This window comes from Ictidomys tridecemlineatus, chromosome 15 (assembly GCF_052094955.1).
Source record: "Ictidomys tridecemlineatus isolate mIctTri1 chromosome 15, mIctTri1.hap1, whole genome shotgun sequence".
NCBI lineage: Eukaryota > Metazoa > Chordata > Mammalia > Rodentia > Sciuridae > Ictidomys > Ictidomys tridecemlineatus.
In genome coordinates, this window is record NC_135491.1 from 48,746,562 (window position 1) to 49,319,496 (window position 572,935).

General features: G+C 43.8%; 4 protein-coding genes, 2 long non-coding RNA genes and 3 other non-coding genes across 25 annotated transcripts; 4 read left to right on the forward strand and 5 right to left on the reverse strand.

The window, feature by feature from the left end:
- Window positions 1–13,567: 13,567 nt before the first annotated feature.
- On the forward strand, window positions 13,568–372,348 carry Hydin (HYDIN axonemal central pair apparatus protein). 8 transcript variants are annotated; one of them, XM_078032635.1, is made up of 87 exons: window positions 13,590–14,803; window positions 15,960–16,124; window positions 57,277–57,434; window positions 59,903–60,028; window positions 71,977–72,096; window positions 75,026–75,160; window positions 83,960–84,159; window positions 94,124–94,248; window positions 107,167–107,368; window positions 114,153–114,336; window positions 126,217–126,316; window positions 146,503–146,621; window positions 151,292–151,515; window positions 154,721–154,788; window positions 162,518–162,750; window positions 164,875–164,975; window positions 167,435–167,570; window positions 170,037–170,201; window positions 171,936–172,088; window positions 201,058–201,296; window positions 203,819–204,092; window positions 206,084–206,227; window positions 210,299–210,442; window positions 216,603–216,916; window positions 239,719–239,859; window positions 240,534–240,612; window positions 242,658–242,768; window positions 243,694–243,903; window positions 246,023–246,160; window positions 250,350–250,527; window positions 252,702–252,829; window positions 256,497–256,630; window positions 257,045–257,181; window positions 257,418–257,545; window positions 257,681–257,872; window positions 258,195–258,344; window positions 262,069–262,308; window positions 266,169–266,316; window positions 269,032–269,205; window positions 270,979–271,152; window positions 275,015–275,188; window positions 278,825–279,036; window positions 281,988–282,122; window positions 283,919–284,102; window positions 286,460–286,601; window positions 288,470–288,635; window positions 295,299–295,934; window positions 298,262–298,483; window positions 300,609–300,817; window positions 301,253–301,435; window positions 302,618–302,737; window positions 305,433–305,592; window positions 305,699–305,871; window positions 309,191–309,389; window positions 313,141–313,240; window positions 314,582–314,681; window positions 316,148–316,316; window positions 316,803–317,041; window positions 319,292–319,409; window positions 320,657–320,864; window positions 321,492–321,727; window positions 323,681–323,832; window positions 323,943–324,132; window positions 327,708–327,810; window positions 328,032–328,319; window positions 329,720–329,862; window positions 332,324–332,542; window positions 334,430–334,590; window positions 337,218–337,315; window positions 338,113–338,311; window positions 339,510–339,722; window positions 340,273–340,411; window positions 342,170–342,335; window positions 343,098–343,245; window positions 343,689–343,896; window positions 345,077–345,298; window positions 348,619–348,788; window positions 350,652–350,850; window positions 352,596–352,754; window positions 354,885–355,162; window positions 356,378–356,597; window positions 358,899–359,111; window positions 359,951–360,114; window positions 360,950–361,100; window positions 362,207–362,437; window positions 366,813–367,037; window positions 370,760–372,348. In XM_078032635.1, exons 3-87 carry the CDS (start codon window positions 57,300–57,302, stop codon window positions 371,240–371,242), a joined length of 15,330 nt encoding a protein of 5,109 aa, XP_077888761.1. In that variant the 5' UTR covers window positions 13,590–14,803; window positions 15,960–16,124; window positions 57,277–57,299; the 3' UTR covers window positions 371,243–372,348. The 8 variants fall into 8 exon arrangements, 7 of the variants coding, with proteins under 7 accessions (XP_077888761.1, XP_077888760.1, XP_077888764.1 ...); XM_078032634.1 differs by having other exon boundaries at window positions 13,590–14,776; XM_078032638.1 differs by having other exon boundaries at window positions 13,590–14,776; window positions 320,660–320,864.
- Window positions 163,754–171,161, reverse strand: LOC144370900 (uncharacterized). Its single transcript, XR_013430981.1, has 2 exons — window positions 170,911–171,161; window positions 163,754–164,126 (listed from the first exon to the last, which is right to left on the reverse strand). It is a non-coding gene; the product is annotated as an uncharacterized LOC144370900 (long non-coding RNA).
- A 5,035-nt stretch (window positions 372,349–377,383) lies between the features above and the next one.
- Vac14 (VAC14 component of PIKFYVE complex) lies at window positions 377,384–479,874 on the forward strand. Of its 3 annotated transcripts, none has more exons than XM_040278785.2 (19): window positions 377,384–377,777; window positions 391,578–391,728; window positions 392,034–392,201; window positions 393,009–393,071; window positions 393,589–393,696; window positions 394,215–394,324; window positions 394,572–394,678; window positions 395,883–396,017; window positions 396,532–396,684; window positions 405,876–405,939; window positions 413,471–413,615; window positions 413,891–413,956; window positions 428,305–428,461; window positions 438,886–439,018; window positions 468,609–468,783; window positions 470,149–470,279; window positions 471,436–471,515; window positions 474,291–474,441; window positions 479,262–479,874. In XM_040278785.2, exons 1-19 carry the CDS (start codon window positions 377,674–377,676, stop codon window positions 479,422–479,424), a joined length of 2,364 nt encoding a protein of 787 aa, XP_040134719.2. In that variant the 5' UTR covers window positions 377,384–377,673; the 3' UTR covers window positions 479,425–479,874. The 3 variants fall into 3 exon arrangements, with proteins under 3 accessions (XP_040134719.2, XP_077888772.1, XP_005318460.2); XM_078032646.1 differs by having other exon boundaries at window positions 470,245–470,279; XM_005318403.4 differs by having other exon boundaries at window positions 377,385–377,777; window positions 470,161–470,279.
- Trnag-gcc (transfer RNA glycine (anticodon GCC)) lies at window positions 388,257–388,327 on the reverse strand. The gene has a single exon. It is a non-coding gene; the product is annotated as a tRNA-Gly (tRNA).
- On the reverse strand, window positions 388,898–388,968 carry Trnag-gcc (transfer RNA glycine (anticodon GCC)). Its single transcript has one exon. It is a non-coding gene; the product is annotated as a tRNA-Gly (tRNA).
- Window positions 397,637–397,707, forward strand: Trnag-gcc (transfer RNA glycine (anticodon GCC)). The gene has a single exon. It is a non-coding gene; the product is annotated as a tRNA-Gly (tRNA).
- On the reverse strand, window positions 462,139–475,145 carry LOC110597465 (uncharacterized). The gene is made up of 3 exons (XR_002483229.3): window positions 474,920–475,145; window positions 463,301–463,427; window positions 462,139–462,830 (listed from the first exon to the last, which is right to left on the reverse strand). It is a non-coding gene; the product is annotated as an uncharacterized LOC110597465 (long non-coding RNA).
- Window positions 479,875–481,307: 1,433 nt separating the features above from the next.
- Mtss2 (MTSS I-BAR domain containing 2) lies at window positions 481,308–502,467 on the forward strand. Of its 4 annotated transcripts, none has more exons than XM_078032648.1 (14): window positions 481,308–481,466; window positions 486,013–486,074; window positions 486,158–486,231; window positions 486,977–487,061; window positions 487,149–487,240; window positions 487,324–487,398; window positions 488,620–488,777; window positions 489,122–489,229; window positions 490,090–490,187; window positions 491,720–491,942; window positions 498,175–498,249; window positions 498,584–498,760; window positions 498,932–499,097; window positions 499,290–502,467. In XM_078032648.1, the coding sequence occupies exons 1-14, from the start codon at window positions 481,398–481,400 to the stop codon at window positions 500,075–500,077; spliced, it is 2,250 nt and encodes a 749-aa protein (XP_077888774.1). In that variant the 5' UTR covers window positions 481,308–481,397; the 3' UTR covers window positions 500,078–502,467. The 4 variants fall into 4 exon arrangements, with proteins under 4 accessions (XP_077888774.1, XP_077888776.1, XP_077888775.1 ...); XM_078032650.1 differs by having other exon boundaries at window positions 491,816–491,942; XM_078032649.1 differs by lacking the exon at window positions 498,175–498,249.
- Window positions 502,468–502,951: 484 nt separating this feature from the next.
- On the reverse strand, window positions 502,952–566,037 carry Il34 (interleukin 34). Of its 5 annotated transcripts, none has more exons than XM_078032654.1 (7): window positions 565,849–566,037; window positions 514,168–514,625; window positions 508,468–508,601; window positions 507,602–507,679; window positions 507,163–507,321; window positions 503,801–503,936; window positions 502,952–503,590 (listed from the first exon to the last, which is right to left on the reverse strand). In XM_078032654.1, exons 2-7 carry the CDS (start codon window positions 514,193–514,195, stop codon window positions 503,406–503,408), a joined length of 720 nt encoding a protein of 239 aa, XP_077888780.1. In that variant the 5' UTR covers window positions 514,196–514,625; window positions 565,849–566,037; the 3' UTR covers window positions 502,952–503,405. The 5 variants fall into 5 exon arrangements, with proteins under 5 accessions (XP_077888780.1, XP_077888777.1, XP_077888779.1 ...); XM_078032651.1 differs by having other exon boundaries at window positions 507,163–507,324; window positions 565,849–566,035; XM_078032653.1 differs by lacking the exon at window positions 565,849–566,037 and adding an exon at window positions 557,759–557,774 and having other exon boundaries at window positions 507,163–507,324.
- Window positions 566,038–572,935: the final 6,898 nt, after the last annotated feature.

Here is a 572,935-nt window from a genome sequence, read left to right on the forward strand (position 1 = left end):
GGGGGTTTGTTGCTTTGCTATGATTAAAACTCCCAGAGGCACAGGGTGGAGCCGGTGAAGAAGGACAGCAAGACAGGCCTACTGGCTAACTTTGATTCCCATGTTCCAGGCTGTGTATGTTAACATTACATAAAATATAATGTTTAATCATCACAGAAGCCCTTTGCAATAGCTACTGTCATTATGCCTGTTTTTACAAATGGGGAAACAGAGAGGCAAAGTCACTTTACCTCCTGTATGATGTGGAGCTAGAATTCAGTCAGTTCTGGGTGCTCCAGAGTCTGTGCCCTTCACCTGCTTCTTCTCCGTGCCAACCAAACAAAGCTGCAAAGGTACAGAAGAACTGTTCCTGGTTGCAGAGCCTGCATTCATTTAGCTATGTATCTTGTCAAGAGCAACGAAACTTCAAGACCAAATCCCCTGGGTTTCATGTGGCCAATTGGCTTCTGAGCAAACTATCTGCCATAAATTGTCTTCACCATTTTCAAAGGAAGAGGGAGCCTATGTGTCTGTGGCCTTGACACATCTTCCTGGAAACAAAAAGGATAATTAATCCGTAGTATCTGCAGCTTCTCAATTTCAATGTCAGAAACTATCACGTTGCTCCCAGAGAGGCTGTGAGCATAGTCTCCTTATAGCAGCTGGAACTGAGTGGACTTGTACTGGGGGAAGAGAGAAAGGGTGTGTGTGTGTGTGTGTCCTAGTAGTTGGTGGATGTGCATGTGGAATTCCCAGTGAGCTCTGAAATGGGCATGAACCAGGACATTAAGGCTCTCTCAGGACAGGAGGCCTGGGCACTGCCATCCTTTGGCTGCTGTTGCTTCCTGCATTGCGAAGGGTAGAGGACCATGGAAATCCAGTGTTTTGGGTATGAATGTTTTGGTAGAGGAATGAGAAAGTGGGAGACTTGGGGCAGTGCTTACTATTCCCTCATGATTATAGAGCTTCATCATCTACAGCCTGAATCATTATAGCAGCCTCTACCAGCTCCAGCCCTTCTCCTCTTCCATAGACCTTTCCTACAGCTCCCAGGGAATAAGTTCTTGCCTGATCCTCTGGCTCCCAACGCCCCAAGTGCATGGTGCTGCTGAATGTTGCCATGTTTTTGCAATTGTTAAATCATCTGCCTGGAGAATCTCTTTCCCACTTAACCTTGGCAAGAAGTTACTTATCTTCCACTGGCCAGTTCAAAAAGCTCTCAGCTTGGTGCTACCCTCTCTGACCACCTCCCTAATTCATGTTCCCTTTCCAGTGCTCCCCAAACACTTTTATTCTCTTTTACACTTAATATCCCTGTTGTTACAATGTAATTATTTGCCATTCTGTTTTCAGAGTAGACTGCAAGCTGCTTTATGGGTAGGAGCTGTGACATATTCATTTTCATGTCCCTTGTGTCTAGCCATGCTGAGTCTGTTCAGGTGTTGAGTAAATGTTTTGGGGATGAAATGCAAGAAGCACAGACGTCTGAGCTCACAGTGTTTTTGCAGTCTCGATGTAGTCATTGAAAAGATCATGCTGCCCTTGGGCCAGCCTTCCCCTCCATTGTCCCTTTATTGTCTCACCCATATGTGCCCCTTCTCTGCATCAACATCGGCACCAGAAACTTTAGCTTTTGAGGGTAGGCAATAAGACGCTTTTCTACATCTCAGCTTTCTCCTCCAGAAAGGTGGTGGAGAGGAGATGGCATTATCAGTGATGTGCTCTAAGATAGAATGGAGTAATTCTGGGCATGGAACAACAGCTTATTTGTTCTCTGTGCCCCCGGTACTTGGTCAGTACATATTAAAAACTTTAGTAAAGAAACTTTTAAAAAACAGACTTAATTTTTCTGAATAGTTTTAGGTTTGTAGAGAAATTGAGCAGATAGTACAGAGTTCCCTCTTCCTCTATCTCTACTCCTACCATTTCTCCAATTATTACCATCTTACTTTACTGAGGTATCTTTGTGATAATTAAACAATATTGATATATTAGTATGCAATTAGTATTAATAGAATACAATTGTATTAGTATACAATTTCCTTGCTTTTACACAATGTGCATCCTTTTCTATCCTAAGATTTCACATGATAGTTGGTGGTTATGTCTCCTCAGGCTCCTCCTTGATGTGACAGTTTCTCAGACTTTCCTTGTTGACCTTGGCAGTTTTGAGATACAGGTACTAGTCAGGAATATTACAGGATGCCCCTCTCTTGGAATTTGTTTGTTGTCTTTCTCATGATTAGAATGGGGTTATGGGTTTGTGGGAGGAAGATCACAGAGGGTAAGTGCCATTTTTATCACATTCTATCAGGAGAATAAGCAACTTTTTTTTTTTTAATGTAAGAGTGTTACCACTCCTCCGTCTTCCTCAAATTTGTGTTTTCTTTTAATTTCATCTCTGGATTAGAGGCTGAAATCACATATACTTTCTTCCCCATCATTCATCCAACTAGTCATCAGTTTCTAAGATGCCATTGCCCTAGCTACTTTGGTATTTTCTTCCTCTCTCATCTGCACTGCCCCTCGTTAACCTTAGATTATTTTTTCCATAAATAATTATCTTACTCTTCTATCTGGTATTCCTGATTCTACTTCCCTACCTCTCCTCCTTGTTCTTTCAGTACTATCAGCTAACTATTGGTTTAACGTCAACTCCATCTTCAAGAACGGTTCCTCATCACCTCCAGAATAAAGTTCAAATTTCTGAGTGTGGAATTCAAGTCTCCTCTGGTGATAACTCCAAGTGCCCTCATTTACTGTGGTCAATACTAGTTCCCTTACTCTACATTTAATAGTTTATGGGAATTTGTTTATTTCAAGAAGAAATTAGAATTTTCATACAGAAACTTTTTTTTTTCTCCAGAAGTTTCAATGAAACTGTGCATGTGAGTAATGTGAAAACCTCATTAGGGTTGTGAATTTTGATGGGAAATAAAAAGCTACCTAGGCCCAGAGTCTAATGACTAGACCCTGTCTATGTGCTGCATAATTTGTGTCAAGTTAGAAAAGAGGAAGAAAGAAGGTAAGGAGAAAATGTACTTGCCTAGAAGTATATGTGGGTGTTCAATAAAATATCTATTCATTTTTCTGTTTTTAGTGGCTTAACACAAGAACATCTTTTATCTCATTGTTTCTGTGGGTCAGGAAACCTGGTGCAGCTTACCTGGTTCCTCCTTATCAAGATGTTGGCTTCTCCATTCATTTATTTTTTCATTTTGATCACAAGTGCTTTCAAAAATTTGCCAGCTAAACCTTACCTTCTTTAAACTTTCATAACACCGAGAGCCCCTGTCCTACTCCAGGGATGGCATTTAAATGTAAAATTGAATTCTTTCTTGCATGAAGTAGCCAGTTGCCTATTTCATTAGATGTGAAAAGCATCCCTTGTGCTTGATTGTGTAATACGGATGTCCTAAATTTCAATGAACAAAATAAATTGGCTTTCAAATTCCATCTGCCACATATTCACATAAGTCCACAATCTTCATTATTAAAGTTTAAAAGTGCATGAGAAATTCGTGAAATTCCCATAGGTAGTCCGCTGAGGAATGCAGGAGCAGTCTACACCAGGGGCCCCTTGTGTTATCTGCTGCTCAATGCTGAACAGAGAAGGGGTAACAGAGGTGGGGAAACAGGAACCATGGGTTCAAGAGTGCTCACGGGCAAGAGTTTGGATAAGTCACTGGATTAATCAGGAAGTTAATGCTACTTTGCAAATTTATGAATATGGAGCCATTATCTCAGTGAAGCTGGGCTACCATGGGAAAAAGCAGAGACTGCAGAGATAGTCACCACTGATTTTGAAACTTTGTTCTTCCTCTTAGGCTGCCAGTTTTGCCCTCGTTCACAGAACAGCTAAGAATATTTTGAAATGCGTCTTTTTGTTGTATTATCCATGTCATGACTAGCTAGCTGTATTAGTGCAGGTAGACAATGATTGATTTAAAAGTCTGAAATGTTGCTACTAATTTTAATTTTTTTCTTCCCTATTCCTATAAAGAGGAGTTATTTTTCTTACATCCAAACATAGTTTTAGATTTACTTTGTTGTTCATGCCCTACCAAAAGTCAGTCCTTCTATTTTCAAAGTCATAACCATCTCCAGAGGGTCAGCAGCTAGGACCAAATCATATCAGGGTCATCACTGGCTGCCATTAGCCCCTCTGATATGTCCATCTGCTTTTCTAATTAGGTCAGGGCCTGAGGACTCTCCAAGGCCTCTGTATTGGTCTAATGGCAAATGAGAGAAACAGGGTGCTTTAAAAACTTGACTTTCTGGTTTCCTCTTGGTACTCAGCCCAGTCAGCTATGGAAGACTCTTGGCTCAGCTCATCTTCTGGCCCCCTTCCTCTTAAAGACTTGGCTCCTGCACCATTGTTATCACATTAGATAATGAATCTGTAGACATTCCTCCCCACTCAGTATCAGCATGGGCAAGAGTGCTGGGTGGGAACTCTGTAGTTTACAAAGTACTTTCATGCCATGACTTCCCTTCAACTCAAAGGATTTTTGGAATAGGAAAGATGGGCATTATTAGACCCATTTTATAGATTTCAGAGTACATGGTCAAAGAGGACAGATGCCTTCTCCAGAATGATTTGGTTAGTAAAGGAGTAGAACAGGGCTTCAAGGTCTAGGGTGGATTCCATTACATCATGGCCCTTGGGGGAGGGCCTCTGTCTCCTTAACCTTTGTGTTTCCAGCACCTTGTGTGGTGCTGGGGACTTATAGATACTCCTACAATATTGGGGGAATATGAGTGAATGAACAAAACTGATAACTCAGGGCTCTTCCAGTGCCCTTAACAAAGACTTACAGTTATCAGAACCTACCTTTGTAAACCATAAAGCACCACAGGAAGGCAGTTATGACCACTGTTCCTTTTCCTCCAGGCTGAAGGGAGAACAGGCCCTCAGAGCACCTCAGAGCACACCCTCCGCAGACAGAGTGTGCCCCTCACCATTGTATTTGCCCTGTCGGAGCAGGTTTGGATCCTTTAACTCAAGTTGTGGAGAGCAGCTCAGGCACGAGCCTTTCTCTAGAATGCTTTTTGTTCATAGTTTCATCTCAATTCTCGATGACTTTCTCCCTAGGGACTATTTTTGATTCTGTCAATGAGGGAAGGCCATAATTCTTGGGACTCCCATTAGATTCCACTGAGAAGACAGATCTGGTGCTGAACCTCATGTGCAGCAGTGCTGTGTTCAATAAGTTATAAGCAGCTCCATTAATCAGGCTGTTAGAGTCCTTGTGTGGCCTCAAGGCCTTCCTGGACATGAAGTGTTATTTAAAGATAAGGGAACAAGGAGGAGGATGGTCCTCTGACCCATAGACATCAAATTCCATTCTGAACTCTCTTATTAAATAATGCTGGAATTTGGCCAAATCCATGATCCTCAGTTTCTCCACCTTTACACTGGAACTATCCACACTCGCTCTGCATTACTTCTCAAGTGGATTGTAAGGATGACCTACTTTGTGACAGCCATTAATGAGATGAACTTCTTAGGAACCATGGTTACAACCCTGTTACATAGACATTTAGCCTGGCTGGAAAATATACAACTGAGAAATTTCTTCTCTGTTCCTGGCATTTGACACAGTTGATACCATCTTGAATGCCTGGGTGTCTGAGAGGGCTGTGCTTAAATGAACATACAAGTGATTTCTTACATATTTCCCTCCATCGCCATGACAGGAATTGAAATCATCAGAGAAAAAAATTGTGCGGACTCAAATCAATCATTTCCTTAATTTTAAGGTCTTCTGGTCTGTGTATTTCACAAATCATTCTTCATTTTTTTTCCAGAAAGAGAAAAAAGAAGCAGATCCATTGCACCTCTGAACTTAAAGTTATAGCCCATTTCCATTTTCTCCTTGATGTCCTTACCTTTGTCACTGACTGGTCTTTTATCCCCCAATATCTAATCTTAATCTCAGAAATCATCATCTTCATCGTGAGTAAACCAAGATGAGCTGTGTACAGGTATGTTGTGCCCCAAGCTGGAGGCCTGGCCTCTCCTTTTCCTCTCCCTTCTGGAGCTCTAGCGTGCTCACAGGGTCGGCCAAGGACTAAGTGCTCACTCAATACCTGCTGAATAGGCCAAATAAATAAATGAAGGGGATTGAGGGCTTTCAGTGGCCAGGCAGTGGCTGGCACAGTCTTTTCTAGAGGAAGGTTCGAATATAACATTTAATGACCCAGTCAGAGGATTGGAATGTTACTTGTCCTTCAACAATCGCTTTGAGGTCCACTTCCCTAGAAGTCTACCTGATGATTCCAGCCCACCATGTTCTTTCCCTTCCTAACTTCTCTTGTGTTTGTCATGTTTTGTGGTTATTGCAGCATTATTTGTTCTATGATATATCACACATCAATATTTACATGTGTGTGAATAATTGTAAGCTCTGTCTAGTGGCTAAATCTCTATCAAGGTTTCATGGGGTTTGAAGCTTATAAGATTTGGGGAAAGAAACCATAGTGTATCCATAATTGTTATTCTGCACCATCAAGTATTTTCTTTACAGGAGACAACTTTGCTTTGTCTGGGCACTGACAAAAACCAAATCTTCTTGCTACAGTTGTACGTACTTGATGCTTGATTGGGAGGATTTTTCACAGACTAGCCTCTGGCTCCACCCACTCTCAGCCTTAGGTCTTTTCTACAACATGCTTCCAGTCCCAGTGCCCTGTGACACGTTCGTGAATCAATCCCTGACCCTGGGTGTTTATGTCTATTGCTCTTTAAATTACACCCACAGCTGTCAGACACAGGAAGCGCCTGGTGTCTCCTCTTGACAAGTGTTTCTCCCTCCTGACAGTTAAAATCACTGGCAGTGTAGTTCTGTTGGAAGTCCCTGGGTTTGCATTTTTAGGAAGTCTAAAACAGAATAAAATCTGCTTTTCAATTCTCTTCCAACCAGGCATATGTAAAGACATATTGATTGGTCCTTAGGGTATAAAGTAAGATACATTTTCTCACTACAAGCAAGACATCGGGTAGCTAAACATCATGCTCACAGCTTTTGCTCCTAGGCCCCATAAACGCTTTATAATTGGTCTTTTCATTGTTGGGCTTAAGTCTGCTGTCCAGTTGCACAAATTTAGTGGATATAAGTAACTGATAACGGGGCAGGTGTAGAAGATAGAATGCTGGAAAGAACTAGATGTTGCTGGGGGAAACCGGGAGCAGGGTCATCTTGGTGATGACCTTAGATGCCAGTCAGACCTAAGCCCTGCTGTTTGCTACCTGCATGGTTTGGGGCAAGCCATTTGTGTTTTCTGTGTCTTTGTTCCTCAGTTGTGAAATGAAGAGAGCAGCCCCAAGAGGTTATGAAGATTAAGTAACATCTTAGCCCAGAAACAACGGGGAAGCACTTCAGAAATGCTGGGCGTCATTTCTTTTAACATTTTCCTCTCTTCTACATCTATCTAAGTATCTAATACCTCTGACTATGTTAATCTTTCCCAGAATTCAGTCTCTTTAGCTGTTTCCCAAAGACAATTCTGTTTCATACATGGGGCCAGAGCTTCGTCACTTTCTGCTCCATGCCTGGGAGCATTTTGCATAAAACAATCCCTCTCAATTATTGAGCAGCCCACTATTTATAAGATTTTTTATGCTATGTTATTCTTCAAAAGGTCCTACAATGGCAGTGTCACTTCATACTAGACTCTGCTTTTATGTCCTTTTCCCCAAGCTCTTGCCCAGCAAGTAACCTCCCCATTGAGGGCTCCCTTGTCTGCAAGCCTCCCCTTCATAGATGCACAGCTGACCTCTGGCCTCTGGACTTCACCATCAGGGTCACATTAGAGAGGCTTCAGTCTCATCCTTATTATCCTTCTCCATAACAGTATGCTATCTTATGATTTCACAGCACCTCCACTGTCTGATATTTTACTTTATTTACTCACTATACACATTCTTACTCTAGAATGGAAGCTTTGTCAAGGCACAGATGCCGTCTACTTTGTCTCCTGTGGGGAGGAGGGAATTGGGTCTTGAGGGTATAAGAACATCGTATAAAAAGCACAGATGGGACATGAACAGGCACAGAATGTATACATGGCAATAAAATTTGGGGGACATGATAGGATCAAGAGTCTCTAAAATGTCTCCTTAGGGAGTGACATTGGAAATACAAAAGGTCAAAACCCTGCCTTGCACTATGAAACAGTACTAAGCATGTAGCAGGCTCACAAATAATGTCTTCCAATGACTGCAGCATACCTTTTAATAGCTACAGACTCTAAAGTTCAGAGAGGTGAAGTAGCTGGCATCAGGGCATAAAGTTAATAAATAGTGAAACAGAATCTCCAGACTGTTTCTTGGGTCTTGTGTTTTTTATCCTAATGCTACCCATCAAATGCTCAGCACGTGCTTTTTGTATTGACTTGAACGTGTTAGACATTTCCATAAGAAGCATCAAAGAACTTATTATCTGTGTGACACAGCAAATTATCTCAGAAAGTCATTCTATTCAGAAGAATCCAGCAAATCTTCCCCAGAGGGCACTAGAGATGTGTTACACATGGCTCCTTTTAAAAATAAGAGTCAGCTCCATTTCCTATTCTTGGTAAAAATAAGGGTGAAAGGTGAGCAATATTTTTAGTGTCTTAGTAATTGTTTCACAGCATATGAAGGCCAAACAAAATAACAATAGTTTCATTTATTAAATATTCAATTTCAAATAGCTTATTAATATTTATGTACAATTGAGAACACACTGGCCATTGCACACCTGCTTGAGCCTTAGACTTTTGTTGGACACCACCACTCTCATTTCTTGTTCTATATTGATTTTTCTTGGGGTATCTGCCTTTCATCATAGCAATTGGCAAAATCCCAGTTTTGAACAGAGTGAATGCTGTTGGTAAAAGCATAATAATCTAATATGAACTGTCTCAAGCTAGTGATTTGCATGGTATCTGACAGATGTTGCTGTGATTCTCTCAGGAATTTGAAAAGTCCTGAGATATACCCGTGAATTCTCTGTAGCACCCTGGGGTGTCTCAGTACACAGTTTGGGAACAGTGATGGTACACCAAGGCAAGAGGCAGTGCTGGCTGGAGGAAGAGCTGTGGCAGGGGAGGTGGAAAGAAGCCGTGCATTTTGAAAAGCATCAGAGTGGAAAATCGGAGATGGAATTGTTCCAAAAATGTTGAAAGAACAGGATGTGAAGATGGAGGAAAGAGGTTTGGAGAAAAAGAGGTCTGGTCATTTGGGACCTGGGTGATGAGAACTCCTGTATGGTAGATGGCTTTTGGGGGTCCCTGCCTAGCTCACCTCTACTTTCTTGAGAATAACAAACATCTCCTCTGTAGAAAGAGGACCTGGCAGCATGTCCATCCCACGTGACTCATCTCTTTTGCAAAAGATAAGACTAGATGGACCCAGATTACCATTGAACCTGGATTAGCTTAAACCAACCAGATTCTTTCCAAATTATTTGGAATTAAGCCTTGTATGAGTTCTCTGTGGATGCTGCAATAAATGACCATAAACTGGTGGCTTAAAACAACAGAAATTAATTCTGTCATGGTTCTGGAGGCCAGAAGTTCAGACTCCAGGTGCCAGTGGGGTTCATTCCTTCCAGAAGCTCCAGGGAATAGCACTTCCTTGCTGATCCAGCTTCGGGTGGTGGTTTGTGCTCCTTGGCTTCTTTGACTATACCATTCCAATTTTGCCTTCCTAGTCACATTGTCTCCTTCTCTTTACATGACAGTGTCCTCTCGTGTTTCTTACAAGGTCATCGGATTTAAGGTTAACCTTATAGGTAATTCAGGATGATCTCATCTAAGACTCTTAGTTGAATTTCGTCTGCAAATAAGGTGACATTCACAGAGTCTAGATATTAAAACATAGAGGTATGTTTTTTAGAGCCTCTGTTCAATCCTCTGTACGAGACACAGATGCACATAACAGGATGGGTGTGTGAGGGACTGGGATGACTCTTTTGGAGATTCAGGCAGAGAAGTAGAGAAAGACAGGTCTAAAAGTGAAGGAGAAAAATGAAGTAGATGCAGAGGGAGACGCAGAAATGAAAGGACATGTGAACCCTTAGAGAGACAGAGATGCACTCTGTTTAGTTTTCTGGTTCTTGATATCCTTCTCCCAAGGAACCTGGATGCCTTCAGTTTCTACCATTTAGTTTAATTCTTCAGCAGATTCCCGTATGTTAGTGTGAACCAGCTTCTCTGATTTGAAGCCAAGAGCCTTGGTTAACATAAAATAGAATAGTTGGAAAAGTAGGGATGTTAGTCTCAATTTTGACAAACTTTGTCTTCTTCAACAATCTTTTATGATAGTTGGCCCTGTTTTAACAGAAGTAGAAACTTCAGCACAAAGAAGTTAAGTTGCAAACTCTACACAGGGAGTAAGTGACAGAACTTAGATCACTTCCTAGCAGTAAGAAAATCAGGGCTGGGAATGTAGCTCAATGGTACAGTGCTTGCCTAGCTTGTGCAAGGACCTCTGAGTTCCATCCCCAGCATTGAAAAAAAAAAAAGGTCATTGCTTATGTATTGTGCAGCTACTATGTTCTAAGAGTTTTATACACATTGATCTATAAGATCCTATATAATGATGAGTCCACAATGTCATAATTTCTGGATATTTGCTTCCCTTGTCCTTGCCCAGGGCCCCCCTCTGCTTTGGTTAGGTTCAGTGGCATGGGGCTCTTCTAGTAATCAGCCTACTTAACCACTCGGAAGTCATCAAAGATGACTCAGTATTTGTGGTTTCCACTGCTCATTGGTTCAATTATTCACTCACATCTTAGAAAGAACAAGGCCCTGACCTCATGTTTCCTGTCCAATCCAAGTATGACATTCCTTAGGAGTCAGGCAGCTCTGGTTAAGAATGGAGAAGTCTTTATCCTTTCCCTTAGGCTCTGGGCTTTAGGGAAAATGCAAGTTAACATAAATGATCCCCAGATTTCATCCATTTTTTTTTGGTTCTATAGTTGGTCTTCAGTCAGCTGTTCCAGCTGAGTGAATTTCTTGTTTCTGTTGTTTTCCCTGGGAAGACCTGTCTGCCTGCCTGTTATCTGTTGGCACCAAGAACATCACTGTGTTCAGGTTTCCATCCTTGTGCAGCAGCTCAGATGAGCCCTGAGGAGCAGCGGCTGTCATCACTGACTGCTGCTCCCATGAGGGTGGAGGATCTCAGGTCTGAGGCCGAGGTTCTGTGGGACTTTAGATAACCTTAACCCACCTTCTCACCATGGTAACGAGCACTTTCGTCTTTAATATTGTGCCTCATCTATTGTTCTGTATGCTTCAGGATTAACACCTTTCTGCTCATATTTACAGCCTATCTCATATTTCTTATTTAATCCTTAAGTCAGGCAACTTACTTTTTGTTTCCTAGTTTCTTTAAACTTTCTCTGTGGTGTAATTTTTTTCCCCTGCCCATGGGTAAACTCAGTCAAATGCCAAGACTTTTATGTGCCCTCTTAATTGTTAAAATGCAGTATCAATGTAGTTATCAAATGTCCTGTCCAAGGTGATAGTCGATATTTTTCATTTAATTTAAAGCTGCAGCTTCTCTCCTCTTTAGCTGAGCCTACTTCAGGCAGGAGCTCTATAGTTGGGGAATGGAAACTTAGTCACCTTCCTCTATTTTTTTCTGTGGTTTCTTCTATTTGGATTCATTGATGTCTCTACACCTGAACCCTCAGCTGGAGAATTGTTTTCTGATCCTTCTGGATTTGGGACATGAGAAGGAGGAGAGGAAAAAGAGTAAGAAAATTGTTACTGGTCTGATCCTTCTATGATTAAGGGATGTGTCCTCTCATGGGACACTTTCAAAGAGGCAGAGAACTTACCCTCATCACCGGGACTCTATACCTCCAAGAAAAATCCTGAGAGTCAAATATACCTCTCTTTTGGCTGTTCTTTGCTTTTCCTTGGTTCTTGGGAATCTAACAATACCTTCAATGTCTTAGGCTGTTTGTGCTGCTATAACAAAATTTCTGACACTAGGTAATTTACAAAGAACAGAAATTTATTTTTGTCAGTTCCAGAGGCTGGTAAGTCCAAGATCAAGGTGCTGGCAGGTTTGATGTCTGGGGAGGACCAGAGGGCACCTATGGTTCAGGGGGCAGGTTGGGCTTGTGTCTGAATCTCCACCTGCAAATCCCTTACCAAAGAGGACAAGAAATGAACCCACTTAATGGCAGCTTGAGTGCTACTTACTATGGAGTAGGGAATACTGTGTCCTCTTGTGATAGAAGACATAAGGGCAAGAAGGTGACCTCTCTTGGTCAAGCCCCTTTAGGAGGGCACCTAATACCTCTCAGGAGGAAGGAGCTCTCATGACCTAATTACCTCAAACAGGCCTCACACTGGCCCTTAAGTTTCAACACATGAATTTTGGAGGGGACACGTTTAAACCACAGCGCTTGGCTTCCCTTTGCTGAGCTCTTTGTCCCACCCGTTTTTCCCTCCTAAAAAGGACCTAAGTGATCCTGCAACCTCTCTTGCTTGGCCCACATCTGTGCCACATAGAACATTCACATGTTTTTTACCTTGATAAATTCTGGGGGAAGAAGTTTCCTAACCAAGAAGTTCAGCCAAGTAATGATTAGTGGACTTGTCTCTTGCCCTTATGGGAAAGGGATTTCCCAGTGGAGATTCAGACACAAGCCCACTGAACCACTGGTGTCACATTTTAAACTCACCCATTGGCTTCCTCAAAGCCTCTTTCTTTTGTCTGGAAATTTGAAGGAGAGATTCACAGCTTACCTTTCCTTGAAGAAATCCTCCCTAATCACTCTTTTATACCTTCATTGTGTGAAAGGTTTAAGAGTTGCCTGACTTATTTTCTTGGTAAATTTACTTCTTCTATATAATATGTGCTGTTAAGTACACTAAAACCAAAATGTCTATTTTAGCATCTATAACAAGATTTCATTTGTTTATTCAACTAGCATGAAGCTCCCAGTAGATCAGCACTGTCTAATAGAAATATAAATCATGCCTCATATGTAATTGAACATTTTATCAAAGTCAGGTTAGAAAGAAGGGAAAATTAATTTAAACAATAGATCTTATCTAACAATATGTGTGAAACATTATCATTTCAATATAAAATCAATATTTAAAAATTAGTAATGAGATTTTTTTCATTCTTCTTTTGCTCTAAGGCTTTGAAGTTCACATTGCAGTTAGGACCAGCTATGTATCAAGAATTCAGTGGTCACGAGTGACTAGAGGCAACTGTGGTGGACAGCTTGGCAGTTGACTAAGTTCCACAGGTAGTTGGTGTCTGTCTTGATTGCTATACATCATTGGTCTATGTAATATATATGCTTGGCATGTATATATATTAATACTTGTTTCAATACTTGTGAAACTGAACTGAAATATAAATGCAAGATTAAAGAAATGATCAAGGGAATTGTTGAATGGTTCCTTGCAGCACATGCTGTATAAATCATTCAATTCTGCACACAGTTTGCCCACATAGCTTGTAATTCACTTTTTCCACAGACATTAAAGCTCCCTAAAGACACCAGTGTTTTGATCTTGTTTGCCACTGTAACCATTTAGTCTCCTACATTATTGGTATTGTGATATACAGATTCATGTAGCTCACAAATATTTATTTAGTTTCCACCCAGGGTCAATTATTGTTTTAGCTGCTGGGATACAAATAACAGTCTCTGTTGCCATAATAAAAAGTAACAAGGGCTATGAAGGAAATACACTGGGCAACATGATGGGGCATGGCAGGAAATAATAGAGGAGCTAGGGAGTGTGGAGGAGAAGGAGCCAGTCCTGGAAGGTCCAGGGAGGAACCCTCTGACTGTGTCTTACCACAGTCCTTCCTGCCCTCTCTGTGGCAACCACCCTGGGCTTTCATTTTCTCGAACATACCAAACTCATTTCTGTTTTAAACTTTGTTTGCTTTGCCTGTTGCCCTCTCTAACTGGTATCTTATCATATCCCAGCTCATAGGCCATCTCCTCAGAAGCCACCCTTGACCACATGTCTCCAGCTCAGCACCTTGCTACTCTCCGTCATATTGCCGCTTTTTACTTATTATCACAATCTGTGGTTTTATGGTCTCTGTTGTTTCCCATACCAGAAGTTAAGCTCTAAGATGTGAAACTGCCTTCACTGTTGCAATCTTCTAGTGCCTCGAAAAATGCTTTTAAGACAAATATATGACCCATACTCACTAAGTAATAGACACTTGTTTAATAAACACACGAAGGAAGATGTCTAAAGGTATGACTTAAATAAAGCCTGGGAAGAACTGATACTTGTTTTCTGTCTCTGAAAAAGTTGGGATTCACACATTGGAAGTTATCCTTTTTGGATAGTCTGGGGCACCAGGCAACCTGGGTTTTCTTCCAGCTTCTCTGAGAATCTTCAGGTATGGGACCATCTTACCGGGTGAATGGACATAACTTTTGTATCTAACTCGAAAGTGTGCATGGGCCTCCAGAAGAGTCAAAGGGCCCAAGGTTAAATATTCCTGTGGAAATTGGGGTCCTTGCAGCAACACAGAGGGGCAGGTGTCCAAGGAGATAATACACAAAGTTCCTTTAATGAACTGGGACAGGTTCCTGGTCAAGGGTGACGTTGGGGTGAGCCGGTGTCACAAGGATCCCTGGAAACTAAATTCCTTTGCTTCTCGCAGCACTGCCTGGTGGTTGCTAAGGACGCTCGATTCTCCAATCACCGTTTGGCTTGCTAGGCTGTGCAGCCATCCGTGGTTGCTGTGGCAACGGATAGCAACAGCTCCAGACCCTGCGGTGCCAGAAGAAAGCTGGAGGCTTGGAGGGTAGGCAGCCCCTTTGCTGAAGTGTCTGTGAGTTGGATGCTGGGTCTCTCAGGGAATGGGGGTGTGGACTTGACCTGGGATCCAGGGTGCACGGGGGTCGGAGGTCCCGCAGTGACCCTGGGGTCAAAGTGCGCAGGGCATGGGGACTACATAAAGTTGTCACTTCTCGCGCCTGCCCTGCCTCGGCATCGAGGGCCTCCCCAGCGTTTTCAGACCCCTCCCCACTCCTCCTGTGGCCCCTTCTCCTCACCTCCATTAAAGTTATGGGATCTTGGATTTCCCTTCCTGGGAATCCCCAGCCAAGTAGGTAGCAAGGGGCAGGTTTTTTGCACCAGGGACATAAGACCTGGGGTTACCATGCTTATAACTTCAAATTGGCTCCGAGACCTTGGGCAAATTATTTTCTGCTTTTCCTCACACCAGGAAAATGGGGTGCCACGTCCCCAACCCTCCTTCACCTCCCTCCCAGGTTTCCTTCTGAAAATGAGTGTGAGGATCAGCTGCATGCCCAGTACACCCTCAGACGTACTTTGCGACAGATGCATAGTCTCTTTTCATAGCCCAGTGGTCCTGCGAAGTGACTAATGATTAACCAACCTATCCAGTTGTGCGGTTTGGGCTCAGCAAACTCCCCATGGTCCGGGCTAGTGAGTGGCCCTTTGTAGGATGGGCTGTGCTGGCTGCAGTGTCCTGTCTTGTATGTGAGCTCTCCTGTTTGTCTTGGGTATCTTGCTCTCTGCTTCTGTGAAGGCTTGTCCTTCTCATTTCAGGATTCTACAGTGTGTAATTTACCTAGATGATTCTTTCCAATTCTCCTTTTAATTATTCCTTAAAGCAATTGAGGTTCTACTTCATGTCGAGTACTATCCTAGGTGTTTTTCAGGGAAAAAAAAATTACTGTAAGACAAACTCTGTGTCTTTGATGAACTTGTACACTGGATTCATATTTTACTCTGTGTTAGGTTTGGAAGTCAGAGCTTGATTAAGGTCAAAGATGAACACAGTAGAAAAAATTCTGGAAATTAGTAATAATGGTCTTGAAGCTGAACCATTGAAAAATTTTAATCCTGGGAGTATTTCTGCAAATTCTATAAAGTTCTAATGTATAGACTTTTCCCATTTGTCACCATAAATTAGTAGAAGGATATATTGATCAGTTCCATTATATCTTTGTTCTTCTAAGTTTTGCCCTGGTCTTGACCTCACATTTGAGTTTCTTCCCTGAGAATGTTGAGGAGGCTCTACTAGTGATGTGGCTGGACATCACTTTTTGCTTGGAATCATTCCTGCACACCTTCTGAGGAGTCTCCAGTCTGCACAATTGTTCCCATACTAAATTCACCAGCAGGTAAGATGAGGACCATCTTGTCTCATTCTATGCCACAGGCTCACCAATTGGAATAGTAACCACCCAACAGTTTAAAATATTATTTTTCTGTCTTCTGATCAAGTCAAGTGTGGAGGTAGTTCAAATTCCATCATCCCCATTTGGGCAACTCATTTGGATGTTAGTGTGGAGGTGGAGTTTGCCCTGTACACTCATCAATGCTTGATATAAAAGTTTTGTCTTTTTGATGGAAAATTGATGGTTATCACTTTGTATTTTTAGTTTGTATTTTCCTGATTACATGTCAGATTGAGCAGTTTGTGATTGTTGACTATTGATAATTGCTATAATGTGAATTGCTTATCTTTATCTTTGCACAATTTTAAACTTGGCTGCCCTTTTTGTGTTATTTATAGGAGTACTGTACATGCCTGGGTTTTTAACAGTATTTAATAATGAGGTATGATTAATTTTTATATTCTAGTAATTTCTTATCTCTTTTTAAAGTCAGGTCTGTTGATGTATAATTTACATATAATAAAATTCACACCTTTTAGATGTACAGATATATGCATTGATTTTAAAAATACAAAGTTGTGTGATTATCACCACAATAAGTATATGATTCCACTGGCTCAAGAAGTTCTCCAATTCCTGATGTCTATTTCCTTACCTCCTGCCCACAGCAATCAATGATCTGAATTTTTATTTTATGTTTTCCAGAATGTCATGTAAAGGGAGTCATAAAATACATAAAATATATTGTCTGGCATGTTTTTGTTAGCATTTCCTCTGAGGGGAAATGTTATCATGTGTAACAGTACTTCATTCCTTTTTATTGCTGAGAAGTATTCCTTTGAATAGCTGCATCCCCAGATGATGGACATCAGGGTTGCTAGCAGGATTTGGTGGTTATGAATAAATAGGTTTGCTGCATTCATGCACAGGTTTTTATATTGACATGTTATCATTTTTTGATAAATAATTGGAAATAGGATTACTAGGTTATATGGTAAATATACATTTACTTTTACAAGAAACTATCATACTGATTTTCAAAGTGATTTGGTGGACTGTGCATTTCTGCTCACATAGTATGAGGGTTTCACTGGCTACAACTTGCCAGTAGATAATAATTTGGTTAATTTTATCTATCCTTATAGGTGTGTGGTAGTGGTATCAGATTTCTGATCTTAATTTGCATTTCTCTAATGATAAATGACATTAAACAACCTTTGCTTCTTGTATCTTTGGTGAAGAAGTTTGGTGAACTTTTTGATAAAGTTTTGTTTGTATCTATGGCCCATGTTTTATTAAGTTATTTAGTTGTCTTTTTACTAAGTTGTATATCTAGAATTATCTATTCTAATTATCTATATAAATGTATTTTTTTAAAGAGAGAGAATTTTTTTAATACTTATTTTTTAGTTTTCAATGGACACAACATCTTTATTTTTTTATTTGTACATGGTGCTGAGGATCGAACCCAGCACCCCGTGCATGCCAGGCAAGTGTGCTACCGCTTGAGCCACATCCCCAGCCCAATAAATGTAATTTTTATCTAGAATATTTGTGTAGAAAAAATATGTATATATATTTATGTAACTTTACAGGGAATTTTGAAATCCGGTTGTTCAAGCCCTGTTTTATTCTTATATTTTAAAATTGATTTCGCTCTTCTTGGTTGCTGTACCTTTTCATGTAAGTTTTGGAAATACATTATTGATGTCTGTAAAAGGTCCTGTTGGGACATTGATTGGATTTCATCCATCAATAGGTTGTTGATAATTGATGTCTTTAGTAATAGTGAATCTTCCAACACAGTATATCTACTTTTATTCAAGTGTTCTTTAATTATTTTCAACAACATTTTATAGTTTTTAGCATACAACTTCTGTATATATTTTATTAGCTCTCTACCTATTTCATGTTTTTTGAGGCGTTTGTTTGTGCTATTTTTCAATTTTTGGTTTCTGATTGTTTGTTGCTAGTATATAGAAATGCAGTGTCTTTTGTGTTTAATATTGTATGTTGAAACCTTGTTCCTTGTTTTATTAGTTTTATTCACTTTTTCCCAGTGGAATTAAATGATTTTTTATTCTTACATATAGTCTAGTGTAGGGGTGTATCTTGGTTATTTACATTGGGTACTCAGTATTCTTAACCAAAAGGCCTATTCTTTTTTTTAATTTTTTTTTTAGTTGTAGATGGACAACATATCTTTATTTGTTTATTTTTATGTGGTACTGAGGATCGAACCCAGGGCCTCACACCTGCAAGGCAAACATTCTACCACTGAGCTACAGCCCCAGCCCCAAGGTCCATTCTTTCTCCAATGCTGTTTAAAAAATATTGTTCTAGTTAGTTATACATGACAGCAGAATGCATTTTAACTCATTGTACACAATTGGAGCACAACTTTTTGTTTTTCTGGTTGTCCATGATTTAGAGTCACACCATTCGTGCAATCATACCCATACATAGGGTAATAATGTCCATCTCATTCAACCATCTTTTTCACCCCCATACCCCTCCCGTTTCCCTCCCTCCCCTCTGCCCAATCCAAAGTTCCTCCATTCTTTCCTTGCTTCAGGGCTATTACTGTCATGAATCAAATGTCTCCAAATGCATGGCCATGCTTCATGAATTGAATTTTTAATTTATGTGAACGTAATACATTTGGTTCAGCATAGTCATATACCATTCATTTCCCAAGCTCTGCATTCGCTCTTGTATCTTAGTCTTTCCACCTGGGATCACATTTCTTCTATCTGAAATGAATTTTATTAGTTTCATGTTGAGGCTATCAGCAAACTAATGATTTCTTTTTCCTTCCACTTTTGTCTTTAAGAAAGCTGCTGAAGGAAGATCAGTAGAAGAAAGAGGGGCCAAGGGAGGAAGAGAAGGAAAGGGAAATGCTGGGGAATGATAATACTGGCCTAACTCTGTGGTTATTGGGTGCAGATATGAATATGTGACAACAAATCACACTATTATGTACAAATATAATGCACCAATTAAAAATATATGGGAATAAAATAAGTCTGCTGTTGAGCCTAACTCTTCCTACTTTGAAAATAATCCATCTTTTTCTTCCTACTCCCACCTCTCCGTTCTTTTAGGGCTTGTTTTTGATGTTCTACAGTCTTACTATGATGCATTTAGATGTGTTTCTTTTTATATATTCTGCTTAGTGGTAGGTTTTTTCTTTATCTGTGTATTTTCTATCAAATCTGGAAAACATAAAGCTGTTATTTCTTTGAGCATTTCAGTGATATATGTTTCCTAGGCATGCAAGGTAGACGGCAATCTCACCCACTTTTCCCACCTATTTTTTGCCTTGGGACTGGCTCTCTCAAGGTTTTCAACTCAGAGTTTTCCAGCTTCATCTCCCCAGCCTTGAAAGTTTTGTTCCTTGAAGCTTTTGAGGTCAGCTCTTTGGCTGCACAGCCTGTCAGTTGTGGAGCGTCTTTCTACTGTTTTGTGGGAGAAAACTGGGTGGTTGTTGCAGGCCTCTCCTTCTAGCTGGATCTCAAGTTCTCTGTACCTAGGGATTAGCACATTTGCTTTCCTCATCCAGCTCCAGGGCTTGCATGCTGCCTCACTTCTCAGATAATCATCCATATGGAAATCTGGCCATAGTTTTCAAGTAAACTTCAATCAGCCAGTCTCACAACCATCAGGTATTTTGTTGGTTCCCTTCTGAACTTAAGAATCTTTCTGACAATGCCAAGTTAGATCCTCTGTCTGTGCCCAGAAATAGCAAATGTCCCAGACAAAAGCAAGGGCAGTGACTTCAATTCACTGCTAACAGGCCATTCCTCTTCTGGAACTGTAGTTCTTCTAGTCTGTGTTTGTTCTATAGCTCTCCAACATCTTTAAAAATAGGACTTTTGCTAGAAAATGATATTATCATGCTAATTGAAGTACAAAAGTCCCCCAAAACAAAGGTAGAATAGAATCTCTAATACATGGAAGCTGACCCATAGTAAGGTAAGGGGGTGCGGGAAGAATAGAAGTAGGCTAGATAATGGGGAATGGAGGGTAGGGAGGTGGGGGATAGGCAAAGGAAAGACAATGAAATGAATCTGACATAATTTGTCCATGTACATATATAAAAACAACACAGTGAGTCCCACCATCATGTACATTCATAAGCATGGGACTCTAACTAGAATAAGATATAGTTCATGCTTATTTAATTATATCCAAATGGATTCAGTACCAAGTACCTCCAGACCCAGCTCCCTTCCCTGTACTCTACTGATCTTTCTGCCATTTACCCATAGTTTTTTAAAAAAATTAATTAATTGGGGATGTACATGATGGTGAGATTCATTTATTCATATATGTACAGAGGAATGTTATGTCAGATTCATTCTACTGTCTTTCCTTATCCTATCTCTCCTCAATTCCCTTTTGTCTACTCCACTTAACTTCTATTCTTTTTTATCCCCCACTACATCCATTCATTGTGGATTAATTTCCACATATCAGAGAAAACATTTGACCTTTGGCTTTTGGTGACTGGCTGATTTCACTTAGCATGATAGTCTCCAGATCCATCCATTTACTGGAAAGTGTCATAAAGTCATTATTTTTAATGGCTGAGTAACAAATAGGCTGTTTTAAATCCTTTGAATATATACTAAGGAGTGGATAACTGGGTCAAATGGTGGTTCCATTCCTATTTTTTTAAATTCTAATTTGTTATATATGACAGCAGAATGCATTACAACTCATATTACACATATAGAGCACAATTTTTCATATCTCTGGTTGTATACAAAGTATACTCACACCATTTGTGTCTTCATACATGTACTTTGGATAATAATGTCCATCTCATTCCACCATCATTTCCAACCTCATGCTCCCTTCCTTCCCGGCTTATCCCTTTGCCTTATCTAGAGTTTGTCTATTCCTCCCTTGCTCCCCCTTCCTACCCAGTTTGAATCAGCCTCCTTATATCAGAGAAAACATTCGGCATTTGGTTTTGGGGGATTAGCTAACATCACTTAGCATTGTATTCTCCTACTCCATATACTTGCCTGAAAATGCCATGATTTTGTTCTCTTTTATTGCTGAGTGATATTCCATTGTGTATATATGCCACATTTTTTTATCCATTCATCTATTGAAGGGCATCTAGGTTGGTTCCACACTTTAGCTATTATGAATTGTGCTGCTATAAACATTGATGTGGCTGTGTCCCTGTAATATGTTGTTTTTAAGTCCTTTGGGTGTAGACCCAGGAGAGGGATAGCTGGGTCATTCCTAGTTTTTTGAGAAATCTCCATGCTGCTTTCTAGAATGGTTGTACTGATTTGCAGTCCCATCAACAATGTATGCCTGTACCCTTTCCCCACATCCTTGCCAACATTTATTGTTACTTTTATTCTTGAGAATTGCCATTCTGACTGGAGTGATATAAAAATCTCAGTTTAGTTTTAATTTGCATTTTTCTAATAGCTAGAGATGCTGAATATTTTGCATATATTTGTTGACTGATCATATTTCTTTATGAAGTGTATGTCTGGTTCCTTTGCCCATTTATTAATTGGGTTACTTGGTTTTTTAGAGTCAACTTTTGAGTTCTTTGTATATCCTGGATTAATGCCCTATCTGAGGAGCAGATGGCAAAGATTTTCTCCTGTTTTATAGGCTCTCCTGTTCGTGCTCTTGACTATTTCTTTTGCTGTGAAGAAGTTTTTTTTAGTTTGATGACATCCCATTTATTGATTTTTATTTTACTTCTTGCACTGAAGGAATCTTGTTAAGGAAGTCATTTCCTGAGCTGATACATTAAGGTATTGGGCCTACATTTTCTTCTAGCAGGTGCAGGGTTGCTGGTCTAAGTCCTAGGTCTTTGAGCCACCTTGAGTTAGGTTTCATGCAGGGTGAGAGATAGGGGTTAAATTTTATTCTACTACATATGAATTTCCAGTTTTCCCAGCACCATTTGTTAAAAAAGCTACCTTTTCTCTAATGTACGTTTTTGGCACCTTTGTCAGGTCTGAGATAACTGTACTTATGTGGGTTTGTCTCTGTGTCTTTTATTCTATTCCACTGGTGTCCATGCCTGTTTTGGTGTCAATACCTTGCTGTTCTTGTCACTGTATCTATGTAGTGTAATCTAAAGTCTGGTATTATGATGCCTCCTGCTTTGCTTTGCTTGCTAAGGGTTGCTCTGGCTATTCTGAGTCTCTTTTTTCCAAACGAATTTCATGACTGCATTTTCTATTTCTATGAAGAACATCATTAGAATTTTGACAGAAATTGTACTCAATCTGTATAGCACTTTTGTTAGTATGGCCATTTTGACAATATTAATTCTGCCTATCCAAGAACATGGGAGATCTTTCCATCATCTAAGGTTTTCTTCAGTTTCTTCCTTTAGTGTTCTAGTTTTTAGTGTAGAGTCCCTTTGCCTCTTTTGTTAGATCAGTTCCCAAGTATTTAATTTTTTTTGAGGCTATTGTAAATGGGATAATTTTGCTTATGTCTTTTTCAGCAGTTTCATCATTGGAATATAGAAACATGATTGATTTATGGTATTGATTTTTGTATCCTGCTACTTTGCTAAATTCATTTATATGTTCTAGAAATCTTCTGGTGAAAATTTTTTTGGGTCTTCTAAATATAGGATCATGTCATTGACAAACAGAGATAATTTGAGCTCTTCTTTTCCTATTCATATCCCTTTAATTTCCTTCTTTTGCCTAATTGCTGTTGTTAGAGTTTCAAGGACTACATGGAATAGGAGTGGTGAAAGTTAATCTTCATTTCATGAATTTCTTTTTCTGTAGGAAGTTTTTGCTACTTCTTTTCAAAGTGTTTTTCCCCCATTCTCTTAGTGTGCATGTTTATTTTGAATTTGATCTGCTTATCTTCCTTGGACAATTAGTTTTGGGAGGTTCTTTGATGACTAAGATGAAGGAGCACCCTTCCAGAGAGGATCTGCCTTTGCCTCTGCTGGGGAAACTACCTGTCCAGCTTCATTTAAAGTAAGATCAGACTTAGAGACATTTGGAGCTCACAGATGATGTGAATTTGGGCTGCAAATCTATTAGAGAGTTGGCTTATGATTTCAATTTTCCAAATATTCTTTGTTATTTATTTATTTATTTTCCCCAAATCTTTCTTCCCTGTTCAATGCCAAGAAAACTTCTTTTGCATTCAGGTGGAGATGATGGGGTGTAGGAAGGAGCTTTTTTTAGTCAAATATTCATCTTTGGACTGAGGTCTCCTACCAGTCTTTCCATCTTGGGTGGGCCTTGAGCTTTGAAACCTTTCCCTCAACCCCTACAAGAAAGCTACAAGCAAAGCTCATTGTACTCATGTCTAGCTAATTATCTCATAGCAAAATCGATTTCAGTGGCCCACTAACCTGTCTTGGTTATTGCTTTTAGCTAGATGTAGGTTAGTAGTTCCTTATGGTCTTGTTAGCTCTTTGATGATTTTGAGAATATTTTAACCAGTATTTTTAATTGTTTTAGAAAGCAATGTATTACTCTTTAATCTTGATTTCTTTTGCACAGTAACTTACAGATCCCTCATAAAAAAACAAAACAAAACACAAAAACATAAAAAATGCTTCCTTACTCCACTATCCTCTCTCACTTCCATTCCTCAGAAGTAAACGCTTCTAATCATTTTTTTTGATGAAAATATTTAAAGTGAAATCATTTATTTTGTTTTATTTTGGAATAAATTTTTTAAAAATATTTATTGGTGTTTTATAGTTAAACATAATAGTGGAATCCATTGCTGTGTATTGCCTTATTTATTGAGAGCTTCAGAATAAATCTTATATGAAATTTGGATGTATTGACTGCTTATATGTGTGACAAAGATGAAAAAATTCAGGTTTAGCAAATGCCAACTGGAGAATGTAGACATTGACGCTAGGAATTTAAATAATTTTTTATGCAATATGGGTATAATAGTTTTATTCTGTATGACGTTTGAATATAGGAACATAAATGCTCTTCAGTTGTACTTGGACAGTTTTATTTTATTTCACGTCTCGTGTATGAGACAAAGGTAGAGTTGTTTTGAGGGAAGCACAATAATACCTCCAGCCTGAGTGTGAGAAAATTTTAAGCAGCCACCAAGCAAAGGAAAGTCACCTGGCATTAATGAGTTTCTCAAGTTTCAGGAACAGTTTTGAGAACATTTCCCTACTTTAGGAGCAAAAACACGTAGCACCTGAAAACCCTCCTCAAGTCTGAGAGAAACCCATGTAGCCTGCTGGTATAAAAAGGTGGTTTTAACAGATATGCACTTGGGAGGTGTTGAGATTCTGCACCCTGGGTATGTGGATCTTCAGATTCTTACTTTAGGTTCATCTTTGGAGAGCAGGAACATCTTCATGAGATTCCCAGTGGAGAGGTCATCAGCTGGGGATAAGCACATTTAGAACACCATAATAAGACCATAATAAGCCCATCGCAGTTACCATCGTGAAGAGTGAAGAAGCAGCAGGCCTTTCCTTAGAGCACTCTTCCTCTCAAACAACACCCTCCAAGACCTGTTTCCTCATTATCACTGCAGAGGCACTTAGCATTTGGCTGTTCTTCATACAAAATGTCTCTCTATGGGGATTGGGGCTTGAAATAAGGCAAAAATAATTGTAGGATCATGGCTGGAAGAATTTCAGTTTGGGCAGAGAAGATAAGTGAGGAATTTATAATTGCAGAATGCCTGTAGTGCACTTTAATTTGAAAAAACTGCAGTCTTTTCATTTCTTTTAGGATATAAAGTGCTTTGGTCCTGTAATTTTTTTTTAAAAAAGGTTCATATTTAACAACAACAAAAAAAGGTCATATTTATCCTTTTAGGTGGTAAGGAGGAAAGGTGCACTTAAAAAAACATTCTGCACTTAATCGAAAAGCTTGTCAGAAAGTGTATGATTGTTGACATGGTGATCTTCACCTTAAAGCAGTACCAAAGTCAACTTGGTTGACTTTAAAGAAAAGTTAGTATAAAATGATTAAGGAAATCTCTTGTAATTTTACTTGAAGTTCATAAATCCCCCATATTTTATTTTAAAATGGCATCTCCTTGCTTTAATAAGCTACCTAAAATGTCCTGAATATAAGGTTGCTTTAATAGCATTATAATCTGGCTGCATCTGTGTCTGTTTTTATTTATTTAAACTGTTATTGTAAGCTCAAGTTAAACAACTTTGCTTAATTCCATGTTCTGTACAACTATGTTGTTGATGCTTGTTTTTATTATAAACAATCCACCCAAATTTGCAGCGGTGGCTCTGAAAAAATCGCTAATTAAAATAGATTTCAAGGTTAAGCTATTTTTATTCATGCCTGAAAACACTTACCAATACTTGTAGCTTTTAAAATAATAACAGTGTGGTAAGCATATTTCAAAACCAGGAAGGCAGAAATTTGTGTTTATGAAAGCCAAAAAATTAGTCTTGCAATGCTTTGGAGTGTGCCTGGTAATTAATTATAGGTGATGGGCATTATATGAAACCTCAGATATTTTGGTGGGAAGTGGAGAGAAAAGGGCCCTTACATATTTCATTTCTAACATAATCCCTTTCACTCCCAGGAGGAATTAAGTTTTAATAAAAAGGCATAACAGGAGGATGTAATCTAAGAATACTAATTAATAATTTTAGCTCTAACAGAATGAGAGTCTATAATAAATGGTAGGTTGTCAGTTGCTAAATCATGAAATATTGCAGAGAGAGAAACGGCAACATACTCCTTCACAATATGGCTTGCTATGTTAAAGCTGTTGGTGGTAGGGAATTTTGTACTTGTTAATCATCCTGTTTTTACATCGCTGTTTGTAATTACAATTAAACAGATGGTCCCGAAAAAGATAGTGTGTTCTCAGCAATTAAAACCACGGCAAGCAGCTTTTTCTCCTCCCCAACATACAATTAAACTGAACAGAATCACATAACCCAGGGGGTTCTTCAGAAGAAAGGATCTGTGTAGATTTCAATAGATTGGTATTCCGTTCGTCAGCCCTATCATCTTGACCCCTTGCCAAACTGAGAGTTTTGCAGCTGGCAGAGGGCTTCTAAACAAACATGGGTTTTATAAAGTAGTTACCCCTTCTCTGCTTTCTCCCAGAATTCTATTTTTGCCATACAGGGATTAACAGGATATGTTTTAAAATGCGATCTTTGGAAGAGTCTCTCAAAATCATTGAGTATGTTGTATCCAATACGGCTGGCTGAATTATGGGAGTTCAACTAGTAGTGCATTACATTCCTCTCAGGAAAATTGTCTTTTGTTGTTTTGGCTTATCTTACTCAGAAAACTAATGTTGACAGATTTTCTTGTGAAAAAAGTTCTTTCATTTCAGGTATGTGAGTCAGCTTTTCGTAACTATATTAAATACCTGAGATAAATCAACTTATAAAGAGGAAAGGTTTGTTTTGGCTCACAGTTTTGGAGTTTTCAGTGCATGACTGGTTGGCCCCATTGCTTTGGGTCTGTGGTGGCACAGTACATCATAGCTGAAACATGTGACAGAGGAGGCCTGATTGCCTCATGTCAAAATGTGCAAGAGAGAAGAAGAGACCTGTGTTCCATAATCCCCCTTCAAGTTCATATCCCCCACCAGAGTGGGCTCCACCTCCTGAAACCTCTACCGCCTCCGAGTAATGCCATGGGCCGGGGGTTAAGCCTTTATTTAACACATGGGTCATTGGGGGACATTCAAAAACCCAAACTTTAACCCAGGGTTTTCGTTAAAAATATATAGAATTTACTTTGGGTTTTAGGGAAACCAAACCCTCACCTTATTTATTGATTCCTATTGTAACAAATTAGGGTATTATTTTTCAACCAAGATTCAGCACCCTGAGAAGTATTTCACCAGTTGAAAAGTGACTTTGTGACCCATGGTTCCCTTTTTTGAACCAGAGGTCCCTTCCTGACCTCAGCAGTGTGAAGGGCTGTCCCCAGAGCACTGGAGTTGGAGCCTGCTGTGGCCGGCTCACACATGCAACCTTGGAGATGTGTTTTATTTGCATGAGTGTAAATAGGCCCAAGTATACGTCCAATGATTTTAGGTACAGGCTTTTGTGCCCACAAGTAAGCAGTTATTTGCAAGTGCAATTAACCATCTGCACCTTATTATGAGAGTGCAGCTGGCTAATTATGCTCAGTGGCATAGGGCAGGTTCAACTCCTCATCTGCATAGGAACTGTATTTGTAGCAGAGGACACTGATCTTTCAAAATGAGTCTTTAAATTTAACCAGTTCATTTTGGGGTCATCATTTACAGACTTTTGTTCATAAAAGAAATTCATAGGAGGGTAGTGATATTTCTGTGTGGGTAAAGCAATCAATACACAACTGTAGGACAGACATATTATTATTGGCCAGGAACAAAGGTAGTTTCTGCTTCATTCAAATTATTTTGTTTCCTCATTTTGAAGAGCAGTACATCAATATGGGAGTATGTGTGTTCATGAACTTTTCTGAATGACAACCTGGAGTATCAATGAGACTTAAACTGGGGGGAATGTGTGTATTAACCAGTTTAAAATCATTTTCAGGAATTGTGAGTGTGTGTGTGTGTGTGTGTGTGTGTGTATATATATATATATATATGTATATATATATATATATATATATATATATATATTTTTTTTTTGTACCTGGGATTGAACTCAGGGGCACTCAAGCACTGAGCCCCATTCCAGCCCTATTTTGTATTTTATTTAGAGACAGGGTCTCACTGAGTTGCTTAGCACCTTGCTGTTGCTGAGGCTGGCTTTGAATTGGTGATCCTCCTACCTCAGCCTCTCAAGCCTCTGGGATTACAGGCGTGCGCCACTGCATGCAGCAGTTGTGTATTATTCTTGTGCTTTATTCGATGGATTGAGAGAATAACAGAAAATCTTAAATTTTAGTGTGGGTCAAATTAAGGGTCAAGGCTAATCCACTGGACATTAAACTTCATCTAACTAGAGATTTACATAAACCTGTCCAATTAGGTACCTACTGCTATCACTTCATGTGTAAGCCTGATGCCTATAAAACTTTGTAGGTCAATAGCTGAGACAAAAGGCAAGGGATATCCAGTCCCAATGGACGTAGGGGAGAGGCCATGGGCTAGGGTTTGAGGAAGCCATGAGCTGGTTCTAGTCCTATCACAGCACACTCCCAGGGAAAATGCTGTACTCTTCCATGAAGTCTAGACTCCAGAGCTTTCCAAACCAGCATATCTATTTGAAAATTGTACTACCTAGGACCTACTGAATTAGTGTCTCTGGAGTAGGTCAGGGTGGTTCCGAGGTAAGTCTACTTTGGGAAAAACTGATGCATAGTTTCTAACATGCTATCTCAGTTTTAAGAAATGTATTATCTTTAAAATGAACACTCCTTAGAATTTTAATTGTAAAATAAAGCATACATATAAATGTATCTCTTGCTCATGTTCTCTCTCTCTCTCTCTCTCTCTCTCTCTCTCTCTCTCACACACACACACACACACACACACACACACACACTCATACCCTTATATATACACCATTTAACAAATAATTACAAATGGAGGTATAACCTATATCTGGGCCAAAATTAAATTGGAAGTATCTCAGAAATCTTTTCCCCTCCTTTCTCAGTCTCAGAGAAATTGCTATCCTGACTTTTAGTAGTTTTAGTATTTTACTGTTTTGTATGCATTCCTAAAAATATAGTTCAATGTTTCTTGAGTTTGAGGTTTGTACAAATTGAACCATACTGTATGCACTCATGTTTTGTGTTACCCATTTCTTCCAACTTAATGTAAAATGCTTCCATTGGTTGGTCTGGCTGTATATCATCTTTATTGATTTGTGATTTTCTATATAGGAATACACAATCTATATATGTTGATGAAAACACAAGATGTTTCTAATATTTCACTATCATGAGTAACACTGGACAAATTTGCTCATGCATCTGTTGCACAAGCATGCTTATATTTCTTCAAACTATATACAGGGGCAAAACTGCTGGCCACAGGACATGCATATCTTTAGGTTGACTAGATAATGAAAAATTGCTTTCTGATATGGTTTTACTCAGGTGCAGCTGTTGTGATTTCTTTTCTTAACACAGAAGAACCTATATTCAGAATTACCAGACTTAGATTTTGTCCATATAGTAGATGTGTGGTTTTCTTCTGATTTTAATTACGTTTCCCCAATTTTTGACAAGTTTGAACATGTTTCATGTATTTTCTGGCCATTCAGATTGTCTCTAGTAAACAGCCTGTTCCTTATTTATTGTTGTTGTTCCTGTTGGATTTTCTGCTTTTTCACACAGATTTAAGAGAATTCTTTAAACTTATGATCGGTTCTAGAGTTTTGTTACAAAATACTTTCTCCCATTTGAAGCTTTACTTTCATTTTTTTATATCTCTTTTGATAAAATGTAATTTTAGTTTTAATACTAATTTCTAATTGAATGTAATCAGAGCTCACTTTTTCTCTGTGGTTAATACTTCTTGTGTTTAAGAGATCTTTTCTTTAATAAATAGATCTTCTTCCAAATCACCTTATGGTCACTGTTTTGCCTGGAATTATGTGTCTTATGTAAGATAGGACCCTGCCTTTTTCTTTTTTTAAAATAACTTTATTTTGTTTATTTATTTTTATGTGGTGCTGAGGATCGAACCCAGGGTCCCCCGCACATGCCTCTGAGCCACAAGCTCAGCCCCCTGTCTTTTTCTTATATGAATACCTAGTTATCCCAGCATTATTTACTGAAAAGTATATTATTTTCTTACTGTTCTAGTTCCCCTTAGTCATTAACCAAGTATTTATAAATTTTGGGTGTCATTTTCTTTTCATTATTTGTGCATACCTGTGCTGACAGTACACATATATGTATATAGGCCCACACCTGTAATTAGGGAATTGATATTAACAAAAACAGGGAGCAGAGGAGAGAGAATAATGAATGCTCACATGGCCTTATCATCAATTTGACATTGTGGTTTCATCCTATCCTGCCCTCATCCCTTACCCCTTTTGAAATTTTGCTCAGGAAAGTTCCAGGTTGCCTATTTTATAAGGATTTTCTAATAATTAAAGTTTCATTTGTACCCTTACAAAATGAAAAGCAATTTCTTAATATCATCTAATATAACCACATACCATTTTCCTTGATTGTCTCTGAAATTTTTGCCTTTTAAAATTAGTCTTGTTTTGTTCAAAGCAGTATTCAAAAAGGTCTAAAAATTATTTGGTTGGTATTTCCCTAAAGTTTTCTGTCTTTTCTTTAACTTATGGAAAATGTTAACAATATACTGAGGTAGAAGAGTGTCATAATGTGTTCATATGTCCTGTCACACAACTTCAAAGGTTAAAATAGCTAGAGGTCATTTTAAAACACAACCACAAGACCATGAGTACAACTAAAAATGAAAAAATAATTCCTGAGTACTGTCAAATTTCTAGTCACTATTTACATTTCTCAAATTGTGTCTCATATTTTTTCAACAGTTGGTGCTATACAAAGAATGATCTAAAATAAGGTTGGCATATCTCTTGGTTCATTGGCTTCCACCCCCACCCCCTCTTTCATTTTTTTTTGTAGTTTTTTTTTTCAGTTGTAGAAGAAATCAGGACATTTATCTTGTAGAGTTTCCACATTCTGATTTATATCCTTGTGGTATAATTGGTAATTTAACATTTCTCCATATTTCTTGTAAATTTGAATTATATCTGAAGGCTTTATCAGATTTCAAGTTTGACCTTTTTTCAAAACAGTAATTCATAGTGGGTATACCTCCTATTCCATCACATGAGGAGGAAGACAATGTCTTGTTTTTCTTTTAGTAATATTAAGATTGTATAGGGTTAAGGTGTTGTCAGCCTCATTGAATGATTATAATTTTCTTCATCAAGACTTCACCTCATAGTTTTGGCACAGGGCTTTAAATCCTTCCAGTTGTGACCATATGATGATTTCCTAATGCTATCATTTCTTGTGTAATCATCAACTAGACTTTCTCTATATTGAAGCATTTTTTCCTAATATACTATTTTCCTGCTGTTAAATACATTCACACAGGAATGACGAATTCTTGGCTATTCTTTCTTTCTTTCTTTCTTTCTTTCTTTCTTTCTTTCTTTCTTTCTATCTATCAATCAATCAAATAATGCTTCAATGCTCTACTGACCTTAAAGATGATTAATAAGTTTAGTTTCATTATGAATTAATGGATTTGTATATATTTGATGTTCCTGCCTTTGGTCAATGGCAGAGCTCTTGAAGTTGGTCTCTATGCCTTTTTGTTTTTGCACAGCCTTTGGTAGTTTCCTTATTTTAAGGTCTGATCAGGCACTTCTGGCTTATCTTGCCTATTCCTGACTCACACTTGGCTTTTGTTGATGTCTGAACAGAGCAGGTCTCTCTAATATCTCATCCTGGTTTTTCTAAAGAGACAGAACCCAAGACTAGGACTTGGATGTTGATAGTTTATTTTGGGTAATGATTGCAGGGACAAGAATGAGGGACCACAAGAACAAGGAAGGGAAAGAAGAAGACCAATGTAAGGCTATGTTCTTTAGTTGGCTCCCACTGTGGGCCACAGAGGCTTTGTCCCACTGAGACCCCTGCAGAGGCTATAAGATGTACCTCAAAATTGCCTGAAGAATGGAAGAGTGGGACTTTTATGCACCAGTATCAAGTCTGTCTCCCACTGGGCAAGAGCTATGGTCTCCATACTTCTCGGCTGTGGGTATAGGAATATTGGAAGAGTGTAATCTGAGAAATTCCAGAACAGAGAAGTGAAATAATACGGTGTAGCTGAGCTGAGATGATTCTAGGTTACACTGCAGGAAGCTATTGGCAGACCTGGAGGATGTGAGGTTGGTCATGAAGAGTGTCCAATATTCTTCATTTGTTCTTCAATATAATTTTGGTTTCTTTAGGCCCTTTTTATTCTCTTCAGAATCTTAGACTCAGCTCATCAAATTCCATTAAAAATTTTAGTTTTGGGGGGATCAGGGGATTTTTAATTTTAATTTTATTTGTTTGAATCTACAGATAAATTTGGGGAAAATTGATACCTTTACAATATCAAACTTTCTAACTAATGAATATGGTATATTTTTCTACCTAGACCATTGATGATCTCTCAGTAATGTATTATCATTTTATCTGCAGTGATTTTGAACACTCTTCATTACAGATAGCCCTGGGAATCTGAATTTTTATGATATAAAAGTGAATTTTTAGGTTGAACTTCTAACTTATTTTATGAGTACAAAGAATGTAATACTGTAGTCCTTTTACTCCACTAATCTCCCTTCAATTTTCATGAGACATGGCCCCCCTTCCTTTTTCCTTTCTAGCTTCCACATATGAAATGTTCCTCAAAAGACTAGAAATGGAACCACAATCCAACCTAGCTTACCACTCCTTAGTATTTATCCTAAAAAATTCAAGTCATCATACTATACCAATTTGTGCATACCCATGTTTATAGCAGTACAGTTTGCAATAGGCAAACTATGGGCAGCCCAGGTGTCTATTAATGGATAAATGGATACAGAAAATAAGGTATAGATATACAATGAAATTATGTCATTTGCATGAAATTTGATGAGAATATTATTAGGCAAAATAAGCCAAACTCAGAAAGTCATCTACTGATGGACATGTAGGCTGGTTCTATACTGTGGCTATTGTGAATTATGGTGTTATAAACATGGGTATACAGGTATCACTGTAATAGGATGTCTTTAATTCTTCAAGATATATACTGAGGAGTGGTATAGCTCAGTTATATGGTGGCTCCATGCCTAGTTTTTTAGTAGCCTCCATACTAATTTTCATAGTGATGTACTAATTTACAGTCCCATCAACTTGGTAAAAGTTCTCACTATTCTCCATATCCACTATAGCATTTATTAATATTTGTATTCTTGGTGATTGCCATTCTGACTGGTGTGTGATGAAATCTCAGTGTGGTTTTAATTTGCATTTTTCTAATTGTTAATGAGTTTGAACATTTTTCCTATATTTGTTGACCATTTGTATTTCTTCTTTTGAGAAGTGTCTGTTTAGTTCATTTGCCCATTCATTAATTGGGGATTTCTTGGTGTTACATTGTTTTAGTTCTTTATATATTCTGGATATTAATCCTTTGTCAGAGGAATACCTCATAAAGATTTTCTCCCATTCTGTAGGTTCTCTCTTTATGCTATTTCCTTTGCTGTACATAAGCTTTTTAATTTGATACCACCCCATTTATTAATAATATAATTATAAATATATTATAAATATTATAGGGGTACCATTGAGAAAGTCTTTCCCTGTGCCTATATCTTGATTAATTTGAGGTGATTTTTGTGCGGGGTGAGAGAGAAGGGTCTAGTCTCATTCTTTTACATATGGTTAACTAGTTTTCCCAGCATCATAGATTAAAAACGCTGTTGTTTTTCCCATGTACATTTTTGGCACCTTTGTCAAGGATTCGAAGACTGTAGATACCCATTTTTAGATTGAAGAATTTACTTCAATTTTTAATTTGCTAAAAGATTTAAAAACCATGAATGACTATTGAGTTATACTTTTTTATTAATATTTTTATGCATAATAATCTTTTATTATTAATATGATTTTCCTCCTTTAATATGTCCATGTTGTATACTACATTCAGGGATTTGATAATATAAATCCAACTTTACATTTTTGGGTTGAATCCAACATAGTTCAATATATTTTCATTGTATTAAATATTCCTTTTATTTTTCAAATTTTCCCCTCTTCTAATTTGTTCATTCTTATTCCCATCCTATTCATTTAGTACTTCCTTATGGATCTAATCTGTATATATACTTAGCTAAAACTAAAATTAATAAATATTTTTATGCTCTTCCTAGATGAGATTTAATACAAGAGTATATATTATTGAGCAGGCTCTAATCATTGACATCTACCTCTTTGCCTAGTAAAACCACCAAAACCAAAGCCCCATTTTTTTTCTGGATTGGCAAATGCACCTAAGGCAGAAGCAGCTGTGCTGTTCTAGAGCTTTGCTTACTTATCTGGTGCTTGGTTGCCTTAAGGATTTAATATGGCAATTTCTCACTATCTTGACAGCCCTTTAATGCTTTTAAGATTGGATTTTCTCACTTAGGACTTTTGGTTGCATTCTTATGGATGGTTGGTACAGTGGACTGTTACTTTCCATTCTTGGGGATGGAAGTCTTTTAATTTTAGAAGAGTATCTTATTGTCGTGCTTATTAGAGAAGTAGGCTGGACACAGATATTTTTCATGTTTTTAATCATAATCTGTCTAGCTAAACCCTGTGAAAGTGACACACTAAGAATTTCCTAGTCAGTATTTATCAATATGATAACTGAAAGAAGAAAAATGACCCTGTTATGTGCTAGACAGCTCAAATACAGTGTTATAGTATATAACCAATCTCTGTCCCTAGCTTTCATTACTGAATTCTGTTATGACAGCCATCCAATATGAATTAAAGGAACTGCATTTGACATTTTAATAAAAGATAGACATGCAGCACTTAACAAGTAGCTGCTAGTGAGGATGTATGTATCAGTGATCAGGGTTGAAACCCTTGATTGACGAGGGTCACACGAGCTCGATGTTCACTTGCTTTGTGGAATTGCCACATCCCTAATGACTTGGTGAAGCAGATAAAAGCACTGGTCCCTTATTTCTGATGTCAGTGGGCACCATGATGGGTCAGTGAGTAAATCCAACTTTGCTTTCATGTATACAGCCATCTTTATTAAAGGGATTCTAGATATTTTCTGTGAAAGGAAACCTGATTCCCAGGCACTATTTTTTAAAATATTTATTTTTTAGTTTTAGGTGGATACAATATCTTTATTTTATGTTGTGCTGAGAATCGAACCCAGTGCCTCACACATGCTAGGTGAGCGCGCTACCACTTGAGCCACATCCCCAGCCCCCACTATTTTTTGATTAACAAATAAGATCACCTCTTAATAATGTTTACAAATGAAGTTGTTAGTACTTTGAGAAGATGTATGTAAAATGTATCCATTTCCTGATCTTTGGAATCTGAAAATGAAATATTTCCTTCTAGACACAGATTCTGTGAGTTTGGATTCACACATCCAAATATCAGGAATCTTTGGATCTCTGTGAACTTCTGCAAAGAATGCCACGTGTTAGTTATGTTCAAATATGGGCTTCATAAAAGCTGAATAATTTATATATGGAATTAACTATCCTGGGTTACCTATTTCAGATATCCAGTGATTTTTTTTTCATAATTTTCAGATTTCAAGGCATTATGAAACACTCTTGCCATCCTTGGCACAGATTAATTTGTCTGTACATTATTGATTGGTCTGTATACAGGTGCAAAAGCTATAATCTTATTCTCTCTTAATAGAAATGAAGTATTTTCAGTTTGCTTGGAAATAGCAGCTTAACTATTGCATAGTGGTTTTCTGTGATTACATTTCAGATAAATGTATGCTACCTATAAATATAGTATTTGTTTTATGAAGTACTTGGTTGAAAGTGATAACTTACTTCAAAACAGCTTAATCAAAATAAGGAATTTATTAGTCTATTTAGTTAGGACACCACAATGGCTTTTGTTATCAAGAGGTAAGCCATGGACCCCAGGGCCTTAAAGTGGAGAACTGCTCTCAATGCCTACTATAGTTCACTCATATTAGTCTTTCTTTTGTGGATGTGTCCATTCTGCTTTTGTCTGCTTGACTTTATTCTACAGTGGGCTTCTCCATACATTGGGGAAGATGGCTGACAGTGGCTTTAAATTCACTTTAGCCCAGCAAGTCCAATGAGAGAACTCTTCTCCAAAGTCCAGCTATCACTCAAGAGAAAGATTCTGACTGGCATTATTAGGGTCATATGTGTGCCTCCAAGGTCATTAGCACAGAGGAGAATAGGACTTCCTGATTGGTCATGTGTGCTTACCTTTCTGGACAGGGCAGTAGTTCTTATCAGAAGGAGGAGGAGGAGAAGGGATTCACACTGGACAGCTTCGAGAAGTCCTTCCCACGTGTACACTGTTAAATGAGATTAAAAACTGTTAATTGTATTTCTGATTGAGAAGACAGTCTTGCATCCAAGCAGGATAAATAAAGTTGAGAGAATGAGCTACTAAATTTATTCTGGCATAGGAGAAGATATTTCATCATGTAAAAAAATTCCAAAGATTAGAAGAATTGACACAGCAATTGGATGAAAGAACACTGGAATTGGGCGTTGTTTCAAGTGTTAGGAGAAGAGATGAATATGCCCAAGATTTCTTTTATTTAGACTTCTTGCACAAAGAAGTCAGGAAGAAACAGTAGACACAGCTTATTTACTTTTTACTTACTTATTATTACCCTAGCAGGAAAGGGTCATTATATCTTTTGTTTATATAAAATATAAATAAGTCATCATTGATTTGATGGTTGGATCCAAGGTAAGAAATTGTAGTTATCAATGAATGGTGTTTTCAGGATCCCTTCTTTATTGCAGATTTCATTTTCAGTGAAAATAATATGAATTGCCTAGCATTCATAAGAAGCTTATAAAATGGGTTAACCTTGAGTTTTGTGTGTGTGTGTGTGTGTGTGTGTGTGCATGCGTGTGTGTGTGTGTGTGTGTGTGTGTGTGTGTATAAACTGAAGCAAGTACTCCAAATGAGCATTCATAATGTGCAATAGCTGTAGAAACCAGAGCTATTCTCACTGCATGTTTCTGAAAGCCTACCAGTCTTTTAGACTCTGCTGGTGACAGAATCAATAGCATATAAAATAGAAGTTATTATATTTTTGTAAGGCAAACATGGCTTTAAAATAGCCTGTCTACCATGTTAAATTAGCATATTTGACAAATAGAACAAGAATATAAAAAACTGCTTTTGCAAGTATGGTCTGGATGCCTATTCAAGTTATTCATGCCATGGTAATACACTGCAAATAATAGACAGACCATACTTATTTATAAAGAATTCATTTTGTCTAGAGGCTGTGGTCACAGTAGACAGCTCAGATAACACTTGTGTCAAAAGAACCTTAATTGGCTCAGACAACTCAAAAGTTCCTGGCTGGATGTAAGGATTCAGGTGATGTCATCAGAACTCAGTCTCTCGACTCTGCTTGCATTTGTGTACCTTCTCTTGGACAGGCTTGCCCCTCCTGGGGCAAAAAGGCTGCCCGCAGGTTCAAGTCAAAGACCACATCTCAGCCCCCAAGTAGAAAGAAAGCATGACTCTTTTACAGCAGTTCCATTTGAATCTGGATTAAACTTCATTGGTTTTGACTGGTTTGACTTGGGTCATGTGCTCTAAACCAATCACTGTGGCTAGAATGGGATAGGCCCCTACTGGATTGAAATAAGGGGTGAGATGTTTCCTTAATGAAAATCATAGCATCATTCCCAAAGAGGGGTGGGAAGATGGATTCATTGAAAAACAATAAATACCTGCCAAATGGCCTTTTAAAAATAGAAATATCTTTGAGAAGTAAAATGTAATGAAGAGTAATTCAGCTGCCATTTTAATCATTCAACAAACATTTGCTGACTCTATGCCAATCACTATGCTAGGGATAAAAAAGATGGTTGAGATCTGTGACCTCATGAACTTGCCTTCTAATGAGGAAGGCAGATATAAAATCTACTTGCACACAGAAAAGGAGTAAGTGTGTGAAAGGAACATTCTGTGAGAACATGCAGTAATGAAATTTCAGGGATGTCAGGAAAGACTTTCTAGATTAGGTGATATTTCAGCTGAGACCCATCTAAGATCAGAGCCTGCTGAGGACAGAGAGAGCCTGATGAGTCCCAAAGATTTGAACTTGAAGGGATTGCTCAAAGGAGTAGGGACAAACTGAAATGCAAAAAGATATTTACAAAAACACATAACTGACAAGGGGTTTCTACCCAGAATATATAAAGGACTTCTACAAATCAATAAGAAAAGACAATCTAATAGAAAAAAGTCTAGAGAGTTGAACATTTCATAAGAGGAGATATCCAAATAGAAATGTGAAAAATATACTTGGTCTCATTATTAATTAAATAAAAGCAATTAAAAGCATAATTAGTGAGTACAGCATAGCCCCCAACTAGCTGAAATTAGGCACTAACAGCCAAGTGTTTGCAAGTGAGAGGCAGCCAAATCTCTTGAATACTGCTGGTGGGATTATAAACAGATACAACCACCTTGGAAAACTATTTGACATCATCTATCATAATTTGAGATATGCATACTGTGAAGCAGTTTCTCTGTGTACTGGTTACTAACTGAACAAGTTACAAGAAGTGAGTTTATTACTTACAGATAGGCATCAAGGTTCAGCAGAAGCCTAGGATTCATTGCAAACCAATTCCTCTAGGCTCAGGAAAACTGCCTGGAGTAGATAAAATCTAATCTTGCATCACAGATGAGAGGCATGTACAGCAGCCTACCCTGGGTTTTATACACATGATCACATGAGTCTCTGGGCTAAAGCATTGAAGGACATCCTGTTTTAGGAGGTACTAGAACAGAGTGCAGGCTGTTCCAGCCACTCCCTCCCTATCTCAGGACTTCTTTCCCAGCATATACTCCATGGTTATTCTTGAGGACTACAAGTGAAAAAGTGGAGAACTGAGTCAGTCCAAGGCCACCCAGAGAACTGTCCTGCACATATCCTCTGATCTGTCAGTTCCTTTCCAAGATATATGGTCTGCTTGCCTTTGTGCATGGAGAGAGGTACAAAAATGTTTATGGCACCATTATCCAGGATCTCCTCAAGTTGGAAACAATCTAAATGTTAATCAATGGTAGAATGGATAAATAAATTGTAGTATGTTCAAACAGTGGACTATTATTCATAATTTAAAATGAACAGATTACAGCTGCATTCAACAAAATAGATGTATAGAGTAATAGAAACTAGACACAGAAGAATATGGACTGTGTGATTTCAGCTTCTAAATATTAAATTCCAGGCAAAACTATAATGTTCAGGGATGCATACTTACATCATGAAAGGGAATCAAGGAAGTCACTTCTATGAAAGTGAGGATAGTGGTTCCCTTCAGTGTGGAGAAAGGGCCGAGTGATAAGAGAGGGCATGAGGGGCTCTCTAGGGTGCTGGCATGTTCTGTTTCTTAGCTTGGACAATTATTACACAGGGGTCCACTTTGTAATATTTCATTAAACTATATATTTGTTAGGTACTTTCTGTATGCATATTATATTTCACAGTAAAATCATTTAAATGTTGTTATTTTATCTTTTATCCATCTCATTGAAATTAGAATCAGAATTTATCACTTGCTCAATCACATTGTAGCAGTGCTTTTTCATTTACATATATGAGCCAAGACTGAATGTGGGCACATAAGGTCAAAATCCAGTTAGATTTCTGAGTGCTTATTACCAATAGTAGTAGCCATATCATCAAGTTTCAACTTCACTTTTCAGAAACAGTATGATTTATGTATAATTAATATAGTGCTTCACATATAGTAAATACCCTACAGTGTTAGGGTTGTGTGGGGTGACAGAAACAGTAGCATATTTATGTAGCTATACTTATATCTATATCTAGGAAGAGATTTACTCTAAGGTGTTGACTTATGGGATTATGGAGGCTGAGAAGTCTCACAATCTACCATCTGCAAGCTAGAGACCCAGGAGGGCTGAGTATTGGAAAGTCAATGGTGTAGATCCCAACCCACATCGGAAGGCCTGAAAACCAGGAACACCTATGTATGGCAGGAGAAGACTGAGCAGCTTAGCAGAGAGGGCAAATATCTCTTCTTCCATCGTTTTACTCTATTTAGGTCCTCAATAAATCAGATGTTGCCCACTCACATTGAGGAGGGCAACACATTCTAAATAGTTCACCAGTTCAAATGCTAATCTCGTCCAGAAACATCCACAGACACACTCAGAAATAACCTTAAGCCATATATCTGGGCATCCTGTGGTCCAGTCAAGTTGACACATAACATCAACTATGGCATCTATTCTTTATTAAATTGAAAGATAAGATCTTAGAATTCCCATGTGAGAAAGTCTGCTTTGGAACTATAATACTGTAATTCTTGATATCTGTCATAAAAGTGATGAGAATTGGGGCTCACAAACCATAATAAGCACCTTTTGCAGCTGTAGCTCTTGCTGTTCCTGTTGTCACCTTCATCCTACATGACTTTTAGTTGACTCTCTGTCTTCCCTGTGTCTGTGCCAGGCCTAGAAGCTCCTACAGTTTCAACAAGTTTCTATCACTTAATATTTCCTACAGAGAAGCAGTTCTTTTTTAAAAATTTAAGACCTTGGGAAAGTTACTTTTCCTTGTACTTCTGAATTTCCTTTTCTTCAACATGGGTCTTCGCTGAGTAGAAAGAGGATTCTTTCTGAAACATGTCCCTTTTTGATCTACCTCAGATATAAGAAGCCACACATCCTGTAGAGACTCATTGTTTCTGAGAAGTGTTTCAAGGGAAAGAGAGCAGAGGCCAATGTGAAACCTATGAAATCAGAAGTAATCCAATACAAAAGAGATCAAACGAATAGAAAGCAAAGGATCATAACAGCTTTAGAGATCATAGTAGAAAGCCAAGAGATGAAGCAGGATTATAGGGTGAAAATTAATCTTTTTACTCAGAAAGTGCCTGGAGAACCCTACCACCACCACCGTTGACAACAAAAGTCATGTTGCATTGACTTGAGTATTTCCTTATTTTTATTTTGACATTTTCTTGATAAAATGCTGTTCAACATCCCACAGTATAATAGTCCCTGCCCCCACCACAGCAGTAACAGAAGTTGAAGATGTGTGAAGGTTTACATAGTCACGGTTACTTTGAGCAAGCAAGGATAATTGAGTGAAATTCCCTTCTCTTAATTTCTGTTATTGTTGTTGGTTTTGGTGGTTTGATCCAGATTTTGTGCTAATGCTAATATCAAGAACAATTTAATATCAGGTACTATGCAAAGTGAAGTACTTCATAAACGTTGTCTCATTCAATCTTCATGATAAAGTGTAAGGCTGATACAGTAGAAGGTTTCCAAGGTGATCTGTAGTTATTCTCACCTATGGCACTTACATCCTTATGTGGCCTCTCCCACATTGGATTGGGATGTTCTGTGTGACCAATTCATGTTGTGTCAATGACAGTGTGTGATTACTGGGACAAAGGGGACATTGCAACTTCCCATGTGGTCTCTTGGCTTGCTTACTCTGGAGGTAGCCAGTATTTATCTTTGAGGATACTCAAGTAATCCTGTTGAGAGATTCCTGAGGCAAAGAACTGAGGCCTCCCACCAACATCCAGGACTAACTTGCTGGGCTTGGGAGTGAGCCAAGTTAGAAGTGGATTTTCCAACCCTAGTCAAGCCTTCAGAAACTGCAGCCCTCACTGCCACCTTTGATTGCAGCCTCATGAGAGACCTCGAGGCAGAATCACCCAGTCAAACTTCTTCCAAAGTTTTGAATAACATTTTTTATTATTGTTTAAACATTGCAGTTTTTAGCCAGTAAGTGTTGGGTTAATTTTTTGTTTGGAAATTGGTAACTACTAGGGTAGGCTCTCTATTATTATTACCATCATTTAGATGAGGAAACCAAGCCCAGGAAGAATAAAATAGGTCTTATGATTCTAAAATCTTTGGTCCTACTTGAAACAAGATACTTTCTCAGGGTTTTAGTATATTATTGCTGAAAGTTCTTTCTGAAAATAAAACATTTTTTAAATTGGAGAATAGCATTTCATCAATCAAATTTATATATATTTAGTTAAATGTATCAAAGGTCTATAGGCTCCTGAAATTCATGTGTAATATGAAATACTGTGTTTGGCATTGAAGTTCTCTGAGATCTGTTTACATTTTTTGTTCGCTGGGTAGAAATAATTTTCACTTTTCTGAGCTTTAACTGGAAGCAAATATGCCATTTTGTGTGTGGGGGATGTTGTCTTGGCTTTTCTGCAAAGAAGGGGAGGATTGGGAATGGAAGATGGTAGACGAAAAATACAAGAAAATAAGTTTAGAGATACTTCAAATGAAAGGAAAGAATAGAGACATGAATAGGGATATGATTATGGTGCTTATAATAGTTATTACTGTGACATGTGCACATCCCCCTGGCAACATGAAATTTTGCCATAACAGGCATCAGTCCCACTCTGAATTTTAACTCTTTTAGACCCAGTTTTCCCTTATGAGTTCCTAGAGGTGAACAGAATACAACTTCCTACTGACAATGAATTTGTGCCTAAGAGTATGTATTCCCAAACATTTAAAAAAAAATTCAGTGGTGTAAATATGTAAAGGCAGAGATTTAATGGAAAATCCCATCCTACCTGATTTTCTTATTAAGGATTAGTTGATATTTTCCCATCTTTTTAGTGTTCTCTGAAATAATATATTAGGCCATAGATACTTGAAACCCTAGAAAATGTTGGAGGTTGACATTTAATATTAAAAAACAAAGCAAAAGAAGGAAAAAGTTCTTCTGAGAAATGTTTTGGCCCAGTAAAAATTCTTTTTAATAAGTACAATTTAATAATCATCCAATTCAACAGTTGTTTACTGAGCCCCTTCTGTATGCCACTGACACATGGTTCCTATTGTTAAGAAGCTTACATTCTGGAGGTAGAGATAGGTTCACCAGCAAATAATTGCAATACAGTGCAAAATTTAGTGCACTCAACAGAGGTGTATGTAAGGAGTGATTTGTACTCCTTAAATGCACCAGAGAAAATCTTGCTTCTGGAGACCCCTGAGGTGGGTCTTATAGGATGAGTAGAAAGCTTTCTAGGGATATGGTGACAGGCATGTGAGAAAGGAAGAGCCTATATAGAGATATAAAAGAGCCTGGCACACCTGGGGACCTTGGAAAGTCCTTTTATGGATGAAATAATAAAACACATTTATTAAATCAGCATATGTATGAGGTCTTATACTGGGTGCTGGGAACACAACAATGGGAAAAACAAAGTTCCTTTCCTCAAGCCACTTCCAGCCTAGTGGGCAGGAGACGAATAAAGAACCACAACAGAGGTAAGAAGATCCTAAAGAAGGGGCAGCCTGGGGTCTTAGGGTAGGCTTTTCACAAGAGGTGACTTCTGAGTCCCGAAATGTTATAGCTGACTCCAGAAAGGCAAGTGGGAATCCGCTGGGGTGTGGTGGGGAGGAGGACTGGAAAAACCTCCCAATTATGTGAGCACATGACACATTGTAGACTCCAGATTGGGCATAAAGTGCAAGAAGCACAGGTTCCTGAGATAAATGCCATGGTTAGGAGCTCTAAGAGAATTCTGGATTCCAGATATGAGACATGGAAATGACCCCACCAGAGTTGCCCTTCAGAAAGGTCACTGTGGCTGTAGTATAGAGAATGGGGAGGGTGTTCAGGCTGAGCTGGGAATGGAGGTGCTATTCTGGAGTCAGGGAGGTCAGTTAGGAAGTTGTCACCGTCATCCAGAAAAGGTGTGATAGTGATGTTTAAAAAGAGGTGCAGCAGGGTCACAAAGGATGGATGGATCTGTGAGATACCAAGGAGCTAGTATTACAAGGAAGAGAAAAATAATGGGATAAGAGTGTAGACTCAGGAACCAGCTCTTCCCTTTCCTAGTGTGTGACCTGGGGCACGTTTCTTACCTTCTCTGTGCCACAGTTTCCTTATATATGTCATGGGGGAAAATAATAGCATCTTCATCTAGGACGATGTGGGGATTAATTAACACATATAGTGCTTAGAATGTAACAGAGGCCCCTTTTATGTAAAGGGGGGTCCACTTCATGCTTTGAATATAAACCTGCTGCTCAACTACTGGTTGACATCTTTTTCCTTCCTCTCCTTCCTCTTCTCCCCAACCTTGGGGGAAACAAGGTGAACATTCTTCCTGTCCTAAACCTGGTTTTCTGTCCTTCTACTCACTGTCTACAAGAATAAAGAAACTCTGGACCAGGAAACTGCAACAACAGCTCTTGCAAGGATATAATTAATTAGATCTACTTATAATGATCCTTGGAAAATACTCTTGTATCCCCCTTTCTACATCCCCTGGTTCCCTCTGGCAGCAGGAATGGCATTGTCTGTGATGTGAGTCCATTGATTTTCTCCTCTCCTAGCAAAGCAATAAAAAGTCCTTATTTCCTTTTTCTAAAAAATTTGTCCTCTCTATTGGATTGGCAACAGGGACAAGGACCAAGCTTTTGCTATCAGGAACACTGGTGTATTGCAAGTGTTAATAGAGGTAAGAGCATGAAGACACCAGAGGGTCGAGAGAGGCAAGAATGGCCAGCAGATGAAGGGGCACCAGGAGGCTGAAGCCAGGTTTGGGAAAGTCCTAGAGAGAAAGTGCTGGGATGAGGAGAGACGGGAGTGCCCTCCCTAGTCCTTACCATAGTGTTTAATTATGAGCATTTTTTAAGTTTAAAAAGTACCACTGATTTTAGTAAAAACTTCAAATGTTTTAGGAAAATCAAATTCACTTTGGAAGTAAAAATCCCTTGTAATTTTAAGGATTTTATTAATATTTTAAATGTACTGCTAGGAGTTTGGTATATATTCTTCCATATTTTTCTATGCATTATTTCTTAGTACTGCTCAAAAATGAAATCATATCATACATGCTGTTCTGAAATTTGCTTTTTTTCCCCTAATACATATTGGGTATAAAAATTTCCTGTTACCTTTAAACCTTTGAGAGTAGGATATTTAAAGTAAAGCCTTGATTTATATCCAGAGCAGCATCTGGTGATGCTGAGGCCTAGCGGGCATTGGTGGGTATGCAGGCTGAATTATAATGGTGGTAGAAGTGTTTCAAAGGGATTTAAGCTCCCCAAATGCTGCAGTCACCAGGAGGACTGCAGGAGTTAGAAAGGAAGAGGGCTCTGTGAGCCAGGGCAGAACTATCCTAAATGTGGGGATGCGAGTGACAGGAGAGAGGAGGGCAGGGAAGGGGGTGGCAAAGGTGGATGGGCAGCCACCTGGAGCAGCATGTATGGGGCTCCAAACAACAGGAAGCAGATAGGGAAGAGGGCCTGCTGCATCACCAGAAGTGTGACCTTCATCCTATTGGCGGAGGGCAATAAAATAGGAACTTTATCTCACCACCCACTACGGGGGATTTAACCCAGGGTGCTTTACCAGTGAGCCACCTCCCCAGTCCTTTTTATTTTACATTTTGAGACAGTGTCTAGTTGCTTAGGGCTTCACTAAATTGCTGAGGCTGGCCTTAGAACTTGTGATCCTGCTTCAGCCTCCCAAGTGAGTAGCTGGGATCACAGGTGTGGGCCACCACACTGGCTGAAATTTATGTCTTTTGAAGACTCTTCAGGTAAGAATGTGAAGGACTGGAGGCAGGCACCCCAGTTGGGAGGCTGTTGTACTAGCTTCAGAAAAGAGAGAGAGCACTAAGAGGGGTGTTCAAGAGGCCAGCTGGACAGCAGCTCACGGCTGATGGGGTGAGGTGAGGGAGCAGGAGCAGCTGAGGGTGATTCTCTCGGACTTCTGGCTTGAGAAATGATGGTGCATGAGATGACGAAAAATAGGAAGAGGGAGAGCAAGCAGTGTGTGTGCACACGTGTGCATGTTCAGGTGTGCACAGTGGGAAAGGGACCAGAAGGAATCAGATGGCTATTTAATGAAAACAGAATTCTAAGAATTTGTGGAGTTAAGAAAATTAGTAATATAAATGAGTTTTGATCAAAGACTTGGGTCATCAGATTTTACTAAGGTAACTATACTTTGGCTTGATAAAAGGGCATTTTGTTGAATTAGACTGTCAATTTAAATTTCAGCATAGCTTGTGAATACACGTTTTCATACTTGGAATGAATCCTAGCAAATAATATCTGTGTGTCAAAGGATATGCAGTTTTCAAAAATTGCCATGAAGTTACTTATTTACATTCTGCCTATTAGGGTATAAGTATGCCCACCTTCACCACATCCTCATCAAAACTTCTAGAATTAATAAATGAATTCAGCAAGTAGCAGCAACACCCATAAATCAAAGGCATTTCTGAATATCAGTGACAAATCCTCTGCAAGAGAAACTAGGAAAACTACCCCATTACAATAGCCTCAAAAACAAAAACAAAAACAAAAACAAACAAACAAAAAAAAACTTGGAACCAACGAAAGAGTTGAAAGACCTCTATAATGAAAACTACATAACACTAAAAAAAGAAATTTTAAAAAACCTTAGAAGATGGAAAGATCTTTCTTGTTCTTGGATAGGCAGAATTAATATTGTCAAAATGACCATACTACCCAAAGCACTATACAGATTTAATGCAATTCCAATCAAAACCCCAATGACATTCCTCATTGAAATAGAAAAAATAGTCATGAGATTCATCTAGAAAAGTAAGAGACCTGGAATACACAAAACAAACCATAGCAAGAAGAGTGAAGCAGGTGACATCACAATACCAGGCTTTATACTACAGAGCAATAGTAACAAAAATAGCATAGTATTGGCACCTAAATAGACTTGTAGACCAAAGGTACATAACAGAAGACACAGAGACAAACCCACATAAATACAGTTATCTCATATTAGACAAAGGCACCAAAAACATATATTGTAGAAAAGATAGCTTCTTTAACAAATGGTGCTAGGAAAATTGGAAATTCATATGCAGCAAAATGAAAACAAACCCCTATCTCTCACCGTGCACAAAACTCAACTCAAAGTGGATCAAGGACCTAGGAATTAGACCCGAGACCCTGCATCTAACAGAGGAAAAGTAGGCCCAAATCTTCATCATACTGGATTAGGACCTGACTTTCTTAAAAAGACTCCTATAACACAAGAAATAAAATCAAGAATCAAAAAATGGGATGGATTCAAATTAAAAAACTTCTTCTCAGCAAAAGAAACAATCAGTGAGGTGAATAGAGAGCCTACAGAATGGGAGCAAATTTTTACCACACGCCTATCAAATAGAGCACCAATCGCTAGGATATATAAAGAACTCAAAAAACTTAACACCAAAACAAACAAACAAACAAACAAAAACCCCAAATAACTCAATCAGTAAATGGGCCAAGGAACTGAACAGACATTTCTCAGAAAAGGATATACAATCAATCAACAAATATGTAAAAATGTTCAACATCTCTAGCAACTACAGAAATGCAAATTAAAACTACTCTAAGATTTCATCTCACTCCAGTCACAATGGCAGCTATTAAGAATACAAACAACAATAAGTGTTGGCAAGGATGTGGGGGAAAAGATACTTGCTAGTGGGACTGCAAATTGGTGCAACCAATCTGTAAAGCAATAAGGAGATTCCTTGGAAAACTAAGAATGGAACCACCATTTGATCCAGCTATCCCACTCCTCAGTTTATACCCAAAGGACTTCAAAACAGCACACTACACGGACACAGTCACATCAATGTTTATAGCAGCACAATTCACAATAGCTAAACTGTGGAACCAACAGTAGATGAATGGATAAAGAAAATATGGTATATATACACAATGGAATACTATTCAGCATTAAAAGAAAATAAAATCATGGCATTTGCAGATAAATGGATAGAGTTGGAGAATATTATGCTAAGTGAAATTAGCCAATCCCCCAAAACCAAATGGGTAATGTTTTCTCTAACAAAGGAGGCTGATTCATAAGGATTGGGGGTGGGGTAGTATGGGAGGAACAGAGGAACTTTAGATAGGGCAAAGGGAGGGCAGGGAAAGGAAGAGGAAGGGGGTAGGAAAGATGGTGGAATGAGATGGACATCGTTACCCTAAGTACATGTATGAGGACATGAATGGTGTGACTCTACTTTGTGAATAACCAGAGATATGAAAAATTGTGCTCTATGTATGTATTGTGAATAAATGCATTCTGCTGTCATGCATAAAAAATTAGAATAAATTAAAAAACAATGATTTTTAAAATCTTACTTTCTTGAAAAACTAAAAAATTATTACGAAACAATTATTGCTGCACAGGAAGCAGCAAAGAAAGTACTGAGAGGTCCCTCCTACCTTTGAGCTCCCAATTCTTCCAGTGGTTACATTTTGTATAACTGTAGTACACTATCAAAACCAGAAAACTGTCATTGGTTCAATGTGTGTGTATGGTTCTATGTCATTTTATCACAGATATAGATTTGTATAACTACCACCGCAATCAAGATATAGGAAATTCCTTTATAAACTTCAATGATATTACTGGATATGAACTCACGGCTAAAAAACTTACTACTACTAAAATTTCTCTTATTTACTTCAACTCTATAAGCCTGAAGATTTTGTCTACTATTTTATTTCTTTTTTATGCTTCTATTCCATCACCTTACATCTACTTGTTGCTACCCCTCTATAATGAATGGTCTCCTCTCCTCGCTCATTACCATCCGTAGCTCCTGGCAACCACTGATTTGTCCTTCATCTCCACACTTTTAATAAATGGAATCACAATATGTGGTCTTTTGAGATTGTTTCATTTTTTTGTTTCATGTTTCATTTGTTTGTTTGTCCCTGAGATCCCTTCAACTGGTTGGAGTACTTCATTACAACCTGGGGAGGGTGAAAGTCTAGGTCTTCATTTTTCCTCTGCTGGTGGGGTTGGTGGCAGGGATGCAATTTTTCCTCTGGTGTGTGGCTGGAGTAGAGAGGTTTTGTCCAAAGATTTTTCTGAACTGTTCCTTTACTATTCTTTGTTTGCTTGTTTTGCTAGAGAGAGCATGCTTTTCTTTGGACTCCTTTGGTCATGCATGTTCAAGCCTTTAATTGCTGGTTTTTCCAGCACCTAGCCTGAGGCCTATGAGACAAAAGAAAGCTGAGGGAAGTCACTACTCTGGTTCCCTGAGTGAGGTCCCTAGCTGCTCTGCCATCTTACCTCGACCTTTCAGTCTTCCTTTGGTTATTATATGTATAATGTTCAGGATTGTTAGCTATATTTAGTGGAAGGAATCTGGGGAAGTATTTCTACTCTATTTATCAGTAGTGAAAATATCTTTCCAGTATAATAAATATATTTAGTGTTTAATTTTTAGTTATGAAAATTTTAAAACATACAAAACTCAGAAATATTTTAATACAGCTTTGACAGTTCCCAGCATTCTCCCACTCTTATTATTCTGTCTCACACACACACACACACACACACACACACACACACACACATATTTTCCTGAAGAATTTTAAAGTAAATCTCAGACATGGTTTTTCATTACCTGTAAATAAATACTCCCCTAAATATCTAACAGATAAGATAGATAAAAAAAAATCATACTTACCATCCCATTTTCCTACCCTACAAAGTGAACAATGGTTTTTGAAATATTTTAACTTTATGACATATTTAGCAAATAATAATAACAACAGCACTACTAATCTTTTGGGGGAAAAAATATATATATATATATATATATATATATATATATATATATATATAATTTTTTTTCCCTAGAGAGAGAGAGCAGGTTTTATCAACTTCCCACTAGGGCAGGGAGATATAAGGCACTTTTGAACTTGGGAGTCAGTCCATGTGCAGCCACATAATTACAGGCAGCCTGCGTCAGGATAGAAGATGCTGGAGCATGGGCCTGATGGGGGGTCTTCATAATTCACCCAGCTTCAAGGTGCCCGTGGGCCCAAGGCCTCACTAGAGAGGAAATTTTGGAGCAACAGTTGGAATTATGTCAGCATCAGTGAGGCCATGGAGGGAATGAATCACACTTCCCATGATTAAAGCAGATGAGCTATAAATTAAATTACTGTTAAACTTGAGATCTCCCATAGGTATTATCTTATTAATAGGCAGGCCAGTCATTGAGACGTGATGGAAGGAAGAAAGAAATGACGGTAAAAGTGCTGAAAATTCAAAAGATTTTGCCTCACTCACAATTGAAAAAGAAACTAGGATTCAACACTTCTTATCAGGGATGGAATGGATATAGTTTGATGATAGTTTAACTTAATGAGTTAAAAAAATAAAAAAATAAAAAAATATTTAATTCAATGAACAATAATTACTTTTATTATTTATTATTCATTTTTTGAATCATAATCTGAACAAGATCCGCCCTTGCATTGTTGGGTTAAAGACCATCGATTCATTATCGTTCTCTCTCTCTCACACTGTCATTAGTTGAATAAACCAGGTCATTTTCCTGCTACATTTCCCATATTCTGGATTTGGCTGAATTGTGTTCTTGTAGAATGTACACATTTTGCCCTTCTGTCTGTCTCCTGTAGCCTGGCTGGTAAGTCCAGAAGCTTTCGTCTAGATTTTTGCTAATAGTACTTCACAGGTGGTGATGTGTACTGCATTGTGTCAGGAAGCACATTATGTTTGTTTTTTACTCTTGTAATGTTAAGATTGATTTAGAGGGCTCAGGTGTTGTCAGCCTGATTGAGCCATTATAAAGTTCTTCAACAACATCTTCCCTAATTGTTTTAGCAATGATAATCCTCTGTTTCATTAAAGACTGCAAAATGGTGCTTATTTTTCTGTCATTTTTTCCCCTGAATTTATTAACTGGAATTCTTCTATGAAGAAAAATTTTTCTTCATCAACTATTTGGTTAACTTATAATGCAATTTATACAAAAAAGTGCAAAATAAATGGTTTCTCTCTATTATTTCCAAGATATTTAGTTTGATGTCTTAGATTTCCAAAGATAATGTTATTTTGTAGTATCAGTTGAGCTAAGATTTTTTTAAAAACCTAATTCATTTTAGACTTTTTTTTTTTTTTTTTTTAATGATCAGATTGTCTCATTCTGGTGAATGGGAATTCTTTCAAGTTGCTCTTGGGTCCTTGAACAGTCCTAGTAGCCTTTGATAACTTCCTTATTTTATTATGAACTGTTTTCAGTTCATTTTACATATTTTGTGCCCTTAACCTTGAATTACCCATTTCTCCAAGGAACTTGATTTCTTCTAGTGCTAAATGGTATTTGGAGTCTACAGTGGTCTCTGGACTGTCATTGCTACTCTACTAGGCTCCCATTGCTTCTAGGCATTATTATTTTTCCCAGTGGGAAGGTTATTTTAAAAGAAAATTGTCATGAACTTGCACTCGTATACTCAATTTAAATTTAAGATTATGGGAATTCCAGAGCTGGGGGTGTATAGCTCAGTGATACAGCGCACGTTTAGCATGTACAAGACTTTTGAGTTGATCCTCAGCAGCAAAGAGAAAAAAAAGATAATAGGGCTGCTTATTTTAAGAAACTCCTCATTTTTATATATATTTTTAAATGCTGAAATGCTTGGTTCCTAACTATTGCTATGACTATTTATTTAAAATATTATTACTAATATTATAACCAACAGCAAGACTATTAGGTAAATGACCAGATTTCTCTGCTGTTCCCTGTATCCCACGGAGGATATGCAGTTACAATACCATTTTAAGGTCAGTTGAGATAATTGTTTTCTCTTTGTGGTTATAATACCAACTTGATATAGCAAGGTTCATTTGTTTCAGTTCGTTTTCAATTTTCAAGAATCGATTTTTCCCCCTCTTGGTTCTTTTTGGGTCTTAATATATAAAACATTTACATGGTTCAGAAGTCAACACTATAGTGAGGTACATTCAGAGAAATCTTTCTTTCACTTCTATTTCCTCTCCCTCATTCCTTTACTCCCCCAGTAGATAACCAGTTGTATTGGTTTCTGGATCATCTCATATTTTAGGCAGGATATCATTTGGATAGCTATCCTAAGATAGGGATCCTGGGTCGAATGTACTTTTATATGTAACTTTACTAGATGTTTATACCACATGGTTCTACTTTTAGCTCTTTGTAACTATAATCACATAAGTAGAAATGATCTTTTTTCTTCTTTTCATGGATTTCCCCCCCACCCCCACCCCAGTACTGGGAATCAAATCCAAGGCCTTACAAAAGGTAGACAAACCCTCGGCCACTGAGCTACATTCCCAACTCTTTTTATTTTTTATTTTAAGTCTGGGTCTTGCTAAATTGTCCAGGCTGGCCTCAAAATTTACAATCCTTCTGCCTCAGCTTCTTTAGTAGCTGGGGTCACAGTTTACACCACTACACCTGGTCCTTTCGATTTTTTAAACTCACATTGTTCATTAATACAAGGTTGAAGTTTTTCAACTGAATAGAGCTTTCCAGTTTTTGTTTTGTTTTTAGCTTCTATTTTAGTGTATTGTGTGTGATGATAGAATTGTTCATGATACTTCTAGATCACAGAACCTATAGTACTTTCTTAATTTCCTAACATACGTCCAAATTTTGTGACTGTTCCATTTGCTCTTGAGGAGGTATATTTTACATGATAAGTATTTGAATATATTCCCTAACCCTATTTAATGCATTATATTGCTTTAGTCTTTTGTCCACCTGATATAATTCTTGCTGAGTAGCATATTAAAGCCTCCATTCATTTGTGCATCTATATATCCATGTATCTCCTGTGATTTCTGCTGCATATTAATAAGTTTTATGCCATTTGATGAATAATTATTACTATCCATTACTTCTTTATTTTGAATTATTGCTTTTAGCACTATAAAATATTCCTTGTCACATTTAATCCTTTTTTTTTAAAAAAAAGTCTGTTTTTAAATCAGGATCTGAATTTCTGCTTTTTGATTATTTCTGTTGTTGTCACCACTCAAAGATAGAACTAGCCCCCTAACCAAAATTTGGCTTCCAGATGTCAAGACTGATGATGCCACTTGTGTACCTGGAAGACAGGGACAGGTCTTTACTCATCCCATGGTGCCTTCTAGGAGAGCAGGGCAGCCTTAGGCAGGCTCTAAACTAGTTCCAGACAGCAGGAGAAGATGCTGCTTTGGCCTTTATGGCATTAAAAGAAGCTATAACGAGGGTCCTGTGTAGTCTGAGCCTTGTGTTGTTTGAACTTCCCACAGAGGCCAAAGGAGGAAGCACCTGGGCCTTCTTATCAGCTTGCCCAGAGTAGAGCAAAAGGGAAGGGTAGTGGTGGGACTTGAAGCTCTAAGCACTCAAACATCAAAAATGGAATCAGATACTTCACTTCTGATCACTGTAATTTTTGTGTTTCTATTATGTATATGATAAAGCTGTATTTTTCTTTATGACTCAATTTGAAATATTTTCCAGCAGACAAGCTCATTTACTTCTGTTGTTAACATGCTTGATATAGTTGATCTCAACTCAATCATGGTATTTTATAATTTTTGTATTACATTTAACCTGTTGTTTGTTTTTCTTCTCGATTTAGTGTGTCTTCTTTGATTTCTCAAAATTTATTTTGGCATTTAGAAAGGTTTCTTTCTATGTTTCAGTAGTTTTCTTTGTGTATAAGCCCTTTACAGTGCCCATATTAGTTATCTCTTGCTGTGTAACCAAGTACCTAAAACAATAGTCTAAAACAATTATTTTCTCACCATTTCTGTGGGTCAGGAATTTGGGTGTGATATAGCTGGGTGCCTCCTACCTAGAGAGTCTCTAATAAAGCCCGAGTCAAGCTGTTAGCCAGGATTTAAGTCATTTCAAGGCTCAGCTGGGGCTGGAAAATCTGCTTTAAACCCATTCATGGCTGTTGGCAGGCCTCAGAAGATTCACTTGCAGACTTGCTCACATTGCTGCTGGCAGGCCTTGGTTCCTCATGACATGCTAGAGGTTTCCTGTGGACCTTCACAATGTGGCAGCTGGAGATCTAAGAGAGAGCAAGAGGATGCCCAAGATGGAGAACTATCGTTTTCAAATAGTGTCTTTATAACCTAATCTCAGAATAACATCTTAACACTATGTTATATTTGATAGAAGTGAATATTTAAGTGCAGCCCATGTTCAAAGGGAGTAATTTACACAAATACATGAACGCCAAGAAACAGGAATTATCGCCTGCCTCTTTAGAGGCTTCCTATAATAATCCCCTAAATCCTTTATATGTTGGTCAGTTTGACTCCCAAGGTCTTATTATACTTTTTGTTTTATTTCTCTGCTTTCCTTTCATTTTAAAATGGTATTCATTCTACTTTCTCAGAAAATATGATGCTTAAATACTATTATCCTCATGTCCTCAACTTCGTTTTATTCTTAGCTATACAATTAAACTCTTTTTTTTAAAATTTTTTTTAATGTTGGTCGTTCAAAACCTTACACAGTTCTTAATACATCATATTTCACAGTTTGATTCAAGCGGGTTATGAACTCCCAACTTTACCCCGTATACAGATTGCTGTATCACATCAGTTACCCTTCCATTGATTGACATATTGCCTTTCTAGAGTCTGATGTATTCTGCTGTCTGTCCTATTCTCTACTATCCCCCCTCCCCTCCCCTCCCCTCCCCTTTTCTCTCTCTACCCCTTCTACTGTAAATCATTTCTTCCATTTGTATTATCTTGTCTTACCCCTCCATTACATAGTTCTTGATATATCATATTTCACATTTTGATTCAAGTGGGTTATGCACTCCCATTTTACCCCTTATACAGCTTGCAGAATCACATCAGTTACACTTCCAGTGCTTTACATATTGCCATCCTAGTGTCTGTTGTATTCTGCTGCCTTTCCTATCCTCTACTATCCCCCCTCCCCTCCCCTCCCCTTCCCTCTTCTCTCTCTACCCCCCCTACTGTAATTCATTCCTCCCCCTTGTATTATTTTTCCCTTTCCCCTCACTTCCTCTTGTATGTAATTTTGTATAACCCTGAGGGTCTCGTTCCATTTCCATGCAATTTCCCTTCTCTCTCCCTTTCCCTCCCACCTCTCAACCCTGTTTAATGATGGTCTTCTTCTCGTGCTCTTCTTCCCTAGTCTGTTCTTCATTACTCTCCTTATATCAAAGAAGACATTTGGCATTTGTTTTTTAGGGCTTGGCTAGCTTCGCTTAGCATAATCTGCTCTAATGCCATCCATTTCCCTCCAAATTCTATGATTTTGTCATTTCTTAATGCAGAGTAATACTCCATTGTGTATAAATGCCACATTTTTTTTTATCCATTCGTCTATTGAAGGGCGTCTAGGTTGGTTCCACAGTCTTGCTATTGTGAATTGTGCTGCTATGAACATCGATGTAGCAGTGTCCCTGTAGCATGCTCTTTTTAGGTCTTTAGGGAATAGACCGAGAAGGGGGATAGCTGGGTCAAATGGTGGTTCCATTCCCAGCTTTCCAAGAAATCTCCATACTGCTTTCCAAATTGGCTGCACCAATTTGCAGTCCCACCAACAATGTACAAGTGCACCCTTTTCCCCACATCCTCGCCAGCACTTATTGTTGTTTGACTTCGTAATGGCTGCCAATCTTACTGGAGTGAGATGGTATCTTAGGGTGGTTTTGATTTGCATTTCTCTGACTGCTAGAGATGGTGAGCATTTTTTCATGTACTTGTTGATTGATTGTATGTCCTCCTCTGAGAAGTGTCTGTTCAAGTCCTTGGCCCATTTGTTGATTGGGTTATTTGTTATCTTATTGTCTAATTTTCTGAGTTCTTTATATACTCTGGATATTAGGGCTCTATCTGAAGTGTGAGGAGTAAAGATTTGTTCCCATGATGTAGGCTCCCTATTTACCTCTCTTATTGTTTCTTTTGCTGAGAAAAAACTCAAGAAATGTTCATTGTCAGTTCTTTGGCTGAAATTCCACAGGCATCTTTTGATTGGATGATATCCACCTTCTAATAGATTCCTCAGGAAGGGAACATATTCATAAAATCCCTACACTTTATGCATATTCAACCCTTTTTCTATAGCCCTGATAATTGAAGAAGAGCTTACTATGCATAAAATCCTTGGCTTACATTTTTAAAGTTTTTGGAATGTGCTGCTGTATTATTGTCCCACTTAATAGGTTGCTTTTTAAAAATCCACCTAATTCTTTTGCCTTTGTAAATAATTTTACCTTTTTGCCTGAAGACTATGAGAATTTTAAAACTTTAAAGTCTGTAAATTCTACTAAGATAGGACTCACATTTGATCAGCCTGAGTCAATTTCCCTGGGAAGCTTCTGGGCCCTTTTGTGTTTTGTTCTATTTCTGGAAACTTTTCTTGGATTATACTTTAAATATCAATTCTATTCCATTACTTCTCTTCTTCATAAGCTCCTATTATAGCGCATTGGACCTTCTTTGACTGCCTTTTAGAGTCATGTTTTGCTTCACATCAGGAATACATTTTAAGAAATGCATTGTCTGACAATTGTGTCATTGTGTAAGTGTTATACATACACAAATTAAGATGGCTGCCATATCACTAAGTTTTAGTCTTATAAGACCACCTTTGTAAATGTGGTGCATCATTGACCAAAATATTATACAGTGGATATCTGTGATGGCATTGGCTGCCACTTAAGAGGCTTTCTACCGAAATTAACCATTTTCCCTTTTGAAAGTTTTATATTCATTTTCTTGGGAGTTTTACTGCTTTATTTCAGTATAACTTATTACATTTTTATTCATATGTATTTTCCTTTATGTATCTATTTCCTCTTTGTTTTGGTGTGGGGATGCCTTATGGTATTATGAGCTTTTTAATAGTTTTAAGGTTGTTTGTTTTTTTTAATTTGATTTTTTACTAAGAATTTTTAGGGTTTTTGTTTGTTTGTTTAGCACAGGTTTGAATAATGTAGCCTGCTGTTAATAAAAACAGAAACCTGACCCAATCAGATATGTGTTCCTAAAGTTGCAAATGTCTTGTCAAGAGTGTTACAAAAAGGAGATGTCATATCTCTTTGATTTGAAGAGACTGAGTGAATGCTTAATAGCTTATTTGTGACTATAAACTTTAACTTTGAAATTTCCTCTTCTCTGTTTATCTCATGCTGATGTTTTTGAATCTCTGCAAAGCTACCAAGGAATGTAGACTTGTGTTTGCCTGTTTGAGGGCTTATTGCCATGAAAAATAACTTTAAAATAAGCAGATAAATAGGAAATGATTTAGTATATTTATTGGGAAATATCTGTTTATCTCACTGGGAAGATAAAAGTGGCAACATATAGGAGCAGCTTGTATTTCCATGTCTGCCTGAGCTTAGTTTAGAATCCCTAAGTCAGCCTAAAATGGATTCTAGACTTTGGGACAAGAATAAATCTAGACCAGCCAAGTGAAGTAAAAACCTTTAGTTAAAATATTTGGTTCAAGCATTGGATGTATTTTTTGAAGATCAGTATTTTCTAAAACCTTCCGGTATTTGAAAATGCTTTAAAAAATTATGACCTACATTCAGGAATTAACTGTATTTTTTTAATAAAATTTCTGTTTTTTTGCTCTTAGGTGATCAAAGAAAAGATCTGAAAATGACAAGTAGAAGACTTGAGGAATCTATGGGGGCTGTTCAGATGGGCTTAGTCAAAATGTTAAAAGGGTTCCAAAGCAAGGTTTTGCCACCCCTGAGTCCCAGGGTGGTCACAGCAGAGGAAGTAAACCGCATGGTAATGTATCAGAGAAATTGTATATAAAATATTTTTTTTATTGTTAAGTATTTTTTATTAGTTGCTCATGACACTACAATGATCTTGACATATCATAGATTTGAATCAAATGGGGTATAATTTCTCATTTTTCCAAGTGTACAGGTTGCAGAATCACTTACCTCTTCAGGTCATGACATCCCCATAATATCAAACAGAGTTACTGACTGACTAGTATGAATTTAGTTAGAATAGTAGCTTGTTGCAGAGCCTAATTACCAGTTAAAATTCAAGAAGTTTTGAAATTGCATGCACACTTGAAAGTACAGGCTTGACTTGCTTAAATTAATCAGTTGGGGTTAAGACTCTGTGTCTTAGTCCATTTTCTGTTGCTCTAACGGAATATTGGAAAAGGCGTTTATTTCAGCTCATGGTTCTAGAACCTAGGAAGTCCAAGATTAAGTGGCTGTATCTGGTAAGGGCCTGTGCTACACCTTAACATGTCAAGAAATTGGAAAAACAGGGCTGGCATGTAGCTCAGTGGCAAAGCATCTGCCTTGCATTGGCAAAGCTCTGGGTTCAACCCCCAGTTCCAAAAAAGACACACACACAAAAAGAACCCCACCAAAAAAAATTAAAATAAGATTAAAAAAAAAGAAATTAGAAGAAAGGCAGGCATGTGCAGAAGCAAGAAGAAGGGACTGGACTCTGAGAAAAGGGTTATTTTATTCATGAGGGCTCTAGCACAACAAATTAAGCTTCCAACACATGAATTTGTATTGGAACCATAGCTCTGTATGTACAAACTTAAGATTTTCTTAAGGTCAGGTATAACTGGATTAAATTGTCTTTTGTTTAGTTCAGAAACAGTCAAATATCAGAATTTCACAGGATTCAAGCTAATAATTTATTATTTCTACATTGGCAAGAGTTATTTGGTTTATATATTTGTAGAACACTGCACATTAAAATAATGACTAGATGGTACTAGGAAAAATGCATAATTTTTCTTTTAAAATAAAAAATAATTATATCTTTAATTATCTATAATGATTTGTTGAGAACTGATTATTAACTACATGGTATAGGAAGTATTAATAAAGACTTAGAGTGCTAGGAATAGTATTCACTGTATTTTAAAAGTTAATTTCATGGAGCTCGGATTGTGGCTCAGCGGTAGAGCGCTCGCCTAGCATGGGCGGGACCAGGGTTCGATCTTCAGCACCACATAAAAATAAAGACATTGTGTTATGTCCATCTACACCTAAAAAAATAAATAAATAAAATAAATAAAACAAAGCAAAAAAAGTTAATTTCAAGATGTTTTCCAATTAGACATGCAAAGTCAACCATTCTTTTTGGTGGTGGCAGTTGGTGCATATTTATAGAAACTTCTGACTTTGCTTTTAAGACTTCATTATTTTAATTTGAATCACAATATAGCTGATACCTCAACACTCTATTACTCTAATCTGTGTTCCAATTTAAAAGAATTTAAAAACCAAGGCAAAACCTACATTAGAAATATGCCTTTATTTAAATGGATTCAATCAGAGAATTCAAATTTATAGGAAAACAAGCACTCCTGAAGAGCACTGACTTTAACCCAGGGCAAAATTAATCAGCTAAATTATATTCTCCTGAGTGTTTTCAAAACCCTTGGCATATACTTTGGCATTAGGTTGCTGCCAGGGATTGTAAATCTCCTTGCATATCAAGTGGGCCCTGGAACCATGTGAACATTCTAGAACAAAACAACTGAGTAATATTGGTTGGTTCTGAATAACTAATCCTTTGATAAGTTAGTTTTATTAAACGACAGGTTACTCTTCATTCTCACAATATTAGTGTTGTTTTTGAGGTGTGTGAATGTGCCTGGTGTTGGATTTGATGATCAGCTCAGAGCTCTTTCTAATCAATCCAAATGTGCTCTTGTGATTCTAAAAAGTTTAAACTTGTTTCTAAGTAGTGGAACCACACTTCAAGATTCTTTACATTTTATAAAGTTTCCCTTTATTATGATATAACATGATAGTTAAACACCCAAAAAAGCTTTGCTTACATGTATCTTCAGTTGAGAAATAGAAGTATTTTAAACTCCTTAGCTCTGAAGCCTGTAAGTGATTTTACTACTTAGAGAATTTTATGCTTAGATGCTTTTTCTGAGCATAAAATGTTAAACTCTTTGGACAGGTTCCTGTACAATTTCTTGACTTTTTTTCTCGAGGGTTCCTCTGTGCGATTCCTTCAAAATTATAAGAGAAGGGCAACCACATGTCACTTTAAATTATTGTGCAAAGACCTCAAAAGTGCATGGGGCACTCTCTTGTATAATTTAGTTATTTTAAATATTTTATAAGGGAACTTAGTGGCATTCCAGAATTATCCTGAGAGCTGCAAATACAAATTATTCATTGCTGGCACTTATGCAAACATTGCTCCACTGTAACCACTTATGACTCTTTGGCTCTTGTTGTTTTGAATCCTAGCTGACACCCTCGGAGTTCCTGAAGGAGATGTCCCTCACCACAGAGCAGAGACTGGCAAATACCCATGTGATGTACCGGCCACAGATCGTTGAACTCTTAGATATGGGGGAGACCACTCATCAAAAGGTAGATGAGCCTGAAGCTAGATCATGGGAACTTTCCGGAACAGTAACTAAATGAAAATGGTCATCTCTGGCTACCCAGTCCTTCCTTGGGTTTGCTTTGTGTGCTCCTTTTCTGCCTCCATTATCCTGAGTTCTATGATTTGGTGTGGTGAGGGCCGCAATTAGTAAGTGAAATAACAAATATCTAAAACTTTTTGACTAGTCCTTCTTTAGGTACTTCTGGACACTGTTTGAAACTATTGCTTCCAGGTTAGGAGTTATTCCAAGAACTATATTAGCTAAGCCCAATTAAGTTATCCTTTTAGGATAACAAACAATCCCTTCTTAATGAGCTGTCTAGTGAGAAAGAAGAAGTTGGCCTTGTTTATTGAAGCAGGCATTCATTGTCTACTTTGGCTTATTTCCAAAGACAATTATATCATTTTAGACTAAAAAGAGCTATTTAACTTGTTTTTATATTCTAAGGCAAACCATATGCTCTAGGTTTTAGGAGTTTATGATTATAAAAGAAGGTCTCATTTCCTACTTTTTAATTAATTTCCTAAGCTTAATGCTTCATTTTAAGCATAATATTTATGCATGAATTATGGTTGAACTCTATCAGTTGGAGTGCTGCAGATCAGCCTCTTTTGGAAGGATTCCCTAGCTCTTCCTGAGAGTTTTGAGTTATATCCCACATGAGAAGGAGTCCCTGAAGTTCCTTTGCTCTTGCTGCCCCAAGGACTGTGCACATCATTGACTGCCTGTCTAGGATTCACATACAATTTGCTGCTCTGAGCTTCACTAGCTTTAATTATTAATTGTGTCATCTCTTCCCTACAACCACCCTCCACGTCTGAGGGGAGGGAACATGGTCTTGCCCATCTTACAGTTTGGTAGCAAGTGCTATAAACTTTGCCTTTGCAAATATATCTTTAATCAAACCACTTCTCCCCGACTCCTCCACCACCATCATCTAGACCACAGAAACACCCTCCCTGCTGACACCCTCCCTGCTTCTAGCCAACACTCCTTTGCCAATTCTCCATGAACAGTCAGAGCGATTTCTAAACATTAAACCAGAACATGTCTAACTTCTCATTACTGTCATAAGAAAATAGCTAAACTTGACTCTCAGGTGCTGTGTCACATAGCCCTGCCTCCTACGTGGGACTCTTTTCCTTCCACTGTTATGTCTAACTTTTTCTCTACTAACTGCACTTGCCTCTTGCTGCTCCTTAGACATGGGAAGATAATTACCCTGAGTGAAGGAGAGAGGGTTGCTGTTTTAGACAGGTAGCCAAGGGAAGGCCTGCCTCAGGGGTTGACACCTAGCAGAGATCTGAGGGAAGAGCATTCCAGTCAGAAGGAAGAGCAAGTGCAAAGTCCTTGGAGTGAGGACATCAACTCCAGGAGGAGGGAGGCTTTGTTGGCATCGTTCCTAACTTTATGTTTATTTTGGAAAGGAACCTGGCACATATTGTAAATTCAGTATTTATTGAAAGAAAACACAAACTTTCTCTTCTAACTGCTTATATTCTTCCTATATTCTTGAATGTTTTTTTATATTCTTTGATTTTTTTTCTCCATTATGTTCTTTGAATTTATGGTGAAATGGTGCAGTTAAGATTTTCATTGCTTTGTTGCAACAATTTTCTGGCAAATATTCATTTTTCCCCCTTTCCCTAGTGCATTATATTTGTACATAATATTTGGGTTCATTTTGACAGCGTCATATGTGCATGGAATTAGTTTGACTACATTTCTGTCCCTGGTGCCACTGCTCCCCCAACCCTACATTCTCCCTCTCCCCCATTCTTCCTCTACTGGTTTTTGGTTCATTTGTTTGTTTATTTATTTATTTATTGGTACCAGGGATTGAACTCAGGGGCACTCAACCACTGAGCCACATCCCCAGCCTTATTTTGTATTCTACTTAGAGACAGGGTCTCACTGAGTTGCTTAGCGCATCACTTTTTGCTGAGGCTGGCTTTGAACTTGTGATCCTCCTACTTTGGCCTCCTGAGCTGCTGAGATTACTGGCTTGTGCCACCACACTCTGCTATTTATTTATTTTTAATAGATGCTTTTTACATATACATAAAAGTGGAATCCACTTTGGTACATTTATACATGCATGTAGTGTGATTTTTATAAATTCATTACACAGTTCCTACCCATTCCTGTCCCTCCTCCCACCCCTCAGTCTCTTTCTACTCCACTGATCTTCCCTATATATCTATGATATTCAGTCCCCACTTCATCCCTTGATTTTCTGAATCTGGCTTATTTCACATTTGTGTATATATACCACTTTTCTTTATCCATTTGTCTGTCGAAGGGCACAAAGTCTGGTTCCATAGTTTGTCTATTGTGAGTTGTGCTGCTTTAAACAATGATGGCTGTATCACTGTAGTGTGCTGATTTTAGTTCTTTTGGATAAATACTGAGGAGTGGAATAACTGGGTCATATGGTGGATCTGTTCTTATTCTTTTTTTTTCAATTTTTTTTTTAGTTCATAGATGAACACAATACCTTTATTTTATTTATTTATTTTTATGTGGTGTTGAGGAACCCAGTGCTTCACAAATGTGAGGCAAGCACTCTGCCACTGAGCCACAACCCCAGTCCTGTTCCTATTCTTTTGAGGAATCTCAGCACTGCTTTCCAAAGTGGTTGTACTAATTTGCAGTCCCACCAACGATGTATGACTGTCCCTTTCCCCCCACATGCTCACTAGCATTTATTATAGTTTGTTTTCTTGGTCATTGCTATTCTGACTGGAGTGAGACGAAATATTAATGTAGTTTTGATTTGTATTTCTCTGAATGCTAGAGAGGTTGAATATTTTTTCATTTACTTATTGACCATTTTGCTGCTTTTTTAAAAAAAAATCTGTTTAATTCTTTTGCCTATTTATTGATTGGGTTGTTTTTGGTATTAAGTTTTTTGAGTTCTTTATATATTCTGGATATTAATTCCCCATCGAAGGACTGGCTGGCAAGGATTTTCTACCTTTCTGTAGGCACTCTCTTCACATTTTTAATAATTTTCTTTGCTATACAGAAGATTTTAAAATTTTACTGCATCCCACTTACTGATTCTTGGTTTTATTTCTTGAGCTTAAGAGATCTTGTGAAGGAAGTTGGTGCCCACACCAACATGATGGAGTGCTGACCCTGTTTTCTTCTAGCAAAGTTTCTGGTCTGATCCACTTTGACTTTTGTGCAGGGCAAGAGAAAGGAATCTAGTTTCATTCTTCTACATACGGATATACAATCTCCCCAGTACCATTTGTTAAAAAGGCTATCTTTTGTCTAACATGTAGTTTTGGCATCCTTGTCAAATATCAGATGACTGTAAGTATGTGGGTTTGTCTCTGTGTCTCCTGTTCCACTGGTCTATTTTGATGCCGATGTCATGCTGGTTTTGTTACTATCACTCTGTAGTGAGAGAGATCAGGTGTTGTGATGCCTCCTGAATCACTCTTCTTGCTCGGGGTTGCTTTGACTCTTCTGGTTTTCTTATTATTCCAAATGAATTTTAGAACTGTGTTTTCTTGTTCTGAGAGAATGTCATTTGTATTTTGACGGAGATTGTATTGAATCTGTAACACTTTTGGTAATATGGTCACTTGGACAATATTAATTCTACCTATCCAAGAACATGATGGTCTTTCCATTTTCTAAGGTTTTATTCAATTTCTTTCTTCAGTATTCTATAATTTTCATTGTAGTGATTTTGCATCCCCTTGGTTGATTTTCTAAGGTGTGTGTGTGTGTGTGTGTGTATGTGTGTGTGTGTTTGTGTGTATTATGAATGGAATAGTTTTCCTGATTTCTCTCTCAGCATAATCAGTGTTGGAGTATAGGAAAGCTTTTGATTTATGAATGTTGGTCTTGCATCCTGCTACTTTTATGAATTCATTTATCAACTCTGATTAACTCTAGAAGTCTTCCAGTAAAGTGGGTTTTTTTGGTGGCGGGAGGGGGTCTTTTAGGAAACTATTTGTACTTCTTTAATTTCCTTCTCTTGTTTGATTTCTCAAGAACTATATTGAATGGGAATGGTAAGTGTGGACATCCTTGCCTTATTCCTGATTTTAGAGGAAATGCTTTTAGTTTTTCTCTGTTCTGTATGATGTTGGCTTTGGGTTTGTTTATATTGTTTTATAATAGCCTTTATAATGTTGAAGTTCCTTCCATTCCTAGTTTCTCCTGTAAGTTAACATGAATGGGTGCTGGATTTTATTAAAGACCTTTTCTGCATCTACTGAGATGATCATTTGATTTTTGTTCTTAATTCTATTGAAGTGCTGAATTACATTTGATTAGCATATGTTGAGCCAATCTGGCATCTCTGGTATGAAACCCACTTGACCATGGTATATACTCTCTACTTGTTTGAAAAATCTCTGTGTTTTTGAAGGTGGTTTGCTAATATTTTATTAATCAGTTTTGCATCTACGTTCATTAGGGATATTGGTCAGTAGTTTTTGTTCTTTGATGAGTCTTGTCTGGCTTTAGCATCAGGGTTATACTGGCTTCATTGAATGTATTTGGATGATCCCTCCCTTTAAATTTCATGGAATAATTTGAGAAAAGCTGGTGTTAGTTATTGTTTAAAAATATAGTAAGGGGCTGGGGATGTGACTCAAGCGATAGCGTGCTCGCCTGGCATGTGTACGGCCCGGGTTCAATCCTCAGCACCACATACAAAGATGTTGTGTCCACCGGAAAAAATAAAAAATAAATATTCTCATTCTCTCTCTCTCTCTCTCTCTCTCTCTCTCTCTCTCTCTCTCTCTCTCTCTCTCTCTCTCTCTTCTCTCTTTCTCTCTTTAAAAAAATCTGATAAAACCCAGCTGAGAATCCATCTGGTCCTGGATCTTTCTTTGTTGGAAGTCTTTAAATTGCTGTTTCAATTTCATTAATTTTTATTGATTTGTTTAGGTTTTCTATATCTTCCTGGTTCCATTTGGGCAGGTTATATGTGTCTAGAAATTTGTCAGTTATCTTCTAAATTTTCTAGTTTATTGGAGTTTAAATTTTCAAAATAATTTCTAGTGATACTCTAGATCTCAGATGTGTCTGTGGTGATATCTTCCTTTTCATTCCTTTTCATTTACTTGGATCCTCTCTCTCTCTTTACTTTAGTTAGTTTAGTTAAAGATTTATCAAACTTATTTATCTTTTTAAAGAACCAACTCTTGGTTACATTGATTCTGTATATTGTTTTAAATTCTCATTTTCTTTAATTTTGGCTCTGATCATAATTGTTTTCTATCTTGTACTGATTTTAGAATTAGTTTGTTCTTTTCTGTGGCCTTGAGGTGGATCATTAGATTATGTATTTGGAATCTATTTCTTTAACAGAGAGACTCAATTCTATAAAATTTTCCTCTTAGAACTGCCTTCCTACTCTCCTAGAGATTTTGATATATTGTATCACTATTTTCCTTTGTTTTCAAGAATTTCTTGATTTCTTTTCTCATTTCTACCATGATCCATTTTTTATTTAAAAATAGTATTGTTGAATTTCCATGTTTGTAGGTGGTTTATATATTTTCCTATTGATGTCTAGTTTCATTCCATTATTATCTGATAAAATGCATGAGATTATATAGTTTTTTGGAATTTGATAAGACTTGCATTGTGACCTACAATATAATCTATCTTGGAAAAGGTCCCATGAGCTGCTGAAAAGAAAGAAAATTCAGCTGTTTGGGTCTATTAGGTCCATTCAATTTTTACCATAAATCTTTATGATATAATCTTTATTGTTTTTATATTCGAAAGACTGTCTGTTGTTGTTCAGAGTGTGTTGAAATTGCCTAGTATTATTGTACTGAGGTTGGTCTGGGATTCGATATCAAGAAGTATTTTTTAATGTAATTAGGTACACTGACATCTGGAGCTTATATTTACTATTGTTATATTTTCTTCTTGGATTGTTCCTGTTAGCACTATGTAGTGGCTTTCTTTGTCTCTTCTGATTAATTTTTGCTTAAAATTGCTTTGTTGGGCATGAGAATAGCTACTCTTGCTTATTTTCAGACTCCTTTTACATGGAATATTTTTCCATTCTTTTACTCTTAGCCCACAAGTGTTTTGCCTATTAGATGAGTCTTTTTTAAACAGCATATAGTTGGATATTATTTTTTTAATCTATTCTGCCAATTTGTATCTTTTAGATGGGGAGTTGAGACCATTTATATTCAATGTTATCATGGATAGATTTTCTAGTTTCCTGTCATCTTGGTTTGTTTGCTATGCTTAATTCTGTCTTAATTTTCATTTTCTTTGTTGATCTTCTCTTTGTGAACTTGGAGTTTGTTTTTAGGTTCCTCCGTGTGCAGTATATCTTTGACTATATTCTGTAATGCTGGCTTAGTGGTCATGAATTCTTTTAGTTTATTATTGTCATGGAAATTTTTTGTTTCTTCTTCAATTTTGCAAGATAGCTGTGATGGATATAGTAATCCTGGCTTGCAATTGTTTTCTCTTGGAACATTGAATGTCTCATTCTAGAGTCTCCTTGATTTTAGGATCTTGTTTGAGAAGTCAGAAATGAGCCTTATTAGTTTGTCTGACAATATTCTTTTCTTCTTATTTTTAAGTATTTTACTATATCGTGGCTTTATTTATCATGGTTATTACTATAATTATCATTATTATTACTATTAATTTTACTATTTTTTGAAAGTAAGGAATTCTTCCTGGACTTGCTGGTTTGAAGGCAGTTAATATTGAGTACTGGCCCAGACCAGCAGGGATCTCCATGATTCAGTGTAACTCTTTATGAAAGAGGATTGAGTATATATGTATTTATTTGTGAGGAGGATGACTTTATTTTTAAAAAATTATTGCATTTATGTGTAATATAAGTATATAGTTTGGTGAATTTAATAAAATAAATGTGATTATATATCTACTTGCCAGATTAAGAAAAGTAACATAACATTACTGGTCTACTCATGCATTTATCTCCCTATTTTCCAAAAGGAGTGCTGATTTAATTTTTTCATGAGTTAGTTTTTCCTTTATATAAGGAAAATAATTCTAAATATTCTCCTTAATTTTTGGTTCACTTCACCCGATATATGGTTTTGAGATTTATTTCTTGTGTTTAGCAGTGATTCGTTCATTCTTTGTTATAAAATATTTCCATGTATGAGAATAACACAATTTGTTTATACATTTTACTTCTGATAAGCATTTGGTTGTTTACACCATTTGACTATTATAAATGATGTTATGAGCACTCTTGTACATACATTTTAATGCACATATACATATTTCCATTGGATATATATATAGAAGTGGAGTTTCTATGTCTCAGGAGAAGCATGTTTTGTTTTTTGTAGGTAATTTCCAGTTTTCCAAAGTGTACCAATTTGCACTCAACTAGCTGTGTTTGAGAATTCCAGTTGCACTAATTCCTTGATTAAAGTTGGTACTATCAGTCTCTTTACTTTGAATCATTTTTTTCGGTCTGTGGTGCTGTTACATTGTGGTTTAATTCGCAGTTTCTTTAAAATGAGATTGAGAATTTTTTCATATGTTTTTAGCCATTTAGATATCATATTTTATAAATTTCTTAATTATGTTTTTTGTACATTTATTACTGATTCATGGAAGTTCCTTATATGTTCTGAAGACTAATCCTATATATGTATTATAAATAATCTCCCACTTCTTGACTTTCTTTTATTCCCCATGGTAACTTTTGATGAACATAAGTTTTACATTTAAATATAACTTAATTTAACAGTCTTTTAGTTTAGGTTTTTTATTTTTTGTGCCCCATTAGAGGAAACTTTGTATTCTCCAAGATCATGAGGGTATTCTTCTAGATCTTCTTTAACAATTTTGTTTTTGTTTTTGTTTTTCCTTTTGGGTGCTTTGGTAAATGCAGTGCTTTGGTACCCTGGGATGGTGTGAAATAGGAGTTAATTTTTTCATAGGGATTGTCTAGTTAACACCACTTATTGAAGAGAACATCCCCTTTCCTGTTACTTTTTAGTGTTGTTTTTGTCATTAATTAAGTGACCATATATTTAGTAATTGACTTATGAGCTTTTAAATCTATTACATTTGCTTTTATAGTCAATCTGGTCCTAACATCTTATTGTCTTAATTACTATGATAAGAAATAGCATATGATTTATAGTAGCATAATTATAATGTCCTTCTACCTGATGTAGTAAATCCTTCTCTATTGTTCTTTAAATGTGTCTTATATATTTTGATATTTTTCATTTCTACATAAATTTTGTAATCAGGTTTCAAAAGCCCCCCAAAAATTCTTCTGGGGCTTTCTTTTATTGGGTAGCATTGAATTTTGGGGTTAATTTGGGGAGTATTGGACATCTTGAATAAATTGAGTCTCTTAATTCAGAAACATATTAATTTCCTGTATTCTTGTAGGTGTTTTTTAAATTTCAATAATATTTTGTCATTCCTTCACATCTTTTATTGGATTTATTTCTATGTGTTTTACAGTTTGGAATGCTATTTTAAATGGTGCTGTTTATAAATTTTATTTTCTAAATGTTCATTGCTGGTACATAGAAATATAATTGAGTTTTTTATGTTGAATCTTATCACAATGACCTTGATAAATCACTTATTAACTCTAATAGTTTATTTATAGTGAATTTTGAATTTTCTAAATAATAATTTATTTTAGAGAAAATTATCTTCTTGATTGATTTCTAATAATGAAAAAAGCTTTAAATTTCTGTAATTAACCCCAACTTGGTCCAGATATGTTAACTTTGTATGTATTGATGGTCTCAGTTTGCTAATGTTTTCTTCCTTGTTATTTATTTATACCTGTAGTTCATAAGTTGAGACTGACCTTTCTGTCCTTCTCAGGTATGTTAAGGGTGTTACTAACATTATAATTTGAATTGGGGAACAATCACTTTTTTTTCTTTTGGCAAGTTTCTATACCACTTGAGTTGTTTCTTCTTTAATATTTGATAGCATTTACTTGTAGAGAGCTATCTAGGATTGGCATTTTTTTCTTTTTTTGTATTTTTTTTAAGCATTACAATTCTTATTACACATGTAGGGCACAGTTTTTCATATCTCTGTATATAAAGTATGTTCTCAAGGATTGGCATTTTTTCTATAAATGGTTTTTATTTATAGTTTGGATTTCTCTAAGAGTTATAGAACTATTTGGGTTTTCTACTTCTTGTGTCAGTTTCAATAAGTTTTGATTGTATTTTTCTAGGAATTTCTACTTTTCATTTTATTCACAGAATATCCACTTACAATTTTTTTTTTTTGTACCAAGGATAGAACTCAGGCATTTGACCAAATCCCCAGCCCTATTTTGTATTTTATTTAGAGACAGGGTCTCACTGAGTTGCTTAGTGCCTTGCTATTGCTGAGGCTGGCTTTGAACTCACAATCCTCCTACCTTACTTAGCCTTCATAGCCTCTGGGATTAAGTGGCATTCACCACTATGCCCAGTCACTTATATAATCTTTTTACTGAGATCGGCTGTAATAATTTTCCCATTTTCATTCTTTATATTTTTCTCTTTTGCCTTTTGTTTTGTTTTATAGATCAGATTCACCAGGTATTTTGTCAACTTTATTAGCTTTTCAAAGATCAACTTTTTGCTTTGTTGATTCTGTGATATATTTTTATTTCATTAATTTCCATTATTATTTTTATTATGTCAATTTTTTCTTTCTTTTGGTCAATTTTGCTATTCTTCTTCAAAATTATCAAGATTGATGGATACATGTAGGTTTCCAAACTGTGTACAAAGGTACCCCAAAGTGTAACCATGAACTCACAGGGCATCATGGGATATTTTAAATTTTTAAGGGAAACATATCCAAAAATTGTTGGATACTACACAAACTCCTAACTTGAGCCAATTCATAGTGTCAACATTAGATCATGCTGTAGTCCCTCTGACAATGTAAGACTTTACAAATTTGGCTTCTCACTGGTTGTTTTGGTAAAAAAGGAAATAACCTATGAAAATCAACATAGAATAGAAAAGAAAGGGGTATGTCCAATTTGGTTCTGTTGGGTAGTGCCCAGCTGGTGCACATATCTCAATAGTAAGCAAGTTATTATTATTGTCTTTTATGAGCAGAATTCATTTAGACTAACCACATTCTTACCTTTTTATTACTTTTCTTTCATTCCTCTGTTTCTGAAGTTCCAAGATAAATTTCCTTCTCCATAAAGAATACATTTTGGTAGTTTCTTTAGAAGTTTTTGCAATAGTTTGCAATTTTTATCTCTGTGAAAATGTCCCTGTTTGAACTTCATTCTTGAAGGAAATTTTTCAGGGTAAACAATAATATGTCTATAGGGTTTCTTTCCCGCCCCTACCCCCCAGGATTTATTTACTTATTTGTTTGTTTGCTTTACAATTCTAGAAATCAAATTCAGGATCTCATGTATGCTAAGAAGCGCTGTACCACTGAGCTTCACCCTCAGTCCCTTAGAATTTAAAAGATATTCGTCTTCTGATTTGTGTTAATTAAGTTGAAAAGTCAACGTTTTGTTGGGTTTTGTTGTTGTTGTTGTTTGTTTTGTCCTTGAAAGTAAAATGTTTTTTCCTTTAGTTTCTTTTGCACATTTTTGACCTGTGTTTTCAATGGTATGCACTTTTTTCTTAATGCTGCTTGAGTTTAGAAGGATCCTGACTCTTTTTTCTTAATCACAGCAAATTCTCTATCATATTTTATCAATATTGCTCTGCCTTATTATCTCTTTTGGGACTCCAGTTACACCTCTTTCATGCTTTTTTGCTACATTAAGTCTATATTTTACTTTATCTTCTAGATTTTCTATCATTTAAGTCAGTCTTCTTGGTTCTGAAAAATCTTCTAACCTATCTCCCCTTTTAGTGTTTCTTGCTTCAGTTGTTTCTGACCTCATAAAACACTTACATTAAAGTCTTACTTTCAGTTGTTATGACTTTAAGTTGTTTAATTTACATTTGATTCTTTTTTATCATGTCGAATTCTCTGCCATTTAAAAAAATGTTCTTGTAGCGAATAATCATGAATCATATCTTGTTTCTGTTGTCTCTTATTTCTGCTGGTATTCTTTAATGACATCTTACTTCCTCATATTTTTGGTCATAAGTTGCATTTTTTTGAAGCTGTAAAACATTTCTTTTAAAAATGGAAGCTTTCATAATTGGAAAATTATGGAAATAATTTTCTCCCTGTGATAATGTTCTCTTCTTCCAGAGAGGACATGTTTTCTTCTTCTAGACAGATACAAGCACCAGCAATCCAGAATCACTTCCTTCATTCATGTTTCAGGACTGAGAGACCATAGTTTCCCCTTATTTTATGTTGCATTTCAATGAAGGAAAAGACTATCAGGGTCTCTACCTTGACAAGCCTTAGAATTCTTATCTCTGTCTCTCTAGTCCTGCTACATATTCTGAAGTGCTGTGCATATATCAACTGTCCATTCTAATGCAGGAGGAAAAACATAGCCAGATGTTCCCTATTACTCCAATCATTATTTATTTGTTTTCTTCTAGAATGTGACCAGTAAATCTTTACTATCTTGTTAGCTCTCCAGTGTCTCTAAACAAATATTTGTTGGTATAACTTTTCGGATTATTTTCATGGGGCTGTTGGTTCAAATGATCTCATTTGCCGCTACTGGACATGGAAATCTAATTCTTAATAGCCTGTTGTTGTTTTTTTTTTTTTAACTGAGAACCAAAATTTTTTTAATGCTGCTTGAGTTTAGGAGGATCTTTCTTCTTACTTTCTTTTGTATCACAGAAGTTGATAACAATAACCTCACAAATTATAACCATGAATGTTTATAATGGTTACCCCCTTTTTTAGTGTTCAGTATGTTATTAGTTTTAGTATCCAAAGGTCTATTTGGTATTTTCTTAACTTTCCCAGTAATTTTTGCCACTCTGTGACTATATGAATAATTTATTGTTTCAATTGCAGTTTTCAGGAGTTGATTTGGATCAGACATTATTCCAGCCCTTTCCATCAGAGATTGTATTCCAGAACTATACTCCTTGTGAAGTCTATGAGGTTCCACTGGTACTGAGAAACAACGACAAAGTGAGTATGTTTGCTGGGGTACATGAACTTCTCTAGACATATGAATAAGGTTTGAGTAAACTTGGATCCTGTAGAATCTTAGATAAGTTCTTTCATTGGATAGACTTAGGAAAATGTGCCCTTTGGCTTTAGACTTAATGAAGACACGGCTAGGTCTGTTCAAGGTGGCTGTATTTTCAGTCCCAGTGCAATGCCAAAAAAATAGTGAACTCCCAGCGTGTGAACTAACTTGTTGAAAAAAGGATTGATTTGGTGAATGGCATGGAGTTCTCACATCTGAGAACTCAGTTGGGCTAAATTTTTATTTAAGACAGAGCAGGTACTGTTAGTGTTTATGTACTCCGCATGACAGAACACCATTTTCTCAGTTCAATGTATAGACTCTATGCATAGACACATATGGATGGCAATTATCGAGCACTTATATTTGTATTCTTAATGCATTTTTATTCTTTGATTTATACTTCTAAAAAATTTCTTGTATTCTCCCTTCTATTTCAAATAGCCTTCAGAGTTTTGTCTACAGGTAATTTGGGAAGGCTTCTCTTGCTGTCTAGGCCTCATCTCTGTGTGATTATGATGGAGGATACCTTAGGGGTTTATTGCAAGAAAAGGTATGAAATGCCTGGGAATTTCCTTAACGTCTGGTAATAGTGCAAGAAGGGAGAAAGTGGAAGTTCAGCATGAAGCATGGTGAAATGTGAAACAGGATTAGAGCAGGAAGAAGGCATCTGAGAGGTGGTTAACTTCAAGTGCAAAGTAGAAACACGTAGAGGAGCCCAAGAACATGAAGACCAAAACATTTGAGCAATAAGAAAAAAGAGAAAATAAGTCAATGTAGGAATCCAAATCAAGTGGGAAGACTTGCAGTTATATTCGGTACAGTAGCTCATTAAAGGAATCAGCGATGCCTTTCAGAGATCAATAGGGTGATTTAGCGACAGCAAAGTCAGACTTGGAAGAAAATGGTATATTTAGTTCTTTGCTGCAAGTATTGTTAGCAAGAAAAGCTCATGGGACAGAAACTAAACGTAGGCAAAGAGATGAAAAAGAATCTGAGGTATTTGGGGTTGTGTCCCTAGACCTCAAGAAGAGGCACATTACATAGACACTGAGAATTTTCTTTTCATGTAGGGCTTCCAACCAATTCAGTTTCTCACTTTGACTTCTCTTTTTCCTTTATTACTTTTTAAATTCTCTGTCAGTTATTCTGAGGCTATTAAAGGCAGAGAGGAGCTAGTTCAAAGGGTCTTTTGGGCAATCCTCCTTGGCCCTAAACAAGAAATGATTATCAGGAGGGTATATATAAGGGGAAGGGACTGGATTGAGTTTTGTCAGCACTCAGTTCTCATGGATAGTCCAGTACTGCTTGGTAAGGTTCAGCCAATGTAGGGCCCATAGAAAGAGGGAAAGTCCAGCTGCCAACAAGCAGCCTTCTCCAGGCTGGGCAGGCTACCTCAGGACCTTTGTACAGAGTGGCTGATGTTAGCCAGTTTCTCTGCTCCTTCAGTTCATGGTCTTATAAGGAGCCGCTGGGAGAGACTTACAACTCAGAGAAATGTGCCCCATTTACCCTTTGCTTTCTCATTGACAGGGAGTGTAAAAAACAGAACCTGTTTGTACATTATCTCTTTGTCTGTTTCATACACATAAGGGTGAGAGTAAGCTGTGAGCACTCTATAAACCACACATGATTATATTTTAGATACAGTTATAAGCACCCAGACTCCAGAGTTGGACTAACCTGAGTTCACATCCCAGCTGTGCACTCTCTAGCTAGAGACCAAGGGCACACTCACTTCTCCAGGCCATGGGGATGGTAACAGTACCCATTTCAGTAGAGTGATTTGAATATGAAATGAGATATTGAATGCATTTGGCTAAGTGGTTGTCACATAGTCGGTACTAACCTAGTATGGGAATTATTATTGCTAGTGCTGCTGTTGATTGCCTTTCTGATTTTTAACAGGTAATTATGCTCTCACTGAATACACTCTCAGAGAGCTTATCCAGCACCACTCAGCACAGCACAGTGACTGCACATTCCCATGACTAGCAAAGCCTGCTCTGCTCCTATCAGATCTGCACACCTTGTCCTTGTCTTCACACTCTCTGGTCTTATCATCTGAGTTCTTTCTGCATTTCTTCTTGTCTTCCCTGCCTGGATTTTTTTTGTGTGTGTGTGTACAGACTTCTCACCCTTGACCACCCCATTCTCCTAGGATTGCATTTCTTTTATTGGTGGGCTGCTGAGGTAGAGATGTAGCCCTGGGCCAGGCTGACCAAGTGGAGGAGCAAGCCTCTGAAGAGGCCAACAGTTTGGAGCTGCTGCACCTGTCTGGGGGCACCACTGTGTTTTCTGCTCTTGCTTCCTAGCGGTGCCTTCCTTGGGACAGTCCCACAGGGAGTCAGGCGAGGACTTGCCCCCCAGCACCACTGCTTGGTGAAGCTTCTTCTGTAGAACGGGAACCATGGGGAAGCGCAAAGGCTATTGTGAGGATGGAGTGGCTAGTCATGTCCCTCGGATGGTCCACAGAAGGAACCCAGAAAATGTGGTTTCCTCTGGAGTTGTTCTGCAGTGCTGGGAGATCCAGCTTCCCTCTGTGTGGGGTGAGGTCTTAACTGATGAAGCACTTTAAATAATCAAGTGAACACAGACTTGCAATAATAATAAAAACAAATAATGGTATTGTTAATAAGAATTAAAGTTGAAATATGTCAAGGCCTGCTTTGTGTGAGGTATTGGGATAAAGAAGGTACTGTCATCAGTCTGTAGTTGAGGAAACAGAAGTTCAGACCTGACCAAGGTCACCTGCCTCATAAGTAGTGGAGGGAAATTTCAGTCTCAGCTTGACTCCAGATTTTGTGCCTTTTCTTGTCTTTCACATGCACAATGTCTTTCATCGTGTGTTTTTTTCTTTTCCTTCAGATTCCAAGGATGGTGAAAATTATTGAGGAAAGTTCACCTTACTTTAAAGTAGTCAGTCCCAAAGATATTAGCCACAAGGTAGCTCCAGGAGTGCCATCTGTATTCCGAATCCTCTTCACTCCAGAGGAGAACAAGGTAAATAGCAATGCTGGCAAGAAAACAGAATTGTCACTAGAAGTTTACAATTCAATTCCAAACACTCATGGAGGTGAGTGCTTGTGTTATTGGTGGACTTGGTAGGACTGGTGTTGGTGTTGGTGGGCATTGGTATAGAGATCTTAGTGTTTGGTGGTGGCGGGTGTTGGTGGTAGTATTTTTGTCATTGATGGTAGTTGCATTAGCCTGTTTTTTGTTACTATAATAAAATACCAGAGGATGGGTCATATAACGAAAAGAGGCTTCTTTAGTTCACAGTTTTGGATACTGAATTCTAAACAGCATAGCTTTAGCTCTGGGAAGAGCCTCCTTAGCTGAGTTACTTCATGGTGGATGACATTATGGTGAGAGCATGTATGGAAGCTAGAGATGGAATAATGAGATGGGAAGCCAGAGCTTAGGGAGGGTCTACCTCTTGAAAGGTCCACACTCTCCCAATGTATGGCAGACCATGCTGCACATGAACTCAGGGGACAAGCCACATCCAAACCATCGCAGTGGAGTTGGTGTTGGCAATGGTGGTGCGGATAGAACTGTCGTTGATGGTGGTGATGGTGAGAGGAGGGTGTCTAGTAGCACTGGGAATGAGAAATAATTGTCAATCTCTCATATTCTTTTATACCATTCAATTTATACAATATCACACATGCATTGGGAAACCCCTAATTAAAACATTAATAATTGTGGAATCTGAGTGATGGGTACATTGTGGTTTTCTTCCACTCTTCTGTTTTCTTTGTGTATGTTATAAAATTTCCATCTTCACAAAGTTTGAGACCCTAGTTGGTGATAGCTTTCCTCTCCAGATTCTAACTTGACTCAAATGTCAATCACGGTATCGACTTGGCAAAGAATGTGACCAAGAGAGTATTTTCTGCTCCCCAATAACTAGTAGATAACTGATACTCAGCAAAAAGATGATCTACCATATATTCCCACCAAAACACAAACAGACACCTTGCAGCTTAGAGCAGAGACCTGGTCTACTTATCCCTGTTGGCCCATAGGTAGGCTAGAAAGGGTCTGCTTTCAATAGGAGGAGAACCCTACCCCCAGCTGCCAGGAATCAGCTCATGATCAGACTCTCTTCTGGGGTCAGCCTTTCCCAGTCACAGAAACTCTAGTTCCTCCTAGGAGGGAAGGAGCAGGTAGGCAGGACTGAGCGCATGGGCCTCCTCCTCAGCCCTTCTCCAACAGCACAGAATTGTTGGCCAAGTTTTCTTCCCTGTGAGTGTAAGTGGAGACTCTTGGGGAGGAGGAAAGGGGTTTTACCAGCATGACTGAAGGAACAAGGACTGAAAACAAGACTTAAGTAGGTGTAACAAAATGTCGGGTTATATGTAATGTTAACAGCATGCGTGCTTATCTGTATGGCACCAATGTGTTTGGAAATTAATGGAGCCCAGCACAGTCAGGCAGAACTAGCTCTGAGCCTCTGCTTCTCCACCACTAATACTTATTGTAAATTGCTAATGTCGTTACCAGCATTCCTGCTGCTACTAGGATTATTTCTACTTTTCTGGAGAGGAGGGATAGAAAATTTCATGTGGCCTGCCAAGCATGTGCTAGCTGTAGTGAATGGCTCTGAATTCCCCTATGGTAATTGTGTGGTCGCTACTTCACTACTTCGTAGTGTTACTATTTATTTCATGCATTTTGTTTATGGAGCTATAATTTTTATTTGGGGTGCTATTAAGATAAATGAAAAAAGGACTCCAGATGTAGGACTTTTTGCTATATATTACTGATGTTTGTTTGTTTGTGCTCTGTCTGAATGCTATCTGTGAAGAGAAGAGAGCCTGGGTTTAGTTTAGTGTCAGCTTCCTGCTCTGGTCACTTCTGCAGGAAGCTGGTTGTAAAAGCCTTTGTGTGGCTTGAAATACAAAGCTTTTCTTAATGGTTTTCATGTTAGATAATATATGTCTTCTGTTGGGCAAGTGGTATTCCACCTGCATGTTGCCGAGAAGGTGGAATGTTCCGTACTGTGTAGGGCATGTTAGTTACACGATGATTTCTGTGTCAAATCTGTATATTTGATATTTGTTCTTTCAAAAAAATCTGTGGATTTTACCCTGGAAGCTATATTATAATAATAGAGGGAGTGAGTGGGAGTATGGGTGAAATCAGAGTAACAGAATGTTAATAATCGTGGAATCTGAGTGATGGGTACATCGGGGTTTCCTACACTCTTCTGTTTTCTTTGTGTACATTTAAAAATTCCCATCTTCAGAAACTAAAAGAAAAGAGATTTTTTTATTGCTTATACTATTTATCTATATAGTAGATAGTAGTTAAAACATATTTTAGGTTTACTGGTTCTGTATAAATATTGAATGCTAACATTCTCATTGAGTATTAATACACTTGGCTGCATTTGGTTGCTACTTATCTTACTCCTAGTTTTCATATTCTCTTATACCATTTAATTTATCCAATATCACACATGTATTGGGAAACCCCTAATTAAGAAAAATCAACAAGTTGAATGTTGTTATGTGTTTTTTCTTCTAATTATTTAAAAGTTATCGGGGGCTACGTGCATGCATGAGAAGATATAGTGAGACTAATGGTTCCCTGTGAGACATTTAACTATCCACTTTTGGATCCATTGAGATTTTGTGTTGGACTTGGACTCTACGCAATAATATAGTTTACAGAACTCATTTTTCTAAAGACAGAGTTGTTCTCTCCTGTTGCTGGGGCTCAGACTGATGATGTGAATTTAGTACCTCCATCCACCCTCACAGCTGGAAAGCTGACAGGCAGGCGTGCATGGAATGACCAGCTAGGTTTAGGGGCACTGTCTTCTAGGCTGTTACAGAATGCAGCCAAAGAGCAACTAGAGCCAGATTTACTTTAGGAGAGAGTCAGTCATTTCACGAAATGTCACTGTTTCTTCAGTTGGCCACATTGATAGCCAACGTGCATATGTATTTTTCCTCCTTATCCCCTGCTGGTCTGCGGCCTCTCCATTCTCATTTGCCCTCCTCACATCTGGAGTGTGAGATATGTAAATTGCAGCATGCCACAGTTAATAAGCCAGTCCCCTTTCAATTGGATTTTCAGTACCCATGTATATTAGCACTTGAAGATGATAATGCAATTTACATTTTTTCCCCTGTCATCTATTAATCTGACTTCCTGGGGATGGAACTTGTTAAGAATGCCAAAAGTCCAGATGACAGGTGCAACACATTCACTTTGGTTTTCCTTGTCTCTTCCCACACAGACTTTAAAAAGCAACAACAACAAACATTGAATTTGTTATTAGCCTAATATAGAGTATATATCATGTACTGTTAAAATATAATAGTCAATGTTATCATATAATAACACTAAAAAATTCCAGAGACTGGCATTTTTTTGACCTCTTAAACGTGAATCTTCAGTATTAAAAAGGGTATGAAAAATATTAAGCTTTTGTCAGAAAGCAAAACAGTACTTCCTCAAACTTAAAAAAAGCATCTTGTTTATATACATGTTATCATGTGGAAATGGCAGCAGTTTTTGAAGAGAATATCCAGTGACACAATTTTCTTATTCAGTTAAATTTAGAGAAAATGTCTAATTTGTTGTCCAAATGGTTTTCCTACTTTGCTATTATGAAATATAAAAACCTTGTCCCGAGGAGAATAGAAATGTTAACATATTTTATGTGTTCTAGGTGTATAATAATCATAAACTATGTTGCCAGCATTTCAAATCAAAGTGTAGTTGTCATCAAATTTTCCACAGCCAATAATTCTTGTGGGCAAAAATAATGGTAGGGAGTCTGTTTCCTTCCTGGGTGGAATGAGCCCTCCCCGGTTCTGTCGGGATCTCCTTATAATCCCAGGGCCTAGCACAGTGCCCAACGCATAGGAAATACACAGTAAGTATTTGTTGAGTGAGATAAGTAAATAAAAAGTTATTCCCAATAAAATATAATGAAACTTCTTCAACTTGGAAGATGGCCTACAGATGATAAAAGCAAAGTATAGGAAAGGACTCATTTTCTTTTTGTGTCCTAAATGTTTTCAAAGTTAACTTTCCCATCATTGCAACAGGAGAAAGACACCTAAGAAGTCTTCTCTAGGAAGGAGGTTTCCATTTTCTTTCATGTCTCAATGAGTCGTCTCACTACTTTTTAGCTTTCTGGACTTGATAAATATTAATTGGATAATCAGGCTAATGAGGAATTCTCTTTATGAAGAACCCTTGATAGTTTTGTGCCCCGAAGAGGATATTATGGATGACTAATGTTCTTTGACTCACTGTGTGCATTATTTGAGCTACAATCCAATAGTTGGCCCTCATAGAGCTTATGTTCCCTAGTGAGTTGACAAATATATAATTAAATGTCAGTTAGTGACATGATAAATGATACTCTTTGATAAAATGAAGAGTATGATAAATAAAGCTCTTTCCCTGAAATAGGAGGGTCAGGGAAGACTTCTCTGTTGGAGTAGCATCTGGGCAAAAAAAACTAACTCCAGCCATGCAAACATCTGAGGAAAGAGCTCTCTGAGAGAGGGAAAAGCAAGTACAAAGGCCCTGTGGCAGAAACATGCTTGGCTACAGGCTCAGGGGGGTGCAAAATGACCAATGGGGCTGAAGCAGAGGAAGCCTCCGGGAAGAGGCAGAGGATAAGGCTGCAGAAGGTGAGATCATGAAGAGTTAGGGGTCATTCAGAGTGGGGGAGGAAGTCACTATAAAGCACTTAAAATATTCTTATTCTGAAAGATTTCACTGATATGTAAAAGTTGAGAGTATAGTGTGGTGGATTGTCATTGCCCAACCCTTCCCACTATCAGTGCACAATCAGTCTGACTTTGTCCACCCTGCTCTTATCCTCAAAGGGTTTGGAACCCATACATCAGATTTTTTTCAATTGTAAATACTTCATTATTTGTCTCAAAATCATAAGGAACTTTTTAAAAGTTAACCACAATACCAAAAGTATACCTAAAAAAATGACCATAATTCCTTAATAATATTAAATATTCCGTTAGTATTTAGGTTTCACCAATTGAGTCATAATTTTTTTTAAGTTGATTTGTTTAAATTGGGATGCAGGTCAGGTTTGCTAGTTGATCCTCAATCAATTGCTTGCAATCTTTTGACCCCTGTTGCTTATATACTGGTGGCCAGGTATACAGCCTTGGTTAGATAACTGTTTATTTTTTTTTTTGGTAAGAATCTTTCATAAGTGATGTGCTACTTCCTATTGTATCACATCAAGAGACACAAAATGTTTGTTATGTTTTGTTTTGTTAATGTTACAGTGAGGATCATTACTTAGATCATTGAAGTTTCAGTTCCCATAATTCCATAATTGGTTTGCATTTACTGATTGGAATTCTTCTAAAAACAACAACAAAACCTTCCCTCATCAAATTTTTAGCTGAAGTGGAGTTGGAGAATATTGTGCTAAGGGAAGTTAGCCAATCCCAAAAAACCAAAGGCTGAATGTTCTCTCTGATAAGTTGATGCTGGTCTATAAGGGGGAGGGAGGAGGCATGGAAAAATGGAGGAACAAAATGGAGGAACATGGAAAAATTGAGCAAAGGGGAGGGAGGGTAGGGCAGTGAGAGTAGGAAAGATGGTGGAATGAGATGGACGTCATTACCCTAGGTACAAGTATGACTGCACAAAGAGTTTGATGCTACATCGTATACAACCAGAGAAATGAAAAATTGTGATGCAATTGTTTACAATGAGTCAAAATGCGTACTTCTGTCATATATACCTAATTCAAATAAATAAATGAGTTTCTGAATCTATAAGGAATAGAGACAAATAAAAATAAAAATTCAAAAAAGCTATACCATCAATGTTAGTTTTAAACTGATTGGGACTTCAGAAGTGATCCTCCTGTTTTGAGGGGTGAATTTCAGATTAAGAAGATACCATATAATAATGACTTGTAACCAAATGACGAATGTAGAACATTTTCCAGGGACACGGCATGTGAAATCCACCAAGACCTGATCAGATCTGAGTCTGCCATGTTGCTATTCCTCTGTTGAGTTTCAGAGTAAAGGCAGAAAGAGGATGAGGGGGCTTAACACACAGGCCCTGACCCTCGCACACAGAGGCACTCACTGTAGTAGAAAACGCCATTTCCCTTTGCTGAAACATTGAAAGAATTATTGCCACGTTTGCATCCTGTCATGACGCTAATGTAAAATCATGACTCATTTTTTTTTTCACTTCTTGAAAAGTTGTATCTGCCATTTTCATATTCGGATTTTTTTTTTTTTAAAGTTTGGAGGCTGGGCATGTTGGAAGGAAGACTACCAACAAAAAGTGATTTGGAAGTCTCATCTGGAGAGCATTGTCATATAGGATAACATTTTAAGATATGGAGTAATTGTGGCTAAGTCTCTCATAGTAGAGGGGAAAGAGCTCAGAATAAATATTTCTGGCTTTGAATGGTGGCCTGATTGCTCTGGATCTAAGTACAGTGGAAGGGAGTACATTGACTGAAGTAATTGCTTAGCTTGCAGGATGACAGAGCTGCCCAACTCATCACGTCTGAATTAATTCTAAACCAGCAAAGCAATATATAATCGTATATTACGTGATTTAATACAGTCATAGTAAATGCACAACTTCGATATTGAAATGTGTTGTAAAGAATTTCTTAAAGAACTTTCTCCATATTCTCTTATGGATATGTGAATTGATTATGAAAAAACGAATAATTCTGATCCAATTTCAAACATTGCTTATTTGGGAACTTGAAAAGATTTAAAAACATTCCCCTTAATATCTCAACCAGCTTCCTAAACCTTTTCCCACTGTCTTTCATTCCTTATGGAATGAGGAAGAAGATACATGGATATAGAATAAAATAAGACAAAATGCTTTGGGATTTCCTTGAATCCTGCCTTCCACAGCATCTTTTGTTTTTGTTTTTTTGTTTTTTTTTTTTTGTTTTCTCTCAAAGCCTCAATTAATATTAAAGTTTCCACATGTGCCAGCTGCTCTCCAGTTCATAATTCCCCACAAAATCTTTGCTGGCTGCGGTTTGATCTCAGGAAAAAAAAAAGAAAAGAAAACAGTGCTTATCTCTTCGGGATTCTGTTGTAATCAGACTAGACTGTAGTGTTGAATTCCGTGGGGTTTTCTAAAATCAAATATCTTGGTGTAATTTGTACTTCCTTTTATTTGCATGCCATAAATTCCTGGCATTATCATTTAGAAACCAGAATCAATTGTAAAGCAAAGAGTCCAACAACTCAAATTTAATAAATTTCATGAGTCCTGTTCATTAATTTTTATTACTTGCTCCTACCATAGGGCTTTTATGTTTCCAGTTCCCATTGCCAGGAACACTCTGTTCCTGGGTCTCTCCAGGCTGGCTCCATCTCCTCTTCATGTCTCCGTGCAGAGGTTGCCTCCTGAGGGAGGTCGTCTTGGTTCTTCTAACCTAAAGCCCCTTCCCATAAGTCACTTGACCATGCGTTATTTTCCTCAGAGCCCCTTTTCTGAACTCATCTTGTCCTGTTATCCCAAGGTTTTAAATCCAGGCCACTGGAAGGACAAAGATACCAGTATTGAGACCAGGAGGCTGTTCAGGAATGGTTTGGGCATGGAAAGAAGGCCAGAAGATGACCTTGAATGGCTTCGTGGAGCCTTTTGGGTGCTAGACAGAGGTTCCCTCTCTGGGCTTGTACAGTTGGGGTCAGCAGAATGGGCTGGATGTCAGCCTCCAATTCTGCCCCTCAGCAGGACATCTTTATGCACAGTTGCAGACAGAAGCATTAATTGGGGGGCTTCGGTTTGAGACGTGATATGTTCATAGCCAATGAGATACCTCTGGGTAGCCGGGTATGAGTTTGAAGTCTTGGTTTGCAGAGAGAACATCATGTGTTAGGGTTACAGAGGCTTCACAGGAGACTTCTTTACACATATTTATACATGGATTGCATTGGATATAATGTATCCTTCCCCCCCCCCACTTGCTCATTGTCTCATCCATCTTCATGTAAGAGGAAGTGGGCTGTGACCATATGTGTTTCCTAATCAACTATATTCCTCAGCCTGGCAGAGTGGCTGGCACCAGGAACTTAATAAACACAATTAACAGAATAAATTAATTGGGAATACCACTATTTCCTACTGTTCTGTGGCTTCATGAAGCTGAGTGCATGGCAGGTCTGTATGTCCATCCATGTCACTTGTTTCCATTTCTACTCTTCTCCTAAAGCCCAAAGAGAGTTTCGATTTTGTTTGTCCAGGTGAGTACATAGCTCAGTAGTACAGTAGTTGCTTAGTGTGCACAAAGCCCTGGGTTTAATTTCCAGCATCATAAAACAAACAAACCAGAAAACCCTCCACCAGTTAACACCATTTACACATGATTACTGAAAGGAAATTTAAGTTCAAAATGATTTTACATTTATTAAGATTGCCTTGCTGCCAAAACACACAACATGATTGGAAAACTGAAAATGAAGAAAAATAAACTCGATTTAGATAATATATTCCTTTCATGATGGACTTCTAAGCTTCTGGCCAATTCGTGAAGGGACTGTTAGTTTTCCTCTTACGTTTAGTCTTGCTTATTGCTGAGGGTTCACTTTTAGCATTGCTATGTTGCCAACAAGCATTCTGTTTCTAGCTAGTGAGATGACATGAAGAGTTCAGTGTTTCTGTTGCATTTAGACCCAAGACTGGAAAAGATGGGTGCTTAGGGCCTCAGAGTTTTTGTTTGGAATGGTCGGCATAACCACTGTTTTTCTTGATCATGTTGGTTTTTCCACAAATGATGAGTGTTCTCTTTCTTTGTAGGATTATTCCCATATGTTGACCTGTGTTACTGAAAGAGAGAAGTTTATCGTACCCATCAAAGCTAGAGGTGCACGGGCCATCCTGGATTTTCCTGATGAGCTGAATTTTTCCAATTGTCCCGTCAAATACAGCACTCAGAAGATTCTACTGGTACGAAACATTGGCAACAAGGACGCTGTGTTTCACATCGTAACTCATAGGTATGCATCCCTTTGGCTCTTGTTTCTGAGCATAACTAAAGCAGGTCAGCACAAGTAATTTGCTAGAATAACATTTGGGATGGAATGGCTTGTTATAATCTCCAACTGCAAAGCTGGGAAACCTCACTGATACAGATTAGACTTCCTCTTCATCCTACGAGGAACCTAAAATTCTTATTTTATATCCATTTCTAACCAAATCTCTCACCTATTGGTTATGAATTTATAAATAAGTTATTTTGATAGAGAAGTTTTATAATTGGCTGGATTGTTTCTATTGCTGTTGTAATAAACATCACAAACTTAAAGCAACACAAGATCATTATCTTACATTTCAATAGGGCATATCCCCCACTGGGCTAAAACTAAAATGTCAGCAGGGCTATGATCTTTTGGGAAGCATGGGAGAATCTATTTCCTTGCCTTTTCCAGCTTCTAGGGACTGTCCACCTTCCTCAGCTCATGGCCCTCAGTTGTCTCATCTGAAAAATAAGGGAAAGTATAGAGGCCTCATAACACAGGGCTATGATGAGGACAAAAGTGAGTTAATGAACGTAAACTACTGATACATAGAAAGTACTAAATAATAAGTGTTGGCTCTTTATTTATTTTTCTTAAAATGAGCCAAAGCCATTTGGCAGGCAGAATAATAGTTTTCCAACTATGTCAGTGTCCTAATCTCCAGAACCTGTGAGTGTGTAATGTTACATGGTAAAGAGGGGTTAAGGTTACTAATCCGCTGACCTTAGAACGGGGAGATTATACTGGATTTTCTGAGTGATCCCAAAGTAATCACAAGGTTTCTTAAAAACAGAACAAGGAAGAAGAGGATTTCAGAGGGATGAGATTTGAGAAGGATTCAGCCTGCTATTGCTGGCTTTGACTATGAGAATACTGTGGGATTGAGAGGGTGTATCAAGAGCACAGGGGTAGTAAGTGATGGACTTGAATAGAGTAACTATAGTGTAGACATCTTGGGACAATATAAAGGATGGTGAGGAAATCCCTAATGTAAAGGAACTCGCTTATAAGATGGGAAAGAACCATTTTTCTGGGGTATGAGAATGGTGACTGATTGGTGGAGCCTTAAAAGAGCAACCAGCTTGAGAAAACAGGAGGCAGGGCTCAAATTGTTTTCTTCATCTTTTAAAAAAAAAATAGTGTGGATATTGGTCTAGACTATGAGCTCATTTTCCAGAAGGCTCTTTTTTGGGGGGGAAGCCTTTGCTGCTTAAGGACACATTTCTCTCAAAAGGATTAGCATTTGCTTCTGTCTGGTTCCCAAAGGTGAGACCCTATAGTGGTCTTTTGGTAATTTCTTGCCTGAGAGTTTCCTGGACTGGTGGAGTATATTTGAACCTCAAACCTGCAGAAGATGCAAAGTCCAAAGTTAAAAATATCCTAGATAAACTTTGTTTCTCTCACCCAAAAGCAAGATAGACATTTTTCTCCTTACTGATAGGAGGATGTTTTGTGGGTCTTCCTTTCCCAGGTTTATGCAAGGATTTGGTACCAGTCCTCTGACTTGACCATCTCAAAACCTTGTCTCCTGTTCCAGTAGGGCTGTTAAAAACCTAGGCTTTTATGCTTTGGAGAGCCCAGGGCTGACCTCGATTTAGCTTGGTGGCTCCCTGCTCTGATTCTTAGTTTCCTCTTTGTTTTGGAATACTGTGAGTTTTCCTTATTTTTCTGTGCATGTTCAGCTCTATATTTGTATTTTACTTTATCCTATCTTCCTATGTATTTTCTGGTAGAAGAGTTTTCAGGCTAGCCAGTCTGCACATTTAGGTAGTACTATTGCCATATTGCAGGTCGAGGGCATATCCTTTGGGAGGAAATTTGTATTTATTCTTCCAAGTATCCCAAGAGAATCACTGTCCCTGAATCATTTCATGTAAGATACATATTTCTGCCTGCTATTCCATTTCTCCTGTCATAAAAGCTATCTTTACTATTTCTTGTAAAATAAGTTTACTATGAATTCAGTTTATGTCTATCTGGAAAAAATCCTATTTTTTCCTTTATTTCTATAAGACATTTTCTCTTCTTTATAGAATTTTGGGCCAACATTTATATATACACATATTCCCCCGGTATTTTAAAGTTGTCACTCAATTGTCATTTGGCTTACATTTTCCTAATGATAAGTCTATTGTCATTCTTACCTTTGTTCCTCCACATATAGTTATGTCTTTCCCTTGGGCTGTTTTCATGGTTTTGTCTTTATATTTGTTTTATAGCAGGGTGAAAATGATGTATCTAGGTATAAATTTTGATTTTTTTGGCTTGTTGTTTTAAGGATTTTGTTTTGCTTTGGTTTGGTTTTGCTTTAATCCTCTTGAGGTTCTATGAATTTTCTGGATCTTTCATTATTTTTGGAAAATCTCATCCATTACCTCTTCAAATATTTCTTCTGCTTTATTGCATCTCACCTTTTCTTCCACATGGAGGCAAGTTCTGTCAGCCACAGGTAAAAGCCACTGGTGAAACCATTTGTACATGTCCCATCTCCCTGGGAGAAGGGGGATTGCCTTAGATTTCAGGCAGTTTTCTCTGAAACCTCAGCTCTCCCATAGGTTCAAGAAAAGTTGTGATTTTGTTGTTATGCCAGTTTTTTGTTTTTTTTTTTCATTGTTAGGACGAGAGAAACACTTTTCTCCTTTCTGCATCCTAAAAGGAGGCAAGACTCTCTGAACTACTTTAAATAAATCAAAGCCAAAGTTCTTTTGGAAATTAGTGTCTCCTGACATCATTCATCAACCTAGTAAAGCCTTTGCCATCTCATGATGTGAGCCTCATATATTTTGATTTAGAGAGAAGGAAGTGGATTGTTCAATTGGCTCACCATGACTTAGGAAGAACCCATCTTTTTTTATTAAACAAAACACAACTACCATGCAAAATACACATTAAAATTTTCCTATTACATTGATATTTTTATATATGAAAAAGATAATCTACCTAATTTGAAAGAAAAGTGCAGGAAATTATATCTTCCTTAACTGCTTATCTGAATCTTAAAAATTATACATAGATGGGAATTTCTTGCCTATTAGATTCATGTAAATGTGAAGCAAAATTACATTTAATAATTTGCAGTCGCAAGAAGAGATCTAAAACTATTCTATCCATCTGACAATGTAAATCATATTTTCTTTTAAAATTTTTAAAAAATTTTTAATTTGTTATATATGACAACAGAATGCATTACAATTCATATTACACATATAGAACACAATTTTTCATATCTCTGGTTGTACACAAAGTAGAGTCACATTCTTCATGTCTTTATACATGTACTTAGGATAATTATAACCATCAAATTCAACTGTCTTTCCTACCCCTATACTCCTTCCCTTCCCCTCCCTCTCCTTTCTCCCTTTGCCCTATCTAGATTTCATTTAATCCTCCCCCCTACCCTGCATCATGTTATGAATCAGCATCCTTAAATCAGATAAATCATTCAGCATTTGGTTTTGGGGGATTGGCTAACTTCACTTAGCTTTATATTTTTCCAGCTCCATCCATTTACCTGCAAATGCCATGATTTTATTCTCTTTTAATGCTGAATAGTATTCCATTGTGTATATATACCACATTTTCTTTATCCATTCATCTATTGAAGGGCATCTAGGTTGATTCCACAGTTTTGCTATTGTGAATTGTGCTGCTATAAACATTGATGTGGCTGTGTCTCTGTAGTATGCTGTTGTTAAGTCCTTTGGGTGTAAACTGAGGAGTGGAATAGCTGGGTCAAATGGTGGTTTCATTCCCAATTTTCCAAGGATCTTCCATACTGCTTTCCAGATTGGTTGCACCAATTTACAGTCCCAACCAGCAATGTATGAGTGTGCCTTTTTTCCCACATCCTCGCCAACATTTCTTGTTTGTATTCTTAATAGCTGCCATTCTGACTGGAGTGAGATGAAATCTTAGAGTAGTTTTGATTTGCATTTCTCTAATTGCTAGAGATGTTGAACATTTTTTCATATATTTGTTGATTATATATCTTCTTCTGAAAAGTGTCTGTTCAGTTTCTTGGCCCATTTATTAATTGGATTATTTGGGGGTTTTTTTGGTGTTAAGATTTTTGAGTTCTTTATATATTCTAAAGATTAGTGCTCTATCTGACATGTGTGTGGTAAGAATTTGTTCCCAATTAGTAGGCTCTCTATTTACCTCACTGATTATTTCTTTTGCTGAGAAGAAGCTTTTTAGTTTGAATCCATCCCATTTATTGATTCTTGACATTAATTCTTGTGTTTAGGAGTCATATTAAGGAAGTTGGGGGCCTAATCTGACATGATGGAGATTTGGACCTACTTTTTTTTCTAATAGATGCAGCATCTCTGGTTTAAATCCTAGGTCCTTGATCCATCCACTTTGAGCTGAATTTTGTGCATGGTGACAGAGAAGGGTTTAATTTCATTTTGTTGCATATGGTCAATCGTATTTTCTTAATATGGAAATAATTCTAAGGTAAATTTGGGAACCAACTCAAGGACTAGCCAGAAACCATGAGGATATTCAACATTTCCATTTTACAGGTGAAGGAAGGAAGGCAGGAGTACAGAAATGACCTACCCAAGTCTCTCCAGTAAATTAATCTCAAAACCTGGATTAGATCAAACATGGGTCAGTTCTGGGCTCATTTGTTCTCAGATCTATTTTTTGTCCTGTCCCTACTTTGTCCAGTATCATTGTGGGACTGAGTTAGCCTTCCACTACCTCCTGAGGCTGGGTGGATTCCAGCTGAATTGGATCAGTGAGGGCACTGGAAGGAGATTGGAGAGTAGGAGGAAAGAAGGAAGGAAGGAGCTAGGGTATTCTTCCTCCTCCTCCTCCTCTTCCTCCTCTTCCATCATTAGCAGAGTCCCCAGCAGCAGCTGCAACTTCTCTGTGTCTTAGATGCTGTCACACTGGCCTTCCTAGGTTCCAAGTTCTTCCAGATAGCTCTAGTCCCCAGGATGTGATAATGCTTCACTCTTTCCTTTTATCTCCAACCTAGGGGTGAAAATGGCTCACTGCAGTTAACAGTCCAAGTGTTACTTCACCATCTTTTCTATACAGCTAAGTCTCTCAATTAAATTGCCTCTTTGCAATTTTTTTTTGTTTTCCTGCTTAGATTTTTCATGAAATGGTATTTTATGTTTTTTCCACAAAATGCATATTTTCCAACCATTTTGTTAGTTTTGTGAGCTGCCTCAAACCCTTCCAATCAATCCTTATTCTGAATTAGCCTTGGTTGGTTTTTGTTGTTTGCAACTGAAATCTCTGATAGCAACAGTGAGGAAGAATGTGACTGAATTTGTGGTCAGATCATATTGAATAAGAATCTCTGGGAGATCCCCAAGAAATATTCTAAAAACTTCAGAGGTGATTCTGTTTCCTAGGGAGGGTTCTTGGATTAATGTGATTATTAATAGACTTGATAGAGCAGTGGTTGTAGTTTGGGAATTTGGAGTCAAAAGCTCAGTCTACTCTTAGTCCTATCTCTTTTAAGGTTGATATATGACTAGAAATTTATATATGTATACATATTCTTATTGAAATTATATTATTTTATGTATATGTTAAATATATATTATTTTGATACATATTCTTATATATATTGTTAATGAAATATTTAATTAATGATTAAGTTTATATGATGGTTAGTGGTTAGTTTTAAATAAATTGTAAAAAAGAAACTTTCTTTGTATATCTGTTGCCCCCATTAGAATATGAGCTTCTCAAATGCAAGGATTGTATATCTTTTCATTTGTATTCCCCAGCATCTAGCAAAGTGTCAAGAATAAATAAATGTTTATAGGATTCCCATCCAACAATATATCACAAGGGCAAAGTACAACTATAAACCTCTACAATAATTTAAAATAAAAAAGACATGTACTATAAAATGGGCATGATGTTTTTTACACTAATAAAAGGAGCTGCAGTGTTCTATAAAATATATAGAGAACATAAACAATTACCATTCAACTTTATTACAAATTTGACCTAAAACTCTAGTAGGTCCCAGAATAACTTTGACTATTAAAGTAGGATTAATATTGGAAGGTAAGAGAAAGAGTGATTATTAAGAATCAATTTTGAAGCCTAAAGCCTCAAGTTAGAAATTAAAGAAGAAAGGTTATCTGAAGAAAAATACTAATATTTAATATTTAATATAGTGGGACCAATATTTAGACTTCTGTTATAGTATTGAATCATTTGGATGGAATAGTTTCAGTTCTTAAGAATAGCTCATGATGGAACAAAACATGTTTCTTGTGACTCATGATTTTTCACAAAACTGAATTCTGTCCATAATTAGGTAGTTGGTATTAATGAAGGCTGATATCAAGACTAAACATTTTGATAGAGCCAGCCTTATGCCCTTGAGGAATGATACTTTTGACTTCTTGTAAGAGCCTTTTCTGATACTTGATATTTTCAAGCTGGTTCAGCTTGTCTCTAATAAAACGAAGTACAAAATCAAATTACAGACAGCAGTTAGGCACCAGAACGAAACACACTCCACCAATTAACACTGATTTATTGAGAAAGCTTAGGCAGCTCCAAGTGGCAAAGGCGATCCCAGGTGATTTCCCAACCACTGAAGAAGTGGAGTGTAATCTAAGCCTAACAATTAGCACGAAGGAAAGGATCCATTCCCGCCCTTCGGAATTTGGACTCCTGCAGGTCCTAGAGGCCTGATATCAAGTGTCACCTTCTCTGTGGAAAATTCACAGAGAATTTTGTGTTCTGCTATGTAATAATATCCAATTCACTTCAAATCTGCTCTCTGCTACCAAGAAATATTTGAAAAGGAGGTATAATCACAGTGCAGAAAGAAAAGTCCTGGGAAAGAGTGGCAAAGAAAGAGGAAGGGACTGCCATGTTTTCCCCAAGCCAGGAAACTGGGCCTGCTCTCAGCTCTTCAGATTCTCCCTGAGGCCAGAGGAAGGGCAGAACTTTGACAGTGGAAGACTCACGAGTTCCATGAAGCAAGGATTCTGGAGCTACTAAGAGTTTAGTCCTTTTCTGTTTCACCAAGATGTTATAAAAGTTAAAGAATGAATCAAAATATTTTTATTCCTCTTTAGGATTTGATTATAATGCAATTCAACAACCTCTCCTGAGAGGCTCCTGGGAGTAGACAACTGTGTGTGGGGTACAACGATGGCTTCCATGTTCGGGGTAGCTTGGGGCAGGGGGACCGGGCAGGGATCTGAGGCAGCTTCCCTCCCAGCTCTCCCACCATCTGGCTGGGCAACCCTGGGCATGTTGCCTACCTCTTGGGGTCATCTGTATTTTCATATCTGAAACACAAATACCAACAAGTACTTTTTAAAGGTATTTTGAAGGATTACAAGAATTGACATATGTAAAATACTCTCCAGAATGGAGTCTGTGCCCATGGATCTACTCTCCTTCAGAGAATGTTTCTTTAAACTTCTTTCTGTGTTAGTTTCTTTCTTTCTTTTTTAATATTTACTTGCAGTTGGATACAATATCTTTAATTAATTTATTCTTATGTGGTGCTGAGGATCGAACTCAGGGCCTTGCCCGTGCTAGGTGAGTGCTCTAGGGCTGAGCCACAACCCCAGCCCTCTGTGTTAGTTTCTAACATTACTTTCCATACCTGCTTCTTGCAATGGCTAGAAACTATTGACAGAAGAGGAGAGAAAACCCAAATTCCATGGGAAGGAACTCTATCGTGTGTACTGCACCAGGAGCTTTGCATAAGCAGGGTTCTGTTGAAAAGGGGACTGAGTGTGGAATGTGGTCGGCCACTTTGGAAGGAGGATGGCACCAGGGATACGACCCTAGAGGTTCTGAATGGTTACAAGGGGCACAATCTACTTGGAAGGCAGAACAGGTGTAGTGCTGAGGGAGCTTGTGGATGAAGAGACCATGGTTTCCCACTCACCCCACCTGGGAATGTGACAGGTGCAAGGGATATTTGGGCAGAGGTATGTGTTACCAGAATGTGAAACCTGGTTGGGAGCAGATTGTGTTGGACCATGGATGCCTAGGATTTGAACTTTATTACACTGACCGTGAGGACTACTGAAGGTGTTTGAACACATTGATGTGTTGTGGGTATGTTTTACAGTGTCTCTGGAGCTGTGGGAAGGACGGAGGGAAGAATGATAACAAGCTTGAACTTGTCTTAACACCCAACCTCATCCTCAGGTTTATCTTCCAGTACCTCAGAACTGCCAGTGAGGGAGATAAAAACAGCAATAACAAACATAATAATAAGTCCTTACACAGCATCTCCTACATGCCAGCCACTATTCCAAGCACTTTACCTGTCCTGATCCCTTTAGTCTGCAATATAACTCTACGAAGTAGGTGTATCATGGCCCTTGCTCTGTAGATAAGGAAACTGAAGGTCATGGCAGAGCAGGGTTGTGGACTCACTGCATTGGGACTTGCTCCAACCTGGCCTCTGGAACCTCCACTCCAAGGGGCCTCTATGGCAATGCCTGGTGCCTGCAGGAGAATAGGTACAAGGAATATAGGGAAGGACAGAAAAAAGAAGGGGGATGTCAAGAAGTGAAAGGAAAGGACATCAGAGTAGAGAGCACCAGAGAAAATTAAAAACTGCCCCTGAGGCACCAGTGCCCAGAGGCTCCAGGGGTCCCGCAAGAAGAATCTCGGGTACCACCCAGCCTTAGCCTGGCCAGAAGCTCTGTACCCTCATAGCAGAGAGCTTAGGTTTTCTGGAACTGAGTTCATTATCTAAAGCAAATATTTAAGGAATGATGACTCTGAGAACTGTTGTGATCGAAGTGAATAATCAGAAACAGCTTTGCCTGCCAGATAGATTGTACAACACATTACTTTGAAAAACTAGCAATTTAAAGAAGTGAAATGGACCGTGAAAATAATTAAATGGCCCGAGTTTCCTATTTAGAAGGAAATACTCCGTAAGTTCTATCTAAGGTACTTCATGATCAGATCCAGCTTCTCTTTTGATACTACCTTCCAGAACAATTAGGCAAAACCATTTGATGTTCCCCAAACCACACTCACTCCCCACAATGCACCCCCATATTCTATTATGAAAGCATAGACCTTATCCTGCTTGTCTTTCCAAATGCACTCTCTACCTTCCTGCTGCCTCTTCTCATCCAGGAAACTGACCTCTGTGCCTGGGTCAACAGGCCCAAGTGCCTTCTGGCTTCTGGATGGCCTCAGCCAAGGACAGTCCCCACAGGCACTTGGGCAGGCTGTTTTTACCCTACTGTGTTCACTGTGGGCCCACCTGCGCTGGCCATCTCCTTTGACTAAGGTTCCTTGTCCCTCACAAGGGGGCTTCTCTTAAGGACTCTCATGTGGGTTTCAAAATCATTCCTTCCCCATGGTTCTTTGGGCCTAGAGATGGTGACAGCTCAACTGCTACTAACCCTGGGCTATTGCATCATTTCTGGTAGTTTCCTATACTCCTCCCACCACCCCCTTAAAATAGATCTTTGTTAAACTGTCTTTGGAATTTCTTATACCGTCACTTTCCTTTTGGGTCTATTTTTCTACTATGGTACCCTCTATCCACAGGACTTCATGAAATTTGATGTTTTACCCCTTGGAAGCCACAGCTTTGCACACACATTTTAAGTCTGTCCCTTAATGAAATCTCAGTGCCTAGAGGACACAGACTGGACTTTATTTGTTTGCTGTCACCCTAACTCAGTGCAAGAGCCCAGCAGGAATACTCAATGAATATTAAAAGAAGGGCTGAACGGCAAGGACACAAACAAGAATATTATCCTATCATTTAAGTTTCTCTTATGTTTGCTGATCTGTTACTGTTATTTTAACATTAAAGCTGAAGTTCTTTCACATTAGGGAGAAGGGCACACTTTCCTACTGGACCCTGAAGCTGCTGTGTCCGACCTGACGTGCTTCTCCTCTCCTCCTCTCACACGGGTTCGAAGTGTGCTCTGATGCTGTATCTCCATACCTGTTGCAGGCCTTTCTCTGTGAAGCCCACGGATGGAATTCTTAACGTGGGGGAGTCCACGCAACTGGAAGTAGAGTTTGAGCCGCAGACCATTGGAAATCACAGTGGGAGGCTTGTCGTGTGTTATGACACAGGTACGGGCTATTCTCCATTTAGAATTCAACACATTAAGAAAGGTCAGGTGGGAGACGTAATGAAGATCAACCAGAAACTGTGTTTGACTGTATCAGAGTAAGCTAAGATCCACGAGGTAAAGAACAGAAGAACAAATGCCTTCGTTGGAAAAGATGTTGAGCCAGATATAAATCTCATCTATTCCCCAGTGCTTGAAAGCCTGAGGAATGCTGTGCTCAGGAAAAGAAATTAGACCCAAAGTTATACAGGTGGGTGAGGCTAGATCCATGTGAATGAAAACTTGAAGTAATGGATACTCCATGGGTTTTCCATTTGACTTACTGTTGTATTTGTCTAACATTTAAAAAATGTATGTCTAAGCTCAAAACGTTTTGTATGTGCCCACTAGTCACCTATGTAAGATCCAGTTACTTCAGTCTTTAGAACATGCAAATATCCTACTTAACATTTTATAGGAATGTTGGACGGTAACCATCAGCACTAGCATTTTCTTGGCCACAACCTGTGTAATCATGAAGTCATATTATTTTTGCAGTTGTTTACTTACAGTCATGTAGCCTGCATGGGCATTATGCCATCTCAAAAGCTGGTTTTCAAATTAATATTTTATCATTCCCTTTTCTTACTTTATGATTTTTCTCATTTGTTTCTCATTTCCTTTTGTTAAATTTGTTTTAATTAGTTATACATGACAGTAGAATGCATTTATGCACTTTGACATATTATACAGAGATGGGTATAATTTCTCATTTTTTGATTATATATGTTGTAGGATCACATTGGTCATGTAGTTTTATATATATATATATATATATATATACACACACACACACACACACACACACATAAAGTAATAATGTCTGTTTTGTTCTACTATCCTTCCTGTCCCAATGTCCCCTCCCCTCCCCTCCTTTCACTCCCCTCTAACTAATCTAAGGTAACTCTATTTTTCTCTAGTACTCACTCCCTTATTATGAATGAGCATCCATATATTAGATAAAAATCAGACTTTGGTTATTTGGGATTGGCTTATTTTACTTAGCATGATATTCTCCAACTCCATCCATTTACTGGCAAATGCCATAATTTCATTCTTCTTTAAAGCTAAGTAATATTCCATTGAATGAATATATATATATAATATATATATGTATATATATATAAAATCACATTTCCTTATCCATTCATCTATTGAAGTTTCACCCATTTATTGTTGATTTAACCAGAGAATCTGCTTGTAGGGAGAAAACAGAAGTACACAGTAAAGAGTTATAAATGACATCTAGGTGACAGTTCAGAGTTGCTGGCTCTGTGAGTATGCATCTGAGGAGGACAACTCAAGCCCCTGCCTCATGACCTATAGTTTAGTGGCTCCAATGTGGCCCAGCATTACAACACATAACCTGTTTTTACCTGTTAGTGTTAGCCATGGTTCACTGGCTACTGGCAAGAGAAGCCCAATTTGATCTAGCTTAGATGGAATAGGACACTTTTGACCCTTGTAGACATATAAAAGCATAGTTCAGTTTTCCAAGGTACTCGTGTCATTTTGCATTTCCACCAATGAAGTGTGAGCATTCCAACTGCTTCTCATTCTTGCCAATATATATTGTTTTGGTTATAATTTTTTGTTTTCCTAATGATTAATGATGTTGAATACCTTTCTGCGTGCTTCTGAGCTATTTTGATATCTATTTAAGTGTCCATTTAAGACTTCTGCTCCTTTTTCCCTTCTGTTATTAATTTTTAAGTATCTGGTATAACTGGACACTCTAAATACTAGTCATTTGGTAGATCTATGTATTATTCATCTTTTACCCCAGTCTATAACTTGCTTTTTCATTTCCTTGGTGATATTTCTTGATGAGCAATAACTTTTTAATTTTGGTGAAATCCATGTTGACTATTTTTTTTCTTTTCAGAATAATGCTTTTTGCTTTCTTGTTAAAAAAGGGTTTGCCTTCTCCAAGATCATGAATAGATTCTCTTGTCTTTACTTCTTCAAAGGTTGTAGTTTTAGTGTCAGTATTTAAGTCAGTGATCCATCTCTGATTGAGCTGTGTGCATGCATGAGGAGGGGCCATGTGTCTCTTTTTTTTTCCCCTTATACATGTTACTGGCTCTTCTCGGTTCTCACTGTCTTGTTCTGGAACACTGACTAGAGTTTACTCCAGTTTGACTTTATTAGTTAGGACTTCATTAGTTTGATGTTGAGATTTTTAGTAGATTTAGTATCAGATTAAGAACATTCCCTTCACTCCCTAGATTTTGGAATCTTTTAATCTTGAATGGGTAATGAAAGATGCCCAACACTTTTTGGGTATTTATTGACATTGGCATCTATTATTGCACTTCTATTCTTCCAGTGCAGTGACTGATTTGAAATGCTAAATTCTTGGATGAACTCAATGTTTACATACTATTATTTTAATAAATTGCTGAATTATTTGCTAACATTTTGTTTGAGAATGTGACATCCATGAGAAAACTTGGCCTGTAATTTTCTTTTCATGTAATGACCTTATCAGGTTTTGGTCTGACAAAACAAATTGGTCTTATGAAACAAGAAGCTCAGAATTATTCTCTGGAAAAGATTGTGTGTATGTGTGTGTGTGTGTGTGTGTGTGTGTGTGTGTGTGTTACTACTTTTTTAAATGATTGAAAAATTCATTGTTCAAATCATCTTTTTTCTTAAGAAGTTTAGGACTTTAGTAATTGATTCAAATTCTTAAACTGTTTTCCCAAAGAAATTTCCATATAATGTGAAATCTTAAATTCATCAGCATAAAATTATTTTAGAATAGCCATTTATAATCTTTGTAATGTAACTGGATCTTTGAGTCTTTCCACTTTCATTATTGATATGAGTAATTTGTATCTCCACTGGTCTTCTTTTTTTATCTTGATCTGTATTGTTAGGACTTTTATTAGTTTATTCAAAGAACCAACTTTTAGTTGATTTTAATATTTTATTTCTTTTCAATTTTATTGTTGTCTCTTCTTTGTTATCTCATTCCCTCTATTTTCTTCAGGATTCATATATTGTATTTTTTTCTCAACTTGGAATGGATGCTCAGAGCATTGATTTTTAACATTCTTTCTTTTATAATAAGTCAAATTTTTTCCTCTTAAGCTGAATTTGTCTTCAACTCATGTACTTTTACATGTTTCATTTTCCTTAACACTTACTTGAAAGTACTTTAGAATTTCTATTTTAATTTTTCTTTGACCCATGGGCTAGTTAGCAATATGTTGATTAAGATTAAAGCACTAGGAAACTCTGTAGTTATCTTTTTGTTACTGATTTCTAGTTTATTTCCTCCTGTGACAGAAGGCAAATTCAATAGGATTTCAGTCCTTCAAGTTAATTAGGACTTACATTACAGCCCAGAATGTGTTCCATTTTGGTAGATATTGTCATGTACTTGAAAAAGGTACAAGTTCTATAAATGTCAATTAGGTCAAGGTTGTTCACAATCATGTCATTTAATCTATATCTGTACTAAATTTTTGTCTCCTTATTTTACTTGTTACTGTGGGATGCTATTAAAATCTGTACCTATGATTAAGGATCTAGTGTTATTAGTTTCCACTTAACATACTTGGAGACTATGATAATTGGTATGTACACATTTAGGATTAGTAGAACTCCCTGTTGAATTAGCCATTAACCATTGTGAAATATCTCTTCATCTTCAGTAAGATTTCTGACAGTAAAGTCTACTTGATCTGACATTTATGTAGTAGAACTCTCTTTTGATTAGTGTGGACATAGTATATTCTGTTCATTGTCTCACTTTCAACTCTTCTGTGTCTTCATGTTTAAAATGTGACATTTGGAAGTGTCACCGGGTGGGTTTTTTTTTAATCCAGTCTGAAAAATCTTTATCTTATAATTGCACCATTCAAACAATCCTTTTATGTTGAATGAAATTATTTGAGTTTGAAGTTTCTAACAGACTATTAAGGAATTGTTACCTCTCTGGGAATAGTATTAGGTGAGTTCTAACTACAGGCTTTGTGTTATTAGTGTTGATAGTGTATGAAGTTGAAAAATAATGAATGTTAATAAACTAAGTGATGAAATTTTTTCCATCTGGATTTCCACATCTTTGTGAGGGAAAATTTTTGTTTATGTCAATTCCTAAAACTAAGTATCAGAAAAAAATGTGAACTTTGAATTACCTTGGGTCATTATATCACAGGTTTTAAACCAGGAGTTTGAAAAAGATTAGTCAATCCTTTTCGAAAATAATTAATTGTTGGCAAATAATGTTAAATCACCTTTAAAATATTATTTATTTCCTCTTTATCTCATCCTTTTTAATAGTTTCAGTGTATTTTTAATACATTTGACATATGAACAAAAACTCTAGTATATGGATATAATTTATAAATCAATAAATCTTTGTATGCTGGGGATATGATCTCAAAAAAATTTATTTGGTTAGGTTTTGAGACCAAATAAATTAGAGCTTAACTTATAAAAACTTGAGAGAGGACTTCAATGATAATTGAATCCAGTCCTTAGATTTTTAGAGATGAAAAACTAAATCCCTATGAAATTGAGTGGCTTGCCCAAGGTCACATGACTAGTCCAAAGTACAGTTCAAACTCAGACTCACTCTTAATTCCTGGGCACTGCCCTTTGTACCATCTTGGATGTTTCCCGACTTTTACTCCTTCAATCTGTTGTCTTTGAAAAACAGTTGCATTCTCCCAAAGGCCCTGGATCCGTACTTTACTTTTAAATAAGTATATGGAATTATACTCATATTTTTAGTTTTCTGCTAAAGGAGAGGTAGGTTAATGAATATACAATGAATATTTGTATATTAAAGTTTAATTGCTTGCAGAAATTGGTCTCCACACCCTGAGGTTCCTATATTAAGTTTGGTAAATGAATGAAGTTTTTTTTTCTCTGAAGATTGAAAACAGAGGTGAAATGTCCTGTAGCATTTTTCCTTACATAAAATGAACTGCTGATAAGAATATACTTTCATCTGTATTGTGGTCATCAATGACCAGAACCTATAACCTTCTATTAATGAAAAACAGTAATGAATGCCTTAACATCATTAATTGTGGAGCTTTTCTAAGCAGCTGTGATCATGGGCTTCCCATTTCATTAAATGAGCATTTATTGAACTTTCTGCAGCTATTGGAAGTATGAATTGATTGGAGGAGGGAAATTTAATATGGATTATTGTTGAAAGTCTTTTCTTCACACTTTCTTGATGGTCTCACCAGCCAGAAGTACTCAGTCACGTCTCAAACAGCTGTGTTTTTCCATCATGTCCTTTACTGACTATATTCTTGATAAAATCAGCTGGGAGATTTCTTTGCTTTTTCTGATAAGAGTTTAAACCAGTACCCTAGCACTTAAGGATTTCACGTATAATGCTTCACTAATATCTAATATTTCTTTCTTTTTATTGATTTTTTTAAAAAAATAAATGACAGTGGAATGTATTACAATTCTTATTACATATATATGACAAAATTTTCATATCTCTGGTTGTATATAAAGTATATTGACACCAATTCGTGTCCTCATACATGTACTTTGGATGATGATGTCTATCATATTCTACCATCCTTAACTTTTCCTGAACTAGAATTCTTCCCTCATTCTTCCTTCTTTCTCCCTGTTGGGTATTATCAAGTATTTAGACAATTGAGTTTGCCCCAGAAATGATTCTGTTGCCTTTTAATTATAATTTAAAACTGTGAAAGCACTGAAGGAATGTGGTACCTTTTATAAACCCACCCTCTCCAGAAGAGATTAAAGATATGACGACTCCAGGCTACATTGGTGCCAACACAGTGAAAACAAAAACAGAACTGGTGCACAGCTCTGTCATTCAGAAGGGAAGGTATTTGACTCTTAAGAAACAAATGGTTAATTGCTTAAGTCTTTCAATTTTCAACTGAGTAGAGAGAAACTTTACATAATCTGAAGGATTCATGCAGATATCAGTATTCAGAGCAAGCTTTGAAAATGGCATCCTTCCTGAACGTTTGGTGACTTGAATGAGTACTAGAAATAGGAGTGCAGCAGTTTTTTCTTCTTAAGTGCCTGGTGAGGTTACTGTCACCTTAGAGGACATTAACCATTGGCACAATCAGGAAATAGTGCTGTTATGCTTATTCAGCACTTTTAAAAAGTGTTATGCCTCTTACTGAAAAGGAGATATTTGAGTTTAGGAGTCAGAAGTTGGCTGGTAGGCTTTTCCCCCCAAAGGTGTGATGATGTTCTATTATTAAATATATAAGCAATCATAATATTAGTACTTCACAGGGCAGTTTTATGGTCATTTATGTATTTTATTTTAGTATACTTTCTAAACCATAAAGAATTTCTTTTTTTCCTAGTAAAAGCCAATAAAAGGAATAATAAAGTATAATATAGTAAGTAATGGAGTGTGATATACTTTGCAAGTTAAAACTACTAAATAATATCTAAATATATCTGTGCAAAATTGCCTGCACAAACTTTGTTACAGTTATGTGGTTATCACAATTAAGTATGAATGTGTGCCATGATAATTAGTAAATCTAGCAAAACATAGTTGTTACAAAAGAAACAAATGTTTTAAGGTGGTTTTAGAGACTACGGAAACCTTCCTTGATCTACTTGTCTTCATTCCTTATTCCATGTCTTAGGGTAGGAACTAGCAGAAGTTAGGACAATCCCTGATTGTCAAACATTGTTTAGGGGGTGGGATGAGGTTTCTCTCAATTGCCTAACAAGGCAAGACTGTCCAATCATTAGGTGTTAGTATTTAGAGGGAAATTAGAGGACAGTTTTTAAACTTCATTTTTTGAGATGAGTATACTGAGTTTAACGACTTTACACCTAAGTAAAGCTGGAATTTGAACCCAGCTTTGGGATTTTGGGATCCGCTAAAGTTAATGTACTCCCTAAGATCTATGTTGACTCTGCAGATTAATAATACCAATTTTGGCTTTACTGTGTAAGCTCAGTCAAGTTGCTTAATTTTAGTTTCCTGAACAAGGAAAAGGGTACTTCCAAAGAAATTTAGTTCAGCAATACACTTGGTGGTGAATTTGACCCTGCTGCAACCAAGAGATGGGAAACACTCTTTCCATGAACCTATTCCCTGGAGAATCTATGGCTCCACTCATATATTTTATTTAGTGTCCTCTGTTGTCTGAAAGTCCTGAGACTACAGTATGAGATGTATTGTGTATATAGCTAGCTTCACATTTATTGTTGTAAAATTAGTTTTGTTCATATTTGTTTCTGCTTGATTGATAGTAGCGAAACTGGCAAGAAGGTAATGAGACCTTCCACAAAATATATCTTTACTGGGACATAATAAATGATGCGGCTAACCCCATCTACAATGATTGCAGCATTCAACTCCAGAAACCAAACCAGAGTGGGAACAGCTCTCCAAGGGCACAAAAATGATCATACTGAGGCATGGCAGCCCTCTCTGTTCCCACAGGGGCAACTAAGCCTCCATCCTATTAGTCTTCTAAGTAGCTGGGTGCCCTTCGTAAGGTTGTCTTTATGCAAGTAGGTGTAAAAATCGAGTACCCCAATAGCTTTGAGGATAGAAGAAGAGTTATTGCTTCCTTCTCTTGGTGGATCTGATGATTGGGAGGAGAGGAAATAGCAGTGAACAAAAATTAATATTAGATGGTACTTGAAAAAAATATAATAGCTCTTGCTGTATTTCTGGGAAGGAACATTTTTGCTGTAACCAACTCAAATTGATGATATTAGTCCCCTACCCCTTAGATTTGTGTGAAATAAACCCTTGGATCTTTTTTTGATTAAATTTTTAAACAATGAAATATTTCAAATAACCACAAAAGCATAGAGAATAATGAAATCAACACCTGTTTTATTTAGTTCATTTCAACATTTTGCCACTCGCAGTTCTTTCAGGGCTTTCATTTTGGGGGGATAATTCAACTGATTATTGGGTTAAAGCTACTGCATTACTCTTTCCTGATCCAGTCCCCAAATCTTACTCCTTAGAAGAGCTGCGTTGGGTGCATTTTTATGCTATTCCTACAAATTTACTTATCCATAAACAATATATAGTGATATTTTGATCGTTTTTAAACTTCACATAAATTGTATTACACTGCAGATACCATTCTCTGATTTGCTTTTTTTTTTCACTGAACATGGTGTTTTAAAGATTTAAATACATAGATACACATTGTTCTGATTTAGTCTGACTAAGTGCCACATTTCAGGATGTGAAAGTACTATAATTTATCTATCTGCTCTCCCTTAAATATTTAGGCTGTTCCTGTTTTTGTTTTTGTTTGGTGGTTGTTGTTATGTTTTGTTTTGTTCTTTTACAGACAATGCTGCATTGAGCATCTTTGTACAATAGCCTTCTGCAGTTGTATGAGAGTTTTTCTTGGGGTAAATACCTACAAGTGCAATTGTTGAGTTTAAGGATAATTTATCCTGAGATACACTGAATACTAAGTTGGTTTGTCAAGTGACTATACCAATTCATGCTTTTATCAGCAGTATATGAAAATTCTTATTTTTACATATCCTTGCTGATATATTGCCAAAACTGTATTGTCAAATTGCTTGATTTTTTGTTTGTTTGTTAAATTGATGGTTATGAGACAGCATATTATTTTATTTTATATTTCTTGCACTGCTAATGCCATTTAGCAATTTTACATGTTTATTGGGGGGTCTTTAAATCCTTTTTCACTTTAGTTTTTTGATGGGTGATGCTCAAAATTAAAGCAATGTTTAAAATTACATATTGAAAGATCTTGTTTCCACACTGGCACATTCACCGAATTCCACTCTGGTTACATTAGTTTCTTGGATGTCCTTTCAATGGATTATGCAAATACATGCAAACCTGAATACACACACTTATTTTCCTGGTACAAAATAACATTCTATATAAATTGTTCTACACATTGCCTTTTCCACTTAATCATGAGTCCTGGAGATCTTTCCTTACTGTATACCTTTCACACTCGGATTGTATCTGCTTTTAGATGAAGCACAAATTATTTAACCAACTTTTCTTGGTGGATGCTTTAGTTTTTTCCATTCTACTGTTATTAAGAATAATGCTATTCAAAATAATGCTATTCAAAACTGTCTTTTGAATTTTGTGAAATTCTTTTCCAGCACCAATGAAGATAATAGTGAGCCATCATTGCATTGCTAAATAAACTCCACTTGGTTATGAAGTATTATTCTTTTAATGTGGTGATGGATTACGATATCTAACTTTATTTAGAATTTTTACATTGATATTCAGAAGAACAGTTAGCCTTCAGATTGGCCTGCTTGTTTTCTCTTCCTCAGAATTTAATAACAGTGTTATACTGGAAAATACATTGTTGAAAATTAACAGTTAATTATATACATTTAACAGAAGAATAACTACAGTAGGATATGATTAGTGAACCTAAAGACAGGTAAATAAATATCTCCAAACTGCAACACACAGAGAGAAACAAATATGAATGGGGGAAAAAAAACCAGAAAGCAAAAGCCCCGTGGGACATAGTTAGAATCAATGTACATATCACTAGTCTCAGAGGTGGAGGAGAGAATGAATGGAACTAAAAGAATATTTTGAGATTATTGACTGAGAATTTTCCCCCAAACAACAATGACATTGATGCACATGTTCATAAAACTGAGCAAACTTGTGACAGTACAAAAACAAAGGAAACCAAACTTCATGTTAAAACGCTGAAAACTAATGGCAAACTTTTCAGCTGAAATTAGGAAAGTCAGAGGACAACAATATGGAGTTGTTCAATGCTGGAAGAAAACAATGCTAATTTAGAATCTGTTATCATTGAAAATATCCTTAAAAAGTGAAGACAAAAACCAAGACATTTGTAGACAAAAAGGATAGAAATTTTTGTAGAATGGTGGGTTGTCATTGTTGCACCTTCATCAAAGTTAATAGAATGTTATTCTGTTGTTTTAGTTTTCATTGTTTAAGTTGAAAAGTCAGAAGTAATTCCAACTGTGGATCCTTTCAAGATAATTTGTCTCTTTTCTCTCGCTGCTTTCAAGATTTTCTTTGTCTTTGCTTTTATCTAGTTTTACTGCAGTATATTTAGGTATGAACTAATTTTTTTAATCTTTTATTTATTTTTTTAAATACTCAACAGCAGTGGAATGCATTACGATTCTTATTACACATATAGAGCACAATTTTTCGTATCTCTGTATATAAAATATGCACATGCCATTTTATGTCTTTATACATGTACTTTTTTGCATTACAATTCTTAATACACTTATATACCACAATTTTTCCTGTCTCTGTATATAAAGTATGTTGAGATCCAATTCAAGTGTTCATACATGTACTTTGTATAATGATGTCCATCACATTCCACCATCCTTGCTAATCCCCTGCCCCCTTCCTTTCCCTCCCACCCCTCTTCCCTCTCTAGAATTCATCTAATCCTCCCATGCTCTCCTACCTGACTATGCTCTAATTCATCTATTCCTCCTGTGCTCCCCCTCCCTACCCCATTATGAGTCAACCTCCTTATATCAGAGAAAACATTCGGCATTTGTTTTTTGGGGATCGGCTAACTTCACTTAGCACTGTCTTCTCCAATGCCATCCATTTACCTGCAAATGCCATGATTTTGTTCTTTATGAATTAAAAATTTATCCCATTGATTTTCATTTGGCCTCTTGAATTCTGGATTGATGTTTTTAGTTGATTCTAAAAAATTCTTAGTCATCTGAAATATTGCCTTTGCTTCATTATCTTTCCCCTCTCCTTCTTAGTTTCCACTTAAATACTTTTTAGACATTCCTATGTCATCTTCCTTATCTCTTACCCATTCATGTGTATTTTCCATGTTTTTATTTCTTCATATTTCCTTTTATGTTTTCTGAACCATTTTCCATTTCACTATTTTTTCATTAAGACTAATAAAATTCTCATATTAAGTATGCCTTTAAGTTTTTCTTTTCCTTTGTAATTTTTCTTTTTTTAAGTTTAGAATTTTTTGTTTTTTTCCTATAAGTCCTGGTTCTTTTTGAATTTTTTAGTTTTTGATTTCCTGTTCTCTGGATATAGCTTCAAGTGCATCCAATTGTTTCTTTAAACACATTCAGCATAACAACAAGTGCATGGTCTATAGCTGATGACTTTGGGTATCTGGTTCTCTGTGAGCCTATTTCTGTTCTTCTTGTGTCACTGATTCTAACACATGTTGTTTTAATTCTTTGCATGTCTCATTATGTCTGGCTGGCTGATTTAAAAAAGAATGTTGATGATTTTGAAACATAGGGTGCAAATATCACCCTCTGAAGAGAAATCGGTTTCTTCTTCCAAGTATTCCGGGTAAAAACTAGTCAATTACTGCCAAACTCAGAGCTTGAAGTTCTCTGCAATATATAGGCAATTCCTGCACTATAGTTAACTCTGATATTTAGGGCTAATCTACTTCCAATTCACTCTTGAAGGCATAGCCCTTTGAGTGTCCCTTCATTTGGGGAGGGTCTTTTTTCAGCTCAAGTCATTTATTTTATGAAAAAAGTATTCAATAACATCCATAATTAATAGTATGCAAATTAAAGTAACAATGAGTTTTCAGTTATAAGATCATTAAATTTTACTCATTAAAAAGTTTAAAAATTTGTGGGGGAAGGATGTGCATGAAATATTGAGAGCTTTTACCTCTATACCTGAGGTCAAATGAAGGGGAAAAAAGCATTTTTGTTTCACTGCCTGTGCTCTGTAGTATCTGAAATTTAGAATTCATGTAAAATTTTTAGAAATAAAAATTTTAAATAATAATAAGAAATAGAAATTTTTAAAAATTTTTAGCATCAAAGCCTTGATGCTTTCTTTTTCTTTACACCTTGGGGTAAGTTTTGCCATATCCAAAGTGATAGAGTCTAAAGAACTTTAGAATGCACAAGGGGCCACTAAACGGGCATTTGGTTTATACCATAATAAACAAAGCAGAAATGTTTGCTGAAAGTGAAGGTCCAAGTGATTATGCTTTCTAGTTTGAATTAAAACTTTAGCAGCAGAGACCAACAGAACATTCACAGTACTTTATTCCTTTTTCTATTTGACGTAGAGTGATGTACTTGCTATCATATTGCAGAGGTCAAACAGAGTGTAGTTTATAGGTTAGTATCTTTTTGAAAGCCCAGGGGTCTCTCTTGTATACTTAGAATCCAGGTGAATGAAGTCAGAGACTTACTGCTGTGCTGAATAAAGGTGATATAATACTTAAAAATTAATAATTTTAAATGTGGCTGTTGTTAATTTTTATTTTCTACATAACCAGTACCAGATATGGCAAGGGTATGTGTGTGTGTTTTTATGTGTGTATTTAATTTTCATTGTTGTTGCTTAGGGAGGAGATTCCTCTTAAATATTCATTTTTTTGTTGTTGTTGTTGTTTCTGAAGTTACAAAATCTTCTTTCCTGACCCTGTTCTTGATTGCATTTTAAACCTCTCATGCAGAGTAGCTCTTCCCAGGTGTGCTTGGTGTGATCCCTTTAGAGCCAGAAAGCCAGCTCACACCTGAGCTAAAGATGAGGCATCTAATTATAATTCTGGAACCCAGTTGCCCTCCTGGTCAGGTTGAAAGATTGAAAACCGTTTATGAAAAAGAAAATGTCTTGGAACACCCAGGGCAACAATTCATGTTATATCTATTTCTTACAATAACCAAGAATGATAGTTCGATTTTCCCTAACTGCACCAAGCACAGTGTTTGCATTTTCTGATCACGTCTGTTCTCTGGGCTGATGGAGTTGGGTGGGGGTATATGAGCAGTGTCTAGTGCTTGTGCTATATCTCCTGACTTTAGCCTCAAAAAAAAGTAAAGGCTAGTAGTGTTATTCTAGAATAAATCTTAGAGTGTGTTTGTGTTTTGTTAATCCTAGGTGAAAGGATATACGTGTCTCTCTATGGAGCTGCCGTAGACATGAATATAAGGCTGGACAAAAACTCCTTGATCATTGAGAAAACCTACATATCTCTGGCCAATCAGAGGACTGTGACCATCCACAACCGCAGTAACATTATTGCCCATTTCCAGTGGAAGGCGTTTGCCACCCAGGAAGAGGAGGACAAAGAAAAGTATAGGTGTGTAGCAAAATTCACTGTAAGCAGCGGTTGGGGCGGGGGGTGGATGTAAAACTCAGTCCTGAAAAATCAGTGACTTTTGTGGAAAGTTCCTCACCAACTCAAGCAATGCCAAGTTTTATAAATTGGTTCCAGAGTACGATGATGTTCTGGAGCTGCTCATTTAAAGAATCTGAGCTGAGCTATGTGGAACAGAATATTGTCCATTCTTAACTAACCTTCACCTAGTAATAATTCAGTGGTGATGAAATGCATAGATTTTATAGACCAAATATATCATTCTTCACTCTTTTTTCAAAACTATTGCACTTGTCTGAATTCCTCTTCAAAACCCTAAGATTGAGGAAGAAGAAGGGCTTAGATAAAATAGCTTTGATATTGTTTGTTTTAGTATCATTGCTCAATCCCTGCAAATCATATCATTTAATAATGGTTTCTTGTTGGTCTCCTTAATATTCTGCTTTTTAAAAATGATACTTTGTGCGGCGGAGAATGTTAATTCAGTGTACAACCAAACTGCTTTGACTAATCTCATCACTGCTAAATTTTGAATATTCCTTTTTCCTGAATGCATCTTTGCCTCTTTGAGACTGCATTTTCATTTTTATCTCCTTCCAACCTCTCAGAATTAACACTTGTGCAGCTTTCATCAGAACTTATTTCAGCCTTTTTTTACTTGCCTCTCCATTTTTCATTAGAGATTAGCCCTGGGAAGCTTCAAAGCTTTGTTTAAAACCAAGTTAGTATGGGATAAAAATAAAAGTCTTAGGTCCATGGAAACCAGGCAGAAATCCCCCAGTGTGCTGTCCCTAATTGAATCAGAGGAGCTGTGACAATGACAGGACACAGTGGGCCAGAAGCTTTGTCATTCAAACAAAGAACTTTAATCACAGAATCGCCACTGTGCCATCTTTAAAATATGAGAAAAGAAAACTGCCTTTCCTGCCTAAAAACTTCATTTGGCTTAATGGTGTAGAAATGTCAGTGGTTTAAAAATCAAGAGGAAACTGCTCATTTGCTGCTTTCATCAGCAATCAGAATGGCCCAAACATATTTAAAGATGAAGTGGGACAGTGGGTACAAATCAAGAAAGAGACAGAGAGGTGTGAGGGGAAGGGAGGGGGCATGGGGCTTGGAAAGATGGTGGAACAAGACGGACATTGTTACCCTGCGCACACATATGACTGCACAAACGGTGTAACTCTACATCATGTTCAACCAGAGAAATGAAAAGTCGTGCTCTATTTTTATATGATGAATCAAAATGCATCCTGCTGTCATGCATAACTAATTAGAACAAATTAAAATAAAGAAAAAGAAAACAAAAAAAAGGGAGAGAGAAGAAGCAGTAAAAAGTAGTGTTGTAATAGCATGCTTGTCCTGTGGCCATAGGCTTCTGGGGAGAATGAGTGTACCTTTTTTTTTTTATTATTGGTTGTTCACAACATTACAAAGCTCTTGACATATCGTATTTCATACATTAGAATCAAGTGGGTTATGAACTCCCATTTTTACCCCAAATACAGATTGCAGAATCATATTGGTTACACATTCACATTTTTACATACTGCCCTATTAGTGACTGTTGTATTCTGCTACCTTTCCTATCCTCTACTATCCCCCTGAGTGTACCTTTTAAGAAAGAAAGCCGGCTTTAATTTCAACCATGTTTGACTGTGTGTATAGTATGTGACTGATGCCATGCCAAGGTCTAAGAAGTATTTTTAATGCTTTTATCAGTACATTATAGATGTACATAATAATTGGATTTATTTGACATAATAATACGTAATAATAATTTAATGTGCTCCCTTTCAGTCCCTGGTGCCCTCCCTCTTTCCCTCTCCTTTTCCCTTTCCCTATTTCCCTTCTTCCACTCTACTGGTTTCCCTTCTCTTTATTTATCTATTTATTTTTAGAAAAAAAATATATGTAAAATTCACTGTGGCATATTTATACATGTACCTAGTGTAATTTTGTCAAATTCATTTCTCATTTCCTCCCCTTTCCCATTTATTTCCCATTTATCTGCTAAATTCTGAATATTCCTTTTTCCTCATCAATCTCCTTCTACTCCACTGATCTTTCCTCTGTCCTTATAACATTCAATTCCCCTTCCACCTTTGCCCCCCTTACTTTGCTCTAGCTTCCACATATGAGAGGAAACATTTGACCTTTTATTTTCTGAGTCTGGCTTATTTCTCTTAGCGTGATGTTCTCCATTTTCATCCATTTATCAACATATGCCATTATTTCATTCTTCTTTATGGCTGAGTCAAACTCCTTTATGTATATATACCACTTTTTCTTTACCCATTCATCTGTTGATGGACACCAAGGCTGGTTTAACAGTTTGGCTATTGTGAGTCGTGCTGCTATAAACATTGCTATAAACGTGTGGCTGTGTCACTGTAGTGTGCTGTTTTTAGTTCTTTTAGATAATTTCTGAGGAGTGGAATAGCTGGGTCATATGGTGGATATGTTCCTATTCTTTTGAGGAATCTCAGCATTGCTTTCCAAAATGGTTGTACTAATTTGCAGTCCCACCAACAATGTATAAATGTCCCTTCTCCCCTACATCCTCACCAGCATTTATTATAGTTTGTTTTCTTGATCATTGCTATTCTGACTGGAGTGAGATGAAATATTAATGTAGTTTTGATTTGCATTTCTCTGAATGCTAGAGAGGTTGAACATTTTTTTTATTTACCTATTGATCATTGGGCTGCTTTTTTAAAAAAAAATTCTGTTTAATTCTTTTGCCTATTTATTGATTGGGTTGTTCTTTGGTATTAAGTTTTTTGAGTTCTTTATATATTCTGGATACTAATTCCCTATCAGAGGACTGGTAAAGATTTTCTCCCTTCCGGTAGGCTCTCTCCCTTTCCTGCACCCCAGTGACCTAAGATCTAACTTTGGTGTAGATGTTCTGAAGAGACTCAAGAGTCTTTCCACTGCTCTAAATGTGGCTTAAATATTGTCCTGAGGCATTCATATACAGGTACCAAAACTTGCTCAAAGGTCACTTGGAGCATGCTAGTGATTTTAATGGACGCCCTCAACTCCTTTTCTAACCAGTATAGTTTCTTGTCCATGGGCATCTTGGTGAGCAAAGATTTGGATATCACTTCCTCCAATGGAAGAATTTCAGCCCAAAGAAGCCTGTTCTTTTCTGTCATTTCCATCCTAGCAAGAGTGACCTTCCTCTCTACCCACCTCATTGTGTTGGTACAAACCTTAGGACACATGTCCAGACTTGGGGGCATGGGACTCTTCCTAGGCTCTAGACTCTGGCAGTGGAGATGTTCCTTCTCTGAAAAGAAGTTCTGGGCTTTAAAATTGCCTTTATTTTTTTCTTAAACTTTGGAGTCAGAAATAGGGACCTTTAAAAATTACCTTTTTGTCCTCTTTCTTTCTCAATGTTTTTCTGGCACTGGCAAAGAAATTAATCTCTTAAGAAATGGAGGCTGCATTCATTCTTCCTTTCTTTCTCAACCTTGTCCTGAGGGATTTTAAAACACTCTGCAAGATTCTTTCACACTCATTCTCCTCACGTTTGCTGTATTTCACGACTCAGCATGGGGTTTTTGCTCCCCATTTCTGCAGCAAGGTCACAGCCATTGTTTCAAGAGCAGGTGGCTCTAATTCTAGATTTGTTCTGTACAAGATCCCTGAGAATGAAGCCCCCACAAAGTGGTCAGATTTATTCCACAGCATCCAGGAATAGGGAATGGCATGTTTCTCTAATCAGTTTTAATTGGGCTTTGTCTGTTTCCTGGTTCATAGTAAATTCAATCTCACTTGTGTTTGGAGGCCCCTTCACTTCCCTAGGATTATACAAAAATGTAAAGATCTAACTGATATGTGAATGTAAATAGGAAGGCGAGCTCCAGGCCTCAGTTTATAACAGTCATCATAGAGTTATTCTTGGTCCAGGCTCACGTCATCCATTTGAAGGTGAATGGCTTCATTTTTTCCATGCCAAGTATAGACTATTGAGAATATTCTTCCCAGCTCTCACGTCTATGGCTCTTAGTTTATAATTGCCTTGACATCCAGTTATCACCTCTTGTGGGTGCTGCAAGGAAGCAGGGTGCATATCTCAAGCACGTCCAGGTGAGGGAATACTATTGGTTCAACCCTACTGCACCCAAGACACAAGCATTCTCCATTGACTAGAGTCCAAGGACAAGCCTCTCCTCGACACCTGAAGCTATGGGTATTGGTGGCCACCAAACTTTTTGCAAAATAGTTAAGTTTATAGCTTTACTGCAACATAAGGCTGGTATTTTTAATGCTCTTGATGAGAAGTGTCTTCATCAATACCACACATGAGTGCAAGAAACCATGATTATCAGCCAGACAAGATGGCAAAACCATAGACAGAGGTATATGGCAACCCTTGTTGGAGTCAAGCCAGTTGAAGGTGTTGCTGCACGCCCCCTCTCTACACTCTAGTTGTGGCTCTAATTCTCCGTCAGAGGGCAAAGAGGAAGCCATCTTGCATTCCCCTGCCCTCCCTGTCACCTTATGTGCTCCGGATCCAGTGTTCCAATAGCATGAGAAGAGCAGCAATCATGAAGATGTCTAGTGCTTCAATCTGAAAAGGGGTTAACATTTAATTTTAGAAATGACTTTTGTATTTTAAAAAGAAATACATTGTGAACTGATAAAATATAAAAAATAAAGATAAGCAATATGAAGGTAAAAGTCAATTCCAATCTTTCAACCCTATGAATTTTTTAGTGTCTCTAACTCTATTCTTTTGCAATATGTCCCTATTTTCTATTATTTGGCTTTTTTACAAAATTGGAATTACTTTGTACATTACATTTTATAACCTGCTTTTCATTTTTAATATATTTCCAGCCTATGACATTGCTATTAAAAGTCTTCTTTTAAAAAAATTTTTAGTTGTAGATGGATGATGCAATATCTTTATTTATTTATTTTTATGTGGTACTGAGGATCGAACCCCAGTGCCTCACACATGCTAGGCAAACGCTCTATCACTGAGCCACAATCCCAGCCCCTAAATAATCTTCTTTAATACTATTTTAACAGTGGCTTACTATTCCATTGATAAAAATGCAGCCAAGGAGGCAGTATAGTTATTGACTAACACAAGGGGATTCAAACTACTAAAGAGTCAGTTTGAACTTCAGGCTCCATCTTTCAGCTGTGTGATGTGAGGCAAAATTCTTAACCTTTCTGAGCCCCAGATTCAACATCTATACAATGGGAATGGTGATTATTGTAGTAATTATCTCATATAATAATTATGAGTACTAAATTACATGAAATATGTGAAGAGTTTGGCATGTATTCAGTAACAATAATGTTTATGATTCCCATTATTTCTGTTTAACCAATATTTCAGTATCTTACATCAAATTTATTCATTTTGCTTGGCATTATTCCGGCACTTTAATGAACACCTTTTTAGCTATATCCTTGTCTACAGTCATGATTGTTTCTTTGAGATTTATTCCTGAAAGTGGAATTTATTGTTTCAAAGGGTATGTAAATTATGTCTCTCAGATAGGTATCAAATAGCAAAATAAAAGGGAATGGATTCCTGTCTTTCTGAGCTGTCCTTAATTTGCCCTGCTGTGTCCAGCAGTATGGAAGGACTGCTGCTGGTTGCCTTGGACGCTGCTTCCCACCTGGCTCTATAGAGGAAGCACAGAATGCTTTCTTGATTGGAATCAGAACACACTGAACCCATTTCTTTGACTTCTTTATGCTACGCAACCACTCTGAATACTGAAGTTATTAAACAGGGCTGTTTGACCATACTGGACCTTTAGTTTTATGAATTCATTTAGAAAATGAGTTGGGACTGGGACAGGACTTCAGTGACCCCAGGTCCCACTCAACACTCATGTAGCAGTGCAGTGCTGGGAATATGGTTTCTGTTCTGCAGAATTCTACAGTCTGTAGAATTCAGGTGACAGGTGAGAACCCCTGTGGTGAGGGTGAGTGGAAGGTTGGGGTTGCTTTTCTGACTGGCCATGATGGATACTAAGAGCTAGAAGGAAAGAAAAGGAGCTGGCTACAGGTGTAGCTTGAGCATTTTCTAAGCTGAGCAGTGTGGTTTGCCTATGGTGGAGCCAAGGAGAAAACTAAAATTGATGGAGCATCTGCTTTGCCCCAGGAGCCGCACCGGACCCTGCGTTGCATTTAACCCTCATTTCTTTGACGAAGGAGCTCTGCTCCTATTATCTGTATTTTACAGGGGTAGACACCAAGGCTTAGGAAAATTGGGTAAATCCCAAAGTCACAGAACTGGTAAATAGATCGTAAAATCAGTATCCAAACCTGGTCCTGGCCGGCTCCAGTATTCCCAAGGTAACTAGTAGCTAAGAAGTAAGTAAAGCTAAACAAGTTTAACAGAAACAAAATCATCCTTGCAGGGTGAGAGGCAGGATAGATGTTAAATATTTTAAAAGCAGCTTAGAAAAGAGTTACCTAAAGGAAAGTATTTGTCCAGATACATGAGGGCTCAGAAGTAAACAAATGGGCACTGGGAAGGAGAGAAATCCCAGGAGGACTTCTTGAAGGAAGTGGCTAAAGGTGAGCCAAGTGAGCCTCTGAAAGGTCTGAGGACTGAGAAAAAGTTTACACAGCCACTATGTTACAGATCTGGGGCAAGGAGGGACCATCCCAGGGTGACGGATGAGGGACTGGAGGGGAGCCAGGAGGAAGTACTGGAGGGGAGCCCTACATAAAGTTCTTCCTGGGAGGACCACATTGCAGCTCGCATTTTCTGTATTTTCTTTAGGGTCTGTGATGACCTGGCCAAAGAGGAAAAAGATGAGACCGATGCATTTATGGAAGAATTCATCCTCGACCCTTCACTCCGACAGCGTCTTTCCATCATCTCCCACACCTTCAAGCACCAGAGGAGGGCGGTTCAAGTAGACCACATGCTCAATTTTAACAGTGTTTTCACCATCGAGCCCCTGGTGAGTGCATAAATAAAACCTGACTGTCCAGTAAACCTAAGTGGGAATCCAGGGCCCGTTTTGATGAGGGTCCTCCTATCTTGAGTTCCGAGAAAGTAAACATTCTGCCTGAAGGGACTTTTGATCAGTATGAGATATTGGATGAAGGCTATGGCAAGAATGTTCCTAAGTCTCATGTTCTAGCCACCAATCACTGCTGAATGCTTCATATGGATTATGTAGTTTATCTAATGTGTATGCATGTTATCTTACAACAGCCCTACAGTATATCATTGAAACCTCAGTCTACAGACAAGGAAATTAAGACTTGGAGAAATCCCAAAGCTTGTTTAAGGCCAAGCAGCTAGTGTCAACAGTTATAAATTCATCCCAGATTAGCCTGATCACACAGCAGGAGTTCTCAGCCTCAGCACTATTGACATTTGTGGGTGGTTAATTCTTTATCCTGTACATTGAAAAATGTTTAATCACACCCCTTACTTTTACCTGCTGGATGCTAGCGGATAGCCCAAACTGGCTCCAGACCTGTCATATGTCTCCTGGAGGGCAAAGTCACCAGGATTGAGAACGATGTTGTCCTTAATTCACTCAATAAAGGCTTATTGACTGCATGGTCTGTACCAGGCACTCTGTGGGCTGAGAACTAAACATCTTAGAGTAACAAATTCATCTGTGGGAAATGTCACTGACTTGTTGAGACTCATTTTCCTTACATCTGCATTTCCAAATTGTTATTAAAATATATGACAGGATAAAGAAGTTCTTTGGCTAAATAAGTTTGAGAAACACTAGGTTCAATACTGTTTAAAAGGTTTCTTTGTTATAAGACTTCAAAAAAGCCTCAAGGATGGTAATGTGTGTTATAAATCTTCTTCAAGAGGGAGCATTCGCCTCAAAGATGTCATCTAAGTCTGATGTTTTATGGAACCCACTATGTGAATCACTGGTGATGAGAATAAGAATAGTACACTAGTTCAATGGCTGCAGTCCTTGTCATTGGCTAAGATATTAGAGAAATCTTCTTGAGAGAAGAACCTTGAACTGGGTCTTGCAGGGCAGGGCAGTACTTTTGGAGAACAACATTGTGGGTGTGCATCTGAGGCTGTAAGGGTAGACAGGTTTGCTCAAACAAAGGGTTCAAGTAGAGAAATAAGGTTGGAGATGTGGATTGAGGCTGAATCTTCTGTCATGTTGAAGATTCTCTAGGGCTCAGCTGAACAAAGGGATCTCCCAATATAATGAGTCAGTCCAGCAAGAGGTTAAATCAAAATGAGGACTAAAAGTAAAAATAGGTCAAGTATAAAGATATGGAAAAGATTAGGATGGAATTACTGGAGCAATCAAGCAAAACGCTGAGCTGGGCAGAGCCTGGGAAGAGCAGCCAGTCATGACAATCTCAGACATGCCAGGGTCCACATAGTCCAAGATTCCTCCCAGCCACTGGTGGAGAGCCAGGATGACGATTGCTCATCCTGTTTCTTGTTGCCTTCTGGGAGTGGATGGCCGTGTCAGGAGGTCTGCACGCGGGTTCTGTCCCTTTCCAAGTCAGAAGTAGAAAGTCTTGATTCATCTCAGTTTTCTCTCCTCATGCTTCCTCCCATAACCCAAAGCTTCGTGATGGAGATGCATACATATTAAAGCCTGGTCTTCAGTGTGCTTTTGAATTCCAGATAGGAACTGAACTGGGCACCCTTATCATAAGGCATCTTTTCCCCATTAGGAAGAAAAATATTTTTTTAAGTAGTAATACATAGAAATGGTAATTTTTAAATGAATGAAGCTAACTTGCTTATTTTGGGTAGAATAAAGCTTGCCAGAAATAGGAAGGGGTAAAATTCACTTTGAATATTCATAAGTGGTCATTATAGTGTCTATAATAATTTTTGTCTCTTCTCTACATTATTCAGTTTTTTATTCTTGTTATAGTATTTATTCATTAGCTGTTTTTTATCAATTTTCACTAAATGAAAATGAAGATATGAAATTTTCCTACTGTCTTCCTCCTATTATTCTGAAGATTTTAATGTCAGATGTAATGAATTACTTATTGATGTTAAATCTCCCTTTTTTCCCAACTTAAAGATCCTGATCATTTTATATAAATACCAGTTCTGATTCATGAGTGTTATATAATCTTACCTCATAAATTATTTTTGAAGATGTTTGATGGGAAAATTCTGCTATTTCTCTGGTTTCTCAGCACAATGTATTTTTTATTGTTGAGAGATCTTTTTTTGATAGAGGTAAATAAAAGCTACACTAGTCTCAGATGAGAGATTTGGGAAAGGATTTATAGGAGGGAGATCTGAACTGAATACTGGAGGAAGGGTAAAATTTAATTAAATGGAAATGGAAGAGAATGCTTCCAGTTGGGTAAATTATGAAAACAAAGAAGACAGGAACTCTTAAGTTCATATCAGGTTAAATAACAATGAGGAGAACAGTTTTTCTGGCTGGGAAGGAGAGGAGAGGAAGTACTGGCCACCAGATTCAGTCTACATCTAATCTCCTCCAACCATGTTTTTCTGGAGACACTGGATCTGAGAGGTGGTACCAAAAGGGAGTATTTTGGCCAAATAAATTTTGGGAAAAGTATTTCAAGGGAGGGTGAGTGACTTTCCCCGTGGCAGAGTACAAGCATTGTTTTACTATGGCCACAGACCTCTCCTCCACAAAGCATCCATTGGTGTTGGTGTTCTAGATTGGTTGATGATGCTGAGGGTACCTGAGACTCACTGTAGGGTTCAAAACAGGAGCACAATGGGCTCAGGAGATTCTTGAAAGTTTACCTTGGTACTCAGCTGTGGGTCGAATTGGAGGATGGTGGACAGAGAGTGAGGTGGGTGGTACTGGTCAAGCAGGGGAAACACCCAGTACAGGAGGGGCCGTGGAGACTGAACATCTCTGCAGCCAAGATCAAGGGTATATGGGAGGGTGACACTGATCTGGAATGGTCTGAGAGGGGTCCAGAAGGAAAGGAAGTGACAGGTGTAAGAGACATACAGAAGGAAGACACTGAGCGCTTTTCCCTGACTGGCCATGGAGGGTGAGACATAGTGAGGAATTACAACTCAGATCTCAACTGAACAGACTGGGAGAATCTTGATGTCTTTGATAGAAATTGGCAAGTCAGGATCCTGGACTTACCAATAGCAAATAAGTCTTAAACCAGCTATTTGAACTTCCTTGACTTGGAGGACTCAAGAGTATTGGGAGGAGGTCACTCTCATCTTCCTGGAATAATAAATTCTGATTATTCAATTTGGGGTCAGGTCTAAATTCCTTAAAATCAAGGAATGCCTTGTTCTCAGCTGTGCCAGTATCTAGCCCAGTGTTAATAAGCAAATGAATGAATGAATGAATGAATGAATAAACAAATATCAATCAATTAATTTTAATGAGCTTGGCTCTGAACATGTTGAATTTGAAATGACTAAAGATGCCCACAAAGCTTTGGAATTGCAGGACTAAAATTTGCGGGAGGGGATTCAAGACCAGAGGTAAGATTTAAGAGTGTCCTACAAAGTTCTTTACTAGAGTCATGAAAAATAGATTGAATTATAAGAGCAGAGCAAGAATGGAAGAGTGTGGAGGGTTGCATGAGGGCCTCTCAGCACCCACCTTTGGATGCCGGAGGAAAAGAAAAGAGCCTGGTACTTGACCAGAGAGCAGGCTGGCTGAGGCTCTTCTACGCCTGTGGTGCCTGGCTCTGCACCATTTTGTCTTGAAGGTTTTTTCTGCATCTTGCTCACATATCAGGCTACTTAGGTCAAAATTCAATTCCTTTGAATCAGCTTCTTGCTATGAGTTGAGTTCACAGGAAAAGCAGGGAAGATTACAAGGAAGAAGTGTCACCAACTGGTCAAATAGTCAACCACAAATTGAACTCCTCCTCCTAATTGATGCAGAGGCTTAGAGACCACCTTGCTCTCAAATCTCTGCATCTACTGAGGAAGAACATTGTTTTCAAATGAGGTAAACCTAAAAAGAGATACCAACTATTACCTGAGGGTCTGAAAACAAAAAAAGAAATATGTGCTTATTTTCTTAGACCTACATCTATACCGCTCCATTCTTCAAATGCATCAGCTAAAACAAAAAGTTTAGCCTTGGCTATGTTCTCTGAATATTAAGTATTTTATGGGAACATTGTTTCTATGTTAGAAGCCCTTCCAATTTAAAGCAAGGAGATTCAAGATCAAGAGACTAATCCTTTCCCTAAATTACCCAGAGGTAGTGATGGGTTGGAATTTAAATCACATTTTATTGATATTATCCTGTGAGAAGTAATTGGACTCCATGCTGTAGGAATGACAGACCCCAAGCCCCAAGCTGCAGGTTTTTAACTCTGTTTTACCACTGCACACCACTTGGCCACAGGTGACTTCCATTGTCTTAGAGAACTTTCTTAGCACTTCATCATGGAGTGTGGCCATTAAGGTGACCGTTGGGTCTATTGCCCACTGAGTGTCTTGACTACTGATGTCGTCAGTGCCCCGGGGCCTGCTTCTTTCCTCCCTTCCTCGGGATCTGAACAGAGGGCAGCTGTCAGCTCTCCACAGGCACAGAGGTGGGAGTTTGTCTTTTGAGAGACCCCAGAAGTGCTCATTGGCAGAGAAGGAAACAGGGACCCAGAGTGACCACAGGACACTATAGTTAGAGGGCTGGAAGGAATGTATTTTTCAGATTTACTTAGCAATTTATTGATATTCTAAAAGGAACATGAGTTGTTGTTTAGTCATTAGAGCAGACTATTATATACTATTTATATAAAGTTTCTTATGTCAATTCTTCTGATAATGTCATAGAGTATTAATGTTGTTAGCCTAGGTTTTTCCGTGTACTCCTTACCTAGGGAAGACACTGAATTCTGTAGACTGATCATTTGTCAAGCCACCTGCTTCCATGCAGGGTTTTCCCCTTTGGGAAAAAACTGCAAAATTGAGTCTATTTATGCATGTTTTTGCCTTCCAGAAAAGCAAGTAGAATTGGTGACTTACAGAAACATAATATTCTATTGTACTAGATGGACCCTGGCTGTACAGAATTTTGACAGTTTCATTCTGTTATTTCCTCTGCTCAGATCTCTTGGGTACCCTGAAAGAAAGAGATTCAAAGACCAAAATATAGTTCTGAAAATTGCCAGGCCAACAAATATCACAGGGCAAAAAGAGAAAATCAAGCTTTTGCTTTCCATGGGCATCTAGGAGCCCTCTGAGAAATCGCAGCACAGATGTGCCTGCCTTGTCTCTGAACTCTGGTCCTGCTGGCTCAGGTCACACTTTTAAGATGCAGCAGGTTTCTGAATATTGAACACTTGATGTTTTTCAAAAAGAAAGGTCTGAAAATGTGAAGGCTCAAACTGGCCCTTGCTGATTAGCTAACATCAGTGAGCTGGGAACATATTTCTATTTCTCTTAGGAAGCATCTCCTCCATCAAAGAAAACTTCCTCCACCTTCCCCAGGGAAGCTTAAGCTTCATTTAACTGAGCCTTAGAAAGGGAAGGAAACTTGATCATCTTTTCATTCCCTCGTAAGTAATAGTAAACCATGCTTTGCTGTCATCTAAACCTGCTGGAAACGTGCTGCTATAGCAATTCAGACTTGGACAGCACAGCTCAAATTTAGTTGACTTTATTTTTCCCCAATTGGCACAGCAGGTGAGCTCAGCAGAACCAGGTTGGGTGGAAGCCCAGGCGGCTACCAAAGAAGAAAGATGCAGCTTTTGACTGCAGAGTCCTTCCCCTTGTGGTCCTGAGAGCACGAGTCATGCTGCCGCAAACACATGGGAGCTGACTCTTTGGAAATGGACACCAGGAGGGAGCACGGAGGACATGGATCTGCTGAGACGCAGACTGTCCTTGACAAGTCACAGCCTCTCTGTCATCCTCCAGCCTCCGATCATTAGGACTGTCCTTTCCGGTTTCTGTGCTCAGCCACACTCTTTACAGTTGTGCTGGAACGTTCTCCATTGTGAACTGGAGAACAGGTGGAGGTGGAGGGAGGCCTAGAGAAATCTTAGAAATCCCAGGTTCCTTGTGGCTCATTAGATAAGGTCACACCCTTCCTGACTGGTGAAGACACAATTCTCTTGTCCCTAGAAAAAATCAGGGGCATCAGACACACTGCTACTACTCTATAAAAAACGCCCCATGGAATTATCCTGTTTGGGTTGGAGAGAGATCAAGATAGAATGTGCCTTTTGTGAGGCTTCCTCTGACAGATGGCCAAAGCTGGGCCTCTTCTGAGAAACTTTATGGTCATTATGTTGAGAATTGTACTTTAATTGACTCACAGTTTCTTCTCACAGCAGAAGTATGGAGCAGAAAAATCTCTTTGCATGTCATCGTCAGTTCCATCTCTTATCTCATTCGGTACTGGAGATTGAACCCAGGGCCTTACACATGCTAGGCAGGCACTCTACCACTGAGTTACACCCCAGCCCAGCTATAGCTTCTTATGTATGGTTCTTTTCTTTTATTATTATTAGTAGTAGTACTAGTAATATATACAAATTTGAGTTCAAGAGCATGTTTCTACTTCCTAAGACAAATTGTCTATCTAGATATTTTTCTAATACGTTAAGATAAATAATAAGTTACCTGAAATTTTTGTTTATGTCATGAAGAACATTTCCATTTGGGTAAAACATGGTGTAATTTATCACATACTGTAGCTGCTGTTGACATCATTATTCCCCTACCCTGTTCTGAACTGACTGAACCCCGACCTTCACCCCAACAGGGATGGCTTGGGACAGATCCATCAGCGTATTTCTCAGGACCTGCAATTCAGTAATGTTGAGTTTGTTGTCCCAAGGAAGCCCCTGTGAGTTGCCTTCCAGAGGTCCCTGAACATGGGGCAAGCAGGGACAGGTGTGTCATCAGATCATGCTGGTGTTATCTAAGCCTGCATCTCAGTTGTAGTCATTCTAAATTTCTTCTGGCATTTTTCATGACCTTGTAAGAAAGGTGAGGCCTGATCCATTGCTATAATTGCAATGGAGGAAGAGAAGTTAGGTGAAAAACATTTTATAGAATCTTAGCTTTGCCATTGGTTTGGCCTTGGATAAAATATTTAACTTCTTTTTGCCTTGATTTTATCATTTATAAAGTGGAGATAATACTACTTCATAAAGGTTTTCAAGATTGAATAGATTTTATATACACACACACACACACACACACACACAACACAATGGTAAGAAAATGAACTTTCAGTAAATACTTGCAGAATTATGATTTGGAACTAGATGCACTAGTCCCTTAGATTAGAAATATGATTGGAAATCATAATATTTGAAAAAAATTTGGATTACTGTTTAAGTGGGGAATTAAAATGTAAGTATTTTATTTGTCAGAGGTAGATATTGAGTCATATTGTAAACTTTAAGCCATATTACTTTCTAGATAAACCCAAGTAAATTAAATACATATGTAACTTTCTGTTTTTGCACTCTGGGTGTTGGCAAGATATTCAAGAAATAATCCTTCAAGGAAGAGAAGAAAGGAAGGAAAAGAGATGAGAAATAGGAAAGGAAGAAGATAATTTTTTAAAGAATTCTTTTTATTTAAGAGTTTTTGAAGGAGTTTTTGTAAGCCTCTTGAATCGTTGCCCATATAATTCTTTAAATGCCATTACTTTTAAAAGATATTTTCCCCATGGTTATATTTATCACCTGTCATGATCCAGTGGCTGTGTATTCATAGGTGGCTTTCAGAAAACTGTGGCCATCAAGCCACACAGTTGATTGTTCTTATTCAGAAGGGAAAATGAAATTCCAAATCTAGAAGTGTTTGATATTCTGGCAAAAAAAAAAAACATAGAATGGAAATTAGCTTCGTGTCTAAAAATTCAAAGTTGAGTCTTTCTAGCAGGTCACTTGATTGATGAGTAAAATGCCATCCTGTTATTCCCTAAAAATCTGAGGGAAAAGCAAAACATAAATGACATAAGACCCAGCAGGAAGATAATGTAACTGAAGGCCATTTTGACAGTTATTTTGACACCAAGGTACTAGTCACAGATTAAATCCTGTACACTTGGGCTCTGGTTGGTAGCAGGAAGTGGGCAGTGATGGGAGAGGGGTCATGCATAGGAGGAGAGCAGGACAGCAGGGAGCTCTGAGTGATGTGGCAGCTTCCCTTCCACCAGGAAGAAGGATATTGATGTCAGAGCCTGTAGGAAAATTTCTGAATGTTTTGATTTTCAGAAACTTTAGAACTGAGCAATAAGGGAAGTAATTTTTTTTCAGAGACATAAATGACAGGGAAGTTAATTTCAACAGGGTTGGAGAAGTAATATGAAATGTTCCAAAGACATATAAATAAAAATGGGGTCATTTTAGGCTTATTGCCTTTTTCTAAGGTTTGTTCTCTCATTTGCTAGAAAATGCTTCTATTGAGTTTTTTGATATTGAACTTCTGCTATAAAGAGGTAGAAATTCTCTAACTTTATTTGAATCCCAACTGAAAAGTAGAAGTATCCTCCTACATGTTCCTAACTCCTTCCAGTGACAACATTGACAGCATCCCTCTGAGAAGGGAAACAGACCCTGCTTCTGTTTTTACAGATACATACAGCCCTCTTAATACACATTACCTCCTCCAACCCTGGAGAGAGCTTTAGAATATCTACCGTTTGTCCTTGAATTAATTATCTCCTGAGCTCAGAAAAGGCTGCAAGTTGCTCATGGACACCGCAGGCATAATAAAACAGCTGCAGCGCTGGGTAAGACAGCACCAAGCTTTCAGCTATGTTCATTCATCTGCACCCTGTGGACTCAGATTTCCTGGTGCTGCTCTTCCCTCTCCAAGCAGAAGGGCTTCCCTGTCCTGCCTCTGATCCCATCTGAACACCAGTACCCTCCCTCTGGGGAGAGCCCTCTCTTCTGTCTGGAGTATGTGTCATTTTCCCAGCCCACCAGTTCTCCTTTAATGATGGCAGGTCTAAGAGCACTGCTGAGGTAGAACTGACGTGTGTACTGCCTTCTTGCCCACACATTCTCTTGTTCAGATGTTGGTTTGAGAGGGATCTGGCCCACCCAACCATAAGCCCCTTGACTTGCTCCCGTGTACTGAGCTCATCTGACTCCCAGTATATCTTTGGGGGCGCTACCTCATTCTATTCTGGTGAGACCTTTCTAGCATGGGCTCTCTCAGAATCCAAGATGGTCACTGGCCATTTGGGTAGCAGCAGCTTAGTTCCATCCCCTTTATACACCTAAGTGGAACAGTCTGTGCCCTCCAGGTTTATAATTGTCTTGTGTATTAGGAAGAAACCCAGACCTTAAGTCGTTTTGAGATGGAAAAACCCACAGATGTTCCATTAATTGGTTGTCAACCTGAGTGGATGAGCCACCTTTATCTGTCTGACCCTTCAGACTGTTTCAGCCATGAGTGTATCTAACACTCCATATCATTAAAACTGCACCAATCAAAAGGGTCCTGGTATTTGCCATTTATCAAGAGGGAAAAGATACTTGCTTCAAAGTTTATAAAAGCACCACAGTGAAATGCTTAAATATATCAAAGTACTTAAAACTTCTCTGTTCCTTATCTCAAAGGTCTCTTTTGGCTCTAAGATTTATGATGTTGAGGGTTCCAGAAGAAAATGGAACAGAAGAAATAGGTTGCAGAGAAGAACAGGTGTCTGATAATAACTACACAGTGTACAAACTCGGTACACACAGTTGGCTCAACAAATATCTAACAAACACCTCCTAAGAGCCACCTCTGGTTTAGGGGAAACAGGAGCACCTACCCCAGGGAGCTGTCATTCTCTGGGACCGATCTGGGGATGATAGAGCCCCCAAGACCCACATGACCTTCACAGACCTCACCCAGCTTCTTGGAGCCTCTCTGTCCTTCCTCATTCTAAAGTCAGGACAGATGCTGCCTAGAAGTATACACCAATTGAACTGGTTGTTCTCATAAATAAACCGAAATCAGTTCTAGTTTTCTGTCTTCCCCTCCTGTTTGATGTCTTGACTTTTAAACCACTTTATTTTCTTCTCATCTCTTTGTTCTAGAAATATGTTCATATAGCCAGACTAAAGAGAGTATGCACTAGGGACAGTCTAAAACTGAAGCCTAATTATTTCTCAACTTGTTTTGACTTGGTTTTCTATTGAGCTAGTGGAACTGTTTGTGGATTTGGGGATGCCTTTATCACTTGTGCTCATTCAGCCCTATTTGTAAAAACCACAGGAAAGCATTCACACATCTCCCCCATTTTTCAATACTTCATCTTAGTCTTTCTAAGAGGCATACTAATGGCATGGTAATTGATTCTAATAAATGGTTGTTTGGGATTCTCTTATTATACACTGAGTATGGAGCAAAGCATTTGCCTGCAGGACTCTCTCAGACCTTGGGAAACCCTTGGAGGCAGGTGCTATGAACATCTCCTTTTGCAGTCCTTAGAAGTTAATGAAGAGTCCCCAGGTTATATGGTTAGTACTAACGTTTTTAAGCTAATTATATCTAACAGGGAAATTTTGAAATGCAGCTTGTTGCATTACAGTATTGAAACTTGGCTTCCTTATTATGACTGGAGATAAAGAGAGCATATCACACTGGGTCAGAAGCAGGGTATGACCTTGCCATTGTTCTGCCTCAGGCCATTGTTCTGTTCTTGGAAGAAGAGTGTTTCTTTCCTTTTGCTGTCACTTCAAAAGAGGGAGGTGATGCCCCACCAAGGGAGTTGGGTACTTCTTCTCTGTGGCCCCTTAATTTTCATAGGCACTGCACTTGTCAAATATATTATGAACCATTTTTATTCATATTTATCATCATGCCACGTTTATTTTTTCTTTGAAGCCCTGGAGCTGAGCGCTTATGGGGCAGAAACCAAAAATGTTCACTGAATATACATATTTTGAAAATGCTATGTCTATCCTCATTTCCTTTAGTAGCTCATTATGTATTCATGAACCACTGAAATTATCCTTGAGGCTTGTTCCATACTTGTACCACATCATAAGTTAACAAAGAATATAAGTTTACCCCGTGCTGGGTAAAATAGTGCTTTCTTCTATTTGTTCCAAAAGTAGTTCCTACGAGTTAACTGGAATTGAACTCTTGTATGCAGTCAGTGGGAATGTAAATTGGTACAGCCATTATGGAAAACAGCACACAGGCTTCTCAAAAAGTTACAAATAGAACTGCCACATATTCCAGCAATCCCTCTTATGGGTGTATCCCTAAAGGAAGTGAAATCAGTACCTTGAAGACATATGTGTGCTTCCAAGTTCATTGCACCACTTTTGAAATAGTCGAGCTACAGAAACAGCCTAGATGTCTGTAAACAGATAAACAGACAAAGAAATCGTGGTATGTGCATGCAGTGGAATGTTATTCAGCCTTAAAAAGGGGATCCTGGCATTTGCAAAAACTTGGATGAATCTAGAACACATTTAGTGAAATAAAACAGACACAGAAAAAACAATTACTAACCTGCACAACCCCACTTACATGCAGAATTTAGGAAAGTGAGAAAAGGTGAGTAGAATGTTGTTTCCCAGGGGACAGATGCTGAGGGAAATGAGATATTGGTCAAGGGGTATAAACTTGAAGTTATAAGTTGTAAAGACCTAATGTGCAGCACAGGGACTGTAATGATTACTGAATACTGGAAATATGATAAGGGAGTAGACTTGAGGTGCTCTCATGACACACACAAAAGGGAAACTGTGAGGAGATGGATATGTCCATTTGTTTGACAGTAAGAGTCATTTCATTGTCCACGTGTTATGCTCAAGTACAATTTTTATTAAAAAATTTCACAGAATTCTAACATAACAACACTATTAGCCTATCTTTTGTTGTATTGTGTGTGTGTGTGTGTGTGTGTTTTTAACAATTCTTTCATGTTTTTCAGGAAGGTGATGTCTGGCCCAACACATCAGCTGAAATCACTGTGTATTTCAACCCTGTGGAGGCCAAGTGCTATCAACAGACCGTTTATTGTGAAATTTCAGGTACAGACTTTCTCTGTGTGGAAAACTCATTACCAGGTGCCTGGAGCATGAAGTAGTGCAGCTGAATGTGTGTGTGTGTGTGTGTGTGTGTGTGTGTGTGTGTGTGTGTGTGTATGCATGCACACAGGCTGTGAGCACCACACAATTTCTATGGAGAAATATTGGAGTCAAGATGTGCCCTGTTCACTTCCTCCTAGAAAAGATCAAACTTTAAAGTGTCTTACGATTGTGGTGGTGGGAGAGGGGAATAGGAAACCCATGGATTTAAGTTTCCCCTTGATACAGTAAGATTATTACTTGTGACAGATTCTCACAGTTTTTTTTATTGTTGTTATTGTTATTCTTTTCATAGTACCTTGCTACTAATTTTCATCTTTTCAAGTTTTGTGCTAAGTGGGATGGGAGGCAGTCTGGCAGAGACCAAAGGCTACAAGGAGAGTATTACAAGAAAGGTGGCCATCTGATAGCATCAGTAAATTGGACAAATGCAGAAGAATTAAGCAGAAGAGTAAATATATGGAGAATGATGAGTGCAATAATTTTCACTCAGGGATACATGGAAAAGAAAGCTAAGATAAATCCTTTGCTATTGGGATGGAGGTGGATTTGTCAGGTTGTTGATGAGTTTAGACAGATACAGAGTAAGTTCATATGGAAACACATCCATGCATATGTTCATACATATAGATATTTCCTAGCAATGTCCATTGACTGGTCCTAAAAGTTGCTTGGTTTCAAAATACCACTCTCCACTAATGGAACAGGCTGATTCCAGGACTGGTACAGGGAAAGAACTAGGTGATCCTGGAACATCCTCTTGTGCCAGAAAGTAAGGAAATGCTTGAAGAATGTTGGGGACATGTCAAAATGACACAGAAACTAGCAAAGGGTCTCCCACTGCTAAAGCTGGAACAAATTGAGAATCAAAATAAATGATGCTACTAATAGATTATAGTCCAGTGAGTGAATTGGAATCTGAGAATCAATTTAATTAAAATGTACCATTTGGCAACCATCACGGTAATGACCAATACAGGTGAAACACATCAGTGGACCTTAATGTAGGGGATGAAAGTGGGGTGTGTAAAAGGACTCTATGTAGGCTCAAAATATCTTTCCTTGAAATACTTACCAATTATGGAGAGAGAAAACTCACTTTACAATGAAGAAACCTGGTAGATGTTATCTTAATTAATACCAGTGGTAACAGAACCAATCAATACAATAATATTAGGGCCAAACTACCTAATTTGGATTTGATCAAGAGGAAACCTAGGCTAATCAAATTGACAAACAAAATTAAATGGCCAGTCTGTAATCTTCACAAATACCAAGAACATGAAAGTTAAGAAAGGACGGAAGACCTGTTCTAGATTGAGAGAGGCTCAAGGTGGTAACTGAGTGCCACAGACCATCCTGGCTTGGATCCTTTGCTATGATGGAAATTATTGGGCAAAGAATGTCTTAAGTACAATTCCTATTGTACTTCTCTGAAAGTATTTTAAAACTCTTTCTTCTGTATTTAAAAAATGTTTGAGAATTTTTTTAAAGCCAATATCAACAAATAAGTAAAATATGTAGAGGGGAAAATTATTAAGCTAAATAGCAGGCTATTTCTCTAGTACTGCTTCCAAGAAGAAACACTTTTAGCTATTTATTGTGATGGTAATTTTCATTATTAACCCTATGCTATTTTATTGATTTATTAACTTCACTCATTTCATTTTAACCTCCAGTATGAAAGATGAGCATTTTAGTATACTTATCTCTTCTCTTTTCTGGGTTATTGAGTTATAACTTATATGCAGTGAAATGCACCCTTTCTTGGAGTACAGTTCTATGAATTTTGACAAATCCAAATAGTCATGTAACTGCTGTTAAATTCGAGATACAGAAAATCCCCATCACCCCATAACGTTCCCTCAGGCCTCTTTGCAGGCATCCCAATCCCTGGCAACCCAATTATTTTTATCATATTTTTTTTATAAATTTTTTTGCAGCCTTCAATAACATGCTGACACCCCAATTTTTTGTTCTCTCAACTTTGTAGCATCTCTTGATGTATAAGAACATTGGCACAGCTAACCTGCCTGCCACCATTCCACTACCATTTTCCCCACTGTCTTCCGTGAGTTGTTCCACTTTTATAATATCATTATTGATACCCATAGCTGCATCTTCTATATACTGTACTTACACCTTCTGTTTGCTCTACGTAAATATTATTCACTGATGGGACAAATTATCTGATTACATTTTATCCTGTTAGTCCAAAGTTCTGACCCTTCCTCACACAAAGCATATTCCTAAGGTCTGTATCAAACAGATGTTCTTTCTCTTCAATTCTTCAGTTACTCATAATTATGCCTCTTGGTATTATGCTTCATAATTGACCTGGCTGTTTTGTACAGCTTTTGGGTTCTTCCCCCATGGTTTCTAATTCCTTATTTATTTGTTTTTCCTCCTATCTAATTTAGAATCCATTCTCTTCTCTTTGGAGACATTTTTCTCAGAGCCGACCAGCTTCTTATTCTAATTCAGATTCATCATCTCCCAAGTAGTCGTTATCCGGGAATTTTAAAAAATTCTTTGTATATGTGTTCCATCACATCTTTTGATGCTCACTCTGGTCTAGTAGCTTCCTCAAGGAAGGTTTGTGGAAGTAGGAACTGATCCTCAAATGCCTGAAAATGTCTTCTGTGGTCTCCCTACTTGCCTGAGAGTTCAGCTGATGACAGAGTCCTGAGTGCAAAATAATTTCTCTTTGGAACACCAAAGAAATTGTGCTGTGTTAATTGTAAAAATACAAAAGCACAAACATCATCTAATTCTCATGTCTGTTAGGTGCCCTGTAATTTCCCTCAGGATGTTTGTAGGTTTCTTTTGGTACTTGGGCCCTGATATGTGACGAAGCCCTTGCCAGGAGTGGGTTGTTCTCATCCATCCTCCTCTGCTTTCCATGAGCCACGTGAGTCTAATGACTCATGTGTCACTTCAGCTCTAGGGAATTCTATCTCGTTTATTTAATATTCTTTCTTCCATTTATTTTTCATTTTTATTTTTTATTGGTGCCTTTTAATTATACATAATAGTGGCATTCATTGTTATATATTCATACATACATACAATATAACAATGTAATTTGGTTAATTTAGTTCCCCAGTACCTCCCATTTTCTCTTCCCTCCTCCCTCCATAAATCCCCTTCCTCTAATCTATTGGTCTCCCTTCTACTCTTTTTTTTCCTATGTGATTATTTATTTTTTATTCTTTGTACATAAACATGACAGTAGAGTATATTTTGACATATTATACATACATGGAGTATAATTACTCTAAATAGGATCCCGTTCTTGTGGTTGAACATGATGTGGAATTTCACTGGTTGTGTGTTTATATAAGAACACAGGAAAGTGAAATCTGTCTGATTCATTCTGCTGTCATTCCTATTCCCATCCCCTCTCACTTATCTTCATCCCCTTTGTCTAATAAGGGGGTGGTGGATAGAAACTCCTTCTATTTTAATGAGATCATTTTATTCTTCTGAAAAACTTATAATTCAAAGAACAAGATTTTAACTACCAACATTACTGATAAGTGACATTAAATATAATTCAAAGCTGTTTAGAAAGAATGCCTAAAGAGATGCTGATATTCACTAGTCAGGAAATTCCAGGATGGCAGGATACACTGCATAGCTGTAGCTCTCCTCAGCCCCCAGCCAACCTGCGGCCAGCTCTTGGGTGGAGTCAGTTGTCCAGAGCTTCTTCCCCTAGCTTAAATAGTCCATTTGGTATATTGCTTTTCTTTGATTATTCACACTGGCAATTTTTCCCTTTCATACAGATAACAACAAACCCATGTTATTCTTCAACTTGATTTTTTTCTCTTTGCAGTTGAGGCTTTCCTTGCCTGTCTTGAACAGGTTCAAGAAAACATTAAGCCATAGCAGTTTCAGGGCATCTTTCATTTTTTGCAAAAGTACAAGCTTGCGTTACTCAAAACCTTGGAATAGTTCTGGTTTTCTTTTTTTTTATTCCTCAATCAGATAAAGCAGGGTGTTGAGTGCTAAACTATAGTATTTGCCAATTGCTTTGCAAGAAACTGAGCTCTTATTTTTCTGACATATTTCCTAGCCATCTTTTATTTCTGCAGTCATATTGTTAACTCTGTACATCCCCTTTTGTTCTCTGCTCCTTTTTGGTAGCTCATATTGTTAACTCTGTATATCCCCTTTTGTTCTCTGCTCCTTTTTGAATGCAAAGTATCCTCATTTATCAGAGGATAATAATTTGAACTTTCATTTATCATAAAAAGAATATTGTATGTTCTGTGGATTGCCTATAATATCAGTTATGTTTGCCCTTCATGCATGCATGGGGTTTCTTTCAATGTCTTCTGGTCTATGGTTGTCAATTTGTATATAAGAATGAGAAAATGAGGTTAATTTCACAAGTAGTACAATGATTCTTACATGTAGGTCTCCTAGTAAAGTATGTGTGCTGTGGTTATTTTAAACCTGGAGGTTGAGTACTAAGAGTCCACAATCACTGAAGTCCCTTCAGTTGCAAAAATTCCACTCTTCTTCCATATCATACATGTTTTTCCAAATTTTTATTGGTGTGTTAACAGTTGTACATAGTGGTAGGATTTGTTACATATTCATACATGTACACAATATAACAATATAGTTTGATCAATATCATTCCCCAGTATTTCCCTATTCTCTCTCCTCTTCCTTCCCCTAATCCCTTCTTCTATGATCTTCCTTTGATTTTCTTAAGATTCCTACACTACCTTCCTTTCATTTTTTTTCTGTCTTTGACATATCAGTGAAAACATATCATCCTTTACCTCAGTTTGACTTATTTTACTTGGATGGTCTCAAGTTCCATACATTTTCCTGCAAATGACATAGTTTAATTTTTCTTTATGGCTGAATAAAACTCCATTATTTATTTATGCCACATTTTCTTTATCTGTTCATTCATTGATGGATATATGGGCTGGTACCATAGTTTGGTTGTTGCGAATTGTGCTGCTATAAACATGAGTATGCACATATCACTGTAGTATGATGACTTTAATTCTTTAGGATACCAAGGAGTGATATAGCTGGATCATATGGTGGTTCCATTCCTAGTCTTTTGAGGAACCTCCATACACTGATTTCCATAGCAGTTGTACTAATTTACAGTCTCACCAACACTGGAACAGTGTTCTTTTTCCCCACATCCTCTCTAGCATTTATTATTGTTTGTACTCTTCATGACTGCCATTCTATCTGGAGTGAAATGAAATCTCTGTGTAGTTTTAATTTACATTTCCCTAATTGCTAATAATGTTAAATATTTTTTCATGTATTTGATGGCCATTTGCATTTCTTTCATTGAGAAATGTCTACTTAGTTCTTTTTCCCACTTACTCATTGGGTTATTTGTTTTCTTGGTGTTTTTGATGTTCTTAATATATTCTGAATATTAATCCTTTGTCCAAAGAGTAGCTGGCAAAGATTTTCCCATTCTATAGGCTCTCTCTTCACACTCCTGTTTCTTTTGCTGTGTATAAGGTTTTAAATTTGATACTATCCATGTATCAACTCTTGGTATTTTTCCTGAGCTTCAAGGGTCCTATTGACAAAGTTTTTGCCTATGCCTACATGTTGGAGTATTGATCCTATTTTTTTCTAGGGCTTGCATATTTTGGGTCTAATTTCTATGTATTTGATCCATGTTAAGTTGATTTTTGGGTAGAGTGAGAGAGAAGGATCTAGTCTCATTCTTCTATATGTAGATAACCAGTTTTCTCAGCCCCATTTGTTAAAAAAAGACTGTCTTTTCTCCAGTTTATGTTAGCACCTCTGTCAAGGATTGGATAACTGTATCTGTGTGGCTTTATCTCTGTGTCTTCTATTCTGTACCATTGGTCTATGTATCTCTTTTTATGCCAGTACCATGTCCTGCATGTTTTCAATTGATATCTATGTAGTAACTTTCCTCTGTGTAAAAAGGGTCAGGTAGTCTAAGAATGTGCAGAAGGAAGCTGCCTGATCTGAGACTGTGCTACCCTCCTGCTCCCAGTATATGTCCCTTCCTATGGTGTTCCTCTCACTTTCTCTGGGTTTAATTACCATATTTGGTTTTACAAGAATCATTTTCTTGCTTTCATGTATATTTTCACCACCTATGTATTAATCTTTAAGCAAAATAGTATAGTTTTTCCTGTTTTTGAAATTTATCATATAGTATATCTGATATTGTTACCACCAAGAAAATGAAGCTATCAGTGATTGATTAAATGAATGAGCAGATAATTGAACAACATGAATAAATGAATCCTAGTTTGATTTTATCTATTCCTTAGCATTAATGTAGGATTCTCAAGACAGCTCCAGGGTTAGTGGAGTAGAAGTGGACTAGAAGTTTCTGGATTGACATGAGTCTGTACCCATACTTCAGACCAGCGTCCCCTATACCAGACTCTTTAATGGATCTGGAGGAAATGTTGGCACGGCAGTGTTTAGACAGGGGCTGGAAGTGTGCCAGTGGCCCCCATGCTACAGGTGGCAGGACCTCCCTCCCATCTGCAGCTCCCCCAGGGACATCAAGCTTGGCTGTACTCCAGGGGGTTGGCTGCTCTCCAGGAGGTTCCCAAACATTGCTCAACCAGTGCTATTCATCTATTGTGTCCTTTGCAATTCTGAATTCTGCCACACAATTCACATCCTGGGTAAACTGAATAGTGTAATTTTCCATCTGCATGACATTTTTCTTTATTTCATTGGTGGTTTATTAAAAGATACAATTGCCAAGAAAGGGCTTTGTTCACCTAGTAATTCCATATTATCTTTCCTGTAAATTCCATGCAATTCTGCGCATCTTTTCAAGAGCTGGTGATGATTCCTTACTGTTATCTTCAGTGAGTTGGCAAAACCTTCTGTTAAGTCACTAAGAAATACTTCTTAGGCAGATAAAGACCCTCTTTCCCTTCCTTTGTTTCACTTTGCTTTTTGCTTTTTTATATATGGTGTATAGAAGCAAATTCATAGAGATTTGCTTCTCCCTTGCAGCATTTTACATAAACGATAGCACATTTTACATAATTGTAACATTGCTTTTTAAGTATTACTTGGAGATTATTTCATAACACTCAATAAAAAGTGCCATTTTTTTTCTTTTTCATAGTTGTATAGAAATTCTTTGTGTTTCGATACCAAAATTTAGTTTACTCCAACTCCCTGGAGTACAGCCAAGCTTGATGTCCCTGGGGGAGCTGCAGATGGGAGGGAGGTCCTGCCACCTGTAGCATGGGGGCCACTAGCACACTTCCAGCCCCTGTCTAAACACTGCTGTGCCAACATTTCCTCCAGATCCATTAAGGAGTCTGGTATAGGGGACGCTGGTCTGAAGTATGGGTACAGACTCATGTCAATCCAGAAACTTCTAGTCCACTTCTACAATATACTAGAAGAAAATTCAGAAATTTTCATAATATATATTGTGAGCCTCCTAAAAATGTCCATGTCCTAATGCTCAGAACCTGTTAATATGTAACTGTGGACATGTTACATTACATGGCAAAGAGGAATGATGGCAGCAGATGAATTAAGGTTACTAATGGGCTACCCTTAAGGTAGGAGAATTATCCTGGATTGTGTAGGTCACTCCGTATAGTCACAAGGGTCCTTAAATAGCCATCACAGAGTCCAAGTGATGTTATATCAGAAAATCTCAACCAGCTATTTCTGTCTTTGAAGAAGAAAGGAGCAAGGAGGTTAGCCTGTAGTAACTGAAAAAGACAATAAAATGGATTTTTCCTTCAAAACATCCAGAAAGAAAGGCAGCCCTGACAGTAACTTAATTTTAGCCCAGTGAGACCCACTTTGGACATCCAGAACTTCAGAATAGTGAATTTGTACAATAAGCCACTACGTTTATGGCAACTTGTAGTAGCAACAGTAAGAAACTAATATATATATATATTTATTACAACAAATCACAGCAGGCACACTGTATGTAATTTCCATACAGATCAATAATAGAATAGTTTTGGTCCTCTAGAAGCCCCTGTGTCCCTTCCCAGTTGTACTGTACACAAACATACTCCAGATTAATCACTATCCTGTTCTTTAGGACCATCATTTCCTTGGTCTCATGTATGGTTTTTATCCATAGGTAGGCACCTCTAAACAATACAGTTTTGCATTGCCTGTTTTGAAATGAACTCATTCTACACATCTCATCCCTGTTGTTGCTTTTGCTCTGGGTTGTGTGACATTTTCACTGTTGGGCAATGTTCCATTTTTGTGAATATCTTCTGAGACCTGGGAATAGCAGGGAAGGCCCTGGTGTTGAGGGAGTCCTCTTGGGATGCACGAGACTTAACCCACCTCTCCAAATGCAACTCTTTTCTTTGATAACTTTATATCTAGGCCTCCTGAGTATAGAGATGCATAGAAGGATAATTCCTGCCTCAGAAAGCATAAAAATGAGTGGGAGAAACACACCTAAACCAAAAGCTACATTGCAATGCTACATGGCAATTGAATGAATAATAGAAGAACATCCACGGCTGTCTTGGGTGTCAAGGAAGGCTCCCAGAGAGAGTGACCCTTGGAGTACTGACTGACAGTCAAGTGGAAAAGAAACAAAAAAAACCCAAAAATGCATGTCAGACAGGGAAATAGTATGTGAAACATGAGAGAAATACTTTGAACATAAAATGGCAAAGAATCACAAGTTCTTAGGGAGTGTGGCTGCTAGGGAGACCAAGAGGGACCCACCTGGCAGAGGGCTGCTGTTGAGAGCCACAGCTGAAGGGGCCCCAGCAAACTTCCAGCTGCCCTCTGATGATTGGCTCACAGCGCCCCAACAACATCTAGCTGATTGGCTCCTCTGCGGTGATGCTCATTGGGCTGTTTCCCTGCCCTTTCAGACCACGGAGCAGCTCATTGGGGGACTTCTTTGGCTCCGCCCACATGACCCAGCCAATCGGCCTCAAGAGCAGGAGGATTGTGGGAGTGGGAGAGGCTTGTGTTTTTGTGAGAGAGGCTTGGGGGAAGCCGGTGGTGGCATTTGGGCTCTGAGGGTTTTTCCTGAGGAGCTGTTTGGCGTGTGTGGTTCTAAAAATAAAGTTCGTTTCTTTTGACAAGTGGCTCCTGAATCGTGCCCAGCCAGACTGCGGCAGGCTGTCCTTGAACACCAGACTGAACTCCAGGCTTAATGCTGCATGAGGTGCTCAAAGCTGGGGGGTGGCCTACTGGGCTCTGACCATGGCAAATGTAACATCATTAAAGTCTTGTCAGTTCATCTGAAACTGAACAATTTTCTACATTTTAAATCATCAGATTTTCTCAGAAGTTGTTAAATCTGGTCATTAGATATTTCTAAAGACTTGCTCATGGCCCCGATCTGAGTCTTGAAACTAATCATTATCTATCCTGACTTTCCAGTGGAAAATCGAAACTCTTAACTTAAACATAATGATCACCACTTTTATGAATCACAAAGGGAGACAACACTTTCTGGATTTGGATCAGCATATGGGAACTGCAACAGGAAGCAGCGTTGTCTGATTTGAACTGTGAAATATTTTGCTAGGTAGCAGGGTCCCTGGTGTTACAGAGTCGAATGCAGAAGACACTGCCTAGCGAGAATGAGTCGTGCTTTAAAGACTCAGGCGAGATAAAGCCTCATCATCCACTTGCATTTTGTACATTGTAAGAGGGAGAAATGTCTCAATTCGGAGCTTTTGATTGTTATTTTACTTGAAATAAAGAATAGAGATTGAGCTAGATTTAGGAAAGAGAAAACTGAATAACCCCAATCATTCAAAAAAAATGGGGTTTTTCAGAGCAATATGTAAGTGACACTGTACATATTGGTAGACTTTCTCAAAACTCATCAAACTTCATAATAAGATGAAGGTTCTCAGTCCTATGAGTAACAAATCGTTTCTTCATTATTTACTCTTTAAGTGGCATTTTTAGCTGCCAAATATTTCAAACAAAGAGAATAAAATTCAAATAGCTATGTATACATAAGCCAGATTTAAGAAGACTTGAACAAATGGAAAGTATGCCTATGTTTTTGGTCAGGAAAATGAACATCATAAATGGGTCAGTTCCCCCCTATAAAGATAATGTATTCTCAGTGATAATATCAATGTTTATTGTTGTTAGTTAGTCAAATTGATCTAAAAATATTTTATGAGGGAGATCAATGAACTAGGAAGGCCTAAAAAATTCATAAAACAAGAATAATGTGGAAGGACTAGCCCACCCTGTATTAAAGATTATTAAAAAGCTGTAGTAAATACAATTGTGTTCATCTTTGTTTTTACCAAATCAGCAGCATCATCACACCCTAAACCATACATCCCAATGTCCTTGATATGTGAGTGAAATAAAAACCCTGATTTGTTTGTCACCTTGTTCCATTTATCTAGTGCTGCACAATAAGGCACCCTAAATTTAGTGGCTTAAACCAATCAGCAGTCATTGATTTGGATCAAAGCTCTGCAATTTGGTCAGGACTCAGCAAGTGTCCTTCCTCTTGTTCCCTGTGGTGTCATCTGGAGCACCCTAAAGGGATGTTGACAATATTGTATTGCTGACCTACTGTGTACCTAGCAATTAATGCTGGCTGTTGGCAGGGGCTTCCCCTGGAGCTGTTTGCCAGAACCTTACCCATGGCCTCTCCTGTATCTGCTTGCTTCTCACAGTGTGGACAATGGACTGTATTATTGACACGAGCAGTTTACTGCAATCTAATTGTCATTTCTGTGCATTATCTGTCTATTCTCTCAATTTGATTGTTACTAAGAATATTATTGGGGCTGGGCACAGTGGCACATGCCTGTAATCCCAGCGACTCAGGAGGCAGAAGCAGGAGGATCACAAGTTCAAAGCCAACCTTAGCAATTTAGTGAGGTGCTAAGCAACTCAGTGAGACCCTCTCTCTAAATAAAATAAAAATAGGCTGAGAACGTGGCTCAGTGTTCGAGTGCCCTTGAGTCCAATCCCTGGTACACCCCCTAACCCCCGCCCCCACTCCCAGGGCCAAAAGAATATCATTAGGATGGATTTGTCTTTATTTATCCTACTTGGTACTTGACATGCTTCTTCAGACCAAGAATTTTTCATCAAAGTGTTTATTTTCTTAGTTATTTTCTTCTTATTATCTCCATCTTCTCATTTGGGAGTTATCATGTCTCTTAATCTCTTCTTTACCTTTCTAGTCTCTTTGTCTCTCTGTGATGCATTCTGGGTATTTTCCAAAGACCTTTTTTTCTAGTTGACTAATTAGTTCTCCTGCCATCTCTACTCTTTGATGTATTCATCTATTCAGCTTTTCATTTTATTGACTTCACATTTCATTTTTAGAAATTACATGTAGTTTGAGTATTTCCATATTTTCTTCCTTCATTATGTTTTCTGTTTCTTCACTCATTTCCTCAAAGATTTTGAGAATGCTTTATTAAGAGTTTCCATAGAAGTTTTCTAATATCTCAAATTCCTGGGGTGCTAACTCACATTTTTGTGGTAATGACTGATTTTCCTCATGCTAGATTGTTTCTTCAGATGGTTTAAGATATTCATATTATGAACTGTTTTTAGCATGGGGATGGATTATGAAAACAGTCCCTCAGAGGGTTTTTTTAATGTCATCTGCCACAGGTTCTATGGTTTTTATTTTCTCACCTTCTGATTCTTACACCTATCACATAGTGCAAATTTGGGTTGCAAACCTGTACATAGGAATTTGATTTCCCTAGAGCCTCTTTTCCCTATTCAGAGTGCTAGCTAGAAGTCAAGCTTTACTTTTGCTTCCCTGGGCCAGTAGTAGAATTTTTATAGTTTCCTTTTTGGAAATAGATAGCTTTTTCAGGGTCCTGAACTTATGCTTAGATCTCAGTTCAATTCTCCATTCCCAGGTGGAACAAGACCACATGTCCTCTCTGTGAGGGAAAGCTGAATCCACTAGACCACTAGATAGGCCCGTATCTACTCTACAAGCCTGGGCCTTCTTTGGGTCACCTGGCTCGTTGATTATACTAGCCAAGTTTCCTTTTTATTTCTAATACCTGGTATTTTCCTTCCTTTATTTTGAGCTTGGATAAGCATTAAAAATATATATATCATGTTTTAATCAGCATTTTTTTTCTTTTTGTATTGGAGTAGAAGAAGGATTGAGTCAGCTAACCTCTGCCATGTTGTCAGAAGTTAATGTAGTTAACAATTTTAATATGTTTTTCAAAGTAAACCCCTTAGAGAATCTGCACCACAATCACCCTGACTGTTCATTAAAAATGTAGGTTCTTGGGTTTTCATCTATGTTTTATGAATTAAAATCTGTGGAAATGGTGCTGGAGAATATTCATTTTAAATAAGGACTTTAAAAAAGCAAATGTAGCAAAGTTGCAGGATACAAGATCCATATAGAGGAAATCTATTTCTACACACTAACAATGAACACTGGGAAACTGGAATTTTATATATATATATATTTATATATAAAATTATATATGTATTTATATATAAAATTATACATATATTTATATATATATAATTCAAAATATATATATTTGATATATGTACATATATAATTTATATGTATATATTTATATATATAAAATTTTCAATAGCATTAGAAATATGAAGTGCTTAGAGATAAATTTATTTAAATAAGGACTTTTTTAAAGTCCTTATTTAAATAAATTTGACAAGATGTATGCAAAACATACAACACAAAAACTTCAAAGTATTGGTGAGAAAAATTAAAGACCTAAACAGAAAACAGAACGTTGGCCGTTGGTTGGTAAATTCAATATTTCTAAAATGTTGTTTTTTCCCAAAATTTATTATATATTTAATGTGATTAAAATTAAAATCCCAGATGCTTTTTAAAATAGAAAATTGTCAAGCTGATTCTAAAATTCCTGTGGAAATGCAGAGAACCTAGATTAGCTGAACAATTTTTGAAAAAAAAAATGATAAAATTGGAGAGTTACTATTACTTGGTTTCAAGACAATTTTTAAGATATAGCTAATCCAGGATGACATCCCCATCCAAAATTTTTAATCACCCCTCTTGCTATATAAAGTGGTATTTGCAGATTCGGGTATTAGGATGTACATATCTTTGGGTACCATGATTCAGTCTTTTAAGATCCCATTGGAGAGTTCTAGTTGTTTCATCTCCTTGAATACATACACCACCTTTCCTCATGATATTTAGCATCTGCTGTCATATGTCAAATTCACACATATGAGTACATCTATTCTAACTTTTCTGTTCTGTTCCCTTTGCCATTTTGCCCTTTCTTCCCCCAAACTATACTCCCTTATTGCAACAGCTTTATACCAGACTTTAGCATATGAAAGGCAAGTCTCCAATGTTTTCTTCTTCAGAAGAGTCTTTATTATTTGACCTTTGATTTTACATTTAAATTTTAGAATCCTGGGCTTTTGTTTAGCAGAATAGTGAATTTAAAGATATAGATCATTTGGGAAAAAATCTGCATCATTATGATATTGAGTCTTCCTTTTCAAGAATGCTGTAAATCTAGTTTTCCATTTATTTAGGTTTTGTGAACATCTTTCTATAAAGTTTTACAATTTTCTTCTTAAGGGTCTTAGGTATATTTTGTTGATTTATTACTAGGTACTTTCTATTTTTGTTGCTATTATAAATAGTATCTTGAAAATTAAATTTTTCTAACTGTTGCTGAGTGTAGAAATGCAGTTGACTTTTGTACACTAATTTGGTAACTCTCAATGTTATTCTGTCTTATTAATTTTTTGAGAGAGAGAGAGAGAATTTTTTAATATTTATTTTTTAGTTTTTTGGTGGACACAACATCTTTATTTTATTTTTTTTATGTGGTGCTGATGATTGCACCCAGTGCCCCGCGCATGCCAGGCAAGTGCACTACCGCTTGAGCTATGTCCCAAACCCAGTCTTATTAATTTTTAAAAAGTGTTTACAAATATTTTTAGATTTTTCAAGTAGTTAGTAGTAATCTGTGTAAATAATGGCATTTGTTCTTCCTGTTGCTACTCTTCACCCCCATTTTTCTTATCTCACTATTCAGGAATAAGTATAATATGGAATAGCTAAGACATCTGTTCAGGCTGCTGTAACAAAATACCATAGACCAGGTGCTTTATGAACAACAGAGATTTGTTTCTCATAGTCCAGGAGGCTGGAAAGTCCAAGATAAGGTGCTACCAGATTTAGCACCTGGTGAGGGTCCATTCCTCATACCACTTGCTATAGTTTGGATTTTAAATGTTCCCCCAAAGGCCTATGTGTTAAAGGCTTGGTTACCAACCTGTGATACCATTCAGAGGTGGTCGAATCTTTAGAAGGCAGGGTCTAGTGAAAGGAAGATTGCCGCTGGCTTGCTCTTAAAGAAGATATTGGGACTCCCACTCCTCTTCCTCCTCCTTTTCCTCCTCCTCCTCCTTCTTTTTCTCCCCTCTCTCTCTGCTTCCCAGACACCATGAGGTAACAGGTGTCCTCTGCCATGTGCTCTACCACACTGTACTGTGCTGCCACAGGCCCAAGCAACAGGGCCAAGCAACCATGGACCAAAACCATCAGCCAAATAAGCCCTCTCTCCCTTAAAAGTTGCTTCTGTTCAGATTTGTTACCCACACTACTTACTGGTTTTTCTCGGAGGCCTGATGGAGGGGTTGGACAAGCTCCTTCCTGTCTCCTTTGGAAGGCTCTAATCCTCCTGTTCATGAGGGCTCCACCCTCATTATCTAATCACTTTCCAACACCCCACTTCTTAACACCATCACTTTGGAGATGAGGGTTTGAATATGAGAATTCGGCAAGGGGTAGAGGGTAGAACACAAACAGACCACAGCAGATGGCAAATTTTCAAAATCCTGTGGTTTTCATTTTCTGGTATTTACTGCATTAATCTCTATTGCATTCAGCAATTTCAGGCTTATTAAAGGGATTCTGTAGTGCATTGCTCTCCTTCTCATGTGTGAAACCAGGACACTGTAATCATAGATGAGAAATTGCTTTATTTAAAAAAATACTTTAATATTTGGCTTCTTTAATAAGGAATCTGTCCTTGAAGCCTACGAGCTCCTTCATGTTTATCCCTTTTGCTGCCTTTTGCCAAGACCAAAAAAAAAAATCTGCTTAAAAAAATCTTGTGGAAAAGTAACATTTATAATATGACCCAAAAGTTTAGATAAACTTTTAGAAATGCAAGACTGGTTCTTACTCATACTCCCGTTCCATGCTAGCTGAGGGAAGAAGCTAGCTACAAATAAGACAAGCTCTTTTGAAGTAATTAATAATTCCCAAAGAAACATTGGCCCACTGCTTTATTATAACACATCTCCATTTTTTTAAAGGAAGGCAGTCAAGGTAACAGATGGAGAAGGTTTTGGGCCTGACAGTTATAAATAGTCCTGCAGTTGATTCCATGATATATTTGCAATTTTCTTTCTTTGCCATTCCGAAAGCTGGAGATCTCTCTCTCTCTCTCTCTCTCTCTCTCTCTCTCTCTCTCTCTCTCTCTCTCTCTCTCTCTCTTCTCTCTCTCTCTCTCTCATTCTCTCTCTCCCCCCCTCCCTCTCTCCCTCTCTCTCCCGCTCTCGCTCTCTCATAGTGTTCTTTGTTATTTATTTATTTATTCTCATTTTTTAAAAAATTTATTGATTTAAAAAATAAATAAATGATAGCGGAACACGTTACAATTCTTATTACATCTATACAGCACAGTTTTTCATATCTCTGATTGATCTCAATCAAGGAGTACATATTATTGCCATTAGGTTAGAACTCTAGCAAAGTGGAGTAAGTGACAGTGTTCGGGTCCTCTGGAAGCTTTGTTCTTATTCTAGAGTATTGTCACTAACACCAGGAATCTCTCTTCCAGGGAACCTTGTGACTAAGTCAGCTATCCCAAATATTGCTAGGATTCCTCTTTTTCTTATAATCAAAGCAATACTCACTTAATGACACTATGTTGCCAAGGGACAAAAGGACACTATTCCTGTCTTGGATGTCATGGGTAGAAGATAAACCAGCTAAATAGCAACAGAAGATAGTAGGAGATAAAACACCACCCGGCATTATAATGTTGATAATAAATTAGAAACGCCACTTGGTGGTTCTAAGTGTATTTCCCATAATACTGAAAATTATACCTAAGAGAGCATCAAAAGAATTTTGAATGTTCAGAAATTATATACAGAGCAAATATACTCCTTTTCCTTAAGTAACTTGAAACTTAAATGGTAGAAATTTAAGGAAAACCATCAAACTATCAATTATTTTCAAGAAGAGTGTTACCCCCACTGCTGGGAAGGATGTGGAGAGAGGAACCCCTGATGTTGGTGGGCACTTAGTACAACCATTCAGGAGGGCAATACGGCTGTAACTGTCAAAATGTCAAGCGTGCATCCCTTTGTTCTAGAAATCCTTTTTCTAATAATGGTGGGCTGGGTTGTTTGGATTAACTGCCTTGCTAAGAACAATTAGGAAATCAAAGCCAAATATTTAAAATCTGTTTTAAAGGCAAAGGATGACAATTAAAGAATCCTGAGGCCAAGATCCAGAAGAAAATCAAGACAATCAGACTTTGAGGACTTTATTCTTAAAGACACTGGGGTAGAAACTTAGACTGAAAAGTTGGCTTAAGGGAGAAAGCATAGACATCCAGGGGATGGCTAAGGAGGACCCTGGGACCCACTCAGTAGGAGCTGGAAATGGGCCAGCCCTCATCAAGACAGAAACTTGGTTTTGAACCATTTTTCACCTACTGACTTGTTTGATTGAGACAATTCTTCATTGAGCTTCCAAAAAATAATAAATCCCTAATGTTCTAAGGCATCTACTATTTGTATGGAATTAGATCCTGTCTTTATATCAAGGATCATATTTGCTATATACCTTTCTTTGGAGAATTAAGTCACTCAAACGATATGCTGCATGGATTAATTCTCCAGTAAAATCTTAGTTGAGAACAGTTAAATTAGATTTTCTGGGATTGTAAATGTTTCCTGGTCACCAGTCAGAAACTAGAGGGAGATAGATATCTTGTCAGAGCTTCAAATTATTTCTATAATTTTTATAGAACCTAATTAGCATTCAGTTAATAAATAGACAAGCATATGAGGAGGTAAGATAATGTGATATAAAACTAAGATAAATAATAGACACAAACCTACAAAGAATAAGATAATATAATTACATATATGGATTTAAAAAAAATTATCAGACAAAAGTAGGCACAGACCTGAAAACTAGTTTTAAAATCTAATGGAAAGCCTAGAACTAATAAGTTATAATAACAAATTAAGAACTTAGTGGATGAATCTGACAGCCTATTAGGTATAGCCAGAGATAGCTTTCTTTATAAACTAGAAGTCAGAGAAATCAAAAGAAAATATCTGAAATACTAAAGCACGTTGAGACAAAATGCATAAAAGAGAATAAGAGTCTACAGGAATGTGGCCAAAAGGGTGCATGTGTCAGGTGGGGTAAGGCAGAGGCAATATTTCCAAAACTGATGGCAGGCACTTGTCATGCAGTCAGGAAGTGCTACAAAGCCTGAGAAGGATGCGTGCAACCATACCTGAAAACACGGAAAAACTGCTGAAAACCAAAACCAAAAGTGAGTCACAGGATAGGACACATTACCCTGGATGAACAATGAGACTATGAGCTGACTTCTCAGCAGAAACAGTAAATGACAGAGTATTTTCAAAATGATTAAAGAAAATGTAGGAAAGGTATTCACAGAGAGATGTTCAGGGATGGTAATTACACTGCTGGGAACTATTTATACATCAAATTTTTGCAATCCTGTAGTCAATCGTGTAACTATTAAGAAGGGTAAGATAAGTCTTTAGATAATAGAATATTAAGATGTTCCAAATATATGGTGAGATTGCAAATTGGTGCAGCCAATATGGAAAACAGTATGGAGAGTCCTTAGAAAACTGGGAATGGAACCACCTTTTGATCCAGCTATCCCTCTCCTCAATTCATACCCAAAGGACTTAAAAACTGTATACTACAGGAACACAGCCAAATCAATGTTCATAGCAGCACAATTCATAATAGCTAAACTGTGGAACCAACCAAGATGCCCTTCAGTAGATGAATGGATAAAGAAAGTGTAATATATACACACACACACACACCACACACACACACACACCACACACACACACACACACACACACATACACACACACACACACACACACACACACACACACACACACACACATATATATATATATATATATATATATATATATATACACACACACACACACAATGGAATACTATTCAGCATTAAAAGAGAATAAAATCATAGCATTTTCAGGTAAATGAATGGAGTTGGAGAATGTAATGCCAATCCCAAAAAAAACAAATACTGAATGTTTTCTCTGATATAAGGAGGCTGATTGATAATGGGATTGGAGTGGGGAAGCATGGGAGGATTAGACGATAGAGCAAAGGGGTAGGGAAGGGAAGGGAGAGTGCATGGGGGTAGGAAAGATGGTGGAATGAGATGGACATCATTACTCTAAGTACATGTATGAAGATATGAATGGTGTGACTCTACTCTGTGTATGACCAAAGACATGAAAAATTGTGCTCTATATGTGTAATATGAATTGTAATGCATTCTGCTGTCATACATAATAAATTAGAATTTAAAAATTTTTAAAAAGAAATAAAATTAGAAATATGTTCCAAATATATATTTAAGTGAAAAATCAGATTATTATTATAATAACCTTTTTATTATTTAAATGTATTTCAAAATATCATACTCTCTATCCTAATTAAACACTTATTTTTTAATTGATAAATATTCAGCCCCTAACAAATATATTTATAAATATATAAAAATCTACAAATATCAAAAAAATTAAAAAGCAGGTTACCAGATAATATATATATAGCATATGCTCTTTTTATTTTGTGTTTTTATTTGATAGAAAGTTTGTTCGGTCACATTCTTTTCCCACCACTTATATAGTACTTTTATATAATTAAGCATAGTAAGCATAGAAGTATAGGCACCAAGATGTTAGTAGTGGTTCTCTTTAGAGGATAGAATTATGAGAAGATTTCCATATACTCTATAATTTGAATAAATAATGAACATGTATTATCTAATCATAAAGTTATTTCCATTAAGAAAAAGAAAACAAAAATCCACTCAGTTATATGCTTGCTGTTGACCTTGGCTCCACTGCAGCTATGTTATAATAGATACTGTTAAGTGCATTCCATTACCTTTGTGTAGAAGAAACTTTGCAAAGTAAGGGTCCAGATGAGACCCTCAGACTCAAGTACCTTGCTTCCCAAATCTAAGGAAGACCAATGTGAGCAGTGTCCCTGGGAGCCCCTTGGTGGCTCTCGTTTTATGAGAAGCATTAGTCTGTGGCCACCCTTCTCTGATTTGAACAAATTACGTCTTTTATAAGAAACTTCAGAATCATGTTAAGAATTGGGTTAATTTTTTAAATTTCATTTTTAATTGACATAATAATTATTCATACGTATGGTTGACAGTGTGACATTTTGGTATGCGTGTACAAGGTGTCGTGATCAAATCTGGGTAATTAGTATATCCATCATTTCAAACATTTATCATTTTTTTTGTGTTGAGAACATTCAAAATCCTCTCTTCTAGCTATTTTTAAATATACCATAAATTATTGTCAGTTCTAGTCACCCTACTGTGCTACAGAACACTACAATTTAATCCTCCTGCCAAGCTGTATTTTTGTACTGTTAACCAATCCTTCCCTATCCTCTTCCCCCTGCCTTCTCAGCCTCTGATAATCATTATTCTACTCTCTACTTTTATGAGAGCCACTTTTTCTGCTTCTGCACGTGAGTGAAAACCTGTGGTATTTGTCTTGCTGCGCCTGGAGATTAAATTTTTTAATTGTCTTTTTCCTTCTAAAATGTCAGCCTAAATTGCAATATACGCCGTTCCCTAAAGGTGAGTCGCCAGCAGTACTCCTGTTTCCTAAAGATAAACCTGCATTGGTTCAATTTCAGTTCCCTCAATGTAGTGCAGGGAGTCAGGACATGTGATTTTTTTACCCTAGGTGAGACGTCATGGGGTAATTTGGGGTGATAAAGCACCATTTGGGGTTCCAAGTCTGAATTATTTTTATAGGCCGAGAGATCCGTCTGCCTCTGCGAATCAAAGGGGAAGGAATGGGCCCTAAAATTCACTTCAACTTTGAACTGCTGGATATTGGGAAAGTTTTCATTGGATCTGTACATTGCTATGAGGTGAGCACTACAATCTTTCAATGAGACTTCAAATGATACTTAGTTTTAAAATTTTTTTTATTTTGTGTTTTTTATTTGATAGGAAGTTTGTTCAGTCACATCCTTTTCCCACCACTTATTCTCATCCAGACCCCAAATGCAGACTCCTCTCGCCTCACCCTGTTGAGAGAAGCAACTTTCTCAGCCTCAGCCCCCTTGAACTTCACTAAAAGCTGAAAAGCATCAAGCCATCATTTAATTGGTTTTATCCTCTTCGTTTTGTAGATTTCAAAGGGGGAAACCATAAATACATCTTCCCATCTGTTTAATGCTTGTTCCCTGACAACATAAATCCTCCAGATCAGAGGAAAGAGAACTTTTTACATTTTCTAGAATGTCTTAATGAGGCTAGCTGTTTTCTCATAAAGAATTTTCTCGGAATGCCCTATTCTCCAATCCATGTTTTAAAAAATAGTCATCATGGTTACTAGAGGAGACCTTCCCTGCTTTGTCTTCCCAACGGAATAGAAAATGGAATTTTACAAGGTGGTCTCATGGGTACTTCAGGGTCAAAGTCACTCCAATGTCACCTTATCTTTAAATTTATTTCTAAAGCACATTTTTACACTATCAAACTATAACCATTGAAATTTCTTTTAGAAATTTCTAAAATCATGTATATTGGTATTTAAAGAGGTTATAAATGTAGTTATTTAATGAATGGCAAGTCATGTTCTGTGTGTGTGTGTGTGAGAGAGAGAGAGAAAGAAAGAGAGAGAGAGAGAGAGAGAGAGAGAGAGAGAGAGATTTCTAAATGTTCCTTACAAAGCTGTGGAAGATAGGCTTTATTCTGCCTATTTTACACTGAGAAATATAAGGCATAAGGTTATCCCCTCAACAACATGGCTATTAATGTGTGTTGAGATAGTTCTAGTGCTTTGACATTTAGTTAGTCCTCAAAAACCCTACAGAATGGGTTCAATTAGTTCCCACTTTATAGCTGAGTAAGCTGAGGCTTAGGGAAGATTTACTAGTTAAGGTAATGCTGGGTAGATCCAAACCAAAGGTTCAGTAGATGCTCCTCTCCAGTGGATAATCTGGAACTAAGGTTCCTTCCATCTTCTGCTCAGCCATCCCTACTATGGGCCTACAAGATTGTGGCCTCACCTGTGTCATGCTGGCAGGAGGGGAAAGAGCATACAGGAATGTACATGAGATTTTTATAGGAGGTGACACATGGGACTTTCATTCACATTCCATTATCCATATGTGACTGCAAAGAGGCTGGGGAATGTGGCCAGACTGTCAGCAAAAACAAGGAAAGGGGATCAGGAAACAGCAAACCTGGCTGCCAGAGGACTTAAGTAAGTTGGCCAGTCACACCGCTTGTAAATGTTGTGACCCCCATGTTACCAGCGCCCTCTGTCCTGTTCTGGGAATAGAAGGCCCTTTGCTGGCCTTTCAATCTGTCAGGATCTCAGCCTCCCACTCTCTACCCTGGGCAAAATCCAGCCAGCTCAGCTCTAAACCTTGCCTAACCTGGTGGGGGCACAGTGTCCTTCATCTCTACATTCTCTAGGGTAATTACAGCCTAAATGGGGTGATGCAAAAGGAAAGCAGAGATGTTAATGTCACGAGGAAATGGAGCATACATAAGAATACGATTTGAATGAAGAAGTCGGTCACAGGAGTGTCAAAAAATGAAAAGTGGTACAGCTATATTCTGCATTGTTCTATGTTGCACTTGAGGGAAGAGTCCCTTAGGTCGAGGGAAAAGGGCAATAGTTCTTATTAATTAGTATTCCTCCTGTAACTCATGCAGTGTGATTTTCCCTTTCATCTTTACAGAAGCCACGCCAGAAAAGAACCTTTAGTTTTGATGCAAAATAGTTAGGGTTTCCCTGAGCGTAATAATAATTTCTTACAAATTTAACAGAAGTGTACTTTAGGCCACTTCTCTCCCTCCAGCCCGGCCTCCCTACCCCGACCCCCACCCCACCCTGCCAGATTTTAGCAGTAAAGCGAATCACAGCCAGCTAAAGTGCTAGGTGAGGAGATGCATCAGATCAGACAGCTCGGAGAGTGGAGCAGTGGCAGGAAGGACATGGTGAGGTATGTCTCATGGGAGTGTTTTGCACTCTCTGCGCATTTAATGCTGATGCCTCATTGCGTCTCTCTTTCAATTTATTATATTACCTGCAAGAGACAAATTTGAATAACTATTGCCGTTAGTCATTGCTGAGCTTAGCAGATATATAAAGAATAAACCATAACCCCAGAGAATACACTCTTCCCCAGCGTAATTAAGAAGGAAAACAAATGGGAGATGAAGTTTTATTATAAATGTTCCCTTCTCCCAGGAGTTGGACCACAAAGATAAGAGTATCACCAGTAATCACAAGGCCCCAGAATCATGTTCCAAACTATTTCCTGGATTCTGTGTTTATAAATAGGACCTCCTTTGTCAAGAGGTAGGAGAATGACATGCAGATTTTTGAAAATGGAGGAATTGTAAACTGTGAAAAAAACTATAGAAAATCTGGGTAAAAATAGTACTTTTTTAAAAGCTTTTAACCAGAAAATAAATAAATAAATAAAATAAAATAAAAAGAAAAGAAACAAAAAGGCAATTTGTACATTTTCTCAGAGAGAATAGGGGGCCTTCAAGTTACCACTAGCATGTGCCTGTCACTTCTTAAGCACAGGTAAATTCTGTATCCATTCTGCTTAGCACTGGGGACACAAATAATAGCCACTATCACTTGCAAGCATTATTACTATTCTACAAATTATTCAAATTAATAAATTTAATTTTCTATGAGAAGTATGAGAAATTAATAGCACAGATGGAGAAACTGAGGCTCATAGAAGGTAAGGAGATTGTCCAGAGTTACACAGCCAGTAAGTTAATGGCAAGGTTGGGATTTGAACTCGGGCAGTTTGGCTCCAGAGTTTCTGGCCATAATCACTTTTCTATGTGGTCTCATTAAAAGGGCTAAAGGGTGAAGCACCAACCAGGCTACCAGGGAACTTGGAACAAGGGAGATAGAAAACAAACATAAAAAGATGAGTCAAACAGCAAGCAGCCTTTATTTATGGATTGCTTTAGTGAACTGGCCATCTTTTCTTGGCAGAAGTGGCCATCTCTTTCTGCAGAGTCCACTGACTTTTTTTTTTTTTTTTTGGTACCAGGGATTGAACCCAGGGGTACTTAATGACTGAGCCACATCCCCAGCCCTTTTTTTATATTTTATTTAGAGCCAGGGTCTTGCAGAGTTGCTTAGGGCCTTGATAAATTGCTGAGGCCAGCTTTGAACTCACAATCCTCCTGCCTCAGCCTCCTGAGCTGCTGGGATTACACGCATGCACCACTGACTCTTTCTAAGCTACTACTCTTACTGACACAGCTTGATCCCTGAACTCTTTCTCCTCAGTTTACATCCTTGGTCACATAGCCCCTTTCTCTGCCTTGGTCACATAGCTCCCTTCTCTGCTGACAACAATAGGCCTTACTTGATGGGGGCTTTTTCTGGACTGGTCATTGAGTGTGCATTATCTCATTTAATACAAAAGTATTCCAGCTCCTCTAAAAATATTTTCTCACCACTTTGCCACTCCCATCCTCACTTTTCACCACTCATCTTTCCAAGTAGTAATCCAAACTAGTCAACCACTATTTCCTCTGTCCCCACTCAGTCCATTGCAAATATTGTCCTCTTCAAGATCAGCTTATATTGCTGACCTCTGTCTACATCTGAGAATCCTCCTCCCTGGATTCCAGATTCCTGACATGCCTCACACTTTCCTGCTAACCTTATTAATGTCTCTGTGCCCTTTGACCTCTAATGCCTTAAGTGCAGGTTGAGGGCAGTTCCTGTATAAATCAAGAGAGCATGCTGTTTGTTCACCCTTTAGGTATAAGGACAGCGTTGATGTGGTGTCTTTGGAGGCTGAGAATATAATGCTGCAGCTGTGATGAGTGGCAGGAGATGAAGGCAAGAGGCAGAGGACTCAAAATACCTGGCCTGAGCTCCGGCCACACAAAACCTAATGTGCAGTCAACTATGGGTGGCATCCTGGTTCCAAGAACAGTATCATAGAAAAATAAAACTTCTCTATAGCAAAGCCATTGTTTGCCTAGGAGTCCAAAACAGTTACTGATGGTGCTACAGAGAGAATCCCTGTCATCTGAAATCCACAAGGTCTAGTGTATGTTCTTAAAGCTACATGATAAGCATAGGCTCAGGTATTTCCTGCCCCTCCATTCTGACTTGCTTTTGCTCTTCAGTATGCCATTTAACTTCAGCCTTCTCACTTAATGGAAAGTAGCTACCTTCCCTTGATTACTTTATAGATAATATCAACCAAAAAGTGTATTTTAAGACTCTTCATCAATAAAAGGGATTATGATCAGACTTGATAGCATGAGTGTAAGTGAATAACTTCATTTTAAAGAGGACATTTTAAAGAATGTCCTCTTTAAAATGAAGTTATTCACTTACATTCTGGCCTAAGAATCCTATCTTCAAACATTCGAAACATCAAACTGTTCTTGTCCCCCGAGAGCTTTCCTTTGGTTCTAATTCCTGCGACTTTCCCTGTGTAGGTGTTAAATAATACAGCCACGTTGCTTCCTTGAAAGTTGATCTCAGGTCCCTTGACCTTTTCATCCTTGCCTTTTATCGACACAGGCGATACTGTCCAACAAAGGCTGCATCGATGCCCTCTTCAACGTGACCCCTTCAACTACGCCGTTGGGGGCCTGCTTTGTTTTCTGTCCCAAAGAGGGGATCATTCAACCAAGAGGAGTCCAAGCTATCCAGATAAGCTTCAGTTCTGCCATCCTGGGGCACTTTGAAGAGGAGTTCCTGATCAATGTCCATGGGTCACCAGAGCCTGTGAAACTGACCATTAGGTAAGCTACATTTATAACTAATGTGGAAACTAACCAAAGTTTTCACTTACTGCCTTCTTGAACTTAAAAACTAGATCACATCTTAGATGCCCAAAACTGTCTTTGCCAATGTAAACGCCTCAACTTAATGGAGTGTGTCAGATTTACCCTGATGCTTCCCTAATGAACAAGTGTGATCTATTATACTAGGGATAGAGATCCTATTTGGAGATCTAGTTTTTCTATAAATTTTAACCTTTTAGAATAAGGATTTAAACACTAGTTTCTAGTTACTCTTTGCTTTGGGATGTTTAGATAAAATGAATTATTACAGTAACACCTGATAAAATCATCTTCTCTCCTAAGCTTTAGATGTAATAACAGTTTCTCTAAACCTTCATCTTCATTTTTACTTTAAGGGAAATCTTTAAATGATCTTACCTAGAATGCCTTCAAGCAATGTAAGAGAATCCACTTATAATGTCCTTCAGCCCAGCCTAGATTCTTGCACCTTTTATGCTAGAAGTCTCTTGATGGCTTTCTCAGCTGCTTGTGATAATTGAAAGTCATTAATAGCAGAATTTGTCCTCGGGTTTTGAAAAGAAGTTCTCTGTTACCAACCCATTAAGCAGATACACAACTTTGATTCCTGGTACTTTAAAAGGCCATATCTTTCAAATAGAAAGATCATATCTTCGAGAAATATTGCTCTGACTCCTTTTTAAATCTCCCGGCAACAGGTTGTTAATTTCCATGACAGTCTCTTTATTATGGTTGCTGCTAGTCTTTTCCTCCACCCCTATGTGCAAACTGAGATCCTTCTTGAAGTGTAACGTAGAAAAGAAACAGACACTTGTGGCCTGAAGGATCCTAGGAAAATTTACTGATTTCATGATACCTACTTGTAATTCAGAATCTCAAGATCAGTTCAAAGATGATTTTCATTTATTCTAGAAGTCTACCTAAGTGTCCCTGTTATGGACTGAATTGTGTCCCCTCAAAGTTCAAATATTGAAGTCCTACCATCCAGTATCTTAGACTATGGTGATTCTTGGAGAGAGCCTGAAAGTAGGTAATTAAGTGAATATGAGGTCATAAGGTTGGGCTGTGCTCAGGTGACTGATGTCCTTTTGAGATGAGGAAATTGGGACACAGACACACATAGAAAAAGGCCAGATGAGGGGCTGGGGCTGTAGCTCAGTGGTAGAGCACCTGCCTCACATGTGAAAGTTGCTGGGTTCGATTCTCAGCATCGTATATAAATAAAAAATAAAGGCCCGTTGACAACTAAAGAAAAAAAAGATTTTTTTTAAAAAAAGAGAAAGGCCAGATAAGGACACAAGAGAAGACCTCCACCTACAAGTTCTGTTGTTTAAGCTGCAAGTCTGTGGTATTTTATAATGGCAGCCCTAGTTAACTAATAACAACCCCAATACTCAAGGAGAGTGAATGGATATGTCTCAAGGCTTCTGTAGCATGGCCCAGGCAGCCTGTCACAATCTGGTTTTTCTTTTAAGTATGAAGTTTTATTTGAAATATCCATAAGACTTTTATAGGCTCTTCTATAAAATAGGTTTGTTATTATATTAAAAATTGGGGTGGTTTTCCAAATATTTGAATAATATTGACTCTTTAAGAAGGCACACCATATTTATCCCGTCCCCTGATTGGCATCCATTAGATATTTGTACAAATGGGAAGGACAGAAGTACATCTTCACATTACATGAAAGTCAACCCACTTTCTACCTCCATAACAACTGACATCTCATGATAAGCAATTCATCTGGTTCCCAATAACCTTTATTGATACAGACACAAAAATCCTTGACAAAACAGTAGCAAACAAAAATCCAGCAACATATGAAAAGGATTGTACATCATGACCAAGTGGGATTCATCCTAGGAATGCAAGGATGACTCAACTTATGAAAATCAATCAATGTATTACAACATTAATGTCATGCAGTATTAATGGAATGAAGTAAAAGACTACCTGATTATCTCAATAAATACAAAAACATCATTCCCCCAGATTCAGCAACCATCATGATTTTAAAATTTAAAAAGTCCAACAAAGTAGGAATAGGAGGGAATTTCCTCAGCATCAAAGACCTAAATGTAAAAAAAAAACAAAAAAACTAAACCCTACTAAACCCTATAAAGTTGTTAGAAAAAAATTTAGGCATACATATATCTGATTTTAATTTTGAATTAGGCAGTAATTTCTCAAAGCAGCCAAAGTAAAATAGTTTAGACTTCATCAAAATATAAAATGATGTATGCTTCAAGAAAATGATGGTCACTATCAAGAAAGTTAAAAGACAACCTACAGAATGGGAGAAGGATAGCACAGTTCACTAGCAACAGTAATTCCATCTGCCACCTTGATTCCCCTTTGCCACGTAACCTAACATACTCACAGGTTCTGGGGATTTGAACAAAGACATTTTGGGGAACTATTATTCTATCTACCACCTGAAGTACACTAGAAATTGCAGGATATCTCTATTACTAACTTTAGGATAGAACATCTCTCCAAGATGATGAAGTCCTGCTTCTTCATAACTGTGCTATCCTTCTCCCATTCTGTAGGTTGTCTTTTTACTTTCTTAATAGTGACCTTTGACGCACATATCTTTTTATATTTTGATGAAGTCTAATCTATTTTACTTTGGCTGCTTTGAGAAAAAGATCAGCATTTGGAATAAAAGGTCCTTCAAGGTCACTCAGTCTAGTCCTTTCTTTTCTCTGGAGTCAGAGAAACTGAGGCTAATAGAGGTGAAGTGACTGGCCAAGGTCACAGTGAAGTGGTGGTAAGATGGAATTGAAACAGTTTTATGAAGCCTTGGACAGGGATCATGGTATCCTTGATGTTTACTATATGATGAACCTATAATTTGTATTTCTTGATGAGTTAATCACCTTACATTATATGTGTCTCATCCAGATTAACTTCATTCTGGGCGAGGTTGGGTGATCTGTCTGCTCTGCCTCTGCCCCATTCCCTGTTAAGAATGGGGTTATAAATTAACCCAGCATCAAGACAAACCCATGGTTTGAGTCTTGAAAATAATTTTAGGGCCACTGTGAAAGACTATCATCTCATAGTTTCCTGGATTCCGTAATTGATTTCATGCCTAGTTATGGTTTTGTCCTTGCCCTCTCTGTGGTTTCTCATCATTACGTTGAATTCATTGGATTCCCTCCCTACTCCCCACTTTCAGAGGCTGTGTCATTGGACCCACCTTTCATTTTAATGTTCCTGCTCTGCACTTTGGGGATATTTCCTATGGTGAGTAATTTTCCATTTTAAGTTTAGAAATTAGATAGAATTTCTGTTGTCTCTACACAGGAGGAGGAAGGCTTGCAAATCATCTTTCTTACCATTTTTTTCACTAGGCAATAGTCAAGACGTAGAATTGATCCTTTCTTCCTCCATGGCAGTGGTATTTTGGTGCCATTTCCCAGCTTATGTGAAAGTGGTAGCTGTGTCCTGGGCACTAAGAGCCTTCAGGCCACTACTGTCTCCTCTCCTCTAGCAATGAGACTAGGTGGGCACCAGTGCTCTCCTTATCTGAACATCCTGTGCTCTATTTCAATGCAGATTCTGACTTGCCAGCTGTCCAGCAGCCTTTTTGCAGAGTTGCTTGCAGGTTCAAGGTGAACTCAAGTGTGTTTTGATTCATGTGTTCTATCACTCCAAGTTGAAGGCTCTGCTGTGTTTTTATGTTATGTCTCACTCAGTTGCCTCGCTGAGCTGTTTCTTCCTAAGCTTCCCTGCTAATAAAAATGATGATAACAGCAGCAGCAGAAGCTCCTCTTACTGGCTGTCTTGAGCTTTAGTCACTGCTAAGTGGATTACATGCAGCAAGGCATTTAAACCTTTTAGCAACCCTGCACAGAGTTACTATTTAATCTCTCTAATTAAGAGGAGGAAGCACTGAGCTTGAAACAAATAACTTCCTGAGGTCACACAGCAGGAGCAGAATTTGTATTTTAATTGTGATGTGTCTAAATGCATGTACTATCAATAAAAATGAGGCAATTATTGAGCCAAAAATTGGTTCTTTGGTGGTGAAATTTTTAAAAACCCCAAAACTTACATTTAACAATGGTGAAGGATCTTTCAAAGTTCAATTCTACCTCCCCCAAAATTTTATTCCTTAGTGCTTAATTGTTCTTATTGGGGAGAACTTAAATCTAATTCAAATCAAATTTAATTAATTGATTTTCTTTGATTTAGCAATTAATTTACTCTTTTTTTTAGCAAGTGATAATTAAAAAAAAGATTGAGCAATGATAGTTTAAGTACAGATCGTAATCTGCCCTGTTTTGCTTTGGTGCCTGCCACTTTGTCTTACTTCATTTTGAGTGGACCCTTCTACTGTGAGGAAAAATATATTAAATATTAAAGTTCTATACAAAAACTTTAATAATAATATCTTTGTCAGTTATTTTACATTTGAAGGTCATGACAGTTTTCTTTACTCCAAACACATTATTTATGTATATTATGTACAATGCCCCATGTACATTATATTGCATAAGCTATAGTCTATAGGAAAATCTGTATAAATGAAATAGTATGCCTATTACTATAGCATAAAATGGCCAGGTGATTTTCATGAATGTTTATGGTATATTTTAGTGACAGGCTCTTCTGAAGGAAAATGAAAATGATATTCAATTCGAAAATCATCTAGTGGCCAATTAATAGAGGCACAGTCTCTCAGAGGTGACTGTCTGGTACACAGTGTGAGGCATATTCACATTCCCGAAGGCCTGTGCAGCCAGATGAACCCCAAACAGTGCACCCTGTGTTCTGGGAGAGGGCTGGGCAATTGGAGCATGATGCAGCACACTCTTCATAGCATCACAATACCAAGTCCCACGCTAGGACAAGTGGACAACGTGTTCCGTATCATGTCACCCTACAGGAAGAAACAAACCTAAACAAGCAGTTGAAGCCAGTTACTACAAGAAATCTCACACTGATTCTTTCTCTGCAATCTAGACTATTGTGCAGCTCTAAAATGTTAGTATAAGTGCTATATACCAATGGCAAGCCAATTATTGAGCCAAAAGAATATGTGAAATTCTTTTATCTAGACTTCAAATACTTAAAAACACCAAGGTCTCTTACCTATTGCATTTCAACAGAAAATGACAAAGTGAAAATATGTGCATATATATATATATGTATATACACATACATAAATACATATATAGGCTCAGCAAGATTATTTTATGGTTAACTGATAAAAATTTTAGCTGTATTTCCTCACTTCTACTTCTCCAGTGAGGTCTAACAATATTGATAAAATACAAACACGCACACACACACACACACACACGTGCGCGCGCGCGCACACACACACACACACACACACACACACAAACACACTGATTTCCTCAAAATGCTACATTTGCTTCCAAGTCTTTACAATTTCAAGTGAGTATCAAAAACCTTAAATACATCATAAAATAAGTGATTTTTAAAATATATTTTTAGTTGTAGATGGACACAATACCTTTATTTTATTTATTTATTTTTATGTGTTACTGAGGATCAAACCCAGGGCCTCACAAGTGCTAGGCAAGCACTATACCACTGAGCTACATCCCCAGCCCCAATATAGGTGATTTTTAATGGAGCTACTTCTAACATGAATAGTTAGAATTCTTGTTAGTGTGCTCCAAGTTGAGTGGAGGCCACTGGTGAGTCCCAGGAACAGGTAGCTACAGAAGCTAGACTATCATTGGATAAAGAATGGTAAGGATATGTGAAGCAATATGTTTCTAGCAGAATGCAGGCATTTTCTTAAATATACCCATGAGACAGATTTTATTTACAAGAAATTATCATCACTGGACAAAAGCTTTTATGGTAGCTTTTTAATTTAAAAATAAATGCATTCAATAATGTTTCTTTTATTTGAATTCTTAATGCAACATGAGTTGTAGATTCTAGATGCAGCAATTAAACCCCCACCTATCACTTAACTGCATCCACACAGCTTGGAAGCTGGCATGAGAATTACCTGTGAAGTAGATGAACAAAAGAATTTATAGACTTGTGCACATCAGGTGCAGCTAAGAATAGGAGTATTATATAGATATTTAGGAATTAAGCACAACTCAACTCATTGAATTATGAGAATCCTTCACCTTTTTCCCTTGCCCTCCACTTGAACTCCTCAAATTCTGGCAGTCAGATGTAAAACTTGTCTATTAACAATTCACTAGTATTGAGAAATTCATGCAGAACATAGCACTTAAAGCAAAAGAGTTAACATATATGAAAGGGAAACAAGAAAAATAGATTTAAAATTTCCAACATGTGGGAAAATTGGAAATCCATATGCAACAAAATGAAATTGAATCCCTTTCTCTCGCCAGCCACAAAAGTTAACTCAAAATGGATCAAGGAGCTAGATATAAAAACAGAGACACTGCGTCTGATAGAAGGAAAAGTTGGCTATGATCTACATATTGTGGGGTCGGGCTCCAAATTCCTTAATAGAACGCCCGTAGCCCAAGAGTTAATAACAAGAATAAACAAATGGGACCTACTTAAACTAAAAAGTTTTTTCTCAGCAAGAGAAACAGTAAAAGAGGTAAATAGAGAGCCTACATCCTGGGAACAAATTTTTACCCCTCACACCTCAGATAGAGCCCTAATATCCAGAATGTACAAAGAACTCAAAAAATTAAACAATAAGATAACAAATAATCCAATCAACAAATGGGCCAAGGACCTGAACAGACATTTCTCAGAGGAGGACATACAATCAATCCACAAGCACATGAGAAAATGCTCACCATCTCTAGCAATCAGAGAAATGCAAATCAAAACCACCCTAAGATACCATTTCACTCCTGTAAGATTGGCAGCCATTATGAAGTCAAACAACAATAAGTGTTGGCGAGGATGTGGGGAAAAGGGCACACTTGTTCACTGCTGGTGGGACTGCAAAATGGTGAGGCCAATTTGGAAAGCAGTATGGAGATTCCTGGGAAAGCTGGGAATGGATCCACCATTTGACCCAGCTATTGCCCTTCTTGGACTATTCCCTGAGGACCTTAAAAGAGCACACTATACGGATACGGCCACATCAATGATTATAGCAGCACAATTCACAATAGCTAGACTGTGGAACCAACCTAGATGCCCTTCAATAGACGAGTGGATAAAAAAATTGTGGCAGCTATACACAATGGAGTATTATGCAGCACTAAGAAACGACAAAATCATAGAATTTGCAGGGAAATGGATGGCATTAGAGCAGATTATGCTAAGTGAAGCTAGCCAAGCCCTAAAAAACAAATGTCAAATGTCTTCTTTGATATAAAGAGAGCCACTAAGAATAGAACAGGAAGGAAGAGCATGAGGAAAAGACTACCAGTAAACTAAGACGAATGGGGGGAGAGAAAGGAAGAGAGAAGGGAAAACATATGGAAATGGTAGGAGACCTTCAGTGATACACAAAATTATAAGAGGTTATGAGGGGAAAGGGGGTGGGGGGAAAAAAGGGGAGAGAACTGAACAACAGCAGAGGAGGTAGAGAGGGAAGATGGGAGGGGAGGGGAGGGGAGGGGGGATAGTAGGGGATAGGAAAGGTAGCAGAATACAACAGTCACTAATATGCCATTATGTAAAAACGTGAGTATGTAACAGAAGTGAGTCTGTATTATGTATTTGGGGAGTTCAAATCTCAATTGAGTCGAATGTATGAAAGATGATATGTCTTGAGCTCTGTAATGTTTTGAACAATCAATAAAAAAAAAAAAAAAAAAAAAAAATTTCCAACATGAATCTAATAGGAGTTTTAGGAAAAGGAATGAAAATAGCCCAAAAGCACTATTTGGAGAAATGATAGCTGAGAAATTTTAAAAACAAATATTTGTACTTAGAGTGTATAGCCAGATACAGTAACATCATAGTGAAACTAAAGAACATTAAAAATAAAGATAAAAATCTTAAAAACTACTGGAGAGAAAAAATACATACTAAAAAAAATCATTTGACAAACAGTGGATATCTTAAAACAGTAATGGTACTGGAAGATAGGGCAATGAGGTTTTCAGGTTAAAGACTTTCATCAGTGTAATGATGTACTGAGCACTTGTTCTTCAGGTTGAAAGGGGGAGAGATTCTGAGGGTGGGTGTTTTGGGGGAAAGCTTGAACTGATGGATGAGTTGGTGTTTTACAATATTAGTTATATCTACATGAAGCAAGGTTGCCTCAGATCAGTGAAAGATTTGCATTCGCATGGGTCTTGTTATTATTTCATAAAGCGAATAGACCATGAGTTCCAGAGGAGGCTCACTTGATCCAAGGCCCATAGAAGCAAAGGCAACACTCTTCACCAAGGAGCTCCAAGAGCCTCAGAGGTCCCAGCTAATTTAAAATCCATAATACTATTTTTGTGCTCTACATTTCTCAAAGATTATAGATTCTGAAATGTGGGGTCAAATGGTTAGCAAATGGTAAGATTCTTTGCAATTCTTCTAGTATCAGGTGATATTTCTAAGCAGAAAAATTATAACCTACAATCTCTCAGTCACAGTTGTAGCAGTCACGTTTCTGTATAGGAAGGTTCAAATCCATATAAAGTATTTTCAGACACTCAAAAGTGCATATTCTGAACTTCGTGGTTTGGGCACTGTCCATCTCCATTCTCAAAACCCATGTCTCACTTGCACAGTTTCATAGGTTGCAAAGTAGGAGCTGGTCATTGCCAAGCTTTGTCCCCAGCTACAAAGGAGAAAGTTTCCCATTGATTCTTTTTTAAAATTATATATATATCCCCTATGAAGACTTCTTGAATATATAGATATTCTTTTTCATTTTTTCTTTTAGTTATAGATGGCCACATGGCTTTATTTTATTTATCTGTTTTTATGTAGTATTGAGGATCCAACCCAGTATCTCACTTGTGCCAGGCAAGCTCTCTACCACTGAGCCACAACCTCAGGCCTCCCATTGATTCTTAGTCAGAGATTATCTCTTTTCTGCTGGGATGTTTGGTACAACATTTTGACCAAAGACCATCTCAGATTTAGTAGCATAGTTGGTATGCCAGAGACCACAGGAGTAGACAGAAGATCCCCATCCTATGCAACGCTGGTTTTCTAAACCCAAGGGTACATCTTATGTGTCCAAAATGGATTGTGTATATGTGTTTATTGATTTCTGAAATTCTGAATTATTTCTGTGAACAACTACAAAGTGCCACCTGATTTGCATAATGATCTATCCACACATTTTCCTTTGCTTTGTGGAGATTTTTATTTTGCTAGAAAAATTAGGAATCATCGTCTAAAATACTCCACAGATCCCAAAAGTCTCTACACTGTGATTTAATTTTTCATCTCACAGGTTTCTGCATCAGTTAAATACTCTATTTCAGATAGGGTCCATTCTTCAGTACAAGGCCAGATTCCAAATGATGTATCATCTTTTTAAATAATTATTTTTTGTTCTTTTGTGTGTATATGTGCAGCCTTACAATTTCCATCTGTTAAGTTTTTTAAAAATTTTATTGCCAATGGACCTTTATTTTATTTATGTACTTATATGTGGTGCTGAGAATCCAACCCAGTGCCTCACACATGCTCTGCTGCTGAGCTACAACCCCAGCCCTGCTAGTTTCTTTCAAGAAATCTTCATAGGGGCCTTTTTAGGTCAGGTAAATTATGTCTGTGGAAGGAGAATCAAACCTCCTAAGAATGCTACCCTCTAACTTATTATTTAAATACTGGGAGGAGTATTTAAATAATACTCCTCTGTGAATCCCTAAATCATTTTTGTTGTTAATTACTCCAAGAAAAGGCAAATACATATTGACTCTTTGTCTACTAGACACTAACTGAAGGGAACATAGATGTCGACAACTGAGGTAGAACTAGAGGTGGAATGGTGTTAGGATTGGATATAATCAGAAATCTAGAACAGCATTCTTATTAACAACAATTCAGTCCTTGACAACTAATAGACCCTTTCTTTAGGATTCTTGACAAGTGGGGTATTCCAGATACTAGTACCAGGAATTATTTTAACTAGGAGGTTATAACTGACTTTATTCTATGAAAAACTTCTGACTCCAGGGAAATAGTCTGGGTAGTGGTTTGAAGACCCATCTGACTCCTGATAGGACCTTCTTTTCCTAGTCCACCCTATATTTGTAGAGCATTCAACCCCTAGCTGGTCAGGTAGCATAGAGTAAGATGTCTAGTTTCAAGAGTCATTACTGGGCATGTTCAGAAAAGTCATATGATAATTACCACTGTGAAACTGACTTCCTATCAGTTCCTCTGGAAGTTCCAAGAGAAGACTCTTAAAGAGACCCATTGTGTGTGTGTGTGTGTGTGTGTGTGTGTGTGTATTATATATATAACATATATAATATATATGTGTATGTATGTGTGTGTATGTGTGTGTGTGTTTGTGTGTATATATATATATTTTCAGCCAGGTTCAAGGTAGAAGAGCAGGGTTTGTATCTAATAGAGACAAGCACTGTGTTTTCCTGTGATTATAGAAAATTTGTGTTGTTCTGAAAGTGATCCACAGATACAGTGGCCACCCAGGGAATCCAAAATCAGAGTTCACTTTATTGTCTGCTGAAAGGAAGATCCATATCTTTTAGGAAAGGAGCATGAGTCTCTGCTAAAAATATGTATTCATGCAAAATACACGTCTACAGCACAACTCAGAAAACAAATAATAGAGGTTGTTTCTTTGGAGGGGCCTGCCAATCAAGGGGTTTGTTTTGTATCTACTGTTTAACCGGCTACATAGTAAATGCATAATAAATATTCATTGAATGAATGAATGAGTAAATAATGAATGAATGAAATCTGTTGATTAGGTGACTGAAAACAATATTTAGGGCAAGGCAGAGGTAAGTAGCTATGAATTGTGAACAATTCATTGTAGAAGTTGAGCTAGGGGAGGTCGATGGCCAACGGAGGCTGGGAGGGAGTTTTATTTGGCACCTCGTATTTTGTTTTCCAGGATTTCCTCACACTTTGACTTGTTCCCTCAATAACACATCTTTGATCCCCATGACCTTCAAACTACGTGTCCCTGGAGATGGCCTTGGCCCCCAAAGTACAGCATTTTCTGAGAAGGATTTAATCAACAGACCATCTAGGGCTGATGAAGAGATACTCACAATGAAACCAAAAGAATTCACCATCACCCCCAACTGTGGCACCATTCGCTCCCAGGGATTTGCTGCTATCAAGGTAAAGTGCACAGCCTTCCGGCACACAGAGCCCAGCAGCCAAACTTCAGCAGCCAAACTTCAGCAGCCATCAGGACCTTGCCGAGGGCTCTCTATTGTATCCAGTGGCAGTGGGAGGGTGCGTCTGTGAAGTCACATGGAAATCAGGCCCACCAGAAGTAAACCACTGTGGCATGAGAAGCCAGAAACAAACACCTTGGGCAAAGAAATGGGCTCTGCCCAAGTGGATCCGGATTAATCTAGATGCCTCCGCTAGAACAGTGACTTCTAGGTATTTCTAGTGAAACCATTGCTCTAAATAGGTAGTATACCATCAGTACTAATGAAAACCTTTGAAGAATTCATCAATAGCTACATTCTCCTTTCCTTCAGACTTGGGTCCTTCCTACCAATAAATATCCAGACTTATGGCATAGATGGTAGCTAGCTTATTCAGATTTGTAATAGGAATCTGGACCTCACAGTGAACGTGGGTGTGAAGTTGCCATCAGTGCTAAAGAAGTAGACCCATGGAGAGCAGTGAGGAGGCTGCACATTCACCCCTGACTTCCCCTTGAAATCAGGATAGTGCAGTGCCTTGGTTGTGGTCTCACCGTGCCAACAGCAGAATTAATTCACGATAACTGAGAAAGGTTTTAGCTATCTTGCCTCACTTTTGCTTCTCTGGTGAGGTCTAGAAATATTGAAGGCTGTTAAACTGAAATAATTTTATACTTGCTAGGGAAGAAAAAGATCAAGACTTCACAGCTAAAGATGGTGATTTTCACTTTAGTTCCTACCATTGAATATTTAATCCAGCTATCATTTTATTCCCCAAACTTGTTTTTTAATGCTTCTTAAATATCTCACCTCACATCCACTCATCCTGAATCTTTTCTGGGAGTTTTCAATTCTTTCATGCGCTTCTCCAGAGGTTGAGTGAGTTTTGACGATATCACCCATCATTGCAATTTATCAAGATTGCTAACTATGACGCTCCTGGTTTAAAAAAAAAAAAAAAGTACTACTGCAATGGATTGATTTATTTGTTACTTAGTAATGCTCATCCCTCATATTACCTATCTTTCCTTTTGCCTCTGCCAGATGGCACAGGAAGATTTTTAACTATGCAGCAGGTCTCTTGCAGCCTCTGCCACAAGCCCTTGCTCTTCTTCCTTCTCACCCACAGCCTGGAAGTATAAACAAGGGATTACAGCCACCCCCATGACGCTCTGCTGCTCTCCAAATCCAGCGGGTTCTCTTTGCAATTCATTGACTTCATCTTCACTCTATTTCTCCTTTATGTCCAGAAAAGCTTTCTCTAAGCTTCAATTTTCCCTTCTGATCTGCACTTCAGCCAGCTCTGTGTAGACTCAAATTTGCATCCAGTGATTCCCTCTGCAAGCAAAACAGTTTTAATTAACACTCAATACATAATTTATAGATGGAAAAGCCTTTAACCCATGCAAGAAGTTGTCTTCTAGACTTACAAGGATCTCTTCCAGCACAAATCATTTTAAAGCAATTAGAAGTTGTAACAAGGCTTTCAAAAGCCTAAATATAAAGTTTGATAGCAGCAAATAAGTTTATAGGATAACATGTTCTGGTTAGATACCGTCCTCGCATGGACTTTTCTTTGGAGCTTCCCAGTTTCTGCTCTGGTAGTGAATATTGCCAGGGGAAAGGGGTTGATTTCTTATGCCAGTTTCTGCAACCCATATGATGATTTTCATTGATTACAATGTAAGAGAAATTCATTGTATTTTGTAAATCAGTGTATTTAATTGTCATAATCCATATAATCAAGAGGTATAAGGAACACTTTTAATTTCTGTGATCAGTTTGTCTGGCATTTCTCATGCTTCATGGTCATCATTTCCCTTGCATGGACAAGTAGTTTCTTTGGTAAAACCAGCTCAGAAATGAACAGACCTATTGTACTGAAAGTAAGTTTGGTTTCTAACCTGGCCTTTGAACATAGCCAGGGTGTCCTGACCCAGCAATATTACATTTTCAGCTAAAAATATATAGTGCTATACAGCTATAAAGCACTTAGAATCCCCTCCCACCCCCATGATGAGCATTGTCCTCCCCCAGCTCCTGTCCCCACTGTGGAGGTCAGCAACTTTTCACCTTTCCTTTCCAGGTGACCTTATGCTCCAACACTGTGAAGAAATATGAGCTGGCGCTGGTGGTGGATGTGGAGGGCATTGGAGAAGAAGTGCTGGCGCTCTTAATTACAGCCAGGTATCACTTACCTGCTTCCTCTCTTCCAGAGAGCCCTCTGAGCTCAGCAAGGGGCTGCCTCCCAGAAGGCAGCTCGCCTGCCAGCTAGTGAACACTGGACTTGTTCTGCCTTCCCAGGAAGGGAAATTGAATCCAAACTACAAAACTTTAGAACAGCAAATGTTTCTAAAGCACCTTTGATGGGGATGCAAAGGGTTGCATGTGTTCAGCCCTGTTTAAAAAAAAAAAAATGTTCTCCAGTGATTCTAACTGTCAAAAGAGTATAAGCAAAAAGGGGTTAGCAGGAAGGGATGATGAGTTGCTGGTTTCATTGTCACCTTCCAATTAAGTGCTCCAGAATCAGGCAGCTGGAAGGGTTAGGTTATCCTGCAGTGGAAGATACCGTTAGCCAACATGTTCCTGCTCCTGGACATCCATAAGCATGACTTGACTTGCAGGCTGTGAGTGAGCCCCACAAATAAGGCTCATCTCTTAGAATCAGAACTGCTCAGGACCATCACCAACTTCTCTCTCTTTTGAGGGAGGCAGCAAGGAGCTCTGGAGTCAGGTTAAAACCCTGGCTCTGCCATTTGTTGACTGTGTCTTCCTGACCTAGCTCCAGGCAGGTAGTGTCACCTACTGATGGTGACAAGGTCCTAAGTAAACTCATGAGACCCCACTCTACCCAAAGCAAAAGTGTTCGGATCAGGGACTTTTTAAAGTATATGGATGAAATGCTATGTATACAGAAGAGAGAAATTGGCTTAGTAAAACCAATAATGCTAATCTGTCAATCTCTAGAATTTAGGTCTCTCATAAATCTTAGGAAGATATACCGTAAAGAAGGTACAGACGACTGGTCGGTGGGGAGAGAATAAGTGGCACCATTTTGTGTGTCTTGGACATAACTGAAGGCAAATTCCAACCCTGAAAGAACTAGAATGAGACTTCCCTCTGGGTAGAAGAAGGAACCCACTGAGGTGCCTTGGCTTACTTAGTATTCTTTCAAGACCTAAACTTTTTTGTTTGATTGATTGAAAACAGCCAAAACCCTTTGATGTGGTCCTTTCTGTATTTGAGTTTGCCTTTTAATCTAGCTTGCATTGGTTTTCTGTGTGGGCTTTTTCTCATACTCTCCAGATCCTTTTCCCTACAGCTCTCAATAGGAAGTCCTGACTTAAAAAAAAAAAAAAAAAAACCTAAAGAGGCTATGAATTGCCTACTAACATATACTCTGTGACCCCAGTGAAATATTATCAACCCTCTGAGTCACAGCATTAGGTGCAAAGGATTAGCTTTAAGAGAGTCATGGGGTCAACTGACAAGTTCCATTCTAGCTAAAAATGAACACTCGTCTCATGCTAAATCACAAGCTTCGAGGTTAAAGAAAGGCACTTTCATGTCGTTCCTTTTGGTGTAATCTGCAGGAACTGCTCTCTGACTCCACCAGAAGAGTTGCTTTTAGAACTCATTCCCCAAAGTGACTCTCTGAGAGAGCCAGCAGTGGCACCTTGCCATGCTGTCACCACGGGTGCCCTTCCTCTCACTGTGCACTAACCTGGCACAAGGCTCTGCCCTCCACTCACATGTCCTCCTGTGCTCCCCACGACACCAAAGAAGAGTTAGTAATGCCAGTGTCAGTCCCCAGAATGACCTTCATTTTACCTGTGAGAGAAGTGGGACTCCATGAGAGAGAGCTCCTGGCCCAGAGTGACACAGGTTGCGTTTAGTGAGGTCAGCACGGAACCTGGCTCTGTCTAGTTGAAAAGCCGGTACTCTTCACCATTGCACCGTACGTTACAATAATGACATAAGGCATGTCAGACACCAAGAGCTACAGACACAAAATTAACCCAAGTCCACTAATAACAGACCAACTCCAAACACAGGGCTTCGTTTCCTCTCTCTGCTACACACAGCTCTCCCTTCCTCTCCCCCTGCCCAACCCTCCACATCAGAACCACTGTCACAGAGCCAGTTCTGGGCCGAGCAGCTGCCTGAGCCCACACACCCCAGACAGCTGTTCTGCATAGGAATTAGAATTATCACCATTATCTAGATGATGTGAGCTGTTGCTAGTCCTTGGGGGACTTTCTGGCTGGTCCAAAGTTCACAGCTAGTTAGGACTCCATGCTGGTGGCTTTAGTCCTGCTCGACATGGGAACAGACCCTAAGGAACTTGTAGCATGGGGCCCTTTACTAAAGGAAAGCCAGGTCGAAAAGCAATGGAAGCTTGAGTCATTACCCATCAAGACAGCAGTCGAAGGAGTTCTGCTTCTATTCCTTTTTTGATTAAATAAAAAATAGTGACTGGGAGCTAGGAGAGAGGAGTGACAGGAGAGAAAAATCTGAAAATGATTAATGTATTTATTAAAGAAAAACTTCTATATGACAGTGACAAATGCATTTAACTTAGGACTCTGCATTCTCTGTATGTCAACAAGCTATTTTTGAATTGTTTAATGTGTTTCTTCGAGCAGATGTGTTGTACCTGCGCTCCAATTGGTGAATGCAGAGGTGGACTTTGGGCGCTGCTTCCTGAATTACCCCTATGAGAAAATGATCCAACTTGTCAATCCTGATGACCTTCCAGGATACTATGAGATCCTGCCTCAGGTGAATTATTTTATTCTTCCTTGGTATTCATTTTTCTCCCATTGGATTTCTGGATGAGAAAGACACATCCTTCTGAAGAGCCATCATCCTGAACACATTCCGTTATGTAATTCTGATTTTTAACCCTCGGATAGGTTGGGGATGGGGTTATAAAGCCACAGCTGGATTGCCATCTGCATGAGTGAGCAGCTGCAGGTGTAAACAGTTGTTAATTTCCCAGGGAAATTGCCCTTGATAAAGAAGGGAAAGTGTCAATTAAGCCAACATGCAGAAGTGCACCTGCAAATAATTGCCTTTAAACTAACCAAGCATGGGAAATGAGCTAGAAGTTTTCATTTATGCCCAGGGCTGTGGTTTGAACATCATCACCAAGATAAAGCAATGCAATATTTATAAATGGACTTGTTGAACCAGAAGAACAGAAGTGGAAGAAAAGGAAGGAGGAGGTATTGTCTCTTAATGTCTTAGGAAACATGTCTGTCCATATGCCACTCTACCTGGCCAGGTGAGAGACAAAACAGTTCACATATGGATGAAAGATCTGTACAGATTAGAGTAATGGAAGGTTACTAATGACATACAATTTACCAAGAATGCATTTGGCTTTAAAATTCAGTAGTGTAGCCAGATGCGATGGCACACACCTGTAATTTCATTGGCCTTGGAGGCTGAGGCAGGAGGATCACAAGTTCAAACCCAGCCTCAACAACTTAGCAAGGCCCTAAGCAAGCCCTTAGTGAGACCCTGTCTAAAAATAAAAAATAAAAAGGCTGGAGATGTGGCTTAGTGGTTAAGCACCCCTGGTACCCACCTGCCCCTCCCCCAAAAAACCTCATTAATATAAGTACAATACTCAAATATAAATTCATGCAAAAAGGTCAAGTAGGCTTAATGGCTACAGTTCAATATGAATTAAAAGAGCAGTAAAGGAGCCACAGAACCAGTACAGGTTGGGCTACAGCTAAAGGAGGTCAGTAGCCCCTGGCCAAACCACAACCAAGAATTTGCCTTTGATCTTATCATTGTATTTTTAATGGGAGATTAAAAAAAATGTGTCATGTTTGGAGTAACCAAAAATGTGACCCATATCATCTACAAATCTAAGTCATGAGAGGAGCCAACTCAAGTGTTCAGTCTGGAACAGGGAGGATAGGCAGGCTACCTCTCCCTAGTCCTTGGGCTATTATGCAAAAGAGGGAATTAGAGTTCTCTTCTGGGCTTCTCTGAGACAAAAACTGAAACCAAAGGGTGGACATGTCAAACAGAACAGCTGGCCCTGTGCACTGCAGTGCAGTCAGAGTACAGCCTGGACCTGGGGTCAAGGGACGCAGTTTCTGCACAGCAGGGCTGAGAATAGGGTAGAACACTGGCTTGGGCATAAAATTTAAGGGGAGCCAAACAGACATCATGTAGATACATCATGTTTTTATGCCATATTCTAAGAAATCAAAATTAATTAAAAAAAACATAAGTGAGCAAAATATCAACACTTGGACCAGTATTGCTGGATTTGCCTTTTGCCCTGGGATCAGTGGGGCTTAGCAGAGGACAGCTACACAGGGAGGTGGGCTGTGATTAGGCTGTGCTAGGCCAGACCAGAGGCAGAAGGACTGTGGGAAGCTTCAGAAGATGAAACTGTGCCCCCTTCTCCCAGGGAGCTGAAGCCCTCAGAAGTGTTTCTCAGAATCACTCAAACTTGCCTGACTGTAGGATTTTTAGAGCTTTCTTGTTACATACAAGCTAGTACTTGCTATTAAAAAGGGCTGTAAGGAATGCATATGGGTGAATATTGGGTGACAGTTATTCATTCCTCATTTTAAAAACATGCTGAGTATATACTTGGGGTCAGAAAGTAGCTAGGCAGAGAGCTCAGGGCCCAGGCCTGCACTAAGAGGTCTCCAGCCCAGGAAGAAGATGCATGTGCAGATGGTGACTGCTGTCCAGTGTAGGCTGTGGAAAAGGACTTTATAGGACGCTCCCTGGAGGCAGACCTCCCACCCTTGAGTGTGGGGGCACCTGGGGAAATTCAAGAAGAGTATGCCAGATAGATCAAAGGGTTAGAGGAGGGAAGCAGCATCATGTGTTCAGAAGTGCCAGAGGTGTGGCCTCAACCACTGGAATGCAGCTGGGCAAGGTGGGGGTGGGGGGGGGGTGAAGCAGGAAAGCCTAGGGAGCCAGGTTAAGGACTTGGCCATGGAAGGCCGCTGTCCTGAGCTCATCCACATTGTGGATCGTTTCTGCATCTCCCTGTGCTGAACACTTTGGATTCAGGGCCATATTCACACTGCACTCAGCCAAACTTCCTTTTGGCCTATTTGGGTGCTTGTGCCCATTGACTTGCTGGGCAATGAGACATTTCTAAAGAACCTCCATAGACTCAGGACAACATTTGTTTCAAAATAAATTGTTATGCTCTTTGTTCCATGTCCTGCGTGGCTTGCTTATCTCCCTGACTTGTCTCTCCAGGTGTGTGAGGACCAGCCTCCTGTGCTGCTTTGCAGCCCTACCCCCTATGGGACCATACCCCCCCACAGCACTGTGCACTTGCCTTTGGGCCTGAGGACCCAGGTCACCGGAGAACACAGGTCCACAGTCTACATCTCTGTCTTTGGGAGCCTGAACCCTCCTATGGTGAGCACCAGTTTTCAAAACCAAAATTATCATTCCTGTGCTTCTAGTCAAATATTTCAAGATTCTTCATTTAGGGCTCACACCACATTTGCATACCCTCTAGGCATTTGTAGTTAGAGTTTTAAGTTTTCACTCCAAGATGCTACAACACAAAGGTGGCGAGGCGTTACTGAGGGAATTTGCATGGAGATGCATCAAAAAGAAGCAGTGTCCTACGGATGTGTTGGTGCATGCCTGTAATCCTAGTGACTCAGGAGGCTGAGGAAGAAGCATTGCAAATTCAAGGACAGCCTCAGCATCTTGGCAAGACCCTCAGCCACTTAGTTGAGACCCTGTCTCAAAAAAAAAAAAAAAAAGGACTGGGGAAGTAGCTCAGTGTAAAGTACCCTGGGTTTAACCCCCTGTATCCCACACCTCTTACCACACACAAAGCAGTAGTGTTTCATAGCAGTTGTTTTTAAGCTCCTGAAGTTTTACATATCATGCACAAATACACATATGACCCCTCTCCAGGCCAGCACATCTGCATATTTAACAAGCTCCTCGGTTGTTCCTGGTGAAAAGCTGGGTTCTAGCCTCACAGTTTGTCACACGTGAGCTGAGAGATCAGTTTCATTCACTGCTCACCAGATCTTTTTCTGTATATTGACCATATGAACCATAGCCCAGATCAACCTACTGAAGCTGTTAAGAGATGAAATAGTCTTACCAGGCACAGTGGCACATGCCTGTAATCCCAGCAACTCAGCAGGCTGAGGCAGGAAGATCGCAAATTCAAGACCAGTCTCAGCAACAGACCCTGTATCAAAATAAAAACAAACAAACAAAAACACACAAATTTAAAAGAACTGGAGGGAAAAAAAAGGACTGGAGACATAGCTCAGCCTAGTGGTAAGCTCCCTTGGGTTCAAACCCCAGTACAAAAAAGAAATAAGCATTGTGTCTCCAGGGGAGGTAAGAGGGAGAAATGGAAATCTCTGTGCTGCTTGGGCTGAACTGAAGGATAAATCTTGAAGGAAGTTGCTCAGGCTATATGTCCCTAGGCATTTGGAGTACTTGGGTGCTGGGCAATGTCAGCTTACATTTGCTTGAAGTGGTTCTGATTGCTTGAGAGTATAATAAGGTAGGATATTGCTTTTATCTCTTCCATATAAAATGCCAAAAGCAACCTGAGTCATGAAATGGCATTGCAAAGGTGGCCACTCCCAAAACACCAGTCTATGTCCCCTGCTGGGCTCACTGGGACACCCCACCCCTGCACAGATGCAGCTCATGAGAGGGCAGCTAGTGCTTGATGAAAGAAAAAGGCACCGCCTTCTCTGGCAGACATAGTACAAGTGGATTTCAGCCACTAACCTGCACAGCTGTGTGCAGTGGCCCTTCCCTGTCACTCTGCTACTGAAATGACAGAATTGGACTCAAACCCAGCCACCTCAGCTCTAAAAAGCCATCCCTGAGCCCCATGCTAAGTGTTTTTCGAGGCTGGAAAGCTGCATGGGTCTTAGAGGCCCAAGATTCTGGTTTCCCCTCAGTGCATAGGAATTCTGGGCTGGAACCCACAGGTCTGACCCAGCATGACCATCCCTGTCGCCAGTAGGAAAGGATGTCAGCTCCCCCTAGCACCCTATTATGCTCTGCTTTTTATAAAAAGGGGCAGCTGTGAGCTTCCGCTGGCACTGATTTTTAAAGCCAGCCGTTTCAGCTGGTCCTGTTCTTTCTCTCACATGAACACAGGTATGTCATATAAAGAGTATCGGGGAAGGCCCTGTGATCTACGTGCACCCCACTCAAGTTGATTTTGGCAATATCTACGTCCTAAAGGACTCTTCCAGAATTCTCACCCTAGCTAACCAGTCCTTCATTCCTGCATTGTTTCGGGCACGCATGGTGAGTAGGCCCTGGGCCATCGTGTGATGAAAACCCAGCTCTGGCTCGCAGGCAGTGGCCTGGTTTTTGCAACACATCTTTGAAAATGAGCACAGAAACAGATTTGCATTCTTAAGCTGTATTGAACCATGTCATTCCCCATCCCCAATTCCTCTTGGTTATAACCTTTTTGTTGATGAAGAAATACAATATGCAAGTCATTTGGCAAATAAACAAGTACATTTTATATCATCCTAGCTCAGGAAGATGCTTCAGAGGTCCCAGCTCTCCTAGTGAAGATTCCTAAGCCTGGCTCCAGTTCTAGAAAAACACTTCCTAAAATGTCTCTGTAACTGGCAACCCTTCCTTTAATTTGAATCCTTTGCTACAAATTTGTTAGTATGTTTATTCTATTTTTATTCTCCCTTCCTTCTGAGAGTATTTTAAGGTAGTTTATAAGCATGTATGGAATACAAGATGGTATTTGCCAAAAATGGAAATTAAAGAAAACAGCAAGACCAAGATGGATACAAAGACAGATATATTTTTAAAATGAGTATATTGTTTCTGTGTATGTCACAATGACATTTTGACCTGCTGGTCTCTTATAAGCTGATTTTTATTTTTTGTACAAGAACAGACATAATATAGTGGGACAGCTTTGGGGATTTTTGTTTGCTTGTTTGTTTGTTTTGTAGAATTTAGGAATTCTGAACCTAATAATTGAAAGTGTTCTTAGTTTTAGAAATAGTTTTCTCAATTAATTTTTTCTGGGGTAGCCCTCCTCCTACCCCCACATCATTGTCATTTGAATAACCTTTAGTTTCAGCATTTGTCAGATATTTCTGAAGGATCAAATAATACTAATTTTCTAAAAACCACTGCCAGAAGGAATAGGATCATAGTTTGCTGCTGACTCATGACAGACGCTGGTCCCCAGTTGGCAGCCACTATCATTACCATTGTTTGCTTTTATTATTATTTTTCCTTACTTCCTGGAGAGGTAGCCATTTCCACCTCCAGTCACTGCTCCGTTCAATTTGAGGTTCTGACACGACCCCAACCTTGCACCACAGCCTTATGGAGCTTGTGCAGAGGATATTGCTTAATAATGGTTAGAGAAAAATCCTGCAGAGAAGACATTTTCTCTGGACTTTCTCCAGTTGGCTGATTGACGCATTTGGGAGCCATCACAAGTGTTGCTTAGGAAGTGCTGGTTCCTGGTCCAGTACCGAGTGAACAGTGGGAGAGAACCACGAGGGGGAGCAGAGCAGGGCCTGTGTGGGTTGGGGAGGAAGGAGATGGCAACTTCCGACGCACATACAGCACCCTTCCCTCTCATTCTCAAATACCTCCAGATCTCAGTTTTTATGGCAATTTTTGGTACATTTCAAAAAACAAAAAGCTCCATTGTATATATTGAATGGCCCAGTTGGCTTGTATAGGACTTTTTTCATTTCCTGATGCCATCTTTCAATTCCTTAATGTTTCCTTAAATCAGCGAGCTCTGGTTCCAAGGAGCCAGTCCTATGACACTAATGATCTACTGTAGGATGTGTTTCTCCCTCCATTGCTTTGGGAAACTGATGTTTATTGAGTTATAGAACAAAAGTAGTTTCAACTGTAGTTCTCATAGGTGGAAATTACACTCTTTATATTTCAACTGGAAGTTTTGCTGGATTTTCTAATAAATATGTATTAACGTTATAGAAACTGAATTATGCTAACTTAGAAATTAGAGTGGAAAGAAACTGAAATACCATTTATTGAGTTTCGACTTGATGTACAGTAACAATTCTTTTTTTTTTTTAAGAGAGAGAGTTTTTTTTTTTTTTTTGGTAGATGGACATAATACAATGTCTTTATTTTTATGTGGTTCTGAGAATCGAACCCAGGTCCTGCTTGTGTGAGGCGAGCACTCTACTGCTGAGCCACAATCCCAGCTCCTACAGTATCAATTCTTACAGAAACTATTAAGCATTAGGAAAAAGTCTCAGCAGGTAGATGCTTGTTCCCTAAATAAGCTTACTACTGATTCAGATGCTGGATGCTCTTCTCTTTTCTTGCTGGCTACCCTGACATGAGGAGGCTTCCTTTCTCCTCTCTTGGCCATCCGTGCATGTCATGCCTCCTCAGACATTAGCAGTCTGCCCTACAGAGCCTCATATGTGCCCACACATCATGGCAACCACTGTGATTAACTTCTCCCTTAGCAAGAAACATCTCTGTGTTATCATCCAGAGGTCAGGAGATGAGACACTGGATGCTTACCTTTAGTGACACAGATCTATTTTGAATTTCTCTGAAATAAATGCTATACCAATAAGAAAAAGATTTTCTTTAAAAAAAAAGTCCTCTTCATAGTATGAAGTGAGGAAATAGTGAAAACTATATATAGATATATAATCTATACATATGATTATATAAATACATTATAATTTTAGAGATTAGGAATGATTATATATAGCTTTTGTATACATTATAAAATCTATCCTTATAAGTTAAATATTATATATTTGTTCCATTAAAGCCTATCTTATCCTTAGTGTAAAAAAAAAAAAATTGATTAGCACAGGAAAAGAGTTTCGGAATGCCTAGAATACCAGCACATCCTGACCACTCCCGGGGAGAAGTTTAGTAAGTGGGACAGCAGCCTAAATTCCCTCTGGTTTGGAGGGGTAAAAACTCTCACATCCAAACGTGGGGTCAGGGCGTGGAGAGGCCCTGTGGCAGAGAGTGGTTTCTGCTTGCACACAGAGGGCTATCTCAGGAAGAGAGATTTCCCTGTCTCTGGTGAGCAGCAGAAATGGGGGTGAGAACATGGCAGGGGCCCTGAGGTCCTCAGTGCTGGGCTGGAGGATGGAGCCCTTCTTCTCCTGGGTGTCCCTGGGTAGACAGAGCATGTGCATCTCTCAGGACCTGTTTGGAAGCATCAGCATTCCTTTTCCTTGTGCTATTAGTTTGGACTTGGCTTCAATTAGCTCAGAGCCTTGTGTTCAGATGCCAGTGACACCTTGGGTGTCAGCTGGCACTAAAACATCTTTGCAGTGGCCTCTGCCTCCGTGATCTCAGCAAGAGGTCATTACAGTTTGGTATGTAGAATCCCTGGACTCTAGAAACAGGAATTCTGATGCTTCAATTAAGTGCTCTTCTTTCAAAACATTGATTTTTCTTGGCCTCTTACCATAACCATACAGTGATGTGGCAGCAAGGGAAACACGGTGCTTCCGCATCATCTTCAGACCCTCAGGCAACTGAGTCGTCTCCTCACCTCAGTAGGGACCCTCTTTCTGTATTTATTTGTTTCAATATCTGTTTCCTTTTAATGACAAGAGCTCTGCACTTAATTCTTAGCACCTTTCAGCAAGCTTGGCAATTATGATAATGACAATATGATGACATTGAATTAATTATTACTAACATTTAGTTTTATTGGCCACTTTATATATAGCATTGCATTTAATAAAACTCCATGAGAAAAATACTGTTGTGATCCCATTGTAAGGAGATAGAAACAGGGAGAGACAGATTAAGTAGATTGCAATTTCCAGTAGAGTGTGATGTTGATCTGGTCCTTCTGGTCTAACCTCAGACTCAACCTTTTTCACTGAGTTTCTGTACTGCCTGGCTTTACCTAATGAGTGCTTATGAGAATGGACCTGGAAATGGCAAGAAGATTTTGGTTTCATGTTCCTTCCTTTAACAACCTTAGATTTAGAAGTGCAGGATTTGCTAAAAAGGGCAGAACAAAAAGTTAAGGATCATCTGAAATAAACAAAAGAACTGGATAAGCTTTGTTTTCATCAGAGGTACGTAGAGATGTCTATATGCAAAGCACTGCCATTATGTCATTCTCCAACCAGCCATAATTCTTCATTATATGTCTGAAATGAAGATACATAATCTATCTTTTTCCTTTCATTTTTTATCCTTTGCAATGTATAATGAAGAACTAGATTCACATATGTAGATGTGTATAAAAATTCTTCACTGTTGTAGTTCTTAAATGAGGTTTAAAATTCAAATTGAGGCCCCTGTTTTAACAAAATAAATAAACAAACCCAGAAGAATGGCAGTCAGGCATTTAGGATCCAGTAAGATCTTTGGTGCGAGACTTTATCCATTTTAAGAGATGGTGAAAATTGTCACTGTTGCCAGAAGGCTTGTTTTAAACTGGTCTATAGAAAACTGTGGCTATGCATGATACACTCCGCCATCGCTGCACACCTGAGCTTGCTCTCTAGACCCAGGACTTAGACCTCTGTGGAACTTACTAGATTAAGAGTTTCATGCTAGAGAGATTTTAATGGGCAAACAGCCTTTGACAGATAATGTCATTAAGATGTTACACCCCATAATGTGTAGAATGAGCTATTTCTCAGCCTTTTAAGAGGTAGGTGAGCTTTGCCCTCAACTTGTCTATGGAAGGAAATGGCTCAAGGAAACCCAAAAGAAATCTGTATATGGAAAAAAAAAAAGAAAGAAATGTGCATGAATCAGAGACCAACCACTGTTATTACACCTCTAAATATCTTTTTTTTGTTACAGATGGGTTTTGCAAGATAATAACTTTGTTTACTAAGATGTATATTTTCAATAAAATATGTGTTTTTCAGCTCAGAACGACACTTTTGCATTGTACATGATTTATGCCCTAGATAGCATTTTTCTTTAGGCTCGATACATACCACTGCCTTTAGTTTTTTCAGTGTCCCCATTTAGAAGATCAGACAACTTGAATTCCTCTTGGTTAGGAGATCTGCCCAAGGTTACATGAGGGCTTGTATTTTATGAATTTTAGTCTAGTTTATTTTCACCACAGAATTATTTGATTTTAGAAGGTCAAGAACTATATTCTCAATGCAGAAAAATCCAAGAATTATACTTGACACTGGAACCTCACACATTAGCCTTTTCCCCATTTATCCCCTATTCTTAATAGAAATTAAATATTTATATTAAAGTCCATATATTCCCCTAGTCAGTTCCATTATCTTCCTTTCTGCCCAGAAGCAAACATATCATGAATTTGAGGTATGTCAAAGCCATGTTTTTATATTTTATTATATAATATGTATTCATAAATACTGTGTTGTAGCATTTTGTTGTTTAAAAGTGTATCTGAATCAGAGCACCTCGTTTGACATCTTGAAACTTGCTTTTTAGACTCATGTTGTGTTTCCAGCATCCACCCATGTTAATGCATATAAACTATCCTTTAGCTGCCGCATATACTCAGTTTACCAGTATTATTTTTATTTATTTGCCTACTATTTCACAATTGGGTTATTAAAACAATGCTGCAATGAACAGAATATTTGTCTGTAGAGCAGGCAAATAACAAGAAGTAGAATTGTTGGGTCTTAAGACAGGAAACAAGTAGATTTTTCAGCTTCGTTAGATATGTCCAAATTGCTCTCCAAAGTCATTATATCAGTGTGTCCTTCTAGGAGTATTTGAGCTGTTTCTCTAATGGCAAAACTTCGTATGGTCAGATTCTTTAAGTTCTTGCCATTATGAACATGAAATAGTAACTCACTCTGTATTTAATTTGTGTTTCCCTTATTACTATTGAGGTTCAGAATGGTTCATTTGGATATCCTCTCCTGTAATAATTATCTATTATCAATTATGTATTTATAGATGTTCTTTATATATTGAGAACACTAATCTTTTGTTCATAATGATGTTTTGGATATTTCTTAAATATGCTTTTAATCTTGATGCCAGTTTTATGAGTCTTTTCCTTTCCTGTTTCCTATGTATAATTGAAGAAATCTATCCTAATTCTTCTATTTAAATACTTTAGACTCCTGTTTTTCACACATCTTTAGTCCAACTAAATTTGTTTTTATATACAATGCAAATAATGTCTGTTTTTTCCCAGAAAGAAAGTCAGTTGTCCTGTAGCAGTTATTGAACAGTCCTTTCTTTTTCTTTTAATGCCTCCCCTGTTAATCCAGATTAGATTCTCAGAAATCACATGTACCTAGGTATGTTCCTGAGCTTTCTGTTTTATTCAGGTTATCTACCTCAGTGTTACTACCCCTACTGTCTTCAATGCTACGACTTAATAATAACAACTAGCCCTTGTTATGTACAAGGCACTAAGTACTTTATGTGTATTACTTTATGTACTCATCAATAACTTGATTAAATGTGTTTTATTTTTACCTCTATTTTACCGAAGAAAATGAGGTACAAGAATAATGAAAAGTAGCCCAAATTTACGCAGCTAGAAAATGAACACTGGAGCTAACTGTGAATATGTATTAGGATTCATTTTATGCTCTGTAATAAAATATTATAATTGTTTTCATAAAACATTATTTTTCATCTCTCCTAAGTTCCTTTGTGTGAAGGGAACCTTTTTTTGCATTGTATTCTCTAATATCATATTAATAACATTAATATTATTAATAACTATTGAATTTTCTTCTATCAGCTTTAAGTCTTGCCACACATCTCTTAATTAGTTCTAATTTTTTGTAGACTCTCAATTGTAGGTTTCCTTTCAAATTCTTATAGCTTGCTGTTTTTTCTCAATTCACTGCATTGGATAGGATTCATATACAGTGTTGAATAAAAGAGGTTAGAATGGGTATCTCTGCCTTATTCCCTACCTCAATAAAAAAAAACATTCCAAATGTTTTCATTCTAAGCATAATATCTCCTGCAGGAGGTTTTGGTAGATATTTATGTGACGTTACAGAAGTTTCTATCACCTCCTATTCTATTATCATGGACATGTGCTAAAATATAATGCATTTCTTGCATACATTCAGATGATTATGATTTTTTTCATTTAATCTCTTCATATGTTGAATTAAATTAATAGATTTTCTGGTTGTGAGTCACCTGCATTCTTGGGATTAATCCAATCAGTTGTAATGTTAATTCAAGCACATTGCTGATAAAATTACCATCGTTTTATTTTAGTTTTGCATCTGTTGTTTTATAATTTTTAGCATTACACTTTTCTGATTTTGATATTAAGAATATTAATTGCAATCTTTTTGTGGGGGTCAGTTATCAGGGATTAAACTCAGGGGCACTCAAGCACTGAGCCACATTGCCAGCCCTATTTTGTATTTTATTTAGAGATAGGGTCTCACTGAGTTGCTTAGCATCTCACTTTTGCTGAGGCTGGTTTTAAATGCATGATCCTCCTCCCTCAGGCTCCTCGGCAACTGGGATTACAGTCATGTACAATCATGTCTGGCTGATTTTCATTCTTATAATGAGTCAGTTTTTATCTTTTTTCTAATTTTTGGAAAAGACCTTTATGTAATCATTATAGATAGTAGGATCCACTTTTTGATGACAAAATCATTTAATCACAAGTCTGGTGTGTTTATTTTTTGTTGTTGTTCTTTCTAGATATACATAACAGTGAAGTATATTTTAACACACATACATAGAATAAATATAACTTGTTCTAGTTAGGATAGCATTATTGTGGTTGTACATGATATGGCATTACATTGTCATATATTCATATATAAGGATAGGAAATATGTGTCTGATTCATTCTACTGTCTTTTCTATTCCCATCCCCCTCCCTTCCTTTCATTCCCCTTTATCTAGTCCAATGAACTTCTAATCTTCCTCTCCCTTGTTGTGGGTTAGTATCCACATATCATCCACATATCAGAGAGAACATTCTGCCTTTGGTTTGGGGGGACTGGCTTATCTCATGTAGCATGATATTCTCCAGTCATCATTTCATAATTTGTTATGGCTTAATAATATTCCATTGTGTATATATGCCCATTCATCTGCTGTAGGGCACCTAGGTTGGTTCCATAGTTTGGCTATTGTGAATTGAGCTGTAAACGTTGAAGTGGCTGTATCACTGTAGTATGCCGATTCGAAGTCATTTGGTGAGTTTTTTGGTAATGGGAGATGATAGTTGTAAGAAAAATTTAAGTATTGATTTGTTTTCTATAATGATTATTCAGAATTATTTTATCTAAGTTTACAAACTATTGACATAAAATTATTTAAAATACTTTCTTATGATTTTAAAATGCCAAAAGACATAGATGAAGCTTGAGTGCATATTAACTATGTGACTCCCTACTGTATGATTCCAACTATATTACATTCTGGAGTAGGCAAAACTATGCAGTCAGTAAAATATAAAAAAATCAGTGGTTGCCGTGGGTGCAGGGGAAGAAAGGGAGACAGAGAATTTTTAGGTCAGTGAAATTATTCTTCATGATATTATAGTGATGGATACATGTCATTTTGCATTTATCAAAACCACAGAATTGTACAACACAAAGAGGAAGCCTTAAGGTTTATGTGACATTACCGAAGTTTTCATCTATACTTTTTTTTGTTATCATGAAAATGTGCTTAAATATAATGCATTTCTTGCATATATTCAGATAATTGTGATTTTCCTTTAATCTGTTAATATTGTTAATATTGGGCAATAATGACAGCCATCAACATAGGTTCACTGAATGTAGCATATGCATCACTCTGGTGGGGGATAGCAATGGTGAGGGAGGTTGAACTTGAGTGGCGTACAGTATTATATCCAAACACTCCAGACTTTACACTCAATTTTCCTGTGAATCTAAACTATCCTAAAAACAGAGTTGGTGGATCTAAAAAATTTATCTACTAATTTCTGCTTAGTCTTATATTTTTTCTATTTTTTATAACTGTTTTGTTCTTTTTCAAGCACCTTTGTAGTGGCACCCCCTTTCTCCACAGAAAATCTTAACTGGGCTTCTCCAGAAATCTTCACCATGGCTGATTTTAGGACTGACAGCAAAAGAGTCTCTAAGAAAGAATTCAATGTAGATAAGCTTCCTATTTTACTTGGCCACTGGCCGAGAAGATACCAGCACTCCAGGTGCTGGACACCCCTGACTAGTTTTTCACAAACATATCCAGTAGAGTTCTTTGAAAAAGTGTGCAAACAAGGCCTCTGGCCTTGAGCTGGGCTTCACAGAGATGTCTATACTTTTAAGATAAGTTACAGTTGGGCTCCCTGGCAACAGCTGGCAAGGGGAGGGAAGAAGGGGAGAAGAAGCTCTCCCCTTCTCAGGTGTTGTCCTTGAAGGGTTAACTTACCCAGAACAGTGAAAGAAAAAGCTGCTTTTATGTGAACTTTGCAGATTGTGAACCTCTGAGCCCCTCTCCTTACATGCTGGGTATAAAACTCTGAAACTCCCTGAACTCGGGGTTCAGGGGATTAATTGATTACAGCAAAAAACTGTGCCCTCTGAACCTGGCTGCAGCCAAATAAAACTGTTTCCTGATATCTTCGGTGCCTTGCCTTGTCTGTCCCTACAACTCCTTCATTGGAACTAACATACTTTCAATCTTAGTTTAGTAGTGCATTCAGTTTATAATTCTTTTCCTTTGAAACACACATTGCACATGCACACATAATGTGTGTAAACCCCGCACTTTGTTATTTACAGTAATTCTGTATTGTTATAAATATGGCACTATCATGATTTTCTTTTTAATATGTGAATTAAATATGTGTATATAGTTTGATGTATACCATTTTTGCTTTTATAGCTTTGTAACAAAACTTTTAATCATATTGAATTTGGAGCACATGATGTGTATGATACATGTTCTGAATTTGGTTTTGGAGAAACACAGCATATGATTGATTTTTATAAATATTCTACATGACCATAAAAAGATATGCATTCTCTAGCTATGTGGTATAACAGACTAGTCATCTGCATATTGGTATTAAATCAGTCTTGTTAATTATATTGTTCAAACTTCTATAACCTAATTACTTCTTGGTATGTTATTCCCTTTTTCATAAGATATTATTTATTTTAATCCCTATTTGTGGTTCCTTACTTAGATTCTGTTTTGCCTGATAGTAATATTGCCACATCTGCTTTTTTTTTTTAAATTAACATCAACTTGGTATTTTTCATTCCTTTATTTTCAATGTTTTGTGATTTGTTTAGTTAAATCTATCTTAAATAGCATAGGGTGAATTTTCCAAAGCTGATGATAAAGTGCATCTTTTAATAAGCAGCTTTGTTGGTTTCCTGTCGCTGCTGGGATGAGTTTCTTCACTTATGTTCTGAAGGTCGGCAGTGGAAAGTGTCTAGAAGGCTGCACGAGACTCCGGGGAAGAGCCTGCTTCCCTGCCTTCCCAGCTTCGGGAGGCCACCCGCATTCCTTTCCCATGGCCATTTTCTCTATGCTCAAAGCCAGCAGCATCTTCTCCCTCTCTGACCTTGACTTTCATCTGTGCCTCTTTCATCTTTCTCTGTCTTACTCTCCTGCCTCCCTCTTAAAAGGACCTTTGTGATTACCCTGGGCCCAGACCCGTAATCCAGGACAATCTCTTCATCTCAAGATCCTTAACCATTCTGAAGATCCCTTTGACATGTAAGGCAACATGTTCATGGATATCAGGGATTAAGACATAATTTGGGGAGGGCCATCATTCACCTATCACATCAAAATTTAGCTTTCTAACCCTATTGTGGTTGTAGTGTATGTTGGATTATTTCTGCCATATCATTTTATTTCTCCTGTATACTTTACTGTTCCCCCCCCTTGTTTTTCTTTTTGTATTTCTCTACTTCCTTTTCTTTTATATTTGAAACAGAGTCCCTGTTGCCTAGGCTGGTATGAAACTCATGGCCTTAAATGATCCTCCTGCCTCAGCCTCCTGAGCATGTGCCACCATACTTGGCTTGGTTTGTATTTTGTTTGTTTGTTTGTTTGTTTGCTAAATCATATCCTTCTAAGTTCTTTGATAAAGGTCTCATTTCAGTTCAGCAGAATATAAGATCCTATTTGACAGATTGTTTTTTCCTTTCAATTTTCAATTGTTGCTGGTAAATATGCCACTGTGACCTGATTATTGTTTCTACATGGGTAACTTGTCTTTTCTTTTAACTAGTTGCTTTTAAGATTATGTTTTTATCCTTTATTTTATTAAATTTATCTTCAATGTATCAGAGGATTTGTGTCTTAAATTCTGGAAAGTGTTTTAGCCATTATCTCTTCAAATGTTTCCTCTTTGCTATTTCTCCTGTTTTCTACATTGGTCCAGCTTCTGCATATGATAGAAAACATTTGACCCTTAGCTTTCCGAGTCTGGCTTATTTCACTTACCTGATGTTCCCCAGTTCCATCTATTTACCTACAAATGCCATAATTTCATTCTTCTTTATGACTGAGTAAAACTTCATTGTGTATATGTACCAGGTTTTCTTTATCCATTGGTCTGTTGACAGACACCAAGGCTGGTTCCATGATCTGGCTATCGTGAGTTGCACTTCTATAAACATTGATGTGGTTGTGTCACTGTAGTGAACTGATTTTAGATCTTTTGGATAAATACCAAGGAGTGGGATAGCTGGGTCATATAGTGGTTTTATTCCTATACCAAGGAATCTCCATACTACTTTTCAGAGTGGTTGTACTAATTTGCAATCTCACCAACAAAATAAGAGTATTCCCCACATCTTCCCCAACATTTATTGTTATTTGTATTTTTGATAATTGCCATTCAGGCTGGAGTGAGATTTTGATTCTTAACTGTCATTGTTTCACAATCTTTGTTTTATATGTATTATCCTATTCTGCATCACTTCAAGGATCTCAGATGGGCTTTCTAATCAACTTCAGTTTGAGCTATTGATTGCTCAAGAAAAAAAAATCTATTACCTGGTTGTCTGCAGCTTCTGAGCATTTGGAATTTTAAATGACAAATCAATCTAGCACAGAGTATGTTTTTTCTCTCATTCTCAGTGTCCACATCTCCCTTTCTAGAATTCTAATGTTTGCCTTCACCCTAGACACAATTACTAGTCCAGAATCAAGTCTTAAACCTCCTTGCTCATGGGGATATTGGAGACTCAGGTTTGGTCATTGGAAAGCCCGAGGCTTGGCCTATGGTCTGTTTATCTGACAGTCACTATTTCCCTACCACCATGTCCACCTCGCTGGCATGAGTGCATTTGTTGGAACATTCCAGCTTTCGAAGGCCTTATTTTACATATACAGGAAAGCTGCCTTGGCTAGGGACTGGCCCTCATCCATTGCTCCCTGCAGGATCTTTTGGTTTCCATTTTTATTCCTCAAAACACTTCTACTGATTCAAGAACCTGGCACCTCCTAGATCGTAGCTTCAGTCAGTCCTGTTCTGTTTCATTTATGGGCCTTGTGATACTTGTTTTTGAATATAGCCATGCTCAGCTCTTCATTTTTTCTGAAATTTTTCTCAATTTTCTGTGTGTCAGAAAAACATGTTTCAAAGCTTAAGCTCGTTGACTTATAGTCTTCTTAACTACTTTATAGTCTTTATGTATTAATACACAGTCTTTCATGTATGAATATCCTCCTAACAGAAGGAGGGTGTAATGTATTTTCAATTAGCGTAAGAGCAGAGTTCTTTTCTCTTTGCCTTCATTGTGAAAAATCCATAAAAGAAATAGGAATAAGGGAATAAGAACAAAATTCTACTGTGCCATGATGGACATCTTTTGTCACATAAAATTCATGGCCATTCCAAAATGGTTTAGGCTCTTCCTGAGCCATCCCAAAGTGACCTATTTAGTGACAAGAGGATGCCAGTGTCAATAACATCAAGAACCTTCCAGAAGTTCTTAACAAAAGAACTGAGCCTCTTGCCCCCACCTAAGACCTCTTTCACTTTGGAAAAGCTAAATATGAAACCCAGAGGATAGATTCTAGCAGGTCGTATTGATTATAAACTATACAGAGAGAAGGAAAGCTATTGATTGAATGTTAGTTAACACGATGGGTCAGCATCTTCCTGAATTTAGAATGACAGCTCTACCGGTCGAATATGATTAGTTTGAATTTAAGCTAAAGCCAAAATGAAAGGAGGGGGTTTGGTTCAATTGTCACTAGGGAGCTGTCCAAAAAAAAAAAAAACGGGAAGTATCTTGGTTTCTTGCATGCTTTGCAAGCCTGTCCATCTTTATTCTGTCTCTGATCTTAATTAGTTTTAGAAAATTGGGTTTCTTCTAATTAACTATTATTCAAGTGTGCAGTTAATACCTGTCAACACAGAAGGAGTTTAGATAAAACTTCCTCGCTATGGGTCAAATATGTCTTTTTCCTCAAATCTCATCTTCCTACTTCCATAAAAATGTGTATCTTCTTCCCCACAACCAGCACCATCACCAGCCCAACACATGTCACTTTTAAGAGTCATTGTTTTTGTCACTGTCAACTAAAGCATGTACTCAGCCCATTTTGTGCACTGACAATAAAAGTCATAATTCAACATTAAACCAGTACAAAACAGAATAACCACTGTTATATAATGAACAAAACCAAGAAATGCATTAAAGTAGCATGGTACAGAGGTTTTTAAAGGTATAAAACCCCTAACATATATTCATCAATCTTATATGATGCTTACCAGGGAGAAAATCATATTCTTCCTCAGTTCCATTTCCCCTTTTCTATACAAGTAAAAAAGCAGAGACATTCATTGCACAGTAGAACTTTCCATAGGATAGCACTTAGGTGTTTCTTTCTTTTCTTTTTAATGTTAGTTGCAATGAAATTTTTGTGTGCAACATAAAGTTTTGTGCTTTGGAAGAAAAAAAAATCTCTCTTAGATGTTAGGATATTAAATTGGGATGGATGGTCAGGGAGGGAAGGGTAACATCATCTGAGAGAAGACATGGTCCAGGAGTTGTTAAGTATGAGTGTGAGATAGGGCGCTGTTCCATCAAGAGTACAGGTGTTGTATTCCAGCAGATCTGGGATCAAGTTCTAATTCTGTAAATACTAACAAGTTTCTTAACCTTTGTGGACCTTGGATTCCTTCTCTTTAAATGTAACTAAAATGGTATCTAGAAGATTAAACATGATGATAATGTAGAAAGTGTCTGTTGAAAATCTAAGCACTCAATAAATTTAAATTATTAATGTTAACAAATAAAAACAACCAGGTCAAATGGCTTATGGAAAGGCATAAATATTTGTGGATCTGTAGCTGAAGGAAAAGAAATGAGGGACCTTGAGAGGGGCCCTAATCTTCTGAACTAATACATATAGTGCAGAGTTCTGTGAAATGGGCTCTCGAACACTCTTTTTTTCACCCTTCACTTGTTTCCCTAAATTTTAGGCAGTGAAGCCATTTTATAAAATACAAAAAAAAAAATCAAAACCAAAACTGTTGATGAATGCCTATGTGTCTTTTAATATGAAAAAAATATGTTTTTAGGTTCATTATCTTTTTTATTCTCTTCTTGGAGCTTATTTGCTTATACAGATCCCCCAACCCCACCCGCCCACCAGGCATTGTTTCCCTCATGCCCACATGCTTAGGTGCTTTCCTGTTTCCTTTATTTAACCATATCTGTGCCTTGTAAACATAAGTAACCCCTTTCACTAAATCTGAGAAGGCAGTGGCTTTCAGAAAGAACGTTATGGTCTTTGTTTGGGGATGGTAACCTAGTAACCTAAAAAGACTATTGATATGCATTATTTGAGAGCAACAGGAATTTCATATACCAGCTTCCCTGGCACAGTCAGTTGGCTTACAGTTCTTACAGACTTTTTTTCTTCATAGATAGGAAAATCAAGAAGTGGGTCATGTTTGACCAGCAGGGACTCTCAACATATCAGTGACCAACTCTTGCTACTCAATCTATCATTTCAAACTATTTCCTTCTGGGAACAAGGGGAGACTGGGAAAAATGTGAAAATCATGAGTCTGAGGGAATCAGGGAGCAACCAGTCTAGTGAGAAGTCAAGAGCAAAAAGAAACCAAGAGACTTTTGCTTCGATATTTGGGACAACTTTTCCTGTGTCACTCCAGAAAAGGTTAAAAAGATGAAGAGAGCTTTCAAAATACTTAAAGATCTAGAGATATTTTTAAAAATGAGTCAAGATGAGCTAAGGATATAAAATCAAGAGGAGGATGTGGGGTAAAAGTCCCAGACTTTGAGTGAGGACTCCAGAAGGCCACACACTAGGAACAAGGTAAACTAGAATAGACTCTCAGTTCAAATCATTCCAATCTCTGCCTAGATGCAGGAAATTCAGCATGGCCGTTCCTTCACAGCTTTCCCAGAAGCAAACATATATCACCCCTGAAGGATGAAAAAATTCTGGGCCTGAATGTATCTCCAGAATATATATGTACAGTGTCCAACAGTAAATCCAACAAACATAAGCCAGTTAATATAATTTACCACATAAATAGAGTTAAGGAAAAGAATCACATGGTTATCTCAATAGATACAGAAAAAAATCTTTGACAAAATATAGTACCTATTCATGTTAAAAACACAGGAGAAACTAGGGATAGAAAGAACTTACCTCAAGATTATAAAAGCTGTATACAACAAACTCAAGACCAATATCATATTGAACAAAGAAAAACTGAAAACATTTTCTCCAAAAATGCTTTAACCTGTCACCTTTCCTGTTCAACATAATTCTTAAAACTCTGGCCAGAATAATTGGGCAAGAAAAAGGAAATTAAAGGGATAAGAATAGGAATAAAAGACCAAATTACCTATTTGCTGATTATATGATCCGTTTCTAGAAGACCCAAAAACTCTACCAGAAGATTTCTAGAGTTGATATTAAAAATTAGGAAAGCAGCAGGATTCAAGATCAATACTCATAAATCAATTGCTTTCCTATACTGAAGGACTCAATCCCAGTCACAATAATCTCAAAAAAATTACTTGGGAATAAATCTAACCAAGGAGGTGAAAGATAACTGTAATGAAAACTATAGAATACTGAAGAAAGAAATTGAAGAAGTCATTAGAAGATGGAAAGGCCTCCCATGTTTTTGAATAGGCAGAATTAATATTATAAAAAATGCCATATTATCAAAAGTGTTGCACATATTCAATATAATCCCTATCAAAATACCAATGACATTCTTCACAGAACTAAAAAATAGCAGTTCTACAATTCATTTGAAAGAATAAAAGATATAGACTAGCCAAAGCAATAATGAGCAAGAAGAATGATACTGAAGACATCATAATACCTCATCTCAAATTATACTACAGAGCTACAGTAACAAAAACAGTGTGGTATTGATATCAAAACAGATATGAAGACCAGTGAAATAGAGTAGAAGATACATAGACAAATCCACAAAACTATTCGACAAAGGTGGCATGTGATATTCAACAAAGGTGGCAAAACGAAAGGTTGATTATTCTCTCTTATATGTGGATGCTAACACATACCCATGGAGGAAGAATAGATGTTCGGTGTATTAGACAAAGAGTAAAGAAAGGAATAGAGGGGTAATAGGAATAGGAAAGCCAGTGGAATGAGTCTGACACATCTTTCCTATGTACATATATGAATACGCCACAGTGAATCTTCACATCATGTATATCCACAAGCCTGGGATCCTAATTAGGATAAGCTATACTCAATGTTTATATAAATATGTCAAAATTGACTCTACTATCATGTATAACTAAAAATACAAAAAAAATATGATACTTAAAAGAAGTGCCAAAACTATACATCTGAGAAAAATAGCCTTTTAACAAATGGTGCTGGGAAAACTGGATATTCATATGTAGAGGAATGATCTTTCACACTGCACAAAAATCAACTCAGAGTGGATCAAAGATATAAGAATTAACTTTGCAACTAATAGAAGAAAACATGGGTTCAACACTCCAGTATTATTGGTTCAGTATTATTGGCTTCCTTAACAAAATCCCAGAAACTCAAGAAATAAAACCAAGAATCAATAAGTAGGATGGCATTAAATTTAAAAATACCTCTGCACAGCAAAAGAAACAATTGAGAGTGGAGAGAGAGAGCCTACAGAATGGTAGAAAATATTTGCCAGCAACTCCTCCAACAGGGAATTATTAGCCACAATATATAAAGAACTCAAAAAACTTAACACCAAAGAAAAACAAATAACTCAATCAAAAAATTTAAAGAACTAAACAGACCTTTCTCAAAGGAAGAAATACTGAAAAATGTTCAGTATTCCTATCAATCAGGCAAATGCAAATCACATAGTTAGAATGGCAATCAACAAGAATATAAATACTCATAAATGCTGGTGAGTATGTGAGGAAAAAGGTGTATGCAAACATTATTGGTGGGACTGCCAGTTAGTAGAACCACAATGGAAAGCATTATGGAGATTCCTCAAAAAACTAAGAATGGAACCACCATGTGACCCAGTTATATCTCACTCCTCAGTATTTATCCCAACAATCTAAAATCAGCATTCTATAGGAATGCAGCCACATCAATGTTTATAGCAATTCACAATAACCAAACTATGGCTCAGTGCCCTACAACAGAGGAATGGATAAAGAATATTTGGTATATGTACACAATGGAGTTTCACTCAGCAATCAAGAAAAATGAAATTATGGCATTGACGGGTAAATGGGTAGAACTGGAGAATAACCAGCAGGACTCAGAAGGTCAAGAGTCGAATGATTTTACTCATAGGTGGAAGCTAGAGCAAAACAGGGGGAAAATGGGGGAAGACTCCATGAAAATAGAAGGAAGATCAGTGGAATAAAGAGGGGAGGGAGAGGGATGGGAAAAGGGAGGAACTACAAAATGAAATGGACAAGATCATGTTATGTACATATATGAATATACCACAGTGAATTTCACCTTTATGTGAATCTATAAAGCACCAATTATAAAACTATAAATAAACAGAAGGAAGATTGGTAGAGTAGAGACAGGGAACAGAGCGAGGGAAGTGGGCAGGGAAAGAGAAAGTTCTGGGGACTAAAATAGAACAAACTATACTCTGTGCATATGTGATTATGTCAAAATGAGCCCCAATAGTATATGTAATTAGAAGGAACTGATAAAAAAAACATTTAAAAGGAAGATATTTTATTTTATTTTTTTACCCTTAACATTATTTTTATTAAGTCATTTTTATTTTATTATTTATTTATTTTTGAGCAAGCAATCTTGAAGAAATTCAGTACTATACAATTATGGTTAAACAACAACTGTTATTTTGAAATATTATAATATGTTATTTTCTTAAGAGCTAAACTTAATTAAAATAAAGATATCAATGAAATTAAGGAAGACATTTTAGACAGGCAAGTTCTCAAGACAGTTACCATCCACATGTCCTTTTTCAGAAGGCTACTGCCTTTTTCTACCACACTGAAAAAGGCACAGGGTTCAGGAAACAGGAGTCCCAAGGAGGCAACCCAGAGGAACCCACAGGATGGCCCTGTGTGGCATTCCTGGGTTGCCAGCCATGTCACAGGCCAGAGCGCAGCCTGTCTAGAGGAATTGAGACTCACGGCTCCAGCATAGATTAGTCTCCAAGGAGATGGAACTGATAGAAAGTCTGTGTTCCTGAAAATATCAGGAGGAAGTTTGTCCCTTTGGTGGAGTCTCTGGGACTGAGACCACGACAGATTGAAGACCAAGTAAAGATAATAATTGCCAGGAGCATATAAGTTGTGGCGGGAAAAACAAGAAATGTAGCCACAGAACACTTTTTATGGCTCATCCATGAATAGTATTTGCATACTCATAATAGTATGAATGCAAATATTTATCTCACCAAAAAGTAAGTTTTAGCTATATTAGGAGAACAGGGAGAAGAAAGTAGAGGAGAAAGAAAACAGAGAGGTATAGAATAGAATTATTATTGTCTTCCAAAGATAATGTCCAAACTAAAAAAATTGAGGAATAGAAGCAGGCTAGCGAGCGCAGCCGGTACTAAAAGAAAATGCTCAAAGACTGGCAGTGTTCAGGCCCAAGAATTTGAGTCTTGGTAAGATGGTAGAGTGAGTTCAAAGGACTTCTGTTTTCCACAGTGTGCCTTTTCTAGAATTTGACATATTGAATTATGTGTATATATACATTTGATAAAAAGTAAAACAAAAAAATTAAAGTCTACCTACTATGCCCCCATTAATGGAGGGACGGGTATATATGCAGATATGCTTTTTTTCTTGTATTGTAGTCATAAACTGTATCTAGAAAATGTCATAGAAAACCATTAACAGTAGCTACCTCTGGGGATGGTGATTAGTGACCATTCACAGGCATGAGAAAGATTTTTCACTCTTGGAATCCACCTGAGTTTCACACCCATGTACATGCATTCTTTACTTTAAAAAAGGCTTCTAAGAAAGACAGAAATTGAATGTACTGAGGCAGGAAGGCAGAGTTAAAATTAAATGGCCTCTAGAGAGACAATATCCTTTTAGGGAAAGTCCTTCATTTGCTAAATTTAAGTGTGTGTATCTTCTTACTACACCAATAATATTATCCTATACAGCAAACAGGGAAAGAAAAGAAAAATCACTTAGTCGAATTTTTGGTGTGCAACTTCTGAAAATTTTTCCTGTGAATGAAATCTCTCTGTGTATTCCTACCCTTTGCCAGCTATTTTCGCTCAAGATGTATATTCATCACTTTTAATATGAATTATTAAGGAACGTTCCTCTACAGATCATCTTTACTGATTTTATTGCCTCATATTACTTCAGCACCATTGATTTAACTAACCCTATCCCAGTGTTTCACTGGTATAAACAAAGCTTGTCTTAATTACAGCTCACATCCTTAACTGTTTCCTTTGACTAAATTCCTAGAAACACAATTGCTGTTGTCAAACAACCAAACATAACTGAAAGTCTTAGTTCGTCTTGTGAATTATCTCCCAGAAAATTTGTACCAATTTATATCCTGTCCTTCGCCCCCCCACCACCAGTGTCCCAGTGTTGAGGAATACACCTTTCTCTCTCTCTGCCCCTTCTCCCTCTCTCCCAGACTGTTGCCAACATTTTTGTTTTTGCAAAATCTAGCAAAAATTTTTTAAAATTTTATTATTTAAATTTGTGTTTCTTTAGTTTTCTGGTAAAGCTGGACATTTGCATATATTTGTTGGCCAACAAGTATTATTTTTGAGCCCTGTCCCCATTCCTGGTACTGTGCTGACCAAGGGGAGAGAAAACCAGGAAGTAGAATGGTTTCTTTCTCTGGAGTTCACAATCTCACAAAAGAAATGAGTACACAGACAGGTTGAAATGTGTAAGCACCGAGGAGGAAGTGATTCATTCTTCTGTCAAATGCAAGTTCATCACAGGCAAGAACATTTGAGTGGTGACTTGAAGACTAAGGAGGACAGAGAAATGGGATACATTCCTGAGAGCAGCATCTTTAGAAGCAATGATGCTTGACACATTTGGGAAGGGTAAATGACCTGGTATCCTGGGAAGCAAGTCTGGAAAAAGCATTGGGGCCCTTTTTTATGAGGACTGGTACTATATCCTCCAGATCAGGCAAATCTGGTACCAGTCCTGATTGCAGGCTTCCATGTTTGCAGAGGGTCTGGGTGACTTCTCAAAAGGAAGTGAGATCCTCTCCTACCAAGATTCACACAAAATGATGTTTACCTCGACCATTGAAAGTGAGCTTACAGATGGATCAAGCAGGAAAAAAAATTGTGACAAACGTCCACCATTTTGGGGTCCATGAACTGTGGAACTAGTATGTAAAGTCTGGAGTGAGTATGTGTGTGCATGCACGTAGATGTATGTGTATTTTCCTGTAGAAAGGTTTGTGGATTTCTCAAAGAGGGTAAAAGATTCTACCACTGATCCGATCTGTGATGCAGGTTGGGGAGGGTGCCAGCAGGAACTTTGGAAGATAACATGAATGTGCTAAACACGGTGCTAGATGCTTGGTACCTACTTTTTTCATCTTCAAGTAGCACATTTAACAGGTAAGGAAACTGAAACCGAGCTCTTTCAGATTAGCTCAAAGTTACTGGACTACAAATGGCAGAGTCCAGAACTGACCATCAAATCATGTGACTCTAAGACCCACACTTTCAATCGTGACCCTGAACTGCTTCTAGCATCAATTGTTCTGCACCTCATCTCTGAATTATCAGTTAATTCTTTTAAGCCGTAAAGTGACTCACTTAGAGAACTATATGACTAGAGATACCATTTAGATGACAGAAAGGAGACAGGCCTTAGTGACTCTTCATTGTTCTCATTTCACACACAAAAAGTTGATCATCTGCTGAGTTAATAGTATAAATCTGAAGAAATCCCTCACCCTGCATGTTGGTTCCTGTTATTATTTGCTTCCTCTCGTTCCATGGGAGGAAATTCTCACAGATTTCAGTTGGCAAATGAATTATTTTGAAGATAAGTGCACAGTACTACTTTTTCCAGGCTTCATAGCTGCTAGCAATACAGAATAACAGGTCCGTCTGAGGATATTCACACTCTCAGATATTGTTGATGTGACATGTGCAAACAATAGCCCTCATGTCTACCTTTCATGGTAAATATTAAATACACAATAAGGAAACTCATAAAAGCTCTGGCCTATTTATCTTGGGAGCTGAGCACCGCCTAAGCTGTGCGCTGATGCCGTATTGCCAAATAAAAAGCAAATGTTATCTTCAGATACGTGAAACCTCAGAGAGAAAGGCTCAGCACTAATCATCAGTGGGCACGGAATTCTAAATTGCCAAAGAGCACGAATATTCCATCTTCATAGCATCATGCACCTGCATGCACACACTTCCTAATGTGTTATTCATGGTCTGCTGAAATGGTTGGTTTTCCAGCCCCAGTCCACAGAAAAGGCAGAGGCAGCTATTGCTGAATCTTTGATGAAAGACTTGTTTTTATCATCTTCAAAAAAATATATATATATATAGTTTTCAATTGCTGGACAACAAATTACCACAAATTTAGGGGCTTAAAACAATCCTAATAATCTTCTGTATGAGTCAGGAATCCAGGCTTGGGCTGGCTGGATCTTCTCTTTAGGATTGTAAAAGGCTCAAATAAGTATGTTAATGAGCTAAATTTCTTACAAGAGGCTTGGCTAGGGAAAGGCCCATGACTAGGCCCTTCAGATTACTGGAAGAATCTCTTTCCTTGTAGATGAATGATGGAAGGCCCTTTCTCGATGGCTGTCTGTAAGGACTGTTGTCAGCTGCTTTGGAGCCACCCACTGTTCCCTGTGACGTGACTCCTCCCATAAGCCCTCTTATGCTTGGCTTAGCCCCACTAGGAAGAGCCCAGTCTGATTAAAGTCAGCATGTTAAAGTCACCTGATTTGGGATCATAACTATGCAAAATTCCTTCATGGCAGTGCCTAAATTTATGTTTCTGACTGGACGTCAGTTGTCCCCCAAAGAGAAGGACATCTTCAGAGCCATCTTAGAATTCTGTCTACCACAAGCCCCAACATGGTTCTCTTCCGGCAAGTATTGTGATCTTTTATTTTTTAACAAACACTGTTGAGCCCGTCTTGAGGTGTATGTGGAGCCTTTTGAACTTCAGTGAAATGGTGGCAATAGCTGTCATTTGTGAGGACCAGATACTATGCTGAATTTCACATGCCTGACCTCCTCTAGCCATCCCCACAACTCATGCAGAAGATACCATCTGTATCCTGAGCTACACAGGAGAAAACTGAGACTGGACATGGCTGAGTGACACAGTCCAGTCGGGGAAATGGCAGAGCAGGGATCAAACCCACATCCCTTTTCTTTCAGAGCTCTCTTTCCTAACCCAATTCCATTGGTTGTTATCTTTCTGTATTGTGTTTTTTTAAAAGGTTACGAAATGTCCTCCAACACTACAATGACAACGATCCATCTATGTCTTCTTTAGTCTAAAATTTCCTCTGAATAACAGAAAATGTCACGTAGACTAAGTCCTCCCTAAAAGTGAAGGGCACACCTAAAAGTCAAATACCAAATATACAAATAGATGCTAGAAGTTTATAGCCTGACTTGTAGGGCTGGCTCAGGGCCTTAGCATCAGCATCGTAATGTGCCTTGTTCTTTTGATTCTGTGATGTATTTTTCCGTCTGATTTTGTGCCAAGCATTGATTAATAAGCTTCATCAAAAAGGAAACTCACCAATTCAGCTCTGGAAAGCAGCTTCAGGTCTTCTTTCCAAAGCGGCTAACCTGTATCAGCAGGAACCAGAATAGCAACGGCGCACATCCCCCGAGTTGACAGGCCACTCATGCCGTGACATCCTCAAAGCATCACAAATAGAGGATTGACCTGTGTGACTGGCTGGAGGAAGAAAACAAATGGTTGGAGTGGGGGAAATGACATTGGCGTACCCTCTTTTAAATGCATCTCACTGTTTGATGTAAAAAAAGGACGAAAATGACATTGATTTGTGTCTTTTAAAATTTTGTTCTTTTTAGGTATACACGACAGTCGAGTGTATTTTGACATACTACTCATGTGTGGAGTATAACTTATCCTAATTAAGATCCCATTCTTGTGGTTGTACATGATGTGGAGTTTCACATGAACATAGGAGAGTTATGTCTTAATTGTAAGCTGAATCTTAAAAATGAGCAAAATGTAGAACACTCTAAGGCCACAAATTTGGGGAGAAAGCCCAACGGATTGAGCTCTTTTTGCCTAGAATATTCTTATTTGTTCTCCTAGCTATCCTTCCATTTGTCCTAACAACAGATGGCCCAGGACAAAAGGACAAGATTTGAAACACCAAGTTATTCTCCCACTTGAGTCCTTTGCTTTTCAAAAGCTGATATTTAGGAAAGTTGGAGTTGGGAGAATGCCCGAGTTTGTAGTGGTGGACTGAATCAACAAGGTAGTTTTAGCAGAGAGCAGCTAGCAGCTAACCATGCCCATTTCCCTTTGCTCTGGACCCAGAGTTAGACTACATTTCCCAGCCTCCTTTGAGGTTAGGTGTGGCTACATGACTGAGTTCTGGCCAGTGAAAATGGACACAAGTGATATGCTCCACTTCAAGGTTTGGTACTTAAAATCCTAGCACATCACCCTCCTTTCTCCTTCTCCACCTGTTGGCCAGCAATGAACCAATATCCAGAGTATCCTGGAAAGCCATAGAATCTTTTCAGCTGAGGTCCTTGAGTGACTGACTGACTGGAACAGAGGCCCATCCTCACCCACCAATTGGAATTCATTTTAATGGGCCTTGTTCTTTGGATTCTGTGATATATTTTACTGTCTGATTTTGTGCCAAGCTTGATTAATAAATTATATCAAGAAGGAAATTCACCCACTCAGCCCTGGAAAGCAGCTTCAGGTCTTCTTTCCACAGAAGCTATAAGAAATAAGCTTCCATTATATTAAGCCATTGAGTATCAGAGGTCTTTCTGTTATAGCAGCTATCATTACCTTATCTAAAATAGCTGCTTGGAATATAAAAACTGCAAGTAAGACAGACAAGTAATTCTAAAAAAGGAGAAGGGCTGATTACTCGGGCATGAAAAATCTATTTCCCTGTATTGCTTTGATTGTGTAGGTCAGACTGAAAATGTTATAAGTCAAGGACTCCTATCTACTGCAATAAAAACTTTAGATGAAGTGAAGCTAACTTGATCCATTCAAAAATATCTATAGAAGATTGAATTTGCATTTATAGCTCTTTTAGAACTCATTTTAGTGCTTTCACTTTGAGAGTGTTAAAAAATTGCAGGGAATAAATTAAGAAAATACATTAGAAATTATTTCTTTGAAACTAAATATGAATAGAATATTTTAGCATTAATTCTTGTAGTTTCTCCTGCCAATAATAATTGACCTATACACCTGAAAATCAAACTTATAAGGATTATTATCTTTTACTAATATATTAACAAACAGTTATAAACAAGGACATTTTAATGTTCTGGTAAGACAAGATTTACTTACTTCTTAATATTTTAATATTCTGCTAGAGCTAAGTTTGAGTAGGAAAGTTACAGGAGAAATTTGAAAAACACATTAAGTCATGCAAGAATTAGCATATTTTCCACAAGTGCCCTTCAAACATGGACAATTATCATACAAGTATGTCCATCCAAATCCTAGTTTATTTAGTGTAGTATTTGATGTTTAATTGTTTCCTTCTATTTTTATATCCCAAAAGATTCAAAGATCATGAGTAATAATAGACTCTTGACTTAAAGTTAAATCTATAATTTCCATTATTACTGAAGTTAAAATAAAATTTCCTCTCATCATTCATCTACATCCTCATTATATACAATTTATAATCTTGAAAATATTCTTCTTTGCTTTACTTAATTCACTTAAATTTTAAAATGCAATTTACTTACTTCCCATGTAGACTTTCAAACCAGGAGGAAATTTAACTAGCATTCTGGCCTAATACAATTTATCCTCCTTTGCAAATTGGAAAATTGGTATTTTGATTTAAGTATTAGATTGTCCTCGAATAAGTACCTGTGAGCCAGTTCCTAAGAGAATGATCCTTGATTGGGCCTCCCTGACCAGATTCAGTTTCTGAATCTGCACTTAAGCCAGACCTGGATTTTGATAATGTTCCTGAAAGTCACCCTGTGAGATTCTGCCTGCCTGCAGTCTCTTAATACTTAACTGCAATATGCAATGTACGTTTGCATCAGGTACAGAGATCACTATGCAGCTCTATACCAACTCCAACCCAAGCCTATCAGGAAGTTTCTGATTTACAGCCTCCGTTGCACCTGAGCCCCATCCAGTTACATGTCGTCTCGTGTTTCTCCTTTCGTTCTTTTCAGTAGACATACACCATGGGAATTAAATGGAAGAAAGATGTTTTTAGCCTGGGATGTCCTCCACAGTCCAGCTTGGAAGTAAATTTTACATTTGGTTTTAAATATGCCATTTTCCTCCATATGCTTTATTTTGAAGAGCTTCTTCTGAGTCACTATGCTTGGAAAAGTAAGGGAAGCCAAGGAGGATATACCAGGGAACCATTGAGCTCTTCTCCAGTGAACTGGAGAGTTTGGCTTTTCCCCTGAGTCATTATCCTGGAAGTTTTTAGATGATCTCCACAGCTCCTCTTTTTTAGATTTTTTCCTGATACAAATTGGTAATCACTAAATATTTTCTGTGACGATCAGTCCACACATTACTTCTGAGTGGTGTGTTCCCCCAAATAAACAGAACTGTCAGAACTGATTTAGAGGAAATAGCAATCAAAACAGGGAAAGGATGTTTCTTATTAATTTTGAGAAAATTGTTTAAATATACAATTAGAGTAGAGTAAATTAGAGTTTTTAATCAATAGCATAATGTAATTAGGAACACACTACTTGGTAATTAAGTCTAATTTCACATTTGGTGGAAAATGAAAATGTGTGTGATATATTTGTCTCAATCCAAGGGTTCCAGCATCCTCTGCTCTGAAAAGCACTGTCACCCCAGCTCCTTCTGACTTGTATTTTTATTGTCTAGGTGTTGGTCTCCCCGAATGCCATCACTGTCAGCTCCTTAGGGAAAGATAATATGCTTTGGGCATTTTTGTGTTGTGGGAAATACAAAAATGGACCACAGGGTCATTGAATATATATTTGTTATATTTACTTGAAAAGTCCTAAAAACAATATGCTCATCAAATTTGCAGAAACCTAGAGGGACTAGGAAGAGCAGCTAGAATGGTGAATATCATAATCATGATTGTTAAAATCTCCCAAGGGGATAAAAACCTTAGAAGAAGAAATATAAAATACCAAGACCTGAACCCTAAAATGCAGAAACCAAAATTTAGAACGTAATGTGTGTGTTTAACGGCATATTATATACAGCTGAAAAAGGAATTAGTGAACTGGAAAATAGATCAGAAGAAACCATCCAAGATGAAGCACAGAGAGCAAAATGCAGATAGGAGGATAGGAGAGTGTGTAACAGGAAGTCACATACGTGTATAAATGGAGTCCTCAGAATTGAAGGAAGAGAATGAGTCAGAAGCAATATTTAAACAGACAATGGTGGAGATAATATTTCAGAAATAAAAGATATCAAACCAAAGACTCTGGAAAGATAGCAAATTCCAAGCAGAATATTAAAATATATTCAGACCTGGATATATTACAGTGAACCTCCACTATAAGCATTCAAAGACAAGGAAAACGTCGTCAAAACAATCTAAGAGATCACCATCAATGAAGCAGAAATTATGTTTTAAACTTGAATAAACTGCTTCTTTTTGAGAGGATGCTGTTGTGGGTGCAGCGGAGCACTGTCCTGCCCGATTCTGCTCCTGACTCACCAATCTTCTCTCTTGCCGAGAAACAAGTCAGTCAGGAAGCCATGCCAACCAAGACTTTGAGAATCACCACAAGAAAAACACCTTGTGGTGAAGGTTCCAAGACATGGGATCTTTTCCAGATGAGAATCCACAATCGACTTGTTGACTTGCATAGCCCTTCTGAGATCATTAAGCAGATTACTTCCTGTAGTATTGAGCCAGGAGTGGAGGTTGAAGTCACCATTGCAGATGTCTAAGACCACTGTTTTAATAAATTGATTTTCAGTTGTTAAAAAAAAAATGCTTATGGCATGAGTCATTTTTTTTTTCTGATTTGATACTGTACCCTTACTTTGGAGCCTTATTTATGATGTAGAAGGTTTTCTTCCAAAGAGGTAGATTCAATTCACCGTATATAGGTCCAAAGAAGTGCACTAAAACCCAGTGTGTAAAAGGTCCAAAGAAGCACATCTCTGCCACAGTCTCGCTGGGCACAAAATAACCGAGCCACCACCAAGCCTTGTAGATTCAAATAGCAACTCTTTATTCCCGAACTCTCACCGACACTCTTCCCACACTTCCGGTGAACACACTGCCTCTACCCGCTCCGCACACCAGTTCTTTCAGAACCCCGAGAGAACTCAACAGGAACTCCAAAGAGGGGGTGCCTAAGGCAGCAGGATACGCCCTAATCCTGGAGCCGCCCTATTCCCAGCAGGATCCACCCTAAACCGGAGCCACCCTAATCCCTGAGCAGGGTCACCTTTCAACCCAAAAATGCCATGCTGTCATTCCTACTTGGCTATGGCTCTCAGCACCTCCCCCCTTCTGTTTAATTAAACAACAAGCAATGTGGATTAGGGACCGTGCCTGTTAGGTTGTCCAATTCAACATATGGTCCTTACCTGTCATCGGATGAACTGACTTCTAGGCGTCAGCCTCCTGTCTTAGTTGGTACCACTGCAATTGGATCATACCCTTCACTGACTACCGGTCCAGCACATCTCTACATCATATAAAAAAGATATGTCTAATAATTTGAGTTGTTAGACAAATTAAGAAAGAAGTAAGTTATCTGTCGTCAAAGCTAATGTATTATTCCTTTGTCAAATATTTATTAAATACCTACTATATACTTGGCATAGCTATAGATGCTGGGGACATATCTGTGAGTAAGCAAATGCAAACAAAAGTCCAAGTTCTTTCTATGTTTGGATTATATTGTAGTGCAAGGAGACAGACAATGCCCATGGTAACTAATTCATGTTAGAAGATGGTAAGTAAAAAGGAGAAAAACAGAACGAGGTAAAAGTAGCCAGATTTTCTGAGGGTGGGTGTACACTTTGAAAGGTGATGGTCAGAGTCAGCGTTATTGAGAGGAATTGTTTTAACAAAGAGGAGTGAGCTTGGAAGATTTAAGCAGTTAAAGGGAATGAGTTGGTAGAAGTCACTTCCAACTGTACAATTCAGTCACACCATATATTTCAAATTCTTTGGGATTTTAGTCATTGACATTCTATTAATTATTATGAAGTAGAAGAAATCAAAGTAACTTCCTATATCCTGCTTATTAATAAAAGCTGTCCATCTTCACTATAATACTAGAAGCTTTGCATTTGAAAACATTTCTTTTAAAATTCCAAATTCCATAACAATTTCTGTTACTATCCCAGAATTTGGAGATTAGAGCAGATAATTAGTCTAAGCTTGTTAGTGAACTGGGTTGTCATCATGGGAAAGAGATGTAAAGAATCTTCACAGAGCATTCAAAAGTAGAATCGGAGGTTTACTCCTCAGAATCAGATTGCTTTTTGAAAAAAGAAAAGCCAACAAACATACAGCTGCTTTGATTCCAAAAAAAAAAAAAATGATGTTTGTCTCTGATGTTGAATTCTGTGGTACCAGCCATTTGAAGTACAGAGGGCTTTGACATGTGCAGAATGAAAAGCCAAGAATATCTTCCCTGTTAACTTGTAGTCTTGTGTTGCAGGCACAGGAAAAGTCCCTTTGGACCATTGAACCCAATGAAGGCACAGTTCCTGCAGAAGGAGATTTTCCACTGACATTGACTGCCAACCTGAATGACATTCTGACGTTCAAAGACACAGTCATTTTGGAAGTTGAAAATAGCAACACGTTTCGGATTCCTGTCCAGGCTTCAGGAATTGGTTCTACCATTGTTTCAGATAAGCCCTTTGCTCCAGAACTCGACCTGGGAGCGCATTTTAGGTAGGGAGATATCATGGATCAGTTTTTATGGATATCACATATGTTACGGAAGCTGGACATCACCCCTACTTTAGAAAACTGGCAAATAGAACTGACCTCTTCAGTCCCTCTTGTGTACCATCCTCACTTTCCCCCATCCTGTAGGCTACCTCGGCCACAAGAAGGTGTTTCCTAGTCATAGGTTGGTTACACTCTCTAAGCTATGTCACCCTACCCCAGAGAAGGGGATCATTTGGAGGAAGTGCACTTTCTCTCAAACTTACAAGGAACTTCTCTGTGATGAATTGGACTCTCAACCATGATTTCTCCTCTTTGATTCCAATATATCACTAATTCTTCTCCATACAGATGCATTAGTGGTAACCTAAACAGAGTATATCTAGGAAGTAAAAAAAAAGTTATTACAAATATATTGTATCAGGTCTTACAAATCTAGTAGCTTTTTTGGTATTATTTCTACTTGCCTCTCCACTATAGTGCCAACAATTGAGATGGCTACAATTGGCTTCACCCAGGAAAAGCTAGAAAGTCTAAATATCTAAATAAAGATGGTAAAGTGTAGACACCTTCAAGCGTACAATTTAGTATGGACATAAAAAGTATGAGTTTGAATGCTTAGGACAGAGGATATGTGTGGGGATTTATTCCTGGTTCCTTGGAGGAGGCATGCGTTTATCAGTACTTGACTCCTGGGGCTGGCACCTGTCTGTTGTATTACTGTGAACACTTTACTATGAACAGTTATATTTTCTATCAAATAGATATAAAAAATCTCCCTCTCTGCTTATTGTCCATAAGCTAGGGAATTTTGTCGCTGCCATCTCATGCTTCTGTTTTTAAATTCCTTCAAGTACACCCAAATCTAATTACAGAAAACAACATACTGAAAACTAGATCTAATTACATGTTCTTCTTAATCTACAAATAGTGTCGAATAGCCCCCAAAGGATATTCCAACACTTGCCTGGAATTGGAGGGTTAGCTAACCATTCACTATGAATATACAAGCAAACTGTAGTTGTTAGCTGCTGATTTCCCCTCTGCCCAAACACTATTGTTATTCTTTTTTTTTACATAAAATCATGCCAGCAATTGCCAAAAGAATCCTCAAAAATAAGAAGGGTAAACTGCAGCCCACTGCCTACTTCTATAAATAAAGTTTTATTTGCACACAACCACTATGTCCCTGGCTTTCACACTGTAGGAGTTGAGTTGTTGTGACAGAGACCATGTGGTCTCAAAAGTCTAAAATATTATGATTATTATTCAGCCTTTTACAGAAAATGTTGGCCAACCCCTGGTCTAATAACATACCCATATGCTCCCCTTTCTAATTGCAATTTTGGGGGCAATTCTCTTAAATTTTCAGATGTTCTATTTCTTTATAAAATAAGAGCGAACATACTTATGATGTCTGTGTTTCTATGATTATTGAAAGATAGGGCATGTAAAAATGAACAGATGCCCTATCTAGTTTATAAACAGTATATATTACATATTATACCATTGCCCACAAAGTTAAACTTCCAGGAAAAGATATTCCATTGGGCATATCCTGTAGATACATATTGAGAGAGAAGTGTTTTTACCTGACAACTGGTAAATATTTCTTCTGATTATTTATTTGCTGCTTCAACTTACTAATTAGACATGATGTCATTTCCTAGGAGCAGACAGGATGAAATCTCCAAGCCTAATAAAAATGTAAAGAATAAAAACAGTCTTGAGATAAGATTTTTTCCTGAAAAAAAGAAGCCTATACATCAGTTTTTAAAAATCTCAGACAAAACACGTTTGAATCACCACTAAGAACTTAGAAATCCCAGTCTCTACATAGAGCCAGGCAGTCAGGAGATCCTTAAAAAGTATTTGTGGAATAGATAAAGGAAGGAAGGGAGGGAGGGAGGGAGGAGAAAGAAGCTTACTGAAAGCGAGTTAGTCTGAGGAGAATGCCCAGTCTAGAGGGTGTGCCGGCCCACTTTTATCCATTCCCCCGATCTCCGATCTCCGCTAAGGCCTAAGGAATATGTGTTGGTTCTCCTCAAAGTGCTGTCAACATGAGCCACCAGCACAAGACTCTCCACTCACTCAGTGGAAATTTCCCCAGCACATTTTGAAATATGCTTCTCCTTCAGTCAGTATTTCCCTTTGCTTCACTCCTCACAACCATTTCTCCTTATTTAGAGTGCTTTCCACATGAACTGTGTCCAATGCCCTGTGGTTTGCTTGGCTTTCTATGGAAGACGAGGGGTGGATGAGGCCACTCCCCCACAGCCCCACACCTAATGGTTGCAACTCTGGGACCAGATAAGGTTCCCAACTCAAAATCCGGGGGCCTTTTAGTACATACCACCTTGTTCCATCACTGTGATCGCTCTTAGTAGTGGCCTGTATTTAATTAAAAAGGGAGGTCTTGTTTTCTTCTCACTTTTTAAGTACTTCTGGAGGAGTTAATCCCCAGGGTATAGAACTGAGCATAACGTCCCTAAATGGAACCTTCTCCACACCTACCTCTTTTCCAGCCTGGATACCCACTATTACCGCTTTAAGTTGACTAATAAGGGACGTCGGATCCAACAGTTGTTCTGGATGAATGATGATTTCCGTCCCCAGGAGAAGCTGTACAAGAAGGGACAGATTAAGAAGAGACATGCTGGCCGTCATCCCCAGCCCAAGGACTCCCAGGAGCCCAGGGATCTAGGAAGCCCCGTGTTTCAGATCCACCCTGTCCGGATGGAGCTCTACCCAGGCCAGACAATAGATGTGATACTTGAAGGCTATTCTGCTACTCCCAGGGTAAGAGGACAGAACATTCAGAAGCTATTTTTTCTCCTAAATAAACCTTTGCTGTATTGTATCTATTTCTTAGGAGAGTCCCTTGACATTTATCTGAAAAAGGACATGGTTTCTCAAGGATCGTATATAGCACTGAGTTGCTTACCAAGGCAGCATCCACTGCTTTCAAGGTTTAGCTCTGCTCCATTTTCTGCTTGTTTCTATAGCTACCATGAACCTAAACTCAAAGGACCATTTAAAGCAGGTTCTCCTTCCCAGGTAAACAGTGAAGAGCCAGCAAATCTTTGATACAGGAACATCAGTTTTCAGTCAAGGCAGTTTTTTCCTATTAACACAGCAGTATTAATTTAACATTTATTCAAAAAAGAATATTTTTATAGCTACTCTGGGATGCCTCTTCTATCCAGGTATGACAACACCCCTGGCTTTTTCCCTTCCTGTCTGACTGTAACAGCATCACATTTGAAACATACAGTTTATATGTCAGTGAAACAGCCATGTTTATTTTCAGCAGCTCAGGTGTTTTTGCTCTTATTTACATTATCACCATACACTCAGCTTAAAACATTTAAGCAATTCCAAACCATGTGTCTTTTTATTACGTCCCTTCAGGGAGTTTAGAAACCACCAAAAATTTAAAAGAAAGAATTTTGAAGTCACATTAGTATTTCTCCCAGGCTGGAGATGTAGCTCAATAATAGAGCACTTGCCCAGGATTCACAAGGCTCTGGGTTCATTCCCCAACACTGGGAAAAAAGGTTCTCCTGTCCTACAAATGCAGATTTTATGAGTGAGAAACTATGCTTGCTTAAGCTCCTGCTTGTGTCACCATAGTAGGAGATGATACTGAATTTTCTCCTAATTAAGTAGGAAGCAATAAGAAATTTGTCTCCCAGAGACAAGATGACAAAGCTGGTCTGTTGCTTGGTCCATTGCTGGGGTCACATGTTTCATTTTATTGCATTTACATGATTTTTTCAGAGAGCAATTTCAGGTAGAATATATCCTCAATGCAAAAAAAAAAAAAAAAAGTTATCTTTCATTACAGAGTCTCCCTTTCTCTGTCACTTGGGATTCCAGCCAACTTTTAGAATATGTGCCATGTGGCAAACACTGTGCCGGGCACTGAGGAGGCAAAACACGAGTAGAACACAGCCGCTTATCTCAAGACACTCACTGTCTATAGCAGGAGCACATTTATAATGGGACTATCAAGAGTTTTTATTCTTTTAAAAGGAATTACATCTGAGCTACTGGAGGACTAAATTCAGTTTAAGATTTACTGAGAGCTTCCAAATCATGCCATGTAGTTGAATGGTACAAACTATTCATGATAGAAATTCAATTTTGTTCCCTTCTACTTTATAAAAATTGGGACACCTTGGTTCCAAAGAAATGTTCATTTCTAAATCATAATTTTTAAATACATAAATCTGAAAGGCAAAATTAATCCAATCACAGTTTCCAACTAGTTTGATAAGAAATCTTATAACTACCATTGAACTATAAGCTCTATGAGGGATTTTATTATTTTTTTATTTTTATTTTTTATTTTTTGGTACTGGGGATTGAACCCAGAGGTGCTTAACCACTGAGTCACATCCCCAGCCTTTTTAATATTTTATTTAGAGATAAGGTCTCACTGAGTTGCTTAGGGCTTCACTAAGTTGCTGCCTATGAAGGATTTTTTTATCTGTTTTGGACACACAGCCCATAAAACATCTCCTGTTGCATAATAATAATAATAATATGTATGTATGTAAATTGTGTCCTAAGGGGTAGTCAAAAATAAACAATTCATCAAAGCCATATTTAACCAACCAGAACATAATTGTGTGACAGAGAGCAATCCCTAAAATGCACTATTCAAGGAAATATGCTCTTCCCTCATGTCCTTGGGCAAGTAATTTGGAATCGGTTTGCTCTTGATGGGTCATTAAGTTTTCTGAGTTAACAGTTCTTTTGAAAATGCTGGTGTATCTCGTCCGCAGATAGTCAAAGAAAAGCTGGTGTGCCATGCCATCATTGGGGCCCAGAAGGGCAAGAGCTTGGTGATGACCGTGACTGTCATCTGTGAATTTATAGCACCTCTTATCCAGCTCTCCACCAAGCAGCTCCTGTACCGACTAGAGAAGGTCAGTTGGGCTGTGATAGGGAGGGTCGGGTGCTCTGCCTGGGACATCAGCATATCCACATTTTCATTTTGGAAGCAAATTAACTGAAATCCTGTCATAGCCATTACCCAGCCAATATTTTTTAAGCTTCAGAAGCCAGTATGTCTTTAACTAAAAATTCTGAATCTAAACCTGCAATACAATCCTTTGCAATGAAAATTCTATTCCCTTCATTCCTGATGTGGAAGACTAGAGTGAAGGGGCATTCCGGTGCACTGAGAATGCTTTTCTGTTCAATGAATGTTCATTTTTCTTTAGGTAAAATGAATATCACAGTAGAGAAAGGGTTGGAACATAATTATCCATAATTATAATAATCAGTAAGAATGGATACCACTTATTGATTAGAATGGCTGGGCCTTGAGTCATGTTCATTATTTGCATTTTCCAAATTATCTCTCACAAACCCCTATGCAGTAGACTCTGTTATTATTCTCATAAAAATTAAACTATGTAGACTACCTAACACTGCTGAAGAACAATCAAATTATATGATTCAGTCTCTTCAATTTATATGGCTATGTGTGTCTGTGACTTTGTATAGCCATTAAGGTCAGGCAATAAATGGGAGAGTCAGGGGCCAGGTGTGTGAGGGGAATGGCTGCTGCCCAGGGCAGGGGTCCAGTTGGTGAAGGAGTGGATGAGGCATCACGGTAGACTTGATCTACCCCTAGACAAGTTTCCATCCTGGAATTATTTACCACTGAAAACAGGCATGTATGAAATGTCGCTTCTGAGTCAGGGACTGCGCTAGTGCTGAAAGTCTGGTGAACAAGACGATATCATCAAAGCCAAGAGACTTGTCGAGAGGTCATAGACTAGAAATGAATCAGCAAAATGTAATTGTTATAAACATTGCGATGAAGAAGAGTTGTGTGGTGCCGTGAGCATATAGAGTGGGAGACATGGGCTTATCTGTCCATTATTTGTCCATGTGGGCACGGTGCCTCAAGTTGAGACTTGAAGTAAAACTAGAAGTTCGTCTGGTGACGAGGAAGGGGGAAAGAGTTATAGGCAGAGGGGACAAGTCATGAAAAGGGCCTGAGCTAGGAAAAGGCCTGGTGAGATGAGGAACTGAAAGGGCCCCCCTGGACAGAGAAGATGCCAAGAATGGTGAGAGATCTCTGGAGGGAAGGCAGGGGCCAGGTGTGTGTGGCACCTGAGAGGCATGCCATTGGAGGGCTTCGGGGAGGAGAGTGACACAGTGATATTTATTCATTGAGACAGTCATGCTGGCAGCTGAGCAGAATTGTGAACAGGCCTTTCATGTATTGGAAAGGAGCTAGATAGGCAGCAAGGAGGATCATCCTTCCTTCATGATGCTCTCAGCCTACTGGGAAGACCAAGCATTAAGGAAGCCATTGACCCCCTGAGTGTCTACACTATCATACAAAAGTGCTGGGGATGGCGGTGCCTGACCAGTCAGTGCCTAACCAAGGTGGAGGAATGCACCTTGGGTTCCTTTCATTACCTGGAGAATTGCAGGAGGGTGTTCAAGACCAGCTATTCTGATAGTGGATATTTTGTTCATTAAAATAAAAATCTACTGAGCACCACCATGGATAAGGTGCTGTGTTAGGAGACGAAGAGGGGAGCTCATGGTCCAGTAGGAGAGTTGAGATGTAGTAATTCAGTTCAAATCAATGATCGTTGGGAGTGTATTAGACACTTACAATGTACAGGGCAGGAAAGACCCAGCAAAGACCCTGGCTTAGCAGACTTGGGAGAAAGTGGGCATTGAGGAAGTAAAATAAGGCTTTCGGTGACAGCCCAGCTCCACATGAAGCTAACAAGTTTCATGAGGCATGCAGAAAGAAATACTAGGAGAATTCTTACTGCAGTTATTAAGTTTCACTGCTCTGTCTTAAATTCTTCCTTTGTAAATAATCAAGAAAGATATTTATTGGCCACAGCAGCCCTGAATTTGATGGCATCAAATTCTCTCTGAATGCAGCTATTCAGAGAAAATTCAGGGAATATTTATTGAATAACTATTCTGCGTAAGACATTGTATGTTAACTATTCAGCTTAGTTTCTTATGAGGTTTTTCTCAGCCCATAAAATAAAAAATGTGATTAATGCTCCTTTTCTTCTCTTGATATCCTTATGCCTTTTGGCAGGGGGAAGGGTAGCATATTTTGCTTCAATGTCTATTGTTTGAGTTTATGGGTATATTAAAATATGCAAATATTCTGAATACTGCAGTAACATCTTGTTGAATTAAAAAGGGAATTGAGCCACAGCCCCCTGCTGTTTGTTTTCATCCTTCTCTCCTTCCCCCAACATCAGAAGCTTGAAATTTTCTCCTACCACCATATTTTTCATCGTTCATTTCCTGCTCAGATTTAATCCATATCAGGAATGGGGAAGAAGTGCGGCTTCATTACCGGAGTGTGCAAGGGGACCGGTTAGGTCTTGGTATTCTGATTTAATTGTCTAACACCCAATTATCTGTTCTGCCTCTGTGCTGTCAGCTCGAGGCAGGGCATCTGATTTAGAATATAATGATACGCGCCTCGCCTCTGGAAAGGGCTTTTCTGTGACTGCTTCCTCAGGTCTGATCTACTTTGTAATGACTGTACCATTCACAAGCCACGGAGACGAGACCACATCTCTGTGGGATTGAAAAGGTCAATTGAAACTTTCAGCCCCTTTGCTTCATGAAGTTCTAGCAGCAAACTCTGTCGGCTGATCTTCGAGGAGACAAACAGCCCAGAGAGAAGGGGTCATTTTAAAATAGACCAGCTTCTCATGGCTTCAGCTCCTTCTCATCACTAACCTCTGAATGGCCCCTTGCCAAAACCAACCAAGTGTGGCTTCTTCACTTCAAAGCCATCTGCAGTGACACAGCAGCCTTCAGGGAAGGTCACTGGGTAGACAGTTCTCCATGCCGCCTGTTACCTAGTAGGCCCAAATGTGCGGCTTCGTACCCCCTCTAAATGGCAAGACGCAACCTGCAAATGCAAAGGCAGTCAATGTGCTACCCATGTTACCACCAGAGGGGGAGGAATCAATAGCTGGCCTCACATGGTAAATGCCAGACCGTACTCCTGAAATAACCTGGGGCATACACGAGGAGGTAATGGGGTACTATTGAGAAAGGAGACTCGAGGCAGAATATGCTAGCCACCCAGGCTCACCCAAGGCTGGAGGACCCAGGAACCACAGTGGAAGGAAGACTTTTCTGGACAAACACTGGAAAAGGGAGTCAGATCCCAGCATGAAAACAGGACTTAACTAAAATTAGAACAAGGAGGAAAGGTAAGTCAAATCAGAGAGGCCTGGCAAAAGAGGCTAGAGTGACAAGAAGAGCCAGGAATGGTTGGAAGCAAGTTCTCTTTGGAGGCCAGATGTTCAGGTTTCTGGTCTCCTCCAGCTGATACTAAAGGACCCGCTTTCCAGTGCACAAGAGAAATAATGTGACCCTAACATCTGAATGAAACAATTCAGTCTGACCAGAAACTTCTAGCTTAAGACCCAGTTCAGATGCTTTCTCTGGCTTAAAATAAAATATCTTATAGACTAACAAAGTGAGGAGATGTTTCTAAATCAACTGTCCTGTTGGTATCAGGAAAAATTTACAGGAAATAGTTATAAGCATTTGTCAATGTAACAAGATAAGTATATTTGCAGATTGGGTATTTTAAATATAGAAAAAGTGTTACATAAGGTAAAAATGTTTAGCTGCTACAGTGATATCTAGATTCACAAGATATCACTTGTGTGTTAGACTACTTTATGACGCTATGGAAAGTTCTATGTAATAATTATATCTGAAGCATAGCTTCTCCAGGTATTTTCAGGTGGGCAATAAGAGTCAGAAATCTCATCCTGTTTTCTGGGTTATGCAGATTCTCTCTTTCGGGAGTCCACTGTGTAACATTCCACATGATTCATCTAAATTTCTACGAGGGGAGACATAAATATATAAGGGGAGAGCACTAAGCTTGTTAACAATGAATGTGTGACTTTTGTTGCCAAAGGCTTGTTATACTAACCACAACTTGGTTTGCTTCTTTTTTCCTTTTCCAGAAACCTAACAGTGCCTTGGAAGCTGATTACCAGCCCTTGGCCATAAAGAACATTTCCACTCTGCCCGTGAACATGATGCTCTCAACAACTAGACCCTTCTTTATATGTGAGACTGATAAATCCCCGTTGCCCACAACGTCTGAGGTAATGATGGGGTGGGGATGGGGGCTGTGTGTGTGTGAAAAGGAAGAGAATAATAATGATACACTGCCTAACTGGTTCAGAAAAAAAATAATTTAAAAGATCTGGGAAACCAATAGGAAAAATATGGAAAACAAAATAAATAAACAAATTACAACAGCAGTCAGCAGGAGCGCCATGATTAATGGTGTGAGAACTTCCCCACCTCCCAGAATGAAGCCATTCTACAGAAAGCCATGACTTCCTACTAGTGGTAATAAAGAGCTTTTAGTTCTCCTTCAAATCCAACCAAAACCCCATACTCAAGAAAATGAGGAAACAGCCAAGCCCAGTCTCCAGTCCAGCAAGCCTGGGTCCATACACTGAGAAATCCAAACCAGGCTGATGGAGGAGGCTGTGAGCTCACTGCTGCCACCTCTGGGACAAGAGGTAGCATTCTCTAAACAGCCCTTCAAGACAGTCCCCAGGGTCCTTTGCTGGACAGGAGGACACCAGTGAGAATGGTTGGCCATGGCCAAGTGACACTGCAGAGCAGTAGGAAAGGAGGACCCAAGGGGAAACAGCCCCCACGCACCATTTTGCTCCACCTCCCCTCCCAGGAGACAGCTGGTGGAGAATGGATGGGGGAGCAAGGCAGAGCAGGTGGCACTCTGGAGCTCTCAGAAGAGGGAGTTTGAGAGTTTGGGAGATTTTGCGGCAGCCAACCTCAGAGAGATGGCTCTTCAGGGAGAGTGAGGACAGGCGTTTGGTGAGAGGTGCTCGTGCCAGGCTGTGAGCTGCGCTGCCCTGCACCCTCCTCTGCTCCTCCCCAGGGATTCTTTGAATAAGTGGGTCCTGTTCAAGTATGAGGGGGAAAGCCAGCGAACATCTCTGAAGGAGACAGAAAAGAGGAAATAGTCCTAAGCAAGAGGAGAAGAAAACATAACACTTGTGCAGAAACTTGAGGGACTCTGTGTGCACCAGAACCACCCAGAAAGTGTGGACAGCTGGCCTCTACCCGAAAGATGAAAATAGTCATTGTTTTGTTTTGTTAAGAAATTGATGGGGCTGTGTCCCTGTATTATGCTGTTTTTAAGTCCTTTGGGTATAGACCAAGGAGAGGGATAGCTGGGTCAAATGGTGGTTCCATTCCCAGATTTCCAAGGAATCTCCATCCTGCTTTCCATATTGGCTGCACCAATTTGCAGTCCCACCAGCAATGTATGGGTGTGCCTTTTTCCCCACATCCTTGCCAACACTTATTGTTTGTCTTCATAATAGCTGCCATTCTGACTGGAGTGAGATGATATCTTAGAGCAGTTTTGATTTGAATTTCTCTAATTTTAAGAGATGATGAACATTTTTTCATATATTTGTTGATTGATTGTATATCCTCTTCTGAGAAATGTCTGTTTAAGTCCTTGTCCCATTTATTGATTGGGTTATTTTTTTTTATTTTTTGGTGCTTAGCTTTTTGAGTTCGTTATATACCCTAGAGATTAGTGCTGTATCTGATGTGTGAGGGGTTTGCTCCTAAGATATAGGCTCTCTATTCACCTCAAAGATTGTTTCTTTTGCTGAGATGAAACTTTTTAGTTTGAGTCCATCCCATTTATTGATTCTTGGTTCAAGCAGCACAATTCACAATAGCTAAACTGTAGGACCAACCTAGATGCCCTTCAGTGGATGAATAGATAAAAAAAATGTGGAATATATACACAATGGAATGTTACTCGGCAATAAAAGAGAATAAAATCATGGCATTTGCAGGTAGATGGTTGGAGTTAGAGAAGATAATGCTAAGTGAAGTAAGCCAATCCCAAAAGACAAATGCCGAATATTTTCTCTGATATAAGGTGACTGACTCATAGTGGGGTAGGGAGGGGGAGCATGGGAGGAATAGACAAACTCTAGATAGGGCAGAGGAGTGGGAGGGGGAGAGATGGGGAAAGGGTTAACAATGATGGTAGAATTCTAAGGACTTCATTATCCAAAGTACATGTATAAAGACACAAATTGGTGTGAATCATATTTTATATACAAACAGAGATATGAAAAATTGTGTTCTATATGTGTAATAAGAATTAAAATGCATTCTGCTGTCATGTATTTAAAAATAAAATCAATTAAGAATGAAATTTTAAAAAAGAAATTGATGGAAATGTTTGAGGAAGTCTCATGCCTCTGGTGTTGTCAGTGTTGGTACCCCAGAGGAAGACCCCTCATTCCCCATTTTGGTATCTGGGGTATATACCCACAGCCTGATCATCTCCTCTCTGTCCAAGGAAACTGTTCAGGAGACCAACTTGATGACAAAATTGATAAGTTGGAGCCTCTGGCTTGTTGAGATGTCAGGGTGGATCAGGACCTAGTTTCTTATAATACAATTTCACCTTTTATGTTGTTTGTACATATAACCTTGATAAAAGCACATGTGTACTTTAAAAAAAAGAGCTTTCACAAATCAATAAGAAAAAATACCAACAATTCATGAGAAAAATAGGCAAAGGAAACGAGCATAGGATTCACAGAAAGAAAAATAAAGTGGCTTTTTTTTTTCTTTTTGGCACTCGGGATTGAACCCCGGGGTGTTTAACAAATGAGTCACTTCCCTAGCCCTTTTTTATTTTTTTAATTTGAGATAGGGTCTCACAAAGTTGATTAGAGCCTCACTAAGTTGCCAAGGCTGGCTTTGAACTTTCAATCCTCCTGCCTTGGCCTACCGAGTTGCTGGGATTACAGACATGCACCACTGTTCTCAGCTCTAAAATGACTTTTCTAAAAAAATATTTTTTAATAATGTTGTATTTTTTTATACCTTTATTTGTTTTGTTTGTATGTGGTGCTAAGGATTGAACTCAGGGCCTCAAACATGCTAGGCAAGCACTCTACCACTGAACTACAGCCCTAGTCCCTCTAAAATGACTTTTAAGCATGTAAAAATATGCTCACCTTTATTCATCCTTATTCATATAAATACATTTATAACCCATCAGATTGGAAAAGAACAAAACTTGGGTAGTACTCAGCGTTAGGGAAAGCATGTGGAAAGAGACGTTCTCATATAGTGTGGGGCAGTGTACCCTGGACGGTAATATGGCAGTAGGTGTCAAGATTTTAAATGTCCATGCCTTTGATCTGGTAATTCCACACTTAGGAATGTACACTACAGACACAACATATGAGATGACATGTATTTATTTATTGCAACATTGATCATAAAGATAAAAGGTTAGGAGCCAACGTCCTTCAGCGGGAGATTAGCTAACTAAGTGACGGCAGAATTATATGATGGAATTAAATGCAGCTACTAGAAAGAATGAGGAAGCTCCCTTCTCTCCCAGTGAGAGAAGTAAAATACAGAACAGTGTACCTAATATATTCTCATATTGTAAAAGATAAGAGGAAACATGTAAATGTGATTTTTATGTCCCTAGAATATGTCTACCAAGATAGACAAGACATTTGTAAGCTTAGTCATCTCACAGGAGGGTAAAGGTAGAGCAATGATTTCCTTTTCATTGTTCTTATTCAAAATATAACTGAAATGTGTTTTAAAGATTTTTAAAACCAATGCCTGGGGCAAAATAACATAGAACATTCAAGAGTGAAAAATATCTTAATAGAGTCACAGGACTCATTGGTAACCAAGGAATTCTGTGGCATCAAAACAGAAAACAACACATCAAAGAGATATTTTATACTAACCTCAGACTTCAATAACTCAATGCAAAATGACAATGAAGCAATGACTGAAGAATTTTGAGGGAAAGTTTTGCCCATGAGTTAAGAGAATCCTTTAAGAATACTCAACAAACAGGCACTCTCAGGATGCAAGGAATCATCAAACAAGCATTCATATTGATGAATAGCCAATTTGATGAAGAAACAATTTGCCAATGAAACACAACCATCCAGAAGAATTAAATAAGGTCTTGAGGGATGATTTAAAAAAAAAAACTGTGAGGAAGACTGATAGGAAGCACTCAGTCCATTTAACTGAAATTACACAACTTGGGCAGCTGGCATTTGAGGGCAGAAGGTTTTCAACCCCAGCTTTTTAAAACTCAATGTAACCAAAAAAAAAAAAAAATTGAGTTAGGCAAAGCATAAGTATGCTGATTCCGTCCCCTTTTATATCCAGGAGTCAATAAAAACTGCTTAACATTGAGCCATCTTTTTCTTGATTGTAAAAGGGTAATAGTAATAACTAAAAGTTACATATCATTTGCATTATACCTGAATCACCTCACATCTGTATTGACTCATCCTATCCTCTTAAAAAGTGGTGGGTACTATTGTTACCCCTGTCTTACACATAGAGAAACTAAGACCCAATACTTTGCCTACACAGCTAGTAAGTAGCAGGATCTGGATTTGGATGCAAGCAGTTTGGTTCTGGAGTCCTTAATCTTGGAAATTAATATTCCTTGAATAAGAAAAAGATATTTCGTTTTTTTTAAATTCAAACATATATTTTTAATAAAAATATCACAGTATAATGCCATTTGTATAAAATTCTTTTATTCATATGTCGTGTATGGATTAACGTTTACCAAATATTAACTCTGAGAAACAATATATGGTGAACTTTTGGATGAATTTCTAATTTAATTTTTGTTTTTTATATATAAAATGTAAATTTTGCAGATGTTTCTATAAAACAACAAAATCATTCCATTGGGTAAAAACTTTTAGTTTCCAACTTCAAAAGATATTTAAACACTGAACATTATTACATTACCAAGTGTATAGATGTCACAGTTTACAAGGATGGGTTCAAAAGTGTGCTTAGCCATGTGCGTCAGTGGTAAAATCAAAGGACAGGTGTCCAGTGTGACTTTCATTTGGGATTGGGCCTCTCTCTCATTGTCGGATCAGATGATTGACTTTATCAATTAGAAACCATCTAATCTTGTCACTAAAGTGCACAGTTAAGTACCTGAACCATTTGAGCCCAGTGGAGAGGTGAGGGGTTCCGGACACGTTCATTCTTCCCAATGCCTTGGGCCCTTGATGCCATATCATGAAGTGGTTCTTGTGACAATTAAATGTGGAAATTGAGCAATACCTTGAAAAAGCCAACTCTGGGCCAGCCTTTCTGTGGGAAAGTGTTACTGCAGACAGGAACATTAAGGAACACTTGGAGATCTGAATCAAAAAGAGAAAAGAAAAATAAAACCTACCAATCAAACTCTGTGCTTCTCCAATACAGAATAGAAAACTAGTATTGAATAGAAAACATCGGACAGTGGATAACACTGTGCTTAAGAGTCAGGATTGCAGACATTGGAAGGGAATTAAATTAGCTAATCTGACAGTTTCTGGGTCACTCTGTACAGAGCCTCCACTCAAATCCTTTCAAAGGCCTTTTTAAAATTTCTTAAGCAAAGAACTTTCCCACTTGTCTAGGAAGAGCATTTCACAATCGAATTTATTTTCAATTAAGAATATTTCACAATAGTTATTCTTTGCAGACTTGGCCTTTTACAATCCCTCAATTCTTATAATCCCACAACTCTTATCAAAATCTTTTCCTCCAAATAATCCCTCTCCAAATTTTCTCTGCTTTCATTTTTAACTAATGTGTATGTGCAGGTATGTAACTAGCTGTCTTAGTCTGTGTTCCATTGGTATAACAGAATTAGGTGAAAGTGGGTGATTGATAAAGAATAAAAATTTATTGCATTTATTTGGGCACACTGCTCTGGAATCTGGGGAGTCCAAATGCAAGATACCCATGAGGGCACTGTGTTGCTTCAATTCCTGGTGCTAAGCAGAAGGGCAAGCAGGTGTGTGTGGAAGAGAGGATTCAAGAGGCAACCTCACTTTATCACAGTGCACTCTCCCAGTAATGGATCCAATCCTGGGACAGCAGGACTCTCCCCTGCAAGAAAGGTATTAATCTATACTGAGTGCTCCACTCCCATGAACTGAACTCCACCCACTAGGTACTCCTGGAACTGCCCCAGTGGCAATCAAATCTCAACATGAGTTTTGGAGGGAACCATAGAACTGGCTGTTTAATTACATACTCTGTGTGTGTGTGTATGTAAACACTAATATGTATGTATGTGTAGATCTGTATAAATATACAAATATATAAATGACCTTGGTTGTTTCATGTATTATATTGGAAATTCATAGTATAAAAGTTGGTAATTCCCCGTTATCTTGATTGTAGCCTATTACACTGGACATTGATGAAGAAAAACATCTGCTGGTCAAATTCGACCCCACCTACAGAAATGATTTCAACAACTGGGTTGCAGAAGAAGTGCTGGCAATTAGGTATATGGAACACCCTCAGGTGGACAGCCTGAACCTGCGTGGAGAAGTGCATTACCCCAACCTCAGCTTCGAGACCATGGAGGTGGATTTTGGCTGTATCCTGAATGACACGGAGGTCATCCGCTACATTACAGTCACCAACTGCAGCCCCTTGGTTGTGAAGTTCCGCTGGTTCTTCCTTGTGGACGATGAGGAAAATAAGATAAGGTACAGAAATCCCAGACCTCTACTGTCGGTTCACTTTCTCTTTCAGGCTCCACACTGGGTTTCCTGTGTTCTTCATACTGGTCTTTCATGGACATTTTTAGCTCTGACAACTGATTACTGAAAGAAGTGTCAAAGAGTCTGATGTCAGGGTTCATCCTAGATTTCCAAACAGGAAAAGCAGATACGACATCTTTGAAGGCCCCAGTCACCGCCATATTAGCAAAGCAATATCCATATGCCTGTTTTCATTTGAGTCTAGTGGTTAGATCATGAGAAATTCATCACTAAAAATAAAGTCTGTATAGAGTTTTTTTAAACTTATTATTTGGTTGGGATAAGAACACTTAACATGAGATCTACCCCTTAACACATTTTAAGTGTACAATACAGTTTTATTCACTTGTAGGTACAACGTTATGCAGAAGATCTATAGAACTTATTTCTCTTGCTTAACTGAAGCCTTCTGCTTATTGAGGCCCATTTTCCTCTCCCTTCAGCCTCTGCAACCATCATTCTTGCACTCTTTCATTTATGGATTTGACTATTTTAAATAACTCAAATAAGTGGAATCATTCAGTATCTGCCTTTGTGGAACTGGCTTATTTCTCCGAACATGACATCCTCTAGGTTTACCCCTATTGCCATATATTGCAGAAATTTCTTCACTTTAAAGACTGAATGATATTCTATCCTATTGTTTCTAAATTCCACATTTCATGTGTTCATGTGTTTGTTGATGGGCATTTAGGTTGTTTCAACATCTTGGCTATTGTGAGTATTGCTATAATAAACAGGCGAGTGTGAATATCTCTTTGAGATCCTGATTTCTGTTCTTTTGCATAAATATCCAGAGGGGAGTTGCAGGATCTTATGTTATATTTTTATTTTTTTGAGAAAGCTCTATACCATTTTCCCTAGTGACTTCCTTCTTTTGCCTCCCAGCAATAGTATACACTAGTGTACAAGTATCTTCTTTTTTTTCCCCCAGTGGATAATACCACCCTAACAGGTATGAGGTATAGCTCATTGTGTTTTTGATTTGCATTTTCCTGATGATTAGTGACACTGCATTTCTTAATGTATACCTATTGTCTGTGTACATATCTTCCTTAAAGAAATGTCTATTTCAGTTCTTAGGTTTTTTTTTTTAATTGGGTAATTAGTTTTTTAGATTTGGGTTTGGATTTGAGTTTGCTATTGAGTTGTAGGAGTTCCTTACATATTTTTTTGGAGATTAACCCCTTGCCAGGTTTATAGTTTGTAAATATTTTTTTCCACTCTATAGGTTGCCTTTTTGCTCTGTAGATATTTTCCTTTGCTTTTTCCTTATATCTTTTTCATTTGATATAGTTCTAATTGTGTGTTTGTTTGCCTTTAGAATTGTCATAAGCATTTCAAACACAAAATATAGATTGAGTAGGACCATACATTAAGTATGTGCCCCCACTGAGCTCCAATTGGCCTGTTCTGAATATTTCAGTGGATTTCTGTTCTGGTTCCTAGTTGTTATATGTGTAGACACATACAGGGTCATAAAATAATGGAAGGTGGTGAGTCTTGCTTTTCTTCTTAGTTGGGAACCAGGACTGATGGGCTTCATATATTTCCATATTGTATTTTTTTTGACAGCTCACTGTTTTGCATGTGGATGTTGCTTGGCTATTCCTAACTGAGGAGATTCTGTACTGTATCCTTGGTGGCTTGTCAGTGTTTCCTGTACATAATCCTCATCTCATATATGACAGTCTTCCTTTACTTTCCTGTGCTTGTTACCACGGTAACGCCGGCTTACTCTGGATGTCTTCCGTAGACATCTAATGATGACCCACTGTAGCATTGAAGCTGGCAGCCAGTCCTGGGCCTGAGCATCTGAGCCTGCTCATTAAATGCCACAGACTGTTTAGGGTTGGAATGAAATTTTGTAGATGGCAAACATTTAAAATAATTATGGAAAAAAAATCAGCCAACCTGACCTAATGCACTTCAAATATCAGATTTCATGAAATTATTCTGATGTAACACTGCTAAATGAGTTTATTACATCTGGGAGCAAGAAGATCCTTTATTTATTTTTTTCATTTTTTGAGAGACCATTTCCATAATTAAAATAATGATATTTTGAAGTTTACTTGGCCAGTACTAAAGATGATATACTTGTTTTTTTCCACCGATTTAAGAAACTATTTTTCTTTTCTTCAGTATCTTCCTATCTCTTAATATTGAGTCTCTGCTTATAATTCACTTGTTCATTCACTCAGAGAGTCACTTAGAAAATATTTGATAAGTAGCTCTTATGGACTAATATTGTGTAAGGCATCAGGGATGTAAAGGTGAACAACACATGATCCCTGTCCTGAGGCTAGTGAGGGAAGCAGATGTGGAGACCATGGTAGACCCATTGCAATGCCAGGCTCTGAGAAAGATGGTGACCCTGCCCAGCAGAGTCAGTAAAGGGTGTGCTTAGGAGTCATGGTCACATATTTCAGAGAGGAAGGAAAGCATTCTAAGGAACAGAACAGCAGGTACATGTTATATAGAATTCATGGATTCACTTTGTTACAAATCACAGAAAACCTGACCCTAAGTGAAAATTAAAAGGAGAGAGTCATTGATTCCCAAACTCAAAAGCCCAGCTTCATCGGGGCTTCTGGCCTGGCCTAAAACACATTCTGACAATATCATCATCAGAGCCAGGTTCTCTGTCTCTCAGCTCTCCTTGCTTTGGTGGGTGGTTGATCTCATTCTCAGACTCACTGTCCTCTCATAGACACCAAATGACTGCCGGCACTCCTAGGGCCATGTCTTTCCAAACCCTGAACCACTAGAAAGAACATAAGTAATTTGTCCCAGAACTTCTAGGCGATTCACTTCGATCAGACCAACTTAATCACATTTCCTGTCCCCACCCCTGTTTGGAAGGGTGATGCACTAATCCTTGTAGTCCTGGCCACGTGCTCCACACCAGGGGCTACAGATGGTGACCCTGGAGCACTGAGACTGCAGCAGGTGTAAGGGAGTAGATCTCTAACCAACACTGACAGACAAGAGAATGGATGCTAGAGAGCAAATTCCAGGTACCTAACCACAGTGCCACCAGAGAGCGCCATTCACACGGTGGGACCTCAGACTCCCTTGTCTGGAAGACGTCATGGGAGAGGAGTGTGGAGAGGAGGTGTGTTAGCAGTACTGTGCGAGAGCCCTGGAATTCCAAGAGGAACTTAGACTGTTTATTGGAGGCAGTGGTGAGTCTTGTAATCAAGAGAGTAAGAGTCAGGTTTTGGGGGGGTTTTTTCAACAAGATAACTCTCAGCAGCATTCAGCACAGTTGACCCACACATTCCTTTCTTGACTTGTAGAATGCCATCTTCTCTGCTTTTCCTCTTATCCATTTGACTTCTCCCTCTCAGCTCTCTGTCAGTAACAACTGCACCGAAGTCACAGGACTAGGCCTCTTCTCTTCCAAGTGATTGACTGGCCCCCATAGCTTTAGTCAGTCTCTTCCTGAGGCTTCCAAATGTGTATCTAACCTCCACCCCATGCTAGAGTTCCAAGTCCACTACATTCCCAAAGTCTTCTGTTGGATGCCTCCCAGGTGATTCATGGCCAATGTGTTCCACATAAACATTAAGTGACAAGCATGTGGCTGCCCTGATTTAAGTCTTTAATGAGTACCCAGGCTTCTTAAAATCGGGTACAAAACAGCATGCTATTCCACCAGGCTTTGCAGGCGCTGGTGCCTGAGTTCCTCTCAGGTTCCTTCCCACTTGGCTCTCTCCTCACCACACGCCACATTCTTCTTCTTTCTGTTCATCTAACATGCCAGCCTCTGTCCCACCCAGTGTTGTTTCTGTCCAACTGCGCCTTCTGGAAGAAGCTCTTCCCCACTCCCACCCAGACACCTCCTGCTTCCCCTTCAAGTCTCAGCTTCCACATCCTTCCCCCAGGGAAGCTTCTCTGAGGCCTTGCCCAGGCCAGACCCCCAGCCCCGGGCATTGGCAGCCTCACCTCCTTGGAAATGTGTATCACTCACACCTGTATTTACTGCTCAATGTCCATCTTCCCAGAGGGCTCTTAACTCCTGTAAGGACAGGAGCACATCTGTCCCGTCACCCCCGGAGTCCCAGAGCCCCAGAGCCTACCACCATCCTTAGAACAGACTAGATCCTCCCAGAGTATTTTTTAGTTTATCAACTGCTCCTTTCTGGGAATTTATAGAAAGAAAAGAAAGGGGTGGCTTCATAACCAGTTTAAGATTCTTTTCTGTCAATTTTCTGGCACCTGCCCTCCAGACTCCTCCCATGTAGACTATCAGAAAAACACTGGCAGAAGGTCACTTTTATCAGCTATAGCAACGCTAACCTTTTTTTTTTTTTTAACAATTAGAAATCTTCTAAGCCTTACAGTCAGTTTAAAAAAAAAAAAGCATAAGAGAGAGGTTTATTTTTCTTCTATTAGGCAGGTGAAAGGATGCCTAGGCATTCTGAGTACTCCTGTCACAACACATATACCTGTCGTGTGTGTGTGTGTGTGTGTGTGTGTGTGTGCACATCTGTGCATATCTGTGCACGTGTGTATGTGATTTTGCAGGCCATTCTGACTCATTTAAAGCACCTTTGAGTACATTTTTCCCATTGGCCCTCATATCACATATAAGAGCAGAGAACGTAGTAAAATGGACAAGCATGCTAAGTAAGTACTCAGAAGGGGGAGAGCCTTAAAGACCTGCTGATCCATGTTGGTTCACATCCAAGATAGGATTCTAGACTGGCTGTGCTCGGATGACTGTGGGTCCCCCTCACATATGCACATGTGATGAGGACACTGGCTTGAACAGTGAGGGCTGGCTGTGCCTGCTGCTGGAGCTGTCACTACAGGACTGAGCCCCCAGGAGATCCATCTCTTCAGTGCAGCTGGGAAGCTTGACCAGAACATGATGCTTCACAGCACCTTTGTAAGAGAGGAGCACAAGGAAATGCCTGGAATTGAACCAGCCTTTATCTTTAAGAGGCCTGACGGGAGGCCCAGCCCTCAGGGAGCCCTAGCTGGGCTGGCTTCTCTACCTAGTCTCAGAGCCGCAACGCCAAGAAGGTGCTACAACTCAGAACACGAGGCCCAAGAAATCTCCACAGACTGCTTCAGCTCCTCATTTCCAAATCAAAGTATAAATAAATTAAATATGAAGGCCTAAGGGAGCCAAACCCTGCAACAAAGGAGCTTGCTTCCACAGTGATTTTTCTATGATGAGCACCAGTTGCCTGTGTTGATTGGGAGAAGAGGTGGCAGGGCTGCGGGGAGGGTGGAGGGACCCTCATTCCCTGGAACTTCAGTCAGTATCTTCATCATCCCTAGGTCTGTTGCTCTGCTAGTGGAACTTTTCTAACGGGTGATATGTTCGTGGGAGTTGAGATCCTGGGCTGTGGAGTCGGACCTAGAAAGTTGAAATCCGAGCTCTGTCCTCCTAGCCACGTGACCTTGTGCCCCTGGTTTACTCACCTCCATTCTCTGTGGACACTGTGGAAACCTAAGAGTTGTCGGGATTAGGTGAGGTGTGACTATGAAGTTCAGCTGCCCCCAGGATATGCTGAAAGATCCCAAATTGGAAGCTCTTTCTAGGTTCTCCAGGGAGCCTGTCCTCTCCTTCATTCCAAAAATGAGAATGAGAGTTGCAGAATCCTAAAGTATTAGAACTACAGAGTGTTTGGACACCAAGATGAGCAACCCAGACTCCCCTTCCTTTTGACAAAATATAGAATAATCCCTTTCTTATACTAGGCCAAAAGCTGGCCATGGCCAGGAAGATGGATTTTACAGCCCAAAGAATGAGCCCAGTAGGAACAGGAACTACCCCATCTCCCATCTCTTCCATTTCTGTAGGTCAGAAGTATGTAACCCGTCTTACTGGACTGCTGCCAGGTATTCACAGGGCCACCACCAGTGCTCCCTCCGAAGCTCTAGGGAAAATCCCTCTTCTTGCCTTTTCCAACTCCTAGAGTTACTACATTCCTTGACCCATGGCCTCTTCTCCATCTTCAAAGCCCAAAGCCTGAAGTCTTCTGATCTTACATTGTCTCTCTTCCATTCTCTGGAGTGTTGTCATCCTCTGCTTCTTTCTGTTAAGGACATCTGTTATTTTTATCGGTGGGCTCACCAAGAGAGTCCAGGACAATCTCCACTTCTCTGGAGCCTTCCTGTAGTCTCATCTATAATGTCCCTTCTGCCATACAAGGTCGCATTCACAGGTCCTAGTGAACTAGGTTCACTTTATAGCTGTAAAATAAGGAATCTTTTTGTTGTAAGCAATTATGAGCCTGATTCTAACAGAAAAGCAGAATTGTTGATTCATGTAACTGAGAAGTCTGGGTTTCCGCTTCAGGCACAGCTTAATCCAAGGCTAGGACTATGTCACCTGCACGTGGTGTCTCCTCCACTGCCTCTTGGCTCTGCCCTCTGCCATGCTGGCTCTATTCTCAGCCAGGTCCTGCACACATAGTTCAGGGTGACTCAGCAGCTCCAGCTCTCCATATGCTAAGTCTAGAGAAGAGGTAGAGACTCTTTTGGAAAGTCTTGGTGAACGGTTTGCTGTAGCTCATTGGCTCTGATGGACTCCTGTGCCTCTCAGCTTTGACCTAGGGAAATCAGTGTTAGCCCTATGAAAGTTAGAGACAGGCTGGCTCCTGGTGGGACAGGGAAGGTACCTGACCAGAGAAAGAGAGGATGGATGCCAGACAGCAAGAACAAAGATGCCCACCATAGTGACTGATAAAGGCCCATGGTATCTCCCTCTCTAGTCCTAAGCCAAAGAGTTGGGCCCCTGATTATGAAATGGGTTTAAGCTGCTTAGAAGGTTATTTGAGGGGCAAGACCCCCTTAGCAGTATCCCAGAGACTTGACAAACCTGCTCTATCCCTCAGACACTGGAGAAGCATCCCATGATGAGACTTCACTCCCAGCACAGCCCTGACACCGTGGAGCCCTGAGCACCAGCTGTGCAGGTGCCTTATATTTCCTGGTTCTGCAGTTTTGATCTTTGGTATGAAAGGTAGCATGCCTGCCTTTGAGGCCTTAGGCCAAGACCACCAGTACAGTACGAACGAATTCACATCTTTATTATGAGAAAAGCTCTTTTAACTGCTTTCCAGAGCACAAAGAAAAATCTCTCAAGCAGGAAGTCTTTTCTGTAGATAGCTGGGCAATGCCAAATCCTCAATATGGAGACACTGGGAGCAATGAGAGGAAAGCTCTGCAGTTAACCATCAGCAATAACAATAACTGAGTGCATACCACGTGCCCAGCACCACTCTAACTCTAGAGAGTGTGGGTGAGCAGCATCCCCCTTTGAAACTAAGGTCCCAAAGCCTGAGCCCACACAATGGCTCCCAAACCATTTCTGCACTGACTGCAAAGCCTCCACCTTAACCATTGCCTTCTGACAAATCATAGCACATTTGTCTGTTTTATTACTATCTGCCCATTTTTTGCTTAAATGAACCTTCTGTGAATACTCTATCCAGACCTTGTGCTTGGTGCTGTGGGGTTGACAGAGATAACTGAGACCCATCCTGGTCTATGGGAGTTGAGGAACCAACAGAGATAAGCATGGAAACTATTCATGGGGCACAAGGTAGACAGATAAACCCTTGGTATGCACTAGGCATTTCCAAAGATGGCCTTGTTTCATCTTCCCCAGGCCTTGTACACAGCAATTATTTAGAAAACTATTATTGTTGTGACTTTACAAGTAGGGGAAGGGAGACAGAGAAATATCCAGAATAAGCCCAAAGGACAGGAAGAAAAGAGGGAAGGAGAGAGGGAGTAGGAAGCAGTCTTTGCCCATGAAGAACTTCTGAACTAGATGTGAAACAACAGACTCATAAAAACCCACAGCTAGTTCAAGACACAATTTAAAAACACGCTGCCCTCTGCTTCTCCATATTTCAAATATTGCACAGTGGAGAAATCTGGAGGGATGCTCACAGGGTCTCCTGGGGTGGGGAAGAACTTGGTCAGTTGGCCCTAGCAGAATAAGGAGACCCCTGCTGCCCTGGCAGGCCAAGTGCCCAGTGGAGAAATGGAGGTTCGCAGCCTGATCCTGAGCCCCTGGCTCGGTGGCTGAGAGCTCCAAGAAGCGGAGCCTCCTGTGCTAAGAGTGTGTCACTTTTTAGTGACAACCACACCCCAACTGACTGTGAAAGGCAGGTGGTTCCTTCAGGCAGGAACTGAGGATTTCCTTGACCTGACTGTACAGAGTCAGAAACCTTGGGTGTCCCTTCAGCTCTTGTACCACATCGGGCCCCCGGGGAGCACGTTGGCAGCAGAGCCAGCTTCCTCATCCCCTTGGCTCTCTCCTCACTGTGATGCCATCACAGTAAGGCCACAGGTTCTAGAGTTGCAGCCATGGCCTGGGTAGAGCGTCACCGTGGGGCTATAGCCTTGCCTTGCATCCTGCCCGCAGTGCCACTGCCCCCTTCCCATCCTTGGAAGTGGGTAGGAGGAGCTCTAGGGAAAGCCCCCTGTACCCACTCAGTAGGGCATGAATCTCTGGCACCATCCTGCTCTTAACAGGTTTAGAAATTCAAGTTCTGCCTCACGCCACAGAGGCTGAATTGCTTTTCCTCTGGGTATCATTCCTACAGCTTGGTTCCTTGCCACAAGGGAACTAACAATGTCTAACTGAAGGGAGGGGCGACACACAAGACCTAAGATCTAAGGGGTTATTTTGCTTCTCAAGAGCACCATTTATTTAATTAGGCTTGAAGTGCATGTAGAATATAACTATAATTAAATATAATATTTGTGACATGATTTATTAAAGTTTGCTATAGAGTAAATGTCTTTAAATAAGTATAATTTATACACCTGCATATTATTTCACTTGGCATGTTCAGACTCTACAGCAGAACCCTTCTTTATGTCAATCACCTGAGAGCAGAGATGCTGAGTGAAAGAGGGGACAGAGGAGTCCTCCCTCCTCCTCTCTTCCTCCCCGCGGTTCCTGGGCTTTCTCTAGGAACCCATGGGGGCGGGGGCTGAGTTGGCTAATCCTGAATTACTATTTGAGTTACATTAAGTCTATTTAAGCTTACAAAGCAGTGTTGAAAGAAATTCCTACACTAGCACACACTATATTAGTCAGCACCAGCACAAGCTACCATAACAAAATATCATAGACAGGGTGGCTTAAACAATAGGCATTTATTTTCTCATTTCTGAAGGCTGCAAGTCTGGGGTATGGGCATCAGCATGATCAGGTTCTGGCGAGGGCTGTCTGCTTCTCACCTTGTGCTCACATAGCAAAGAAAGAGAAAGCACACGGTTGTCTTTTCTCCTAAGGGCACTTATCCCATCATGAGGACCCCACCCTCATGACCTCATCTAAACCCCGTTATCTCCCAAAGGCCGACCTGGGAAGACCAGGGTGCTGGGGATTAGGGCTTCAACGTATGAATGGAGGGCTGGGGCACACACTAAATTAAAAATTGCGTCAGTAAGTCTTTGCCTGACTCTCAACTCCCAGGAAAAGTCCTGTCATTATTTCATCTACCACACTCTGGGCACTGACAATCCTGGGCTCCTACACACAAAATACTGGGCACATGATTAACTCTCAGAGCAAGTCAGTTGTGTTCGTTTTCTGTCATAGCAAATTATCACAGTTAGTGGCTCAAAGCAGTACAAGCTCACCATCTTACAGTTCTCAAGGTGGGAAGTCCAGAATGAGCTCCACTGGGCCGAGATGAGGGCGTAGCCAGGGTTGCCTTCCTTTCTGAAGACTTGAGAGAATCCCTTCTCTTGCTGGCATTTGGGGGGCTATCAACATTCCTCAGCCTCAGAGCCAGCAACGTAGCATCTGTCTGACCCTTCTTCTGTCATCCTGTCTTTCTCTGACTCTCTTCTTCTGCCTGCCTTTGCCACTTTTAAGGACCCTTTGATTACACTGGGCCTCCCTGAACAGTCCAGGATAATGTCCCATCCAAATTCTCTTAACTTAATCACATCTGTCAAAAACTCTGCCACATAAGTTAACATATTCACGGGTTCTGGGCATGCGGACATGGACATCTTTGGAGTGCCATTTTCTGCCCACCATGGTTATTAATGCAGGTTGTTGAAGTTGTTGGAAACACAGACACCAGAACATGTGTGCTTTTCACAGAGTTGTCAAATTAAATGTCCATTACATAATAAATAGTCAAAGATGGTACTAAAGCTTGTGGTGATGTGGTGGTGGTGGTCTAAGTATTTCTCCAGTTATCTTGTATATTCTCATCCCTAGTCACCATCAAAGGCTCTGAAAGAACATGTATGAATAAAACATGTGCTGTGAGCTGAGAAATAGAGAGGCAGACTACATGGCCCCGCTACCTCCCTGAGCTTCCAAAGTGAGGCCCCACACAGAGGTGGGAAGTACCTTGAATTCCTTCTGGATTTTCATGTGGGTCAACCACAGTGTTGACCAGAGAATTACTGTAGAACCTCACTTTTAATCCCATCATTTTGAACTTCCCAACACTGGAAGAAAACCATATTGGCCTCGTTAAGAATCATGTGAGCCTGAGCAAGAACAAGCAAGCTGGCCCAGCCCTTGAGCTCACTTCAGGAAGATTGTGAAGGAGAAATCAACAAGTAGTGATGATCCTGAAGTTGGGCTGAATTTACAAGGCTCTGGACCCCCAAGGACCTTGTTAACTTAAGAAATTTGTTGTGGTTTATGGCCAGGTGGGAGGTATTGTAGAGGAGGAATGGGTGGGACTTCTCAAGGAGCTGGAGGTGGGTTAGGAATGGGTGCATCAAGGTTGGTGCCTGTGTTTTGGCGGAAAGAACTAGGTAGGTGATGGTTGGGGGGGGACAGTCTAAGACTGGCGGTAGATGGAGAACAAGGGTCTATGACTGGAAAAGATCACGCTAAAGCACCACAAATAGCTGCCACTCCCCCTCCCCAGAGTAAGAATCAATGTAGAAAATAGAAACTCGGGCTCTTTCGGCATGAGGCATGGTGTGTAGGAAGGTGCCGTGTGACACCAGATTAACAATAGAAATCGTCCCCAGCAAACAGGACTTCAGGGATGCATTCGATTATTTTTTACATAGATCTTCAAGTCCCCATGGTACAACTTAGCTCCTCCTGTCACATGATAGCCCGTGGCCCTGAGCCCCACCTGTTCGTTTAAGATCTTCTGAAAGGCTCAGAAAGTGACAGCAATGAGGATGAAGATCTGAGTCCTGCTTGGTCCAGTGAGGACATGGGAGACGTTGAGTGGCTGTGAGGTCTTGGCTTCCTGGGTCCCGGTCCTTTTCACTTTGCAGAGGAGGAGTTAGGGGTGTCAGGATACTGTGGTTTCTCGTGTTAACATTCTGTGATTCTAAGAAGAGGATTAAGAATGGAACTTCTATTTAAAGGGTAGGCAAAATTAGAGGACTCAGCCAAGGAGGCCAAGAAAAAAGACATGGTAAGAGAATCAGTAGAAAGCAGCCACATAATTGAGAAGAAAGAATTTTTCAAGAGAGGGAGCATCATTTCCAGTAATATGATGGTCCAAAATACAAAAACATATATATATTTTTTTTTCACATTTTAAGGCATGGATGGGCTGCCAGATTTCTCACAGAAAAGTTCCTAAGGAGTCTGAGTGTTTGGATTCATTTGCTCAGGATGCCATGACAAGGCCTCACAGATTCAATGGCTTAAATCACAAAATTTTGTTTTCTCACAGCTCAGAAGGCTGGGAGCCCGAGACCAAGGTGTGGCAGGGCTGGCGTCTTCCAAGGGCTAGGCAGCAGGATCTGTTCCAGGCCCATATCTTGGCTGTAGAGAAGCATCTTCTCCCTGGATCCACACATACTGGATTAGGGTCCACTCTGATGGCCTCATTGGAACTTAATTACCTCTTAATATTAACTACCCCCAAATATAGTTGTATTCTGAGTTACTTGAGGGTTGAAACTGAAGCTATCATATCATGATTATCTATATAGAAAACCCCAAATAATCTACAAATTATTAGAACTAGTAAAATGATTCAGTAAGGAGGATGGATTGATATTAAGTTTTAAAAAAATCAGGGTTAGGGAGGATCAAGCACAGTAGCAGAGCGCTTGCCTAGCATGTGCAAAGCCCTGGAGTTGATCCTCAGCCCCAAAAAATTAAAGTTATAAAAATCTATTGCATTTCTGTATAGCAAAAAATAAGAGATATAATGCAATAAAAAAAAAAGAAGTACTTAGGGATATATCTGACCAAAAAACAAACATTCATACGTAAAATACTTTCATCAAGCCCCTAAAAAAACACCTTAATAAATAGTGGGACAACTTTTTTCACTGATTGTAAAAGACTCAATTTAGTAAAAATGTCATTTTTTCTCAAAATGATTTATAGCTTCAATGTAATTCCAATCAAAATCTTGACAGGTTGATCCTGAAATTTATATGAAAGAAGAAAGGGATGAGATGAGCCGAACCCCTCCAAAATGTACAACTATAATGTTAAAAGTGCATTTGTGCACAGGTAGGCAAACAAAACAAAAAAATAGAACCAAGAACCCAGAAACCAACCCGCAACATATAGAAACCTGACAAAAATTGAAAATGTTAAAGGAAGGAGATAGGATGGCCAATTCAGTAAGTGATCTAGGAATAGTCCATTTTCTATACAGAACAGGGCCCGAACGGATCCCTAAACTTGAACTATACAAAATAATTAATTCCATGTGGGTTAAAGATATAAATATGAAAGTCAAATTTTTTTTAATTTGGAGAAAATGTAGGATAACGTGCTGACAATTTCTGAGTAAGGAAGAATCTCTTAAATAAGACACAAAAAAAGCACAAAACCACAATGAAACTATTCATAACTTCTGCATTAACTCGGAGAGCTTTTATTCATCAAAAGATACCAGAAAGAGGGTGAAAAGAGGAGTCACAAACCAAGAGGAATTTTTAGCATATGCATTATCTTCAAATGATTAGTGTGCATAGTATATAAAGAGCTCCTTTGAAAGAAAAGACATAATTGAATTTAAAAATGAGAGAACATGATGCACAGTTGTGTCACAGAAGAAGAAATATGAGTGACCAATAAAGAATAAAGAGATGTTCCACCTCATTAGTAATCTTGAAAGTGGAAATTAAAACAACCACCAGACACGATTACATACCCACCAGATGGGATAAAATTAGATGATGGTACCAAGTGCTGTTAGGGACAGGAGGAATAGCAGCTCTGACGCTGCTGATGGGAGTTTAGACACAGTGGCTCTGGAAAGCAACTGGCAAAGCTGATGGGGACATTCCCCTGGCCCCTCCTCCCAGCCTTTCTGGGTTCTGGCTTCCTTCCTCCAGCAGCTCTTCCTGGATTGACCCTTCCTCCCGCTCTCCCCACCCTTGTCCTGCCCAGGAGCCTCCCTGCAGGATTCCTCCCACACTGAGCTGGGCAGCTCTTCCCTCTGGCCTCCCCTGGCTGCACCCCAGGCCAGAGATGGCTTCTTTCTGCTGGGCTTTCATCAGCTCATTTCTTTCCCTCTGATTCAAGAGGAAGATGAGCCCTTCACTTTTTTTTTTTTTTTTGTAAAATGTATGAATGTTTTGACAGAAAATAGCATCTTACTAGTTTGCAAACTTCCTGTCTGCTTCTATCAGTATCTCCTCTCTCTCCTGATAGGGTCATGCTGCCTGTCCTTATAACTTCAGCACAAATGCACTGTCTCAGTCCTCTTGCTCTGTTAATCACCAGCACTGTAGCAGGCCACTCTTAAGAAAACCTCTGCTAACTCCCCAACCCAATTTGAGCTGGCTTTTGACCCCTGGCTTAACTGGAACTGCTTCTCCTCAAGGTCAGTGATGATTTCATTGGCCTAGGAGGCCCCTTTCTTACTCCACATGTTCCTTGACCCCTCTCCCATTTTAGTGAGAAATCTCATGATGGATGCAAAAGTTCCCGTAACATGTGTTTAGTTTAATAATAAAATGAATGTTGATATCTCATCACCCCTGTTATAAATATGCAGTGATTATTAGTAAGTTGAAGTCCCCTGTGACAACAGTAGGCTGTCTGAGGGACCCTCCTCAGGGACCTCCAGGCCTCCTATAGACCAACCACCAAGAATCTCCGCTCTTGCTGTGATAGGTTAGCTAGTTTATCTGACCAGGAGGTCAGATCAGCCTCAGAGGCTAATGAGAGAGCTGTAAGCCACCTCTCAAACAGAACTTCGTGGTCCACCTGTAAGTGACTCAAGGCAAAGCACAGGGCGACCTACAGAGTGGATAGGACTTTAGACCCTTTATATTGAACTTGAAAATCATCATCATATTGTGGTCTGTGTGGTCCGATTCTATTTGCAATTCACTTTAGTCCAGTTTCCTGAGATAGCAGATCAGTTACTCCATAGATAAATGAGGTAACTCATTTCAACTTTGAGTGTTATGAAAATTTTTGTTCTGCTTTTATATCTGCTTTTATAGAAGAAATATAGTCACTTTATTACAGATTATTTCTCTTTAAAGCATTCCCCCCACTGTCTTTAACATAAGCCATTTAGAGACTCCCCGGGAGCTAAACTGGCTTCTGAGGAAAGCATCCGTGCCCATCGGAACCCTTTGAGTCAGGGTTGTCGGTGGGTTCGCTTAGTGATGTGATTCGTAAAGAATCTGTTGGATTTATCTACAAGTTCATATTAATTAAAATTCCCTCAAAGCAAACTACATCTATGGGAGGCCAGACATTAAAAGAAATTGACTTTTTAACCCACCCTGTTTTGAAAGTATTTCTCAAGAGCTTTGAAGCTGATCAGATTAGAAGGGCGATTTCACAAGCCTAGCTGCCTGGTGGCCTCTCCAAGAGCATGTAGCTGTGGGGACACCTTCTGGAGCTTTGTAGAAGTGGCCATTTCACACAGAAATCCCACCCGAGAGCCTTGAGGTAGATTCTGGCCACAGTCCTCTGCCTGACAGCAGCGCTCCTGGGAAATCCCTTCAAGGCAAGGGCCACAGTGTCTTGTCACATCCAGACTCTGTAATTGGGATGGATCCCTCTTCAAGGAAAGGCTCTAGAGGATGCATCGCACATTCCTTGTGTTGTGGGTCCCTGGTGCTTTTGCTACGAAGTGGCCTGATTTATGAGATGCTGCCATGTGCACGAAGCAACCCAGGAGAGCCGCCACCAGGTAGAGTCCAGGTAGAGTTGACCAGGTAGAGTCCAGCACAGTTGCTAAGAGTGTGAGCTTTGGTGTCAGTCTAACTTGGCTCAGCCACTGATTTGCTCTCTGAGCCCCAGATTTGTCACTGGAGATGTGGATTGTTAAGGTGATAATGTGCTTTAAAAGTGCTTGATAGTACCTGGTGGGGAGTGAGTGACGAATACGTTGGCTGCAGGCACTTACTGAGCACTCCTCCTCGGCACACTTGCTTATCACCATTTTCCTTGTGGCCTTCTCACCACCATCTTCTGGCCACTGCTTCTCAGGCTTGAGGGCACCTTGGAATCATGTCATATTTGAAACGGACGGATGCTATGTGAACCAGGACCTCTGTGGTTGGGTCCCATGCACCCATCTTTCTTGAGGCTCCACTCATGATCCCAGTGGACAGCCAACAGCAAGGACCACTGTTCTAGAAGCTTCCATTGCAGTTTTTTCTGAGAACCTTCAGAAATGTGGTTTTCATCCCCTCAGGTCTGAGTAACTTGAATTTCAGCTACTCAGCTGTCTTTCACCAACTCCACCTTAGCACAGGTGGCCAACAAAGAGTTATGCTCATAGGAATTGGAAAGCTTATTGAACTTCCCTTCTCCTTGTTTGAATTCCAAAAATGACTGCAATCCCTACCAACCCCAAGGACAAGAACAGCCCACCTTCATTTGACATTGGCCATGACCCAGGCACCATGCTGAGTGTTTTTTTTGTTGTTGTTGTTGTTGTTGTTGTTTTTACATGAACTAAGTCTTGCAACAAGCAGATGAGGAAGGATGTATCACTAACATAGTACCCAGGTCACATAGGGTACAAGTGGAGAAACCAGAACTCAAACCCAGGCCCCGTGAGCCCTCACCTTGCTCTGGCCCACCATGCAATCTGCATGTCTCACTGTTGGAGTACTTGAACCCTGAATTATAAGCTTCTGAGTCCCTCATCTTTGGAGTCATATACTGCTATAAATAAAACACGAAGAGGGAAACTGCTGAGCCCAAACCAGTGTTGCTGATCAGCATATGTTTGACATTCAAGGCAGGGCCTGAGCTGATAGCCCTCCAGGTGACTTGTCAGGGGAGGGCTCTCAGGAGAAACTGTAGGAGAGTAAGGGAAGCAAGAGAAGGCAGGGGGAGCTGGAGGAGACATGATTTCCTAACAAGTCCAACCTCTGCCTGATCCCGTGGGGAGCTCTGAAGAGTGGATTGCCTCACAGAGTTCCTCCACTTGGACAAGGAGGCTGGACCCTCAGGAGCACCACCCCCACCTGCCAGTCCTTTGCTCACATGGCAGGCCTTAACGGGAGGAAGATGTAACCTGCCAGGCAGCTCAGGGCAGGTGAAGCAGCTCCCATCAGGATGGGGTGATGCTCCAGATAAAGGTGCAGCCAACACCCACAGCACTCAGGTGAGGGCGTGTCCTCCTAGTAAAGATGACTTAGACAGCACACTAATAGCATCTGCTGCACTTATTAATTTGAAAAATAGGATTGTAGATCCTCTTTATTCAGCCAAACAAAGCATATCTGCAAGCTGTTTTTATACAGCCAGTAACCATTTTCACCCTTGGTAGAGGACATTCGCAATATTCAAGTCTAAGGAATCAGGCGACCAGCGTGTCCCCTACAAGGCTGCCCATCCCCTGCCACCATTTTTTCCCACAACCTGGACCATTCTGCACAGACTTCAGTAGATATACACTTTCCATCTGCAAACTTCATGTGACACTGACCCAGAATATTAACTGAAATAAAGCTTGTTCTTTGGGGTTTTATTTTGGTACAATACCGATTGCAGCAAAGGGAGAACAAGAATTAAGTGTGGCAGTTGTTTGGGGTTTTTTTGTTTTTGTTTTGTTTTTGTTTTTGTTTTTTGTAGTTTGCAACACAAAAAGATCGCATTGATCCTTACCCAAGAGCTCAAAATAAAACAAGAAGAGGGAAACTGCTGAGCCCAAACCAGTGTTGCTGATCAGCATATGTTTGACATTCACGCGATTCTTTCGCAGCCAAAGTGACAAAGGAAAGGTGTTCCTTTCCTGTTCTGTTCCCGGCTCCTCCACTGATTCTGATAGGCATAGCTCTGGAATTGGAGCAATATTGATTTTCCTTGTTTGCTACACTCTCTCTTTTAAAAATAACTGAATCTACCCCTATTTGGGTCAGTATAGTGGGACCCAATCATTTATATCTTAGGGTAAAGTGAAATCCTCTCCAAAAAACTCTATCAATGTTTTGTTTCAATTTTTTTGGAGCAAGTTTTCTGATTTTAATAAGTTAAAGGATTCATTCTGCTAAAGGTTTCACTGTCTCCTGTGGCTCAGCCTACCAGCAAGAAGGGCTGTGTTAGCTCTCTTCTGTTTCCAAAGAGACCTCTCACTTCCCACTCGTCTAGGTATCATTGTCAAATGAAGTGTTGTTTTTCCTCAGGTATGCAGACTCTATAGTTTTGTACCTTTTCCTTTACAGGTATTCCCACACATTCTCTTTTCATTGAGCTCAACATCCCAGGGGTTGCAAATGTTGGATGAAAGAGTGCTATTATGTGCCCAGCAATCTGGCAAAGGGTCCCTCCCCAGGTACCTCTGCTGACCTGACCTGGGGTGATTTAATAAGTGCTCAGAATTGTCCTTGCTGATTTGCACTGTCCCTAGCTGGTAAGGCTACAGTGTTAACCCCACATTAATTATCACTGCATCCTGAGATGTCATGTTGCTGTTCCCACCTATGGTGGCTCTTCAATCTGGCTGTCCATTAGGAGAACCTGGGAGACTCAAAAATGTAACTCTTGAGCTGAGACCTATCAAATCAGAATAGAATCTACCCAAGAATGAGGCACAAGAATATTGAAACAAGTTTCCCAGGAGATTTTCCAGCAACAAGGCAACATGGGTCCTCTGCCCAGGATGATACATCAGCTTAAGGTAAAGTCAACTGGAGACATCTGGTCTACAGCAAGCCAAATGGAAGCTCATGAAAGGAGATGAAAAGACCTTTACCACGCTTCTCCAAGGCCATCCCAGATGGAGGAGTGGGTGCACAATAGCCGAATGACCCCACATGCTGTTCAGCTGCTCTCATGCAACCACCCACCCACCCTTCCATCCATCCATTCTATCAAACATCTGTTGAGCTCATGCAGTGTGTACCAGACCATGTGCAATGGGTCTGTAAAAAGGAAACACCCCAGATCCTGCCTTTCAAGAGCTCATAGTTCTGTAGAGTAAGAAGCCCAGCCATGGATGGTGCTAGCCCCATGTTTTCCCAAAGGGAGAGTAAACTAATCATCCTCCTTAAACAGAGCAAGCAAGGCTCAGCTCAGAGCCTTCACCAGGCATGGATTTTTTTCCCCATTGATTTTTCAATGGGAAGTTATTCTAGAGTTTCATTTACAGTAATTAAATAAAAATTTCCTTTAAAATAAGCCTATTTTAAGGAAGGTGATAAAATAAAATAAGCCTATTAATGAGTATGATAGTGTGCTATCACTATACAGTCATTGGATGGCTAAAATTAAGAAGACTGAATACCAAGTATGGATGAGGATGTGGAACTAAGTAGAACTCTCAGACACTATGCATAGTAGTATAAAATGTTACATCCTCTTTGGAAAACCATTTGGCAGTTTTCTCTAATGTTAAACGTGCATATATCATACAATCCAGCAATGCTCTCTCCCTATGAGTTTAACCAAGAAGAATGGGTTAGTCATCTTTCCATTATATAACAAATGCCTGACATAGTCAACTTATAAAAAGAAAAGGTTTATTTGACTCACTTTAGAGATTTTAGTCCAGGATCCATTGTCCTCTTTTTGGGGGGTGATCTGGTGATGAGGCAGCACATGGTAGGGGTGTGTGGCAGAGGAAAACCACTCATCTCTAGATATAGAAGGGTTCTAGCACAACATAATAAAGACTGTATATAACAAACTTACAGCCAATATCATACTGAATGAGAAAAACATGAAAGCCTTTTCCCTAAAATGAGAAATAAGTCAGGGTTTCCACTCATATCATTTTTATTCAATCTATACTTCAAAATTTTAGCCACAGCAATCAGACAGGAAAAATAAAAGTGATACCATCAAGGAAGGAAGAAATAAGATTATCTGTTTACAGATTATATGATTCTATACTAGAAGACTCTAAAGACTCCACAAAAAGACTCTTAGAACTCATAAACAAATTCAGCAAAGGAGCAATATACAAAATCAACATACAAAAATTAGTATTTTTTTCTACACATCAGTAACAAATTTTCTTAGAAAGAAATCAGAAAAACAATCTCATTCACAATATCCTCAGAAAAGGAAACCTAGAAATAGTCCTAGCCAAAGAAGTAAAAGATCTCTACAGTAAAAATTATAGAACACCAAGGAAAGAAATTGAAGACTCTAGATGGAAAGACCTCCCGTGTTCCTGGATTGGGAGAACTACACTGTTAAAATGGCTGTGCTACCAAACGTGATCTACAGATTCAGTGCAATCTCCATCAAAATACCAATGTCCATTTTTCACAGAACTAGAAAGAAACAATTCTAAAATTTTATTTGGAGCCACAAAGGACCCCAGATAGTTAAAGCAATCCTGAGCCAAAAGAGCAATGCTAGAGGCATTCCAATACCTGATTTCAAAATATACTGTGGAGCCATAGTAACAAAAATAACATGGTATTGACATAAAAACAGACACAACCAGAGGAATAGAATAGAAGACCCAGATATAAACCCATGCATTTACAGCCATCTGATTCCTGACAAAGGTGCCAAAAACATACATTGGAGAAAAGACAGCCTCTTCAACAAATGGTGCTTCAAAAGCTGAACATCTGCCTGTAGAAGATTGAAACTACATCCTTATCTCTCACCCTGTATAAAAATTAACTAAACTGGACCATTTAATATAAGAACTGAAACTTTGAAACTATTAGAGGAAAAGATAGGGATAACACTTCAAGATATAGACACAGGCAACAATTTCCCACATAGAATTACAGTCGCTCAGGAAATAAAAGCAAGAACTGACAAATGGGATTACATCTAAGTAGGAAGTTTCTGCACCAGAACAAAGTGAAGAGACAAGCTACAGAATGGGAAGGAGAAAATCTTTGCTAATAATTCATCTGGCTGAGGATTAAATTCCAGAATATATAAAGAACTCAAAAGAAACTTAATATCCAAAGAGGAAGTAATCCAATCAAAAATGGACAAGTGATGTGAATATCCACTTCTCAAAAGAAGAAGTACAAATGGTCAATAAATACACGAGCAAGTGCACAACATTTTTAGCCATCAGGGAAATACAAATTAAAACTACATTGAGCTTTTTCCTCATCCCAGTCATAAAGGCTGCTATAAGAAAAAAAAGACAAATGCTGACTGGTGAGGATGTGGAGAAAAAGGAACTCTTATAGACTCTTAATAGGAATATAAAATTGTTCAACCCTTCGGAAAGCAGTATGAAGGTTCCTCAGCAAACTTCAACTAGAGCTACCATATGATCTAACCATACCCAAAGGAAATGAAGGTAGCATACAGAAGAGATACCTGCATCTTGCAGCACTGTTCACAATAGCCCGTATGGAATTGGGCCAGGTCCCCACCAACAGATGAATGGATATATGTAGTTTACATACACAATGGAATGTTCTCCAGCCAGAAAGATTGAAATCATGTTACTTTCAGAAAAACAATGGATGGAACTTAGGATCATCATGTTAGACGAAATAAGTCAGACATGGAAAGACAAGTATCACATGTTTTCTCAAATAAGTAGAAACTAAAAAAGCATGGTGGGGGAGAGAGAGAACTTGAAAATGAAATAGGAGCTTTTAGGGAAGGGGAAGGGAATGGGATCAGGTGGGAGGAGGGAAGGAAGTAAAAGCAAGAGAGGGAAGGTGAATATGATTAAAACACAATATATGCATATGGAAATGTCACAGTGAAACCCATTAATATGCACAATTAATATGAGTTAATATTTGTAATGGAAAATAAATAAGTAAATAGTTTTTTTAAAAACCACTCACCTCACCACGAGCCAGGATGCAGAGAGGAAGAAGAAGGAACCACGATCCCTTTTGAGGACATACCTGCCATAACCTTAAGACCTCCTACTTAGGCCCCACCTCCCAAAAGTTTAACCAACTCCCATAGCAACAACCTGGGATCCAAGTCTTTAACCCATGGATCTTTGAGGGACATTCCAGATCCCAATTGTAGCAAAAAAATGAAAACGTATGTCCATATTTTAAAGACTTATACATAAATATCTATAGCAGCTTCACTAATAGTATCCAAAGCTGGAAACAGACTAGGTATCCATCAACAAGATGGACAAGAATCCATATTCCAGAATACTATTCAGTTGGAGAAAAACTGTTGCTTCATGTGACATGATGATTCTGGTAAACATTATGCTGAACAAAAGAAGTCAGGCATGGAAGAATGCATTTTGGCTCCATTTCTCTGAAACTGTAGGCAAAACTAATCCACAGAGAATATAAAGTTGATAAGTTTATACCAGGGTACTTTTTAGGATAATTGGCATTGTGTCTGTTGATGTGGCAGTAGTTACTTAGATACATATCTTTGTAAAAAAAAAAGTTCATCAAACTGTATGCTTGTGAGCGTAATTTGTGTGTAAGTTTTCTTCAATAAATTGCTTTATTAGGTAATAACCCATATGGCAAAAATTATGAAGGTGGCATAGAGTGCCTGAAAATTTGGAAATGGTACTCCAGGACATGGTAGACAGTGGAAAGCACCCTACAAGAAGTGATAATGAAATGCTGTGGCACTTCCAAGGCAAATGGGTCAGTGTTGGGAGCTTCCGATAGTAAATGACATCTCTACTGAACCTCTGAGTGCACATGAGGCCAAAATGAACATATAAGTGAAATTGGGTTGAAGTTAATATTAAGGGCTTGAGATGGGTGAGGAAGCAGAAGGGAAGAGTCCAGAAAAAGTCACATGCACCTTGAGAGGAAGGAAGAATAGGGGTGGTCCCACCACCGTGGCCTTTGTGACATCCAAAGGTCTTTCTAATCAGTGGAACCTAGACATACAGGCGCAGCACCAGCTGAATAGCCACCAATTTGCCCCTTACTCAGAGAACTTGAATGGCCGCAAAACTCACCAGTGGGACCAGGACTGGGGTGTGGCAAGCAAGGCACCAGAGACACCACATTATAGGAAGAAAGGTCTTGCAAAAAGGCTGAGCCTGCACTTCCAGGACCCTGAAGAGGAGTTCCTTCCTCACCCTAGTCCTGACCCTGCTTTCTAGTTATCTGGGAGCAGATCCCCCATTCATTCACAGCCAGACCTGCCTGTGTACTCCAGGCCAGGCACTGTATCAGGTACCCTGTTTGAGACAAGTCCTCAGAAAGCTAAAGGCAAGTATGAGAGCAGAAGCCCAGAGGCCTGTGGACACTTCAAGTAGAGATACTGGCCCGAGATTGGAATAGAAGGTCAGAAGACTTTAGGATCAAATGAAACCTTAGCCAAGACTTGAAGAAGGCTAGTCCATGGGAGTGTACAGGGTGATCCTTCTAGATCTGCCTGGTCTAGGATTTGGCCACAGGGCACCAATTTTCAAAAGCCCTCCCACTCCTATGCTTTGTAGGTTTGTGACATGGGCAAAGAAGCCCGATAGTACCCCTGTGTCCCAGATGGAGTCTATTCCAGCAACCTTAGCATCTGCCAGCTCACCAGCAGTCCCTGCTACAGTAGAGTCACCCGAGGTGGAAAATAGTGATTCCATTAGGTAAGTACAAATGCAAAACCAGCAGGGACTGGTCTTTTAACAGCATTCTTATCTCTAATCTGACTTACATTCTCTATACTCATTCCTTATTCATTCAGTCATTCACTAGTCAACAGTTTAGTGAGTGCCTTCTGTGTGCTAGGCCCTGGATTAGACCTCTAGAATCAGGAGCTGAGAGTTATCTCTGCTCTCAGAAATCCATTAAGTCCTGAGCCCTGGGAGACTGAGTCCTTCTATAGGGCCAAGGCTTGCAGCCAGGATTGGGTCCAGGATAGCAAAAGGATATGAGACTCTACCAAACATTATATCCTCCTAAAAAAATGCTCCAACAATTATGAAGTTGAACATTGAGTACTCAGGGCACATTCATATTGTCTGAAGAATTGCTACAGCTTCCTGGGACTTTCCATAAGTCAGGCCCGGGTTCCATGCTCCAGGAAAGATAAGTTGGGGACTAGGAAAAACTGACCAGTGTAGTGGCTTAGCTGCATATTTGGGACAGAGGGCAGCTAAGCACTGCTCGCTGACTTCTTGAGACCCTTGAGTGAGAACTTCCACTTACTTTCTGGGGTGTAGCAGAGGGAAAGAGGAAGACAGTAGAAGAAGATGCCAGTGACACTATGTGATGATGATTGCAAACTGAATGATTCCCTCCATTTTATTAATCTTCCCAGGACTATCATTATGGATGAAGAGATGGGGTACGAAGACCAAGAAATCAAAAAAATGACAGCATCTACTGTGATCTCGGATGTAAGGTTCCTTTGCCCTGAAAAGAGCTGACAAATAGAAGGTCTTTCCCATTAAACAAAGGCAGGACCAGGGGTCAAGCTGGGATGAGGTTTTGGGGCTTTATCCAGATCACTCTCCAATCACACTCCAGAGCCAACACCCCACGGCAAGCCCAGGATCCCTCAGGACAGAGAGCTCTGAACCGGAAAAGCCAGTTACCTCCACACCTGAGGATCTTATGCTCTTCCTCCTCCATAGCAGAGGCTCCCAAAGGAGCAATATTCTCAGAAGTTTCATAGCAAAAACAAAGGGAAGATTGAGAGATTTGAAAGATGCATACACCTAGCCAGACACAGCTACACACGCCTGTAACTCAGCAATTTAGGGCACTAAGACAGGAGGATTGCAAGTTCTGGGCCAGCCTCAGCAACTTTGCAAGGCCCTAAGCAACTCAGCAAGATCCCGTTTCAAAATTTTAAAAAAACAAAATATTTTTAAGGAAGTGGGGATGGGGCTCAGTGGTCAAGCACCTCTGGGTTAAAAAATATCTATATATGTATATAAGGGCTGGGCCTGTAGCTCAGTGGTAGAACACTTGCCTCACACGTTTGAGGCACTGGGTTGGAGCCTCAGCACCACATAAAAAATAAATTAATTAGTAAACAATGATATTGTACCCATTTACAACTAAAAAACATCTTTTAAATATATATATGTGTGTGTGTGTATACACACACACATACACCCTTAAATACTCCTTCTAGAATTATGGCCAAAGAAAGCCATCAGACACACAAAGATTTGCATACAAAAATTTTCATCATAGTACTTTAGAAGTAGCAAAACATTGAAAAACAAAAGACTGTGTGTCCAGGATGATATACAATCTATTAAAATAGTGCTGCTTGTAGCATTCATGGTGAAGAGTGGCCAGGGGCAGGCATTTTCATACTTGGCCAGTAGGAATTTGAACTGGCACATCCTCTACAACATGCAGCTTGGCAAGTATATTAGAATTTAAATTGTATAGTTCCTTGTCTAAAAATTTCATAGCAGAATTCATATTGTCAAAATGGTCATACTACCAATAGTATGACCATTTTGACAATATACATATATTGCTATACATATTTGAAGCAATTCCTATTAAAATTCCAATGGTATTCTTTATAGAAGTAAAAAAAACAGTCATTAAATTCATTTAAAAAATAAGAGGCCTGGAATAGCTATTTTTTAATATTTTAAATGGTCCTTGTGAAAAATTTTCAGTCACACAGGAAGGTGACACTCATAATTTCAACTAAAAAAATCAGAATATAAATATAAATATATAGAGAGAGATAAAGAGAGATAGAGATACATACAGAATATAAACACACACATACCTGTACTTATAGTATAACCTATTGATTGATTTTTTTCCCCTTGGAGTTTTCTGTATTTTTCAAAATTTTCAGTGTGAGTACATAGAACACTTGTATTTTAAATATTTTTTCTATTTTCAAAGATGTTTGTCATAGGAAATGTAAAAATACAAAAAAAATAAAATTCTCAAAATTCCATCATTTATGGAAAAATACTACTGAAATTTTTAGCAAACAAACTCCCAGATATCTGTTTGCATATGCAAATCTCAAAATGCCAGTGTTTTAAGAACTATGTTGAATAGAAGTGGTGTCTTGTTCATTTACACCCACTCACACCTTCAGACCCATAGGGCCTATGTAATTTAATATGAATGGAACTGATTTTCCACTCCATCATTCTTGGTCTGTAAATATACATTGTACCCTCTCCATAGAAAGAGGGACCACATACACTTTATTTAAGATGAACTTTTATTGATGGGCAGCTGGTTTGCTTCCAGAATTTTGTGATTATAAGTAACACTGAAGTATTATGTACATTATGCACATTTTGGACATTGTCCAATTATCTCCCTGGGGAAAACATACTATTTTTATAATTATATACCACATGCTTCCTTTCTATGTCAGTGATGGGGAGGTGCATATCTATGCTCCATTATTATTGCTTATAGATTTTCCCATATCTTTAACTTATAGGGAACAAAAAATAACTCTACTGAAACAGAAAGAAGTCAGAGTCAGGTGGAGTTTCAAGAATCCCCATGGATCTTTGAACAGGAAGAGATGCTTACCATTGGGATAGAAGAAGTAAGTCCTACTGAAAACGGACTTTGGGATAAAACTAGTTTCTCTGCTTCTGCTGGCAGGTGGAGTCTGTGTAAGCTGCAAGTCTTTGCAGCAGAGAAAGCCCATTTTAGCACAGCTAGTCAAGGAAGGGAATGCCTGCTGATGTTAGATCTGAGGATTGCATTTGGCAAAGCTGGAGAGTGGCATGTTGCAGTTCTTAATGGTGGGCCGTTCCCTCCAGTCACAGCAAACCCAGCATTCACCACCAATTTCTTCATTCTGGGTCCTTGCCTTGCAAATTCAAAGAATGAAATCCACAGGCCAGGAAGAATAAGAGCAAAAGAGTGAGATTTATTCCCACTCTAATAGTGGAGAGGGGACACAATAGGAGTTACCACTTCAGTGTGCTAATCTAGAAGTTTATATAGCACTTGGATCAACCACGATTGATCCAAATTTATGCTGATCAGGGCTTGGAAAAGTACCAACACTATTGGTTCAAATTTATGCTAATCTCCATTTGGGTCTGCCTGACTTCCATTTTCCCACACTCATGTCAGTGGATCATGGATGCTCTGGGGCTTGGGGCCATGCGTTGTGTGGAAAGGGCATTTGCAGTGGGCCCAGGTTGGGACAGATCAGTGCACCCTGGCTCACCACACCTCAGGCCTGCCAGCTTGGTGGGCTTCACGTGGATGCACCCACACTCCAGCCCATCCGATCATGCTCCAGGACAAGGACTTGGCTTTGCTACCTCCTGGGTCTCACCAGCAGCACTGTTCCCACCATGACTATCGTATAGGTTCAGGATGCTGCCTTAGTCACCTCCCAAAGAGTCAAACAAGTGAAAAGTTGAGGATTTATCTGTCCAGTTGGCAATACTTTAACTTCCATTCAGGCTCATCACCCTGATCACTGTTCTCAGGTAGTGTGACTTTCTCTGCAGGTGTTTGACATTCTGCCCCTCTATGGAGTTCTGCAGCCACACAGTCACCACCAGGTATCTTTCACCTTCTTTGGACATGCTGACATCGTTGCCCAAGCCAAAGCTCTGTGTGAAGTGGAAGGAGGGCCCACCTATGAAATAATACTGAAGGGAGAGGCTTCCCTGGTCAACTATTCCTTTGACACCAAGGATATTAACTATGGATTACAGGTACTATGATGCCCAAGGTGGAGATTTCTGGATTTTCCTCAAACATGAACCATAGTTCTTGTCCTTGAATCTCTCCCAAACTCCTGATCATTGTAGCTTCACCATCACCCCTGTCCTGGGTCCCTAATCTGTTTCTCTGACCCCGATCATTCTCTTGCTCCCAACTGTGTGCCTGACATTTTCACTTACGTTTCTCACAGTCTCCTAAACTCAGTATGCTCGACGCCTGTTGGAATCCACAAGTCTGTTCCAACCTGTTTACTACCATTTTCACACCCCTCGGTTTACAATCTCTAAGGCTTACAATTACCTCCACACCCCATATCCTTTCATTTGTCTAGTGTTTGCTACTTCATTCACCAGGGTCCTGCTCTGAGTCCCTTTTCCTGTCCCCCTGCCACTACAATCACTCTACAAGACCTCATCAAGCCAAGCCTAAGTGACCACAGCTGCTCCTCCTTCACTGCCTTCTGCATACACATCCATCAGGTTCCGTTTCAGGAGGTCTGGAGGTGGCCTGAGATTTGCATGACTAGCAAGTTCCCGAGTGATGCCAACCCTGCTGGTCTGTATAGTCACTGCAAGCAAGGGGTTGCTGTTACTGGAATATTCTTGGCTTCTATCACTAAACTTCTATCCCACCTAAACATCTTGCCAGATAAATTTCCCCAAAATTTCCCTTTTATCCCATCAGTCTCTGACCAGTTAATCTCAGCAGTATTGGAAAAGCAGTATTTGAGAAAAGAGCATGGTTTTATATCCTGTTGTTGCCTCCTCCTGACTCTGTTACCATAGGCCCTCCACCCAACCTCTCCAGGCCTCAGTATTCCTGATCTATAAGATGGGAGTGGGCTAGCAAGTGCCTGTCTCACCAGGAGACTGTGGTTACATAGGTGGAGTCTGGTCAATGTGGTGCATGGGTCAGAGTAGAACCTCAGTCATCATGAGCTTCTTTCTGTGTCCCCCAGTCAGTCAGGGCTGGGGTCCTGTTCCTGGGGAGGATATAGTGAGCCCCTCTACTAATGTGCTCCTTACACAGGAGTTTCCCTGTCCATATTCCCCTTTATAGTCCACTCATATAATTGTGGCCAAGCTGGTTTCCCCAATGGCCCCAGTGCACCCCAGCCCTTCTGACCTCCACATCTTCCCACATATTGTACCCCCATCCTCCACTCTGCCAACCTCAAATCATGCATCCTGTAAGACCCAGCTCAGCTCCATCCCAGTTACCTTCTCTTACTTAATATTCCCTTGGCACTTAGGTATAGTCTTTGCTAGAATATAATGTACTTTCTAATTTTTGTTTTGGGATAATTATTAGTTAATTCTGTTCTTTCCTCAATTAGATTCTGTGTTACAAACTCAAAGAATATATATCTTCAACCAAATTTTAATGATTGGACCCTCATTAGCTTCTGCATGTGTAACTACTGAATTGTGTGTTTATAGATTAAACATTGTGTCTGAAATCAGATCATCTGGCACTCAGACTTACTCCATTGTGTTGACCAAATAGAATTCCCTTTTCTTCTTTATCTTTGGAGTCCTCTGGGCAATTGGTTTCTGCTCATCTCCAAATGTATTCTTTGAAGCAGGTGGACCTTGTCCTAGCTTGTCCTAGCTTGTCCTAAGGACCCCCAAAGTGACTTCAGTTGCAGTTATTAGGCCTACTATATCAACTGGTGAAGAACTGGCTGATCCATTATAGCCATGGTTCCCTAAATAAATGGAAAAATTTATTCCAGAATATTCTGAATTCAAATCTTACATTTTTCTTATGAGACAGAATCCAGAACGCAAATCTTCTTTGTATAGAAAGCTTACTTCAAGATTTGCTAATTTTAGTTCCTGTGATAAAGAAACAGAGGCACAGAGATTGGATGCTCAGGCCCACTTTCAGAGCTGAACCAAGCTATTAATGAGAAGAAGTAAGCCAGGTATCCAGAGGGTCGCAGTCCTCCTACTCCAAGAGGCACTGTATTATGGGTTGAGCAGTGTCTATCTCAGGCAGAGTAGAGACGGGATCTGAGGCAAGTTTTGCTGATTCCCCTTCCTCAGGGTAAGGGCAGTACCCAGTGGATGGGGACGGAGGGCCACTCTTCCTTCTCCTCCTCTCAAGCTGTTCAACTATGTCACGGAGCGTGAAATCACACTGAAGAACACTGGGAAAGTTGGCTTCGAGTTCAAGGTCCTGGCTGGCCACCAGACTTCATCAGAAAACTTTCGTCCTGGGGTACCACTGATTGTGCCTCTCTCGGTGAGCAAATGGTGGGAGGGACCCACATTCCAACCCCCTGGGCTACACCCCAGATGCAGGTTAGCATTCCCTGCCAGGATTGGGAGGGGGGATGGGGGGTGACTTCTTTTTGTAAAATTAAAACTAAAGAACTCTCAGAATGAAGAAAGATAAATAAATCCAGGTCATCTGTTTATTAAATGAGTATTTATGGAGTCCAATCCTAGCCAGTTTCCAGGCATTCAGAGGAAGCTGTGAACCGGACAGCTACAACCTATGGAACTTCTTCTTCATGATAATAAAATCAACTTTATTTCCATGAAAGTCTTCACACTCCCCCAATAACTGCCAGGGGATTTCTCTCCGCTTACTACACCAAATAAAGGCAGTTTCTCACTAGCAGATGTGAAAACACCTGTAGACGGTAATGAGCCATGTAGGTTCTAGTATAAAAGCAAATGGGGCTGTGATTCCTTGTCTGTATTTTGTTGATCTTCCAGTAGTAAGGAACTTTGAATGTTTCACATTATGAAAATGCATAACATTGCTATAAAAATTATAAAATATTAAAACAGCATAAGTGATAAATTAAGCTTACTGTCCACAGATAATGAGGACTGTCATCTTGTCCTTCCCCTAAATTACTTAGGTTATTGCTAGTCTCCCTAGTCTTCATGGATCTGTTTGTCTGTCCCTGTATTAATACTATATTATTTCAATAATTATTTTTTTAAAATAAATCTTAGGATCTGTTAGATCAACCCTATTTTTTTCTTTTTCCAATTTATCTTACCTATTCTTTTGAATTTATTCTTACATTTGGTTTCTCTAACTTCTCTTTTTGTACTGGGGATTGAACCCAGGGCGCTTAACCACTGAGCCACATCCCCCACCCTTTTTTATATTTTATTTAGAGACAGGGTCTCACTAGTTGCTTAGGGCCTCGCTAAGTTTCTGAGGCTGACTTTGAACTTGTGATCTTCCTGCCTCAGCCTCCTGAGCCGCTGGGATTACAGGGTGTGTGCCACCGCACCAGGCTCTCTAACTTCTTAAGATGAATGGCTACTTTTCTTTCTAATAGTGTAAAATGTAAGGCTACTTATTTGCCTGAGTATACCTTCAGCCTTACCCCATAAATATTAAGAAAATGACAGATTAAAAAGTAGAAGTCAATTTTATATATTTCATACAAGTGAATATCATGATTTTCATCGTTTTCTGAGTTCTCTAAAATTACAGTTTTATTTACAAGTATAATTTTAAAATATATTTTTATTTTCAAATGACTAAGATTTTTGCTTTTGTCATTGAAACTCTTATTAACATTCATATTGAGGTATTTGTATCATGGCCAGATAATATGGCTGTCTCAGTTTCTACTGAGTGAATTTATTCATGTGATTTACTGGCTAAAATGATTTTCAGTGCTTGCCAATGCTTGAAAATAATGTTTCCAAGGCTCCAGATTATTATGAAAGTCTATTAAATTGCCCAAATAATTATAGCATTCAAATCTTCTATATCTTTTTTCTGTTTAGTTTTTCTTAGGAGTGGCATATAAAGCCCCGTGCATTACTCTATCTATTGTTTTTTACAATATGTAAAAACTGTGCTTTATGCATTCTCTATGTTGACACCAAGGACTTTATGACTATTGGGTGTTTGTTGTGGACTGCATAGTTTCCTATTTTAAATTGTCTTTTTGTTCTCTCTTAATGCCTTTTGCTCTGAACTCCATTTTGATCTCAGGGTCCTGATTCCAGCTTCCCTCTGCCTTACATCTATTTGATTTTGTTTTAGGTTTATCATTCTTGAAACATTTATGGTTGAATTTTATTTTTTAAACTTACCAGAATGTCTGAGGTTTTGATAGGGAGATTCGGTGAAGCCTTATCATCAGTAGACTTGAAGTAATTGGTTATTATTTTCTCTATTAGAAAAGTTTCTGTAATGATTTCTTTTTATTCTATCTTTTTATCACAATTGCTACATTTTCCTTGCCTTTTCTCCTCTGGTTTTCTTTTTAAGCATTCACATTTATACTGCTGCTATTAGTATCAATTTATACAACTCTGTAGAGAACAATTTGGCAATATCTCTTAAAATTACTCTTTGAATCAGAAATTTTATTTCATTTCTAATTATCATAGATACATTTTCCTACATTTGCACAATGTTATTTTAATGGCAATATCAAAAGACCAGAAACAAACTAAATGTCTACCAGGTGGGAACTAGTTTTAAAAATGTATTAAAACTTTGTACTGGAATAACATACAGCAGTTAAAAAGAATACAGCTATTCTAGATGTATCAATATTCACTTTATTCTAAGATATAGTCTAAAGTAAGAAGGAAAGAAAATATGAAAAACACTGTGTATTATTTGCTATCAATCTGCATTTTAGAATTTTGTGTGTGTATGAAATCTGGATTCAGTTAACTAATATTTTATTTGCTCTTTTTTGCATCTTTGTTAATAAGTGATAAATGGCCCATAAATTATTCTTTCATACTGTGCTTGACCAGTTTGGATACAGTAAGAAGAAATGAGAAATTCTGAAATGGTTTGTAAACTAACATGGTTATTTATTTTTTGAAAGATCAGCAGAGCTTGTCCTAATGTCATATGTCCCCTTTTCTCCAGGAGGATTCGTGGGACTCAGCAATAAGTTGTATTCACAGCTATGATTTATTACAGCAAAAGGACACAAAGTAAGATCAGCAAAGGGAAAGGCACATGGGGCAAAGTCCAGAGGAAACCAGGTACCAGCTACCAAGGGTCCCCTCCCAGGGGCTCCCACAGGGCACTCTGAAGTCCCCCCATGAGTTGTGACATTGTGAGGACAGCCAGGGAAGCTCATTAGGAACTCGGTGCCCTGGATCCTCACTGGAGGTGATCACAGTAGGCATGACGCCTGGCGCATACCGAATTCCAGATGCAGCTATTCAACATGAACCATATTGTTTGCAGTTTCAGCACAGTGAGTCTTATCAGGGGACTGTAAAGACACTCCCAAAATCTCAGATGCCAGATGCCAACCCAGGGTCCACCTTGCTAGCAGGCCTTCCTAAGAACAGCAGTCCAGGCCGCTGTGTTAACCCTTGTCTGCAATCTCCTGCTTTTGAACTGGGTCTTTTTTTTTTATGAGTCTAAATGGGTTTTTTTTCTCAGTATTCTTTTCCTCTGCTATATACCAGCTTTCCTGTTGTGAAGTCAAATTCTTCTAATGAAAACAAACATTTACAGAGCTCAACAGTATATACGACATAGAAAAATGGGGGGAGGGAGGTCTCCCCACCAGAATTCCATGACAGAACTGGTTATTTTGGAAAAATTCATTGCAAAGTGCTTGACATAAAGCTGAGATACCTCCTCACCCCAGGTCACTGAGCTCAGGAAGAATTTCTTCGTGGGAAACAACAGAATTCTGTGCATTGCCCAAGGATGGGTGAGAAGAAGAGAGAATGGGAATACAAAGATGAATCTTGGAGACACAAAACACGGCCCACTTTGCAACTTGCCTACATATTGTGTTCCCTTACATACACATATGCATACATATGCAACACACACACTCACACAAACACAATGTTCCATAAAATGTGAGAGGGGAGAAGCACATTTTTTCCCCAACAATTTTCTATAAAAAATGATCCTACCATGAATTTTTGCCCTGTGTCTCCTGGTCCAGAGGTGGAAGAGTTTCCCTAGGGAATTTTCTCGGGGCTGGAATTGCTGGGTCATGGCCTGTGTGTGTGTCCAATTTTATAAGATGGTTTTAGAGTGGTTTTCTCTGTGCTAATCCCCATTGATCTCCCCACCACAGGTATATAAAGTAAGTTTTCTTTGATGCATATTCTCATCAAGACTTGGTAAATTTTACCAGTCTAGTTTAAAATTTTTTTAATTCTGATTTTTGCTGGAATTTCCTTAATGAATGAGGAGGGTGAGAATTTTTTTTTCTTTGATGCTTTTATGCATTCTTTGTGTTTCCTCTCCATAACACGTCTCTTCATGTGTGTTGTCTGTTTTGCTTTTGCTTTCTTGTCGATTCCTTAGGGCATTCCAGGAACAGATCTCAGGGGAGGTATGTGAGCACAGAATAACTGGCACAGTCGGCCTCTAGGACTCTCCAGTACCTCACACCTCCAGAAACAGAAGTCTGTTTGTATGTTTGAGTGTTCCCTCTGCTCTTTCTACTACACAGGGTTTTATCAGTTCATGTAAGGAGCAGGTGTTGAAGGTTTACTACTTACCTGGCATACCTGAGATCTTTGAAAGGAGCTTCCAGATACAGATCGCTCACCTGGTCCCAGAAAACATTACTCTGAATGGAGAAGGCTTCTTTCCCCGGATCTGCCTGGATCTCCCCAGGAATATTCGAGGTACTACTGCCCATTATGATATTTCCCCCACAGTGGGGACAAAAGGTACCTATCAGCTCTGCTTCCTGGAAGGTTGGTGACTGCTCGCTTTATTTGCATGGCAATCCCCTCCAGTTCCGTATCAATTGCCAAGGGAGGCGGAGGCATGAAAGTTGAATTTGACTTGGTCACCTGAGTTTAATGAGACAAGATATAGCCTATGGCAGATCCAAACTAAGACCCCTGGACAATCTTGCCATCATTGAATTACCAGGAAATTGAAGGACCAGGAAATTTCACCTGCAAAGGCCTGGCAGTCTGGTGTGTGTTCCTTCCAGCCCTGACCTCTCCCTGAATTTCCTTTCCCAGTAGCACATGCACAGATGTCCTCTGGATTGAAGCGGGTGGCTGATGTACCTCCAGGTATAGAAACCTCAAAACATAAAGAGAACAGGAAGACAGCAGCCATGGCTCTATTTTGACAATATATGGTTTGAAGACTAAATTAGACATTATTAGTTGTTTGCCCACGTGCCTAGCCCGGGCTTTTCTGGTCATATGTGGCCCCCAGAGCTATCCTTCTGTAAGAAGACTGACATTTCACTCTGTCAGCTGAACAGTTCTTTCATCTTCCTGACGCCAGATACAGGACCAAGGGACAAGAGAAGCCTCTCACTGCCGTGAGCTGTGAGAATCCACTTTCCCCGTACAGCTTCAGGCTAAGTCCTCATTCCCCAGCCTTCCTCCTACCCCAGGCCCTAAAGTCTCTAGTGCACCTGTTTGTGATCATCCATTGAGTTCTAAATGTCTGCTCTCTGAAAACATCAACATAAATGTTAATAAAGCTAAGACCACATTCCACTCTAATATCTAGAGTTCCAGCTAGAGGAACATAGCTACAGCAGCATACATATGGTTATCCCTCTGTATCCAGGGGGCATTGGCTCCAGGACTCCTTTGGATGCCAAAATCCATAGTGCCTTATATAAAAAGGCATAGTAATCACTCTAAATAGGGCAAAGAGGAGGGAGGGGAACAGAGGAGGCATGAGGGTAGGAAAGACAGTGGAATAGGACGGACATCATTACCCTAAGTACATGTATGAAGACATGAATGGTGTGACTCTACTTTGTGTACAACCAGAGACATGAAAAAATTGTGCTCTATATGTGTAATATGAATTGAAATGCATGCTGCTGTCCTATATAACAATTTAGAGTAAATAAATTTTTAAAGGCATAGTAATTACATATAATCCATGCACATCTTCCCATATGCTTTAAATTATCTCTAGATTTCTTTAAATTCCTAATATAGTGCACTTGCCATGTAAGTGGCTATTCAACTGTCTTGTCTAAGGGGTAATGACAAGAAGAAAGGGCTTTCTGTATATGTTCAGTACAGAAGCAATTTTTTTTTCAAATATTTTTGGTCCATAGTTTTTTGAATCTGCAGATGCAGAACCTTCAAATGCAGAGGACAAACTGTAATTGTCAGGAAAGAAAGACTTTGCCACATGGTTGAAGACTGGGCACCCAACCATATTCACCAGAGCAGCAGACATGGTTTGACCAGTAAGGGCTTTAAAATAGTTCAAATCTTAATATGATTAGTCGTGCTACAGTTCCGCAGTCTCAGCATCTCCTGTTGTCCTACAGTAAGCACCTTAATTATTCTGCTGCCTTTGCCTCTCAGAGCATTTGAATTTACACTGGCTTAATAGTGAATTTGGGAGCCTGAAATCTCTCCACCAGTTGCCTACCCTCCCTTATTCAGGAAATTAAGACTTATTTAGATTTAGTTACAGCAACCTGACGTAAATATATTCTTCTTCTGAACTGAAGATTTAATCAACATGAAAATAGACTTAAGTGACCAGCTGTCCCTGTCTTCCAGCCCTGCAGGGGCTCCAGAGTGTAGGGGTTTCAGTGCCAGAACTGGCAAAGTCCCTCTAAGTTGTTGAGAACCAGCTAGTAGCTCACTGTCATCCAGTCTCATTAAACTCAGGGAAGTCAAGTACAAGTTCAACTCACTCACAAATTACCTCACCCTCTGACATAGGGAAAAACCTGGCAGGTGCAGTATCAGGAAGTTCACTTCCCTTACGACTTCACCTTGAGCCAAGAGTCTGTGTTGGGGGCATAAGTCATGTTTTTCTGAGCATCCTGATTCTCTTCCCCTTCCAACCTCCACAGGCAATGAAAAGTATGAAATCTTCTTGAACCAGGCTAGAAAAAACCTGGAAAAAGAGTTCAACAAATATGAAACTCTGGATCACTTTGAGATCATAACTGAGGAAATACCCGAGGACGAATCTGCTGAGGTGAGGCTGGCTTCCCCCTGCACAGGACACGGGCAGAAAGGAGAGTGCGTATGTCCACTGGTCCAGTGGCCAGAGGGACAAGGCATCTCAGAGAACAGAGAGAAGAATGATAGAGCCAAGGGTAGGGAGGGAAGGTGGGATGAGTCCACGGAGGTGAGCAGCCTCCTGGGGAACGTGGTAAGGGTTTGGACTTCATCCTGAGGGCCCCAGGAAGCCACTGAAGTACGATGCTGGCGTAGTTGGGTGTGCGTCTTTAGAGGTACCTCTGGCTACCTTGTGGAGCTCTGAGGGTGGGGCTTGAGAGGAGGAGAGCAGCTACCGACCGAGGCCAGCTTTGAAAAAGTTGGCACTTTGAGGTAAGAAATGGTGGTGATGGGATTAGGGTAAGGGAGAAACGAGTGGGTTCCAGGAATATTCCAGAATAGTCAGGGATTAGGAACTAATTGGATATGGAGTGAGGTGAGCATGATGTCCAGGTATCTCATTTGGATGACAAGGTAAGGAGGGAGACAATGAGACAGGAAACACAGATAGAGAAACATGCTTTTCTGGGATGTGGAGGGGACAAACGAATTCAGATGGTCCATTACTGAGCATAAGATTTCTCTTCATCATCCAGTAGGGAGTCGGAACCACTGCTGGGGTCCTGGGGCAGAGAAAGAGGTTGGAGAAAGTGATTTGAGAGTCATCATTGGTCATTGTCATCACAGGAAGTAGTGGAATTCCCTAGGAAATGTTCAGAATGAGCAGGGAAACGGGTAGATTCAGAAAGGAGCCCTCCTAAAACAGACAAGTGGAATTACAAAGTGAGAGATTATATCCCATCTATGTGTGATATATCAAGGTGTATAAATGCATTCTACTGCCATGTGTAACTAATTAAAACAAATTTAAAAATTAAAAAAAAAAAGATTAAACCTGCAATCCAAGGGAAGCTAAATTCAAGGCCAGCCTGGGGAACTTGGCAAGACCCTGTCTCAAAATTTACAATAGAATAAAAAAGGACTGGGAGTATAGCTCATTGGTAGAGCACCACTGGGTTGCATCTGTAATGCCACAGAGAATTGAAAGAATGCAGCCCTCGAGCACACCAACCCCTGAGTTGGGGAGAAGGGCAGCCAGAGGTCCGGAAAAGTCAGCAGTGCATAAGTGTCACAGAATGGGAGCCAAGACAAGAGGTGGCCTCTGAAGGAGGAAGTGGCCCAGCTTGTCAACAGAGGCTGCAAAATCCCCAAAAGTCCTCCCTCACCATCTCCTGAAATTCCTCTCCTAGTCAGGAGGGCTGCTTTCTCCCTGTCCTCGTCTTTGAAAATGAAAACACACGTGGGATTTTGGTCCATGGAAGAATTATCTATGTTGTCTCAGAAGCCCTTAGACTGGTTGAAAGCAATTCTAAAATACGGAAGGGGGGTGTTGTGGGGAAGATCAGGTACCCCAAAAGCCACCAGGGTTGACCTGTTTTGCAGAATCCTGTTCAGTACAGGATGCCAAAAGTGAACCTTGGCCCCAGGGATGATCATAATTTCTAACACTTCTAGCATTTACTGAACTCTTACATGAGACCTGTGCCATGCTGTTAACCTGCATTAGTATCTCATTCAGTCCTCTCCCAGCAAAGGTGGGGGGTAGGCTACCATCGTCATCTAACTTGACAGCTACCTGGAGTTTGCAGAAGTGAAGTCCCAGTCCCAAGGGAAGCTCAGAGCTAGGACTTGAATCCAGCCTACCCAGCTGCCACAATAGGGCTCTTAGCTTCCGCCCTCCCCTGCCAGACTCCTGGCTGATCCCAAGGGGCAGCAGCAGTGTCTCTCCACCTGCTCATCACCGTCCTGGCTGCTCCCTACCAAAGCCCAGGACTCTGTCTCTGGCAGTCTCTCCCAGGCTCTGTCTCTGGCAGTCTCTCCCAGGCGGGCTTTCTGTAAATCTGATAGCATCTGTAGAGCTGCACTAGTCCTCCAGAGTGGGGCAGGGCTGGGCTACTCCTGGCTCTTGAGCAGCACAGAGTGGACCTTGCTGTTCTAGAATCCAGACAACTGGGAACGCTGCCCTCTGTCATTGCTGCTCTCCACCCTCCATCTCTGTTGTCTCGTTGTGGGTCCAGTCGCAGGTTACCCTTCCTGCTGGGCTCTTCAATCAGCAGTTATCAACCTTTATCACTATTACCCCCACAAAAACCACTCTTAGAAATTTTTTCCTAATGTTCCCCCAATGAAATATTTTTATTATATGTAAAATGAAATCCTCTTTGAATAGTTTTATTTTTTTAGCTTTTAAAAATATAATTGTAGATTACAGAGAGTTGCCAAAAAAAATTGGAAACAAACTCACATAACTAACATAAAATATCTAAACCAGGAAATTGACATTGGTACAGGTCACAGAGCTTATTCAGACTTCACCAGTTTCACATGTTTGTGTTTGTGTGTGTGTATGTGTGTGTGTGTGTGTGATTGAATGCCATTATATCATCTGCATAGATTTATTTAACCACTGTGACAATTAAAGTTCAGAATTATTCCTTCACCACAAGGATTCTTTGTGTTTCTTGGAGAAAGTCTTCCAACTTAGAAAGTCTCTCCACAAAGACAAAACAATTTTACTGTTCAATGAGGAAAGCCAGAATGCAATTTGTATCGCAGGCAATCTGCTGAGAGATCACACAGAGGGGAAAAGGTGGAAACCCCTTTTATATAACCCATCAGATTCAACCCATCACATAGGTGTCCTTGTACATTCCACGTAGTTTACCCTAAACTCACATAGTGATTGCGGTGACCATCTGTGTTAGCTAGTTGGCTTTACCCAAAAGAGATGCTGACTTCTGTTATCCTGGCCCCACCAAAGCTAGGCTCCCATCCTCCTACAGAAGCTGGGAAGTAAGACCTCCATCTTCCTGATGATGGCAACTCAAAGATGTGGCTCCCTGGTGTTCAGGAAAGTCACAGAGAAAGATATTTCAAGGTCTGGCAAAATGGTTACTTAGCTTCTTTAGAAATTTATATACATTTCAAAGAGACAGAAAGAACTTAAAACCACAACTTTGTAATGCCCTGCAGAGCTGGCAGGGAGGAAGTCTCTGCCTTTATTTTTTCAACAGGTAGATCTAAGCCTCATGTTTATGATTCATGCTTGCCCATTACATGCCCTACCTCTATAGCCACACCCACTCTCCTCTCCCCACATCCCTCACCCCTGGCCTTTACTGTTATTGTTTCAAGAATGTCGTATGGGTGGAATACATAGCATGTAATCTTGTGAGACTGACTCTGGAGATTCATCTGAGTTGTGTGCATTGATAGTTCATTCCTCTTGATGCCTGAGTAGTAGTCCAGGATATAGACGAATCAGTTTGTAATTTTCCCCAACCAGCTGCATGAAAATTTGAATATCCTAGGTTTACTGCATATCTGTGCACTATAGCCCTTTGGGGGACCATAACCCATTGTAATAGCTAAAATCTTCCAACTCCCACAAGAACTACTTTTAATCTCTATTTTGTTCCCCATGAAGAATGCATGTTCCAGGGCTGGAGATGTAGCTCAGTGGTAGAGTGCTGGCTAGCATCAGGCCCCAGCACCACCAAAGAGAGAGAGAGAGAAAGAGAGAGAGAGAGAATGTATGCATGTTCTAGAAGAACTTTCTGAATTGCTCTTCTCTCTTGCTCCAGTTAAGTGCTCATCTCCAGATGGAAGTAGAGCGACTTATAGTCCAAAACTATGCCTTAGAACATCAGAAAACAGTTAGCCCTGATGCAGCAGATAACACCAGCTTCATCCACTGGAGTTGCCGCAGACTATCCAAGTGAGTGCCCTTCTGTGTTCATTTGATGGAAAGTGTGGCAGAGAAAGCATGCAGTGTCCCCGGAAATAATGGCTGATCATCTGGGAATAAAACCCACGCGCCTCGTGTTATCTGCAGTCCTTTTGCACCCAGCCAATCTAGCAGGGTCCCACCACCTCAAGTCAGAAGACTCCAGCTGTGTCTAATAGACAGGCCCCATTTCAGGCTCCCCGGAGGAGCCATGCTGCACACCTTCTGAGATGATGGCTAAACAGTGCGGGCTTTGGGGGAACTGTGCTGTTTCTAGTCTCCGTTCTAATGGCCTTCAGTTGTTCTCCACTCTGGAAAACAAAATTGTGCACAGGAGGCAGGAGAGACCCTCACACTCTCTTACTTTGAAAGTGTCTGGTAAGGACAGTGTGTTAACTGTTTCAGAGTCCACCTGCCCGAGTACATCCTGGACTTTGGCTACATTGTCATTGGTGAAGTCCGAACCCACATCATCAAGATTACCAACACCAGTCATTTACCAGTGTCCTTCCATGCAGATAAGCGTGTCCTTCATGACACAGGTAACCAGGCCGGGGAGACCCTTTCCTGTTGCACTTTGTCATTTCCAACAAGGACCCCACCTATCTGCCCTCTCCTTCTGGAGCAGCATCTGTGCTTCTGCTGGGATCAGCAGATGGACTGGCTGGCTCACTTTGTGATAGTTGGAGCAGTCCTTCTACCCCAGAGGGGGTCTCTAGAGCAGTGCCTGTGTGTTGTTTTCCTTTCCCCCAAAGAAATTCTGTTTGTGTTGGTCCAGGCTTCAGTACTCAGCTAGATCGCATTAAAAATCTGCCTTATTGTGAGACGGAAACATTCGAAGTGAGATTTGACCCACAAGGGGCTAATCTTCCTGTGGGAAACAAAGAGGTCCTTCTGCCCATCAAGGTAAGATGGGCCCACCTGACCCTCCACACTTCCTACTCTTCTCATCCCTGGGATGATCCAGTTATGATAGCAAAGCTGGGATTCTCTCCCCACCACCATGCCACATGGTAAACAGCAACCTTTTGCCTACTCCAGGTGGTTGGAGGGCCAACAGTTCACATCTGTCTCAAAGCCAACGTGACCATCCCAGCTATGACACTGTCTTGTGGGAAAGTGGAGTTTGCCACAGTTCAGTGTGGACAGTGCATAATAGAAACTATTCAGCTTTCCAATCATCTCCAAGTCCCTTGTGAATGGTTTGTCCAGAGCCAGTGTCCCGTAAGCAAGGTAAATGAGTTGTGACCATTGGTCCCCTTTTCTCCATCTCCATTGTAGCCAGATTTGTAATTCTCAGCCCTTCTATTGATCATTTCAATTTCCTGCTCCAAGACCTTTTATGGTAGCCAGTGTCTGGGCCCTAAGCCCTGCATTGAAGGCTCTATCAGACCGTGATATCAGGTCAAATGTTCTATTCATCTTTGCCCTTCTAGAAACTACACATTCTCTGACACCTGGGAGGTACTCGGGATCTGTAGGGTGAGTGAGTGAATAATAGAATGAGTTCGTTTTCCATGGAAGATTATCTAATTGTCTAACATTTATAAACCAGCTGGATAAACACATTCCAAAGTATTTAAGAAGGAAACTTCGTGCTGAATTAAAGCCAAAGTCTCGGACCTTTGAAATACAACCCACCTCTGGAGTCTTGGAACCTGGTGAGAGGTCCAATGTGCAGGTGAAATTCATACCAAAAGAAGAGGTGAGTTTGAAAGAAATGTGCCTTCACTGAGATTTTCTGGATCTCTTTGAGCTTTGCTCAGAGTCTGTGCTTGCTTGAGTCTTAAGGGAAACTTTGACCTCACTTTCTGAATAGGGCATCTCAGGTATTCCTGGTTCACATAGGAGCTGAATGGCCTGGTGTTCTGGAATTGGCAGATCTTTTTTTTATTACTATTATTTATTTATTATAATTTGTTATACACAATGGCAGAATGAAATTCATTTCTTATTACACATATAGAACACAATTTTCCAAGTCACTGTACACAAAGTATTTTCACACCATTCGAGTCTTCTTACATGTACTTAGGGTAATGATGTCTAACTCATTCCACCATCATTTCTACCCACTTTCCCCCCTCTCTTTCTCTCTCTCCCCTTTGCCCTATCTAAAGTGCCTCAATTCCTCCCATGCTCCCCCTGCATCACCATTATGAGTTGGCATTTCATATCAAAGAAAATGTTCAGCCTTTGGTTTTTTGGGATTGGCTAATTTCACTTAGCATTGTATTCTCCAACTCCATCCATTTACCTAAAAATGGCATGATTTTATTCTCTTTTAATCCTGAGTAATGTTCCATGGTGTATATATACCAAAGTTTCTCTATTATCTACTGAAGGGCATCTGGGTTGGTTCCACAACTTAGCTATTGTGAATGGTGCTGCTATAAATATTGATATGGCTGTGTCCCTGTAGTATGCTGTTTTTAAGTCCTTTGGGTTTAAGCCAAGGAGTGGGATAGCTGGGTCAAATGGTGGTTCCATTCCAAGTTTCCTAAGGAATCTCCACACTGCTTCTGGAATTGGCAGATCTAACCAACACATCAACTTTTATCAGCAGGCCTGGCTAGTGGATTTCTGCCCTTATAGGCTGTGAATCTTTGAGCCAATCACTGAACCTTACTAAGCCTCAGTTTGTATATAGACAAAATAAAAAATAGTATTATCATATATATCCAAAAATTATTTATTGCTGCTGGACACTGTGGCACATAATCCCAGTGACTTGGGAGGCTGAGGCAGGAGAATTGTAAGTTTGAGGTCAGCCTCAGCAACTTAATGAGGTTCTTAACAATTAAATGAGACCTATCTTAAAGCAAAAAATAAAAAGAGCTGGGAATGTAGCTCAGTGGTTAAAAAAAAATTCATTACAATTTTGAAATTCAGTAAGCTCCAAAAAGCAAGGTGGGGGTGTGGTTTCACTAGTTATATATCAAAACTTACTTTGGGAAAAAAAAAAACCTCACCTGACAAAAGACTATTTTGATTTTATTTTATTTTTCCCGTTTAGTTTTCAGAGTCAAGCATTGCAACTGCAGAAATGTTACTGTTTGATTACAGAAGTCCTTCCTGGCACTCTTCTGAGGGCACTGGGTGACATTGTGCACTATGCACTGCATTTAACTTTTTAAAAGCTGAACTGGAAAGCATCTGGCCCCTGGGGTTCCCAATAAATTATTACTGACCTGCAACAGCCACCTCTTAGGGTCAATTCAAAGATTAACAGATTGAATAAAATAGCCATCATACTGCTGTATATCCAGTTGTTAGAGTTTAGATGAGGTTTCTCCCAAAAGCTCACATATGAGACAGTGCAAGAAGGTTTGGAGGATAAATGGCTGGGTCATAGATTTAACCTAATCAGAGGATTAATCCCTGATGGGATTAACTGGGTGGTGGCTGGCTGTGGGTGGGGTGTGGCCAGAGGAAGTGGTTCACTGGGGGCATGGCTCTAGGGTATATATTTTATATCTGGAGAGTGGAGCCAGTCTCTCTCTCTCTCTCTGCTTCCTGATCATCATGTGAGCTGCTTCCCTTTCCACACTCTTTCTCCATGATATTCAGCCTCACCTTGAGCCCCAAGGAATGGAATCTGCTGTCTGTGGATTGAGACCTCTGAAACCGTGAGCTCCTAAATAAATTTTACCTCCTCTACAATTGTTCCAGTCAAGTCTTATAGTTACAGCAACAAAAAAAGCTGACTAAAGCAACAGTAAAAGTCTCCACAACTATAAAGTCTTACCATCAGTAGTCATGATAGGAAGAACTTCCTGGTGAACAGTCTCCCTGAGCCTCACAAACATTTGCTTTATAAAGACCATCAGCATGAAACTACTCCTAACCAAGAATAAAGAAAAATAATAAAACCCTAAAACCAGAAATATTCTCAAGAAGTTACACCAGAAAGTCTTATTTAAAGCCTAATGCATTTGAGAGATGTTTTCCTCTATTCTATTCTTTTCAAAGACAAATCAGTGTGAACACATAAGTGAACTCCCATTTTCCTGGTAGTGGCTTTAAGGAAATGCTTAATAATGTATAGTGAGAAAGAAGAAAAGGATGTGACTTCATATTTCACTCTAAAATGAGGCCCATATTCCTACCATTATCAAAATCTTCCTAACCCTTTTAGAAAATAATGAATAATATGCTTATTATTCCTAGGGAGTCTTAAAACTGTAAATGGATTTACTCAAGATTTGGGAGGTTTTTTTCTCATTACCAAATGAGGGATATATCAGTAAATATTTTTAAAAATAGATTTATTTAGGCATTTTCATAAATATTGAATTGGAATTGGTCAAAGTTAATAAAATATTTCTATCAATTGGGAGACCTGGCTGGGTGTAGTCAAGGAATCAGTTTGCCTTGAAACCAGCATAATCCACATCTGCATCTTCATCACCACTAAAAGCACAGAGAAATCATTTGGTGTCTACACTAGCAACTCTGTGGCATGATACCATGTATTCAGAATACTCCATGTTAGGAAGTGAATGAAAGATTGTCCAAAACTGCAATTAAAATATGGAAGTTTGGGGCATACGGTGCTAAGTCCATAACTACATAGAAAACCCCCTTAGCCAACAACTGGATTTTCCCCCAATTTATAGATAAGTACATACATATTCCTTCCATCTCATGTCTGCCCGGTAAGCTAACATAGTAAAGTGTTCTTCACATTGTGAAGCCACTCACAGCCCCACACCCAACCCATGAGCCCAGATATATCAGAATGTCCTGTTATCTGTTTTAAAATGCAGAATCTTCAGCCCAGCTCACCTGCCATGGAGCCAGGATCTTTGGGGATGGGACTATGAATATGAATTGTTAATAATGTAATAAGATTAGGAACTACTGAATGGAAAGTAGATTTCTGTGCCATTTTGAGAAAATGTGAGTAGGTATGTATCACTGTCACCTGGCATCTGATTGTAATTCTACCAGATGGACTGAGTGCCATAGCTCTGCCATTCCACCAAATTCTGGGGTGAACTACAAAGCACCCACTTGAGAATCATCCCTCCCTAGGAGCAAGGGTCCTGGGATGCTTATATGGGACTTCTGAGAATCACTGCTAGTGGCATGCTCCCAGCAGGTGTTACCTCCATGCCAAGCAGGGTCCACAAAATGAGAGCCTTCGGGCCCAGAGGCGAAAATGGTGGCAAGTGCAAGTCTGAGCACCTAGGAAGTTCTGAGGGAAATGAGGATAACTCTCAGAGGGCCTGCTACAAGTGGTGAAGTTCTCAGTGCTGTGCCTGGCAGGCTAGATACCCAACATATAAATACCCAGTGATACAAATGCCACTTTATAAGAAAATTTCTAAATAGGATAAGTTTTGTCCCCTTAGCAGTTTTTCAGTTTTACATAACATATAACCGATTTTAAAAAATCAGATGTTTGTTTTGTTTTTGTTTTGCAGAAATTCTACAGCCAAACCCAATTGTTCCATATTGGTCAGAGCCCTCAGAAGCTCTCGTTGCTGACATCTGGGCAGGGTCTGGAGCCACGCCTGGAATTTAGTCCTTCCGTTCTGGAACTGGGACCACTGCTGCCTTATACCTCTGGAGATGAGGCTGAGGTGATAGTCAAGAATCCCTGCAGCTTTCCAATTGAGTTTTATTCCTTAGAATTTGACCAGCAATATCTCTTTGAAGAAAAGGTAAGTACAGGCCACAACCAAACTCAATTTCCCAGCACATGCTGGGCCCTGCCGTGTACTTGTGTTCTCTCTGTGTGGAATAGGTTGGTCTTTCCCCTCTCATTCCCTTGAAGCCTTTCTTGTCAATTTGGTCATCACTTTGCTGTGGCCTTTCCTGACCTGTTTCCCTTGCCTGATCAGAATTCATTGTTTCTTTGTGATTCCAATGTACATTTTTTAAAAATAATTGAAAAACTAATGCATATTAATTGTTCAGATTCAAACACTAAAAAAATAATATACAAAAACTTTCCTGTGTCAGTATATTTGAAGTGAGTTACTTGTAGGCAACCTGTATTGAAGATATTTTTAAAATATATTCTGCCATCTCTGTCTTTAGTTGGTCTATTTAGTCTGTTTACATTTAATGTGATTATTGATATCTTAGAGCTTAAGACTGCCCTTTTGATTTGGGTTTTTTTTGTTGTTGTTGTTCTATGTTTACTTTTTTCTGCCTTCCTATCAGTAAAATTTCATTTTTATTTACCTGGAGTGTTTTTGAGTGTATCTCTTTATGTAACTTCTTTAGTTGTTGTTCTACATTCATACATATGTGTGTATACATATATATGTTGTTGTACATATTACTATATATATAATATATGTGGCTTATAACCAACTGGTATTGACATTTTATCAGTCTAAATTATACTAGAAACTTTTTCTCCCTTTATCTCTCCCTTTACCCTTCTTACGTTTTAATATAACTGTCTTAAATATTTCCTTTTATCAGACAGCATTATCATTTTTGTTTCAACTCTCAAATATAAATTAGAAAAATTCAAAGGAGAAGAAAATGTATTTATCTTGTTCTTTCTTTTTTCTCCTGGTATTTCAAGATTTCTTCTTTCTTCATATCCTTTCCATTTAGAGACCCACCTTTAGCTATTATTTTAATGTAGTATGCTGGTAAAATAAAAATTCTTAGTTTTCCTTCCTTGAATCTACAGATTCAAGAAAGGAAAAATTCTTAGTTTTCCTTCATCTAAAAATGTCTTGATTTTCCCCTTGTTCTTGAAGGATTTTTTTCCCACAGGATATAGATTTCTGCAACAATGGTTCTGCTGGTCCTTGAAAAATATGCCAGTTCCTCCTGGCCTGGTCTAATGAGAAATCCAGCGTCATTTGAATTGTTTTCTCTCTCCATGGATAAATGTGTGTATGCATATGCATTTGTGTGTGTGTGTGTGTGTGTGTAAAGTGTTGTCTCTCATTGCCTTCAAGAAATTTTCTGTGCCTTAATAATGTAGAAATCGGACTGTAATGTGTCTTGGCATATATTTCTTTTGGTTTATTCAGTTTGGGACTTGTATATTTTCTTGAATCTGTAGATTCTTATTTTCCCAATTTGGAAATTTTAGCCATTACTTCTCACCAGCTGCCCGCACTGACAAGATGATCTGGGTTCAAAGGAACTGGCTACAATATTAAACTAAGAAAACAGCAAAAAATAATCACACAACACAAAAGTAGTTTTCATGTCGAGGGTAGGACGGCTCTGCAACCTTAAGGATCAACTGGAAAAGAGAGCGTCCATCCAGAATCTCTTTATTTTTATAGGGAGGGCACACACAAAGAAACTTTGATGGAATGTTCTTCACCAAATAAGGCAGGGGATAAGGTTTCAAAGGTGGAGTCTTGCTAAGTGATGTCTTATGGTCAGCAGATTGACTGACATCTTGGCAAGTCACACCCATCTCAGGTGCTGTATGGGATGACAGGCAGAGTGAGAGGAAAGGTGTACATACGTCACACAGCCCAATCAGCGTTCAATGCCAGACCTGTCCCTCATATAGCTACAATGCGTGTAACTCACACACAGCCCATGAATGGCTCACAATTACTTATTTGAGTACTTTTTCAGCCCTACCCTCCTTCTACTCTCCTTCCAGGACTTCTGCAGTACTAATATCTGGTCTTTTGTTAGAGGTCCCAGTTGAAGCTCAGTTTGATTATAGACAGCACCCTTAGCTCACATTTTCTTGACATGAGTATCTTAAACGTGCTACTACATCATTTGCTGGTAAGATGTGACTGCACATGAAGTCTGACACTGTACTAGTTATCTTTTGCTGTATGTTACATTAGTCTAAAACTCAGAAACTTAAGACAATAAGCATTTGTTATCTCATGATTTCAGTGGGTCAGTATTTGGAGATGGCTTAGTTTCCTCTAGACCCTCCCCCACTCAGCCTTTGAATCTTCTGTCTGCCTTGTTGCCAATGGTTACACCCTGCCTAATGCGCATTCTGCCCCCAGGAGTGTTCTCAGAAACAGAATCTGCCCCTCTAGAAGGGAATCTTTTCATTAGATATTTATGAGATCCTCAGTGCTTAGGTGGGCACAGCACCCTCTGTGGTGCATCAGGTTCCATGGAAAGCACAATCTAAGACTCTGAGATTTACCTTTGGAAGATGTATTAGATGCACTCTCAGGAGCAACACCTATTCAGGGAAAATAGAAACCAGAATGGACAGACAGGGACGATGAGCAATGAGGAGACTGCAGTAGAGAACTTAGATCTAACTAACTGCACAAGGAGCTCTGGAGCTGGGTTAGCCCTTCCACAGTACCCAGCAAATGCAAGTTGGCCACCTTCGAACCCCAATGTCCACCAATCTGGTATGTTCCTTCCCTTTCCCACTAAAAAATGCCACCTCTGTCCTGTATAAATTTCTAATAGGGATGGATCTACACTGAGCTCTTTCTTCATTCTCATTGCTCCCTTTTCAGCCCCAACATAGTACCACTCTGTCTTTTACTGCAGCTTTATAATAAGTTCTGGTGTCGGGCAGGGCAAGCCTTTATTCTTCTTCACCAGTGTACAAACTTTTCTCGGTCCTTTGTTCTTCTATAAAAATTTTAGAATGAACTTATTATCAGGGGCTTTCAAACAAGTAAAAATGATGATCTTAGAGAAGGGTTACATAACAAAACAAACTCACACACCAATAAATCAGGTAGAAGAGGAAGTACATGTTTTTTAACTTCATTTTACTGTGTTTTATACATATACATATGTCTTTTCCTTCTCAAATATTTATAAGAAAAAAACAGGCTCTCCAATTAAATTTTAATTTTAAATAAATAACAAATGTTTTTTCAAAGTATAAGAATATTCAAATATCACATAGAATATATTTACACTAAAGGAAAGTATTTGTGGTTTATCTGAAACATAACTTTAACTGGGCATCATGCGTTTTATCTGGCAGCCCTAATACATATTCTCACACACACACACACACACACACCATTTAATACCATTTTACCTTATTTCCCCTGGATCCTCTATTTATGAGAACTCTAGTGTAATATGCGCCATGCGCCACCTAAGGTCATTTTGAACAGCAGTCTCCTAAGGTTGTATTGCCTAATGATATCTTAGTTTGTGAGTCCACTGTATGGTATTGGTAAAACAAAATCCCCTAACATATTTCTCATGTCTTATTCTTAAGCAGTGCATGACATTTTTTAAATGAATGTGTCCCTCAAAGTGGATACTAGATTTCTGTACATTTGTCATTGGGGAAAAAAAAAAGTAAAACAGTATACATTATTTTCAAAGCAAAAAGAAAATTCTTTGCCACATGAGAAATGTCCAGGCAGACATGGAGCAAAATAAGGATCTTGAACCCCTATAAGTTCAGGGTTCAGCCCTACCTTTTAGATCTCTCAAAAGCACTCCCTACCCCCATGAAATCCAGGAAGTATTTCTACAAATTTCAAGCCTCAGGTTGGAGCAGAGTTTTCACAAGATCAAAGAACAAAAAGAAAACTTTAGTATGACCAACAGCAGTTCCCGTTCTCCCCTTGAGCAGATCTTGCGACAACTGAAGGGCTATGACTCCTACAACACCCTGCTGCTGCCACCCCGCAGTCCCGGGGAGAAGCTGCCCCCAGAACTGTATGACTACTTTAAGGATGTGAAGAAGTCAAAGGAAGAGCAGATGAAGGCACAGGAGAATGGTGAGCACTTGCCATGGCGAACCCTTGGCCCCAGCCACTGCCCTGGCCCTTCTGAACTACCCCTGAATTTCTCCGTAATTACCAACCAATTACAGAGTACCTGCCCGATGCCAGGTTCCTTCTGTAACAGGACCCTTCCAAAATGGGTCCTGTTATCCCCAGGTCATGGATACAAAGACTGGGGCAAATTCTTTTCTCACTAGAGTTCAGTGTGGTATTGAGATTTAAAAAGAGCTAATAGAAAGGCTGAGGCTGTGGCTCAGTGGTAGCACAGTTGCCTGGCCTGTGTGAGGCACTGGGTTCATTTCTCAGCACCGCAAATAAATAAATAAATAAAGTCTATCAACAGCTAAGTACACACACGCACACACACACACACACACACACACACACACACACACACACGAGCTAATAGAGATAGAAGAATATTTGCTAGACATTCCACTCAAGGCTTTACACCTACAGAAGAAAACTAAAGAACAGAAAGTCTAAGTTTTAAGTGGCAGAACCAGTCCCATCTTTTTGACTCGCAGAGTCCATAACTGATAGCAACTTCACTGCCCCCTAGGGGTATTTATTGGTAATGCAAAGTAATGTGTTGTGTAAGGTAGATATTCATGCCCTAAAAGAGGTAGCAGGGAAATTCGTACAAGAAATTTCATACAGCAAGCCCATCCCTGTGCTTAAAAGCCAACTCTAGAGCTGGTCTGCTCTCTTAATAATTTTGTCTTTTCTGGCCCAGCACCCCTGAGTCATCCCATCATGTGCTCGGGTCCTCTCATGTACTCAAGCAGAAAATCCCCTTGCTGGCTTGTAGGACTGTGGCTGATGATGTGTGGCCCCTGCCCTTTCTACTTCTCTGGTCCTCATCCTGGAAATGTCCTCAGCCTGTTCTAACCTGCTATCTTTCATGTAACAGCCATCACATGGGTAGTTATTTTCTTCTTACCCTCATACCACCTCCTCTAGATAAGAAACCCTTATATGGTCCAGGCATGGTGCCAGGAGGCTGAGGCAGGAAGATCTTGGGTTCAAAGCCAGCCTCAGCAAAAGTGAGGCCCTAAGCAACTCAGTGAGACCCTAGCTCTAAATAAAATATAAAAGAGAGCTGGGGATGTGGCTCAGTGGTTAAGTGCCTCTGGGTTCAATCCCTGGTGCCAAAAATAAAAAGAAGCACCCATATGGGCAGAGATGTGTTCCTCACTTATAAACCCATGGCATGGAACAACAGCCATTACCCTATAGCACCCAACAAATTTGTGCTGTTTGAGGGAATGAGCTGTCCTCTGGCCTGCCTCGTGGTCCCTCAGGAAAGCAAGGCTAGTAAATGCTCATGTGGCCGAGAAGAGGGCTGGCCCAGCCAGTCATGTTGGTTGAGCACTGGGGTCGTTTGCTAGAGCTGCCCTAAGTAATGCCAGCCGGGTGGCTTAGCCAACAGGAATCGACTTTCTCTCAATCCTGGAGGCTAAAAGTCCAGGGTCAAGGTATCAGTAGTTTTGGTTTCAGTAGTTTCCTCCTGTCCTCCCACTGTGGGTTTTTGAGTCCTAATGTCCTCTTCTTTGGCTGACACCAGTGGACCAGGGCCCACCCGCACGACCTGGTTCTGCCTTAATTGCCTGTCTGAAGGCCTTATCTTCAAATCCAGCCGCATTCTGAGGAGTTGGGGCTGAGGAGTTAGGACTTCAGCATATGACTCTGAAGGCACCCATAACAGGCACCCTCCGTGCTGCAAACAATGAGTTGAAATGCTGGAGGAGAAAAATCAGAGTGAACAGCCCCTGACTTTGACAGCTCACAGTCAGGAAGGGGACAGAAGGAGAGAGTTAAATTTAGAGGGACTGTCCCACGGCCTGAGGCAGAAGGCTACAAGGGGCTGCCATGTACAAAGGACGTCATGAGGGCAGAGAAGGACCTTGTTGTTTTCATGGTCTCTGAAGACCACAGTTACAGGTGCAGTTTTCATTTGGCCCAGGGGAAAGTGGTCTGGAGTTAAGGCTGAGGAGTGTGTCGTGACTCCAGGAAGGGGCCCTCTCTGCGCTTCTCCCAGCATCCGTTCACTGTGCACTCTGCTGTAGACATCCTTGTCTGCTTCCCGGGCCCCTCCAGGGAAGGCCATCTGCCTCATTCACAAGAAGCCTGAGGCTCAACTCTCAGCTCTAAACAAAGACGATATCTTGCCCCAGGTGAAGGGACTCACCTTTATACAATCCTAGCCCACAGAGACACTGTGAACCAGGCACAGAGGAGGGTGCTGGTCTGACAAAATGGCAGGTGTGCTTAATAGTGACATGGGAAATGCACATGAGAAGTTATGGGGAGAAAGCGGGCTACGGATTGGAATGTACCATTTGATCTCAAGTAGAGCTCTGAAAAATTAAGGATTCCAAATCCGAGAGGCTGCAGCCCTCCTGTGCTGGTATTATAAGACTCAGCTAGGATTCCTGTCACATGTCTTTGTCTCTCCCAGTATCTTTATAGGGCTAAACTTTATAACTTTTGACTCTTCTGGATTTCCAAATTTTCTGAGCAAGTGTATAATTTGGGTATCTCAACAAATGTTAAAATATAGAAACCCTATGCACAGAGAAGCTTCACAGTCCAGGATGATGGTGGCCTATCCAGCAATTCTCCCCATTGTCGACTCCCTGGACCCCATCGCCCCTGCGCCCCTCCCAGCTCCTCCCCCTGTGTTTTCATCTTTTTTCCCCCTTGCAGAAGACGAAGATATAACCATTTCCGACCAGGGAACCTCCGCCAGCACAAAGCGAACATCACTCAGCCGAGGGATCTCTGTCACATCCTACCTGGAAGAGCGGCACTACCCTGACCTCAAAATCTACCCAGATGAAGAAGAGGATGAGGACAGCCTGGAAAAGATAGTGTTCCAAAGTAATAGAGCATTTTAATGGTTGGGGGCCAGTTCTCTCTAAGCAGAAATGAGGAGATGGTTCAGTGCCCTGTCACCTTTCTCCATGGATATCCCCTCTGGGCCTCCTAGTACTGGCTCCCTGCCTTCTGGAGAGGCCCCAGTCCACCCTCACATCATGCCCCAAGCACAGACGTCTGCTGGGGAGCTCAGCATATGGCCCATTCTTCTTGCCACGGTTAATTGCATTTTAACTAGGCTAAGTATTAATCTGAATCTTTAATGCTAGAATTTCAGCAGACAGGAGGGTGGCTGGAGAGCTATTCTGGGAGACTGGAGAGCATTCTTTCCAGTGTCCCTCTAACTGGAATCCTCCTCTTGACCTCCCAGTTTTGCAGTTGCATCGTCTGGCATGTATTTTCCCCAAAGTACACAAGACACTGAACTTACATTTAGAAAATTAGTTTCAGCAAAACTGGGTTCGTGAGGGCTGTTTGTTGCCTGTCAGGATGAAGCACACACTGCCTTGCCAGGTGCCTGCTCAGGGAATAGGAATCCTGAGCAAGGCTAACAAGATCTTGAGAGTTAAGTTGTCATTCTGGGCCCTCGTCAGATTTGCCAGGTGAATAAATTAAAGTGGAAGAATGCAGTGGGAAAACAGACCAAGACAGAAGTTCTTGGCTTCCATGCCTCATGATTAATCCCACCAAGATCAGCCCCTAAGTGGCTCCTGGCCGCCCCTGGCAGCCTTTCCCCACCCCACACATGCTGGCCGTGCCCCCGTCTTCCACATCTCCCAGAGGCAATGCCGGACACCTTGTGAAGACAGAAGCACACCCCAGTGCTCAGGGTGGGAAAACCTGGGAACCATCTAGATGCTCGTCAGTAGGGGAATAGTTAAATTATGACAAATCTTTACAATGGAATTTATTTAGAGGCTATTTTAAAAAAATAAAATCTGTATTTTAATAAATGAAAAGCTACTAAAAATATATTATGTGAAAAAGCAAGCTGCAGACAAAATTTAGGATATCATCCCAATTGTCACTAAAACACTGAACGTGTTTGGGTAACTGTAAGTATTTGGCCACATACTGCCCTGAATACCATATGTATCACTCTGCCGCTTGCTTTTCTCCATTAGAGACATCCCTCCAGACCAATGTTTTTGATCTAAATCAAGGTTTGGTCCTACTGTAACATCCTAGGCCATGCTGTCTCTGCTGCAGCTACTCAGCTCTGTCCCTGAGCATGGATGGAAGCAGCCAGGGACAGCACAAGCCAGAGGGCCATGGCCATGTTCCAAGGGAACTTTGTTTACAAAAACAAGGAACAGGACAGATTTGGCCTATGGGCTGTAGTTGACCAGCGTCTGCTATCTAGGTCATTATTTCTACAGCTACTCTGTATGAATCCTATACTGTGACTATGCTATCATTTAATTTCCCATGATATTAGAAATTTAGCTGATCGATAATATTTGTCACTATAAGCAGTCCCTCTCTTCATACAAATTCACTTTTTATTTTTTAGCAGGGGAGATTCCAGATATAGAATTCAAATCAGAGTGCCTATTTTTAAAAAAAAAAAAAAATTTAAATGATATGGACAAATCTCAGGCCAGAAAGAATGTTCTCATACTCTAGGTGGGGACGGCTGTAGCGTGTGCCACTAACAACAGCATTTTAAAAATAAAAATTCATCCCCACTGCCACCAGCCCCCACATCAATACATTCTGGGTGTATTACACATGCATAAACACGTGCAGATACGCATGCGTATTTTTGTTTTGCAGGTGAGAAGATTCACAGCATTGACAGCCATTCTGCAGAAGAAGTTGGAGAGGTGGAAAACAACCCAGTGAACAAGGCTATCGCTCGTCACCTGGGCATTGACATTTTTTCAGAAAGTCACTTGGCCAAGAACCGGAAAGGCATCGCTATTATCATCCATGGGACACCCTTGTCTGGTATGTGACAACTCTGAAGGGAGGTTAAGATCAAGGAAGCCATGTCTCCTCCATAAACCTGGTGGCTTCCAGGGTGGTGACATCCACCGTGTGGTCAGGGCAGATTCTAACAATTTCATTTGAGGAACAACATACCAGAGAAATTACTAGATGTACCCCAGAGCCAAATGGCCCTACCTATGTCCAATCCTAGCACTGCCATTTATAGCTGTGTGCCTTTGGGAAAGTTACTGAAGTTCTCTGTGCTCAGTGTCCTCATCTATAAAATGGCATTAATAGTATTTCTTTTATAGGATGGTTGGGAAAAGCAAAGGAGAACATTTGTATAAAATGCTTGCGTCAGTATTTGGCACATTGTAAACACTGAAAGAAATTATCATTACTATTACTACAGTGATTGTTATCATCCATCATTGTCACCATATCTGGAGTTTAAATCACCACTGAAACAACATTCCAATCATATACTAAATAATCTCAAAGAATATTTTGCTAATCATAGTCCCATCAAGAAGAATAATCTTTCACAAGGATCCTTTTTTTTGCCCCCAAGTTACACATGACAACTTCACCATAAACCCAAGTGGACAAAATCACCTACATTGCCCAGGATCTTAAACTTGTGCTGTGGATTCCAGTTTGCAGAGCTCCTTCCCACTCATTTCTCTGTATAAACTCCACAACTACCTGGAGAAGAGAGTCCGATTGCCTCTACCTCACATGAAGTTAATGTTCAAAGAAACTTTAGAACTTCCTCCCAAGGTCCCCCAGGTAGAAAGTGGCAGAGCAGCAGGACCTTGGGAGGATGTCCTGGGAGCTCTCTTAGCTTCAGCTTCCTTGAAGAAGAGCAAGGAGACCTTCCGTGATCCAATTATTGTCACTCATACTGCGTTTCTGGAACATCTTTGTTCTCATCACTGAGAAGCTCCAGGAATCTTTAGAAGAGTAACAGTCCATTATCCTTTCCTTTGAAGAACCTTCCCTTGAGGAGTCACAACCCAGAGCTTAAAAATTCTGAGGCCAGATTTGGGAGCAGCAGGTAGAAATCGAATAAGACGATTAAGAATGTGATGGAAAATGTTTTGAAGACCCCACTGCCCAGAGCCACTCATGGCATTTTTGTGTTGCACTGGAAGGAGTGTCGGAAGAGACGATGAAGCAATCAAGACAGCTGGAGAGTTGACCTGCAAATGCACAGACCTGGAGGGGGTCATTAGCCCTGCTCTAAAGGAGGGTCCAGACACATCTCCATCTGAAGACGACAAGCACTATTAGGGGGAAATGTCAACCTCAGCAACAATTCTCACATTTTTTAAATGGAGCTTTCCAGTTTGCAAAGACTCTTCAAGCAAAATAGTTTGAGTCTCAGATGGTTCAGCGTTGGGGATTTTGCCCCTTTGGGGTGTATGGTGAAGTTAGCAAATTTAATTTTTGAAGGCGATGAAAGACTCTTCAGCTTATCATTTAGGTGCCAAAGAATTAACCCCAAACTGTTAAATTGCTGGCCTTGAGGATATAAGGTTAGGAAGGAGAGCATCAACACCCCATTTCAAATTGAATTGTTTGAACCTTTATCGTTACAATAATTTTAAAATATTAGAGAAAAATCCGGGACATTATTTTATAAGAGAGGGAAGAATAAGTGTAAACTCTTTAGCGATGTTACTTCTAGGCATTTCTTAGGAAAACAGTTATCAACGTGGACAAAGGTTAACTGCAACAGTATTCATTGCAGCACTGTGTACCATAATAAAAATTGGGGCCAGTTGAATCACTCACTATGGGGTACTGGTTAATTAAGCCATGGTACATTAATGCAGGGAACTGTCTTGCCATTAAAAACAATGTCTTGGGGCTGGGAATATGGCTCAAGTAGTGATGTAGGCACTGGGTTCAATCCTCAGCATCACATAAAAATAAAAAATAAAATAAAGATACTGTGTCCACCTAAAGCTAAAAAATAAACATTAAAAAAAACAATGTCTTGGGGCTGGGGTTATGGTTCAGTGGTAGAGCACTCACCTAGCACATGCCAGGCTCGCCTAGCACATGCCTCAGCACTACATAAAAATAAATAAAATAAAGGTATTATGTCCAACTACAACATATATATATATATATATATATATATGCACTTAAAATGGTTAAAAAGGTATTTTGTTGTGTTTATTTCACCACAATTTTTTAAAATGGTGTTGTACAGGTGTATTGAATGAATAGAAATAGAATAGAATAGTATTATGTCCAACTACAGCATATATATATATATATATATATATATATATACAATGTCTTTTACATCCCTGTTCACAATAGCCAAAAGGTGGAAATAATCCAAAAGTCATTGATAAATGCACAAATAAATAAAATATGGCATATTATTTAACCTTAAAAAGAAATTAAATTCTGACATATCCCCCAACATGAATAAACCCTGAAGACCATATGCTAAGTGAAATAAACCACACACAAATGGACAAATATTATGCTTCCACTTATGTGAAGTACCAGCTGTGGTCAAATCCATAGAAATAGGAAGCAAAGTGGGAACTGCCAGGGGACTAGGGGGTGGAGAGTTGGGGATTGGTAGGTGCAGTTTCACTCTGGAAACATGAAAAAGTCCCGGAGATGAATGGGGGTGGTGGTTGCACCACAGAGTGAACACATTTAGACATGGTTAACGAACTGTGCACTTAAAATGGTTAAAAGGATGTTTTGTTGTGTGTATTTCACCACAATTTTAAAAAATGGTATGTACAGGTGTATTGAATGAATAGAAATAGAATAGAAATGGATATTCATGACGTGTCATTTTATACAAGAAGAAATGCCATGCATATGATTTATAATTTGTATTCATTTGCTGTATCTGTAATAAATAGCCACGAACTTAGTGACTTTTTGAAAAACCATAAATTTACACTCTTACAGTCCTGGAGGTCATAGGGCTAAAATGGGTTGGCAGGGCCACTCTCCTTCTGGAGGCTCTTGGTGACAATCCATTCCCTTGTCTTTTGCAATTTCTAGAAATGTCACCTGCATTTATGGGACCAGGGACCTCTCCTCCATCTTCACAGCATAGCATCATTCAGTCTCTACTTCTGTCGCCATATCACCTGCTCCAAATCCAACTCTCCTGCTTCCTTATAAGGAGTCTTGTGATTAGATTGAGCCCACCCCCAATAATCCAGGATAATATTAAGATCTATAAACTGATCACATTTGCAAAATCTCTTTTGCCATGTTAGATAACGTATTTGCAGGTTCCAGGGATTAGAACACGGACATCTTTGGTGGGGGGGGGTATTATTCAGGCTCCTGTGTAACATATTTCTTTTTTATAAGATACTAAAAACATAGTTAACTATGCAAATTTAGCAACCATATAATCTCTCCAGATGATTGAATTATGGATTTTTTTGCTTTGCTCTTGTCTGTTATTTCTGAATTTTCTGCTTGCTTTTTAAGAAAATTACCTAGAAATCAGAAAAAAATAATCAACACAGATTATCCTTCATAAGAAAAAGGAAAGGAGAGAGGGAGGGCAGGAGAAGGACGGAAGGAAGGAAGGAAAAGAAAGAGTCCTCCTGTTAGATAGGAGGAACTATAAGGTACTGTGAAGATCATCTGGTGGAAAGGGGAATCCCTGGTGAGGACATGGGTTGCCATGAACACTTGCCTCAGTCATAGGATTAGGACTAGATCCACCGCCCTTATCCCTTCTTTTTGCTGCTGCCCCCCTGGCCACCCAAAAGATTAGGAGGCAGAATACTCAGATCACTTTACAGAGGGGTCTAGGATGCAGAACAAATGAGAACCATGAAATCCAGTGTCCTGATTTCTTTTTTTCTTTTTTTAATAGGAAAGACAGCCAATGCTGTCAACATAGCCAAATACTACAGCGCAGCCTACTTGAACATCGACTCGATCGTGCTGGAAGCCATATCCGATGGCAACAGCATCCCAGGCATCCGGGCCCGGGAGCTCTGTATCAGGGCTGCCATTGAACAGTCCATAAAGGAAGGAGAGGACAGTGGTAAGACCCCTTCTCCCTGGCACGTGGTCCAGGGGCTGGCATCTACCTACAGGTAGTGCCTGTCTTCGCTGTGCTTTCCTCCCACAGCTGGCACATCAGCCCAGAGGAGAATCTTCTCTGCCAAGCACATAAGGTCCAGGTCTCCTGGCCTGCCCAACACAGCTGTGCTCTTGGCATTGTGGGGAAGAGAACAGCACCTGGGAGGGAAGCACACGTGGACAGAGGAAATAATGTTGCAACAGAAGCTTCAGCTTCTTTGGAGGACCAACTTTGGGTTCCAACATGAGTGATTTGGGGACATTTTCATGGAAGTGGGCTTTGAAGAAATAAGAAATTATTAGTAGGCAAAAATAGGGACAGGCACATTCCAGACACGAAAACAGGGGAAGTGGTCAATCGAGGGTGGGGAGGCAGGTTGAGGCTAATCATAATTGACCTTCATTAGGAATTTGGACTTTACTGAAGGAGAAGAAGGAAAAGGGAGGTTTTTGCACTGTCTTCTCCCAGCGGTCAGAAAGTCACAAAGGAAAGTCAGTCTTATGCTGTCTTATAAAGGAACCAATAGTGAAGCTGAAGATGAGTGGGCCCGGGCAGCTGGCCTGATGTCTAGCTGCCCGGTGGAGAATCCAAAGAGTGGGAGGCAAGATGGTGACACCTAGACTTGTAGCCATAAGAACTAGCAGGACAGTGATATCATTTGCCAAGTCCGGGAACACAGGAGGAAGAGGAATTTTGCTATCGAGTACATGAATGGAGTTTTTGGATCCCAGAGTAGTAAGGCCTGGTGTATCAGGTCATCTGAGGGACCTACAGGGCAGGAAAGCAGCTTCCCAATGGGCAAATATATTAAATATGAAGCAAGAGTACCTGCTAGGAGGTGGACCATTTTTAAGTAGTCAAAACAACATGACGTGGTTCCTAATAGTGCTACGGTGCCTGCTGGTTGGGAAAAACATGAAACATGTGACTATTTCCATAGGTAAACAATGTGTCCCAGTGTGCCCCAGCCCCTGGCTGGGTTTTCAGTTGTGTCTTCTCCCACAGTATCTCTGCTTGGGATGCTCTTGGAAATGGAAGGTTCTTTGCTGAGAAGATAAAATAAGAAACTCTTAGTGAGAATCCCCAGCTATGTCATCGTTCTAGTTTGATTTTTGTTTCCTTTCCTATGAAATAAACTGCATTTTGTCATGATCTGTGGGGCTGTGTGAATGTCTGGGGCCAAATAAGTAAATTTGAGCTCCTGATCTGAGAAAGTCATGTCAAGTGAGAGACAGAGGTGAGGGAGCCTCCTAAAGGAGAGAAGAGGCACAACCACTGGAGTAGATGAAATCAACCCAGAATGATTTCATCTACTAGGGAAGAAGTCATTTTAGGAGGAGCTGGTGGAGGAAAACCCAGGGGGAGGCAGAGACGGCAGAGTGAGGGCACGCAGCGGGGGTCTCTGGAGCACACCAGGGAAGTGAAGGAGGGAGGGCCCCAGAGCTTCAGGAAGGGGGAGCAGAGGGGCTTCTCCATCTTCCTGTTTCCTTGTTCTCACAACCCTTATCTCTAGTAACTTATAATTTATTTTACTTATTTTATTTTATTGTATGTTTTCACTGCCCCCCCCCAAAAAAAGAGTCCACTTTGGGGGGCAGGCGTCTGTGTTCATTTTCCCAGCACCAGGACCAGGGCCAGGCACACAGTCAACATGTAACTAAGATTTATGAGAAGGTAATGAATCAGTAAGCAGAGTCAGAGACCCCTGAAGGCTCCAGCTCAAGGAACCCAGAGTGGGACGGCACTGGACTCCACAGTCTTGAAGCCATGGCTGCCTTTGGGAGTCCCTGCAATGGAGAGGTTGAGCTCTAGTCTCCATTCGCTGTCTGCTCTAGAGTCAACAGGCCATGCTGAAGTGCTAAGTCCCAAACCTGCCCGTGACAAACAAGCCATCAGCCTCAGGGGCTGCTGAGCACTTGAAAGCGGCTAGTCCAAACCCAGGTGTGCAGCACACACTGGAACTCTGAAGATGTCGTGTGAAACGACACCGTAATAGTTTTTACATGTTGTTCACACATTGAAATAGTCACATCTTTTTCACATATTGAGTTAAATAAAAGCATATCATTAAAATTAATTTTACTCTTACCGTAGCTACTAGAATATTTTAATCACCTTAAAAAATACATATGTGGCTCCTATTATGTCTTTCAAACAGAGCTGGTCTAGACGGCTGTTTTGAGAAATCGAGGAGTGAAGGAAAAAGAGGTGGAAGATGATGGTTTGAAAGAAATAGTGTCAAATGAGAACTTTTGTTAGAATTATATCTAGAACTGCTTTCTGTCCTGAAGGATGCTGTGGACAGGGGAAGGCAAAAGGCATATGGAGACCATAGAAGCGATTCCACAGCAGTCAGTGAAAGGCAGGGGTGAGCAGGGAGGAGCAGAAAACACAGTGAAGTGGGCAGGTACCAGGAAGCAGGAGGTGGGTAGTCATTGTCAAGGCAAGATCACTGGTGGCACTGCTTCTGAAGGAGGCAGGCAGAGCCTGGAAGAATTCGGGGCAACAGGACATGGGTACACATGGGACCTGCCACTTCTACACTTAGAGCAGGATTTGGGTGTAACTTCTTCAATGGGGTTTTCAGCCTCTTTAGTCCCCACCCCCACCCCAGATGCAACATAGAGTCCTTGTACCTGTGATCAGCTCCCTGGGGGACGAATGCAGAGGGTGGCACAAAAAGAAAAAGCAGAGTTAATTGCAGTGACAACTCTCAAGGGAGCTCTGGAGACTTATTTGCTGAAATGGTCAACAGCAGCAGTGAATCTTAACGTGTCTCCTGGGAGCTACTGAAGCACAGATGCTCCGGGGCACACAGCTCCACCACCCCATCTAGGGAGGTCAAGAGCATCTGCTGTACTCCTGTTCTCCCTCAGGGACAGGTGGCCCATCCTGAAGTTGGAAGCTCAAGGGACACAATGAGACAAGACCAGGGTAGTGGCAGGTGAAGGGCGTCTGGAGACTTGGAGGCTCAGAGGTGACAGGAGCTTATCAAGGGTCAAAGATACCCCAGCAAGAGTTTTTCCAAATAGCTTTTTAAACATTGGAATTTGGCAAGGGAGCTTCTCGGTGGGTGGAGCTTTGGAAAGGTGGCAGTCTGATGGGAAGCGGGGTTCTGGAGTGAAAAGAAGAAATTAATCTTGAAGCCATGGCTGCCAACAGGCACATGTTTGTTGTTTTATTATTATTTGTTCATTTTGGTGGCTCTGCTGGGAAAGGAGGTCAGAGAAGGCCTCACCCTAGCTATCGGTAACATCACCATTGCCTAAAACCTCAAAAGGTCAGGTGCCACGTTTCCCGGGCAGCACTGAAGCATATCAGTAGTTTCAGAAATTGTTACCCTCTGGGCTGGAAGGGGGAGTGGGCACAGACCTATCACCAGGATGAGCAGTAAAGAGCGTGGATCTCAAGACCAGCTCTCCATTCACTCATCTTCTGGTCCTTGGTGGGCAGAGCTTGTCCTCTCAGCCTGGTTGGCTGCATACAGGGATGGCTTTGTAATCCTAAGAGAATAGCAGATTCCAGGGTGCCAACCCCACTGTCAATTTATCCTTACCCTAAGGTGGCTTTTAATAAAAACTCACCCTCTCCTTATAGCCCAGGAGGCTGCTGTAAACCAAAATATCTTAGCAACACGACTGAGCAGTGAGAACTTGGGGAAGCTTACGTCCGATATAACCCTGGTGAACCCAGAATTTAAACCTGCCAAGAGCGTGCGTGGAAGTCTGCTCTTCCCCAAAAGCAAGGCAGAAAGCCACGGCTCAGGGTCGCAGAAGCAGCATCACCAGCACCAGTCGGAAACACCACAGGTACAAATCGGGGCTCTCTGGAAGGAGGGTTGGGATCCTTCCTTCTCCTCCTTCTCCTCCTCCTCCTCCTCCTCCTCCTCCTTCTCCTCCTCCTTCTCCTCCTCCTCCTCCTCCTCCTCCTTCTCCTCAGCATCCTGCATCTAGACTGCCACCCTTCATTTCCATGGGTGTCCTCGGCAGGCCAGCCTGAACAATGGCCCTGCACCGCCTCTTCCACAATAGGAATAGTGCTCAGCAAGGGCCATTTATGTTAGAGGCACTGGATCAGGTGTTGGTGAAGATAAAGCAAAGTCCCTGAACTGAGGTTGCACTGATGAGGAGTCTGATGAGGGAGGGAGCCATGCATGCAAATATTTGCAATAAATTGAGATTAGTGACAAATGAGGCATATAAAAGGAATCAGGTTGAACCATAAGAAATGGATCATACTCAACGATTGTTGAACCCCACAGTAGCCATTCCCTATGGGTCAACCTAGTACCAAAGAAATGTTAAGGATGAAACCATTGAAGTGATGGGATTGCTGTAGAAGGAGTCTTGGAGTCACAAAGAAGTCACAGAGTTTGATCAACATGGAAAAAGACTTAGAGAACAATCTTGACAACCTAGCAGGTGCCAAAGCCAGTTACAGTGGGGTGAGGTGAGCTAACGAGTCATAGATAAAGTGAAGTCAAGTGGGTACAGACTTTTAGAATGTTTGACAGAAAGGAGAAAAAGAGTCGTCATTACAAGAGGAGCAAACTCAGGGTCAGTAAAGAAGTCGAGGCACAACAGTCCCTAAAGAGCTTCTGGAGAGCTATGAGGTGATCATCCACCCAATAGGGAATGGGATTCCAGGAGAAGGGAAGAGGGCCAGAATAAGCAGTGAAGGGGAAGGGAGCTGGCCTCCCCTGGAGCCAGCAAGGGTAAACACAGACACAGCTACGGGCAGGAGAAGCAAGGTGAAGGTTGGAGGTTGGAGAAATCTGTCGAATGTGTCTGCTATTTGTGCAGAAGGTGAGGTATTTTGCAGGAAGCACTAAGGAGGTCAGGGTTGCAGAGCATGCTGGAGGTGGGTGGCACAGCTCCAGTGTCTCTTCTGTGGTGAACAGAACCAGAAATTGGTGGTGGACAAAAAGAAAAGTAGTTGAGAATGATAATGGCCCCACCAAGACTGGAAAGTGTAACTTCACAGTTGTTAACATTTCTCTAAGTTCCCCCCCCCCCGGCAGCCCTCATTCAGAGGCAGAGAGAGGAGGATGAATATTAGATGGGGTGGGGGGATGGAGCACGAGGGGAGGTCTCCATGGGAGAAGTGCCCTGCAGGTTGGGTGAGCATCCCCCAGGGCTGAATTTGTGCCAGACCGTGCCTCTGATCTTCACTCCCATCTCACCTTCTTCTAACACCTTAAAAGCCGAAACCGTTTTCTCATTTTCTTTTCCAGCACCATCTCTTTAACACTCTATTCCAGGATCTAAAACTCATATATTTGTTGCAAATAGGGTGATACGGAGAGTCATTTTTCTTTGGTTTTGTTCTGTCTATCTAGAAGTAAAATAAGGCTTTTTAGAAAACTTCGAAGGTAGCAGAAAATCCCAATTCTGACTCCAACCACCTTTCAATAAATAGGAAACTTAAAGGCCAGGATAGTAATCCCTGCCCCCAGAAAAATGACTGCCTTCGTTGCTCCAGTGTGACAGGCCTCAAAACAGTTTGGATGACAAAATCCCCCCATCAGAGTGCTTTACCCAGAGATGTGGCTGCTTGGTCTGTTTGAAGCTCTCATAAATCACGAACCCTCCAGCAGCTGCACGTCCAGTCCTGTCACAGATGTGAAGAAAGGTGTAACATGGTATTTAATGACAATATGGCCTTTATTTATAAATCCCCTTTTTTTTTCCAGGAAAGTACCAGTTAGAAATCCTGAGTTTCTGGACCATATTTAATCCACCATTTTTGCCTCTCAATTCCCCGGCCTCCTCTGCTACTCACCACCATGATCACATTCCTAGATATGAGTCGTGGACACCCATGAACCCCAAACTCCCTCTATTGCACACTCTACTTTCTGATAACCATCTTCTAACTAACTTTCCAGCTGATTTGCTCTGGTAACTAATTTGCCCCATCAAATCCTCCAGTCCACATTCTCTCTGCTGACCACCCGCCTCACCGACCTCCTGCCCCCATTCGGATGCCAAGTGCCTTCCCCTTCATCACATTATCCAAGCAAAACCCCCACCCCTGGTAAACCATTGCTCCTGCTCTGCACAGCAGCTGGATGTGGATGGAGAAGATGCCTTCCCTAAATGGTCTAATTTACATTTAAGACCACAAGTCTCAAGTGGCCTCTTTGGTCTGCCCTAGTCAATTTGTCCTCCATTCAAGATGACTCATCCATGGCTGTCCTCACTCCCCTGACTTCTCAGACACTCTTCCTCTTTCCCAGTTTGTGGTCTCTGCTGATTTCCTGGGGAAAGCAGCAAGCGCAGGACTAATACCTCACCCACCACCACCCACCTCCCAGTCCGCCTCCTGCCTCACCCAGCGCTGCGCTGCCCTGCAGCTCTGTGCTGCCTCTGCTCTCACCCAGGGCTGGTCCCCTCCTCCCTTATCAAGGGCTAAATTCCTGCAGCTGTCCTCTCACTCCCATGAGAACGGCAGCACCATTGCCAGCCCGGCTTCCTGTTGGATCTCGGGTTCCTGAGAAGAGTCTGGTGCATGATGGGTGCTCAGGAAATATCTGTTGAGTGAATGAACAAGTGGATGCAGTCCAGGACATACCTAAGAACCTCTCAAAATGTTCCCATTCAAATCTCCCAGCAATCCTTTAAGGAAGACAGGAGTCTACAAAGCAACCCCCATTTTACAGATGAGCAGCCGGGAGAGATTGTGATTTTCATTATTAAGGTCATATGGCTTGCCAAGACACCTAGCTGGATTCTCACTCCTGCTCCTCTACCCTCGACAGATTTCCTACAGCCCCCTCCTGGGGCCCACCCAGCGCCGGCTCAGCGTCAGCGCCAGCATCGGAGGTGAGTCGGGGCTGATGAGCTGTGTGCTCCCTGAAGAGCTTCTCACGCAGATCCTGGCCGAACGGATACAGGTGCGTCCACGTCCACCTGCGTCACACGGTAGGACTCGCCACTCACACACTGTCCCTAGGAGCTGAGATTCTGGGCTACCAGCCACTTGCAGCAGCTCAGAACCCAGGGCCTTGAAGAGGAAAGATGAGTTTCTTCACCCCCAACAGTCATTCATCAGACCTTCTGACAGGTCTCGCCAGTCCCTGACCACAGCCCACGCCGTAGCCTGAAACCCCTCCCCTTTAGAACCAGAGAGCAGAAAATCACACATTTTAGAGTGGTGTGTTACAATTGCAATGTGTGCCATTATAATGTGATGCCCTGAAAATATTAAGTGAAATGTTAATTGCTCTGAAAATATTAAGTGAAAAAAGTAGATTAAGAGATAGTATATAAACCCAAACCGCATTTCTGTGTAAGTATTTATAAATGTGCATCTTGTGCATAGTAAAAACTTTTGAAGTTCATAGTAAGTGGTTATCTTTGGGTAGGAGAATTCCAGATTTTCAGCCTTTCACATTTATGAATTGTTTTATGATGATATGTTGCTTTTAAAATTAGAGAACTAGCACTGTTTCATTTTTTTAAGATGTTTCCCGTAAGTGTTTGCAGTTAAGAGAAAACAAGATCATTAGGATTTGAGTGGGCATCACTTTAGCTGGTTCTGCTGCTCACAATGTTTAGGCAGAGAGCTAAATTGCTCACCAGGCCCTGGAGTTGTGTTTCTTTGACTTCTCAACTGGGCCACTATATTAACTGCACATTTAAATATATCAGAAAAAGAACATCATAAACCAGAAATGGTTAATGTCAAGGTTTGGGCTGCTACTGCCTTCAGGTTACCATCACTCTCCACTGATTTGAGCAAAGTGCTCTAATAGTTCTGCAAGTACTTTGTGCACCCAGATTAGGGGTGAGAAACAGTGAAACCCAAAGTGGCACTGCATTGCTCAGAGAGCTGGTCTTTGATAAGTTATGGAGCTTACACCTCATCCACAGAGTCTTGCCAGCTGAGCTAGTATGTTCAGTGATATAATTGGTTTACATTGTGTCACAAGCTTCTTATCTCATCAAAAGCATAAAGTTCAGTTCTTAGCCAGTGGTGCCGGTCTCTGGGCCACATTTGAGTACTACTGCAGTGCAGTGGAGGCTGTCCTTCAAAGGCTAGTACTGCCATGGGGCATGGTGGTGAGTGTCTGTGATCCCAGTGGCTCAGGAGGCTGAGGCAGGAGGATCACAAGTTTGAGGCCAGCCTCAGTAACTTAGCAAGGCCCTAAGCAACTTAATGAGACCCTGTCTCCGAAAATCAAAAAAGGGCTGGGAATGTGGCTCAGTGATTAAGCACCTCTGGGTTCAATCCCCTGATTCAAAAAAAAAAAATCATTGCACCCAAGGCAGTGAGAAGAACAGGAACAGCCCACCTGCTGCTGCTCTTCCTGGCTGTCATTCATTGGGTTCTTGGGGACAACTGTCCCTTGCATCTTGTTTTTGTATACCTCGTGGATCTTCCCAGACCCTCACTTTAACATTTTGTTTGTTCCTTTATTCTAAAGAGATAGAATAAATCTTTTGCTCTCTACAATAATGTGCCAGAAAGGTCTTTGGTAGCTGATTAGATATTTTTATTTTTTCCTTCTGTGTCATGACAGCACCTTGGGTTTAGCAAGCAGAGGGTGATTCTGGTGTTTTCCTCCGGGATTAGCAGGTCTGCAGAACCATGAGGCGCCAGAAAAGAACAACAGAAGAGCAGCAGCCTTCTCCACATGGAGCGGGCCATCTCGAGGCCGTGGTAACCTCTTGTCCCCTCTGGTTTCAGCTAAATGACTGCTTCCGCGGGGTGGTGTTCGATGGCCTGGACACCCTCTTTGCCCGCAGCACGCCTGCCGCCCTCCTCTGCCTGCTGAAGGCCCTGGGCAGCCGGGAGCACATATACGTCCTCAACATGGCCCAGGACTACACAGCCATGAAGGCCCAGGAGAAGGCCAAAAAGGAGCAGGAAGGCAAGACCCCCAGCCTCCCGCCCAGTGGGTCTTTCCTTTCCAGAGGGCCTGAGGCTGTGTCAGCCTTTTCCCTGATCCTTTGTAGCTGATTAGATACACTTGCTGTCTCACAGGGGCACCTCACCTCTGTCCTGGGTAGTGGCTTGGGGCTCATATGTCCCCAATATGAGGGGACCGAGGCAGAAACAGCCTGCTAGAGGGTATGCAAAGAAGGCTGAACCCACTCCCTGACTGCAGTGCCTTTCTGTCCCCCCATATCACCCTACACCCCATCACCTTCTCTCTAATTACCAACAGCCAGAGGAGAGCACCCCTAGGCCAGCCGGTGGTGATTTGCTTGCTGGTTTGGTCAAAACCAATTGTACCTTTCCTGTAAAACTGGGAGCGGGTGCTAATTTTACAAAACAACCTCTATATTTTAGCCCTCTGTGTGCCCAACACTATAAAGTCACATTGCGTGTTAATAGGAAATCCAGGTCAGGTAACTCCACTTTTTCCTGTCATTATGCCCATGACACCTCCCTCCCTCCCTCCCTCTCTCTCTCTCTCTCTCTTTCTCTCTCTCTCTCACACACACACACACACACACACACACACACACACACGCAGTAAAGTTAGCTTAAATTCCCAGTTTAGTCAGAAGACCCAGCAAAGCTTTGCCGTGTGGAAAGGGCTTAGGGACAGCTGCTAGCAACACAGTCCCTGGGAGGCAGACCCCTCCAGAATTCTCACTTCCTGACACACTACTGCCACTTCACTTGGGCTTTCCACTTTCTTCTGGCACAATCTACACAAATCGTAATGCTTTTCTGATTCGAGAAATATTTACAAACACTGGGCTGTCTTAGTTCTCAAAAAGAACTCAGAAGTCTGTTCCTTGTACTTTCATCAGAGAAAAATCAGGCACAGTGACGAGGCATCCCTGAACAGCATTTCAACCTAATCCTCTCCCTGCAGTACTGACATTTGAAAAAGTCCTAAGGCAGCTTACATAACAATATTATTAAAATCGAATGTTTATCGAACACTTATGAATGGGTGAGGCACTTATTTAATCCTCCACAGCCTTAGGAAAGAGATAATATTATTATTACATGTTTTTATCCCTTGGGTAAGTTGCAGAGAAAAGAACTTAAATGCAGATCTCTGGGTCCAAAGCTCCAAACTGCACAGCCCTAAGGTGAAATCCTGTGCTAGGGAAGGGTGACAGGAACCAAGTGCCTTTCCACACCCTGTGGAGTCCTGGGCCTGGCTCTTGGTTTGCAAATAGCTGTGTCACTCTGGGCACTTTGGTGGCATATGCTTATAAGTAGGTGCAGTCAAGGGGGGCTTATTAGTTTCCTACCACTGCTGTGATAGATGAGCACTGTCTTACTCCATTCAGGCTGCGATGACAAAAATGCCGTAGACTGGGTAGCTTATTTTTGACATTTCTCGAGTCTGAGAAGTCCAGCATGGAGGTGCAGGCAGATTCAGTGTCTGTTGAAGGCCATCTTCTGGCCACAGAAGGCATCTTCTTGCTGAGTCCTCACATGGTAGCTGGACAAACAAGCTCCCTCGGGCCTCTATTATAAGGATGCTGATTGCATTTGTTAGGGTTCTACTCTCATGACCTCATCACCTCCTAAAAGTGACCTCATCACCTCCTATACATGACCTCATCACCTCCTATACATGACCTCATCACCTCCTAAAGACCCCGTGTCTTAACACTGTCCTGTTGGGGACTAGCTTTTCGTACCCAATCATAAGGGAACACAAACATCAGGCCACAGCAACTACAAACTTGGTGACATAAAAAAACAACACAGATTTATTACCTTACAGTTCTGGGGTCAAAAGTGCTATAGTCAAGGTGTTAGCAGGACTATGTTCCTTCAGAAGCTGTGGTAGGGCAGAACTTTTCTCTGCCTAGCTTCTAGAAGCCACTGGCATTACTTGGGTGAAGGTCCCTTGTAGCCCTCTGACCATTGCCTCCATTGTCAAATCTCACTCTGCCTCTGCTGTCATGTCACCTCCAACTCTGGAGGTGCTGTGACCCTTGCAAATAGTTTGGGCCCATGCAGATAAACAAGATAACTCCCCCATCTCAAGATCCTTAATTTAATCACATCTGCGAAATCCCTTCTGCCACAGAAAGCAGGTTCCTAGAACAGGGACGCGGCATCTTTGGAGGCCACTATTCCACCCATCACAGGTGGAAGCTAAATTTGACACTGTGGGAATGAAGTCCCAGCAGGGATTGGGAGTGCCAGCCATGGCACCTGCCACCTGTCACTGTCACCGCCTGTGCAGAATGGGAGCTGAGCTGCTGGAGAACTTGACCTCCCTCCTCTCTCTGCCCCCCTCCCCCACAGAAAGCAAACACAGGGAAGCTCTTCAGAAAGAGAAGGAACGCCTCCAAAACATGGATGAGGAAGAATATGAGGCTTTGACAGAGGAGGAGAAAATCATGTTTGACCGAGAGATTCATAATGCGCTCCGGGAGAGAAAGAAGAGGTGGGAATCAGGGCTGGCCAGAGCAGAAGCTGTCCCCAGGGATGAACTCATAGGGAGACTGGGGCTACTGTGGTCCCAGTTCTGGGTCATCTTCTGGGAGAATAGAAGCTGCCACAGAAGACCCAGGAGGAGAACAGGAGAGTTCATCTGGCCCTTGGGGACATGGTTGCTGCAGGTTTGGGGAGTATCTCCCACTCTCCTTTCTTTCCTTCTTCCTGGGTGTGTTTGGGGTCAGCAGAAAGTTTCTGTAATATCATGGCCACCCTGTGCTGTCCCAGGGCCCTGCTGGCTTCCCTGGCAGTGCACCCTGGGTGTGGTTTATCAGCCCTGTGCCTAGGTACCCACAGCAGCTGAGCCAGGATTCTCTTGTGAGTACAGTGGCTGCTCCCTAGAACCCAGTCATTTCTCCTGCTTCCTACACCCCTCTTGGCCTACGGTGCTGCCCGTCCCTGAGGTCTGGATGCCTCCCCATGTGATCCTCAGCCTGGCAGCTCCCAACAGACCCACAGCCAGTGAGCTCAGCAACCTTATGTGTCTCTCACTGGGGACCACAGGCGAATAACTAGATCCCTGCATCCCACCCGTGAGACTTGGGGCTGCCAGCTCACACTGTCCCAGAAACACAGGGGGACACGGGGACACACATTGTTTCTGCCCTAAGAACTTCAAACACTTCAAGGCTAAGAGACTCCACCCACTCTTGGTCCATATAACTCTCCTTTCCTCTCCCTCCATCTCCTCACCCACTGACTTCCAAAGAGCTTTTATGGGCTCCCTGCCCCTTCAGTATACCCTTCTCCTTTCTCTCACATGGTCCATGTAGAATGCCAGTCCTCCCGATATGACAAGCCCTCTCCAAAGGAAGCTCTGCTCACCAGGGCTGCTGCTTTCAGATAGTCATCTTATGGGGGACTTAGGAATTGCACATTTGATCTGCAAAGCTCAGCAATGAGATTCCCCTCGCTCCCCCTCCCCTGCCTTTCTTTCTCTCACACATGTAAACACACACACACACACACACACACACACAGACACACACACACACACCATGGAGGATGTTGAGTTAGCCTCAGTGGGCAGAGAGCCATAGCAACCAGGAATACCTAGAGATTCCTGGAGATGAAAAGAGAAGGGTTAGATAGTGTCTAAAGTGATGTTCTCTCACTTGTGAGAGTGTGCTGCCCTCTCTGCTGTTAGCTGGGGCAGGCGAGATGGAAACACAGAATGCACAGCAGGAAGGCAAAGAAGAGGAGAGCAATGTGGCTTTCAGACCCAGTATTATAGCTCCAAGTCAGCCATGGCAGGGACTGCCATTAAAAACACCATTCCTGTTGTCTCAGCACAAAATGCAACAGTACAGGAGGCAGGGCCACGCAGGTACTAATGCCAGAGCAGTCCTGGGAAGCTGTTTTTCAAAGACCAAGCTCACCAGGTGCAATGGAGGGCACCCGGTAATCCCAGCTACTCAGGAGGCTAAAGCAGGAGGATCCTGAGTTCGAGGCCAACATGGGCAACTAAGTAAGGCCCTGTCTCAAAATTTAAAAAATAATAAAGTCCAGCTTAATTCAGCTCTTGTGTCATTCTCCTATGAAAGGAGATCAAAATAGAAATAGATTCATTGAAAATTCCTCCAATTGTGTTTAATTAATCAGAGATTTACTGCATGAACATTCAAAGATAGATGTGAGCCTTTCCTCCCCTCCTCCCTCCCCGACCCTCCTTTCCTTCCTATTTGCCCCTCTTTCTTTTGTCCATTCTTTCTTCTCATGCCCATGGAAGCTCTGGCCAGGGCCCCTCCTCCAGGCAGTCTAGGTGGGCAGAGCCTGGCAGGTGGCCCTGACCTCTGTTCCTCTGCCTGGTCCATGAAGGGAAATGGAGAGACTGGCCAAGGAGATGCAGGAGAAGAAGCTACAGCAGGAGCTCGAGCGACAGAAGGAGGAGGATGAGCTGAAGCGAAGGATCAAAAAGCTCAAGCCAGGCCTCCCCGGGAAGGAGGAGCCCCCCGTGAAGAAGCCTCCAGTGCCAAACAAGCAGGTAGCCCTCCTCTGCTCCTACCAGAGGAGCAGCACATAACCCCCCACCCGGCCCAGCCCATTTCCCCCTCTGGAAAGCAGCCCAACGTGTCTGGTTTGGGGGGGGGGGCAGAGGCTGGAGGACCTTAGCATCCCTCCTGCCCTGCAAGGGTCAGAGAGGTGAACTCCATCCCCAGTTCAGAGGTGAAGTCCCAGTCCAGGACCTGCAGTTTTGTCTGACCACAGCCCTGCTCTTTCCTCTGCCCGCTGCAGGACCCTAAGTGGGGCTAAATAGGCTGCATTAAAGATCTGCCTTGAGGAACCCCATGAGGCCCATGTGTTCCTTGACAACAGTCAAGGGTGAGGCTAAAGCCAGACTTTGAGACAAGGTGCAGACAGGTCCAAGTGGGTGATTGTGAGACAGTGACCGCAGCCCAGTAGACCCAGGGCAGAGAGTCAGCAACCAGGGAGGCCCTGTCTGCTGTTAGCCGCAGGGGCAGTCATGGCTGAACACACAGAATGCACAGCAGAAAGGGGAAGAGAGAGGAGGAGAGGAATGTGGCTTTCAGACCCAGAGCTGAGGAGGAAGCAGGGTCTGAGTACACAGAAGTGGACACAGGTCAAGGATGCCTGATGCCACTGACATGAGAGAAGTATATGACCTCTCAGGTTAAGGACAACACAGGGTACCCAGGAGAGAATTCCAGGGACTGACTCCCACCTCTCTTGCATGATGTTGCTCATGAAGCCAGGAGGGAGAATTTAGTCACTGTGTGTGTCTGTGTGTGTGTGTGTGTGTCAGGCATTTTTTTTGCAATTAACAGTGTCCATTTCTTACTTGGAAAAGGTGGGAATAATCTGTGCAGAAGTTGTCTTCCTAAACTCGCTTTTGAAAGACAGCATTTAATTCATTATTAAAAGAAAGACTATCTGGAAAACAGTCAACTGCAAATTATGCCCACTAACATCATCACCAGAGTCTCCGAGTGGAATCTGTTGGAACTTCAGTGAGGGTTTCTCATCTTCCTCTCAGCTCAAGTGACTGCGTCTTGAGCACCCCCACCCCTGGCAAGTCCCCTCTACCAGGAACAGGGCACATCCCTTCGCATATGCTTTGTGGACCTTGGGTGGGGTGGGAGGGGCAACAGCCATCCATTTGGGGGCAAGCAGGGTATCATCTGAGCTTAGCCTGAAACAATCAATCGTACTCCCCGGGGAAATTCTCAAGGCCCCCCTGGGACTAAGCAGTAGCCTGGCGAGTAAACGCTAGCTCAGGAAAATCTGCTGAGACTGGATATATCTTCCGGAAGTGAAAGAAGATCCCAGGTGGAAGGGAAGAACTGAAGACGTTCCTGCTTCCTCATCCAAAGGACTGCTCCAGGTCTTGGGTCTTTAGCACCATCCATTTCCCTCTCTCTGCTCTGGCCTCAGTCTTTCTTCTCATGGGCCTCTTTAAGATTTCTCATGTTTAAGAATCACCCTTTAAAAAAGAAAAAAAAAATCTTCAACCTGGTAGCCCCCTGACCAGCACTCTGTTGCTCTCCTTCTTCCATAATTCAGAATTTCCAAGAATTACCCTACCTACAGGCTCCTCAGGCTGGCTTCCCATTCATGCCCGGCCTTTCCTACCCTGACTGGGGTAGCCTTCATTCCCTCCCATCAAAAGGTCTGGCAGCTTCTTCATGTCCAGCTTTGGCTTGCTCAGCTTCCTTCTCTGAGGGAGTTACAAGGTTGATCCTATCCTTTAAGCTCTTGTTTCCAGTGAAAGTCCTGTTCTTTTATTATTTATTTATTTATTTATTTATCTAATTAGGTATATATGACAGCAGAATTCATTTTGATTCATTTTATACAATTGCAGCACAACTTTTCATTTCTTTGGTTGTACATGAAATAACATTGTACCATATGTGCAATCATACATGTACCTAGGGTAATGAAGTCCATCTCATTCCACCATCTTTCCTCCCCCATACCCACTCCCCTCCTTCCCCTCCCTCCCCTTTGCCCAAAGTTCCTCCATTCTTCTCATGCCTCCCTAATTATGTGTCAGCATTCACTTATCAGAGAGAAGTTCAGCCTTTGGTTTGTTGGCATTGGCTTACTTTGCTTAGCATGGTATTCTCCAACTCCATCCATTTACCTGCAAATGCCATGATTTTATTCTCTTTTAATGCTGAGTAATATTCCACTGTGTATATAAACCACAGTTTCTTTATCCATTCATGCATTGATGGGCATCTAGGCTGGTTCCACAGTTTAGCTATTGTGAATTGAGCTGCTATAAATATTGATGTGGCTGTGTCACTACAGTGTGCTGATTTTAAGTCCTTTAGGTATAGAAAGGAGTAGGATAACTGAGTCAAATGGTGGTTCCATTCCAAGTTTTCTAAGGAATCTCCATACTAATTTCCAGATTGGTTGCATTATTTTGCAGTCTTATCAGCAATGTATGAGTGTGCCTTTCCCCGCCCCACATCCTTGCCAACATTTATTGTTGTCTATATTCTTGATAAGTTCCATTCTAATTGGAGTGAGATGAAATCTTAAAGTGGTTTTGATTTGCATTTCTCTAATTACTAGAGTGTTGAACATTTTTTCATATATTTATTGATCGATTATATATAGTCTTCTGAGAAGTGTCTGTTCAGCTCCTTAGCCCATTTATTGATCAGGTTGTTTGTTTTTTTTTTTTTGTTTGTTTGTTTTTGTTTTGTTTTTTTGGTGTTAAGTTTTTTGAGTTCTTTCTATATCCTGGAGATGAGTGCTCTATCTGATGTGCATGTGGCAAAAAATTTGCTCCCATTCTGTAGGCGGCTCTGTTCAACTCATTGATTGTTTCTTTTGCTGAAAAGAAGCTTTTTAGTTTGAATCCATCCCATTCATTGACTTTTGATTTTATTTCTTGCACTTTAGGAGTCTTGTTGAGGACGTTGGGGCCTAATTCAATGTGATGAAGATTTTCCTCTGTTAGGCACAGGGTCTCTGGTCTAATTCCTAGGTAAATGGGGAGCCCCAGCATGGTCCTCTGCTCTGTGCAGGGTGATCTTGTTTTGGGGGGCTTTCACACAGGTCAGTGGGGGCACTCCTGGGCCTGACCTGGGCCTGGGCTCCTGCACAGGTCAGTAGGGCGGTCCTGGTGAAAGCCTATTCTTCTGTCATCCTTTCTTCCCTGCTGGGCTCCTTTCTGGGCTCTCTCTCTATCCATCCTTAGTCACTCTGCAGATTTCCAATCCTAGCCTTCTCTAGGCACCAAAATAGGCACTTTGGTCCTACCCCACATTTGGCTTCATTGCTATTTACTGGCCTCACCTGATGTGGTGGGGGAGAAGGAGAGAGTCAGGAAGAACTTGCAGGTTCTAAAGGGAAAGGGCAAAAGCTGCTCTGGGCAGGGTGAAGAGGAAGGCGCCTTCTGTCCTCTGTGGCAGCACGGTCCTGCTCCTCCCATGTTAGCTCGATTCTTCTAAGATGCTTTTTCTTTGTTGTTAAGAGGCTGTCTCTTTTATTCGGTAATTTACTATGATTTTCCTAATATTTGATCCTGCACAGGGTTTCTAATGATTCTTGAATCTGTGGCCTGGGAACTCTCAAACCACTAACTTGTCGAAACCACTTGTCCTCCATTCTTTCTCTCGGCTCCCTCGAGGATCCCAGCCACACATGTGCTCGACCTTTTTGCAAACTTTTCCCAGTATTTCCTTTGTCTCTCTTGCTTGCTCTGGGTTTTGCATGCTTTTGTCTCCTGCTCCTTCACCCTGGACATTTTCTTCTGGCATGCTGTCAAGTTCACTGTCTTTCTTCAGTGAGGTCTACTCATTGTTCAAACCTCCTTTTAATTCTTAATTTTGTTTTTGTTTTAGAAAGCTACTAGCTCTTATTTCTTTTCTAGTCCTCTTCAAAATCCTCAATCTTGTCATTTCCTCAACATATTCAACCTATTTTTTTCACGTCCTTTCTGACAATGCCAATGCACAAAGTCCCAGGCACGCTTCTTCTGCTGTCTGGCCTTTGTTTTTGGTTTCTGGACACAGGGTCTTTTCTCTTTGGGTACTAGGTTATTTTTTTATTTCTTGAACATGAAATTAGAAATAATTCAAGGCACTGGAGGATGTTATCTACCTCCAGAGAGGACCACTATTTGATTCTGGCAGACAGCTCGCTTAGGAGCACTTCAAGTCTTACTTCAACCCGGATTGAGATCATTTAGAACCAAGCTTCAGTCCCTGGTAGGGCTGGGCTTACTCTGGTCCAGCCCTACTCCTACAATGGAGCCTTTCAGAGTCCTAATCAAAGGGTAGGGGAGCTACCAAGATCTCTTTTTCTTAGCTAGTTTTTGAACCCCAGTTCCCATGAGTCTGTCAAAAGTCTTGCTCAGCTTCTCAGCCACACTTTTGAGGGAAAAGCAGCTCCAGTGTTGGGCCACTCTGTGTCACCCCCTCCTCTCTCTGATCGCAGCCTGCAGCTCATGACTGTCTGGGTGGCTCGACACGCCTTCAAGCACTCGAGGTTTTGAAATGTTTTATGCAGATTTCCTGCTTGTGGGTGTTGAACTATATGACACGATTTGGTTTTCTTCTTCAGTCAATTCACATGGTAGATTACATATTCTGAATTAATTTGCTTTAGGACTAAAGGTTTATTTAGGTTTTACTTTCAGAGTCAATTTGGTCATTCATGATTTTCTTTAAAAGTAGCCACCTTATCATACGTTCAAGTTTACTGGCTTAGGGTAATTCACGCTGCTATCTCAACCTCTTCTGTATCTGTGCTTATGTTCTTGTTATCACCCCACATGGTGCTTATTTGTACACTTCTCTCTTTTTTCTTGAACAATCTTGCTAGGACTTTGGCATTTTTATTGCTTTCCAAAGTAACAGTTTCTGCCTCGGAGCCCAAAGTATCCCTATTGTATCATTGTTTCCTATCTAATTAGTTTCTAGTCCTGTCTCTTTATAATTTTATTCTTTCCACGGTGTTATTTTTCAGTTCTTTTTCTCAGTTCTTAAGGCGGATGCTTATTTTATTAATTTTGAATCATTTTTATTTTCTAATTTATTAAAAGTTATAAAAGCATTTTTAGACCTACTCCTCAAGGGTTGGCATCCAGTATTTTCATTGCTCTTTGATTCTAAAAATATCTTCTACAATCCTTTATGGCTGCTTCTTCAACCCATGGACTATTTCAAAGTGTATTTCCTCATTTCCAAATGAATGGCCTCGTTGAGGATCATTTAAATTTCTGATTCTAGAATACCGTCTTCATAGAACGTGTTCTGTGTCGTGTTTTCTTCACATTTGTGGAGCTCGGTTGTGTGGCCTCACACATGATTCGTTTTTGTCAGTATTTCTCATGTTGAAATAATGTGTATATTTTATTTCTGCACCTGTTCACTCAAGCTCATTGATCCTGTCATTAAACTCTTCCATATTCTGAAGTAGGTTCTTATCATCCCCCAGCTGCTGTATGCTGGGCTCCTACAATCTTCCAAGTGCAGGTCCTCCCCTCACTGGGCTCCATCCTCTGAACCAACCCTAGTGTGTTGGCAATGGCTTTCCAGACCAAAATGGATGCAGTAGAAGCATCCATTCCCTCCCATCCTGATGCAAGCTGCCATAAGGTGTCGGAGCTCTTACCTCATAAGCAGCTTTGCCAGTGCTGAGACTGAACACAGCCAGCCATGTTGCTGGGCTGTGTTCAAGACGGAGAAGTGGAGTAGGAGGAGGTTCAGTTGGGTATAGGGAAAAGCCCGCCCCAGGTCACACAGGTCTCCAAGACTGCAACATGCCTGAACACAGAGGAAGAAGAGCTGTAACTGGGAAGGGGGACACTCGGTTATACTGTAGGTGGTGACCAGTAGACTGGACGAGACAGGACATCACCAAATAATGACCCAAAAAGTAATGGAATCTACCTGAGGATTTCAGGGGAGGTAGAAAATCAGAGCCTACAAAACAAATTTGAAAGGGAAGGAAGAAAAAGATTAAATGTGGTTTTTATATGCCCAGTTCATTAAATAAATAAATGTTTTCTAAAAGCCTAGGGTAGAGCCAGATTCTAAACCCCCATTTGTTCCCAACAATACACAACATACACAAAACTTGTGTAATTTTAATAACTTCATGCTAAATAGAATCCTTACTCCACGGCAGTCACTCTCAAGCTGCTTATATGTATCCACACTTTTAGTCTTCAACAGTCTCTGGCGTAGTTATTAATGTCAGTACCAGTACTACTCTCCCCCACTATACAGATGGGGCAGAGAGAAGTTAAGTCCTTGCCCAGGAGTACAACTGGGACTGAACACAGCCAGCAGGCAATGCAACTAAGACTCAACACTTGGCCTATTCCAGAGCACCTGAGAGCAGGTGCAGAAGGCTTGATTTGCAGGACTTTTCCTGTTGACCCTTCAGAACAGCAGCTGTCAGCCAGGAGCGCACATCCAGGGCATTACATAGCTTTCTCAGAATGCACAGGACCAGATCCCAGCCCAATCTACAGCAGGGAAAGAACCACGGGATGGTTATTTTAGATAAAAGCCCCCCAAAGTGGTTCCTAGGCACGACTGTGCCTGGATCCTATGAGGCCACCTTTTGAAACAAAAATGTCTGTCCTCTTACTGTTTTTTACATAGTCTCCTCACCCAGTAAACTGTATAAAACCTCCTTTCTGTGTTTTACCTTCTAGATTATTGCTTCCAGCAAACCAGATCTCAAGATGGAGCCGCTAGAAAGGAAAATTTCTGTCCGGGAGCAACTAACAGTGGAGAAGGAAGAACAAAGCAAGAAAAAAAAAAACATGACCGATGTCAACTCGATTGGGGCTCCTCTTGTCCCAGAACAAGAGGAGAGTGAAGGGGACTTGCCAAAGGACTCTGAAAAGCAATTGGCCCAGAAGTTCAAGGCCTATGAGTTGAGCCTGAAGGATATCCAGGCCATCCTGGTGTTCTGGGACCGCAAGCAAGGAGTTCAGCTGCCTCACGGAGGGATGGAGGAGGTGCCCCATGAGCCCGATGACCAGCGCCAGGCTCCCTCCGGGCGGCGGGGCCGCAAGGACCGGGACCGAGAGCGGGAGCGGGAGCGGGAGCGCCTGGAGAAGGAGCGGGCCGAGAGAGAGCGCCTGGAGAGGGAGAAGGCCGAGAGGGAGCGGCTGGAAAAGCTGCGGGCCCTGGAGGAGCGCAACGACGGGGAGGAGGAGGGGGAAGAAGACCACGAGGGCAAGAAGGACCTGGGGGTGCCCTTCATCAACATCCAGACTCCGGACCCCGAAGGCTTGAACTGGAAGCAGGCCTTGGAGAATGACAGGCTCCCCAGGGTGGAACAGGTAGGAGTGGTAACAAATGAGGCAGCAGGTACCGCCACGCCCCATCCAAAAGGTCCTTCCTGTTGAAGATCCTCATCCCTTAATTTGATTCATCTCTAATGCCCCCGGGGATAAAAGACAATAATGACTTAGAGGGACCTTTGTGCATCGGCAAAATAAAATCCATAGAAAGTCCCACCGGTCTTAGTATTCTATCAAACCTCATAGCCACCCGTACAGCTCATCTTTGATGTTTTCATCACTGTGTTATGGGATGGCAAGGCAAGTGACTCCTCTACTCCAAAATCTCTTCCCCAAAAGCCTCCCACAGTGACAGAAACTATCCTATTAGATACCCTTCTCCGCCTGCATTTGTGAAAAACACCCTGGCCAGTGGAGGCATAGGGGGTATAATACCTTTTATCCATGTGTCCTGGGAAAAGAGATGTCTTTGGAGAAGGGTCTGAGGAGTTCCCAGAGGGGCAGGAAAATTCAAGTGAGGATCAGCAGGGTTCTTGACATATGTGACGGAAAAGAATTTTAGCATAAGCCAGACAAGGGCATAGACAGAGGTTTATTTAGGAATGTAGATGCCTTGGGCTGGGGATCCAATATTTATAGCAGGGCTGTATCAGGAGCCAGACTGGAAGTGAGGCCAGGATGGAGCTGCACAATTTCATGTCCATTTTCCCTGCACGTGCGTGTTTCCCTTGTTTTACAAGAACATGGGCCAAGGGCCTGTTGCTCAAGATTTCCACCTGTGCTTTCTGCATCTCAATGGCTCATGGGCGCTTCCTTTAAGATTCAGTGTATCTCTCTGTTTATCCTAAATACCTATGTCATAGGGACAGGCTTTCTTCTGGAAAGGACCAGAAAGTAAAATTTTAGGTTATAGCTCATACGCTCTGTATCACAACCATGCGTCTCAGCCTTGGGATGGTGAAAACAGCCTTCAGTAATATGTAAACAGATGAATATGGCTATGTTCCAATAAACCTTTATTTACCAAAAACAAGTTGTAAGCCAGAGTTGTAAGCCAGGGGAGAGGAGGAGCCTATGCTCTCTGACCTCTGGTTAGTTTATCAGAAACTAGGTACAATGTTTCAAAGTAGAGAATGGAGCCTGAGAAGGTTACAAATATGCAAGTGTTAGTGGAGAGTAATTCCCCAGAGGTGCAGACTTCAAATGATGTGGCCTCTCAACAAATTTTACCATAGTGGTCCACGGTGGGGCCATAGGAGAAGACTGTGGAGGACAAACCCCAGCAGCTCAGTTCACAGTTTTGCCTCAATACAAAAGAAATTGTGATTTTTTTTCCAAAAATACATCTTTTAAAAAAGACCTACAGCCAAGAACATCTCCTTGTATTGCTTTGTACCCTTCACATCCCAAGTCATAGGTTAGACTTGCTTGGAGAACCTCCTGGCTCTGGTAGTTTAATAACTGGTACCAGCAGTTCAATGCTTTCCTCACAGACATTCTAAATACTGGGACGGTGTGTGGAGAAGGAACTCCAGCTCCTGGCCCCTGGGATGAGAGGCACAGGGTGATTACATAACAATGGTTACTTGCTAGACTTAACAGGCTACTTGGTCCATAGATTGAGCACTCAATAGCATTTATTTTTGTGATGAAAACAATTAGTATGGGTGTAGCCTGCTTATTCTGATGATATTTGCATGCTGGGAAATCAATTTTCAACTCATCTGTTCTGGAAATTGCTCGTGCATTATGTATCAGAGATGACTGGGATGCTGTAGGAGTACATTTTCTCTCTCAAGGTTCTTCTTGACCTCTTTCATTTCCATCCTTTATTGCATTCCTAGAATCCTTGGTGGATTTTTTGTTTTATGCTCTATTTGACCTGCTCCCATCCTAACTTTCTTTCACCTTTGAAAGGAAAGAGCATTTAAAGTGAAAGAAAATAGAAGCATGAAATATGAACATGGATGAAGCAACTCTACACTGTCAGCGTCAGAACCTTACTTACCAGCTGGTCTGTTTATGCAGATTGGTGCTAGGCTTTGGGCCATGTCAACCTGGTTTTCGTCCTAATGGGGTTTATAGTCAAGTTGCAAAGACAGATCATTAAACAGTCACAATACAGCATGGCAAAGACTACAGAAAGTATAGGGACCTCACAGTCTGTCTAGGGTACTGAGGTCTTGAAATCCCTGCAGAGCTGTTCAGAAGTCCTTGATGCCTGTTCTTGAACCATTCTTATTGCAGGAGTGTCAGTCAAGAATGTTGAGGGATGGGGGTGGGGGTGAGCCACTCCTGCTCTCTCAAGGAGGTGGTTGAGATTTGCCCAGCCTCTGCATAGGAAAGTAATCAGGCCTTTCTTTTAGATCCTGGACATCTTGGGTCTGGGGTCCTCTGGACCACCCATCCCACCTCCCGCCTTGTTCTCTGTCATCTCCTATCCTGTGAAGCGGCAACCCATCGCCACCATTGACATCTTGAAACACTTTGTGTTTGTGACTCCACCAACGGATGAGGTCTCCCTGGTAGAAGAAAAGAAAGAACCAGACGCAGAATTTGAACTTGGCACAAACACTGTCTCTCCGAAGGTAAAGCATCTGCTGCATCTGCTGCTGGTTCTCCTGACTCTGACAGGACTTCAGAGGGCAGAAGGAAGGTCACCACCCGACGTGGCCAAATCCTGACCCTTCCTCTCCCCTCTGCCATCCTGTGCAAGCCTCCCCAGGCTGCACCTTCCCTGTATATGACTCACCCTGCTTCCCAAGAGGAGGCTGAAAATAATGGCCACTGACCTTCCAACCTTTCCAGTCCCCAGGGGAGGGTCTCGGGAACTGGTTACATTACTCTGAAGCTCAACTGCAAGAAAAAAGTAAGCAAAACTAGCTCCTTTAAAAAGATACCAAAAAATGTATTATGAAGCTAATGTGATTTACACAGTGCCTAAAAATACAAGGATCCACAGATTCCAATTCAGGGAACACAGCCAGGAAAAGAATCAGTTATTAAAGAGATTAAGATGGGAAGATTGGATATTTTGAGTAAAGTCACTTTTTATCTCCTTACCTGATACTATAATAAAATAAATTCTAGTTGGAATAAAAATAGATGTAATCAAAATAGAATCATGTAAAAATAGAAGAAAATTATTCAGAATTAGTAGAATAAATCTCAAAGGGAAATAGATATGATAGCAATAATATGATATTAAAATTATAGAGGGATTTTTTTATCTCCTGAAAACACTGGCCCAAAAGTTTAATCTCTCCACACATGCTCCCACGAACTATGTACCTCTGCAGAGAGAAAATAAAATTACTGTACTCTGTGGCACTGTCCTAGCATCTATAACCTAGTGTTGAAGCATGAAGTGTCCAGTACCACCTATGAGTCAAATCAAGCTTTTAAGCCGAATTTTCAGGAAATAGAGGGAGAAAAGGAGTAAGTTCAATGGCACTGTGAGAAGAGTCAGAACAATTGAAAGTATGAAATATACTGTAAGAACATAGATATGGTCTCTCCAAAGAGTCAGGACAATTGGGACAAGGTAGCAGGCTGGAGATTAAAGTTACTAAACTCTAGGTTCAATCTATAGCACAAAAACAAACAGAAAAAAAAGATACTAAATAGATTTAATAATAACCAATATAGAAACAAATGGTTAAAAAAGAAATGCCTGGGACAAATAGGAAAATTTTAACATGGACTGTATGCCAAATGATAGCCTGGAATTATTGTTCAGTTTCTTAGATGCTGTAACAGTATTATGGTAGTCTAGATAGTCCTTGATCTCAGGCACAGGCTGAAGTACTTAGAGGCAAAGAATTACCATCTGCAACTCACCTTCAGTGGTTCCAAAGGAAAAACAATGGATGAAATAAATAAATATTACTAGCCAGGCCTGGTGGCACACGTCTGTAATCCCAGCAGCTGGGGAGGCTAGGCAGGAAGATCACAAGTTCAAAGCCAGCCTCAGCAAAAGCAAGGTACTAAGCAATTCAGTGAGACCCTGTCTCTAAATAAAATACAAAATAGGGCTGGGGATGTGGCTCAGTGGTCAAGTGCCCCTGAGTTCAATCCCCGGTACCAAAAATAAATAAACAAATATTACCCACTGTTAAAACTAGTTATGACTGTATTAGGCCTTCAACTTTGAAAGTTTTCTAAAATAAAAAGTTAGAAATGATAAATAAAATTAAAAGAAAAAAAATTAGTCAAGAAACATGAAAATACCCCTAGAAAAATGGAAACTTCTTATTAAAGTGACATACTAAATATATGTTTATTCTACAAAAATAGTAAGAGATTTTTTTAAAACAGCATAAATCCTAAAAACAAAGAGAAGGAGAGAGGAGATGACCGGGAATAAAATATGCCAACAGAATATTGGAGATGAGATGTTGAGTGAACAAGACAGCTGGTCTCGCAATGCCAAAGAAGTTGGAAGCCCTGTTGGCTATGGGGGGGCTGAGTACTGTCAAGGGCTGAAATCCTGGTCCCGCACCCTCCCTGCCGACTTCAGGTTTTCTCTGGGGTTTCAGCCTCCTCTTTGGGGAGCAAGGTCTTATCACTGGCAGGCAGGCTGGACCCCACCTGTCACGCAGCAGCACCCACAGTACCACCACCCCAGACTGCAGACGGGTCCGGGGAATCTCCATCTCTGCTGGGGTGTACCTAAGATGAGTATTTAAGACCCTGTGCTCATTTTTAATGAAGGTCCAAGAGGAACAGCCCACCTCATCTAAGGGGGGAAGACAGAAAACCAAAGAAAAACCAGAGCAAACCCGGGAGACTCAGAAGGAAAAACGCCGCATGGCCTTCAACAGGAAGGGCCTTGCTGGGGGCCCTGCTGGGATCATCACGCCCCTGACCGACATGGACCAGAACAACTTCAGCGGGCAGCACTCTCAGGAGAAATTCATCAGGTGGGCCTCCCAGCTGCCCGAGGGAGGGGGACGCAGAAGCCCCACACTGAGCTATCACATCACCAGAGGGGAACAGGGCTGGGCTGCCCGTGGGGCCCTGTGACCCGCAGTGCTAACCCCAGCAGGGCAGGGCCTCTCCCAGGCAGCTCTCCTACCCTCTCTTGCCAGAAGAAAACATTCTCACTTTAAAAGCCTGTGTGTTGCCAGGCCCGGCACCACATCTATAATCTGAGCAGCTCCGGAGGCTGAGGCAGGAGGATCAATAGTTCAAAGCCAGCCTCAGCAATTTAGCGAGGCACTAGCAACTCAGTAAGACCCTGTCTCTAAATAAAACACAAAATAGGGCTGGGGATGTGACTCAGTAGTTGAGTACCCCTGAGTTCAGTTCCCAGTACCCAAAGTGGGGGGAAAAAAAAGTCTGTGTGGTCATTTCAGGCTGAATCACTTCCGGTGGATCGTGCCAGCCAATGGAGAGGTGACACTCCGAGTACACTTCTCTTCTAATAGTCTGGGGAACTTTGATCAAACCTTTAACTTTGAGATACTTGGAACTCGCCGCCAGTACCAGCTTTATTGCCGAGGTGTCTGCACTTACCCGTACATTTGCCAAGACCCAAAGTAAGTGTATTTTATTTCAAAAGAAAAGGTTATCGTTTTCCTTCATGGTACTTTAAACAAGGCTGCTGTTAATATTAACATAGAAGGGAAAGGGAGTGAGAAGGGAAATCGCATGGAAATGGAAGGTGATCCTCAGGGTTATACAAAATGATATATAAGAGGAAAGGAGGGGTAAGACAAGATAATACAAATGGAAGAAATGATTTACAGTAGAAGGGGTAGAGAGAGAAAAGGGGAGGGGAGGGGAGGGGAGGGGGGGATAGTAGAGAATAGAACTGACAGCAGAATACATCAGACACTAGAAAGGCAATATGTCAATCAATGGAAGGGTAACTGATGTGATACAGCATTCTGTATACGGGGTAAAGTTGGGAGTTCATAACCCGCTTGAATCAAACTGTGAAATATGATGTATTAAGAACTATGTAATGTTTTGAACGACCAACAATAAAAAAAAAATATTAACATAGAACTGGTACAGCATTCCTGACCCTTTTGTTGTACAAGGCCTCAGTGTCTCAGACATTGACCAAGAGCCTCAGAGATGGCACGGTGCCACAAGTGAGTTCCAGACTCAGTTAGATCAAGTGTAAAAGGGGAGGGCAAGTTAATTTGCTTATTTAATTGTTATGCAAATTTAAACCGATTTCATATTTGCTCTAGGATTTTTTCATCTTATAATGCAAATATGCACGCTAATCTCCATGGGTGGGCTTTTTTCTGAGCTGAACACCCCTGTGTAGTTTATGCACCACTTAGAGATTCCTGGCTGAGCAAGCTAGCGGGGCTAATTCCCTGGAGGAGGGGGCCTTTTATACATGTCTATCCAGAGGAGCCTTTTGCAATTCTCACCAAAGGGCCCCATTGAACCAAGAACTAGTTTTCCATAGAGATTCTTGGAAATTTTTCTAGCTGGGCTCACTGGAACAGAATGCCCAGTTCAGCTCTATTATCAGCCCTTGTTGTGGCAGATACCCCTGGAATATTTTCTCTGAAGTGCAAACCTTACTGTCCTCCCTTGGGGTGGGAAAGCCTTGACAAAGTTCCTCCATTTACTAGTCACGGTCTTCAGACACTTGGCCCCTTTGCAGAACAGGGAGCGCTAGGTTCTACACACATCAAGTGGTGTTGTTGAACTTCCATTCAAGTAGCTCACCTCACCTCTTCCTCCCCTGGGTTCAGAGTGGTATTCCCTCAGCGGAAGAAGGACATGAAGCCAAATGAGGTCATCTTTAAGCAGTATATTATGAGCTTGGAGAAGTTTTCCTTTGGACCACTCCTTTGTGGAAAATCAAGAGATAAGTAAGTGTTCCCTTATTTCAAAACAGTTTTCAAATGCCTGGGTTGGGCTTATGCATAGTACAAGATTTTTTTTTTTTATGTAGACATAGCTTTAGCTGATTCGATGTCAGTTAGAACCAAATCACAAATCAGGATAACTACGTTATGCTTAAACACCCAGATGAATTGAACACCACTTTACCAAATGAGAAACCCTGGGAGAGGGCCAGGTTTTGAAGAGTAGGATCAAGAGGTCTCTTTGGGATCTGTGAAGTTTGAGATGCTTGAAAGATATCTCTAGAAGCCATCTAAAGTGGAGAATAGGATATATGATTTGGATTCTCAAAGGAGAGCTCTGTCTTCAAGACAGCAAAAGCCATAGGCACAGATGAGATGGGCTAAGAGGAAAGAATTTTAGAAGAGAAGGGCCAAAGATGGAGCCCCAGAGAACCTCACCATGCACAGAAGGAACCACAAAGGAGATGAGAAAGAGGGCCAGAGCTATTAAGAGAGACCAGGAAAGGGTGGTGTCATGGATCCAGGAGAAGAAAGAAGGATCATTTTTGTTGAATGCACTGAGAGGACAGAAGGATAAAGGCATAGACATTCGCAGGGTTTAACAACATGGAGATCACCAGGGCCTTTAGTAAAAGTCCTTTTGGGGGACTCCTGAGAGTGAATCCCAAGTTTAATAGGATGAGCAATCAATGAACAGTGAAAGAATGAAGACATGGTGTGAAGAAAACTCTTTGGAAAAGCTTGTCTAGGAGGGGAGATGGGATAGAGTCAAGGTGGAGAGAGAGAGATGAGGCCAGGGAAGTCTGGTGGCTGTCTGCCAAGGGTAGGTAGGAAGAAACACCCTGGAGTCTCAGGAGAAAGTCAGGTCCCCCAATGGCATAGCTCCCTGAGACAGCACAACAGAATGGGGATGCTGGCCTTTGCCAGGAGGAAGCACCATCATCTCACAGTAGGAGCATGGCTTTGGGAGACAGTATGGTCACAGCTTTGGTTAGAATGGTGAGGAGCTCCCTATGCAACTGTGTCTATTTACAACGTGTGAGGTCACCCTCCCAGGAGTGAAGAAAGTGGAGGAAGTTTAAAAATGTTGAGGAGGGGCTGGGGATGTGGCTCAAGCAGTAGGCGCTCGCCTGGCATGCGTGTGGCCCAGGTTCGATCCTTAGCACCACATACAAAGAAAAATGTTGTGTCCGCCGAAAACTAAGAAAAAATTAATGTTAAAAAATGCTGAAGAAATGGAGAAGATATGAAAAGCATTTTTTGTGGAAAAAGAAAGAAAGCATATTAGAGAAATAGATTAAAATTATCAGGCAAATTGGAGGCCTAGTAATCATAAATGTGTAATGCTACTAGTTTTTTCAGTTTATACAAATTTCTTATTGTATAGGAAGGAGATGAGATGGGAAATGGAACTTAACTCTCCATTCAGTCTCTTATTTGCTGTGATAAATAGAGAGCATTGGTTTCGTGCTTTCTTGGTAGAGCCGATGGGCCATTTTTGTCCTCCCTTATTACCTCTGGTTTATTTCCTGAGATGCTGGACTAGAAACTGAAGGCAAAGAGGGTTTACTGATGATGGCAAGGACATTCAAGGCCCAGTGGCAGGGCTTGGGAAGGAAGACTGAAGGTTGATGGGCAGGACATACAGAGAAATCCAGGAGTGGGAATCAGGGAAATTCTGACTATTCAGAGAGGCATGTGTTTGGGGCAGCATTGACATTGGCCAGGATGTTGTGCCAGACAACAATAATCTAGGAAGAATGTGATTACAGTGGTCTAAAACAAAGCCCATTCAAATTGTTCAATAATACCGCAATGTCCTTCTCTGCAAAATGAGAATATAATAGTGCCCACCTCACAGATTTGGGGAGACTGAACTGGGTAATGCATATGAAACCTGTTAGCACAGTGCTGGGTAGCAGTGATGATCAGTCAGATGTAGGCCACAGGCCCTTTTGCAGTTATTCACACACAAAGCTCTCTGTCTCTCTGACATTGATTCGGTTTCTGTCATTCTCTCCAGCTGTCCTCCATGATAGCCTGCCCAAAGATTTTTATAGCTGTTTTTGTTTTCCTGATCTATGCTCTGGTCTGATGATGTACATCTTTATTCCCTGAACCTTCTCTTATGGTTCCTTTTCTGCTACTTACCATTAGCATAGCAACTTCCAGTGGCCATGGCGTTCAACTCTTTGGATCTCTCCTTAAACACTAAGAAACAGAAACAGCCTAGTAACAGTGAACAAGATCAGATGAATCCATGCCAAGAGGTGAATGAGGTCACCTCCAACACAGAAGTGAAATAGCAAATGACTCAAAAGATAATCTCTCCTGGGGATATAAGCACATGGAAGGGCAGATCTGCATATTTCTCAGAATTCTTTGCAATAATAACAACTCTTCATTGGGCCTTTGATATCTCCAGCTCTCCTAAAAGCTTCAGGTGTATGATCTCACTTAATATTCAGCAATCTTAAGAGGCATTATCATCCCTCTCAGAGATCAGGATTCCAAGGTTTAGGGGGCACCCAGATACAGTATAGTGTTCTTGAAGCAAGTGTGCACAATAGGTCCTATGTTCTTAGCCACCATCCCTCTGCCTGGTCCTTTTGAATGGTGTTGCACCGCAGAGGTTCCTTTGCCACCTGAATTCTCATTCCATCCTCACAAACTCATCCCCATTTCTGTTTGTCTCCAGGTACAAGTCATCCTTGTTCCCAGGCAACATGGAGACGCTGACCATCCTGAACAGTTCCCCCATGGTGGTGGAGGCATTCTTCTGTTTTCAGAATGACATCAAAGCAAGTACCTACTTTCTGGAGCCTGTCAACATGACTCTGAAACCCAATGAGAAACAGGTAGAATTGCCTGGAAAATAAGTCCAACATGGCCAGGGTTTCTTGGGAAATTTGAGGCCTTGGCATCCTCTATATATAAACGTCCTTTCTTTTATTCTTCCATCAGATGCTAACCGTGTGGGCTTACCCTACTGCAGTTGGCGTCATTGAAGACAGCATTGTCTGCTGCATCAAGGAGAACCCAGAGCCAGCTATCTTCAAATTAACCTGCCAGGGGATCCGTCCAGAACTCGAGCTAGAGCCCAAACAAATACATTTTGACCGGCTCTTGCTCCACAGGTCAGAGTTCTAAATGATGCCCAGGACTGGAATGGAATTTTTAAAACATTTAGTTCTAGAGTGGCCAACTCATCCTAATTTGCTCTGGACTTTCCCAGCTTCAGCAATGAAAGTCCTGTATCCTGGGAAACTCCTTAGTCCTGTGCAAACCAGGATGGCTAGAAGCCCTAGAAAAATAATCCTAGGGACCTCTCTTATGACTCCCCAGGTCTTTCCTTTCCACACCAGGCATGTGCTTTCTGGCCCAAATTAACAACTCAGACTCTAAGTGAGGTTTTTGAATAACTTCTCTCAGCAGGGATAACTGATTATAAAACATATAATTGTGCTAGGTGGTCACCTAGCTTATGTGATATTGTCCAGGGAGTCCATTTCCATAAATACAGATTCCAAATTTATCTACGTAAGCAATCCTAAAGCAGGAACATCTGCTAACATTCCAAATCTAAGGATTATTTTCCTAGGAAATGTTATTGGCCTATTTACCATGGGATCCAGCTAACGTCACTTTTACAAGGAGATTAGAGCTGGTCGCCTATCTTCTTTCTTATCCCAGGATCATCTTCCCAAGAAAAAAATGGGTCAGAAACCAGATTCATCCACCCACGCTGTATACCTTAAAGTCAATTAAAATATTATATTAAACCAAAGGAATGAAACAAAAAATACAGGCAAAAAGAAAGAAATGAAAGCCAAAGGGACAAAAGAAAATGCCAGAACATTTTTGAGACATTGAGAAATGTTGCCACTGATAAACAGGGATAGCGAGTTCAAAGCCAGCCTCAGCAATGCCAAGGCACTAAGCAACTCAGTGAGACCCTGTGTCTAAATAAAATACAAAATAGGGCTGGGGAAGTGGCTCAGTGGTTGAGTGCCCCTGAGTTCAATTTCTTGGTATCAAAAAAAAAGAAAAAGCAGGAGATACATTTAACAATGGTAAAAGGAAAAATTCATAAGGAAGACACAAGTATCAAGAACGTATGTATATGGGGCTGGGGTTGTAGAGCACTTGCCTAGCACAAGTGAAGCTAGGCACTGGATTTGATCCTCAGTACCACATGAAAATAAATAAATAAAATAGAGGTATTATGTCCATCTACAACTAAAACAAATATATTAAAAAGAAATATGTGTACCTAAGAACAGAGCTTCAAAATGCTTAAAGCAAAACCCAGTAGAACTAAGGGGACAATTAGACAAATCCATAAAATCATGATTAGAAACATAAGTACCCTTCTATGAAAGACAGAGGAAAAACTAGTCAAAATATCAGCACAGAAAAAATATCTAAATAACACTATTAATTACCTTGACCTAATTAAAATTTAGATAACACTACACCCATCAACTACAATATTTGTTTCAAGCATACCTATACCATATGCAATAGAGTACTGAGCCATAAAACATATCTCATTAAATTTCAACTTATCAAAGTCTTATATGTTTTCTGACCACAATATATTTAAATTATAATCAGAAGGAGCTACAATAGAGAAAGGGAGATTAAAATGTACCTTGTGATATTAATTTGGAATTGAAGTTCTCACTATGAAGTCATGATTTTTAATACACAGATGCATACATGTGTGTGTCACGCACGCGCACACACACACACACTTCCTAGCTCTGTCAGTGGGAGGGCCTGGAAGCAATGATAACCAGTAGCAAGGAGCACACCAACATCTAGATATGGTTTCTACTATCATTCTCTCCCCCAAATAGGGACTCCAAGGGAAAAGATGTCTTCTAAGGCTAGGGCAGGGAAAGTACAAGAAGCACCAGATGAGTGGAGACTTTTTTTGCACCAGGAAGTAAAGAAGCACTAAACAAATCATGGCGATTCAGCAGAAAGGTAGAAGAGCTAACTCAAAGGGACTCCAACCAGCTAACTATGAGACAATTTGATTGTCAAGACAAATAATGATGGTAATGGAATATAGCATATCAAATAATAATCATGAAGCTACTGCTATAAATAAGTAGATGAATAAATAAATACAGAGAATGGGATGTTCTTCTTGACCACAGAACACAACATGGGAAGATTGCTCAAATTAGATAACCATCAATGAAAGCTAAAACTAGTGGGTGCACCTTTGACAAGGAATAGGATATTTGCATAGTCTCAAAGTGTCTCCCCACAAACTACCTATTACTTATAAAGGAAAAAATAATAAGTTGACAATGGAGAAATCTGGTGGGCATTATCTTAACCAAGTCATCAAAACTAACATCATTAATATTGGGACAAATTGACATCGTGGGACTCCTGATAAGAGGCCCTAAGGACACACATTAGCAACTTTTCAGTACTGCCAAAAATGAGTATCTTAAATCCAAACATGAAGAAGCATCAGACAAACTCAAATTGAGAAACAGCCTACAAGGTCCAGTTGAGGTGGCACATGCCTGTAACCCTAGAGACTCAGGAGGCTGAGGCAGGGGAAAACACAAGTTTGAGGCCAGCCTCAGCAATTTAGTGAGACCCTGTCTCAAAATGAAAAATGAAAAGGGCTTAGGGATGTAGCTCAGTGGTAAATCACCCCTGGGTTCAATCCCTGGTTCCAGAGAGAGAGAGAGAGAGAGAGAGAGAGAAAGAGAGAGAGAGAGAATATGAATACCAATCTACAAATTGACCTGCTCTTTGCTCTTCAAAATGTCCATGTCAAAAAACACAAAGAAAGGCAAAAGAAATTTTCCAAATTAAAGGAATCTAAGGAGATGTGACAAGTAAATGCAATATCTGATCCTGGATTGAATCCTTGACTGGGAAAAATATAAACAGCTTTTAAAAATTATTAGAATTAAACTTGAGTATTAGGATTAAAATTATTAGGATAAAATTTGAATCTACACTGTGGATTAAGTAATCACGTTATATCAGTGTCAGATCCTCTTGGTTTAACAAGTGTTCTTGTCCTTAGGAAACATATACCAAAATGTACAAAGGTAAAGGAGCACGTTTATCTCCAATTTAATTTCCAAGGGTTCTGACAAAAATAATATGGATATGCAAGTGAGAATGTGAATGCAAAGCGCATAAATGAAAACTGGTGGATCTGGGTGAAGGGGAGAGAGCAGTTCATACAGCGTTCTCTGTGAATTTTGACTTGGGATAATTTGGGCTGACTTATATGTGAGGAAAAAATTTTAAACCGTGCAGATTAGCCCAGCCCCATAAGCTAAGAGACCTAAATAAAACAAGCAGGAAATAGGGGTTAAGGAAATTTTTAAACACCCCTACACACACAAAAAAAAGAGAAACTTTGATTTTTAAAAATTCGTTTAAAATTGACATTCCTTTTGGTCTCTGCAGAAAAGAATCCAAGACAGTTCTCCTCCACAATGTCACGCCCCTGTCTGTGGCCTGGCGGGTTACCAGCCTGGAGCACCTGGGCGAAGACTTCTCCATGTCCATGATGCAGGGCACCATCCCACCCAAAGGGAAGTACAGCCTGAATATACACTTCCAGCCCTCCAAACCCATCAACCTCAAGAAGGCCATTCGGTTGGAGGTGAGGCGTCACACCGCCGTGTGCTCATGTACCAAAATATGCGCACATTGGGTGCACAAAAGTCGGGTCTTCTTATTGCATGCTCCCATTTGATCCTTGACTTGTATCCCCAGCCCACAATATCTTGCTCTGCACACAACTACAAGCTTCAAAAATGCAGTATTTCTCAGAGCTGATTTCTTACTGCCAAGAGCAGAGTACTCAATCAATGTGGAATGAATGAGTAAATGGAGTTACTATTCCTAGGTAAGCATTAGATTCCTGATTCCAAACCTCAAGCCTAGTCACTTGTCAGATTCCTATTTTAGTAAACACCTGGGAATCATCCTTAATCCCCATTTCTCTTGACAGACCCCCCTCTAACCCAGACTTTGCCCCTCAGTGTATCTTCTCCCCACTCACGTCTCTGTCTACACTGCTGCCACCACCCTCATCCAGGCCACTTATGGGATCTCTCATCTAGACTGCAGCAGAGGCTTCCTAACTTTTCTCCCTCTTAGAATTCTAAAGTGTCCAGAGGTATCTTTACAATGTCCTTTAATTCCGGTTCCCCCCCCCTGCCTTCCTAAAGCACCTCGCTGCCTACCCGCTGTAGTAAAATAAAGCCCCGTGTCCTTCCCTGCTCGGAGACCCTCCCTGACTTGGGCCATACCTTGCTCCACCCTTGCCCTTGCTCATTGGCTCCCATCTTGCTGTCTGAGTTTTTTCCTGCCCCCTTGCTGGGACTCTGTCCCTGTGCTCTGCGGGGAGTAGACACCTGCTCTGTATTGAACATGCTGCTTCAACTGGGCTTCCCTAATCATCCCCCTAAGGGAATCCCCAGCACGTATGGTCACTCACCATCTTCTCTCCTTCAGAGAACCGCCCCTTTCTGACATTATTCCATTTCTTTCTCTGTTTTCCTATATGAACTCCATCAGGGCAGAATCTCCCCTGCCTTATCTGCCATCTATATTGATTTTCAGAGGCTCCTGTAATATTTTGCTGCAAACTGGGTGGCTTGAAAGAACAGACCTTACTTTGTCACAGTTCTGGAGACTGGAAATCGAAAATGAAGACTTGGGCAGGTGGTGCTCCCTCCCACTGAAGGGTCTAGGGCAGAATCCTTCCTCACCCTCCGGCCTCTGGCGTCTGCTGGTGCTTCTCAGCTGTGACTAAGTGGCTCTAATCTTACTCCTCCCTTCACAGGGCCTTCTCCTGTCTGTCTGCTTCTACTCCCTCTTATAAGGATACAGTCGACCCTCTATATCCGTGGGTTCTGCATCCATGGATTCAACCAACCATGTGTGGAAAAATTGGGAGACAAATTTGCATATGTACTGAACACAGACAGACCTTTTTTCTTGTCATTATTCCCTCAGCACTGTAGTATAACAAGTATTTATACTGCATTTATAGCATATTAGGTATTATCAGTAATTTACAGATGATTTAAAGTATATGGGAGAATTTTTAGGCTTTATGCAAATACTACAGCCTTTTATATAAGGGACATGAACATTCATAGATTTTGTCATCCAGCAGAGTTGGAGAGTGGTCCTGATACTAATCTTCTGTGGATACCAAGGGGCAATGTTACTGAATTTAAGGCCCAGATAATTCAGTTGTGAACCTCTTCTTGAGTTCTTTGACTTAATTGCATGTGCAAAGACCTCCCCTTTAAGGTCATGTTCACAAGTCCTAGGATTAAGTAGACGTATCTTTGAGGATGTCCTCCTTCTGCCTGCCTTGCCATCATATCATCAGTGTCTCACACAGGCCTGGGAGAATGAATGAATGAATGCCATTGACTTTTAATGCTAAGTTTATTCTGCAGCTTTCAAGGGGTCCCTTCTCTATGAATTCTTCCAGGGATGGAAAACCTCCTGCCATGCCAACTGCCTGGTCTCCCTTTAAATAGATGTGCTAATTCTTCTTTAAGTTGAGCTCCGGTTTCTCTCTATAACTTACATTAAGTCTCTTTCTGCCTTTTGGGGGTCAGTCAGTGGATCTACTCTTACTCTCCTAACCCCTTCCTGTGATAGTCTTTCAGATCACTGAGAACAGGCATTGATAGATTTCATTCAATCCACAGGAATATATAAGGCCCAGCAGTGGTTTTCAACATTTTTAGCAGGTCTCTGGCAGGCCACATGGCCAGTGTAGGAACCTAGAGTCCCCTGGCCGTGCCAGCTTTATCCTGTAATTGCTGGGTCATGGGGAGTCCAGGGATTCCCATGATCAGCAGGTGCAGGAGACAGCAGTGAAAAGTCCTTGGACTGTTGTGACTATCCCTGTGTATCCCAGCCAAACAGCAGCTGAATCCCAGCCCAGGGAAAGGCAGAGTTGGTCTCCTTGGCACCCCACAAGGTGGACTATGGCTTCTCTTTCTCAGATTACACTTCTCCAACTTCTAGAGGAGGAAATGCCTTACTTTCTCATCCCTTTGGAAAATATTCCAGCAGACTGGCTTTATTTCATTTTTATATCTCTTAAATTGTCCTTCTTATTGTTCTCAATTGAAAAAATTAATCTTACCTCCCCCATGGAGGAACAAAGCAAACAGAATGCTCAGGGCACTGGATATCTGCAGTCGACAGGTCTGAGGACACTCGGTCCATTGTCCTCCTCACAGCTCCATCAGAGGGCGAGCAGTGAAAGGAAGAAAGCAAAACTCAGGGCAATCCAATTTGCTCTGTGGAATGCTGACAAATGTGTGTTGAAAGAAGACGGAAATTCTGAATTAAAACCTGAGTTTGGTGACAGCCACCGACTTCCCCTTGGCACCAAAAGCACACATGATGGAAAGTTGGCCACTTAGTTTTCCAGTTGGAGGCTTCCGCAGGGAGGAGGTGGTCTCCATGCAGATGGGGGAGCTCTGTGCCCACCACCCAGCAGCTCTTCTCCTGGCAGCCAGACCCTTATTCACCTCCTGGTTAGTCTCTGGGGTCAGCGTCAGGTGGCGCCGACAGACTGCCACAGCTCAGAGGCTCCTCAGGACAATGGGAGAGGGATCCCCAATCCCCAACAGGTGAGGCAACTGCAGGGTCAGTGAGCAACTGGAGCCTGTGGGTCTATTGGTGACCAAGTTCACATCAATAAAACACTTGAAGTTTCCAATAGAGAAACATCAAACACTCTTATTTCCTACAAAAATCCAGCACTTTTCCATATTTTGAAAGTAGAATAGTTCAATTTTTTTTGTACCAGGAACAGAGGCATTTAGTTACATCCCCAGTCCATTTTTTATATTTTATTTTGAGACAGGGCCCCGCTAAGTTGCTGAGGCTGAGGCTAGATTTGAACTCGTGATCCTCCTGCCTCACCCTCCCAATCCTGCTGGGATTACATGCATGTACCACTGTGCCCAGCATAATTAAGATTTCTAAGTGATAGGAAGACAGAATATAAAGGCTTTCCATAGCAAATATTTGGAGATGTTCTTCTGGTTTATTTGATTTAAAAGTTCTAGAAAACACCTTCCTGCAATGTCTACTCAGCCTAAATGTCAGTATATAGCAATGATAATCCAGTTAGTTTAAACCTCACAAAAGGGTGGGGAGAGACAGCTCCCCATCCCAACATAGCCCAGAGGGTGTTTTGAAGAGCAATCTACCAATGCCTAAGGATAATGAAAGATCTCTAGCTAGATACATCTCAAAAACATTCCCACCCATCTCCCCTTCAGGATTCTCACTTGCATGGTTCATATTTCAGGCTCCCAACACCTTGTGGGTCTTGCTTTTACTGAAGAATGTCTCTTATCTGACAGGTTTTAGATGCAGAAAATCTTGTTGGTGTTGTTCAGATTGAAAACATCCTGGTTTTTGCAGAAGCGTATGACATTGCCTTGGACATCACCTTCCCCAAAGGTCTGTTGAGCCCCTCCCCAAAGGTGTCTGGAAGTTGTCTCTTTCTATGTGGCGTAGTACCGCACAGAGGAAAGCTGATGTATTGTCAGTACCATGGTGGTCGTTGGTGCAGGAGAGGACAGTTTTGGCAATTGGTAATGCGTGTCCTGAGGAATGTTAGTAATGTTAGTACAAATTCTAATTTCTCCAACTCATGATTAGCAAGGGGTAATCATAAATGTAAAATTTGCAGACCTCATTTCTGAGCATTAGTTTTCTATCACTGCCACAACAGATTGACACAAACTCCTGGTTTAAGACAACACAAATTTATTATCTTACAGTTCTGAAGTCAGAAGTTCAAAATGGGTCTCGGTAAGTTGTCATCAAGATGTCCGCAGGGCTGTGCTCCTGGAAGCTCTAGAGAGAATCCACTTCCTCAGCTTTTGCAGGTTCCAGAGGCTGCCCACAGTCCTCAGCTCCTGTCCCCTTCTTAAATCTTCAAACCCAGCAATATCCTTCTCAGGCTGCCACCTCTCTTGTTCCCCCACTTCTGCAATCCTCTTCCACTTTTAAGGACCTTTGTGATTACACTGGGCCACCATGTTAATCTCCATGTTCTAAAGACAGTGGCCTTAATTCTATCTGCTACCTTATTCCCCTTTGCCATGGAAGGTAGCATGTTCTCAGATTCTAGGGATCAAGATGTATATCTTAAGGGAAAGGGGTATTGTTCTGCCCGCCATGCTGTCCTAATACCCGAGTTATGTCTCTCCCGAGCATGCAATGCTCTGTTGTCCCTCCTTTCCCTGATGGGTCTCTTATCAAAATTCAGAGAATATGATAGAATACCGGGACTACACCTTACCCTAGATGTCATTAGTCCTGTGTGCCAAGATCTTTCCTGCAGCATTATTTATAATCATGAAAAGTTGCAGGGGATCTAAATGCCTGTGAATAATAGAATGATGTTACTGTAGGACTAAAATTGTTAATTACTAAGCAGCCATGACACAGAAGTTTTCATGCTCCCTCTAAGATCACACCTGAGGAGTTTTACTAATTTGGGAAAATGCTTATGATATAATGCTAAGTAAAACAACACAAATGTATATGTACTATCACAACTCAGTAAATTGCACAAAATTTTTAAAATACTGTAAGTTTTAGCTAATGGGAGACAAGAAAAGACAGTGAATTGGGGTGGAAAACAGAAGGAGGAGCCCAGATGAACTGAGGGCAAGAACAGTAGCTGTTGCTTATTTGCCAAGACTCGTCACTATAGTTTTCCATGTGAACTTCAGCAGGAAGTTCCTCTGCTCTAGCTCCCATGCCCGCTCACCTGGGTCCCTGTCTCTACAGGTGCTGAAGGAGGCCTCGACTTTGGGACCGTGAGGGTCATGGAGGAAACGAAGCAGCCCCTTCAACTGAAGAACCGAGGGAAATATGAGATCATGTTCAGGTAACCTGAGCCATATTAGGTGTGTGGCCATCCATGTGCACGCATGGCAAGAAGGGCGTTGTCTAGGAGATTATTTTTTTAAGTGAATCAAGGAAATTAGAAGAAACTTCTCTGCTTTTTATCTCCTCTGGTTTCAAATGAATGGAATTCCAACCACTAAGAGCAGAGATTTTTACACTGTTCTTAACTCTGCCATTTAACAGAGACCTTCAGGGCCTCTGAGTTCATCTGGATCCACAGGGGTCTGGGCATGGAGGGAGGAAGAGAATGGGAGAGGGAGGTCTGGGCAGGAGGAGTCCTAAGGGTGGAGACTAGAGCCTGGCTTCATCCTCTGAGACTGACAAGGGGAGGTTCTTCAGAGAAGAAAGGGTGGCTTGGGGTAGAGGAAAGGAAAGAGGTTGCTCAGGCAGGTCATGCCATCCTCCTTGGCAGTGCCAGACTGCAGCCCAGGCAATGGCTATGGAAAGTTATCCTTCTCCCAGGGGAATTCACATATGACAAAAAGACTTCATCTTACAGAGATGGGAGCAATTCAGCATGTTGGTGATCATTACAATCATTTCTTTAAAGCTAAAATAACACTGAAAGTAGAGAGGTCCGACCCCAACGCACCGTCCATTAGAAGCAATGAAACTGCAAATTGAATTCAATGAGTATAAATCAAAGCCAAACAAACCTAGAGGAAAGCCTTTGTCACTTTGGAATTAGTGAAGGATGACTCTTGCCTGGTTATGAGTTCCAGATTAGATCATGTCTGGGACTTTAGCTCTGCTTTTTTATATTGCATGTAATAGAGTCACCCTTTGATTGGAAAGATGAGCAGGGTTTGTTGAATATGCAAGGAATAGGAAGCAGAGGCACCATGCAGGTAGCAATTGACCCAGCTGGTCTCCTGAAGCATGGAGTGACAGCCAGACGCCCACAGCAACTCTAGGTGTTCACTTCCACCTAAGTTCCTGTGTCTGTCCAGTCCCTGCACCACTGTCCTGAGTCAGCTCCTCTCTCTGGTTCTTACCTCATCCCATTGGGCCATGGACTTCCCTGTTCTTGTTGCATGACTTCTGCCCCTGACTTCTCCCCTTAGGTCCCCTGGTTTCCCTCTGTGTGTGCTGCATCCAGTCTCAGAGAGAGAGGAACAGAGACAAAGACAGAGAGAAACAGAGAAAGAGAGGGAGACAGGAAGAAGAGAGTTAATTTAGCTGATATTTTCTGGTAACATGTGTGCCTAATGAACATAGATGCCCTGCAAGGGCACCTCTTGACCATGGGAGAGAGGGTAGCACTCTGCCTCATGCATCAATCCCTGGTCCACTTGATCCTGTAATCTACTGCACAAAGCACAGTTGACATTCCTGATATAGCAGTTAAATAGGACCAGAGACATGGTAGGGTCCTTAGATTCTCCTCTCTAGTATCTTCAGTTCCCTGGGTAATGACTTAAACTAACTCTTTGTTCTGCCTTCCAGCTTTTCCGTGGACTCCTTGGGGATTTCAGCCATCAATATGAGTTCCTTGATCACAGTCCTACCCAAAAAGGGCTCACTGACTGCAACAGAAAAGCCCACAAACGTCCAGGTGTTCTTTCGGGCCAGAAGGGAAGTGAAGGTCGAGCACCAGCCCATTCTGCGCTGTCAGGTGAGAGGGCTTAAAGTGACAGGCTGCTCAGTGGCAAGATTGTAGGTGTCTTGCTGCAAACATGGGTCCATGGATGGTGTAATCCATGCCCCAGAGGCAAAGGGAGAGAGATCTGGATGGCAACCAGGTGGGATGCAATGGAGTTTGGTCCCAAACAGCAGGCAGGGGGCAGCCAGGAGATGTAAAAGTCATCATAAATAGAACAAGAGAGAAAATGGGTCCCCAGGTCTTAGGGGATCATCAAAGACAAGGAGGCTGCATTCTGTCCTCAAGCACAAGAGTGAGGAACTGGACATAGGAGGCACAGTTGCTCCCTGTCGATCTCTGGCTGACACATGGCAGGCTCTATGCTAGTGCCTGGTGATATTACAGTCGACACAGTAATACAGAGTGAAATGCCAAGATGGAGGAATGAAGAAGACAACATAGGGGGTTCTGTAGCTATGCAACTGGCTGATATCTTCCCAACCTTCCTTCCCTTTCCAGATTATTGAACCCAATCTTGCAGAAGGAAGTGAGATCATTGCCAGCATCCCAATTAAATGTTCTGTGAATGCAGTGCATTCCAAATTCAACATCAGCCCCTCCTCCATCATCAACTTTGGGGCTTTGATCTGTGGCACTCGAAGGAGCACCACCTTCACCATAGAAAACCAAGGCATTATCGACTTCAAGTTCGCCCTCTACAGGCTGACAGGGGAGAGCCACATGCACCACAAGAAAGTGTAAGACAAGTGTCCACTAAACTGCAGCCATTCTGGTAGTTAGTGCTTTATATTTTAACAAAGTGCTATCTTACCTGAAGCCACCCAATGCCAAATTTCTTACATGTTCCAACTACTGTCAAATATTGGATAAATTTTAGTTTAATAAATATGAAGTATCTGTTTTTAGCTTCTTCTCTGCTACGACTAAAGGACCCAACCAGAACGATTATAGAGGAAGAAAGGTTTATTTGAGGGCTCACTGTTTCAGAGGTCTCAATCCACAGCCACTAGGCCCCATTCCTTGAGGCTCAAAGTGAGGCAGAACATCATGCCATGCCCCAATTCCTACCTCCTCCAGCCACACCCCACCACTTCAGTTACCACTCAGTTAATCCCCATCAAGGGATTAAATCGATGATTGGGTTAAGATTCTTACAACCCAATCATTTCTCCTCTGAACCTGTCTCACATGTGAGCTCTTGGGGGACACCTCACATCCACACTGTAACAGTATCCCATGTGGGATTTGTGGTCCTGGTGTTTCTGGTGTGCTGAAAGACTTACTGGTAAGTTATTGTCTTATCATTCTGTAGGATGTCCAGGGCCTACTATAAGCAAGCTGTATCAAAAGAAATTGTAACTGTGCTTCATAATGGGGGCAGCATTTCAAAGATTTTAGTTATACTCAACCTTACAGACATTGAAATGTGAAGAGACAAAACTTAGTCTATTTGTCCCTTCATTTTTTTTGTTCTAATTAGTTATACATGACAATAGAATGCGTTTTGACACATCATACATAAATGGAGTACAACTTCTCATTCTTCTGGTGTACACTGGTCATGTAATCATATATGCACATAGGGTAATAATGTCTTCATTCTACTACCCTTTCTACCCCATACCCCTCCCCTCCCTTAACTCCCCTCTATCTAATCCAAAGTACCTCTAGTCTTCCCTATATGCCCCCCTTATTGTGAATTAGCATTCAGATATCAGAGAAAACATTTGACCTTTGATATTGGCATATTTCACTTAGCATAATATTTTCTAGCTCCATTCATTTACCAGCAAATGCCATGATTTCATTCTTTAAGGCTGAATAATATTCCATTAGGTATATAAACCACATTTTCTATATCCATTTATCTATTGAAGGGCACCTAGATTGGCTCCACAGTTTAGCTATTGTGAATTGAGCTGCTATAAATATTAATGTGGCTGTGTCACTATAGTATGCTGATTTTAAGTTCTTTGGGTATAAACTAAGGAGTAGCATAACTGGGTCAAATGGTTGTTCCATTCTAAGTTTTCTGAGAAATCTTCATACTGCTTTCTAGAGTGGTTGCACCAATTTGTAGTCCCACCAACAATGTATGAAGTGTGCCTTTTCCCCACATCCTCATCAACATCTATTATTGCTTATATTCTTGATAATTGCCATTCTGACTGAAGTGAGACAGAATCTCAGTGTAGTATTGATTTGCATTTCTCTAATTGCTAGAGATGTTGAACATTTTTTCATATATTAATATTGCCTGTATCTCTTCTTCTGTGAAGTGTCTGTTCAGTTCCTTAGCCCATGTATCGATTGGGTTATTTACTTTTTTGTGTGTCAAGTTTTTTGAGTTCTTTATATATGTCTCTTCATTTTAAAATCATGTTTTAATGAGAAATATTTGATGTGTACCAATAATTTCCCACATACTGCTTTTCAGTGAATTCGAGCATTTTTTTAAATTATTCATTTTTTATTAGCTCTCCGTCGTCACTATGACAAAGTACCTTAGATGATTAAATTATTAAAAGAAAAGTTCCTTTTGGCTCACAGGTTTGTAGGTTCCCATAGGATCGTTTGGCCCTGGCTTCATGGCCAGTGCATATGACAGAGCAAAACTGCTGCCCCTGTGGTCAGGAAGCGAGAGAGAGAGGAAGAGAAAGGGTCCTGGGTCCCACGATCCCCTTCAAGGGCACATTTCCAATGACCTAGGTACTTCCCAAAAGCACCACCCTGGGACCCAGATCTTTAACACATGGACCTTTAAGGAGACATTTATGTTAGCACTTTTCTTACAGTAATTTCCAGTGTTCTTATGAATAAGTGGGATTACTACATCATTTCCTTAAAATTGTCTATGACCAAGCTAACTGTGCCACTCTGCCACCCTATTGGGCAAAGAGACACCACCCTGCAATGCCTAGGAGAAAAGACCTAACCAATGCCACCCCTAAGCCTAAGAGTGCACTGTTCCCGCCCCCCCCCATCAGAGCTGGCCACAGTCGACACACCAGAACCCGGGAAAGTGAGACCTTCTTCAAGACTGGCACTTCCAAAACAGCCAAGTTCTCAGACTCGATTCAGAAAGATGTGACCATCACAAGCCAGGTGAGTGCCCCTCCACATCCAAAGAAACCCAGGAAGGCCTCCTGTCAACCAGCTCTTGCCCCAGAACACCTGCCCAGGAGAACAGGATTTGAATCCACCATGGCAGGAATATGAAGTACTAAAATCTCACTTTCGTCTTAAACAGCCATGAGACGGCCCTTCCTTTGGATATCTTCATTTGCTTTAAAACCTTCATTGGCTTGCCAGTGTCCTAAGATTGGCTCCAACTCTTCTTGGGTATTTTAATCAACAATCATTTGTTTTTAAGAAATGGAACCCTGGAAAGAAGTGAGATGGAATCTCAGCTCCTCTGGCGATCCCCAGCACACAGCCCAGGTTCAAGATAGTGACCAAGTCAGGCCAACAGCAGCCTCCATGTATCACGGGGTAGTCCCCCTTCTCCATACCAGGGGCCTCATCCCTGTGTGAAGAGCACCCACTAAAGAAGTGCCATGTGCCAGTCTGCCCAGCTGCCAGGCTGAGGGACCCCAAATACATTCTGCTCTGGGTCTTATAACCCTGGAGAAACTTGGATCTCTGAGCTAGCACATTGCAGGGCATCCTCTTCCGGGAGGGATGAGCTGCCGGAGACAACCCTCCTTATCTCAGGACACTGTAGAAGTCTCAGCACATTCTACAGTTATCCTGAGAACTGTGAAGGGAGAGGGGAGGGCTGGGGACTCCAAGATCATCCAGGGCGACTCCTGAATAAATATCCCCCACTCTTTTTGAGTACTAATTCTATGCCAGATGCTATACTGTTTACTTCAAATACATTCTTTTCCCTTAAACCTAAAGTGATCCCTGGAGTTAGGGGGATTTTGCCCCATTTCATAGATAAATAAACTGAAAACCAAAGAAGTCATTTGTCCAAGGTCAAATAATTAATACATAGCTCAGCTGAGGTTCTGGCCTAGGTGTATCTGACTCAAATCTTAACCACTGCTCCACCCTGCACCCCTCTGCTCTGAGACCCCACCCAGATAAGTGTTCCATGATGGGAACATGATCTGCTTTATGAAGCCTTTGGTTCAGTCACGACTGCTCAGGAGGAATGTGCAGAGAAGGAAGTGCTAAGAAAGCTCGTCTATGAGGAACCCCTGGGCCCTCCATTCCTCCAGGGGGAGAGGGGTGGGGACCAAGAATTGCCTGTAGGGAGAGATGGGGCCCTTCACCCCACGTGACTCTGGTGGAAGGTCTCAGACTCTGTTACCCCCTCTGCCTTCATCCCTCCCACCCCCGTCCAGCAGGCCCGCTTCTCTCATGGGATGTTCACCGTATACCCTGGGTTCGGCTCCATTCCTCCTGGAGGACAGCAGGTCATCACCGTGGATTGCGTGGCTGACCCCGTGGGAAGGTGTGAGGAGTTCATAGCCATCGATATCACCGACCGAGACCCTAGAGAATATCCTGCTGGCATTACTTACACTCTGCTTGCTGAAGCCTGTATGCCAGGTACTGCCACTTTTATTAGACAACCCCCCTCCCTCTTCAGGCAGATTCCTTTAAGATGTCCAGCAGAAGAGACAGGGCCACTTTCTTTGGGACCTTGGAGCTTCCTCTACTACCTTCAGCCATACTCTCCCTTAAAGCCTCACAAGCATGTGCATATCAGATGAGTATCATTATCTGAGAATCATGGTGACAAGAGATATGGCCCACAGGAACACAAGTGCCATTCTGCTCGGGCCACTCCCTGAGGGCAACATGCCCAGAGAACAATGCTCAGTAACTGCACTTGCTAAAATTCCAACCCAGCAAGAGCTCAGGTTAAGCACAGAGAGAACTCCTCTTGCTTCTGCTCAAGGCTTACTGGAGGGGGCCCAAGTGCCTCCTTCTTTCTAGGTCCACCCCGGATCTTGGTCTCACCCCTCCTTGCCATTGGCAGGAAAAGGCAGATCAAGATGTGTCAGTCCAAAAGAGAAAAAGACACAGAATTTATCCCATCACTTAGCTCCTTATGCGAATTTTCCTACCTCTTCTCTGCAACTAGCCTTTGTCAGAAGCAGAACATCCAAGTTAGGCATGAGGGCCAGGAATCTGCCTGCAGGCATCATCTAACGCTCTTCCTCCCCTCCCCAGCCTTTGTGACGGACAACAATGCTTTGATATTTGAGGAGCACCAGATCTGTTCCAGCCCCAACCTACACTACATCTTGCAGACCATAAAAACCGGGGGACTGTTTGTGGAGGATGAGAACAAGTTCATTTTCTGCAATGTCCTGGTGGGCCATCAGGCCAAGGCTCGGTTCAAGATCAGCAACCTGGGAAAGATCGCCTGTGATGTCAACATCGCAGTTAAGCCCATCTCCAATAAGGTAAGGGGCTTCAAAGGCCCTGGCCCACTGTGGTTGGCAGAGGTCCGGGAAAAGGCTCTGGGAAGCTTCTGCTCTGGAGCCTCTGTATCTGAATGAGAAGTATCTGGCTCTCAGCCCTGCTGGAAGTTCTGTGAGGTCACAGGGTCACCTCCCCTTGGCCAAAAGCCATACTTTTGTCCCAGAAGGTGTGTGTCCACTTGGCACCTCTAGGGTAAACCAATGGATAAACTAATGAGCAGCTCATTCATCCATCACTCACTCACCATGTGCCTAAGATAGACAAAGCATTAAGAGGAGTCCCAGCTTCAGAGAGGTCTGCCTCAAACTGCATGTGGTCCTTGACAGGGAGATTTGGAGGGTGCCCATCCTTAAGGAGAAGGTAAAATGGCAAACCTTTCTGAGCCCCGTCCCCCAGCACCATGTGACAGGAACTGTGCTGAATGATTTACATCTATTGCCTCATTTCACCTTCACCGTGACTCTTTCAGACTTTGTGTTGTTATTCCTTATTTAGTTAGGGAAACTGAGGCTCAGAAAAACTAAATTCTTCCCTGGCCCCAGGGCCTGGAAATACACAGCCAGGCTTAAAGCCCAGCTTTACCTGTGTTCAAGTAAATAATTGCCCATCGCAGGGTCTATTAGACTCTAAACTGCCTGCTCTCTCTGAGTGGGAGCATACTGAGATCCTTTTCCTCACAAAAAATCAAGGACAGCATGCATGAAAAAGGACTTAAGCAAGGGGTTTCTGTCACTGCTAATTTCCAATCCCATGTACTGCAAATACTGCCTACACTTATCTAGGATACTTCAGTTTTCTGCCCAAAAGTGGAATTTGAGCCCAAGTGGTCTTCTTGCCCCAGAACTAGCATTGTTTGTGGCTAATGGGGGTAGGGAGATCTCCAAGGAGTCTCTACTTGGAGCCTCCTAGAGAGTGTGCATTCCCAGACGACTCTCTCAGGAGAGTCAGGGAGACCATCTAATCCCTTTTATGACCTCCCCCAGGCACTGGTGACATCCACCTTTATTCTCTGGTCTTATTTGGACCCCTAAGGGGCAGCTCTCTCCCTCTCTGTACTAAAAACATAAAAAGCAGGCAAGCCTGATTTCTAACCAGAGACTATAACAGGGGATGTGCAGGAGGAGGAGACTGTTTTCTTCCTCCCTGGTGTGCAGATCTGAAGGGAACCCTGCAAAGGCCAAAGAAACCTTAATGCCCGCCCGAAGCTTAAGAATAAGAGGGAGTAGTCAGTCTGTTCCCATCTGTTTCTCATCAGAATGAAAATTTTGTTCATGCCAGAAGTCCCCGCAGTCTCCAAACACTTCCACTGGTTGAGAATAGGTGACATGCCTTGGGGGTTTTCTCTAGCCAAGGCCCTTGGAGCTACAAGGAGCAGAACCTCACTCAAGTTAGCCCAAATAATACTAGATTGACAGCAGGGAATCCAAGACCTCAGACATGGGTCAGAACATGTAATATAGCCATCACTCATTACGACTGGAACTGGCATTCGAAATCCACCCTCCAGATCAGCAGGTACTCCATCCATCTTTTAAGGCCACATGTCTCTCTGGTTGTTTCCATTGCTCCTTTCTGTAGTATGGCTTCCTCATCGTGTATGTGGTCCCAGCTCAGCTCCACAGTAGCCACCAAAAACAGTCTTTAGGCATCTTGATGTAGGTGACAGAGGATGGGATAGTGGGGAGAATATCTGGCTGACTGACTTGCTTCATTAATTTGAGTCAAAACTCAAATGCAACTAGATATTACTTAGGAGAGGATCCCGGTGTCCAGGCAGCTCCTTCCAGGGCCCATGACTCTGTAGGCGATGGAGCTTGTCTATCACAGAGCTTTGATGGGAGGGAAGTGCAAAGCAGGGCAGGTGAAATGAGCAGCAAGCCCCAGGGTAAATGCAGAGTGGATAACACACCCTGGCCTCTGCTCCCCCTCACCAGGTCATCGCACGCATCACGGACATCTTTGAAGTGGAACCCAACAAGATGTGTGTCGCCAGCCGCTCACATGCCTTTGCCACGGTGTCCTTCACCCCACAGACCATGCAGACTTACCAGTGCATCTTTGAGGCTACCTTAGATGGCTTGCCCAGGTACTGCTCCTAGATCCCTTCCAGCCACAGAACCGTAGCCCACATGCACCGTGGGGTAGTTAATCCTGCCATTCCTGGCTGACAGCTCTTGATCTTCCTGTTCTCTGCAGCAGTCTGGCCAGGAACCGCGGCCTCATATTTGATATTGTTGGTGAGGGGACCCTCCCTCGAGTGACCGTTGTGCGGCCAGTTCTGTATAACCAGTATGGAAACCCCTTGCTCCTCTTTAAGAGGCTTCTGCTGGGGCATTCAGAGAAACTGCCTGTCATCCTCAAGAACAATGGCACCGTCCCTGCCCAGGTAATATTGAGGGTGAAGTGAGGGGTGGAAAAGGGAGCAGTCATTCAAAAGTTAGACTTTAGACATTGGGGTCTCTGCCATCCCTACTGCATGAGGACTTCTTTGACAGTCCCCAAGCATTAGCCTGTGTTTGAGACATGGGGCATACAGAGGGGAATCTGGCATGTTCTCTGCCCTCATGAAATATAGGAAATCAGATTACACCTAACACTAATAACTACTGGGTAAGGAAGTACATGAGGATGTCCACCAAGTTGAAGAGGTAGGAGTGTATGTATTCTTATTGTCTTCTTTATGTTTTCATCTTTTTCCTGTAGGTAATATTATATTTGTAATGAGAAAACAAGGTGGGGAACTTTATAAGTGTAAGAGGTGCCAAATCTAAAGGGCTTTGGGGATTTCTTTAGGAATTGAACCCAGAGGCACTTTACCACTGAGCTACATCCCCAGCCTTTTTTTGTTTTCTCTTTTGAGACAGGGTCTCTCTTAAGTTGCTCAGGCTTGACTTGAACTTGAGATCCTCCTGCCTCGACCTGCCTAGTTGTTGGGATTACAGATGTGCACCACCTCTGCCAGTTTCTTTCACTTTTAATGTAATTTTTTCGAATATGGAATTTTGGTTTGGTCATTGTAGTCTTTCAACAAGTGGGAGAGATTTTTGAAACATATTCTGGCTTCTGATGTGTGTGCTAAAAGGTCCACCAAGAATTTAAAATTTTCTTTTAAGACAATCTTTTCCAACTGCCTTTAACATTTTCACCTTCCATTTGTTTTCTTCAGTTCTGCTATGATATGTCTAGCTATGCATTTCTCTTAATTTAGCCATCTTGAAATTCATCGGTCTTTTTGATTCTGAGAATTGATTTCAAATTAACATGGGAAAATTCTTGGACATGTCTTCAAATAGTGTTTCTAATCCATTCTCTCTCATCTCTCCTCCTGGGATGTGAGTTAACTGTATTGAAGACCTTCTAGCTATATCCTCTATGTCTCTCATCCTTATTGAATTTTCATCTAGTTTTCATTCTGCATAATTTCTTTTGATTTGTTGCTGTGGTTGGATATATAAAGGTTTGGTCCCCCCAGGGTGGTGGTAGAGGGAGGTGCTATGGAACTTTAAGAGGTGGAGCCTAGTGGGAGGTCCTCAGGTCATTGGGGACTCAGGTCAAAAGGGATTGTGAGATCCTTCCAGTCCTCCCCCACCCTTCTCTCGCTCTCTTCTGACTTGAGATGTGACTGCCTGCTCTGACGCTCTCTGATCGTGATGTGCTCCCTGTCTCCACAGGCCCAAACCAATGGGGCCATCTAATCTTGGACTTGAACCTTCAGAACTGTGAGTCAAAATAAACCTCTCTTTTCCTCCCTTTTCTTCACCTGTGCCAGGTATTATATATATGCAGTGATGAAAAGCTGGCTAGCACATCTATATTCCATTCATTAACTCTCCCTTAGGCTCTTTTGAATCTGCTTTACTTTAAGTTTTTTAATGATTACATATTTCAGCTCTAGAATTTCTATGGGAGGTTCAAATCTGTATAATCAGCTGTCATGATTTCTAGTTTCATGTTGAAATTGTCAGAGTTGGCTTTTATTTCTTGAATATAGTAATCATAGGCATTCTGCAGTCTATGCCTGATACTTCCAAATTCAAAGTCCCTATGCATGTTTCTCAGCCTGCTATTTCCGCTCATTCTTGCCCATGCTGTCCTGTCTCATATACCTGCTTATCTTTTAAATGGATATATTGGGTATTATATTTATAAAATATTTTGAAATAACTAAACTAAAAATCCTGTTCTGTTCTTTTTTTCTTCAAAGACAATTTTTATTTGCTTCCGCCTAACAGTTTGGGGCACTAAAAATTCAGGATTACCTAAAACCAGTTTTAGGACTTGAGATTTTTTTCAGATTACTCAGAAGATTCATAGCAGGATTGCTATTGTTAGGAGAGCTGGTTTATACCCAGCTCATCTTTCATCTTATAGTGAAGACCTTTAAAGTTCCAGCCCAGAGAAAACACCCCAACCTTTCACAGGCTTTGGACCTTTTGCCCTCTTTGCACCAACAGACTGTCAAAAGTGCAGATAAGCGCCCCCACCCATCTACCCCTTCCAGAATGACAGATGCCTCTCAGTCAAAAACAGCCCAGGAAGTTAGGTAGACCTTTCTGGATTCTCATTTGCCACAGATTTTTTTTTAATTTGTTATATATGACAGCAGAATACATTACAATTCATATTACACATACATATAGAGCACAATTTTTCATGTGTCTGGTTGCACACAAAGTAGAGTCACACCCTTTATGTCTTCATACATGTACTTAGGGTAATGATGTCCATCTCATTCCACCGTCTTTCCTACCCTCCTGCCCCCTCCCTTCCCCTTCCTCCCCTTTGCCCTATCTAAAGTTCATCTAATCCTCCCATGCCCCCCAACCCCATTATGAATCAGTCTCCTTAAATCAGAGAAAACATTCTTGCCACAGATCTTCATCTGTCTCTCTTCATTGTCTTCTTAGCTCTCTGATGCTTTTCAATTTTTTTTATATTTAGTCTAGGATTTTTTTTATTGCCTTGAGTTTATTCTACCGAGTTTACCATCACCCTGCATTGTTTCCATTACTGTGGCTTTATAAAAGGTGCTAGCATCTAGTTCAGGGTCTTCTTGTCCACCCACTCCCTGTTTTCGTAATTTTTCTTAACAATTTTTGCACATTAATCCCCCAGATAAACTTTGGGAAGAATTTCTACTTTCACAGTATTTAGACTGTCCACCAGGAGCAACATTTAGGATTGTCCATCCATTTAGTCAAGTCTTTTATGTCATTATTTTTCCATACAATTCCTCCATATATTTTCATGGTAATATTATTTCTAAATATAGACTCTTTCATCTCAGAAGCTTCCTAGATCATGTCACTATCTCTTACTTCTTTGCGCCACATTTTTTTTCTAGCACTCAATCTTGCTTGTAATGGTGTATTACTGCCTTCTAAAAATATCTGCTGTTTTCTCATACCCAATATCAGATATGTGGCTTTCCTGTTATTTTGTTCCCACTGGACTGGAAACCACTTCTTTTCTCAGAGTAGGTCAGAGGCCTGCCTCGTCTTCCTCTAGCAAGATGTTCACCGTGACTCTAGGCAATAAATTCATAATGCCTAGAGGTGCTGGCTTTTAGGAATTCACATTCATGCAAGCCCTCATAGAATTACGAGTGTTCATTTCCATTTTATAAGTCTGGCTTAGACCTTACAACTGCATCTCCCTGGAACACTGGTGTTGCAACCCACTGATACCATCTAACCATGTGATCTGAAGGTCACCTATACTCTTTGGGTCTGTAGTTCCTCACTCACCCAATAACGACTGACCTGACTGAATTTCTTTTGTCTTCTCTAGATTTAACATTTATTATAGTTCTTAATAAGAAACTCAAAAAAAAAGTGAATATGAGGCACAGTGACTTTTTGGGGTACTGCCCATGCACAGCATAGTATCACACCTCGGATTCCAAACTCATGAATGGACTTGTTATAAGTTGAGCACTCAACCCTGCTTTCCTCCTTCCAGCTGCATGTGGACCTGCAAGATCAACTAGGAATCTTCTCCCTGAAAAGGAGACCCAGCACCTCCTTCATCTACATCATAGAGGAAAACAAACCAGATGAAAGGGGTGAGTTGGGTACGGTGCCTCCAGAAGGCAATGATTTCAGTGGCAGGTTTGTTGGGGACTTCTCAGGACCCATCCAGAGTTGGATGCATCGTCTTGTCACCAGTATCCTCTGGCTGAAGCTCATTCCCCTCACATGATTGCTTTCCCCTCACCCAGGGTCTTCATGGATACATATTTCTCTAAACAGACTCTAAATTGTATCTTCTTTCTTCTCTTTGCAGCAAAAAAACCCCACATGGCTTCCCTGGTTGTTTCTCCTGGAGACAACGCTGAATTTGATGTCGTTTTCCACTCCCAGAAGGCTGGGCGGATGACTGGCTTCATCCACTTGTCAGTCATCAACAACCAGTACGAGGAGACCCTCATCCACTTGGTGGGAGAAGGCTATGAGGATGACATCACCTTGGACAACATCCATGGGCTGGTGCCTTCCACTGGCGAGGAGACCTCGCCCATCTCAGAGGTCTTAGAGATAGCCGAGAACAATGCCGTGGAAGACATGGTGGCAGGTGGGAGCAGAAACAGTGAGGCGCTGAGAATTGTCGACTTGGTCATTTTTAAACAAGAGTGACATTTAAACAACTGATTGAGAATTTAGGAATGAAGCTCTTCTCTGTTACCATGTGTTCTCTCATGCCTATCTCAGTCACTACCTCTGGCCTTTCCTGTATTCACGGTCAATCAATGAACATTTACCAAGCGCCCATGTGCATATGCCGGGCACCATGCTGAGCCCTGGTGTTGCAAAGATTCGTAGGAAAGTCTCTGGCTTTTAGGGAGCTTCTAGTTTGATATTCGAATTCCAGTTCAACAATCAGTGAACAAATGCCTCCCTGTGGGTCTTCCCAGTCTCTGTCTCTCAGCTGGCTCGTGTTGGCATTGTCTATTCCTTCTGAAACATGGATCCTAGCCACTCCAAGAGAAATGAAGGGGGCATAGGTTTGCACCACCTCTAGAACCCCATTCTCCACAGCCTCACTCCTCAGTGAGCAGCCCGAGAAGCTACAGCATCAGCATTACTAGAAATGGGACTTTCAGGCCCACCTTGACCTACTGAATCAGAATCTGTACTTTAGCAAATCCCCAGGGGATTTCTGAGTATGTTAAAGCTTTAGGTCATTCTAAAGTCTCTCATGTACTGAACCTTCCATTTAGTGACCATATTCTCTGGGGTAGGGAGAAAATACTTTGTCATAATTACCAAAAAGCATTTGTTCAGCACCCTCATTATGTGATTGGTGGCTGTAGAGTGAGTTATAGGCACCGTTTTCCCAGGAACTTAATTATTCCTGGAATGTATGATTAGGGAGTCTCTACAATATGTGTTGAAATCGACACTCCATACGTACTTGGCCTTTGACCCTTCTTTGAAGCTACATGATAGCCTCTGGCTTCTCAGGGGTCAAACAGGAGCAGCAGTAAACCCAAGTTTAGAAATTAAATTTTGTACCTATTGTAGGGTTGCCAGATTTAACAAATCCGAATGCAGGCACTGCCAATAAATTTAAATTTCAGATAATAAGTAAATAATTTTTAGTATGAGTGTGCCCTAAAATATTGCATTGGGCATATTAATCTTAGAAATTACTCACTGTTTATCTGTAATTCAAATTTAACTGGGTCTCTCTATTTTATATGGCAATCTAACCCTGAATTGTATTGTCTCTCCAAAGAAATGGAGTTGGGGACTTGGTTTTCTCTTATATCCATAGAGGTGAGAGTCATTGTGGATAGGTGGATGGATAGATGGATGCATTCCCCTGGGAGGGGGGATCTTACTACCCAGGGATTTCCAATTTCTCAAATATAACTATCCAAGGAGGGAAGAGTTGCTTGAGAGGGAAGCAGGCCCTCTAGGAGGACTCAAGTCCTCTAGGAGGACTCACTACTTTCTGCTTCTAACTCCTAGCTGCATTGATGGACCACATCCAGTTTGGGGACTGTCACATTGGAAACAGCTATACTGTGAATTTCACGATCACTAATCACAGCCAAGTGAATGTGGTACGGTTTGAATGGCCTCTTTTAGCTACAATAGCTTTCTCCCCACAGGTAAGTGCAAGCAATTCATTGTGTTCTGGACCATCTTAAGCCTAAGCCAACCCCAGTCTGATAGTCAGACCATTCCCATGGATACATGGAAGGAAGTGAAGGCATTTCAACCTGTGAGAGAGCTCACTAGCCATGCCACACTGAGACCTGGTCCCATAGGACACTGTTCACATCCACCACAGTCTTAAGAGAGGAAGAGCAGAGATGCAGTCTAGACTGTTGTTAAAGATGAAGAATCTATGGAGGCTTGAATGGATGGATACAGGTCACAGCCTTCCTTTCCCATCCCACAGTGTGGACCTAAGTCCCCCCTATGTGTGTGTTCTTTAGAGCATTAGTCCTTCAGTAGTGGTTCATCAAAAGCTAAGTGGATTCTGTGAACAACTGAGATTTAGAAAATGATGCAAGCAGGGCTGGGGGTATAGCTTCTTGGTAGAGTGCTTGCCTCACATGCACAAGGCCCAGGGGTTCAATCCTCAGCACCTCAAAAAAAAAAAAAGAAAAGAAAATGTTGCAAGTTACATCTTTCTCTTAAACATTCCCAGGGTCCATCAGCATATTAAAATCTAGTTTAACTTTAATTTTAAAAATTCTTTTAGCATCTTATGGTGACATTTTGTGAAATGCTGACCAAAGCTCGACATTGAATAAGGCTCAGGACAGTACTGTAGCAGGTTCTTGCCTCTGCCAGCAGTTGCTTTTCATACACAGTTCACTTCTCAGTTCCCAGGAGACTGGGACACCCAGATGTATTCACTGCAACCTCTGCTCAAGCCTAGAATTTTAAAAGGACAGAGCTAGGAGGGTTAGAGACTCTTCTTTATCACCTTTAAATCTTTGAGTGCTATCAAGAATAAGTTTTGTTTCCCAGAGGGACATAAAGTTTAAATTAATTCCCCTAACAGATCCTAGCCCAAGCACGGCCCAGATCTAACCCTAAATAACCTGAGTACATACTATACTCCAGTCTCATTTCCAAGACCCTGGTTAATTTATTTAATCCTCGCCATAACACTATAAGGTAAAATGCTACTCTTATCTGCATTTGACTCATGAGGAAATGGACACAGTATAATCTAATATGGAGCATTATCTGTGTTATCAATGGGTTAGTCAAAGAAAGCAGAGATAAGCCAATAGTTCATTTATGTATACACTCACACATACACGGGCACACACACATGCCTGAGCAAGTACTAAGCCTTCTCCCTTCACTCTCCAGAGGCAGGAGAATGTTTTACCTGGCAGAAACAAGATAGAACTGTCATATATGTGTGTGCTTGTGTATGATAATTCATAATGTGTATGATAATTCATAAAGTATTTTGTTTAGACTACATTGGATTTCCCTTATAAATAGTACACTTCAGCAATCCAGTTTCTTGGTCTCAGGACTTCTTTATATTATTAAATATTATTGAGAACCTCCAAAAGAATTTTTATTTATTGGGTTATGTCTATCAATATTTACTATATTACATATTAAAACTGAGAGTATTTTGAAAAAAGTATTTTTTTCATTTTAAAATATAATAATAATCCTACATGTTAATATAAATACCATGTTTTATGAAAATATGTGTATTCTTTTTTCTTGAGTGAGAAGGGTGGCATTATTTAAATTTTTATTAATTTGTTTAATATCTGGCTTACTATAAGTCATCTGGATTCTCATGTCTGCTTTTGCATTCAATCTGATGTAATATCGTATGTAGTCTTTAGAAAGTTCCATTGTACACTCATAAGAAAACGACAATGAAAAAGTCAAATAACATCTTTGTGCTATGATGAAATGGTTATGGCATAGACTCCGTGAAAAGGTCTTGGGATTCCCAAAGGTCACTAGACCACATTCTGAGAACTGCTAGCATACTGAATTCATCACTCCATATTTGTATGGATCATACTGATTGAAAGTATAAGGTGGCTTGCATGTGGTCTTTGAAACCATACTCCCTGGGTTTGAACCAGCTCTTTCATTATCAATGACCTTAAGCAATTTGCAAATTTCATTGTCAGTAAAAATGGGAATAATATACCTCTTATAGGGTTATTGTGAGGCTTAGTAGAATTGTGCAAGAGTTTAGAATAGCACTGGAAGCAAGTAGCAGTTGGATAAATACGGTTGCTTTGTTATTGTGATTACATTCCTAAGAGCCTCTTGTGCATGTTTAAGTCAATCTACCTATTACAGGTTTGGATGATGCTCTTTTTATTTTTTAGTTATAGACAGACATAATAACTTTATTTTATTTATTTATTTTTTATGTGATTGAGGATTGAACCAGTGTCTCACAGATGCTAGGCAAGTGCTCTACCACTGAGCCACAATCCCAGCCCTGGATAATGCATTTTTGCCAAATCCTGTGGCTTTACCACTTCTCTAGAATGTCACCACATGGTTATCAAGAGTCTTCAAGTTTGAGTTCCCCAAAAACACTAATGCCAGCCTCTTCCCTAGTTGGGCCACCTCCACCCTGGTTGTACCAAGGACATAGTGGTGACCATGAAATCAGATGTGCCAATCCACCTGAAAAAGATGGGGCTCAAGTGCAAGCTCTCCAGGATCCTGTTCCAGCTCCCTGCAGAGCAGGTTCCCGACTGGGATGACCGCATGCACACTATCAAGTGGGTGGATGCATCTAGAAACGCTCCTGGAACTTTGCCTACAAAGCGAAAGGTAAGCAGGGACATTAAGCTCAGATCTGACCTGGCCTGCTGGGCTTGGGGGCCTGCTGTTCTCGAGCTCAGTGTCTCGTCATTTCTTTCTTTCATGGAGGCAGACAAGTTTTGCATTCTACTTTGCCTTGATTTCAGGAGACAAACTGAACTTCCACACATGCCCCCTGCCATCCATACTATGCATTCCACACGACTTCATTGCTAAATTTATAGCTTAAGTCTTGACAAGTTGAGCAAGTTCACCCATCTTTTTCTTCTTCAAAAATGTAATCACTGTTTTTTTAGTTGTTTTCTTCTTCTTCTTCAGGTGTCCAGAATTAAAGTAGTCATAATCTCTCCCTAATGGCAGAATCTCATCTTTGGTCTGTAAATGCCTCTCTTTTATTTATTTTTGACAATTTTTTTCAATAATGTCATTATCACAGACAAACACTTACCCCATAAGGGAAGTAGAACCTGACCACTTGTGTGGTTGTAGTCATTCTCTCTCTCTACCTACCTTCCAGAGCTAATCACTATCTTGAAACTTGTCTGGTTCATTCAAAGAGGACTTAAGGATCCACATTTTCTCCTACACTTGACCTTATCAGACATTTTTATGTGTATAATTTGGATGATGGGAAATAGCCTAAGTATGAACCTAACTTGCAATTCCCTAGTCATAATAAGGCTGAGGATTTCTTCATGTGATTATTGACCATGCAAGTTCTCTGTTACATGAATGCCTTCTCGTATCTTTTGCCTGTCTTTCAATTATTATGCTTGTCCTTTGTCTGAGCTATTTTAATTTTAATAAATTCTTCCTTATATATCATTTGTCTGCAAATATCCTCACCAGATTTATAAATTAATTTTTACTTTATCTTTTGATGAATAAAAATGTTCTTGATTTGAAAAGTCAAATGTATTAGTCTTTTATATAACTTGTGTCTTATTTTTAATAACCCTTCCCTCCCAGAAAGATTCTCTCTCTCTCTCTCTCTCTCTCTCTCTCTGTCTCTCTCTCTCTCTCTTATGTTTAAGATCCTTTGGCTCACCTGGATTTTTATGTATGATGTGAGGCAAGGATCCAATTTCATAATCTAGATAACAGTGTTGCCCATTTCTTGTTTTTACCCTAGTGATCTCCCAGGAAAAACTGACAATTTTATATTAATTTGTCCTTTCCATTAGCAAGGTACATTTCTCTATTTATTTAGGTGTTTTAAAACATTTTTTACTACCATTCAGTTCTTTATAGTAATAAGGCTCTTCAGATTTTCAACACCTGTTTTATTGCTATTCCATTTTTTAATATTAACAGGATTCTTTAGGATTTTTTATCTGTCCTTGCATTGATTTTATTAAATCATTTTTCTAGACATTTACCATCTAACTATGTTTTCATTTTTAATCTCATGGAATTATTTACAATATTTCCTCACCATATTTAAATATGTAGGCTTGGTGGTAGTGCCTTTTTTTAATTTCTGATACTAGTTATTCATATTTTTCTCTTTTGTTCTTGACCTGTCTCACCAAAGATTTTTAAAATATTTTCAAGTAAATAATTTTGTTGGTCTTCTCCATTTTAGATTTGTTTCCTATTTCATCAAGATATGTTCCTATCATTATGATCCTTTTTCTTCTACTTTATTTGGAATCCATCTGATCCTTACACTCATTTCCCTGCACCTCTGATGTTTTCAGTAATTCCTTATTATTCAGTTTCTTCCTTTTTCATTTACAATTCTTTGTTAGGTGTGCCTTATCATTTACTCTAGAACCCGAGTTTGTGGGTTGGTGTTAACTCAGGCGGGTAGAATACAGTACTGTGCTATCCCCTCATTATTCCTGCAGGGCATCTGGCTTTGTATCACTAAGGACACAGCTGCCTTTATTACAGGTGATAGAGACGGATCCTGAACCTGCCCACTCAGTCCTAGAAGAAGACTACCGAGAACTGCAGATTCAGATCAGTGCCACTGTGGATTACGCTTCATACCAATGCCAAATGAACGATGTAAACTTTAAGGATACGCTGGTTTACCAGACCAGAGTGTTTGAGTGAGTCATCAACAGCTTCATAACACCGAGTAGAGAAAGTCTTTCATTCCATCATCCACCAACCCATTCATCATACTTTCACGCAGCATCTGCAACACTTGATACCAGGCCTCCCATCTGTGTAGCATGCACCAGAGCACCATCTAAGGCCCCATGAAATGTTCAGACATACAAAGCTGTTGAATTTCACACATGAAATCAAAATATAGCCAGAAAATGGTCTACCAGCAGGGTGGTATCCAGCAATCCACTCCAGTGGGAATTGTCCTTGTAGAAGTCTACACAGCCACCCTGGATTGATATGCTTCCTGACCCCTCAGGTGACACCTCAGACAATATCCACACTAGTGGGGATGGGGTTCATCCCCGTTTAGAAGCCCCATGCCTAACAGAGGCCAACTTTTCTCAAACTAAAATTAGCTTCTAGCATCCCCGCAGGGAAGATGCCCTGTTTCAAGAGCCACTTCATTCAGAGAACCCCGAAGCAATGGCTTCCTTCCCATCATGGTTTTTCCTAGTCCCTATGTGATTCACCAATTTGACATCACTTCTGTTGAAATCAGTGTTGCTGCATAGTACAGTTGATCTCTCTCTTTTACCAGGCTTATAGGGGAGCAGAGCTAGAAAGCTCATTCAGAATCACATTTGTCTTTCAGAAAGAGAAATGGTTATTTGAACTCTCACCCACACTCAGCTACAAGGATCTAAGGGCAGCATCTGCCCTGCCCTCCAAGAGCTCACACTCTGGAGGGGGGTGGGGGAAGGCTAGAACCAAGTGAATTATCTTTTTCAGCATAGTGTCATGTGCATGTAGCAAGAAAGAACCCCAAGTCTCAAGGTCAAGACATGAGAGAGGGAGAGAATGCTAGGGAAGCTTCTCAGGTGAAGTGGTGCCCAGCTGAAATTTGGAGGACAAACAGGAGGTAGCCAGGTGAAGAAGAAGGAATGAAAGGTTTTCTAAGCAAAGAGATCAACATGTACAAAGACCAAAATGTGAACTGCTGGCATTTCTACTTTGTAGAAATTAGCAACTAACTCATTCAACTCATTTTGCATTTATTGCTCTTTAAATGTCTTCTCAAATCATTGTAGATCCAAAAACATAGAAAGCAGGAAGTATAATCATCTGATGGCCATTTCACCTAAACCAGAGTTAGCAAACAATGGCCCAGTGCCTATTTTTATTTTGAAAAAATGTTTTTTTCTGGCACACAATCATGCCCACTCATTTATGTATTGCCTGCAGCTGTTTCTTCATTACAAACGCAGTGTTCAGTAGTTGCTGCAGAGACCACGTGGTACACACTGCAAAAATCTTACTATCTAGCCCACTGTGAAAATGGTTGTCAACCCAACCTAAAGCAAGCTTGCTCTCTTTTTTTTTTACAGTATCTTTATTTTGTTTATTTACTTTTGTGTGGTTCTGAGGATGAAACCCAGTGCCTCACATGTACAAGGCAAGCATTCTGCCACTGAGCCACAACCCCAGCCTAGCAAGGTCTCTTTTTATGAAAAATTCTCTGTGCCCTGAGATTTCTCTACTGTATTAAAATTATCTTTAGTATAAAAACTAATGTTCATAAATTTACACAATAAACACAGGCCCTTGGAGTCAACTTGATTTCAGGCACGCCTGCATGGTCTACGTGGGTTGGATGATGGAAATCGAATCTCTGCACCCTACCCCAGACTTACTACTCCCATTCAAACTCCTACTCTTACTATGCCCCTAAAACCAGGAAAATCATGTGTGTTTTATTTCTCAGACACCATTATTTCCTTCCAACTGTGGCTGTAATCAAATTTAATAGTGATTCCAGAAAAAGGCTTTTGTCTCTCTGATTTTGTCTTAGATCAGGGAAACTGAGGCAAGAAAAGCCTCAGCTGATTGAGAATTTGAGTTCAAAACCACTAAATTCAAGTTTGTATCTCAGTCAGGGAAGGTGTCACAGGCAGGGGTCAAGGACAAATGGTGTCTGCCACGGGACATCATTTCTAGTGGGAGATGATGGACAAAGGAGGGTAATTTGTTCCTGAGAGAGATACTGTCCTGTGAGGTAAATTTGTTTCCTCTCTCATGGGAATTTTTCATTAATATGATGGAAGCTAAAAGAAGTTTAGCTCAAAGTAGAAGACAGTAGAATAGTGATCACTTTTTTAGCTTCCACATGTAAGAGCGAGCATGCGGTATTTGCCTAAGTTTGACTTCTTTCACTTAATGTATCCTCCAGTTGCATCCATTTTGCCACAAATGATGGGACTGTGGAGTCCTCAAAACCTTGATCATTGTGGAGATTCCTCAAAAACCTAAAAAATGGATCCAGTTGTACCACTTCTAGACATTTATCCAAAGGAAATGAAATCAGCATGTTAAAGAGATACTTGCATTTCCATGTTTATTCATGTGCTATTCACAGGAACCTAGATATAGAATCAACCTAGGTGTTCACAAGCAGATGAGTGGATAAAGAAAATGTGGTAAATATGCACAATGGAATACTATTCTGACATTAAAAATACTTAAGAAATAGAGTCTTTTGCCTTCAAGAAGCAGTACAGATGATATGAAGGCAGAACAAAAATCATCTGCAGCACATTTCCGAAATCTGTCCCCGATCAATTCACAGACTCGACCTGGTCAACTCAGGACGTGTACAGCTTGAATTCAGCTGGACCTCAGAAGATACTGCAAAAGCAGTCAGCTTCGTGACGCCAGGAGTGCAAGGTACATACGATGACAGGCCAAACCCAGGGCCTGACCTGAGTCACTGGTTAGTAAAACAGTGCACAGGGAGACTAGCACTATTCAGACATTCTCTTAATAGCTAAGGAAAATGGGACCAAAAGCCAAATGGTCCCAAGACCCTGAAGAGCTGACCTCTGCCTTCCTGGTCTCCTCCCTGACCCCTCCCTAGGACAATGCCCCATCTCATGGATCACTAGGACTCTCGTCTTTAAGTACTTGTCCTCCTGGGAGATTGCATACCCCTCAGAGAAACTGATGAAAGCTGCAAACTGTTTTCCCAGGAAAACACACACCCATGCCCGAGTTTATAGCGTTATATGTGAAGCACTTGAAAAGGCCCCAGGAAAAAAATGAAAAGAAAGAAAGAAAAGGCCCCCGCTCTTTGTAGGCAAATACAGTTTTCATCATTATTATCTTGGAGATTAACAGACATTTCAAATGGGCCCCTAGATTGTAAACCTCTACTTTAGAACACTAATCCCCCCACCCAATTATGTTCACAGTCCATTATTCTAGGGCAAAATACCCACAGTCACCTTCTTGACCCACCCCCTTGTGCTCAAAGGAAAATTTGAAAGCGTTATGGAATTCATAGACATATTTTTCATGTGTACCCTGTGAGATATGCGAGCCGATTCCTTACTTTAGGGCTCAAGATTAAGTAAAACCGCTACCAGAGGTGGATCCCACAGACCCCACAGAGGGTCCCTCAGGACCTGTGAGTGAGCTGCCTCTCTCTGCAACTGAGGACTCTTGCCCACCCTCTCTGCCCCCAGGTTCTGCTCCAAAAGATCAGCTTAGTCAGGGCACGGGCAGCACCCCGGACAGTGGAATGGACCACTGGAACGAAGCTTGCCCCTCGGCCTTCTCTGTGGAGCCCTCCTCCGGCATCGTGCCCGTGGGAAAGACTCAGAAGCTCAAAGTGAAATTCTCCCCACTGGACATTGGAGAGTTCGAAAGCAACCTTTTCTGCCAGTAAGGAAATGTGCTCCCCAGAACTTCCATCTTTGCAGGGGTAGACCTCTGTGGCTCTCTGGCTTTCGTTCCCCCTCCCCTTGTATCCCACTACTTCCACCATCTTTCCAACCCCAGACCCCTTCACAGCTCCACTTTACCACTTTTCCTTCTGGAAGAATTGAGAGAGACCAGCATTTGGGGAACAAGGAGAATTTGGTCTTGATCCTGATCATCAACCCTCTCCAGATGCTTCCCTCTATCCACTTCCCCCTTCCCAGACACATAGAGCATTCCACTAAGCAACAGAGTGATTGGCAGCCAGGTGGGTTCCAGTCTTTGGGAAACCATGAACTGGGCAAGTTTTCTTGCCCCTTCTCTGAGGCTGAATTCTCTCATATATAACATGCAAATAATAATGTCCACCTTGTAGAATGGTTGGGAAGATTAAATGAGTTGATTTAAGCAAAGAACTTAGAACAGTGCCTGGCACATAATAAACACTAGGTGGTGAAAGGGGGTCATGCCATCATCGGTGGTCCTGTTACATTGTCGTTGAGGAAAACATGGTGCCCAGATGCAGTAAGAAAAAACCTAATCAAATGCTTCTGACAATGAAAGTCCCTGGTGTGGTGGTACCATATCTAGAAAAGCTCCATGGAGAACCCCTGCCTTACAGAGGAGATCTGTGAACGGTGGCCTAGAGTGGCAGAGACTCGTGTGAGCCACTGGAGCCTCCTGAACCCCTGCAGTCACACCACAGAGACCCTGCCCACACCAAGGCCACCTCAGCTTGGTCCTGGGGCTAAGAGTCTGTTCACATTTATTTACCTTCTTCAAGGAGCTCAAGATACTTTTTAATAAGTTCCAGTTCCCTCTTTATATCCCATTAAATGTCTGTGAGAGGGCTCTTATTTTTCAGCAGGAAGATTTCTTACCACTTATGGAGTAATAACTTATAGCGATACCTAAGTACACAGAAGGAACTCAAAATCAGGCTCCCTATATTCAGCCCATTCATCCATTTACATTTAATGAATGAATACCTACTATGTGTCATGTACTAATAAAGTCACTAAAGTGGCAGTATTGACCAAAACCTACCTACCCTCTACTTTCACAGAGCTCACATTCTGATATAATATTCATTTCCAACAACTAAGAAAGCAACGACTGATTTCAAAATAAAACATAAATAAAAATAACCTTATCCTCTTAGGATTCCCAACCTGCCACCTGGAGAGCAAGCTCCAGTCCTGGTAGCAAAAGGACGGAGCTTCTTGCCCCTCTGCCATTTTGACCTGAAAGATTCGGACTATATCACTGGTTATCGGCGCAACGCAGAGCTCCGAGGGAATGATTCAGGACCCCTGGACGCAAACACCCGGGTGATTGAGTTCACCAGTGTGGGCATAGGAGAAAAGAATCTCCAGTGAGTTGCTTTGATTTACATTGGTTGAACTTATATCTGTCTTTCCTTCTAAAGAACTCAGAAAAAGAATTAAGAGAAACTAGCTAGACTTGGCTCCTAGGAACAGTCCTGATATTCTGGGGGTTGACCTGAGTTTTAGAGAACTGTTATATGAAGGAAGCTAAATTCTGTCTCCTTAGCTTGGACAGAGAAGAAAAGTTGATATATTTATATATCAGCACACACACACACATATGTATATGTATACATATACATATATATACATATACATATATTCATATATATATATATAAAGGTATAGTCCCTGATCACCACCTTGACCACACAGCATCACAGATGGTGGCCTTGGCACAATTTTACTCCAAGTCCAGAACCCTAGCCACACTTTGGATCCCCAGATGAGATGGAGTTTTTAATTTCTATAATAATTAAGTGCTCAGAACAGTTAGGATTCCCAGTAGAGACTGTACTAGGGCCAGGTTCTAGGAAAGTTCTCTTACTTTTCAATTCTCTCCCTCACTTTCTGCTGTCAATGTTTCCCTTTGATCAGGACCTTTACCATCCTGAACCCAACCAATAGTGCCTACTCCTTCCGCTGGATGTCCGAAGAAACTGAAAGTCTCCAGAACCCTCCAGCCTTCACATGCCTCACAGAGAAGGGCTGCATCCACCCTGAAAAGAAAGCTGAGGTCTGTGTGGACGGGGACCCCTCAACAAAGAGCTTAGACCATTGCAGCCATCTGTGAATGGCAAGTGTGCATTCAGCGCAGGTCGTGATAGGGAGAACCACCTCAAGATGGGTCAATCAGCACCTGTTTATTGAGTGGCTACCATGCATGTTGGGCCTGTTGAACAAGACAAAGCTGAACTCTCTTGTCTGACCATAGTGACAGAAAGAGCTCTAGTTATTTATAGTTTGTTGCTGTGGTTGTTTAATTGAGACTATTAAAGAGAACCAGACACAAATACGGGAGGACTCATACAATAGCAGGAAGAAAAGTTATCACTGGCCAACTGTCTGATAATAGTGAAAGGACAATGATGTGTTTTTACTATGTTAGGTCAAAGGACAAAACAGAAAAGTGGAGGCATGTTCTGCAGCTTATTCCTAAATGTCTCAGTGATGTAGGGCAGGAGTCAGATATAAATATGAACTTACTATGGGTTCCCTATCCAAGAAGTTCTGTAAAGAATCTTAGAGGCAGAAATAAACCTGTAGAACAAACATTACAAGTTAAAATGCCTTCAGGAAGGTCACTCAAATGAATGAAGAAGGTCAGGTAGACAATGATAGGGAATGCCAGTTACCTGTGCCTGCTGGCTCCAGCTCTTCTCTGGCAGATGACCACCACATAGACAAGCAGACCCAGAGTGGCCTAGTCTCCAATAATTTTTCTGGGGAAGCCAAAATTTTCCACATTTCTATGTAAGTCCCCCTGTTCTACCTGTTGGTCGCTAGTTCAACATTTTTAACCCTTCCCAAATTAAATGAAATGTATTTTGTTGACTCTGATATTGACCTTTGCATATTGCCAATACCTAGCCATCAGCATGACAGGATCCAGGAGCTGGGTCTGCCTTGGACATGGTACTACTTGGATAGCCCAGAAATATGTCAAAGATGCTGCCCAATTCCTGGAGAGGCAAGTTGTAGAATCCATCAAACAGAGTCATTCTGGCCTCTGGATGACAGCAGTGTCATTGAAGTGACTCTTCTCTACAACACTTCCCCGTGTCACCCTGGCATGGGCACGGGCCATGGACATGAACCTCTCTGTTTCCTTTCTGGCCACAATCCATGGTTCTCCCATTTGGTCCTGACAGACAAATTGCAAAGAGACTCACTCAAGTTAAAGAATAAAAGGACTTGGGTCAGGTTTTGAGATTGAACTTTCCTTCCAGGTCTTTTTCTTCTCCTCTTCCATCTCATCCATTCTCTCCCCACCAGCCAGTTTCTTCCCCCGTGGCATGCCACGGCCCACCTCACCCTCACAGCATCTTTAACCGTCAACTCTATTGCCAGCTAGCCTCGCCACTTGTTTTCTAATTCTGAACTTCTCAGTGAAACATATGGTTATCCCTGCTAATCTGAGTCAGGCTGTGTGGCAGGCTGTTGACAGACAGGTATATTCTCCTTCTTTGAAATGGGTGCCAGCTCTATGGTCCAGTCAACCAAGGTACGACCATGCCATCCAAAGACAGGGCAAAATATAACAATCAGAAGAGGCTGTGGCTGGGATACATTCCCTTAAAGGACACGTGGGTAGGGCAGAGACACTGATGTTGCTGGTACAGCCAGACCTACAAGCCCTCACAGAGACTGGAAAGGCAGCAATAACTTGAGGATGTTAGCTGTCATGACTCTGGCACCAACAAACCTCTTAAGGACACAAGGAGTGAGCAAACAGAAGTACCTTTCACCACTGTGTTCCCAATTGTCTTCTTAGATTGTGTTCCAGTTCACACCTTCCCATCTGGACATCACAGAAGCATTCTGGACCTTCTTAATCCCTGAACACAATATCTCAGTCCCTTTCCTTCTGGTGGGCAAAGCCATTGACCCTCTCATCTCTCTGGACAAGTCACACATCAACTTCAGTTCTCTCCTCATTGGTAAGGATGCCTGATTGAAAATAAATGCGAATCTAATCAAATTCTACTTAGAATCACAACTTGAGTTGCCAGATAAAATATAGGATGCAGTTAAATTTGAATTTCAGATAATAAGTGTCTTAGTGTAAGTATATTCCATGCAATATTTGGGACCCACTTATACTAACTCTGACAGCTTAGCCCCAAAAAGATTGAGGAGGGAAAGAAATTAGATAAATTAGTCCTGAAATTTATGTAGGAAAATAAATTTTCAACAACGGCCAAGGGGCAAAAGAAATGAGAGGGGATGTATTAGTGCCCTGGAAAGGAAACTCCTGCCATACTTAAGGTCTAATTCAAAATAATTCAATTCAGGGATTATTTACAGAGATATGGGCAGTTAAAGGTCGGATCAGAGAGAGTCAAGCCCCATTAGCACATTCAAGAAGGCATTACAACTCCTGGGACTGAGGGAGCAAGGGAAGACAATGTTGTTGCCAGAATCCAAGGAGAGCTTCAACCAGGGCAGCTGAGCCACCCAGCAGGAGCAGGGGATTAGTGAAGTGAAGTTCTAGAAGGAAAATCCCCCAAGATAGAGAAGTCACCTGAAGAGCAAAAGGAAAGAAAAAATTTAGTCTGGGGCCAAGGAATTGAGACTGGGAGAGAACAGCACCTGGGGAGTCCTTCTAAGAAGGCTCCATCCTGCCTGCAGGGCAGAGTCTACTGAGGTACTTCAGCAAGCAGACAGGAGGCCTCCACTGGGCTCTGTCATTTCTTCCCCAGGCAGAGAAGCCCGGGAGACTGTGCAGATCATCAACAAGGAGGACCTGGGCTTCAACTTTGCCTTTCAGGACAACTCCCGATATTCTGAAGGCTTCAGCAATAGCCTGGTGGTTTGTCCCATGGAAGGCTGGATTCCACCACTGTCCAGGTAAAGGAAAAGGAAGACCTTGGGATGCACCCTCCCAGAATGGCAGGGATTCAAGGCCTGACAGCCAGGAGGATGCATTAGAGTTCCCCATTTATAAAACCTCTTCCAACTCTAAGATTTAGATATTAGCAATTCCATCTGTGTCCTACTTACTCCCTGGCATTCATTTTCTTGATGAATGAAAGAGCATTGAGAATTTTAAATCCTCGTCCTTATTATTTTCACTCATGTTTGTAAATTGTTTCCTTGCTGTCTTATATGTGTGAATCCACAGAGAAAAGTCTAGCCTTACCTGGCAGATCTTAAAATTCCGTCATGATTTGGAGTGCCTTTTTGGTGCTTTTTACTCATAGTGTATTTGCTAATTCACTGGGCTTATATTTTTTAGCAAGTTTTAACTGGATGGCTCAGTTGACAAATCTACTGTCTTATTTTCCATCCAGGGTATCAGTTGATATTTTCTTCACACCAAAGCATGAAGGAGATGTGAACTTTAATTTGATCTGCAATGTGAACAAGAAAGTTCACCCTCTGACATTAAATGTCAAAGCTGAGGGGTACACTGTGAATGCAGAGGTCAAGTGCAAGGACAGGATTGGCTCCGTCACTCTCTTGACACCCAACCAGACCAACATCATCAACTTCTATGAGGTAAAGGTGTGAGAGGGCCTTACTATCTCTCTCAGTCTCCACAATTAACTGAGGAAGGTGGTATAAGAGAATATGAGGTGATAATTCACAAAAACTAAATTGTGGAACCAGCTTAGGTGCCCATATGTGGTGTGTGTATGTGTGGTGTGTGTGGTGTGTGTGTGTGTGTGTGTGTGTGTGTGTGTATGCAAATGGAATATTACTCAGCCATAAATAAATAAAATTATGACACTTGCTGGTAAATGGATGGAACTGGAGACTATTATGCTAAGTGAAATAATCCAATCCCAAAAACCAAAAGCCAAATGTTGTCTCTGATACACAGATGCTAACTTACAATAAGGGGTGGCAGGGAAGAATAGAAGTGCTTTAGATTAGACAAAGGGAAATGAAGGGAGAAGGGGGGAACAGGAATAGGAAAGACAGTAGAATGGATCAGACATTTCTTTCCCATATTCACATATGGATACACAACCAATATAATTCCACAGCACATACAACCAGAAGAATGGAAAGTTGTACTCCATATTTGTATAACATGTCAAAATATATTCTACTGTCATATATAACTAAAAAGAACAAAGAAAATAAAACAAATTTTAAAAAGAGAATATGAGCTGAGCCTTTCTGTCTCAGATGCCAAGAGACCAAAAGAATAGAAACAGCTCCATCCTCAGAATGTACATAGTTATTATGAGAATGCTTTTTTTCTCCAGAATGCTTTTCTTTTTCAGGCAGTGGGGAGGGATACAAAGGAAGGATGCTAAGTACCAAGGGACAATTAAATTGACAACATACATTTGATAAGATATTAACAATTTGGCACATGCCGATAATCCCAGATACTTGGGAGAATGTACCGTGAGGACTACAAGTTTGAGGCAAGCCTATGCAACTTAACAAGACTCTGTCTCAAAATTAAAAAAAAAAATTAAGTATATTGCTCAGTGGCAAAGTGCTTGCCTAGCATGCATGAGGTCCTGGGTTCCATCTCTAGAAATACTGGGGGGAAAAAAAAAAAGGAACCCAATACTTAGTAGCTCTTACCGAAATACTCAACTATATTAACTAATAGCAGTCAGCTCAGCAATATCATCTGCCATCCTTATTTCCAAAAGGATATTTTTCTCAGAGACGGGAACTGTGATTTTCATTTATTGCTCTGGTTTCTGTCTTGCAGGCAGAATTAAATGAATGTGTCCAGTGTGAATTCAGTTTTACCAATGCTGGGAAGTTCAACTTCAACTTCCAGGGAGAGCTTGCTGGGCCCAAAACCCTATTGAAGTACTTTGAATTTTCACCTACCAACGGCACTGTGAATGTGGGGCAGAGTGAACACGCCACCCTGTCTTTCCACCCAAATCAGAAGTGTGTCTTGAATGGCCTGGAACTCATAATTAAGGTGAGAACATTTAATACTGTCCAAATTCTGAAAGCACTCACAAACCATAAACTTGCAGCAATCCTAGGAGCACTCACTCAAGAAAAATGGCTGAATATCCATAAGAATAGTGAGCATTGAGGTATTTTTGCCCTATTCCTAGTCCCCCCACCCACCCCACGCTCTGCAGGAGCCTTGAAAAACAACAGTTCTGAAGTCAAAGTGTGCAAACCACCAACCTGTCAGCCACTGAAGACAGTGAATTCTTCAAAGGTCCCATTATTAAAGAATTGTCATTATTTTCCCTGTCTAGAATTTCAGTGGAAACTTCCACTCAAGCAAACCCACTCACAGAGTTTTTTCTTTTCTTTGATCCAATTCAGAGCTTGCTCAATGTGAGCAGCCTTTTCTCGTGAGGCATTTGTCCAAAATAATCGGTGGCAATTGTTTAACATTGCAGCTCCCTGAGCAAACAACAAGTTAACTCCAAAAATATAAAAGGAAAAGCTAGGGAAGGAGATATGCATAGGGGACTTGAAAAGTTCTAATATATTCCCTGGAATCTAGACAGCCATGTATTGCACGTGCAACACATGTGTATCTCAGGGTGGTGATACTGTTGAGAAGGCCGTAAGTTCTTACCTCTAGCTACCACTTAGGCTGTGAAAGCAAAAAGTGAAATATAAAGTAGAATTGGCAGCTGCCTACCTGAGTGTCATGCTGCAATCACACACACAGAGCCCCTGGTGAATGATCAGAGACTCACTTTACATGCATTTAAGGAAATCTCTATCCAATCACTATCTTACCATTAAGATAAAAAGTTACTAAACAAAGAGTAATAACAAATCTACTGAAAAAGAAATTAGAAAACTATCCCATTCACAATAGCCTAAAAAAAAAAAAACTTGGGAATCAACAAAAGAGGTGAAAGATTTCTATGATGAAAACTACAATACATAAAAAGTCAATAAAACATGTTCAAAAGAAAGCCAGGTACAATGGAGCACACCTATAATCCCAGCAGCTGCAGGGGGGGGGCGGGGGAGGGGGCGGGGGGGGGGCCGCTGAGGCTGAAGGATTGAGAGTTCAAAGCCAGCCTCAGCAAAAGCGAGGCACTAAGCAATTCCATGAGACCCTGTCTTTAAATAAAATGCAAAATAGAGTTGGGGATGTGGCTCAGTGGTCAAGTGCCCCTGAGTTCAATTCCCAGTGCCACCTCTCAAAAAATTTTTCAAAGGACTAGAGGAAAATGTCTAAATAACTCAAAGAAAATAGGAGAACAGTGTCTCACTAAATAGAGAATTTCAATAAAGGAATAAAAATTATAAGAATATAAATTCCAGAGTTGAGATGTATAGTTGCTAAAATCAAAAATTTACAAGAGAGGCTCAACAGAAGATTTGTTGTGGCAAAAGAATCAGCAAACTTGAAGCTAGAGCAATTGAGATTACCCAGTATGAAGAATGGAAAGAAAAAAGTGGAGAAAAATGAATAGAACCACAGAAATTAATGGGACACCATCAAGCATTCCAAAGGGAGTCCCCCTGTCCCCACTCCACCAATCCCTCTTCAATCCATTTACAGTTTACTTTTTTCCTTAAATTTGCATCCTGCAGACACACCCAATGCTGGGACCCACTGTGCCTCATCCATGCCTTCACGTACAAAAGTTTGGTCAGACTCATTCCACGGTTCTTCCCCTTTCCCAATCCCTTCTTCCTCTTCCTCAATCCCCTTTATCTACTCTACAGATCTTTCCTCTATTTTGATGAAATTCCTTCTCTCCTTTTTTCCCTTTCTCTCTCCCTTTTTTATTACTCTCTTTCCTACCCCCTTATTTTGGATTAGCTTCTGCATATCAGAGAAAGTATTTAACCTTTGTGGTGTTGGGGATTAAACTAGGGCCTTGTGCATGCAAGGCAAGCACTCTACCAATAGAGCTATTTCCCCAACCCTAACCTTTGACTTTTAGAGACTGACTTATTTCACTTAGCATGATAGTCTCCAGTTCCATCCATTTACTGACAAATGCCATCATGTCACTCTTTATCTATTCATCTGTCGAAGTGCATCTAGGTTGGCTCCATAGTTTGGCTATTGTGAATTGTGTTGCTATAAACATTGATGTGGGTGCATCACTGTAATATGCTGATTTTAAATCTTTTGGTTATATACCAAGGAGTGGAATAGCTGGGTCATACAGTGGTGAAAAACAAAAAGTTTTTGAAGACAATCATCCAAGCTATGAAATTCAAAGTGGAGCCTCTGGCCACTAGGTGCTCGGCTCTTCTCCTGGCCTGGAACCCAGTGGTAGAGCTGCAGACATCATCCATGAGAAATGCCAGGCTGTGGCTCAGAAGACACTTCTGAGAAGTGTCTTTTCCAGAACTTTCATTTATTACAGCAAAAAGAAAGCTCATGTATCATAAGATCTTCCTACCCTAATTAATAGAGAAGTTGATAATCTAAGGTAATAAGTCTAAACACTTATCAGAGAATCAACCACAAAGTATTGACATTCAAAATCTAGAATAAGAAAATGTTTTTAAATTGATAAAGTTGTACCAAGGAGTGTTGACTAACTCTAATGATGTTTAGAATGTTTCTTCTAGTATTTATTTTAGTAATAAATACTCTAATGATATACAGAATGAATAGTGGATATTTTATTTTAAATCAATTATCAATTTATGAAATTTTGTATTAAAAAGTTTGTGAAGAACAAACTAATTTCATGTACCAATGAGTCACATATTACCTTATGGTTGCGTTCTCAAGGACTTGGACATGTTGGCCTTTGACCTCATTCTTGTCATCTCCTTGTCACCAATGATCTTTCTACCTAAGACCTGTGTCTGAATTCCAGAGGGCAAGAGTGTGGAGACCAAGAACATTCCCAAGCAAGAATCTGCCTCTGGTCAAGATAGGAGACCCTCCTGTCCTCTTTTGTTCATATCCCCATGATGAGCGGCACAAGAGAATGGGAAATCAATTATTCACCTACGCACATTCGCAGCCAGTCAGTCCCACTAGAAAAGAAGCCATGGGGAGAGTGGTAACCACCATGCTGGATGGTAACCACCAGTGTCTGCCACACCCCTCCACCTTCAAGCTGAATCATGGCTGTGGGAGCAAAGCAAGAGTCAGCGTAGCGTCTGGTTACAGTGGAGCTTTTGTAAATACAACTCTAGTTTACCGAGTCAGAATCTCTGCACTTGGAGCCCTAAGACCCGTATTGCTTCAAAACACCAACTACTTTCCTCCTTACCTTGAGGATATAAGTACCCTCTCTTCCTGTTTCTCCTAACCATGGTCCCCCTCTCATTCCCTCTCCACAGATCATCCATGGCCCGACATTTATATGTAGCATCTCAGGCTGTGCTGTGAGTCCAGTCATCCATTTCTCCTTTACCAGCTACAACTTTGGGACTTGCTTCATCTACCAAGCTGGGATGCCCCCATACAAACAAACCCTGGTTGTCACCAACAGGGAAGAAACATCCATGAGGTAAGTCAGGCTTCTCAGAGCATCCAAATGGTTCCTAAGCTCCTTTGGGGTCCTACAGACTCCACATAGATCTAGTCCTGCCAAGACCAAAAAGGAAGCATTATGGGAAAAGTCAAACCCTTTCAGGTAGACGTGAATCCTGGGTCCCTATCCCCACCACTAGTGGGGATCCCTGGGTAGCTGTGAGCCACTCTGCTTAAAACCCTCTTCCTGTGCAGAGGTCAATGCCAAAGACCCAATGGGAAGTTGGTGACATCTGTTTATTTTCTTCATGTAATAGATGTGGAATAAAGTTTTGAGAGTTAAATGGTGAATTTATCTGCAGAAAAGAGCAGATATGTACTCAGCCTAAGTCTTTCTGATTCAAATTCAGCCTCTGCACAATCCCAGTGGAACATTCTGGTGAAGATTTCTAGGCCCCATTTCAGACCTAAACAGAATCTCATCAGGCCCAGAGACCTGTGTTCACTCAGAGCCCTCTATATCAGTACTGTAGAGAACTTCACACAACGAGGAAGATACTGCTTATCTGCACCCATCCAGTGTGACTTAGAGCTAGATGTGGCTCTAAAGCACTTGAAATGTGGCTAGTGTAACATTTATAAATTAAATAAAACTGAATGTTATTTAATTGAATTTTAATGAATTTTAATTTCAATAGTCATATGTGTCTAGAGGCTACCAAATTGAATAGTACAGATAAAAGTTTCAGCTCTTCCTTAGCTGTGTGACTTTGACCACATTTTTTTTGCTTTTTATGGTTCTGGAATTGATCCCAGGACCTTGCACATGCTCAGCAAGTACCTTATCACTGAGCTGTACCACCATCCCAAGGCCAAATTTTTTTTAACTCTTTGTGTCTCTGTCTTCTTGCCTGAAATGGAGTAATCAGTACTGACCATATAAGAGTACTAGGAAGACTAAATTAATTCTTCTTGAGACAGTACTCAGAACAGTGCCCAAAATGTAGAAAGTATTCAACTATTATTAGTTGCTGCTGCCATAGCTGTTGCTGCTGCTGCTATTATTTTAATACCCAGAATATTAAATTATAGGAGTTTCAATTAGGGTTAAATTTAAATTTAATAGGGTTTACTTAAATATCAATTTTTAAACTTACTACTTATATGCTTCTAAAATGATTTCATGTAACCTCACTCTTACTTTGTTTAAAGCATCGAGCTCTATACATTGGCCTCACTAGACCCTTCTCTAGATGCCAGTCAGGAAGATGAAGGGTGCTACAATGGAGAGGTCTAGGTGCCTTCGTACCCACAGGTGAAATGGGCAGACATGATCTCTCAGGATCCCTTCAAGTTGAGCAATGAGCCATAATAATAATATCTCATCTTTATGGCATATATTAGTAGACTGCTTTAGCCACATCATCTCATTTAATCCTCATGACAGTCCTATGAAATAGCTATCACCTCTCCCATTGTACAGATAAGGAAACAGATATCCAAGTGATCCACAAAATCTAGAAATCTAAGAACCTTTTCCTAGGTCGCGTGGCTAGCTAGAGCCAGATCCAAACTCCTATCTGACTCTAGAACTGTATATTCCTGTCCAGTCTTGAGATGCATGATCACCAAGCAAGGGCTCAGTAGAGTTAAAGAGCGCTGGGAAAGGGGTTGTGAGCCTCTGAGTTAGAGGCCTGGTTCTGCTAGTATCACAGAATGCCACATCCAGAGTGGGGGCTGGTCATTGGTGTGGTCACTTCCAGTTCTTTAATGACTTCTCTGACTCTAGGACAGCAGGGCAGAAAACCTATCAGCATCCGACCCAGAGAGTCAGAAACCTGCCAATCCCTCTAGGTCAGCATTCTCAGAGTTTCCACCCCTCCCTCTTGGTTTTCCCCAGCATAGACTGTTTGTACACCAACACCCCCCACCTGGAGGTGAACTTCCGTGTGGATGTGGTGAAGCCAGGAAATTCTCTGGAGATTCCAATTATCTTTTATCCTCGAGAAACTATCAGCTATCAAGAACTCATCCCCTTCGAGATCAATGGGCTCTCCCAGCAAATTGTGGAAATCAAAGGGAAAGGCACTGAAATGAAGGTAAGAGATGTTGAGGGAGGTCCTTGGGCTCAACCCCTCCTTCCCACCCTCCACAGCCTCCTTTGCCCACCTGAGCCCACACAGCTCCCCTCCCCTTCCACATCTTGCCCCCGGGTTGCTCTCTCTGAGGTCCACCTCTCCCACTGAAATAATGTCTCTAATCATACAAAGAGGGAAATTGTCAAATCAGACTCAAGGGAATGGTAGCTCCTACTCAATTCCAAACTTCACTGTGCAAAGGATTCTGGTGATCACAGGCACTAGAGAAACTTTCTTTGTTTTCTTGGAGGTTATCAGATGCAGCTTCCCAAGCATATCTTTCTCCCGCCTCGGGGTATGTTTTCTTTTAGGCTTAGTAGACAACATTGTTAGGCAACATATGCAGACATAGATTTCAGCTATGAAACATCTTTCTTTAACATCCCCATTGATTAAAATTCTCCAGCCAGTCATGGGTCCCAGGATTACATTTGGTCAAGGATTTCTTCTACCCTGGCACCCCAGATAGAAAGGGAATGATCTGTCCTGCTGCCCATTCATTTCTCCTCAGTGTCTTGGTAAAGTTTAAGGTACTTCTCTGGTGGGAGTGTTTGTATGTCATAGAAGATCTGGGAAGATTGAAACCTTCCAAGAGACTTAAGAATGCATAATACATTTCATCAACCAAAGGGAATTGGGAGGGCATATGTTCCTGGTAGCCTTGCCCTGAAGCCATAGGAGAAGCAGCACATGGTCATCTGGTGTGTCTGGACCCAGGACAGAGACAGGGTCTCTCCCCATGGCCCTGGCTCCTTCATTCACTTGTCCTTCCATTGGCTCATCCTGCACCCATTGGATGCTGGTAACTTAAACATGTTCTCAGGCCTCCAGGTTCTCACTGGCCGGTCAGGGGGGTCCTTTTCAGGCACAATGGAAACATGTGGACTGAAAGATAGAGATAGTTGGAGGGAGGAGTACAGTTTAGTAACTGATCAAAGGAGAGTGGTCAGTGGTTGCTACTTATTTTGGCTTAAGTCCTCCTGGAGGGCAAGGCTTGGCCTGATCCAGGTCAACATTTTGATCAATGCCTTGTGTCGCCTTTTCTCCAACCCTAGCCAAACTGCCATCCCCTCTCCTCCTTGGGCTTTCTCTCTTACCTTCTTAAGTCCATTCTCCCCCAAGGAGCAAGCCAGAGCACTCTCACAAACACACTGGGTCAGGTCACCACGTGCTTCTCTGGCTTCCCATTTCTCCCAGCATAGAGCCCACCCTCCCTCTCACCACCTACAATAGCCTACAAGACCTTGCAAGACCTGACCGCTTCTCCAGCCTGCTCTAGTCTGCTAGCTCCACAGGCCTCGGTAGGCCACCTTCTCAGGCCCAGGGCCATGCACAGCCCATCTCCTCCCCCTGCATGCTCCCCAGCCCATGCCATGCCGATTAGGCCCTGCCCTGCTTTAGCACCCAGTGCCCACTGCAGGAAGGCCACCCTCAGCCCCAGTCTAGTGTCAGCTCCCTGCATTGTGCTTTTTCCTTCATCTCTCTGAACCCAGTTTACATTATGTAATTTTGTGATGAGTTCATTGGGCATTTTATGCTCATCAATGTGGAGGAAGTGAATGAATGCCTCACCCATGTGAAGAAGTTAGAGCGCTAAAAGAGAGAGAGCCACCCTTGGCCTCGCCAGGATAGGTGTATCATAATACATATTTTTCCCCTTAACTAATGAGCCCTTATTCCTATCCTCTTGCTCATTTCTTCTGCAGATTTCAGTCCTAGATCCAGCCAACAGGATTGTGAAGTTAGGAGCTGTCTCACCAGGAAACGTCGTGACGAAAATGGTTTCCATCAAGAACAACAGCCTTGCCCAGCTCACATTTAACCAGTCAGTCCTGTTCTCTGTTCCAGAACTCCAGGAACCCAAGGTGGGTGCTCAGGGGACTTCCAGGGACCTCTCCATGCTTCCTGATGATCAGAACGACCTACAGCACCAACAGCTCACATTTCTTGTGCACCTAGAATGTGCCAGACCATTCAAAGAGTTTTACACGTGCTATCTCTGATCATTTCCCCAAAACAGTGTGGGGTTAGCACCCTAATATTATTACTCTCATTTTACATTTTCATATCATTTTCCATGTCATTCAGTGTCATTTGTGCCTCTATTAGGTAGATGAACCAATTCTCTCTTTCTGTTCATTAAAGGTGTTTCAGCTTTTTTATATTATAAACATTGAAATACCTACATACTAGGACTTTGCATGCAGTCATTATTTCTGCTTACAACAAGTTCCTAGAAATGGGCTTGTTGGGTGAAAAGGAAAAGTGTATTTGAATAAGCATTGCCGATCTGCTCCCTGAAAGGCTGTCCAGCTCTCCCCAGTGGTGGGAGAAGGGCATGCTTGTAATTAAATCCATGCCCACAAGGTCCCTGGATAGAGGAGCTTCCCGTCCAGGATGCCTGCTACCCAGGTTACCATCACCGGGATTTGGATGGCCCTTCAAAACGAGGCCACATGTTTTTCATTCTAAGAATGGACTGCATTCATTCCTTCATTCAATCGTTCTTCCATTTGCTCAGTGAATACATACTAGGTGTGGGGAACATAAAGGTGACTATGAAAGACCTCGGTCTGGTGAGATTCACAGTCTTTGGGGGTCACAGACACATAGACAATGCCAGGATATCATGGCAGAAGCAGAGTGGGAGATGGGAACAGGGCTACTCAGAGAAGGGTTCAGGGGACTACGGAAGGCCTCAGAGTTCAGGGCCTGAAGTTCTTTTTACAGGATGAACAGGTGTCTCCCAGACAGACGGATTGAGGAGGGGTGGCCATAGGAGGGCAAAGGTATATATGCTCCAAAGGGGCCTTGCTTCACAAAAAACAGATGGGAATCCGTGTAGAACAAGTGCCACAGACTACCCAGGGATTTCAGGACACAGAAAAATGAGCTGTGAGAGGCCAGTCAGAGGAAGAGATGCAACAGGCTGATCCACTTTGCCCACTACTACACTACTCCAAATTAAAGTCCCAGTGGGTTGGGGCCCCTAACAGTTTGGCCATCCCAATTCTGCCTCATAGGTGGTCAGACCAAAGCTGTCAGAATGACCTGTGCTGGCTCCATCACCCTGAGCCTAGCTCCCAACTCCATTTTTTTTTTTTTTTGAGAAATCTCTAGGATTACTTTCTGGTTGTAGCTGCTCCACCTTTCACCTCACTCCCTGTGGCCACAGTCCCTTTGTGGGTGAGTGCCCAATACCCTGTACCAAAGGGAGCTTAAGTATCCAAAGGGAATTGACTTCCTTAAGGCTGGTTTGGATTTGCTTTTTACTAGGACTGAAGGGAAAGTCATCCAAACTTGTGCAGTGGCTCTTGAACTTTAGAATACAGGAGGTGGAGGGCACTTATGGAAATGCAGGTTTCAAGCCCTCCCAGGGATACTGATTTTGTTGAACTGGGGCAGAATGTGCATCTTAATAATTCCAGAGAGTACAAGGCACAGTGGTACATGCCTATAATTCCAGCATCTTGAGAGACTGAGACAGAAAGATCACAAGTTCAAGTCCAGCTGGAGCAACTTAGCAAGACCTTGTCTAAAAAACAAAAACAAAAACAAAAAAACAATTAAAAAGACTAAGGATGTAGCTCAGTGGTAAAGCACCCCTGGGTTCAATCCCCAGTACCAATAATAATAATAATAATCCCAGGGAGCATCAGGAAACACCAGAGTACTATTTCCTCTTTCCCAGTACTATTTCTTCTTTTCCTCCTCCCCATGGAGAGGAAAGAATGAAATGCCCAAGATAAGTTGGAAAGGGAGCAGGAAAGGGAACTGGCGTTCACTGGATGCCTATTATGTACCACACATTTTACATACATGATCTTAACCTTCACCATAGCGCAAGTCACAGAAAGTTTAAGTCACTTACCGGATTACACTGCTGGTAAGAGCAGATGTGACATTTGACGCCTGGGCTGGGACCTCAGGAGATGGAGGCCTCAGGAGCTTCCCTGCCACCTTCAGCTACTGAGTCCAAGTGTCACTTTGTCCAGGTCATCACCTTGGAGCCCTTCCAGAACATCACTCTGAAGCCCAAAGAAGTCTGTAAAGTGGAAGTCACCTTTGCCCCAAAGAAGCGTGTCCCTGCCTTCTCCGAAGAAGTGTTCATGGAATGCATGGGACTCCTGCGCCCCCTCTTCCTCATCAACGGGTGCTGCCAGGCCCTGGAGATCTCCCTGGACCAGGAACATGTTGCCTTCGGACCAGTTGTGTATCAGACTCAAGCCACCCGCCGCATCCTCATGTTGAACTCTGGTGATGTGGGGGCAAGGTAGGGAACAGCGCCCCCCGCCCGAGACTGCAGCAGACAGCTCTTGCCTGGATTGCCATTGTCTTGCAAGGACAGCGACTTCTCATTTCTGTCCTCTCCCTTCTGTACACATACTCTCACCTCAGGATGTGACAGCAGTGGCCTCACCAGAGTGGCTGCTGCCGCCATGAATACTGAAATCAATGTGATAGAGGACATCTGCTCTGTCCTGTTAAATGCCCTTTTACCTGGCTCATCTCATTTAATCCCATCAAGCCTAGGAGACCAATCCCACAACTAATCTGTTTCACAGATGAGGAAACTGAGGGACAAAGAAATCAAGTAAAATAACGCATGTAGCAAAAATTTATCAAGTCCAGGTGCCAGGCTGAGTGCTGAGCATTCTTGCATATAATCTCCCATTTAATTATCCCAGGATCCTCAAAGATAGGTCACTACAATGTCTCCATTTCACAGATGAAGTGAAGCCTAAAATGGTTAGTGACTTGCCCACGATCACACAGCCAGGAGGGGAATCCAATCTCTGACAGCTTTTCTTTCCACGCTGTTTCCTCTTGCCATTCTGATGTAGCAGTACAAGCTTCATGCCACACTTCCCGCCACACTTCCCGCCACACTTCCTGCCACACACCACATGGGCACTCATCACAGAAAGACTCATTCCTGGCACTGGAGGCATTAATCTGCACCATTCATCCTGGCTCCTGCCTGGACCAAGCACCTGACCACACAGGGCCATCAGATCCCAGTGCCACCAAGAACAGGCAAGACTCTCATATGAAGAGATGGTCACCCCCTGATGGCTCTAAACCGAGAGGCAGTGCAGGGAATGGCAAAGACTGTCGCCTTGGGAGGGCTTCAGTCCTAAACCAGCCACTTGCCAGCTCTTGACCTTGGAAACACCTGTGTACACACGATCATGCATTTGACTCCTGATGTGTCACATGTGGGTACTAGGATTAGATGTGGCCACTCTCCACCCTGGCTCAGCTCAGAAGGAGCCCAGTCACCTTACCCAGGGCGTGACCTTGCCCTGTGCCCCACAACGGCCTCTTCTCTGTCTAGCAGATCTTTCTCCTCCCAGGTCCCGAGGAACAGGCAAGAGAAGGAAACCCAGCCACCAAAAGCCCAGGCAAAGTCCCTAGTCTCAGGGGCACTGGGAATACCCTTGGAGGACTAGCAAACTGTCTTCCTTGTCTTCTTTTGTCTTCAAAGGTTTAAATGGGACACCAAAAAAACTGAGCCTCATTTCAACATCACCCCAGAAGAAGGCTATATCACCTCAGGCATGGAAGTCTCTTTCGAAGTGACCTACCATCCCACAGAGGTGGGAAAGGAGAGTCTCTGTAAAAACGTGCCTTGCTTCATCCAGGGAGGTAATTCTCTGTGCCTCACCCTGTCTGGAGTCTGCGTAGGACCACCTGCAGTAAAAGAGGTGAGTGGGGTAGAAGTGAGCCCCACGCGGGAACTCATTCCCCAGCACCCATGTCAACCCTTCAGACCTGTTCCCTCACCACCAGAGGGACTTTGATCAAGCCATGCCCTCGACTAGAATATTCTTTTCTTCCCTTCCATCTAGTTAACTCCTGTTCACCCCTCAGCTCTAGACTCAAGACTTACATTCTCAAGGAAGCATGCCCCTTCTGGATCAAATTCTATTATAACACCTTCTCTGTAGTTTAAACAATGGCCTTCAGTGAACCCAAGTGCTTTCAATTCTATTTCTGACAATATTGCTTACAGTAAAAATGACAAGACCTCCCTCCCTGAAATTTTGTTATTTCAAGAATGTTATGTGGATGGAATCGTACAGAATGCTATAAACAAGTCCCAGCAAGAACCAATTCTTTTTTTTTTTCTCTTGGGTAAACACCTAGCTGTGGAATGGCTCGGTCCCTATTCACCTTCTAAGAAGCTGTCAAACGGTTTCCCTTTCATATCCTTTTTCTGTTCCAGTTTTCCTCTTGTGACCTGTTATGTTCCCACCAGCAATGTCTTACATGGCCACTTGCTCAATGTCCTTGTCAACATTTGATATGCTCAGTTTTTAAAGCTTTGGCCACTCTACTAGGTATGTGTGTAGTAGCATCTCATTAAGGCTTTGATTTTCATTTCCCTAATGACGGAGGATGTGGATCATCTTTTCAGGTACTCACTTACCACCCATGTACCTTCTTTGTGGAAGTGTCTTCAAATCTTCTATTTTTAATTAGGTTGTGGTTCTCAAAGTTTTGAGAGCTCTTTATATATTCCGGGCACAAGTCTTACATTTAGGTCTTCAATCTGTTTGGAGTTAATTTTTGTACATAGTGCAAGATATGGATCAAATTCATTTTTTGTATGCAAATATCCAATTATTCCACCTCCATTTGTTGAGAATATTTTCCTTTCTCCACTGAATTGCCTTGGCACCTTCAGTTGGTCAGGTGTGTGTAGGTCTGTTGCTGAACTCTATACTTGTCCATTGATCTATTTGGCCAACTTTATGCCTGTACCACACTGACCTTGTTGATAAACTCAATGGCTGCTTCTTACCCATTGTCTTACTTGACCTGTGATAGCACATGACACCATAAACCAGTCCCTCATCCTTCAAACACCCCTTCCCTTAAGTCCAGGACACTGCCCCCTCCTGGTTTCTTCCCACCTTACTGGCCGCCACGACACATTTTCTCTGATTCTTCCTAACCTTGGAGTGTGTCCATCAGGAATCAAGGTCCTCAGATTCCTTCTTTCTTCTAAAGATATTCCTTCCTCTTTGATCTCATCCAGTTTCTTGGTCTTAAAATAGCATTGCCACACGGAAAACTCCCAGATCTATATCCCCCACCTGGACTTTTTTCCCTTTCACTCATGTTTGTAAATTCCACTTCCTGCTTGACTAATATTCTTCTCAAATGTAACATGGACAGAACTGAGTTCCTGAATCTCTCCCCCTCTCACAATCATCGCCATCCTTCTTGTCACTCAATCTAAAAACACGAGGGTCATTCTTGAACCTTCTTCCACTTACACCAAAGATCCCATACATCAGAAAATCCTAGCTGGGCTTTCTGGCTCACTCCTGTAATCCCAGCAACTAGTGGGCTGAGGTAGGAGGATTACAAGTTCAAGGCCAGCCTGGGCAACTGAGACCATGCTTCAAAATAAAATACTACTTCAACAGAGGGAAAAGCCTCTTCCAGGATTCCCAGGTCCTACATGCCATTCTTCCCTGTCCGTTATCTCCCCGCCACCCATTTACCAGAAAGGTTCCCTCGTCATTTATCAAATTTAGGACCTTTACAATCAATGTTTCTTCTGCATGGAGGCTCTTTTCCCTCAGGTCTCCCCTGATTTTGTCCTTGTTGGTCTTTAATCCAGCACAGGATTCCCTGTGCCCTTGCCTGGCTTCATCCCAGCCCTCCAGCCTGAACTCCCACCCCCTTGTCCCTCCCCTACCTACATGCTGTGTCTGACTCTCCCCACTAGAGTGTAATCTCTTCCAGGACAAAAATTTTTTTGTGTGACCTTGTTCATTGCTGTAACTCCACAACCAAAAACAGTGCCTGGCACACTTTGTGCAACAAGATAAATATTTGTTGAAAAAAAAATGAAAGAAAAAAATTACCCATTAGAACTCACAATGGGAAGTGCTATTAAAATCCGTCTTCCCTGCATTCATTCTGCTCCTCCGGTACCTGCACACAGACCAGGGGCAAGTGCCCTGGAAGGTGACGTGCCTGCTTTCTTCCAGGTGGTGAACTTCAACTGCCAGGTTCGCTCCAAGCACACGCAGACCATCCTGCTGTCAAACCGCACCAACCAGACCTGGAATCTGCGCCCTATCTTTGAGGGTGAGCACTGGGAGGGGCCCGAGTTCGTCACCCTGGAGGCCCATCAGCAGAACAAGCCCTATGAGATCACCTACCGGCCCCGCACCATGAACGTAGAGAATCGCAAGCACCAGGTAGGCTGAGGTCCCCCCATCAGATCCCTGGCATAGTCGAAGGAAGGCGAGACATTAGAAGTCAGATTTGGAGCTCAGAGACTGAGATGAGAGTCTCCAGATCATGATGGAACAGTGGGGAGTCATGCAGATTGTCAAGCTTTGGCTTCTCTTTGTGTCCCCGTTTCATTGTAGGGGATGCTCTTAGAGCCAAGGGCTCAGTTCTGAAATGAAGTCCTAAACCAAGCTCTGAGCAATAAATATTTAGCTTAATTGCACAAACAGCATTGTGATGACTGTAATAAAAATCAGAAAAAAGAAAGAGTAACCACAATCTTCTACCCTATAAAAAGTGAAAGTTTTTGTTCTGACTTTGCTACCAGGACTTATTCAGATGCAGCCATAAGGTCACCATAGCATACCTGATCTTGTATTCCATTTATTTTCACTTAAAGCATTTTTTTATATTTAACTATACAGTTTTGTTATAACCATTTTAATGGATGCCTAGTATTTCATTGAATGAGAATCCCATAATTTATTTAACATTTCCCTTTTGTTAAACATTTATCTCTATATTTTCATCAATATTTTAAGTGTCTGGTGTGTGTGTGTGTGTGTGTGTGTGTGTGTGTGTGTGTGTGTGCGTGCGCGCGCATGCGTGCATGCGCCTGGAGTAGGACTCCTGGTTCAAATTCATACGAACATTTTTGTAATTCTTTGAGCATATCGCCAAGCTGCATTCCACAAGTGTGATGTTTATTTGCAGGGCCTCCATTAATCCTGTGTTCCCACCATGCCTGACTAAGCTTAATAAAGGTCGCTCTGTGCCATTCTGATCCACTTCTGCTTCTCCTCAGGGCACTCTCTTCTTTCCCCTCCCCGATGGGACTGGCTGGCTGTATGCTTTGCATGGGACTTCTGACGTCCCCAAAGCTGTAGCCAATATCAGCCGTGAAGTGCCATGTAAGACCCCCTACACTGAGCTCCTGCCAGTCACCAACTGGCTGAACAAGCCCCAGAGGTAAGGGAATGAAGCAAGGGGTCAGGATGGGAAGATGGAGGGATAACTTCCACCACCCAGCTTGGTCCTTCCCCTGCTCAGTGCCTGTAGAGAATGGATGGGACCCAGGAATCAAAGACAAAGTAGTCTGATGTGGCCAGGCACCCTGAACTCTAAACCTCTGAAGAGATTCTCCTGTTCAGTGCTATTTCTCATAAATCTCCTAGAATAATGCCTGGTACTAAATAAATTCCCATCAATGTTAGCTGTTGCTATCATAATGATAATCACCTTTGTTATTCTTGACTGCTCTGTGTTATTACCTAAGCCACGGCCAGAGAATGAAGTCCCTTGGATCTTGGCCTGCAGTAGGAGTAGAATGGAATGCAAGGCCTAGAGGCACTCAAGGTCACCCAGCATGGTCCCCTTTTACAGAGAAGAACTAAAGACTGGAAGAAGAGGTGTAACTTGCTGGAGGTCACCTGCTTTGCATAGGCATAAATGCCCAGGTCTAAGTTTGAACCCCCAACTTGCCAATAACTTGTCATGTTACCTGAGCATGTTGTCTTGCTTCTTTTGAATTCTATTTCTGTTTTAGTAAAGTGGAGATGTTAGTGACATGCCCCTCTTGTAGACTGTACAAGGCGTAAATGCCTGTAACACATGACTCAGTATCTGGCACACATAATAGATAGTCAATAAATGGTGGTTACTGATACTGTTGGTGACAGAATAAGACCAGAACCCTAGACCCACATGCTCTCCATAAAACCAAGAGCAGGCATAGCACCTTTCCTTCTTTCCTTTGGACAAGCAGTCTCATTCTCTCCTCTCTTCCCATGCTCTTCTGCCCCAGATTCCGGGTCATTGTGGAAATGCTGAAACCAGAGAAGCCAGACCTCAGTGTCACTATGAAGGGCCTTGATTACATCGACGTACTCTCTGGCTCCAAGAAGGACTACAAGCTCAACTTCTTCTCCCACAGGGAGGGGCTGTACAATGCAAAGGTATCTGTGTACTGAAGGCACCACCCTGAAACCCTGGAGGCTTGACCCTAAGGTTGACAATCCTGGTATTAGGAAATAACAGGTGTCCTCCCATAGTCACTAATCCAAGACCTTTCGAGGCCTTTCACACATGAACTGTTTTGCCTAATTCGTTCATTTGTTTAATGAGTGTCTATTGAACATGGAGTGTACTAGGTGCTGGCAACCCAGCAATGGTCAAATACAGGCACAGTTCTATTCTCATGGAATGCACTGTCTAGTGGGAGGACACAGACACTATATAAAATTACACCATGAATGTATTGTCGCAGAATGAGATAAGTGCTTTGAGGAAAAGCATGGATCATGGGAGAGGTCAGGGAAGAAGGTAATATTTGGGAGTTGTCCATTTATATATAGTAGATGAAGCTATGATAGGTGTTGGAATCATCAAGAGAAGGATTTTTAAAGTGAAATGATAGACATCATCATCCAAAGTACATGTATGAAGACACAAATTGGTGTCAACATACTTTATATACAACCAGAGATATGAAAAACTGTGCTTTATACATGTAATAAGAATTGTAATGCATTCTGCTGTCATTATTTTTTTTAAAAAAATCAATTAAAAAGGATTTTAAGAGAACATATATAAAATCTAGATTATATAATAACTAATGTCTCCAAATGATAATAAGATAAACAACCTTATGTATTAAAATGGGCAAATGATTTGACAAAAGGAGCTATGTGAATGACCTATAAGCACACAAGGTCAACATCCTCATTCATCTGGAGAAAGAAGTTTAAATGGTGATCATATCAGCATATCAACAAGTCAGTCTCAGGAGTAAGGGGACAGCTCAGTGCAGTGACAAGTGTGAGCTCTCCAGCCAGCACTGGACAAGCTGTTCTGGCCTCTTCTAAAGCAAGCTCAGGCTAGTTAAGACCAGAGTGCTTAAAGAGAAAGGTAGGCTGGCAGGGATCCAGACAGGCTGCAGTGCCGCACTACCTGTGCCACCTGTGCCCTTGTGCCCAGGCCAGGCTAACAATGAGCAGGAGCCCCTCTCTCTAGGACCTTTGGCTAACCCCTTCTCTGCCCTGCTTCCTCCCTGTGAATGCAGGTGATCTTCAGAAATGAGTCCACCAATGAGTTCTTGTACTATATAGTGAGTTTCAAGGTCATCCCTTCAGGCGTCATCAAAACCATCGACATGACTAGCTTGGTCCGGCAGAGTACGTCAGCCTCCATCAAGGTGGAAAACCCCCTGCCCTACTCGGTGACCTTCTCCACCGACTGCAGGGTGCCGGACATCATCCTGCCCTCCCAGTTTATCGTGCCTGCCAACTCTGAGGTACAGTCCTGGCTGCCAGAGACCCCCAAGGGCTGTCACAGAGCCTTCTGCCCAGAGGGGCTCTGGGTTCATGTTCTGCATGCCCTGAGGGTGGGCCACCCCTAGCAGTGGTCAGGAAGGCAGGGGACAATCACCCTCAAGTTCCTTTCCTCTATTGCCGAAGTCCTTACTTAGCTTTGGTTTAGATAGGTAAAATGGACTTCTGTGTTGTGACCCTCACCTGTATCATTTGTTTGTTTGCCTTGTCCAGGATAAATATTTTTTAGGTATTTATTTAGTGAATTACAAAAGTAGTATTGAGCTGAAGTGTGACTCAGTGGGTAGAGTGCCCAGCATGATGTGTAAGGGTTCGCTCCCCAGCACTGCAAAGCAGGAGGAGGGGAGGAGGAGCTCAGTAACATGGACTATCTGTGCTGAAAAGCAAGATACATAATGACACAGCAACAGTCGCACTTTTTTTTTTTTTTGTAATACCAGCATTTGAACCCATGGCTCTGCACATGCTAGGCAAGTGTTCTACCACTGAGCTACACTCCCAGCCCAACATAGATGGAGATAGACAGATACATACATACACACACAGACAGACCACTGCAGGATGGAGGCCCAAAAAACCTTTAACAGTGATTGGGAGGACATGGCCTATAATTATGACCCAGCAGGGAGACCAACTTTCATTTTGATTCTTCTTGTAAATGTATCACCCTAAACTCTTAAACTGCCCAGAATTCATCAAAATCCCTTCACTCCAATTTGAGCTCTTCCTTCACATGCAGAATCTAGGGACCAGATTTGTTTTCTCTGCTCTCCCATTTTTATCGGGGCTTTGCCTTTCCTTTGCCTTTAATGTCTCTTAAATGATCAAGTAGATGCTGCTCTCTCAGATTTCTCTCAGCACCAGATTTCATCTTAGCAGGGCCCTTCAGTCACTTGGCTTTGAACATTTAAAGGGCCACTAACAATAAAGCAGAGCCGGAAGTCCCCCCCCACCCCCGCCACAGCTTAGGCTACTGTTGTCAGATGTTGTCAGATCACCCATCAAGTTTTCAAGGTCATGTGGGACACTTCAATTCAGGGGGGATTTCTGGATCCTCTGGCTCTCAGAACTGATGTTCTCTTCCCTTCCTCCACTTCTTCTCATATAGGGCTAATTACTATACCTGTCTCATGGCTATTAGTAGCTTGGCCAGCCCACTCTTATTTTGTGGGTTTAGGGGTTACCTTTCCACTTAATTTTGCTATAGACGTTGATCATGGGTTCTTCTTATTAGCTGAGGTGGTCTTTGTGTTTCATGAGGGTCGAGGGAGTTTTTAAACCATGCTGCAGCTGCTACTATCATCTTACCCAAAGCCTGGAATTGTTTTTTATGTATAGTGTAAGAAATCAAGTTCTTCTATTCTGAATCAATAAAAATCATCTCAGATTACTTTAAAAAGTTCATCTTTTTTTCACTGCTCTGCAGGATTATTTATGAAATATATAAAATTCATATACATATAGGTCTGTTCTAGCTTTTCTGTGATATAATAATGATCTAATTTCTGACCTTGTACCAATACCACAGTATCCTAACTTATTTAGACTTGTAGTGAGGATTGGAATCTGATAAAGGAAACAATCACTCTAGGGTTTACATTAAGACCTAATAACTTCTTTTGCTTGTTTATTTGTTTGGTTGGTTGGTTGGGTTTTGGTACCAGGGATTGAACTCAGGAGCTCTTAACCACTGAGCCACATCCCCAGCCCTTCATTATTATTATTATTTTGACATGGGGTCTCACTAAGTTGCTTAGGGCCTCACTGAGTTGCTGAGGCTGGCTTTGAACTCAGTCCTCCTGCCTCAGCCTCCTAAGTTGCTGGGATTGCTACTACATCTAGCTAACCTCTTATATTTTTGCTCTTCAAAAGTATCTTGGCTATGTAGAAACTTATTCATCTTTCACTAGACTTATTTTTATGTTTCATACATTTGAAACCTCAAATGCTAAGTATTCAGGCTACCCATCACCAGAGGACCGATATTCCAAAGACAGATGTTGGTAGGAAGGAAATCAGGTTTATTCAAACCAATCCTGAAGAAAAGAAGGTAAGAGGGGACAGCCTCAAAGCTTCATCTTCTCAACTCAAAGTTCTTAGGCTAGTGGGAGGAGTAGGGTAGCTAGTGAGTAGCTAGTGAGACTGCAGGCTGGATGGGTTCTTCCTCTGCAAGGGCATGTGTCATTTTCTAGAACATCACAATGGATTCCCACTTCCTGCTATTAGTTACTAAGGGAAGGTATTACAAAGGTCAACTGGATTCTTGTGAACCTAAACAAAAATTTAGCAGTTAATATCTAAGTGAGGCTTCTCTTTGGTTAAAGAACTAGGGAGAGGTAAGGAGAATGAATAGTGAAGGCCAATTTCAAGGGGAGCCCCTGTTAAATGTTATTATAAATTGTATATTTACAAATTTCACTATTTACCACAAGCATATAGAAATACAGTTTGTATATACTGATTCAAAATCCAATCATCTTATAAAATTAACTCATTAATAATGATTTCAAACATAGATGTTTTAAATTTTCTGTACATGTAATAATATAATCTGAAAATAATTATAATTTTATTTCTTCCTTTCTAAACCTTTCCCTTCAATTTCTTTTTCACACTTTGTAGCACTATCTAGGATGTTCAGAACAATGCTGAACAGGATGGTGATAGAGAGTATCTTTCCTCTGTTACGGATCTTGAAAGCAACACTTTCAAAGTGTCATTGTTATTTGTTTTAGATTTTTTTTATAGATACTACTTATCAGATTAAGAATTTACCCTTCATTCCTAGTTTTCTAGGAGATTTTTTAATACATGAATGGATATTGAGTTTTATCAAATCCTTTTTCTGCACCAATTAAAATGCCTATGTGATTGTTCTCCTTTTAATCTATCAATGATCGATTGGTTTTTCTAAAGTTAAACCACCTTTGTGTTCATGGGATAAACCCAACTTCATGCTATTGTATGCCCTGTTTAATACTGTTAGACTCAGATTTTACCATGCATTTTATATCTATGTTTAGGAGAGAGTCTATCATTCAGTTTCTCTTTTTTCTTCTTGTTCCTGCTGAACTTTGGTATCAGTGTTATACTTGTCTGCATGGTTATTTTTCTTTGTGTTTTCTCCAGAAAATTTTGTGGAATACTAGGGTTCTTTCATCCATTGATTTTTATTTATTTTTTTTTTGGTATAACTTACAAGGAAAACTTTATGATTTCGAAATTTCTTTAAGGAAAAAGAATTTCTTACTATTGATTCAATTTCTTTGATGGTTACAGGACTATGGAAGTATTCTGTGTCTTCTTTGGGACTTTTTTTTAAAGTTATATTTGTACATTTGTTTCTCATCTAATTTTATTGAAAAAAAAATCATCTAAATTTTTATATCATGTTCTTTTCTGTTTAACATCTACAACTTCAGTAATATTCTCTTTTACCCTATTTTTTCATTTAAATCTCTTTTTTTAAAAAAGTACCTACTCAAGATAAAACAAAATTTCAATTCTAAAGATGTATAGGAAATAGTAAAAGTTTGCACAATCCCATTTCTCCCACCCGTTCATAACTACCAGTGACAATTGGGTATATATCCACACAACCTCTTTTCTATACCCACTAGACATATTATTCTCCACAAAAATGAATTTAAACTTTGTATGCACGTTTGGAACTTCCTTGGTTCCACTTACAATATCACCAGCACCTTTCATTTCAATGCCTATAGCACTACTTCATCCTTTTTATGGCAACCTGATATGCCCCCGAAGTGGGGAAAACTATAAGTTATTTAACCAACCTCCTAACTGCTGGTGCCTTTGAATTATTCTCCCTGTTTTGCTATTACAAGCAATACTCTTTGCTTCTTGTTTTGTTTTGCTATAAGTAACCATGGAGGAAGAGAAAGCCAGTCAAGGCAGAACACAGGAAGCTGTTCTGAGTTGAATGTACAAAGAAGGAGCCACCTGACCTCACCCTCTGGCTTACGCCATGGTCTCCATAAATGTCCTTCTCCAGAGAAGATCCACACTTATTTTTTAGATTCAAATATATTTCAGATATAGAAATACTAGGGCTAAAGAAAGCTAGAAGGAGTACAGAGGAGAGAGAATGAGCTAGGCAGACTCTGGCATTCGATTGCTCTTTCTCATCTTACTCCTGTTGAACTTTGGTATGAGAGTTCTGCTGGTTGGTATCGATTCAGTATTACCTTGGACTCAGGATCAGTGTGGACATTTTCATGTGAAGCACCGCCTGCTGTGAGGACTTGGGCAGGTCCCTGGATGTCAGGGAGTAGGTCAGACTTCCTGCATGACAAGAGCCTCCATCTTCTCTTCCAGGGCACGTTTTCATTCGAATTCCAGCCCCTGAAAGCTGGAGAAACCATTGGAAGACTAACTTTGCACCACTATGATCTGGGCTACTATCAATATGAGCTCAATTTGAAGGCCGTGCCAGCACCTCCTGAAAAACCTGTCTATTTCCAGACTGTTCTTGGCAGCAATCAAAGCATGTTCGTGAAGTTCACCAACTATACCCGGCTGAAAACAGAGTACTTCTGCAGGGTGAGCAGACCCTTCTCTTGCCAGAAGTCTGGTTTCAGAAATAATGGTGCTGGGTTGGGGATGTGGCTCAAGTGGTAGCGTGCTCGCCTGGCATGCGTGCAGCCCGGGTTCAATCCTCAGCACCACATACCAACAAAGATGTTGTGTCTGCCGAGAACTAAAAAATAAATATTAAAAATTCTCTCTCTCTCTCTCTCCCTCCTCTCTCACTCTGTCTTTAAAAAAAAATAATAATGGTGCTGTGCTATCATAGCAACCCCCACCTTGGAGGCCTGAATCTAGGCTGGAAAGTCCCAGCTTAGAAACAAATAGCAACAGGTTAGGTGCTTCCTTTACAGACTTTCTATCTTAACAAGCTGGGCTTATGGCAGGGTAGTCGATTCCTGTATCATGCTCAGGGGTCAATAAAGGGAGACAGTATCACTTGGTGGTCAGAAGTCTAGGGTGTAGACCAACAGACATGGATTTGAATCCTGACTTCACTACTTACTCATTGTATAAATCATTTACTTAAGCTCTCTAAGTCATAAATTGAGAGGACACCCCCTTAGTACATTTCTTTATTGCTATAATAGCTCTGGGTAATTATTTTTCAGAACTAAGATTAAACCCGGGGTCCAGGGGTGATGCTTTACTACTGAGCTACCTCCCCAGTCCTTTTTATTTTTTATTTTGAGGCAGAGTCTCAGTAGGTTGCTTAGGGCCCTGCTAAGTTGCTTAGGCTGGTGTTGAACTTGCGATCCTCCTGCCTCAGCCTCCTGAGTCGCTAAGATCACAGGCATGTGCCACCAGGCCCAGCAAGACTGAGTAATTTCTAAATATAGATTTATTCAGCCCATGATTCTGGGTACTGAGTGCTCCAGGTCAAGGGCCTGGGGCTGGTGAGGGCCTCTTGCTGGTGAGGATTCTCTGCAGTCAGTCCAGAGTTGGCATCCATGGCGAGAGAAGTGTGTCTAAGGGAAAGAGTCAAACTGGCTTTTCTAATAGTCTGTTGATCCATGACTGATCTAATCCATTCATGAGGGCTGCCCTCAAGATCCATGTCCCACCTGGTCCCAAATCTTCCTATCACTTAATGAGAATTAAATCTCAACATGAGTTTTGGAGGGACATTCAAACCACAGCAAACCCCAATTCACAGGACTGCTATAAGTACTTTCAAATATGTATATAAAGCCATTTTCTTAGTGCCTACCCTTCAGTAAGGACTCCACATACATTAGCTATTATAGCAATTGGAATATAGGTCTAAAGACTGAAACTCCAAATACAGCAAAATAGACGCTTTTTCCTTGCATAAATAACAGTCCAGGCATTAATAGTATGAGACAGAAGAATAGCAGTCCCATGACAATAGGTACCTAGACTCCTTCTGTGCTGATATTCCATCTTCTGCAGAGAGTTGCTTTGGTCCATATGGGCCAACATAGCTTACCAGGAAATCCACATTCTAGTCAGCAACAAGGATACAGAAGGGGAGTTGCATACATAACTTCCAGTAATATTCAATTGAACAAACCTTTACAGGACCACTCCTACCAACAAGAGGAACTAGGAAAAATAGGCTTTTTGTGAAAATCAGGGATTCTGTGGCTATTGTCAACATGCATTTGATTGTTTCAGTCAAGAAAAGCTAGGCTATGCTGTAATAACCCTGAGATTTCAGTCGCTTCAAAGAACAGATTTGGGTTGAGGATATAGCTCAGTTGACAGAGTGCTTGTCTTGCATGCACAAGGCCTTGAGTTCAATCCACAGTACCACAAAAAAAAGGAAGAAAAAAGAACAGTTTCTTACTTATATTGACTTATACTATCATCCCATAAGTGTCTATAGGGGCTTTGGGGACCTAACTAAAAAACAACCACACTCTCAAATGTTTCCAGTTACAGAACCAGAGGGGTGAAAGGCCCTGACAGGATTTGGGAGAGCAATTAAATGCTCTAGAGTGGAAGTGACACCTTTCACTTCCGTCACAGCTAATAGTCCAGAAGCAGTCCCACCCATTCACAAGGAACCAGAATGTATCATCTTCCATGTACATGGAAGGAAAGAAAAAGCAGATATGGGGGAACAGCCACGTCTGTTACCGGAGATGGGGACTTCTGACTCAGTGGTGGTAGGAATGGAATTGAGCCGAGTGAGCACAGACAGACGCACAGGCAAGGCTTTCATTGGGGATGCAGCTGAAGGGAGACAGCCGTGATGGAGAGAGGGAGATCAGGCTGCTCTCCCAACAAAGAGAGGTGTAAGCTTTTATTAATTTGGGGGTGGACTAAAGTCCAGTAATTTTCTGCTGGCCAGGGCAAGTTCCAAAAGATGTTTCCTCTTGCACGAGTCTTGGCCCACCAAGTGGTCAAGGTCAACTTGCTCAGTTACTCTTGGTGCTAGCACAATCACCCTGTGCTGAAGGACTTTAGTTGCTTGAACCGCTGCAGCTGCTGAAAGCACAGTGGTGCCGTAGGAAAAAATATATATAACAGCTCCCACAGGCGACCAAGGTGTCAACATGCAGAGCTGAGTAGAATCTGACCCAAAAGTTCAGGCTGCACAGATGCCGAGCCTTTTCATCCTATTCCAGTCACCCATCAGATACCTGCAGGTCCAAGTGAAAAGTCAGTGTTTTCAACAAAAACAGCCTTCAAGTTCCTGAAAAGTAACCTAGGCAACCGTTATCATCATAACCCACACATCAGAGACGGTCTCTACAGTGAAGCTAGTGAGGAACTGACCACATATTGCCCATGTGTGACCTCCAGAATGAATGATTTTTAAGTTGACTAAGCACATTTAAAACTACAGGGTTTATTTAGGGTTTTCCTCATAACAGTTTCATCGTATAAACATTCTGCTTCTGTGGTTTTCTCAGGGTCTCATGAAAGGCCTTTTGAGAAGAGCACAAGGGTAGAGAAGCAGCGTGCCACGCTACAAAGGGTCAGAGTTTACCAGACCCCATGGAGAGGGCTGTGTAATTAGGTTTTCACTGCTGCAACCCAAAGACCTGACAAGAACAACTTAGAGGAGGAAAAGTTTATTTGGGGCTCATAATTTCAGAGGTCTCAGTCCATAGATGGCCAACACCTTTGCTCTGGTCCCAAGGTGAAGCAGGACATCATGGTGGGAGGACATGGAGAAGGAAAGCAGCCCAGGACATGGGCACCAGGAAGCAAAAAAAGCAACTCTGCTCTTCGGGAACAAAATATGTACCCCAAAGGCAGGTTTCCAGGGACTCACCCTGTCCAGTCACACCCTACCTGCCTACAGTTACCATCCAGTTAATCTATTCAAGGAGATTAATGCATTGATTAGGTTAAGACTCTTATAACCCAATAATTTCATCTCTGAATTGTCTTGTATTATCTCATGTATAAGATTTGGGGACCCCTAATATCTAAACCAAAATAGTTTCATTGTCCCAGCCCTTTGTCCCAAAACATCCTATCTCAGTGACTGCACCACCAAGATGATCTAGTGTGTATGTTAGAGCATGTCACTAAAGTCTCTTTACCTCCATTTTTTGGTAGCAAAATAGGAATAATAATGGGTATACCTACCCTGCAAAGTTCTCTGCTCTATAGATTCTGAGGACACTGTTTTAGAGCCTGCCCATCGTCACACAAGCATTAGTTGCTCAATGTTTTCGAGTGGAGGGGTGGGGTGGACTTGAGTCCTGGGATGCTCTGTAGGATTCTCTGTGAGATGAGTTTGTTTGTTCCCCTTTCAGACAGACTGTTCCGACTTCCACACAGAGAGAGTTATCACCGCACCTCCAGGAGCCCAGGGGGGCACTGATGTCAACGTGGAAGTCTTCTTTGAGCCCAGCCACCTGGGTGAGACCAAGTGCACCCTGATGCTGACATCACTTATGGGCGGGGAATATACCATCCCCCTCTTTGGAAAGGCCCTGTACCCCAAGCCCCAAGGCCCCTTCCTGATCCGAGCTGGCTACAGCATAATCATCCCCTTCAAGAATGTCTTCTTCCACACGGTGTTCTTCTCCTACTCCCTGGACAGCCCAGCCTTCCTCGTCCGGGCTCTGGATTCTGTGCGGCCCAAGAAGATCAACAACATCACAGTTTTCTTTGAAGGAAACCCATCAGGCAGCAAAATCCCCATCACCACCAAGCTCACTGTGACTTGCCCTCCCAGCGAAGGCAATGAAACTGGAATTAAATGGGTCTATTATCTGAAGGGGATCACCCCTTAGTGACAGCCAGGATTCCCGGCATCAACCAAAAGCTATCTTCTCAGCCTGAAGAGTCACGCATTATTCTAGCATAATACAAAAAAGAGAAAAAATAGGAACTCTGAAGAGATTATTTTCTTCATTTAATTATAGGGGCAGTTATTTCTGTATCTTATGTTTCCCAAATATAGACATGAAATATATATTCCATATTAAACTCTATAGCCATATACTTGAAATAAGTAAATCCTTGCAATTCCCTGAATTTTGTCTCTTGGCATGTCCCACAGCTTAAACACTGTGTAATGATCTCTCTTTTAACAAGAAGACATAGTGTCACACTCACGACCTTCTCCACATAGCACTTGGAAACATCTGGCACCAGGGCACTGCAGTTTCTTCTTCAAACATAAAGGTCTATAGATTTGACTCTATTCTGATGTGATAATTTATTCTGCTTTCACATAAAAGTCAAAGAAACAACTCTTTTCAAAGTGATAAGCAGACAACATGAAGGCAACCCAGGAATGCTCTCATTCACTTTTTCTCTTAGATTCCTCCAAATGCCACATCTGTGGCCTGCAGAAAGTTCTTGCTGAAAGTCAGGTCCTGGAGGATGGCTAACAGAGACCCTTCCCCAGCCCTGGACACAGCAGCTAGCTCGAGGGCAGTGATTCTTCACCCATCTGCAGATCAAGTCACTTAATTCTCACCCAGAATCCAATGCTCCCCAGATTCCAATTTAATTGGTCTGGGGAGACCCATGGGCATCTCTTTAAATATATGTAATTTGTACTGCAGAGTTGAGAGCCAGGGCTATAGAGAAAACATGCCCCAACCATTTGGGCTACAACTGAGTCAGGAATCCCATCCTGGGGAAGGACCACATCCCAGTTAGATGTGCTGAAACTGAACTTATTTTGTGTGCACATAAAGGGTAACCATCTAGGTCAGTGCCTTTCTCCAGCAATACTCTGGAAGCTCCACTTCCGCCAAGCCCCAGGACACCTGCCTCAACCCAGAGACCTGGCTCCACAGCCACCTCTTCCCCAGGGCCTTGCATATGTTTTCCTGGGACCACCAACCTTCCAGTGTGCCATGTGTCGAAATAAAGATGGTTAGAGCCTGGCCCTGGACCATTCTTACTACTCCAGACACACACTTTTGACTTAGGGTCCTCTGCCTCCACCTCCTCCCCCTTCTCATTCCCTGCAATCCACCTGCAAGAGAGGGTGGAGGTGTGAAAGCAGATGGCCACTTGGGGATGAATGTTCAAAAGAAGTGAGTCTCTAAAATGTCGCTGGACCACAGCACCTGGGAATTTATTAAAGATCCAAATTCTCGGTCCCCACCCCAGACTGACTTGAGTTATAAACTGAAAGGGTGCAGCCCAGCAATCTGTCTTATAATAAGCCCCTCTGCCTATTGGAGATGGTATTTAGTGGGTGGACACTCTAATACTTTTATTTCACCTCCCCACAAGCCTAAGCCCAGCACATAATATGTGCAGCTAGTACCTATTAAGCATTTTCTAGAGTGCTTATAAACTTAGACCTATATACTTAATAAACAATTTATTGTTATAACCTCTAAATACACCACTAATAGGTCTAAAGACAAAGACCTAAATGACAGATTTTCCCAGTGGTTAAGTAAGCAAAGACTACACTAACAAATAATCTGTATTTGCTAGTGAAAGAAGCATCGTGACCAGCAAATACAGAGTTTGTTAAAAAAAAAAAAACAGTGGTTCTCCAGTTTCAATATTTATCAGAAGCATCTGGGCCTCACTCTCAGAGGGTTTGATTGGATAGGGCTAGAGAATTTGCATTCCTAACCAGTTCCTGATGATGCTATTCCTGCTTCTTGGAGAAGCAAACTGATCATCACAGCACCACAGCACCCTGAGCATCCTCACTACTTAGAATGGCCCATAGTCGTGCTGCATAGTATCACCTGGAGACTTTCAGGAAGACAAGACCTCAGGCCCCACCCCAGGTCTACTGAGCTAAAAAATCTGAATTTGGAGGGGGTCTTGTAGCTGAGAGTCCTAATGTCAGGTCACTTTGCCCAATCCACAGCCCTCTCTTTTCACTAGACCCCCTAGAGAGTGGCCTTACCAACTCTGCTTATGGGCTAGTTTGTGAAAGCAGCCCTCCCCAGAACAGCCCTCCCACCAGTACCCATTCACCAGAGGTACTGAGGGATAATTGGCCTAGCACCGCATTCTTCAAAAGGGGCACCTTTCAACAACTTCAAATGCAATACACTAACAGTTGCTGAAACTGAAGAAAAGATGGAGGCAGTTGTGTGAACACTGGAGTCAACATTGAGGAGGCAAAGCCTGGTGACCTCCTCTGGCTTTCTTGACATGCTCCTTTGAGGCCAGAAGGCTCTTGACTACTACCCCAATCACTGGCTGCTACAGAAACTAGCTACTTCTGGTGTCACTGGCTCAGTGATAAAGCTTTCTGGTTTCAATCCCCAGTACCCCAATTTTTTTAAATGGCAGTCTGCCTTCCAGTGGGCTAGGGGCAAAGCTCCCTCCCTACAGCCCTCAGCCGAGTGCATGATACATACTTCCCTACATACTTCCCAAACCTGCATCAGCTCTCCCCACACCATGGAATCCGGAGTCCAAATCTTTCTGAGAGAGAGGAAGAAGTCCTCTCTCTCTCTCTCTCTGGAATCTAGAGCCCTACTCTGATCCCACATCAGCAAGAACCCCTTCCTGGATGACTTGAGAATCAGTGCATTTCTCATACTTCCTCTGCCTCAAAAAAATAAAATAAAATAAAAACAGTTTTATATTGACAAAATAGCTCAATAGTGACCTGAGTAGAGCTTGGGGAAAATAAGCAATCTGACACAGCATGTAAAAGTTACATTTGACAGAGTATATATTCAGCAAAGCAGACCAGGAGGCTTCTAACTGAGAGACGATCAAAAGATGAAGGCAGGCAGGGTCAGGGTGCACTGTGCACAGAATACCTTGAAAAGGAGACCCCCTGGCACTGCTCCACAGAGCCCCTGGTAAGTGTGGCATGCTGTCTAGCCACTTCTTTTGAAGATATATGCCTAAAGTCAGAGGTGATAATATTATGACATTGGCAATGTCTGTGAGATCTCAAGAAATTAGATCACATTTCTTAGACTTTCAACTATGTTGCCCTGAAACTCTTGCTAAAATTACAGTGCTGTTGGAAAAACTGCTTTGATTAGGGTACCACTGGATGACACCACTACCATTTTATTACAAGTTATGTAATAACTTTTACATAACTTGGTAATAGCTGTTATTAATAGTTGTTAGAGAACTGTTACAGAGTCCACAATAATGACCGGGCCCCTCACAGATGCAGATGAGTCATGGCTGTGAGATGATGGTCAGCACATGGCTGGGCATGTCAGTATTCACAAATCCAGAAGAGACTGAGCACAGGAGGGCTAGCCAAAAGCCTCAGAGAAAGGAAAGACATGTATAGAAAATGAGGATGGGACTTGGGCTTTATCCTCAATACCACTGTCAGTGCAGCATGCATACATAACCTTAATTAGTTGGCATCTCTAAGATATCACAGAAAAGAAATCACTTCTTTCTAGGAACTTCTGACCTAGGTAGGACAAAGCATTGGTTTAGGCTTTGAGTAAGAAACTGGTTTCTTAGCAACCTGACCCAGAATGTAATTTCAGAAGAGTTCCTTCTGGTTAAAAAAAAAATAATGGAAAAAATCCATACCACTTCAGTTATTAAGACTCATATCACAGTATGACCCTTGGGAAATTCAGTTCACCTTTAATAAAAAGCCAAACCTAAATGCAAAGAAACAGATGAAATATTGTATGAGGTATAGGTCCAATGGGAATGAGCCCATGTTGGAGAACAAACCCAAATCATCAGCACTGATTTAAATTTTTTTCATTGTTTTGCATCAACATCATCAAGTCCTAAGGACACAAACTTTGCAAGACATTAGATGTCCCCAGAAGTACTGCTGGATATCAAGGTAAGAGGAGGAGACTACCAAGCAATACATTAACTGTGGAGATGAATCTATATAGGGGGCAGTTTTCATATCGTTGATGCACCTACCTCCATTCATCAGATTATGTTGGAAAAGTTTTGACACCTGTGAAAACCCTAACAGTAAGAGAAAACACATTTTCACAGGTTTTTCTAGATATAATTTCCTCATCCATGACTTACTGAGTTTCGTATTAGCCCCCATGTTCATTTTTTATGGCCGCATAATAAATTACCATCAATTTAGCAGCTTAAAACAACACAGATTTGGGGCTGGGGCTGGGGCTCAGCGGTAGAGCTGAGTGAATACCTAGCATGTTTGAGGCGCTGAGTTCGAGCCTCAATACCACATAAAAATAAATAAATAAAGTTTTAAAAAAACACACACAGATTCCATGACTTAGGAGTCCAAATGGACTAAAACAGGTTCTCAGTTCAGGAACCCACAAGACTATAATCTAGGGACAGCTGGACCCTCATCTAAAGGCTTAGCTAAGGAAAGTTCTGGTTTCTAAGCTCCTTTAGAATGTTGGCAAATTCATTTCCTTGCTTTTACATGAAAGAAGTTCCCATTTTCCCAGAAGAAAGAAATGGGGGTAGGGGAGAAAGGGAAGAAGGAAGGAAGGAAAGTAAGTTAATTAATTCCCATTTTCTTGGCAACTGATGAAAGAGGACTGCTCTCTGCAACTAGAGACCATTGTCCTTACCATCATAGGCAGTTCACAGCATGAGTGTTCACTCTTCGAGGTTGGCAGGAGACCTTCTCTCCTACATCGATTTCAACCCCTATAAGGACTCATCTAAGTAGGTCAGGCCCACCCAAGATTATCAACCCCTTTAACAATACCAACTGACTAGGGACCTCAATTACATCTGCAAAACCCGCTCTGCTAAAGAACATAATTACGTGAGTGATATTTCACTGTATTTGCAAGACTTGTTCGCACTTAAGGGGCGGGGATTATTCAGGGAGTTTGATTATTTCAGGGAATTTGAATTCTGCCTATCATGGCCCCTCACTCATTGTGTTTCTGATCTATGAGTGGAAGATAAAGCTCCATTTTCAAGATTGTCATAAAGCTTTATTGTATGTGCTTTTCACTGATTAAAGAGTACCAACATGCATCTAAAACTATTCATATTTAATATGCATTGAGCTCCATGGTGATCCATGGTGTCCACTTGTATTACTTTAGTATTTTCTCTCAAATCAATTCAGCTGTTGCCCAGCTGTTGCTCCATGGTGATCTAGTTTTTGTCCCCTCTGGAAGACTACATTAAGAAATTTTGATGCATTTCCTCTATTACTGCATCTTTAATCACATCGTGGCCACAAATAGTAGGGTGTTTTGGGGGGTTTGGTTTTTTTCTATTTGTTTTTTAACTTCATCACATCGATGCAAGTTCATTTCCACCATTTAGTGTAAAAGGATCCGCTCTCCAGGGGATCCATCTAGACAGCTGCACTCAGCGGATTTGGGGCTGCTGTCTGTAATCCAGCCCTCCTGTTCCCAGAGCATGTGAAATACAGTCTTGACTCCCAGATTGTGGGATGACAGCCGCTGAGAGTTTTAAGTTGGGAATCAAACCTAGGGCTCCACACATGCTAGGCAAGCACTCTGCCTCTAAGCTACATTCCCAGCCCTAGGTAGGTACCCTTTTTAATTAAGAAATTATTTTAATGTCTTGGGGTGGGGGAACTATTCAAACCCAAGATTTTAGGGCACAGGGAAGTCTAAAATGGAGAATTAAAGGTTTTCTTGAAGACGAATTGATTTGAGAGAAAATATTAAGTAACACAAGTGGACAGGATATGGGCAAAAAGACGATGGTGGGAAACGCTGGTGTCTGAGAATGACTGGTAAGTACCGAACAAACTACCGAATTCAACATGAATTACCCTACGTCAGACTCGTTCGGTCTCACTAAGGTCTGCAGAAGCCCACTACGTGCCAAGCCCACTACGTGCCGGTAGTCACACCTGTGCGATCTACGGTGGGGAAAGCGCCTCTCAAACCACACAGGGTCCCGCGGGAGGCGTGGGCGGGGAGAGGGTGGAGCCTGAGGGGCGTGGCCAATCCACCTGCGACCCGCGCGTGGGGGCGTGGCCGGAGAGGGGCGGGTCCTCGCGGCGGAAGGCGGATGTTGCAGCGGAGTCATGTGACCCGAGTAACATGGCCGCTGCCCAGTGAACGCTGCCGGTGCCTGGCGGGAGCTAGTCGCGTGAGCAGTTAGGCGGCCCGGGTCGGGTGTGGGAAAGCGGGCAGCGCGCGGCGGCTGAGCGAGGCAGACGGGCCCAGAGTGGCTGTGGTCCATGAGCCGGTGCCGGGGGCAGCGCGGAGCCGCAGACTCCTCTGTCCCTGGTGCTGTGCCGGCAGCCACGGGCTAAGGAGTCTCAAGGCTCCGGAGCTCATCCCAAGCTTCCACTATGAATCCCGAGAAAGACTTCGCGCCGCTCACGCCCAACATCGTGCGTGCCCTCAATGACAAGCTGTACGAAAAGCGGAAGGTGGCTGCGCTGGAGATTGAAAAGTAAGAGCTATTGGGACCCCGCCCTGGCTATGCAGCCCCTGCTGCTCTGTTCCCCGGGGCTACTTCCCGCGCCTTCTCAGCCAGTGTTGCTTTCCCAGGTCTCAGGCTCATAGCGCAGTGCTAAAGAGCTGGAGATCTGAAGTCATGTCTGGGAATCCCAACTTTGATCCTGAAAGGCTGTGTAGAACTTGGGCCAAGTTCTTTAACCTCTTGGTATCCAAAGGGCTTCTGTGAGAAGGATATGACATAATATGTAGTGCCTAGCACACTGCCTGGCACTTGGTGAGTCCTCAGTGTGTTCTCCATCAAAACCAGCCCATCTGAGTGGCCTCTGGTCTGATGGGAGAAAATGCAGATGTTGACCAGCCTGGTTTCTTACCTAGCTTCTAAGAAGTGAAGGGGACTGTTAAGAGCCCCAGTGAAGAAATCAGGTGGAAATCTCAGAGGATTGTTTATCTTCTGCCATATCACCTTTCTCTACAGGTGGAAATAGGGATAATTGTCCTTTCTTGCTTCTGCAGTTTTATTACATGTATGTGGAACCCTGACCTGACAATTTGCTTGTATGCCTATGTTCAAAGTGGGAAATGTTCAAGTAGAAATGTCTTCTTGTTTTTATTTTTGTATTTTTTTCCAAGCCAAATTTTAATGACAAAGTCAGGTGGGTGGCTGATTTCAGAACAGTGAAAAGAAACAGGCTGTGAAACTGAAAGAATTAGCAAAGATGGATTATAGTTTCGTCCTGTCCAATAGGTAGCCACTGATCATGTGTAGCTCTTCAAATTTAAATTATTAAAGATTAAATAAAAATTTAAATTTATTTTTTCAATCATACTACCCATATCTGAAGTGTGCAGTAGCCACATGTAGCTATTGGCTACGGTATTGGACAGTGCAGATTAGAGAGCTCTTTCATCACTGCACAGTGTTACACTGGACAGCCTCAATCTAATATGTGGTTTGACACACATTCTTTGGCCTGGGACAGATTCCTCAACTCAGGGTATCTTGACCTCGGCACTGTGACATCTTGGGACAAGTAATTGTTGGTTGTAGGCTGTCCTGTGCTTTGTGGGGTTTTTAGCAGTATCTCTATCCTTTACCCACTAGATGCCAGTAGCACTCCATCAGTTGTAACAACCAAAATGGTCTTAAGCCATTGCCAGATATTCCTCATTTGAGAACCACTGCCTTAATTGCTTTAGATTTTAGTTTTCTCCTAAAGGATTTGAATTCTGATTTAAAAAAAAAAAAAGACCCTCCCATTCAACTCTACTATGTTCACTCTTGCTACTTCTCTCATCAGCTACCACTTTCTTGACTGCTTTCTTTTCTCCAGCTTTCTGTTTATCTCCTGGCTCTTCAATGCTACCAAGTCTTAATCAGAATTGCCATACTAAGTAGATGGACCCAATTATGATATATAGACATGGTTCTGTGTCTATGGGCTTTGTTGACTTTTACATTGTACTGTGTGTTAGCCAGCTTTCCATTACAGAATTAAGTACCTGAAGGTTTATTTTAGCTCACAGTTTTGGAGGCTTCAGTCCTTGGTCATTTGGCACTCATAGTTTTGGACCTGTGGTGAAGCAGCACATGACATCAGGAAGCATTTAATGGATCAGCATCATTTACCTCATGGCCAGGGCTTGATGAGGAAAAGGAGAAGCTAAATCCCACTGTTCCTTTCAAAGGCACACTTCAATGACTGGAAGATGTCCCAGTAGGTCCCACTTCCTGAAGGTTCCACCACCTTCCAATAAAGCTAACCTGGAGACTGAATCTTAGTATGTGGGCCTTGAGACACTTAAGATTCAAATTGTAGCACACTGGCACCCAGTTTTGTCTATCACCCACTCAGCTTTTCAGGAATATCTGGTTTTATCCTAGCTTAAGCCATCCGTTGGGTCCCTGAATAGAGGTATTCATCTCAGCATTATTGCTGCTTCCAGCACAACCTGCGTAAGTGCTCTCATTCCACAAGTGTTTCTTTAAGGGGTTTGTCTGTAATGGGGTTAATTTTGTATTAGACCTTGCCCTCAATTTGTGGAATTCAGAGAAATTCTCTACAAGCCTAGCTGGACTGTGAACTTCTTTAAGAGCAAGGACCTGTTTTATTTATCCTCAGTGCCTAGCATGTGCCTAGTGGCATTTGATATTTGATGTTAAAATGAATGACCAGCCACACATTTTTGGTAGAGAAATAGCACTGCAGTCTAAGGATCTTGGCACTCAGGAGTGTGGCCTGCAGACAACAGCATCAGCAGCTTGTTAGGAAAAATCTCTAGCTTCTCTCCATCTAGACTTACAGAATCAGACTCCACACTTAAACAGGATCCCTAGGTGATTATTGCACATATGAAAGTTTGAGAAGCACTGTCCTCAAAGATCGGCTGTTCTTTACATAGAATATTACATATTTGAATGTGTTCCTCACTTGGCCTGGTCACAGTGATCCTCTGCAAACACCCCATAAAAGAAAAGGCAGAATATTGGCAGTTGCTTGTGTAGTGTAGACAAATCAGCTTACATGCTGCAGAAATCAAAGTGCTTAGTCTTGTTCTTAGGTAAATGGCCCCTCATAAGACTTGTTTTCTTAAGAGGCTACATGGTATTGTAGTTAAGGTCAGCCTGGAGCCCAACCCCTGGGGATAACCCTAAGCAAACAATTCACTTCTGCCTCAATGTCCTACTCTGTAAAATGAGAATAATAATATTCATATTTGATTATATCAGCTAATGCTATAAAGTGCTTAATGCAATACTAGGCACATTATAATTATTATGTAATAGTTTTAATCATTCATAGCATATATTATGTAATCATTTTCCATCAGTACTGCTCTTATCTCTCTTTAGTTGGCACAATAATAGCCCCCCCAAAAAATGTCCTAATCCCCAAAACCTATGAATATGTGGTTTAAGACGGCAGGAGGAATTAAGGTTCCTAAAGAGATGACCTTAAAATATGGAGAGTATGCTGGATTACACAGGTGGACCCACTGTAACCCTAAACCTCCATCAGCGCGGGAGAGGGAAACAGGAGGGTGAAAGACTCAACCAGCCATCTCTAGCTTGAAGATGGAAGGGGCCACCAGCCAGGGAATACAGACAGCTTTTAGAAGCTGGCAAGAAGGTGTGTTTTCTTGCAAAGCTTGTAGAAAGTAAAGCAGCCCTACCCACACCTATTTTTAGCTCATCAAGACTCGTAGTAAATTTGTATCCTAAACCACTAAGTTTGAGGTAATTGATCATAGTTGTGAACAGAAAACTAGTGAAACTCTACTGTCATTCTTTCAGATAAATCTGTTCTGTAACCTTCACATCATCTCAGTGCTTGTCACCTCACAGCAAGAGTTAATAGAAGGCTAAAGGCCAGGTTGCCCATCAGTACTGCCCCCGGCTTTCCCAGAGCAAGGAATAAGCCGACAGCTTCTTTGGCAGCCTGAGCCTAACAGTCAGAGTAAGTGATTTTTAAAGGAAAGCCCCAGGGAAAAGGATACGAATTCCAAAGGCAAAAAATGAGATTGGTTTATGATTTACAAGGAGGTGGAGTTCTTAGGCTTCCCTAGTACAGACGCAGTCTAGCTCACATGGTCCCCTTCAGTGGAGAGTAGGTAAGGGGAAATAAGGAAAGTTGAGGTGTTAAGCATGCTTTGACTTCTCTCAGAAAGTCCCACCGAAGTGCACAAATGTGCTTGTATTAGGCTGCCCAGGCTGCCACAACAAAATCCCTCACACTGGGTGGCTTCAACAGTAACAGTTCTGGAAGCTGGGAAATCCAAGATTGAAGTAGTGTTCATTCTGAGGTCCCTTCTCTTGGTTGGTAGGTGGCTGCCATCTCACATGTGCTCATACGACCACTTATTTTTTGGCAGGGAAGGAGGGCTGGCGCTCATGATTTTATAAGGATACTAATCATCTGAGATCAGAGGCCCCACCTTTATACCTCACTTTATGTCTTTATAAACCCCCTCTCCAAATCCAGTCACATTGGAAGTTAGAGCTTCAGCATAAAATTCGGAGTTGAGGGAGCAATTCAGTCCATACAGTGATGACAGTGAAACCTAGGAGCCCATGTGTATGAAGCACTGTGTGCCCCATTGTGGGGGGCAGGTGATAGAGAAGATTCCCTTTGATGGCCATTGGATACCCCTCATCTCACTTCCTCATGGCTGTCCTTTAAGCTAGGAAGTCTTGCCCCAATTAACAGATTAGAAAATAGAGGCTCCTTCAGGTTACGTCACCTTCCTGAGGTTTCACAGCTATATCTGGATAGAAAACCCAGGTTCATTTGTCTCAAAGGCTTCCCCACTACCATAAGTGGTTTTCCCAGCCAAAAGGAGGACATAGAAGAAATTTCATGCTTGGTTATCTTCATGGCAATTTTAACTGCCACTCTAGATTCTCCAGAGCCTATCTGCTCAGATGACAGAGCCAGTACTGCTTACAGTGTTCCAGTGAGGGGTTGTGTTTTATCATGATGACAGGCCTCCCAGAGGATAAAAATGCAAAGGGATGGATATCCGGCTCACCTTTGGTAGTGTGATGTTGTGACCAGTATCTAATGGCAAAGGTTATTAGCCTGTTGTACACAAGGCCATACAATTTTCAGTTAAGGTTGTAGAATGGCTGCTTTGGGTTTTGTGGCCTCTCACTCTCAAGGGACATAGTCATTGATCAGTTCTATGAAAAGGTTGGTAAGACGTGGGTTGTCCTCTCATGGAGAGTCTGGCATGAGGGAGAAAGGCCAACAGGCAATCTGATTAGCATGGGTACTTGCTCTTCTGAGGGTGCCACACCAGGCACTGTGGACACAGGGCCCCCTCCTGTTGCACTTCTAGCTGGAAATGACACCCTGTGTGGTCAAGTTTCTGGTATTTCTAAGCTTTGAAGTATGTCTCCAGCCATATCACCTAAATACATGCCATCTTGTCTGAACTTTGAGTCTGCAGAGATTGATGCCCTTTGAGGAGCCCCAGGGAGAGTTAGGGGATCAGAGATTCTGAATGATGCCTTTATGCCTGCTAGAGGTTGGGGGCAGTATTCCTGAAGCCCTGGGATCAAAGTTTGAGCTGTCCCATTTGACCTGGCTTTTTGGAGTCTGCCAGATCTACAGGGAAGACACTGTTACTCTGACTCAAGACAAGTTTTGGAGTTTATGTCAGAAGTCCACTCAGCTCTGCTAGTTATCAGCAGTGGAACCCTGAGCAAATTTCTTAATCTAGTGGTCAAAGGCTGGCAGCCAGGGGCTGTCCTGCCCACACACTATTTGATTTGGCCTGGATGACATTATTTTAAATTGAGAAATTTCACAGTGAAATTAGAAGCCTGGCTTCCCTTAAGCAATTGGGAGCTGTGGCTGTGGGACCCACACTCCTACACAGCAGATTAGTGGGAACCAGCCCCTGCCCCATGTTGGCTAGTTCTCCAGAACCTGCCATGCCTCCCTTGGCCTCACTCATGGCTGGCCCCTGTGAGCTCTGGTTTAACTGCTCTAGGCCTCAGTTTTCTCATCTTAAAAAGTGTACCTTGAAAACATCGGACTAAAAGAAGCCAGTCAGTCACAAAAGGCTACGTGTTCTATGATTCCTTTTATACAAGATTCCAGAAGAAGCAGATCTATAGAGACAGAAAGCAGATTGTAGTTGCCAAGAGCTGAGGGGGAGAGGTGGGGAAATGAGGAGTGACAGACAGCTAAGGGATTCAGGGTTTCTTGAGGGAATGGTTTAAAAAAAAAAAGTCCTTAAATTGGTTGTGGTGATGGTTACACAACTTTGTGAATATACTAAAAACCACTGAATTATACTCTTCAAAAGAGGAGGTTTATGGTATGTGAATCTGTCTCAGTTTCTGAAGGTAAGAAAGTCAGTGGGCACTGATACAGGGTGAGGAAAGCACTCGTTACATGGTCCTAGCTCTCATCAGTGAGATAGAGGTGGACCCCCTGCTTCACCTCTGGCTCCTGTGTCTCTGCTGGTTGCATCCGGTAGATGCTCCCTGGGTTTGGTCAGCAGAGTCTCAGTCCCTCCTCAGAGGCACATGTTCACTCTTCCCCTTCCTCTATTTGGAGACTCATGAGCCAGTGGAAACCAATTACTGCAACACTTAGCAAAGCAAATGGAGATGTTTCCCCAGAGTCTCTTTGGGAAATCACTGCCTGATGTCATATAATCACATTGAAATATGTCACGTAGAGGCTAAGACCCGTAATTGGACTTGCCAAAGCGGGGGAAGGGGGAAAGCAGCCCCAAGGCCATGCTGAAAGTTTATTAACACAGGAATAATGTCAACTCCGGGTCTTTATCTCAGAAACAAATAAATCCACATACCATAAATTCATATACCATAAATCTTCTAAAGTGTACAATTCGGTGGTTTTTAGTATATTCACAAAGTTGTGCGATCATCACAATCAGTTTAAGGATAGGTTTACTATTCCCTCAAAGAAACCCTGTACCCCTTAGCTGTCTGTCTCTCCTCACTTTTTTTCATCCTCCTTGGAGCCACAGGAAGAGCAGGTGCTCATCAACATTTGCTGAATGAACACAATCTTGGGTGGTTATATAGATCACACAGTTTGTCTGCCTCGTTCTGACTTGGCCCCAGTACAGTTATTTGAGCATGTGCAATGCAGAGCACCTGATGTGCATTGTCTAGTTTAATCTCTTTTTAAAAACTGTGAAGTCCTTGTGATTAATAATCCTGCTTAGGAGTAAGAATATCTCCTCTGAACAAGGAGAATCGGAGGCAATGGCTAAAACCTCTGCCACCTAGGACAGAGTTTGGGGCATGTGGGCATCACCAAATGAAATAAGATTAGAGTTCCATGAAATCATTAATGTAAGGTGCTTGGCACTTAGTGGGCATCCAGCAGGTGGTAGCACTGATATTTGTAGGGGAGGTAGTGTAGCATAGCAGGTAAGATTTCAGACCTTAGGCTCTGAAAAACTTAGAGGTGTTTAGTGGTTGCTCAGAGCCTCTATTTGCTGCTGGTCGGAGGTGTTGCTGGTTAATTGATTTGTGTATGTATGTGTGTGGAGGGGTACTAGGGATTGAGCCCAGGGTGCTCTACCACTGAGCTATATCCCTAGTCCTTTTTTATTTTATTTTTTTATTTTTAGACAGGTTCTCTCTAAGTTGCCCAGGCTGGCCTTGAACTTGCAGTCCTACTGCCTCACCTTCCTGAGTCACTGGGGTTACAGGCATGTACCACCACACCCAGCTTGGATAATTGGTTTTTTTAGACCCACCGTCTACAAGTTCTATAACCTTGTATAGGTTTCTTAGCTTCTCTGTTCCTCAGTTTCCCTCAGCTATGAAATGGGTTTAATACTACCTAACTGGATGACTTGTTTAAAATTTAAATTAGAAAGTGCATATGAAGCATCCAACACATTGCCTGGCATATGGTAAGTGTTCAGCCATGGTTACTCATTTTCTGCCTCTGCAGGAGACGGCCAGCTCTGGAGCTCCATTTGAAAATATCTGAAGTAAGCTCATCCATACGCACTGTGTGTGGAGGAGTGCTCTGAATACTGAACAGCAGGGGACATATATGGAATGAGTGACACATCCCCTGAGGGCTTTGGTGCCCCCGAGGGAATTGCCATTGTCATTGGGTGTGTTCAGTTTGCAGCTGCAGTGGCTTCAGAAGGTATCAGGGAGAAATGGTGATACAGTTGAAAGGACATAGGGTTTGTAGATGTCAAGAGTTCAGACCCTTAGTGACTTGGAAAGGGACTTGGTTTCTCTGAGGTTGTTTCATATATGGAACATGAAAATAGCTCTGGAAGGGAGCTGTCCTGAGGAATAACTAACCCCTGAAATATTTAGCATAGAATGAGTGCTTAGGAACTGGTCCACCCTTGTGTATCCTGTCACTGTCCCCGTGCTGTGAAGGACCTCAGGGTCTCCCAGTCCTGAGTTTCTGGGACAGATGCAGACTTCAAAAAGAGCTCCTCCTCAGATCTCCCACCTCTGCGCCCAAGCAGTAGATGAAAGAAAAGACAACATGGAGTCTTTGAAGAGTCCCTGGGCCTGGAGCTGGGGGTGCCTGTGTTAAACTTCACTGCTCTGCTTCCCCTGCAGTGCTTTTTTTCTCTCTGCCTGGCCGCTGTGAAGCCAGGTGAGAAGGCAGTCTTGGCGCACCCTGCCAGGAGGGCACGCATACTTCTGCCCTCGGCAAGTGCTCTTCAGGTCTCATCCCAGCATATGCGTCTTTCCCCAGCCACTGGCCATAGCTGTGGTGAGCTGGGCCCTTCTTAGTGTGCTTTTGGGGGGTCCCAGGAAGGTGCCCTTTGCTCCTGCTAACTTGCATGATAAGACTAGGGGCTCAGCCCTATCCAAATCCTATACTGATTAACCCATTAGGGTATCCCAGTGCCACTAATGTGACATTGTGGGACTTTGCCCACATTTGCCCTATAGCTTGTGCCATCCATTAGCTCTGTTGGCCTTCACAGAGTCAATCTACTGTCAGGTATTTGCTCATTCCCCACCCACTGTATACATGGCATTAGACAGGGACAGGGCTAGAACAGGTACAGATAAGTGTGGCACATTTCTCAAGGACTCCGTCAAAGTGTTGTGGAGATAGAGGAATTTAATAGGTGACATCTGCCAGCACATTGCTGGGCACAGAATGAAGGGTCAGAAGAGAAGTGCTCACTTCTTGGGGGAGTTAGGGAAAGCAGGGGGCTGCACCTGGGCTGGTCTTTGCAGGCTGAGTGGAGTAGGGAAGGGAATGGAAGTTGGTCCCAGAAGATGGGCAGATAGGAAATAAAGGTGGGCCTGGCTGGAGAGTTCACCTCATCTTGTTTTAATTGCCCCCTAAGTCAGCTAAGAAGAGTGGGCTTGATTCGTGGGATAGATTCTTCCTGCTTGTGCCCAGGGAATGACCCCAAGGCAGGCCTGGTGCTCTCTGGGATGGTGATACTGATAAGAACATCTCTCATAGTTCCCCCTGTAGAAAGAACCATTGTTTATCTATATGATGCTTATTTTCCTGAAAATCAAAAATATTCTGTGCTGGCTGGACTTAGATCGTGTACGCCTATTATCCTAGCAACTCAGAAGGCTGAGGTAGGAGGATTGCAAGTTCAAGGCCAGCCTCTGCAAACTATTAAGACCCTGTCTCAAAAGTTTAAAAAGTGTTGAGGATGTATCTCAGTGGGAAGTGTCCCTGAGTTCGATCCCCAGTACCACAAGAAAAAAAAAAATCTACCTTAAATGCAGGAATGCAAACATTAGAGATTTGGGATGCCCGTGGCTGTGGGGCTTGAATGAGCTGCCATTTTTGTAGTGGCCTGTGGTGCCAGAATTACCTTGATAAGGTTTGGGCAGAGGAGGCCTCAAGGCTGGTGTCCCACAGGGAGAAAGGTGCTCCTGGGCTTACAAAGGGTGCTGAGCCCAAATATCCCCACTTCCCATCTGCTGCCTTCTGGAGGCCTGTCACTCTTGTAGATGTCCCCATGACACCAAAACCACATTCCTTCTGCTTCCTACATCTGAGTACTCTGGGCCATTGTTGTCTTCAGAGCACCCTGAGCACCATTCAGATCCACTGCCTGCCATGGCAGGAACTCCTGAAGTTCACATCCATCCCCTGCTCACCACTCTCTGTGGCTTCTCACTGCCACCAGAGTTGACATGCTAGTTCTTTGTCAAGCATTCAGGGTCCTGTGCTGCTTAAGGAACTACTACTCCGTGCCTGCCACTTACTTCTCCTCTACCTGTGGCCTCCGCTTGTACCAAACCAAATGCCTATCCCTCTTGCCCCCAGCCTTGCTTCAACCTCATCCTGAATGGCCCCAGAACAAACACCTACTCATCCTTCAGAACCCTCCCAGTGCTGACCCTCGTGAGACCACACTACATTCTCTCCTGCAGATTCCAGCCACTTTCCTTCTGGCCTGCCTCACTTCCCTGCACTCTGCTGAGCAGGTTTGCACCGTAGTTCTGGAGAATTCTTCTGGGTCCTCTCTTCCCCAGCAAGAACCCCTCAAGGGCAGGAAATGCATCTCATATGTAGCCCCAGTTGCTCTGTGAATGTTTGTAAAGGGGAGACAGGAGAGGACTGACTGGTTCCAGGGATGCCTGTGCTGCAGGGAGGTTGGGCTTCCTCTTAGATCTTTGCTGGTGCCTGGAGGGTGTCCTCACTCCCACTCTGGGTGCTGCTGTGACTTGTGCCACGCAGAAACAGGGCCTGGCTTCCCAGGTGGGCTGTCTGGACAGGAGTGCAGGGGCGTAGCTGCTCACAACATTGCTGTGATGTAGCCCCCTGTCCTGGATTCTTCAAGAGCAAGGACACACAGGTTCTGAATTGTCGTAGAATTTAGGACACTGTTTTTTGTCAAAGACATTTAAAACTCAAGCTAGAAACAAGTTATTCCCTTTTCTTCAACTGTATTTGCAAATTCTTTGGTCAGTATAAAAGTTCAAGTTCAGTGTCTCCGGATTTAAAAAGCATTCAGCTGTTGCATTGGCCGGGAATCGAACCCGGGCCTCCCGCGTGGCAGGCGAGAATTCTACCACTGAACCACCAATGCTCCTGCTGTCAACAGCTGTGAGGCACCTCCCTTTAACTCCCTTCAACCTCCTTGAGTATATGCTGAGTCACACACAGACTGAGACCAGTCTCTGGTGCTGCCACATCAGCACAGCTATAAGAACAGAAAGCATAGGCTTCAAAGCAAGAGGGAGCAGGAACCAGGGTGGGCGTGAAGTTGACCTGTTGTCAGGCCTCCAGACGGAAGCTAGAGCTCAAGCAAAAGCAAGCTGAGATTCTGGGTGGTTCTCCCCTCTAATGGTCGGTTCTTCCCATTCCCTCCCCTCCTGTGTTGAGCCATTTTACTGCTCTCAGGTTTCACACCATCTTCCTGCTGGTGACTGGCCAAGGCTGAGGGCAGCACTGTGGGTGTCCCTCTCCAGCTGGATACATGGAAATGGCTCCTGCAGTTTCTCTGAAGAGCCCAGAGGCTCTGCCTGGGCTCACTGTGAGCCCAGATTCACAGGCGCCTTTTGGCTGCTGCAGGCCTGCTATGCTTGAGGAGCCTGGCTCTTCTCACAGCATCTCTGTGAGGAAACTGGCCAGGAAGAGCAAAAAAGAAACACTGCACTGCATTGGCCGGGAATCGAACCCGGGCCTCCCGCGTGGCAGGCGAGAATTCTACCACTGAACCACCAATGCTCCAGCTGTTCTCTGGGACATCTGCAGAGGCCTCCTCACTGGGCTGTCTGTAACACTCAGAAGCTCTAGCAAATCACTGGTCCTCATGGGGCTGGTTTGTCAAGTTTGGGTGATCAGACAGGTTTATGTGGATCCATTCTTGCCAGTCATAAGGAGTTACCCTGCTTCTTCAGAAGTTGGGACCTGTGAACTCTAGTGTTCAGCTTCCATTCAAGGTTCTCCTTGGCTCACAGATAACCCTTAGCCCCAGAAACATCAGAGCAGGAGACACCTCACAGGTTATGTGTGCAACTCATTCCTGAAGCACCTCTGCTCCACCATCCACCAGCCCAGGATCTGGCACACACAAGGTGTTGCATATGACTTGCTGGATAAATCTTTAAACTCTTGTCCAGTCTGTCTGTGAAAAGTCTTGTTGCAGGAGTGGTCACTGTCCCACAAGATAGCGTACATGTGTTTGAACAGCTCTAATTTCTAGAAAGTTCCTGGTTTAGAGATGGAACCACAGAAATAGATCTACCTTTTGGACAAAATTCTTTAAGGTAACTAGAAATTCTCATTTATGCAACAGGCAGGCAGTGTACCCACTGAGCCTGTAATGCAAAGCAACCAGAGAAGGAGTCTGAGCAGTTGCTTTTTAAAGTTCCTAATGTCTGGCTGCCCTCTGCCCTCTACTAGTTGCTCCTCACACTACCCCCACCCACCACACACACCTCCCAAGCCTCTGCAGGCTTCTTAAGACAGATTCCTAAGGCTTCTCCCCAAAACCCAAAGGAAACTTCCCCTTTACCATGATGTGAAATCCATTCTCGCTAATTGGATGTGCTGGACCCACCCAGCCAGCCTGTCCTAGTGTATGTCCCTCTGCTCTTTTGTCCACTGAGGTTGATTAGCTGCCTGCCCCTCACCACCTTTGCTCCCACAGTTCCTTCTGTTTCCACTTCCTTCAAGATGGGCTCAAATCCCACTTCTAGGACAATTGTTCTGACCTCTTGAGCCATGGCTTCCATGTTAGCATCTGGTGTCTCATGCATGATTATCCCATGTGAGGCTTCCCACTGCAGAGGTACTGTGAGCTTCTGAAGGACACAGGCTTGGCCTTCATGTTCCTGGGACTCTGAGGACAGAGACATCAGCTCTTCTCCACATATCTTGAGAGGCATCCCCTGCTCCCCTTGCAGACACACACTCCTACCTGCTGCTCCTCCTCCCCATCAGCAACTCAACCCAGTTCCACACCTTAAAGGCACCATCTGTCCTTCCTCCCCTTCCCTGTATTACAGGGGCTAATGCTTTTCTGTTTAATTCTAGAAACAATCCTATGCTCTGTCTCTTGCTGCCCTGACCACATTCCAGACCCTGTGTATCCTGAGAGATGCACTGTTCTGAAAGGTCTCCTACTAGCAAACCAACTCCAGCCCATCTTCTCCAAACTGCAGCCAGTGGTAGCTAATGAAAGCCTAGGTCAAGCCTGACACGCCTTGGCAAGAAAGCTGCTAGGGGTCCTCTTTTCCTTACCTGTCTCCTTCCATCCCCCCAGGCACCTCATCCTCCTTTGTCATCTTGTACCTTCTCAGCACTCCCAGCCTTTGTTCAGGCACCCTTGTGCTCGACATGCCCCTGCTAAGGTTTGGATGTTGTGTATCCCCCGAAAAGTCCATGTATTAGGAGGAGTGTAAGAGGTGGACACTTTTAGAGGTGGGGCCTAGTGGGAGTCCTTAAGACAATGGGGGCACTAGCCCTCCAAGCGATTAAAGGTGCTCTCCCACCACTCCTTGGTCGTTCTCACCAGAGGGCAGTTCAGGGCTGAGCCTGGCTCTGCCCAGCTCTGACTTCCTCTGTGAAGATGTGATCACTTCTCCCAGATGTGTTCCTACTATTGCCATTCATGAGGTGACACATCCAAAGAGGGCCTTCACTGGAACTAAGTTGATGCAAATGCCATCCCTTTGAACCTCCAGAACTGTTGGCATTTTTCTTCATAAGTAGCCTGCCTTGGTTATTTTGTTATAGCAATGAAAAACTAATAAGCCTGCCTTCCTCTCTTTAACTTCAATATACCCTGTTAATGTTTTTAAAATGGGACTCAAATGGGACCTCCCTGTCAGCCCTCCTTGACACCCAAGGAGAGTTAGCCCATCGCATGTTCTTGCTTCTCTGGTAGTATGCACACCACTTTGCCGCAACTACTTGTTTGTACCTGGATCTTGCCCATTAGACTGAGGCCTGATTCCCCAGCACCGTCTTTGGTGTAATGGCACTGATGCAGGGGACTTCTTGGACGTATGACTATGAAGTGGAACAAGTATTCAGTCAACATGGTTGATCAACTGATAGTGCATTATATTTTTGGTCCCAAGGAGACGTTGATTTGCGTTCTCTCAGATTCCCGGAAGTGAGACAGTGCTGCTGTTCCTCATTCCTTTGTACTCAAAGGGAAACAGAGTAGGCAAACAGCCCACGGCAGAACTGAGAGGATGTGACCTGACAGCTGACTCCCAATTCCTCTTTCTGAACAGGTCATCTCCCTTTCTCGTCCCAGCCCAGAGTCCACCACAGCAGGTAGCCTGGTCCCACCAATCCCACAGCCCCGTCTCCTCTCTCTCCAGGCTGGTGCGGGAGTTCGTGGCCCAGAACAACACCGTTCAAATCAAGCATGTGATCCAGACCCTGTCTCAGGAGTTTGCCCTGTCCCAGCACCCTCACAGCCGGAAAGGGGGCCTCATTGGCCTGGCTGCCTGCTCCATCGCCCTGGGCAAGGTAGGCCTTCCCTGAGGGACATACACCGGTGATGGCCTTCCCGCTGAGATGCAGACAGCTTTCTTCCCGAGACCAGTGGGGCACTTCGTGCTTCAGACCAGCAAGGCTGGCTTTGTGACCTTGCAGCCATGTCCCCAGGCATGGCCCCACTCCTGAGCGGCTGGCTTGGGAAGGGTCTTTGAGCCCATCCCTTGCACAGAGGCTAAGCATCTCCAGACTGCAGGCATGTCAGCTGGCACCACAGGCACAGGACCTGGAGCCTGTCCCTTTCTGAACTGTCTTCTCTTCCTCCTGCCCCATCACAGGACTCAGGGCTCTACCTGAAGGAGCTGATCGAGCCTGTGCTGACGTGCTTTAATGACGCAGACAGCAGGCTGCGCTACTATGCCTGCGAGGCCCTCTACAACATCGTCAAGGTGGCCCGGGGCGCTGTGCTGCCCCACTTCAACGTGCTCTTTGATGGGCTGAGTAAGGTAACCACTCCTCTGGCTGGCTGGCTGTCCTCCATCACCTGCCTTACTTACCTTCAGGGACCTTGGTACTTGGGGCCCTCTTCCCAAGTGCAAGCAGAGCAGACGAGCATGTTGCGAGGGACACACTCAGTGGCCTCCAATTTTTTTAATGGGCTTATGTTTACAGCCCTTTTCATTTTTCTGTTAATTCAATTTTATTGTACTTTACGAAAGTATCAGTGTTGCACATGCAGGAGGAGAAAAGCTGGTTGAGAAGCACACCACCCCCACCTCCCACCCTAGCAGAAGGTGAAAAGGGGGACCCCTCCATCCAGGCTAGACTTCCCCTGCGAGGAGGCCATGATTATCTGACTCACGAGTGCTCTAGAAAGAGCTGTCCTACTGCTCTCCTGGGGGCCTCCTTCAGCCCTCCCCAGAGCCCAGAGTGACTGCAGCCCTGCTGCCCTGCGGAATGGGTGCCACAGGCACGTCTCAGTACCAGGATCACAGCCACCCCACTCCCAGCTCCAGGAGTGAAGGGGGGCCTGGCATTTTAAGATGGGGAAGGCTTGGGACAGCCTTCCAACCAAAAGCAACCTTCTGGGCCAGACACAGCAGGGCCCGGGAGAGGGGATCTGGTGCACCTGTTCCTTAACCAGGTTCTGTTTTGCCGCCCCTCCTCCTCCCCCTCTCTCAGATGTACTCGAAGAGAGAGGTGCCCACACGTATAAGCTGCACCACAGCCTTGGCTGTGGCTTTGCAGTGGCTCCTTGGCTTCCATCTGACTGACCATTGCCTCTGTTTCTCTTCTATTTCTGTGCCTCATAGTTGGCTGCTGACCCAGACCCCAATGTGAAAAGTGGATCTGAGCTCCTAGACCGCCTTTTGAAGGTATCTGTACTTTGTCTCCACTTTTAGTTTTGGAATCCATTCCTTGTATCTGTCTGTACAGCTTAGAAATTCTGTCACTGGGAGTGTTCTTCCTAAACTTAAAACATTTTTTAAATGTACATACAGTGAAGCTTACCAGTCAGTGTGCACTTCTAGGACATATGTATAGAGTCCTGTCACCCCCACAATTTAAATACGGAACTGCGACTTTCTCCTGAATGTCCCCTTGTTTTATTGCCCCCACTCAGAACAAAGAAGTTCACATTCCACACTACCCTTCCCAGACAACGGGGGCTGGTATTGAGTCCATACTACAGGGAGCAGGGTTTTGCCATTCATTTAGTTCTCTTGACCTTGATTCCTACTGTTAGTGTCCTTGTTTTGCTGTCCTTTGCACCTCTCTTACCTAGCTCAGGCTCTGTCATTTCCTTCATGGTTCCCTGACCCCCAGAGCCAGCCCAGGGCCAGTAAGGCCTTGTCTGTGGCTCTCAACAGCTCATGATGCTTTGATCCACAGGACATTGTGACTGAGAGCAACAAGTTCGACCTGGTGGGCTTCATCCCTTTGCTACGGGAGAGGATTTACTCAAACAACCAGTACGCCCGGCAGTTCATCATCTCCTGGGTAAAGCTGGGCCCTGGCACACTTCCTCCAGCCACAGAGAGCCTCTGGTGGAGTCACTTCAGATCTTTGTCACACAATTGTCAGTTCCTTTGGCTACAAAAAGCCTCTTTATGATCCCTCTAATAGCCACAGGCACCTGATAATCCAATAATACTTTATCCAGCTTACCCCAAAACCCAACTTATGTGCCCCCAAAGGGATATAGTTCATTCCTTGTCCTGGAAAACACCCAGACTTCTGAAGCCAGTAGTGCTGCCTTCAGCTGTCACACCTTGTCCAGCCTCGTCTGTCCTTCCCCATTCATTGCCTTCTTCCCAGGCATCTGAATCTTCTTGGGGTCCAACTGCCATTCCCCTGCACATTAAACAAAAAGATCACTCTCCTGTGAACACCTAGCAGGGCCCTGACTCGCCGCCTCTGCAGGATCCCCTTACTGCTCATGTCCCAGGGCCATGGCAAAGAGGAGAAGAGGTGCTCATCCTGGGCCAACTCTTCCTTCTCCTTCTTCCCTTGGTCAGATCCTGGTTCTGGAGTCTGTGCCAGACATTAACCTGCTTGATTACCTGCCAGAGATCCTGGATGGACTCTTCCAGATTCTGGGTGACAATGGCAAGGAGATTCGGAAAATGTGAGTGGAGGGCAGGGCAGGCAACAGCCTGCTGGACCCCTGAGGGTGCCCATGGACCCCACACCCTACTGACAGCAGCAGGAGAGCCCAAAACTTGCCCTTTTCATCCTGTGTGTGTGCTTCCCTCACCTCCAAACAGTGTCTGTCCAACAAGGGTAGTGAACCCAGAGCAGAAACAGGCCCTGGTGGAGGCTCTTCCAGTCCCAGCTGACACATGCTGTTTTCTTTCTCCTTTTCTCACGGTTAGGTGTGAGGTGGTCCTTGGAGAATTCTTGAAAGAAATTAAGAAAAATCCTTCCAGTGTTAAGTTTGCTGAGATGGCCAACATACTGGTGATCCACTGCCAGACCACAGGTGAGTGCAAGAAGTTCCTACGGTCACCACCACCTCCTCAGAAGCCCCTTCTCTCACTTCTCAGCTTCAGTGAGCAGGTACGAAGGAGCCCTGTTAAGACAGGTAACCAGTGTGACACTGGATCCCAGGAGCATTGAAGTGGTAGGTCTTTATAAGGGAGAGATCCAGGTTTCTTATTGATCTAGAAGTCATGTCATTTGGTCTGGGCTGGCATGTAAGATTTGGAGACCTTCTTGCTCTCAGGCTTGGCCTCCTCAGGAAGAACTGGAATGCTCAGAGTCAGGATTGTGAATCCATTAGATTCAGTTGGGCATCAAACCTTAATTGGTTTAAAAAAAAAAAAAAAGTTGCTGATTATGGGTCATCAAGTCAGCTGGATGTTTTTTCTCCCCTTCGCCAGGCCTGATGGTGCACCTAGAGTCGCTCAAGGTTGGCTGGAGCTGGATGGTCTGGGATGGCCTCACTCATCTCAGGGGTTTAGCTAGCTATCAGCTGGGACAGTGGGGGCATTTGGTCAGGTTGTCTCGTCCAGCAGGCTAGGCCAGGTGTGTTCACATGGTCTCAGTAGGGTTCCAGGAGGGGCAGAAGTGGGCAAGGTCTCGAGGCCTAACTTGAACCAGTCACACCTCCACTGCCATCAGATGCTCTTGGCCAGAGTAGCAAGGCCAGTCCAGATGCAAGGGTAGGGAGATAGATGAACTGTACTTCTTACTGAGAGGAGATACAAAGTTGCATTACAGAGAGGCAGGAAAGGAAGGGGAGAGAATCCTGGCTACTTTGACAGGCTAGGCTCAGGATTGTCACTCCCCCAACCTTCTACATAGTTGGGCCTTTAGAAGGTAGGGCACATGCATAAGGGAGTATTGGCAAGAACAGAGGCAGTGGGGCTGGGGATGTGGCTCAAGCGGTAACGCGCTCGCCTGGCATGCGTGCGGCCCGGGTTCGATCCTCAGCACCACATACAAACAAAGATGTTGTGTCTGCCGAGAACTAAAAAATAAATAAATAAATATTAAAAATTCTCTCTCTTTCTCTCTCTCTCTCTCTCTCTCTCTCTCTCTCTCTCTCTCTCTTAAAAAAAAAAAAAAAAGAACAGAGGCAGTGAAGCCCCTGCATTCCCCTGTCCCATCCTGCACTTGGGGTGGGAGGGAGCCACCCAGCTCTTTGTGCTGACCCTTTTGGAACCCACCAATTCCCTTTTCAGATGACCTCATCCAGCTAACAGCCATGTGCTGGATGCGGGAGTTCATCCAGCTGGCCGGCCGGGTAATGCTGCCCTACTCCTCTGGGATCCTGACTGCTGTCTTGCCCTGCCTGGCCTACGATGACCGCAAAAAAAGTATCCTTCACCCTGGAGAGAAGAAATGCTGATAGCCCCAAAGGAGACTGTGAAGTGCAGGGTCCCTCGAGTTGGGAAGAAGATAGATCCCTTAGGATTCATCACATCTCCAGATAGTCCCTAGCTTCTAGGGAGCAAGAGATAGAGCTGCATGTGAATTAGGAAAGCCAGGCACACAGAGTTAGTGATGGCTATTTCCAGTCCTCTCCTGGTCACTTAGAGATCTAGACCAGCTCTCCTGAGCACGAGGCTCACATTGCTGCACTGCAGGTGGGGGTAATCCTGTTAGTGGGAGAGCCACCAGGGTGGGATGGTATGAGAAAAAAATATGAGCATCTCACAAGGCCCTGGTGTAGCAAGGAGAACAGGAACTTAGGTCACACTGCTGGTCTGCTCTCTGACACAGTCCTGACACAGTCTCTGGGGAGCACTGAGCCCCTGAATAGGAAGACTAGTGGCCTCGGGTTGAAGGAGGACTCCTGCGTGTGGCTGCTCCTTACATCAGTGGACACAGGCATTAAGGAGGTGGCCAATGTGTGCAACCAGAGCCTGATGAAGCTGGTCACTCCCGAGGACGATGAGCCAGATGAGCCAAAGTCAGCAGTACAAAAGCAGACAGAACCCAACCCTGAGGACTCCCTGGCAAAGCAGGAGGGGACATCCAGTGGTGAGTGGACTGCTCCCCACCCCCTACCTTCCATGGAGGGCTCTGGAGACAACCTGCAGAGGTCCTGGGTCTTGCCTTGTGGCTTCGCTTACATTTGTTAACTCATTTAACTCTGATAACAGCCCAGTGAAATAGAACCGTTACTATCTCCATTCCTCAGGCTCTGGCAGCTCGTAAGTGGTGGAATTGGAGTAGGAGCCCATGCTCTTCACCCTTACTGCCTCAAAGACCATTGCATCTTGCACTGTATCTTTTTCTGGGTTTAGCCAAAGCGAGTTGATGTTTTGGAGCATGGCAGGAGTACCAGGCTACACAGTGTATTTGATTCTTAGCCATCGACAGCCAGCCGTTCAGCTGCCTCTACCACATGAGTCATTCTCTGGGAAGGAGTGTCAAGAGAACTGGTTTATTCAGTGCTTGGGAATTCTGCCCAAGTCAATGCCTTTAAAAAATACATTACTCTTGTTAGACTCTTCCGGCATTGTTTTCTTGTTTATCCATAACATAAAACCATTTTCATACTGATTGGGGTCTGGAGTTTGACTCTAAGTGTAATCTATCACTCTGCCATCTTCATGTCTCTTGGACTCTGCCCTCACTGAGCAGTCACAGTCAACTTTTGGGTAATTTCTCCCCTTGCAGAATCAGGCAGAGAGTAAGTTGCTACACACCCTACTCACATCTTTAAGGTAACAAGGCCTGGAACCTGCCCCAGGAGCCAAAGAGCTACTAAAGCATTTTCTCCCGTTGTCTTTCATGGGCTTCTCTTAAACATCTGAACTTGTCTTGAACATCTGAGCGGAGTGTGAGACACACATGCTGCTGGGGTTTGGCTGGTAGAATTGAGCAACATTCCTTGCTGGACCTGTCTCCAGTGTCAAGTTACAACTCTGCCACACTGTTGTGAACCAGAGCTGCAAAACAGCTGGAAGCAGAGCAATAAGCAGCTGGAGCATTGGTGGTTCAGTGGTAGAATTCTCGCCTGCCACGCAGGAGGCCCGGGTTCGATTCCCGGCCAATGCAACTTCTTTATTAACCCTTTTAAGTAGTTTTTCTAAGCATTCTTCAAACAGCTGCCTGCTCAGGAAAGCATTACCCTAAACCACCATACATTCTAGCTCTGGGTTTTACTTCCCCTTAAACAGCATTTCAGCAGATGAAAAGTATACTTTATAGTAGTTACCAGGAATGGCAACAGCAAATTTGACAGCTTCTCATCCACCCTTAGCCCTGCTCAGCTCATAACTAGTCACCCATCTTTTACCAAGATGAGCAGGAGAAAGTCCCAGCAAGCCAAGAGACAGTGATGGGCAAGCTCATCCCAGCCTCCCCTACTTAGTTTTCCCTTTTTTGTTCTCACTCTTTGGGCCCTTCTCCACCTGGCTGCAACAGGATCCTCCTGCCTGGTTTTCCTCTTTTAGTGTTTGTTTTCCGAGCTCAGTCTGTGCTGATGCAGCCACAGCAAATGCTCTTCAGACAAGCCCCCCACCCCCCACACACACACACACAGGTGACTAGTTATGAGCTGAGCAGGGGTAAGGGTGAATGAGAAGCTGTCAAATTTGCCATTGCCATTCCTGGGAACTACTATAAAGTATGCTTTTTATAACCTCCAGTCTCTTCCTCCTTCCCTAACCACAGGACAACCTCTCCTTTGTGCCCCATGCTACAGCTCTCACCTGGCCCTGCCACTGGTGGTAGGGCACAGGCCCAGCCCAGAGTCCTTTCCCTACGTCTGAGTTCTTGTAGCACTTTCTATATTCAGCCTGTCATTCTTCTGACCCCCAACATTCCCTCATTGTCTCAGATGTCTCAGCAAATATTCTGGAGTTCAAATAACCTGCCTGTGAGTCCTGGATCTGATCACTACATACCTCTTCCCCTTGAGCAGCTGCTTAGCCTTTCTAAGGCTTAGGTTCCTTATTTGTTAATTAGGGTGTTAATGATAATACTTTTCCATAATGTGGTTGTGAGTTTCAAACAAAATTTTTGCGTGTATGGCATGTGGCAGACAGGATCATATGCTTCAGCATTGTTGCTCCTCAGCTTGTGATAGGGTTGTGTCCCAATAAACCCATCGTGAGTTGAAAATATCATAAGTCAAAACTATATTTAATACTTCTCACTTCCCAGACATCCCAGCCTAGCCTATTTTAAACATGCTTAGAACACTTACATCAGCCTACAGTTCAGCAGAATCATCTCACACAAAGCCTATTTTATAACAATGTGTTGAATGGCTCGTGTAATTTATCGAATACTTTACTGAAGGTGGAAAACAGAATGGCAGTGTGTGGGTATGCTTTCACACCATCATAAAGTTGAAACACCATTAAGTGGAACCCTGGTAAGCCAGAGACCGTCTGTGTTAGTATAGTAAGGTACTCGGCTGGGCTTTTACTCTCTTATTTCTTATCAGCAGCATCACCCAGCTAATAATGGGCTCATGGTGGGTTCTGAATGAAGTCCATAGAGGGTCAGGGATAGAAGTTCATATGGCAAGTGAGGAACAGGGCTGTAAATAGGATTTCCAGTGGAGGCTGTGACCTTCATGGTGCACATATAATGAAATCTATCTATTTGCAAAGCCGAGACTGGACTGGGTTTTCAGTACCTTTTATGGAAACTGCAAGCACAGGTGGATCAGACCCCAGACCTGCCTGCAAGGAACTTGGGGACAGATACAGACAAGTAATTGTGACACTGGGCACAGTCACCAAGGACCAAGGGCTCAGGGGAGGGAGTGTCAGTGTTGCTTGGGGTGACCAGGCCCAGCTTCAGAGGGTTTTCAAAACAAACCTTTTCTTTCTCCTTAGCTTCTACCCCCCCCCATCCCCATTTTAAAAATTCTGATTATAACAGAAATACGAGTTCCCTGCAGAGATTTGGGGAAGAACAGAGAACTCACTGTACCCTCACACAGAAATAATCACTGCCAATTTGGGGGATATTTATTTTCAGTTTTTTAAAATGCATTTGCATATTGTTTGTGGCTTTTTACATTGCACTTTTTTTTACAGTGTAAGACTTAGTGACTTTAGTATATTCTCAAGTTTGTACAGTCATCAGTGATATCCAATTTCAAACCATTTCTGTCATCCCAAAAAGAAATTCTTTGTTGACATTCCTCATTCCCCTCTCCCAGTTCCTGACAACTCTATTCTGTTTTCTATTCCTATGGATTTACCTTCTGAACATTTCATAATAGAATCAAGCAAAAGGTACCCTTTTATATTTGGCTTCCTTCACTGAACATAACATTTTCAAGGTTAATTCATGATGTAAATTATTTCAACAATTTGTTCTTTTTTATGGCTGAATAATATAATCCATCGTATGGATAGATCACATTTTGTTATCTGTTCATCAGTTGATGGACATTAGGGTTATTTCTACTACATTTGTGGAAGTCACAGCAACATGTATTGACTATCTCCTTTTTAGCCAACACTGTATAACTAGGCATCTTAATAAAATTGGTCTCTGGAATAGATAATGCAAATATTTTTTTGTCTTTAGGATGCAATATATAATTTCCTTGTTTACTCGAATAAGTTTGCTTTCCTGTTAACTTAAAATACTTAAATCATTCCTTAAGCTAGATGCCATAATTCATTTAACTAACCTTCTATTATAAATCATTTAGCCACTTTTGATTTTATCTTAATCTTATAATCCTTGCTAAAAAGAGCATTTATGTAGCAAAATCTTACAAATATCCATAATTATTTTCTAAGGAGAAATTCTTAAATTTTTAAGGCTTTTGATACATGCTGCCAAATGCCTTTCAGCTTGTTTAAGCCATTTTCCAATCCCGTCCAGCCTGACATAGGCTTCAGTGGTTCCCTGGAAGAGAAACCAGGTACAGGAGCCCTGTGTCCTGGGACATGGAATCTCATGGAAAGTTTTAGGGCAGGAGGGGAACACACAGTGGATTTCAGTAAGGGTACTGGACAGGGCGAGATCCAGCAGACAGACAGGCCTGCCCTCTCAGAGCTGGCTTTTCCACTGGGGGAAGGCACACAGTGAACAAGATTGATAGCCTGGTAAGTACATTTGACAGTGTGTATCAAGAGCCCTCAGTATTTGTCCTTAGGAATTTGTCCTTAAGAAATAACTATGGATGTAGGCAATTCTTTTCTTTCTGAGAGTTTTTAAGACAGTAAATACCATAGGAAACCCCAAGCATGGAGCGGAAGGCTGCAGTATGGAGGGTGTAATTTTAAACAGGTTTGACATGGAAGGATGTGATATTTGAGCAAAAACTGGAGGAGCCAGGGAGTGGACCATGGATGGCAGGTGTTCCGAGGGTGGGGTGTACCTGGCAGGACCACAGAAGAGCAGAATGGATAGTCATGTTCAGAGCAGAGAAAGGGCACAGTGACACCAGAGAGGAACGGGGGACCTGTTAAGCAGGTCTCTGTGGCACTGAAAAAAATCTGGCTTTTACTTTGGAGCGTATGACGTCATGGTGGGTTTTGAGCTAAGGAACGCAGGGCCAGAACTACATTTACAAATGGTAAAGTAACTTACCAGGAAGCCCAGGCACAAGCCATGCAGCAGTGTAGACAGGACACCATGGTCCTTTGCAGGGAGTAATCTTCTCAAAGGGGAAAGGTCCTCTGCTAGAGGGTTCCCCATGCAGAGTCAGGAGAAGTTGACAGGATGACTGGAGGATGGAGTCGCCATTTACTGAGGAGGGAGGAAGAGCAAGGAGCAGGTTAGTGGGAGAAGAATGTGCTGCATTTGTGACGCCTGTGAGACAGGTGAAGGAGGCTCTGGAGCAGGCAGTCTGGTGTGCGTGGGAAGGGGCTGGGCTGCTCACCAGAATTCACAGCATAGAGGCGTGCAGAGCCAGGAGGATGCCCAAAGAGCGAGTGTGGGGAGGGCGAGTAGGGCCATGCCAGCCTAGAGAATGGGGCGCTGAGGAGGAACCAACCGAGTAGATGGGAGGATGTGGCCCTGGGGCAGGAGGAAGCCAAGCACAGATTTCCCTGGAGAAGGCAGTAATCAGCTGTCAGTCAGCACTGGCGGATGAGGAGGGTGAGGATTCGAGGGTATTGGGCCAGGCATGTAGAGCTTTAGTGACTGGACCGGCTTCAGTGGAGCCATGGGAGAAGAGGGTGACAAGAGTGGGGGGAGAGGAGTGGGCACAGCAAGGGCCAAAGTCCTTCAGAGGATTGACCTGCCAGAGGGGGCAGAGGAGGGAGTGAGAGCTGAGGGGAGATGGTGAGGTCAAGAGAGAATTCTTTCTTTTCTTTCTTTCAGACAGGATCTTGCTGTGTTGCTCGGGCTAGCCTTGGGCTCCTGGGCCCAAGCAGTCCTCCCGCCTCAGTTTCCTGAGTAGCTGAGACTAAGGTGCCCACCACTGTGCCCAGCTCAGGCTTTTCATTTTTTAATTGGAGAGATTAGGGCAGATATGTTAGTTTCCGGCTTCTGCTGTAGCAAAATTCCACAAGCTTATTTGTTCTCCCACTGTTCAGAAGGTCAGCATCCTAACATGGGTCAACAGGACTTTGTTCCTTCTGCATCCTCTTGGAAAGAGTCCATTTCCCTGCCCTTTCCAGTTTCTAAAGTCTACCTGCATTCCTGGGTTCATGGCCTCACCCTACATTGTCATTAAAACCCAAATGGAAGAGGCTGACCGATGTACTGTGAGTGTAGGATCTGGGATCTGCTGCCAATGGTTCACCATTTACCAGCTGTGTGACATTCAGCCAGTTGCTTAATCTCAATGCCTTGGTGTCCCCACCTGTGAAATGGAGATAATAATACAACTTACTGGAAGGTGATTAAAAGAACTAAAGTAGTTTGTAAATCGCCTAGAAAACTGCCTAGTACATAGGAAATGACAGTAACAGCGGCGGATGGGCCAGTTCTTCTACGCTTGCCCAGTCCTGGTACTTCTGTCCTCCCATCCATTATCCCACCTTGATTCGTTTGAAGCACAGTTTTGACACCATTATATTTCATCTCTGTGTATGTTTCTAATGTGTGTTTCTATCGGTGGAGGGAAATTTGAGGAAAAAGCAGGGCATTTGTCTAATTTCAATTATCTTACCCAAGATACTTACTAATTATAAAGAAAAAAATGCTCCTTTTATAAAAATTGTCACAGTATCGTCATCACACCTCAGGAAATTAAAAATAAGTCCTAAATATTATCAGATATCCATTCAAGGTTCTTATTCTCTGTGGACTCCGGTTTGAGTCAGGAACTTGCTGCATACATTGTAGTTGGTTGATATGTCCCTTATATTACCTATTCTCCCCATTCCTTAAAATTTGCTTTTTCAGAAACTGGATTATTTGTCCTGTAGTTTTTTCCACTGTTTTTGTCATGATGAACTGTCCCCTGTATTCCTATTCCCCGTAAACTGTTAGAATTATTCATTCATGCTTAAGTTCAAAATTTCTTGGCAAAAATACTTGGTAGGAAATTCTTGGGGCTGGGGCTCTAGCTCAATGGTAGAGCACTTACCTAGCACATGTGAGGCACTGGGTTTGGTCCTCAGCACCACAAAAAAACAAATAAAGGTATTGTGTCCATATACAACTAAAAAATATATTTTAAAAAGTGTTTTAAAAAATAAATTCTTGAACAAGACCCACAAGCAAAAGTTATCAGCATATTTAAACATATAAAACCCTAAAAAGCTGCAGCTCAGGAGAGTATGTTGGCAATGCATTTCACTGTCGGGGTCAATCTCCAACACAAGAAATAGCTCCTCTAAATCAGCAAGAGAAAACGCAGTGGGAGAGGAATGTGAAAGCCCATGCCAGACCCACCTTTCCTTCATGTAACAAGTGCTTCCTAGCTTTTAGGATGTGCGGGAACCATTTTAAACACCTGACAGATGTTGGCTCCTTTATTGTCCTAACAAGCCCATGGTATGGGTACTGTCATTGTCCTTATTGCCCTCAGTGTGCAGGGGAAGAAGGGGAGGCAAGGTCAGGCAGTTTGCCCAGGATCACAGCTATCTTCACGGCAGCCAGGGCCCAAACCCAGGCAGAGGGGCTCAGGAGCCCTCCTCATAAGCACAGTGTCATCCTGCAGCTCTCTTAGGCAGGGATTAATACAGAAGGGCAAAGGAGATGCTCCGTGGGAGTGGGAATGAGGATTTCAAAGGGAAACAAGGTTTCCTTCTTGCTCCTCAAGTTGCCAACATTGAAAAGATGGCTGGTATCTCGGGGTGAGGCTTTGAGGGAGTGACTGCTCTTTCCTTTCTGGAAGCCCATATGAGTTGGTAGCAGCGTGATAATAGCTGTTCAAATACAGTGACTGAGCCTTGCCCTCAGCAGTCCCATTCAACAGGGAGACCTCGTGTGGAAGGAACCATGGAGAGCTGAATGAGCAAATGCCCAGGCAGTCCGAGTGGATCAGGGCTCGGCTCTGACGTCCTGTGACTTTACCTGTGAATGTGAGTGTTCCTGTAAGACGGGGCAAGCCTGCAGGGGCTGAGAGCCCTGGCTGCTGTTTTACCTTCCCAGGCCCTGGTCCAGCAAATCAAGCCCCTTCCACCTGAGCCATATCCCCAGAGTGCCTCTGGGCAGGTGGCAGTGCAGACCTCTTCTATTTTAAAAATAAAGGCCTCCTTTACTAAAGAAGAAGAACCATGGCCCACTCCTAGAGTGGCATTGCTTAGAGCTTTGATTTGTTCGGACTTTTTAGAATATATTTTATTTTGTGTTATTTTAAGAGGCCAAGGCTTGTCATTTCAACAACATTATAAAGATAGTTTTTCCTTATAGTTGAACTGAATAAATATCAGTGGATTCATAATGATATAAATAAATAAGTGAATGGATGAATGGTAGAGAAGGGATCTTCCTAACCGAAGAATCCCACTTAATAAAAGGAAAACAGAGACCACATTAGGCAATGCTACACTGGTATTTGTTATAGGCAGGCTCCACCAATTGATGCTACAATCAATTGGTGGAAGGATGTTTGAGGGAAAAGCAGGGCATTTGTCTGATTTCAATTATCTTCCCCAAGATACATACTAATTATAAAGAAAAAAAGTGACTTCACAGGGAGAACCCCAGCAGACACTGCCTCCATCCAGTGATAAAGTCAGCCTCAACAGTGAAATAGGCCAGAGAGGCACCATGTGGCCCCTGATAGGCTGCACTGTAGGTCCAGAATTTCCATAGCATTCTTTGGAAGAAATGACTAACTTTAGTCCACTCAGGAAACATAAGAAAAAAGCAATCAGAGAGACATTCTGCAAATAACTGACCCATACCTCAAAGGTGTCGATGTGAGAAAAGTGGTTATATTCAAGTTAGGTGTGTAGTGAAGTCTGCTACCAAAATTCCCCAATTAGGAAAATAGATAATAGGATCTAGATCAGGCAGTGTAGATGTTATCAGTCCCACTTTATTGATGCCTATTCTGGACATTTCCTTTAAATGGAATCATAGGGTGTGATCTTTCACTTAGAATAGTGTTTTCCAAGTTGATCCATGTTATGACATGTATCAATAACTTCATTCCTTTTTACTACTGAGTAATACTTCATTTTATTTATTCACCAGTTGATAGGCATTTGGGTTGTTTCCATTCTTTGACTATTGTAGATAATGCTGCAGTGAACATAAAGTACAAGCTTCTGTGTCTTGGAGTATATGTAGGAGTGAAATTGCTGGTTCACATGGCAAATATATGTTTAGCTTTTTGAGGAACTGCCAGGCTGTTTCCCAAAGAGACTGCATCATTCTCTAGCCTCTCTAGCAATGTGTAAGGGTTTCTAGTTCTCCACATTCTCACCAACACTTGTTATTATCTTTCTTTTTTATTTTAGCAGTACTAGTGAAAGTAAAGTGGTATCTCATTGTAAACTTGATTTGAATTCCCTGATGGCTAGGAATGTGAAGTATCCAAAAGTCATTTAACATCCATTGCTCTCAGGCCAGCACTCCCTTCTAAAATACTGTGTTTAGCCCTGGTTTCCCCTCCTTGTGAGTTCTCTGTTCCTAGAAGCTTGCAGGTCTGGGTACTATCCCAAGAGCTGTGGGGAGTGAGTAGGCTTGGGTCCTCATCACTCCAGAGCCCCGCTCCTTTTCAGGAGCCTGAATCAGTATGTGGGGCTGGAGAGGAACATCTTGAGTGTCCCTGTAACCAAGATCTAATTTCTTCAAAAGAACAAACGGCCTTTCATGTCATCTTGTTCCTCTTCCTGTCCCAGGAGGTCCAGATAGTTCCTGTGACTCCAGCTTCAGTAGCAGCATCAGTGTCTTCCCTTCAGCCTGGTAAGTGACCTGTTCCAGCCAGAAGTGTTTGTGGAAAGCAAGAGGCCTACATCTTTCCTGGGTGCAAGAGACTGTAGTGAAGACCCAAGGCAAAATGCCTAAGGCCAGTATTTTGGGGGCACCATGTCCACACAGGAGCTAGTCAGTGAGGGGACCTGAAGGACACTGGGCGAGCCCACCCTACCCAATTCCTTTGGACAGATAGTCTTCAATGAGAAATTAGAAGCTATTTGGTGTCAAAAACTGCAGATTTTAAAAGTACAGCTTATGCATATGGTGCCAGCAGTGGGACACTTGCAGGTGCCTCTTCCCAGCACCTTTTGCTTTTCCAGAAGTTGACAAGACCAATGAGCGGAAATCTTTTGGATGACAATCTGGGCACAGGCAGGTGTGGGCCCCAAGGCTACTGGTTAGACTATAGGCCAAGAACTGTCCTCAGAGCTCCCAGGGTACTGTCATAGCCCAGCCTTCCACAAGGGGGCAGTGCAGCCAAGCAGCAAAATATTTGCCTTCTTGCCAATTCTACTTCTCCCTATAGAATATGAGATCCTCTGTGGAAGGAACTATCACTGTCTTGTCCTGATCTTGGTCTCCTGGACCCGCCCCCATCACTATTTCTTTGGGTGGCTGGACTGGGTATGTGTTTCTTCCTCTGAATGTGGTGTTGAATCTGATCTGGGGAGTCAGTCACTCATGCAGAGAAAATAGGCACTTAACCCCAAGATCCTTTGAATTTTCCCTTCTTTTATTTTATTTTTTAATTTATTTTGATCTCTGAGGACCTGAGCATGTTTTCCAAGAACACACGTACTGATTATAAACTTGCACCCCTACGGCCTCTCCCACAGTGGACAGCAGGTTGGGAAATACTGGTCATTCACTCGATTCTAGTTGTCATGCATTTCCAGAGCACCTGCCTATGCACAACCCCACAAATTCTAAGATAAAGGAAGGCCACTGGAGGTGCCCCTGAACTTGAGGCAAACAAGTAGCCAGGAAGTTACCAGAAAAGGGAGCAAATGCAGATGGTGTTGGGAAGACAAGTCATGCTAAGGCATGAGGAGGCTCATGGCAGTGAACCCAGCAAGTGCTTCTGACGCCCAGCCCTGTGCTATATCCTATGTTGGATCGCTTTGATTTTGCTTATATTTCGATTCCAGGGTCAGCAACATTATCTCTATTTTAAGGACAGGAAGGAGTGGGAGAATAGGAGCTATAATGTAGAGAATGGACTTTATAGAGGGTTCAGGTGGGCATAGATGGGCTGCGGAACCACCACATTCACATGGATGTGAAGGAGCAGTGGCTTAGACTGAGAAGAGGGCAGTATTTGAAGGTGGAATTTCCAGAATTTGCTGATGGATGAAATGGAATAGAAGGAGAGTGGTAAGGGAAGAATAATTTCTAGGTGTTTAGCTTGGGCCAAACTCAGGATATCCTAGTTTACTTCCAAGTTGGGCTGGGAGAGCAGGTGAGTGGGGTGGTCCAGTACTCTGTTCTAGGTGGCTCTGAGCATCCCCAGGAGAGGTTGGAAAGGTGGCTGGATTCTGGAGCTCAGGGTAGAGGTATGAGCTAAGATGTAGGAGACCCAAGAGTCCTGCAGAGGGTTCGGCTTTGGTCTTAGAGGCTGTGAGAGGCAGTGTTGTAAGTTGGAGTGACAGGTTCAGATCTAGGATTTAGAAGCTCACTCTAGCATTAGAAAAGCCTATTGTAGGCTTGTCACTTTAATCTGGGCTACACAGATTGTCACATTTTGAGGGAGTGGTGGTAAGATGTAGGAGGAGGGGAAGGAGAGGCAGAGGTGGCATAACTGATGGACTGTGAAGGTGGCATGACCCTCTGCAGCCTCGCATGGGAACCCGTGCTGCCTTCGCTGGGACAAGCCTACAGGAGGCCTTCACTCCTGTGCTTAGGCAGGAACCACCTAATTGGAGCCCCATTTGGGTTTATACCTGTCATTCAGGAGCCACTGCTGAATCCTACCCCTTTAACATTAAAAAAAAAAAAAAAAACAGACCAAGAATCTGTCATTTAGGGGGCTGGGGCTCAGTGGCAGAGTGCTTGCCTCGAACGCATGAGGCCCTGGGTTCAAACCTCAGCACCACATAAAAATAAATAAATAAAATAAAGGTATTGTGTCCAACTACAACTAATAAATAAATAAAACAAAACAAAAAAGAATCAAGAATCAGTTATCTAGCACTTCTGACTCCTGTGGTGGCAGCAGAGCTCTCTGAGCCACCGGCCATGCTAGGAGGAGAGCAACCCTGCTAGTTGTGAAACCAGAGCTGGGGGCTCAGGCCTACCGCCTTCTTCCCCCAGTGACACTGTCAAAGGAGACCGAGCTTGGGCAGAACGGCACCGTCCAGAGTGACACAAAACAGAACTCACACTGCCACTGTCCAGGTGCGTCGCTTGCCCGAGCACCACCTGCTATTGCCAGTTCCACTCAGTTCTCGCCAGCCAAGGGCAGCAGCCAGAGTGCAGACTCCTCCAGGAGCAGAAGGCATTTCTGCCTGGCAAAAAAACTGCCAGCAATGTGATGGTCCTCAGTCTTCGTGGTTTTGGGCCCTAGGAGAGTCCAGTGAAGGTTGTGGATCCCCTTTAAAAATGTACGCCCAAAACTGAACCCTCTTTCAGGGGCTCAGGAATCTTCTTGAAGACAGTCCCTATACCCCAGATTAGAAAAGAAAAAAGGGATTCCTCACTTGGACTAAAACAGAGAGAAATCACCAGATCAACTTGAGACCATGAGCCGCCTCCCTTGTCCTCATCTGCCCTCTCCTGGGACTGCAAAAGCCCTGGAGTCCCAAGCCTAGTCACCTGGGAGAAGTAGTGGGTGATGGAGTCGCTTTCGGTCTGGGGAAACAGCCGCAGTATCTCCAGTTAGAGGATTCAGATCCTCCATCCTCCAAAGCAAGGGAAGTTCTCAGAAAGTTGAAAACTGACCTCCCTGGGGAGGGTGGGAAGAGAAGAAACAAGATGGAGGAAGCATGCTTGAAGCGAAGGCAAGGGTAGAGGGAGGAGTTGCCGCCACTGTCTTTCTGCACGCTGGGCACACTCCTCCTGGGAGAGCTCAGGGTGGTGAGCCGCAGGAGTATGAGGTATAAATGAGTTGAAGTCATGAGAAGCAAGGAGCAGCACCTGGCACACAAAAAAGCTAGAACCAGTTCCCTAGCACTTTCTGACTCCTGGTGGAAGGAGATCTTGTGGCAGCAACACTGTCTGAGCCATGGTAGAGAGTCTTGGCTACACTTTTATCCCCTTTGTACAAATGAGGAGACAGACCAGAGAGACTGACTTCTTGCCCAAAGCCAATCAGCTAGTTAGTGACCAAGTTGAAATGCTAGCCGGGTTTGTCTAGCTCCAAATTCCCTGCAGTTAGCTTTGTTAGTCATGGTTAGAGAGTTCCAGAAGTGTTTCAAGTTTGCCTCCCTGACTTACTTGACAGGGGCTCTTGAGCAAGTGTTGCCGCGTGAACAGTATTCCCTCTAGCAGCCAGGGTTTGCCAAGGGCCATGGTGTCATCAGTGATATTCAATACAGTTCTCCTGGTGGAGCTGACTGCCCTATGTGTAAGCAACCAGAAAGACCTAGGAGTCCGTGCTTCTCAACTTTAAGTAGCTACTGATTGAAAAAATTACATGATGATCATGTATTTAAAAAAGGCAACTTCGAATTCAGAAACAACTCTGTTTTTAGATTTGTCTGTTTTCTAATTTGATTAGAGATGTAACACATGTACCATAAAAAGTGAGCCATTACAGAGATAAAGTGGTGTCTCCCAGTGAGAACCATGGGGACAGATTATTATTCATTGGTACTATCAGAAGCATTATTTGGGAAGTCTGTATTTTAAGCAGCACCATGTGCTTGGAAATCGTAGTGCATATGTGTGTAAGACACTCGTTACGAGATGTTTTATGAGAAAATGCTTGGTGAAAATGGGGTTTTGCAGACACCTTGAAATAACTCAGAAGCCCCCAGGAGTGGCTTGTCTAGACTTTTTGGAACCGATGTAGAGATGTATTATAAACCTTGCCTGAGCTCCCTTCTGTTCTTGATGGGTAAGGTTAGCCAGGGTGGAGGGTGCCACATCTGACTTCAGCCGAGCCGAGAAGAGCTGAGCACAGTACCCTGTGTTCCCCCCTGAGTTTGCGCAGAGCTCAGGAGCCAGCCCCGCCCAGTGGAGCAGCTGCCTGCTCAAGGGCATTTGGGATCCTGATCCACCCTTTCCCCACTGCTGAGATCAGTCTCAGCCCAGTCAAGTCACCTGCTTCTCCTGACCTTCATCTTTAATTAGCCAAGGGAAGAGACCCAGGGAGGATGTCTCCAGCCACAGGAATGAGCTCTTAGTACTTAGCCTTTTGGCCTTGGCCAGTCTCTGGCCTCTGCACCCAGGTTTGCTCATCGGTGCACTGAAGGATTGAGTTGCATCAACTGTGAGGTCCCTTTTAGTTTTAAAGTTCTTGTGGATTGAGGACAATACCTGTCTCACTGTCAGTCCAAAGACACCCCTACCCAGGGAGGTGTGCTGTGGTCGGCATTTGCTGTGGGGAAAGTCCTAGAATGTCAGTACATACAGTGCTGCCAGTTCACACATGGCTCCATGAAGTCCTTCCTTTATTATGTGGCCCTGACACAGTGCCACCTGAAAGAGATGCCACCATGGCTGGCCAGAAGCATCTCAGGTCTACCAGTAGTTGGAGCTCTGCCTTTCTCCCCACATGGAACCTTTGACTGCCCTTCCAGCAAGAAATTACACTGGAAAGTGTGAGATGAACTTCTTCCCCCAACACCAGGTGCTACCAGGTCTTCCCTGGCCAAAGAAGGACTGTGTGCACTGGAGCTGCTTTTATCTGTCCCTCCCTAGATATGGTTGAGGGTGACGGTGCCATGATCTCCTGAGCCTGCCACCCCTGCTAGAAGATAGTGCCATGTGGTGGGTAGGTCCTCTCTGGAGTCAGACTACTCAGATTCAAATTGCTGGCACCACCATTTCTTGGCTATGTAACCTTGGCCAGGTCACCTAAGTCTGTGCTTCAGTTCCCTTATCCCCAGAGTGGAAGTAACATGACTTAGCCATAGGGCTGCAGAGAGAACAACATGGGGCTTGCAGATAAAGTGCTGCACAGAATGTTGGTCATTACCATGCCTGTTACCAAAGCCCTTACTCCCCCCAGCTCCAAGGTTATACAACCACTGACCTGCCTGGGGGTGGAGGTGGGGTGTGGAGCCTGGCCTTGTCCCCGCCAGCAGCTCTAGGGCAAGACCATTGCTAGACCCCTGCAGTTCTGAATCCCCCAGGTAAATAAAACTTACAAGGCCTTCCTCCAGGGGGCTAATTCTGCTGAGATGTGGCAGTGGTCTTCAGGAACAGGGTACTCCTGACACCTGGACACCATGTAGCAGCAACCTTCAATGGCTCCTGCTAGAAAGCCACTAGCCTTGCCTCAAGGCACAGGGTCCAGAAAGGAAAGGCTAAGTGGGGGTGGCCTCCCTCACACATTGTGTGAAGCCCTAGGTTGCTGTGAGTGTCTCTGCCTCCGAGACAGTGCTGCTCTATCCATGAGATTCCAGCCCCAGGAGAAGAGCTAAGCCCAAGGGGACACACAGGAAGGAGCTCTGTAGGACACCAGCCCGGCTAGGGAAAGAGAGACCTGGAGATAAGATAGGGAGTGCTGGCCATAAGCAAAGAGAGAGGGGCTGACCATCAGGAACTTATCAGAGCTGATAAGGAAATGCTGAGGAAGCCCTGGTGGGATTGCTGTGCTGGCCAGGGTGGCGGCCACATGGCTGCAGAGACCTGATATGTAGCTGGTCCAATCTGGGATGGGTTGTGAGCAGAAAATGCCACTGGATATCAAAGATGAGGACACCGAGAACAATCTGAAGTGTCTCATTAGTAATCTTTATGTTCATTATATTGATTGTATGTTGAAATGCTAATAATTTGGATATATTGGGTTGGTTTAAATAAGTTTCAACTGTTTCTTTTTCCTTTGATATTTATTGTTTTGTTTTTGGTACCAAGAATTGAACCCAGGGGTGCTTAACCATAGCCACATCCCCAGAGCATCCCCCTGCCCCAGCTTTATTTTTAATTTTATTTTTTTGGTATGGGGCCTTTCTCTTAAGTTTTGAAGAGTTTTCTCTGAAGCTGGCTTTGAACTTGTGATCCTCCTGCCTCACCCTCCCAGGCTGCTGGGATTACAGGTGTGTGCCACCATGCCCAGCTCCTTTTCAATTTAAAACTAGAAAATGTAGAATCGTGTCTGTGGCTCACCTTGTGTATCTTGGACAGTGAGCACAAGAGATCAAGTACGGGCCTGCGCCTGCCGCCTTGAACCCATCTGCACTTTGCTTTCCCTGTGTCTTAGGCTGCCACAGCATTTAGATGTTTTGATATCCTCAGATGACACTAGGAATTTCCAGCCACATGACTCCTGAGGAAATCACAGAGGCTGCTCCCCTCCTCACAGAGGCTCCATTCTGGGCTCTGTCACTATGTCACACGCCCAGATTTCCTGGCCCCCTGAGTATGGACATGCCCATTCTCACCCCTGAAACAGGCTCTGGGGGGCCATCAGATTGTATTAAATAGCAATTCTGCCTAGCCGTTGCAGAGCTCAGAATCCTACCCTGTAGGAGCTCACATCACATGAGCCTCGGAGAGGCTGCAGGTGAATGAGGAAAGCACAGCCATCAAGTTCCTGGTGCAAATGAATAATTGAGCAGCCTGGAAATGCCACGAAAGACCATTTTGTACAGATGGGCACTGGAACTGCCTGGCCCCAGTCCCCAGGAAACGACCAGCATTGTTATGTCACTTTTGGTAAACGTGGTGCAGGGCATCAGGAGGAGGGGAACCCCCTTGCCCCTAAGGTTTCCTACCTGTGCTGTGCCCACCCTGAAAACCCACCTTCTGCAGGGAGCCATGCTTTGGGCAGAGCTAACTCTGTCTCCCAGCAGGTTCAGTTGTGGTAAGAGGACAAGCCACAGTCCTTGTACTCAATCAGGAAACCGTGTTCCCAGTGAAGGGCTTGTTGGATATCAAGGGGTGTTATGGGGTCCTCCCTTGTACCGTCTGGACACGGGGGTTTTGCATCATCAGCAAAACATCTGAGGTGCCAAACAGTTCAGGTCATTAACTGGCCAGTCAGCCCAGAATCCAATGGGGGCCAGCTTCATGTACAAGCCAGGCTAGAACTAGAAAAAGGAAGGGAAGGTGAGCCGGAGCCCAGGAGGCCAGCCTCCCTTCCCACATGTGGGTAGCAGAGCTCCAGCGAGCCATAAGCTCCATACTCCTCAGGAACAGAAGGAAGTGGAGAGAGAAAAGCAAGGCCCCTAGGAGCCCCCATCACCAAGGCAAGCGATGATGTCTTGGTCTCTGCTTGGATCTGCCTTCTGTGTCCCAGGCAGTGGGGTAGGATGTGTGGTCCTGACTCTGCAGGCCCAGGGGAATGCTATGACACAGGAGTATAAGACAACATGAGCTTTACTTGGTTTTCTCTCCTGGTTTTTGCCCTCAGCACTGACAGGGCCCCGGTGACCCTGCACCTTGATGGGATTGTACAGGTTCTGAACTGCCACCTTAGTGACATGGCCATTGGGATGATGACCAGGATTGCTGTTCTGAAGTGGCTCTACCATCTCTACATCAAGACCCCCCGCAAGGTGAGCCCAGCCAGCCCTCCAGGAGGCAGCTCCCTACCAGGGAGTTCCTTCCAAGTCCACCTTGGTTTTCAAGAGCCTCCCCATGCTTGGGAGGGTTTGGGTCATTGCACTTCTGGAAAAACCCTGGTGAGCACAAGAGTGAAAGATGGCATGAGGAACCCTCGGTGACTTGGGTGGAGGGAGGTGGTCTCTGCAGGCCCCAGGATGCTATCTGAACCAAGCTCAGTTCTGGAGCAAAGGGAGACCTCAGCAGTGACCCCTTTTTTGCTCTCCAGATGTTTCGACACACAGACAGCCTCTTCCCCATCCTACTTCAGACGTTATCGGATGAGTCTGATGAGGTAAGTCACAAACATCAGCTTTCTTTTTTGATGACTTGTGGGGGTCAAACTGCTATGATGTTCTTGTTTGGTTGATGTTGTGCTCTCAAATCAACACCAAAAAATTGACTTAGAGGTAAAGCTGTGCTTAGTGTGCTGGGCTTTGTTAGTAAGGACGCTTCTGTAGGCCTTTCTGGAGTACTCTGGGACAGATTTCAGGGAGAAGGTGACTTTGCATACTCTTAGGAGTTGATATGTCTTCTCTGGGAGGTGATTAGTGGCAGAGACCCTGGCTGTAGGGTCAGGCTCCCTGGGGGCAAGGTCTGGCCCTGCTTTGCTGCCCACACTTAACATCTGTGAGCCTTCTTTCCTATCAGTGTCCAGTGAGGGTAGTGACAGTACCTGGTGTATGAGAAAAAAGTGACCTGTGTAAGATGCCACATGCTGAGTGTGCGCATTAGTTGTTCGGCTGCACTCTACTTTGACTCCAGTTTTAATTGGTCCCTTAAGCCTTGCTTTGTTGGGGACACCAGGTGCTGCTGGTGTGATAGGGAAAGGCTAGCCCCAATTCCAGGCTGCAGGAGCAACCCCCTGGTCTCTGAAAGGACCAGCAAGCAGAGGCTGGCCCGGGGAACAGGGTGCCCCAGGGTCCTCTGTCATCTGTAGCTCTCCAGCTGCTCAACATTACCCCACTCACTCTTCCCGTGAAGTCAGGACAGAGTAATTCTTTTCAGGGCTCCCCTGCCTCCCAGCCAAGAGGCAGGACTTGTAGTTGGACACCCATTTGCACAAGCAGCATCCCATTCTTCCATATCAGCTCTTCAGGATGCTGATGATCTGAGCTGACTTTTCCCTGTCTTTTCCTCTTCTGGGCTCTAAGTTGCTGTGGGCAATAGGCAGCACCATGTCTCCATGCAGCTATAAATGTATGCATCAATAGACCTGCTTGCCCACACTGCCCAGTAAGAATGTGGGAGTGGACAGGTTGGGGCTGGGGGGGTGGAAGGAAGAAGGGCATTGCTACAGATACTTGCAGTGAGGCAGCTCAGGTTTTCTTGGGCTGGTACAGGCTTGCATGGGGCCTGGGCAGCTGTGCTGCAGCCTAAATTTACTTTCCTGAATCTAGACCAAAGAAAGAAGCAGACAGACAGGTATCATCTTATAGATCCTCTGAGGTTCTCTGCATTTCCAGAAAAATCCCAAACAGATGGTCTGTGAGTGCCCCTGGCCTTTCCTGCTTGCCCACCCCGACACACATCCTTTGCTCTCCCCCCTGCACTGCCGCCCTGCAGTACCCGGCCCAAGTGGACACGGCCCAGTTCTGCCTGCAAACTAGGAGTGACTCACTGCAGAGCTAGGCCCTCCTTTCAGTAAGAAAAGACGAGGAGAGCTGCTGATTGGTGCTTTGCTGGGACTTCACTGGAAGCAGCTGAGTTTTCAGTCCTTTAAATTGAGTTGTTTAATCCCATCCAGCTTTCTTTGCTTGAAATTGGCTTTCTTGTGCTTGTGCATTCAGAGGCGGGGAGAGAGGCTTGGGGGGTGGATGCAGCCCATTAAACTGCTCTGTTCAGGTTGCGGCAATGGAAAGTGGATTTGCTGAAGTGCCAAATGTTGTCAGGGCTTTGAGGCACATCTTGTGGGCCTCATGGGAGGAGGATTGAAGCTGCTCTTGGGGACAGTTGAGGAGATGCTATGACAGGAAGGAAGAGTCTCTCTTTCCTATCTCTGGAGGACAGATTTGGGGACCTTGATAATCATTGGTGAGTCATGATTCTGCCACATCCTGGTTCTTCTCCAGAATACCTTTCCTAAATATCCCCCAGCCTCACTGACTCTGTGGACCCTTGGCAATGGGAGTATAGCCACAGATAAGACAAAGTCCTCTTCTCCTAGGACTTCCCTTGAAGGATATATGGAAAGTGTTCTCTGGTGGGTTTTTCCAAATGTCTTTATGCACAGCTCTTATCTCAAATTGGAGCTCCTTGAGGTTCAAGAACCATGTCAGATCCTTGTGTTGTAGTAGCTCAAGAGCCCTCACAAAAATCCTGTGAGAGTTCTGTTATTTTCATTGGACAGGTCAAAAAACTAAGGCCTGGGGCTGGGGTTGTGGCTCAGCAGTAGAGCACTCGTCTAGCACGTGCGAGGCCCTGGATTCCATCCTTAGCACCACATAAAAATAAATAAGTAAAGGTTTTGTGTCCAACTATAACTTTAAAATAAACAGACAAATAAATAAATAAATAAAACTAAGGCTTGGAGCTGGGGTTATAACTCAGTGGTAGAGCTCTTGCCTAGCACATGTGACGCTTTGGGTTCCATCCTCAGCACCACAGAAAAAAAATAAAATAAAGGTACATAAAAAACAAAAAACAGCCAGGCATGGTGGCGCATGCCTATAATCACAGCAGCTCAGGAGGCTGAGACAGGAGGATCACAAGTTCAAAGCCAGCCTCAACAACAGCAAGGTGCTGAGCAACTCATTGACCCTGTCTCTAAATAAAATACAAAAAAAAAAAAAAATGGGGCTGGGGTTGTGGCTTAGTGGTCAAGTGCCTCTGAGTTCAGTCCCCTTACCTGGCACCACCACCACCCCCGCCAGAAAAAAAAAAAAAAACTAAGGCCTAGGAAGGGTAAATAACTTACACAGGAAGTTCTTGAAGCCAAGCTCAAAGCCAGGTCTGTTTGACTCTAAAGCCTGTCCCCTTTGATTGCTTATGACCAGGACTAGTCTGTCATCCAGTGCAAAACCAGCTGGGGAGATAGGGAGCCTGGATGGAGTTGTAGCATCCCCATTTCCTCTAGATTTCTCCAGGAGGTTTTCTGGCTTTTTTCTCTTGTCCTGGAAGTTCTTAAGAAAAGGTCCCAACTTGGTGAGGAGGGGTGGATGTGTGTGTGTGTAAACAAAACGCCAGGCGCCGTGGCACACACCTATAGGAGGCTCACAAGTTCAAAGCCAGCCTCAGCAACAGTGAGGCACTAAGCAACTCAGTGAGATCCTGTCTCTAAATAAAATACAAAATAGGGCTGGGGATGTGACTTGGCAGTTGAGTGCCCCTGAGTTCAAAAAATAAAATACCCCCCCCCTGCGTTTAGTCCTCAAATCTTTTGTTCACTTTTCCTATTGATTATAGAAGCTGTATATTTAGGACCTTCCATTTGTTACCTCTGTTGCAAAGGTCTGTCTCTCATACGATGGCTGTGATTAGCCCACATACTCCTCACTCTGGCTTAGAGTCACTGGTCTCAGGGGATAGGATGTACCCAGGTGTTCATGATGCAAGAGCCAGGCATGGAGAAGGCAGAGTCCAGAGGCCTACCTCTGCCTCCACTGTGTTCCCCAGAGGCCTACCTCTGCCTCCACTGTGTTCCCCAGCCCCACTGGCACGTGGCCTAGCTGGCCTGTCTCATCTGCCATGTTCCTCAGTTCTGCCCAAGTGACAGCTCAGTAGGCCACACGGCATCTTCCATTGTCTCTGCTCTCCGTTACTCAGGATAAGTGGCTGTTTCCTTAGTACTACCTGCTCCTATAGACATTATCATTCTATCATTGTCAGAAAGAATTTGCAGGTGTCAAATTAATATTCTTGGCACTGGAATAGAAATCATCCCATTAGCTAGAGATAGTTTTTTTTTTTTTTTTTTAAGTGAAAACATGACCCTGATTTCCCCAGCATGGAATTCAAGGCGCATGCTCAGAGCTTCCTTTTGGACCCTAGTGGTGGGGGTGCTGCTGCATCCCCTGCCCAAAAGATGCCATTTGTCAGCTGCCTCTCATGCTAGGCAGCTGCTGCCTGAGAGTGAGCACCCACAGGATGGGGTCATCTCCACATTCCCAATGGTGGGGCTGGCCTGAGAGGGCCATAGGTGACCCTTTATTCCCGAGCATAAGTGCCTCCTAACTTGCATTTAAAATTCTCAGGGTGATCACAGTCTCAAAAGAGACCTGGAAGGATATTTGTCTTCTTTGAGTGAATGTGGACACCCTGGACAGAATCTTTGCTCTGGCCCTTCCTTACCAGGGTTCTTGAGTGAAAAGTTAACCTTGCTGGACCCCTGAAGTGGGAATACTGATGTCTAACCTGCCCTATAGGCTACTTACTGGTCACATAGGAAATATAAAGCTGCATCCACCCATCTGTCCTCACAAGTTCACCTAGGGAGTAATTGGCCTCTCACCACATCCCAGTAAGCCTCAGGTCTTTTCTGTAGGTCTCACTCACTGGTTATGAAGGTAACTCTCAGTATTTGCATTTCCACTATGATTTAGGATGATCCCTTTCTGATGGTGCTCTTTCCCCAGGTAGTAGTATAGCCTGGTGGCTGAGAACATGAGTTTGGGGCTGGCTGGTCCAGGAGTTCAGTCCTGGCTCTATCACTTAATGATAGGTTGACCTCAAGCAAGTGACCTAGCCTCTCTGAGCCTCAGTTTCCTTATCCATAATGGGAGACTACTAAAGGGCCCTCCCTCTCAGGTTGGTTGGAATAATTAGGTGAGATTATAGACATCAAACGCTCAGCCAGCAGGCATAAACTAGGGTAGTAGAGGGCTCCTCTGATGCTGGCAGTCATCTCTGTAGAGGGCTAGGAGCCACATACTGCAACCAGAAAGATGGCCCCATGTCTGCCCAAAGTTTAGCAGAGAAAGCCAGGATAGAGGCCACCTTCTCCTGTCTTGAAAGGCCTAAGGAGCACAGTGGTGTTTGAGGGACTTGAATTTCATCTCCAGGTCTTAGAAAGCCAAGCAGGGGACAAAGTGGGCATCTGGGCTAGTGCCCCTCCATGTCCTTCCCACCCTCCCCCAGAGCAGGAGCGAGGTGGCGCCAGCCTACTTCTTCAGATCCCTGTGTTCAGCATCTTCGCAGCGACTCTCCACTGACTGACAGGGGGACGGGCTCCAGCTGGCTGCCCTGGTCCAGGGGGAGGAGGAGAAAGGGCATCATCAGCAGAGGCTGCTTCAGGGCCTCTGCAGCCACAGCCTCTTCTTCAGAAACAAAATTCAGACCAGGAGACAAGTCCCGCTGGGCCCAGTTGTCACTGGAAACCAGCCCCTCAGCATCCTCTCAGCATCTCAGAGCTGGGATGTCCCTAACACTTTTAGAAAAGAGATTTCAACCCAAGTGGAGCCAGTGTCCTTGCCCACTCCCTGAGCTTCAGAATCACTATGAAGAGAAATTGCTGATGAGGACTATGGCTGATGAGACTGATGCAGAATCAGCAAGAGGACCACCTTTCTGGAAACTCTGGAAGGCAGGATTTTGAGGGCAATGTTCACAACTAGCCATGTGAAGAACATAGGCCAACTGTCACACCCAGTACGGCATAGGACCCAGGAGGAAAGGGACAGTGGGACATAGGTCTAGGGAGTGTCTTAAGGGCTTCTGAAAAAGGACTTTTTTTCCTTATGATGCTTAAAACATCCTATGGATACAGTGAAGGACCACAGTCCAGGGCAGTCCACAACTTTCTCAATCCTCCACCCAGTGGGGTGTCTCAGAAGTGCCCAGGGGACCCTGAGGCTGCTTAAGCTTTGGCCAAGTTCTAAGGGAAGTGAAACTGGGCGTCTTGGGCCATCAGCTCTTCTCTTTGGTGCAAATCTTGGCCTATCCAGCTGGTCTCTTCCCTGGCCTCTTGGCTCTTCACCCACAGGATGAGTGGTCAGGGGGCAGTCGTGCTGCATCTGAGGCCATACTTGAGGGATGGTTTGATCCAGGGGCTGTGGCAGAGGATTTCATCTGTTCCAGTGTCCAGGTCCCAGGAGAAATAGAGTGGAAAAACTGAAGGGGTTCTCAGCCCTCAGGAGAGGGGGCGCACCAGGCCAAGCAAGTTGCCTGAAGGAAACTGGTCAGGGGTCATTTAAGAGAAGCCGCTCTGGCGTCATGCTGTGATGGCCACTTGTGCTGCCGTTCCAGGTGGGCAGCCCAGGGCCCTAAGCAGATCTGGGGCGGGGCTGCCTTCAGCTTTCCCTATTTCAGGGGAGGAGCAGCTCCGTCTCCCCAATGTGTTCCTTCCCTTCTCACCCTTATCCTGCCCAGTCCACCTGAGTGCTCCCTCGACTTTCCTTCGGTCTCATAAGTCACCCACCTGGGCTGGGGGCTTGTCTTCCTGCTTTAAAGGAATTTATTTAATGCCAACAGGGACTTCGACGTGAATCTCCCCGGGGAAGCTCAGACCTGAGAGCCTGCTGGGAGGAATGGGGTAAAAGGCTCTGGTCCTCTGAGGTTCAGAGCAACCTCAGCTGCTCTTGCCCGTTTCCAGAGGGAGGGCCTTCTGTTGGACATTGGCCATCCCAGTGTCTCTCCCAAAATTGGGGGCTTCCAATTAGTTAGAGGCCCCTTCAGGCAGCACCCCTCCAGGGTTCAGGCCAGAAGCTCTCTCCCTGCAGCCAGGGCTAGGCCAGGGGCTGGACCACCGAGGGGTGGGGAAGAGGAGGAGGGAGGCTTCTGGGCCCACGCCATCCACTCCCTGTGGGCCCAGGCAAGTTAACAGGACATCTCCCCTCAGTTTTCTTCCCTGAGATGCTGGGGTTGAACTGAGTTGTCGGTGCTCCCTTCCAGCCCAGAATTTGTGTGGTCCCGACTCCACTGCCTAGAATGCTAATGCTGCCTGCTGAAAAGTGGGTAGTCTTCCTAAGAATGGGACTTGTTTTTTTCCTTCTCAGTTCCCTGCCTCAGTTTTTATTTCACTCCAATTTTCATTCCATCCACTCTTCAAAACAAACAAAAACGACCCCTTCACTACCACCTCAGTTCTGCAGATTTCTTTAAAATCAGATCACTCAGTAAGTGAAACCTCTACCCCAAGGACTAAAGGTGATGTGTCGGCAGCCAAGAACTTGATTCTCCTTGCAATGAGGCTCCCCATGTGAGAAGGTGAGCAGGGCCTGCCCGGACAGCCCTGGCCTCCTCCTGCCACAGCTCCAGAGACCTGCTAGGGCACTGGACCCTGTTTTCCCTCAGCTGACCCTGCAAGGAGAGAGTGCTGAGCAGGGAGAGGAGTCACCTGCTTGCAAGGTCAAGATGCTGGACACAGTCACCATCCCTAGGCCTTCCTCCTTGGATCCAGCCAGGCCCAAGCTGTCGACAGCTGCACCCCCACAGCCACTGCTAGGGGCAATGGAGGACTTGGGTCTTCTGAAATGAATCGTCAGCAGTGTTGCCAGAGAGAGGAACAGGAAGGTGACAGGCCCAGATTGTACCTGCCAAGAGGGCCTCTGCTGCTTCTCATTCTTCACACTTTTCTCTTAGTCTCCTGTCAGCCACCCCAGAGTAAAGGAGAGACTTATAATAACTGTGGTCAGTCCCTCATAATAACTGAGGGACTCATAATAACTCCTAATAACTATCAACACCCTCTTCATTAAGGCATGTTTGTGTGCCAGGAGGGTTTTTATGTTTATGTCTGTCTGGATCCTTCCCAGGCTGTGCATAGTAACTGATATGAGTGGGGCAGGAGCCGTGGACTACTGCCTGGTTCCTCGTGGAGGCAGAGGCTAGGCTTAGAAGACAACAGAAAGGGAGCCTTCTTTTCCAGGGCTGGGGCTGCAGGCAGGAAAACCTAAAAGGGGAGCCGGTCAATGATGGCCTTCCCCTGGGACTGTGGGTGGGGGTTTTCACAGAGCCAGGCTCTAGAGCCAAGTTACCTGCAGGGCTGAGCTTGCTACCTGGCCCTGGTCCCACCCACACAGCCCATCTGGCCTTGAATTCAGGAAGTGATATCACCTAGAGGGGCCTATCCAACAACCTGGAGCTAAAGCCCACGGTACCAGAGTCCTCTGTAGCTTTGAAAAGCCAGCTGCGTGGGTCTTACCCCGGACTTCCTGACTTGTCCCCTCAAGTCAGGCCTGGTTGCTGGGTTCTGACATTTACCAACTCCCAGGAGAATGGGGTGCACACCTCTGATTGATAGCCACAGTTGTGGATTAGCGTGAGCTCTAATTTGGAGGCTAAAGGCCATACCCCGCAGCTCCCCATCCTGATGCCCTCTCCCCATCACCCTTCAGAAATCAAAATGTCTTCCAAGTCATATGTTGGTTTCTCCTCTGGCTCTGGAGATGGCCAAAGCTGAATCACCTGCATTTCCCTGGCAGCTCCCTGTGGGCAGTTCACAGGGCACACGGGCCAGGCCAGAATGTGTGTGAGGACAGGGACTGCTAACAGTCCTAGCTGCTAACAGAGAAAGCTACTGTATCCCAGCCCTGGCTCAGCACGCTGTGGTGCAGTCTTCCTCCGTCTCGCAGCAGCCCTGGCAAGGTGGGCTCTGTGCTTTTCCCCATTTCACTTAAGAAGAAGCTGAGACCCAGAGAAGTTTCAGAACTTGGTCAAGATCTCCACTAAGCTGTTCCATTCAGAGCCTTGTTTCTTTCTCTCAGTCCCCTTCCCCTGCTCCCCCACCCCCACCACATACACACGCATACACCTCCTCCTGCACCTCAGGGCTGGACCACAACCGTTCTGTCTTTATGTCCAGCCCACCCTGTCCACTCAGACCCTGGTCACCCTTTATGATGGCACCTTAGGCTATGCTCTGAGAAGACGGTCTGTCCAGCCTATAGTAGGTGCCCAGAAACATTTTATGAGAAGGTGAACAAGTAGGAGGTTGGCTGGTCAGTGAGCTGAGCCCACTCAGACTGCCCCACGTCTCTTGGGCTCTCCCCTACCACAGGAGATAGGCATCTGGTTTCCGAAGCTTTAGGGCAGCAGGAACATGCCTCCTCAGGATCTGGTTCCCCTTTGCTGGGGAAGGCAGGGTTGCTGTGAAGTCATTATGGAGCAATTTTCTCGGAATGCCACCCCTTTTCCAGGTCAGGGCTGGGCCTGTTGCTGCTTTCTCCAGCTCATGTTTACTGAGCCAGGGCAGGTGCCTCTGGATGTTCACTTCTTGGCTTTCCAGGGGCCCCTGTGGCCTTCCACCTGGCTTCCTAGGGTGAGCACTCTGGCTTGTTTCCCAAGCCCCAGGGCAGCAGGAACCATTCTGTATGTGCTTAGGGGCTGAGGAGGCCTGGCCCACTGGGCAGTACCCTCCTGAAGGACACAGCAGGCTTCTGTGTCAGAGGAGGCAAAAAGCCCCAATGCTTTCTGGGAATGGTTGGCCTTGCCTGTACACTTCATATCAGCTCCACTTCACAGCCTAAGGAGCAGCCCAGCCTGACCCAGATCTCAGGCAAGGCCCTGTGACCTCGCCTCAGTGGACAGAGGCATCAGATAGCCCTTGGCAGTGGCCACACCAGAGCTTCCAGGGCCTGGAGCCTAAATTTACCTTTCCCACAAGCATCACCAGCACATTCCTCCTCCTGGACCAGGACTGAATTGGGCCGAGCTTGCAGGTTTCTTCTGTGGGAGCTGGAAGGCTGAGCCAGTTGACATCTAGGGCCTCATCAGCCAGTGGAGGATTGTGCAAAAGCTCCCTAAGCATGTCCTCAAGCTAGGAGGTACCTTGAAGTAGGAGACTTCTTTCTCCACCCATCCTTTGGCAGAAGTTATTCACAACCATTCATCTTTCATTTCCTGCCCCATGGGGCAGGTCAGAGTGACTTGCCCTGGACTTCAGGTCCAGGAGTCTTGGTAGGAGACAGGATAGAATTCTGAGCCTGGGGACTTAGCCTTGCAAAACTGGCCTCTAGCCTCCAGCTAGGCCCACGATGGCAGGTGAATAAGCCGCAGCACCTCTGGGTGAGGGAGGGAGGGCAGGGAGCCTCTAGTCCCCAGTGGTTTTCCAGGGTCTGGCTGGGGCAGGCAGGTGTTGGGAGGTGGGTGCCAGCTGGACCAGTGCAAAAGGGGAAAGCACTGTCCTAAAGAACTGTCCTTGACTGTTGGAACACAGGAGGGGGACAGCCTGCCACAGCCCCACCTAGATGTTGATTCCACTTATGGAAAAATTTGCCCTCTTTTGGCATAAAATCTCAGGAACCCCCTGGCTTCTCCTTTATGCTGCCTGCCCCCTGGAGAGTAAGAAGCCCTCTCCCCTGAGACTTCCCCTCAGAGCCACTGTCAGAAGCTCTCCACCCAGTTGCCCCTGACCTTGACCCCTACAGTCCAGTGAGGAGTCAGTGCCAGCCCATTGCACTCCAGAACCAGGGACCAGCTGATGGGCCGTCCTTACCACCCCCCTCCCTGCTCCCCACTGCCATGGAAACGGCAGGCATTCCTGCTCCTGCAGAATATTGCTTTCTTCTAACCTCCCTCCCTCCCTCTCTTTTCCCCTCTTCTTTCTCTTACACAAAAAGAAAGCGCAAGTGTTTTATATTCATTTTGCAAAAACGCTGTGTAGTGCATACTAATTGGTGCAGCTTCCTCCTGCTTTCTTTGAGCCATTCCCTATCCTCAGAGCCAGGACTCCAGGCCAGCCATGGGCAGGGGCCCAGCCAGCCTGCTCACTGGAAGACTGGATCTGTTTTTCCAGAGGCCGAAGCAGGACAGGCCACAGAGTGTCTGTAGTTCCTGGGGCCTTTTCTCCTTCCTGGAAGGGGTGCCCAGTAAAAGCAAGGCCACCAGGATCACCTAGTGGTGATCACTCATCCCAGAGTATTCTACCTACACTTCAAGCTTTGCAAGGTCTCCAGGTGGGTGGAGCACCAAAGTCCTGTCCTGGGCAGAGACTCAAATCCAGATCCACCTGGAAGGGTGGCTCCCCATAGTCTCTGTTGCTTTTCCCAGAACCCCTACTGTTGAGGCCTTCCTCTCACCTGGGCCTCTTCTCCTGCCCTGGGGTAGGTCTGCATTTGTTTGCATCAAAGCCTCAAAGTGTGAGTCAGGTTTGTGTATCAGCTGGGAATGGGCCAGCAGCTGGACTTGATTGGTTCCAGAGCTGGATGTCAAAACTACCACGTAGCCTCTGTGTGGCTCCCCACTGCCCACCTTAAGCTGTTCCTTGCTCTCTATTTAGGCAGCCTCTTCCTTCCTGTCAGCTCTAGCAGACTGAAGGAGACGGTGACACTGTTCTGATCCTGCTTTATTTAAGGGACAGAAAGGGCGCTGTGTGTGCATGTGTATGTGTTGCCCCAGGCACAGGTATGGGCTTTTTGCCAGGCCCCAGGGACCAGAGAAAACCATTTGATATGTAAGCACAAGAGGAGTGGCTGGAATTATTGAAGGAACCTGTAGATAACATTTCCGGCTTTAATTGTGCAATTGAAGTGTAATTTGCATTCATTTGCCATTTGGTGTTAAACTTTCTAAGATAAAAGAATTCAAAATGTAAGGGATGCAGCTTTGCTAGCTGGGCTCTCCAGTGGGGAGGGAGGATGGGCCTGGAGGCTGTGGTACAGAGGTGGTGCTTTCTCTTCCGAAGCCTCCATGTTTACACAGCACTCCTGCCTGGTCACCAACCAGGGCCACTGAGCAGCTTGGCTGTAGGACCAAAACTCCTATAATAGAAGTGATAAGCCAGCCTTTCTTTGTGCCTGCTCTTTGTGCTTTGCAGTCATCCCTCAGTATCCACAGGGGACAAGTTCCAGGGTCTCCATGGACACATAAATCCAAGGATGTTCAAGTAACATATTAGTTGTCTATAATCTGTATACCTTGTCCATATACTCAAAATCATCTCTAGATTACTTGTAATACCTAATACTATGTAAATGGTCACCATACTGTATTATTTAGGAAATAACTACAAGGAAAAAGTCTACTTGTTCAGTATAGACACATTTTTCCCCCTGATATTTTCAGTCCACGGGTGGTTGGCCCCTCAGACACAGGAGCAACTGTGTCTGCTATAATCTTCAGGATGCCTTGCAAGGTCAGACCTCCATTTGCCCATATGGGGAAACTGAGATTCTCCATTACCAGCAAAAAGAAGTCCAGGCTCCTTTGTCTGGATCCTAATAAACTCATGACAGTCTCCCCTAGCCAACCACCGGTTGGCCTGGTTTCCGCCCATACCCTGTACTCCAGCCCTATGGCTGACTCTGGAGATAGACCACAGGCTTATTTTCCTGGAATATGCCATGTTGTTCCCTGCATTCATGAGTGGCTTAGAGAATGTTTCAAATGCCTTTCTCCCTGCCCTCATTCCAAGCTCAAATGCTTCCAAAGCTCCTAGTTCCCCTCAGGCTGAGTTGCTGGCTCCCGTCCATTGGCTATATGATCAGTAAATGCTTAACCCCTTTCTCTGCAGCCAGCACAGAACTGGCCCACAGTAGCTGCTCAGTAGATGTTGGGAAGAGAAGGACTAGGTAATGGGGTTCACTGGTCCAGGGTCGGGAGGCTAAGTGGCGGGTTAGGACTGGACGTTAGGACTGTCTTGGCCACAAAGCCCTGCATAGCAGTATTAATGGGCTCAGATTTGGGAACCAGAGCTGAATTTGAAGAAGACTCACTATTGCCTCAAGCTGATGATCTCCAAGCCTCAGGTTCCTCGTGTGCAGTGCATCGGGTGACACAGATAACTAGTAAGAACGTTAATTCTGGCCAAGAACTAGACCTCCCTGTCTCTTGCAGCCTGGCTCCAGAGCCACTCAGGATGGACACAATCTCACAAAGGCCAGGCCTCTCAGGTGCTGCTGGTTCTTCCCAGGCATCGTTTCTGGTGGAAATAAGCCCCTGCAGGACATCTCTTGTGAGTCAGTATGTCCATCAAAGTGTGGTGTCAGTAAGACCCGCCACTTTGGGCAGGTGGGAAGACCAAGAGTAAATTGTTTTATATGTACCATTGGATTAGGAATTAGGATGCCAGTTTAGGGATTTGGCTTGATTTTTATTTTTTTCATACCAAAGTTTTGTAGTATTTCCACGCGGTTGTACAACTATCACTACTACTTAATTCCAGAACATCTTTATTGCCCCAAAAGAAACCCTGTACCCGTTAGCACTCATTCCGCAGACTTCCTTCTCTCGGCCACTGGCAGCCAATCAATGCACTTTCTGTCTTCTTGGATTAGCCTATTCTGGACTTTTCATATAAATGGAATCATCGTGCAGTTTGTGGCCTTTTCTGTCTGGCTTCTTTCACTTAGCAAATGTTTGCAAAGTTCCTCCTTGTTATAGTATATGTCAATGCCATTCCTTCTTATGGCCAAATAATATTCTGCAGGATGGATATGCCACATTCCATTCATCCTTTTATCAGTAGATGGACCTTTCAATTGTTCCACTGCCTAGCTCTTAAGGATAACATCTACTGTGAATGTGTATATGGAATTTCCTGTGTGAATGTGTGCAGTTCTCTTGGAGTTGGTAGTACACCTGTGGCAACTCTGTTTAACTTTGGGGAGAACTCTTGGCTTGATTCTTGCCTCACTGTTTAATTTTGTGTGAGTCATTCCCCGCCCTCCCCCTTGTCCCCCTTGTCTGAGTCCCTTATCTCACTTCTCCTCCCTGACCTTTGGGGAGCAACTTGCTTGGGAAATTGGGCATCAGGGTACATGACCTCTGCCCAGCCTACCAAGGTGCATGTTCCAAGTCTGCTCATTTTGCCAGGCTGCACATCACTTCTGTTCTGTCTGCTTCCTTCACCCGACCCTGTTCCCTCTGTCTCTCTGAGGCTCCTTTCTCCATGGGAGCAGAGACCCTAGGCCTACGCCTGGACACACCCAGGCTTCCCAGGCTCTCAGCCTGGGCAGAGGGCAGCCCTCGCTCCTGCCATCTGACTTTGCTGTGTAGCAGCCACATTTTTCAGCCATCATGAATCCATTTTCCATAGGCCCAGTGAAGAAAAATGTTCTGAGAGCAGCTAAAATCCCATATTCTGATGCTTGGAAGGGCAGGTAAGAGTTGGATCTCTTGTGAGTGCTGTCTGCTAGTGATTGGTCTAGCCGACTGTCCACCTACCAAAGGCAGAAGGCTCAGATGCAGGAATGCAGTACAGCCCTAATGCAGAGCAGTGTTAGGGCTGCAGACATCTCCCACCCCAGCCTAGGAAGGGACACTTTTAAGGTAGCTTGTCTGAACATTAGAAAGTCCCCAGTCCTGAGTCGATAGTCATGCCCCAAGTGTGGAGGGCCCTTGGCATCTGTGTGGCCCAGTGACACCTCTGCAGTTCCATGTGTTCTGTGGGTAGGGATAGGCAGGTCTGAGGCTGCTGTGTCAGCCCCTTATACAGCCCAGCCGAGAAACACTGTGCTTAATGCACCCTAGTAGGCCTGCATCTCCTGGGGACCCAAGGCAAGGGCTCTTGGGAAAAGTAATCGCCAGCCTCAGATTCCTCCAGAGTCCTCATTCACTGCCATCATGGTCTGTTCAGTCCGATCCTTCATTACTTTTCTGAGTGCTTTCTTAGCCGTGGTCTTGGTGGCTTTCACAATGGCGGGAAGCCCAGTTGTCGTCAGGCCCTTTCTCATATGTCTTCCAGGGGCTCTCTCTGACTTCACCTCTACCACAGCAGCTCAGCTTGTAGAAGAGAGCTCACCCCTCATCTTCCACTTGTTTTCCCAGGTTGTCCTGAAGGATCTGGAAGTGTTGGCAGAAATTGCTTCCTCCCCCGCAGGCCAGACAGATGACCCAGGCCAACCCGATGGCCCTGACCTCCAGATCAACCACTCAGAGCTTCAGGTGCCCACCTCCGGCAAAACCAGCCTGCTAAATACTCCCAGTAAGTATTTCCTTGGGGATTCCAGCCTCAGACACCCATGAAATGCTATTGCTGGGTCTCCTCCTGGACTAAAGGGCCTTTGGGCTGTCATTCTTGAGCCCCCAAGCTCTGCCGATGTGCGAGGTTTCCTACCTGTGATCCATTTCCTCCAAAGGCAGACAGACCTCACCCTGTTGCTGCCTTCTGGCTCACATTCCAGCAACACCAAGAAACCCTTGCAACCCCTTTCTCTCATTTCCCTACACGTTTGATGCTTTTGAGCCACTGAGTAAGCACAAAACCATCTGAGGCAACTGAACATCTCTACCTGGGCAGGAGTCGGGCCCTTGATCTTGGATCTCACAGGCAGAAGACTAGGAAGGCATTTTCCCTTCACAGGGAAGCTCAGAACAGCTCTTGGCATGGCAGGCAGCCCAGGAAAGAGACAGGATAATCCCAACTGGGTGTTTCCTGGCCATCCTCAGAAGTGGAGGTGACCTGGGTTTTCTAGTGCTCACCCTTCCTGTCCTTTCAGACAGCAGGTATCTCTTCTCTCTGTGCCACTCAGTACCCAGCTCCTCCCCACACACACAGAAGACACCTCCCTTCAGCCACACTATCTGGAAATGCCCCAGGGATACAAGATGAGAAGAAGGCACCTAGTGAATCTTGGGAGTCTGCCTTGGTGTGTCTTTGTTCTTGAGTCACTCTTGACATCCATACATCAGGTCCTGATATCCATACATCAGGCACCAACAGCTTCGGGAGCATTTCAGTGGCAGCTACACTCCTGCAGACCACTTGTCCCAGACCCAGAGAATACCTGCCCCACCTAGTGCCAACTGGCCCAGCCCCGTTGGGTACAAAGACCAGGCCCAGTTCCAGAGAAGTTTAGGGTGTCACCAAAGCCCCACATGCCTCCGTGCACCCCAGACATGCCAGGTCAGATCATAGGAGGCCAAAGACTCCTCCCTGTGACACAGAAAGCCATGGGTTCCCTGAGTGCTACAGCACAAGGCATGTAGGAGCCCAGGCTTCAAGCTGCCTGAAGCTAGAAGAGGAGTGAGGATCTCCAGCAGCAGCCCAGCTTCGCTCTCCCACTTCCCCCGGATGCTGTCATTTCCTTGCCCATGAGCCTGGTTTCCTCTGGGCTGCCATGGTCAGGGAAACAGCTCCCTCATGCTGACCCCAGAACCCCTGTGGGGGCTTCCACTCCCTGTCCCTTGCCATAGGAATTGATGCTCAATCCTGTGTCCCAGGTCAGCCAGTGGGAGCCAACCTGGAGGCCTGGGGATAGATGGCAAAGATGCCAGAGGTCAAGTGTGAGAACACAGAGCAGGGAGTAGGGAGATGCTGAGACAGGGAGGGGAACAGGAGGCTCTTGCCTAGAGAGAGGATCACAGCAAGGGCAGGATGGTAGTTGCTATATCAGCCCTCAGCCTTCCCTCTCCGGGAGACAGGTGCCCCGCCATCTTCTCCCCTACTCAGCATGGCAGCAGCAGAAACCTGTGTGAGGCAACATAGCTTCAAACAAAGGCAGGACACCTGGATCTCCCAGGAGCCTCGGTGACCCTCATCTGTAAGGTGTGTTTTCTCTTTCTCCTGGTCACAGAGAGGTTGAGACCAGTGGAGAAATGGTCCAGGAACCGCTAAGGCCCCTGAGCTGGGGTTGAGTGTTGAGGGCAACAGAACTGACCCTGCAGCAATGTGGGAACAAGAGCTGAAGGGACTTTTGTAGCCAAGAGACCTGAACCCCAGCTCCTGGCCCTGCCAAGATCAGAGAGAGGGCTTCTTAGAAGCCTGAGGTAGTGGACTCGCCCTAGGCCGCCAAGGCCGTCAGACTGGCTCACATCAGCCAGGCACACACTTGGAATTCATAGAAAAACAACTGAGTATGCCAGATGGGAAGAAGTTCCATTCTGGAAAGAACACCAGGGAAGTGCTGCAGCCAAGAATGCACAGCACTCGAGCCACCAGCCCTGACCCTGTGCCCCACGTGTGGGCTTCAAGGCTGTGAGAGCCTCCAGGCAGATACACACGTGAGCCCACAGCTGGCATCAGAGATTACAAGCAGGTCCATGATTTTAAAAGGTCAGGGTCAAACCAGTAATAAAAGAATGTGGAAAGCTAGCATGCCCTTTCCCCTCTCTCACCTCAGCTGCCCTGGGAGGCGCACACCCGGCGCCAAGGATGTGTGGGGTGGTGTTTGGGTCAGAAAGCATGCCGGAAATGTACACTCATGCCTCTGCTGACTACTCTTACCAGAGTGCTTCTCCCACATGCGCAGGGTCCTTCTGTCTGTTTCCATGTGGACATGCACGTGGACAGAGGCTGCAGGGCCATCCCCTCTTCCTGTCTAAATTCTGCTTTCCTCTGACTCTCCAGGACACTGCTCTGAGAACTTACAGAATGCAGGGCTGTGTCTCATAAGGGGAAATCACCCCACCTTCCACGAAGGGACTTTCTGGAAGGCAAAGGAGTCTGGAGCCTAGCAAAGATGAAGTCAGGGCATCTGCAAGGAACCAAATGGCCTGCCTGCACACTGCTCTGTAAACGCAAATGGCGCAGATCGCATGCAGTGGTAGGGAAGCAGGACCCATTACACGCCTGGGCAGCTGCTGTGTTGGCCTAAATTCACTGTAGCAGTGGTCCCCAGCGCCCTGGAGGCAGAGTCACTCCCCTGGGATTTTCCTCTTGCCTGACCTAGCATTAGCATCTCTCCCTCCAGTGCAGAGGCCCGGGTCTGAGCTCTCCCACCCCACTTCCCTCATTCCTCACCAGCAAAAAGCTACCTCAAGAGTGATAGGGGGGTTGCCTGGGTGGCCAGCCCTAAGAAAAGATAGTGGAGGGACACCATGTTTGCCTGTCTCCCAACCCTTGGTTTTCTGTGGCTCAGGCTCCTTCTCTGTCCCATCTCCATTTAGGGGGAGTTCACAGAGACCCTATAAGGCTCTGGGGAGGTGGAATAATGACCAGGCCTGCAGGCCCACCCTGGTCGTGAGCTTGCACAGAAAGCTCAGCAGCACCAAAGAGGCATCTGGAATAAGTGTCGTCTTTGTCCTCCAGGGCCAGGACAGCCCTGCTGCCAGGGGGGGCAGCTGGGCCTGGGAAGACCAAGACAGCCTCAGGATCTGTGAGCAAGGACAGCAGTAGTGTGGCAGTCTGGGGCTGAAGGTCACCCCAGGACCGATGTTTGCCCTGAAACCCCAGTCTTCCCTGATTGTCCTGCCTGCCATGGTGCCATTCTTGGTCAGATAAAACCACACCATGGCAGTGTACTGGCCTAAGGCATTTCCACCTCTAGTTTTAAAAATGGGCAAAAATTAAATGTTCTGCTTTCAGTTTCATTTCTTGTAGCCCAGGCCAGTGTTGTCAATTGTCAGTAGCATCTTCTTGTTACTAGGCAGGAATAAGTTCTGGAAGAAATTCAGAAAGTCATCTTGGGGCATTTCCCCCCATAGCAGTAGTAACAGTAACAGCAGTGGTCCCCAGTGCTGGTGTGCTCTCACTGGGACCTAGCTGTGCTCCAAACACTTCACACGGGTGGCTCCTCTGGGTGAGCACCTGACTCGTCGCAACAGCACTCTTCTCATTCCCTCAGTTGAGGATTGTGACAGGCGTTGGTGCTGGTCCCGGAGCCTGACCTGAGAGTCTGGCCTCCTAACCCCACGCTCAGAGGAGAATGAGAAGCCCACCCTCGCCAGCTGTGGAGACCTCCACTGCCTGAGGGGAGGAGCACTAGGGCCTGGGCCAGTGGCCTGGGGCTAGGCTGGGTGCCAGCCCATGGTCCCAGCCTGGCAGTTAATTCCTTGGGGAGTCACTCCTCTCCTCACAGCCACTTGAGGGACCTCCCCCCATCCTGGTCTTCGACTGTGCAGCACCTCATTTCCTCTTCTGCTGTCCCCTCCACTTGCTGTGGCCACAGCACATCATCTCCCAGACTTGCCATTGCTCTTCGAGCCTCAGAGGCCCTCTGCCCATACAACCTTTCAGCCCCAGCAGGCAGGGCGTGGGTGCAGGGACCTAGCTGTGTTCCAGCTCTCCCACCTGTGCCCTGGGAACTCAGGCAAGTGTCCTCCCCAACACTACCTCCCCAGCAGCGGGTTGCTTTAGGGCTCTGGGAACATCCACATAGACAGGGCTAGACAAGCACTCTGCGCCGAGAGGCAGCTTTGGCTTCTGCCCTGTGTGTTACGAGATCTCCCGCGGGCTTGGGCCAGCTCCAGTGGTCCTCCCACAAAGGCTGTGTACCAGCTCGCTCTTGCTTGCCTGGGTGGGTGGTAGAGTTGGCACCTGTCTCCTCCTGGCTGTGACCTCTTACAGCCCTGCTTCTCGGTTGCTCCCCAGTGGTCCGGACTCTTCAGAAATGCAAACAGTCCGGCCACCCCCGCTTCCCAGAGGCTTATTTTACCAGGCTCACCAGGTGATTTGGGTGCCCTACTCAAGTCACAGGTGCTCAGCACAGGTCAGCACCCTCTTTTTGGGGTTCATTAAAATGAGGGAAGGCAGACACCTCACCAGCTACGAGAGGAGGTTCCCCAGCACCGCTGCCCAGGAAGGTGTCCCCCCATGCCCTGGCTGCCAAGCCTGTGACCTTGATTGGTCTGAGGCTTCCCTAGCTGCCCCCTCGCCCTCCATCCAGTGCTACCCTTGGCCCCAGCCCTCGATCTGTAGCAGTAGCAGCCATTTCCTGGTGGCAGACTGCTATATAGGCACTCCACTGCCCTCTAAGCTAGAAACCTCTCCCTGGCCCACTGTGTTTCCCATCTTACTCTGAGCCAAGCAGCTAGAAGACCTTGAACGTGAGTGAGGCCCCCCATGCTCCTGTCCTCACTGACCTCAGCAGAGCTAGCCCACAGAGAAGAAAGTGATCACCTACTAGATCAAGTCCCTGGAGTCCTGTTGGTGCTGCGTCTGTTGACTGTGCAGACATAGGGTTTGTACCCTGTAATTCAGCAAATGCCACACACACCCAAGACCGCACTTGGCCTCCCTTTCTCCCAGCCACTTGATCTTTGGGGAAGCTGCCCCTTCTCTGCCCTGTCCCTCACAGTCCCATACCAGTCTCCCGGTCGTGCTGTGCTCCTTATCCCTGTGATGGCTCACAGATGAGAAAGCGGCCTCAGAGAAGGTGTCACGGCTTCTGCCACCCTGCTGGTCAGTGACAGGACCTGGATCTGGTCTGATCCCTTGAACTCCCAGGTGCTCCAAGCAGCCACTGGCCCTTCCCCTGCATTCTCAGGGCAACAGATCCTGATGCCCACTCACTGGGGCTGCCCAGGCACATGGTCCCGACCCCAGCAGGGAGGGAGGGTAGAGAATGGAGCAGGGACCTTGCTGAGCCTGAGCCGGGCGACTAATGTGTTTGCATCTGGTTCTGTTGAACTGTGGCTCGTGTTGTGTATTGAGGCCAGAGCTATTTTTATCCTGACATGTGAGGTTCCTTCACGTCATAGCCACAAAACTCGATCCAAAACATCCCAGGGAAGGTTGTTTGTGAGACGTTCCGCAGATTCTCATGTCGCCACATCAGGTTTCACTTAGCAGCATCTGCAGGGCTGGCTCCCCAGCCACCACCCCACCAGCCTGGTTGTGTATACTGAGGGCTCCCAACAGCATCTGTGTGCCCCTGGGCAGCCAGCCGGTCACGTGAACTTCCTGCCAGAGCCCAGCAGGCTCCTTGCTTGCCCGCACCAGAAATTGAAGGCAGATCTGTTCAGCTGAGGGGCTGTGCACTTCTTCACAACCCCATCCTCCACAGGATCAGGGAATGGAAACCTATTCTCCTTGGCCCCTCTCCTCCTCTGCCCTCTGGTCCCACCAGGGCAACTCACTCACTCTCCCATGTGCCTGCAAGACTGTGCTGTCACTTATGCCACCTAAGCACAGCCTCTTAGATTCTTGGACTGGGCAATCAAAGGCACACTCTGAATTGGGAACCTGAGCCGCTGTCCCTGACCCTGAACTCTCCCTTTCCTCAAGCACGTGCAACACCTAGCCCCGAAGGAGCACTGTGAGCCATGTGTCTGGATGAGCCAGAGCCAGAGGTGGGCGGGAGGGGCCGGTAAAGGCGCTTGAGCTCCCCCAGGAGGAGCAGGCTGCAGTGAGGCGGAAATTAGCATAGTCGAGAGGCCTAGCGTTCCTGGAATAACAGTCCTGGATGAGTTCGAGCTCTCTCCGCCTCAGCCCCTCCTCCCCAGCCTGCAGCCCTGGCTGAGAACTCTTTCTCAGGTTCCATCTAAAGTCAGCCAGGCCTGAAGACCACTGAGGCCAGAGGGATGGCTGGGCGAAGGGAAACTGAGGTTGGGAGCAATCTCCCAGGCCCTCACCCTGACCCTGATGAGCACTGAAATCACTTCCTTCCTTATCCAGCCATACAGACCCCACCTCTTCCCACTGCAGAAGGACCCCCAGCCTTGTCCTGGGCCACTCCTTCTCTCCAGGCAGTGGTCTTTCCAGCAGGTGGAATCCTAGATTGCAAAAGGCCATGCAGACTACGCCCTGGGCATCACCCCTACAGCTCCCACCACACCCTGGCCTATCAGCTGAGGCTCACTCATGGCCCTGGTCAGGGTGCGCTCAGCTGCTTGCTATTCTTAGTCTTGACAGTGGGAGCACCACAAGGGCTGAGTCTTACATGCTTCCCCAGTGGCTGCTGCTCTGGGAAAGCATGAAGGGCTTGGTGGGCCTTCCTCCGTGTGGCTGTACTGCTCCTCCTCCAGCTAAGGGCCACGGTGAGTCTAGATATTGGAAGTACATTTTTGGCCCAGAGTGGGAGCTGTGGTAAGGAGAGCAAAGATGTGTCCACAGCAGCCCAGGCCTTCTTTCCTGGCAACTGTAGCCAATCTGTCAGTGGTGGGGAGAGGGGTTTACTGATCTCCTTCCCTGGGTGTAGAGTTGGGAGGTCACAGGTGACTCCCTGTCTTACTCCTTGCAGCATCACAACAGAGCACCATGAATTTGTTCCAAATCTGAAGTTTCCCCACTCAGGCATTTCCAGACTATCCCCCCCACCTCCAGTCCTCCATGGTGGGGATCAGGGAAGGAAAGTAGTCTGCCCCGTGGAGTACTCTAAGAGAGGAGATATTTGCTAATAAAAGCAACCACCATTTATTTGGAAGGCCCCAGGCCCAGTGCAGTGCATTTTGTCTCACTGAATAGGGGCTCTTAATTGCCAGCACTTATAAATAAGGAGACCAAGGTCATTCCTGATTCTTCCTGCTGCCCCTGTGAGGCTGCAACAGGCCGGCACCTCTCCCTAGGGCCTGCCCTGGGCACCTAGCTCCTTAGGAATAGATTCCGGCCCCAGGTGCCCCTATCCCAGTTCTTTACTCCCTACATTGGTCCCTTTGTCCTTTAAAATTCTTGGGAGCCTTAAGTGGCCATAGAAATGGGATGGGCCAGGGGGTGCACATAGAAAACCAGGAAGGGGACAGGGACACAAGAGGCGCTCACAGGTGTGCACCTGAGTGAAGCCTGCTGTTACCTGGCTTTCAGTCCACAGGTACCTGCTGCAACACATGGGGCATACAGCGTGCTCTCCAGCAGCCATCATGGTCCTTCAAATTCATCTCCTGTGCGGAGAATGGTATGGGGCTGCCTCAACAGCTGGGCCCACAACCACCTCTTCAGGGATCAGCCCCAGCTGGGCCTAGGGTAACTCGATCTATAAGAATGTGACACATGATTCTGCAAACAGCCCCTCTGGGCCAGGGAGCGGAGACTGTTTCCCATTCCAGAATCACTCAGGACCTTCCCAGCCAGGCTGCCCCAAGCAGGGACCCAGAACAAAGCAGTCCAAACAGCAGGAAGTTATACAAAACCTGCCCTTGAGCTGGGCTCCCCACTCAGAGCGGGCCTGTGACACAGCTCAAGGGATTGTCTGGGAGGGGCAGTCAGATTTGGAGGTGTGGCCCCTCGTGAGAAATCCTCATAGAGTAATCCACAGCTGGGAAACACTGAACAGAAAAAGGTCTTTTCTAGTTCCCAGCTGCTTCCCTGTAAGGCAAGTGTGAGCTCAACAGCAAGACACAACTCCTGGGAGGAGCGTTTTTACTGCCACTCTCTGGCCACTGTACCTAACAGTCAGCCATAGAGAGAGGCACCTCTGTGTGACTCACCTGTAATGTTCTGGATGGTTCTGCACATGGCTCTATTGTATCTTGGGTCAATGCTTCTGGGAGCTATTCCACAGAGACCCCACATCTGACAACCTGTGCCAATGCATGGTCACCCCTTCCCTGGTGCAGGGAGAGCTGTGATTCCCACAGGGCTCCTGGACCTGAGAGAGCGATGGCTCCACATGCCTTGGGCAACAAAGCATGAGCAACCAAAGAAAAAAAGACACACTGGGGGCCTGGGGTGGTGGCTTAGTGGTAGAGCACTTGCCTAGCATGTGTGAGGCACTGGGTGATTCTCAGCACCGCATATAAATACATAAAATAAAGGTCCACTGACAACTAAAAAATATTTTTAAAAAAAATACACTGGACTTAACCAAAATTTAAAATTTTGTGGGAATGTGGCTCAGTAGTAGAGCACTTGCCTAATATACACAAGGCCTTGGGTTCAGTTCCTAGTGCCACCAAAAAAAAAATTGTTTTTAATTTCATGTACTTCCAAAGGACACTATCAAGAAAATTAAAAGACTGTCCCCAAAATAGGAGAAAATGTTTATAAATCATAATTGATAAGTGGCTCAACTTGTATCCAGTGTATGAAGAACTCTTGAAACTCAATAATAAAAAGACAAATAACCCAACTTAAAAATGAGCAAAGGAATTGAGTAGACATTTCTCCAGACAAGATAGTCACATAGGGCTGGGGATGTGGCTCAAGCAGTAGCGCACTCGCCTGGCATGTGTGCTGCCCGGGTTCGATCCTCAGCACCACATACCAACAAAGATGTTGTGTCTGCCAAAAACTAAAAAATAAATATTAAAAAAATTAGTCACATGGACAATAAACGCACAAACATTATTAGTTATTAGATGAATGCAAATCAAAACCATAATGAGATCCCACTTCCCAACACCAAGATGGCTGTTGGGAAGGAGAAACGACACACCTCCTGCATGGCTGGTGGGGGTATAAAATAGGACAGCCCTCAGGAAGTTAAACAGAGCAACTGTGTGACCCAGCAGTTCCATTGCTAGATATACACCCAAGAAATGAAAATATGCTCAAGCAAAAGCTTGAAAATGAATGTTCATAGCAGCATCATAAGAGCCAAAAAGTAGAAAGAATCCAACGTCCACCAACTTATGAGTAGGCCAACAATATAGTGTGTCCATACAATGTACTATCATTTGGCCATAAAAATGGACGAAGAACATGCTACAATAAAGGTGAACCTTGAAAATATGCTGCGTGAAAGAAGCCACATACTGTAGGGTTCCATTTAAATGGGCAAAATGTCCAGAAGAGGCAAGTTTATAGAGAGAAAGTAGTGCTTTCCAGGACCTGGAGGAGGAGAAAACGGGAGACTGCTACTGGGTACAAGGTTTCTTTGGGGAGTGATTAAAAATGTCCTGGAATTAATAGTGCAGATTAAAATACTTTGCACTGTTGGCTGTCTTTAATCTCCTGGCATGTACACCACTTATTTTTTCTCAAGTATCACTGGGAAGGGAGTTTGGGTTTTGCCTCTTTGTTTTTATTTTAATTAGGATATATGACAGCAGGATGCATTTTGATTCCTTATACACAGTTGCAGCACAACTTTTCATTTCTCAGTACACAATGTATGTAGCCTCGCACCATATGTGCAGTCACGCATGTACCTAGGGTAATAATGTCCATCACATTCCACCGTCTTTCCTGCCCCCATACCCCCTGCCTCTTAGTTTTGCTAGGTTTGTTGACCACTAAAATTATGTACCTGCCTTACTCCTCCATTCTCTTGTCATTGTCCTTGACTGAGCATAGTAAACCCTAAGTTTATCTAACTTATTAGGATGATGAGTAGATATTTGCTTTTTAAAAAGTCACAGTACCTGGTAGGGCCTTACACATTAGGAAGTTGACTACAGGGCCTGGGGTTGTAGCTCAGCAGTACAGCCCTTGCGTAGAAGGAGTGAGGCACTGGGTTCAATTCTTAGCACCACATAAAAATAAGTAAATAAAACAAAGGCATTGTGTCCATCTACAACTAAGAAAAAAAAATTTTTTTAAAGTTCACTACATGTTTTGAGATTGGATAGAGGAGTGGAGAGTAAATGGGTACATTTTGCAGGAAGCAAAGATATGTCTTATTCAAATTCCTTTGGTCCTTTCCTTTTTCTGACAATCTGTGGCCCTTTGGCGATTTTCTCTCATTTTGTTACCCACAGACAGCCCCCCATCCACCCCCTTTGGGGCATTTGCAATTATTTGTTCTGTACGAGACTCATCACCCTGTGAACACATTATCAGAATAAACCCTGGCTCTGTCCCTTTCTCTACAGGTACCAAAGGCTTAGAATGTTCTCCTTCCACTCCCACCATGAACTCCTACTTTTATAAGTTCATGATCAACCTTCTCCAGAGGTTCAGCAGTGAACGGAAGCTCCTGGAGGTCAGAGGCCCTTTCATCATCAGGTCAGCCCTGCCTGCCTTCTCCTCCCCACAGGGCCATGGCTTTGCATTTTGAGATGTCAAAGCAGCCACCTCTTTCCTCTCGCTCCTTCCTTTCCTGACCTTTATGTGTGTTCTTAAAAGAAACAAAGGTTTCCCTTCATGCTGTGTTGCTGGTACCACTGACAATCAGGCAGGTCATCACTGACATTTCTTTTAAAAAAAAAAGAAAAGAAAACAAATTAAGTTTTTGCTTGTCAAGATGCTGTTTTCTCTTTAAGTTAAATATCTTCTCCCTCAATGCCGTTGTCAGTCTTTGGAAAGGAAAATAGGTGAGCCAGATGGAGCATGACACACGGCTGTGCTGGCAGCCCAGCCACCAATATGGGATTTGGCCGGATTGGTGGAGCCAGGTTCTTGAGTCATCTGATCCTAGCCCAGGACAGTCAGGGTTCCAGCCCCAGGGGCTCAGACCTTGAGAACTGTTGTCACTAGCCAAGAACTGTCATCACTGGCTGCATGACTGGGATTCCCTTCGTCTCACATTCAGCTTCAAAGAGCAGGGTCACAAGAAGTGACCCAGTGAACTTCAGGCTATTGAAAGCTAAATTAGGGGCACAAATTCCTCCAGGCTCTCCAATCAAACCAGGTAGAGAACAGTCCAAATGGCCCTGGATGCTCTGTAGCAGTGGTTCTCAGCCCTGCATGTCAGAACACTGAAGAATCTTTAAAAAGAAGGTGCCTGGGCTTTCCTCCTGACCACCACCCAGAACCCTGGTATGGTGGAGTTATTAAAATGTAAAATGGTCCAGGACACTTGGGGAGCAGGGCTAACAGAAGCCCAGCCTGCACAGGAAGTGCACAAGGGAGCTCATTTTGCTGTAAGCCAGACAGCAAGAGGGATGGGGACCTAGCCTTGTAGGCCATACCAAGGATTAGGGATGTCACCCAGACATCAGTGGGAAGCCAGGGAAAGGACAGAGGAGAGATGTGACCAGCTCTCTGACTTGAAAGATTGCCTTGTTGCTGGGGAGAAAGGTCTGGAGGGACCAAGATGGATGGAAACCACTTGGGAAGCTATTGTCCAAATGAGACTGTGACAACTTGTCAGGCAATAGAAAGCAGTAGGCGATGCAGTTAGGAGCATGTGTGATTGACTGGGGACTGATTGCAGGAGGGAGCAAGGGCAAAGTGTCAGGACTAACATGCAGGTCCCTGGTGTGAACCGCTGGATGGCGCTGCCAGTGTCTGAGGTGGGAGCCTCAGGAGAGTACCAGTGAGCGAGGAGGGTCGTGACATGTTTGAGTTTGAATTGCTTTGGGAACATCAAAAGAAAGATATTGAAGAAGCAATTTAGTGCACCTGGTTCTCCAAAGGGAGACCTAGACCCAAGGTCAAACTGGAAATTGATGACATAGTCAACAGATATTTCCTGATACACCAACCCTGTGCAAAGTACTGTTCTAGATGGTTCTGGCTTTGTGGAGCTTTTACTTGCAGGAGTAAGAGGAGGCCAAGTGAGAAGGGAAGGAGTTTGAGACTGAGCCCTAAGAAGCGTCGGTATGTAATGGCGGGGGAAAAGAGGAGAAACCAGAACCAGAAGCTGAGAGGAAGGGCCAGAAGGGCAGCAGGAAGCAGGGGAAAGAGGGGGCTGATGAGGCAGGAAGGGAAGATGAGGCCCAAAGAGCATCTTCTGGGAGCTGGCCCAGGAGCCTCCTCGGCTATGGATGAGCTGAAGGAGTGGAAGACAAGAAATGGAGGGGCCAGGAGAAACCTGATGGAGAAGTTTGCCTGCTGGGAGGAGAACCTCAGGCTAGTCAGGGACCTCGTGTGGAGCTGAGGGCACCCTGGGGATGGAGCCAAAGAAATGATTCCTGAAGGGGACTAAAAGAAGAATGGTAGGACCACAGCAGGAGGAAGGGGCTTCTGATGATCACCCCACACAAAGGATGTCCCTGTCGTTGCCCTTTGTTCTCTGAGCTCTTCTAAAGCAGGGATTCTCAACCTCAGCACTGTGGGCATTTGGAGCCAGGTAGTTCTTTGTGGTAGGGGCCGTCCTGTGTACTGTATGACCTTTAGCAGCATCCCTGACCTCTACCCGCTGGAAGCTGGTAGCACCTGCCCCCACCCAGTTGGGATGATTAAAAATGTCCAAAAGGTGGGGGTAGAGCCCAATGGTAGAGTACTTGCCTAGCATGCTCAAGGCCCTGGGTTCAATCCACAGCACTGCCCCCTCAAAAACTAGTCTCCAAACATTGCCAAATATCCCCTGGGGAATAAAATCACCCTGATCAAGAACCATTGTTACAGAGAGACAGAAATGTATTCTTAACCTTCTTGGCCAAAAGAAGAAGTACACAGTTATTCTATCCCCACATTTGGACGGGGATATCCTATCACTTTAGATGTGATATGAAAGATCCTGCCACCAAAAAACGGCTGTCTGTTCCCACATAAGTGACAGTTAATTTTCTGTGGTTTTCCACACTGCAGAGTGTTAGCACTCTGGACAAACAGTCCCTGTCTGGCAGACTTTCAGGGAACCAAGTAAGGGAGAGAGACCTTTGAAGAGGGCAGGTGCAGCCAGCTTCCTCTCTGGGGACAGGGCTGGTCTGGGTTTTTCCACCCATCCTGGCCTCACATACCATTAGAAGTGTGTGAATGGGGAGCTCAGGGTGGTAACCAGCACCCCAAAACCACAAGAGCAGAGCTGCAGGTAAAATGGACATTACTGGGCATCCTCCTCACCCACTTGGGGCCCCAGGCTCCATGAAGCTGATAGCCAGGCCACTGCCATGTTCCCATTTGCAGATTCCAAGGCAGCAAGGTTTTGGGCTGATGGGAATCCTCTTTGCAAAAGGGAAAAGGAGAGAAGCCAGTGTGTCGACTGGGCTCGCTTGGAGCTGGGCTGCAAACTCTTGCACTCTGCTAATAATTCAGCAACCACCACTTTGTCCCTCTGTGGGAGATGGCAGAGTCTGGTGCCTCAGGAGGCCCTGAACAGCTACATGCCAGGACTCCCTGGGACCAAGGCCAATGGGCCCTTCCTCCTTGTTCTTCTAGGGGCTCGGTGTAGGGGCTCGGTGTATCCAGCATGGCCGTCACTGACTGTTGATGGCTCAGACCCCTCAGGGACTAGGTTCAGAAGGCATCAAGACTGGTCTCCAGTCCAGGCCTCACTGACTCTCTAGTACAAGCACAGAGGGTCTCTTAGCCCTGGCACTTTAGCACAAAGAATCCAGTGGTCCAAGACAGGTGGAACCTTGCAGCTGAGCCCTCACAAAGGACTGGGTCTCTCCTAGGCCTTTACCCCAGCTGTCTAGTTTGCCATCCCCCAAAAGTAGCCTGCAGCAGTCAGTATGTGTTACTGCTGACAGCCACCTGCCTCACATTCCTTAGAGGGCCAGGCCGGCCCGGGGACTGCTACCTGCTAAGCCAGCATGCCTACCACTGATGACCAGCTCCTGGATACTGTCTTGGGCACCCAGTGTGGACTCCCAGTCCAGCATTGGAGGCAGAGGAAGGCTCACAGACATGAGCCCCCTGTCTCCTCTTTTTGTGGTCCTACAGGGGCTAGGCCCTTCGGGGACGTTGAGGCAGGTAGAGCTCTGGAGGTGTCAGCCTGCTGTCTTGCTTCTCCATTTCATGTCCTTTACTGCTGATGGCTTTAAAAGGGGGTATACTGACGGTACATACCAACTGCTTCAGTGAAGCCGCAGGCCTGATAAAGAATGCAGTGAATGGTTTCTCAACCCTCTCCTGTAGCTGTTAGTTTGCTTCACTCACCTACCAAGATTGCACTCACCCACCAAGTTTGAACAGAGAAAGAGAGTAATTTTCCAGCAAACAAGTTAGAAGCTGTTATTTGTGCAGTAATGTGTTTAGCACAAGGCCTAGGAGTGGCTGCCATCTGCAGAAGGACAAATGTCCACAGCTCTTGGAAGACCAATATCTGGGGAGGTTCTTGGCATTGAGTGAGTTGTATGATTTCCCTCAGGAACTGAGAGCATTGCCTCTCCCCACACAGCTTTCCCAGGCTATACCTCAGTGTGGAGCCAGGGATAGAACACCCAGACCCCCTAGACCTTAGTGAGCTAGACATCCCTCTGTCCACATGGCCTCCTTATTTAGCTGTCACAACAGTTTAGATGTATGTTAAAGTTGGGAAAGCCCATATCTCTGAGACCCTGGAAACCTGTTCCAGTTCCAGGCCTTCCCTGGGCTACATGCAGGTAGTTGAGGCCATGCCCACGACTGGGAGAAGATGGGACATGTGGAGCAGAGTACTGTGAGGAGGCTGGTGCTGCACCCCCACTCCTGCCCAAGAGCCCCTCATAGCCTGAGGAAGAAAGTGTATGGTTTCCAGAGTCAAACCCCAGTTCCTCCCTTCTGTAGCCATGTGACCTATTTCCAAGGCCTTCCTGCTGTGTTCAAGAAATAGAGACGATAACGGTGGCTACCTTGTTATTTTGCAGGGGGCTTAAGTAAGATCAGTGCGGTTCCAGCCCCAGTGCTGGCAGAGTTTGATGAAGGGCGCTGTTGTCCAGCCTCTGACACACCATGGCCTCTACCTCCCCTTGTGGTCTGTAGGGAGAGAAAACCAGACCCACATGAGAGAGTAAGATTATTGGACCTTCTGCATGAGAGTCAGCTCTGCTGCCCCGGGACCCAGGCACCCACCAGCACCCTTCCCAGCCCTGCTAAACCAACTCTGCCCAAAGTAGGTGTTGGTGTGCATTGCCCTCCTCCAGCCTCTTCCCACCCTCCATGCTAATGCCGGCAGAACAAGCCCAGGCCTTGTCTGCCTGTGAACCACCCCACTTATACCCAGGAGAAAAGGAGAGGAGGGAGAAAACCCAGCCTCTTTGATAAGCTGTGATATGAACTCCGGCGTAACCCAGCAGCTGTGATCTTTACAAGCCTGCTTCTGTGCGGGGAAGTAGTGAGTCTGAAGACACTCCACTCTGCCTGCCAACGCGGCCCTCTGGCCAGCGTCCCTTGGCTTCATCAACTGTGCATTCTTCCCCTCCTCTTCCTCCCTGCTGCCTTGCAAAGAGCACTTTGCCAGAGAATGCTTTCATTTTTAACAAGCACTGTGTGCTGTGAATGCGAGGGCTGCGACCCTGCTGGCCCAGTTGATGGTAGATGAGTCCCGAGCACGCTCCCAGGGAAAGGCGCACTCCTAAGATGAGGCAGGCATCCGGAGAGGGTGAGCTGGGGCCCAAGTGGGAAAGAGGAGGAGGTCATGGGACTTCCTTCCTGAAACCCCAACCCAGAGAAGCCCAGAGATAAGGCTTCTGGTTTATTCAGGTCCTGCTGTCTCCCCTCTGGTGCAGGTAGGCATGGCAGCCTCTTCCATTCCACAAGTATTCACACAATCCCTAATACATGGTTGTACTTGTACTACCCTGCCAATGTCCTGGGTTCGCATAAGAGCCCTTGTGTTGGGAAGAAGAGGACAAGGAGGAGCAGGGAGTTGCCTGGCCACTGAGGTGGGTGGCGAGCGGGGCAGCCAGTAGGAACTGGTCTTGTTTGTAATTGCAGGGACTAGGAAGGAGGGCCTCAGGAGAAGCAGCCCTTTCATGCCATAATTGGGAAGTTCCACTTTGCTGGCGTTGGACCTTCTGCAGCCCATGTGGGCTAGCGTCCTCCTCACACCCTGGCATCCTCCCAGGCTTTCCAGGCTCTGGAGTCCCTTTTCCTGGGGACACCACCTTCAGCCTGTGAGTCTTTGAACGCTCCACCTCACCTGACCAGGGCATTGGCCAGCCCACCAAAAACCTATTGTGCTAATACTAATGGAAGGCAAAATGGAGTTAAGTGTCCAGACTGGGGCTTGGTTAAATCGGCCTTTCAGAAAAGCTTGCTTTGCCCCTGGGCCCCAGCTCACAAAAAGTGTCTGAGAGGTCCAGCTCTCTTCCTCTGCATTCATTGCTCAGTAAATTGCTGTGGCAAACACACACTAACCTGAATTTGCCTGCTAGAAGAAGCCTTGATTTCTACCCAGAATGCATCTGGGTTTTTGATCTTTTATTAGTTTGCAGCCTTATTGATTGGGTCCCCAGCTAAGGAAAGGAAACAGGACATTGAATGGAGCTAGAGGAATTCTTCCTAGGAATGTCTTACTTCCCTCTTGGAAGAAACCTCTCTTCCTGCCAGCTTTAATTAAGGTGTCTGCCCAGCTCCTTGCATGAATCTTCTGGAACTTTCCCCAGCCTTGCCCCCACCCCAGACGCAAGGGCTGGGGGCTTTTGTTTCGATGCAAGGCAGCAAGGGGGAGCATGAGCAGTAGCCATTTTCCAACCAGCCCTGGGCTTCCTGTCTGCTAATTGGAGGCAATGCTGTGCACATGTGAATGGCAGGAGGCCCTGAAGGCCCTGATGACATGCTGGAATGACTTCCCAGGAGGAAAGGTCCTGCCCTCCAAGGTAAAAGATGCAAGGGGTGAAATAAAGGAACCCTGACCCAGTCTGCATAGCCATTATCTCCAATCCAGAGGACTAACATCTATCACTTCGCCATGCCATCTGAGGTTGGGCCCTCCTGCTCTTCATTGACCAGGGAGGGCTGAGGGCCTTCGGCAGGTCGCTGGCTTTGCTCTGCCTCCTCCAAGCAGTCCCCACAACAGTGCACACACTGGCACTCCCTGTCTTTTCTTCTGGAAAATAGAAACCACATGTGATGGGCCTCGTTAGGCCAGGCTGGGATTAATTAGGTCCTCCTGGGGCCCCGTGGGAGGAGTGGAGTGCTAGCCAGAGGGAGTCCTGCACAGTGTGCTCTGGAAGCCCAGGAGCTTCAAAGGGCAGCGTCCTGTGTTTCAAGCATCCATTTACTTTGAGCAGGACTGTGGGATGTTAGAGACCAAGGTGAGCTTGGCAGGGAAAGGCCATGTCCTTCAGGGTGACCCCTGTCACCACAGCCCAAGCAGCCAAGCTCTGCCTAAGCAAGCTATTTCCCTGTTTGCAGGAGCTCCTGTGCATTGAGGGGAGGGCTTGGCTTTGGGTTGGTGGGAGAGTCCTCAATGTGGACCCCACACACACCCCATGGATATGCAGTATTGGATTCTTCGCAACTTGGATGCTGGCACCTGCTTGGCCTCTCTCCAGCCTCCCACTTAGAGCACTTACTTTGTAGTCTACACATCTAAGAGGCATCAGTCCCCCAGCCCATAGCTCAGGCTGCTGGCAGGGCCAGGGGGGTGATTGTCAGGAGCTGAGAACTTGATAACAAATTTCTTTCTGAAGCTTGGAGTTTGTTTCCAGATGGAACCTGCAGCACTCTCTGGATATGACTGTTTATACTTTACCTAAGGATGCCAGGAAACTTGGAAAGTTTTAACATTGGTAACTCAGACAGCTTGAGGAATTAGCAAGTAGCTAAAGTGTATCATAATGTAGTCTCTTTTTAAGAAACTAGCAATAGGTTTGGATTTGGCCTCTAGAAGTTGTTTTCCGTCCTTCTGCCTCCTTGGGATAGGGCTGTGTCTGTCAGAGCCAAGAAGACAAATGGGTGTCCTGAGTTTCCAAGTGCTTGATACCTCCTTCTGGAAAGACAGCTGCAGAGAGTATCCTGTCCATCCATTGTACAGTGTATTTCTCAGGAAGCTCTTCCTTTAATTCTGGTATCATGTCAGCATAGTTTTCCCAGCGATGCCCTTAGAGACCCCCCTATGAGGTCCTCCCTTCTCACCCCACAAGTGGTTGCTTTCAGCAGATAGTCACAGGGGTCACAGAACCCCCACACCCTGGCCCCTGACTTCAGAAAAATACAAGGGTTACATGCATTTGTGGAAAGCCCTCCAGACCAACTGCCCCTTCTACATACAAGGAGGGTTCCTATCTTGGAGCACTGGTGATAGTGACCTGTGGAGGGGCCTGGCTTGGGTGAACCAGAGTGCTAAATTCTACCTCAGATGACAACCACAGAGGAAGTCACAGGGAAGGGTACTGGATAGGCCAAATGCCTCTTCATAACCCAGGATGGGATGGCCCACCAAGGAGGCGCTTGGGATCTGGAGTAGACAGTGGAACTTTCTATAGAAGTTTTCTGCTTCAGCACTCAGGAGAACGGAGGGTTTGCTCTGTGACTTTTGTCACTATTGTCACGTCTTTTGAATGCCCTGGTACCAATCTTGGGATCTGTAGCAGTTCTCTGTAGCCATACAGAGAACCCAGAGCTAAGGATTCCTCTGTCAGGACCTTAGTCTTGGGTGTGAGAAGGGAGCAGGACAGATATGGTGGGAAACATCTGCTGTGAGTGCCAGCACACAAGTTCAAAGCCAGGTGCTCGTCTGTACTGGCACTGTGGGTCTCACTATGTGTCAGCTTCTCTTCACTGTGACCAGAAGCCTGACAAGAACAACTGAGCCAAGAAGGGTGGCGCACGCCTATGATCCCAGTGGCTCGGGAGGCTGAGACAGGAGGATTGCAAGTTCAAAGCCAGCCTCAGCAACAGCAAGGCACTAAGCAACTCAGTGAGACCCTGTCTCTAAATAAAATACAAAATAGGGTTGGGGATGTGGCTCAGTGGTTGAGCGTCCCTGAGTTCAATCCCCAGTACCAAAAAAAAAAAAAAAACTGAGAGGAAGAAAAGTGTATTTTGCCTCATGGTTTCAGAGGTTCACATAATAAGCCACTGCATTGTCTGAGCCCAAGGCAAGGCCTCCATGTTGGCCCGAAGGGCATGGTGGAGGAGCATTGCTGCTTTTATGGTGGCCAAGAAGCCAAAAGAGAAAGGGGAAGAGGCTGCAGGGACACTGAACCCTCCCCCCAGTGACCCACCTCTTCCAAACTAGCATGGACTGATTAGGTTACAGCTCTCATAACCTAATTGTTTCACCTCTGAACATTCCTACATTGACACCAGAGCTTCTGGGGAACACCTCATATCCAAACTATATCACCTATCCTGCTGAGAAGCAGTGGCAGGGTCCACCTGCCCAGAATCCAGGCTGAAAGACCCTACAAGTTCATGTTGTCCTTCTCAGAGAGGTACAGTGGCTATTGCCCTCTCTGAGACAAGAGCCCATGTCTCCAGGTTTCCATACTGGAGCAGGGCCCCAGATCTGGCAGCCAGGACCCTCGTTCAGAAAGAAACTGCTCTCTTTTGACAGTCCCCACAGAGACCTCTTCTCCCTGTTGCCCATGGCTGCCATTGGCTGCCACCCTTTCAGACAGTAGGTATGCTGAGTGCCTCTCTTTGCTCTTCCTGTCTTCCATCAAAGCCCTGAACTCCTCCATACTCTGGCCCATCCACTGTCCCAGCCCATTTCCGGTCTCTGTTTAGCCAGCATAATCTTGGACCTCCCTTGTAAATTGACAGTGAGCGCTCTCTCCGTTTGACTGCTGCTCAGGAGGACAGGCCTCACCCCCTCCTTCCTCCAGAGTGATTTGTTTCCTCCTGGCTCAGCGCAGCTGCTCGTATCCTCCACGTTGTCAGCTCTCATTTTTTTCTTGTCCTCCATCAAGGGTCCTGTGAGGCATGTTTTGATCCTGATCTTTCGCTCCTGCCTTTCAGGAACTGCTTCCTCAAGGGCTAAGCTTTGTCTCTTTCTCCTCTCCCTCAGAAGGAGCACCACGGGCCCCAGCTCCACTGTGTCTCCATTTCACCTTCAGCCTTCTCGAGTAAACTCAGGGCCTGCGGCAGGCCCTTCTGACTCCATACTGCTGATTGCATACCCAGTCTTTCCCCTGGGAAGGAAGAGTAGTTGTCCACACTCAAGGACTCTCGGCCCTTTCTGCTGCCACCATGCTCCCAGAAGTCTGGTTTGATGTCAGTGTGGTTTTGCCATATCTCTGGTAAAAGCCACCTCCCCTTCTTTTACCATTCTGCGTCAGTGCTGCCAATCAACCTTATCTCTTCTGGTCAGGGTGGGGTAGCAACCTTACTCTCTGTGCCCTGAGCCTTTTATGAATAAAAATTTAAAGAACAATATACTGTTAGAAGTGCGCACATCCCAAGTGCCCTACAGCTCCACTAATTTCTCCTGTTAACACCCATGGAGTGAGGCTCAGACCAAGAAATGGAGCATTCCCAGCACCAAGAGGTATCACGTCTCCAGGTATCAGCCTCCTGCTGCTCCCCAAATAGCTCCATCCTGACTTCCAGCACTTCTGGGTTTGTTGGTACCTGGTTTTGAACTTAACATAAATGGAATCAGTTTGTGCTCTTTGGCAAAGCCTGGCTTCTTTTGATACCCATTAGGTCTCTAAGATTCCTGTGTGTTGACAAAGCAGTAGTTTCCACAGAGGATTTCACTGTGTGAAGAAGGTGCCAGGGTTTAGTTACCTGTTCCAGTATTGATGGACATGGGGGTTATTTTTAGTCTGGCACCATAATGCTATGGTCTTGCGTCTCTTGGTGTAAATATGTACACATTTCTGCTAGTTATATACCTAGGAATTGCAGAAATGATGAGTAGACATAAATTTGTGACTTTGGAAGATACTGCCCAGAGTGCTTGTCCCAATTTCAGTCCCATCAGCAGTGTAGCAGGGCTCCAGCTGCTTCTTGTCCTTGCAGATAGTTGGCACATCAGTCTTTGATTGTAGCTTTTCCGTTAGGCAGATAGTTTAATTCACATTTTCCTGAAGATTAATGAAGTTGCACAACTTTTCATAGCTGATTTGCCTTTTGGATAGCCTCTTATGACAAACCTGTTGCCCGTGGGGTTTTTCATGTTTTTCTTACTGATTTGTGTATTTTGGGTTTGAGTTTTTCCTGGCTGCACATACTGTTCTTATCTTTTCCTACCCTGTGGCGGGCTTTCCCACTCCCACTTATTGGTGTCCTTTGTTGTTTGTTTGCTTTTGAGTCAGGGTCCCACTCTGCCCAGGTTGGTCACAAACTCCTGGGCTCAGGTGATCATCCAGCCTCAGCCTCCAGAGTAGCATGAGCCACCATGCCAGCAAAGGCAAGCTCTCCTTTGATTTTTTAGTGCAGTCTGAGGTCTGGTGGGTGTTTACTATGCATTCCCAGTGGTTGCACACTGAGGACGATCTGCCTAAAACCCAGAGGTTATTTCTTAGCTCTGAATAAGGCCTTAAAAACCACCTAATATGTCTCTTCAAAATCACAGAGACATGGCCACCGTATCACTTGGCCATCCCATCTCTGTAGGTCATATTCCAGGAGGAGGCTCTGATTGACCCAGACAGGGTCATGTGTCCCTGGTGGGAACAGCAGTGACAGGGACAGGACTGCAGGACTCAAGTGGCAGCTTTAACAGTTCCCAAACCTAGTAGAGACCAACAGCTCTCTGAATCAAAGAGGCTGCTCTTGCCATGAGATACTAAGCAGAAGAGGCCCCCAACATGGCTGCCTTCCTGAGCACAGTTTTCTTTCCACATACTTTTTGGGGTCAAACTCAGGGCCTTGTATATGTTAAACACACTGAGCTTCTTTTGTGGCAGTGCTGGGGATCAAACCCAGGGCCTTGGGCATGCTAGGCAGCCAGTTGGCCACTGAGCCACAACCCCACCACCCCTGAGAACAAACCCTGCATAAGTGCAAAATGAAGCCGTCACTGCCCGGCCCTGCTCTCTGCAAGGATTAAGTGACATGACATATGGGAAATGCCTAGCGGAGAGGCTAGTGCAGGATAACTGGGAAGTGTCAGGCGCAGCCACCACAATGGTGACTGCAGTAGGAACATAAGTGACAAGCTGAGAGGGGGCCCGAAGATGGATATGGTCACAGAACTGAGCTTGGCATCTTCGCTGCCTCAGCTGCCAGGAAGCAGGCATTCGGGGCTGACACACCTTCTTCTGTTTTAACAGAGAGAGAGCTCTTGAGCCACTGAGTCCTCATTAAATGGAGTCTGAACCCTGGCATGCTCCCATCCTCTACCTGCTCCCCACTTAACTAACTCTGCCCTTGGGCAGAGCTGACCAGTTCTGAGTGGTGCATGACAGAAAACCAATTATCAGTGTCACATTAAAAAAATATTAAAGGTAGTATACCGACAGAGGCAGGCATGGCCCATTAAAAACTCCCAAGTCCAAGCAAGGCTAGATTCACCTCCTGTCCTCACAACTGGGTCTCCCTTTCCCCACTCCACAGCTGGCTCCTCTTCCTCTTATGTCAGCTGCATTCTTGCTCAGGCCACCCACTGTGTGGCAGGATGGCTCACTCCTGTTCTCTCAACACCCCAACTCCAGGCCTATCACGGTGGCTATAGGAGGATAAAGGAGGGTGAAGTGATACAGATGGCCCAGCGACCTTCCCAGAGACCACATGAGAGCAGACAGGGAGGACATGGCCAGTGGATATGGGCAGCATGAGAGGAATCCCATGGTCCTCCTGGCTAATCCCTCCTATGAGGCTGCTTCCGTGCTTGGCAGGATAGTCCAAGCATCTTCCCTTGTCATGTGTGGAGTAGGGGTGGATGCAGCCCAGTACCTCCCAGCAGGACCCATTCTATGTCCCCTCTCCATGTGTGTGCACCCAGATGGTAACCATGGGACCATCAATGAAGAGAGACCAGGAGAGTTTCAGACAGACAGACAGTGGCCAAAAGGGTCCTTCGGGATCAGGTCCTTAAACACAGGAGGAAATTGAGGCTCTTTTTCCAGTAACTACTCTCCATTGCCACCTTTGCACGGAGTCATGGCCTGGACCAACCGGGGCCTAGCCTCCACAGTCCTGAGAGGAGGCCTTTTGAGTGTTGTGGGAGCATCTTAGAGGCAGGTGGAGTGCCAGGGAGTTTGTATGAAGGAGCTCACCTAGCCAGAGGGCAGGGGGCAGATATTCCCTAGACACAGCTGTCCATTCTATGAATGCTCTGGAGGCCTGGGATGGGCTGGGCCCCACGCCAGCCAGGACACACAGAGAGACTGAGAGCGGTGGCTCCTGCTGGCACAAAGGTGGCAGTTCAGAGGAATAGGCGGACAGGTGACAAGTAAAAAAGAAACATGTGACCCAGTGTTGTGATTCCTGCCCTGAAGGAGATGCCAGTCTGGGAGTGAGGGGTGCTCAGGTTCAGGCTGTGGAAGGGGGTGCCCCACAGCTCAGTGGAGCCAGGAAGCTGTGACCTGGATCTGATGTTTTCTCAAAGCATAAAAGTGCCCTAGTTTTCCCTCTCCTCAGGCTCTGCTGAAGCTACGCCAAGAACTGGCTCTTAAAGGCTGCCTGAAATGTGGTTTGGAGCCAAAAATCTATAGAGCCAGTGCATTTGTGACCTTGTCGAAAATGCTTACCGAGGAAAAGCAAGGGGTTGGATTTGGGGTGGTGTTTGTTGTGGTTTTGTTTGTTTGTTTTTTTTTAATTTAAGAAAAAAAAATGACATTTGGTTTTTCCACGTTCCCATGCCTACCCCCACTCCTTTCCTGCCTGGCACATTCCACACCGCACAACCTGCCCTGGCCCCACAGCATTTGTGTCTTCCTCTCGTATACACCCTCCCCCACCTCCAGTCCCTCACCATCCCCCATGCATCAGCTATGAAAAATACCAAGTGGGTAAAAATAAGGAGCCCGGTGATAGCCCTGGAAATTAGGCCACAGCTGTCAGGCCGGGCAAGAGCCTCGCATCTGAGAGCAGAACGCCAGGAGCAAGAGCTCAGCCCCCTCCCCTATAAGCGTGGAGAAGAGTCTTGCCCTGGCACCCAGGACAGCCCTGCTGCTGTGCTGGCCTAGAGAGCCCCAAGTGGCTATTTGTCACTGAGCAGATCTGTCCCGTGTGTCTGCCAGTGTCAAGCCCAGTGGCCACCAGTGGGGACACCACAATGGGCAGAGCTGGGTCCTGCCCTCTAGGCTTAGTTGGTAACATTGCGGTGTGTTGATGCTCTGTAGAAGCAGATGGGGTGGGGGTGAGGTGCCCAGTCCAGTAGAGGGGTCCAAGAAAGCTTCTGGAAAGAGATGGATGTCTAAGCTGAGCCATGAGAGAGCAGTAAGCACTAGCTGGGAGCAAGGAAAAGGAAGTGTTTGTGGCTCTGCTAGCCATCTGCTCAGGAGTCCAGAGGCTGGTTCCCAAGTCTGTGGGACTTGGGTATCTGGAAGGCAAGGGAGCCCAGCAGTCGGGGACAGATCAGGCCCTGAGCTGCCTCACGAGCAGCTCTATGGTACTCAGTGAGCCACTGAAGGGCCTGAACAGGTTCACAAAACCCCACTCATGGGGTGCCCAAGTCCCTGACGGAAGCTGCTGGTGTGCAGCCATGCCAGAGCCTTGGGGGTGGCGTGGTGTGCACAAGGCCATGCCTGAGGTGACTGGCTCCTAAGTTCAGTGCCCTATGGGCTCCCAGAACTTCCAGTTTGTGTAAGTGAAAGAGGGCCAGGGCCCACCAGGAGAGGGTCGCAGGAAACAGGGTGGGTAAGACCACTCATTCACTATGATAGCTGCGGCCATGCATCCCTTGCCCTGCCATTAGCCTCATACAACAGCAAAGGCTCCTTAAGGAGTTTGCTCAAGCAGCTCGCTTGACAAGGCATCTTGCCACCACATCATTCTGGAACATTCATGCTCCTGGGACAGACAGTATAAGCAGATTATCTGACCTAACTTTAAAACCTCCTCTATGCCCCGGACATCCCTGACCTGGACACATACTCTTGGCTCTTCGTGGGATGCTGGCTTTAGTCAGTTTACTCCCAGGGCCTGTGAATCCAGCCAGCCTTCCTCATCCACTCCTTTGTCCTGAGAAGAGTCAGTTTTTCCTTCCTATGAGCTGAGCCCTTCCTTTCCTGATGGACAAAGGCCAGCCTCCCCTTTTCCTGCAGGAGACCCCCACCCACCTCTGTTGGAAGCCCTGGCCACAACAGTTGGCAGGACCTGGAGTTCCCCTCCTTCCTTCCTGCCCTTGCAGCCTGAGTGACTGCCCCAGTCCGGCTCCTTCTGCTTCTCGCAGGCCCCCCAGTAGCACGGTAATTGCTTTCTCAGATCTTCAGCTGTGCACCCCGTCTGCAAGCATTTCCTGGTTTCCTGACCCTCTGCAGGAAGACCTATCTGTGTTCTTTCCTCTGGAGGGAGCACTAAGGGGGAGAGGTGATGGAGAAATGACTGGTCCTTCCAGTCTCTTCTCATTCCTGCCAGAAGTGCTTAAAATAGAAGGCAACCCGCCACTCTCTGCTCCCAGCACCCCACCGCCACCCACAGCCCCAACCCCTGTGGCAAGCCCCCTCAGTATGGTGCCCCTGGCCTGGTGTGACAGGGAAGAGGAAGCTTGTGGAACAGCTGCTGGGTGTTATCTGTCTCCACTGCTACCGGGAGATGAGTATCTGCAGTTACAGTCTTGGAAGGTCGCACCTTTGTTTCATTCATGTGGTGTTATGAGGAGAGTCCGTGCCTCTCTTCACATGTGCACGACCCCAAGTCCTTCCCAGCCAGCTGACAGTGTCCAGGCAGGAAACAGCAACCATCAAAAGATGCTCCCACAGGCCAAGCATGCAGCCAGGAGAGGAGAGGCCTGGACGGCTGGTGGGAGTGCCTGCAGCAGCTCTGAGGGGCAGCACCATCCTTCCCACAGTAGGATGACCTTGGAGGTGAAATCTCCCTGGGATGTCAACACCTATGACCGCATCCTGTAATTGCCCCCACCTGCTGTCTATCCCTCCTGCTTACCCTTGACTTGGCCCTGTCTTACCCCTCAGAGAGGACTTCTGTACAGGCAGCCCCAAGACCCTTTGGAAGAGGACAGTTGCATGAGACAAAGGTGATATTTAAATGGCACCCGGAAGGGCAGCTTTCCAGGGTAGAGCTGTGGTCATTGAGACCCTCAGATCCCACTGTATGCAAGTGGCAGCTGCATTTCAGTAGCCAGGCCAGAGTGTAAGGCAGTGTTTCTGCTCCAAGTGAAGCTTCATCTCCATTGATAAGACGTTCCTCATCTGGCGGTTCTATTTCAAGAGAAGGCCTCCCTGTAGTAGGCACTCCTGCCTCCGAGTGGAGCCAGGCCTTCTTTCCTACTCGTATTATGCTAATCACTCCTTGCAAACAGGCAGACTTTGTAGGAGGTTTGCCTGGTTTTAGATGAAACATACGCCTTTGAAGCAAAGAGCCACAGTAGCTAAAAATATCATTTCCCGGCTGTTGATCCTCTCATTTGTAAAATGCATGTTTCCATTGTTAAATCCGCAGCAGCCCCTCTCTGGAGAGGGAAGAGCTGCTAGAGTCCCACTGCCTCTCAGGGCTCTCTCAAGTGGCACCACTTTCTCCAGGCCCTGCTCTGGGACTGTGCCACTGACAGTTTCCACTAAGGAGTCCAGGACAGTCTCAAACATATAGGATTCTAAGTACTTTCTTTTTTATGCTTAAAAGTATTGAAAATATATAAAATAAGAATTGAAGTAATAGAAAAATATAGCATAGCTTGTGAAAGACCCTTTACTACCATCTCCTCTCCAAAAGGAGCCTCTGTCATTGGCTTCATGAATTTCCCTCCAAAACTTTCTCTGTGCATTTATAAACATGGGGCTTGGTTCGTTGTGGTTTTCCATAGTGGATTCTGGTCTCAGGGTTGCTCGACAGTCTGCCTTGCCTGCACCCTTTCCTGGCTCGTGGATCCTGACCTCACCTGGTCCCTGCGCTCTGCTCTCTGGGCTGGAGCACAGTGGCTCAGGAGCACTCTCTCCCCTCGTGTAGATCATCACTAAGCCTGAGGGTTCCAGTGCCCCATGTGTGTGACTGCCCAGGCTGCTCAGGGGGGCAAAGGCGAAGTCCTAGGTAGAGGGCAGCCAGTCCCTGTCCTCTGCTTGGGGGTCTGGTCTGTAACCAAGTCCTGGGACTTTTCCTCTGTGGAAACTTCCAAGGACGCTGCACGCCTGGGGCTTTTTCTCATTCTCACACGTTTAATCCCGTGAAGATTTCCTGGGCTGGCAAGGAACATGTGGACAAAAAGCCTATTTCATGCATCTTAAAATTCCCTGAAAATGACTGATCACAAAAGGAATTTTTCCATCTTCTGGCAGGCAGTGGGGGAAGGTACAAATAAGAATACCTGAAGCCGCGAATACTTGAAAGGGTCTCCTCTGTGCCACATTTGTCCCTGCACATCTGCTGTGGCTCTGCCGTCCTCCCAGCCCTGCCAGATCCTGTGCGTTTTACCAGTATTCCAGGAGACTGCAGAGCCACTCCGGGAGCTGCTCTTTGTTGCCGGTGGTGGGCATTAGTGTTTAACTAGCCCTTCTGTTTTCCGCTCTTATCTCTGTGCCCTTTAAGCAGGCTCTTGTAAAGAGCTGCAGAAAACCATCTCAGTTCATAAAATTTCACAAAACCTCAGACTAAAATGTGAGGACCAGAAAAGCCCCATCATTCTAGCTTCTAATCCGGTGCCTGTCGTGTTGTGTGTATGTGCTGTGTGACCAGGAAGCAGGATGGCAGGTGCCGGGCGCAGGAGCAGGCGAGCCAAGCTTCCTTCCCCAGGGAGGCTGTTGCTGTTAGAGGTGAAACCAGTTCTGAGGCCACCAAAGGAAGCCACTGCCTGCATGTGGGTGCCAGAAAGAGTCCTGGACACAACGTGGGTCTTGTCTGCGAGTTAGTCTGATTTTCTTTGTGTGTGGATGGAGGAGCAGGGCTGTGCTCAGCAGGAGAGACAGGAAGGAAGCAGAGGGTGCAGTGGCAGGCAGAAACCGGGACAGCAGGTCCAGGGAGGTAAGGATGAGGCAGGATGAGAAGGTGGGCATCCGGGCCGAGCCCAGGCTTTGTTGCTACACGGCCTCTGAAACTGCTCTTAAAATCCCCTCGTTTCCACCCAGAGTGACACTGCCAGCGCGTGGAGCTCTCGGCTCTGGTGAGGCAGTTTGTGGCAGCAGTTCTCAGACCTATCCCAGAAGCTTAAGAACGCGGAGCACCCACACCTAGAGATGGGGCCTCTCTGCAGTCCTGGTGCCTCTGGGAGTCCTTAGGTGATTCACAAACCCCAGATTCAGCCGTCCCTCAACTAAGGAGGGGGCCTCCTGATCCTGGAGGGTAAGTGTGCAGCTTTCTGGGTAGGTGAGGACACTAATAGGACCAGAGATGGTGACTCCGCTGGGAGGTATCACCAGAATCAAAATGACAACCCCTGCTTGGAACCACTTCCGAACACATTAAATCCTAAAAGGGCGCCATGGAATGTGAGCCATCAGAGGATCCCTGTGATCAGCCAGGACCCACAGCCACCAGGAACATAATTGGGCTCATGCTGTAAGGGCAGAGGGAAAGGAGGGTGCCCCGACAAGGCCTCCGCATGGGGCTCCACTCTGACTACAGTGGAAGGGATACCGCCCGTCTGTTTGTGGATGTATAAACAGCAGCAGGGGGTGATCCCTTGGCCTGGAAGAAAGGGACTCGTGTGGGAATAATTGGGTGAAATAAAGGAAAATGTGAACAGAACAGTGTGGTAACAGGAAGACTATGGGGCTGGGGATGCCAGCATTCGAGAGTATGATGGTGCAGCCCTTCGGCACTCTCTGAACTCTGGGCACTCACTTGCCTTCTGTCCCAGAAGGCCACCCCTGTAGTTTGAAGAGGGGAGCAGCAGAGTTACAAATGTGCTTCTTTCTTCCCTGTCCTAAGACAGAATTTAACTGAGGAGCCATCGTAAGGTCACATGCAGGAGTGGGGAGGCATCTCTGCCCCTGGACCTTCAAGCTGTAGTTATGGGGGCCCTTGAATGGATGGAAGGAGGGATTAGCCTAGGGAGGGGAGATCTGTGACCCTCTGCGGATAGGTCACCATGTGGGACCATCTGACCTAATAGGTACATGAATTCTGAGTCGGGGACCCGAGCTCTGACCCCACTATGTCCCTAACTGTGTGTTCTGAGACCAGTCCTAGGCTTCAGGTTCTTCTGTCCCATGAGGGAGTGGAGCAGGAAGGTGGCAGGGGCATGGATGGTGGGCAGATCTGGGACCAGGAAGCAGCATATCAGGCTGTGGCAGCCTCTTCACAGGCAGGGCCGCCTCCGCAGGGGAGGCTTAGTACGTCCTCAGGAGGAAATCCTGCTTAGGAGGGCCGGAGCCCAGAGGGTTTCAGAGGGAGAGAGCGATTACATCAGTGGCTCCCTAACAGTCACCAAGGAGACTCCAGGGCAGTTGGGGCTCAGGGGTGCTGTTTCCCTGGCAGTATCAGCCCTGGATTCACAGCAACAGCTTTAACCGTGTCTCCCTGGGCACCAGGAGTCATTATATTAAAATCCCCCCCGCCCTGGACTTTGGGAGGCAGCTGACCTGGGACCCACACTCAGAAGCTGCCACCCTAACAAAGGTTTCTGGGAAGCTGCTGGTGGGAGGTTTTTTGTGTGTATTTGTGGTGCTGTGAATGGAACTCAGAGCCCAGTGCATGCTAGGCAAGTGCTCTACTGCTGAGCTACATCCCAGTCCCTCTGGGAACCTGCTGTTGAAGTCATGCCCATTGACTCCTCCCCCAAGTCTGAATTTAGGTCCTGGCTGTGAGCTGTGGATGCATTTTCCAGGCCCTGCTTCCCTCTCATCCCCTTGGAGACAAGCCATCACCCCAGCAGGGCAGAACTAAGTGTGAATAACAGACCAGCACTGTCCTGGCCAGGTGTGGTCAGTGCCTGTCACTTACAGACATGGCCCCAAGGTGGAGGGTCGGGTTAGGAATTGGTTTGCAGATGTACCGCCCGGGAGCCCTAGCGAGCTTCTGAAAGAACAGGCTCTGAGATCAGAAGGCCCTGGTGGGCCTGGGGATGTAGATCAGTTGTGGAGCTCTTGCCTAGAATGTAGCAGGTCCTGGATTGGATACTGCAAAAAAAAAAAAAAGAAAAGAAAGAAAGAAAGAAGATCCCAGTAATACCGATGGACAGTTGCCCCTAACTGGGTTACAGTCTCAAAGTGGAGATGTGCTGAAGCTTTAGCAGCTAAGAAATGAAGTGCTGGGGCAGAGACCTGATGTGGCCTGGACAAGGCCCCTGATCTACGCTTTGGTCACATTCCCATTAGGGCAGGGGCTGCAGTAAACCCTGTCCCATGTTGAAAGGATTTAACATACACGATGTATCTAATGTAGAGAACCTGCCCCACAACTGTCTCATCTATGGGCACTGTGAGGAAGGAAGTGGTGATTCCAGCAAAGGAAATCCCTGGGCATAGAAGGCAGGAGCTGTCCTGTCCCAGACCCTGGCCATCTCAGCGCTTCTTGGAGTTGATCAGCATGAAGACAACAGAGTTTCCGGTAGTGGCCCATTTCTTTGTTTTCATTTGTTCTGAGGGTTCAAAAGATGAAACTTAAACACAGAGAGGCCATACCAAGGGTTTTCAGCCTGGGGAACAGTGGCCCCCACCCACACTCTCTGCTCACTAGCCTTGTCTCCCTGCATTGTCTCTTTCTCTAGCACCATGACCATATCTAGGCTGAGCCACAGGGTCCTCCGGCACAGCTTTAGCACCTCCAGCACGGGGCTGTGCTCTGATTCCACAATTGGGCTGTCTTACTGCACCCAGCCGTATTCTGGAGTATCTGAACAAAGTCACACTCACTCAGTCCAGACACCTGCCAAGTTCCCTCCAAGGACCTCCTTGCAGCTTCTGAAAGTACATCAACCAAAACCTCACGGAATCCCCGATTATCATTTTCAGAATTCACCTGATTCCCTAGGTCCCTTTGCCTACAGCTCTGCATATAAGCCAAATTCCAGACTAAGGTAACCAAGCCACCTTGTCCCTTCCTGGCCATTAATTTTCTGTTCCACAAGTGCCCATCTCCCCACTTTCACGGAGGTCCAGCTCCTGTGGAAGATCACTGTATAAGCCAAGGATGGGCCAGGGTGAGGGGCAGTTACAACTTTCAGAAGGAGATGATGGGCACCAGCTACCAGGAGGCAGGAAAGGGCGAGGTTTCTCCCAAGAAGGATGTGTGCAGGTCCAGTGGGGGCTCGAGAAGTGCCTGTCTATGGACAGGCAGCAGGGAACAGGCCAGGTCGAGTAGTAAGAGCACATGGAAAATACAGCCCAGCAAGTCCCTGGGCCAGAGAGAAGATGAATTCTGTCCTGGAGAGGGGAGCCCTACCCATGTCAGGAAGAGCTGCCAGCTGCCCCCCTGGGCGGTAGAGGAGGCAGAAGTCACCTCTCATGCTCTTCCCTGTTCTCAGCTTAGTCCCTAGAGCAAAGCCCAAGCCCAGAATGACCTGGCCATCTCAGTGAGGCCACCTGGTTTTCTACAGCATTCCTGCCCTGATGGGACCTTCCCTGAAAGTCTCTATATGATCTCTCCCAGGTACTGTGACATCACCACCCCCAGCCTGGCAGTAGCTGCTCTTGAACAGAGGGACAGATAGCTGAGAGGACAAAAGGCCCCTTTCTTCCTCGCCTCTTCCCAATCATCCATCCCATTCCACCAACTCCCAGCAAGACCCAGAAAAACAAGCCCTCGTGTCTCCTCTTCCTCCCCCTCCACCCACCCCCGCCCCCGGGAAACTTTTAAGTGTATCAGACACATCGACTGCATTAAACACGATGAATTTTTAAGGCATGAGTTGGCAGGGTTACCATGGCTGCCTTTGCCCTGAGGGGCACACTGCCGAGGATTGATTGAAATAAATAAAACAGATTTACAATTTTCATACTTGGGAAGCAGAGAGTTGGAAGAGAAGGGAGCAAGGGGGAGGGGCAAGACACATTGAAACTCGGGGGCTTTCGGAACCTCATAGGGGAGGCCTCTCCTTCCTCTCCCACCCTAGGGTTCTGCTAACCCAAAGCTACTTGCTCTTTAAATTCCTGAAGGAGCCCAGCTATTGGGCCGGACGTTGCAGACAGCATGTCCTCTCTGGTGGGAAGGGCTGTGGGCTTCTGCATTCTCTTCCCCTCCATGTTAGGTTGCACACTGGGATTGGTGGGAGACCCCCAGCATCTCCTAGAACTCCCATGCCCCCTTGGGGTTGCGCAAGGGGCGTGGACATCCACTGCTAGCCAGTATAGAAAGGAAATGAGCCGTCCACTGGTGGGACTGGCTGAGGATAGAAGTGGAGGAAGGAGGCCCAGGCCAGAGGGAAGAGGGGCGATGGAATGACTTGATCCAGCCCTAAAGCCACTTGTGGGTATAGGGAGGAGTCCACACCAACCAATGAGAGAAACCTGGAGCCAGCATTACCTGTCCAGTCATGTGCTAGGGCCCCCTGTCCAGGGCTGGCACTGGCCAGCATGGGAGCCCAGGCCTGACCCACCAAGGAGCTGAGTTTGCAGCAGGACCTGTCCAGCCTGTGGTGCAGGAGAATCGGTCCTGCCTAAGTAGGAGACAGAGGTTCTAATGCCAGACGGCAGAGACGCAGAGGCACAAAGAGCTAGATAGGGCAGCACTGGGGCCCCTTAGACCCCAAATCGAGAGTTTAGAGCAGTTTGAGGAAGCAGAAGGCTCCTCGCTGTATCTGGTGGAGCCAGTCTAACAGGAGGCTGCCAGTGCAGTATCCAGACCCTGCTTCTCATGTGCCACTAACAAGACACCTCTCAAGGACTGGTTCCATCGATTGCACCAGGGACAGTGGGAGAGGGTCAGGGAGAACTAAAGAGCTGGGACATGCCCTCCCTCCTGGCCACAGTTGTCCTCCTACCAGCTGAGGCTTACATTTTCTGTTTGTTGTGGGCCAGTTCGTGCTGAGAGGCAAGCGAGGGCTGGAGCAGAGCTGGACGGTATTAATAGCAACTGGAAAGGTTGCAGCAGGAGGTGGGCACTCCCAGCTCAGCACCGCCAGCTCCACTCAGGAGACTTGAGTCGAGTCTCTTCCCCACAGGCCAGCTGTTCTGTGCTCTGCTAGGGGATTTGTTAGTGTGGTGACATTGTTTGGGACAGTAGAGAATGTCAGATGTCCAGGGGAAGATGATCACTCACCTCCGTTTCCCCTTAAACTCGGGTCCCTCTGGTGCCCTTCCCACACCTTGCTCTGTAATAGCCTGGGGTTGGCTTGCCAAAGGAGTAGGCCGTGCCCAGCACCCTGCAGGCCTATACTGTCTGGCCAGCGGGCACCCAGGCATTCCTGAGCTTAAGCCTCTCCCGTCCGCCCAGGCTGAATGCTCACCCAGCATCCCCGCCATGGGTCAGAGGCCTCATCTGCTTCTGCCTCTTGTCATTCCCTAAAAAAAAGCCAGGCCTGAGGAAGGAGGGAGCGCAGGAGGGAGCGGGCAGCAGCAGGCACTGCCCCGTGTGTGGAATGGCTCCCTCCCCGGCCACCCTCAGGTCCTCGTGCAGTGTTGTAGCAATCGCAGTGTAGGCAGGGGTGGTGGGGTGTCCGCATACCTTTATTGGGTGGCAAAGCCAGAGGAGTCACAAATGGGAGTCAACATGAGTGTCACGAGCAAATGGCTAAGGGACCAGGGAATGATTTGCTGACAGTGTGGATGGGGGAGGCCATGTTTGATCTTGGCAGTTTTGCTCATCCTGTTCTCGGAGCAGAGGAGTAGGGTCATGGGAAACGTCTCCCCTGAAGCCACATGGCAAAGTTGAGATTCCCCAGGCAAAGCCTGGTGGAATTCTTACCCTTCAAGGGTCCTGTGAACTTGGGCTTCTTCCCTTTAGGGCCCTCATTGCAGTTTGGGACCCCTGCTCCTTGCAGATAGTGCTGTGAAGGAGGCCCTTCCCAGCTTCTCCCACTGGGGGCTCCAGTTGTTCCCAGTACCTATACCTTCACACCCTGCCCTGCCCTGCCTCCAGGCATCCAGGGTGGTTCCATTGTGAAAGGATCTGTCCACAGTCCTCCCACTACCATGTGGAGTTCTTCATGCTCCACACAGGCCCCCACGATGGCCCCTCAGCCTCAGGAGCCAAATGGCCAAGAGAAGCCCTTGGCTGGGCTGGGGATGTGGCTCAAGCAGTAGCGTGCTCGCCTGGCATGCGTGCGGCCTGGGTTCGATCCTCAGCACCACATACCAACAAAGATGATCCTCAGCACCACATACCAACAAAGATGTGCCTGCCAAAAATTAAAAAATAAATATCAAAATTCTCTCTCTCTCTCTTAAAAAAAAAAAAAAAAAGAAGAAGAAGCCCTTGGCTGCAGAAGCAGCCCTTGCTCCCATGGAGAGTGGAGTCCACGTGGTAGCTCTTCTGCTCTGTGCAGAGCCCCAGAAGTTGAGGGTTAAAGCCACCAGGAGGTCTTATCCTCCAGACCAAGGTTTGACTTATGCTGAGTTGGCCTGTCAGGTACCTGGAGGAGAAGCAGCTTGTGGCCCCTTTCCCTACAACCTGGGACAGAACAGAGAAGAGCAGTCCCTCTGCTGATTTACAGCCACGTGGCTACAGGGTGACTGTCTAGTCTAGGGCCATCCAGAGGCATGAGGCCCCACAAGGCCAAAGAGTACTTGGCAAAGCAGCTTTTGTCGTGGGCTGTCGCCAAGGCAAGCAGCAGTCCAGGCCTGGATCTTGGTGCGTGGTGATGCTTACCAGTGTCCGTGTTGAAGACAGTGATAGAGGATCACAGCAGCTGGCAGGTGTGGGACAGCCACTTCCAGGCAGACATTGTCTCAGAGTGTCCCTGTCCCAGTAACGTCCAAGCCTTGGTGTTCTGAGACTGCCCCAAAGAAAGACATTTCTATGAGCAAGACAGCACTATCTCAGCTGGTAAGGGAAAGCGACGACCCCTCTCCTGGGTCCTAGAGAGTTCAGAGTGGGCACGTAGGTCCCCTGAGAACTCCTGGTATGTGGCAGAGGAAGCAACCAGAAGCTGCTGCTCCCAGCTTGAAACCACACCTGGAAGGAGGGGAACAACAGGCTACAGCGGGCGGCCCAAAGGGAGAGGCAGCGCCATGACCATCAGGGCTCCAGTCTGTGTGCAAGAGCCACGGTCCCACGGCACAGCCCGGACGAAGGCCCGTGGCTCCACTGCCAAGTGGGGAGCCCTTCCTCCTGATGGTCATGCCTCCTCCCTCCTGGCCACGGCTGTCCTCCCCCCGGGTCAGGCTGCACACCAGAGGCCTCTTACCAACTCAGCACATATGGATGTGCACCCTGTCCACCTCCAAGATGGCGCAAGAGGTGCGCTGTGTCCTCATTCAGGTTCCCTCCCACCCCACCTCTCTGCCTTGTCCCCAAGCACTTTCCAGGCCATTGTCTCATGATGAATAGCACTTTAATGTGGGTATGAAAAAATACGGGCAAATGTATAATACTTGCAAGCTGTGTTCCATTATTGACGCTATGCTTGAGAGCCAGGCAGGCTGCTCAAGCCGGGCTGGGGCTCAACAGAGAAGTGATGACGCAGCAGCCCTGCGAGGCAGCCATCTGCCAGGCCTCTACCCAGCAGGGATGGGCACCAGAGAAACAGAGTGTTGAAGAGAAACTTGGGCTCTGAAGCTGGCTCTTCCAGCTCTGAATCTCCATTCCCCCTCCCCTGGTTAGCTTTGTGAGTGATGGTGTGGGTCCTTTCTGAACTTCAGACTCCTCTTCAGGAGGGTATTAATCCTATAACCTCTGTAGCCTGCCTAGGTTGTGTGAGGAGTCAGCAAGAAGCCACAGGAGGGGCTCAGAAGCCAGGGTCAGGCACATGGAAACTGAGGCTGCCTGGGCAGATCCCGTCATGGATTTGTGGTTGCAATGAAAAGTGGACCCCCCTTCTTCCTTCCCCACTTCTTGACCCCAGAGTAGATACTGGCATCCTGCTGTGACCTCAGAGCTCTCCAAGACAGGGTCCAGCTGAAGGACCCAGATTCAGCCTCCCTCTGTCCTGGACACCCAGGACAGGGCCGTGTACCTGGTGATGACCCAGAACAGAATAGGAGCTGCTGTTCCCGGCCATCACTGCCTGGCCAGATCCCGGGAGGTTCACATGGCACGTGTCGTCTATTCACAGTGCCCTGACTTAGCTAAAACCGTCACTATTATTCCTCTCCTTGAGGTTTCGTGAATGCAGCCTGGGAGATTCCATGTCCCCAAACCAAGAATGTCTTTGGGTGAAGCAAGTTTGGCCCCCATCTCTGCTCTCTTCCCCTTGCCACAGCCACAGGACTGACACTGCCAGAAACAGAGCCCTGGGAGCCATGACCCCCAAGGAGCCCTTCCTGGTTCTGCCCAGCACCCTTCTGGGGCCAGGGTAGCAGCGAATGTCCAGAGCATGCTGGAGGGCTCCCCAGCACTGTGCACTCTGGTGCTTGTTCCTAGCTCTCCCTCCCCTCTGCAGTCTTGTCTCCAGCAGGGGACTCCTGACAAGGAGGTGCTGATAGGAGTGTGGATAGCGTGCCCCAAAGGGCCACATGTTAAAGACTTGGTCCTCGGAGTGGTGCTGCTGGGAGTTGCTATGAGCCTTCAGGAGGTGGGGCCTTATGGGAGGTTCTTAGGTCACTGGGGACATGACCTTGAAGGGGATTGTGAGACTTCTCTCCTCAGTGCCTCTGCTTTCTGCCTTCTCATGTAAGTGGTCTGCTCCAATATGTGCTCCCACCATGATGTGCCCCCCTCACCAGAGGCCCTGGCCTGGTGGGCATGAGGGCAAAAGTGTAATATCAGGGCAGTGTGCAAGAACTTGACAGAAGTGAGCAGAGAGAACATTGCTGGAATGGAGTCTAGCATGAAGACTCTAAGCAAGATGAGCAAGGTCCCTTTGTTCAGTGACACCTAACAGTGATGATGGAGTGGCTGTCGGACACCAGGCCCTCTTGGTTTGAGGCTCACGTGGGTCACAGACAAGGCCCTGCCTTTGCAACTCATATTCTAGTGAGTGAGACAGGAACCCAGCAAACAAGGACACCAACATAACATAGTGATTGACACTCTGAAAGACATTGGTCCCATTTTTAGAAGGGGCTGGTGGGAGGACAGGGCACATCAGAGTGGCCTCCCCAGGACCCAGGGTTGAGCTGAGGCCTTGGTCACAGTAGGGAGCCAGCCATGGGCCAGACCATGGGAAAGCCTTTTTGCACAGCAGGCAAAGTGAGACCCGGAACAGAAGAAAAGCCCGAGAGGCTGGGACATCCCTAGTGAAGGACAGACGAGCCAGGCTCTGTGTTAGATCCAGGAGGAAGCCCCTGACGAGGCTAGAGCAAGGGCGGGCCTTGCATAGGATGGCCCCAGCTGATGTGGGGAGGGTGAGAGGAATAGCAGGAGAGAGACCCAGCAAGACGTGGCTGGCAGTTGCCCTGGTGCGATGGTAGCTGAGATGGGACCAGGAGGCCGAGGCTCTGAAGGTGAGGCTCCTGGACCTAATGGCCTGATGACGGGGCTGGGTGAGGGAGGAGGGCTCCTTGGTTTGGGCTTGAGCAGCTGAGTGAGCAGTGACGTCATTACTGAGACAGGAAGGGAGTCTCCAGGGACCCCAAGAATGGGGTTGTGGTCCCACAAAGTTTGAAATGCCTTGTAGATGGCTGAGCAGGGCCATCGCCTGACAAGTGCTGTCCCACCCAGAGCTCAGCAGGGCTGGGGCCAGGGCAGCCCTGATCGCCAGGCAACTCCTGACATATCCAGAATCCCATCAGGACCACTGGGAGATGCAGACCAGAGACGAGCAGAGGGACACCCCGCCTCAGAGGAAGGGGCGCAGTCAGGTGAGAGGAAAACCAGGAGAGGGTGGTGTCACCAGCAACAAAAGAAAAGTGTTTCCGGAAAACATCCCTGATCTGTAACGTGTCCCTTTCCCTAGGTTCTCTGGGACACCAGGAGACCTTGGCACCCGCCTCTCCCCACCAATCCTCTTGTCCCTCCTCCCCTCAGAAACTCAGGACTCATCCTCACATGAGAGGCCACCCCTGCCCTCCAGCTGCTGCGGGTCCCTGCTGGGCTGGGCCAGCCTGAGGTTCCTGGAGAGCGCTGCCTGGCAGCAGCTCAGCTGCCAGCCTCTGTCATGGAGACGGTAGCAGCTGCAGGCGACGGGCATTTGCGACCATTTGTCAGAACACTCCCCTTCCACCCCGGCCTGCCCTTCTGGAACATTTCTGTCCCACAGCCTTGGAGACAGGACTCATCTAGGGGTGGGAGCATGAAGAGGGGACAGGAAGTACTGTCCCAAGTCGTAAGGAAGGAGGCCGGCTGTCACCGCCACACTGGGGGCCCTGGCCCCTGTGTGCCCATGCTGAACACTGGCATCTCACATGACATGTCTGACCACTAAGTATTTCCCCCACTTTACAGGCAAGCATTGCCCCACTTAAAAGTTGACATTGTTGCGCAGAGACATTGAGGTCACACAGCTGGTGGCTGGAGCCATTAGGCTCCAAAGCCTATACCCACCCCCTAGTGCTAGGAGAGCCACCCAGGCCAGTGTGTGAGTCAGAGATGAAGTGGCCCCTGGCCCATTTGTCCACTTCCCCCCACCCCCACACCACCCAGCTCCTCTGTGCCTCCTCGGCCTTGGTTGGGTTTCTCTCATGGTCTCTTGCCCAAGCCTGTGGCTTCCAGCTGGGGCTAGGCTGCCGATGGCCTGCCCACTGTTTGCTCTTCGTGCTTTGTCCTCTCCATTACCAAATGCTCGGGGACTTTTCCCGGTTTGGGGGTGGGGCTGAATCTTCACCAGCCTGGTCCCAAAGCCATGGCTGGTATTCAAAGGGAACAGGAAACCAGTTCCTGATAATGCTCCCAGAGCTCCAGATGCTGACTGCCTGGGAGGAAGTGGACATGTTTCGGGCATGTTGCCTCAAAATGTGGTTCTTGTTGTTCGGCATGCAGGACCCTGAGGCCTTAACCCCTTGTCTGGTGTCTGGTGTCTGGTGTGTGGTGTTGCTATCCTGGGGCAGTGACGAGGAGTCAGGCAGATGATGACAGCACCAGATGGGAGACTGTGAGGGCAAGGTGCCATGGGCCATCAGCACACACCAACAAAAAATACCATGCCACCCACCCACCCTCTCTCCAGCCCTTTCCCAGTCCTGCCCCCCCTTCACACAACTGGGAAGCTATTGCCCAGGTAACCTTGAAGTGCTCTTCCCTCAAGGCTGGGCCTCTGAGAGCACGTGGCCCGATGAACAGGTCAACAGGCTTCCTCTGAGTCTGTCCTCAAGAGCCCCTTGTCCACTGTTGACATCCCCTTGCCTCGGGACCTGGAGAACCTGCTTTGCTTCACTCCCTGGGTTCTTCTTTTATACCATGGAGGCTGTTTTTCCACCAAGCCCAGTCCCACCCCCAGGACTCAGAGAAGAAATGTGGCCTGTGGCACCAGTGGAGCCAGGGCTGGTCCCCCTCATGCTGCCACCTTGGCAAAGCCACTTCACTTCCCTGTTCCAGGTTCTTCATCTGGACCCTGAAGATAAAGCTGTCATAGGGCCCATTCAGCCCACAGGTCCTACCAAGCCCCTGCATCTGCAGCTGTCCCCCCAGCAGGGGATGCAGCATGAGCAGCACAGACCCCTGACCTCAGAGGCTTTTGTGAGGGGACAGTAACAGTGACCCATGTGGGAAGAAGTTCTCAGATGAAGATGAGATCTGTCCAGGCAGAAAAGGAGGCTTAGGGCTTAGGGTGTAGCTCAGTGGTAGAGCACTCGCCTAGCATGTGCAAGGTGCTGGGCTCAATCCCCAGCACTGCAAAAATAAGAATACGAATGCTAGCAGCCATGGTAGCTCACGCCTGTGATCCCAGAGGCTCAGGAGGCTGAAGCAAGAGGATCACAAGTTCAAAGCCTGGGCAACCTAGTGAAACTGTCTCAAAATTTTAAAAAGGCTGGGAATGTGGCTAATTGGTAGTAGCACCCCTAGGAGGAGGCTCCCCAGGTCGAGGCCCAGAGGCATCCAGGGTGACCTAAGCATAAGTGCCGCTCTCCCTGTTTTCCAGGCAGCTCTGTCTCCTGTTGAATGCAGAAAACATCTTCCACTCAATGGCGGACATCCTACTCCGGGAGGAGGATCTCAAGTTCGCCTCTACCATGGTGCACACCCTCAACACCATCCTGCTCACCTCCACCGAACTCTTCCAGCTAAGAAATCAGCTCAAGGACCTGAAGACTCTGGTACTCCATGCCCATGGGCTCTGACTCCTGGTTTAGGCCATGTGCAAACAGGCACCCAGTGTCCCCTCAGTCTGGCCCAAGAGGAAACAGAGATGAGTCAAGGTCTTCCCTGGTCCAGAGTAGAATGTGTAGGGTAAACAGCCAGCCATGGAGTGAGTCACACACTGCTGAGGTTTCTGCCCGCAGAAGGCTCCATGCCCTGTGCAAGGTCCATGTGTCCTGCCTGACCTACCAGCGGCCCTGACTTCTCTACTCACTGACCCCACTCCACCTGGTACCACAGCTCTCCTGGCTCAGGGCCCACCTGCTGGGCAAGGCCACCTCTTAGGTCAGGCTTCTGGATCAGGGACCTGCGGGGGAACTAGGGCTTAATTGTTCTCCCCCTTCTCCTTGCCCTGGCCCCTCTCCCAAAGCTGGACACATTCTGTCTCATAAAAGACCTTTACAGGGTGTCATGTTGCTGCCTGCACAGTCCTTTGGTTGAGGACACCCAAGGGCTGGTCAGAGAAAAGAGGGAGGTACTTGTGTGAGATGGGGAGAGACAGCCATCAGGCCCCTCTTATCCCAGCTGAGGGAGGGAGTAGGCTGCAGAGGCCACCAGGGGCTGGCACTGTCCTTATGCCGGAGTTCCGGGGGTTTATTCCCCAATCTGGGCTTTGGTCACCTCCCCTCTGCTCCCATGCCCAGCTCAGTCCCTGTGGATCCTGCCTTTACCCGCCTCCCAGGAGTCGCAAGGACATCTAAGCCCATATCTGAGGGCTTCTGGGGCCAAGGAGCTCAGAATGATCCAGGCCACAGCCCTGCCTTCCTCCTGTGGTTCCTTCCATACATTTACAGAGGGCTTAAGAATTTTTCTTAGCGGTAGGAACTCCTCCAAGTGTGGGCTTCTGGGCTGGTGTCCGATGAAGGCCAAGCATACAAGGTGGGCTGCCAGAGGGGAGGAAATGGCATTGGTGACAGAGAGGAGGACTCAGCCAGCATCTCCTAGCCCCAGGGGAAGCTTCTTCTTGGCCCACACCACCCAGCCTCCCAGACTCCAGGACCACAGAGTTCTGGGGAGGACAATGACTGTTATTTTGCCAGGGGCAGAAACGCCAGCACAAAGGGTAGGCTCGCTCCGACCAGGCCCTCATGCCCTCATGCCACCACGTGGCTCTGTGGGGCTGGGAGGTAATGACAGGGTCTGAGGAGGAGCTGTCAGCGTTTCCTTTGTGACAGCTTGTTCCCAGCTGGGCTGCCAAACAACTAGGGTGCTGAGTTGGCACCCTGGCTGCTCCCAAGGGCCCCCAGTTCTCAGGCCCTTCCAGGTCCTTCTCTCTGCAGGTCCACCTGGAGTGGAAGGGCAGGGCCTCCTAACTGCTGCAGCTCTCTCCCCAGGAGAGCCAGAACCTCTTCTGCTGCCTGTACCGCTCCTGGTGCCACAACCCAGTCACCACGGTGTCCCTCTGCTTCCTTACCCAGAACTACCGGCACGCCTATGACCTCATCCAGAAGTTGTATCCTTTCTCACACTTCGGTTTGGTAACCAGCTGAGAGATAGGAGGGGGCCTGCCATACTCCTGCCCCGCCCTCCCCTCTGACTCCAGGGCTGTGTCACCTGGGCCACCCCACCAGGGGCACCGTGAGGGACGTGTTGGAGAATGCTGTTTGCAGCGAACGGCCATCTCAGAGCCGCCTTCACATCACAGCTAGCACCACTTCTGTGCAGGCTGAGAGGATGGGCAAGCCCCGGGAGTAAGACCACGCCGGGCTGCTGCAGGAAAGCCTAGGTTGGGTCTTCAAGTTGAGCTCTGCTGTTGGGACCTTCCAAGGCCACAGAGCCAGGGCCTGGGAAGCTCTGCGGATGACCCAGGGAGAGAAAACAGGCTGGACAGGAAGCTTCAAGAGGGGGAGCCCGCGCACACCTCAGTACCTGCCTTACTGAAGACCTCCATGGCCACGGCCAGGTTTTCTTTAATGGTGAAAAGCAAACTAACCTCTAGTACGAGCCTGAGGTGTGACCGTGGATCAGAGCTTTATTTAGGAGGCAAAAGTGGCCACCTTCCTCATGGGCCAAGAGCTAGGGGAGGAAGGAGGGACGTGAGGTGCTTCAGTGGAAGTCAGATGTGGCTGTGACTGGCTCCCTTCAGGGTGTCTTCTCTCCTTCCACAACCTGAACTTTCTCCTCTTGGCCACTTGTGTGACCTAGAGACAGGGAAGCCACTGCCCAGCTTCACTGCTTGCTACAGCCCTGACACTGGCCTGTGATGGGCTGTCCTCTCAGAAACATGGGCCTTTCCTGCCCAGCCCTCCCTCTGCAGACTGCAGGACCACGATAAAGAGCCTCTCCAGGCCCAGTACCACTCCTGGTGCCTCAACCCAGTCACGGGGCAAAGAGAAGAGAGCTGCCCGAGGGGAACCCGAGCACCCACACAGGAGGAACAGACAGGCAAAGAGAACAGAAGTGTCCTTTGTATGCCAGATTATGGCTAGCAAGAGCCAGGCTCTCCCAGAAAACCAGGGCCAAGTGGGAGGGATGCATGGAGCTCTGAGCTGGGGCTCAAGCCCCTGCGGTCCAGCCTCTGCCGGCTCTTGGGAAGGTATGGCCAGCCTGGCCCGACTCTACAGCTCTGCTGGCCCACTGGGAAGACTTTTCCTTGACTGTTCACCCAGTGGGGACCTGGAGGTCACAGTGGACTTCCTCACCGAGGTGGACAAACTGGTGCAGCTGATTGAGTGTCCCATCTTCACATGTAAGGCTCCTCACTCTGTCACTTTCGCTAGCTGGCCTGGAGTAGGTGGGGTGGAGCCAAGCCCAGAGAGAGACTCTGGGCTTAGTCTGCGGAGGGAGGATCATCCTAGGGATGCTTCTGGAATGTCAAGAATGTAAGGCTGTGTATGACCAGGCTGAAAGGCCAGCTGGAGCAGGACTGGGGCACATGGAGTTAGAATTTGGTCCTGCCTCTCTTCAAGGTGGGTCTCATGGACATGGTCCAGTGCTTACGCAAACCCACCTGAAGGTTAATATCAGGCCGTGACCCAGGGCTGTCCCCAGCCACCCATCCCTATAGCATGCGGCCCTCCGCTCTGCATTTCTATAGTTGTGGGGTGCCCAGGCAACCCTGCCAGTTTTCCTCTTTGCCCAGGAGCCATGCCCTCCTCCCTGAAAGAAGAGATGGCTGTAGTAGGAGCCAACGGGCAGGAGCTGCCTGCCGAGTAACACCCCAGCTAGATGTGCTAAAGTGGCAGCGGGCGGGGTAAGCACAGCTCTTGGCACCTCAACACAGGCATTGCCTACTCCCCGAAGCAGGCCACACTCTGAGTGACACACATGTGGTAGAGAAGCCAAGGGCAGCCCTGCCAGTGGCCACCTTCCAGGCCATGCTGCCTGGGCTGGCAGCACCTCTGGTCCACCCAGCCTAAGCCATCAGCCCTCATTCTGGAGCCCAAAGCAAATGCAGGGGCTCAGGGCTTCCTCTTTTCCATTCAGAGAGCCAGCTTCTCAAAGCAGCAGGTCCAGTGACCCAGGTCCTAGAACAAGAAGGAGACCTGTTGTCAGCAGAGTGCCCTGCAGCTGTGTCCCAAGTGGGCCCTGGCCTGACATCTCACTTCCTAAGGGTTCCTTGTGGCAGACCTGTATCTGAGGTCAGGTCCAGGCTAACCCTGGAGAAGCCATCAGCTTCCGCTCCTCAGCCAAGGACCTCTGTGGGCAAGACATTGACAGCAGAGACGCAAGCCTGGCTTTGACCCGTACCCATCCCAGCTGAGTGGCCTGGACCCTGCTGGTGGGTGGCTGGCTCTGACGCAAGGCAGTCCCAGCTTCCCCAACTCCCAATGGAGGAAATGACTCAAAACTGTCCCTTGCTTCTCTAAAGCCATGTGGATAGTAAACAGGTTTCCTCTGTTGATCACCAGTCAACACAGAGGACTCCTATGACTCTGACAGGTGTGGGAATTCCTCCCCACCAGCAAGCAAGCAACATGAAGCAGACACCAGCCAGACATCCGACCAATCCAATTCAGTTCTGAAACTGCCTGAAGACAGCATCAGATCTCAGATTCCCAAAACTGACCCCCTTCACTTCAGATGCTAGTCACAGGCCCCAGGTTGCTTTCATTGTGCTTCTGACCAACTGGCTACAGTGCAGCCTTGGGTTCGGTTAATTTGTTGGAGCATCTCACAGAACTTGGGGAAACATGCTTGCCAATTACTCCTAAAGGGTATTCCAAGAAACACAGATGAGGAGCCACGTGGGGTGAGGTGTAGGAAGGCCGTGCCACCCTGCAGATACTTTTGTACATCCCACTATCCAGAAGCTCTTGGAACCCAGTCCTTTGGGATTTTATGGAGGTTTCATCACTTAGCCATGCTTGATTAAATCACTGGCCGCTAGTGATCGACTCAACCCTTAGTCCTCTCCACTCCTGCCTTTCAGGTTATCAGCCCCATCCTAAAGCTACCAAGAGCCTGTCTGCCATCAGGTGCCTCATTAGCATTCAGAAGGAAGTGTGTGCCAGGACACTGGGATGAATACCAAATGTGTATTTCACAATATCAATAGACCAGGCCTGGGGACAATTGTCAGGTCACCATTTGTGACTTCTTCCTGGAAGGACTGTGGGAGGCCTCTCTCCTACTTCCTGGCTCCAAGGACTGGCTGTTTAGTCCCCCAGTGTCCCACCGGCCTGCTGCTGGGTAAGCATGGCCACTCCAAAAAGATGTGGCTTGTCCACAGAGGGTGCCTGAGATGGAGTTCAGAGACACAGAAAGGAGAAGCCAGTGATCCTCCTGCACAGGCTCAGAGGAGAGCAGCAAAGGCCTGCTTCCAGGCCAGTCTCCCCTTTGGGCCTTAGGGAAGCTGGAACTGCCTTGGAATGCAGCAGGCCACCGGTGGGCACCCCAGGTCAGAATGGGTGCTGGGCAGGGACCTCTGGGAGGTCGTAGCAGCCTGTTTCTGAGTTAAATATTCAGAAGCACCTCCCAGACACTGCAGGCTTGGCATGTGCCTTGCTACACACAAAAGCTTTTTCCCATCCTGCCCTCCCTTAAAGCTGTCCTAATCCACTGTCTTTCTTTCCAGCTCGCCCTATTTATAGCTCACGTGCTGGCACGTGCAGAACTGACTGGGGAATCTGTTACTCTGCAAGCCCCCGACCTCTTATTACCAGGGAGGCAGATGAGCACAGGGATGGGGGGAACAAGCAGTAGGTTTGGGGGTCCTCAGACCAAGAGGAATGCTGAAAAGATGAGACCAGCAGGTGGACAGGTGGGAAGAGAAATGAAATCATAGAAATGGCTAAGGCACTTCCGGAGGAGGGGGCAGGCCTGGCTGGCTGTGGAGGAGCCCCTGACTAGATCTAAGCCACAACTGCTCAGCCAGCCCCTGCAGGCTGAGTCCATAGTACCCGGGGTGGCCCTCTCCCAGCCAGGCTGGGCAGAGGATCTGGGCCGCATGTATTTCAGTTTCATAGTAGCTCCAGAATCCCTCACCTCTGACCCCTGGCCTCTGCCCTCTTCCCTGCCACAGATCTGCGCCTGCAGCTGCTCGACGTGAAAAACAACCCATACCTGATCAAGGCTCTGTATGGCCTGCTCATGCTGCTGCCCCAGAGCAGTGCCTTCCAGTTGCTTTCTCATCGACTCCAGTGTGTGCCCAACCCCGAGCTGCTGCAGACCGAGTGAGTGCTGGGCCAGGGGCACTGCCCTCAGCATCCATGATGGCTCCAGGGGGGAGATACACAAGGGACCGCCTAATCTCCCTGCCTCAACACCCACCCCTTTGTCACTATGGCCCCATCCACCCACAGCCACTTGCCCTTAGCCCTTAGGTCCTGCAGAGCCCCAGGCTGGGGGTTTCTGGCACTATTCACAAGGTGAACAAGTAGCAGGGTCTTCTCCATGCGGGGGTGGGGGCACTTAGTGAGACCAGGACTCAGTCTAGGAACTGAGAGTCACCGAGTAGAAGCCCCTGGAGAAGAGCTCCAGGGTAGGGGAATGAGACAGACAGTGCAGATGGCAATCAGACCAGGAAGCCAGAGAGAGCCCAGTGGTGGGCACCCCCCTGGCCTCAGACGGCCATGCCAACCCATCTGCAACACAGACTCAGACCTGGGACACAGAGACCCCAGCATCACTGGGACCTTCCCGGCAACATACCTGGTGGGACGGGAAGCGAGGATGCACCCATGGCTACCCTGCTGGGGTCCTGCCTGCAGGAAGAGTAGGTCTCTGAGAGGCCCAGAATGGCATCCTCTGGGCAGGGGGGTCCACGCTCCCACCCTGAACCCACTGCTGGCCCTGGCCCCAGAGCCTCTTGGGCTGTGTCTATATTTGGTAACCCTTGGAGGCTTTGCCTCATCCACAGGCATTTGGCATCCGAGATGGAAAATTTCACTTGTCAGGTCACCATGGAAACAAGCAGAGCCACTGAGAAGATTTACGCTGACTGGAGCGCACCCAGCTTGCATCAGATGCCCTGTGTGTCTAGAATCCCCCTCGGCTGTGCAAGCCACTCGGCAGGCCCGGCGCCTTGCTCCAGCAAAAGACTTTGGGCATTTGCCCTTGGGGTGGACGTAGGCAGCCTTGGGGTGGACCTGCCAGACTCAGACCTTGACCAAAGTCCTTATGCCCTCAGGACCACTGGGCTTAGTATCCTGCCACCTTGCCCCAGAGCCTGGCCTCCCCAGAAGCCACGTGGTTGACACCTGATAGGTCTCCCAGATGAGGCCCAGATCCTGCCTTCTCCTGCCCCTTTCTCCATACAGCAGCTTTCTAGACAGGCTAGGTCTTCTGCTGCTGCCATCTCGTAGCTCAGGGTACCACCCAGGTGATCTCCAAGAGCCAACATTCAGTGTTCTGAGTGTTCCAGGGGAACAGGGAGGCATGCAGATCCCCCCGATCAGAGCACCTCCAGCTCAGGGACTTGGAGAGAGGCCCAGAAGCCACACAGCACCTCGCCAGCCTGGCCTCTGCATTGCGTTTTTAATGTCCTGTAGGTGTTAGGGCTCCCTAGAAGGCACCTAGGAGGGGAAGGAATAGCATGAAGGAAGGAAGAAGGAGGGAGAGCTCCTTCCTGGGACCACGGGTTTCCCCTGGGGGAATCTGCCTTCCTCGTGGCCCCTGGGCCAGGCTGTAAGCCCTGCACTACCCACAGCCACTCCAAGAACTCTGCACGCTGCCTCTTGTCTTGGGAGGAGAGTGAAGGCTCTCAGTGCTCAGACCCTTCCCCATTCTCCCCAATCCAGGTACAACAAGTTTGCAGAGGGAAGCTGGAAAAAAAATGAGTAGTTCTTCAAACTCTCCTATGGTCTGAGTCAAGAAAGTCTTGAGAAAAGGGGTTGAATTCTCTGATTCTGCGAGTCAGTAGATGACACAGTCCTCAACTAGGATCCCGTCTGAACTCTGGCATAGAATGTGTCTCTGTGGCCTCAGACAAGCCCCATACCCTTTTTGGAATACTGGTTTCTTCATAAGTAAATGAACATTTGTAATAAATAGGTATGTGGTTGGGAAGAGGGCTCTTCCCAGCCTTTCAGACCTTAAATTCCCAGCCATTTTTTGAAAGGGCCTGAGAAGAACCATCCAGAAGGCTGAGACAGGAGGATTGCAAGTTGAAGGCCAGCCTCAGCAACTCAGCGAATCCCTAAGCAACTTAGGAAGACCCTGTCGCAAAATAAAAAGGACTAGGAAGGTAGCTCAGTGGTAAAGCACCCCGGGTTCAAGTCCCAGCACCAAAGGGTGTGGGGACGGACTGGGAAAAGAGAACATAGTCACAGGCAGTGGATGAGGAAGAGGCCTCAGAGTGAGCTGGGGGAGAGGGTTGCAGGGTTGGGCACAAAAGATCAGCTCGCAGTCTGGAAAGGGGGCTAAGGACAGTCCCAGCCCAGGGTGGGGCGGGCAGCTGGCAGACAGTGTGGAGTTGCCCAACAGGCCTGTGCTGGGAACAGCTGAGGAAGTTTCTCTGCTCCTCACCCACCCATGCATTTTGCCCCCACCCCCTCCAGGCTTCCAGGCCACTCTCAGGGATCCTCAGTGAGGCAAGAGGGAACCCCTGAAAGCTGGTGAGAGGAGAAAGGGCCAGCTCTGGGTTCTGGAATCCTGGCTCTGTGATGCTGGCAGTGTCCCCATCACCCAGTACCTGCAGGTGGTTGGAAACAGAACATGTAGGGCCTGAGCAGTGATCATGCCCATAACAGGCAAGGAGAAAAGCCTTGCCCTCCATGTTGAGAGGTCCTAGGCAGTGTCCTCCACTCCCAAGGGGACACACCTACCCTGCTCTCAAGACCTCAGGCCAGGAAAGGTCCACCTATCACTTGCCAAAGTCTCAGATGGCAAGGTGCAGCCCACTCCTCCCAGCCCCCTACTCCTGTCTCTTCGGTGCTCATCATCCTGAGGTTTGCCTTCCATTGCCAGCATCTCATTAAGAAGCCCTCATCACCGGGTGCAATGGCACACACCTCTAATCCTAGCTGCTCAAGAGGCTGAGACAAGAGGATCACAAGTTCAAAGTCAGCCTCAGCAAAAGCACAAGGCACTAAGCAACTCAGTGAGACCCTGTCTCTAAATAAAATACAAATTAGGGCTGGGGATGTGGCTCAGTGGTCAAGTGCCCCTAGAGATGTGGCTCATTGTTCAATCCCCAGTACCCCCCAAAAAAAGAACCCTTCATTTCAGTCCCTGCCTTGGACCTTAGGCCTCAGGTTTGCTGGGGATATTGTTGGGAGCAGCATGCAGATCCCTGGGCCGCCCCCCCTCCCATCAGATGATCCCTGTGGCCTCGTTCTCCAGGTCTGCACACCTTTTCCCTGATCCAGCCTAAGTGGGTTAGGTAGCAGCTGGACACATCCTGGATTTAGAGCTTCAGTGTCCCTCAGCCTCCTCAGAAGCCCACGTTGCTGCTCTCTTGGGGCCCTGGCACCTTGGCCACAGGGTACTGTGCCAGAAAGATCCCTCCCTATTCCCAGGAAAGGCACAGGCAGCAGCAGTATGCACAGTCAGGCCACTTAGAGTGAACCCCAGCCTGGCTGCTTCGGATCTATATTGAGCTCTGACCCAGGAAGCAAGGGTTTGATACCATCCAAGAGGCTTCAGGTGGTATATCTTTCACAGAAGGGTGGGAGGAAACAGTTGTAGGGCAGGGCATGGGAGGCCAGCTCCAGACAGTATCTCAGCTATGGGAAGTTGTCCCCTGCCCACATCCTGGTGAGCTTCAGATGCCATCAGACTCTGGCCATTGGTTTCCTGTGCTGAGCCAAGCTCATGGGTGAGGGTGTGTTGGGTGGAGCTCCATTGCAATTCCCTCAAAATGGACTGAACAGCCAGTGTGCGCAGCCTTGGACTGCTAGCCTGGCCAGCCTCACCCCAGAGGTACCGAATTGTAGACACAGCAGCCACCCCTTAGAGCTGGATGGTATCTGGGCACCAGGCTAAGCTCCTAGTTGTCCTGTCTGGAGAAATTCTTATCACCCCAGTGCTCCTATGGCAATTCCCACTTACAGATGAGGAGACATTGAGGTGGGTCCAGGCCTCTCACTCCTGCTCACAGCAGCTGCCTGTACACACACACACACACACACACACACACCTCTATATCGGGGTCTCATCATGAACTCAGGACCCAGAAACTTTCTGCTTAGCTGTGCAGCCCACAGTCTCTTTATGAGACTTTTAGCCAAGGCCACCAGATCACAGGGCGCCATAGATCTACTTCTGCAAGCCAGTGAGGCCAAAGGAGGCAGCAGCAGAACATTGCACGAGTCACTGCTGGAGGGATGGTTAGGAATGAGACAGGTCCAAAGGGATCCCGTCCCACCTGTAAGCTAAGCACCAGGCTTGAGCAGGGTAGCGGGGCTACTTACCACATTGTACAATCAGGGAGCACTGTGTGCACTGTAGCTATGCAGCCCACAACCCGTGCTGCTGTACAGAACAACAGGAGGGTGGTAGCAACAGCCATCAGCATATCTAGTGGTGAGACCAGCTCTCCTTCCTCAGGGACAAGGAGTAATTGCAGGCCTCAAGGCCCAAAAACTCAAAAACAAATGTCCTGCCAAGTGAGGGCCCATCAGAGACTTCAGTGATCCCAGTTGTCCCCAGCCCTAGCCTTGCCCTAGAGAAAGGGCCAGGCTGTCCTCCCCCTTCTCCCCAGACCCTGTTCCAGGCCCCAGCTGGCTTCCTGGCTGGCTGCTAGCCCTGGCTTTCACCCCAAAGGGAGCCACTCATAAACAGGAAATGCTTCCCCATGCGATGCCTGCTCTGGGCGCCATTGCCAACCCACAGCCTGGGAGTGATATCCAAGTTCCCACCAACTGCAGAGGGGGGTGTGCCTGGGGCTCCCCAGCTTTGGGGGACTGGCTGTTAGAGAGGGGTTACTGGGCAGGGGGCAGATTCCCAGGGGCTGAGCCTCACCAGCCTGCAGCTCTGCCCGTTCTCACTGCCTACCACCAGGAGCCCCCATGTATTGCAGACCCTGATTCAGCCCTCCACTCCTTCTCCTCAGAGACAGTCTGAAGGCAGCCCCCAAGTCCCAGAAATGCGACTCGCCCAGCATCGACTACGCAGAGCTACTGCAGCACTTTGAGAAGGTCCAAAACCAGCATCTGGAAGTGAGGCACCAGCGGAGTGGGCGTGGGGACCACCTGGACCGGAGAGTTGTCCTCTGACACACCTGGCATGGAGAAGAGCCCAACCAGGGGCCTGTGAAGCACTCAGGGTCTTCAGGATACCCTCCCAAGGAGCCTGAGGACCTGCCTCAGGAGCAGGGCTGGGCCTGACCACCAGCCCAAGGCAGGGAGGGGGTGAGGCTGCAGCACCCCAGCTCCTCTCAGTGCTGTCAGCTGCACGCTGGCTTCAGACAGCTGGCTTCCCACCAGGGTAGAGCCACAGCCTCAGAGACCACCCATCCTCTGGAATCCATCTCGGAACTTCTAATACCCCCTTGTGAAAAGAGCTTGACCTCAGCCCCGAGAGCTTTGGTCTCATGTGCCTGTGTATACATACATAAACGTGTGTGTACGTATGCATGTGCACACAGGGGTCGGCACAAAGGTCTCTACTGAATGATGTGCACCCTCCCCACTCCCGCCCCAATAAAGATATGACAGAAACCTTAACTCGAACCTGTCCACTCTTTCCCTGCTGGCACTTGTGCCCCACCTGTTACTGCAGCTGCCCCAGGCCCTCATCTGTCCAGAAGATCTGGTCTCTTACTGGCCCCAGAGTGTGTCTGTACCCCCAGGACTGGGCCTGCACACTCACCTGACCTGAGCTATGTCCTTAGGGCCCAGCTCTCCACTTCTAGGACCCACACCTTTGTGGCCTGCCCTAGAACCCTGAACCCTGCCTTTCTTCATATCCTGATCTGACTTCCATTCTGAGTCCCTTGGGCAATGGAACATGTCCCCATCAGGCCCAAGGGAGCTGAGCCTCAGGGTTTTCTGGATGAAGGGGACTCTGCTGAACACTCTGCAGATCACTGGGGAATGGGAGGAAAGGCCAGAGCACTCCGGGGAAGAGGGACAGGTGCCCCAACACTTAGTTTGGCTGAAAGAACTTCTCCACTCCTGTAGGCCAGGGTTCACCTATCCCCAGGCTTTGGGAAGCCTTGGCTTGTCCTGACCAGCTCCCAAGTGGCTCCTGGAATAGGGGCTTATGCCTGCTCTTCCAGAACCCCAGCCTAGGATACCCCATGAGTGTTTACTTGCCTGGAGTCTCTAGGAAGATAGACTGTACTTGCTGCTACTTATGGCCCACGTACAAATATATGCCTCCCTATGCACTACCCAGGCATCGGGGATCCCCACCAGTGAGGAAGGAGATTGTCCCAGGGCCAGGAGATAGATAATCGCCACCCTTCAAGTCCTGGCCTCGGGCACCCCACCTGGGTGGCATCGATACCGCTTGGAAAAGAAGCCCAATAACTGGAGGGTCTGTCCCAGGAGTGAACCACCCCAAGGCGGGTGGGGGGGCACCCGTGACTCCCTGCGCCCGAGGTGCCAAGTATCCGTCTGGCGGGAGGCAACCTGGGACTCCATCCCGCCATGGTGTTCTTTGAAGACCAAGACCAAAGGCGAAAAGGTGTGGTCTGGGGGCCAAGAACCAACCGCCCATCCACAGCCTTGGGGAGCTGGGCGGGCCCCACCCCAGCGCCGCCCCGACCCGCGGTGGCGCCCGCGCCCGCCGGCCCCGCTCGCCCGACCAGTCTGGCAGCGCCGGGGCTCGGATTTCAAAGCCCTGGTTTCTGGCCGTGAATGGGCCTGCGCCCGCCCGGCCTTTCCCACAGCCCCCTCCCGCGCGCCCGCCCTCCCCGCGGTCCTCCCCTCCGCCGCGCCCACGTGACTCCCGAGCCTCGGCGGCTCGGATTACCGCCGCCGCTCCAGTCCCCGCGCCGAGGCTGCGCCGCGAGCTGCCCGCGCCGCGCCCCCAGCGCCGCCCGCCTGCCCCGCCACGACATGGCCCGCGCCGCCCGCCGGCGGCCCGCGACCCCAGAGCGCGGCGCGGCCGGCCGCTGAGCGCGGCCCGGAGGCGGAGGCCCGGCGCGGCCTCGGAGCGAGCGCCCGCCGCGGCCCGGCCCCCTCCCCTGCGCGGCTCCCCGAGCCCCTGCGCGCCCCGCCGCCGCGGCCCGCCCGGCCCGAGCATGGAGACCGCGGAGAAGGAGTGCGGCGCCCTGGGCGGGCTCTTCCAGGCCATCGTCAACGACATGAAGGTAATCGGGACGCGGCGAGGCCGGCCACCCGGGTGGGCGCGCGGGTGCGGGTGCGTGTCCCCTCTGGGGACGCGTGGCGGCGGGCAGCCGTGCCCTGCTGTGACCGTGCGCGGTGGGGTCTGTGTCCTTGTCTGAGAGTGCCCTGCCTGCATCTGCCTTGCGCCCGGGTCTCCAGGTGCCTGTCTGCAGAAGTGTGGGTGCTCAAGTATTGGGGGATCCGTGCAGCGCCCCGGGTCTCCCTGCGCCGTCGCGACCCGAGCTTGCGCACACGCGGGCTCTCTGTGCCTCAGACCCCCAACCATGAATGGGGTTTAGCTAGAGGACTGACTCTTTGGCCCTTTAACCAGTCCAGGGTCTTGCCGGCCTCCGCCCCCTTCCAGCACAATGCCCCCCCATCCCGACGGGCCCCGGAGCCCAGACAATGCTGTCACAGCCCAAGCAGGAAAAATAATAAAGCAAAGAACCCTTAACTCCTTCCCCGCCAGAGGCCCGACCCTGCTACTGCCGCCCCAGCCCCGCCCCCCATCAGCAACCCCAGTGAGCTCCAGGACTCCAGGTCTTCCAGCTGAATGTCCCTGCATCCCAAGGATAGGCCTTTATCATCATCCTTTGGGAGGAGGAGGGGAGAAAATTGAGGTTGGTGGAGCAACCCCAAGGAAGCTTTTCCTACCCCACTACCACTCAGCGCCAACCCCCCACTCTCCATGATTACCCAAGGTCAGGCTGGAGCAGGCCACTAATTCTTGCCTAGCCCACCAAGTGGGGAAACTGAGGCCTGGCAATGGCTCAAGGTCATTAACCCTGCCCCTGATCTCAGCCTTCATTGTTTATCTGGGAGCTGGTAGGAGGGATCCTCTCCCGGAAAGAGGCCAAAGTATAATAGGACTGCCCCAGACTGAGTAGGCAGAGGGCCCAGCTCCAGTGACAGGGTGGGCCAAGAAACAGCCTTCCTGCCCTTCTCCTCTGGCCCCATGGTCTAGGATGAAGAGGCAGGATTGCAGGCAGGAGGAAGAACCTGGCTCCCCACAGGCGCTCCCGAGGGCCCCTTCACAGCCCCACACACACTGGCCTAGTACACAACACAAAGTCCTACCAGGCCCCAGCCTGGGGAATGGTGGGGACACCACAAACCACATGCAGCCTACCCAAGAGTTCCAGGCAGGCGCTTTGGGAAGTAGAGAGTGATAGGCAGGCAAAAGGTTGGGACTCCTTTCCTGTGCTGCCAGGGAAACAGCCCCAGAGGCAGCTGCCAGATCCCTGTCCCCTAGGATGGGGACTGAAGCCACTCTGGCCTGGGACTGCACAATTAGCAGCATGTCCATGTCTCCCCCTGCCTCCCCCACCCCCGGCCACCATAGTGCTTTCCCCCCTGGGACCTCCATCCCTGGCAGCTCCACCTGTGGGCCCCTCTGCTGGCCCTGAGCAGCCTCCACCCACCCTGCAGACATCAGAGCCCTGGCACGAAGGCCCTTTCCTGGGACTGGGCAGCCTAGACCACTTCCCCTGGCCGCTCCTGGGGCTGGTTGAGGGTGGGAGCTGCCTGCACCTCCTCCCACTGGCAGCCACACAGCAAACACTGCAGCAAGCAGCAGCTTTAGCCCAGAGGAGAGGAGCAGGACTGTGTCCCTCCCTCTTGGCCAATTGCAAGGAAGTTGGAGATGACACCAAAGGTAATGGGCCCAGATCGCAGCAAGAGGTTCAGACTGGCTGGTGGCAGGATTAGCAGACATGTGGAGTCAAAAGGGAGAGGTTTCACCAACTGTGGTGACACCATGAAAAGATTTGCCCCTAGCCATGACACATGAATGTGTTCAAGGACCCTGGCCAGGGACAGAGAAGGGGGCTGGGCCATCTGGAGGCTGATAACTAGATTTGGGGGGCAGCTTCTGACTGACTCCAAGCCTACTGACTTGCTGGGTCTGGGAGAAAACTTGCCCCTTGGAGCTGCCCCCCAGTGAGCCCACAGCAGATCTCCCTTAAACCACTAGGAGGCTGGACCCGTGGCTGAAGGCAATAGCAGGGCGCCTAGAGAGCTAGAGGAAGGTCTGAGCTCAGGGGGGGAAGAGTCCTCAAGAGCTTGCCCTGCCTTCCCTGTCTCACACAGCTCAGGCCACAAGCCCACTGAATCCAGAGAGGGGCAAGAACTTGTTTGGGGTGTTAGGCCTGGGCACAGCACCCTCAGAGAGCAAATGGGGCCACCACCTCACATTGGTCTGTTCAGATAATCGGGTCATAATCATTGCCTCCCCATCCAGAGTAGAGTGTCATCTGGACACACAGACCCTGGGCGGGTGGGAGGGCTCTCCTAGCAGAGACATGACTTCTGTGCTCCTGGCCAACAGTGATGAGCCCTTGCTAGCTGCCCAGACCCTTTGAAGCAGTCCCTTCAGTGAGTACCCCCTGGAGTCTACACACTGACCCCAGGGAGGTGCAAGTCCCTCTCCTGATTTTACTGGTGGGCAAACAGACTCAGATTGCCCCAAGGTCACCCAGAAAACCTCTGGAGCTGAAGCCTAGGTTGCTTCCTCTCATGCAGCCACAGCCGTCAGTCTCATCCTGTCCCCTTGGGCACCTCACCTCCTCACTCTGGAGCAGCCCAGATGACTGGGACAGAGCTGGGGTTTTCCCCCATCCTTTCAGTCCCTGCCCCCCTGAAGCAGGATCCCTCTACCCTGACATGCAGTCATTCACCTGTCAGACATGGGATCAGACTCTGATGCCACACCCTGTGGCTTTGGAAGAATCACTTCACCTTGTTTCCTCATCACTCAAAGGGGAAATAGTAGGATTCTTCTCGCGGGGCTGCTGTGAAGACCGACGCACACTGTGCAAGTGCCAGCCAGGCCCTGCATAGAACACAGTGCAGTTGCAGTGACCAGGGAAGGTAAACCAGAGTCTCAGAACCTGACAGGCAGGGCCTAGGCCAGGTAAAGCCTGGGGCACTGGCCACTCCGGCCCTTCCTCCTAGTCTCTGGGCTCATTCGGGAACCATGAGTGGGGGAGGGGAGAGAAGGCTAAGCCCTTGAGGACTGAAGCACCTGGGTCCATCTGCTGAGGAGAAACTAGGCCTGCCTCCCCCATGCCCTGTCCCGTCCCCCTCGCCTGGGACAACCCTCTCCCTGAGACTACCCACGGACTGCTGAGAGAGCTGAGAAGGTGTTCAGGGAGGAGGGGGCAGAACAGCTGGCTGTGGACTACCTGCACCCCAGCAGCGAGGTCTTAAGGATACCCAGGCTGGGTGGGGTGAAGGTGGTAGGAAGGTATGCCTTTCAAAAGACCCCAAGGCATGGGTCAGCTCCTCGGGACTGCTAGGGACAACCTCCCAGGCTCCTTTTCCCTGAGCTGTATGGGGACAGCCAACCCAGGTCCCCCGTCTCTTGTCCCAGCCGCAGTGTACTTCGTAAATATTTGCTTTCCCTGGACACTGGTTTGGCTGGGCTAGGAAGGAGGGGGTTTCTGAGGTTCCCTGATGCCGCTCAGCTCCTGTCTACCCCTGTGGGTACTTCTGGCCTGGGCAGGCCAGCTAGAACCTGTCCTGGGACTTCAGCCAGGGAGAGCCTTCTCTGAGGGCCTTGGGGAACTGGGGTCTCTGTTTCCCCTCCTTTCCTAGGGCAAAGCCTGAACCCCCAGTGCTTATTATCATGGAGGAGAAAGACCTTTGGAGCTGGGGCTTTGCTCACCCAGGGTTGTCCTTCAAAAAGCAAGGCCTCCACAGGGCCCTGAAGCCAAGGCTGAGCTTTCTCAAGGCCTGCAGCCATGGGGAGAGCACATTAGCCAGAAAAGCCCCTTAATCAGACTGGACAAGTCGGTCGCCAGGAGCTCGACCTCCCTACTGGGAAACCCCCTCCCAACATGGAGCCATGGGCCAGGCAGGGATAAAGGCCACACTGTTTCCCCTGGAGGGGAGGGGAGCGGGGGGTGGAAAAAGGTGGCTCTGTTGGCTGCACAAGGCCCCATTCAGCCTGGGGCCTGGTTGTCCCGGGCAGACTGTCCAGGCCCTGCAGCAGCCACAGCCTCCTCAGAAGCCCGGGAGCCACTACTGCTGGCCTAGTGTGTCCTGCCAGCAGCAGCTCCCAGGGCCTCGCTATACCTGGAATGCCTTGACCCTGCCAGCCTCCCCACCCCACGCTGCCCCAGCCCTAAGCCAGGTGGCAAGTCAGGGCCCACCATCCCAGGCCTAGGGAACATGGATCCCTATTTGGGCTCAGCTTAGATCCCTGCCAGGCCCCTGAGGAGCCCAGAGGAGACAGGACCTGCCATCTACTGCCTCCACCTCCCTGGAAGGAGAGTGGGAACCGCAGAGTTGCCAACTCTACACAGTAGGAACAGACTCCCGCCAGGGTGGGAAGGAAGAGCCAAGGCACTGGTTCCCAGGGGCAAGCCCTTCTCATGCCTGCTGCCCTGTCCTCAGCCCTGTCTCCTCCCAGAGGGCGGGAGCCTGCTCTCCTCAGGGACAAAGCCCTCTCAAGAAAGGGACAAGTCTGGGTAGCAGATGGGGGATCCAGACCAGGCTGAGCCCTTCAGTCCTCTCCCTCCTCTCTCACAGAGCTCCTACCCCATCTGGGAGGACTTCAACTCCAAGGCCACGAAGCTGCATTCCCAGCTGAGGTGAGGCTGCCTGGGGTGCTCTAGTAGGGAGGGATGGAGAGAAGGCCCCCGCTGACCTTCCACCTCACTGTCCGTCTCCCCAGGACCACCGTGCTGGCTGCTGTGGCCTTCCTGGACGCCTTCCAGAAAGTGGCCGACATGGCCACCAACACTCGAGGTGGGAAGGATCGTGGCTGGAGGTCAGGGATGCCCCAGGGTGGGCTTGGGGTGGGAAAGCCCGAAGGAAATGACACAAGGCCCGGCGCTGAGGTTTTGCTCCCTCATGGAATGGGCTGGTTGTGGAGAGACTGAGCCCCTTGCCACAAGAGGCACAAGCAGGAGTGGGTGAGTGGCGGCAGGGATGTTCCAGGGGGTCCCTTCTTGCTGTGGGCAGCTCAGTTGACCCCTCTGGCCGTCATTTGCCCTTCTGCACAGAGCGTCTCTGGCTTCTCGCCTACTCCCAGCGCCCTTCGGTGTGTTTACGGGCACATGAGCACTCCCTGGGGTCCTGGTCTAGAGCAAGCACTGAGAACACAGGCCGGGCGTGTGCCCTCCGCTGTCACTTCACTCCACACCTGGACGGGCTCCCCGGGGGCTGGAGAATTTCACTGACTCCCCCTTGGGCTGTCTGGCACTGGCCTCCCTCAGCTCGATGAGAGGGGAGGCCCCTGGCCTGGCCAGGAGAGTACCTGCAGCTGCCGGAGGCTGGGATGGCCGGCAGGGGGGACCCGGGTCCTGGGCTGAGGAGGAGCTGGGTCAAGGCCCAGCACCCGCTCCCTACCCCAGCTCCACGGATCAGAGCGCGAGGGCGGGGCACAGGCAGCAGGCCTGGCCTTCGCGGGCCGGCGCGCCCCCTTGTGGCCCCAGGCCGGCATTGCAAAGACCCAAGCGGGCCCCTTCCCACGCCGCGCTTGTCTCGCCAGGGGCCACACGGGACATCGGCTCGGCGCTCACACGCATGTGCATGCGCCACCGCAGCATAGAGACCAAGCTGCGACAGTTCACCAAGTGAGTGGGCGCGGCGGGCGGGCTAAGGCGTTTGGTCCGCGGGAGACCCTGCTCCCTGTGATCCTGACCCCCAGCTCCCACCCACAGTGCGCTGCTGGAGAGCCTCATCAACCCGCTGCAGGAGCGCATCGAGGACTGGAAGAAGTCGGCCAACCAACTGGACAAGGACCACGCGAAAGGTGGGGTGGGGCTTTGTGGGGGCGCCCACACCCTCTCCGCAGGGATCCCTATTATAGCCTCCGGTCTCATCCTGCCTCCGCAGAGTACAAACGAGCCCGGCACGAGATCAAGAAGAAGTCATCAGACACGCTGAAGCTGCAGAAGAAAGCGCGGAAAGGTAGGGCCTAGAGTCAGCTGCCGAGGCCCAGCCCCTAGGTCCCACTCCATAGCCCCACTGCCCTAAGGGGCACCCAGGGCGTCATCCTGGCCAGAGGGGTCCTATCCCTGACACAGGACCCTGCAACCTGTCGGGTGGGACAGAGGGAGCTGCCCTGTGCACCAGACAGGCCCAGGCCCTCCCTCTTGGGAGGCAGTGAGAGGCCCCTCAGGCCCAGGCCCCCACCCCACCCCAGGAGTGGCTCTGTCCATCCGGCTGTCTTTCACACATTCTTTCTTTCTCTGTCTCTCCTCTTCCTCCTCCCACATCCTTCCTGTAGAGCTACTTGGTAAGTCAAATGTCGGTCCCTCCAGCTGCTCCTCCCGTCCTTGTCGCATTTGTCTGTCTCCCCCAGCTCAGGGCCATTGGAAGGAACCTCTTCAGGCCAAGAAGGAGCGAGGAAGGCGGTCGGTCCACCGAGGGAGGGGCCTGGGGCACAGTCCCCCTGGGGCCCTGGGGCCCCTGGCCAGGGATGAGTCCGGGGCCACTGCTGGGTCAGTCTGCCAGGCCAGGAGGGGTTGGCTGGTGGGGCAGGGTGGGGGGCATAGGCCCTGGCTGCCCCGCCCCCACCAGGCCAGTCCTGTTCTTACCTGTTGCCTCCCTGCTTCCTGTCTCAATGTCTCCTCCATATCATCCTCTCGCCTCTCTCTGTCTCTCTTGCTGCTTTTTGTGTCACCGTCGCTGTCCTTGTGTCTTGTTTTCTGATCTGAGTGGGGGCCCACCCTGGGACACCCCTCTCCCTGCTCCCCAAGCCCAGCCCCTAGGTCTCCTGATCCTGGCACCTTGGGTGGCTTGGCCTACAGCTGAGCCCCCTACCCGGGTCTACTTTGTCCTGCCCCACACCACCTGCCTGTATCCTGTGTGGTGATGGGGTGCCAGCCCCAGGCAGTGAGGGGATCCCATGCAGTGAAGGCCCCCGCTGGCCTCCATATGGTCAGCCCTGCCTACCTGGGTCCTGGGTGGCTTTGCAGCTTTGGTGTCTTTCCTGTGCGTGTGTATCTGCCTGTCCTCTCTGCCTGCTCTGGGGGGACCATCCCTTCCACAAACCCCACAGTCTGCCCTCCCCACTCCCCTTGTAGTGCCCAGCTCCACGGCCAGGGATGCCACCCCAGGGGCCTAAGCCATGGGTGCAGCAAACCAGGCCAGCGTCCCCAGCGCGGCCTCTCCTCCCAACCCCTCCAGGGAAAGGAGACCTGCAGCCCCAGCTGGATAGTGCCCTGCAGGACGTCAATGACATGTACCTCCTGCTGGAGGAGACGGAGAAGCAGGCGGTGCGCCGGGCCCTGATCGAGGAGCGAGGCCGCTTCTGCACCTTCATCACTTTCCTGCAGCCCGTGGTGGTGGGTCTCATGGTGGCTCAGAGGCCAGTGGGGTGCGTGGGGTGGGTGGGTGAGACCCAGGGTGGACTTGTTGACCTCCTAGATCACTTCTAAGTGATCCCTGGCAGAATGCATTTAGAGCCACATGCTCCTGGACCAGAAGCAGGTCTCGTGGCTCTTCGTGTCCTGATTTGGTCTGGACAGATGGTCATGTCAGCCACCCAGACTGTGCTGGCCCAGCCTCCACCAGTCCCAAACGGACTGGTTAGCAGGGAAGGGTGAGACAGGAGAGGCCGAAAAGGCCTGTTTCTCCAGGGTGGGCTGGAGGGCGGTGGGACCATCAGGTCTTATCACTGCATCCTCAGAACGGCGAGCTGACCATGCTGGGGGAGATCACCCACCTGCAGGGCATCATTGACGACCTGGTGGTGTTGACTGCAGAACCCCACAAGCTGCCTCCCGCCAGTGAGCAGGTGCGGTGAGCCCTGGGGCCCAGGGACAGGGACAGGGAGGAAACGGCCCTGCCCTCCATTGGAGACAGTTGAGACAAGGAGACAGCATTTGGGGAAGGCATCTGGGAAAAGACCAGAGAACTTCCAGCAGCCACCAGGGGGCATCCAGTAGCACCTGCCCAGGTGATATGCTTAGGTCCCAAGTGGGAGGGTCTCAGACTGAGAGCAGGTGGGGAAAAATCTCAGATCCCTGGAACTTGGCCCTTTCCAACCTGCTGATGCTTGGCTGCCATCCACACAGAGAACGCCAGTCACCTCCCCTAGACCCAGGCGTATGTGTCCACCCTATCCCTCCACTTCTCCCACTGCCTTCCCCAGGCACATCCTGTGTGCCCAACACTCTGCTAAACACCCTCTACAGGTTGTTTCCTTAGCGCTCTTGATGGTGCTCTAAGACAGGAACAGTGGCCCCAATTCATGGAGAAAGCTGAGACTCGGGTCCAACCATGATTTGCACCCCTCTTATCCTGGGCAATCTAGCCCGGTTCCTCTGCCAGTTCTTGGGAGCACCTGCTTCTCCCTTGTCCCCACCCAGACCTGGCCAGGCTCAGAGTCCCAAATCTGTGCTGTGTAAGCGGAAGGGGTGCAGAGAGAGCTGAATGTTCCCATACCTCTCTGCTTCCCACCCCAGTAAGAATCGTGCATTGGGAGAAGGCTGGGGGATGGGAGGGTCAGCTTCCTGGGGTCTTCTCCTGAAGCACGGTCCACAGCTGGGAAGAGAGTGGAAGGCTTCTGGCCCCGCCAGTTCTTTGAGGAGCATGATGAGCCTCTTTGTAGGTTAGGGTCTGCCTCCAGTGACCCCCATGTATGTCCCTGCCCAGGTGATCAAGGACCTGAAGGGCTCAGACTACAGCTGGTCTTACCAGACCCCGCCATCGTCACCCAGCAGCTCCAGCTCCCGGAAATCCAGCATGTGCAGGTTGGTGGGGCGGGACTCCTGGATGTACCCCAGGAAGGAATGTGGAAACTGCCCCCAAGCTCCATCAAGAACTGCTTCAGAGGCTGGAGAGGTGGCTTGGTGATAGAGCATGTCCCCGGCAGGTGTGAGGCCCTGGGTTCAGTCCCCAGAATTGTGGGGTGGTGGGGTGGCCCGGGAGATGCTTCAGAGCCTCAGAATTCATATGACCTCTGCGTCACCCAAGGGATTTTCAGGCGTCGAGGAAAAACATGCCCAGTTGTCCCAGGGCTGCTGCCCCAGGCGTTTGCTGGCAGGGAGGGGCAGTAGCTTCGTTTACAGGGCGTTGACTGTGCCAGGTGCCAAGCATTTTCTTCATTGAATCCTAACACCACTGTGTCGGGCCTGGTCTTGTCGCCGTTTCATAGAAGGGGAAACTGAGGCACGGGGTCTTAGCATTTAACCACTCACGGGACTCTGCCAGGCCTGGGACAGTGTGGGGCGGAAGTAAGAATCTGTGATCAGGGAAGGGGGCAGGGCTTTCTGAGGACACTTACTGAATGGTCCTAAAGCTGGTGCCCAGGCAGCTGCCAATGGATCAAGCTCTGACCCAGGTTAGGCCCCAGGGTCTCAGAGCCAGGGAGGGGCCAAGAATCTCACTCAGCACCAGGTCAGCTCAGCATCAGGGCCCTTCCCCTGGCACTGGGGCCAGATCTAGAGGAGACATTTATGATTGAAGTGGGGTGGGGAGGGCACTGAGCAAGGAGCTGATTATTGGGGGAGACCCCTCTGTCCGGGCACCCGGGGCTTGAGAGAAGCCAGGCCCAGTGATCAGCTGCTCCTTCCGGCTGCTGGAGTCTCTTTAGACTCTGGGTGGGCACCTGTCCAAAAAGGGGTACAGACGGCAGGGGAGACCAGGAGCCAGGTGAGGGTGCTTCAAGGTCCTGCTCAGGAGCAGGGCGGCCTTCCTTGCCAGGAGCACCGCTGGGGGTTCAGTGGCTGTGCAGAGGGCATGAGCCATGGCCAGCTGCACACCCTCCGGCAGAGAGGTGATGAGATGACGGGAGGCTTAAGACCCTCCCTGGAGGGCAGCCTCGTGTGCTGTCCAGACACGCCACCTCGTGCAAGATGGCCCTGTGTGACTGGACGGCAACATCAGGCCTTGAGAAGGCAGCTTAGCAACAGGCAGCCTGGTCTGTCTCTGATTGTTCGATGCTTTGTGACTCAGTTTCCCCATCATTAACCTGAGGACAACCGTTCTAATGGCAGAGGGGGAGGCATATTGCTCGCCTCACCCTTGGCATGCCCTGACCGTGACTCCCAACACTGAGGAGCTCCAGGGGCAAGGGCCCGGTCCCCCCTGCTCCATCCCTGCCCTGCCTGCCTCGTCACCCCGGAACCCAGATCCTCCATGGTACCCGGGTCTCGGGACCTCAGAGTCTGACCTTATCTTTTCCTTCCTTTGCCTTCGTCTCTCTCTCCCCCTCATCTGTCACCCCCTCACACTCCCCCGCCTCCCTGTCTGGCTGCTGTGCCATCCTCCTTCACTCCCTCAGTGCCCCCAGCAGCAGTAGCGGTGCCAAGGGTGGCGGAGCCCCGTGGCCTGGGGGTGCCCAAACATACTCACCCAGTTCCACCTGTCGCTACCGCAGCCTGGCGCAGCCAGCCACCGCCACCACCCGCCTCTCCAGCGTCTCCTCCCACGACTCTGGCTTCATCTCCCAGGACGCCACCTACTCCAAGCCCCCCTCGCCCATGCCTTCAGACATCACCAGCCAGGTGAGGGGCACCAGAGGACCCCCCGGGTGGGGCGCGGCCGCCTCGGGTAGGCTCAGGCCTGACTACACGTGGGGCCACTGTAGCCATTGGGAGTGATCCCAGGGCCTTCATTCTGTTCCGTGTTTATATTATCAATTTCCATCTCTTGGCTTTAAAACTCACTATATCATTATGTTTTAGATAAGTCTCTTGTAAACAGCATATGCCTAGATTTTCTTGTTTTATCCAGTCTGACAACATCTCTCTTTTTTTTTTCTTTTTTCTTTTCCTTTTCTCTCTTTTTTTTTTTTTTCCCTGTGCTGCTGGGGATCGAACCCAGGGCCTCGCACATGCCAGGCAAGCACTCTACCACTGAGCTGCACCCCCAGCCTCAGCCATCATCTTTTTTATCCCCACTTTCATTCTCTCCTGCTGGGACTCCAGTTAAATGTATGTCACACCTTGTCATTCTTTCTGTGTCTCTTAATTCATGTATTTCACCTGGTGTGGGGGTGCACACCCTGTGATCCCAGCAACTCAGGAGGCCGAGGCAGGAGGATCACAAGTTCAAGGCAACTTAGGGAGACCCTATCTCAAAATAAAGCATAAAGAGGACTAGGGCCGTAGCTCAGTGTTAAAGTGCCCCTGGGCTCAATCCCCAGTACCAAAAAAATTCCCATATTTCATTTCTTTGTTGTTTATACTACAATCTGGATAATTTCTTCAGGTCCGTTTTCCAATCTGTTTTTCCTCTAATGTACTGTCAAGGCCAGCCTCAGCAACTTAGCGTATTTATACCAGCATGGACTCATGAATATTCTCTGGGTTATAATTCATGACTACTGGGGCCAGATATGGTGACCCATGCCCTTTAATGCCAGCAACTCTGGAGGCTGAGGCTAGAGGATTATAATCTCAAGGCCAGCCTCAGCAATTTAGCAAGCCCTGTCTCAAAAATAAAAAGGACTGGGGATGTGGCTCAGTGGTGAAGTGCCCCTGGGTTCAATCCCTGGTACCAAAAAATAATAATAAGCCATTACCACTGAGTCTTTTAGGAACATTTTTACTGATGTATTCCATACATGCAAAGAATCAAATATATCCTAAAGGTACAGTTCAATAAATCTGTACAAACAGAACACACCCATATGACCAGCGTCAAGAGCAAGACAGCATGACCATCAGACAAAGGTTGCCACTCTCACCCAAGGACAGCCACTGTCCTCACTAGCTTTTGCCTTTTTTATAATATACATAAGTCATTGGTCTGGGGATGTAGCCCAGTGGTAGAGCACTTGACTAGCGTGGGTGAGGCCCTGGATTTGATCCCCAGCACCACGGATGGGTGGATGGATGGATGGATGGATACATAGATGGATGATTGATAGATGGACAGAGAATCGTACATTTTGTATCCATTAGAGGACAAAAGGTCCTTTTGCTCAGTGCTTATGTTCACCAGATTCATCTGTCTTATATGAGACCTGTATCATTCCCATCTCTGTAGAACATTCCATCACATGAATGTGTAATTAGCCATTCTATGTTTGAAGGACCTTTGGATATTTTCTAGTGTTTTGGCTGTGGCGCAGCTAAAAGTGCTGCTATGAACCTTCTAGTTGGCGTGCGGTTCCGTGGGGGTGCTGAGCTAGGAGTGCACTTACTGTGTCACGATGTACGCACATGTTCACATTTGACAGGTGCTACTGAATGGTTTTCCAAAGTGGTTGTACAGATGTACACCCCTGAGAGCAGGATTATGGAAGTTCATTGCTACACCACATCCTCAGCAGCCCTGAGTATTTTGTATCTTGTTTATTTTAACCATTCTGTCAGGTGTACAATAATAGTTAGTACCTGGTGTTTGTCATTTGCATGGCCCTAATGATAATGAGGTAGGACACCTTCTTCCTTCTTTCAAAGTGCAATTGATTATCTTCTTTTGGGAAGGACTTGTTCAAATCTTTTCCCCATTCTTCTCCTAGGTTGTTTGTGTTTTTCTCTTTGATTTATAGAACTTTTTATATATTATAGATACAAGTCCCTCATCAGATATCTTATCTTCTCTCATTTTATGGGTATGTTTTTACCCTTTCAATAGGGTCTTTTAATAACCAGAAATTTTTAAGTTTAATATAGTCCAATTTTTCCATTTTAAAAACTTGTTAGTGCCTTTCGTGTCCGTTTGAGATATTTTCTTACACTCCCACTCACGAAGATGTTTTCCTCTAAAGGTTTTTCTATTTTTACCTTTTTCATTTAGATGCACAGCTTACCTGGAATTTTTCGTTTGTGTGCGTGTGTGTGTGTGTGTGTGTGTGTGTGTGTGTGTGTGTGTGTGTGTTTATGAAGCGGAGATCCTTTTTTCCATGTGGGCATCTAATTGACCTGGGATAATCTATTGAGAAGACCATCTGTCTAAGCCCATTTGAGGTTCTGTAACAAAACAACCATAAGTTGACATAATACCATAGACAACAGAAATTCATTCTGCAGAGTTTCAGAGGCTGTGGAATCCAGGATCGAGGCAGCAGCAGACCCAGTGTCTGGTGAGGGCCCACTTCCTGGCTCACAGAAGGCCCTTCTGGCTGGCTCTTTACATGGTGGAAGGGCCCAGCTGGCTCCACCAGGCTTCATTTATGATGACACTAGTCCCATTTGCTCAGACTCCACCCTCATGGTCTGATCACCTTCCCAAAACCTCACCTGTTCTTCATTCTTTTTTTTTTTTAACCACCAGGGATTGAACCCAGGGGTGCTTTACCACTGAGCCACATCCCCAGCCATTTTTACTTCATTTTGAGACAGGGTCTCACCGAGTTGCTGAGGGTCTCACTGAGTTGCTAAGGGCCTCACTGAGTTGTTAAGGGCCTCACTGAGTTGCTGAGGGTCTCACTGAGTTGTTGAGGGCCTCACTGAGTTGCGGAGGCTGGCCTTGAACATGTGATCCTCCTGCCTCATTCTCCCAGGTCTCTGGGATTGCAGCCTGCGCCACCATGCCTACCTCAAAGACCTCACCCCTTGAAGCCATCTTCCGAGGGGTCAGGATCTCAACACATGAATTTTGAGGGAACACAAACCTCCAGACCACAGCAGCCTCATTTCCCTCCTGTGCTTCATGTCGTGAATCAGGCGTCTGTGTGGGGCTCTTTCTTGACCTTGTGTTCTGTGCAACGGGTGACTTGTCTGTCCCTTGGGCTAGTACCACCCCAGCTTAATTATCGTAACTTTGTGGAAGATCTTGATATCTGATAACGAAAGTCCTCTGTCTTCATTTCTCTTCACAGTCTCCTCATCTATTTTTGACCCTTCACATTTCCTTATAAATTTCAAGATCAGCTTGTCAGTTTCTACCAAAAAAACGAAACCAAAACCGAACAACAACATTCCTGGGATTTTGACTGGGGTTGTGTCTTTCCTTGTATTTGGGATTTAAGTTTCCTCAATAGCGTTTTCTAATTTTTATGTAAAGGTCTTGCATATCTATCATTGGATATTTGTTCTAGGTATTTGATTTCTGTTAGTATTATTATATATTACATTTTTGTTTGTTAGCTGTTGGTATTTAGAAATATAATAGGTTTTTTCCCTAACCTTTTATCTAATAAACTTGTCCATTTATTTATTTTTTTATATTTTTTTATTGATTTTATTTTTAAATACATGACAGCGGAATGCATTACAATTCTTATTGTAATTTTTCATATCTCGGTAGATAAAGTATGTTCACACTAATTCATGTCTTCATACATGTATTTTGGATAATGATGTCCATCACATTCCACCTTCATTGCCAACCCCCTGCCCCCTCCCTTCCCCTCCCCATTGTGTTTCGTGCAACTGGTGATTTGTCTGTTCCTTGGGCCCTATCTAGAGTTTGTCTGTTTCTCCTATGCTCCCTTCCCGACTGTGAGTCAGTCACCTTATATCAGAGAAAACGTTCGCCATTTGTTTTTTGGGATTGGCTAACTTTACTTAGCATTATCTTCTCCAACTCCATTCATCCATTTACCTGCAAATGCCATGATTTTATTCTCTTTTATTGCTGAGTAACATTCCATTGTGAATATATGCCACATTTTTTTAATCCATTCATCTACTGAAGGGCATCTAGGTTGGTTCCAGAGTTTAGTTATTGTGAATTGTGCTGCTATAAACATTGATGTGGCTGTGTCCCTGTATTATGCTGTTTTTAAGTCCTTTGGGTATAGTCCAAGGAGAGGGATAGCTGGGTCAAATGGTGGTTCCATTCCTAGATTCCAAGGAATCTCCATACTGCTTTCCATGTGGGCTGCACCAATTTTCAGACCCACCAGCAATGTATGAGTGTACTTTTCCCCACATCCTCGCCAACATTTATTGTTGTTTGTCTTCATAATGGCTGCCATTCTGACTGGAGTGAGATGGTATCTTAGAGTAGTTTTCATTTGCATTTCTCTAATTGCTAGAGATGATGAACATTTTTTCATATATTTGTTGATTGATTGTATGTCCTCTTCTGAGAAGTGTCTGTTCAGGTCCCTGGCCCTTTATTGATTGTGTTATTTGGGTTTTTGGTGTTTAGCTTTTTGAGTTCTTTATATATCCTAGAGATTAGTGCTGTATTTCTTTTGCTAAGAAGAAACCTCTCTCTCTCTCTCTCTCTCTCTCTCTCTCTCTCTCTCTATTTATTTATTTTGGCAGTAGAGATTGAACCCAGGGCACTTAATCACTAAGCCACACTCCTAGCCCTCTTAATATTTTATTTGAGACAGGACCTCACTAAGTTGCTGAGGCTGGCTTTGAACTTGCCATCCTCCTGCCTCAGCCTCCCAAGTCACTGGGATTACAGGCATGTGCCACTGCGGCTGGCCAATAAACTTGTGGAAATTGCTTATTGATTCCAACAATTTATAGATTCTGATATAGATTCTTTGTTATCATGTCATTGCAAACCATGATCATCTTATTTCTTCCTTATTTTCCTTTTCTTATTTTATTGCACTGGCTAAGACTTCCAGTGCTCATAGTGGGTATCCTTGTCTTTTTCCCAACCTTAGAGGGAAAAAATATCAATATTTTTGTGGATATTCTCTATCAGATTAGGTTTCTTTCTATTCTTTATTGTCATTTTTTTCACCAATGGGTGTTGAATTTTTTTCAGTGACTCTGCCAAATACTTCTGCATTGAGTCTTTTATTTAATATATTTAACAGTCATTGCTGAAAGTCTGAGTGTGTTACTTCCTCTGAGTCCTCCCTTTTGGTTGCTTTGTTCTCCTTTGTTTTAGTGATCTTGGCTCATCAGAGTCTTTAGGAAACCTGGGGCTCTAAGCTGAGGTTGATGTGGGGATTGTGGCGGGAACGGGGGTCCCTCCCAGCTGCCCTGGCTTGGTTGGCTCATCTGGAGTTTTGCTTGTCACTTCACTTGGCTTCACCTTTGACTGCAGTGCCAAAGTCAGCATCTGCCCCAGGAGCCCATCCCGTATGCTGAGGGTCCTGTTTCTACCCCTTGTTTCACTTTCCTTTAGGGAGAGCCTCAGGGGAACCTCTTCTATTCTAATGGCCGCAAGCATTTCCCATTCATGCTCAAGGTCCCCTCCCGCTGCTAGGGCAGGAGTTACTTTCCCTCTAGCACAGCCGTCCCCCTCCCCCCTTCAGAGCAGGTCCTTCTGTCTTCTAAGGCTCCTCCCACTTCTGGCAGCTCCTGGCCCAGTCTCCTTTGTTGGACTGTCCTCCTCTTTCCAATCACTAAATCTCTGCACCCCTGAGGGTGAGGTCCCGCCTGGGCCTCTAACTGTGCCCCCAGCTTGGATGGCCACCTCCTGCCCTGAGACAGCTGGATGTGTGACTCCAGCCCTGACTCTGAATCCAGACTTGTCCATACACTTGCCAACATTGCATCTGGGTTTCGAGACCTAATGGACACCCGGCTTAGCATGTGCAGGATGACACTTTGGACTCCATATGCCCCCTGCTCCGCTGGCATCCCCTGAGAGAACCGTGTAAGGCAGCAGGTCCTCTGGTGAATCTCCAAGAGTGGGTTCTTGGGCTGGGCTCTTGGTGGCTCAGTCCCCGTGGTGTGTGCCTGGGCCACCACCTTCTGCTGCAGGTGCTCTTGGTGGCCATGACCTTAGAGGGACATGGGGTGAGGTGCTGAATCAAACCGCCCCTGCATGCGGCACTGTAATCAGAACTGTTCTCTCCTCTTGCTCTGCCTCCCGCCCTGTCTGCTGCCGGCCCCTGTCTGCAACCACCCACTCGCTGCATGGCAGAAGTCCTCCAGCTCCGCGTCCTCCGAGGCCTCGGAAACATGCCAGTCTGTTAGCGAGTGCAGCTCCCCCACCTCGGTCAGTGCCCCCAGCCCCGTCCCAGGAAAATCACCGGCTGTTCAAACTGTGCCCTCCCAATATGGGGTCAGCACCCCAAAGAGGCTCAGGTTCAGCCAGAGGACCCCCCCAGCCACTCCCTACACAGCCACATCTCTCCCTCCTGGGGCTCCCTGCTCTGCCCCTGGGGCTGGTGGGACAGCAGCCATACCCACCCTCCAGGCTCTGGCTTGGGCCATTGCGCTGAAGGCCCCTCACAGACCTGGACAACCCAGCCTCAACCCCAGTGAAGGGCCCCATTGGCTCTGGGCAGCAAGGCCAAGAGTCCCCCTGACCTGCCTGCCACACCCTGCAGGACTGGACCAAGGCTGGCCCCCACGAGCAGCCCTCAGGCGCCACGCTGCAGCGGAGGAAGGACCGAGTGGAGCTTCTCCGAGACAATGAGCCAGGCCCCGCTAGTGGAGGCACCCTGGGCCCCAGTGGAGAAGAGGTGCCACGACCTCGGATGTCCCCTGCCACCATCGCAGCCAAGGTAGGCGGGCAGCTCCCCAGGCGGCCTAGCCAGGACCCCCTGAACTCCCAGCTCAATGCCAGGAGGCCCAGTCTCCAGGGCCAGCTTCAGCCGCCTCAGTGGGGCTGCCTGGAGTCCAGGCAGAGGGTAGAAAGGAAGAGAGACGTCAATCTGCAATTTTTACTCCCCCAGCATGGCGAGGAGGTGTCCCCTGCAGCCAGCGACCTGGCCATGGTGCTGACCCGCGGCCTGAGCCTGGAGCACCAGAAGAGCAGCAGGGATTCGCTGCAGTACTCGAGCGGCTACAGCACGCAGACCACCACGCCCTCGTGCTCCGAGGACACCATCCCCTCCCAAGGTGGGTCTGCAGGAGGCCATCCCCGGCCGAAAGTGTGTGTGAGGCCTTCACAGCCTGTGGCCCCACCCCACAGGGACAGCTGGGCCTAGGCCACACACGAGGGCCCCGTTCTTCCCTCTCTGTGTCCATCCTGGGTGGGCTGGGGCTCAGGGGAGACCTGGACCCTAGGCTCACTGCATCTTGTGTCCCCAGGCTCCGACTATGACTGCTACTCTGTGAATGGGGACGCGGACAGCGAGGGCCCCCCTGAGTTTGACAAGTCGTCCACCATCCCACGCAACAGCAACATCGCCCAGAACTACCGCCGCCTGATCCAGACCAAGCGCCCAGCCTCCACCGCGGGGCTGCCCACCGCCGGGCTGCCCACAGCCACGGGCCTGCCCTCGGGTGCCCCACCCGGCGTGGCCACCATCCGCCGCACACCCTCCACCAAGCCCACTGTACGCCGTGCCCTGTCTAGCGCCGGCCCCATCCCCATCCGGCCACCCATCGTCCCTGTGAAGACACCCACGGTACCCGACTCCCCTGGCTACGTGGGACCCACGCGGGCAGGCAGCGAGGAGTGTGTCTTCTACACGGATGAGGCCGCCTCGCCCCTGGCACCGGACCTCGCCAAGGCCTCCCCCAAGAGGCTCAGCCTGCCCAACACAGCCTGGGGCAGCCCGTCGCCAGAGGTGGCCGGCTACTCCACAGCGGGGGCCGGGCTGGCGGCTGAGGATGACGAGGAGCAGCAGCTGGCCGCCAACCGGCACAGCCTGGTGGAGAAGCTTGGGGAGCTGGTGGCAGGTGCCCACGCCCTGGGCGAGGGCCAGTTCCCCTTCCCCACCGGCCTGTCTGCCACCCCAGCCGAGGAGACGCCTACCCCACCCCCTGCTGCCACCAGCGACCCCCCAGCCGAAGACATGCTGGTGGCCATTCGACGCGGGGTCCGGCTCCGCAGGACCGTCACCAATGACAGGTCTGCGCCCCGCATCTTATGATGGCGCCACCCTCCCCACCCTGTCTGGCCCCAGCACAAGCAGGTGGCCTGGTCTGTGAGCAGCAGCCACTCAGCACAGGCACAGTCAGGAGAAAGAACAGCGCCAGGGACAAAGCCAAGCCACTTTATGGAAGAGACACCCAGGCTGGACCACAGCGTTTAACGGGATGTGACTTCTTTAACAAACCTCGCAGGACAGGTGGAGCCTGCAGGCCTCGAACTGGTTTTGGAGCCTGTTTTCTACTTCCCTTGCCCACTCTGTCCCTCCTCTCAGGCCCTGCCTTTTCCAAACCCTCAGAGCCCAGCCTGCCTCGTGCCACCCTGGCCCACCTGGCCTGGGGTCCAGAGCTGCTCCCCAGGTCACGGTGCCCTGGCTCACTCTGGAATGCCGGCCCTTCCTGTCCCTTCATGAGCCCCCTACACCTCTCCCCTCTACCTCTGCCTCTTCCAGGTCCCTCTCCACCTGGGTGGCAGGGTGGCTGTGGAGGGGCCAGTGTCCAATCAGCTGGGGTATCTTAATTTGTGGCTAGAATTAGGGGAGCAGGTTGGAGTTTGGAGACCAGGCCAACCCATGGGGAAGGGAGTCCAAGTGGAGTCACGGGGAGGAAGGACATGGAGTGGGCCTGCATGTGGAAGGCTCAGGGACCCTCCCACCTCCTCTCCCATGTGAGGGGGGGCAGGAAGGGGACCCACTAGGGCAGCAGGGAAAGGAAGGCAGAGGGCCAGGGGGTGGCCTGGCCAGCCACACAGGAGCTGCCTCAGATATCCCACTCTCATCTGGCACATCAAGACTTTTGACTAGTGGCACTTTGGGGTCACAGTTGCAGCCTCCTTTGGGGTCGGGGGCTGGAGCAGTAGACGGTATGGAGGGTTATTTTATAAATATAATAAATTGGAGCTGACCCCAGACAAGGATTGTGTGGGGGGCGAGCTGGTGGTACAGGGTGTGTGTCTTCGAGTGCCTGAGAGGGGGAGGTCACAGGGTGGCCTGATGGGCCTATGGCAGGAGAAGGGCAGAATCAACTCCCCTGAAGCCGGGGAAAGCTGTTCTCTCCAGTGTAGCCAAAATGAGCCTGCAGAGGGCAGGGCCAGGGTGTCTCTGGGCCTGTCTGCTGGGGTTTGAGGGAGCTGCAGGCCTGGGGTGGGGGAGCAGGTGCAGGGTGATGGGCTGTGACTCTCTGTTGCCAGCGGAGATGCCCAGGATGGGCCTGGGCTGGCAGCAGGGCTAGGCGGAGGAGTGGGGCACCCTCCTCTGTGAGGCCAGGTCTGAGCGGGTAAAAGCACGTGAGCCTAGGGCAAGTGGAGGGAATCAGGGTGGACTGTGGGTGGTAAAGAGCAGCGGAGCCCCAAGGGGGGCATCTCGCTGGGCGTCAGGAGAGCACTTTGCCTTGGTGTGGATGGAATGGTGTTGGGGCTGGTCCAGGCTTGAGCTCCTGGGAGTTCTTGGGCCGTGAACTGGGATCTCAGCAGGGTTGACCCCGTGTGAGTGAGTCCCGCTGGGCTCCCTGGGGACTGCTGGAGAAGGGTCCCTGCAGGTCCCTCGATCTGAGAACTGCCTGGCGGAGCCCATGGCCCACCGAGCTCCCAGCCGTGGGAACCCAGAGAGCAGGTGATGAGTGTGGGGTCCCTGGGGTGGAGTTCCTGCTGCACCTTCCCCGCTCAGGGCTGCGTCGGGTTTGCCCAGGTGACCTGATGGGGTGGGAAGCAGCATGTGTGAGGGGACAGTGAGGAGCAGCAGGAGGGCAGGCGTGGCCTCTGCGCCAGGAGTGTGACTGGTCACAGGGGTCCCTGGAGGAAGAGCTCACCGCCTCCTGGGGGCTCCCCAGGCCCTGATGGGCAGGGGGCTGGGGCTTCCCAGGAGAAGGTGGGGGGCACTGCCTCCCCTCCCCTGAGCCCCCAGGGCTGTACATACTCCGTCCCCTCGTCTGTTCCCTGGCCACCCCCTGCTTCCCTCGTCATTTAGCGACCACCTCATAGCGCCCCCCCCTTCCGGGATCCGAGCCAACAATCCCGTGTCATAAACTTTGGTTTTGGGGGGGGGGATTCTTTACATTTGTTTATTTTTCATTTTGTACAGAGAACTGTTCTTTTCAAAAGCGTCTTTTGACTGCAGTAACTTTTCTGGTGCTGTTAACTTGTTCCTTTTTTTAATTTATTTTCCCTCCCCAAGGCCCCCCCTCACCCCGTTCCTGTTCACCCTTCCCCACACACACACCCCTTCATCCCCCCCCCCAACCGTCTCGTTCCTTTTCTTTCCGTTGGCTTTTGGATAAATCCTCCTCTCCTCCTGCCCCCTCCACTCCATCCGCCCCTTGATTTAAATAGTCACTGCTACAAGTAACAAATGCACTGTGAGGATCCAGTATTAATAAAGTCGTACTGTAATTAACACCCCTGCCTCTGCCTGGATTCCCTGGGCTGCGGCGGCGGCTCACCTGCCTTCCCCTCCTGCCCCTGCAGCCTGACCTTGGTCACCCCAGGCCCCAGGGGCTGCGAGCCACGGGGGTCTCCCTGAGGCAGGGGCAGGAATGGCTGAGGCTTGAACTTGGCCTGGGATCTTGGAGGTGCCTCACTCTGCCCCTGCTGGGAGCAGCCCAAGGGAAGGAAGAAGTTAAGATGGCCAGGGTCATTGCCAAGGGACCCAAACGCCCCAGCAGACACTCCTCAGGGCCACCGAGGCACCACAGGCTAGGAAAGGGCTGGAAGGAAGTCCGTCCTCAGCTGTCCCCGGGTACGGGTACGGTACGGCTTCGCTCAATCCAGATGCAGCCCCTCTGCCGCAGCCTGGTTGGCCCAGCCCTCCTCCGCCTCCTGCACTGGGCGGACCCCCAGCCCCTCAGGCTCACTCTCCCAGATGAACACAAAACGCAACAGAACCAAACAAAATGGGCATTTAATAGAAAAAAAAGGATCTGGAAGAGCATCCACTGTGGCAAGATGTGGCATGTGGCTCTGCCCTCGGACAGCCCTCCCCATCAGTCCAGCTGGAAAGCCTCCGTGTGAGTCCCAGAATCCCACGTGGGCCCCGTCCCTGCCCAGGGATGCTCTGGCTCTGTGGCCCCAGGAGACTGCAGCACCGCCTGCAGGCAGGGGAGGCCAAGGGGGTGGCACCAGGTCTCCCTGACCCCCACCCCTCCAAGTGAGAGCAAGGAAGGTACGAAAGGTGGGAAGCTGAGGCCCACGGTGGCACAGAATCCCCCGGAGGGAAAAACACCTTCCCCAAGGGCCTCTCCCACGGCGGGGACCCCCATCACACAGCAAAGTCTCGGGCCTAGTCCAGCTCCCGGAAGTCCTCAGGTGTCCCCACCCAGGGTCAGCACACAGGCCCATCAGGGCAAGGGGTCCTCGCCCTGTGCCCTGACCTGGGGTCCAGTGCTTGAGCCAGGGGAGTGGGGCAGGGAGGTGGGGGTCTGCTGGGGAGGGGGGTACAGCCGGGCGGCCTCACACTGCCAGGCACGGGGCTGAGGACTTGGCACCTCGCACTCCTGCCATTTCAGGATGGAGCTGTGTTTACCTGTAAGGGACAGAAAAGGAAACGAGGGAAATTGCAGGACACGTCAAGACCTCCCTCCCCTCAAGCTAAGGGCCCATCTGGGTTTCCAAAGGTGACCCGTCACTCTCGGGAGCAGAGGGCATGCCCAGGAGGGTGCCAACTCTTCCTGCTGACCCCGACGCAGATGCTTGGCCTCTCGTCCCTCGGCCCCACGCACACGGAGCTCCTTACAGCAAGAGCAGTACAGCAGCTCCATGACCCGGAAGCAGTTGTCCATCAGGGCTTTGGGCCGCACCAGCTTCAGGCTCCGACCTGGCACATTCAGGAGGGACAACACCTCTTCCACCTTGGGGCTGATCTCCACATCCTGGAGGGAGGAACCGGTCAGAACCTTGACAGATGGGGACACAATGCACGAGAGAACCGTGGGGGCTACCTGACTTGGTGCCACCCCAAATCACGAAAGGCAGGCAAGACGTTCTGGGACCAGGAACCTGCGAGTTATGTCTCACCTTCTTCCCGCAAGTACAGAGAGGGTCCCAGCTCTCACCTCTTACACAAGCACAACCCAGAGGCTCCCGTTTCTCCATCATGGGAAAAACGAACACAGGGCCCAGGCCAGGACAGGGAGGAAGGAAGCCGCTGTTCTAGACCATGCCTGGCCGCCCGCCCCCAAGCTGGGAAAGCTGCCCCCCATCGACTGCAAGAACAAGAGAAAGCCCTCACGGGAGACACGGAGGTGAAAGTCACAGACAGGGCCGGGTGTCAGACTCCAAACTCAGCTTGCCTTCATGAGGCTTAACCAGAGGAACACGCGGGCAACAAGATGGGTAGCCGAAGTCCCTGAAGAGGGACCACAGCCATTGTAGAGGCATCGAGGAAAAGGTGGGGCCTGAGCTGGGGGCAGCAGCAGCCCACGCAAAAACTCTGAACTGCATTATGTCTCCCAGCACCCCATATCCCAGTCCTACCCTCAGTATCTGTGACTGTGACTCTATTTCTAAATGGGGACATAATTGAGGATCTGGAAGAAGGACATCATCTCCGATTTGGGGAGGGCCCTAGATCCAGTGACAGGTGTCCACATGAGAGAAAGATCACAGAGACAGGTGACCACGTGGCAGAGGCCACCGAAGACTGAGACAGAGGTTGGGTCATGTGGCTGGAAGCAAGAGAAGACCCTCCCTAGAGCCTTCAGGGGGAGTGTCGCCCTGCCTAACCCTGAATCCAGGACTTCTGGCCTCCAGAACTATGAAAGAATAGATTTCTGCTTCAAGGCATTCGTTTTGTACTAATTTGTCACAGCAGTCCTGGAAAACTGGTAGACAGAGGTGGAGTGACAATGACTCTGGGGAGAACGCAGCCGCCTAGTAGATGTGTCCCCTTGCCCTGGGGAGGGTACACAGCCCCGGGAGCCACTGGGCCATCTCGAGAAGCTCAAAGTTGAGGACAGCTGGACAGATGTCACCTTCCTAAAGCCTCTTACAGGAAAAGAGTCCAGAAGGTCTTCAAAAAGCTCCACCTAGAGACACCAGATGACTCCCAGGTGCCAACCCCAAAGAATCGAAAACGACGACTCAGACACTTGTACACCCATGTCCACAGAAGCATTCTTCATAAGAGCCAAAAGGCGGAAGGAGCCCGAGACAGATGGAGGCACAGATATAATTATCTGCACAAAATGGAATATCATTCAGCCATGAAAAGAAAGGGTCTGCTATGGCACGGATGGACTTTGAAAACATCATGCAGCCAGCTGCGGTGACACAGGCCTGTAGTCCCAGCAATTCGGGAGGCTGCCGCAGAAGGATCTGAAGTTCAAAGCCAGTCTCAGCAACTTAGGGAGGCCCTCAGCAAATTAGTGAGACCCTGTCTCAAAATTTTAAAAAATTCAAATGGGCTGGGAAGGTGGCTTAGTGGTAAAGTGCCCCCAGATTCAATCCCAGTACTGGGGTGCAGGGAGAAAGTAGGATAGAAACAACTCAGAGCCGGGGGTGGGGGGAGGCCTCGCCTGTAATCCCAGCAGCTTCAGAATCTGAGGCAGGAGGATTGTGAGTTCAAAGCCAACCTCAGAAATTTAGTGACACACTAAGCAACTCAGTGAGACCCTGTCTCTAAATAAAATATGAAAAAGGGCTGGCGGTGTGGCTCAGTGGTTGAGTGACCTTGGGTTCAATCCCCAGGTTCAAAAAAAAAAAAACAATGTAGAACCCAGACTTCAGGTAACCTCCAAGTAGAGAACGAGGTAGAATAGAATCAGCTTTACAGCCAGATACAATTTCAGGTTCCTCCCAATCCCTCTCCTTTCCAAGTGATGAATCTAGATGGACAGAATGCCTTTATTTTATTTTTTTAATGTGGTGCCGAGGATCGAACCCAGTGCCTCCCGCGTGCTAGGCAAGTGCTCTACCCCTGAGCTACAGCCCCAGCCCCCAAGTGATGAACCTAAAGCCCAGAGGTGAACAACCTGTTCAAGGCTGCTGGTGTCCCACTCGCAGATGGGATCTCCCACACTACAGGACCACTGGGAGTTTTAAAAGCGAAGAAAATCTGAAAGGTGGTTTTCCCTAAGTCCATCCTAAAGGCAAGGTCCTAGCCTCCCAGCAGGATTGGAGAAAAGAGAGACTGAAAATCTGGCTGCAGGGATGGCGGATGTTCATCAGGAGAGGCCAAGGAAGGTGGGCGGGGTCCATCAGCCTCCAATCAGAAATGCTTCCCAGGAAAAATGAGGGCAGGAGGGGTCTCTTCCCCAGGTCAGCTCATCTTGCCCGAGGACACCCATCTGGCCCATGGGCACAAAACAGCCACCAAGGAAATCGCTGGACCTCCTGACCTCCTTCCAGCCCTGTCCCAGGACCGGTTCCAGGCAGCTGCAAAAACAATGGCTGGTCCCTAGCCCTTTCATCATGGGAAGCTCACAGTTGGTGTGGGATGTTCTGGCCCTGGACGGGGCCTCCTGGGCAGATGAGACCAGGCAGCTGGCTGAGCCGGGTGGCAGGTGCGTCCTGAGGGGCAGGTGTGCTCTGGGGCCTGAGGAGGCCTGTGTGGCTCCGGGATGATCCCCCCCCGCCTCCCCCTTTCAGAGGGCTCATGCATTACAGAGGACATCCCCCTGAGGCCTCAACCCTGCCGAGTGAGAAGGAGTCTCTTTTTTAAAAAATTAATTTTCTTAATTAACTCAAATCGTGGCCCATTAGGACTCCCGTTCTGCGTCGCACAGTTCTGTGGGTTGACAAATGCATGATGTCACACACCCACCATCAGTGAATTACCCAGAACAGTTTCTTCACCCTAAAAAATCTCCTGCACTCCACCTTTTCTTCCTGCCTACACTCCCAAAAAAGCCTCATTTCTCAGAGATAGAGAATCCCGTGGCCTGTCCGGGATCCCCAGCAGGAGAAGCAGGGCCTGGAACAGGGTCTCCACACCTCTTCCTTCCTCCAACTTCTTTTCCTGTATGCTTCCCCCATCCCTCCCACACCCCACCCCTCAATGTGCCAGAACTTTCCACACATTCATCCCTTGGCTCCATAGCCCTTGACCCCACCTCTCGGACACACACGCTCACACCCGCACCCGCAGGCCCAGCTCACCGGGAGGCCCTGTTTGATGTTGAGCAGCAGCGTCTGAACCTCCTGCATGTACTTCCAGGACGGGTGGCCCTCGAGCAGCACGTCCTGCACCGACTCGGTGGCACTGAGACTCACCAAGACCCACAGATACCGCTGCTCCTGCTCGCTCACCCGCGCCTTCTGCTGCAGAGACAGGAGAAAACTCTGGAACCTCCCCCGGTGTGGGCTGCTCCACTGTGACCCTCCTCCAAGGACTTGTCCCTGCATGAAACTGACCACGGGGGTCTACAATGGATATCGGGCAACCTCGGACCTGGGTCAAGGGTGGGCTCACTTGAGGGACTGATGAAAGGCCCCTGGACAACAGCAGGACCTGCCAAGACCAAAGTGCCTCTCAGGCTGGGGTCCACAGGGGATCGCAGGAGGTGGGGGTCTCGGCAGCCCAGGAAGGGATCCTCACCAGCCTGGTGATGTTGGCGATCCTGAGCACCCCCTCGTAAGGCACGCCGATCCTGTAGTTGATGGGGAAGTAGTGTTTCTGGAGAGGGACGAACCAGGAGGTCAGAGGCAGAAACTGCACAGACAGGCTGCCCCGGCCCAGGTGCATGCCAGCGCAGGGGAGGCCCGCACCAGAGAGCCCCCTGCCGGCACAGGAGTCCTCTGAAGAGGACACGTCCCTGCTCCCAACAGCACTAACGCCAGCTCACGTTCCTCTGGGACACAGGGAGGGTGAAACAAAACACATAGTTCAAGCAGAAGTTTTGGGCTCAGTGTAAGGACCTCCTACTTCAAGAAAGACACGTATTTGGGGGGTGAGAGGGATGTTCTATAACTTGCTGTGGTGGTGGTCGCCCAACTCTGTGAACACACTAAAAACCAAGGGAGTTATACCCTCTAAATGAGTGAATGGTAGGGCAGTCAACACTGCCTTCAGAAGCTCTTTTTAAAAACAGAGTGGGCATCTCCACTCCTCAAAAAGAACCAAACATCCCAATTGGCAGGTCTTTGTCTCCCCTGCTAATAAGTGCCGGGATGGGGGCATTCCCCCAGGGAGTTGCTGGATTCCATTCCTGAATCCCAGGGGAAATGCCCTGTGGCTGGTGGCAGGGGTGGGGGGAATCAAAGGTCAGGAGAGGGGGAAGCCCTGGGAGATGGCAGGAGGAGGCCGGTAAAGACCCCAGACACGTTGGTTATGTGTTAGAGAAGGGAGCCATGGCAACACTGGGGCTGACTCAGGTCCTAGGAGGGTCCCTGACTATCCAGAGCCCTGTGCCAGGTGCGCCATGGGGCTGGGGACAGGGGTGCTGGTGGTGCCCATGTGGTTACCATGTACTGAAGCCGGTTCCTGTACTGCAGCTTGTCCCGAAGGAAGCCTGTGACGGTGCACTCCTTATTCTGGGTCAAGGGCCACACCTCCAAACCCTCATTCCCCAAGGCCACACCAAGGAGGATCCCAAGATCTGTGGACCACAGCCAACAAGAGCACGTCAGCGCCAGGTACCACGTCCACACTGTCCCCAGGGCCCAGCTGGGCACAACTGTCATCCACGTTCTTGGGTTATAAAGACACACAGGAGAGGTGGTGACAGATGCACAGACCCTGTCACCTGAGGAAGACTTCCCACCCAGAACCCGCAGGGTGTCCCTGGGTCTGGACCTCAGAAGAGCAAGGACAGGTAGGTGCAAGCTGTCCAGAAGGTGATCCACATCCACCCCACCCCTGGCCAGCAGATCCCCAGGAGGCACTTAATCAAGGTCAGTCCCCAACTCCTGCCCCATGGGGTAACCCTAAACTTCCTTAGAGGGCAACCTCAGCCCCTGGTGTAGGGGCGACACGTTTTCAAAGCCCATTGCTGGATTTCCATTCAGACGTGGATTCTAGTTCCAACTCTAAAAATCACGTAACCCAAGCTACGTTTTCCCCTCCTCTATCTGGACTTGGCATCCCTCATCATTAAATGTACCAGTGGTCCCTGGCGTCTTCCATTTTGGTGACTCTGGGATCTCAGGCTGTTAGCTACAATGATTTACCAACATTACCAGATTTGACCACTCGGGGGCACTGCGACCTCAAAAATAGCCTTTGTGATTTCTACCTAACTGAACAGACCCAATACCTGAGAGAATTTGCAATAAATAGGAGGGTAATTAGAGCAAAAAGAACAAAACAAAAAAGGGCAAGACGTTTCCAAAAGTTCAACCTCACAAATAAAATAAATAAACAATTAGATTACGGTGGCACACACCTGTAATGCCAGTGGCCTGGGAGGCTGAGGCAGGAGGAACACAAGTTCAAAGCCAGCCTCAGCTACTTAGGGAGGCCCTAGGGAAATCAGTGAGAACCTGTCTCTAAATAAAATATTAAAAGGGTTGGGGATGTAGCTCAGTCTTTAAGTTCCCCTGGGTTCAATCCCCAGTACCAAAAAAAAAAAAAATTAGATGCCATTTTTCATCTAACAAAATAGAAAAATGTGTGGTAACACACACCTATAATAATCCTAGCCACTTGGGAGGCAGGAAAATTATAAGTTTGAGGCCAGCCTTGACAAATTAACCAGACCCTGTCTCAAAATAATAATTACATAAGGACTGGGGGTGTAGCTCAGTAGGTAAGTCTGAAGCCTTGGGTTGGTTCCCAGCATCACAAAAAAAGAAAAAGAAAGAAAGAAAGAAAAAAGAAATAAAGAAAGAAAAAGAAATGAAACAAAAAGATTTCTGTGTATTTGTTTTCTTTTAAGTAATATTTGATGCTGCCAAAGTAGTGAAGAAGGTGCTCTCATCCTGAAAGCAATTTGGCAAATGTTATTATTAATGAATTCAATAAAGTCCACACCCTTTGACCCACTAAACCCAAAAATCAGAAGAACTAAAACAAGAAAAAGAGACGTAGACCAAAAGATTTATGGACTGCAGCGTTATTTTACAATAGTGAAAATCTGTAAACGACTAGGACATTCCATCATAATGAATGTTTCCAGTAAAAATCACATTGTTAAGGAATCATTATGATGTGTGATGAGAAAAATAAGATATGGATGGTGATGTTTTTGAAAAACATGACCCAACACTATCTGCATTCCCAGCAGGACTAGAATTTTATTTATACGTGTGTTTACAATTGTTTACATATGTGTTTGGAAAACGTGGTGGAAAGAAATGTACCAAATCTCTACGGGAGATTTTTGTGTTCTATATATTTTGTGGAACATTTTGCATATTCTACAATCCATACCTATTATTATTAGAGTCAGAAGCAAAAATTTCTCCCTCTCCTCCTGCCCGCCCCATGAAGACAGCCAGGCTGAGTCACTTCCCTGACCCACCTGTTACGAGTAGGAATTACTGATTGGACTTTCCCCACTCACTTACTTCCTGGTACTTGGAAGACTTTTGTCCTTACATCCCCACTGGCCTGGGCCACTCTACCTGTTGGATCACTTCTCCCTCCTCCCTTTCTAGTCCCACCCTGCTGGGTCCTGCTCCAGGACTTTGCTCCTGTGGGACCCCTCACCAGGGACACCTTCCCTCGGCTTGGCTCCTCAGGCCTGCTCATGGCCTGGGCCACACAGGGGCTGCAGTTGCCTGCCCTTCCCCTCCATGAAAAGTTGCCAGTGTGAAGTAATCCAACCAGCACGCTCGCTCTCTTGCATCTCCCTGACATGGTATTGGGCCAAAGCAACAGATAAATGCAAACCTAGCCAGTGTTCGTGCCTTGAGACAGTAAGTCCTAAAAGCCTCTCAGCCTTGCACTGCTCTGAAGGTCAAGATCTTGTGTCCCAATTTGCTCCTGCTCTGCCTTGCTCTAGGGATCCCCTCACACTGCAGATCTCTTTAAAAGTCTCCCTGGGCTTCTTCCCCCACCCTAGGGTCTGCCCTGCCTATACCAGCCCCACCAGCCTCTGACTCCAGCACCACCAGCCTGATTCACTCACTCCCTGATCACAGCACTTCACCCTTGGTTTGTGAATCACCAGTGCTGTGGCCTCATTGACTGAGCGCTTTATGCCTGAGTTTGGGGATTGGCCTCCTGCAGTGGAAATGGGAGGGTGCATCTGAATCCCCTGGGGAGCCAGCCAAGGCTAGGAGAGCTCAGCACCCTCCCCCACAATCCAGCAGGCCTGGGGTGGGGCCAGAGAATTTGCCCTTGTAACCAGCCTTCAGGTGAGGCTTCGGCCTTTGATCTGGGCATGCACCTTAAAAACCATGGACCTAGAGCAACAGGTGCAGGGTGGTGGCCCAAGGACCACATCTAGCCCACAGGGATTTGCCCGTTAAAATCTGAATTGCCACCTTTCCTTTAAAAAACAGTGTTTCTGCAGGGTAGAGTGGCACACTCCTGTAATCCCAGTCGGCACTCAGGAGGCTGAGGCAAGAGGATTGCAAGTTTGAGGCCAGTTTGGAAAACTTAGCGAGACCCTGTTCCAAAATAAAAATAAAAAAGGCTGCAGGTGTGACTCAGTGGTAGAGTATCCTGGGTTAAATCCCAGTACCGACCGAAATAAGGAAAGAAAGAAAGAAGTGAGAAGTGTTTCTAGCCTGACAGAGTGGCATCCCCACCTGAGATCCCAGCAGCTCAGGAGGCTGTAGCAGGAGGATCTCAAGTTCAAGGTCAGTCTGGGCAACTTAGTGAGGTCCTAAGCAACTTAGGAAGATCCTATCTCAAAATTGAAAAAAAAAAAAAAAAAAAGTGCGAGGGATGTGGCTCAGTGGCTAAGCGTCCCTGGGCTCAAATCCCAGGACCAAAATAGTCTTTCTGTCTACACTGCTTCTTCTTTCCCACGTGGCTGTCACTATGGGGAGTCCACTGCATTCCCAGGTCCTGCCCTGGAGCCTTCTGGCTCTGCTAACAGTGGCCTCAAAGCAGGGACTGGGTCTCAGAGGGCCACAGCAGCTCGGCCTGGGACAGCCGGGCACCTGGGCTGCCCTGGAAACCTCTCCCTGGACCACCTCCCTGCAGTCTGGGCAGCTTCTCCTCAGTCTTCAGGGGGCCCCATTTCTCATTTTCAACTTATTTTCTGTGGCCTCCCCCCAGAGAACAGGGAACCAAGCAGGGTTGGCACAGCCAAAACCTCAAGACCGCTTGTCACCCCCACACTTTGTGCCCCAGGAACCACACAGCCAGGGTAGGCCTGACCCTGGTCAGGAGGCCCTTCCTGCTCCTCCTCCCTCCCAGAGGTAAGGACCAGGGAGAGAAGCAGAAGCTGAAGGAGATGGGTAGAAGGAGCTTTCTCCTGGCTCCCTGGCCTGGGGGGTGGCAGGGGAGTCGGGGTCCCTGACCCAATCTGAGCATAGGCAATGGGTTGAGGAGCATTCCCCCCAAAATTCATATTCACCTGGGACCTCGGAATGTAACCTGATTTGGAAACAGCATCTTTAGAACTCATCCTGGATTTAGGGAAGGTGTCCTGGTCAGAAGGAGAGGACACGGACGCACCCAGAGGGAAAGTCCACGCGCAGACAGAGATGAACTGGAGTGAAGCTGCCCACAGAGAGGGAGCCCCAGGAGCCCCCAGAAGCCAGAAGAGGCGGGAAGGCTCCCCCCTGAGTCCTCAGAGGTAGCATGGCCCTGCTGATTCTGGCCCCAGAATCTGGTCTCCAGAATTATGAGAGTAACACTTGCTGCTGCCCAGTTTGTGGTCATATATCACAGCCGCCCAGCACCCCAGCATCCCAGCCCCTCCACTGGGCAGCCGCTCCCCCTGCCCCTGCCTCTGCCCTCCCCCGTCCTCACCACCCACCAGCCCCCGCCACGCCCGAGATCTGCCTCCTGGGCCTGCTCCCCTCCAGCTGGCTTCCCATTCCCACCTCCACCCCAGGACCTGACAGTCGCTACCTGCTGCCCATAAGGTTGCAACAGTGACCCCAGGTTCCTCAAAAGCAGGGGACTCCAACCGTGGCCCCCTCGGCCACCTTCCAACACTCCTTGTGGTCTGGAGAAGCGGGCGCTCTTCACCTGGCTTTCAAGGCCAACGCCACCAAAGCAGCTTTACGGCCCAGACTCTCCAGCCCCTCCACTGAGCTGCTGTCTGGAGATCGGTCCTCCCCACCCCGTCTGCCTTGTGGATGTCACCCAGCCTTCAAGACCACCTCAGGTGGCACCTCACCAAGCAGCTTCCTCTGCTCCTCAAGACCCGGAAGCTTCCCTAACACGGGGCCTGGCTGGGTCCTTCGCCCATTCTGAATGTCCTGACTCTTTCCAGGGTCCCTCCGCCAGGACCAGGGTACACCCAGCTCTTCTCCGAACCCCTCTGGGCTCCAGCCCCTGCCCCCATTTACTTGGCACACGGTCCCTGGCCACCTAACTCTGAACTGGGTGACAGAGGCTGAGGGGCACAAAGCAAATGAGGTCCTGTTGTCATGGCAAGTCACTCTCCAGTGGGCTCGTGGGCGTCACCAGAGAAATGTGCCGAATCAGAGTGAGTGACGCTGAGCCTGGGGTCTGGAGGGCTCCGTCTGGCCTCCACCCACAGGCCTGCGCGTCCCCCAGGACCTTTCTTGTCTTCTGTCCTCATTTCAACTTATTTTTTTCTCTTCACCCACCGCACCGGTGTCGGCCTGCCTTTTGATCTTGGTGTTACAGAGTGAGGGGCAGAGGAGAGCCAGCTGCCTTCTCCAGGTGCTGGACACACAAGTCCCACGTGTCTTAGGTCCCTGGTCCCCACCCCACCCCTGCTGGCCACACCCAGGGAGGACAGCAGTCCTCTCTCCACACCCTCTGCCCCTGCCATGTCCCCTAGCACCCATGAGTCAGTCCACAGAGATGCTGCCACCCACCCCAGCGCCTGCCCCATCGTCTAGCCACTCACTGTGCCACCCAGTGCCCACCCTACCTGGGACTCCCGCCCAGCTTGCCTGCCTGAGCCTGGGGTCAGTGACAGGCAGGGTGGCTGTGGAGTCCCCGAGACTACCTGCAGCTGAGCTGGGGAGCAGCTCAACTTCTCCCCAGCAGGGACGCGCTGGTTGCCGTGGCTGTGGCTGAGCCCTCTCTGGGTCGAGGCCTCCCGGAGTGGGTCCCTGGGTACTCACAGCGCAGCCAGGTGAATCCCCGGGGCATGGTGGTGCACTGGCTTCCCCAAGAGCAGAGGTGCTGTCCCCAGCGGTGTGTCCACAGGAGCCTGAGCAGGGCCTACATGGCCACGTGTCAGAAAAGGTGGCCACCGAGTCAGGAAAGGGCTGTCCCCAAAGGAGGTGCCAGGCAGCAGGGATCAGGCAGGTGCTCCTGGGGCAGCAGCCTCCCTATCTGCCTGGCAGTGAGGAGGACAGCTGGGGGGCGGTGGCTGCTAGTCCCATGGCAGCCCAGGAGCTGGTATGAGATAGCAGTCTCCCTCGGGGTCTTCCTTCCCGAAGAGGAGGAGGAGAGGAGGAGGAGGAGGAGGTGGGGGAGGAGAGTCCCCAGCAGGCCCCTTGGAATCTGGGGCTGGGTGGCGCTTTCTGGCGCTTTCTCTGATTCCTCCGACTGCAGCTGCTCAGTGTGAGATCCGGCTCTGGAAAAAGAAGGAGGAGAGAAAGTGATTATGTAAGAGCAGGGCTGCCACTCAGCCACAGGCAGGCACAGAGGACCCACCGCGAGCGCAGCACCGGCCCACGCCACCGGGACTCCCGGGTCGCACACAAGAACCGACTTCAGGACTCCCGAGCGGCGGCCCCAGCCCAGGAGTGAGTTACGATGACACCAGCTGGCAGCCTTGGGCAGGAACAAAAGCAGACCTCGGAATGCATGGGCAGTGTGGGCCGGCACCCAGGAGAGGGGGCTGCCCGGAGGAGGAGGTGAGACTCCTGGTGAAGCTGGGGTGACCCGGCTGCAGGGGAGGCTGAAGAACACATGGCTCAGTCACCCTCCTCACCTCCTGACCGAGCCTCTCCTATATCACTCCCATCTCCTCCCCCTGCCCGGCAAAATAGGACTGTCCAGTTAAATCTGAATGTCAGATAAGCAAATACTTATCCCAGTCTGATTGTGTCATGCATGATTTTTTAGCATAAGTATGTCCCAAATATTGCCCGGGACATACTTGTGTTAAAAAGTATTCATTGTTAGCCGGGTGTGGTGGCTCACACCTGTGATCCCAGAAACTCCCGGAGGATGGAGCAGGAGCATTGCCAAGTTTGAAGCCAGCCTCAGCAACTTAGGGAGGCTGTAAGCAACTTAGCAAGACTTTGTCTCAAAATAAAAATAATAAAAAGGGCTGGGGATGTGACTTAGTAGTTAAGCGCCCTTGGGTTCAATCCCTGGTACCAAAAAAACCCCACCAAAAAAAAAAAAAAAAGTTTTCACTATCTCTCAGCAATTGCAATTTCAAATTAATTGGAAGTCATGTATAGGTGGTGTGGTGTGTGTGTAACTAGATTTGGCATCCCTATGATAACACCAGAGCCCTAAAGCTCTCTTCTTGAGAACTCAGTGTGTGTGTGCTAGACCCAGAGCTAAGGACATTTTTCATCAAATCTTCAACACCACGTAATGAAACCATAAAAATCTTATTTTACCAATGAGGAAATTGAGGTCCAGAAAGGTCAGGGCATTTCCCCAAGGCCACACAGCCTGTAAAAAGTGACAGGAATTCAAACCTGGCCCACTGGTAGTCATTGTCAGAACTCAACACCCACAGCGTTCTCATAGAGTTACCTCTCCGTCCCTCACTGGGCTCCGCAGGACATGGTCTGGGTCTCCATGTTGTAGATGAGGCTGAGGTGCCCAGTAGCTGGGCTGGCTCTGCAATTCAGTCTCTGAGCAGGTTCTATTCCATCCCCATGTTCTTCCCTGTTCCCCCTCTGGTCAGGGGAAAGGGCCACAGGGTGAGGGCTTGGGGGGAAAGATGGTATGATTCGGGGGTCTTCTCTACTGTGGCATCTGGAGCATGGACCAGAAATGCTGGCCCTGGGCTGGGGCTGGGCTCAGCAGGAAGCCCTGGCCGAGCAGGCACCAGGCCCCTGGGGTTGATCCTCAGCCCTGAAGAAACAAACCAAAGAAAAAGAGCCAGCCCTTGCCCTAGTGGCTGGATTGCTGTCCTCCCTGGGTGTGGCCAACTGGGAGGACCGTCCTTTGGTAGAGCGCGGACCCTCCACCCATCTCTCCCCTCCACCTCACCCTGGCGATGTCCCTGCTATCACAGTGTCCCTGCCAACTAGACTTCAGTTGACATTTTTCCAGGTTTATGGAGGTAGGACTTACATCCGTAAAATTTGCCTTTTTTTTTCGTGTATGATCAGAGAGAGAGAGAGAACGAGAGTGCGTACGCAGTGCTAGGGACAGAACCCAGGGTCTCACACATTCTAGGCAAGAGCCCTATGCTGAGCTATACCCCCAGCCCTTTTTCTTTTTTATTTTGAGACAGGGCCTCACTAAGTTGCCCAGTCCAGCCTTACACTTTCAATCCTCCTGCCTCGGCCTCCTTTGTAGCTGGGATTACGGGCCTGCACCATGCACCCAGCTAAAAGTTTATAACCACCACAGTCACAAAGTAGAAAACACTTCTGTTCCTGCAGAAGCCCCTCGGACTGCCCTGCAGGGAGCCCTCCCACCTCAGCACTGGGCAGGGACCCATTTGTTTCCTGCAAGCACTTTTCCCACAGAATGTCACACAGTTACAATTCTGGGGTGCGACCTTCTGCTTGTCACTTCTCTCTTGTGGCATGCTGCACTTGGGGTTCTCCATGTTTTTGTCGTTGTTTTTTGGTACCAGGCATTGAGCCCAAGGGCACTTAACCACTAAGCCACATCCCCAGCCCTTTATTTTGGAGACAGGGTCTCGCTGAGTTGCTTAGGGCCTCACTAAGTTGCTGAGACTGGCTTTGAATTTGAGATCCTCCTGCCTCAGCCTCCCAAGTCACTGGGATTATACAGGTGTGTGCCACCGCGCCTGGCTGCCATGTTGTTACCCGTATTAGAAATCCTCTTTGCGGGGGCTGGGGGGGTGGCTCAGGGCTACCACTTGTGCTTGCCTAACATGTGTGAGGCACTGAGTTCAATTCTCAGCACTACATATAAATTTAAAAAATAAAAATCCACTGACGACTAAAAAATATTTTTATAAAGGGAGGCTAGGGTTGTAGCTCAGTGGTAGAGCGCTTGCCTAGCACAGGTGAGGCACTGAGTTCGATTCCAGCACCACGTGAAAAAAAATAAATGAATAAAATAAAGTTATAAAAATGTATGTATTTTAAAATACATATTAAAAAAAGAGAAATCTCCTTTTTCCTTGCTGAGCAGTTTGTACATTGTGTAGCTGGATCCCTGTTTGCTTCCCCTCCATGGAAGGGCATCTGGGTTGTTCCCAGTTTTGGGTGACAGGGAATAAGAGCCCTGCAGGGTTCTGTGTGGATGGCCGCGTCTGTCTCTCCTAGGCCTACCTGTCGTTTCAAGTCGTGCACCACGGCCCTTAGAACACCTGCCACCCGAGTGGTGGCAGGTGTCTCTAAGGGCCGTGGTGCACGACCTCTGAGAACCCGACCAGGTAGGCCTAGGACTGGGTCCCAGACCAGACCTCGGCCACATCCCAGCACACGAACCCTGCAGGATCTTTGCCCTGTCCTTGTCCCGCAAACTCTTTGGGCAGACTCCCCATCAGAAAGGCTCCAACGTGGAACCCTGCCTGTGTCCTGGCTGCGAAATCAAGCAAATGAGAAATGGAGCCATGGTCAGCTTCATGGCACAGCTGTATCAAGTCCTGAGCCTGAGCATCATCTGGAGGGAGTGAGTGGGAGAACCCAATGAGGCCACCAAGTAGGAGTTACGAACGACAGAAGCCAGACCCAGGCTGAGGGGCACAGCGGGAACCTAGGCCGCTGGGAGAGGCTGGAACAGGTACGGCTTGGGGCTCCTCTGGCAAATGAGGCCTAACCAAGGGCCTGGGAGCTTGACTGTGGCCTTCCCCACATCTGGGAGGGCCCAAGCCTGCCCTTGGTCTCTCTGTCTCTTTCTTTTTCTTACTCTCTCTCTCCCTGTGTCCCTCCTTTCGTGTCTGTCTGTATGTCTCTCTCTCTCTCTCTCTGGGGTGGGGAGGGGAGTGGGTGAGGAGTTTGGAAACACTGCGCCTCTCCTACCCCACCCCACTCTACCCCTGGGGCCTGTAGCATCATTCAGAAGCTCAGGCAGGGAAAAGTTGTGCTAGAAAGTAAATGAGGACATAGTATTCTTCATAGTTCAGCCGTGACGAGCATTTTCAAAGTTGCAGAAGCAAGTACAAAGTGAATATTCATTTCGCCCACTTATGACTTAAGGACGCTGGGAGGGCCGAGGTCAGAGAGAGGGAAGGTATGTGGGGAAGGAAGGGTGACAAGAACTAAATCTTCCATGGCAGAAAGTCAGCAGATAAGGGCTCAGATGAAGAAGCAGTGGTGAAAGACTGCTTTCTAGAAAAAGGATAGATGGTTGATAGATAATGATGATAGATAGATAGATGATAGATAGATAGATAGATGATAGATAGATAGATGATAGATAGATAGATAGATGATAGATAGATAGATAGATAGACAGATAGATATTTTTAAAAGTTCTCTGTGTCTGGAAGCAGAAAGAGGCCTGCCGTTGTTTATAATATCACACTGAACTATTTTATTCTTTTGCTTGGGGGGATTATTTTTTGTTTGTTTGTTTTTATTTGATTGATACTGAGGCTTGAACCTAGAGGTGCTTTACCACTGAGCTGAATCCCCAGTCCTTTATTTATTTATTTTAAATTTTATTTTGAGACAGGATCTCACTAAGTTGCTTAGGGACTTGCTCAATTGCTCAGGCTGGCCTCAAACTTATGATCCTCCTGCTTCAGCCTCCCAAGTCACTAGGGCTACAGGCATGAGCCACTGGGCCCGGCTATTTCTTCTTTAATTCAGGTGCAGACATAACTTGGATTTTAAATTTTTTTCAACCAAATTTAAAAACAGTGAATTTCTGTGCTGGACCTGTGTTGCCATGTCCAGCCATGTTGGGCCTCAAGGACCTGTTCACCTTGGGACATCATTGCCCCTTCTTTCCATCGCTACCTGCTTTGGTTCTTCTGTCCCCTGCCTGAGAACCAAGACCGCCCCCAGAGAGGGAGCAGTGGAACCCCATTTGGAGTTGTGAGTTTCACTCTAAAGCCTGGTCCCCAACCCAGAAGAGAAGAGGACACCCAGCCAGCGAGAGACCCCAAGTACCCATTCTATCGGCTATGGGACACATCACTCCAAAATAAAAGGCAGAAAACCATTTTTTTTTTCATGAACTATAGGTTGGCTGGAACTTAGCTGACCCAGACTGGGCTCTGCTGGCCCAGGCTGGACTTGGGCTCTGCCCACAACTAATCTATTACACCCACCCAGAACATTCTTCTCTCAAAGAGGCCAGCCCTGGCCTCAGAGTCCTAGGGGACAGAGTATTGAGTCACTTGCCCAGTCTGACTACTCTCCTCTAAGTAGGACGGGGCCAAAAGGGCCTCCGAGTCATTCCAAACAGCCCCACATTCTAGAGATGAGCAAATGGAGATCTGGTGGGGGTGGGAGCTGGCCCCAGGGCACAGGGCCTCCAAGTCTCCCCATCTATCTCCGCCAATGAATCAAACCGTGCCCCCATCAGAATGTGGGAGGCACAGGAAGTCATCTCAAGGAGTGAGTCACAGATGCTCTAGACAGGAGGGAAGGCAGGAAAATAGGACTGAGTTTAGGCCTCAGGAAAAGGGAGAGAGAAACAGACCTAGGAACCATTGATTCCAGTTAATTTCATTAGCCCAGGGTCCCTTATGTCTTTTGTTCCTTTCTTTTGTTTAAAGATAGAATTTGCATGCCATAATTAATTTCATTAGTTAATTTCATGTTTCTGAATAATATTTTAAGCACCACCCCTGTTCTACCAGTGGAAATAAGATTTCAACTCTGGGGCATCATAAGATTTAGCACAAGACCTACTCCCAACCACACATAAGATGTCAGTCGCATTCTGAGAAGTGGCCTGGGTCAGACTCTGGCTCCTATTCAGTACAAGTCCAATCTGCAAACAAATTTCTATGCCTCCATGTGACTTACTTTGACCAATGGGATAGATAGAGTTTGACTCCTCTTTCCGCGGGGAAGGCTTTGCATTGTGTAAATAATCCAGGTAGCCTCCTAAGGGAGACCCTACTGAGGTCCCAGACATTTGAGTGAGGCCATCTTAGACCAGCTGGCCACAGCCAAGTCATCCCAGAGTCAGTCAACCCACAGAATTGTGAGAAATAAACCACTATTATTTTAAGCCACTAAGTTGGGGGCTGTTTTTTTTATGCAGAAAACGTTGACTGATACAGCATGAAGGTGTGTCATCTCTGCAGAATGTTCAGTAAAAGGCCTGATCAATCCCAACCCAAAGCATGTTGTGGGAGTTCAGAGGCTTGTCTTCTTAGAATGAAGCTCAGTTCTAGGTCAGGAGGCCTTTGGGGACAAAGGTATCCTGAAATTGTCCTAACACACAGTTCAGAATCTTCTGTAGGAGATGAACTTTCTAGAATTTAGGACTAATCAAGACTTCTTATTTGCTCTGGCATTTTTTTTTTTTGAAACTTGTTTTTATGGAAATTTTATCAAACAAACCCAACAAGATAGACTAGTATAATGGACGTCCGTATAGCCATGATTCAGCTTCCAAAATTATCAGTACCTGTTATTTCAGTTTTACCCACATCCCTCCTTTTTTTGTAAGGATTTTAAGAATTTTAAATAAATATAGACACAATGTAATTATTGTGCCCCACCAAAATTAATAACTGCTTAGTATAATTCAATACAAAATCCATATTCAATTTTCCCTATTTTTTTAAGTGTCTTTTTTTAGTTCCTTTTTTTGCCCCCACAGGGTGGTCCATACAGTGCACTGAACAGATGTGTCCCTTATGTCTTTTGTTCCTTTCTTTTGTTTAAAGATAGAGTTTGCATGCCATAAGACTCACCACTTTAAAGTTCAATATTTTTGCTTTTTTGTGTGTGTGTGCACTCATATAGTGCAACAATCACACTTACCTAATTTCAGAACATTTTTAATCACTCCAAAAATAAAAAAGTCATCAGTAATCGCTCCCCATTCTCCTCCCCCAATCCCCTGGCAACCACTAATATTCTTTCTGTGTCATTGGATGTTCCTGCTCTAGACATTTCACATAAATGGAATTGCACACTACGTGGACCTTGTTAACTAGCTTCTTCCACTTAGCATAATGATGTCAGAGTCCACTCATCAGTAGCGGGCTATGGACTAAAAGGTTGTGTCCCTCCAAAATTCATATGCCGAAGCCCATCATCTCAAGAGGTGTTACCTGGAGATTGAAATTTGGGGAAGAAGTTAGGGATATGACTACAACTCATCACACACTGTGTAGTGTGGTATTTTCCACTTATTAGCACTCAAAGAGTTTCAGATTTTAGTTGGTACAGTGGCACAAGCCTGTAATCCTGTAATCCCAGCAACTCAGGAGATGAGGCAGGAGGTTTGCCAAATTTGAGGCCAGACTTCGCAACTTGTGAGATTCTGAGTAATTTAGCAAGACCCTATCTCAAAATAAAAAATAAAAATGCCTGGGGATGTAGCTCAGTGGTAAAGGACCTGTGGGTTTAATCGCCAGTACCAAAAAAAAAAAAAAAGTTTCAGATTTAAAAACATTTTGGATTTGGAATTTTCCGATTAGGGATGCTCAACCTGTACTCCATTTCTTTTTTATTGCCAAATAATACTCCATTGTATAAATATACACATTTTCTTTTACATTCATCAGTTGGTGGGCAATGGGTTGTTTCTGCTTTTTGACTATTATGGAAAATACTGCTGAGAATATTCATGTATAAGCTTTTGTGTGGGCATCTCTTCATGTCTTCTCTTGGGTATAGTAGTTCCCTCATATCCTCAGGGGATATGATCCAGGATCCCCAGAAGATATCTCACACTGTTCCTGCCACCAAGCCCTATATACACTGTCTTTCCCCCATATATCTTTATTTTATTTTTATGTGGTGCTGAGGATCGAACCCAGTGCCTCAGGCATGGTAGGTGAGCACTCTACCTCTGAGCCACAACTCCAGCCCTACCGCAGATCTTAACACCCTCGTCATAGTATTTTTTGGGTGGGGGGAGGGTACCAGGGATTGAACTCAGGCATACTCAACCACTGAGCCACATCCCCAGGCCTATTTGAGTTGCTTAGCACCTCACTTCTGCTGAGGCTGGCTTTGAACTGTGATTCTCCTGCCCCAGCCCCCGGAGCTGCTGGGATTACAGGTGTGCACCACCCTGGCCTGCTTTTCTTTTCTTATTAAGTAGAGAGCTTCACCTTTTCACTGAAAGGAAGCACTTTACAGTCTCTCTTCAGCCTATTCAAGTAGTCAGGATCATTACTCTTGTGTTTGGGGACCTTAGTAGGTGAAATAAGGTCATTTAAACACAGGCCTTGCCAGACCACAATAGTCAATCTGATCATCAAGATACTACTAATTAATGCAGGGGAAGGTGGTGTATACAGTGTGGGAACACAGGACAAAGGAATGACTGACATCTCAGGTGGGATGGAGCAGGATGACGGGAGGTTTCGTCATGCTACCCAGTTTGGCGTGCAATTTAAAACTTACAAATTATTTACCTCTGGAATTTTCGATTTAATTTTTTTGGACCAAGATTGACCACAGGTAACTAAAATCACAAGAAAGAAAATTTCAGATAAAGGGAACGACTGTATACCTAGAAATGGAATTGTTAGGTCATCTGCTAACTGTTTAGATTTTTGAGGAGCTGCCAGCCTGCTTTTCAAAGTTCTTTTTATTTTTTATTTTGAGACGAGTTCTGGCTAAGTTGCTGACTCTGACCTTGAACTTGTGACCCTCCTGCCTCAGACTCTGGAGTAGCTGGGATTGCAGACATCTGGCATGGTACCCAGCCTGGCAACACTTTTTTTTCCCCCTTCTTAACTTTGAGGTCCAATTAATCTTTCTTTTTTCTTTTTCTTTTTTTTTTCTTTTGATTGTTTGTGCTTTTGGTGTCATATCTAAGAAATCATTGCCTAATCCAAGGTAATGAAGATTTACATCTTGGTTTTATTTTAAGAGTTTTACAGGTTTATCTCTTACATTTAGGTCTTTGATCCATTTGAGCTAATTTTTACATACGGTGTGATGAAAGTCTTCAACCTCACTCATGAATTTATCTATTCAGTTGTCCCAACACCATTTTTTTTTAAAGACTGTAAGTTTCTCCCATTGAAAGTTCCTTGCTCTCTTGTTAAAATCAGTTGACCATAAGCACAAGGATTTATTTCTAAACTCTCATCTCCACCCCTTGATCTATATGTCTATTCTTATGCCAGTACCACACTGTCTTGATTTCTACAGCTTTGTAGCAGGTTTTGAACTCCTAAGACCTTAGAAGCCCATAACAATTGACTTCTTCTTTTTTCCTCTCGTGCATGTGTTGAAGAAACTGGATCACTTTTCCCACGTTCTGAATTTGGCTGAATGCATCCTTGGAATGTCTTTTTTTTTTTTTTTTTTACTGGAGATTGGACCCATTTACCACTGAGCAACATTCCCAGGCCTTTCTATTTTGAGACAGGGTCTCACTGAGTTGCTCAGGCAGGCCTCGAACTTTCTATCTTTCTGCCTCAGCCTCCTGAGTGGCTGGGATTACAGGTGTGTGCCACCACACCTGCCTCTCTCAAGGTTTTAAAAATCTCTATTTTCGGGGGCTGGGGTTATGGCTCAGCGGTAGAGCATTCGTCTTGCACATGCAAGGCCCTAGGTTCGATCTTCAGCACCACATAAAAATAAATAAATAAAATAAAATTATTTTTTTAAAGTTCATTGGTTAAAAAAAATCTCTATTTTTAATACTTAGATTAAGAGGCATCTTTGGACTCGAGCATAATTTTTATAGGTGTTGAGTACTCCCTCTGGTCACAGCAAGAGGTACATAGTGTCTGCTTGTCCCCCTTATTGAACCAATGTCTCTTTTTCTCTTATCTTATCCATTATAAATCTCCCACAATTTTTATCTTTCATCAGACACTGATGATTAAAACCTTGACCCAGTATTTCATTAGATGGTAACTCCTGATTCTCTTTCCGTCTACATTTATTACCGTGATTCTTCTAGAAAGTAGAACTTTTCCTTCTCGTCTATTTTCTTATCTTCAAGCTTAGCTTGCACACACACACACACACACACACACACACACAAAAATACCAGTTCAGAGCTTGATTCATTTCCTCTTCCAGTTTTCAGAATGAGTTGTTCCCTCCAGAGATAATGATTTTTTAGCATCATTTAAAAACTTTTTACAGCTTGTTAATCATCTCGTGAAAAATCCATCTGACCATCATAGATGAATCACTGCAGAAGCCGGGCATGGTGGTGCAGCCTGTGATCCTAGCAACTCAGGAGGCTGAGGCAAGAGGATCACAAGTTCACAGCTGGCTTCAGAACCCCGTGAGACCCTGTTTCAAAATTATTAAGAAATAAATAAAAAATCAAAAGGGCTATAGCTGTAGCTCAGTGATAGAGCATCCCTGGGTTCAATTCCGGCACTAGGGGGGAAAAAAAATCACTGCTGAAATTTTACTTCTCTCTGCCTGCCTCAGCGTGGGTCTTTGCAGTCCCACTGACTCTTGGTTCCATTTAGATGTTCCATTCACTGTTTTCTTAAAGTCTTCTTCTCACAGGCCATGACTTGTGAATCTATGTGTGGGTTCATCTTCCCTTCCATAATCTAAGGAATCATAAATCCTACCAAAGTGAGTTGTCTTGCAACACCCACATAGGTTCTGAATCCAAATGCACAGATAATATCAGCCTGGTCTTGTACCTGTTGGCTAGTCTTCCCCAAATTTCTGCCTTAGGTAATGTTGCCTTCCCAGAGTGAAGGATTTGTTTGATCCCAGAGTGAAGGTGGTTATGTTGATGGATCATGAACTTTCTGGTCTGGATAGAAACTGTGTTGTTCATGCATTGTTCCTTCATTAATTGTTTGTTTATATATATTTCAATCTATTGAAGTTATTTTTAAGTCAGGCTTTTCAAGTTCAAAGTAATAATGGATGCACAGTAAAGCTCACCCTCTAAGCACACAGTTGGACACATTTCAACAAACAATACACCAATACCCCCTTCAAGGTATAAAACATCTCTGTCACCCCCAGAAGTTCCCTTGTGCCCCTCTGCAGCCAGTCCCCTTCTTCACTTCCCACTGCCCCTCGAGTTTGACTTTTTCCAGAATAGTATATAAATGGAAGTATATAGCATGTTGCCATTCATCTGTTGATGGACGACGTTAGAGCTGCTCCCAGGTTTTTTATGAATGAAGCTACCTCGTACATTTGCATACAGGTGGCTATGGTTTGGATATGATTTGAGTTTCGGTGCTGGCTCATGTGTCAGAAGCTTGGTCCTCGGTGTGGCAAAACTGGGAGATAGTGGAACCTTCAAGTAGTGGAGCCTAGTGAAGGTAACTAGGTCACGGGGGTGCTGCCCTTGGAAGTTTATGCAGTTCTCTTGGGGTCCCACTTTGGTCCCTGGAGAGAGGATTGTTGGAAAAGAGCAAGAGGGACCCCTCCCTGCTCTCTGGCATCCTCTACTGCCATGTGACTTCTCCCTTCCTCACATGCGCCTGCTCTCATTATGCCATCTACAGTGAGGTCCTCCCCAGAGCCCAGCAGACACCAGCACCAGGCCCTTGAACCTGGTGTATTTGAGTAAAATAACCTGTGTCTTTATACATAACCCAGCCTCAGGTATTTTGTTATAATAATGGAAAATGGGCTAATCCACAGATCTGGGAACATTTGGTTTTATTTTTCTTGGGTAAATACCTAGGAGTGAGTTATCAGGTAAGATAGCTGGAGATGATAAGAAATTTCCAAGCTATTTTCTAAAGTGTCTATTTACTCTTCTTTTTGATATTCAAATTATTGAGTAGGCTAATGAGAACTCCTTCTGGCAGGTTTGTGCCCTATTGGCATGACTCCAGTAGTTTTCAACAGTTTCTTTTCTTTGGGGCCTTACAGGAGTTTCCAGGCTCATCTTATACATTTTCTGTCTCAGACTTGGAATTAGATACTTTTGCAAGGACCATTTCTAGAGATAAATGGTACTTAGATACTGCAGCCTGGGCACCTGGGTGCTCATTACTACAGGGCTGCCATTGTTTATAGGCCTTTCAGGTGGAAAGACGTAGGAATTTATATTATTTTTTATTTTTGGAGCTAGGGATTGAACCCAGGAACCTCTCCACTGAACTACATCCCCAGTCCTTTTTATTTTTATTCTGTGGCAGGGGTCTCATAATTGCTTTCAACTTGTAATCCTCCTGCCTCTGTCTCCCAAATAGCTTGATTATAGTGTGTATATCACTGTGCCCAGTGGAAATTCAATTTTTAAAGAAAGATAAAATATGTAATTAATTCATAGATATTTAGCATTATAAAGTTTCTAACGTCTTCAGCTCGTTATTGGCATTTTTTGTAGTGAAAATCTTGCTTCCTAGTAACACAAGATAACTATGTTTTATCTATCTATCTATCTGTCTCTCTATCTGAAAATAGTATCACCAATAAAACAGTCTATGTAATTTAAGATTTCTCTGTGATTCTTTTATCTTAGGATCTATTCCACTAGAAATGTACAGTCAGAAAGACCATGTGTTTCAATTTATTTTTGATTTTTAGGGATTTAAATATATTTGTGGTTTCAGTTACATAAAACAATTACATCATTACAAAGTGACAAATACCAATGGTCTATCAGAAAGGTCTAGCCTCCAATCTCTCCTTTGGTCCACTTCACCCTTTCCTGACAGATTACCATTTTGGTCAGCTTTTGGCTTGACCTTGCATTACTTATGTTTTAAAATAAAAGCATAATTTTCCTATTTCCTCTCTTTTTGCTCCCCGAAGGGAACATATTACACATATTCTTTTGCACCTTACTTTTAAGAAAACTATTTAAAGATATGGTCTGGGGTTGTAGCTCAGTGGCAGTGTGCTTGCCTAGCATGCATGAGGCACTGGGTTCAATTCTCAGCACCACATATAAATAAATAAAATACATGTCTGTTGACAACTAAAAAATTTTTTGTAAATAAATAAATCAGATACAGAAGACATAGAGCAAATGTACAGTGGAACATTATAAGACAATCACATCATCTATCTACGACCCAATTGAAAAACAGAATCTGGCCAACCACCCCAGAAGTTCACCGTGTGCCCCGTCCCAATCCCAGCTACCCCTAGAAGTAATCACCACCATCCTGACAATGATCCCACCCTCCCTTTTGGGTTTCTGGGTGGTTTTGTTAACCAATTGCACTGCCGGGACATTAAGTTTATTTTTTTTGGCTGTATTCATTTAAAACATTGATGTCTCTTTTAGTTTGAGGTGTTCCCCTCCATTCCATTCTTCCCCTTACAATTCTTCTGTTGAAGAAGGTGGAGAGATTTCACATGTAGAATATGTTTACTTTAGCTAGAGCTTTAGGGTCCTACATAAGCAAACGACAGTGCAGGAGCTGGGGTGTAGCTCAGAGGTAGAGCACTTGCCTCTCACGTGTGAGGCACTGGGTTCGATCTTCAGCACCACATAAAAATAAACTATTATGTCCATCTACAACTTAAAAAGTTAAAAAAAAAAAAAACTACAGTGCAAGGACAAAGCAAAACTAGACTTTTCCAACCAGAAATCGCAAACTAACTTCCACCTAGACATTTTTCCAATCAGACGCCACCAATTAACCTCTAACTAAATTCTTTTCACTCTAATCTGTCAAATGCAGCTATAAAATCTGGCTGTCCACCTGCTCCAGTGAAGCTCTCTGAACCTCTTCTGGTTCTGATTCAAAAATCACAGTTTGCTCCAATCAACTCGGTTAAATCTACGTTGCCTGAAGCTTTTCTTTTAACAAGCATCCCCAGTCCAGGCTTTGCTGAGGACGAAACCATGGTGCAGGTCTAGCTGTTCCTGTTTCCGGGTGGGATCAGATTCAAGCTAAAGATGGGATGGTGCTCCCCAGGAAGTGCTCGGTATCTGGTTTCCCTCTTTGCTGATGTTGGTAGCTACGGATGCTGGATGCTTAGCACCATAAATCATCAAAGGTGACTAAATGTGATATTCTAACTCATGATTTCTGATAAGATCTTTTCCCATGAGACAAGAGGAGGCTGATCAACAGCTTTGCCAAGACGTGTGATACGAATGAAATATTGTGCTTTCCTTCTTCAGCTGGTCTTCTCTGAAATCAGACAGGATCCAGGCGGCCATGATTTGTTTTCAAATGTCTGCTTCCCAAACCAGGATCAACTGAGTTCTAGACAGGCTCAGCTTTTACCCATGTGACCCAAAGTCACCTGCATGATCTTTATCATGATCTTTATCACTGCTGGGTTCAAGGACCAAAAAAAGTTAAAGAAATGTTTAAAACATATGAGCACCAGGCTGACTATTTTTCCAAGAGCAGTAATTCTCAACTCAGGATGATTCTGTCCTCTAAGGAACATTAGACAACTGGACCCTTTGAAGTCACAACTACGAGTGAGGGTGCTGCTGGCATCTAGTGGGTAGAGGCTAAGGATGCTACCAAATATCCTACAATGCACAAGACAACCCCCAACAACCAAAAAATTTTCTAGCCCCAAATGACAAGAATGCTTAAATTGAGAAACCAAGTCCTAGAGAATCAAGAAAAGTTGAAAAAGAACCAAAAGTTACTTCCTTCCTCTGAGATTGAATGTATGTACTGCAGGGTCCAGATACCATGGAACAAGGTCCAACATCAACCATGGAAATTAACACACACTTAGAGAAAATTGCCTAAACGCTTACTCCACATGGAACCCAAGGGTGACACCAGCCACAGGTGCTAAAAGAACATTGTTGTCTGGGGACACATCCATCTGAGGGGTCCCCAGACCCAGTGGCAGTGCTATGCTGAACACAGTCCCTAAGGTTTACCCCTACAGTTTGCCCTAACTAAGCATCTACTATGTATAGACACTGTGCTGGGATTTCCTGATTCCAAATAGAGGCACACGGGCCAGGAGGCAGGAGAGTTTCCCTGTTGGGTTGTTGGATTTTCTTTTCTTTTCTTTTCTTTTTTTTTTTTTTTTTTTTGATACCTAGGATTGAACCCAGGGTCTTGCCAATGCTAAGCAAGCACTCAGACACTGAGCTACAGCCTCAGGATTCCAGTTCTCAAAGCTCCCAGGGAGCTAGCTCCCTCTGGCTGGAAGCAGAGCCAATTTAAAGCAGCCCACAGTTTAGTGCACAGATCAAACACTTTTTTTTTAATCAAACGTTTTTAATATGAATGTGCAGTATGAATGAAGATCCAGAAATATTTATTGCATTGCTGTTGATACTTGAAATAAAACAACAACAAAACCCCTGGAAACAACCTGACTGCCAGACCACGGGAAAGCAGGTGGTAAACTGGAGCTTACCAAGCGCTGACCATGTGCCAGCTGCTCTGTATACTGTGTGGCTTTTTATCCCTGTAGCAATTGTGAGTTTTAATCCTCCCCGTCTTTGAGAAGAGCCAGACTCAGAGGAGACAGGGAACAGAGTCCTTTCAATCAATGCTGTGGAAACTAGTGGACATCCTTATACAAAAGAGTAAAATCAAAATAAGCGTAATCCTCACCTCACACCATGTACAAAAAGTAACTCTCGTGGATTATACACTTAATTGTAAAACCTCAAACTGTAAAACTTCTAGAAGAAAACTTAGGAAAAAAATCTTGGTGACTTTGAGTTGGGCGAAATTTCCTAGATGTGACAACCAAAGCACAAACCATTTAAAAGCCGGGGGGGGGGGGGGGGGAGGGGAGGGGCAGAGATAGCAGCACAATTCACAAGAGCCTAACTGTGGAACCAGCCTAGGTGTCCATCAGTGGATGAATGGATGATGAATGTGGTGTATTCACCCAATGGAGTTTTATTCAGCCACTAAGATGAATAAAATTAGGCCACTTGCATGAAAGTTGATGGAGCTTGAAAACAAAATGTTAAGTGAAATAAGCTAAACTCAGAAAGTCAAGGGTCAGCTGTTTTCTCTCATATGTGGAAGTTACAGAGGAAAGGAAAAAGGTGGCAGAGGGTCTCATGAAAATATAAGGGAGATCAGTAGAGTAGAAGAAGGGGACCAGGGGGAAGGAGGGAGGGAGAGAAAGGGGGATACCAGGGAGCAATATTGACCAAATTATAATGTCATATTGTTGCATGGATGACTGTGCAATAACAAATCCCACCATTATGTAAAATTATAATGCACCAATAAAAACATGGAAAAGGAGGGGGGAGAACAACAGGCACTATTTAGAATAAACTTACGTGGTCATCAGAGTCTTCATTTCTATGGCTCTCATCTGTTTATGGTAAGTAATTTGAATACTCCACTTATGGCAGTGGTCTAAAGTCTTCTTTGAAAATAAATGTGGTTCGGTTTCTAAAATAGGAATTATCCTAAGGAAACATGTATTGGTAACATTCAGACTCTGAGACTAGACTGCCTGGCTCTACCTTGCCTCACCTCATCTGTACAAACTTCTGACCCCAAAGGGCTACATAAGGATCACTTGGTTTCCCTATACAGAGAGCTAAGAACATGAGCATTTACCTTTAGTAAACGCTATCTCAGTATTTACTATTGTTAGTGTTGTTCACTGCTATTAACAGTAAAGATGGATCTTAGGAAACTCAAGCTTTTAAACAATTTTTAGAATTTTTTATAGTTATAGATGGATGGAATGCCTTTATTTTATTTGTTTATTTTTATGTGATGCTGAGGATCAAACCTAGGACTGAGCTACAGACCCAGACCTCAAGCTTTTTAAAATTATTATTCATTCTTTTATTTAATACTGTTTTTGTATTATCAATAGGAGTCTCTGAGGAAAATACTTGATTATGGAAAAAAAAGAAAGAAAGGCGAGAGAGGGGTGTGGAGAGGGAGGGGGAGGAAGGAGCCCAGTATGGGACTAATTGAGGGGACCCTTGAATGCTCTGAACAGCTCCTGCTTCAGGGAAGCTGCTCATGCCCTTCTGAAGGCCCCCAACTTCTAACCTCTGACCTCTAACATCTGACCTGTGACAAGGGGACTCAGAATGGAAGAGGAGAGTCTGGAGGATGCACACTGGTGCTATTCTCTGAAAAAGGGCGCAGTAGTGAGGGGACTCCAGCAGGTCCTTGGGCCCCAAGGCTTCATGGGTACAGCAGGATAAAAAAGGAAAACAAACCTAAGCAAAAAGGACCAAGTCTCCCGCTGGAGGGTCTTGAGCTCAACAGCTCCGTGGAGAGACCTCTGCAGAGGGGTTATCCTCCCTGTGCATCAAAAAAAAAAAAAAAAAAAAAACTATCAACAAAATAATGGAGCTCAAAAGGATGAAACTCTGATATGATGTCCAGAGAATATATATATAGGTATAAATATTCTGGAAGACCATTGAGCAATTCTAATAAAGTTAAACCTGCACCTACTCTATGACCCAGCAATTGCACTCCTAGAAAAATATAGGTATCCACAAAAGGAATGAACAAACATATGTATTGCTGCTATCTTCATATTATCAGCAATATCTAGTTCACAAAATAGAAAACAATCTGACTATCCATCCATAGAAGACCAGATATGAAAACCCATATAGCCATACTGGGGACTATTATTCAACAACAAAAGGGAAAGAACTACTGATCCATACAACAGCACCAACAATGCTCAAAATATATTTTAAGGAAAAGAAGTCAGACACAAAAGATCACACTACATACTTCCATTTATTTGAGTGCAAGAACAGGTTAAAAAAAATTAGCTATGATGATAGAAATCAACCATGGTTGCTCAGGGTGGGCAGTGGTGGTGGACATGTCTGGAAAAGGGCATGAGAGAACTTTCTGGGGAATTAGAAAGGTTCATCTCTTGCTTGGAATGTTGGTCACATGGGTATACACAATAGTCAAAAGCCATCTACCCTGGATTAAATAGTGCCCCTCTCCAAGTTCACATCCATTTGGAATCTCAGAACATAAGATTATTGGAATCAGGGTCTTGGAAACAGGGTCTTTGAGGTATAATAAATGAAACAAGATCATTTTGGGTTGAGGTAGGTCCTAATCTCATGACTGGTGTTCTATTTTTTTTTTAGATGGGGACAGTAACAGTATTTCTTTTTTTTAAATTTTTTTTTTTTTAAATTTTCATCGGACACAACATCTTTGTTGGTATGTGGTGCTGAGGATGGAACCCGGGCTGCACGCATGCCCGGCGAGCGCGCTACCGCTTGAGCCACATCCCCAGCCCATGACTGGTGTTCTTATAAGAAGAGAAAATAGAGTCACATAGGAGACTTCCACATGGGAAACTACCACATGACAATTGAGCCAGAGATTGAATGATTTCTCTACAAGTCAAGAAGCGTCCCTAGAAGCTGGGAGGAGACAGAGAAAGATCCTCCGGTGGCGCCTGCCCAGAGCTCACAATACTGCCAGAATTTTGATTTATCTCTTGCCTCTAGACCTCTGAGAACCCAGTTCTGTTGTAATAAAGCATCAAGTTTGTGATACTTTGTTATAGTAGCCCTGGGACACTAACTTCCTACCACGTTGAACATTAAAGATCCATGCATTTTAAGTGAACTGTACTCTAAATTTATTTTTTTTAAAGGTCTCTATGGAAACAGCAAGCTGATGATAAAGGAGGTGACCTGGCTCATACTTCACCCAATTATACAGAACACCTGAGGGAGCACAGCCCAGGGCAGATCAGTGTTCTCAGAGTGTGGGTGAACCTGGGCAATGCCCAGCCAGACCCCTCCCAGTGGCTCCCCCTTCACGCTCATTCACCATGCAAAACTGTCCCCTCTGCCCACAGCAAAAATATCCTCTGATCCTCTGGCAAGCAAGCACCACATGGTCCATGGGCAGCACTACCCAAGAGATTGACTGTGGATGTTCTATTAAAAGGTGAACTGGGGGCTGGGGATATAGCTTAGTTGGTAGAGTGCCTCTCATGCACAAGGCCCTGGGTTCAATCCCCAGCACCACAAAAAAAAAAAAAAAAAAAAACAAACCTGTAAACTGACCTACTTTTGAGGAAGGTCAATTACCCACAATTAAAGACTGCAGAAAAGTCAGGAAGCCAGGTTAGGAGCCAAGAGCATTGGCCCCACTATTCCCCGATGAGACCCGCTTCCTTGTTGGTCTGTGGTCTGAAATGCCAACCTGCAGGAATCTTCCGTTCCATTCCTTTGCTTTCTGCAGTCTAGGGAATTTTTTTAAATGTCTTTATTTTGCATCATGGTACAAGCCCCTGACCTTGAGAACTGGCCCACCACCTAAGCACACCCTACAGATGTGTGCACAAGGATCAGGGTCAACCAAGGTCCAGAATAGACACTGAATGCAGAGACCTCCTGGCCCAGTCCTACTGGATGCTCGGTTCCCCACGGAGGCTTCACCACATGCCTAGGAATTTTCTGCGCATTAACTCGCTGAAGGTAGAAACTGTTATTATCTTCTCTTTCTAATGAGGAAATTGAGGACCAGGGGGTGAGGTGACTTGTCCAAGGTCACACAAGAAGTAAGGTGCTGAGCAAGGATTTCAGCCCAGCCAGTCTGGCCCACGGCCTTAACCACTGGGCTACCCTGGTGAGTGGACATTACATCCTCCATTGGCCAAGAGCCCAAAGGCTTTTCTTTTTTCTGACCTAGTCCCTTGTAACTCTTTTTCCCTTGACTGTTCTTGAGAAACATAAGGCGATGAGTCACGAGTTCGGTTTTAGGATAGCCCAGAGACTCCAAAACCCTCTTGGGACATCCTCCAAAACATTCCATAAACAAAACTGAGTGTGACAGGATGAAGCTTCCGTGGTTATGTTTGGGGGGTTTTAATAGGTTTTGTTTTGAAATGAAAGTTAACAAAACAAGAGAAGGAATTGGAAAAGACAGATCAGAACCATACAGTTTTCCCCAACTGAGTGGAAAACCCCAGCTCCTAGGAAGGAGGACTGTGAACTGGGATTGCTGGGAGTGATTACTGGTTCCTTACTTCAGGAAAGGAGATGTAAGCCTTTAGGTACCAACTCTGCACATGTCCACAGACCCTGCCAAGAGGAGTCCACAGTAGCTATTGGTTCTGTCAAAGAATATTCTCCAGTTAAGTGGCACAGACCAATGGAGAACCTAAGGGAGTGGTTGTAGTTTAGTGGTTGGTTGAGCGCTTGTCTTGTGGCATTAGATTCGATCCTCAGCATCACATAAAATAAATACAAAAACAAAGATTTGGGCTGGGGTTATAGTTCGGCAGTAGAGCACTTGCCTAGTATGTGTAAGGCACTGGGTTCGTTTCTCAGCACCACATAAAATTAATTAATTAAATAAAGGTCCATCAACATCTAAAAATATTTTTTTTAAAAAAGAGAACCAAAGGGAATTTATTAAGGCAATATTAGGAGATTTCTTATTATAACATAACATAATAATAGACCCTAGGAGATCTGCAAATGCTGACTAAACATTTGATGAAATTCAACATCCTTTTCTGATAAAAATCTTTATTAGAGTGGAAATTGATGGGTGATCCTTAACACAAAGAAATATATCATAAAGTCCAGCACTTTATTGGAATAACTAGGAGCATTCCTACTAACGACAGAAACATTATGAGTGTATTGTTCCATTGTTCAGGCAGCACTAGCCAATGCATTCAGAAATTAGAGATATAAAAATTCCTTAGGAGGAAGTAAAATTATTTTCATTTTCAATGATATGATTATCACCACAGAACATCCAAGACAATCAACTAAGAAAGTACCATGAACAACATCCAGTTAGAAAAACTCCACTTATAATTGGTTCAAATACCTACGAAAACCTTATCAGGAAATGTGCAAGATATATACTTACAAAGATAATACTGAAAGACACACAAGATATAACAAATGGAAAGACATTCTATGTTCCTGGATAGGAATATTTAACATCAGAAATATGTACATTCCCTGAATTTAATGTATAAGTGTAGAGCAATCCCAATACATTTTACAAAAGAAGATAATTAAATGGCCAATACACAAAATGCAAAAGGTACTCAACCTCATCAGTCATTAGAGAAGTGAAAACTAAAAACCACAATTAATTGCTAAACACACACTGAAATGAACAAAATTTAAAAGACAAATCCAAGCTTTGGAAGAATGTAGGACAACTGGAGCACCCAGACATTTCTTGGAAAGAGGGTGTTGCATATCTCTTGGGAAAACAGTTTGGCAGTATTTCTGAAGTTGAACATATTCATAGCCCATGGCCCAGCCATTCTGCTGTAAGCACAGAGATGTGTGTGTCTGTCACTGAACATCATGTGTTACAAGGTTCATGGCGATGCTACACACGAGAGCCAACAACTGGGATCAACAAAATCAGAATGAATAGATAAACCTGGCACGAGCTGGGCCATGGAGATGCACCCCTGTGATCTCAGTTACTCGGGAGGCTGAGGCAGGAGGATCACATGTTCAAGGCCAGCTGCAGCAATTTAGCAAGACCCTGTCTCAAAATAAATAAATAAATAGGGCTGAGGATGTCCCTCAGTGGTAGAGCACCCCTCGGTTCAATCCCTAGTCACAACTCCCCCCTCAAAAAAATAAAAATAAAAGATGAGCAAAAAAATCCAGATACCAAAAAAATATATAAGGTTTTGTTGTTGTTGTTGTTTAAACACATCAAAACCAGTCTGCGGGCATAAGAAATGAGGGTATTGGGCGGGGTTGTAGCTCAGTGGTACAGTGCTTGCCTCACAAGTGTGAAGCTCTGGGTTTGATCCCCAGCATCACATAAAAATAAAATAAATAAAATAAAGGTATTAAAAAAATAAATGAGGGTATTGATTGCCTCTTGGGGGTGTGGGATAGTGATGTCTGGAGGTCTTAGCAGGGTCTATACTTTGGTAATGCTCTATTTTCAAGGGTGAGTAATAGTTACAAGGAGGGTGTGTTCACTTCATGGTAACCCATCAAGCTATCCATTTATAATTTCTTCTCTTTTCTGTATGTGCAGGATACTTGAATTTTCATTAAAGCCATCCCAATAAAAACACCTGTGTGTGTGTGTGTGTGTGTGTAATTAGATTTTTAACACTCAAATGAAAAATAAGAAAGCAAGAGGAACTTCAAATAGATCAAAATAAGGGGAAATGCCCTTCTAAATATTAAAATATATTTTAAAATATTTAAACCTTAGTATTCAAAACAGTGGGAACATGAATGAACAGGACGAGAGAAACAAAAGGAAGGGGGAGCAAGGTGTGAAACAGATCTAGATATATGTGGAGAACAGAGCTTATGATAAATAAATAGCTTGTGACAAAATAACTTCTCAGTTTAACAGAGAAAAGAGGGCCATCTGGAAAAAATATGGGAGGGGTGAATCAATTCCACCCAGAGTGCACCAAATGGATAAAAATTTGAATGTAAAATGACAGAAGAAAACCCAGGACACATTCTGTACCTCAGAGTGAAGAGGTTTTTGTACCCATGTTTCAATGCTCTGAAGTCATGAACAGAAAGCGTGAGTCGACTGCATAAAAATAAAAATCTATACGCTTCTCTCCCAAATCAACAAAACGAAAGAGAAACACTCAACTACATGCAATCCCATCCAAGGCAAAATGCTCATCCCTCATACATAAACGACTCCTAGAAATAAAATAGAAAAAGTCAACCATCCAATTTTGGATTGGAGAAGGATACAAGGCTATAAATTTAAATAGGCTATAAATTTTTAACTTTTCATAACACATTTAAATTAAGACTGCATTGAAGCCGGGTGCAGAGGCATATGCTTGTAACCTCAACTACTGGAGAGGCTGAGGCAGGAATTTTTTTAAAATTAAAAGGGCTGGGGATGTAACTCAGTGGTAGAGCACCCCAGGGTTCAATCCTCAGTACTGAAACAAACAACTACTATGAGTCACTGTTTTTCACTTATCAGATTGGTAAAAATTCAATGATCTGACAATTTCATGCGTTTGGTGATAAAGTAGGAAAATAGTAATTTCTCATCCAAAAGCTTGATGCAGGTGCAAATTGGCACTAACTTCATGGAGAGGAAATTAACAGTTTATCTCAAAATTAGCAATGCAGATACATAGCAATCTCACTTCTGGGAATCCATCCTGCATATATAAAGTACGCACCTGCAAAATGCCACATTACAAGGTTATTCATCTTGCAGCGTCTGTGATAACATATTGAAACAACCTGAATGTTCACCACACAATGGCGTTACAGTAAGTGAAACAAGCAAGGCTCAGAACAGTGTGCATTCTATTTTGTAAACTGTGTTGAGCAGAGGTAGCAAAGCACTTTATATATGGTTGTATTTGCATAACAAGAGTCTGTGTCAGAATAATTCACACTAACATGTAAAAGACTAGCAGCTCAGAACTCTCTCAGAGATGGTACCTCTTTAAAAGAAGATGATACTGGCTAAACCAAATGAACCTACAATTTGATGGACTTTTATCAGGGTAATAAATTTGGAAAATGCTAGATCCCAAGTCAAGAGATTTGCAGGGGCGGGGGGTTTCACAAGAGCCGTAGAAGAGGGGACTCCTCAGCTTCTCAGCTTTATCAAGGATCAGCTTTAATTAGATTAGACACAATAAGCTAAAACCAGTTACCTGGGGAGGCACTGGACAGTTCTGGGATATGCATGGGAAGAAAACTTCTCATTATAGTTCTTTATTACATGATGTTTATAGCACATGAATATATTATCTAATCAAACTACTGAACAGTAAAAGAGAGGAGTTTCAGTTTGTAGGCTCCTAAGCCTTGATCAAAACCTGTAACACCTACCCCAGCTCCTGTTCCAACAAAGCCTGTCATCTGCCATCAGGTAAACATTCATGAGCAGTTTTATTACCCGTAATAGCTCACTGACATTTGCCAGAAACAACTTACATCGATATTGCTACTGCAAGCCATGGTGAGATAGAAAGCTCTTAGGCAACTCACTTACCCTCCCATGAGCTTCTATTTTCTCTTAGGCAGAGCAAAGGTAAGAACAGAATGATGTTGGAGAATTGCTGGGAAATTCAGGTATGAGAGTGCTTCAGAGACCAGTGCAAAACCTGCTCTGCCTCCGACCACTGCCGCAGCCACATCTCAGCTGAAATGGATGTCAGTGCAGATTGTGGCCGCCAAGCTTTGTAAACCTCAGTGTGCTTTAGGAGCCCCAGAGAGGTCCCCAGTCTTTGCCCTCAGAGATGCGCTTCAGCGGGGCTCAGATCCAGCAACTTGCTTTTCTATTAAGCATCTCCCAGGTGATGCTGCTGTGGCTGGTTTACTAGTTCTCTGGTCCAGACTAGGGCTCTTCAGATGATGTGAACGCAAATCACCTAGCCTCTTGTTACGTTTTCACTGTGAAGGTTCTGGTTTAGCAGACTCCCTTTACAGATGAGGAAACTGTGCCTTGAAAAGATGGAACAACTCGCCCAAGGACACTTGGGCCGTCAGGCCAGAGACAGGGTGAAGCCCCATGCAGGTGGCCACCATCCCTCAGGAACACCTGTCTCCCCTCTCTAGATCTGTGCTAAGTCCCACAAGGGCCAGTAAGCAAGGCCACAGCTCTGGACGACGGCCTGGCAGTTTACTACATCAGACAAAGCCCTCCACGCTGAACTTAGTTCAGATCACCCGGCTCTTTTCCTTTGTTTTGTTTTGTTTTGTTGCAGTACTGGCAAAAGAACCCAGGGGTGTTTAGCCACTGAGCCACCTCTTTAGCCCTTTTTATTTTTTTATTTTGAGATAGGGTCTCACTAAGTCACTGAGGCTGGCCTCAAACTTGCCATCCTCCTGCCTCAGCCTTCTGAGTAGCTGGGCTTACAGGTGTGCACCTCCACTCCCAGTTTGCATTGCTCTTTTTAAAAATGCAATTTTGGTTAAACGGTTCCTTTAGCTGAGTCACCTTCCCTTCCAGAGATTCACACCTTTGACAGGCCCTGCTGTGAGAACCCCAGGAAGACAGGGAGAATTGTTCAACCTGGGTAGCCTGATTAAGGCCATGTGGGGGAGGGGCCTTGGCCTCTGGACTCACCAGCAGGCCCCCAACTCCCCACCCCTCAGTCCCTGGTGTCTTCAGACTGTGACTGGTTTGTGAACCCCCTCTGCCATGAACTTGCTGTGTCACTTGAGAAATCAGTTTTGGAGATTCTCAGGGCTGAAAGGAGGAACCCTAGGAGATCAGCTGGCTCCGTGATCACAGCACCTCAATTTCTAGGCCACGGAACACAGGACCCCTGTCTCGGGCTGGCTTCCCCAGAGGCCAGGGGTGAGACACGGCGGGAGCAGCTCCCCATGATTTACAGAGGGAGGTCCTCGGTGAAAGAACCAGGAAAGCAAGTCAGGAAGGGCTATTTTAAAAACGTTTTGATTTATTTATTTTGCAGTGCTGAGGACGGAATCCAAGGCCTCCTGCATGCTCAGCAAGAGCTCTTCCACTGAGCTCCATGGCCGGCCTCAGAGGGTACCACCTGAGGCAAGGATGGGGTGGGGTGGGGGTGGGCACAGAGTGGGGTGACCTCCCATCAGGAAGGGGCCAGCAGCCCTTTGCAGCTAGATGGAGGCGACACTCCGAGGAGTTTTGCAGACGCCAATCCTTCCTTGCGGTTCCCAGAGCTTCTCAAATGTGCTTATTCACAAGAGGCCCCAAAAATCAAAAGGAGAAAAGGAGAGAGAAGACTACAAGCATTTTTCCATTTCCAGAAGACTCCTGGAATCCGCACTTGGAATAACCCCTGACGCCCCCGCTCCGTGACTTCCCGGCAGCCTGTGACGGCCCCTCCCCCCCAGTTCCACCCGCTGTCCCTGCACTGACCCAGTCCTCCTCAAGGACTTTGCCCTTTGCCTTCCCTGGCCTAGACTCTTCCCCCCAGGTTTGCCCAGCTGGCTCCTCTTGTCAGATCAAACATCCTCTCGTGGAGGTCCCTCCTCCCCGGCATCCCAGGCCATTCCCAGGGCCACATGCTGGGCCACACCCTCTGCACTGGCCATAACCCCCTGGGTGTTGTGTGTCTCCCAGCTAGAACGGCCTCCAGGGGACACAGCCTGGTTCTGGTCTAATCACCAGGTCCCTAGGGCCCGGCTCTGGCTGGGCACTGAGCAGTCTGTGCCACCCAGGAATTGGTACCTGAGTGAATGAATTAGACACTGGGACCAGCACAGGAGAACCAGGCTGGCCAACCCCCAGCAGCCTCAGCGACCAGAGGGAACTGGAACTGGCCAGGGGAGAAAGGAGAGCGCCCCCAAGAGACTGCTTGGCTGCCGAGTCCCTCTCCCCTCCAGCTCCTGTCTCAGCGCCCACCCCACAACTTGGAGGCAGGCTTGGCATCAACGGGAGGATGCTCACCTCCTGGAAGTATGTGACCCTCTCCTGATGTCCAGCCCCCCCCCCCCGTTTCCAATCCAAGTTCCAGATCTAAACTTCTCTGTCCCCCAGTCCCTGAAAGTGCCACAGTGCTCACGTCAGCCTTGCAGGGCTGCTGGGAACACCAGCCCCGGGGCAACAGGGCTCAGGCTCATCCCACTGCAAACTGCCAACGGACGGAGCAGGGGAAATCTCCACTTTGGGTGCCCATTCCCTCCCGGCTGCTGCGGGGGCTGGTGGCTTCTCCGGTTCCAGGACAGTCTCCACCTCAGCTGCACGGCCTCAGGTCACCTGGGAGATCCCCCAATGTTACCCAACAGCTCCCAGGAGCCAGCCTCGACACCTGCTTGCTCACAAACCCACCTCTCCTCCAGGGATCACCGTCTCTGTCTAACCAAGGAGAAAACAAGGCTGACGGATTAGGTCACTGGCCCGAAGACACAGAGCTAGTGAGCAGGGCATCTGGGTTCTAACTCTGCCCTCTGATGGTTCAGTTCATTTATTAGGTGACTCGTCACTCTTGGCTCGTTTCTGGCAGCAGTCCTAGAAGGAGGGGCACTGTGACTCCATTTTACTGAGAATGGGAGTGTAATTGCAACAAGGTCCACTGGGTGCCCCTGGCCTCGCAGGCTCTTCCCTCTCTACTTGAGGACCCTTCCTGGGGGGTGCCACTAGTTGGTGGTCCCTGGCACCAGCTTTGTTTCCCAGATATGGAGACCAAGTCTCCATCAGATGTAAGGACTATGTTCCAGACCCACAACGAGCCCCAGGTGCCTCCCTCGGCAAAAGTACATGACAGTGAAGGCCACCCCACAGGGTACATGCTGTGGGGACTGGCTGCCTGCCCTTTCGAGTTGACCTGAGCTCACCTGGGGTGGCTCACCTAGAACCTGGCAGGCAGGGCCTGTGAGTGTGCTGTTCTTCATTCTTCCCACCCTCCACCTTTGCCTCATCCCTCCCTCTTCCAGGATGATTGGGCCCCAAGCCCAGACTTGTCAGAAAACCAGCCCTAGGATGTGCTGGAGGTATTCACCCCCACATCCTGATATGAAGGGGTGGTTTAAGATTTGAAAAATACTCCTGAAATCCCAGTGATTTGGGACGCTGAGGCAGGAGGATTGCAAATCTGAGGCCAGCCTCTGATATTCATCTAGACCCTGTCTCAAAATAACAAAATAGAAAAGATTTGGTTATATAGCTAAGTGGTAAAGAGCCCCTTGGTTCAATCCCCAGTATGGAGAGGCGAAGGGGATGGGAATCAATCATAATCCGTAAAAAAAAGAAAAATCACATAGTCATATTAGTAGATGAAGAAAATGTCTGACAAAATCCAACATCTATTCCTGATTAAAACTCTCGGTGGGGGACTGGGGATGTACGTCAGTAATAGGGCACTTGTCCAGCATGTATAAGGCCCCCTGGGTTTTGCCAAAAAAAAAAAAAAAAAGCCTTCAGTCAATTACTAATAGAAAGGAACTTCCTCAACTGAAAGAGGGCATCTTTGAAAAAGTAGCAGCTAAACGGTGAAAGACTAAATGCCTTCACTGCGGGGAGACAGGGATGTCTGCACTTATTTCCACTCAGACCCTGGAGATTCCAGCCCGTGCACTGAGCAAGAAAACCAGAGGCCTGCATAGGAAATGGAAGCAGAGAAGCTGTCTTCGTTCCCAGATGAGAGGTTCATCTCTGTGGAAAGTCCAGAGGATGCATAAAACTCTAAAGCTAAAAAAGTACATGAGTACAGCAAGGTTGCTGGTCGGAAAACCAACATACAAAACTCAGCTGTATTTTTATGATCTAGCACCAAAATCTGGAAACCAACTAAATGTCCAGCAGCAGATGAATGATCGATTATGGTACCCACACCCCAAACTGAGCAGACTGAACACTTCTGTGCAGACTTCGGCAGGTCCACTTCACCTTGGCATTGCATATGAACTGGGGCATCTAGAATAGGCCAATTCATAAAGACAGAAAGTACAATAAGGTTACCAGGGACGGGGTGAGACCGGAATGGGAAGTTGTTGTTTAATGGGTAGAGTTTCTGTTTTGGAGGATGAAAAAGTTCTGAAATAGATAGTGGTGATGGAGACACACACAGAATATGCTAATAAGGACAAGGTATACACTTAAAAATGGCTAGGGGGTAAATTCTATATTATGTGTATTTTACCACAATAAAAATGTTTTTAAAGAACCCCAAATATGTCACACATAAGTGGAGACTTGCATTTCAGAGGAGGGGCTGCTGCACATTGAACCCGGGGCCTTGTGCATGCTAAATACCTGCATTGTTCCTCTCACTCTCCCAAGGGGTCTCTGTTTGCAATGAGGCTCAAACAGCCTTTCTTTCCTTAGAGAGCCAGCCCTCCATGGAACCAGAATCCCCACAGGATCATGTCCCCATCTCTGCAGCCACCCTCCATGATAACAGCAGACTGGCCTCAACTCCTTGGCACCTGCTATATTTGAGAAGCAGAATATCCTTCCCCCTCCCTCAGCAGCAGCAGAACTCACACAAAGGTGTATGCACACGCATGCGCACATACACACACACACTCTGGCTCTCTCATTTTGGCCTATGAGCCCCTGGAGGCTGTCAGCCTCTCGTTTCTCCTGCTGGGCCACTTCTCCAAGGCGGTAGTCCCTTCTCTGTGGCCCCCTATCCTTGGCCTCCCTCCTCTTTTAACCTGTCCAGAGGGTCCTGCGCATCCACTCTGAATCTCCAGCCAGACTGGAAGCTCACTAACGACCCCAGCTTTGCCTGGCTCCCTCTGCCTCCTGCCCTTTTTGAGTCAGGCCTCGCAGCAAGTGGATCAGCTGCCAGGGACTCGGGCTGATCCAGTCACTTTTTCACTGATTCAGGAATGTTCCTAGTGGAGAACAATGAAGAAATGGGATTGTTGGTGAACAGAGCGGCTTTTGTTTTAGATTTTTTTGGCATGCAGGGGGTCTGTCCAAGAGTTTGGCCTCACATATGTTGACTTTGGGTTCTTCCATGGATGCTGGCAGGGCCATCCCTGCCCCTCCCAGCCCTGGCTCTCTTATTCTGGCTCCTGGTCAGGTTTGCTCGTCTACGTCTTCCAGAGCAATGGAACCAATCTTTCATTCAGTTTCACATCTCCCTCCCTTGCTGGAGGGAACCCCAGTACATTCCAGGCATTTAGATCAGAGTCTCATTGTATTAAATAATTAATGGGGAAATGCGTTATCAGTATTGGTAGTTTTCAAAGGAGTGAGAGGCAGCCTCTGGTCCCCAAGCTACTTGGGGAGTCAGCCTCCCTGCAGGCCCAGCCCTCCTCCTTCCTCTGGCTCAGGCTTTGCCCTGGCTATACCCAGCCCCCACCCCACCTGCCTTCTAAGACATTTTTTTAAGTGAGTTGTGAAGTCTCCACATCAGAGTTCAGTGCTATTCTACATGCTTTTTTTGTTTTGTTTAGTTTTTAGCAGAGCCTCTCTTGTGTGCCCAGGGTTTGACACACAAAGATGGAAAGCTTCAAGCCAGCTGGCATGGTGGGGAGGCCAGGTCACAGTGAGCCGCCAAGGGGGAGGGAGCCACACCCACTTACCTGAGCCTGCACTGGAGGGCAAGGAGGTGAGGGGCCCTGCCTACCCTTCTAACAAATGATAAGAAGTGAGGTCTCACCTCCATCCTTCTGCAGGAATCTGTGAGAAGATGGAGAAATCCAAAACTAGTTTTCCCAGGGGGTGGTGGAGGGTGAGTTCCTCAATCTAGGACTTAGCCTGGGAAAAACGGTTGTTTCAGAAGCATTTGTCAATAGAGCTAGGGGCCTGCAGGCCAGCTGTGGGACCCAGCCCTCTCCAGCTGGGAGGCCGAGGCTGTGGGCAGCCGGGTTTCACCACTCTCAGCCTCCTTGCTCCTCAGCCTGCCCACACCAGCCTCCCTCTGCAGACCAGTGTCAGCTCTTCCCTCCATTCCCTGTCACAGGACTCTGGTGTCGCTTCTTCCAGAGACTCCTCACATTTACACTTCCTGCCAGCCTCCTGCTATGGCTCCAGAGCACCCAGGCATCTCTCTCCCCCCACCACCCTGCTCTGTTTTTAATCTCAATGGTAGCACACCACATGTGCTTAGAGTAAACTGATTATTCAATAGTATCCCTTAAAATTCATATCCATCTGGAACCATGGAATGTGACCTCACTTGAAAAAAAGTCTTTGCAGATGTCATTAGTTAAGGTGAGGTCATACTGGATTAAGGTGGACTCTAAATCCAATGACCAATGTCCTTATAAGGGGAGAAACATACAGAGAAAAGGGCACATGATGGCAGAGACAAAGATGGAGAGAGGCACCTGCGAGCCCAGGGATGGGAGGAATGGCCGAGGATGGCAGGAGCTCCCAGAGGGAGGCAAGGGAGGATCCTCCCTGTAGCCTTCAGAGGAGCATGATCCTTCTGACACCTTGATTTCAGACTTCTGGCTTCCAAAATTGTGAGAGAGAAAAATCTCTGCTGTTCAAAGCCACCCGCAGCAGCGCTGGAAAGTGAACAGAACGCTGCTCCCACCTTGCTCTTCTCACCTCAGCTATCTTGAAAGCTGTGGCTTTGCCTCGTTATTTTCTACCAGCTGCTGAGCTCTTCATCGTGCAGGGAGCCTTGTGAACATTTAGCATTTGCCGTCTATACTTTGTACTTTCTGTGCTCCGTGACTGTCCTGGCTTTCCTGGTTTGGGCCTCCCTGGGCTCCTAGGTAGAAGCATAATCCCTGGGTCGGGGAATAGGAGGTCCATTGGGTTCACTTAAATGTTTGAAGGCTGTTGCAAAAGGGCCCTCCGAGGAGCCCAGCAGGGTTTGTGCTCTTACAAGCAACGTAGAGCATTGCTTTCATGGGATGGCTTGTTTGTTTCTCATTGTTTTTCATGTTCCAAGTAAGTGTAAGTACATTGTCACAAGTGAAATGATACATGGGTGTTTCCTGCACAATACTTCTTTTTTTTTTTTTTAAGAGAGAGGGGAGAGAGAGAGAGAGAGAGAGAGAGAGAGAATTTTTTTTAATATTTATTTTTCAGTTCTCGGCGGACACAACATCTTTGTTGGTATGTGGTGCTGAGGATCGAACCCGGGTCGCATGCATACCAGGCGAGCACGCTACCGCTTGAGCCACATCCCCAGCCCAATACTTTTCTTAATATAAAGTAATACCCAGATTTGTGTCTCTGTCTCTCTTCTTCTGTCCTGGCCTCTTCTTTACAGTACCATGGGGGGGCCACCAGCTGTCCTTCTATACCTCCTCTGCTCTTTCATGTATGTGTGTGTGTGTGTGTGTGTGTGTGTGTGAGAGAGAGAGAGAGAGAGAGAGAGAGAGAGAGACTGGGGTTTGAGCCCAGGGCTTCTTTACCACAGCTACATCCCCAGCTCTTTTTATTTTTTTTAATTTTGAGATAGAGTCTTGCTAAGTTGTTGAAGGTCTCTCTAAGTTGCTAAGGCTGGCCTTGAACTTGTGATCCCCCTGCCTCAGCCTCCTGAGTTGCTGGGTTTGCAGTCAGGCGCCACCATGCCCAGGTGTAGCTTTCTCTTTGCTCATGATAACACATGTGTACTAACACATAAAGGGGAAGTTGGCATGCTTGTTCCAGTAAAACTGAATCACCAGATCCTGCTCCCACACTTCACCGTCAGTCCTGGGCATATTTGTAATTCAGGACCATATAGACAAACGTTCAGAAACTGGGGTTAGAGCAGGCATACTAGGTTGTAGTTCTATCTCTCTGCTTCACATAAGCTCAAAATTATGTCTCCTGTCCCTGTGGGCCATTAAAACCTAGATCTCAGCTGGGTGCTGTGATACATGCCTGTATCCCAGTGACTCAGGAGGCTGAGGCAGGAGGATCACAAGTTTAAAGCCAGCCTCAGCAATTGAGCGAGGCCCTGAGCAACTTAGCAAGACCCTTTCTCAAAATAAAAAATAAAAAGGGCTGAAGATGTGGCTCAGTGATTGAATGGCCCCTGGGTCCAATCCCGGGTACAAAAAATAAAATAAAGAAAATCTTTTTTTTTTTTTTTTTGAGAGAGAATTTTTAATATTTATTTTTTAGTTCTCGGCGGACACAACATCTTTGATTGTTGGTATGTGGTGCTGAGGATCGAACCTGGGCCGCACGCATGCCAGGCGAGCGTGCTACCGCTTGAGCCACATCCCCAGCCCAATAAAGAAAATCTTGGGCTAGGGTTGTGGCTCAGAGGTAGAGTGCTTGCCTAGCATGCTTGAGGCACTGGGTTCAATACTCAGCACCACATAAATGTAAAATAAAGAAAACAAAATAAAACAAAACCCTAGATCTCTGGGTTATCTAGGCAAGCAAAGGGACCTCAAGGTAGCACCATGGCCCCTAGTCTAGCCACTCTGGTTCTTGATTTCTTTTATGCTTCTGGCCCTGGGGCTTCTCTTACTTCCATGCAGCAGGTTAGCTGTGTGTGTACGTGTTCCCCCACATGATCATCTCAATAGACTCAGAAAAAGCATGTGACAAAATACAGCACCCCTTCATGTTCAAACCACTAGAAAAACTAGGGATAACAGGAACATATCTCAACATCATAAAGGCTATCTATGCTATGCCTCAGGCCAACGTTATTCTAAATGGAGAAAGGTTGAAGGCAAACCTCTAAAAACTGGAACCAGACAGGGATGCCCTCTTTCACCACTTTTATTTAACAAAAGAAACTAAAGGGAAACACATAGGAAAAGAAGAACTCAAATTAGCACTATTTGCTGATGATATGATTCTATACCTAGAAGACGCAAAAAGTTCCACCAGAAAACTTCTAGTATTAGTAAATGAATTCAGCAATGTAGCAGGATATAAAATCAACACCCAAAAATCAAAGGCATTTCTGTATATAAGTGACAAATCCTCAGAAAGAGAAACAAGGAAAACTCCCCCATTTACAATAGCCTCCAAAAAATAAAATACTTGGGAATCAACTTAATGAAAGAGGTGAAAGATCTAGATAATGAAAACTACAGAACCCGAAAGAAAGAAATCAAAGAAGACCTTAGAAGATGGAAAAATCTACCTTGCTCCTGGATAGGCAGAATTAATATTGTCAAAATGACCATATTACCAAAAGCACTAGACAGATTTAATGCAATTCTGATCAAAATCCCAATGTCATTCCTCATAGAAATAGAAAAAGCAGTCATGAAATTCATCTGGAAAAATAAGACACACACACACACACACACGAAGTTGGATCCTATATTTCTAAGGTGGCTTTAGAGTTTTTCTACCCAAGCTATCCAATCTTCCATCTTCTGAAAAGAAATATCCCTTACTTTTTTTCCTTGTACTGACTCTTGGCCTTAATAATTTCATGTGCTCTTATTTCTGCAATTGAACTAGAACTCTGGGGTCATTCATAGGGCACAGCCCCACTGTGGACACAAAAGAGAGGTGGTTACTGGAAACTAGAAGAATGAGAGGCAAACAGCCCAGGCTCCCCGTCAGGAGCCATGTAGATGTGGCCACCTCATTTCACCTCATTTGGAGCTCATAAAAGGTGGATCATTAGGGCTGGGGATGTGGCTCAGTGGTAGAACATTTGCCTAGCGTGTGCAAGGCCCTGGGTCCAATTCCCAGAACCACAAAGAGCAAAGAGAGAGAGAGAGAGAGAAACCTGGACTGTGATGTTGGCAATTGTCCATAGGATGAAGCTGAGACTGCTTTGGCTGGAATAAAACAACTACAGGGGCAAACGGTCATAAGATTAATAGCAGGACTGGGGTTGTGGCCCAATGGTAGAGCGCTTGCCTAGCATGCATGAGGCACTGGGTTCGATCCCAAGCACCACATAAATAAACAAAATAAAGATATTATGTCCATCTACAATTAAAAAAATTTTTTTTAAAAAGAATAACAGCAAAACTAATGTTAATGACTGTACATAACTAATATTAATGAATGTATGTCATTCAATCCCCCCCAACATGCATATATACCAGTTCTAGGAATTCTCACCCGCATTTTGAAGATGAGAAAACCAAGGCTCAGAAAGTTGGGTGACTTGCCCCAAGTCACACAGCAGCAGGTGGGCAAGCAAGTATTAAACCTAAGTTTCTCTAACCATGAAGCTCTTGCTGTTGACTACATTAGAGTGACAATCTGACGGCAAGAGAAAAAGGTCACATTCCCCCAATCTGGCAATTTCTAGAGCTAAAAAGCCAGATTGTGGCTCATGGTAGTGAGTTTGCCAAGCTTGATTGATCCCCAGCACCACAAAAAAATAAATAAATAAAATAACCTGATTGTGAGGCCACGGGAGGAGGCGTGGCCTAGGGGAAGCCCATGAGGATCGGGGGTGACCTGAGCATCCTGCTGCGAGTTTGGCATCTGAACACAGAGACTGTGTGTCTAACCTTGAGCTGGTCAGGGCTGGGCCCTCTGGCTGGAGCCCAGAGCCATTGGGCCTAGAGAAGAGCTATTCCACTTCACCACGGAGAGCTTTTCCTTCTTTATTTCCCAAGAGGCAGAGTCTGTGCCCTTTGCCCATTGGACTCCCCCAGCCCTCCTGATCGGGCTCATGCTGGTGCTGGGAGCTCAGTTTCCTCATCCTGTCAGCTGGGCAGCCAGTTGGTCAGAGCAGCCTTGGCTCTGCTGGCCGTGAGAAGGCTCCTCACAGGTGAAGGAACACGGCCTCTAATCTCCACACCCCGCCCCACCTGGGGCTGTCGATGTGAGGTGCATGGGGGACAACTGGCATCTGTCTACCAAGGAACCGGCTCCTGAGGGGGGAAAACACAGAAGACAGGAGAATAGAGGGGAGGAACGCTGAAGCAATACAGGATGATTCCAGAAGCTTCTGGACACAGTAGGACCCCCTCTCCTCCTTTCCCTGCATCCCCTACTTCTCCTGCACCCTTCCTCTTTTTTGGAGGAGGTGCTGGGATAGAACCCAGGGCCTCATGCCTACTGGCCCAGCTATCTACCACTGAGCCACACCCTGAGCCCCAGCATTCCTCCTCTCTCCCAGCATCCTCCAGTTCTCCCAGCATTCCTCCTCTCTCTCATTATCCCTTTATCTTTGCCAGAATCTCTTCATTACTTCCAAAAGCTTTTTTCCAGGTCGGAGTCAAAAAACAATCACCAACAGATTTTTACATTAACTGGTTACACTTCATTTTGTCAAGTGTAATGCATGACAGACTATAAAATACACCAATATTTTATGTGCCACTGAGAAAGACAAGGTAAACTGCTAAATAAATCATGATGCTATCAATCTGATTCAGAGAAGATATCAAAATGTGCAAGAGCGGGGTGCTTTAAAATTGGTAGAATATGGTCACACTAAGAGACCTGATGTGGATTTGGGGTCTTGCCTAAGGGTTACAAAAGATTTCCACGTGCAGCATCTTGCTCTGTTAATGGCCCAGACTCTGGTGGATTCCTTTCTCTGCCCTGGTGGAAATCATAGGTTAGTTGGTGATCTTAAAGACAGATTCAGAGAACATCTACAGAGCAGTTCCAGACAGTCTCTATGGTGTGGATTATAAATGTGCTAGGTGTTCAGAGAAGGGATGGATTGAGGTTGGCCAAAGCGAACAAACAAGGCTTCATGGCAGGAAGAAGGGTAGGAATCTGTGCTGGGGCAGGGAGGGGAGGCAAGGATGGAGAATGGGGACAAGAGAAGACACTGGGGAGGGAGAAGTGTGGATAAAGTGAACAAGGAATAAAGATGAAGCCCACATGCCAGATGCTTGGAACAACAAAGAGAAGGTTCAGTTTGTTTGGAACAAAAAAGCTGTGTTCAGGAATTACAGGAATCTAAAAGACAGGCAGGGCAAGGCCACAAACATCCTTGAAAGCCAGGCAGTTTATTTATTTTAATTAGGTATATATGACAGCAAAATCTTCTTTCTTTCTTTCCTTTTCTTTTCTTTTTTTTTTTTTTTTGATACTGGGGTTAAACCCAGGGGGCTTTAACACTGAGCTATATCCCCAGGCTTTTCTTTTTTTTTAAGAAAGGGTCTTACTAAATTACTTAGGGCCTCCCAGTCTCTGAGACTGGCCTCAAACTTCCAATTCTCCTACCTCAGCCTCCTGAGTCTCTAGGATTACAGGTAAACTCCACAGCACCCAGCTGCCTGGCAGTTCTTGATGTGGCAGGAAGCAGGGACCTAGTGCAGGTTCTTGAGTAGGAACTTGATCTGATAAACACTAACTTAGGGAACACTGACGTCCAAGAAGAGCTGGAGGCTAAGACATCACCTCTCCCTCCAAGATCTGCGACCAAAGAAGGTGATCTCCAAGGGGTCTCTAATGGAGGTTCACACGTCTACAAAGGGCCTGGGCCAGTTCCTTAAGGCAGTTCTAACCATGCTGAGATGAAGAAGGGTCCTGACCCTTTAAAGCACTTTTCCTTCAAGGTCTGGGCCACCCATTCTGGGAAAGGACAGCTGTATAAAAACCATCTCCCTGACTCTGTAAAATGGGCATCACTTAACAGATGCAGGGGCTGAAACACTGCTTACATCTGTTTGATAGCCCCTACTTGGCCATTTGTAACAAAAATCGTAAAACTGCCTAAACCCTGTCAGGGGGTAACTCCACTTTAGGAGGTGGGCCACTAGGAAGTAATCAAGTCCAAAATGGCCCAAAACATTGCCACTTGGGAGTCAAAGAACTACCCAAGAACCCCACAAGGGTGAAGGGATTCTGCTCACCAGGAAGGGTCAGTATCAAGCACTCAGCTGAGCTGTTTTATTCATTTAGAAACATGTTGAACTGGGGAGCAGCACCCCAACTGCATATGTGTCTGTACGTTGGGTGCTGCAGAAGGCCGTGTGTGGCACAAGCACAGGTTTGGCTTCAGAGCCCCACTTTCCTCATCTGAAAAATGGGAATGAAATCTGCAGTCATTAGCCCTGGGCCTGGCCATGGTAGCTATAATCACTAGGTGCTTGACACTCAGAGACAATAATAGCCCACGCTCACTGCACCTGGACACAAATATTTTTGGCAAGGCCGGGTGATAGATGGACAGAGCCACCTAACGACAGCAGGGGCCACTGGCTCCAGTGTCTGGAGTGGAGACAGGAAATGGTATGCCAGCGAGCCCAGTGCCATGTCTGGGAGAATCACTTCCGGGGTTAAGAAGACCCAGGTGGGGAAAGCTGAGGGAGCCCTGATCTGCCACTCAGATGTTGGGGTGCAGCAACTTCCTTCCTCTCCTGACCACAATCCCCTCTGTGCCTCTTGGGAACAACTGGCCATGCCACCTCCCCAGGCAGGCTTGATATCAGGGTGAATAAATTCTGCTATGGCCTGAATATTTGTAGCCACCCGCCATTCCTCTGTTGAAATCCTAACCCCCTAGGAGATGGTGTTAGGGAGCAGGGCGTTTGGGTGGTGATTAGGTCATGAGGGAGGAGCCCTCATGGATGGGATTCATGTCCTTGTAAAAGAAACCCAGAGAGCTCCCTCATCCCTTGTGCTCTGTGAGCTTACAGAAGAAAGTCAGCTGTCTAGGAGGTGGACCCTCCCCAGACACCAAATCTGCTGGTGGCGTGATCTTGCTCTTCTGGCCTTCAAAGCAATACATTTCTGTAATTCATTAGCCCCCCACAGTCAATAGTATTTGAGTATGGCAGCTCGAACAGACTAAGACAAATCCAACTCCTATGGTCAGTCAGGCAAAGTTAGCCTCTCACCCAGAAGAACATCCAAGGAAACCAGAGAGGAAGCCAGGTACAGCGGTGCACACCTGTCATCCCAGCGACTCAGGGGGCTGAGGCAGGAGGATCGCAGGCTCAAAGCCAGCCTCAGCAACAGGGAGGCACTAAGCAACTCAGTGAGACCCTGTCTCTAAATAAAATACAAAATAGGGCTGGGGATGTGGCTCAATGGTTGAGGGCCCCTGAGTTTAAAAAAAAAAATAGAAAGAAACCAGAGAGGAAGCAAAAGGAAGGAATTAAAATGCAGCCAACCGTCAGGAGGGATTCCAGGGCCTGGAGTCCTTATTCTAATATGAATCTGCCTCTACCTGGATGAGCAGCCTCCTCCCACTCTTCCTCACCTCCACCCATTTGCCTTGGCAAAAATCCCTTCCCTCCAGAGCTTGCTTCCTCTGCCTTGGCGGCATCCGCCCCGCCCCCAGCTCTTGGCAGGACCAGCCCGTTCTGCCCAAGCTCCTGGAGAATCCTCCCCAGAGAGGGTCCTTTGGCCCATGGTCCTCCCATGGGGACTATCATGGACTCATGCTGGGCAGAGTTCTTGTGAGAAGTAGATATGACAGTTGGTGACACCCACTGCAACAAATGGCAGCTTGGAAGAGCAACACTTCATTTTGTTCTCTGTCCCTTCTCCTTCGCCCAGCTCATAATAAATGCTCATGATGTTTGTTGAGTGAACAAGAAACAAGAATATAAGCTGAGTGCATTCACACGTGTCCAGGAGGACCCACAAGAACCTGGCATCAGTGAATGTCTTTAGATAGATGTCAGTGGCGGCCTAGGGAACGGGCTATGCAGAGGAGGCTACTTTTCACTATAAGCCAAACTATGTTTTGAACTTTTTTTTTACTGTGTTCATATATTATGACTTGAGATTAAAAACACAAGGCCATTTACATTATCACCCTCAATTATTATATATTTAAATATAAATCCAGCAGGATACCTACAGTATCTAAGGAAAAACTATGCAACACAGGTTCAATGCAATTCCAATCAAAATCCCAGAAACTTATCTTTTTGGATATCTGCAAACAAACTGATTCTGTAGTTTATGTGGAGGGTCAAAAGACCCAGAAGAGCCAACACAACACTGAAGAAGAATAAAGTTGGAAGACTGGCATTACCTGACTACAAGACTTCCCATCAGCCACAGCAACCAAGACAGTGGGGTTTCAGTGAAAGGACACATCAGTGGAACACAGGGAGCCCAGAAATGGACCCACATACAGCCGACTGACCTTTGACAAAGACAATTCAACGTAGAAAGGACAGTCTTTTTAATAAATAGTATGCTCAAACCACTGGACATCCACATGCAAAAAATTAAGCTAGACAGAGACCTTACACAAAAATCAATTCAAAATGGATCTTAGAGGATGTGAGGGTGATCTGGTTGCGAGATCTGTCACCCCATTGATTGCCAGTGTTGATTCGGCTGATCTGGCTGGCTAGGCAGGTGTGCCCTTGCTCCCTCACGTATGTCCCTCTCAAAGCTGCAAGTTCAGTCAAAGTGGACGACCTTCTCTGATAGAGGTGGACCATGTGCTCCTGCTAGAACCTCCAAACAAGCTCTCAACATGGATCTTAGAGGCTGGGATGGTAGCTCAGTGGTAGAGCATTTGCCTAGCATTCCAGAGGCCCTGGGTTTAATTCCCAGCACTGCAAAAATTAAAAATTAGGGGCTGGGGATGTGGCTCAACTGGTAGCGCGCTCGCCTGGCATGCTTGCGGCCCGGGTTCCATCCTCAGCACCACATACCAACAAAGATGTTGTGTCTGCTGAGAACTAAAAAATAAATATTAAAAATAAAATTCTCTCTCTCTCTTTAAAAAAAAATTAAAAATTAAAAAGTCTTAGACCTAAATGTAAAACTATAAAATTTCCAGAAGATCATACAGGAGAAAGTCCAGGTGATCTTGGACTTTCATATTAACAATGAGGGAAATTTTGTGCTAAGTGGAACTCTAGATGCTCAATTTTTATGAGGTTTTAGATACACTAAGGGCATAATCCATAAAAGAAAATTTAGGTTAGACTTTATTAAAATTAAAAAGTTCTTCTCTGAAAGACATTGCTGAGGAAATGAAGAGAAAATATTTGAAACAGATATATCAATAAAGTACTTGTATCTAAGATATACAGAGAACTCTTTTTTTTTTTTTTTTTGTTAAATTTTTTGGAAGTAGTTGGAAACAATACCTTTATTTTATTTATTTTTATATGGTGCTGAGGATCGAACCCAGGGCCTTTATGTGCTAGAGGAGCGCTCTACCGCTGAGCCACAATCCCAGCCCCTACAGAGAACTCTTGAACTCAACAATAAGAAAACAAACCCCAATTAAAACAGACAACAGAGATGAACAGACACACCTCACCAGAAACATTGGGAGATGCTCATCAGACATCATTAGGGAAATGCAAATTAAAATAACACTGAGCTATCATGAAGCACCTCTTAGAATAGCTAAAGTCCAAAAACTGTTGCTAATAAGTGCTGGAAAGATGGCAGGACAGGGGAGCTCTCATTCTTTGCTTCGAGAATGGGCAGTAGTAGACTTTGAAAAAGCTTGTAAGTTTCCTACAAAGCTGTACACTCTTCCTACACAACCCAGCAGTCTTGTTCCTAAGTATTTACCAGATCAAGCTGAAAACTTATGTCCACACAAAAGCTTACTCATGAATGTTTATAGCAACTTTATTCATAATCACCCCAAAGTAGAAGAAAGTTAGCAATGTTGGTCTATAGTCCCAGCTACTTGGGGATGTTGGGGTGGGGGAGCACTTGTGCCCAGGAGCATTTGAGCCCAGGAGCTTGAGGCCAGTGCAGGCAACATAGTGAGACCCCCCCAATCTCAAAAAAAAAAAAAAAAAAACTAGTGGCAATCAGTAAATAGATGAAGGAATAAATAAACTGTGGTATAGCCATACAATGGAACATTACTCAACAACAAAAAGAAATAGGCTATGGAGCCACCAAAACATATATCTATATGATAGAAACCCATCTGAAAAGGTCACCTACTGTGTGAGTTCTGCTATGTGACATTCTGGAAAAGGCAAAACTAGAGAGACAGTTAAAAGATCAGTGGTTGCAGGCGTGAGGAGAGCTGAACAGCTGGGACACAGGGGAGCCATAGGGCAGAGGAAGAGTTCTGTGTGATACCTGTCACTATACATTTGTCAAAATCCATAGAGCTGTACAACAGGAAAAGTGAAGCCCCAGCGGAAACTATGGACTTTAAATCATTTAGTTCATATTATGTGTTACTATCAGACCAAGGGTATGAGGACACAAACGCAACATGCTAACAATGAGGAAGATTTTGTGCTGGGGTTGGGGCAGCTAAATGGAACTCTAAATGCTCAATTTTTCTGTAAATCTAAGACTATGCAATTGATTTTTAAAATTTTTAAATGTATTTTTGCAGCACTGGGGATGGAGGCCCGGGCCTTGTACATATCCTTGCTGAGCTGCAACCTCAGCCTTGATTATTTTTTAAAGAAAAAAAAAATTTTTTTTTCGTGGACACAACATCTTTTTTTTTTTTTTTTTTTAATGTGGTGCTGATGATTGAACCCAGTGCCCCACGCATGCAAGGCGAGCAGGCTACCGCTTGAGCCACATCCCTAGCCCTAAAGAAATTTTTAAAAAAGAGTTTTAAACATTAGCTGTTCAGCAAATGTTAGCAGGCAGGATGGCTCAGGGTTCAAGTCCTCATGTGCCTAACATCCTCCTCCAGGGTGACACCATGCTCTACGAGTCCAGGTTAAGGATTCCAGAACTCTCACTGTAATTTAGAGAATCAAAGCTCATTCGGCCTGCATGATTTCCACGGACAAAGAGGAGTGGCTCTCCTGTTCCCTCAAAAAGTGGCAGGGGGTGGACCAGGGAAAGGAGTGGGGATGAGGACGACCAGGTGGCCTTCTCTCCAGATAAGAAGCCCATGAAAGAAGCCTTCCTGCCTGTGGGAAGACAGTGGAAAGTACCTGGCCCTGGGCCCAACCTCAGCTGGTCCAGCTGGCCTGTTGGCCTCTGCATCACCAGCGTCACTGAGGTCTGGGACATCCCCTCCAAGGAGACCATGGAGAGACATATGAAGCCTGCATCCCAGCATTGAAGTGGGAAGGAGCCTGGAGAGTAGGGGCTACCAATGGAGCACGACTCTGCCCCAGTGTGCCCCTTCCCACTGTGGGATTTGGGGGGAGTCCCTAAGAGACTTTTCTATCTATAAAATAGCACTACCAGAGCCTTCACCTAGGACAGGGGTGCACAGGAGGAGTAGAAGAGAAAGCTTAAGTAAATGTGGCACCAGCAAGCTGTGAGGGACACTAATGTTGCTATCATCAGACCCAGCAACTGACACAAGCTTCAAGGGGCACAATGAGGCAAAGGAAAACTCTGGGGTCCTGAGCATGGCTTAACCTCTCAGAGCCTCTGTTTCCTCATCTGCAATATGGACATAACAACAGCACTTCCTTAACTGGGCTGTGTGTGATCCCACAAGAGAGTGCTTGTCCAGGGCCCACGCTTCCAGGCACAGGTCAAGGTTAGCTCCCCTGCACCTTAGCACCAAGCAACTGTCACCCAAGCTAACTGATGACATTCTAGATTAACTGCTGTCACTGCCGGGGCTTCCTTCACTGCAGCTATAAACATGGTAGTAGTTCTGTCTCAGATTGAAGGCCAGAGGAGGCCACCATATCGTCCCCATTAGTGATGGCATTTACTGCCTGTTGGGCACTAAGCTGGAGCTGGATCGACTGGGTCATGTGGACAAGGTCTTGGCATCCAGAGAGCTGGGTCAGAAAACACACAATTATCAAAAAGTCCAAATGAACTCAAAACCATAGGAAAGACTTGGAGTTCTGGGAGAAGTATTTAAGGAGGGTCCCACTTAATGGAAGGAGAAGGGAGGCACTGAGTGACATGGCCTGGCTTCCAGTCAAGGCTGGTGGTATGCTCAGATCCTGGAGAATGAAACAGGTTGGGCCTGACTCTCAGAGGAGCAAGGCTGAGGTGTGACATGTGATGCCAGCCAGAGGTGGGGCAGTGCTGAGTCACTGGTCAGGGAGGTGTGGAAGCTAGAGCCGCACCTGGGAGAGTGTTGGTCCCTGGGGATGCACTGCCAGGAACAGGGGCAGAGCAGTCATCTTGGGAGAGTTGAGCAGGGAGACTTCTGCCCAGCATAGAGGGCTCCAGTGAGACTGCTTGGGTTTATCCCACCCACCACATACTAGCTGTCCTTGGGCAGAGACTTCAGTCTCAGCCTTGGCTCCTGGGTGTGAACAGCACCTGCTGTACACAGGACTGAATCCAGCCTGTTCAGCATTTAACCCAGTGAGTGGCGCAGTGTGAGTATGGGTGGCAGCAATTGTCATCACTGTTATGAGGGGAGGGCTGGGAGCAATTCTCCCTCCTCCCATCTGCCCCCTCCCTCTGAGCTGGGTCCCAACTTCACACACACCGGGACTGATCACATTAGAAAGGCACAGAGCCTGGGAAACCCCTGGTTCCACCCCTACCTCAAACAGGAGTCTTCTCTGCATCTCACCCAGCCTCTTCTTACATGCCTCCACTGAGAGAGGACTCACACTCTACGAGGCAGCCTGCTCCACATTCAGACAGCTCTGAACACAAGTTCACTAGGCTGAGCCAAAATCTGCACCCTGTAAGCTGCCCCTTAGTGGAAGTAAGTTTCCTGCCAGGGACTTTCCAATGTCTGCAATCCACCCATCCCACAAATGCTAGGGATCTCCTGAGCTGGGCCCCTGCCACTGCTCCAGCAAGCCTCCTCTGAACCTCAGCCTCTCCCAGATGGAGCAATTCCTTCCACAGGGACACAGACACCCCTCCAACACCCAGGCCTGTTGCTGTCTCTTCAGCTATACCCGATTGGGGGCAGAAAGCTTTGGATTTCCACAGCCCTCCTGCTAATAATAGTTCACAGGCAAGGCCTCACACAAGCCCCACAGAATCCCTGGGAGACATCTCTTTATTGTGGTTTTAAAAAAAAAACCACATAACATAAAATATATCACATTTTTCTGTGGCATTGAGAACATTCATACTGTTGTGCAACCATCACCACCATCGTCTCCAGAACTATTTCATCTTGCAAAACAAACTCATACCCATTCTCCCCTCCTTCCACCATTCCACTTTCTATTTCTATGAATTTGATCACTCTGAGAAACTTAGGTAAGTGAGATCATACAGTATTTGTCTTTTTGTGCCTGGTCATTTCACTTAGCAGAATATCCTCAAGGTTCATTCAGGTTGTAGCCTGTGATAGGATTTCCTTCCTTTTAAAGGCTGAATTAAACTCCATCATATGGAGTTTGACTTGCACATTCTTCTGTGGATGATGAGTTGCTTCCACTTCTTGGCTATTTATGAATAATGAACATACATGTACAAATGTCTCATTTTCCTAGGACCTTGCTTTTAGTTCTTTTCAGTATACACCCAGAAGTGGGGCTGCTGCTGGATCATGTGGGGATTCTCTTTTTAGTTTTTTGAGGAACAGCCGTGCTGCTTTCCCAGGGCCTACAACTGATTTGCATTCACAATAGTGTGTGAGTTTCCAATTTCTCCATGTTCTCACCAACACTCGTTTTTTGGTTTTGCTTTTGTTTGGATAGTAGCCATCCTGATAGATGCAAGGTAGTTTAGGAAGATACCATTTTTATCCCCGTTTTATGGCAGAGGACAGGGGACTGGTAAAGATTGGTGACTTGCCAAAGGTCCCATGAGCAGCAGATGGCAGGGCTGGGATTCAAGCTCAGGCCTGTCTGTGACCTCCAACATTGAGCTTCTTGCAGGTCCTGGCCAAGGAGGAGCCAGTGATGCTGAAGGAGACTACCCCTGTGAGATGTAAGACTTCCCCCAGACCCTGTTCCCCCAACCTAGGCAACCCTGGAACCAGCACTTCAGGCCAGGCTTCCCTCTTGGACAGGCAGCTGCCAGATAGATCTTGGAGCATTGGTGAGAAAGCAAGGGGGCAACATGGATTTTAGAATCTGGTGGAGCCATTGAGGCTACCTAAGCAATGAGACACCTAGAGGTAGACCTGGCACACTCCATCCTGATCCACATGTCAACACTGTCATTTTCCATTTGCATGACCATGGGCAAACTAGGAGACTTCCCTGGACCTCAATCTCTTCATCTGTGAAATGGGGGGAGAATAAATGGAAGCTTGCAGGGAGTTGTATGTAAGCATTAAGTGAGTACTGGTCATACTGTACCAGGTTGAAGGGTGGACAGCAAACAGTGCCTGCCACTGCTGCCTTCTCCCATACCATCCATCCCTACCCCACACTGCTATCCACTCTGCCCTCCCCCTGGAGGGGTTGGTGGAGCCTTGAGATTAAGAAGTCAGCCTCTCAGGCGACTCCTTTAAGGAGTAACATATTTGAGGGCATTTGTTTTGGTTTTTGTTTGGTTTGCTACTGGAGATTGAATCTAGGGTTGCTTTATCACTAAGCTATATCCCCAGGTCTTTTTTAAATTATGAGACAGGGTCTTGCTTAGTTGCTGAGGCTGGTCTTGAAATTGCAATCCTCCTGTCTTAGCCTCCAGAGTTGCTGAGATTATAGGCATGCCCACCATGCCCAGCCACTGTTCTGGTCTTCTTAGAAAAACAAATAAACAAAATAACAATAATTCCTTTGGTGAAATTAATATAGGAACACAAGTATATTTGCTGCCATATTATTTGTAATAATGATGACTTGGCAGCACCTTGAATGTACTCAAGAGGGACTCATTGATAAGCCTTACTTATTAATGGGATTATTAAGTCACTAAAAGAATGATAGAGATTTACACTTATTGGTATTCCATGACATACTGTTGAGTAGGGAAATAAACAAATAAGAAAAGTCATACATAGATGATCCTATTTGTGTTTATATAGACAGACTCACTACTCCAGGAATGGCTTCCTGATCAGTAGCAGTAGCAAGCATCACCCAAGAACCTGTTAGAAACAGATTTGGGGGCCCCACCCCAGTTCTTCAGAACCAGAACCTGTATTTCAACTCCCCAGTGATGATTCATGTGCGCATTATACTTTAGAAGATGATAAAGTGGGGCACTGTCTGGATAGTTGCCCCGTCAAATATCATTAGAGGTCGAGGACCTCTGCTGGGAAAGCAAGGATTTTTGTCTTATTCTCTTCTGAATTGTTGGTATTTTTTATAATATTCACATAATAAAAACAATAAAGCTACAAAAATGCTTGCAAAGATATGAGACTAAAAACTCTAGAACTCCTAGAAGAAAGCAGGAGGAAAAGCTTCATGATTTTGGACATGGCCATTATTTCTCAGTATGACCCCAAAAACTCAGGCAGCAAAAGCAAAGGTCGATAAATGAGACTACATCAAAATATAAGTCTGTGCGGACAGGACGTGATCAACAGAATGAAAAGGTGAGCTATAGGTAGGAGCAAATGCTTGCAAATTAGATAATGATAAGGAGTTAATATCTAGAATTTATATAGAACTCCTACAACTCAATAACCAAAAATCAAATAACCCAATAAAAACATGGCAAAGGACTTGAATAGACACTTTGCCAAAGATGATATACAAATGGATGACAAGTGTATGAAAATATTGTTGGTCATCAGGGAAACAAAAAAAAAAAAACCTCAATAAGATACCTCTTTGCACTCATATCAACAAGAACAGCAACTACTACTATTGTTACCAGAAATAAGAAGTCTTGATCAGGATGTAGAGTCATGTTAAGTTCTGTAAACAAGTCAGGATGGCGCCTGGCATTTTGCCAGAGGGAGTGGTTTGTGAAATAACTACAGCGAGCCATTAAGTGTGGAGATTCCTTATTGGTTGACTGCTGTATCTAGTTTATGTTAATTAAGATAAGCTGTGTGGAATGTATAAATACCCCTCCGGTCCTATAATAAACGGCTCCTACTCCTGCTGTATCAATCTACACAAGTTGTTCATCACCCCCCAGTTATTCTGCTATAGCGGGACTGTGGCAGAGTCATATGAATCATTGTGCATTGTATAGCGGTTCCTCAAAAAAATAAATAAATAAAAATAGAATTACCATATGACTCAGCTAATTTACTTTGGGGTATATATTGAAAATAATTGAAAGCAGAGACTCAACATGATACCTGTACACTCACCTTATAAACATATTATTCACAATAGCCAAGAGATGGAAGCAACGTAAGTGTTGACAGATGAATGGATAAGCAAAATATAATGTGTATATATAAGATGAAGTGTCATTCAACCTTAAAAAGTAAGGAGATCCTGACACATGATTCAACATTAATGAACCTTGAAGATGCTCTACTAATTGAAATAAGCCAGTCTCAAAATTATTGAGCGGGGTGCGGTAGTACACTCCTATAATCCCAGCTACTGAGGGGGGCTGCTGCAGGAGGATCCTAAGTTCCAGACTAACCATAATAACCTAGCAAGGGCCTGTCTCGAAATAAAATACAGCTCAGTCGTAGAGCCCCCTGGGTTTGATCCCAGTACTGTGGGGGGGGGGAACGCTGTGATTTCACTTACACAGTGAATCTAGAGCAGACAAAATCATATAGATAGAAAGTAGAAAGATATTTATCAGGGGCCAGAGAGAGGAGAAAGGGAATTATTTAGTGGATATAGAGTTACAGTTTTACAAGACTTGTTGCACAACAGTACACATGTACTTAACACAACTGAACTGTATACTCAAATGATATTAAAATGGTAAGAAATGCTTGCAAAGAGATTTTAATGACATAAGAAAATTGGAAGATAAAGCAGGAAACACCAGTTCTTAGTCTGAAAGTGGACTTTCTCGTGCTGCCAGAGACAATGGGAAGCCCAGAAAGCTTTGAAACAGGGGCCTGATCTTTCCTAACAGTTGCCAGAGCTGGGTGTGCTTGGCAGATACCTATAAACCCAGGAGGCCGAGGCAGGAGGACCACAAGTTTGAGGCCAGCCTAGGCAACTTAGCAAGATCCTTTCTCAAAGTTTAAAAAGAAGAGTTGGGGTGTAGTTAATGGAATAGTGAATGCCTAGTAAGCTCACATGTGAGCCCCTGGGTTCATGGTTGGGGAGGAGCCAAGGCCAGGTCATATCATCCTCAATTCAAAGTCTTCTCTGGCTTCTCTTACTAAGATGAAAATCAAAATCCTAACAAAGGCCTCCAGGACCTGGTATGTTCTTGGTCTGCCCTGACCATTTATCTACCATTCTCCTCTTTTATCACTGCTTGGCTTCAGTCTCTCCAAATTTCAGCCTAAAAATTCTGGGAGGTCCACATCTCCTTGTCTTTTTAAATTCATCACCTAAACCTTTCTAACTGTAGCCAAGACTCAACACATACACATCCCTGGCCTGAAGAGGCTCAAGGGGCAGACTGGCTGGTCCTCCAGGCAGGGTCAGTGACCTTCCAGGCTGCCATGCATGGACACATCTCTCCCTGCAGTCCCTGGGAAACTCAGGAGGTAGTTCTCAGGCCAACCTCAGCACAGGTCTCAGAAGAAAGACACCACTCCACAATTGTGGGACATGATTCTCAAACACAAGCACAGAGGACAACCACAGCCTAGAACCCCCTTGGGATTGTCCCAGGCCTGGAGACCACAGTTCTCCAATCTCCATGGAGTCTCTTTTAGGCTCAAAGGGACAGACTGCCCATTTCACACAAGTGGTCTCTTCCTCCCAAGTCTGAATCAGGGCAGCTACAGGACAGTATTGTCCTAGGATCAGGGGAAGAGGATGGGAGTGGGGACAGCCTAATTGTCCTGAGCCCTAATCTGAGACTGTAGAAGAAATCCACATTCTCTGGTGGTGGTGGCTGGGATCAGAGCCCCAGGAACCAGGGCCCCAAGTCCCCAGCTAGGCTTCCCTGCACTAGGCCTAACCTGAAGATTCCATTCTTGGCACTTAATTTTTCTGGGTGCCACCAAAGTCCCTGAGATGGAGTAGAAGGCTGGGGGCATGCCAGACACCTAATACCATGCCCCCTGAAATTGCCAGCACAGAATTTCAAATCTGCTTAAACCCTTAAGTCATTGAGATCAAGTTTAAATTCCCACTTGACCTTCCAGGCTTTTCACAGCTTGGTCCCAACTGACCATCTGATCTCATGCCAATGCCCCTTTTCCCTATACTCAGCTAACTCTGCAGTCTCCAGAGCTTCCCATCCCTCTCCAAATTCCACTTGGCTTTGGCACTTACTTTTCCCCTTCCTCTCAGTCCCTGCCTAACAGGCTACTCTTTGTCCTTCAGCTTAGGGCCGTTTCCTGAGTGCCCAGACTGAAGTGATCATTGTCCCTGCTTTCTCAACACTGGGTGCTATTTCAAGAGCAGGGAGGCTGTCTTATGCAGTTGTCACCTGGTTTCCAGCACCCAGCCAGCCAGTCAGATTAATGTTTATTGACAGAGATAATGAATACATTACTTTTCTGTATATCTTTATGATTAATTTGGCTACATTTCGCAAAGGTCTTGGACCAGAACCTTAATCTTTCATAATAATGGGCCCCTAAGTGCCAGATGTTTATCTGTGCTGTCTCATGTAATACTATGACACAAGTTTTCAGATTTCCATTTCACAGATGAGGACACAAAGACTTAGAGGGGGCCAATAACAGCCCACAGGTGGGGAGTGGTACTGTTAGGATTGGAATCCAGTCTCACTGGATCCAGAGCCTGAGCTCATTGTGCTGTGCAGCATCTGTGGCACCCAGCAACCTACCATAGTGGCAGCTGGGAGAGGAGTAGATGGTGCACCCACAGACTTCCTGGGAATTCTTATTCTGTCCAAGCCTGAGTTATAAGGAAGGTGGCTGAGAGCCAGGAAGGGTGCATACTCATCTCATAGCAGGGGTAGCTGAGAGCCTGGGATCCTTTGAAGGAGGAGGCCTGACCCTAATGCCCAGCCCTCCATCCTAGGAACACATGGCATTATAATCAAAAAGTTCTCTCGCTGGGTGGAGTGGCTCACACCTGTAATCCCCACCACTTGGAAGGCTGAGACAGGAGGATCACGAATTCAAAGCCAGGCTCAGCAAAAGCAAGGCGCTAAGCAACTCTGTGAGACCCTGTCTCTAAATAAAATACAAAATAGGGAATGTGGCTCAGTGGTCAAGTGCCCCTGAGTTCAATCCCTGGTACCAAATACATACATACACACAAACACTCACACACACACACACACACACACACACACACACACACATATCTAAAGAGTGAGGAAACTTTTCATTCCAGGTACAATGGGGCTGAAGAAGAAGATGACTTGACTTTCTCCTGCCTAGCTTATAAAATGGCTCAGGGAGAGCTCCAGCTTGGAAGCACCCTCTGGAGTGCTTCCTGAGTAGCAGACATTATGCTTCACATACACTGTCTCTGTCTTCTGACATCCCTAAGAAGTTTTATAATCTGTACTTTACACATGAATTGAGAGGCAATGAAGTTACTAGGTGAGAGTTCTCAGTCAGCCAACTACTGTATACAAACCAAGCTCTTAACAACTATACTAGACTGATTCCATTCACCTTCCTTAAAAATCCCCAGAGAACACAAGTTCCCCACCAACCTCATCATGCCACCAGGGTCCTGGAAATTAGTAAATGAGTCCTATAATTCTTCTGAGGGAGCTGACCCCATGTGTAACATGAATGGATAAACAAAAATGTCTTTGCCCTTTGTCCCAAGTATTCATCCTGGATGGAGAATAAACTGCAGGAAGTGGGGTGGCGGGGGAAACGTCAGCAAAACTAAAACGACCCAAAAAAGTTATTTTCACAGAGTTGTCCATAAAAGATGAATTATTAATTACAAAACACCTGGAAGCAATCCACCTTCCTCATCAAGAGGCAAAGGCATCCTAGGATGGGTTGTTATTGTGGCAAATACCTCATGGACCTTAAGTGTCATAGTTTCTGTGCATTTAAAACAAGTTCAAAGTGTAAAAGCAGAACATTTTGTTTAAATTTCAGAAACACTGTCTGGGGCTGGAGTTGTGGCTCAGTGGTACAGCACTTGCCTGGCATGTGTGAGACCCTGCACCACATATAAATAAATAAATAAAATAAAAGATCCATTGACAACAACAAAAAAATAATTAAAAAAAGAAACACTAAACGAGGAAGGCTTACTAATGCTATTTTTCCTTTCTTTTAAAGAATTTTACATCAATTAACTTTTGATAAGTGATAATTCATGCACATGATACATTAAGGGTCTAAAGATACAAAACAATAAATACATGGTGGAGTAACCCCCAAGAACCCAGAACAACCTTTTCGGAATGTGGGTTTGAAGACTGATAAAACTCAGAAGGGGTAACTTGTTTTATGGATTTGTGTATCTTCTTTTTCCTGCAAGGCTGTGAAGGCAAACGTTAAAAAACAAAACCCAGAGCAGACAATTCACACCATTTCTGAAATGTATTCTGGAGTTTCTTGGCTGGGACTGTTTTTGTCAGTTCTAGTTCATGTTCCTCTTGCTGTGATGGGTGAAGAAGCAGCAGCAGCTAAATAATGAGGTTTAGCCAGTCATAAGTAACAGAGAGAGAGCAATCCTATGGAAAAAAAAAATAAAAACCAAACAACTCTGCTTCTTACCTGCTCGAGTGCCAGGCTGTGGTCTTCTAAGGCTTGCTTTCAGCTTTAAGGGGTTCTAAGTCCTGGAGCAGATGCCTAGGGACTGTGGGCAGTGGGCACCAGATAGGGAAAGCTGTGGCTGCCCCCAGCCCACAAACTAGGCTTCCCATCTGATGAGAAGGGCGGGGAATGCAAGCCACTGCAGCTCCAACTTCACTCTGGAAGTTGGAACTGGAGCCAAGCAAGGGTGGGGCAGGGCCACATGGCTCCAGCCTGCCTTGAAGTGCAGTGTAAGGAGACTCAAACATAGAGGATCAGTCAGGGGACAATTCTGACCAAGGGCAAGTATGGTGTGAGTCCCTAGAAATCAAACCATGGCTTTTAGGCAGGTTGGAGTGTTTTAAGAGATCCCCTCCAGAACATGGGGATCTTGACAAAAAACTTATCCTTCTCAGTGACTCAGAAGGTTGAAGCAGGAGGATTGCAAGTTCAAGACCAGCCTCAGCAATGTAGGCCCTAAGCAACTTAGCAAGACTCTGTCTAAAATTAAAAAATGAAAAGGGCTGGGGATGTAGCTCAGTCATTAAGAACCCTGGGTTCAATCCTCAGTACCAACAACAACAAAACCAAAAAACCCCAAAACCTCATCACAAAACTGAATACAGCTGGTGATGCTGTAATCACTGAAGCTTGTACATATAGGGACATTAGTTCTAGAAAAGGCCTTTCTCTGGTGCATAATACCACTGCTGGAGACAGAAAAATGACCAAGTCTACCAGTCTTCAGATAGGGACCTGAGTTTAGGGAGGTGGAAAATTCCACAGCTGGTTACTGAGTCTAACCCCAAAGCCTCAAACCCAGCCCTGTGGTTACTCCTGGAAAAAGAAGAGTCTCTCCCTCAATCTACCTGCAAAGGCATGGGAAGTCTTGTTTTACCTGGATCACAGTGACTGGTCTGAGGGTGGCCCTCTCTAGCAGAGTTCTGTGGGTCTTCAGGGACAGCACCATAACCTTTCCAGAGTAGTTTTCAAAGCAAGTTCCCTGATTTTACTAGACTGTATTTGGAGTAGTTGGGGGTGGCCAACTCCCTCCCCGCAAGGAATCCTTCAGCTCTCCCACCACCGGACATCACAATGGATGCTGTTGTTCAAAGAAGTGAACTACCGAGGAGGGGACTTTGCGGTGCTTCCCAGAATGTGAGCACAGAACCCTTCATTAAGGGCCCCTTGTTAACATCTAGGATTCCACTGCAGCTAGTCTGGGAGGGCCGGCCTGGACATGAGAGCAGGGCTTATTCTAAATGGGAATTGATTTGGCAGTTAAAGAAATGCTTCCTTAGTTGACTGGAGAAAGCTGGATTCCCTGAACTTGCAATGTGCCCACACTAGAATGTACACAGCTACTGGCCCACCTCTACTCCCTAGCAGTGGCTACCCTGGCTACATCCTCTACAAGGCCATGCTGAGGAGCTCTGCTGAGGCTTGATTCACAGGCAGTCCCTGGGAGGCAGAGGGGGCAAAGATGATGGGGACACAGTCACAGGACCTCACTGGGGACTCTTGGCTGGGAAGGATGCCCTCCTTCCCAAGTGTCCCTATATAACACAAAGGGTTCACAATGGAGGTGGCTTGGGGTCTTCCAGGGCCATGGCCCTTCAGACCCTGGATACTCAGCATGTCCCTGTTACCACAGCCATAGGTCAGTCAGTCTTGCTTTTATCGTTTTATAGCCAGGAAACCCAGATGGAGTTTAGAGGTAGTGAACCACAAGTCATCTGATGCCATGTCCAATGTTTTCACCATAGACTTCTTTCCTGCTTGGCATTTGACAGATGGAGCCTTGCTTCTGATGGCTTTGTGTGGCAAAGTTGCCTTTCTTCAGTTACATCAGATCCTTAAAGGAGAGCCCCCAGCATGTCTAACAGCTTTGGGGCCCAATAACCCAGTTATTAATACCTGTCTTGACTATCATGTCACTAGCTTACACACACATGTTCATGGCCTGAAAGATGGCAAGTCCCCAACCAACCTCACCAAAAGCAACATTTTTTTTTTTTCCTTGCAGTACTAGGGATTGAACCCAGGGCTGCACTACCATGGAGCTGCATCTCCAACCCCATTTTTTTTTGGACACAGGGTCTTGCTCAGGCTAGGCTCCAACTTGAGATCCTACTCGCCTCAACCTTCAGAGTAGCTGCAGAGACTCTCCTTTCATTAAGGAGAGATTTTGTTTGCAGTCAGATAAGTGGGGAGAGTTCTGTCCGGTGAGTCTTTGAAGTCCAGGTTCTGGCAGGTAAGAGGCCAGAACTGATATAGGCTTGCCTCTGACTGGGTATGACAGAGCAGCTGGATTCAGGGGTGGGCAAGGTACAGTGATGCTGAACACAGTCCTTCAGCTATTTCCAGAGCCCTCTCCCTGTCTCTTTTTCATAACTGCAAGTTCTAAACTAAATTTTCTTTGGTAACATTTTTTTTTGTTGTTTTGAGTAAGCAGCAATATTCCCTCCTTGCCTATCATAGCTAGTGATTTCCAGATCTGATCATTTATATCAGATTGAGATATATTCAGCCCAGGCATTATGAGACTCTTGAATCTATTCTGACATAGAGACAATTCTAATGTCCAGCAAAGGTCACTAGAAGTTACCATTTTCTGTCCTAAAACCCTTGGCTGCCCACCCCCTTTTTTGGGGTTCTGGCAATTGAATCCAGGATCTCATGCATAATTGCTCTACCTCTTAACTACAACTTCAATCCTTTTGTTTCAAGATAGGGTCTCACCAATTTGCTTAGGCTGGCCTTGAACATGTGATCCTCCTGCCTCAGTAGACCAAGTTGCTAGGATTACAGGTGTGAACCACTGTATCTGGCACCACCTCCTTATTTTTTAGACTTGCAAACTTCCAAGTTTTCCCAATAGTCTCTAGGTTGTGCATTTGTTTTGAGGAAATGGAGCATGGGTGTTAGGCTATTCTGAAGGGCAGACTGCCAAATTATCAACACTCTCTTCCAACCTCTGGAGGACGTAGGAGCAGACTTAGGAGAAAGGGCAGAGTAGGTGCTAAGTAAACACACTCTTCTAGGGGCTGGCAGTATCTGATTGTGGCTTTCCAAGCTTCTCATGAAAAAGATCTTGCTTTTATTGGTTCAGACTGGTGATAGGGATGCTTCCAACACTATGATCTATACCTGATTTCAGTTCACCCAAACATCACATGAGCCCTACAAAGTTGAGCTTTCTTTTTTTTTTTTTTTTTTTTTTTAAAGAGAGAGTGAGAGAGGAGAGAGGGGGGAGAGAGAGAGTGAGAGAGGGGGGAGAGAGAATTTTTAATATTTATTTTTTAGTTCTCGGCGGACACAACATCTTTGTTGGTATGTGGTGCTGCTGAGGATCGAACCCGGGCCGCACGCATGCTAGGCGAGCGCGCTACCGCTTGAGCCACATCCCCAGCCCCCAAAGTTGAGCTTTCAGGTCTCCAAAACAACCATAGCCAAGCAGGTGTTTAATGAGTCTCTACCATGTTCCCCAAAGTGAGCCATCTATTTCCTCACATTCTTTTTTGGGTAGGCTTTGATTTTTGCAGGAGTTCTGAGCTCTGAATATAGCCAGCCCTTGAAAATTAATTTTAAGAATGCAATAAACTTAAAATATGCACACATATTTCATGTGCAAATGAGAAAGTGGATGACTCACGAAAACACACAGCATTTCTACTTTGAATAGAGAACAGAATTTAGGAGCTGGGCATGGTAGTGTACCCCTATAAACCCAGAGACTAGGGAGGCTGAGGCAGGAGGAATGCAAGTTCAAAGCAGACTCAGTAACTCTGTGAGACCCTGTTTCCAAAAAGAAAAACAGAATTTAGGTTGGTCACAGTGGCAATGCCTTGTAATCTCAATTACTTGGGAGGCTGAGGCATGAGAATGACAAATTCAAGGCCAGCTTGAGTAACATTGAGATTCTGCTTCAAAAATAAAATAATAAAAAGGGAGTCTGGGCACACAAATACAGTTATATTATGTAAAGGATCCATAATCATACATTAGAGAAAAGATAGCCTCTTCAACAAGTGGTGCTGGGAAAACTGGAAATCTGTGTGTAGCAAAATGAAATTAGACCCCTCTCACCCTGCCCAAATCTCAACTCAAAGTGGATCAAGGACCTAGCCATTAGAGCAGAAACCCTGCACCTACTAGCAGAAAAAGTAGGCTCAAATCTCCATCATGGTACCTTAGGAAACAAATTCTGCAACAAGATTCCTAAAGTGCAAGAGGTAAAATCAAGAATCAATAAATGGGATGGTATCAAACTAAAAGGCTTCTTCACAGCAAAGGAATCAATCAAGAATGTGATGAGAGTCTACAGAATGGGAGAATATCTTTGCCACTTGCACATCAGATAGAGCATTAATCTCCAGGAGATAAAAAGAACTCAAAAAAACGAAACACCAAAAACAAATATCACATGAGCCCTACAAAGTTGGGCTTTCAGGTCTCCAAAACAACCACAGCCAAGCAGGTACTTAATGAGTCCCTACCATGTTCCAATCAATAAATGGGCAAAGGAACTGGACACTTCACAGAAGAAATGTGACCTGTCAACAAATATGATGAAAAAGTATTCAACATCATTAGTAATTAGATACATGAAAATTAAAACTACACTGAGATTTCATCTCACTCCAGTCTGAATGGCAATTATCAAGAATACAAGTAACAATGTTGGCAAGGATGTGGGGGAAAAGATATATTCATACATTGCTGGTGGGACTGCAAATTGGTGCAACCACTCTGGAAAGCAGTATGGAGATTCCTCAGAAAACCTAGGATGGGGGGGCTGAGGTTGTGGCTCAGCTGTAGAGCACTCACCTAGCACGTAGGAGATGCTGAGTTCGAGCCTCAGCACCACATAAAAATGAAAATAAAAATTAAGGTATTGTGTCCAACTACAACTTAAAAAAGAAAACTTAGAATGAAACCACCACTTGACCCAGTTATTCCACTCCTTAGAATATACCCAAAGGACTTAAAAATCAGCATACTACAATGATACAGCCACATCAATGTTCATAGAAGCTTAATTCACAACAGCTAAGCTATGGAATCAACCTAGGTGCACCTTCAACAGATATCTTTATCTTCAATGGATAAAGAAAATGTGGTTTGTATATACAATGTAATATTACTCAGCCGTAAAGAATGAAGTTATAGCATTTGCCAATAAATGGATGGAACTGGAGACTCAAGGTTAAGTGAAATAAGCCAATCCTCAAAAACCAAAGGCTGAATGTTCTGATGCGTAGATGCTGACTTACAATAGGCAACCCTCATTCATTACCCTAAGGAGGTTGGGGGTCATCAGATTGGAGCGGGGAATGAGAATGGGAGACAGGAGAATGAATTGGACACAACTTTCCTATGTTCACATATGAATACAAATTCTTCAACAAGACTCCTGAAGTGTAAGAGGTGACCAGTGTATGTATACATACATGTACAACCATAAGAATGGGAAGTTATACTCCATGTATGTGTGATATGCCTACTGTTATGTATAACTAAAAAGAATAAAAGGGAGAGTCTGTGGCTGTACCTCATTGGTAGCATTTGCATAGTATGTACAAAACCCTGGTTTCAATCCTCAGTAACTCTCTCTCTCTCATACACACACACACACACAAATTTAGAAACTGAAGAGATTTGAAAGCCATTGAAGAATGACTCAGCATTTCAGGTTCCCCTCTGAAGAGTTCCAGAAAAGCTGCAGTCATGAAAGCCACCCATATCCTGGCATCTAGCACTTCCCCTGTGAGATAGGGAACCCTGAGCGCCTTTCCCAGTCCCAACAGCTGTTTTGCCAGCAATACATTTACACAACCCAAGAAAAGCAACATTCCAGACACAGTCCAACTTGAACCCCCTCCCCAAAAGGAATGCTATTCTTGGCCAGAGATTTTCCGAAGGAAACAACATCTGCACAACCTCTGGCCCCAGAGGTCTGGGGAAAGCTGCTGAAAACTTTTTGGTCCTCTTAGATCCAAGTCACAAGGGCTTAACAGAAGAGCAGGATGGGAACAGACCCAATAACCAAGTGCAGATGACAGTTTTGACAATACTCCTCCTTTCCAAGTTCCCCAGCAGTCTCTGATTTATGCAAGGCTGCAGACAGCTCTGTTTACCTGGTTGTTGTTCAACCAAACCCAATTAGCCACTTAGGTCCCCTTAACAACTAGAGATGGGACTTGCGATTCAGCCTCATATAATTGCTAAATATTTGTCAGACACCTTTTATAGGATGTGAGGTAGTAGCTATGAACAAGGCAAAATTCCTCATCTCAGCAAATTCAAGCCTGAACACTTGCACTGGCACTCCAGAAATTCTGCTTGCCCAAGCCCTTCCTGTGGCAGAGAACAAGCAAACTGATGAGCAGATTACAGAGGAAGCTCAGAGGGAAAAATTCCTGATTTTATACATGTACCTAGGGCCGGGGTTGTGGCTCAGTGTAGAGCACTTGCCTAGCATGTGTGAGGCACTGGGTTCGATCCCTGGAATCACATAGAAATAAATAAAATAGGGGCTGGGGATGTGGCTCAAGCGGTAGCGCGCTCGCCTGGCATGCGTGCGGCCTGGGTTCGATTCTCAGCACCACATACAAAGAAAGATGTTGTGTCCGCCGAAAACTAAAAAATAAATATTAAAAAAAAATTCTCTCATTCTCACTCTTAAAAAAAAAAAAAGCTATCATGTCTATCTACAACTAAAAAATATATGCATTCTACTGTCATGTATTACTAAAAATGAAAAATAAAAATATTTTTAAAATAGAGTATGCACCTATGAAACCGGAGTTAGGAGGGTTAGAACAAGGAGCCACTGCTCATCTATCTATGCTGTGTATTTGACAGAATGGATTTATAGCCATAAGAAAAAATAAGTCCTGGAATAATGCTTCCTAAATGCAATTCTTCTATGCAATCCATACATTAAGGGAAAAAAAGATGGATTAGGAATCCTCTCTACATTGGACTGCTTAAAGGCCACGTATAATTGCCTCCATTCTGGATTCTTACCAAATGCCATTTGTAGGTGACAGAAAAGTTGCTCAAT

Coding starts and splice junctions, on each gene's coding strand:
- Mtss2 (XM_078032648.1), top strand. CDS start 481,398: ATGGAGACCGCGGAGAAGGAGTGCGGCGCCCTGGGCGGGCTCTTCCAG. Junction 487,241..487,323: donor GGACAAGGACCACGCGAAAG/GTGGGGTGGGGC, acceptor CTGCCTCCGCAG/AGTACAAACGAGCCCGGCAC. Junction 487,399..488,619: donor GCAGAAGAAAGCGCGGAAAG/GTAGGGCCTAGA, acceptor CAACCCCTCCAG/GGAAAGGAGACCTGCAGCCC.
- Hydin (XM_078032635.1), top strand. CDS start 57,300: ATGACAAGTAGAAGACTTGAGGAATCTATGGGGGCTGTTCAGATGGGC. Junction 75,161..83,959: donor TCACTCCAGAGGAGAACAAG/GTAAATAGCAAT, acceptor CTTTCTTTGTAG/GATTATTCCCATATGTTGAC. Junction 151,516..154,720: donor CCTGTGAAACTGACCATTAG/GTAAGCTACATT, acceptor CCCCACTTTCAG/AGGCTGTGTCATTGGACCCA.
- Vac14 (XM_040278785.2), top strand. CDS start 377,674: ATGAATCCCGAGAAAGACTTCGCGCCGCTCACGCCCAACATCGTGCGT. Junction 392,202..393,008: donor TCTTTGATGGGCTGAGTAAG/GTAACCACTCCT, acceptor TGTGCCTCATAG/TTGGCTGCTGACCCAGACCC. Junction 413,616..413,890: donor ACATCAAGACCCCCCGCAAG/GTGAGCCCAGCC, acceptor TTTGCTCTCCAG/ATGTTTCGACACACAGACAG.
- Il34 (XM_078032651.1), bottom strand. CDS start 514,195: ATGCCCCGGGGATTCACCTGGCTGCGCT. Junction 508,602..514,167: donor GGGATTCACCTGGCTGCGCT/GTGAGTACCCAG, acceptor TGTGGTCCACAG/ATCTTGGGATCCTCCTTGGT. Junction 503,591..503,800: donor GCTGCTGTACTGCTCTTGCT/GTAAGGAGCTCC, acceptor TGTCCCTTACAG/GTAAACACAGCTCCATCCTG.